Source organism: Lepus europaeus, chromosome 12, assembly GCF_033115175.1.
Source record: "Lepus europaeus isolate LE1 chromosome 12, mLepTim1.pri, whole genome shotgun sequence".
Lineage (NCBI taxonomy): Eukaryota > Metazoa > Chordata > Mammalia > Lagomorpha > Leporidae > Lepus > Lepus europaeus.
Window position 1 is genome coordinate 75,711,281 of NC_084838.1, and position 484,725 is coordinate 76,196,005.

General features: G+C 46.0%; 3 protein-coding genes, 1 non-coding gene and 1 pseudogene across 5 annotated transcripts; all 5 read left to right on the forward strand.

Annotated features, from left to right (window-relative positions):
- The first annotated feature begins 98,006 nt into the window (after positions 1-98,006).
- On the forward strand, positions 98,007-422,493 carry PIP5K1B (phosphatidylinositol-4-phosphate 5-kinase type 1 beta). 2 transcript variants are annotated; one of them, XM_062207066.1, is made up of 16 exons: positions 98,007-98,109; positions 184,969-185,036; positions 224,086-224,170; positions 235,648-235,716; positions 284,143-284,273; positions 299,688-299,805; positions 310,443-310,595; positions 317,712-318,011; positions 337,779-337,990; positions 339,628-339,711; positions 339,863-339,911; positions 343,049-343,133; positions 357,284-357,439; positions 361,236-361,380; positions 407,897-408,014; positions 421,810-422,493. In XM_062207066.1, exons 4-16 carry the CDS (start codon positions 235,648-235,650, stop codon positions 421,810-421,812), a joined length of 1,623 nt encoding a protein of 540 aa, XP_062063050.1. In that variant the 5' UTR covers positions 98,007-98,109; positions 184,969-185,036; positions 224,086-224,170; the 3' UTR covers positions 421,813-422,493. The 2 variants fall into 2 exon arrangements, with proteins under 2 accessions (XP_062063050.1, XP_062063049.1); XM_062207065.1 differs by lacking the exon at positions 184,969-185,036.
- Positions 161,900-163,094, forward strand: LOC133771033 (26S proteasome regulatory subunit 4-like; annotated as a pseudogene).
- On the forward strand, positions 180,125-181,697 carry PABIR1 (PP2A Aalpha (PPP2R1A) and B55A (PPP2R2A) interacting phosphatase regulator 1). The gene has a single exon (XM_062208380.1). The coding sequence runs from the start codon at positions 180,219-180,221 to the stop codon at positions 181,080-181,082; it is 864 nt and encodes a 287-aa protein (XP_062064364.1). The 5' UTR covers positions 180,125-180,218; the 3' UTR covers positions 181,083-181,697.
- On the forward strand, positions 214,448-214,520 carry TRNAK-CUU (transfer RNA lysine (anticodon CUU)). Its single transcript has one exon. It is a non-coding gene; the product is annotated as a tRNA-Lys (tRNA).
- A 12,544-nt stretch (positions 422,494-435,037) lies between the features above and the next one.
- On the forward strand, positions 435,038-458,430 carry FXN (frataxin). Its single transcript, XM_062208381.1, has 5 exons — positions 435,038-435,211; positions 440,850-440,947; positions 445,785-445,905; positions 450,286-450,383; positions 457,839-458,430. The coding sequence occupies exons 1-5, from the start codon at positions 435,038-435,040 to the stop codon at positions 457,987-457,989; spliced, it is 642 nt and encodes a 213-aa protein (XP_062064365.1). The 3' UTR covers positions 457,990-458,430.
- The last annotated feature ends 26,295 nt before the right edge of the window (positions 458,431-484,725 follow it).

Sequence of the window (484,725 nt, forward strand, 5' to 3'; positions counted from 1 at the left end):
TCTCGTTCCTGAGAGCATTTATCCATCAGTCCTCTTAAGTTGAGTGAAATATTCCATTTCCCCTACACATAGTTATTATGAGTATGTAATGACAAAGTGCTTTGGGGGTTGCAGACTCAAATGCCTGCTGTGGCAAGACAGGAAGCATAAATCGGTGATTTGAAGCAGGTGAAACACAACAGACAGTGGTGGTGACTGTGGCAAAGTTGGAGCTATATGTCTAGCAGAACGAATTCCAGTTCAATATTAAAAGCAAAACAAAACAAAAAGGTACTGGTAAAACTGTCTCTTAATGTCAGATTAGCCCAAGGGCTGAACTTGACTCATCTGCTTGCAGTTCTTAGGAATAAAAAGCCTTGTGGCAGTGTAAAGTGGAAGGAGATGGGTTTTGGAGTGCAGCTCCCCTGTGTTTGAATCCTGGCTGTGTAGCCTCAGGGAAGTTACTGAACTTCTTTGAGGGCTTGGTTTTACTCGCTTGTGAAGCGGAAATCCCAGCCCCTGTCTCCAGGGTGCTTGTGAAGGCGGTGGGAGCCTGCTGGTCACGGTGCTGGTTCAGCAAGCTCGGACCTCTGTGTGTGAGTGGCTGCCCACTTGATCCTCGAGGGCTCACAGCAGCACTTTGTGCCCCGGCTTATTCTTTTCCAAGGTGTCGAGGTCTCTGAGCCCACAGTGAAGTTATAAAGCTGAGAGTATAAAGATGTGGTAGACGAACCTAGCAGAAGGCCCCCGAGACCACGGTGCTGTGGCCTTGTCCTGGGGTCCTGCCCCTGGGGTCTGGCCCCGAGCCTTCCAGCCCAGCGGGGGCTTCCCTACTGCACTCAGAAATGATGCGATGCGTCGGGATGAGTCACGCGGACTTCACCTGCTACTGGAGCACACGCGAGGCCCCATGTCTGTGTCCTGCCATTTCCTCATGCAGCTCTGATCTCCCCCAAGCCCACGGAACCCACTCCCAGCATCAGAGCATCCAGAAACTCGGAGACACCGATGATAGTGTTTGCTTGCTCTAAGTGTTAAAAATACAGCACTTTGGGGAAGGCACGGGACACGTTTCCTGGCACGACTTCTTCCGGGAGCTTCCGAACTTGCAGAAATTTGGCTCTGTCTGTGGCTGAAGTCTGGTCTGGGGTGTTCTCTGTGCTGGGGCAGGGGTGTATGTTAAGAACAACGACTGAGGCTGGCAGACTTAGCAAAGGAAATTTGAATTTCAGATAAAAATGAATGGATTTTTAGCTTGAGTACACTCTATTCCAGTGGATAATATAGAGTTTCAGTGTATGGGACATAATGCATGCTAACAGTTTTTTTGTTGTTTATCTGAAATTCAAATGTCGCTGAACATCCTGCACATGGATGTGGCAACCCTAATCCCAATCCACTAGATAAAAGCCACTGGTGAGGGTCAGGGGTCAGGCCGAGCAGGGATCCTTCCCGGAGAGACTGAGTGCTGACGAGCGAAGCCTCAGCCGAGGGGTTCCCGCGGAGGGAGGCGCAGCTTCAGCTCCAGGGAGCCGCCAGCCCGGTGGTGGCAGGCACGTGGCAGTGGGGACCATTGAAGGAATTCCTCCTGTCCCGTGTTCTTTTAGAGGGAAAAAATAGAGTATTATTGGGATAATCAAAGAGGAGGTCTAAAGCAAAATCTAGGAATGCTGTCCTGGGAACATGGGAACTCTGTGTGCACCCATTACCCCTCAGTGGAAAAGATCCTGGAGGCAATGTCTCTCCTTTCTTTACAGAGGGCAGACAGCGCCTCAAGCAATGTCCCTTTTCAAATGAGGGAGAAGGGCTAAGTCGATAGTGTGTGTGTGTGTGTGTGTGTGTGGTGGTAGTAGTGGGAGGATAAGGAGGTAGAAGGGGGAAGAACTAAAACAAAAATACGTGACTGTTCCCCACATCTAACCCGTCCCCAGGTTGGGGGCTCCTCTAACGTTTTTTCTACAACATTAAAAATGTCCATGGGATGCCTGTTCCTGGGAGAGATCATGGGAATGCGCACACACAAGCAGGAAACGCCCTTCTGTGGCTCCAGCACCGTAGCGGAGGGTGAGAACGCTCCGGGCCGGCAGCGCCGCATCCACTCGGCCTCCTCCCCAGAGCCGGGCACATCCGTGTTCTGCTCTGGGGATGGTCTCCCAGGCCGTGGAACATCATTCCTGGGGGGCTTCCTGCCCACATGTCCATCTGCTCACCTGGATGCCACAGGTGATTTCAGTGTCCAGCCCAGGGAGCGTCCAGGACCAGAAACCCTGTGTTTCCTTCATCCTGGGAGGGGAACCGTGGTGGGCTCTCCAGTGAGTTCCCATCACCCAGTCCCTGGGACCAGCTCTGGATGCCGGGTCTGCCGGAAGCCGGCGCTTCAGCTTTACTCTGAATTCTGTTGCTGCGAATTGGTTGCCCTTGTGTCTCCCCCCCCACCCCACCCCCGTGCACGTGCTTTGCAAAAGTGGAGTCCCATCAAGGGCTGGAGACTGCTTCCCGTGCCCTGGTCCCTGGGATCCTCGTGACGCCTGGGCCCACAGAACGCAGCGGAGGGGGGCGGCTGCCAGCTCAGAGCCTTGGCTCCAAGATTCCTCCTGTGCTTCCACTCTCTCTCGGAATCTTAACCCCCCGCCAGGCCGAGGGCGACTTGGGCTGAAGCAAGATGAGAAACATCTAGCACCCAGGGGCTAGGGCCGCCTGCTAGACCCACAGCTGCCCTCAGATACGTGGGGAAGCCCAGCCCTCATTACGGAGTAAACTAAACTGACAGGTCTAAGCCGCTAAGATTGTGGTGGCTTGCTATGCAGCCATCACTACCTGAGACTTGCATGAACTTCCGCCTTCACTCAGTAAGTTCCTTTTTTGGAGAATTTCTCTGAATGCCAACGAAGAACTCTGGTCCACACCTGGCAGTTCATCTCCGTGCTTCTGGCAGCATGTGCTCAGGCCGCGCGTCGGCTTCTGGAATCCACTCTGCCTCACTTGGCAAGTCACTTTGAGCATCGTCCTCTACGAATAAGCTGTACAGGGTGAAGAAGGAACACCTCCCCTTTGCTGCATTGGAGCCTCTCCCTGGGTCAGGTTTCCCGGTGACACGGCCTTTGGCCAGCACGGTCCACACAGCAGGAAGTGCCTTTAACCTGCTTCTCCATGAGATTATTGCACAGAGCCACGATTATTCCCCGCCTGGTGACCAAGAAAAGGACAGAGTCCTGCCTCAGGGATGCTACTGTTTGCTTCTTTGGAGAGAGAGAAAAAAATCATTTTATTTGGAATGTTCCATTCTTTTCAAATGGATGAAGGTATATTAAAAAGTTTATGGAAAATTAAAACTTTCATTTTGATGCAAAGAATCTTAAAAAAAAACATGCAGATAGGGCATAGTATGAAGGAACTATGGAGGAATTTCAAAATGTTTTTGCATAAAAATAAACTTATAAGTCCATGCTTCATAGCCCTTGGCCTTTTCAAGCGCTCCTTGAACCTTACTGACTTGAATGTTTGCTCTTTTAATGTTGTTCCAAAGTTCGCAAAAGCTTTCTTCATTCATCTTTTTTTTTCTTTTTTCCTCAGAAAAAGGGAATTTTCAAGTCTGTTTAAAGCTCAGTCTTTTGTCTACGTGCTGTATTTTGTTTTTGATGCCTTCTGTCACATTTTAAATTTCACTTTTAACATACTTCTCAGCTCAGGGATTTCTGTCTGACTTTTAAAAACTACTTCCATTTCGGTATTGTTTCTGTCAGAGTAATAATTTCTCTGTGTATTCCTGTATCTTGTTGAGTTTCCTTAAAATAGCTATTTTAAGTTATGTGTCTGAAAATTTACGTCTGTCGGTTGCTCTCTGGTTTCCGACCTTGCTTTGTTCAGCAGGTGAGCTCCTGGCTCCCTGAAACTCCGTGATGCTTGTTGGTGTTGAGCATCGCGTGCACATAGGAGGACTGGACATCTTCCCCACTTTTTCTAATCTGGTTTTGTTTGTGCCTGCTTTCAGAGAACCCTGAAGAATCCGCCAATTTTCTCTGAACCTCTAGACAGTTCTACTTCACCACGAGAGGGCGCCCTAAGGTTAGGTTAGCCACAAGTAGCAGTTGGTGTGTTGTCGCTGTTTGAGCACTAGAGGGGGGCCCATTCCAGGTTTGTCCCAAACTCCCAGTGGGTGCGTTCACATTGGGCTACTGGAGATGGCACCTGCAAGCACTGTGTGGAGGCTTTGTCTGGTGCTGGGTCCCCCTGAGAGTGCAGGTGAAGCCCTGTGCTGGCTTTCATCCCGCTCGGCAGTGGCTGGAGTCCTCCTCTGCTGTCTGAGGTGGGAGATGGCTGAGGAGGGCCCGCAGGCTCAGCCTTCGGGTACTGTTCCAGGGGCGAGAGCCTGGTCCTGCTGGTCCTGCACTTCACCTTGGAGGCTTTGATACAGGTTTCAAGTCCGAGGCCTGTGCTTAATTCCCCTTCCCCCCCAGGGGAGGAATACAGAAATGCTGTTTGGAGCTGCCTGGGGGAGTGGTGACTTGGCTCCTCTTTTTCTTGCCTTCTTCGATGTCTTTTTGCTTACACTCAGACTAAAACCAGGCACTGTGCTCTCACTCGGCTTCCTTAGTGGTCGTGATGGTGGCTTGGTACATGAGTAGTTGTCAAATGGGCATCTCTGTAGGCAGAGCGTTGCCGGAACACCTTCCTTGTTCCACCTCCCTGTCTTTATTTTTTTCCCACCAAATGTTAGCTTTAAGTTGAGATACTATTTGTTTAGCAGAGTGGTCTGGGGCGGGGGGGGGGGGGGTTGGATACAGTGACTGCTGAATAGTCCTAGTCCTTATGCTAATGGAAACGTGTTGAATCGCCCAGGAAAAGTTAATGTTGGTCAAAATGGAGCCCCTGTGGCTCTGCCTGTGCGGCATGGGGGGCATCCTCTGCATGAATTATCCACTTCAGTCCTTTGCAGCAGGGTGCACCCCTGGGAGTCTGTTCTTCTTTAGATTATTTTCCTTTGCATTTTCTCTTTTGCTGATAATAATAATTCCTATTGCATTTCTCTCATTAATCCCTACAAAAACTCCATGAGGCAGGTAGTGTTGTTATTCCTTCTGGAATAAATTGAGCCTTGGTGAAGGGAAGCAAATGGTGCAAGGTCTCATGAATAAGAATGGTCAGAGCTGGGATTCCACCCCGATTTGCCAGCTCCCAAGTCATAATGGTCATAATGCTTTACCTTGATATTATATTGTCTCAAGCCCTGCCGAGTCTTATTTATTTATTTATTGGTTTTAAGTACTTTTTAAAAATTTCTTTCAAAGACAGAACAATAGAGACAGAGACTAAAAAATGATCTATCATCCACTGATTCACTCCTCAGAAGTCTGCCACAGCCATGGCTAGGCCGAACCGCGTCTGTGTCTCCCATGGGGCTGCGGGGACCCGAGTGCTTGAGCCATCAGCAAACAGCTGGATAAAAGCAGAGTGGGGTTTGAACCCACTCACTCCGATAAGGGATGCAAGCATCACAAGAAACATCTTTACTGCTGTGCAACAATACAGATATACCCAAAAAAGTCACCACTATATGGGTTAACTTCCTCTATATATTCATTTACATATATGTATTTTTTTAGTGGGAAGCAGTAAGTGATTTCAAGGCATTTCCTTTCGATCCTAGGATGTGTTGAATCATACCACATCCTCCTTGTCTTTCCACACTAGACACTAAGCACCTTCCCCAGGTTCCCTGGAAGTATGAAGGGGGTAGGGCAGCATGCAGTGTCACCCTTCATGGGCCCACAGGGGACTCCAACACAGAACTAAACTCATGAGAAACAGCAAGATTGCTGTGGAGTAGTTGCTTAAGTACTTGGAAGTCACAAACCGCACGTGATGTCTACATTTAAAATATATATATATTTAATTTTTTTTGAAAGACAGTTACAGAGAGAGGGAGAGACAAAAAAGAGATTTTCTATCTGCTGGTTCACTCCCCAAATGGCTGCAACAGCCATGGCTGAACCAGGCTGAAGCCAGGAGCCAGGAGCTTCATCAAGGCCTCCTGTGTGGGTAGCAGGGGCCCAAACACTTGGGCCATCTTTTGTTGATTTTCCCAGGCTTATTAGCAGGGAGCTGGATAGGAAGTGGAGCAGCCGGGACATGAGCCAGTGCCCATACGGGATGCTAGCATCCCAGGCAGCAGGTTTATCTGCTACACCACTAACTTTAAATGAATTCTTTTTTATTTTTAAGATTTACTTATTTGAAAGGCAGAGTTACAGAGAGAAAGAGACAGAGAGACAGCTTCCATCCTGGGGCTCATTCCCCAGATGGCTGCTAACAACCTAGGCCGGGCCAGGCCAAAGCCAGAAGCCAGGAAATTCTTCCAGGTCTCCCACACGTGTGAGGCAGGGGCCCAAGTACTCGGGCTGTTTTCTGCCGCTTTCCCAGGCCATTAGCAGGAAACTGGATCAGAAGTGGAGCAGCTGGGACTCCGGACACTAACAGGTGCCCAAGCAGCATCACAGGCATTGGCTTTACCCGCTAGGCCACAGTGCTGGCCCCCAATTAACTGAAATTTGAATGGAAACAACTCCATGGAGTGAAGGCCAGTGCAGCTGGAGATGACCTTAGAAAGGGGCCAGGGCAGGTCTCTGCAGCTGGTGGATTTGAGCTGCTTTTGAAGTCCAGTGGGGAGGGCAGGAGATGCAATTGAGCTGAGAAAGGAAGGAGGAAAGGGTGAAGCAGAAGGTTGTCCTGGGAAAGGTCAGAGGTTACAGAGTCAAAGGCTTCCCTCAGGGAGCTGGAAATGTAAATAAGGGACATGGGCCTCGGGCAGGGGTTGGGTGGGGACTGTGTGCGGTGCTGTAGCAGAACGCCTGAGACTGGGGGACTTAAAAAGAACAGATTTATGGGGACCAGTGCTGTGGCATAGTGGGTTAAGCTGCCACCTACAGCACCGGCATCCCATACGGGTGCCTGTTCAAGTCCCAGCAGCTCCACTTCTGATCCGGCTCCCTGCTAACATGCCTGGGAAAGCAGTGGAGGAAGCCAGTCCAGCTTCCTGCAACTTGCCTGGGAAGGCAGCTCATGACAGTCCAAGTACTTGGAGTGCTTGAGCCTCTGCCCCTCCCACGTCGGAGACCCGGAAGAAGCTCATGGCCCAGCCCTGACCATTGTGGCCATTTGGGGAGTGAACCAGCAGATGGAAGACCTCTCTCGCTCTCTTGTGCGTACGCTTTCTCTCTAAATGTCCCTCTGCCTCTCCTCCCCTGTAACTCTGACCTTCAAATAAATAAATAAATGTTTAAAAAAGAACAGATGTATGAGGGTGCTTCTAAAAGTTTGTGGAAGGGTGGGCATTGTAGCACAGCAAGGTAATCTGCCTCTTAGGACTTCTGTACTCGTATCAGAGTGGCCAAGCTGAGTGCTGGCTCTTTGCTTCCAGTCTGGCTTCCTGTAATGCCCCTGGGAAGGCAGCCCGTGACAGTCCAGTACTTGGAGTCCTGTCACCCATGAGGGAGACCTGAAGGACTTCCTGGCTCCAGGCTTTGGCCTGAACCAGCCGTGGCTGTTGCAGCCATTTGAGAATGGAAGATTCATTCTCATTTCTCTCTCTCTCTCTCTCTCTTTCTCTCTCTTACTCCCTCCCTCCTTCCCTCTCCCTCCCTCCCTCTGACTTTCAAATAAGGAAATAAATACAAACTTACTCTAAAGTTAGAAAATGGAATTAAAAGTTACATTAAAAGAAATAAAAGATAAATTTGATGCAAAAAAAAGTTCAAAATCCATGCATAGGTTTTCCACAGTATTCATTTTATGTGAATTTGTTGAAGACCTCTCATTCTTTTTCCAGTCCTGGAGGCTGGGAACTCCAAGGTCAAAGGTCTCCCATCTGTTGAGGGTCTTTTTACAGAGTCAGCCCACGGAGGAGGGTAGAAGAGCAGCAAAGCACATACAGGAGACGAGGGGGATGGACAGAAGGCGCCGAATTCCGTTTTATAACAATCCCATGCACAGGACAACAACACGGCCCATTCGTGCAGGTGGAGTTCTCCTGATCCAAACACCTCCCCTCGGGTCCCACCTCCCAGCACTGTTGCATCAGGGTCACGTTCTAGCACGTGAACTTTGGGGCACACGTTCCAGCCATGGCAGAGACCCCACTCCCTGTGAAGTGGCAGCCGCCAGTCAGCTCCACATTCAGATGCTGCCAGACAAAGAGAAGAGGGGGCTAGGAGGAGGATTTTTGTTGTTGTTTTCCTTTCTCCTTGTGCTTTTTGTTTTGTTCTGCTTTGCAAGCCTTAGACACAGGGACCAGCACTTTTGTCCAACTCCAGGGCAGCCCTCGGCCTTGCGGTCCCTCCCAGCTGGGGAAGCTGGGAAGCGAAGTGCAGCTATGTGCTCATTGTTAAAGGAGAAGTGTTTGGTGAAGGCACAGTGGTTTCTGCCCCCGCAGTGTGTGGATAAGGTGTGAAAATACTGTCCACGCCAAAGGAGCTGTGTCTGTGGGCCCGAGTCAGCTCATGGGTCAGCAGCTAGACACCTGTGACCCAGATATAATTCCTTAGAATTGAAGAAAAAAATCAGGTTACCCATTGAGTGCACAACTCACAGATAAGTGTGCCTCATTTTACTCAATCATGGTCCAGTTAGCATGCGGCATCTGAATCAGCTCTTCATTGGCTGCATTTGTAATTTCAGGAAGACAGTTCTAATTGCATTGCTGATTGGTCTCATGTGGACACTGGCTCCCAACAATGTGGCCTTTATGTCCCTCTGTCTGCATGAGACCGTGCAGCCCCTCTCCCATTTCCGGCTCCTTTGTGAACTCTCTCCCCCGTTTCCTACCCTCGAGCCATGCTCTCTGTTTCTCACACATTTTCCCACTCAAGTTTTTTGCAAATGCTGTTCCCTATCCTAGGAGCCTGCTCCCTCTTTCCCCTCTTCTATCCTCACTCTTTACCCAGCTGACCCCCGTGTTATCTGTCAATTCTTTGCATAAACATCGTGTACCACCTGTACCATCATCTTGTACCACCACCCCTAGCAGTAGTTTTGCTCGGTGCCCCCCAGTGTTCCTGCCCTCCCCACCCATCACAACCTAGAAGCATGCCTGTGCATTCCACACCTGCATCACACACAGACGCTGTACGGTGCCCCCAGTGCTCCCGCCCTCCCCACGCATCACAGTCCAGAAGCATACCTGTGCGTTCCCCACCTGTCCCCGCCCCCTCCGGCGTCACACACAGACGCTGTACGGGGCGCCTGGGACATTGTCGGTGCTCCAAAGACACCTGCTGAACAAACAGATGAATACCCAGGAAAGCCCCCTGCCTTAAAGAAGTTTGTGCAAGTAACCTTTTGTAATTAAAATAACATCTCGCGAACTGTTTTGAAGATTTAAACTTTATTGGAATTTAAGAAAGTAGGTATACTGAATGCCACCTGAAACAAGAAATGAAATTGAAATGCTCTCTTTATCCCCGAAATCCCTCAACTTAGTCTCTTCTAAAACTAACCTGGATAAAATGCAGTGTGGTCGCTTATGTCAACAAGGGTGGCAGGATGAAAAAGTGAACCTGGTATTACCGTGTTAAGGGTTATGCCTATAAAACATAATCGGTTTAAACAATCTAACAGATTTAGGGGAAAACAAAGATCAAAAAGAGCCAACATTGACTCTTCCCTTTTCCTTAGCCTGTGCCCTCGAATCCATCTGCTGCTGTTCTGAGTTGAGCTGCCCCTGGCCTGTGTCTCTCTTACCTGGTCCCCTGCAGTAGCCTCCCGTGAGTTGCTCTTCATCCGCTTCTGCCCCCACGTCCCACTGTCCTTTGGCTACCAGCAGAGTGGCTCTTCCTGTTGACCCCCTCCTCGGGACTGTCCTTGCTCCCAGAACGGAGCACCGTTTCCCACAGTGTTGTGCTTGTCCAGCCGCCTCTCGGTCTCACCTTGCCTCCCTCCCTCGATGGCCTGTAGGAATCACTCATCTCCTTAAGGTTTCTCAGGCTGGCAAGCTCACCACCCCCTTACCATGGCTAGGGAGCCTCTGGACCCTCTGCATCTCTGCACGGGGGCCTTTCCTGACCCCTGCCTGCATCACTTTGTCACTGTGAGCAGTGCACGCTGCTCTGTAGCCCCCTGCTTGTTTGTGGTCTGCCCCTCTGTAAGGCAGTGACGGCAACGATCAGGTGTTTCTATGAGGGATCGTCAGAAGGTTGATTAAAAATGCATATTGGCGGCCGGTGCTGCAGCTCACTAGGCTAATCCTCCGCCTGCGGTGCCGGCACTCTGGGTTCTAGTCCCGGTTGGGGCGCTGGAGTCTGTCCTGGTTGCTCTTCCAGTCCAGCTCTCTGCTGTGGCCTGGGAAGGCAGTGGAGGATGGCCCAAGTGCTTGGGCCCTGCGCCCGCGTGGGAGACCAGGAGGAAGCACCTGGCTCCTGGCTTTGGATCTGCGCAGCGGCGGCAGTGGCGGCCATTTGGGGGGTGAACCAATGGAAGGAAGACCTTTCTCTCTCTCTCTCTCTCATTGTCTAATTCTGCCTGTCTAAAAATAAAAAAAAAATGCATATTGGTAAAAAATGCCTGGATTTCAAAAATGTTTTGTCCCCAGATAAACATCTTATGGCTGCATTTCCATGAACTTTTTGAAATACCCTTATGCACTGCTACATCCTCCACACTCAGTGCCTGACACACAGTAGGTGCTTAACAAGTGTTTCTTAAGTCAGCAAATGAAATCTCAGTGTTTAAAAACATCAAAGCAAAAGGTTTACATCCATGGGCATTGTGTGTTATTAATGTCTCCTGTTACCCTCATTAGATCTGATACACACAGTATTTTTCTATGTGCTGATTCTTTGTGAATGTTCAGCCAATCAGAAGTCACTGATGTCTCCAACTCATTCAACAAACATTTCTTGAACACCCACCAGGTGCCAAGCACTGGGCTGTGCTGAGCAGCAGCTCTTACCCCTCACTGCATATTAGAATCCCAGGGTTGCATGCAGGAGCCAGCCCCAGGAACTGTGACACTGCTACAGCCTAACTATAACACCCGAAGTAGCACTGTCTTGTGGTGGAGCCTGAGCAGCTGAACCTTTCCTAAGCTTTGCAAAGTGCACAGAACTCCGAATCCTTTGCTCTAGAGGACCTGTGTGTTCCAGTGGAACAGCGACAGGTGGCTATTTCACTTGATTAAAAGGAGACCGAATTTAGATGTCACTTCGCCATCCACAGCAGACATTTGAAGTTCTCCATAACCACATGCGGCCAAGTGGTTCCAGCACTGGACTGTGCAGACTGAGAGCATTTGCACTCTCACAGAAACCTCTCGCAGACAATGCCTGGCGAGATGATTTGAAGAAAAATCATGGCCGTGTGTGCCATGAGAAAGCTCACGGTCTAGGGGAAGTGCTTCCTGCAGCCTTGCGGTGCAGGTCATTTGCATGGTGTAAGTGCTGTCGGATAATTGTGTATACCAGTGGGATTTCCACAGGAAACACATCAGCCAACTCAAAGTTTAGGGGGCAGATGATGTCTAAGAGCTCAGTGAGAAAGGATGGAGATGGCATTAGACATGCGCTGTGTCCGGGACATAGTTGGGTACTTGCCTTGGGGGAGTAAGTGGGTGCGTGAATGAGTGCAGAGATGTAAAAGCAGATGGGCCAAAAGTCCCTGTGCCAAATCTCCATTTCCCTGCGTAGTGAAACAACAAAAAAGAGATCTGTACACACGTGGGGTAAGTGTTCCATGAAGGGACTGTGAGTGTGTCAACCAGAGCGATGTTTTCATACCTGTACACGTGTGGGGTGAGGTATTCCGTGAGGGACTGTGAGTGTGTCAGCCAGAGTGCTGTTCTCACCACCTGTACACACGTGGGGTGAGGTGTTCCGTGAGAGCACTGTGAGTGTGTCAGCCAGAGCGCTGTTCTCACACCTGTACACACGTGGGGTGAGGTGTTCCGTGAGGGACTGTGAGTGTGTCAGCCAGAGCGCTGTTCTCACACCTGTACACACGTGGGGTGAGGTGTTCCGTGAGGGGCTGTGAGTGTGTCAGCCAGAGCGCTGTTCTCACCACCTGTACACACGTGGGGTGAGGTGTTCCGTGAGGGACTGTGAGTGTGTCAGCCAGAGCGCTGTTCTCACCACCTGTACACACGTGGGGTGAGGTGTTCCGTGAGGGACTGTGAGTGTGTCAGCCAGAGTGCTGTTCTCACCACCTGTACACACGTGGGGTAAGTGTTCCATGAGGGACTGTGAGTGTGTCAGCCAGAGCGCTGTTCTCACGCCTGTACACACGTGGGGTGAGGTGTTCCGTGAGGGACTGTGAGTGTGTCAGCCAGAGCGCTGTTCTCACCACCTGTACACACGTGGGGTGAGGTGTTCCGTGAGGGACTGTGAGTGTGTCAGCCAGAGCGCTGTTCTCACCACCTGTACACACGTGGGGTGAGGTGTTCCGTGAGGGACTGTGAGTGTGTCAGCCAGAGCGCTGTTCTCACACCTGTACACACGTGGGGTGAGGTGTTCTGTGAGGGGCTGTGAGTGTGTCAGCCAGAGCGCTGTTCTCACCACCTGTACACACGTGGGGTGAGGTGTTCCGTGAGGGACTGTGAGTGTGTCAGCCAGAGCGCTGTTCTCACCACCTGTACACACGTGGGGTGAGGTGTTCCGTGAGGGACTGTGAGTGTGTCAGCCAGCGCGCTGTTCTCACACCTGTACACACGTGGGGTGAGGTGTTCCGTGAGGGACTGTGAGTGTGTCAGCCAGAGTGCTGTTCTCACGCCTGTACACACGTGGGGTGAGGTGTTCCGTGAGGGACTGTGAGTGTGTCAGCCAGAGCGCTGTTCTCATGCCTGGGCTGTGCTTTGTCTGCCCTCGCTCTAACATGACCTGAGAGCCTGCCATGGAGATCCTGAGTGGGTTGTTCCGACGAGTGGACTCTGCCAGTGCTGGCCAGCTCTGAGGCTGGCCCAGTCGCTGGATCTCAGCCTTGAGCCCTCCTCTGTCTCACAGCCGTGCTGGCACCTCGCTCACAAGGTGTGATGGCCTGAACAAGAGCAGTCAGTTGAAAGAGAGAAAGGAAAAGGAAAGCCAAGCTTACCTTGACTCCACCGTGACCCACTAACGTGGATTTAGGTGCCTTTAACTCTCTGGGACTCACCTGTTGTTTAAAGCAATCGCACATCGCGTGAAGCGGTACAGATAACAGGGCTCCACCTCCCCCTAGTGCTGATGTTCTCCAGTTCAAGCTGAATGGTGAAAGAGCTGCCGTGCCGCCTCGCCCACCCCAGCGTCACTCCTGCCTGCCAAGCGCTGGATGAAGCTGTCCATCCAAGCAGCACAGTGACTGGTTTACTTAGAAGCATGGTTTACAGTTTTTGGGTTTTGTCTGGGAGGGATTTGTTGCCAGCTGGTGGGATTTGAAAGTATTTTCCCTGTAGGAGGTGGATTTGGAAGTCTGTCCTGCTAAGATCCTTCAGGAAGCTGAAACTCATTTAAAATATTCATTTTATCCTCCACAGCTAAGAGACAGCAGGAGAGGTGCCAGCATTCGTTTTATGGCGGTGTCATGACATGCAGCACCCTCTTTGCGCCATGTTCAGCGTCTGCCCCAAGGCTACTGCACCTGTTCCATCACCTGCCTTACCTGAGGGCTCCCAGGTCACCCACCTGCTCTGTAGAGCCTTGTCCCACCTTTCCATACCTACACTCACTTCTGAGGAAGCACTCTCCAAACTCCACCTTCAGTGAGATCTGAAAGCTATGCACAAGAGGAGAAGCTGAAAGACAACAGAATGTCTGGGTGTCCAATCTTCTGTACTTCTTGAGTGCTTACAAAACACCTGAAGAGGAGCCGGCACTGTGGCACAGTAGGTTAATCCTCCACCTGCAGTGCTGGCATCCTATATGGGTGCCAATTCTAGTCCCAGCTGCTCCTTTTCCAATCCAGCTCTCAACTATGGCTTGGGAAAGCAATAGAAAGTGGCCCAAGTTCTTGGGTCCCTGCACCCACATGGGAGACCTGGAAGAAGCTCCTGACTCCTGGCTTTGGATCACCCCAGCTCCAGGCCATTTGAGGAGTGAACCAACAGATGGAAAATTTTCTGTCTGTCTCTCTTCCTCTCACTGTCTATAACTCTACCTTTCAAATAAATAAAATCTTTAAAAAAAAACTTGAAGAAGGGTATATGCCACAAGATAGGCAAAACCCATGTCACAGCCACTGTTTCCGAATGGCAGAAACAAGAAATGATGCCCCTCTGAATACCCACTATGAAGAGGATGGGTGATATTTATAACTTACCATCCATGGCAGAAAGTAATATTTATGAATATTTTATTCTATTATAATCTATAAATATTTTACCAATGAAGAAACCAGAGCTCCAAGAAGTTCAATGACTTTTGACGCAGCAACATGTTGGCTGAGAGCATGAACTTGGGGGCTGCGTGGACGGAGCCTGGAGCCCAGGCCCTGTGCTGACAGCAGCAATGCGACACTGGAAAATAATATCCCAGCAAGCCTTCGTTTTGTCACCTGTCACAGGGAGGTTGGTCACAGCTAGTGGACTGCTGTACCTCTGAAGACGCAGCGAGTTCACACACACACAGTGCCAGGCACACTACCTATCCCAGGAGACATGGTGCCTGCCACCACATCCTCCTCAGAACCCACACACAGCTGGGGGCGGGGCCGGGCCGCTCTCTTCAGCTCCTAAGCTTCAGTGTGTTCAGCTGCCAAAAAACAACATGCAGAGAAAAATCATCGGACGTAAAAAGGGCGTAGCAGGGAGGAGGTGAGGGCAGGAAGGTGACAGCCCGGCCGGTCCCTCCCGTCTGTGGAAATGATCCTCTGGGGCCTTTTGGCCTCCATCTGGGGCCCGAGTAGGACGATCTGCTCCTGGAGCTAAGAAGGAGTTGTCTTTATCAAGAGAAGGTTCTGGGAGGGCCTAGGAGCCGCAGCTTGAAGGGGAGGAGAGGTGACAAGGCACAAGCTACACTGCTACAGGACAGCTCCCCCGGGTCCTGCCCCCAACACTGTCCACCTCCTACCCTGTCCATCCTCTCCCTCTGCAGCTGGCCTGGCTCACCAAGGGTAGCTCAAACCCCACCACCTCCCCACGGCTCTGCTCTCTGCTGTCTGGATGCTGAACCATTTGCAGTGTAAACACTGGGTTCTCCGTTTCCTATGGGATGACTTCCTCCAGATGGACTGTGGGCCTGCTTTGCTCTCCTACAAGGCTTCATACTAAGTTACAGACTTCTCCTTACTCTGTGTAACTGGGTGTGGAGACTTGGATTGATAGTAGCATATGGGAAACACCATGGGAAGTTGAGGACAGAGCTGAGAACCTGGCACAGAGAGGTGGTCCCCTCCCTAAAGGAGCTTTTGTCTCTAAAGAGGACACAGCTCACAGCAGTGTATAATGGAGGCACCGGGCCAGAGGGTGAACAACATGGACTCCACGGTGCGTGGATCTCCCTTGCTCTTCCTCTCAGTAAAACTGACCTGGTAGTCTGGTCTGCTCCGTGGGGTCTGGCCAGGTTTAAGTGAGGTAGGTGAGCAAACCTGTCGCTGAGCTGGCAGATCCTGAGAGCTCAGAGTCAGCGAGGCCCAGAAATGAGCAAGACCTGGAGCTGGCGTTGTGACCCCGCTTCCTGCCATCCCATATCTAAGCATCAGCTAGAGTCCTGCTGCTCTGCTTCCTAGCCAGCTCCCTGCTAATGCTCTTTGGTATGCAGAGCAAGATGGCCCAAGTGCTTGGGCCCCTTCCACCTACATGGGAGGCAGAGAGGGAGTTCTTGGCTCCTGGTTTCAGCCTGGCCCAGCCCTGGCTGTTGCAGCTATTTGAATCAACAGATGGAAAATTTCTCTTTATCTCACTATATCTCTCAAGTGAATAAATGCCTTTCAAGTAAATACATGAAGAAGTCATCTTAGAAAAGAAAAGTGGGCAAAGCCATTGTTCAGATGTCAAGGTGGACCAACAACATTGAGACAATCCAGGGACTGCTGAGCTCCTGTCAGATTTGGCTGAGGTCTCTCGTGTCGAGTAGAAATAGACACTTCTGGCCCTGGCGGTTTCCATGCAGTGGTATAGGGGAGAGAGAATACGAGCTGCACAAATGGAAAAACCCTCACTTTCTGGGCCTGCCAAGTCTCGGGTGGGAGGTGACTCAAAGTCAAGGCTGCCTGCTGCCCTTTGCTGCCTGAATCACGGGTGAGAGCAGTGGAAGGTGTGTGGGTTGATGGAGTTGCAGGCAGTGAGCCCGGCGGAGGGTCCCTCACTGCTGCGGGTGCCACTGTGAGGAGGGTGTGGGGCAGAGTGGGCTGGGCTGCACTCCCCTGCCTGCACTGTTTCAGTAGAGGCTTCATTTCCACCCAGGCGACAATTGCTCTCTCTGAGGCTGCTTTGAGGATGCGCAGGCCAAGTTGTTGTGTTGATGCTGTTGTTTTAAAGATTTATTTACTTATTTGAAAGAGTTCCAGATAGGAAGACAGAGGGAGAGAGATCTTCCTCCTGCTGATTTGCTCCCCAAAGGGTTACAACCACCATGGCTGGGTCAGGCTAAAACTAGGATGCTGGACCTCCATCTGGGTCTTCCACCAGGGTGACATGAACCCAAGCACTTGGAGCATCTTCTGCTGCTTTGCCAGATGCATTAGCAGGGAAGTAGAGCAGCTGGGGCTTGAAACAGCTCCTATTTGGGATGTTGGTGTTGTAGGCAGTGGCTTTACCCACTGTGCCATAACATAGGCTCTGGCCAATCTGATATTGCTGAACCAGATTCTGGTGACCCCAGGCATCCTGGGAGACAGCAGTCTGATGCGGGGAGCACTTGTATCCAACACTGGCACCTACAGAGTGGGGGGATCAGCTCTTTCAGAAATGACCTTGATCCACATCAGTATGCTCTACTTGAGCTCTAGGAGTTCATTGCAAAGGTATTGACTTGGTGAATGTGGTCGCTGGCCATATACTGAAACACAGCCCCCTCATCTATTACCTTTAGGGCAGGAATGCTGCAAAGAACAACAAGGAGTATCTGTTTCAAAGCCACTTGTTCCAAATTTAACATGTGTTTTTGGTGAACTTGGGTGGGGTGTGGGGTTGACACCTGCTCTGAGGATCTCAGGTTGGTTCTATTAATACACATCCCTGCTGGGGAAGTTACAGTGCTGAGTTGCACTTGGTTGAACTATGGCTTTCAATGTGGTCTTCTTCCTCGCCTGAATGAAGATAAAACAGATCTGCCCAGAATTACAGATGCAGCAGAAACATGTGTTGAATTAGACAGGAAGTTCTGCAGGCTCAGAAAATCTGAAGGAGGCTGATAAAGGAGACATCAAATGGTGGTAATGAGACTGAACACTTCCTGCATTCCCTCTGTGCCAGGTCCTGTACTCAGGATCACGGCTGTGTTATCACAGCAGCCTCACCTCTCTCTCTGAGCTGGGTACTGTGACCTGTTTGCATTTGACATTGCCAAGGCACTGGGGAGTCAGGGGCTGGCCTGGAGTCATACAATCACAAAGTGCAGAGACCAAACTTGAAAGCAGATCATTGTGACTGCACCATCTCCCCTGTTCGTCACTGGGACAGACTTTATTGGTACTGCCATGTACAGCACTTGCTGGGTGAGACACAAAGCAGTATAAGATCAACTGCACTTGCAATATAGTTCAAAAAAAAAAAAAGCCCAGGAATTATTTGTGTGGTTATTAACTGGATTAGAGTCAAGGCTATTTCCTAAAGAAGACGGCAGTCCTTCTGAAGGTGGAAACCACCTTGATTTCCTACCCCGAGGGCTTTGCTCACAGGCCTGTACTGAGGAGAGTCTGGGAAGATATCTCATGATGCTGAGGCAAGGGATGTGGTGTCCTAGAATGACCAGGGCCTAAAATCCCTAGAAATGGTCCCAGTGCTATGCCAAATGGCTCTATTCCCTTGACAAGTTAAATTTCATCTCTTGGTGATGAGGATCACTCAATTCCCTGATTTGCAAAGAAGGTATAATAAAAATGAAATTTAATGTGTGACCCATGCTACTTCATGAGGTTCACTGGACATTGAATGAAGTAGTTTTATAAACATGCTATAAAGCACTTGAAGGGATTTCTTTGTAAGCGTCAATCCTTGGAAGTGGGGGTGGGGGAGGTATCCCTGAGGGCTGAGTGCGTTAGGATGACTTCATGGATGAAGGAGCCAAAGAAAGACACAGGGTCTTCTGGATTCTGGAAGCCTTCAGCTGGCTAATTCTCCTCTCATGGAGGATCACACTTAAATTTGAAAACCCAGGTTTGGGCCCTGGGTTGACTGAAATGACAGATGGCATCTGAAATTCCCTTTAGATGCCAAGGTCTCCTTACTCAGTGAACCCTGCTTTGACATTTTCCTCACTGTTGGCCATCTTCCAACTCTGTGTGGCAAACCATGCCTGAAGAGTGACATTTCCTGGTGCAGGTTCGCGAGGTGGACAAGACCCAGGGTCTGGATTGGAGTTCCCATTATTGTGACAAATTTCTTCATCATCCTAAGCTTCAGCAGAAAATAAAAACATAAAAAGACGAACCTTATAAAGTTATAGTTTTTTAAATAAAGTAATTTGTGTAAGTAGTTTAGCTTGGAAATAAATGTGAGTCATTGTTAATATTATTATTACGTGGATAATTATAGTTACCGTGTGTGTAACTCCTGGTTTTCTTCCAGCAGCTCATACAGTTAAAAGCTCATAGCCTAGAAAGAGACTTGAAGGCCTTGGGAAAGTTTAGTGACACCAATGAAGCTGGAAACGTCATGCTCCTTGGACCCCAGTTTCTCCCAATAATCTAAGTCAGGGCTGAGACAAAACTAGTTCCCAAGGTTATGAATAAGTGACATCCAAGGAACTGTGAGAGGAAGCAAACTTTTTTGCAAGGCAGTCACTGTCGTTTGCTCTTTGTTGCCTTATGTTTCCAGCTTTATAATATCACAAAATCAACCTCCAGGCATCCGCTGAACCAAAGCACACTATGAAAAATTAACACATCTTTTGAACTTCCTGATTCAACCTGCAGAGGCCCTGAGTTCCTTCTAACAGGGGACATGAAGGGACAGAAGGAACTTCAAGAAGAAATGGCAGTTTGTATTCTCTGTAAATACTTTCAGGGTTCATAGGTTGGGGAAAGTTTTTCTCTTCTGGTAGAGTGGACGGAAAGCTGGAACACCACTTGTTACATTTCCAGAAGCACTGGTGGAAAAATCCCCACCCTAGAGGCTCGCGTTGTCCCTAGAAATGCAGCTCTCCTCAATGCCCCTGGAGGGCCCCCGCGGACAGGCATCAGTTGTTCCGTCCTCAGTGTTGCTGGTGGAGTCTGGGGAGCTTGAGGAAGAGGAAGTGAACTGGCGCCCACTTCCGGGTCACTTCTGGCCACAGGGCTGACTTCACTAAGTTCCCCTTAAGATGAGCAAAGACCTGCCCCTGAGCCGAGCCGAGTTGTATCCGGCAAGCTGCCCACATGCAATGTAAAGTAGTTCGGGATGCCTCTTGGTTGTGTCTGGTGTTTCCTTGAAATCCGCAAGCCTCTCTGAAGAGCCCTGGGTTAGAAGCAAGGAAAGTACTCCGGTGAGGCGCACACAGGCCTTGCCTGTCTTTTCCCTAAGAGGCTTGGCCTCGGGCTGCACAGGAAAGCTTGGAAATCCCAGAGCAGCTGTTGACAAGTGCCAGCTGCCCCACATGTGCCCATTTGAAGGGCATGGCGTGTGCAGAACCTTCAGTACTTTTTGGTTGGTATTGCTTGTTTCCGTCTCTTGATGTTCTCCCTGTTTCATAGTCCTTTCCTTTTACCCTGTGACACTTTGAAAAGAGAAAACTTCTCCCTGGGGGATAACACTATGCTAACTTCCAAGGTTCAACCCCAGACTCCAGTGGTCCGTAGGAAGATGCCTGCCTCCCTCCTCCAGGGGATGCTGGCTCAGGTGAGGGTGTGTCAGTATCTTTTCTCCTGACGCCTGAAGTCTGCTTGGCAATAATGAATCCTGCAGCGGACAGTAAGCTTCTGCATTTTTAAATTTTAGATTGCAAATAATACTGGCATATGTTTATGAGATATGGGTGATGTTTTGATACATGTTTATGTTGTGAAAGGATAAAATGAGGCTGTTGACATATCCATCACCTTACATCTTAATCGTTTTATTTGTGATAAGAGCAGTTTTGAAATACGCATTGCATCATTGTTAATAAGTTACCAGGCTGTGTAAGAGATTCCCAGAGTTTATTCCTCAGATAAAGCTCTCAATTCTGTCAGTACCACATAACAGTCAGGGACTACCGGCCAGATGCTCCAGTTTCCTAGCTCCAGAGCTGAGACTAAAATAGGAACACCTAAGAGAGATGTGGTAAGGACTGCATGCCCTCACAAAGGCTCAGTAAATCCTTACTTCTGCCACGATGGCTTATTGAGGTCTCATTGAAGGGATGCCCGAGTGGGAGATGAAGCGCAAGTGTTGAACGTTTGGATGTGATCTGCACAATTCCTAAAGATTATGATGTGAGTACAACTTCATTTTACCCAAGATTATAGACTTTGGAGAGGATGAAGACAGAACCTTGATGCCCTGAACTGTAAATTCCTCCTCCTCTCCGGCCCCACTATCTTCCAGCTCTCTACCTGCTCTTCAGCATCGTTAGGGTGCTGACCTGTGCTTTGGATCCCATGTTCTGCCGCCTTTTCAGAAGCCTTTCATGGATCCATTATCCCTTTTCTCCTTTCAGTGAGGTTCCTCCCATCAGGAATTAAGCCAATCGTAGGCCTTTCCATATTAAAAAAAATTCTCTCCATGGGCCATGTCTGTCATGCAACTAATCCATTTATCTCTTTCCTTCACAACCAATCCTTTAGCCCATTATGTGCTCGTTGTTGGCATTTTTTTATATCTGGCTCAGTATCACAATTTAGTTTTTATTCTAAACACTCACTAAAGGCCTCACTAAGACCTCGTGATATGTGCTGTTAAGAAGACTCTTGATCTAGCTGACCCCTCGCTGGTTCTGCACACGGTCCCTCTTGCTTGCACTTCCTCGATTCTAGAAGACTGCGTCCTGGTTTACCTCCCGCCTCTTTCATGGCCCCTTTGGGGGCTCCACTGGGGCTCTTTCTCCTCCTCCTTCAACAACATGGTTGACTTCCCCAGGTCTTGGTCCCAGGCCTTGTTTTCCCTCTGCGTGCTGTCCAGACAACATTATCAGTTATGGTTTTTGATTATGTGGTTCCAGTGGATGGCCTCAACACAGACAAAGCCTCCATGTTCCAGACTCAGATGGTGTCCAAATACTTATTTCTTCTCTCTCCTTGTGGAAAATATTCTTCTTCAGTTTGCCTGAGACCAAGTCCATGACATTCCCCAGCAAACCTGCTTCTCCCCTGTCCCTGTCTCAATGGATGGCACTATTGTCCATCACACCTGTATCATCCTTGATGGCCTCCTTGTCTCACTTGTCATACCTAACTCATCACCAAGGCATGTCTTTATCATTTCCTGAACATCTCTGAAAACAGTCCTACATCAGTATTTCCATAGTCGTCACCTTAACCTATGCTGCACCCTCTCTGTTTTCCTGGAATCGTCTCCCGTCCACTCTCCTTTCCCAGCCCTCTTCCATTCTTGTTATTGCAGCCAATCACGTTGTGTGCTCCTTAAACACCTGCCAAGGATTTTCTATTGATCACAAGAAAATGACCAAAATCCTTAATACGGTGTGGCAGGTTATCTTTCTACAATTTTTCTTTTCTCTTCCTCACAGAAACCTTACATTACTGGAATAACAGTGTGTCTCATATAGACACACACACAAACACACGTTCCCTAACTTCTATAGAGAAACATAAACTATTAGATAGAAACAGATATTGTTAAATGTAATAATTAGGGAAGCTCTTTTTTAAAAAAATATTTTACTTATTTGAGAGGTGGAGTTACAGACAGAGAGAGGGAGAGACAGAGGTCTTCCATCTGCTGGTTCACTCCCTAAATGGCAACAAGGGCCAGAAATGAGCCGATCCAAAGCCAGGAGCTAGGAACTTCTTCTGGGTCTCCCATGTAGGGGCAGGAACCCAAGCACTTGGGCCATCTTCCACTGCTTTCCCAGGCCATAGCAGAGAGCTGGATCATAAGTGGAGCAGCCGGCACTAGAACCAGCGCCCATATGGGATGCCAGCACCATAGACAGAGGCTTAGCCCACTAAGCCGCAGTGCTGGCCCCTGGGAAGTTCTTCTATCCTTGCCCTCTGGTTCTTCATACCTGGAATATGGATGTGATGAGTGGAATTCTAGCCATCTTGAGACCCTGAGGAGAGGTCAGAGCTAAAAAATCATAAGGCAAACAGATGAAAGAAGCCATGGTCCTCAGGGACTTGTGAGAACTCCTGTATGAACCCTGACTTTCTGCTTCTGAACCTCTTCTAGGTGAGACAGCAGGATCCTACTTATTGAAGCTCACTACAGTTGGGTTTCTGGCACAGGCGGTTGAACTCACTTTCTCCAACAATCTAGACTATGCTCTCATAGGCTGAAATGGAACTAAATTGTTTTGCTTTTGAATACTTTTCTTAGGTTTAATAATTAGACATTCATTTATGTGATTATTTCATAAATATCTGTCTCCCCTATTATGTTATACTCGTGAAACCAAGGGCCATGTCTGTTTTTGTTCAATGTTTTATTCCCACCATTCCTTGGTGTATATTTTGCACCTAATGAATGATGGTCAGGTAAATGCATGGACAAAGACCTCCAGGCCCTTTTTTCATAATCAATAGCATTCCTCCCACTTTCCTCTTGTTTCCACTGCTCCCTTGCCAAAGCTCTCAACCACCTGCGCTAACATGTGCATAGAACACCCTCACACAAGTTCTCTACCTTCAGTCTCCAGCAGCTTTGTGAGACGGGTAAACAGTGATGACTCTTTTTCAAGCAGGGATTTCAACATAAAATCAGTCCTTACTGATCCATTTAAATGGCCACCAGGGTTTGTGGCCTCATTCCCTTTTATTTACATCTTGAGCTTCAGTAATTGTAATATTGAGAATTGTCCAACTTGGTCTGTAGCCATCCACAATATACACTGAAACAAAATGATGAGCTAGGGGAGGAACCCGTAACACACCATTGCCTCCCCTGCCCCAGTGTGGCTGTGGACGAACAATCTGATCCTCCTGACCTTAGTCTCTTAGCAGAGTGGTTCTCAGCTGAACAAGATATCATACCAGAATCACCTAGAAGGCTCTTGAAGTGTGACTGGCTGGGCCCTGCCCCCAGCGTTTCTGATTCAGGAAGTCTAGGGGTGGCCCTCAAGCATGTCCATTTTTAAGATGACCCAAGATGATGTCCAGGCTGCTGTTCCTACTGCACTCTGAGGTCCACTGCTCTAGTGGCTCCTCAAGAGAAGAGGGGCCCAGTGCTAGGTGAATTTGCTGGTCTGTATCTTTAACAGCAACCTGCAGAGTGTGTCGGCTTGAATATGAGTTCTAGCTTTCCAAGCACAAGACAGGCTTGTGACTATTCTGAGAATCATGGAGCCCTTGCAGATCCCTCTGTGGGTGACAAGGAAGAGAAGTCATGTGGCCTCACTGGGTAAGCCCCGGGTTGCTGTGTGGCTTACGTAGACCTCAGAACCTGCCCTCCCCTCCTCCCTGGGTGACAGCAGCGGCAGCTCACTGATGGGTATGCTGCCTCTCTGTCTCTATTTCAGCAGCGCGAATGGCCCAGACCACCAAGGACTGGTCCTCGAAACAGAGCTGGAGCAGAGCTGACGGTATCTCTGACTCCGTGTCACCCTACTGATGGCCTGAGAAGTGGAGTGACTGTCTCTGCGACCCTAGCAGTTCTCTCTCGTGATATAGAGGCCCTTGGCGATCGCAGTGTGGGTGTCTCCAGCTTCTTTCTCCTTCCAAGATGCTTGCCTGGTTTCACATGTACATCCTCCATCTCCCTCCTAAAATCGGCTGGGGACATTGATTTATTCCTAACGTTCAATTGTACCCTTTTCCAGCATTTTCTTTTTTTTTTTTTTAAGATTTATTTAATTAAATTGAAAGAGTTACAGAGAGAGAGAGAGAGAGAGAGAGAGAGAGAGAGATCTCACGTCCTTTGGTTCACTTCCCAGATTGCTGCAAGGGCTAGGGCAGGGCTAGGCCAAAGCAGGAGCCTGGAGCTTCTTCCAGGTCTCCCATGTGGGTGGCAAGGCCCCCAAACACTTAGGCCATCTTCTGCTATTCTTCCCAGGACATTAGCAGGGAGCTGGATCAAAAGTAGAGCAGCTGGGACATGAACCGGCACTCATATGGGATGCTGGTGTTGCAGGCAACAGCTTTACTTGCTATGCCACAAGCCAACACCTCATCACTGATTTTCAAACCCTGTTTTAAATGGAAGGTCCAGGGAAAAATAAAGACTAGCAAGGTTTAACAATTCTTTCACCCATCCAACAGATCTTTTGAATGTTCTAGGCTGTAGGAGGCACCAGGATGGAGAATAGAGACACAAATAACAAAACCAAAACAAACAAACAATCACCCTCATTGCTCTTGGGGACTATTTCTGATGCTTCAGTTTCTTTTCCTGAAAAATGGAGATAGTGACTCCTATTGTTCCCAGGTTTTGTCTTAGTTAAATAAGGAAATATGTAAGGTTTTAGCAGAATGTTCAGTACTAACTGGCTGTTGGTAATTCAGTAGAAAGATGACCAGATGAGTGCTGCCACTGTTAGACAAAAAAAAACAAAAACAAAATAAAAAAAAATTTTATCTTGGTTTGAATAGAGAAATACTTTCAGAGGGGGAAATATAAAATTTTATTACATCTCCCACTGCCAACATGACCATCATAATATTTTTTTGTTAGGTATCTTAACAAAAAAAGAGTCTGGCTGTCTCAGCTCCACTTCTCACACCCTCCAGAAGAGTCCAGCTTGCCAGACAGTCCTTTGTGTGGGGCTTTTGTGCGGCAAAACTGGTAAGAAAGCTGGAGGGAGAGCAGAGGAAGCAGGGGGAGTTAGGGCTGGGGAGGTTGGGGTGCTGGGGAAAGGAGTGTAGGGATTTCCTGTGTGGCACTTCCAAGGTGGGCAAGAGGTGGAGGGGCTCTGAGAGGCGTAGAGGCTAATGTGTTCTCAGAAGACAAGGAAATATCTTGACTTTGCTTAGTGACTTTCTTTCAGTTGCCAGGTTGGGTTTCCTTGGTTGAGAGACTGCTTTGAAACTGGCCCACATGGATGAACATCTTTTGAACATGGCAGGTCTATTACACCTGCCAAAGAAAACACTGTAACATCAGAAATATTATAAAACACTGTAACTTCATCAGAATTCTTCCAGTTGTGTGCACCTATCTGCCATGCAATTGCTGGTGACAACACATTTTGCAGGTCCTGGTGCCAGGACGATGTTTATTGCATTTCTCACAAGTGGGAGCACCTGGAGGTGCCGTGTCTTTGCTGGACACCTCCGAGTGTCGAATTCTCTCACAGAATAATGAAGACATCCGTGGAGTTGGGAGGAGATGAATGGAATCTGAGAGCTGGAAAAAATGCCAAAGAGATGTAAAATCTCAGATTTGTAGAGAAGTTTACATTTGGAAACCCTATTGCAAAAATTCTGCAGAGGTCTTTACTCGAAGAGTGTTATAATGTTCTTAAATCGAGTTTATGAATTTCTCTGTTACTGTGAAGTATCCTACTAATTCATCTGCACATAAGCAGTAGCCAACAAACAATTGTGGGTGCATAAATATTGGGAAGCTATAATGGGGAAAATTTGCACATTGAGAAAGCTTATATTCATTAGCTATGTGTTTCTTGGAAACTGGGGGTACACTGCCATTATTTCACATTAGCAGTAGAACATTGTGGTTCAGGGCACTGAAACTAGTGTTCCATGAGGACAAAAATCTGAGCACCACTGTATTAAAAATAGAAGTGGTCAGAAGAGATCGGGTGGGTGCCGTGTCTGTTGCAGTAGCCGCTGCTGTGCTGAGTTGGATCAGTGCTCACTTGTTATGGTGGACATTTGAGAACCAGCCTTTTCACTTTCAGGCATTCCTTTTGTTATTTTCCCCACAGGAATCTAATGTCTTATGGTGCCGTCAGCTTTCTATCAGAATGTCTTAGCCACATGCTCTGCCAACACTGTTCTGATCAAAACCTCTGCGTTTTGACTAGTTCATGTAGATTGCTGTGGATGTAGGTTGTGCCGAATTACACAGCTTGATAACCTTTCCTTTACAGAGCACGTAGGAAAGTTCAGATAAACTACAAAAATGTCCTTCAAAGTGGATCATGCTTGCAACAAATAAATAAACAAGAAAATTATCACTTGTTAAAAATGAAGAAGGAATTGACATTCGAGTGAAAGGTTAAGTAGTCAGACCCTGTGGGAGGTTAGTAGAGGATGGTTTCACTCATTTCACATCTTGTATTAAGAAAGCTTCAGGCACCACTTGAAGCCCCTACATAACATGAAGCCCCCAGAAAAATCTATAAATTTGTCCACCAGCTTAGGGCAACAAAACAGACTTTTATTAATGGTTTATTTATTCATTTTTATTTATTTGAAAGAGAGAGAGAGATCTGTAATCCAATGACCTACTCCCCAGATACTTGCAACAGCCAGGGCTGAGCCAGGCTGAAGCCGGGGGCCAGGAACCACATTCAGGTCTCCTATGACTCAAGTACCAGAACCATCCTCCACTGCCTCCCAGGATGCCCATGAACAGGACCCTGTGTTGGAAATGGAGGCAGGACTTGATCCCAGGCACTCTGATATGGGATGTAGGCGTCCCAGGTGGTGGCTTAACATATTGTGCCCACCCAAACTAGAAATTTTTTGGTTTCAATTTAGGTATTGGTGAGGGAAAAAAATTCCCCTAATGATTTGTAACCACAGGGATGTCCTCATGTAGATTATGGTTTCAAATGTACATAATTCACATGACCCAGGAAACCCCCAGCTGAGAAATCAAGATCCAAGTGGTACTGGTGGTTGTTTCCCCTGTTGACTGGAAGTGGATTCAAAGCCTCTCTGATGGATATACACTGGGGTGAGGCTCCAGAGCTTCGTGGTTGGATCTGCTAGAGACTAGGAGTTAAGTTTTAAAAAATGATTAAGACTTAAATGAAAGAATGGAAAAATGTAGAAAGAACAGCTATGAAAAATGAATAGGCTAAATAAAAAATTAATGAAAACATCTTCCAAACATTTAAACTTAGTCCATGAAATGAAAAACTCAAAGAGCAGTAAAGTAAGTAAAATGCAGCTGAAAAGAGCATGAGCAAACTGGAAAATAGATGGGAGGAAATTACTTAAGTGATAGCACAGGAACATGGCAGAGAGTGCAAGTATTTAAATAGGGATTAGAAACTGTGTTTAGAGAATGAGAGGGTCTTGGTACATTTAATGGGGCTTTCAGAAGACAGAATAAATACTAAAAAGAGGCACTGTGCAAAGCAGGACTCTTGGACCCATCCCAGTGTAAGTGTAGAGTACAAAAGGCAAAGATAAACTAGAGAAATTCTATCACTGAAAATGCCAAGAAACGACGGCCAAATTCCATCTCCACAAGCATCACTTATCTTTTATGTAAACTGTTGCTTGCACTAAAATAAACCAGTCCTCCTTAGAGACATGGCGAATTGCAGATCTGCCCCAGAAGTAACCAAAATGAACCTGAAACATGAACAGCAAGGAACTGTGAGACTATGACGGTCATGTCAAAATGTACTTGAAGTAATTTCAGTAAAATTTGAGCCTTTAGAAATGGTAATGCATGCTAAGGAAGCGAACCACGTGGCATTGACTTGATACTCTCCCAAATCATGACTGGGAAAGCGATGAAGGTGTGATAATAAACATCTGAAGCTGAGCAAATCATTTGCCAGGGGAAACAGGAATGCAAATTATGTTCTCAAAACTGAATAAGGTGCCCACTTTTCATTCATTTTATTTCCAACATTCAAGAATGATTAAAACCATGTAAGGGGTAGGCATTTGGCACAGTGGTTAAGTTGCTCTTTGAGACGCCCACATTCCATATTGGAGTGCCTAGGTTCTAGTCCTACCTCTGCTTCCAAAGCCACTTCCTGATAATGTACACCCTAGGAGACAGCAGTTGATGGCTCAAGTACTTGGGTCCTTGCCACCGATATGGGAGACCCAGACGGGCTCCTGGCTTTGGTCTGGCCCAACCCTGAATGTTGCAAGCACTTAGGGAGTGGACTGACTGATGGAAGACACTCTCTCTCTCTCTCTCTCTCTCTCTCTCTCTGTTTTTCTGTCTCTCTGTCTTTCAAAATAAAAAGAAATAAAGAAAAATTATTTTTAAAATAACATAAAAATATTACATTAGAAATACCACAATGGGAAATCACCGTTTAAAAAGGATTCAAGTAAGCACACACAAATTGAAGAAGTTATGGGACCAATGGGGGAAATTCAGAGTTAGAAAATACCGATAATTCCTCTTGAAATCATTTTGTTCTGGTATGTTTGGAGGTGGTTGTTTAAGTTGTTTTCTTGATCTTCCTTTAAATACTCATCTCTTTCCAAGAGCTTCTCCCTTTTAGAAACAAAATGTAATCTTTATAGTCATCAAAAAGCATATCCTTATGAAGTGGTATTGTTCAGAAATAACATTCTAGAAATCTTTGAAAAACAAATCTGTAATAATTCAGGGGTCAATGAAGAAATTATAATGAAAAGCATAATTATTTATAATTGAGTAATCAATAAAATTAAAAACCAAGGGAAATAGCAACATAAGTAAATGCAGCAGAAAGGAACATGAAGTAATTATATAAAAGAACACAAATTAATAAAATTTAAAACACAAATACTGTTGGGACTTGAGAGAAGCAAATAAATGACTCCTGTATTACCTGCCGAATTCTGAATGCATTGAGATCAGAAGAGAGTCTTACACAGGAAGGCTAGTTATCTCAGCTCTTGATGGTAAATTACGCTGGAGGATGTACAAGGAGCAAGATCCAAACAAGTCCACCAACAGTCCCCACACAGCCGGCCTCTGTGGAACCTGGAACTCCACAAGAGGAAGAAGCAGACAGACACACACAGAGCTGTTACCTTGCACTGATCAGGGGATGGGAAGACATTTGGTTCCCCACACTTAGAATTTTTGGTAATTTACATCAAATCAGTCACAAAATAAGGACCAATGGTTGACATCCAACAGTGGATAATGAAGTTTACCTTCATACAAAGGGTAAGGACTGGGGAGAGAAATCAAGATTATTTAGGGAAATTTGTTCCAAATAAACCTTAGGAGTGGAGAATAAGTACTTATTTCTGTCAAATACAATAAAGAGGAGCAACCCAATCAAATATATTATGTTTAATAAAATGGCACATTTGGGGCAATTGAAAAGTAAAATTAAAAGGAGAGCAATAAAGCCCAAATAAAAGATGGAACAAGAAATATAAAATAAACATATTAATTAAAGAATAATATGGACTCTGTACAAATAAATTTGAAAAATTAGACAAAAGAACAACTTTCTGGGAAAATATAATTTTGAATAAGTGAATCAGGAAGAAATAGAAAGCCAAGTGGACTTATAATGGTTAAAGAAATTGAATCTGTAATTGTGTAAGTAATCTATCCTATTCCTGAAAAAAGAGAAGGAAGAGGAGGAGAAAACCGTGGAAGAGAAGATGAGGAACTGAACCAGGTCAGACTGATTTGGGCTATGATTCTGCCAGATCCCAGAACAGGCAAATCCGGTCCAGTTTGGTCCACAGAGCACCCAAATTTTTTTCAAAGATGATTTTGGTTTTTCTCTAAGAAGAAACAATTCTTTTTTCCCCTTAATTTCTTGAATTTGTTATGGCAATTTTTATTTTCTTTTTATAAAGCATTCAAATGGAAGAGAATAAGCTGGAAAAAAAATTGTGTACTTAATGGAAGAACTGCCAGTGTGAATAGCTAAGATATACATTAAAGGAAGTTGTCAATACTAATCTTAAAAAAAAAGGGGGGGGGGCTATGACACACCTGCTCAAATGGCCAAAATCCGGAACACTGACAACACTGGATGGTGGTGAAGGTGGATGAGAAATGAGAACTCGTTGCTGGTGGGACTGTAAAGTGCAAAAGCCATGTTTGTAAACATTGTAGCAGGTTTTTAAAGAACTAAACATCTGATCTAGCTGTTTGCTAGTATTTACCCAAAGGTAAATATTAATACTCACACAAAAACCTGCACACAGATGTTCATAACAGCTTTATTCATAATTGCCAAAGCTTGGGTGTAACCAATTTGTCCTTCAGCAGGTGAACAGATAAGTAAACTGTATCCAAGATACAGAAATTATTCAGTGCTAAAAAGAAATGAGCCATCAACTCCTAAAAAGAAATAGAAGAAACTTGAATGTGTATTACTCTCTGAAAGAGGCCAATCAGAAAAATCTACGTACTGATGATTTTAACAATATGAATTCTGTAAAAGACAAGACTATGGTGGCCAGCGCTGCGGCTCACTAGGCTAATCCTCCACCTGCGGTGCCGGCACACCGGGTTCTAGTTCCGGTTGGGGCGCCAGATTCTATCCCGGTTGCCCCTCTTCCAGGCCAGCTCTCTGCTATGGCCCAGGAAGTCAGTGGAGGATGGCCCAAGTGCTTGGGCCCTGCACCCGCATGGGAGACCAGGAGGAAATACCTGGCTCCTGGCTTCGGATCAGCGCAGTGCTGGCTGTTGCGGCCATTTAGGGGTGAACCAACGGAAAAAGGAAGACCTTTCTCTCTTGCTCGCTCTCTCTCTCACTGTCTAACTCTGCCTGTCAAAAAAAACAAAAAAAAACAAAAAAACTAGAGACCATAAAAGATGAGTGGTTGACAGGGTGGGGGCAAGGAGACCTGTACAGGCAGAGCACATAGGGTTTGTAGGGCATTATGATACCATAATGGGAGATCCATGTCATTATACATCTGTTCCAACCCACAGAATGTGCAACAACAGGAGTGAACCCTAATGTGACCAGTGGACTCTGGGCGATAAGGACAGGTCAGTGTAGGCTTAGTCGTTACAAATGTCCCCTCTGCTGGGGAATGTTGATCATGGGGGGCTATGCTTGCCTGGGATAAAAGTTCTCTATGCTTTCCATTTAGTCTCACTATGAGCTTAAAAGTGCTCTGAAAACAACCTTTTACATTTCCATTTTTAAAGGAAGCAGTGTATCCAAAATTAAGGTTAATGTACTTTTGTACCTGTTTAAGGCAAGATTCATGGAAGAAATGGAAAGACTGATACTTCAACTAAGAAAATCCAAGGAGTTCTAGACTAAGCTCCCTGCCACAAAGGATTGTATTTTTCAGAGCAAAGATATCCCTTTATAGATGATACTTCTTTTCTTTTAAGATTTATGTATTTATTTGAAAGGTAGAGCTACCCCAAAATAGGAGGAGACAGAGAGAGATCTTCCATTCATTGGTTCACTCCCCAATGGCCAGGGAGGGGGCAGGCCAAAGCCAGGAACCAAGAACTCCATCCAGGTCTCCCACTTGGGTGGAAGGGGCCCAAGTACCTGAGCCATTTCTGCAGCTTTCCAGGTGCATTAGCAGGGAGCTGGTTTGGAAGTGGAGAAAATGGGACTCAAACTGGTGCTCATATGGGATGCCAGTATTGCAAGCAGCAGCTTAACCAGCTGGGCCACAACACCAGCGCTCTGGTTGTTACTTCTGAATTGCCAGGCTGCCTCCAGATTTCTTTCCCATCCCCTACTGTCCAGCATTTTGTACTCAGGTAACCCTGAAGACACCTAAAACCGTGTCCATGGGCAGCTCTGTGCAGATGCAGTCTTTGTACTGCTGGTCTGCTTGTGGGGTGCTGGGATGTCATTGTGAGTTGCCATCAGGGTCCTCATCCTTTCAGTTTCTCAAAGCCACGAACGTTGGGTAAGCATGGGGCAGTGTGTGGCTTGCAAGTCACTGATGTAGGACATTGGTGTGCTCGTGCCCTTGGCTGCCTGTTTCTTTACTCCAGGTAGCATGGGAACCATCTCCTTTGTGAGGCTGGCTGGCTCTCCACTCTGTTCACCAACAGTGGACTATCCACATCACCCCCAAAGACCTCCTGTTTAATGAGAATTTTTTCCCTCTTTCTGTATAGAACTCACTTTGCAAAGAGTTTCATTTCTTTGTTTTAAGTCAAAACCCATACTGAAGGTCATCATTTCTGGAGGAATGACACATCAAGCCACACAATGCTTGTGAATGACATACAATGCTAGTGAATGACATATGAGGATGGCATGAAGATGGCATTTGAAAGAGGCGAGAAAGACTGAATCTTACCTTGGTCAGGCATCCCCACAAACCCTCAAAGGAGATGAATGCAGGGAGAGTCAGAAGTTGTGGAAGTTATGCTTCTTTATTTAATTAATTTTGTATTAATATAAAGAGCAGATTTCATGTATTTCATAGATACAATCCTAACATAATCATACTTCCCTCACTCCCTCCTTCTCTCCTTCCCTCAGTCTCCCCTCCTTCTTTCCATTCTTATTTTTTCGTTTAATGTTTGCAATAACATAATTTCAGTTTGCATTATAATCACAGGCTCAATGCCCCACTAACCATAATATTCAGCTCATAAAAAGTAGATAGGCCATAGGTCCCAGGGCTATAGACAAGAGCTATAAACAATAATCGAATCATAAGATGTCAGTTTCATCTTAAACATTGCTTTTTTTATTCTGCATTAACTACCAAATGTCAGAGAAAACATATATTTGGGGACTGGCTTATTTCACTAAGCATTATGGTCTCCAGTCACATACATTTTGTTACAAAACACAGGTTTTCATTCTTCTTAATGGCTGAGTAGTATTCTGTGCGTGTGTGTTTGTGTGTGTGTATGTATGTATGTATGTATAAAATCTTTTTAAATTTGTTTTTAAATGTTCATTTATTTGCAAGTCAGAGTTACAGAGATACAGGGATATGCAGATGAGAGAGAGAGAGAGAGAGAGAGAGAGAGAGATTTTCCAATCTTTCCAATCACTGGTTTACTCCCCAAGTGGCTGCAATGGCCAGTACTAGGCCAGACTGAAGCCAGGAGCCAGGGGCTTCATTCAGGTCTCTCACATGGTGGGCAGGGGCCCAAGTACTTTGGCCATCTTCTGCTGCTTTCCCCAGGCCATTAGCAGGGAGCTGGGTCAGAAATTGAGAAGCCAGAGCTTGAACCAGCACCCATATGGGATGCCATTGTTGCAGGTTTACCTGTTATGTGACAATGCCAGCCCATATTTTCTTTATCCAGTCATCAGTTGATGAATATCTGGGTTGATCCCATGTCTTAGCTATTGTGAATTAAGCTACTATACAAATAACTCTTTCATGTGCTGATTTTATTTCCTTTGACTAAATTCTCAGGAGTGGGATGGCTGGGTCTTATGGCAGATCTATTTTCAGACATCTGAGGAATCTCCATATTGTCTTCCATAATGGTTGAACTAGTTTACATTCCCATCAAAGGTGTGTTATGGTATCATTTCCTCCACATCCTTGCAATATTTAATATTTTTTTATTTTGGAGTGATAGCCATTCTTACTGGATGAGGTGAAACCTTATTGGGATTTTTATTTGCATTTCCCCAATGGCTAGTGATTCTGACAGTTTTTTCATGTGTCTGTTAACCATTTGTATTTCATCCTTTGAAAAATGCCTGTTTATGTCCTTTTCTCATTTCTTTACTGAATTGTTTGTCTTGTTGTTGTTGAGTTTCTTGAACTCTTTATATATCCTGGATATTAATGCTTTATCAGATGCATAGTTTGCAGATATTTTCTCCCATTCTGTCAGTTGCTTCTTCACTTTGTTGAATGTTTCCTTTGCTATGCAGGAGCTTCTTAGCTTCTTGTAATCCCGTTTGTCTATTTTTGCCTTTATTGTCTGTGCTTCTGGCGTCTTACCCAAGAAGTCTTTGCCTATGCAGATGTCTTGCAGAGTTTCTTCAATGTGTTCTTCTAGTAATTTAATGGTATCAGGTCATATATTTAGATCCTTGATCCATTTTGAGTTGATTTTTGTATAAGGTGTAAGGTAGGGGTCTTTTTTTCATACTTCTCCAAGCAGAGATCCAACTTAGCCAGTACCATTTGTTGAAGAGACTGTCCTTTCTCCAAAGAGTGATCTTAGCTCGTTTGTGGTTTGTCAAAGATAAGTTCGTTGTAGGTGAGTCAATAATTCCTGAAGTTTCTATTCTGTTCCACTGGTTTGCATGTCTATTTTTGTGCCAGTACCAGGCTGTTTTGATTATAAATACTGTGTATTATGTCTTGAAACCTGGTATTGTTATGCCTCTGGCTTTGTTTTGTTGTTTAAGATTACTATTCAAGGTCTTTGTGATTCTATATGAATTTTAGCATCTTTTTTTTTGGATCTGAGAAGAATGTCCTTGGTATTTTGATTGGGATCTCATTTAATCTTAAATTACTTTGGGTAGTATGGACATTTTGATGATATTAGGTCTTAAAATCTACAAACATGGAAGATTTTTTTCCATTTTTTGTCTTCTATTTCTTTTTGTTGTTGTTTTGTTTTGTTTTGTTTTTAACTTTTATTTAATGAATATAAATTTCCAAAGTACAGCTTATGGATTACAATGTCTTCCCCCTCCCATAACTTCCTTCCCACCCGCAACCCTCCCCTCTCCCGCTCCCTCTCCCCTTCCATTCACATCAAGATTCATTTTCAATTCTCTTTATATACAGAAGATCAGTTTAGTATATATTAAGTAAAGATTTCAACAGTTTGCACCCACACAGAAACACAAAGTGAAACATACTGTTTGAATACTAGTTATAGCATTAAATCACAATGTACAGCACATTAAGGACAGAGATCCTACATGAGGAGCAAGTGCACAGTGACTCCTGTTGTTGACCCAACAAATTGACACTCTATTTTATGGTGCCAGTAACCACCCTAGGCTCTTGTATATTTCTTTTCTTTTTAAAAAGATTTATTTATTTGAAAGAGTTACAGAGAGAGAGAGAAAGAGAGAGAGAGAGAGATTGATTGATTGATTTTCAATCCTTTGGTTTACTCCCCAAGTGGCTGTGATGGCCAGGTCTCAGAGCCAGGCTAAAACCAGGAGCCAGGAGCTTCATCCAGGTCTCCCACATGGATGACAGGGGTCCAAGCACTTGGTCCATCCCCCACTTGTCTCCATTAGCAGGGAGTTGGATCAGAAGTGGAGCAGTTGGAACCATGTGAGATGCCAACATCTCAGGTGGTAGCTTTACCCACTGTACTACCACCATACTGGCCCTATTTCTTTTCTTAATGTTTTGTCATTTTCATTGTAGAGATCTTTCATATCCTCATTTAAGTTTATTCCAAGGCATTTAAATCGTTTTGTATAAACTGATGAATAAAAAGCATATGGTTATCTCAATAGACGCAGATAAAGCATTCCATAAAATACAACATCCTCTCATGATTAAAAAAACCTTAATCAAATTAGATATAGAAGGAACATATCTCACCACAGTCAAGACAATATATGACAAACCCATAACGAGCAACATATTGAATGGGGAAAAGCATTTCCACTGAGACCTGGAACCAAAGAAAGATGCCTACTTCACCACTGCTGTTCAGTATAGTTCTGGAAGTTTTGGCCGGGGCCATTAGGCAAGAAGAATAACTTAAAGGTTACAAGTTGGAAAGGAGGTAGTCAAAATTATCCCTAGTTGCAGATAGTGTGATCCTTTATATAGGGAAACCAAAGACTCCACTAAGAGATTATTGGAACTCATAAGAGAGGTTGGCAAAGTTGCAGGTTATAAAATCAACACATAAAATCAATAGTATTTGGATACACAAATGATGCCATGGCTGAGAAGAAACTTGTAAGATTAGTCCCATTCACAATAGGAAGTGATGGTTTTGATGAACTTCTTTAATGAGGACTCAAGGCAGGTTTCATCTGATGCCTTCCCAACACATCTAAATGGGAACTCCAGAGTCTACAATTCCAATTAAAAGCCACATCCTTCAATGCCAGCAGGAAGAGAATTTAGGAATGCTTGGAGCTGTCTTCCTACTCCCAATCCCGCCCTTCTTTCCAGCTTCTCAGGCCCACCTGCTGCAATGCAAAAGCCAACACCTGAAGAGGAGAGGAGGGGAGATGCTGATGCTTTCCTAAGCAGCCCATTCAATTTTACCATCTGTCCAAGAGGAAATGAGCACAGGGAAACATTCCATGCCCTGTGCTGGGACCCACCCAGGGCCCTGGCCACCCCTAGAGTTCCCATGAGTCGTCACAAAGGAAGCTGACTACAGCAGACACACGGCCTCTCCTTGGAACAAAAGAAGGGAGAAAAAGGGATAAAGAGGACTTTCTTTTTCCTAAAGGTCAATGCTTGTCTACTGCGTCATTTACACATTAATGTGAATTAATTGATCATGGAAAGCTGGCAAAATAATCATACTCTATGAGAGAATGGGAGAAGGGGTGCATTTAGGGAGAGATGGAGAAAAGTGTAGAGGGCTTGCTGTGCTCGCTGTTCAAGGCCCCAAAGCTAATAGGTGGCAGAGATACTTATCAAATCCCTCCGGATTGAAAGTTCACCCCGGGTGACACAAAAGGGTGTCTAAGGAAGAAGCGGATGCTTCACTACCTAGGTTCTTATCTCACCAAGAACTGCTTGAAAATAACTTCCTGGAATAGAGCTGACCCAGTTCTTGGGAAAAAGCAGACAGAGATGTTTCATTTTATTTGAAGTTGCAATAAACATGTTGGGAAATGTCTTGAAAGAGCCAGTTTCTAGTACTTTGTGGATGTTTCCTGTTGAAACACTGGATGAAAAGATGGAATGCATTATTATACCTGACAGTCCGACCCTGCATATTTCAAATGCCTCCTCATTGTACAAGCTGTTCTGTGTTGCCCAAAAAGATTTCACGTGGCTCCGTTGCCTTCTGAAGAAGTTGATGATCGTTTGATGTGTGGAGGAAGGCATTTTGAGTCTCTAAAAAGGCAAGTCCACCACATTACCACCTGCAAGTTGTGCTAACTGGAATGCCATGTATGCGGTCAGTGTGTAGAGATACAGTAAGATGGACACCTTGTCACTTATTTTCAAGAACGAGAGAGGACTGACCTGAAGATCCTCCAGAGAGAGGCCTCCTGCACTGTCCTGTTGTCAACTGAGAAACGTGTGTCCCAGGTCCCCTCCCCTGTGATGATTCTGAGTCGAAGCTGGCCTGAAGTGACGTTGCCCAAGGTTTAGGAGGTGAGAGCAAGGTGGCTGCCTTTGCTCTGTAGAGGCAGGTGTTGGCTAGAGATGAAGAGAGGCGTCCTGAGAAGGCTGTTGTTAAGAGGTCTACTCCGCTTTGAGCCCAGTTAGCACCATCCCTCCCTGTCAGGCACTCGGGTACTGAAAAGCCATTTCGAAGATGGCACAGACTATTGGAAATCAACCTGATGGAAGAAACCAACGTCTGTTCCATGACAATTGATAAGAATAAACACTTATTTATTGTTCGCTCTGTGCAGCCATTGTGCTGTATGCTTTACGTCCCATGTCTCACCTAGTCCTTGAAACAGCCGTCTGAAGAGGGGCACCGTGATGATTCCCATTTTACAGACGAAGAAACTGAGGTACTGAGACATTAAGCAACTTGCTCCTATTTTATAAGTGGAAAGGGAAAGGCCAGAATATCAGGCTTCCCCAAAACTCAGTTTCTCTTTGGTCATGGTCCAGTCGCTTCGACACAGTCTCATTTTCCATGTCTGTCAGGTGAAGAATTGTATGGGGTGACTGCTCAAGTCCCGCTGGGCACCTGCTCTCTTACTCTGCTTTCTTCGTGTTTGGGAGTGATTGTCACCCAGCAAGTACATGATGTCACCCACTTAAAAGTCCTTCGTCAAAAGTCTCCCTGGAAACTCATGGCAGCTGATTTAATCCTGTCCTCCCAGCTGCACAGTGAGACCTCTGAGCAGCACTGCGTTCATCCCTGGGTCCTTTCATCCAGTGCCAGAATACAAAGGAAGCCAAGGAAGAAGTGTGACTCTGTGGACCAGTGCTTGTCTTTACACAGATCATCTTGGGAAAGTCCTCAAAGGGAATGTCCGAATTTTCCAGCCACCTGGGCGTGTTTTAGGCCCCCACGTTGCAGTGTGTTACGGAATTCATAGAATCACAGCACTCCCTGTCACTAGGCTCTTGGAATGTAGCTTGTTCTTAGATGCCAAGGGCCTCTAATACTCTTGATTTTCATTTTGATGGGAAGAAGGAGCTGGGAAGCTGTGCTGAGAACCAGGAGGCAAGAGGAAACCAGGTAGCATTCCATGTCACCCTGGGAAACGCCTGGCCAGGCCCACAGCCGGGGGAACGTGTGGAGACTCGAGTTCAGCAGATTTCCCAACCCACCCCTCGCCTGAGCTCCACGATGACAACTGCAGTGAATGCTTCTCCGTTAGTGATGTCCCCACCACTAACGATTTTCAAAGCCATTTCAGCTGGCAAGCTCAGCAATAGACTGTTAAAAAAAAAAACACACACCTTTATTTATTTATTTGAAAAGGCAGAGTTACAGACAGAAAGGGAGAGAGAGAGAGATCGGCCATCTGCTGATTCACTCCCTCAGTGGTCACCACAGCAGGGACTAGGCCCTGTAGAAGCCAGGAACCAGGGGTTTCATTGGGGTCTCCCACTTGGGTAGCAGGGGCCCAAGTGCTCGGCCCATCTTCTGCTGCCTTCCTAGGCACGTTAGCAGGGAGCTGGATTGGAAGTGGAGCAGCCGGGACTCAAACCAGTGCTCGTACAGGATGCTGGTATCTCAGGCAGCAGCTTAATGGGCTGTGCCACAGTGCCGGTCCCAAGCTATTTTTTCCAAAACGAATGACAGGTTGTGAAATCTCGGTCTTCCCATCACTGAGAAATAGACAAAAGGGCTAGTGGGCCTCTGTGAATTCCAGGGCCCACGTATCCCTTATTTGGAAGTGTTAGTCTCACCTATTTTCCAGATAGCCCAAAGGCTGTTCTGTTGAGTGTCCAGGCTGCTGTTCCAGCTGCGCTGCCACTTGGACCATATGACCCAGCAAATTAATTGCTTCTAGAAGCAAATTAGTTGGTAGAGCCTTTGGAAAGACCCCTTTAGGTGAACCACCGGGTGTGTTTTTAGGGTTTTGGAGCAGATCTATACCAACCTCTGTAGGCAGTTCTTCTGGGAAATAGTTTCAGGCTTATAACAGTGCTCGAAGAGACTGGACAGTGACCCATGACCTCGGGTCACCCAGTTGACATGCAACCTGAGTCACCTGTCATTGATCCGGTCTTGTCCCACCCACCTTGTCATAAAGTTGAGTGTGTGCAGCAACAGTTCATTGAGTAACATGTAACTGCGTATCAAGTGTGGCGATGCACTTCCTCATTGAGTTGCTTGGTTTTGACAGCTTTTTGAGACAGCTGGCCTGATAGAGTGGTGGGATGGCCTCTTAGGACCCAGTGACAGTGTCTGCTATGGGGCACTAATTCCAGGGCCAGCGCATTACCCACTAGAGTGTTCTAAATTATTTCCCAATACGTGACCGTGTTTCTCCCACAGTCAGGATTTGTGTGTCCCAGAGTCCAAGGGTAGAAATGGGAGTGGCTCCTCTCCCTACCATACCTAGTGATCCATAAGCAGGATTTCCTTTCTGTTCATTTAGAGGTCTTAAATCCCAAGGGAGAAATGCCTTCACTGGGAGACATGGCAGTATTTGTTTGTTTGTTTGTTTGTTTTTAAAACTAAATCTTGCAGTGTTCTCCCAAATGGAAAGGTCTCTGTGCATACTGCTTGGGGTGACTGATCCTCACAACCAAGAATCGTGGGCAGGGAAGAGTACATCTGGAATGTAGGAGGTCCTCTAGGCTGTCCCTTGGCCCCCGCTGTGTCCAGTGATAAAAGTTCATGGAAAATTAGATCAGGAAAAAAGAAAAAAGAAAATTAGATCAGTCCAGTACCACCAGGACTGCTAATGCTCCAGACCTTTCTGGATTGAAGGCTTTGGCCACCCCACCATGCAAGATTAGACCAGATACTCTGCTTGCTGAAGGAGGAGGAAATATGGCACAGGTAGTTAGAGAGACAAGTAGCGAGCACCAGCTGTGATCACATGAGCTTCTGCAGAAATGGGGACTGTGGCATATGTGACAGTTCCTTCCACGCTTTCACATGGACATGTTTGCAACACAGTATATACTAACCAAGATAGTTTTTTATAGATTTATTTTATTTATTTGAAAGACAGAGTTACAGAGAGAGGTAGAGACAGAGAGGTCTTCCATCTGCTGCTTCACTCCCCAGATGGCCACAATGGGTGGAGCTGTGCCAATCCGAAGCCAGAAGCCAGAAGCTTCTTCCAGGTCTCCCACATGGGTACAGGGGCCCAAGGACTTGGGTCATCTTCTACTGCTATCCCAGGCCACAGCAGAGAGCTGGATTAGAAAAGGAACAACTGGGACTCAAACCAGCATCCATATAGGATGCCAGCCTTGCAGGTGGCAGCTTTACCCACTATGCCACAGCGCCGGCCCCCCATCTTAAATTCTTATACTAACATTGGAAATTCTAAAAGTAGTTAACCTTTGTTCTCAATGTTTAAGCTGAAGGCCATCAAGCGCAATGTAACTTAGCTAAAAGAGAATGGGAGATCACCCAGGAGGGACAGAAGTGAGACAGGGTCTTTGTGCATCCTCTTTTGGAGGAGTTTGTATTTTTATGCTGTAGGTAATTGCACCATGTGATGTGACATCCTTAGGCTACTATTGTCTTTATTTGAAAATTCAATGTAATTTTAAAAATGTATATGAAGGGGCCGGTGCTGTGGCTTAGCGGGTAAAGCCACTGCCTGCACTGCTGGCATCGAATCCCTGTGATGGCTTAGACTTGCAACACCACCTCCTGCCCTATTCCTTAACGTAAGTATGTTCTTTATCCTCTCTCATCGCCCATCCCTCTTCCCAAACTTGTACTTAGCCATTTTCTTATTAAGTCCTGAATTAGTTTCCTAGGACTGCCGAAAGCAAGCACCACCACAAGCGGGAACGTATTGTCTCACAGCTCTGGATGCTGGGAGTCCAGGATCGAGGGGTGAGGGGGGCCGGCTCCTTCTGCGGGCAGTGAAGTGGAGCCTGTCCTCAGGCACACCTCAGCTTGCAGGTGGCGGTCTTCTCCCTGTGTCTTCTCACTCGGCCTGTGCCTGTCTCAGTGTCTGAATTTTCTTTTTAGAAATATACAGCCTCACTGGATTAAGGCCCATCCTAATGACCTCATCTTGACTCAATCATCTTTAAGACTCAGTTTCCAAATAAGGTCATGTCCACAGGTCCTGTCTTTTTTTGTAGGGACATAATTCAGCCCTCAGTAGAACCCAAGATCCTAGTTACTGTCTGATTGTTCCTTCTCTGTCCACCTCACCCCCACCACCATGTGACAGTCAGGAGAGCCATGCCCCACATTCCTGACACTCATGCTTGGGATTATTTTAAAAGTTGCATCTTGGGGCTGGCGCTGTGGCGTAGCAGGTAAAGCCGCCACCTGCAGTGCCGGCATTCCATATGGGCATCAGAGTCTCGGCTGCTCCACTTCCAGTCCAGCTCTCTACTAATGAACCTGGGAAAGCAGCAGAAGATGGCCCAAGTGCTTGGGTCCCTGCACCCATGTAGGAGACCCAGAGGAAGCTCCTGGCTCCTGGCTTCAGCCTGGCCCAGCCGTGGCTGTTGCGGCCATTTGGGTAGTGAACTAGTAGATGGAAGACCTCTCTCTCTCTCCCTCTATCGCTCACTGTGACTCTACCTTTTGAAAAACATTTAAAAACTTGGACCTCATCAATAAGTTACCATATGGTTGCTGGTTTGTTGCTTAATGAAATTGTCTCCTCTAGGGGTTTTAATTATAATGTAGACAAATGAAAAACAGAATCCAACCTGAGGTGGCTGGGATGCAGTTTCTATTTAACTTTATGTTAATATTCAGCATGGGCTTCGTCCTCATAGATCATGAAGTTAAGCACAGGAGCCCCTGGGCCAGGCCCTGCTGCTCGCTGCTGCCAGAAAGGTTGTCCGGGGTCACCAGGGTGTGGAGCAAGCCCACAGATGCAGCTCTGCGGGCTGCTGCCGTGTCAGAAGGATCCCTGCTGTGGGCTCCCATGTACCTCTGCTCAGAGAATGAGGCCGACTGTACAGGCAGTCTGTTCTCTGCCAAACGGAACAAGCGGCAATGATGACTGGAAGGGCTGATGGAGAACCCGGTCTGCAGGCTCCCAGCGTGGGTGCAGGGCTGAGTTCCCGGGGGTCTGCAGCGGACGCGTCCCCCGAGCCCAATCAGGGGCTACCTACAGCTGGGACAGGCATTTCCTATATACCTGACAACGCTGTCTCTTCTGCCTGAGGGTGTTCCCAGGCTAGGAGCTTGCTTGCCGGAGGGCAGAGCAGCCAGAGCCGTAACACCGCAAGCCTCAGCCAGTGAAGGCAAGCATGATGGATAGGCACCCTGCTTCTTCAGCCCTGGCAGCAGATCCCCAGTCTGTTCCTCACTGAGTCTCAGGGGGTCCCACGTGGTTGTCCACAGTGCTGCCCACCCACGTGCCCGTCAGTGGGCTGCTTCCCTTCCCTGCCTGATGTCCTCATGCTTCTCCCCACGACTGCCTGCAAAGTTAACTACTTAACCCACATCCTCGGCTCAGGGGCTGCTTGTGAGGGAAGCCCAATACAGTCAGGGCTTAGAAAACCCTGGAACTATGTGCAAAAGTGTGTGCCTCTGCATTTTTCCAGGAGAGGGTACCCAGCCTTTATCAGACCCCACAAAACCCTTTTTCCAAACCCCAAAAGGATAAGAACCACAGCTAATCATTTCATAAATCAAAGCAATTGTTTAAAAAAAAAAAGATTGCTTTATTTATTTGAGAGGCAGAATTACAGGCAAAGAGAGGGAGAGACAGAGCAGTCCGCTATCACAAATGGTCGCAACTCTTGGAGCTGGGCTGATCTGGAGCTGGGAGCCAGGAGCTTCATCCAGGCCTCCCTGTGGGTGCAGGGGCCCAAGCGCTTAGGCCATCTTCTACTGCCTTTGCAGGCCATTAGCAGGGAGCTGGATTGGAAGTGAACATCCGGGACTCAAACCGGAACCCATATGGATGCCGGCACCGCAGGCAGAGGCTTAGCCTGCTATGCCACAGTGCAGGCCCCAGCAGTTCTTTCTTTAAGGTGTGATGGAATCCCTCTCAGCCTGGGAACCCAAAAGCAATGGAGTCAGCACTTCAGCTTATTGACAGGGGCATGGTGGCAGCCAGGATGGCAGAGGAGGCAAAGCCATGTGGGGGAAGGTGGAGCAGGAAGGGCCTTTGTGCCCAGCCCTCAAGTCTATTTCCAAGGTTCTGGGTGTTTGTGTATGAATGAGTTATATTTATGACAAAAGTGGGAGGGCCAGGGCCAGGTGTTTGGCAGAGTGATTAAGACGCTGGTTAAAACACCTGCATCCCAAATCGGACTACCTGGGTACAAATCTGAGCTCCACTCTGACTCCAGCTTCCTGCTAATAGGTGCCCTGGGGAGGCAGCAGGTGGTGGCCCAAGCGATTGGGTCTCTACCATTCACGTGGGATAGCTGGATTGTACCCCCAGCTCCTGACTTCAGCCTGGCCTAGCCCCAGCCACTGCAGATGCTTGGGAAATGAACCAGCAGATAGGAGCTCTCTAATCTATGTCTGTGTGTCTGTCTGTCCGTCTGTCTGCCTCTCAAATAGAGAAGAAAGGCCACTGACAAATACTGTATGGTTCCACCTACACGAGGTATGGGAACAGTCAGATTTGCAGGATGGAAAGTGGAATGGTGGTTTCCAGGGCCTGTGGAGAGGAGAGACAAGAAGTGACTGTCTAATGACTTCAGGGTTTCAGTTTCCCAAGAGGGAAGGAGTGTGGAGCAGATGGTGGGGATGGTGGCACAACACCACGAGTGTTCTTTATGCCTAAAGCACCAGATACTGCGAAACGGTGCAGGTAGTGTACGTTGTGCCATGTGTATTTGCCACAGTTGTAAAATAAGCAAACAAGATGTCTAAATGCGGCTGATGTCAGTCAGGGGGAGCTGTGCCCCACCCCACCACCATCAGCACGCTGTTTTTTCAGGGACTGGTGCTCGCAGGGTGTCAGTAGCTTCAGGGACCTGCCTACAGGATAACATAAAAGCAGGTGGTGAGAGCAGAGTGGTGGCCTTGATCCCCAGCCCAAGGACCAACTCGGAGCAAATCCCTTATGTTTCTACGGAGCGGAGCAGACAGTGGTGGCTGCTGGAAAGCCCCTGGGTACATGTGGGACCTCGGCCCCTCCCCAGGGGCAGGCTGTGGGGGGCTGAGGGCGCTGCAGGAAGCCGTTGGGAGAGACGAGAAGGAAGTCGGCGGGCTGGTAGTGAGAAAAGTTGCATCAAGAGAGGGAAGGCAGCCGAAGCCTAAGGTGGAGCCAGGGAGGAAGCAAAGACGTGGGAAGCGCAGGCGGTGAGCACGGCCGCCCAAGGTGCTTTAGCGCTGTGGACAGCTCAGCCCAGCTCCACAGCCCCTGGCAGGCTGCAAACCGGTTGTTGGGGTTCCTCAGTGTCTCAGGAAGTACATGTTGATGTTTTTCCCCTGACTATGATGATTTGCATGTGCCCTGTATATCACAGCATTTGTGTAGGTCTAAGTGCTGTGCTAAGCCACCCCTCAGACAGACACTTGGACTGGCACTTCCGGGCAACGTGGCCAGTGTTGGATGGGTTCGTCCTAGGATGCCACATCTGCTCCTGTTCTCACGTCACAGTCCTGACTGGTGACAGCTTGCCACCGAGGAACTGTTTCCGTAATCTTTTTGTCTCTCCTGATGTCTAATAGAGACTACATTTGCAGTCATGAAAATGACAGATTTGCAACAACGTTTCACTGTGACTGCTGCCCTTGGTGGTAAAATGTAAGGTGGGTGTCCGGGCACTTGCAGAGGACGCATGACACCTGTGTGAGTGGACATTCCTCGGGAGCTTAAGTGGCTGAGGCTGAGAGCGCAGACATGGTGTGGAAAGAAAACCTGAAAACCTGGACTTAAGATCAAACTGTTCTTCAAATTTGACTTCTGGTATTGACAGGATTCTGCCGACAAGCTGATCTGTAATCAAACTAGAAACATTGTTTATATCTATCTGCAAGGACAAAACTCCAGTTATTTTCCTGCATTTATGCCTAACAAACTTTGAGTATCACTTTTTAGAATGTACAAAGGAATATTTAAATTGCTTTTCAATTTAGGTTGAATATAAATCAAATAACTGAATTACTAAATAAAACCATTGATAGTTTTGTGTAAAGTATTTAGCAAATAGACATTATTGACATTGTTTTTTCCCCCAAAGATTTATTTACTTTATTTGAAAGACAGAGTTACAGGGGTGGGGGGATGTAGAGAGATATCTTCCATCTGCTGATTCACTCCTCAAATGGTTGCAATGACAGGGTGTGGACCAAGCCAAAGCCAGGAGCCAAGTGCTTCTTCTTGGTCTCCATCTGGGTGCCAGGGGCCCAAGGACTTGGCCCACCATCTGCTACTTTGCTGTAGTAGCAGGGAGCTAGAGCAGAAGAGGAGCAGCCAGGACTTGAACTGGCACTGAAATGTGATACCAGCATTTCAGGCTTAACCCACTGTACAACACTGCCAGCCCAATGCTGACATTTTTGAAATCAAAAATCAAGAATAGGATAAATATAGATGTGGACTAGTTTTCATTTTATGACTATACCTTACATCAACAGTTTTGTTTTATCCAAACAATAATTTCTAGGCAGTAATTTGACATTATAAGTATGAAAGTGGTTGATGTTTTTGTTTGGCTTGAATTTAACTTAAAGTTTCCTTCCCCTTTTTCTAGTGTATCAGAGCTATGAGCACACTGAGAATATGCTTAGCTTTTCTTGTACTTAAATAATATGAAAATATAAGTGGTTACTTGAACTTTAGGTAGCTATGAGAATGTATTTTTGTTTGTTTGTTTTAGAAGGGCTTTGTACATTGCTTAAGCTAGGGAAATACTGTCTTGGATCCCAGAGAAAGCAGTATTAATATAGCCTGGGGTACCAGTGTTGGATACCATTCTCTGTAGGATTCTCATTTTAAAAATTGTCATTTGACAGGCAAAGACAGAGTTCCCGTCCAAAGCCACAACAGCCAGGACTGGGCCAGGTCAAAGCCAGAAACCAGGAACTCAATCCAGGTCTCCCATGTAGGTGAGTAGAGGACTCATCCACTTGAGTCATCATCTGTTGCCTTCCAAGTGGAATCTGCTGTTCCAGGTGGAACTGGGAGCAGAGCCTGGACTTGAACCCTCATACTCTGAAACAGGATGCAAGCATCCTAACCACTGGGCCAAAACCCCATTCCATTTCTTCTCTAGTGAACGACACTGGAAAACAGAGATAATGTTCCCTAGGAAGCAAAGTGCAAGTCTGCATACAGTGATGGAAGAGAGAGATAGAAGAAAGGAGAAATGCTTACTGCCTATTTAAAAATATTTGGATTACTCAAGCTCTGTGTTCCCCACCTGTAATATAGCCAACTGTGTGCACTGGTGTCACCTGCCCCGCATTGCATTCCCCTTTGGGCATCAGGCATTGGGGAACTGACATAAACGCAGGTACTCTGGCTTTTCCTACTGCTAACCCAGGAGTTCCACGTCTTCTACCAGCGTCCATGAAACTGGCTGGCTAAATTGTTAACTTGCGAATGAGGAGAGATCTCAGACCTTTCACAGTTTATTGACAGTCTGGTTGATCCATGGCAAGACTGGACTTTGAGTTGTGCTCCAGATATAATTTGGTGGGGAAGGTCATTCTAGCTAAATGAATGTCACAAAAGTTTTGGAGAATTGGGACAGACTGTGGTCCACTGAGCGCTCAGTATATGATAAGGATTATTCTAAGTCCTTCAGTATATCACTAAGTTCTCCTAAAATGCTCACAATTGAGAAAGGGGAAGTTCGATGAGAAGAAATAACTTGCCTAAGGACTGGCATTGTGGCATAGAGGGCTGGGCCGCCACCTGCAATGCCAGCATCCATAAAGGTGCTGATTTGAGTCCCTGCTGCTCCATTTCCAACCCAGCTGCATTAATGTGCCTGGGGAAGCAGTGGACAGTGGCCCAAATGAGAGACCTAAAATAGGTGAAAGCCTATGAGAACAGAAGGTTTGGTCTGAGGAGTACCAAAAACTTGATTAGAAAATTATTTGGTGTCGAAATTGTCATGTATTTAAATTTGAGATGAAAAGAAATCCTGCTTGTAATAGAAAAACCTTTGACATTTTCTAGCATGCTTCTCCCCTACGTCGTTAATTCACTTGTTTACTTATTTGTTTAAACTGCTAAGCTGGGAGGTGACATGTTGAACACTGAAGTCTGACATGATTACAAAATCAAGTATAGTGTAATAAGTAAGGATCACTAGGTTCCTTATCTTGACTGTGTGCTCTTGAGTAAGTACTTCTCTGGGGTCATCCGTCAAATGAGGAACCATAGTCCCCTTAGCTTTAGTGAAGTGATGCAAAAAATACAGATAACATCTCAAAATATGCTTAGTGCAGTGGCCAGGAGGACAGTAAAAGGTGAAGATCTTGCAGCCCACCATGCACAGTATGTATTGGCATGGTTACAGTTACACTGATAGGTAAGTAGGACCTGGCTAAGATAATGATGGGGATAACAAAAGAGAGTCTAAATGCAAAGTTAGTAGAATGTGGAGATGAATTGGTCACAATAAAGTTAACACTTACTGAGTGCTTAGTATGTGAAAGTGCTATTCTAAGTGCTTCAGTATATTAAATGAGTTCTAGGAATGCTCAGAGGCGGTATTATTAGTGTTGACATCTCATAACTGAGAAAGGGGAAGTTCAATGAGAAGAAATAACTTGCCTGAGGGCCGGCATTGTGGGGTAGTGGGTTGGGCCATGGTCCACAGCACTGGCATCCCATATGGATACCAATTCAAATGTCTGCAGCCCCATTTCCAATCCAGCTCCCTGCTAATGCACCTGGGAAAGCAGCGGAAGGTGACTCAGTGTGGGGGACTCAGATAAAGCTCCTGGCTCCTGGCTTTGTTCTGACCCAGCCCTGGTCATGGCAGCTGTTTGGGGGAGTGAACCGGTATGTGGAAGATCTCTCTCTCTAACTCCTTCTCCTGCTGTAACTTTGCTTTTCAAACAAATAAGTAAATCTGGAGGGAAAGAAGGAAGGAAGGAAAGAGGGAAAGGAGGGAGGAAGGGAGGAATGGAGGAGGGAGGGAGTGAGGAAGGAAGAAGGAAGGAAGGAAGATAGGAAGGAAGGAAGGATGGACTTGCCTGAAGTTAAATTACTAAGACAGGCTAACAGGGACCTAACCCAGGCAGCAGAGCCCCGAGCCTCTGGGCTAGACCACCATCCTGCACTCTCCCTGACCATGGCAGGAGGCAGTGAGCAGTCAGCAAGAACCCACTTCTCTGAGAACTGGGGAAGACAGGAGCTCCAGAATCCTGCCTTGGGAAAATGGTGCTGTGTGTCCTGATAGGTTGAGTCTCAGCTAGGCAGCATCAAGTGGAGGTGGCCTCTTGTGAGTTTGAACCCGGGCCCTGGAGCTCACCTATGGGAGAGGCTGCGTCTGAAGGCAGAGACACAAGGGTCACCTCCTGCCCAGCAAACGGTTAGGCTGCTCCATCAGCATCACCATCAGCACCTGTCCAAGGTATGCCGCCCCTGCGCGGGGCCTGTCTTGTAGAGCTGAGCAGGAACTGGGGTAGAGAGAGATGTGACGGCTCTCAGACTGGGGATTCAAGACCATGCTTATGCTGGGACGTTGTCTTCTCTGAAATACACTCGGGGGCCTGCCATCCCTGGTGACTTTATTTTTCCCTCTCAAGACGAAGACCACAGTCTGATGCCCTTGACCCCTTACCCTTCACCATTGCACTGTCTACTATGGCTGACTCCTCTTAACTTCTCTGTGGTGGACATCCCAGTACAATGGAGAAAGCCCCAGAGTTGGAGCTAGACTTGGGTTGAAATAAAAAACTCCTTGGCCGGCGCCACAGCTCACTAGACTAATCCTCCGCCTTGCGGCTCCGGCACACCGGGTTCTAGTCCCGGTCGGGGCATGGATCCTGTCCCGGTTGCCCCTCTTCCAGGCCAGCTCTCTGCTGTGGCCAGGGAGTGCAGTGGAGGATGGCCCAAGTGCTTGGGCCCTGCACCCCATGGGAGACCAGGAGAAGCACCTGGCTCCTGCCATCGGATCAGCGCGGTGCGCCGGCCACAGCGTGCTGCCGCGGCGGCCATTGGAGGGTGAACCAACGGCAAAAGGAAGACCTTTCTCTCTGTCTCTCTCTCTCACTGTCCACTCTGCCTGTCAAAAAAAAAAAAAAAAAAAAAAAACCCTCCTTAACTTGCTAACTTAAATACTTTGTCTAGGTTCATTATAAGCAGTATAATCTTGAATACACATTAAGCTATAAAATACGAATGAAAACGCCTTTCTCACAAGATTGTGGTAACAGTTGCTCACCTGCCCCCAACCACTCCTTTATCTTCCCCATTGGGCTGCTTTTAAGTCACGGCCACAAAGATGGGGATATTTGTCCCCTCGCCTTGAATCTGAGCAGGCTCATGACTGCTTCAACCAATAGAACAAGGGGCAGTATTATCACATGACCTCTGTGGCTAGGACATAGAAGACGCAGCTTTGGGGGCCAGCGCTGTGGTGTAGCGGGTAAAGCTGCTGCCTGCAGTGCCGGCATCCCGTATGGGTGCTGGCTCGAGTCCTGGCTGCTCCACTTCCAATCCAACTCTCTGCTGTGGCCTGGGAAAGCAGTAGAGAATGGGAGACCCAGAAGAAGCTCCTGGCTCCTGACTTCAGATGGGCTTGGCTCTGGCTGTTGTGGCCATTTGGGGAGTGAACCAGAAGATGGAAGACATTTCTCTCTCTCCCTCCCTTCCTCTCTCCCTCTCTCTCTGTCTCTCTCTGCTTCTGCCTCTCTGTAAATCTGCTTTTCAAATATTCAAATAAATAAATAAATTTTGGGGGCCGGCACTGTGGCACAGTGGGTTGAAGCCCTGGCCTGAAGCACCAGCATCCCATATGGGTGCCAGTTCAAGTCCCGGCTGCTCCTCTTCCAATCCAGCTCTCTGCTATGGCCTGGGAAAGCAGTAGAAGATGGCCCAAGTCCTTGGGCCCCTGCATCTGCGTGGGAGACCTAGAAGAAGCTCCTGGCTTCAGATCGGATCAGCTCCGGCCATTGCGGCCATCTGAGCAGTGAATCAGCAGATGGAAGAACTTTCTCTCTGTCTCTACCTCTCTCTGTAACTCTTTCTTTCTTTCTTTTCTTTTTTTTTTTATTAAACTTTTATTTAATGAATATAAATTTCCAAAGTACAGCTTGTAACTCTTTCTTTCAAATAGATAAAATAAATCTTTAAAAATAAATAAATAAATAAATCTTTAAAAAAAAAAGAGAGACGCAGCTTTGGCAGGCTTTGCTGGGGCCCTTGTTCTGGGAGCCCTGAGCAGCCAAGTAAGTTTTTCCACTCTGAAGCTGGACAGCTGCAGCAGAGCCCAGCCTTGTGTCCACTCACACCAAGAGATCAGGCCCGTAGTAAACCCGAATAGGCCCATTTGCCTGCTGAACACCACCGAGTGATCTCCACGGGCACTACAGACTGGCCCAGCCAAGCCCTGTCTGAACGGCCAGCCAACACAAGCATGAGAAACAATCAGAGTGTTGTCTTAAGCCATTCAGTGTAGGGGTGGTTTATTATGCTGCAGTAGTCAACAACAACAACACGCCCTTGATCCCAAATCCCGCCCAACACCCCCAACGTCTGCCTGCCTCGTGTCCGAAGCATCCACTCCTGAGCGAATTGTGATTTCCACCCTGTTCTTACTCTTCTTTCATTATGTACAATGAGATTCGCGGGCAATTCGTTTTATCTTCCTCTGCCTCCTTCCCGCCCGTCCTCCCCTGCCTGCCTTGCTTCCAGCCTTCCTTCCATAAGAATTTCCTGATGTCTTCACTGGGCCAGATGCTGGGCTAAGCAGGGTCCTTTACCTTTAGGTCAAGGTCAGCAAACTTGTCAAACTAGGAAATACAAACAAGGACACGAAAGAGACTGGTGGAGCTGGACGCGAGGAAGGTACTCATAGAAAACTGAAGACAAGGCAGAAATGTCAGAGAGCCTTATTTTCTAAAACTGAGGTTTGCACACATGTACCCAACTCTGCCACTGAAGCAATGAGGGCAGCCGTGGATGTAAACAAACCGGGGTAGCCATTGCCAATAAATAGTCATGCACCCAGATGGATTTTATCTTCATTTACAAAGACAGGCAGCAGGTTAGATTTGGCCCACAGGTTAGAGTTGGCTGATCCCTGTTCTAGGTGCTTAATACCTGTTGGGAACAGATTATCTACATAGATGTCTTCCCAGGCTGTGTATGGGGCAAGGGAGTACTAGCCAATAGAGAGTGAGCGTCGGGTCATCCCAAATCACAGAGGATCTGGCTGCTCATGGCTAACAGGGCAGTGGACACGAACAGTTGGAGATGCGGATGCAAAGGCAGGGAGCCTCCAAGCACAAGCCAGGATGTGAAAGAGGCTGATGGAACTGGAGGCGAGGACGGGCCTGGGAGGGAAGTGAGAGAGAAGGCAGGAAGGCTTGCTAGCCTGTCTTTCTAGAACCGAAAGAGTGCCTCTTCTATCCACTCACTTTTCCCTCCAAGGAGTCGCAAGGACACAGCAGATGAGGTGCAGTGGCCGTGAGCTCGTCGTGGCCTGCCAACTGTGACCAAGGCTCCCATCTTCCATTTCCAGAAGAACAGCTCTGTAAAGTCGACGTCCCTGGAACATGGAATTAAAGCTCTTCCCCTCCCCGCAAGATAACTGGCATTCACAGGAGGCGACCAGAATAGCATGTGATGTTCTAACAGCTCTTCCAGCAGCGAGACTAAATACACACAAACTCTTCTGAATGTGCATCTGCTGCGAGCATCGCCATGGTGTCACTCTGCTGTGCGTTCATCTGCACAAATCGTGTGCCAAAGACACACTCCGTCGCTTTCCTTACTTGACTTCAGCGTCCGAAAAATAACAAAAGATTAACTTGGTTTTGCTTTTATTCCCCTTTCTTTGGTAGCTCTGTTATGAAGATAGTGAATTTAGGTTGAGAAAGAAACAGAAATTTGGGGGGAGATACAACATGGGTTTTCCTGTGTTGTCTTTTTAAAAATGAAGTTATTTGAAAGAGGGGCAGAGATGGAAAGATACAGAGTGCTCCCCACTGCTGGTTCACGCCTCAGATGTCTGTAACAGCTGGAGCTGGGCCAGACCAAGCCCGGAGTCAGGAGCTGAAGGAAAGTCTCCCACCTGGAGAGCAAGGATTCAACTACTGGAGCCGTCACCTGCTGACCCCCAGAGTGCACATTATCAGGAAGCTTGAGTCAGGAGCAGAGTTAGGACACAAACCCAGGAACCCCAGATGGGCGTCCCGAGTGGCATGGTTACTGCTATGCCGCATGCCCACCCCATGACTGTGTCATCGCCGTGCCTTTCAATCAGTTTCATTTTTCTCAGAGAGGTGCTAAGGCTTGAGTAGAAGCTCTTGCAGACGTTTAAACTCTAACGTCATGTGCTAATGCTACTGAGAGGGTGGAAACTTAATCTGAGCATGGTGTTTAGGCGGCAGGCCAGAGGGAGGGCCCAGGTCACTGGAGGTATTCCCCGAAAGATGATTCCAGACAGCTGATTACAAAGCCCGAGTGGAGCCCAGTGTCTGTCTCTCTCTCTCTCTCTCTCTGTCTCTGTCTCTCTCTCGCTCTCGCTCTCCCTCTCCCTCTCCCTCTCCCTCCTGTATCACAATGTGACCCTTCCCCTCTAATACTCTACCATTGCCATCCATTGCTCTCAGCAGATGTTCAACTAATATGGGCCCTCCCAAACTTGAACTTGAACTTCCAAAAACTTAGCTGAATAAACACTTTCTCTTTTAAAGCGAGCTTCTCTCAGGTGTTTGTCATAGTCATGAAAAGCTAATACAAAGTGCCTACTGGGCCATTTCACACGGGAGTAAAGATGGAAAGACCTCTGCTCACAAACTGCAAAACCATAGAATCTCATGTAGCACTAATCAAGTGCAGGTTACAGCTGTCATCTCACTCTGTCTACAGTTCTGGGCATCTGAGACCAAGTGAGCTCTGTTACTCCCCCATCCACTCACATCCTATCCTGATTATTCTCTCTGCATTAATTTTTGTCCAGCGGCTTGGTCTTAGTGTTCGCTTTTTTGTATTATTATTATCATTTATTTTAAGGCAGAGAAGAGAGATTGATCTTTCAACTTCTGGTTCACTTCCCAAATGCCCACAACATCCAGGGCGGGGTCTGCCATGTGGGTGGCAGAGACTAGGAACCTGTGCCAGTATCTGCTTCCTTCCAGGAATTGCATTAACAAGGAGCTTGTTTGGAAGTGGAGGCAGGACTTGATCCCAGACACTCTTAGAGGGGCTGCAGGCATCCAGAGCGTCAGTTAAACACACCACTCTGTGACTCTTGTTCCCCCTTACTGTCCCCTCCCTCACTGCATGTTGGCTTCTTCCTCTCCCAAAGTGCTGACTCTTTCTAGGTGAGAAAGGATGTGATTAGGATAGTTAGCCAGGTGCAGGGAAGACAGTGCAGGACCCCTGGGTGGCCTGCAAGTGATGGCTTAGGGTCAGCTGTACTTCCTCAGCAGCCCAAGCTGAGGCTGGGGGGTGGGGGGTGGGGTGGCAGGCAGGTCAGGAGGTACAAGTCTGATGACTGTCACCCCTTTTCTCATAGACTCCTCTCCTTGACACAGCCCAATACACCCAGTCCCCAGTATCAGGCCACAGGCACCAAAGGTGGTGCTCTGGGGGCCTGTCCCCCTGCTCCCACTCTTCTGTGTCCTGTGTCCGTCAGTGTCCATCTCTGAGCCTTTCCTTTCCACGATCCGTCCCTGGCCACTCGTCTCTCTGTATCTGCAGCTTGTGCTGCTTTGGCCTTCGCTCCCCTCTCTCCTTGTCACCGAGCCTCAGCAGCACATTTGGACCCCAGGGGCTTGTGGAGAGAGTAGAATACAGGCTGAGCTGCAGGGGACTGCATAAACACAAGCTTGTGTCTTTCCCGAGTAACAGTCCTGAGGTAAGTGGTCTGTGCTGACCTGCTGTCATTAGCACGCAGCCTCTCCCCCTGCATCCAAGGTGGCTGCTCCCAGTTCATCCTAACATGCAGGAGTGAAGGAGAAAACCGAAGTGCACACCCTTAGAAAAGGGAAAACCTAGCACTTGCTCACACTACTTCTGCTGACCTCCCACTGACAAAATGGTCCTAGTCATATGCCCACCTCCTTTCCCCAGAGGCTGAGAAATGTAGCCTCCAGGTGGGCAGCCATGACCTTGGAGAGCTTGGAGAGGAGTGGGTGGTTATTTCAGTAAAGGAATGAAGGGGAAGGGGACCTTGGGGACAGTTCCTGGGCTCTGCCTCAGGACTGGGCCAACCCAGATCTGATGAGACCTAAAGTTGATGCCACCCTTGGATCTCTCTTCAGGATGAAGAATGCAAACGATAGCCCCCAAACTGCCACTGCAGGGCTTTTGAGGGGCCACACTACAAACTGAAAAAGCTTAGGTTTCATTAGCTTCGTGGTAAATCCACTTCCGCGTGGGTTCCCCAATCCATGCCTCAGTTAAATTCTCCCAGCTCCTGGGAAGGGCAGCTTAGTTTGTCTCCATAGGCTGGATTCGTATTGACTTTTGGTGCCAAGTGTGGCAGCAGCATTTTGCTAAATGATAATAAAACTAAACGAAACAAGTCTTAAATTTTCTCTTCCTGACATTTTCATGGCCATTTCTAACTATGCAGCGTAGCTTGCTAGCAGGTGGACCCCAGCAAGGGTTGAAAAATGCTCTCTGGCTAATAGCATATCTGGGTTATCGTCAGAACACCTGCTGCTGTGATTTCTCCCCGGGTGCAGCCTACTTCCCCAGCCCTGATTGGCGGAGAGACCTCCTTATTTATGGGCAATTGTTCTGTGCAGATGAGATACCACAAGACGCCTGTGTGGCAGCTGCTCGTGGAAACGCTTACTGTGTATTCATTTTCATATCAGTGAGCTCTCTGTAGGAGATGCAGAACGGACCGAGGACTCTGGCATTATCCTGCACGCAGTCAATCAAACCCAGGCCAATTAGATTTTCCAGGTGCTTGGATACTGTGGGACTGCATATTATATAAATACACAGATACACATTGCCATCCATGAGGTCCAAAGAAAGCTACAAAGCACATCTCTAAACAAGGCTTCCATTCCCTGGTTCGTGTGTGTGCTCTGCCTCTCTTTCAGGAAACATAATGAAACTTCAGTACAGTTGAAATGCTTGGACTTGTGTATTATTTTTCTTAAAGATTTATTTTATTTATTTGCAAGTCAGAGCTACAAAGAGGCAAAGGCAGAGAGAGACAGAGGTCTTCCATCTTATGGTTCACTCCCCAGATGGCCGCAACTGTTGGAGCTGTGCGGATCTGAAGCCAGGAACGGAGAGCTTCTTCCAGGTCTCTAACACAGGTGCAAAGGCCCAAGGACTTGGGCCATCTTCTACTGCTTTCCCAGGCCATGGCAGAGAGCTGGATCAGAAGTGGAGCAGCCAGGACTTGAACCCATGCCCATATAGGATGCTGGCACTGCAGGCGGTGGCTTTATCTGCTACGCCACAGCGCCGGCCCCCAGGATTCGTGTATTATTAATGAGTTTCATGTGGTACAGCAGTGTTCACCCAAAAAAGAAAACCTGAAACACACATATAAATGTTAGCACACTAGGGAAAACTGTTTACAGTTTGCTGTGCAGGATAACAGTTGCTATTCAGATCTGTGTTCATACCATCCCTCAACTACATTTAATCTGCCTGACTTGACATCAGAGATTTTACAATAAAATCGTACTCGTCACTCAGGAAAGCTGTAGCCTGCTTCTGGCTGTTGAATAGCCGTTGGTCTGATGTGAGCACGTGGCTTGTATCCAGCAAACCCTATTCTTCACAGGCCTTGCATATTCCCAAGGCTAATGGCAGCGTCTGTGTGCCTAGCAGCACAGTGGCTTCCCGACTGCACTCTCTGTAAAGACGGGGACCCGGGTCCCTCACCAGCACCACCCTCCTGCTTTGCATGGGGAGTCCTTCCTCCTCTTTATTTAATGTTTATACATCGGGGATTTTTTTTTTTTTTCATGCTTTCTCTCCAGCTCGGAACTTGTGTCTCCCTCTGTGAGCTTGAGTAGATTCAGTGGGAGGTCTTCACTTGCACACTGGCCCTCAAGTTCCCTCCCTCCCACACAGGAACGGACTCCCTCCGGCCCTGCTGCCGTCTGCCACATCTCTACAGGTGGCCGGCGGCCCTGCAGTCCAGGTGCTGTGCTTGCTGCTTCGCTGTAGCTGACTGGCTCTCCATGTTCTTTCCTTCGCCAGGGTGTATTGATTCTGCCCCACTAGTTTATCTCATTGCACCTATTGCTCTTTATCCACGGCAGGGACCTTCAGCCAGAATCTCATTCTCTCTTGTTGCATTACCAAATAACTTTCTCATCTCCTTGTTCTCCCTGCCAGCTTGATTTTTTAAAAAATATTAATTTATTTATTTGAAAGTCAGAGTTGGAAAGAGAGAGAGAGAGAGACCTTCCATCTGCTGGTTCACTCCACAGATGACCTCAACAGTCAGGACTAAGCCAGGCTGAAGCCAGGAGCCAGGAGCTTCATCTGAGTCTCCCACATGGGTGGCAGGGACCCAAACACTTGGGCCACCTTCTGCTGCTTTTCCCAGGCCACTAGCAGGGAACTGGATGGGAATGGAACAGCTGGGACATGAACCAGAGTCCATATGGGATGCAGGCATCACAGGTGGTTGTGGCTTAACCTGCTGTGCCACAGCACTGGCTTGAGTCTTCAAAGACATGTCTGTTAGGTTACTGCCTTGTCTAAAACCCTTCACAACTTTTAGGATAAAAGCAAATGTCCTTAGCGTGACAAACAAAACACTTCATCCCCTGTATCCTGCTTATCTGTTTGACAAGATCAGGTGGCACTGGAGCTCAGAAAAGGCGTTGGTGTCTTTGTTTTCTGGAGCTGTAGGGGCCCTGCCCTGGTGGCTGGAAGGTGTCACCACCTCCGAGACGCTTCGTCTAACCTCCACCCCCACTGAGTTTGGGTTCCTCTCTGCACTCTCCTAGTCTGCTATGCCTTTCTGCCCCACGGTTCCTGCCTGAGTCCTACCTAATGTCATTGCGCTTCCTCACACTTAGAGGAAGCTCTTGGATGCATTTGCTCTTGTCAGAAACAGAGACGGTGCCTTGTTCCTCTTTGTGGTGCCGACCTCTTAGCACGGCACTGACTTGCAATAAGCATTCCAGAAATGTCTACTGAATGAGCGAGTTTTATAGAAGAGAATTATGGATGAGATGGGTGATTGGACTAGGTGACAGGAAATTTGCAGAGATCACACAAATAAAATTCACTGGGCAGATTCTCTTCTATTGTTTAAACTATCACTTTTGATACTCATAAGTCCAGGTTTCTTAACCCTAAGAGCTGTCAGTATTACTTAAGCACTTGCTATGTGTCAGGAATTAGATGGGACACCAAGGATGTCTAGGTTGTAAAATTATCTGCACGTTTTCCTTACCCTTCAGAATCACAGTCCAGGCTAGAGACAAGGATAATGTAACTAGCTAAGTGCTATTCATGTATTTTATATGGAAAGCAAAGGAATGTGCACCTGATTTCTCAGAGAAGGAAACAAGGAAGGAATGCTCTTTGAACCTTGAAGGCAGGGTTGGTGCTTATGGGAATGATAAGAGATTGGGGCAGGGCTAGGAAACACATCACATCCAGGACCTGGGGGTTGAAAATCTGGGGCAAAATCCTCAAGGGCGATGTAGTTCTTTCTCTCTCTCTCTTTTTTTCTCTTTAAAGATGTGTTTGTTTATTTGAAAGGCAAGGTTACAGAGCGGCAGAGGCAGAGGCAGACAGAGAGAGAGAGAGAGAGAAAGAGAGATCTTCTATCCACTGGTTCACTCTCTAAATGGCTGCAACCTCAGAGCTGGGCCAATCCAAAGCCAGGAGCGTAGAGCTTCTTCCAGGTCTCCCATGCAGGTGCAGGGGCCCAAGCACTTTGGCCATCTTCTACTGCTTCCCCAGGCCACAGCAGAGAGCTGGATCAGAAGTGGAGCGGCTAAACAGGCTAATCCTCTGCCTTGCGGCGCTGGCACACCAGGTTCTAGTCCCAGTTGGGGCGCTGGATTCTATCCCGGTTACCCCTCTTCCAGTCCAGCTCTCTGCTATGGCCCGGGAAGGCAGTGGAGGATGGCCCAAGTGCTTGGGCCCTGCACCCGCATGGGAGACCAGGAGAGGCGCCTGTCTCCTGGCTTCGGATCAGCACGATGCGCCAGCTGTAGCGGCCATTGGAGGGTGAACCAATGGCAAAAAGGAAGACCTTTCTCTCTGTCTCTCTCTCTCACTATCCACTCTGCCTGTCAAAATAAATAAATAAATAAAAAAGAAAAGGAAAAAAAAAAAAAAAGAAGTGGAGCAGCCAGAACTCTAACGGGAGCCCATATGGGATGCTAGGACTGCAGGCAGCAGCTTTACCTGCTGTGACACAGCACCGGCCCCTGATGTAGTCCTTGCCAGTTAATTGGGACTTCACCTTTCAAGAGATGAAGAAACTTTGAACAGTTTTGTGTGTATTTAATCTGCCCTGCATTATTGAGGAAGTTTGGGGGTGGCTTTATGGAAGGGTTCAGCAAAAAAGATGAGCAGCAAGAATAGCAGGGAAGTCTATTGCAGTATTTCAGGCTCAAGATTTTTTTAAAAGATTTATTTATTTATTTATTTGAAAGTCAGAGTTACAGAGAGGAGAGGTAGAGTGAGAGAGAGAGGTCTTCCATCCGCTGGTTCACTCCCCAGATGGCTGCAATGGCCGGAGCTGTGCCCATTCGAAGCCAAGAGCCAGGAGCTTCCTCTGGATCTTCCCATGTGGGTGCAGGGGCCCAAAAACTTGGGCCATCTTCTACTGCTTTCCCAGGCTGGACCGGAAGTGGAGCAATCGGGACTAGAACCGGTGCCCATATGGGATGCCAGCACTACAGGCGGCTTTACCCGTTACGTCACAGCACCAGCCCCCTGGCACAAGGTTACAGAGACAGCATAGCCTAGTGGTTTCTCATTATGATCCCAGCTGAGTGTTTCCTAGCTTGGGAAGTTACTCTGCTTCTCTGTGTCTCAATGTCCTCATCTGAAAACTGGGTTTTTAATAATAAGTGATCAGAGGAGCTGTGCAGGAGGAAACGAAAATGTATACAATGTGCTTAGGACATTGCCCACTGGGAAGTAAAAGTATTCTCTGAGGGCCTGAACCCAAGAAGAGGGCATAGAACAAAGGACGTAGATCCAGGAAATATTCAATGAGTAAAAGTGAAAGTGGCCGGCACTGCAGATTTGCACTAATTTGCGTAAATAGTTTCTATCCAAGAAACAAAACTAATCTATGATACTGAAGCTGCAATACTTTGAATTTCCTTTTCAGGAGGTAGGCTGTAGTAATGCAGTTTTCAAACAAATGTTCATTGTTTATTTAATCAAGAGCTAAAACACCTTCAAGGATTAAATCTTTGACAGAGCAATTACGTAAGTGATGGGGAAGGAGCCATGTGATTCTTTAGTTCGCCTTTTTGGTAACTCAGGAATTCAGGATAAATTCTCTAGTGTGATTCAGTTGAATCAGCACCTAATCTGCCATACATTAAAAAAAAAAAAATCAAGGCCGGCGCCGTGGCTCAATAGGCTAATCCTCCACCTGTGGCGCCGGCACACCAGGTTCTAGTCCCGGTTGCCCCTCTTCCAGTCCAGCTCTCTGCTGTGACCTGGGAGGGTAGTGGAGGATGGCCCAAGTGCTTGGGCCCTGCACCCCATGGGAGCTCAGGAGGAAGCACCTGGCTCCTGGCTTCGGATCAGCGCAGCATTCTGGCTGTAGCGGCCACTTGGAGGGTGAACCAACGGAAAAAGGAAGACCTTTCTCTGTCTCTCTCTCTCTCACTGTCTAACTCTGCCTGTCAAAAAAAAATTAAAAAAAAAAAAGAAAAAAAATGATCATTAGTGATACTTGCTCACAAGGAAGTCAGTGATTCCATAGAATTCTCGTGATTAGCAGTTACTCTCCTGAGAATGAATAGAAAGCAGAAACTCAGATCTTCTGCACAGAAATGCATCTACCCAGAATTTCTGGGCTGCAACAGGCACAGTAAACTTTGGCCTGCGTTTATTCATCATGGTTGTACTGAACTACTCCTGGAGCCAGGCCTTACAGAGTACGGGGCAAGCAGTGGCATTTAAGACAAAAACATTCCTGTGCCTTCTTGGGACTCACACTGATGCAAGGAACACAACTCAAAAAAAAAAAAAAAAAAAAAAAAAAAGAAAAAGAAGCAAACCTCTTCTTAACTTGTAATAAATGCTGTGATGGAGACAAGGAGCTTAGCAGGAGGATTATGGGGAGAACCCACTTTCACTGGAATGCTGGAAGGGGAGCCCTTCTGAGGAAGTAACTTGCAAACTGGGACATTAAGACAAGAAGATGCTAATTTTGGAAAGAGTGGAAGCAAGGATTCCAGGAGGATGGAATTGTTTTTCCAAATGCAATGGGAAGTGTTTTACCCACAGAGTGATATGACTTAGGGTTTCAAGAAATGTATGATTGCCTCTTGGAGGAGAGTATGTTGGAGGTGAGGCAGAAGTGGAAGAAAATAGATCAATGAGGGACTATGCAGGAGTTTAAGCAAGAAATCATGGTGGCCATGACTGAGGAGGTGACAGGGCAATATAGCAAAGACACAGGCTTAATAAATTCTCTGGAGATGGAACTGGCAGCACTTGTTGCTGCACTAGATATGGAGGAATGACTGAAAGGGAAAAACCAGGGAATGAAGAATGGCTCTCGGGATTCTGTCTTGAATAATTAGGTGGATGGTGATGCCTTTTACAGGGTTGCAAAGTGACAGTGGACACAGGCAGGTAGCAGGTTTCTAGAGCTATATTAGCAACATCTGTGAAACATCCAAAGGGAGAAGTTGACAAAGCAGGTGGTGGAGTGAGGAAAGGAAATCTAGGAGTGAACAAGCCCAACCTACATTTTTGGAAAACCAAGTCCCTGGTGAGAGAAAAATTTATTTCTGAATATTTTATTTGTAGGTGCTATTTGCTCAAGCACTTTAACTTTAAAAAGAGTATTTCTGGGCCGGCCCCTCGGCTCAATAGGCTAATCCTCCACCTGCGTTCTAGTCCCGGTCGGGGCGCTGGATTCTGTCCCGGCTGCTCCTCTTCCAGTCCAGCTCTCTGCTATGGCCCGGAAGGGCAGTGGAGGATGGCCCAAGTGCTTGGGCTCTGCACCCGCATGGGAGACCAGGAGAAGCACCTGGCTCCTGGCTTCGGATCAGCGTGGTGTGCCGGCCGCAGCGTGCCGGCCACAGTGGCCATTGTGGAGTGAACCAATGGAAAAGGAAGACCTTTCTCTCTGTCTCCCTCTCTCTCTCACTGTCTACTCTGCCTGTCAAAAAAATAATAATAAACTGAAAAAAAAAAGAGTATTTCTGGGGTCAGCACTGTGACTCAGTGAGCCAAGCCACTGCCTGCCAACACCCATATCCCATATGAGTGCTGGTTCGAGTCTCAGCTGCTCTACTTCCAATGTTGCTCCCTGCTAATGCACCTTTGAAGGCAGCCAAAGATGGCTTAAAACCTGAATGGGCCTACGGGGTCCTGGTTTGGGCCTGGACCAGCTTTACCCATTGCAGCCATTTAGGGAGTGAACCAGCAAATTGAAGACCTCTCTCTTTCTTTCTTTCTTTCTTTCTTTCTTTCTTTCTTTCTTTCTTTCTCTCTTTCTCTCTTTCTCTCTTTCTCTCTTTCTCTCTTTCTCTCTCTCTCTCTCTCTCTCTCTCTCTCTTTCTCTCTCTCTCTCTCTCCCTATCACTCTGCCTTTCAAATGAATAAGAAAATCTTTAAAAAAATATTTCTCTTTCAAGTTTTAGAACCCCATGATGTAATCTCTTGGTTATGTTGACAATATCTGTTAAGAATGAAAGGACTCAGCCCATTACCAGAAACAAATGACAGTTGTCCATAGAATCCAGACCATAGTAGCAAACATCGACTTTTCCAATGTCATCCTGCTAAGTTTCCTGGTGTGTAAGGATGCCGTCTTCTCTCTCTGGAGTTCTCCCCTATCATCATCACCTTTTGTTTTTTATTCCTCTCTGTGAACCTGACACCATCCCAAAGGACCAATGTTAAGTTTTGTTTTGTTTTTTAACTATTGCATTTCTTTCTGGAAGCGTCTAGAATGAATTTCTACACCAGTGCTTCTTCAGTTTTAATGTGCACACGCATCACTTGGGCATCCTGTTGAAATGTGGATTCTGACTTGCTGGGCCTGGAAGGGGGCCTGATATTCTGCATTTCTCTTCCACTCTGAGGTGATGAGGCTGCGGATGGATATCCCGTTGCTGTGAGTGGCCGCCCCCACTGAGAGCGTGATATTCCAACCATGTGCTAACAAACTGTAATTTACTTCCTGATGGGGACAGGTAGATGGATTGGCTAGAAAAGAAGGAATGAGAGTAGGGAAGAAAATCTCACCCTAACACCTATGTTTGAGGTCCTTTTCTTCACATGTGATTCTCAAAAAAGGAATTGGGATGAAAAATGACATTCAGAATCCAGCCTCCCAGAAAAGATCACCTACCTGCTTTAAAAATGCTTTTTATAACTTAAAGGGTTACTTGAACGTCTCCATGTGGGCCAGATCTACGTGAAATGCCGTGGTTGCTCATATACCACAACGCCATAACAGCATGGCTGCCGTTCAAAGGAGCAAGACTGCTTTTGACACTTTTCCTGTTGGTGACAGGTGCCTATGAATCCCATCAGCAGTTTCAGGGCACTAAACACTCCTGTGGAGCCCTGGACCGTTGAGTCCTGTTCATGACTAATTTGAGTGGCAGATTTGATGGGTGGAAAGGAAAGCTTCCCAGATCTCACGTGGGACCAGATGTTGATGTCAGGAAGGCTGAGGCTGCCTTGACCCAAGTAAGAAAGGCTCCCATCCAAAGGCAGCACTGACGAACTGGGGTAATTATAGCAGTCCTATAAACAAGACTGAGAATATAAATGGATTTTAAAGGAACGTGCTTAGGATTCTCTACCACTTAGTGGCAAATGTTGTTGTTTTCATCGATAGTTGGTAGGTGCTTTTGTCTGGCAGGTTGAATGAGTGCATAAACTTGGCATGAATTTGGAGGCTGGCTGGTATAATAGAAGGCAGCTAGCTGGACTTTAGAGGAAGACAGATCTGGCCATGCTGGGATTCTGGGTCTCTGCTTTTGCATCTGCAGAGTGAGATCAATGGTGCTTTTCTAGGAGGTAGGAATGAAAACTGGAGATAATGCATTGGAGCATCTGGTATGCTATTCAACGTTGATAATTTGGCTGCTACTTTGGTTCTCATCTCAGACTCCTCACTTGGGTCATTTGGCTCTTCATCCATCCCCTAAATCACCCAGTGGGGGCTGCATCCTGACCCCTCTCATTGCCAGCTGGTCATTCATCTGCTTGGCTGTATGGTTTTGCTTCTCTCCACCAATCCCTACCTATTGCCCACCTCAGCCCCCAAATCCACCGCCATCCTTAAGACACCCTAACATCCCCACCCCTCCTCCAAGCAAGCCAAATGGCTTGGCAGTTCCTTTCTGTCTAGATCCCTCTTTCTTCCTCCACCTGTTCATCTTCCTAGCATGGGTGGTATTTGTGGAGCAGTAGGTTGAGGCCCAACATGGAGACTTAAATGAAAACAAGGAAGATCTTCTCCAGCCCCGTTCCCCATGCTGTTTACCAAAGGTGCTACTGGAAGCCTCTGTTTACCTAAGGTATTTTCAAGTTTAGTGACTCTGCACAGTCTAATAGTTTGGTGATTTTTCAGATCCTTCCTCATAAAGCTATGTTTCACAGACCAGAGTTCTAGGGTGAAAATACTGCTTTGCCTGGTTTGTGTTGGGGAAAAATGGTCCTGTGAGTCACACCCTGTGTTAATTGGAGATGTGTTGATTTGGCACAACTCCCTTGCTCATCATAAATAAGCGGGAGGCAAACATCATATATAAAAACTGAGCATCTTAGTCAGATGCAAAACCCCTCACAATGGATCACCGAGCTCCCAAGTTTGCGGACAAAGCCAAAGAGTGGCACTGCAGGAGAGAAATCCTCTGGACGGCAGTATAGGCAGGGAGGCTCCGGTCTTCTCAGAGTACCTCCAGAGCCCTGCACAAGGGCTTCCATATGTGGAATCTTCTGTGGTTCAGGATTGTTTAGAACCGATCCAGAAAGTTTAGAAAATGAGAACAGGAATCATGACAATAACAGGCAGATGGAGTGAGTCTAAGTGTTCTGAGTGTTTCACAGAAACCTCAAGCTCTCCTTCCCCCATGCTGGTCTTCCTTTCCTATAGGCAGGAAACCATAAGCCTCTTTTGGCCAGCTGGGGGCACATGGTTCTAAGAGAATAGCAACCAAGGCCCTCCAAAAGCTTAGCCAGGTCACCCTGTAGGGAAGCTCAGTTAACAGATGCTACCTGGGGGCAGGTGTCATGATGCAGCAGGTTAAGCTGCCACCTGCAATGCTCGAATCCCACTTCAGAGTGCCTGGGAGCGAGTCCCACCTCCACTCCTGATTCCAGCTTCCTGCTAATGTGCGCCCTGGGAGGCAGCAGGGCTCCTTGCCACACATGAGAGACCCTGATGGAACTCTGGGCTCCTGGCTTTGGCATGGCCCAGCTGTGACTGTTGCGGGTCTTTGGGGAGTCAACCAATGCACAGATTTCTCTCTCTCTCTCTCTCTCTCTCTCTCTCTCTCTCTCTCTCTCTCTCTCACCTCTCTCTTGCTCTGCCTTTCAAATAAATAAATTTTAAAAAATATCGCCCATTGCCTCAGAGATTCCCATCAGCATTTCAGTTCCCCCATTCTTCGTCATAAGCAGATAACCAAGACTATCAGACAACTCAGGAAAACCTCCAGCGATCAAAACAAACAAATAAAAGCAGAACTAGCAAGAAGCGAGGGTATCTGGGGAGAAGAAAACATCAACAGTTCCACAAACAACAAGCACACAGATCCACAGAGAGACAGAAGATATTGCACGCATGAATTTAGAACTGGGAACTATAATGAGGGACACTCTAGGAAATAAACAGTGCTTCTGGAAATCATGTATGTGCTAGCAGAAATGAAAATAATTCAAAACCAGAAGCCAGAAGATATCCTGAGGAGATTCCCCCTGAGAGTGGAGCAGACTAACAAAGAGAGGAAAAAATATTTTAAAAAATAGGAGCAGCTTGGGAAACCTTTAGGTTATATTATATGAGTAAGGAGAGAGAAAATGAGGGGAGATAAAATTGTGGATGCCATTGTGGGATAAATATTTCCAGAACAGGAGGAGATGGGCTGCCAGATTCAAAGGACTCACACCCTGTAGGGTGACCTGTGGGAGCTTTTACGGAACCCGTGACACTAGCATTGCAGAGCCATGTCCCCTGGGCTGGCCCAAAGAGGCTACAGTCTGCTGCCTGCAGGAGAGGGGAACCAGTGCGGGGAGGCACATGCGGTGCACAACATGGTATGTTTCCACAGCACTGAAGACATCCGTAAGACCTTAAAAACAGGGGTGGCACTGTGGCGCGGTGGGATAAGCTTATGACAGCACTAGCATCCCATATGGACGCTGGTTCGAGTTCCAGCTGCTCCACTTCTGATCCAGCTCCCTGCTCATGGCTTGGGAAAGCAGCAGAAGATGGCCCAAGTAATTGGGCCCCTGCTGCCCACATAGGAGACCTGGATGGAGTTCATGGATCCTGGTTTTAGCCTTGCCCAGCCCTGGCCATAGAGGCTATCTGGGGAGCAAACCAGCAGATGGAAGACCTCTCTCTGTGTCTCTCTCTGTCTCAGTAACCTCTCTCTCTGTGTCTCTTTCTCGCTCTCTGCTATTCTGCCTTTTAAATAAATAAATCATTTTAAAAAAAAATTCTTAAAAGTGCCCCAGAGAAGGCAAAGAAGATGGGTCCCTTGCAGTGGAGCAGTGATCACAGTAGATCAGGCTTCTCCACAGGGGCAGTTACAGCAAGAAGACAGGAGGCCAGACCTCTGAAATTTAGAAAACATTGATTTCGCCCAAGAATTCTATACTTAACACAACTGTCATTTGCATATGAGGGCAGAATGAGGTAGTATTCTATGATATATGGTCTCAAAATATGTGAGGGTACTTCAAAATTTTGTGGAATTTTTAAAAAAGATTTATTTTGTATATTTGAAAGACAGAGTTACAGAGAGGGAGAGACAGAGAGAAAGGTCTTGCAATCTCTGGCTCACTCCCCAAATGGCCACAACAACCAGAGCTGAGCTGATTCGAAGCCAGGAGCCAAGAGCTTCTTCCATGTCTCCCACATGGATGCAGGGGACCAAGGACTTGGGCCATCTTCCATTGCTTTCCCAGGCCATAGCAGAGAGCTGAATCAGAAGTGGAGCAGCAGGCACTCGGACTTACCCCTAATGGTAGAGCTAGAAACATGCCATGGGATTTCAAATCAATCCCATTGAGGTGGCATGTACCAATGCCATCTCACTAGGTGAAGTGATCAGTTTCAGTTCATAATTTTTTTTTTGACAGGCAGAGTGGACAGTGAGAGAGAGACAGAGAGAAAGGTCTTCCTTTTCCATTAGTGGACAGTAAGAGAGAGACAGAGAGAAAGGTCTTCCTTTTCCATTGGTTCATCCCCCAATGGCTGCTGCAGCCGGCGTGCTGCGGCCGGCGCACCGTGCTGATCTGAAGGCAGGAGCCAGGTGCTTCTCCTGGTCTCCCATGCAGGTGCAGGGCCCAAGCACTTGGGCCATCCTCTACTGCCTTCCCAGGCCACAGCAGAGAGCTGGACTGGAAGAGGAGCAACCGGGACAGAATCCAGCACCCCGACTGGGACTAGAACCTGGTGTGCCGGCGCCATGGGTAGAGGATTAGCCTATTGAGCCGCGGTGCTGACCTCAGTTCATAATTGATCATAAAGATAGAATTAAATGTCAAAGGGATCACATAAACAAGACCAATGTCTGCTAATAACCAATAGAATTAAAAAGGAGAGAACGATCCAACATGGGAAGTGGGATACACAGCAGACTCATAGAATGGCAGATGTCCTAAATAGCACTCTGGCCTCAGAATCAGCTCTTAAGGCATTAGGATCTGGCTAAAAAGCCCATGAGAGTTTCTCAGGCAAGGAAAGCCAAGACACTGTGGCAAAAATAAAAAGACCTAAATGAAAGATCTCTGTAAGTAAGATCCCAGTGGAAAGAACGGGCCATCAAAGAAGGAAGTAACTTTCTCTGAAGGGAGGAGAGAACTTCCACTTTGAATATGGCCTTGTCTAAATAAGGTCAGAGCTGGCAAACTCAAGAGGCTTCCATAGCCTTGGCAGCTCATGGCAAGAGCCTCAGGTCATAAATAAGAGTGTCAATTGTTAAATCAACAACAGGAGTCACTGTGCACTTACTCCCTATGTAGGATCTCTGTCCTTAATGCGTTGTACTATGTGAATTAACGTTACTTTGTGTTTCTGTATGGGTGCAAACTGTTGAAATCTTTACTTAGTATATACTAAGTTGATCTTCTGTGTAAAAAGATAGTTAAAAATGAATCTTAATGAGGGGTGGGGTGGGAGAGGGAGCGGGAGATGGGATGGTTGCGGGTGAGAGGGAGGTTATGGGGGAAAAAGCTGCTATAATCCAAAAGTTGTACTTTTGAAATTTATATTTATTAAATAAAAGTTAAAAAAAAAAAGTGGAGCAGCCGGGACTTAAACCTGCACCCACATGGGCTTTAACCTGCTACACCACATACTTCTGTTCCTAAATACCATTGCTTGTTTACAGCGAGGTCTGCCTGAGGCATCCTTAGACAAGCAGTGAACAGCAAGCAGGTGTTGAGCCTTCCTCTCTCTTTCCTTGAATCTAACTCACCTGGGACCTTGCCTGCTGACTTTCCTAGAAGAGGCTCCTGTACACCCCAGGGAGCTGGCAGGTGGACCAGCAGCAGGACTGTATGCAGCTTAGCTTTTCTGAGATCTCTCAAAGGCAGGATCACCTCTGCCTTATGCTGGTAGCTGTGTGTTTGCTATTCAGCATTCGTGAACGAAAACGTATTTTGCTGAGGTACACATACGGAAGTAGGAAATTTGTAAAAAAAAAAAAAAAAAAGCAAAAAACTGATTAATCCAAAAGTAAGGGAAATTTTACTTTGAGATGAGAAAGAAGACATGGGACAAGGGAATGGACACAAAGGAAGCTTTTAAAGCACTGACAAAGCTCTATTTCTTTCATTTATTTTTTTAAGATTTATTTATTTTTGTTTGAATGTCAGAGTTAGAGAGAGAGGGAGAGAGAGAAAGAGAGAGGGATCTTCCATCCTCTGGTTCACTCCGCAAATGACCACAAAGGGTCAGGGCTGAAGCCAGGAGCCAGAAGCTTCTTCCAGGTCTCTACCACATGGGTGCAGGAGCCCAAGGACTTGGGCCATGTTCTGCTGCTTTCCCAGGGAGCCAGTGTGGAAGTGGAGCAGCCGGGACTCAAACTGGCGCCCATATGGGATGCCGGCACTGCAGGTGGCAACTTTACCCACCATGCTACAGCGCCAGCCCCAACACTCTACTTACCAGGATATTTTGGTCTAGTATACAGGAATATTTACTATTTTTCAGACTTCATGGTGGTATAGTTGTCTAAATGCATGTTATAATTCATGGTGGAAAAACAGTTGAATAAATTGTAATATTCTGGAACAGTCTCTGCAGTTAGAAGGCCTGTAGATGATTGAGACTGTAAGTTCACCATTTTGACTTGCATATTCTGTGGTACATGCTCTCAAAACTGGCATAAAATAGGGCAGTGAAATGAAAAAAAATTATATAGCTAGGAAAAAGCAGGGCCCTGGGATCCTGAGGTCCTACTCTGTGCCCGTGGACAGGTCCTTTACTCTCTGGAATGTTCTGAAGTTGGTGTTGCCCCAGATTTGTCTATTGGAACTTAGCTACCAGGTGATAGTGCTGAGGTGAGGCCTTGAGGAGGTGATTAGGTCTTAGGGCCCTCACCCCATGAATGGGTGAGGATGTGAACTAAGGGCTTGGTGGGGGCTTGTGTTGGGCCCTTCCACTGCTCCCAACATGCGAGGGCACAGCAGCTGGGTGCCGGTTTTTTTGTTTGTTTGTTTGTTTGTTTTTTTAACAGGCAGAGTTAGATAGTGAGAGAGAGACAGAGAGAAAGGTCTTCCTTTTGCCGTTGGTTCACCCCTCAAGTGGCCGCTACGGCCAGCACGCTGACCAATCTGAACCCAGGAGCCAGGTGCTTCCTCCTGGTCTCCCATGTGGGTGCAGGGCCCAAGAACCTGGGCCATCCTCCACTGCCTTCCCGGGCCACAGCAGAGAGCTGGACTGGAAGAGGGGCAACCGGGACAGAATCTGGTGCCCCAACCGGGACTAGAACCCGGTATGCCGGTGCCGCAGGCGGAGGATTAGCCCATGATGCAGACCCTGGCCAGACCCAGCAGCACCTTGGCTATGGACTTGCCCGCCTCCAGGACCCTGAGCAGTCACCGCCTGTGGTTTGTGGAGTACTCAGTCCCAGGTGGGTGGTTGTGGTGGCTCACGCAAGCGGAGACACTTACTGTGCTGATTGGTTGACTCATCTGTGAAATGGGATGCTCATACCCGTGCTGCTCCCCAGGACTGAGTGAGAAGCAAGTTAGATGAAACGTGAGAACGGGAAGGTCTCTTTAGTCTCCATTCAGGCCCTGGGGACAGAATGAGGAATAACACTTAGCTGCTGCCTTCAGGGAATTTAGAGAGGGAAGCAGAGAGGCTCCCCTGACACTGGAATTGGGGGGAGAAGGGGAGGGAGAAGGTGGCACAGCGGGCAGCCCACAGAAGGGGCCTCCCTCCTGTTAACCCCAGACAAGGGGGTGACAGTACCTCGGTGTGCGACGTAGCTCCTGAGGGCAGGGCTTCGCCTGGGTCATCTTCGTATCAGAGGCCTTGGCTCATGAGCTGCCGTTTTCCAAGTCCACCCCTTAAGCACGGCCTCCCTCGACCTCCAGACACTCCGTGCAGCTGCAGCCTCCTCTCGGGCCTCTAGCCCTGCCCTGTTCTCTGCTCACCCTCTGCTGCCTCCCTGTGCTTCAGCCAAGCCAAACTCATTTCACTCAGGGCCTCTGCACTTGCTGTGGCCCTTTCCTGGGCTGCGCTGGGCTCCGTGTGTTCTGGTCACTCAGGTGCAGCTTCAGTGTTGTTTCTTGGGCGAGGTCTTTGGCCCTCACTGCACCGATGCTGTCTTTTCTCTCTCTTCCCATCTGTACTTTCCACCCTATCACAGTGATTTATTTCCCCTGATATTACCTTAGTACTTGTTTATTATCTCTCTGCCTCACTCCCATGTAAGCTCTACAAAGAGAGATCGTGGAGGTATTTTCCTCTCTCCTGTGTCTCCAGTAGTGAAACTACTGCCTGGCACATGATAGGAGTTCAATAAATGTATTGATTAAGTGAAGAATAGATAATGAAGAATCTCTTCTTTTTAAAAAAGATTTACTTATTCAAAAATCAGAAAGACAGAGAAAAAGAGAGATCTCTCCCACCTTCTGGTTCATGTCCTGAATGTCTGCAAGCAGCCATGGCTGGGTCAGGCCAAAGCCAGGAGCCAAGAACCTCATCTGGCTCTCCCTATAATGGTGGCAGGGACTAAGGAACTTGGGCCATCTTCTGCTGCTTTCCCAGCCTCATTAGCTCGGAGCCGGATCTGAAGTGGAGCAACCAGAACTCAAAATGGTTCTCCAACATAGGATGCCAGCATCGCGGGTGGTGGCTTAATTTACTCTGAGGGGTGAATTACCACCATGCACGCTGCTGGCCCCCTTTTAAGTGTTTCTATAATGAGATGAATAGCTGCTTCCTGAAGAATTTTGCAGTAAGTAAAGCGGACTAAAGATTAGCGGAGTGATATAGAATGTGGAACATAGTAAGCATTCCAAAAATACTTGTCAGAGGAATGTGCTATGGCCTGAATGTTTGTGGACCTCAGAAATTCATGTTGAACCTTAATCCCCGTTGTGAAGGTATTAAGATGCGGGGCCTGTGGGAGATGAGAGATGTCCCAAGACTCTGCTCTCTGAACGGGATTGGTGTCCTTGTGAAGGAGGCGAGGGGGCAGCTTCAGCCCCCTGCACTGAGTGAGGATGAGTAATGAGGCGTTGTCTTTGAAAGGCAGAGCCCTTAGCAGACACACAATCTGCTGGCAGCTTCCCTGCCTCCGGGACTGTGAGGGACCAGTTTCTGCTAATTAGCAGTTCTCCTTTCAAGGTGTTTTGATCAGTTCTCCTTTTAAGGTGTTTTGTTACAGCAGCACAGACTAAGACAGACTGAACATACAGGATATACACAGAACACATGCTAATTATTAAGAAAATGCCACAAATCAACATCAGATTAGCAAATGGAAAATTTCTAGAACTAATGAGCTTAGCAAGGCTGCAGGATCCAAGGTAAGTATACAAAAGCCAGTTGTAGAAATCCTCGCATCTCAAATGTCAACTTCACTCCTATAGATGACCTTTTTGTGGACAGTGAGAGAGAGACAGAGAGAAAGGTCTTCCTTTACCGTTGGTTCACCCTCCAGTGGCCGCTGCAGCCGGCGCACCGCGCTGATCCGAAGGCAGGAGCCAGGTGCTTCTCCTGGTCTCCCATGGGGTGCAGGGCCCAAGCACTTGGGCCATCCTCCACTGCACTCCCGGGACACCGCAGAGAGCTGGCCTGGAAGAGGGGCAACCGGGACAGAATCCGGCGCCCCGACCGGGACTAGAACCCGTTGTGCCGGCGCCACTAGGTGGAGGATTAGCCTGTTGAGCCGCGGTGCCGGCCAGGATTTCATTTTTTTTAACAGCACTTATCTCTACTGATAAGGAAAGGTGTTCTTTTCTTTGTACTATTTGTTGAACTCATTACTTAGTGTAGGGTTGATCTTATGGATATAAAGTTAACTGAAAAATAGATCTTTGTGAAAAATGAGAATGGGAATAGGAGCAGGAGGAGGAAGAAGGGTGGGAGTGTGGGAGGGAAGGAGGGTAGGGTGGAAAGTATCACTATGTTCCTGAATCTGTATATAGGAAATACAGGAAATTTGTATGCCTAAAATAAAATTTTTAAAAAGCCAATTATATTTCTATACGACAGCAATGAACAATTAGAAAGCTACATTTTTAAAGTGTCATTTACAATAACGCCCCAATGACAGAATAGGATGTAAGTTGGACAAAATAACTCCAGCATGTGTTTGTTGGAGAGTGGGAAACATGATGGAAGAAACAAGGAAATAAACATGCACACTGTTTGTTGTTAAATATCAGTTCTCCCCACATTCACCTACAGAGCCAACCAAATCCTCAACAAAACGTCAGCAGGATTTTTTGTGGATTTCAGCAGTATGATTCTAATATTGATAAGGAAAGGCAAATAAATTAGAATAGCCAGTTTTGAGAAAGAACAACTAATGTAACAGTTCATACTATGTGATCTCAAAAGTTACTCTAAAGCTACAGCAAGCAAGCGGTGTGGTATTGACAAAAGGATAGCCACATAGATCAGTGGAGCAGAAAAGAGCCCAGAAAATGACTCACAGATACATGGTCAATAGATTTTTGACAGATACACAAACAGTGGAAAAAGATGTAGTGCTGGAACAAGTGGGCATTGATATACAGAAATAAACTTGGACACATATTTTGTATTATAAATAAAAATGAATTAAAAGTTCATCAGAAATCAAAATAAAGACCCAGGGGCTGGCACTGTGGCGTAGTAGGTTAAGCCTCCACTTGCAGTGCTGGCATCCCATATGGGTGCCAGTTTGAGTACTGGCTGCTCTACTTCCTATCCAGCTCTCTGCTGTGGCCTGGGAAATCAGCAGATGATGGCCCAATTGCTCAGGCCCCTGCACCCACATGGGAGACCTGGAAGAAATTTCTGGCTCCTGGCTTGAGCCAAGCCCAGTCCCAGCTGCTGTGGCCATCTGGGGAGTGGACTAGCGGATAGAAGACCTCTCTCTCTCTGGCTCTCCCTTGCTCTCTCTGTAACTCTGATTCTCAAATAAATAAATAAATAAACAAAGAAACAAATAATTTCTTTTAAAAATACATTTATAAAAAATAACATCATTAATGAATATTAAAAAAGAAGAAGAAGAAGAAGAAGAAGACCTAGAGGCCAGCACTGTGGCACCACAGGTTAAGCTGCTGCTTGCAACATCACCATCCCATATTAGAGTGCTGGTTCCAGTTCTGGCTACATTTCTTTCAGTCCAGCTTCCTGCTAATGTACCCGGGAAGGCAGCAGGTCATGACCCAGGTACTTCGGCCCCTGCAACCCATGTAGGAAACCCAGAAGGAGCTCCTGGCTCCTAGTTTCAGCCTGGTCCAGACCTGGCTGTTATACTCATTTGGGGAGTGAACCAATGGGTAGAGGATCTTTGTTTCTCTGTCTCTCACTCTCTTTGTCACTTTGTCTTTCAAGTAAATAAATTTTAAAATAAATAAAGACCTAAAACTTTAAAACTTGTAGGGGATGACATCGGGGGGAAAAAAAAAATCTTTGTCACCTTGGGTTAAGCAAAGATTTCTTAAATATATCACCAGAGACATAATCCATTGAAGAACAAACCAATAAAACTGGCTTCATAAAAGTAATTTTTTTCTGCAAAAGACACTACAGAAAATGAAAACACAAGCTATTGGCTGAAAAAATATTTGCAAATCATATATCCAATAGAGGACTTCTATCCAGAAGATTTAAAGAGCCTGTGTTGTGGCGTAGTGGGTCAAGCCACAGCCTGTGACTCCAGCATCCAAAATGGGCTCCAGTTCATGCCCAGCTGCTCCACCTCCAATCCAGCTCCCTGCTAATGGCCTGGGAAAAGCACTGGAAGATGGCCCAAGTTTGGGGACTCTGTGACCCACATGGGAGACCTGAATGAAGCTCCTGGCTCCTGGCTTCAGCCTGACTCAGCCCTGGCGGTTTTGGCCATCTGGGGAGTGAATCAGTGCATGGAAGATTGATTCTCTCGCTCTCGCTCTTGCTCTCGCTCTCTGTCTGTCCCTCTCTCCTTCGTTCCCTCTCTCCCTCCCTCCCTCTCTCTCCCTTTCTCTGAAACTATGACTTTCAAGTACATAAATAAGTCTTTTTAAAAAAAAAAGATATAAAAAGCTTATACAGTAAGGGAATCCAGTTTTTTAAATGGCCAAAGATCTGAACAAACACTATCAAAGAGGATATATAAGACTTGAAAAGTAAGTTCAAGAAGAGATGCTTCTTATCATTATTGCTTAGGGAAACGTGACAACTGCAGGAAGAGGCCGTGTTGTGGCCATCAGATTTTAAATACAGGTCTGACAGCTCCAAGTGATAGGGAAGATATGGAGCAACTGGGAGTCTCCTATACTACCAATAGAGTGTCAACTGGAACAACTTCTGTGCTATGAAGTTGGTTTTATCTAATTAGGTTGGAGATCACTCCCCACGACCCAGGAGGTCATTGCTAGACAGAGTAAGAAAAGCTCTTGCACATACACACAGGAAATGAACACAAGAATGTTAGGAACAGCATTTTGTGGTAATGACAGAAAATGTAGAAGTCTCCATCAATAGCAGAATGGATGATCTGTGGTTTACTCATGTAATGGCAAACACTGTAGCAAGAGGTTTATAAACTACAGCCCGTGTATCAAAGCCAGACTGAAGCCTATGGATATAAATAAATCTTTTTTTTCCCCAAGGATTTAGTTAGTTGAAAGGAAAAGTTACAGACAGACAAAGAGTGAGATCTTCCATCCATGGGTTCACTCCCCAAATGGCTGCAGTGACCAGAGCTGGGCCAGGCCAAAGCTAGGAGCCTGGAACTCTGTCTGGATCTTCCACATTGGTGGCAGGGGCCTAAGCAATTGGCTCATCCTCTGCTGTTTTCCCAGGTGCAATAGCAGGAAGCAGGATCAAAGTGGCTGGGGCCCAAACAGATGCTCATATGGGATGCTAGCATTATAGGTGGGTGGGTTAAACTGCTGTGCCACAGCCCCAGCACTAATAAATCTTTATTGAAAGCCAGCTATATACATTCAGTGACATATTGTCTATAACTGCTTTCATGCTACAAGGGCATTCAAGAGTGTTTACAACAGAGACAGAAAGACCCACAAAGCCTAACATATTTACCTCCTGGTCCTTTACAAGGAAGATTTGCTGACCTCTGCGATGCTGCAATGCAAACAAAACAACAAAAACAAAAGAATCAGAAGCACATCTGTTATGTCAGTAGGGTTCAACCAGAGAAATGGAATCAGTGGGAGATACTTTCAAGTGGTTTTTGTGGGCTAGCACTGTGGCTTGGTGGGTAAAAGTTGCTGCTTGCAGCACCAGCATCCCATATGGGCGTCATTTCCAGTCCCCACTGCTCTACTTCTGATCCAGCTCCCTGCTATCGCCTGGGAAAGCAGCAGAAGAAGCTCCGAGTGCTTGGGCCCCTGCACCCATGTGGGAGACCTAGAAGAAGCTCCTGGCCCCTGGCTCTTGGCTCCTGGCTTGGGATCAGCCCAGCTCCAGCTCTGGCCATTGTGGCCATTTAGAGAGTGAACCAGCAGATGGAAGATTCTCTCTCTCTCTCTCTCTCTCTCTCACACACACACACACACACACACATTCTGCCTTTCAAATAAATAAATAAATCTTTTTTTTTTTTCTAAAAGAGGGCTTTGTGAAGCACTGCCTGGCTACACATGTCTTGAATCCACAGGTGGACGGTCAGGAAGGGCAGGCTGGAACAGTCAGCTGTGAGCAGACCTACTAGTCACTGGCAGAATTTCTTCTGCTAAGAAGCTTCAGCTCTGCTTTTCAATAGCCCTTCTAATACCTTTCAACTGATTGAACTAGTCCACCTGATTATCTGAGATCATCTCCTTGAATTAAAACTGATCATGGACTTGCATCACATCTACAAAATACCTTCTCAGCAGCACCTACATTAGTGTTAACTGAGTAACTGGGAAGGCAGCCTCACCTTATCATCACCCGTAGCCACAGAGATAAGCTCCTAAACCTCATGCTAAACAATAGTAGCAAGATGGGAAGGGAGGGCTGGGCATGCGCTGCGGTGTGAAGCTGCCACCCGGGGTGCCACATCCCATATATGAGGCCTGGTGTTCATGCTGGCTACCCAGCGTCTGATCTAGCCTCCTGCTAATGCACATCCTGGGAGACACAGGTGATGGCGCAAGTAGTTGGGTCCCTGCCACTCATGTGAGAGGCCAGGATGGAGTTCTGGGCTGCTCGCTTCAGCTGGCCCAGTCCTGGTTGTTGTAAGCATTTGGGGAGTGAACCAGCAGGATGAAGATCTGTTCCCATGTGCCTCGCTGTATCTGTGCCTGTCATCCAAATACAGATGAAAATTAATGAAGAAATTTTTATAAAATTGTGGAAAATGGGATTAGAAAAGACATTTATTTCAAAAATCTTTAAAAAGATACAGAGTGATTCATGAAGCTTGATTACCTTTATATAAAGGCTTAAAACAGGCCAATTTAATGTCAAGTTTATGGACACATGAATTTAATAAACATGGAAAGAAACAGTTAAAAAATTGCTTTGCCTACTGGTTGCCACTGGGGAGAAAGGAAAGGAATGGAATTAGGAGTGGGTTTACTGTTTCTGTATTATTTTGTTTTCAAAAAATGCAAAAGACTCTAAAGCAAATAAATCATGTAAAAGTCTTACAAAGTCTGGCCTCAGAACTGCAAATATTCATCAGGTTATTGTGCATACTGGTATGTAGGACTGCAATCTTTCACATTTAGTCTATTTTTAAACACCTTGATAATGGTCCCCTCCTTGCACAAGCCTATCAAGGGTGTTTACATGGGACTTTGAATCAGAACCACACTGGGTAGAACCAGACTGACGAAGCTTCTTTTTTTTCTAAATGCTAAACACCCCTTGGGTGGCTGTTTCAGATTTTCTTTCACGTACTACTGTTTCTGGGAATGAACTTCACCTTCTCAAAGCAGAGCCTGGAAAATCACAGCATTCATCACACTGGAGCCTGTGCCCAGTGAAGAGTGCAGAGCAGGGTGTGAGTCATTCTTGCTGGAGCTCTGACCTTGGCTGACCTCCACAATGTCAAGGTCTCAAGCCAAAGGAACTCCGGATTTAAGGAGCCAGAGATAAAGAGGCAGGCTGGCCACATGGCACGTGACCATGGATGGAATGAAACTCTGCGGATCTCCCAGGGGTTTTAACTAGGATCTCATTTGTGTTCACAGTCCAGGGGCCCGAAGCTGAGAGTTCTTCCAGAAGAGCATCAGATGAGCTCTGATTTAAGAAGTGGTTACACACAGATCTTCAGATTACAATTGGCAGCCTGCTTGCAGAAATGGATCCACAGGCATTTTGCATGGTGTGTCAACATGTCTTTTTGTGAAATATAAACTTTTTTTTAAAAAATAGATTTAGGCCAGCGCCGTGGCTCACTTGGCTAATCCTCCACCTGCGGTGCCAGCACCCCAGCTTCTAGTCCCGGTTGGGGCACTGGGTACTAGTCCTGGTTGCTCCTCTTCCAGTCCAGCTCTCTGCTGTGGCCCAGGAGTACAGTGGAGGATGGCCCAGGTCCTTGGGCCCTGCACCCGCGTGGGAGACCAGGAGGAAACATCTGGCTCCCGGCTCCGGATCGGCGCAGCGCCGGCCGGAGCAGCCATTAGGGGAGTGAACCAACAGAAGGAAGACCTTTCTCTCTGTCTCTCTCTCTCTCACTGTCTATAACTCTCTGTCTCTCTCTCTCACTGTCTAACTCTGCCTGGCAAAAAAAAAAAAATAAAATAAAAATAAAAAAAGATTTATTTATTTTATGTATTTTGAAGTCAGAGTTACAGAGAGAGTGACAGAGATATCTTCCGTCTGCTGGTTTTTTTCCCCAGATGGCCACAATGGCCAATGCTGGGCCAGTCTGAAGCCAGGAGCCAGGAGCTTTGTCTGGGTCTCCCATGTGGGTACAGTGGCCCAAGGATTTGGGCCATCCCCTGCTGCTTTTCCAGGCCATTAGCAGGAGCTGGATCAGAAGTAGAATAGTCAGGACTTGAACCGGCACTCATGGGGTGCCAGTGTCATAGGTGGTGACTTTACCTGCTACACCACAGCACCGGCCCGTGTCTACTGTTTCAAGGATCATGCTGAACAGTGCACAGCAAATGAATTTAAAGGAGGCCAGAGCCATAGCAGAGAGACTCACAAAATATGGACCCAATCAAGGTGTTCACCATCAGATGAATGGATAAAGAAAATGTGGCACGTATTCAGAATAGAATACTATCCAGCTATTTAAAAAACGCAGTCCTGTCATTTGCAGCAAACAGAAGGGAACTGGAAGACATGAATTTGAGGAAAGTAAGCCAGACACAGAAACACAAACAGTGTGTGTTCTCTCTCACATGCAGAAGCTAAAATTGAAATAACAACCTCAATCCCAACACAGAATGTTAATTACTATAGACTGAAAGAGGTGAGAGGCATTATAAAAAAAATAGGGGAAACTGGCCATGGTTCATTAACTGCAACAATGATACCAATACGAGATGTTAATAGGGGACGTGGGGTGAGAGGTGGATGGGACCTCTTTGTATTACTGCCTCACAATTTTTGTTTTGTAAATTTATAACTCTTCTGAAAGAAAATGTTATAGAACAAAAAAGTTCCTGACATCATTGAAGTGAGGGGTGACGCTGCTTGGGCCCCAAGAATGGCAGAGCAGCTGAATAGAAGCAGAGAGAGGAGGGGTTTCATTGATGTGCTACTATACAGTTCTGTATATGCCTTGTTTATTTCACTTAATTTTATAAAATAAAAATCAGTTTTAAAGTGCTTCTAAAACAGAATTCAGAAACACATCAGCTACAATTCAGGATATCCACACTGGGGCTACAAGTGGAGACCATGTGGGGAACACGCTGGCCCCAGGGCTGTTAACCTCGGGGACTCCAGGGAACTCTGGAGAGCAGCAGGCCCGGCAGTTTTTCCCAGCTGACTCTTTTTCTCCCCTGCCCAAGCCGCACTTTTCCACTCCCATTTCTGTAAGGGTAAAGCGCTGAGCTTCTTTTTAAAAGAATGTTTTACTGGGGCTGGCATTATGGTGCAGCAGGTTAAGCCTCCTGCTGTGATACCAGCATTCCATATGAGCTCCACTTCCTCTCTATTTCCCTGCTGATGCACCTGAGAAAGCAGAGGAAGATGGCCCAAGAACTTGGGCCCCTGCCACCCATGTGGGCGATCTGGATGGGGTTCTGGGCTCCTGGGTTTGGCCTGGCCCAGCCCCAGCCATTGTAGCCATTTGGGGAATGAACCAGAGGATGGAAGATCTCTCTCTCACCCTCCCTCTCTCTGTCTGTCTCTCTGTAACTTTGTTTTTCAAATAAATCAATAAATAAATATTTTAAAATAAGTTTTATTTATTTGTTTGAAAGGCAGAGAAAAACAGAAAGAAAGGGTGCTTCCGTATGTTAGTTCACTCCCCCAAATGTCTGCAATAGTCAGGGTGGCACAGGCCAAAGCCAGGAGCCTGGAACTCAGTCCAAGTCTCCCATTGGCTCCCACAGTGCACATTAGCAGGGAATCAGAGAGCACAGTTGGAACTTGAGCCAAGACACTTCAGTATGGAATGTGGGCATCTGAAGTGGCATTGATATGGGCCTGGGGTATATTAATTTCTGCTCCAGGCTCTTGTCTAGCTTCTAAATAAGCACTCTAACTACAGATATGTATAAAATGCACAAAATGATAAAATGTATTCAGAAGGTGAGAAAGCAAAACCACACACATACACATGAGCATGGGCCGCCCATCACGAGTGGGCAGCAGGCCAGAAGGCTGCTGAGGGGAGGGTGGGGGAAGGGACACAGAGAAGACATCCTCACAGCACCTCCAGCCCTGGTCTCTGCTGGGAAAGAGAGCCCCTCCCAGGTGTTGACCTCTCTTCTGAGGTCAGAGGTGGTGTCCTTCCAGGCATGAGGCCATCTGGGAATTATATGGCACCTCCACAGATTCCATGTGGAGCTCTCTATCTGAATTTTCCTGGTGTTCTCCTCTGGTCCTGAATGAAACAGAGGCATCCCGGGAAAGGGGACATTTTGATTGACAAGTAGGAGGCTACAGTTATACATGGTAGCTTGCGACCTCCAGCTCAGCAGACCCAGCTAGCTGCCTGATTATCCCTCATCAGCATCTTAGCTGCTATCTCAAATGCTCACCCCAGGGCTGGACTTTTTGTTGCAGCTGCAACTCCTAGAATGGTCGAGAACATTAACTGGGCCTTTTACCAGCAGCTTGAACCGCTGTATCAACGGCTACGCAGCAGCTGCTTCCCAGCGCCAGCACCTGAGAGGCTGCCCTGCTACGGAGGGTGAGGATGCCAGATAATTTCCTCCTCCCTTGCAGTCAGATCCCGAGTCTCAGAGCAGTGTGTTGGCTCTTGGGTTTCCTCCTCATGACCACAGGATAACTGCTCCAGTTTCCTGACCAGAGTTCCCTACATGCTGGACTTTGCAGATAGAATTCCCACAATGTAATTTAACAGGGTCCTCTCTTCTCTACATTTACTGTAGATCAGTAAATGGTAAGGCTCAGTGCCTGTCATCTTTACAACAGCTCCCTAAGCCAGAGCCATTAATGCCCCCACTCTACAGAGTAATAAAATAATACACACACACAAAAAGTTTACATAGTAAAGGTCATGGACCTAGAAAGTGGAGGAGACAGGGTTTGAATCTAGGCAGATTCTTCTAACCACTATGTGGCCCATAAACAAATGTATTATTATTATCATTATTATTATGAAGATGTGAAATGCCAAGATTTATTTGTTGTTTATTTAGAAGACAGAGTTATAGAGAGAGAGGGAGAGAGAGAGATTGTCCATCTGCTGATTCACTCCCCAAATGGCCACAATGGTCAGGGCTGGGCCAGGCCGATGCTAGGAGCCTGGAACACCATTTGGGTCTTCCATGTGAGTGGTGGCAGGACCCAAGCACTTGGGCCTTCTTCTTCTGATTTCCCAGGTGCATTAACAGGGAGCTGGATCAGAAGCGGTGTAGCCAGAACTCGAGCCCATGCTCCTATAGAATGCTGGTGTTGCAGGTGGTGACTTAACCCACTGTGCCACAATGCTGGCCCCAAGAAATGTATTGTTACATTTAGAATGGCCAACTCGCTTTGTTTGAACATTCTCCAGGAGCAAATGAGTGGGTGGTTTGTAAGACTAGAAATCAGGGGCCAGGTCTGTGGTGTAGTGGGTTAAGGTGCCACTGCAGCACAGCATCCCATGTGGGCACTGGTTCAAGCCTTGGCTGCACCACTTCTGATCCAGCTCCCTGCTGATGTGTCTGGGAAAGCAGTGGAAGATGGCCCAAGTCCTTGGGCCCCTGCATCCCTGTGGGAGGCCTAGATGAAGCTCGTGACTCCTGGCTCCTTGCTTCAGCGTGGCCTGGCTCCAGCTGTTGTGGCCTTTTGGGAAGTGAACAGCTGACGGAAGACCTCTCTCTGTCTCCCCACCCCCCCCCCCCCGCCCCACCTCTCTATAACTCTACCTTTCAAACAAATAAAATAAATCTTAAAAAAAAAAAAAGACTAGAAATCAGTGTGTTCAATTAGCAAACTGTTACTGAGCAAGGGGATTGTGCGCTGGGCCAAGCTGTGGGATACAAAGATGGACAAGATGAGGCTGCAGATGATGAGAGCTGCCGTGCTGAGAGCTTCCTGTGCAGAAGGCCCTGTGCCAGGTGCTGCGGATACAGTGGTGTTCAACATTGCCCCGACGAATGTCGTCCTGGAGCTCAGGGTTGTAAGAGAGAAACAGCAAAGAGCCCTCATGGGGAACTTTAAAGCTTCATGGCCCAATCTGTACTCACTGGCCACATGGGACCACCAAAATATAGATTAACTAAAATTAAATAAAATTAATAGTTCAGTCTTTCAGACCCATGAGCTACAGTAAAGTGTTCAGTGGAGTGGAGTGAAGCCTAGCAGTTAAGATGCCTGCATCCCACATTAACATGTGTGAGTTCTATTTCCCACTCCAGCTTCCTACCAAGGCAGACTCTGGGAGGCAGTGGTAATGGCACCTGTGTGGGAGACCTGGATTGAGATCCTGGCTCCTGGCTCCAGATGTGGCCCAGCCCTGGCTGTTGCAGGAATTTGGGTCGTGAACTACTATATGGGAGCTTGCTCGCTCGCTCTCTTTCTCCCTCTGAAATAAATTTAAAAATAAACTAGATTAATAAAGCACTCACTAGCCACGTATGGCTGGTTATTGGGTAGTCTGAGTCACAGGACAGAATCCTTGCATGAAGTTCTGTTGGATAGCAGTGGTTTAGAGTGTTTGGAAGCACAGACCCAAACCCTATCGTGCAGGGGAGAGCAGGGGTATCAGGAAAGCTCTCCTAAACAAAGTAACCCTGAAGTCCAGAGCTGGGGAATGAGTGGTTTTAATCCTTCCCCTGCTCCTGTGAGATGTTTTATAGTCCTGTTTCGTGAAGGAGGAAATGGACTTGGAGAAGCTGAGAAGCTATACTTGCTCCAAGTTGCAAGAAAGATGAGCTGGGTAATGTGCGACCCCAAGCCCACCTGTCTGCACTACTGTGCTCAAATCACTGATTAAGGCAAACATCTTGCAACACATAAGTGTCTACTTCACACGTGGATTGAACACTGTTCTGTATTTCAAAGCTCTCGGTCAAGTGCTGGTGCAAGATGAACACGTGAAACTGTTTCATGGCCAGATAAAACCTGTGCCTGTGTGATGTTGGCAGAACATGGGAGTGGATTCTAAGTGCTGTGGGGTCTAATTCTAACTGCAGGAGGTGGTGAAGTCTTCCGGTGAAAACTCCTTGGGAGGAGGAAGAGGTAGGGGAGGGGAGGAAGTAGGACGTGAGGCCGGGAGCAGTCCAGTTTCAGGAGCAGAGTGTGGGAAGACTTGGGATAGAGGCAGGCGAGGCCAGTGCTGAGAGGACCAGGAAAGCCCCAGTGCTCGGTGGGTGACTTGTTAGGATGGGATGACTCTGCTCTCTGCAGGTGTGGATTTTTAACACAAATCCTTCAATGATATTTATGAGTGTGTCTGTAAACAGATTGCTTCATGGGCAGGCAAGGGCATCCTTGGTTTATCACAGCGGTGTCTCTCTCTCTCTCTTAATATTTATTTATTTATTTGAAAGTCAGAGTTAGAGAGAAAGAGAGATGTTCCATGTGCTAGTTCACTCCCTAGATGGCTGCAATGGCCAGGGCTGGGCCAGACTGAAGCCAGGCGCTTCATCTGGGTCTCCCACGTGGGTGTAGGGGCCAAAGCACTTGAGCCATCTTCCACTGCTTTTCCAGGTGCATTAGCAGGGAGCTGGGTGAGAAATTGAGCATCTGGGACCTGAACCAGCCCCCATACGGAATGCAGGTGTTGTGGGCGGGGGCTTTACCCACTGTGCCACAGCGCCAGCCCCCAGTGGTTTCTCCTTCCAGCAGGAGCATGCAAGTGAGATTTTCAAGGCCATGCGTCTTTGTATTCAGAGTGTGCCACAATTCTTCGCTGTTCTTTCCTCAAACCCTCAGTGGATCCCAGTGTTAGAATGTGCAGAATTAGTTTTGAAATTTGAAGTCAATAATATTACAATATAGTTCACTTTATGGGGAAAGAACCAAAACAGCGCAGAAGTCTGCATGGCTTGTGAGCAATGTGAGTGACATGTCGATGCTCTCCATGGATTTTAGGTTGTTTGGCTCGCTATTCACCTATTATCTGCTGTGTTCCAGTGCTTTCTGTTCATATTAGGTAGATTTTGGTCCATTGATATAGTCCAAATAAGACTACTTTTTGGTGACAGTTTATAATAAAACCAGTCTTCAGTTGTTGGCTGGTGGGTTTATTTCTTCTTTGTTTTTAAAAATATCAATGAAATGGGTAGTTTTAGGCATTTTTTAAGTTATGTATTTTGACGACTGGAACATAGGTACTAATAATTGTAAACTTCTGGTTTTTTCTAGGAAGATCCTACCAGTATGCATCTAGCATATCTGTTTCCCCAAAGCTCCATCAATACAAGACTTTTAAAGATTGATTGATTTGAAAGGCAGAGTAACAAAGAGGGAGGGAGGGAGGGAGGGAGAGAGACAAAGAGAGACAGAAAGAGATATCTTCCATCTGTTGGTTCACTCCCCAGATGGCCACAATGGCCAGGACTGGGCCAGGAGCTTCATCCAGATCTCCTCAGTGGGTGCAGGGGCCCAAGGACTTGGGCCATCTTCTACTTCTATCCCAGACCATAGCAGAGACCTGGATTGGAAGTGGAGTAGCCGGGTCTTCAACTGGCGCCCATATGGGATGCCGGTGCTTCAGGCCAGGGCTTTAACCCTCTGTGCCACAGCGCTGGCCCCCCCCCCATGTAAGACTTTTAATTATTATTTTGCATTTGGTAATTTAAAGATGTTGGAGCCAGGGAGAATCTTAGCTGTGTTGGCTTTGAGACCTTGCCTAGCCTCTCTGATTCAGTTGCTTCATCTGTGCATGTGAATAACAAAAGTATTTTCCAGAGTTGAAGACTGAATGACATTGTGCAGGCCAAGCAGCTGTCACAGGGTGTGATGCACAGTGTATAGATAGCCAGTGTGTGCCGAAGTACCTGAAAGCTGTTTTACTTTGTGCCTTTCCTTTATGGCTACTGAGTTTAGGCTTTTGTTCCAGGTGATTATCCATCAGTGGAATCCCTGGGGCATGTTCTAAAGCCACTGTCCCTTCCCAGTCTTCTCCAACTGCTGTTGGCCAGTTCAGGCCGCCCAATCTTGAACTTGACTCCCCATCCTGTACTCACCACTTGGTCCAAGATCATAACCATGGCAACCAGACTTTAGACACAGAGCTAACAGGATACAGCAGAGCATCCTTTCCATGGCAGACTCTGTGAGTGGATTGCAAGCCCCAGGGGTTGTCTGCCCAACTTTCCAGTGTTGAAAGGCTCCCATCTGTGAAAGTGGCCTTTACCTAAAATGCATTAAATAACACCCATTGAGCAACTACTAGGAAGGCATTAAGATGAGCCTAGAATTTGGTTTCTTTATTCAGTTGTTATTCACTACAGCCAAATCTCAGATAACTGTTTATCCTTTAACCGCATTTTGAAACATCTTTAAGAAACACTTCCTTAAGTTTTTACAGTCATAGTTAAACAGAGTAGGCAGCAGTTTTCTGATAGAACTCGGCATTGGATTTAATTAGACTTCTCCCTTGTAGTTTATAGCCATGAAGCATATAAAGTCTGCTTTATTCTAGGTAATTTATGGTACCTAAAATTGTTAAGCAAAAAACAAAAACAAAAACAAAAAACACAAAAAAACCAAAGCCTTGAGTTTAATATTCAAAGTTTATAAGAACAGAACTATTGTAAAAGAAGAAACTTACAAAAATTGGGAAACAAAAATGGGAAAAGTAGGAGGAGGGGAAATTGTGTGTTAATTCTCTTCTCTTGCACAGTATAATGTTAAAGATCCTTTGGAAAATAACAGCTTAGTTGAGAAGGGTAACAGCAGTATTCGATGTCACAGGAACTCCCAGAAAAACAAAACAAAAGATACTTCTAAAGTGGTCCACTCTGGAGACTAGAACTAGAGATAAAAGAAAGGATGGAAAGGAAAATCTTACTTTTAATGTTGGACTTTTCCTATAGGTTGGAAATTTTTTGAAACACACTGTTTTTTCCTTCTTTTAAATAAAACTGCCTTATTGGGATATACTTTAAAAGTGTATAATTCAATAGTTTTCAGCCATCATGGCTATCAACTTTAGAACACTGTCATCGGCCGGCGCTGTGGCTTAACAGGCTAATCCTCCGCCTTGCGGCGCCGGCACACTGGGTTCTAGTCCCGGTTGGGGCGCTGGATTCTATCCTGGTTGCCCCTCTTCCAGGCCAGCTCTCTACTATGGCCTGGGAAGGCAGTGGAGGATGGCCCAAGTGCTTGGGCCCTGCACCCACAAGGGAGACCAGGAGAAGCACCTGGCTCCTGGCTTCGGATCAGCGAGATGCGCCGTCCGCAGCAGCCATTGGAAGGTGAACCAACGGCAAAGGAAGACCTTTCTCTCTGTCTCTCTCTCTCACTATCCACTCTGCCTGTCAAAAAAAAAAAAAAAAAGAACACTGTCATCATCCCAGGCAAAAACCCCATACCCATTACCCACTCCCCTTTTCCCCATTGAGCACCCCCTCATCCACCCCCGGGCTTTCACAGTCAGTTTATATCACTATAGATTTCCTATTATGGACATTTCATAAAAGTGGAGTCAAAAAAGATATGGACTTTTCTATCTAATTTTAGCTGGCATAAAGTTTCAAACGTTCTTCCGTTTTGTAGCCTGTATCAGTACTTCCTTATTTTTAATTGCTAAATAATATGTCATTGTGTGGATGTATCACATTTTTAATCTATTCATCATTGGATGGACATTTTTCAAAGATTTATTTATTTATTTGAAAGTCAGAGTTACAGAGAGACACACAGAGAAAGAGATACACACAGAGATAGAGATCTTCCATCCACTGAGGAAGGCCACAATGGCCAACACTGGGCCAGGCTGAAGCCAGGAGCCAGGTGCTTCTTCCAGGATGGACATTTGATTTGTTTTCAGTTACTGGCTGTTGTGAACAATGCTGCTATGAACATCTGCTTGCACGTTTTCCAGCAGAAGTATGTTTTAATCCCTCTTGAATACCACGTTAGCAATGAAATTGCTTATTCATTTCCTAACTCTACATTTAACCTACTAAGGAGCTGTCAGACTGTTTTCCAAAGCAGATACACCTGTTAATATTCCTGCTAGCAATGGATGAGAGTTCCAGTTGCTCTGTCTTTTCTTCAGCACTTGTTATTGTCTAATTCTAACCATCCTGGTAGGTAGATGTCCTGCGGTTTTGAGTTGCATGTCCCTAATGTCTAATAGTGTTGAGCATCTTTTCACATGCTTATTGACTCTTTAAATATATTCTTTGGGAAATGTCTATTGAGATCCTTTGCTGTATATACATTATTTTAACTTAAACAAAGGATAAAATGTTTTAAAGCATAGTGAGCAAATATCAAAGGTTGGAGATGGTAGTCCTTGAGCAGAGGAAGTTAAAAGTGATTTCTTGTCTGCTTTTCTATATTTTTAAAACTTGTACTTTGGGGGGACTGGCATAGCAGGTGGAGCTACCACCTGCAGTGATGGCATCCCATATGGGCACGGGCTCCTGTCTTGGCTGCTCCATTTCTGATCCAGCTCCCTGCTAATGGCCTGGAAAAAGCAGTGGAAGATGGCCCAAGTACTGTTCCCCACATGGGAGACCTGGAAGAAGCTCCTGGCTCCTGACTTCAGCCTTGCCCAGTCCTAGCTTTTGCAGCCATCTAGGGAGTGAACCAACAGATGGAAGATCTCTCTCTCCCTCTGTTTCTGGCCCCCTCTCTCTGTAACTCTGAGTTTCAAGTAAATAAAGCTTTTTAAAATATATTGATACTTTTTTGTCACCTTAAAATAGTACTTCTTCATTTCTTTACTTTTTATGATTTGATAATTTTTCACAAGAAAATTTTTAAAAAGTAGATACAATATCATACCAAAACAATGATAGTAATATTTTGGCAGATTTATCTTCAGGACTTTTCTGGACTTTGTGTACTATTGCAAGTTTCAATTATGCCTTTTATTCTTTTCATTATATCATAAACGAACACTTGCACATTAAATAAACCCTTCTTTAACCATTTCTCCTGACAGTCTAAGGAAATGCCACACAACTTGGTGTGCAGAATGGTCACAGAAAACAGTTTTTTCCTGTGCTCATTACTCTAAAATTAAGAGAAAAGTCCTGCCCCCCACACACACGGTTTTCGACCCATGAAAACAGCACTTGCTAGTGTCTTTCTGATTTTAGCCATTCTAGTAGGTGTACAGGGCTCTGTCCTTGTGGTTTTGACTTGCACTTCCTTAATGGCTGATAGTGTCGAGTTTCATGTGCTTGTTGACCCTTTGGATAGCTTCTTTGGAGAAACCAAGGATTCAGCACAAATTCAAGAGGATACAGCCTGGTCCTTGGCTGCAGTCTGCTGCTCAGAGGGAAGGTGTTGAGTCGTATGAAGACACTGGGTGACTCTCTGATCCTTTCTGACTTACACCTTCACGGTGGGACTTTGCCTTTTGAGTTTAAGGATAGTAAATACAGGGCAGGGTTTTGGTGCAGCGATGAGGACACCCTTCGGGGCACCCACATCCTACACCCACATCCCACAGTGCCTAGTTCCAGTCTCGGCTCCACCACTGATTCCAGCTTCCTGCCAGTGTGCACCCTGGGAAGCCGTCGAGACCTGGGGTGGGTTCCTGGCTTTGGCTTTTGCCTGGTCAATCCCCGGCTGTTGTAGACATTCAGGGAGTAGATCAACAGATGGAAGATCTTTCTGTGTTTGATTCTTTTTGCATTTCTAAAAAGAAAAACAAAAGTATTTGTAAATCCCTGCAGTAGTGGTATTAGCCATATATTCCCAAGAGGTATTTGTGCTGGAAAAGAAGTACAACCCTCTTGCTCGCCCCCACCTGTTTCCCTTTCCCTCATTATCATCCTTTCTTCTGAAACCAGCCATCAAGACAAGCTGATGCAGGGAAGGGCTGTGACTTACATTTCTCCTGATTTTCTCCCTCTCCCCAAAGCTGCAGAGTTTCCGGCTGCAGCATCTTCAAAAGCTGATTGCACAGATCCCCTTTCCTCCCCTGGTAATGGAATCAATAGACTCTCGTCATGGCAAGAGCCCCAGAAGGCACTTCTTCTTCACACTTGCTTCAAGTGTTCCATTTTCTGTAACAATACAGGCTGTTGACTCTTTATGCTCCTGTGTTTGTCACAAACACTTCAGGACAGCAACCATCCAAAATCACAGTCGTTCAATAGGCTGCTCCCAGTCTACAAATGCTTGGGAAATACCAGGGTACAAGCATAGGAGAATAACTCTGATTACTCCTCCCTCCCCGCCATCAACCTCCAATCAGCTGTGCAACAATAACCTTAATGCAGATGGTTAGTCTTTAATTCGGCACAAGAGGAGAGCAATGCTTGCTCATGAATGCCCAGGCTCTCCTCGTCTCCCCAGGCACAGGGCGCAGACAGAGCTTTCTAGATTCCTTGCAGGCAGGTTGGGCCATGGAACCTAGTTCCAGCCATACCAGTGGAAGGTGCATGCAGGTGCTATTTGTCACTTTCTTTCCCTCTCTCTTCCAGTTCAGCAGAACTTTTGGAGGCCAGTGGTGCCACAATATGGGGGGGGGGCAGGCATCAGGGTCTCTAAATGACTGCTTGCAGCCAATCCATGAGAATGAGAAACTGTATGGCATTAGTGCACTGAGACTTGAGAGGTGCACGTCTTAGATCTCCATGAACATGGTTCCTTTCTCTGTCCCAGACCCCAACAAGAGATACTGTCTTTAAACGAGTGTCAGGGCCGGGAACTGTGTTTTGCTAGTAAAGCCTCCCCTTCAAATATTGCTGAGGGGAGAGACTGGCTAGGCGGGTTCTGCCCACAGGGTTCCAACTCAGGAAAGTCACAGCATTTTGGAGGAATGAGCAATGATCAAACTTGTCTTCCTGGTGCATTCACATGGCACATGGCAGGGTGCGAGAAATCTGAATGGAGTCTTCCCTGGTTGACGGAAGTGAATGTTCTCTTAAAGTATTTGTTGTGGCATCACCATCACACAAAACTCATCCCTTCAGAAAACAAAGCTGAGCGAGCCTCTGGGCCCCAGGAAGCTGCCGCTTCTTACAGGGTGGGATCTGACATTGTTCCCTGTACCATCTCAGCCCCTCCTGGACACGGCTCCAGGAAGGTGGCAACTGTGTCTTGCTTGGGTGCACAACTTTTGCATCTACTTAGGAAGCCTGAGGGGCTTTGCTGACTGTGTTATTTGCTCTTTTTTCCCACCTCCCTGGCAGATTCCATCACCATAGGCCTCCTTCCTACCCAGGGTTCCATGTCTGTAGATTCAACCAACTGGGGATCAAAAATATTTTGTTAAAAACAGTTACATCTGCACTAAACATAGCCTGCCCTTTTCCCCCTTGTCATTATTTCCCCAACAACAAAGAATGCAGGCTACACAGCTTTCACGTTGTATTGGGGATTATGGGAAATCTAGGAGTGATTTGAAGCACATGAGAGGATGTGCACAGGTTCTGTGCAAACACTGCCGCCTTTTATACAAGGGACTTCAGTGAGGGAGGGGTGTGGTATCAGTGGGGGGGGGGTTCCTGGAACTGAGCCCCTTGGAGATACTGAGGTATTTCCTGGTCCTCTTTCTAGATTTGTCACCCTTCTATTTTGACCCAGTTGATGCCAAATGTATTCACCGTTGATGAGAACTTTTTTTTCTTTCATGTTTTAAGGAGGTAGAAAGCAAACTATTTCACGTTTTGGAATGCATAAAGTTTTGGTACGAGAGACCTATGTTTAAGCATGAAGACTCTGGGGTATAGTCTGTTGCTCACCTCCAGCTCTGGGGATAATACTGCAGCCCTGGCTTTAATTCCTGGCTCCACAGTTGCCCGTTGTGACTTTAAGGAAACTGTTTCAACACACTGCTGCTCGGAGTGCAGTAACTGCCATAGATTTTTTGAAGTGCCTTGAGGAACACTGCTGACTCATTTCTGCTTCCTTCTTCTAGCGCAGCCCTGCAGCCAGCTTCTTGGACTAAAAGCAGGTTCCTTTCTCCCTTATCAAGGCCTGGACTCTCAGGTTCCTTAGAACTCAAGTTCAGACTTGGTAGAAAAATCACACGAACCATTTCACACACCTTTGGGATGCTTTCTGAATTGTAGCGTGGCTCTTTGTGCTATCTTAGCAATCTGACTTTTTTTTTTCCTTCTTTCTCTCCTCCATTCTGATAATCTCTTGCTTTTGTTCACCCCTCAAATCAATGACCCTGTGATTTTTCTTGTTTTTGAGCTTTGGGGAAAGTGAAAATTCACATAGAAAAGTGTGCATGTGAGTCTGTAACAAGTAAAAAGGTATTGAAGAGAAAAAAAGGTAACTGAACTCAATAGACGTATAGGCCAGTGGAGTTCAGACTCCAGTAGTTTTCCCATCTTATGGGATTTTTTAAAATGTGAAAACAACAGGGGCCACTGCAGTGGTGCAGAGGGGAAGCCACTGTTGGCATCACCGGTGTCCTATATGGATGCCGATTTGAGTTCTGGCTGCTCTACTTCCAGCCCAGCTGCCTGCTCACGCGCCTGGAAAAGCAGCAGCAGATGGCAGATGGCCCAAGTACTTCAGCCCCAGCCACTCACATGGGAAACCCAGGTGAAGCTCCTGGCTTCTGCAGCTTTGCCCTGGCCCAGTCTCTCTCCCTCTCTCTCTCTAATTCTGACATTCAAGTAAATAAGTAAATCTTTGAAAGCAAAACAACATAACACCCATTTTAAAAAGTCTTAGCATTTCCCCACCTTAATATATGAACTTGAATTTTTAATTATTGCCCTCCAGGAGTTGCATGTTTTTTTCACATATTTATATTCCTAGCGAACATCATGTTGTATTTTGGTATACACTTGCCAGGGAAACCTTTCTTAGCTCTTTTTCATGCTTCCTAAGTGTTACCAGGTGTGTTGGAGCACTTTTCTATGGTTACAATTGTATGCTTGCTCACATTGGGCCTTCAGTTCTCATGCTGTTTCTGGCTGAAGAATGAAAACATTAGCCAGTGTTGAGGGCCAGAGCAATTCCAGCCTCTGAGAAAAGAACCAGGAGTTCAACAGGGCTGCCTGCTAGTACAGTTGCATGTTTTCTAGTTAGCAGAGAAAATGTTGAAAGTGAGTCCTGGGATACTGGCAATCCCACATGGCACCTTTTCTACAGGTTCTGACTACTGGGGCAGGTGCTTGTTGCAGCCAGTAATCCACTGCTTAGGATGACTGTATCCCTTGTCCCACTGCCTGGGTTCCAGTGCTGGCTCTACTCTCCATTCCAGTTTCCTGATTATGTGTACCCTAGGGGCAGCAGGTGACAGTTTAGGTAGTTCGGTCCCTGCCACCTTTGTGGGAGACCTGGATTGAGTTCCAGGATCCTAGCTTCAGTGTGGCCTAACCCTAACTCATGCAGGTATTGGGGGAATAACTCAGCAGGTTGGTAATCCCTCTTTCTCTAATACATTTTTAAATGTTTTTATTGGTTGCAATTTTTTAAAGATGCATTTTATTTAGTTGAAAGGCAGAATGAGGGAGAGGGGGAGGGAGAGAGAGATCGTCCATTGCCAGATCACTTCCCAAAGGACAGCCAGGGCTGGGCCAGGCTGAAGCCAGGAGCCTGGAATTCCATCTGAGTCTCACATGTGGGTGGCAGGGACCCCCAAATACTTAATATTCAAAGCCCTCTCAGCCTTGCCGCTGTACATATTGCAGGTGTCTAAGGCTCATAGAACGTAGGGCATACAAGGGACCTTTCAGAGAATGTCATCTAACACCCTCACCATGCGGGCCAGGAATCTGAAGACAGGAGAGAATGCAGACTTCACTGTTGCAGGAACATAGCTGGCTGAGGATTCAGGTCTTCTGACTCCTGGTTCAATGCTTTTTGCAATTCTGAATTCAAGGAATGAGGGGATGTGTAGGCTTAAGAAAGAGGGACCAGCATTGTGGTGTAGCAGGTTAGGCTACCGCCTGTGATGCTGGCATCCCATCTGGATGTAGTTCAAGTCTTGGCTGCTCCTCTTCTGATCCAGTTCCATGCTAATGTGCCTGGGAAAGCAGCAGAGGACTGTCCAAGATCTTGGGCTCCCGCACCCACATGGGAGACTTGGAAGAAGCTCCTGGGTTCTGGCTTCTGCCTGGCCTAGCACTGGCCATTGGGGCCATTTGGGAAGTAAACCAGTGGATGGAAGATATCTCTCTTTTAATCTCTCCCTCTCTATCTACAGCTCTTTCAAATAGATACACCTTTAGAAAAGAAGGAGGGAAAAGAGGATTAAGAAAGAAGAGGGTAGAAAAGAAAAAGACAAGAAAAAGAAGAGGGTAGAGGGAGAAGGAAGGTAAGGGTGCATGAAGTTAACCTTTGCTAACCTTAAAAGCAAACCTAAACTTAAAGAATACAAAATTCCCAGGGTAAACCAGTCCTCTGAAATTGCTACCTCAAGGTATATAGGGCACCCCCTAAGCATGCAGTGTTTCTTGTGTACTAAGAAATGAAGTTCCTAGAAAGAGAAAGCAATGTGGCAGAAGGAGGACCCCTCAGGAACTGTAGGATGCAGGCTCTATTGTCAACTCTTTGATGCCAGAGTGTGCAATGCATGCCTTTCATCTGGAGTCTTGGTTTTGTCCTCGTTGGAGAATAAATGACAGATGAACTAATGAGTGGCAATACCCATAGCTGACCAATATTCCTCCAACTCTCTGGCAGCTCCCTATGGAATATTTATTTTTGGACTTCTTTTGCCTTTGAGGCATCATTGAAGTAAATGTCGAATATGCACTAGGAACTTAGAGTAATTCAACACCCCTCATTTTATACAAAGGCCCAAAATGTATGTAACCAGCGCTAGGCCCATGGGTAATGAGAGTGTATCAGTTATCTAGTGCAGTGTATAAAGCACCCAATGACTTACTGAATGGGGTTGTCTCCAAAAAATGGCTGCCATCCAGTCCTTTTGTTCCTATACCATTTGCTGTCCCTCAAACCGAAAGGCAGAGTCTATTCTCCCTCCTCTTTTGGAAAAAACAAAACAAAACAAAACAACCCACATTTCTTTTAAAGGCAGAAAGAGATCTTCCACATTCTGGTTCATTCCCCAAATACCTGCAACAGCCAGGGCTGGACCAGGAAGAAACTATGAGCCAGGATCTCAATCCAGGTCTCCCCCTCGGGTGGCAGGGACCCAAGTAATTGAGATATCACCTGCTCCCTTCTCAGGGTGCACATTGGCAGGTGGCTAGATTGGAAGCAGAGCCCATACTTGAACCAAGCACTCATATATAGAATGTAGGAATTTCAAGTTGTGTCTTAACCATTATACCAAATGCCCACCCCTACTAACCTCTTCTTGAATGTGGTTGGCTTGTGACTTGCTTTGATCAATTGAATGAAGCGGAAATATTCTAGGACTTTTAAGCCCAGTCCTTAAGAGGACTGGCAGATTCTAGTTCCTTCCTCTTGGAGCCAGTTGCCATAAAAGTCAGACAGCCTTTCTGTAAGAGTGCAGTCCAGCTCATGGGGAGGGAGGAAGGGAGGCAGAGAGAGATGGTATGGAGGACTGTGATGCTTACTGTGGAACAAAGCTTTTTGGACCTTCCAGCTCTGCCCTGCTGCCAGTAGCCAGCTGAAAACAATTTAGTGGGTGCCCTGAGCCAACGCCCAGCTGAGCTTAGCTGACTCATATATTATGAGAAACACTAAATAGTTGGTGGTGGGGCTACTAAGTTTCGGAGAGGTTTGTTAAGGAGCAATAGAGAACTAAAGGAGTGGCTCAGAAGCAACGGATATTATTTCTGCTGAACCTATGGCTGGGTCGGGGGTCTGATGGTCTGGGCCAAGCCTGATCCCATTTGCACTTGCTCGAGCCTCTGCAGTCAGCTGAGAGCTGGCTGGTCAAGCATGGCCTCAGCTGTGATGAATCAGCTCCACTAACAGGGTCTTCCATCCTCTAGCAGGCTTGTTCTCTTGGCTGTGGCAGAAGTCCAACAGCAGAAACAGAAACCTACAAACATTTTTCAAGCTTTCATTTACATAGTGTCTGCTAATGTCCCACTGGCCAAAGTCAATGATTTGCTTGAACTGAGAGTGGGAGAGGGCTAAAAAGTGAGGGAAAATCCCTGCATAAGGGAGGTCACTCACTGAGGGCCATGAACACCGCTTACTGCACAAGGAAACCAGGCGCGTTTCCCATAGTCAGCGGGAGTATTAAGTAGTATTAGATAGATTTTTGGAATAAGATCAGCAATCAATTGGAAAAATTACACTCAAAATTAAGTCATCAATTAGCTGAGTATTTTCTGTTTTTAAAATAGGATTCTAGATTTTCTGGCCAAGTGAAGATTGCTAACGACGCTGATGTTGTTTTAGTTCCGACAGAATATGACTTTCCCAGATTGCTGTTGATGGAGTTTGAGGCAGATTTGTGAAGGAATAGCAGGCATCTCACCATGTGGGTCTTCATTCCATTGTTTAATTCACAGTAACAATGTGATCTTAAGGCTTGGGATAGAACTCTTTAGAATCCTGCTTCGTGGTCCTGGCTCTCTCAGTAGTGGGGGGCAGCCTGCCTTGTGACTGCTCTCTGGCAACTCCAGCTGTTTGCGTGTGTGCTTTACAGAAGGGAGTCAATGTCGGGTTCTTTCATGGGAGGGGAGTTGTGTGTGTAGATGTCTATGGATCAGGCACTTAGATGTGATGTATGCAAAAAATTTCGGATACACTGTGATTTTATTTAAGTTTGGTTTTACCTGTCTTCATCTCACCTGCATCACCAGGAGGTGTTTTTGCATTTGGACTGACCACATCTGGGAAGCACATTTGCTCTCCATTCCCTGGATGGCAGAGTACGCGAAAGACAGGAATCACCCTTCCCAGACTCTTAGAGTGGTGCGATGCTGCCCCCTACACAGCCACTGAAACAAGTCAGATGGAGGAATCTTTAATCTGCTGCTCTGCCCCCTGCTACCCATCTAGTGGCCCCATCTTGAACTCAGTGAACCCAGTGTTTCTGTTGTTTTATCTTTCAGGAACTAAGAGTCAAGCAAATTGTGTTCTGCTCATTGGGTCACTAAATATCTTTCAGCCTAATGTACTTTCCTGTTCTGAGCTTTAGAGTGTCTAGGATGCCAAGATGAGACCGGACACAGATCACAGGGTCCTTAGCAAATGATGCCCGGAATCTCTCCGCAATGGCCAAACATCTGGAAGATGTAGGCTGGAAATACAGCTGAAGAATAGTAAGCATGTATTTATTTATTTATTTGAAAGTCAGAGCTACAGAGACAGAGGGGAGGGGAGAGAGGGAGGCAGAGAGAGACAGAGAGACAGAGACAGAGACAGAGAGAGTGTCTTAGATCTTCCATCCACTGGTTCACTCCCCCAGATGACTGCAATGGCCAGAGCTGGACCAGGCTGAAGCCAGGAGCTTCTTCAGGGTCTCCCTCGTGGATGCAGGGTCCCAAACACTTGGGCCCTCTGAGGCTGCTTTCTCAGGCCATTAGCAGGGAGCTGGAATGGAAGTAGAGCAGCTGGGACTTGAACCAGCTCCATATGGGCTGCCTGTGCCGCAGGCGGTGGGCTTTACCTAGTACGCCACAATGCCAGCACTAAATATTTGACTTGTCAATTATACCTCAATAAACCTTAAAAAAAATAGATACTTGTGTAAATCAAGAAATTATTGCAGTCCATCCCAGGCTGATATGGAACCATCACAAACCCAACGAAATGGCGGTTACCAAGAGATTCGAAAGCGGAGATGAGGCTTTCATTTGCAGAGAACCAAGGGGGTGAAAAATCCACGTTGGTCCACCGAGCCAGGGCTCTCCAAATACCAACATGGGGAAGGCTGGCGTGGACCACTCGCCTTGCAGTGCTGTTGTTTTGTTAAAGAAGGGCCAGGTGGGAAGGAATGAGAGGCCGAGACACCCCTTGCTGGGACTCAGCTGGGAGGGATCCAATACTTTTCGGTTCCTGAGGTTTCGCTTCCCCCGCAGCTTTCTTCCTCCTTACCCTCTTCGCAACTCCAGCCATGCCGCCAGGTGAGAGATTACCGGCGCCGGTGCCCACCCCGCGCCGTCATCACAGCCCACTAGGATCCCCTCGCCAGCCTCTTCCTCCCTACCTGTTGGGTAGGTCTTAATTCTTGGGACCACTGGCTGCCCTTAGAACGGGAACCTTGGAACCTGGCCGGTCCGTTCCGTGTGGAAGGGGACGCTGTGTTTAAGTGCGGGAGGCCAATCTAGCCGAGTCCAGTGGCCTGAGGAAGGGGACGCCCTATCCCAAACACAGCCTCGTCTCGCCGGGATTTCGAGACTTTGAGAGGCACCAGGAAGCCGTCGGCTGGCCCTGGAGGCTCAGAGGAACCCGCCTACTCCAGGGCCCCGGGCTGGGTCCAACCGGGCTCTCCGTCCCGGGCACGAGGCGGCGGCAGCGGCGGTGGTGCAGGGCGCACAGTCCCCTCGCACCGAGTCGCACACTGCAGCGGACACTCGGCGGCCGCAGCCGCCGCCGCTGCTGCAAACCGGTCTGGCTTCCCCGCAGAGCGCGCGGGGCTAGAACAAGGGGGTGGAGAGAAAAGGGGAAGAGCCTGGGCGGCCGGCGGGCGGGGCCTGCAGCCTCCGGGAGCCGCGGCACTGCGCGCAGCCGGCTCGCCCTGCGCCTCGCTCCCACCCCGGCGCGCGCTGCGCGGGGATCCGCGCCCGACCCGGAGGCGCCGCTGCTTCTCGGCCCCCGGTCCCGAACGCGCCGCTGCCAGCCAGGCTGCGCCGGGTCTCCGAGCCTCCCCGAAGCTGCCGGGTCTCCGGCGGCCCCTGGCTGCTCCGTCTGGCCAGGGACTGCCGGGGGAGGAAGGGGAAAGCGGGGACACACACCGGCCGCGGCGCGCGCGCATTGCACACTCGCAGTCGCGCGCCGCCGCCGCCGCCGAGGCGCGTCCGGGGCGAGTTTGGCCCCGCGGCTGCCGCCCCGGCACCTGCCCGCCCGCGGCGCTGCCCCCGGCCCCGCCCCGCCGCCCCTCCCCGCCGCCCGGCTGCACTGCGCGCCCGCCGCCCGGGGGAAGCAGCAACATCCTCACAACTTGCGGACTGTGGCGCAACTGGTCTCGGCCGCCAAGGCCCCCGACGCTGCCCGGCTGAGGTAAGTTGCCTGCGCGTCTCCGGCGCCTCCCCCAGACCCTCCCCGGCGCCCCACGCTTGGGGGCTCGGCGTGGCTCGCGGACGCCGGCGGGCTCTCTGCCCTCGCACTTTGCCTGTTCCCGCTGTGCTGGGGGTGACGTGGAGGGGGCGCCCGCGGCCACCGAAGTGGGACCTGGGTTCCGCGGGAGCCACGGCGGCGCTTTCCCCACCCGCCGGCCACCGCGTTCCCCCCCGGGCCGCAGTGCCACCCGAGATCACCCTGGGCTCACCCAAGCGGGAGCCCCCGTCCCCAGTCACCCGAGAGCCCACAGACTTTGGCAGTGGAGAGAGGGAAGGAAGGAGAGGGAGTTCTCCCCACCAGCGCCCCAGGCGTTGAACTTGGTAGCCGCCCCCGGCGTTCCTGGAGGGGCTCAGAGTTGCTGTTCTGGCGCGGCCGCGGGACGGAGCAGGTGCGGCGGGCTCCCGGCAAGGTGCAGCGGCGCACTTGGCGCGGCGCCTGCCCCGGCCCGGTCCACGTGACGCGTCCACATCTGGGGCGGGGGCCGAAGTGAGGGGGCGGCGGGGAGGGCGCGCGCCGGGGTCGGACCCGCCGAGCCGGTGCCAGGAGCCATAGAGCTGAGGACAACAAGCGTCGGCTCCTCTCTGCTTCATGCAGATGAGCCTACTGTCATTTCTTGTCCTCCCTCCCCCCTGCCCCGCGCCCCGTGCCGGGCGTGATCCGGTAGAAACCTGTTCCAGACAAGTTGTTTGGGTAGGTTGAGGAATTCTTTCATGCCATCTACTAAAATCAAGGCTCTGAATGAAGAAATGCTAGTTACTCGGGTGTCTTTAAAAGGGACAGGGTCGCGGATCAAAAATACCCCCCCACACCTCTCTGTGACTGTCCGCCTGCTGGAGGCCCCTGCTGCAGGGTGCGTGGCCCTGGAGGGACACGTGGGGCCTCAGGCTGTGTCCCTGTCCTGAGGAGAGGCAGTGGTCCTCACATCCGTACTCCCGAGCGTCGCTTTGGGGGCACCCCTTTTGTCCCTCGGGCGAAGTGTGTCCTCCTGGAGCTTTCTGCCTAGCCCGGCGTTCTGCGGTTGTTGGGTGGAGAGAAAAAGCCGAAGCTTGGCTTTCCTTAGGGCTTTAACAGGTGCAGTAGAACCGGGCTCAGGGAATCTTTGTAGTTCCCAGCTAGGAGACCCTGGGAAAAAGATCGAGCCTTGCCCAGCCGGGTCCACGCCGGTGGGAGGTTGAGTGAGCGTCATGCCTCGTCTGCGGGCTGAGAGAAATGGTGGGTTCTGTGCACGGTGATGCGAGCAGGGGACTTAGCAGGACCGGTGCGAATCGTGCTAAGTCTGAGACTGACGTATGCTGACGTCTGACTTGGGAAGGAAACCTGCAAAGCCCTGCCTGATAGAACCACATCACAGCTTTGTCCAAATTGAGACGACTAGAGGGATTTCTTGGTAATACCTTCCGTTTGCATCAACGTCTTGCAGTCCGGAAGTGCATTTAATTCCCACCATTTAATTCCCACCGTTTCTGAGGGGGATGGGACAGATAATTAACCCCATAATCTCTGGAGGGATGTGAGGTGGCAGCTTCAGGGATTGATCCAGGGAACACGGAGTGGGAGTTAGAGTCATGGCAAGATTGTCTGTGATCGGCCAGTGTCAGTTCTGAACTCATATAAGGTTCTTTGAAGTGGCAGGGATGCTTCTGCGTTGGTGTTGGTCCTCGCAGGCTCACCATTTATTGTTACTCACTATTTTACAGGTGTCAAATTGGTGGTTTTGGAAGGTGGTGGGTTTTCTGAGCTATTGCATTTTAGTGTTTTGAAGACCAGAGCTCAGATGTGCTTGTGTCTCCTCCATGGCTTCTGCCATTGGTGTACTTCTGAGAGCCAGGAGGATGTACCTTGGATACTGCAGGACACAAAGAACTGTCAGGCCTGCTGGCTGGTCACTTGGATTCTAGTTCCAGCAGCACATACGACTGTATGACCTGACCCAAATCATGTCACCTTTGAGTCTCCACTCTCACATGTGAACAAAAAGTTCATGTTAGATAATACATATAATGTAATGTTTACCAGTGTGTGGGTAACCCAGTGGTGCGTTTTCCTTTAAGGTAAGCAGAGGTAGAAAAGTTTTTTGTTTTGTTAAGATGTATTTATTCATTTGAAAGACGAAGTTAGAGAGAGGGAGAGACAGAGGTCTTCCATCCATGGGTCATTCTCCAAATGGCTGGGATGGCGAAGCTGAAGCCCAGGAGCCTAGAACTCCATCCACCAAGCACTCAGGCCATCTTCTGCTGCTTTCCCCAGTACACTAGCAGAGAGCTGGATCAGAAGTGGAGCACCTGGGACTGGAACTGGTGGACATATGGGATGCCAGCACTGCAGGTGGTGGCTTAACCTGCTCTGCCACAATGCTGGCCCCAAGGACAGCTTTTTTTATCCCATGTCAGCTAAAGGCTTTAGTCACCTATTCCACCTTAAATAGTCCTCCCTACTTTGTCACATGCCACTTAATGCAGGGAAAGAGTGACAGGTGCACTTTACCTTTGCATTTCTGTTGAGTATTGCTGTTGTACTGAGGATACTCTGAGAGGCAGGAGTACTTGAAGGTCCACATCAGGGTTTACTTTCCAGGTGTAAACTCATGCTGGTTCCCCCCTGCTCCCCCAGCGTTGTGATGTATGCATAGTAAGTGCTCAGGGAATAGCTGTTGAGTTACTGAAGGAGGTAAATGAAGTCTTTCCAGGGCAAGCATGCTGTGAAACGTGGAAAGCATCTCAGCATGTCCGTTCACGGCATAGGATCATTTACCTGTGACACGTGTGTCCCCTGAAGCTGGCAGGTGCGGGAACCCATTGTCACTCTTTCCTGAGTACACGTCTAATGGAGAGTTTGTCTTCCTACAGGCTGTAGACTCAGGTCACTGGGGTGGTACTCCTGCACGTGACTCCCTCCCTGTTAATTGCTGTTAGTAATGTGCCACTGGCTAAAAGATGCGTTCCTCGAAACTGACTTGTGCCACTTTGTGAAATTGTATGTCTTGAGACGGGAGAAACCACTCCTTTTAAAATAGGGTCTTGAGTCAATTTTGGCAGATGCTAATCCTGGCTGGTGGTTTCAGAGAGGGAACCTAATTAACAAAACCAGCCTAGTTTCTGTTCCCCTTAAGAATCATCTTCTCTTTCCTATATACAGAAAAGTAGTAGTTTTATGTTTGGAAGGATGGTGATAAAATACAATGAATCTTATACACTATGAATAGATCCTGCCTTTTATACTGGGGATCGAGGTATATTTCCTTCTGATAAAGAATTCAAATATTAGCTAACTTTGAAACACACCTTTTATGGGTAAGAAACCTGAAACTTAGCGAGGTAGGTTGACCATGCTCTTGGGGAGCTAGTGGGAGGGCCAGGACTCTGTAGAATTCTTAGGGAATTGATAATCAAGTTTGTGGTAGGAGTTTACTTGTGAAGGCATGTTTTTTACTTTTAGAAATAACCTAATAGTTATTTGAGAGTTCATTTTAACATGATTTATTGTTTATATTTTAAAATTTTCTTATCTGAGCAAATACCATTAAGGAGAAAATATTTGTTTTCATTTGTTCACTCATTCTCTTGGCTTATATACATCTTTTGACTTAGATAAATGCTTTGCCTCACCCAGTGATAAGAGAGAGGGAACAGTTGGAATAGAAACAAAAATGTATGCTGCTTCTCTCAACCTTTCTTCCTTGTAAATACAGCCAGAAGCCAAAGGTGGCCTTGTCATACAGCTGGTAAAGTCATAAATATGTATACATCTAATTTGCATTTGCTGTACTTCTGTTAAATGGTGAGTCAGAACACTTAATATCCTGAAAAATAATGATTTTCTCTGGCTGGAGACTTCATTAGAGCTACTCTGTAGAACACCAAGCCCTAAATGTATTTATTGCCAAATCATGTTTTCTTTGTATCGAGTGCATTAACTGCAGTTGAAAGGAGTCCTTTATTATGTTTTTAGAAGCTGCCTGGTTAGGACTGTACATCATGTAGCTCAGCCATTCGTTTGTGGTTTTATCTACGGAGCGAGATGTGTTAACTTTCTTCTTCTAAATGCTAGGGAAATGGGAGAAGGGGGGAAAAACCTAGTCTTTTGTTACATTTGCTCTGGCTTCTCTTTGCAAATCGGCTTTAAACCTCAATTTGGGATGAAATGTTTGAGATGTTATGTCGTAAATTGTTGGCTGCCTTTGGCAATGAGTGTTATTCAGTGGGATCCTTATAGGAAAGATGAGGCTTTGGAAAACAGCCTTGATTTTGTATGTTCTGGGCCTAAATACAGGTACTTGTGTACAGCTTCATCAGAGTGGTACGGAGGAGATGCTAGCATGGAAAAACACAGGAGGCTTGCTAATATTGGCTCGCACTTGGGTAGATTGGAAGCATAGTCATGGGGACATGGTTGCCTGTGCAATCAGCTGACAGTGCCTTGGTATTGTCATTTGAAGTTGAAACAAGCCCACACTCGAATGAACAACCACATAAAGTGTGTGTTCTTGCAACAAGTCTTCTGTATTGTCTAAGAGGCTGAATAAACAATGGTGTGCAGTATACCATGGGGAGTTTATATAATGGGTGAACAATGAGTTTTGAGACTGATTTTCTCTGGTATTTTTGGAAACTCAGTTATGAAAGTGCAATAAAATAGAAAGTACTGCATGGTTAGTGTTGCTGCCACTTTAAGAATGGGGGCGTGTGTGCTTTCAGTGGGAGCCCAGGCAGGGCTGGAGTTGCAAATACAGGGAGCCTAGGAGGTATAATTACCTTGAATTGGAAGCAGAGTTCAGAGACAGGACTGTGGAAAGTTTATCCATTCTGTCAGAACAAAGGTGATGTTTAAGCCTTCACCAGCGAGTAATGCTGAGTAAGGTGTTTGAGGAGGAGGGTCAAGGTATAGGTAGCTTTAAAAATGTGTTTCTTTGCTTCAGAGGCAGATGGGCACGAGAAAGGTGATGGATTCCACAGGTTGCACACATTTAATATACATCTTAAAAAACAACAACAACAACAACAACAACAACTCAGTCCTCCAGCATGATCATTTGGTAATAAAGGAAACAAAACCAACAGCGATTAGCAAATATTCTGACCTCCTTGAGGGAGTGGCAAGCTCATCCTAGATGCTTAACCAGTGTTTGTGTCTGGGAAAGGTTAGGCAGCCAGCTTTATTTATATTTCTTTTCTTGGAACGTAGCCCTGTGTCTGGCAAATGGTGAATTTCAATAAATGTGTGGTGAGCAATTTATGTATCCAAATTAATTTTGCTCTGCAAAATCTTGGGATGTTCTATAATTTTTATGATGGTATTTGTTTTCTGAACCATTTTAGAGACATCAGGTAGGTCGGTAGGCAGTTGTTTCAATAATTTATAGTGGTCTGTTTTTTGGTCATGAATAATGTTTGTTCACAAGACTCCAAACTTTTTTAACCAATGTACCTAGGATTAATTTTTACTTATTTTTCTTCTTTGGCAGGAAGAATATTCTAAATATGAAATAAATTCTAGTTTTCTCCCAGAAATGGTCACCAACAGCCAGAGCTGGGCTGAGCCAAAGCCAGGAGCCAGGAGCTTCTTCTGGTTCTCCCACTTGGGTTATAGGGACCTAAGCACTTGGGCCATTTTCTGCTGCTTTCCCAGGCTACTATCAGGGAGCTAGGTGGGAAATAGAGCAGCCAGGACTCGAACTGGTGCCTGTATGGGACGTTGGCACCACAGTCAGAGGCTTAACCTACTATGTCACAGCGCCTGCCCCAAAGGGCCACAATGACTTGGGCAGAGCCAGGCTGAAGCCAGGAACCTGGAACTCCATCTGGATCTCCTATGTGTGTGCAGGGGCTCAAGCACTCGGGCCATCTGCTGCTGCTTTCCCAGGCACAGGATTTCCCAGGGAGCTGGATTGGAAGTGGAGCTGCCAGGACTCTAACCGGCACTGGTATGGGATGCAGGTGTCACAGGCTATGGCTTAACCTGCTTCACCACAACACTGGCCCTTGGAAAATGTATTTTTAATGCACCCAGAGTGACTTCACCTGAGTTTGGCTCAGGGTACCCAGAAAAGAATGGACTTTAAGCCTCTTTAAGTTAATCAGCCTGAATATCACCTCCCTGATCATCAACCAGAACTTTGCTCCATAAATTTGTTCCACGTTTTACAATGGATACTTCCAGATTTAGTAATTCATTTGTTTTTCTGTTATCTATGTTCAAACTTATATTCAACCAAAGATTATAAGCTCCTTAGGGGCAGAGGTCACTGTCCTTTAACATGGCTTCTTTGGTGTTTGGTACACAGCAGCTGCTTAGTGACTATTTAAATGCCTTGGTTCCTTCTGTCTTGCTGAGGTGAAGTGGGTACCAGTCAGTCCGCTCAAGCTCAGGTGGTTAAGCTGTGAAGACAGCACTTCAGCATTAGCTCTGGCCCCTCCATTAGAATGACACCGGCTGTCCAGGAGGAGGAAGGCTTCTTGAAGGGAAATAATTCTGGCATGATTGTGAATGAAGCACTGCTTCTATTTCAATAGTGATTCCTTTCATATACTCAAAAATGAGTTGTAGAAAACCAATAGGTGGAAATTATCAAGCATGAAACAAAATATTCCCAAACTGTTAAAATAGGCTCTAAAAGTACTCAGATAATAAGCATGTATAATTTCTGGTTAAGACATTTGGGTAGGCCAGCGCCATAGCTCACTTGGTTAATCCTCCACCAGCGGCGCCAGCATCCCATATGGGCGCCGGGTTCTAGTCCCAGTTGCGGCGCCAGATTCTGTCCTGGTTGCCCCTCTTCCAGTCCAGCTCTCTGCTGTGGCCCGGGAGGGCAGTGGAGGATGGCCCAAGTGCTTGGGTGCCTGCACCCGCGTGGGAGACCAGGAGGAAGCACCTGGCTCCTGGCTTCGGATTGGCACAGCACCGGCCATAGCAGCCATTTGGGGAGTGAACCAACGGAAGGAAGACCTTTCTCTCTGTCTCTCTCTCTCACTGTCTAACTCTGTCAAAAAAAAAAAAAAAAAAAAAAAAAAAAAGAAGACACTTGGATAGTTACCAGTTGTGTCCTCATATGCTGCTGCTGATCCAGCTTCCTGTTAATGCATCCTTGTAGGCAGCAGATAATGGGTCCCTGCCTCCCATGTGGAAGACCCAGATGGGGTTCTGGGTTCCTGACTGTGGCCCGGCCCAGCCCTGGCTGTTGTAGCCATTTAGGGAATGAACCAGAGTCCGGAAGATCGATCGTTGGAAGATGCCTTGGTGGTAATAAGAAGGCAAAAATCCTGTGACTGCTCACATAGTTCTCAATTTGTGTTTTCTTCCAACATCAAATATATTAATACTGTAGTACCACTGAGGGAGACAGGCTGTGGTTCTTAGAGTGTGGTTCTTGGGCCAGCGGTGTCAGCATCACCTGGGAACTTACTAGAAATGCAGATTCTCATACTCTACTCCAGCCACCACATGGACAACTCTCTGATGGGCTTAGCAGTCAGTGCCAGCAGGCCTCTGGGACTCTGATACATTCGACACAGACAGTAAATGTGAAATCTCTTGATTGAAGTATAAGCTGCCTGAAGTGTTCCAAATTCCCAGAGTGTTCAGATGTGTAGGGAGTGTGTGCTCCCTCTGTCTGCTCCATCAGAATTAGGAGGGCGAGAAATGAGAAATTGTCTGCTAGTCTTGACTTTTCTTAGAACTGTGTAGATCATGAGAAGACAAATTCTAGACTGAGTATTAGAGCTTTAGATAATAGATAAGAAAGCTGTGAGAGTCCCTGACCCTGCCATGTGATGGATACTCCCGGGACTGAGAGATACGTCACAGGATGTGGCTGACACCTGCTCTGTGTATGACTTGGGTTTGGAATTTGCTTCAACAGGCCATCAGATGGAGGAGGCGCTGCAGGAGCTAGTGGTTGTTGAGGGAGAGAAAACAGTGGTTTCCTCACAGTACTCAGAATCAAGTCAATTTGGTGCACTAGCTCTTCTTGGACCCATTGGCCCAGACTGTGCTAGGAGTTAAGTAAGAGGTATGCTGAAAAGCGTGAGCATGGTCCTGGCTGTCAGGGAGGCTGACTTTTCTGGGAGCTTCCTGTGTTTTGAGCACTTTTCAAGTGCTGTTTCTTCTCATCTTCACAGTGTGCCTGCACAGTGGTTGGCAGCATCCTCACTGGTAGAGAAGAGAGTGGACACTTGGTCCCCTTGGTGTAACTTGCTCCTGAGCACAGAGCCAGTAACAGGTGGTGGCTAAGGTTCTAGCCTTGGCTTTTCTGATTTTAAATGTCACACACTTTTTCTCCATTTCATGTTTTGCAACAAGAGCTTGTAAAAGGACAGTCATAGGTGAATCTCATCTATATCTCCCGCCTCAGCCTTGTGCTTGGATATCCCAGATTTTGCATGCCCAAGACCAGAATCGTAATTGTTCTTTTCTGCATGCTTGGTACCCTTGCAGGTTCCCAGCTCTCTGGTGCACACCACTAGCCACCAGGTAGCTCTGTTCTTTTCACCCACTGCATGTGATCCACTTTCTACTGATACTGCTTCTTGAATGTCTGCTCCACCTCATTCTCATCGTGTCTGTGGATTTCATCGTAGTCCAGCCTTTGATCTGTCTTCTGGACGTTAGCCAGAGCCTCCTTGGTCTCCTGCATCCACTCTGACCCTCCTCTAATCCATCAGCAGTATTGCAACCAGAGTGTGACATGACTGGAGGGGACCCAAAACTCTGCTGGCCGGGTCTCTTCCAGTTCCTAGCCAAGCCCTCACAGAAGCATACAGATTCTGGCCCCTCGGATTCTCCAGATTGGGGAGAACTCTTGCACAGCCTCTGAGGGTTTGTCCCTTCGAGTAGCTCTGCCATTTGGCTCTCCTGGCGTGCAGGCAGGTCTGTACTCCTAACTACGATCAGCTGCTCTTAGAGGCACAGGAGAAAAACTTGAGTGGGGCCCCAGGGACTTGACCAGCCATACCCCCAAAACAAGAGAGCCCTGGGAATCCCTGAGTTGTACTTAATCATTCTAACCAGGAACCAGGGACCTCTGCCACCAACCATAGTTGCTTATGCACTGGGTTTGAGTGCCCTCCCAGTGTCACATTTGTGGTCACCTGTGGCGGAGACAGGCTGCATTTACAGGCTAGGCATAAAATCTGACCTTTCCCCAAAGGATGTTTGTCTCTGGCCCTTTGCTGTGGCTTATCCTGGCAGCTTTGGGGAGAAGGTGGTATTTCTTTGCACAACTGGTGGGATCAATAAAGAAGCATAGCTTGCAATCCTTTCTTTGTGCACTTGCTCATAGTAGGAAACTATGAAGTAGATGGAGGAAATCTTCCGAACTGTAAGGGGAGGGGCACGTCTGGATCCGTCTCATCTTCTCATTTGACCTGAGTACAGACCCAGACCATTGACGTGATTCCAGGGTCTTCCTGCCGCTGCACTCTCAGGTCCACCACTCTGTCCTCACTAACCGCTGTGCAGCCGCCTCCCTGTACCAAGCACATGCCAGCTCCTGACGCTTCAGCCCACCTATGCTCCCTGTGGGGTGCTCTTCATGTTGGCTGGGCATGCTGAGGTCAACTCTGAAGTTCCTCGTGGAAGCAGGCCTTCTCCACCTACGCCTGTCCAGGACAGGGCCGACAGCCCGCTCTTGGGCAAGGTCCTTCGGGATGGCGTGGCTTCTCCGTCTCCCCAGCAGACCCTCAGCAGCGGGAGGCAGAGTTCACTGAGCAAGCAGCTTTCTGCTTGCAACCCCGTCTGTCAGCAAGACATCAACACGCAGGGGTTTTCTTGAATAACGAAGTTGGTGAATGTCAGGCCGTTCACCTTTTACCAAATCCTTTTTGTAAATTTTGAGTGAAGAGAGGAAGTGCCCAGAGATTATGAGTGAACCGCCTTACATCGCTCTTCGTGCCTGTGGACTTTTACTGTTTTTGTGAATGCCTGATCCTGCAGCTGTGGCTCTCAGTGTTCCCATAATGGCTCCTGCAGGTATTATCCCCAGGAAAGTCAGCCTCGGTCATCAGAGACAATGTTCCTGCAAGGACCCCTAAGCTATTTGCCTATGCAGTTGAAACGGGGTGAATGAACTGTCTGGCTTTTGGGAGCTAAGATAGAAGGAATAGTTTCTGTCAATATCTTTTTGTCCTTCTGAATTTTGAACCCTATTTGTGAATTATTCATCTAAAGATTTAAGACTACAAAAGTAAAAGAGGGGTTGGTGCTGTGGCAGTGGGTAAAGCTACCGTCTGTAGCATTGGCATCCAGTTTGGGCACCGGTTTGAGTCCCAGCTGCTCCATGTCTGATCCAGCTCACTGCTAATGTGCCTGGGAAAGCAGCAGAGGATGACCAATTGCTTGGGCCCCTGCACCCACGTGGGAGACCTGGATGAAGCACCTGGCTCCTGGCTTCAGTCAAGCCTAGCCCTGGCCATTGTGGCCAGTTGGGGAGTAAACCAGCAGATGGAAGATTGATCTTCTCTCTCCCTGACCCTCCCTCCCCTTCTCTCCCTTTCAAATAAATACAATCTTTAAAAAAAATAAAAGCAAAAGGAAGGAAGGTATAACAAGAAATGTGAGGTGATAGGAGTGATTGCTATTTAGAGAAAAGGGGATGCAGTTCAAGGGAAAGTTGTCCTAAACATGTTCCGTGTCTTCAAGGGTACAGTCAGTTGCTTCTGACTTGCTCTGTACGTCTGTGGAGAATTGTGCAGTTTCTGCTTCAAGAGGATTCCATACTGTAAAACTTGACTTAAAAATGTTTTCCTGGGTACTGTTGCTGTGGCCTAGTGAGTAAAGCCGCTGCCTGCAACACCGGCATCCCATATGTCTCGGCTGCTCTGTTTCTGATCCAGCTCCCTGCTAATGGCCCGAGAAAGCAGCAGCAGAAGGCCCAAGTGTTTGGGTTCCTGCCATCCACGTGGGAGACCTGGATGAAGTTCCTGGCTCTTGGCTTCTGCCTCGTGCAGTACTGGTCATTGCAACCATCTGGGAAGTGAACTAACAGAAGGAAGATCTCTCTGTCTCTCTCCCTCTCTCTCTGTCTATAATTATGAGTTTCAAAATAAATCTTTTTTTAATTTTTAAAATTTTTTATAAGATTTATTTATTTGCCTGACCTTCCCCATCAGAAAATACATGCAACCTAAAGAATTATATAACCTAGTTATTTAATAAAGAACTTGTTGAGGAAGGAGTGAGCTGGGCGTTGAAGCAGTCTGTTTGATGATCTACAAATGCTTGGGACGCAATAAGAGACAGGGTTGTAGAATCCTATGGAACCTGGTTAATATAAGTGGACCTAAATGCTTGCCTTTAATCTTTGCACATAGTTTTTTGGGTTACCTAATCATAGAGGTCCTGGCTTCTAGTACTATCACATTGGGGTTTAGGATTTCAACATGAATTTTGGGGGTACACAAATATTCAATCCTTTGCATAACCTTTTATGGCTAGGTCAGTGCCCTGTAAGGAATGCATTCTGTGTTGGAACCCAGTGTATATATAGATACATAAAAAGTATAATCAAAAGTTCCATGATAGAACACAGAATGACGCTGCGTGAGATGTTCTCTGTTCCTTTCTGATACATTCTCTCCCACCTCCAACCTCTACCAAATGCTGGTCATGGTTGACGGAATTGATTTTAATCCCTGGTAGAAGGCAGAGATGTGCCATTTAGAAAGCATGAATCAGATCTGTTGTCCCCTCCAGGGCCACCTGTGCCTGTGTTCGTGCACTTCCTGGGGACCTGACCCTGGCTCCACAGCTAGTGTTCATTGCGCTCCTATGCTGTCGTGAGGGTTGGGAGTTACCAGCCACCTAACTAGTCCTCTGGGAGACTTCATTTTTGTCACAAAGGGCTGAGAGAGCTTGGGGAGCAGGCACTCGATAGAATTTGGAGTTGAAGAGTGAGTCATAAGGCTGCCTTCTCCGTCATACAGGACAGGTGAGTATCATTAATGAAACATGGTTTGACACAAAGCTAATGCCTTTTTCAAATACTGCTCACCCTGAAGTTCATATTAATTTATTTTAGGATGAACCTGCATAGTGTAAGAAGCAAAATCCTCATCCTAAAACTGTGTCCACACAGTTTGACAGTGTGTCATTGTATCTGCCTGAAATTCATGCAGACTCCCATTACAGTTGGCTGCCCAAGCGCAGAATGGAAGGGGCTCAGAGCGGGGAACTCCCGGTCACTCAGAACCTCTGGGCAGCTTGTTTTACTTCTAGAATAAATGCCCTGATTGCTAACGGCTTGCTTGTCCTCTGGGGTGCCAACGTTTTGAGGGCCAATTTTGTAATAGCCAATTGACAAAAAGTTATCAGTTTTCCCCAATTCTTTAAAACACTATACAGAACTGAATGTGTCTCTGGTGTAATAAAGTGATCGGCTTAGGATCCGTTTGGGGATGTAAGGCTCTTTGTCCTGCACCGAGTGGCCCTGCTGGTCTCTTTTTGACACTCTGTCTTTTCTTGATTTTTTTGGAGGGTAGGGGCAGTAATGCTGGTGATGCTGTTTGTGTGGTTTTTGCAGTGAGACCCCTGTCACTCATCTGTTGTGATCTTGGGAACCAGACAACTCCATAGTCTGAATTGTAGTTCCCAAACAGACTTTGAAATGTGTATTAAAAAAAAAAAAAAAAGGCAACAAAAGGAGTGTTTTGAGGGACGATCTCAAGAGTTCTGTTTGTAAAGCCAGCAAGCTTGTGTTCTTCATCTTTCCCTTGGTTCTTTGGCCAATAGCCTGCCTTCTTTACACCCAGTTTTGGGCTACTCAGATAAATAAAGTGCTCCTATCTTAGACTGAGAAAGGCATGGTTTCTTTTTTCATTCTAAAATAGTTATCCTGTGTTTATTACATTATGTACATCTAAGCAGGATTCCATAGACTTTCATTTAAACCAAACATAGTGGTAATTATTTATGCATCTTCAGTAGTTTGTGCCTTTAGAGGCTGCTGCTCACCAGAGGTATTTTTCTTTCTCTTGGAAAAATTGCATAGAAAAATTGCTCCAATTTTCCTGATTTCCACATTCTCTTGGGAAACAAACTTTAATACCTGCAATAAAATAAGGAAGGTGCATCATGAAAAATTAACATATTTTTAATGAGTGATGTGACCCAGACTGCTCCTCAGCTTATGAAGTCATTAGATGAAAACAAACAGTGGTGTCATTGCTTGGGCAAGCTGTATGTAAATGATACACCTTGATTGTATTTCTCAAGAGGTATACTTTAGACAGGGTGGCAAAGGTTTATGGAAGACAGAGCACATGGGAAATCATGCTCTCATGCCAAAGGTTAAGAGAGAAACATGACTTTGGTTTATGTGTTTGTGTGAGACAGCCTGGACCTCCGGCGGGTGTGCGGTTGGGCTTCCTTATTTAGTTGAGCAGTTTCTCAGAAGCGCTCTTTCCTACTTGGCGGTTTGTAATGTCAACATGATACATCATTTCATTTTGTGTAAACTTTATACGAGGAATAGTCATTTTGACATCTGTCAAAAGACTTATGGGAGCATTTTGGAGCTGAGTGTGAAGTATCCTATAAGTGTGCCTAACAGCTTTAGAAATGATCGTCAATTTCTTCATATGTTTGTCCTGTTCCCATTTTCCAACACCTACAGCAGTGTCCAGCACAAAGATGACCCCGATTCACATTTGTTAAATGAATGAATGAATTCATTCTTAAACTCTGTCTGTGAATTCTTAAGCTGTTGCTATTTTTTCTTCAATTTCCTGGCTCCCTCTTCCTTTTTAACAATTTCGACAGACCTGGCCACTGTGCTTTTACCTTTTTAAAAACTCCATCTCTCTCTCCTTTCCAAAATTCTAAGTTTTCATCCAAAATACCCTCATTCTTCTTACCTGTGTTGGAGATTTTAGCCGTCTTTTGGTGTTGCTCATCCCTGTATCTGTGCAGCTACTGATTTTCAGGAAGCATTCCTAGGGGCTGAGGTTGTGGTACAGTGGCATAAGCCACTGTGGGCGATGCCAGCGTTCCATTATCAGAGGGTGGACTTGAGTCCTGGCTGCTGAGCTTCTGATCCAGCTTCCTGTTAATGCACCTAGGAAGGCAATGCATTGCCACCCATGTGGGAGACCCAGCTGAAGTTGTTGGCTTCTGGTTTTGGCCTGGCCCCTAACTTAGCTATTATAGCTATTTTGGGGAGTGTATTAGTGGATGGAAGATCTCTGTCTCTTCTCCCTCTGTTCTGTTGCTCTGCCTTTCAAATAAATAAACCTTTAAAAAAAGTTCTCCATCTTTACCCACTTCCTATATTAACACCTCTTACAAATGCTACTGTAGCAGCTTCCCAAATAGCTGCCATTACCTTTGTGCCCCCTTTAATCAATAACGATACTTGTTGCAGAGATTACAATTGTGTCAGTGCTGTGCCCCTAAACCCTCAGATGCTCTGTTGTTCCTGCAATCTAGATGCTTGGGTTTGATCTGTGGGTCCTAGCTAACTGTTCATCATTGTCATCATGGTCATTGTCATAGTTTTAGTATTGGCATGGTAACAGGTGCTATCGTTCCTGAAACTATTCTTGACAGGTGCAACAGCTTAGAAGACATCATAAGTTTCTGAGTGTGTTTTGGAGTTGTATGATGTGGTAACGGATTGGGTAGATGCAGGTGGAAATGGATGGGCTGGAGGGGTATTGGGGCCTGATTGGGGACATCTCGTGAGCCGTGCTAACAGCTTCACACATCTCTGTAGATAATGAGGCAACAACTACAAGAATTTTGTGGGCTAGTGAGCTCATATTTTATTTTAGATCAGCAACTTGAACTCCAGTTTGGGAGGTAAATGAGAAGGGGAAGAAACTGGAGACAGCGAGACTAATAATAGGAGAGATGAGGACCTGAAGGATAGGGAAGAGGGAGCAGATTTAAGATGCAGGTGGATGAATTTCTAGGACTTGGTGGCCACTTGGATGTGCATTTTGAGGAAGTGGTGGAAGCAGAAGATGATCCTCTGAGTTTTGGTTTGAGTGACTAGAGAGAAAAACTTGGCTAGAGTGACTAGGGGAATTATGCTACACTGCGATAGAATACCACGAAGATACAGCCTAGATACAGTGGCAGAGGCAAGAGGGCTGTGATGACAAGTCTTGTTGTGGACACACGTTTGCATTACTGGTGGGATATCTAGGTAGTGTGGCCGTAAAGAGAGCGGTCTGTGAGAGAGACTGGCTACATTATGCTCGGATGCTCTGAACAGTAGTTTGAACCATGGGAGTAGATGAGATTGAGATACCAGCAGGAAATTCAGGTGGACAGTCTACAGGGAGGTTTGTATGAGTGCAGATGTCAGCGAGAGGCCCTCATGGAGACATGACCTTAGGAGCTCTTGCCAGTGATTTAAGCCATGGGATTAAATAAGATTTCCCTGAAGAGTTGGTATTGTCAGAAAAGGGAACATCATTTAGGATCTCCATTTGCAATTTCATGTCTTCATACCTTGGCTTGTTCCTTTTTTTTTTTTTTCTTATGAATATCATTTTTTTCCCTTCTGTTTAAGAAAATGGCATCCGATTTTTTTTTTTTTTTTGACAACATACACATCCTACAGCTGCCTCCCTAGAAGTGGGAGTTCTTCAGCGTGCATTCTCTTTGATGTTCTTGTTCCTGCTACTCTTGGAGCTTAACATGGAGGCTCAGTTTTCATTTGTTCTCAGCTTATCTCTGCAAACAGGCCCAAGTGCTAACAGCAGTGACCACATGGTTGCCTGCTCTGTGTGCCCACCCAGTCTGACAGCTCCAGCACCTTCTATACACCAGCTGCCCCCTCTCCTACTTTTTATTGATCATTTCTATTCTCCTTCAGAAAAATAATAGAAAAAGGTAGACAATTCAAACTTCTAGAAAGGTTTCTGTCAGTCGCTGTACCTTGACGTAAATCAAAAGTGCCCACTTAAAATGTGTTTGCAGCTGAGTGTTCTATTTCTCACTAAAAAAAGAGAAGAAATTGAGTTAACAAAATGGTCCACCAAAATCCTGCAGAATTCGTGGCATTTGTTGTTCTCACCACTTTAAATTCTAGAGGAAGGGAACAGTTTATCTTTCAGCAGCCCCCCTAGCCTAATATAGCTTTTTGTGATCAGTGTATCTCCTGGTTTCCTTGGGCCATGTGTTTTTTAAATGACATTTTGCAGACATTTGCACAAGCTGAATTTGAATGCAGTGCTAGCTCTGGTCTAAGAAGAAGGGATTCTGAGTCATGGGGCTCTCTGCTGAGTCTTTTTTTTTTATTTTTTAAAGATTTGTTTTATTTATTTGAAAGAATTACAGAGAGAGGTAGAGCTATAGAGAGAGGTCTTCCATCCACTGGTTCATTCCCCTGATGGCCACAACGGCTGAAGCTGTGCGGGTCCAAAGCCAGGAGCCAGGAGCTTCTTCTGGGTCTCCCACATGGGTGCAGGGGCCCAAGCAATTGGGCTGTCTTCTACTGCTTTCCCAGGCCATAGCAGAGAGCTGGAGCAGAAGAGGAGCAGCCGGGACTAGAACTGGCGCCTGTGTGGGATGCTGGCACTTCAGGCCAGGTTGTTAACCCATTGCGCCACAGCGCCGGCCCCTCTGCGGAGTCTTTACTGATCTCTGGTCCAGTGGCTTCACTCCTTTTGTGCCTCTTTCTTTGCCTCTTTTGGGAAGTGAGAATCTGTACACTGGCTTCTGGACTTGTTCAAAAGCACCTTGGGAGGCCAAGTGGAGTGAAGGCCTTTGAGGCCCTTGGAACAAAAGCATCCTGCAAGTTAGAGAATTTATCTTGGAGGAATTACAGAAAGAGGTCATGCCGAAGGTAGCCACCTTTGTGGCCTGTGAATAAATTGATCTGGGCCCGGGGTCCCCATGAAGAAGAATACTCCTCTTCTACCCCCACAGGCCAAGAGGTTGACTGGGCACTTGGCTGATGTCTGGTGGAAATTCCAGAATTTAAACGTGGATGAAGAGAGCAATGTGCTGTATGTTTAAAAAGAGATGAATCCTGGTCTGGGAGGATTTTGAAGAAGGCACAATTCATATGTACTTGTTGAAGAAAGCAGGTGGACAACAGTTAATTCATGTGATGGGACCTAAACTAGGACCTGACGCTCCGTGTATCCAGTAAATTGAGTGCTTGCTTTGTGTATGTTGAGTAGTATGTGGTTGCCAACACGTCATACTTTGCAGAGAGCCCAGTACTTTGCCATTTACCCAAAGACGATTGGAGTTTCAGGTAGTGCTGCCAAGATGGACAGAATTCCAGAATCTCCTACAAGTCACCCAGAAAATATACCTGTGAAATCTTTAAGGTTGTCTGAATTTAATTGGATATTCCTCAAATGCCAGTGAAAATGGTTCATTATAGAAATATTTGCAGTCAGATGACCTGTATCAAGTGGTAGAGGAACTAGACTGTGGTTACTAACAAGGATGATACCCGATCAAAAATCAGGTGGGCCTGGGGGTCATGATGCTGGATCTGTAATCAGAGGCTGAAATCTTAATTATCTGCTCAGCCTGGCAGTGAGCGTAGTGGTATAATCATAACCCTGCAGGTGTTGTTTTGTGGTTTTTGCCAGTACAGTCAGACTGTAGACTAAGCACAGTGGTCTTGGTTCTGATTGCAGGCTGTGTTACTGATTTTTGCAACCTCAACAAATAGAATGTATCCGCTAGAAGAGGGGCCGTAGAAGCAGAGGGGAGAGGGAAAAGGTGCTCAGGTCCTCTTGGCTACAATGAGGAAGTAAGGAACCATGGAAAGGGGGTAGAATTCCAGTTGTGCTGTTGTGTTCCTAGAGCAGCACCTGGGAGCTCCAGTTGTGCTGCGGCCTCCGTGCTTGGTGTGGTCAGTGTTTTTCACATTACACTGTAGTAGGGGTGTTGTGGTGACCCACTGGGCTTTTCAGTTGCTTTTCCCTACTGGCTACTCATGTTGCATTTTTATGTGATTATTTGCCATCCTTATTAATTTATTTCTCAGTGAAGTGCTACGTTCTTGTATTTGTTGTGAGTTTTTTGGTAGGACACATAAAATGTTGTTACGCAGGTGATCATGTCCGTGAATAAGGACAGTTTTAGTTGAAAACACAAATGAAGATTTGAATACTTAAAATTACAAAGAAGTTGAACAGAAGAATTGAAACAATCTAACTGTAGGGGGAAGCCAAGACACTGTGAGGAAAGTCTTAAGTATGAATCAAGACCTGAAGAATGAAGTACATTATCAAGAGTTAGGAAGAGAATTACGAAAAGACTGAAATAGAAAGTTTTAAGAGCAGTAGTCTTGGGGCCAATGCTGTGGCATAGCAAATGAGGCCGCTGCCTGCAGTGCTGGCATCCCATATGGGTGCCGGTTTGAGTCCTGGCTGCTCCACTTCCAATCCAGATCTCTGCTGTGGCCTGGGAGAGCAGTGGAAGATGGTCCAAGTCCTTGGGCCCCTGTAACTGTGTGAGAGACCTGGAGGAAGCTCTTGGCTCCTGGCTTCAGATTGGCCCAGCATTTGGGGAGTGAACCAGTGGATGGAAGACCCCGCTCTCTCTCTCTCTCTGCTTCTCCTGTCTCTGTAACTCTGACTTTTAAGTAAATAAATAAATATTAAAAAAAAGAGCAGTGGTCTTGGGAGAATGGAACTGATGTCAGGAATGAGAAAAGCGAGAGGTGGTTGCTGTCGTCAGGTCTTCTCTATCGTTTGATAGATTCCCTGGTCCATGCATTTCCTTGTCATATATACCTTATATACCATTAGTCATTGGCATATGGTAATCAGAAAATAAGGATGAGTGGAATAACTAAAATGGGTAGAACATAAGAAGTAAAAACTGCGAGGTAAGAAGTATCAGGGGATAGTCTATGATTGCAGAGCTGAGGAAAGGAAGGAAAAAGGTTCCTGCCGTGGCAGTGCTGATGAGCACCTAACACTCCCCCGGGTGCTTCCCATCGTCCAGGTGCTCTCTGAGCAGTAGATGTGCAATCCCCTCTTGAAATTGCACAGTAACTCTTGGGTAGGTGCAGTTGATACCATCTATGGATGAAGAAACTGAGGAACAAAGATAGTAAGTATGATATTAAGGGTCACACACTTTTTTTTTTTAAAGATTTATTTATTTGAAAGTCAGAGAGAAAGTTACACAGAGAGAGGAGAGGCAGACAGAGAGGTCTTCCATCCGTTGGTTCACTCCCAGATGGCTGCAATGGCCAAAGCCAGGAACCAGGAGCTTCTTACAGGTCTGCCACATGGGTGCAGGGGCCCAAGTGCTTGGGCCATCTTCTACTGCTTTCTCAGGCCATAGCAGAGAGCTGGATTGGAAGTGGAGCGGCTGGGACTTGAACTGGTGCCCATATGGTATGCAGGCACTGCAGACAGTAGCTTTACCTGCTACGTCACACAGTCACTTTTCAAAGCCAGGCAGTCTAGCTCCAGAGCCATATCCCTAAAGTATGTCATTATATTTTTGTCTCATGCTGGGACAATGAGTATGACAGCACACACAGCAGGTGCTCCATGATCCTGAGATGACTTGTTCTCTGAGGTTGTCTGAGGTTGTTAAAAGGTATTTAACTTTAGTTCATAGTTAACAGGTATTTGAGTGCCACTTAATGCAGTTCTGGATATTAGGATTATTCCTTTCTAGTGGAGAAGTCCAATGATAATTAAAAATAAATGGATAATTTGATATGGCAAGATGCTGTGGGGGAAAGTAAGACAGGGTCAGCAGCAGAGTGATGGGAGTGGTGGTAGTGGGGTTCTCTCCTTGCATGGACAGTTAGGCGGGTCCTCAGGAGGGATGACTTGGGAACCTTGTCTGAAATTCTAAAACAAGATGGCATCGATTGAGTGGCTTAGACAACAGATAGTTGTTTCTCACAGTTCCGGAGGCTGGTCCATTCAGCACCAACGTGCCAGAAGATCCAGTTTCTAGTGAGGGCTCACTTCCTGGTACGCAGATGGTTGAGTTCTCATTCTGTCCTCCCAGGGCAGTGACACAGAGAGAGGAATCAACCTCTCTCTGTCTGTTTAGAAGGGCTCTACCCCCAGGGGCCAGTGCTGTGGTGTAGTAGGCTAGACCTTCACCTGAAGTGCTGGCATCCCATATGGCACTGGTTCGCATCCCAGCTGCTTGTCTTCCAATCCAGCTCTCTGCTAATGCACCTGGGAAAGCAGTGGAAGATGATCCAAGTGCTTGGGCCCCTGCACCCATATTGGAGACCTGGAAGAAGCTCCTGGCCCCTGGCTTTGGATTGGCCTAGGTTCAGCTGATGCGGCCATTTGGGGAGTGAACCAGCGGATGGAAGACCTCTCTCTCTCTGTTTCCCCCTCTCTGTGTCTGAAACTCTACCTCTCAAGTAAATAAATAAAAAAGGGTTCTTTCCCCATGACCTGAATGCCTCCTGAAGATCCCACCTTATAATATCATCATTTCTGGGCTTAGGAGTCCAACATATGAATTTTGGGGGGACACAGACGTAGAGTCTGTCGCAAAGACAGACCTGAATGAGGAAGCAGACTGCAGAGATGGGGAAGGGCTTGTTGGTCAGAAGGAACAGTAAGTGAAAAGTCCTGTGTCAGAGCTGCTTTGGCCCATCCAGGGCACTCTGAGGAAGCCAGTGTGGCCATAGATGGAGAGCTGGGAGAGGGTAGCACTTGGGCCAAGGCAAGTGGAGCCTTGTAAGTGAGATAGTGACTTTGAGGGAAGGGAAAGGCTGTCCAACAAGAACTACTTGTCCTGTTTCATGGAGAGATGAAGCCCAGAGCATTTGGCTGATCAGTGAAGGTTTGTGTGAATGTCGGGTCCTCTGTGAATAAGTGCAAGTGTTGGCACTCCCACGCTCATATGTTCCTTCCCTATAGGCGATTTGCTGGCTGGGACAGTAATGAAGTTTATAGCTACATAGAGGTGGTGTTTCATGGCACCATCACTGGTAGTTTCCCTGTGTTAATGACATTACATGTTCAATCACAGTTAGAATTCCTTATTATGAAGTCATAATTGTAAGGATATATTAAGATAAAGGAATTTTGAAGGAAGGTTTAACTTGAATTTAAATATTTGGATAAAAGGAAATACTAAAATCCAAATGGATTCATATAAAAATGTAAGAATATTTTTCTTATCAAAATGTTTTTTGATTCTACTTACTGGAAGTGTATGTATTTTAAAGCACTGATTATTGAAGAGTAAGAGTAAATCCCCAGTTAACCTCTGGAAGATATTAAAAATCTCAAATAGAATTTATTCAACAAAATATAAAAGGAAGATGATTTCTTAAATGTGTAACTATTAAAATTTATATTAGGTCCAATAAAACTAAAATTTAGAACATAGGGAAAATTAGCTAGCTAGCTAGCTTAGTATCTAGAATATGTAAAGCAAATATATAATTACATAACAACAAATCTTTGAATAAATGGTCAGAGGTTGGGTACTTTAATTTTTACGCATGAAATAGACAAGTGTGTGCAAAAGTCATCACCAATAATGATGCAAGAACTGCAACTCGAGGTAACCGAGGTTAAAGAACTAAATTAAAATGATAGTTTAAATGATTGGTATGGCTGTGTAGAATTGGATGCTGTATGCATGATTGTTATGAATCAGATTAGTACATCTTCACCTTCAAGGTAGCAACCATATTTAACAAAAGTCTCTAAGGCCAGAGCTGTGGCGCAGCAGGTTGATCCTCCACCTGCAGCACTGGTATCCCATATGGGTGCCCGTTCTAGTCCTGGCTGCTCTTCTTACCATCCAGCTCTCTGCTATGGCCTGGGAAAGCAGTAGAAGATGGCTCAAGCACTTGGACCCCTGCACCCACACAGGAGACCCAGAAGAAGCACCTGGCTCCTGGTTTCAGATCAGCACAGCTCTAGCCATTGCAGTCATCTGAGGAGTGGATAGAAGATCTTTCTCTCTCTCCCCCTCTCACTGTTTGTAACTCTACCTCTCAAATAAGTAGTAGTGAAATCTTTAAAAAAATCTTCCATCTACTGGCTCACTCCCCAGATGGCTGCAACGACCAGAGCTGGACTGATCCGAAGCCAGGAGCTAGGAGCTTCTTTTGGGTCTCCCATTTTAATGTAGGAGCCCAAGGACTTGGGCCATCTTCTGCTGCTTTTCCAGGCCATAGCAGAGAGCTGGATCAGAAGTGGAGCAGCCAGGACACAAACTGAAGTCATTTTGTTAAACATACCTTTTGATCCAGCCATTTCTCTTTGTAGGGGAAACAAGCTAAAGGAGACAAAAAGTCTTATTAGAACAATGTTATTGTAATAATGAAAGTCTAAAAATAACCCCAATACCTAACATTTGGGGAATTCATTAAACAAACAATAGTAGCTTATAACAATAGACTATTATTTGCTGATTAAATGCTGTTGAAAGGTCTACATAAAATAAGTGGAAACATAGACACAGCAATGAAAGACTGTATGGAGTTTGCTTTGTTTACCTTTTTGCTGTGTGTTTGGTTGCAAATGAATATGATGTGAAGACTGACTGGAGGAGAAGGTAATTTGCCCAAAGGCTATTGCAGAATATAGAAAATAATAGACAAGAGTCAAGAGGATTTGGAGTACCTGATACCGATAACCAGAAACCAGTGAAGGCCCTTATGTGCTTCCCAGAAAAGTGAGGGTGAGGCATTTGAAGAAACTCTGCAGTTCTAATTGGAACTAACATCGATTCCATGAAAATGAGTCTTTTCCACAGATGAGATTTATTTTTTATTAAGAAAATCATTTTAGGGCAATTGTTTGACGTGGTGGTTAAGAGACAGCTTCAGTCACCCACGTCCTGTATGAGAGTGCCAGGGTTTGAGGCCCAGCTCTGCTTCTGATTCCAGCTTCCTGCTGATAACAGCCCTGGGAGGCAGCAGGTTTTAGGTCCTTGCCACCCAGGAGGGAGGCTCAGATTCGATTCTGGGCTCTTGGTTCCATTCTGCCTTCATCCCAGCTGTTGGCAGGTATTTGGGGATTAGACAAATAAATGGAAGATCTCCATTGCTGTTACTCTCCATCATTCTGCTTTTCAAATAAAAATAAATAAAACTCAAAGTACTTCAGGGGCTGATACTGTGGCGTAGTGCGCTAAGCCTCCATATGCAGTGCTGGAGACCCATATGGGTGCTGGTTCAAGATCCAGCTGCTCCTTTTCGTACCCAGCTCTCAGCTATGGCCTGGGAAAGCAGTAGAAGATGGCCCAAGTGCTTGTGCCCCTGCACCCGTGTGGGAGACCTTGAAGAAGCTCCTGGCTCCTGGCTTTGGATCGGCTCAGCTCCGGCCATTGTGGCCATTTGGGAGTGAACCAGTGGATGGAAGACCTTTCTTTCTGTTTCTCCCTCTCTGTAACTGTACCTCTCAAATAAATAAAATCTTTAAAAAAGTTACTTTTTGGGAAGTTTTTAGTTATATTATCTCATCCCGTATACAGTTACTACAACGTTAAAAAACTTCTCTGCACAGAAGCAAATTTCTCATTCTTTTAAAGATTTATTAATTTATTTGAAAGGCGGAATTACAGAGAGGCAGAGGCAGAGAGAGAGAGAGAGAGAGGTCTTCCATCACTGGTTCACTCCCCAAATGGCTGCAAAGCTGGAACTGCACCAATCTGAAGGCAGGAATCAGGAACTTCTTTCAGGTCTCCCATGCAGGTACAGGGGTCCAAGGACTGGGGCCATCTTCTACTGCTTTCCGAGGTCATCGGCAGGAAACTGGATTGGAAGTGGAGAAGCCGGGAGTTGAACCGGCACCCATATGGGATGCTGACACTGCAGGGGGACAGAGGGAGGGCTTTACCCACTATAAGCCACAGTGCTGTCCCCAAATTTCTCATTTCTTAACAGACATCACACTAATTGATGTCTTATTAACTGAAGTCCCAGAAAAGGAAAGAATTTCAGAAAGCTCATAGGAGTCATGATAATGGAGTTTGATCTGGGCTGTGGTAAGAAATAAAACCCTTTAGCTTGTCACACCAGATTGTACTGGAACAGAAGACAGTAAATTCCACAGAATTCACTGGGTCCTTAAAACAGGTGAGTAGATGTTAAGTACAATTAAAAATCAAGTAAGATAGAAACAGTAAACGGGTTAATGGCTTTCATGATTGTTTTGAATTTAGAGTTTTGGGTGTGGTGGTCTAAAACCTCTCAGGATTACTCTGAGAAGGGACCAGAGGGCCACTGGTTTCCTTCAAGTCTTATAGAAATCTGCTTCTCCTTGTGGGTCCTTTAATCATTAACAAGTCAACAGATAGACTTCCATAGTCACTACTGTCACTGAAAGTTACCTTTAGCACAGCCTGTGAAGCCCTTCATCGTGGGTGATAATTTGGGGTTGGTTTCCAGGGTCATGTGTCCTGTTGAAATGCTGATTTAGAATTTTTTTTAAAAGCTTATTTTATTTGAAAAGGCAGAGTTACATAGGGAGAAAGGGAGAGACAGATCTTCGGTTCTAACAACCAGAGCTGGGCCAGACCAAAGCCAGGAGCTTCTCCTGGGTCTCCCACGTGGGTGTAGGGAACCAAGCACTTGGACCATCTTCTGATTTCCCAGGCCCATTAGCAGGGGGCTGGACTGGAATTGGAGCAGCTGGGACTCGAATGGGTGCCCATATGGGATGTCAGCATTGCAGATGATGACTTTACCTGCTATGCCACAACTCTGGCCTCCTCAGAATTTTTTTTTTAATATTTTTTAATTTATTTTTTGAAAGGCAGAGTTACAAAGAGGCAGAGGCAAAGAGAGAGGTCCTCCATCCACTGGTTCACTTCCCAAATGGCTGCAATGGCTGGAGCTGGGCCCATCTGAAGCTAGGAGCCAGGAGCCTCTCCTGGGTCTCCCACACGGGTGCAGGTGCCCAAGGATCTGGACCATCCCCTACTGCTTTCCCAGGCCATAGCAGAGAGCTAGATTGGAAGTAGAGCAGACGAGACTGGAACGCACACCCATATGGGATGCCTGAGCTGCAGGTAGTGGCTTTACCTGCTATGCCACAGCGTCAGCCCCGCCTTTTAGAATCTTAAAGGCTGTTCTTAAGCTTTTGATGACTAGAAGTTGCCATTTTTCAGTTTAACATCAGTTTATGAGTATCTGTTGCACATGTATGATTTCTGATAGTCCTGATGTCTAGATGGGAGCTGTATGTTGTGTGGGGAAAAGTGAGGAGAGATGAAGCCAGGTGTGTGATCAGTACATTGGACTGGTCTGAGATGAGCCAGGCTCATTGTGTTCTCAGCTTAGTATATGCTCAAAACAGGTTAGTGTTGCCCCTTGAGTACGTTATTGAGAGAATAAAGGAAGATGGGAACTTGGGGTAGTAGTGGTAACTAGGAGCACAGGAGGTGCCACTGGAAGGTTACCAGGGCAAAGGAGATAGCATTTAGAGGAAGGGAATGAGGGTGGGGAAGCAATTGCAAAACAAAGGACTGGTCCTTGCCCTCAAGGGATTTTCAGTAGGTTATAGACAGTAACCTACTGTCTGTAGGTTTCAGTAGGTTATGTAATAGACAATACAGTTCAAGATGGTGAAAGTGTTGATTGTGGCTGGAGTTAGAGGAAAAGTCAACTTGATGGTTCCAAATTAAGCTTTTGAGATTACAGCTTGTGATGGTTTTTTTTGTTTTGTTTTTTGGTTTTTTTTTGTCCAAATGTGAAGATAGGCTGGTACACAGGGCAAATGCATGCTACAGAACTACTCTGGGAAAGAGTCACAGTTTAAGAAGTGATCAGACATTAGAATTATGCTCTTTGCTTTTGAAAATCATCTCCTTGGCTGTGTCAGTATTTCAGAAAGTATTCTATAAGAAACCAACGGCAAGGCTTTTAGTAATGTGGGTAGAAGGAGGGGTAGGAAGCCATGGTGATGGCTTCCAACTGGCCCTCATCTTCCAGGTCACCACTGGTGGGCTCCTGTGAACTGGTCCCAAGGTAGACTTGCTTCTCAGCAGCTCCTGAAAAGCTTTCTGGGACACTGGAAACAATAGTGAGGTGAAGGAGATAAGCATTTTATTTGTTCCTTTCTAGTGGGACTCACCACCTTTCAATGTGTATTTTTAGTTACTTGCAGGCATGGCTTAGCCTTGGTATTATAAATTCCTTAAGAGAAGGAAAATGTTTTCAAAAGGAATTCCCTTCACTTCAAAGTCTTGCTGTTTCAGTTAATGAATTCTTTGTTTAATTGTGCTCTTCAAGAGTGTCTGAAACTCAATGTTCATTTGATTTTTGGAAAATTTGGGATTCATTCCCTTAGTATTTCTAATTTTTATAGCACCAGGGTGTATCCACAGGGTGTTTTAAGAGTCTTCCCCATAACTTTTTGGAAACTCAGAACTTTGACCATCTTTGATGGAGGAAGAAGCACTGGTCCTGAGTCTGGTAGTTAAACCAGACGACACTTGGGTCAGGTGGAAAGAAACAAGTGAGCCCCGCAAGAAAATGAATTAGTCCATCTAACAGGTAGAAGGCCAGTGTTCTCCTGGGCAAGATTTTCTTGGAGAGCTCAAAATTAACTAGCCAGTTGGCCTGGGAGAGACGGCAAGAACACAGCAGAGTGGTTTGCCGCGCCTCCCCCACTTAGGCAAACCTGGGTGGCTCTTGGTTGGATGGATTGGATTACTGGCACAGTGGGCGGGATTTTTTTTTAAGCTCATCTTTTGGTGGTGGTGGTGGTGGTGGTGGTGGTGGTGGTGGTGGTGGTGGTGGTGATGGAGAGGAAGAAGAGAAAGCTTTGTAACAGTTTTTTTTTTTTCTTTTAAAGATTTATTTACTTGGAACTCGGTTATGGTGGGGGGCCAGAGAGGTGGAGGTAGAGCAATCTTCCATCAGCTGGTTCACTCCCCAGATGGCTGCAATTGCCAGGGCTAGGCCAAGCCAAAGCCAGGAGCCAGGAACATCATCTCTTCTCTCACATGGGTGCAGGGGCCCAAACACTTGGTCCATCTTCTGCTGCTTTTCTCAGGCCACTAGCTGGATCGGAAGTGGAGCAACCAGGACACGAACCGGTGCCTGTATGGGATGCTGGCGTTGCAGTTGATGGCTTTCCCTGATATGCCACAAGTTCAGCACTTTCTTCCCCATAATAGAAAAGAAAGTTACTTATTTTAGACATATGCCACAGGATGACTATAAGTTCTCATGTCCTTAAGTAATTGAATTGGTGGTAACTTACTTTTTAGAAATCCTTGGAGAAGCCAGTGGAAGTGAGAAACAGGCTGCTGCAGAGAGCTTCGCTGCCTGCTGTATGCACACGTGTGATCTGGTGACTCATGGTGGCAGGCCTGGCACGTGGGCTCGTTTCTGCCCGGTTACCTTAAGCATGTGAGCCAGCCTGCATTGCCGTCCAGGCTTTACAGCCTCATTGTTCTGTCCCGTTGGTTCAGTTTGTGTCCACCGGTCCCTCTAACTCATCAGTTTCTAAAGCAGTGTGAAGAAGGATAACTAAGCCCAGTGCTGCCTAGGAATGTTTCCAGTGCTGTCGGCCTTGGGTCCTGTCATCCCTACTGGATGCACACTCTGACTTTCAGGTTTTGGATGAACACTTGAGTAGTAACTTCGTCAGTTACTTTAGGGTATAGAGACCAAGGGTTTTTCACTTTCCATCTCAGATCCTGCTTTATTGAAATACCTAGACTCTGTAAGGTATGATTTAGCTAGTCAGTATCTAATTAGGTAGAGGAGTATACCATAATTGAAGGCTTGGATTTGGGTTCAAATTCTGATCTGAAATGTCCATGTAACTCCAAGAAAGTCACTTCAGTACTTTATTCCTCGGCATATTCAGCTATAAAGTGGTGGTTCGTATGTTTCTACCTTATTGAGTTGTTGCATGATAAACCCTTAGTGAGATTATTGCTGATGTTATTGGGCAATTTCTTTTTTAATCAGGCACACAGTGTATATAGAATAGTAGATGAAGTTTGCTTTATTAAGGAGCCTGTGGTGTAGTTGACAGGAAATATAAGGACATTTCAAAACCTTGGAAAAATGAAATTAAAATATAGACTTAGTTTGGTGCAGAAAAGTTTTGAAATCCATTCATTTTTTTTTCTTAATACATATTTTCCATGAATTTTTTTTTTTTTTTAATTTTTGACAGGCAGAGTGGACAGTGAGAGAGAGACAGAGAGAAAGGTCTTCCTTTTTGCCGTTGGTTCACCCTCCAATGGCCACCGCGGTAGCGTGCTGCGGCCGGCGCACCGCGCTGATCCGATGGCAGGAGCCAGGTGCTTTTCCTGGTCTCCCATGGGGTGCAGGGCCCAAGCACCTGGGCCATCCTCCACTGCACTCCCTGGCCACAGCAGAGAGCTGGCCTGGAAGAGGGGCAACCGGGACAGGATCGGTGCCCCGACCGGGACTAGAACCCGGTGTGCCGGCGCCGCAAGGCGGAGGATTAGCCTAGTGAGCCGCGGCGCCGGCATTTCCATGAAATTTTTGAGCACTCTTTGCGCTCATGAGATCCCAACAGTGCTGAGAATTCAGAGTGACTAAGCAGAGTTGACTAGGGCTCAGAGAAGGGAAAGATCACTCACACGTGACCGGCACTCGGAATTAACGAAGCTAGGGGCCGGCACTGTGATGCAGCTGGTTAAAACCCTAGCCTGCAGTTCCTGCATCCCATATGGGCGCTAGTTTGAGTTTCGGCTTCTCCACTTCTGATCCAGCTCCCTGCTGATGGCCTGGGAAAGCAGCAGAAGATGACCCAAGTTCTTGGGCCCTTGCACCCAGTGGGAGACCCAGAAGAAGCTCCTGGCTTTGGATCAGCTCAGCTCCAGCTGTTGCGGCCATTTTGAGAGTGAACCAGCAGATGAAAGACCTCTCTCTCTCTCTTTACTCTGTAACTCTGTCTTCCAAATAAATAAAATAAAATCTTAAAAAAAAAAAGAATTAATGAAGCTTGAAGAAAGGGTGGAAGGGGAAGGTGTCCTGGGAAGGATGGGAAGAACAGAGGCTCAGAGCCAGGGACAGCCTGTCTCTACTGCTTGGTCAGGTGCTCGGCCAGTGAGGGCTGCTGGTAGCAGGTGGATGAGTCCAGACACCGTAAAATGGCCTGGATATGGAAGGTGCTCCCCCCCCTTTTGTCTGTGTGGTGTCTTCCTGCTCTCGTAGCTTCAGCTGATCCTGAGCCTCTCAGGAATAAGGATGTCCTTCCAGTGTGTGGCAGGGAAGAGGAGAAACGGCGTGCCCATTTGTAAATACAGAATCTGATGTCAGGGCCATTCTGAGGAGCAGCTGGTGAGGTCAAAAGGGGAAAAGAAAAGCAGCCGTCGGTTTGATTGTCGTGGGAACCTTCTGCCAACCAGACAGATGGAGACTGGATGCAAACTGTAAAGCTGGAAAAGGCAGTAGGAGGTGACCAAACCAGCCTGTGCTGGCTGGTAATTGGGCTAAAAATGAAACTAAGACCTTTTGGATTAAGGAAGAATTATTTTACCATGGGGAAGATAGTGGTAAGAAGGTCTTAGTTTTTTGTTTTGGTTCTTGTTTTTAATGCACACAGAGTCCAAATAGTTGAGTCATCACTTGCTGTCTTCCAGGGTGTGCATTAGCAGGAAGCTGGAATCAGAAGCAGAGCTGGGGTTGGAACCCATTCCAATATAGAATGGGGATGTCTCAAGGGGTCTTAACTGCTGCACCAGTGTGCACCCCAGACTTCATTTTGGAACAGTTTTGGAGGACTGGTGGAAATGTAGTGCAGAGAACTCTCGCATACTCTGCACCCAGTTCCCCTGATTTTATTCAGATTTACTCTTTTCTCTGATTTTGGTTTTTTTTTTTTTTTTTTTTTTTTTTTTTTTTTTTTTTTTTTTTTGATAGCTGGACCCTTTCTGGGTCACCACATTGCATCTTGTTCCCTTAAGTCCCCCTTGGTTGTGACAGTTTGATTTCAGATTTCCCCTGACAATGCTGAGAATTATCTTTAGGTATTTTGTAGAAGGCCCCTTAGTTGGAGGGTGTCTGGCATTTTACCATCATCAGCCTGGAGTGAAGCGTGTTGCATAGTGTTGTCCCCATTGCGTCATATCAAGGGTGACACTATTAACACGATTCACCACTATTGATGTGCCTCTTGATTGCTTGGCTAAAGCTGTGTTTGTCAGGCCTTTCCACTGTGACACTGCTTTTTATATCCTTCCCTTTCCATGCTGCAATCCTTGGACAGCAGCGGGAATTGGGCTGCTGCTTCTTGGGGATGGAATGCCTGTAAGCCTTCTGTAGGGTTGTTACTCATGGGGGATCCATCTGTTCCCCCTTAATGACTGATTGATTGATTATGTCAGTCCCTCATTTATATCACTGTGAATGCCTCTATTTTGTATTTCAAGTTATAATCCACCACTACTTTATTTTCTGGCTCAAACTGTTCCAGCTTTGCTTGGATTTTGTCTCCTCTTTCACTTGGCTTCGTATCTCTTGACATACCTACATTATTGTGGGAGGTTCTTTGTATTTTTTGACAGGCAGAGTTAGTGAGAGAGACAGAGAGAAAGGTCTTCCTTCCTTTGGTTCACCCCCCAGATTGTGGCTACGGCTGGTGCGCTGCGCCTATCCAAAGCCAGGAGCCAGGTGCTTCCTCCTGGTCTCCCATGTGGGTGCAGGGCCCAAGAACTTGGGCCATCCTCCACTGCCTTCCCGGGCGAGAGCAGAGAGCTGAAGAGGAGAACCGGGACAGAACTGGCACCTCAACAGGGACTAGAACCCTGGGGTACCAGCGCCACAGGCAGAGGATTAGCCTAGTGAGCCATGGCGCCGGCCAAGTTCTTTGTATTTTTAAAATTTACTTATTTGTTTATTTGAAAGATAGAGAGAGATGTCATCTGTTGCTTCCCTCCCTAAGTAGCTACAAAAGCCAGGTTGGGCCAGGGTGAAGCCAGGACCCAGGAACTCCATCTGGATCTCCCATGTGGATGACAGGACTCAATTACTTGGTTATCACATGCTGCCTTCTCAGGTACATTCTCAGGGAGTGGGGTTAGAAATGGAGTGGTGAGACTCAAGCACTGTCATATGGGATGCCTACATCCCAAGTGGCGTCTTAACCTGTTGCACCATGCTGCCCGCCCTTGATTACCAGGTTTTTGTTTTGTTTTATTTTGTTTTGTTTTTTTAGCACTGTTTTTTTTTTTTTTCTGGCTTGGGAGACATTTGTGGCCATAAGGAAATTTTTAGCTATAGGTATTCATAGCTCTAAAGAAAGAACTCTGGCATTGACTAGTGTTACCAGGGCTTTAGGAAAGCAGATTTTATAACATTTAATGCAAATAAATCAGATTTCACAGCTTTTAAGGTATATGACCCTGAAGAGATGAAAGTTTCTGAAGAGGAAAATTCTGATTATACAGATGTCATAAGATTTCATGAGAGGGATAAGAAGACAGAGTCTAGAGGAACCCATGCAGCTTCAGTGACATTTATGATTAATTTGGATACTTAAAAAGGCATGCACAGGGTTGAGCCATGGTGTTGTAGCGGGTAGAGCTGCTGCCTGAGGTGCTGGCATCCCATGTTGGCACCAGTGTAAGTCCTGGCTGTTCCACTTCCGATACAGGCCCCTGCTAATGGCCTGGGAAAGCAGTGCAGGATGGCCTAAGAGCTTGGACCCCTGCACCCATGTTAGAGACCTGGAGGAAACTCCTGGCTTCGGCTCAGCTCAGCTCAGCTCTGACCGTTGCAGCCATTTGGAGGAGTGAACCAGTGGATGGAAGATCTTGCGCGCTCTCTCTCTCTCTCTCTGACTCTGCCCTTCAAATAAATAAATAAATCTTTTAAAAAAATAGAAAAAAGGTACTCACAGAAAATGAGAAAGGGCTTATGGTTAGTCTCAGAGTTTCTATAAATATCATCAAAAGTTACTTAGGTAGCGGGTTGTTTGTCCTGGAAGTTACAATACTGCTTGGGACACCCAAGTCCCATATCTAAATACCTACTTTCAATTCCAGGCTATGGCTCCTGACTCCAACTTTTTACTAATGCAGATTGCGGGGTTGGGGGGGACAGTGGTGATGGTTCAAGTGGTGGGGGTTTCTGCTACCCAGATTGCAGACCTGGGTTAAATTCCTGGCTCCCATCTTCAGTCCTGTGGTCACTGCAGGTGTTTGTGGAACAAACCAGAAGATGGGAGCTTGTGAGCATGTTCTCTCTGCTTCTCAAATTGGGGAAAAAACAAACAAACAAAAAAAACCAAAAAAAACACCAACTTATCTGCTGGCTTGTTAATACAGCTTCATGACTGTATTAAATGAAGTTTTATTAAACAGCTGCTATATTAAAAGGGCAGTGCTTTTCATTTCCCTGAGCCATCTCAGATCTAATTAATTCACACACACTTCCATGTGAGCCTGTTTGGGCACTGTAATGTGTCAGTGAAATGAATTGCTGAAGTTGTGTGCTCTTGTGGACTTGACGTCCTACTTGAAGAAGACGGGGGACAGGTGGGTGTTTTCAGTACAGTGTTTGCTCATACATGTTGCGAGAGAAGGGGAAAGCTGAAGAAGGAGCATAGGGAATTGGGGGTGGGCAGTGATAGGATTGTTAATAAAATGGTTGAGGGGAGGCCCATTGTTGAGGTGACCTTTGATCAGAGACCAGTAGGAGGCAAGGGAAAAAGCCATCTGCATAGCTCTAGGAGAAGGGATGCTCTAGGAGAAAGATGCACAAGACCTGAAGCAGGAGTGCACTTGGTGTGTTCCACCATCAGCCTGTGGGCGGTGAGGCCAGAGTGGAGTCAGTGTGGCAGACACATGGTGTGAGTGGGGACAGACACACATGCCTGGGCCTGTGCTATCCTGGAAAGCCTGTGTGAGGAGCTGTCCCCAGGGCCACACACTGCTGTGACACTGGGCTGTGTAGGTCCTGATCAGGACCTGGGTATCTTCTTTGAGGAAGCCAGGGCCATTGGGGGCGTTTGAGCCAAAGAGCAGGTGATCTGCGTTCATCTTTGAAAAGGACCACACTGGTTCCTGTGAGTTCTAGGGCCTGCAGAACAGAAAGAGGGAACAGGCCTTTCCATCTCTTTGCATATTTTGACCTTAAGCTATGAAACTTAATCGATTTGTGTGTGCATCTTACGTAGTAGCAATTGTATAGGCATTGTTGTGCCATGCGCGTACTTTAGTATTTTTCTCCTGTTCCTCTGCTCTCCTCAGATTGATGTTCAGTGGCTGCCAAGTAGTTTGTGCATTGGATTCCTAGTGCTCTTGTAATAAAATGCCAGAAATTTGGTGCTTTAGAAGGAGACAGACGTTTCACCTTGTCGTCCTGGAGGATGCAGATCCCAAGATTGGGGTGTTGGCTGTGCTGTGCTGCTTTGGGAGGCTCCAGGAGAGAATCTGTTTCCTTGTCTCTCCCAGCTTCCCTGATCCTTGAGTCACGGCCCCTGCCTGGAACTCTGCAGTACCTGCAGATCTCCCCACACCTGTCCCTGATGGTTGCTCCCATCATCACATCTCCTTCACTGAGTCTCCCCCTTATGTCTCCCGTCTTCCACAGACTCTTGGAGTTACATTACCTCATCTGGATAATCTGTGATCACCCCCATCGCTACAGCTGTGATTCAGTCTTGTGGACAAAGTGGCTTTGGCCCTGCTAGAGAGTCTAGTCACAGGAATGTTCTGGGAATTAGGCTGTGGACATCTCGGGAAGCTTGTCCCTGGGTGTTCAGAGTTGGCTTAGCCATTCCCATTGTGGCTTCTGGTTTGGGGCTGTTGTGATATTCTCATTCTTAATACATTTGTATACTTGGACCTTTTCTTTCAGAGTATATCCTTTAAGATGAAGGTCCAGGCTTGGGCTTTCTGGAAGAAAGGGCATGACTTTCTTAGATATTTGCTATCCAAATACGTGCTTATATTAATCAGTAAATATATGAGCATGCCTGTTGACCTATGACCTCACCACCACAGCTGTTTGTCACTTAAAGGTGTGTTTCAACAGATCGATCCCAACTGACGTTTCACTGTAGTGGTCATTGAATTTCCTTCCTGCTGGGCTGAACGTTTTTGACGTCCATGTATATGTGCAGTATGTAATTTGTATCTTATTTACTGATCTTTAAGCATTTTGCCCGTTAGTTGACAAAAATTGTACATATTTATCATTCACAGCATGTTGTTTTGAAATATGTATGCTTTGTAGAATGGCTCAGTTGATACATGCATTACCTCACATACTTAGCATTTTTTTTGCACTGAGAACACTTAGTTTTAGAGAATACAACAGATTGTTTTGAACTGTAGTTACCATGTTTTACAATAGATCTCTTAGACTTACCTCTTCTGTGTAATTGGAGTTTTGTATCCTTTGATGGGCATCTCCCTTGCACCCACCCACCCTGCTCCCCTGGTGTCCTTCGTGCTTTAGAATAGTGGTGGTGGTTGTGTTGCCTCAGTAAAGGGCTAAGGGTGGTGCCAGCAGGTGACACAGGAGGAAGGAAGGTGCGTTCATTTCCCCACCAGAGAGAATGATCTTCAAAATGAGAAGAGCGCTAGTAAGGGGGATTCAGAAGAGAGCAAACGAGCACATAGGTTCTTTGAATTCACATCTCTGGAGCACACCGAGGTTTTAGTTCAGGGTGCTGGAGGAGTTAACAGATAACATGGGTGAGTGAAGCCAGTGATCTCCCAGTCATCTTAGGGTGTGGGGACCTTCCAGAAGGCCAGAGACTTGTAAAAGCTGTTCCATATTGCTGTTGAAAAAGTTAAATTCCTGAAACTAACAATGTACTCAATGTCCCTTTCCCAAAAATCGGAATTAACATCAAATAAATGATTTAGGAGCCCAGAGAAGAAATAGCCTTGATCTCTAAAAAATACCTACTGTATGAAATAAATATCCACCAACTATGAAAATAACCTAAAAACCAATAGGATAAATTTAACAGAAATACGATTTTTGAAACGTGGAGATTATGTTTAGAGTTGAAACTGAAGTTGCTTTTCTTCATTTTGTTGGCTTTCTTAAATTTCTCCAATTGAAAATGAAGGTAGTAGTACTTACATAGTGAACATAATTATTCTAAGGCTGGTTCATATGTGGAATGAGAATACTGGGTCAACCTGTCCAGGTGTGCAAGAAGAAGTTGGTTCCAGGACTTGAGTGGATACCCAAATCCATGATGCTAGAGTCCCTTGTATAAAATGATGTGGTAGGTTGCCCCTCTTCCAGGCCAGCTCTCTGCTGTGGCCAGGGAGTGCAGTGGAGGATGGCCCAAGTACTTGGGCCCTGCACCCCATGGGAGACCAGGAGAAGCACCTGGCTCCTGCCATTGGATCAGCGCGGTGCACCGGCCGCAGCGCGCCAGCCGTGGTGGCCATTGGAGGGTGAACCAACGGCAAAGGAAGACCTTTCTCTCTGTCTCTCTCACTGTCCACTCTGCCTGTCCAAAAAAAAAAAAAAAATGATGTGGTATTAGCAGGTAACTTAGGGACATCCTCCTAAGTACTATAAAACACCTGGAGATGACTTGCAATACCTGATTCAATGTAAATGCTATATAAGGAGTTGTTATATTGTATTTTCAGGAGTAATGACAAGAAAAATATCTGCACATGTGAGTATAGGTGATAGTTTGATGTAAAAAATTGCTGGGCTAGATTAATATATCTACCCTATTTAAAATGATATGTATGGATATATATATATATATATATGTTATGTAGGTATATATAATTTACATATGAGGTGAACATAGCAAAATGTTAAAAATTTTAAATACCTGGGGTCATTGAACTCTTTATACTTTTTGGTATTATTTGAAATATTTTAAACTAAATAAATTGCTGAACTAGGAGGGAAGGATCTGGGTGCAAGTCCTGGCACTGCTATGAACTGGCTGTCTCCTTGGCCAAGCGGTTGGCATCCCCTCTGTTTTCTTATCTCGGGGTGGCGAGGGTAAGTGACTGGTGAAGTTAATCTCTTGCTCCAGTCCCGCCCTCATGCTCTTTGGCCAAATTTGTAGACTTCCTGAGTGTTTCTAGATGTTTCTATATTAAACAGACCCTTGCAGGCCTGCTGTGAGAAGGGGCTATGTTCTTTCAATTTGCAAATCCTTTCGCAGTGGCCTCCTTCAGATTGTATTAAACCGTCCTTATTTTTAGCCCTCCTGTTTAAGGTTCACTAAGAACTTCACGGGATCTTAGGGAGACCCGTATCTTACATGGGGCTCTGGCCCTGCCCTTGGGGTTTCTAGGTGAGCTCAGAGCTCTTATTCACCAAACCAAAAGTAAAGTTCCATAGCTTTACCCAAAGGAACTGGCCCTTAGCCTGTGCATCCTGCAGACCACAGGAGAGGATCCTGCCACCTGCCCACTTGATCATCTGTTGTTCCACTAGCTTTCTCCCCAACAGCCCTCCCTTGATGTAGTTACAATCATTGTGAACATTTAACTTTGAATTTTGAAATTGCTTGCTTTATTTGCCCACTTGTATATCTTCGTGTTATTATTTCTAAAGGTTTCGAACATATTTTGCATGCCTCAATTTACTCTTGCCCAGCCTGATTTTTCCCCTGTTGTTGGTCACCAGAGTGGCCAAGTGGTTTTATTTTTGCAGTTACCTAACATAGAGTGTGTCCAGCCTAATCCACTGTAGCCTTTGACTGCTTTTGTCTGTTTGTTTACACCAGAGTCAGACATCTTTGGTGGGAGAGTGCATTGCCAGGATTCTTCATCCACTTGGGGTGGATCTGGACTGACAGAATGAAGATGAGGTCGCTTCAGTACATGCTATTCTATCCTTGAAACTTTAAAATACTAAGAACTTGGTAGTAATATTTAAACACATACGTATCAACCTCCTTCTTAGAACTTCTTTCAGTACTGAAATAATCTTGGTGGGGGGAATATTTTACAACCCAAGATGTCAAGGGCTAAAGTATTTTTCTTTTTTAAAAGATTTTATTTATTTTATTTGAGAGGTAGAGTTACGGACAGTGAGAGGGAGATAGAGAGAGAAAGGTCTTCCTTCCGTTGGTTCACTTGCCAGATGGCTGCAATGGCTGGCACTGAGCCAATCCGAAGCCAAGAGCCAGGCACTTCTTCCCAGTCTTCCATGTGGGTTCTGGGGCCCAAAGACTTGGACCATCTTCCACTGTTTTCCCAGGCCATAGCAGAGAGCTGGACTGGAAGAGAAGCAGCTGGGACTAGAACTGGTGCCCATATGGGATGCTGGCACCGCAGGCGGAGGATTAACCTACTGCACCACGATGCCAGCCCCGGCTACAGTATTTTTCATCTCTCACCTCAGTTTCTCCTTTGGCTTCTTCTGCTGTTGATTCTTCTCCACATTAGCAGTGTCACTCTTTGAAGGTTCTTCCTAGGCAGTCTCTGCTCTCTGCCTATGCACGCCTTAGGTGAAGGCCATAAGGCGTGTGAGGTGTGTAACTCCAGGTTCTCAGCCTAGGTTTCTTACAACTTATTACTGCCTGAGCCAAGAAGGTCCTTTACCTTCTGAGTATATCGTGGGGTCGTGGATTATCTTTCTAGTTAGCACACTGAGCAAGAGGTGAGCTGTCCATTGTGGCTGTGGGTAGTGTCTGTTTGCTTATCTGAAGTGTAGTTATTTGGTTTTGCTGCCTGTGGCCCGTCCTTGTCTTCTGCAGTGTCCTTAAAGGCCAGCGCCCCACCCCTTGCCTTTCCCAGCAACCACTAGTTCAAGAAAAGTGAGAGAAACAGGAGGCCACTTTTGTGTGGCCAGGTTCCTCTGTACACATGTTTGAAGTGAATATCTGAATTTTCTCTCTGAAGAAATCAAAGAACTTGGAGCTGATTTTTTTAAAATCACATTTCAATAGTTCACTGTTCCCCCAAGATATCCTTGTATATGTAACAGTACTTTAAAAAGTTTTTGGAAAAATGGGATGAAGAGAGGTTTGTTTTGGTGTAAAAAGTGTAAAATCCAGGTGTGGTTTTTTGATTGTACTCATTTTCATCGTGAAATTTTTGAAGACCTCTTATATGCATGGGTTTCAAAATGTTTTTGGCACCAAAAGAAACTTGTACTTTAATCTAATTTTCCATTAACCTTTTGAAGTAGCCTTGTTTGGATAGGAAGTACCTAGAGCCTGTAGGATGTGTGTGCTTTCAGAGAGGGTTTTTAGGCTGACCCGTGCTGTGTATGTTTGGGAATAATGAAACATGAGCTAGTGCTAATGTAGCATGATATGATGATGTGGGAGTGACATGGCTGTTAGATATGTAGCTAGCAACAGAATAAAGAGCTAACTTGTTTTTCTCTGTAGTCACAGAGAAGCTTAGACTAAGGACAAAGGTGCCCTTGGACACACTTCTATCACAGAGATCTCTGGAAGTGGGCTTCTTGGCAATGCAGAAGTGAAAATGTGATAAGCAGGACCCTGGCTCTGTGGGTCCGATGAAGTCACCGGCACTCCTATAGCAACCGAATGGCTTGCATGTCATAAAACTACCATACGGCTCCAGGCAAATATTTGCTTAGCGAGCAGTGTAGGTGTGCACAGTAAGGGTTGCTCCTTCCTTATAGAGTGTTTCCTTATGAAGTTCATTAATCCCCGACTCTGGGGAGCGTGATAGCATGGGAGCGGCATAGACCGTAAATGTCACAAGATCTGAGTGGAAGCCATAATGTGACTGCTTCAGGCTACGTGGGCCAGCGATATTTTCCCTTCAAAATTGAGGGGGGTTGGCGAAGGATTAGATCAGTTCATTTTCTAATGACTCTTTTCACTTTAAAATACCTGATTGGTATTTCTAGTGCCTTTTTGTCCCCTTTGATATAATTACTTGCCCATTTATAAAGGAAAAAAAAATGTATTATTGTGTCATTCCATAACAGATAATTGTTCGTGTTTTGTAGTGTTTTCTTCTAGTGTCTCTTTTTTAAATTTTTATGTATTTATTTGAAAGGTGGAGAGAGACAGAGTTAGAGAGGAAGACAGAAATCTTCCACCTGCTGGTTGATTTCCTAAATACCCATAACAGCCAGGGCGGGGCTAGGCTGAATGATGCCAGGAACCCTAACTCCATCTGTATTTCCCACATGGGTGGCAGGGACTCCAGTACCACACCTGTAGCCTGCTGATTCACATGGCACATATTAGCAGGAAGCTGGAATCAGAAGCAGAGCTGTAACTTAGTCCCAAAAACTCAGATATAGGTGTCCCAGCATCATATCCAATGTGTCAGATCCCTGCCTCTCTGGGTTTTGTCTAAGATATATGTAAGCATGAGGACATAATACGTGCATACATTTCAGAACTGGAGTTGTACGTTTTCATGGAAAGGTTTTTGTTTGACTCAGCACTGTATTGTGACTATTATCCCCTGTCATCCAAGGGGTGCACATTCCCTGGCCATCTCTGCAGCTCCTTCTGATTCTCCATACTCCGAACTGAACAGCCTTGGCTCACGACCACCCTGTAAGCATAGACAGCCAGCTTACACCGTTCAGAGAAGAGGCAGTAAGGACCTGCCCAGGGCCGGCTGTGCCTTCTGGCTGTCTGCTGCCCGGGGAGAGGCTGCCACAGCAAGGGGGACAAAGGGGACAGTGGCAGGTGACTCCTAGGAAGTGGCAGTGGCAGCGGCATTGACCCCACAGTGTCTCGGACAACCACAGATGGTTTTCATTTGGGGGTGAGCCTGGGCAAAGGAGTGAAGGAGGGAAGCTTGGGGACGGAGGCTCTTGTTGGCTGCACTGCCCTCTCCCGCCCAGCCCCACCCCTCTCTGACATTCTCCTCCTCCCCAGGCCCCAGTTATCTAGCTGCTCCAACCTGTTGCATTTTGTTCATGCTGGTGATAAAGCTCTTATCTCGAGCTGTTAGCTCCCTGCAAGGCTGTGGTGGCAGTTGTTGGGAGGAGGGTGCGACGGGGTAGGGTCAGGGCCTTCCTCCTAAGAAACACGCATCTCCCCACATGCCACCTCCCGCAGTTTCAGGGTTGGAAGACACTGTTAGCTAACAGTGTTAGAAGAGCCCGTGGCGCTGAAAGGTTACAGAGCATTTCTAGTTTCTCTTCTGCTATCTTTTGTTTGCGGCGTGTGGTTTCGCTGACATGACGGATCGTGTTGGTTTTGGTGGGCTTGCTGGGAACAAACACCCTGGGGTGCCTATGTTAGGAAATGTGATGTGTGTGGTGGGACTTTTTACTTCATAAATAGAAGTTCTTCAAGAGTACTTCGGATTCTAAAATTCTATGATGTGTAGACTTGTTTTTGTGGGAAGATGCATTCCAAGTTCCAGGCGGCTGAGTTTTAGATCCCAGTTCCCCCAAGAGCTGTGGACCACCCCTTCCTGAAATCACCTGTAATTACGTCCGCACATCTGTGTAGGTAGTGCTCCGTGTGGACAGCAGTGATCAAGCCAACCCCTGCTGAAGCACTTCCTGTGTGTCAGGGGATGCAGTAGAGATTTCATGCCTTCTCTTGTTCTCCTCTCACTGTGATTCTTTGAGGGGCCCTTGTTAGCTCCACATTACAGGTGAGGAAGACGGGGCCCTTGCACATCCCAGGTGTGATGCAGACCTCTCCAGCCACCGGTCTTGGGCCCGTCCTTCCTGGTGCTCCATGTCTTTCCCTTCTCTGCTTTACCCCTAAAGGTCCTTCCGTAAGAGACGGGAAAGTTAATTCTTTTTCTTAAGATTTATTTATTTGAGAGGTGTAATTACATACAGAGAAAGGGAGAGACAGAGAGAGAGGTCTTGGATCTGCTGGTTCACTCCCTAAATGGCCACAATGGCTGGAACTGGGTTCATCTGAAGCCAGGAGCCAGGAGCTTCTTCTGGGTCTCCCACGTAGGTGCAGAGGTCCAAGGACTTGGACTATTTTCTGCTGCTTTCCCAAGGGTGCACTAGCAGGGAGCTGGGTCAGAAGAGGAGTAGCTGGGACTTGAACTGGCACCCATATGGGATGCTAGCACTGCAGGTGGAGGCATAACCTACTACACCACAGCACCAGCCCCGAAAATTAATTCTTTCAAAAGCCTACTTTACTGTAGGTGGTTGGCCTTTGAGAGATCCAAGTGTTGACACCATGCAAAGGAATGACACCACATGGATCCTTAGAGTTTCTCGGTGGTGCTGACTGGGCTCTGGACATGGTCCCAGGGGCCTGTAGAGAGGGAGGCCTCAGGAAAATCTCTTATGCAAAACATCCCTACAGTATTCAATGACAAGATTCAAATAAATGTACTAAAAATGGTCTGTAGAGATTAGAATGATGGATAGCAGCTCTCTCTTTTTGAACATTTTAATTACGGTGTTCACATAGCTCTGACTTGAATGTGATGCAGAACGTTCATTTGTTCATTCACTCATCATCTGTCAGATTTGTAGTGAATCCCCTCTGTATTGGATTCTGCACATCCCGAGGGGATGCAAAAGTCAAGGAGTCATGGTTCCCTGTCTTCATGAAGCTCAAAACCTGGTGGGCAACAGCCCAGCCACCTTGAGGTCCTCTACTTGGTACACTTAGCATAGCCCAAATGCCAGAGTGGCTCTGAAAATTGTGTCAGGGAGAGCAGTGTGTGTGTGTGAGGAGCACTCCCTGTCACACACTGCAGAGTTGGTACGCACTATTTCAGCAGCCTGCAGATTGCCTTGTGTGTATTGTTTTGCTAAAACCCTCTGTCACTTCATGAAGGTACTTGACTTTTGCACATTTACACAACCAAAGTGCCATGGTAGAGAAGCTGAGTTCTGTTTCATGTTTTGCTGCCCGGCGCTTTAAGATTTGCTTACCATGACACAGAAGACAAAGGGAGAAAGAGCTGGGAGAGTTAGAGGCCTCCACTCTGTGGTTGGCTCTCCTTCGGTTTAACTTCTGAGTCTGGACAGCTCTACTGTTCGCACTCTGTGCACGAGGGGTTTAGGACCAGTGGAGGTGGTTCCTGCAGTGGCCTTGAAGGCGCTGCACTGAGGCTGGCATCCCGGTTTGGAATCTGGTTTCTAGTCCTTCATTGCTGCTTATGTGGCACGTCCCATTTCCACATTCTGACATAATTTCCTGGGAAGCTGTGCTTCTCCTATCCCCGACTCTTGCACATTCACTAGACACACCACACTCAGGAGGCTCCCAGACCTGCCGCCCGCTGCACCCCAGCCTCTCCATCTCCCAGTGACGTTCCTGCCCTGGGTGTGTGCCCACACTGTCCCTGCCCTGACCTCCTCCCCATGCTGCTCCCCTCTCCTTCATTGCTGCCTTCTCCTGGGCTTTCAGGATTCTTAGCTCTTGCGTCTTTTTTGCTGCTGCTGCCTTTTTTTTTTAAAGATTTATTTATTTTTATTTGGGAGGTAGAGTTACAGAGAGAGAGAGAGAGAGAGAGAGAGAGAGAGAGAGAGAGAGACTAAAAGGTCTTCCATCTGCTGGGTCACTCCCCAAATGGCCACAACTCCTGGAGCTGGGCCAATCTGAAGCCAAGGGCCAGGAGCTTCTTTTGGGTCTCCCACATGGGTGCAGGGGCCCAAGCACTTGGGCCATCTTCTACTGCTTTCCCAGGCCATAGCAGAGAACTTTATCATAAGAGCAGCCAGGACTAGAACTGGCACCCATATGGGATACCAGCACTGCAGATGGAGGTTTAGTCTACCATGCCACAGCACTGGCTCCAACTCTTACTTCTTACAAAAAAAATTTTTTTTAATTTTCATTTTATTTGCGAGAGGGAAAGACACACACACACACACACAGCTCTTCCATCTGATGGTTCACTCCCTAAATGTCTGCAACAGCCAGGGCTTGTGCCAGGCTGCAGGCAGGAACTCCTCCTAGGTCTCCCATATGGGTGGGATGCTTGAGCCATCACCTGCTGCCTGCCAGGATGTGCGTTAGTAGGAAGCTGGGATTGGAAGTGGAGCTGGGACTTGAACCAGACACTGATGTGGGCTGTGGGTGCTCCCAGGTGTCACTTAAATGCTGTGACAAGTACCTGCCCCACGGATTCTTACATCTTAACTGTCCAGAAGAGACTTCTGTGCTCCGTCCACCTAGGTGCAACTCCTCTTAATTTTCTGTCACCTTATTCTCATTTCCTTTGCAGTACATATTACAGATGACAAAGTTCCCAAAGAAAGTATGCAAACTCTGTGGTATCATTCTCACCCATCATGTGGTAAGCACCATGAGGGAAAAGTCCCTGTCTGTTTTGTTGGGTAATATGTAGCTAACCAGGGCTTGGTAGATATTTGTTGAAAAAAAAATCCATGAAAGCATGAATTAAAGTGAACCTGTGTTTAGCCACTCTTAACATCTAGAGTCTGAGTTAAGTAGGATGCAGAGTTTTGGAAGTGCCGACAGAAGGCTTTTGGTCTGTGTCTTTGTTCGTCACCATTTCCCCCTCCCCACTTCTCCCAGCCCTGCCCGCCGGGTCTGAGTCTGGCTCCCTCGCCCTCACTGTTTTCTCACATGAACTTTGAGCAGAGCAGGGCAGAGCTGCCACACCCATAGCAGCTGTGTGTGAGATGGTCATGGCAAGCGTGGCCCAGAGCTTGCAATGCCCATCTCTCTTTCAGTTTTGTCCTCTCTCCACCTCCCATGCTGTTCCTCTTGTCCACTGTTCTGCTCACCATTTCCAAATCTCAGTGAACTGATGGCAGCCCAGCCTTGGAGTGGGATGGGAAGACGAGTTCCTGGGCCAAAATCCATGTTGCATGGTGCAGAGTGAATTTCTCAGAGATTCAGCCCCATGAATGCAGCATGGTTACAGGAAGTAACTTCCAACAGTCATCCTATTGGATCTTCCTGCCTTGCCTTCCACTTTGCCTTGGACCCACAGAAGTGGTGGTTCCTGGGCCCTTGGAAGTCTTCCTCCCCCAGGAGAAGCAGAGGCTGGGCTCTAAAGGAAGGGGCTAGCTTGAACTAGGCCTGGCTCTTGCATTACACCTCATTCCTTCCCTGCCAGCTCAACAGACTGAGCTAACCCTGGCCACCAGTCAGAGGCCTTCACATTCTTCCCTTGACAACCTTTGCTCCCCAGGAGGCCCCCTGGGCAGTCCAGACTGCCTCAGCGACAGCACAGGTGTACTTACTGTTGGGGGTGGGGGAACTTATCTCACATGGGCACATTCTTCTGTGTGTCCTATCTGGCTGTTATCAGGTCGAAACTGCAGCTGTTGATGTTTGCTGTTTAATTGCTGTCTGTTGATTGTACAATAATAGACCACCAGTTTCACCTGTCAGTTATTACTGCGACATTGTTTTTGGGTGTCCTGCAAGATGACTGCATTTTACTGTATGTTGTCTCTTTGATGAAAAGTATTATTTACACAAATCCCAGGGCCTTACATTTAAATGTGTTTCATGGTTAACAGAGCACTTTCATTGTGTTTTCTTATCTGGCTCTGTTATGGGCAAATGCAAGGAGGCATCTAATTTGAAGAGACTGGAGGTAAACTGTTTAACCTCAGTATCACTTTACTATAAACTTAGGCATGATATGAGTGTTTTGTATAACAAATATTTAATTACTTTCATTACAAAAATTAAAAGTGAATTTTAAAGTTGTATGATTGACTGTTAAGTGTTGGCATCAAGATAGAAAAAGTACAGTACTGCAAGTCCCACACAGTCCAGGGACCTATAAAAACATCGTAATCCCTTGGCTAGGAGCCACTACCCCAGAATTTGAACTGGAGTGTGCTTTCACACCACAGTGTAAGACAGCAGAGTTGTCTCCCCTGGAGTCCTCCATTGATTAACTTACTGTTATGGCAGTGAAATTCACAGAATATAAAGTTAACTGTTTTGTTGGGAAAGACGGAGACATCCATTACCTCTGTCTAGTTCCAAAACCTTTCTATCACTCCCAAATAAAACTCTGTAGTCACTGGGCTGACATTCCCAGGCCCGACTCCCTGTGGGGAGGCAACCACTCATCAGCTTGCTGTTCCTGTAGATTGTGCTGTTCTGGATATTTTGTATAAATTTAATCCTTTGGTGTGCTTTGGCACTTTCTATCTTCTTTGACTTAGAGTCTTTTCAAGGTTCATCTGCATTCATAGCATGAATTATTTCATTCTTTTTTTATGATTGAATACCCGGTATTTTTAATGTCAAAACTTTTCTGGGTTATGAAAATTCCAGCACCTACACATATGTTCCACTATATGCTTCGCTCTATTGGGAATAACTTCCTCTCACAGCAAGCTCGGTACTTTTAGTCCATAATAAAGTACAAATATTAAAGGAGAGTGTGCAGCTGTAATTTGCTGCATATTACTTAAGACTAGGGGAGAAAGCTGAAGGCAGGGCTATGTGAGCATTAAGGTCATTTTTTTTTTTTTTTTTTTTGTAATGAGGCACCTTACAGGGGATGAGAAATGTTTACCAAAAGGGGTAAAGAAAATACTGAATTAACAGAAATGTCCTTGAGACTGTGGCATTGGTAGTTGTCATGATTTTCCAGGGCAGTGCTTGGAGCCCATGTGAGTTTTTAGTCCCTACACCAGGAGTTCTTACTCGGGATTGGACCCGCTGGTGTAAGATCTTATTTCTTCAGCCTTCGTAGGTGGCGTGATATAAAGCAAAGAGGATGAATTTTATAGTTGGACAGAGCTGGGCTCCAATCCCACCTCTGCTGCTTGTTAGTCATTTGCCCTTAAGCGTATGACTGTAGGGCTCCTCATGGGTATGATGGGAAGAATATAATATGGACTTGGGGCCCGCAAAAGATCCCACATCCTGATTCCCGGGACCTGTCAATGCTGGCTGGGTTGGAGAAGGGGTCTCTGCAGATGTGGCGTCATTAAGGGTTTTGAGATGAGCTGATCCTGATCATCCTGATGGACCCTACAAGGCACCACAAGTCCCCTAGCAAGAGCAAGACTGAGGGAGAATGCAGAGACCCGGCGGAGGAGGTAACAGGAAGACAGAGCGTGAAGTGAGGCGGCCCTGGAGGCTGCACCAGAAGCTAAGGAGGCTGTGGTCAGTGACACTGGATGTGAGGTTCTGGCCTGCAGAAGTGGACGGTGGATTTCTGGTTCTTAATCACCAGAATTGTGATCCCTTGTTAGAGCAGCCTCAGGGGACAAATGTGCTTCTTTTATCAGGTGACTTGTGACTCCTCCCTGCCATATCACAGTCTGTTTGCCTCTTCTCTTTTTGTAAGAGGATGGTGTTTCTCGGACGTTGAGTAGAGTGGTTGAGGGTCTAACCCCAGAGCAGGGTTCTTCAGCCTTGGCACAAGAGACATTTGGGCCAGATCAGTGTTGGTCTGGACAGTTCTGTGCATCGCAGGGTGGTTTTTTTTTTTTGTTTTTTTTGTTTTTTTTTTTTTTTACAGGCAGAGTGGACAGTGAGAGAGAAAGGCCTTCCTTTTCTGTTGGTTCACCCCCCAATGGCCGCTGTGGCCGGTGCACCGCGCTGATCTGAAGCTAGGAGCCAGGTGCTTCCTCCTGGTCTCCCATGCAGGTGCAGGGCCCAAGCACTTGCGCCATCTTCCACTGTCTTCCTGGGCCACAGCAAAGAGCTGGCCTGGAAGAGGGGCAACCGGGATAGAATCCAGCGCCCCAACCGGGACTAGAACCCGGTGTGCCGGCGCCGCAGGAGGAGGATTAGCCTAGTGAGCCGCAGCGCCGGCTGCATCACAGGGTGTTTAACACCATTCCTTCTACCATTAGCCAGTAGCACCTTCCCTGACTTCTCACACCAAAAAAATGTTTCCAGAAATTGCCAGATATCAACAGCAAGACAGAATTGCCACTTGCTGAGAAACCACCAACCGAGTGAGAGCGAGAACGAGTGAGCGAGAGAGAGGGATCTTCCATCTGCTGGTTCATTGCCCAGATGACTGTAATGGCTGGGGCTGGGCCAGGCTGATGCAAGGAGCCTGGAACTCCATCCGGGTCTCCCATGTGGGTAGCAGAGGGCCAGTTAGTTGAAACATTTTCAGCTGCTTTCCCAGGCCATTTGCAGGGAGCTGGATTGGAAGTGGAGCATCCAGGACTCAAACCCACCCTTATATAGGATGCCAGCCTCCCAGGTGGCAGCTTAACCCACTGTTCCACAACACCAGCCCCTGAGCCTCATTTTTATTATCTGTACACTACATCATAGGGTTGTTAGGATACTGAGATGATGTAAAATGTAGAAGGGTCTCAGAACAGTAACTGGCATCTGGTAAAGTGTTTAACAAATGAAAATTTATTAACCCATGCTGTACCAAACTGGTTTGTCACACACTGTTTTCTGTAGTTGCCATTATACAATTAATGGATGTTTAAAATCCTTTCTAAGTGGTAAGTTCTAATTTTTTTTTTTTTTTTAGAATTTATTTACTAATCTGAAAGTCATAGAGAGAGAGAGACAGAGATCAAGATCGTCCATCCACTGGTTTATTCCTCAGATGATTGCAATGACTGGCGCTGGGCCACACCAGAGCCAGGAGTTTCTTCCAGTTTTCCCATGTGGGCTCAAACACTTGGGCCATCTTGTGCTGCTTTTCCCAGGCCATTGTCAGGGAGCTGGATTGGAAGTGGAGCAGGCATCCCATGAACCTGCTCCTGTATGGGACCCCGGTCTTGCAGGCCACATCTTTACTCACTGCGCCATGATGCCTGCCCAGTAACTTCTATTGTAAGGATCAACAGATGCTTTGAAATCCAGCATCCTTCCTCCACTGCCCCACCACCCACCTTGCAACTCCCCAGTGCTATGCCTAAGAGTTGAGGAATCATGGCCTCATATACCACGCATGGATTACCAGTCAGTCATGCTAACTCAACAAACTCTTTATGTAATTCCCTGGATAAGCTGCAATAACAAGAAAAAACTCTTCTGTCACTGATATTTCTATTATTCTGTAATTACAGCTTTCTCCTCGGTGACGTAGCTGTTGAATTCACTTACGGTTTTGTCAGTGTCTCCATTCAAGTGTGAAATATGTAGCAGTGTTTAGCAGTTTTGGTGAAAGGTTAGAAAGTGTTTTGAATAGATACTGTCGTCTACTTTTGCAAAGAAGAAGGATGTGTTCCAGCTGTGGTCTGGGCCTTTGTGTCTCTAAACACCGGGGATAGACCTCTGATCTCTGTTCATAGTGAGCTTGTACTGCAGCACGTGATAATAATACTGTGCACAATAAATCTGGTAATAAAGTGGTAGAGTGTGTTAGATACAACGAGACTGTGGCAGAATGAGTAGACCATGGAAAGGCATAGGGAGTGCTGGAGGTAGCACTGCAGGCCAGATTGTACTGTAAGTAGAGAGGAAGATTCTTTACTATTTTGATAGGGGCCAGTGAAAGTGTTTTTGATAGGAGTTGAAATGAATGTTTTCTCATGCACTTCTGCTTATGACCAAGGTTTGGAATACCTGACGCTTTCCACGGAGGTAAATCTTCTCTTCTTTCCCCACAATACTCCCTGGGAATATGCCTCACAGTTCAACCATCTGGCTTTAGTTCATCCCATCTGCTATGGGGCTTCTTTATGGAAACTGTTCAGGGACCATTTTGGCAATGGAGGCTTGGGGAAGGAGTAGTATGCCTTGCAGGTGAGAGAACAGATTTTTATATCAGACCTTCTTTTAAATCTAATTCTCCATTTATAAAGTAGGTGATTGGCCACGTCTGTTAACCTCTTTGAGTCCTACTGTCTTCACTGCTTTTCTAAGGATTAAATGAAATAGTATATTGAAAGCACACAGACCTGTGTCAAGGCATAAAAACCTTCAAAAAATGACAGTAGCTGTAATTTTATAATTAGTGTAAAAGAATATTTCTGTGATATTATGTAAATATTCATGGTAATTGCAATCTCTTTGCAAAGCATGCATATAATGATCAGTTTCAGATACATGCAAGCCCATAATATTGATCATAATATGTTGCCCGTAGTAGATGCCCAATAAATGTTCATGTAATTGAATATGTTTTCTGAGTTAGCCATAACATTATAATGTAATAGGTTAATGCAAATGTGGTTGAACTGTGTAATGTTACAGATTTTCAAGCTTACTTGCTGTATGATGATTGACTAAGGTCCAGAGGGATTCGTTGTCATATGAGTAGGCCAAGGCCAGCATTATGTTACCTTCTTCTTCTTCTTCTTCTTTTTTAGTTTGTTTGTATTTATTTGAAAGAGAGATACACAGAGAGGGTGCACACCTGCTGGCTCACTCCCCAAACGCCTGCAAAGGCCTGGACTGTGTCTGGCTGAAGTTCTTAGCTGGAACTCAGTGCAGGTCTCCTCTATGGGTGGGTGACAGGAACCTTACTATCTGAGTCATCCTCCCTGCCTCCCGGGGTCCACATTAGCAGGAAGCTGGAACTGGGAGCTGAATCGGAAATCAAACCCAGGTGCTCCAAAATGGGATGTGGTCATCTTTTTTTTTTTTTATTCAGAAAATATAAATTTCCAAAGTACAGTTTATGGATTACAATGGCTTCCCCCCCCCATAATTTCCCTCCCACTCGCACCCCCCCATCTCCCACTCCCTCTCCCATTCCATTCACATCAAGATTCATTTTCAATTATCTTTATATACAGAAGATTGATTTAGTATATATTAAGTAAGGATTTCATCAGTTTGCACCCACACAGAAACACAAAGTGTAAAATACTGTTTCAGTACTAGTTATAGCATTACTTCACATTGGACACACAATACCTGTCCCCCACTGTCCCTCTGAGGCCACTTTGGATTCCACTTTGCAATTCAGTGATGAGTTGCTGGGCTTCTTTGGAGCTGCCTTAACGATGAGGGGCTCCTTGGGCTTCAGTTTATAAGTCTGAGCTGTCCTTTGTGCTGTTTCCATGATGGTGGTTGAGCCGGGACAGAAGAGGAGCGGGTATTGCTGTGGAAGGGTGAAAGAAGCGTGGCTGGGATGCAGACAAGGATTCTGCTGTGTTTTCAGTTCAGTATAACGGAACATGGTTGGTGGGAACCAGGTGGGGGGTTTTAACAAACAGGATCATTAGCAGAGGAACATAAAAATGGGGGCAGTGACTATGTTGGAAACAAACAAGACAGGTTTTTCTGTTTCTTCTTCCTATTGAAAATAAAAGATGAAATAGACATTGAAAAAATAGGTGCCTGCGTTGTGCCACAGCAGTTGTTAGGCTGTTGCATCCCGTATCAGAGTGGCAGTTGAGTCCCAGCTGCTCGGCTTCTAATCTAGCTCCCTGATAATACGCCTGGGAAAGCAGCAGGAGATAGCCCACATACTTGGGCCCCCACCACCCTTGAGGAAAACCCGGATGGAGTTCTTGGCTCCTGGCTTTCGCTTGGTCCATACCTTGCTGTTGCAGCCATTTGGAGAGTGAACCTGCAGAGAGAAGATTAATATCTCTCTTTCTTTGTCTTTCTCTCTCTCTCTGTCTCTGTTGCTCTGCCTTTCAAATAAATAGATAAGTATATCTTTAAAAAAATAGAAGGGTGGTTGTTTTTGCATAGTAGTTTGAATGCCAGTGTCCTGCCTTGGAATTAGTACCTGGGTTCAGTTCTCACCTCTGGCTCCTGACTCCAGCATCCTGCTAATGCAGACCTTGGAAGGCAGCAATGAGGGTTCAGGTAACTGGGCTCCTGCCAACCCAATGAGACTTGGATTGAATTCCTGGCTTCCAGCTTCATTTCCAGCCTAGGACCATTGCAGGCTTTTGAGAGTGAAATAGCAAATGGGAGTGATTGTTCTTTCATGCGCGCTCTCGCTCTCCCTCTCTCTGTTTCTCCGCTTCTGAAATAAATAATAACAATTTTAAAACAACAAATAAAATAGAAATCAAGGAGACTATGTAGAGGAAGATGAAGATAGGGAAGAGGAAAGGGGCAATAAAGGTTGAATAAAAATAGGGAGAGGCATTGCGGCATGACGGGTTAAGAAGCCACTTGGGTTGGCTGCGTTTCCTAACAGAGTGCCTGGTTCTGAGTATCCCTCCACAGCCAATGCAGCTTACTGCTCCCCTGCACCCAGCATTGATCAGATGATGGCTCAGATACTTGGTTCCCAGCCATCCCTGCAAGATCTGGGTGCAGTTCCCAGTTCCTGGCTTTGTCCTGGCCCAGTCTTGGCTGTTGTGGGAATTTGAGGAGTAAGTCAGTAGATAGAAGCTCTCTCTCTGTCTGTTGGTCTCTTTCAAATAAAAATAAATAAGCAGACAAAGTCAGTATGAATAAAGTTCATGTTCTGAACTTTATGGCTGATGTCTCATGAATCCTGACATCTAAATAAGTCTTCCCCCAAGAAAATCTGCTGTAAATCTACTTTGTCTGAAAGTTTTGAATTTATTAACATGAAATCAATGTTTTTATTGTAAAAAAAAATTAGGAAAGACATGTGATAAAAGAAGTTAAGAATCTCTGATAACCCTACAACTCAGAATAACCCCTTTTAATAATTTTAGTATACATCTTTCAGTATTTTCTATTTGCATTCATTTACAGATTTTCTTTTTTAAGATTTATTTAAGAATTACAGAGAGGCGGGGGGGGGGGAGAGAGGTAGGTAGGTAGGTAGGTAGGTTGATCGGTTGGTCTTCTATCCACTGGTTCACTCCCTAGATGGCTGCAATGGCTGAAGCTCTGCTGATCTAAAGCCAGGAGCTTCTTCTGGGTCTTCCACATGGGTGTAGGGGCCCAAGCACTTGGGCCATCTTCTGCTGCTTTCCCAGGCCATAGCAGAGAGCTAGATTGGAAGTGGAGCAGCCAGGTCTCAAACTGGCACCCAAATGGAGTGCCAGTGCTGCAGACTGGAGCTTTAACGTTCTGTGCCACAGCACCATCCCCTAAAAACTTTCTTAACTACAAACTCATAGAGGCTAAACTTTTGTAGAATCTACTTTACAAAAAATAATTATTCACTTGAGAGGTGCAGAGACAGAGAGCAAGATCTTCTATTCACTGATTGACTCTCCAAATGCCTACAGAGCTGAGCCTGGGCCAGGCTAAATCCAGAAGCCCAGAACTCCATTTGGGTCTCCTGCATGGGTGGCAAGGAACCAAGAAGTACTTGTGCCATCATCTGCTGCCTTCCCAAGTGCATTAGCAGGAAGCTGCATCCGAAGTGGAGTGGCAGAGTCTTGAACCAGCACTCTGAAATGGGATGCCGCATACCAGGTGGCGATCTAATATGCTGTGCCACAATGCCTAACCGTTTGAGTCAAATTTTAGGTCTCATAGTAGAGTCATTGGTTTTCTTTACATTTGTTCTGTAGCCTTCTCTTTAAAAGTTTTCCTGTCTGTTTAGTACCCTTTCTTTCCTTTATAAATGTGAATTTTAACTCCATTGTATTTTCTGATTTTCTGGCTGACTTACTTCTAGAAATTAGGGAAGTTACTGATTTTTTATTTTGGCTTTGATTATTTTTTTCAGATGAGTCTCCTGAGTTTTTTCTTGGATGAACACATTGTTCCAGATAATGTTAATTTTATCTGTAATTTCCATTATTTATTATCTGTTATGCTTTGGTTAATACCAATAAATTACTATATTATCATACTGTACAAATACTTTAATGTAGATGTGAAAATAACAGAGGTCACAGGGAGCCTGCTGGTTCCTGACTTAAAAGGAGCTATTACTAGGGTTTCACCATCATACATGGTTAGTAATTCTTTTCCCACAGTACTTTGACAATGTCAGTCTCTTCTCTTAATACAAGATTTTTTAAAAATAGTGTGTTATCTTTGTGTGACTTGCTTGAGACACAGTAGTTCAATTCTGTGACTGAAAGGTGACATAATAATCTTATAAACAGATGAATACCTCTACGAGATTTGAGCCTCTCCATCTTCCTTGCTAAAATTTGAAAAATCTGTAAGAAGTAATTTAAAATACATCACCCTCAAGTTAGAAAAAATGGATACAAAAAGTTGTGTAATGTAAAGCCTTAATTTTTCATGCAGAATTATTAAGACTCTAGCTGTGCAATATAATTGAATGGTTGAGGTTTACATTCATTCTTCAAAAAGGAAACTACTTGTGGTTTCATTGTGCCCTACTTTGGAGACTGCTCTTCCGAGGAATCTGTTTTCAGTTTTCGTACTGATCCTGTTTAGGGGCTCAGCAGCATGATGAGAACACACTTGTGAAGATACCTTTGCTCAGTGACATCACACAATTCAGAAATCTATTAGCTTGTAAGATCAACGGAGGATACCAATTCCAAATAAATTCATGTTCTTTCATGGATATGGGCCACTTTTGTTTTATAATGTTCTCCCACACAAAAATAGAAGTTGCCTTGTGGAAGTAATAGATTTTTCTCCCTTCTAATGTGGGAAATACTGCAGAGTGTGGGAAATGCACTTCCACCACTAGAGGTGGCTTGTTGGTGTTCACAGTTGTTTTTCCTGCAGCTAAGTAGTTGCTGTCACACGATACATACAGGTTTGTATCTCAATGTTGTACTCACGTGTGTGTTTCACAGATGCGGAGCATTTCATAGGCCATGCGGTTCTGGAGTACGTTGGAGGTGGCCTGGGCCCTGGAGTGAATCCCAGGGTGACCTCAGCGTGGTCCGTGCACTGTGCTCAGTCACTGACCCAGATGTCTTCAGAGAGTCTCGGAGGTAAAGCTGAGATCACCCTGCCTGACCTCTGGGAGAGTGAAGGTCACCAGAGCAGAATACTGCTTGTCTGTGAGCAGCACGGTGGCCTCTGGGAGCTGGCCATCTCTGACAACTTTGATCAGTCAGCTCACACTCATTACCATATATTAGCAGTGTGCACTCATTCCCTTGTGCACAAAGAATAGCATGAAGGAGGCTGGGTTCTTCATCTTATTTGTAAGATCAAGCTCCTGCCGGCGCCGTGGCTCAACAGGCTAATCTTCCGAGTCTTGCGGCGCCGGCACACTGGGTTCTAGTCCTGGTTGGGGCACCGGATTCTATCCCGGTTGCCCCTCTTCCAGGCCAGCTCTCTGTTATGGCATGGGAAGGCAGTGGAGGATGGCCCAAGTCCTTGGGCCCTGCACCCGCATGGGAGACCAGGAGAAGCACCTGGCTCCTGGCTTCGGATCAGCGAGATGCGCCGGCCGCAGCGGCCATTGGAGGGTGAACCAACGGCAAAAAGGAAGACCTTTCTCTCTGTTTCTCTCTCTCTCTCTCACTATCCACTCTGCCTGTCAGAAAAAAAAATCAAACTCCAGGGAGTTTTTTGTTTTTCTTAAGGGCCTTTGCCCATGTGATATTTTATATCACTATTTTCACAGACTCCTATTTACCACAATAGTGTGTCTCCCTCCAGTGTGTAATATTCATGATAGAAATGTGTAGCTGATCTAATTCTAGTTACCAGTGTCAGAAAGAGGGAGCACTTGAATTAGATATTTCATGCAAAAAGTTTGTGAATTGCTGTATTCTCATTTTGTCAGCTTGCCATGTTTGTGGGAAAAAGAAGGTATATAAAAATGTGTTGTAGTTGTGATGAAGTCTGCGTTCATTCTTAGTTTACCTTTTTTCCTTCCAAGGCTATTTGTAAATTTATAACCAACAACCAGGGGCCGGTGCTGTGGCGCAGTGGGTTAAAGCCCTGGCCTGAAGCACCAGCATCCCACACCGGTGCCACTTCTAGTCCCGGCTGCTCCTCTTCCCGTCCAGCTCTCTGCTATGGCCTGGGATAGCAGTGGAGGATGGCCCAAGTCCTTGGGCCTCTGCACCCACACAGGAGACCCGGAGGAAGCTCCTGGCTCTTGGCTTTGGACCAGCACAGCTCCGGTTGTTGTAGCCATCTGGGGAGTGGACCAGCGGATGGAAGACCTCTCTGTCTCTCTCTCTCTCTATAACTCTATCTTTCAAATAAATAAAATAAATCTTTTAAAAAATTTTATAACCAACAAGGAAGTAACTTTTAACATCTGATTGTCCTAATCATGCTTATATTTCAATGGATTGAAATTACAAAATAATTTTTTCTTTGATTTTGCATAGTTTGAAGATGATGTGATAATGTGCACATATATCCTTCTGCCCCTCATATCCTCTGTGATTTCTTATTTGTACCACTGAGATACCTTTTATTTTTGCCCATGTTTTAATTTATGTGTATGTCTCAGCCTATCCTTTTAGAACAGCACTTTTTAATTGAAATATAGTGAGAGCCACATAGGTAATTTTAAATATTATAGTATCCACATTCAAAAAGTAAAAAGAAACAGGTACAACTGATTTTAATGATTGATAATTTTAACATTTAGTCAGTATTAGGAATTAGTGATATATTTTGTGTTGTTAGTTAAAAATAAAATACCCAGTATGTATTTACACTTACTGCTCATATCAATTTAAATGTGAAATTTAGAATACCCAGTATGTATTTTACACGTACTTCACATAGCAATTTAAACAATAGGTTTTCACCAGAAATACTTGATCTGTATTTAGGTTTCTTAAACTTCACAGTTGCCCAAAATAGAATGATAAAGGGGATATATGAGAATGAAAAATAGGGGCCGGCGCTAAGGCTCAACAGGCTAATCCTCCGCCTGCGGCGCTGGCACACCGGGTTCTAGTCCCGGTCGGGGCACCGGATTCTGTCCCGGTTGCCCCTCTTCCAGGCCAGCTCTCTGCTATGGCCTGGGAGTGCAGTGGAGGGTGGCCCAAGTCCTTGGGCCCTGCACCCCATGGGAGACCAGGAGAAGCACCTGGCTCCTGCCTTCGGATTAGCGCGGTGTGCCGGCTGCAGCAGCCATTGGAGGGTGAACCAATGGAAAAGGAAGACCTTTCTCTCTCTCTCTCTCTCACTGTCCACTCTGCCTGTCAAAAAAAAAGAAAAATAGAAAACAAATAATAAAATAGTTGCCCTAAATCCAGACGTCAAAAGTTGTACTAGGTGTGAATATTCTGAACACACCTACTAAAACAGTCAGGTGTTTCCAGTGGAAACTTAGCATCTGAAATGAGATGTATGAGATGAGTCGGTGTACACTTCTTACCAAATTTTGAGGATTACTAGAAGCAATGAGATCTTGCATTAGTTTTCTTACTGATTATACACTGAAAGGATGTTTCTGATAAAGCGTTAAGTAAGACATATTATTAAAATCTCACCTGTTTCTTTGAACTTTTAAAAAATATGACTACTAAAAAATGTACAACTACTTGAGTGGCTTGCATTAAAGTTTCTGCTAGACAGCAATGTTCTAAAACAAGGCCTTTGCAAAAAACGAAGGAAAAAAAAAAAAAAAACTTCAGGCAGCAAACAGGGTTTGCCAGAGCTGCATTTTTAAAATTGTTAATTATCTTAGGACATCTGGAGATCTTTTAAGGGTTTGAATTTTTGAACAGGTTAAACTTAGAAATATAATATAAAGCAGTTTTGGTGTGCAAAAAGACCTATGGTCTTAGCTCCACGGCACAATTCACATAACTGTCATGAACACAGCTGTCTTTGGAGTGCGTCATCTGTCCGTTGTGCTTCACAAGTCAGTAAAACTACTTCTAGTTAATGAGGACTACACATGTTGTTGCCAACCTTTTTGTCTGAAGCAGTCGTTTTATTTAAAATATTTATTTATTTATTTGAAAGTCAGAGTTACACAGAGAGAGGAGAAGCAGAGAGAGAAGGGGAGGGGGGGTCTTCCATCTGATGGTTCACTCCCCAGTTGGCCTCAGTAGCCAGAGCTGCACTGATCCGAAGCCAGGAGCCAGGAACCTACTCTGGGTCTCCCACATGGGTGCAGGGGCCCAAGGACTTGGGCCATCTTCTACTGCTTTCCCAGGCCACAGAAGAGAGCTGGATTGGAAGTGGAGCAGCCAGATCTCAAACCGGTGTCCATATGGGATGCTGGCACTGCAGGCCAGGGCATTAACCCACTGTACCACACCGCTGGCCCCTGAAACAGTGGTCTTAACCATACGTTCTAGCCTGGGGCAGATGAACAGAAGTCATTAGTGCCAAAAACAGGAACGGGACTAAGCCAATGCATTATGATTGGAATAGACAGTAAGACAGGAACTATCTACACCCTGCGTACAGTAGGTTTCTTCTGAGCTACTGAGGCTGGAACTCTCTGGAAAGGAGAATTGATACCCACATCTGTCTGAATAAGTTGTTTTTACCTGGTGGTTGGGACTTAAAGACAATTGTGAGTCTTGGGATATACCACAAAGGTCACTTCACTTTGCTGGGATCTTTCTTTGAAATGTAGCTTAACATTTAACTAGTAGAGACCTCATATACTTATTTCTCTGTCCTTACCTTCAGAATGTCCAAAAAGTTATAAGAATCTGAAAAACTATGACAATTTTACTTAAAGCTTCACCCTCATTCATGTAGTAGCATCCTGCTTAGCTCATAAATAGGCTTAAACACAACGAACTTATGCCAAAGTCTCATTTTGGCCAAATCTTGATGACAGGAGATAAAAATGCATTTTGGCTTCGTCTGAAGTGTTCTGGAGAGTTCTGTCCTTCAGTGTTCCTCTTGATGCTTTCAACCTCCTGGAAACACGAATGTGGCTGCTTTAGTTGAGCGCGCAACATCTAATCCTAGTTACTAGAAACATGAGGAATTGGGGAATCGGATGAGAATTGTCACAGGAGTGGGGAGGGAGAGAATGAGAGATTCTGGAATTGACTCTGCAGTTAATTAGCTGTGAGACCTGGAGGGTGGTACTGCCCAAGCCTTCCAGTCTGGGTGTCTTTGTTAGTTAATTGTAGGCAGTGGCCCAGGTGTTCTTCTTTTCTGAGTTCCCTCTGGCTGTCAGATAATGTCAAGATTATATGCACAAAACCTCAAAATTCCACACCAGCTTGCTTGTGTTTCAGATCATTTCTGTGCAAGTCAACGCTGTGAGGTGTCATGGTTGAGAAGAAAATAGCCCTAGCAGACAGTGTGGTCATCCGCAGGAGCTCTTGCTCTCCTTGGGGGGAATAAAGACATGTTTTAGAGAACCGAGAAACAATAGGTTTCTTCTCCAGGTGAAATTGCCCATGTTTGTTTCCTGCTGGTGCTGAAACAGATTTCCACAGATGTCGTGATTACAGGTCATACAAGTTTATTATCTCACATTTTTGGAGGTCAAAAGTCCCATACTGGTGTGACAGGGCTGAAGTTAAGGTGTCTATAGGATCACCTTCCTTCTGGAGGCTCTGGGAGAAAACCTGTCTTTGTGCCCCTTGCAGATTCCAGAGCTCAACTGCATTCCTTGCCTTGCAGAAGCCCAGTAGTAGGCGGTTGAGTGTTGCTCACACTGTTACTTGGACACTGATACCTCTGCCTGCCTCTTCCATGTTGAGGACCTGAGTTCAGGATAATCCATGATAATCTTAAAACTCAGTTGGTGAGCAACCTTAATTGCACGCACAATGTTGGCTCTCCTTTGCCATGTAATATAACATAGTTACCTGCCCAAGGGTGAGCATGAGATCATCTTTGGTGACCATGGTTCTGTCACGTTGCTGTGTCTCTGAGTTTTCAATGTTTTAAGCAATACTTTCTTTTTTTTTTTTTTAAGTTTTCATTTATTTGAGAGGTATATGTTACAGACAGTGAGAAGGAGAGACAGGAAGGTCTTCCGTCTGCTTATTCACTCCCAAGATGGTCACAACAGCCAGTGCTGCACCAGTCCGAAGCCAGGAGCCAGGTTCTTCTTCCTGGTCTCCCATGCGGGTGCAGGGTCCCAAGCACTTGGGCCATCTTCTACTGCTTTCCTAGGCCGTAGCAGAGAGCTGGATTGGAAGAGGGGCAGCCGGGACTAAACCGGTGCCCATATGGGATGCTGGTGCCGCAGGCGGAGGATTAACCTGCGCCATGGCGCCGGCCCCAAGCAGTACTTTCAGAGCTAATAAATTTTGTCCTTTTATTCCTTTTGCCACTCTAAGTTAACTAATAGATGGCAGGAATCTGAAGAGGAAGTGGGGGCTAAATATGTCCTAGGATTTCTCTTTAGTAAAGCTTGCCTCAATGTCTGTTTCTTGATGCTGCTTACATGTTGAAGGTTCATTAGATTGGACCGTGTTCCTATTCATGGAAAAACAGGAACTGCGTCCTTTTGGAAGACATCATGTTGAGTGAAGTAAGCCAGACGCAGAAAGACAAATACTGCATGTTTTCCCTTATATGTGGGAGCTAAAATTTAAAAAAACAAAGAAAAAAATTTTATAAAAGAATATGCAAATGTATTGCCTAAGCCTCACTCTTTTTTCCCCTTGTAATCAGAGATATAATAAATGTTTGCCAAAGTTCAGTGCACAATTTTCTTCTCTCTGTTGAGCAGGTGGTTGGATGTTGTAGAATGTTGTTTTTCTGAGTGTGGAGTCATAATGTCCTTGTGAACATGATCATTAAAACAGAAAAATTGGACTAGATTAATTTGCATTTTGGTCCACTCTTGCTTGATTCTTACATCTTATTCTCACTATAATTATTTGCATCTCTGGTGGAAATGTAATATCCATTTGCATATTAATGATGGAATTATCAAAGTCTTAGAGGGAAATTTTCAAAATTCACTGAGAACATTTAAAGAAAATGTATAAGAAACTGATGTAGAAGAGGCAATGTGGAGATAGTTTCTGAGTGCTTACATTGGGCAACAAAGCTAGCACTTACCTTGAGGTTGATGGTGGTATTTAGGTTTTCCAATATTAAGTGTTGGTTTGGAGGGTAACAAATTGGTTGGGAGGGTTCAATGATTAAGCTCACATTTATGGTGATCTTTCTTTCAGCTGTTCAGACATTTAGAAGCATTTAGGAATACCTGCTCTGTGCCATGTCCCTGGGAAGGCGTGGGGAAACTCTCCTTAGAGCTGCCATACTGTGCAGCCTCACCAGTTGCCATTTAATGTCACTCTCTATGGTGCTATATGAATGGCACCATCTGGAGTTGTGTATTAAAGACCCTGAGACCTTATGCAGTGCGCATGGCATTACTTGAAAGGCTGTAGCCCTGTGGGGAACAGATTTCCAGTTCTCATGTTGCGTATGAGTGATGACACACATGGAAGTAGCACACACCTCGGAACATCTGACTTTTCTTAGGAGAGACTGAGGTTTCTGGGTAGGTTCATCTGAAGGTGTTCTCCCTCATCTGAGTTTTGAAGAACTGGTAGGAAATACTCTGATAAGAAAAAGTTGGGTGGTGTTCTGGACCAAGCCAATAGTCTAGGCAAATGAGCAGAAGTGTGTGCAAAAGCATACTGCATTTACCAAGAATTATAAAGACAGTCATCCCTCAGTGTACACAGGAGGCGGGTTCCAGGAAACCCTGAGGAGAGCAAAATCCATATATACTCAAGGTCATTCTATAAAACGGTACTGAATTTGCATTTAACCTATGCACATCCTCCTATTGGTTTAAATCATCTCTAGGTTGCTTATGATGTCCTAATAGACCATAAATGCTATGTAAATGGTTGTTGCAATATATTGTTAGGAAATAATGGCCAAAAATAAGTCTGTATATGTTCAATACAAATGCAGTTGTGTGTGTATAATATATATATTTGTTATAAGTAACAAATATACACACCTGTATTTTGAACCCATGGCTGGTTAAATCCACAGATTGAAGAACCTACAGAAATGGCAGGCTGACTGTATTTCAGTGTGGCTGAAGTGTGAACGTCTTCAGGGAGGTGATGAGGGAAGAGGCTTTAACCCTTGTGTTCCCCATTAGTAAAATAGTGAAAACAACACTATGTTCTCCATCGGTTTTGTCAGTTTTAAATGAAGTATCAAGTGCACAATGCTCAGGACAGGTCTTGACCCAATTTAGAGAGCACTTAAGAAACGTTAGCTTTGATGTTGCTGATGGTAATGACCACAATTGTGATAGTAGTTGAGATTGAAAAAGAAGGCAGACTGGGTAGCTGATGCTAAGGAGCTTTGATGTAGTATTGTTACCTGGGGGAATTTTTCAAGGTTTTAAAAAATGCAGTTTGTAGCCTTATAGGTCTATAAGCGTGGTGTTGTCATCTCACAAGGTTGACTAGACCCTGGTGAGTTGATCTAGGCGACTCAAAAATCATCAGAAAGACTAATGATGAAAAATGCCATTTTGTCAGTTAAACCCAAAATGGAAACCACTCAGCCTGGTGTAGTCATGAAGGCAGTGAGGAGCTGTTTTCTTCCTGTGGCTTGCTTAACCTCCCTGAGCTCCTGGGTTAATGTCAAATGGTTTCCTAAACGAGGATAAGAAGAGTTGCTGTGGATACCGATTAATGCTTTGCAGGGCTGGTTTCAGCAGGCATTGTCAACCCGGTGGTACCACTTTGCACACTTGCTTTGAGTCTGCAGACATGAGATTTCTCCCAGCACCTGCTTCAGGGCACCCCATCCTATCTGGAAATGCAAGAGATGCTCTCTGATTTTCGCCTCTATTATTTTGCAGGTAACTCTTTTTCAGATAGCTCCCACACCTTGGTTTTGTTTTTGTTGTTGTTGTTGTTTTTGTTTGTTTTTTGTTTTTTAATCACCTTTGTCTTAGCACCTTTGTCTAAGGGATGACTTGACTTTTCAATTTATCTTGATTTGGTTCTTATTCTGGTTGGCCGCTCTTTGGTGATATTTTTGGGGATTATTTAATCTCAACAATAAATGATCTCCATTGGATTCATTTATTCATTTCATGAGGAGTTAATCAGTGTCTTACTTCTGGGAAAAGTCAGGTAAGCCCATCCACTGAGGGTCAATTAGCAGTACTAATTATATAGAATGGCCTTTCCATCTCCAAATGTCATCTTATTTTCCTAATCTGTTCTTTTAATCATCTTTTGCACTAGATTTTGAAATACATTATTTTTGGAGACCTGTAGTTCAGGAAATGAGTGGAGAAGATAAGATTAATCTCATGGAGGCAGGTATTTGGAACAGTGTTGAGATGCCTGTATCCCACATGCTAATGCCTGGGTTTGAGTCCCAGCTCTGCTTCCAGTCCCAGCTTCCTGCTTATGTACATACTGGGAGGCAGCAGACGGTGGCTCAAGTACTTGGGTCCTTGCCACCCATGTGGGAGACCTTGGTTGGGTTCAGGGCTCCTGGCTTAAGTCTGGCCCAGCCCCAGCTATTGCAGGCATTTGGATACTGAACCAGAAAATCAAAGGTGGTTACATCTCTGTCTCTTTCTTTCTTACTTATGCCTTTAAAATAAAATGAAAATAAATAATAAATAAAAAAATTTTAGGTCAGACTTAATTATTTAATATGAAGAGAAGGAAGAAAAGATTTGTGTCACATAGTTGCTATATTTGAATAATAGTACCTTTTATCAAGGTACTAACACAAGCCTTTAGAATTTGAGTATCTTTCTAATGAATGCTTTAAGAACATAAACATTTATTTTACTGAATGCTTATGCCACCATTTAATGCTATAATATGACTTTATACATTTTGCCAAGCATTACAAAGTTGGATAAAATAGGCAACAATTTATCAAAACAAACAAATAATGCTAAAAAAGACAAAAAATTTATTCTGGTTAGAATTGATGAAAATAAATGTTTTCTTGCTTTATCATTATTCTGTGATCTCCTAGTCACATCTCTTAACCATAAACTTCAGTATAGCCCAAAAAGTTGATTTCCTGTTTGAAACTGATAATTATGTTTAGTTACTTGAATTATGGCTGCTAGGAACACTGAAGCATTTTATACATATACATTTTAAAATAAAACTGGTGTTTATAAATGGAGTGTGTTTTGGAGTATGTATTCTTTTTCTGGTGGGAAGAATTTGTATTCTGAATATTGTTTTTAAAGCATTTCAACAAAAATGCTTTGATGGAATGTTACAATCACTGCTCATTATCTTGGATTCACTTGCAGGTCATTTGTTCTTAACCATTTAAAAAAAAAAATGTTCACCGTTTTTTTATTCCAAAGGAAATCAGTCACAATTGTTCATAATGGGTGCTTATTTAAAAATGAAAGCTCTGAGAAAAACTGTAACCCCAATCTTTAATACTTCAAACCTTGCAGATATTGGTTGTTGAGAGGAACAGAGCTTTCCTGTAGTGTCATTTTAATGCTCTGCTCCCTGGAGCAGCTAGAGATGAGACTGTATGATATTTATTAAAGAGCCTATTACACTGGAACTTCTGGAGTGGACCTGTGCTATACTGAATTCTGTGCTCTGAAAAAAAACTTTGATAATTTTGCCTGGTACAACCTTTTTTTTTATTTAATGTAGAGAAAATGGTTGTTCTCACTTGTCTGAGTTGGAATAAACTTAAAGCAAAATACCAAGCAGGAACACCAGAGCTATTTTTAGAAGTACAGACATGTTTTTCTTTCTCTTTTTAAAAATTCTCCAGTGAAGTACGACCCGATTTTAAGAAATACATTTTGGCTATTTGATGTATAACTAGATACTAATAGATAATATAAAGCAACTTGCTAACTTATTGGGAAAGGCCACAAGGCACATAAAAATACCTGTTAATTTTGTTAATTTTAAAAAAATTAAAATAAAAACTCAGAGTGCTTTTATTATCTGAGTCTAAGAAGAAGAATGCCAAGGCTGATGTGAATGTGTAGAATAATCAGTCTTGGATCTGTTGAGAAATGTTAATTGATGCAGACATTCTTATGGATGATCTGTTCATAAAAGCCTTGAAGTCTTTGTCCTCTGATCTAGCAGTAACACGTCTGGGAATTTAGCCTAAGAAACTGATTGAACAAGGGGGCAAAAAATAAAGAAACACTATTTATTATGGCATTATTTATAATAACAAATATTGGAAACACCTTAAATTTCCATTAGTAGACAATCAAATTACAGTTCTTTTATCTATTGACTATCTTGAAGCCATGTACAATTAGGCAGTGCAGGAAGGTAGGTAAGTGACAGACCAGTATGTGTGAGTGTGGTCTCATTTGTGGTTAAAAGAAGCAGCCCGGCACTCCCGGCAGTGGTAACTCGAGTGGCTGAGTCAGGATGGGTCCACATCGGAGTAGTGATTGTGGCCCTGGAGGTGGCAAGAAGGGGACAACAAGGACAAGAAAAAGAAATGTAGACCTCCTGTACCAGCCAGATTGGGGACTAAGAAGACTACAAAGGGACCAGATACTGCCACAAGCTGCCACTGGTAACACCTCACACTCAGTGCTGAAAAATTACGGCAGTTAGAATTAAAGACTATGTCGTCTTGCAGCAAGAGATCGTCAGAAATCAGGAACGAATAAAACCACAGAGGAAAAGCAGGAGGAGGAAAGAGCAAAGGTGGGTGGCCTGAGAGGGACCCCGGTGTCAGTAGGAACCGTGGAGGAGATCATCGATTATGACCACACCAGAGTGTTGACCTCCATGGGGTCAGAACGCTGTGTCAGCCTCCTTGCATTTGTGGACAAGGGTCTGCTGGCACCAGGCTGCTCGTCCTGCTCAGCCACAAAGTGCATGCTGTGACAGAGGTGTTGGTGGATGACACGGATCCCCTGGTCACAGTGATGGAGGCGGAAAAGTCCCCTCAAGAGACCCATGCCGATACTGGGGACCAGGGATGGACAGCCAAATCCAGGAAATTAAGGAATCCGTGGAGCTTCCTCACCCACCCAGAGTCTTATGAAATGATGGGGCTAAATCTCCCCAAGGGGTCATGCTCTACATTCAGACTGGCACAGGTGAAAACCAAGCCTCGGCCACTTTCTTGAGAATGGTTGGCTTTGACCTTATTCAGAAACACCTATGTGATGGGCCCAAGCTTGTACGGGAATTGTTCTGCATTGCCAGAGAACATGCACCCATCCATTGTGTTTATTGAGGAAATTTATGCTAATGGGACAAAAAGATATGACTCAAATTCTGACAGTAAAAGAGAGATTCAGCAAACAATGCTGGAACTGTGGAAGTAGCTGGATGGATTTGATGCAACAGGAGATATAAAAGTTGTTATGACTACCAACCAAATCGAAACTGGATCCAGCACTTACGACACCTGCATTGACAGGAAGATCAAGTTCCCTCTCCCTGATGGCAAGACTAAGAAGTGCATCTTTCAGATTGACATGAGCCGGATGATGCTGGCCCATGGTACAACATGATCATGGCTAAACATGACTTCCTTGGTGCTGACATCAAGGCAACATGTGCAGAAGCTGGTCTGATGGCCTTGAGAGAATGCAGAATGAAATAATAAAGATTTCAAAACAATCTAAACAGGGGTCAGCACTGTGATGTAGCAGGTAAAGCCTCTGCCTGCAGCACTGGCATCCCATATTGGCGCTGGTTCGAGTCTTGGCTGCTCCACTTCCTATCTAGATCTCTGCTATGGCCTGAGAAAGCAGTAGAAGATGCCCAAGTCCTTGGGCCCCTGCACCTGTGTGGGAGACCCGGAAGAAGCTCCTGGTTCCTGGCTTCAGATCAGCCCACCTCTGGCCCTTGTGGCCATATGAGGAATGAACCGGTGGATGGAAGATCTCACTCTTTCAAATAAATCTTTTTTAAAAATCTAAAGAGAAGCCTGTGCCACAGCTCACTTGGCTAATCCTCCGGCTGTGGCGCCAGCACACCAGGTTCTAGTCCCGGTTGGGGTGCCAGATTCTGTCCCGGTTGCTCCTCTTCCAGTCCAGCTCTCTGCTGTGGCCCGGGAGGGCAGTGGAAGATGGCCCAAGTGCTTGGGCCCTGCACCCGCCTAGGAGACCAGGAGGAAGCACCTTACTCCTGGCTTCAGATCAGCGCAGCGCGCCAGCTGTAGCAGCCATTTGGAGAGTTAACCAACAGAGGGAAGACCTTTCTCTGTCTCTTTCTCTCACTAACTCTGCCTGTCAAAATAAATAAATAAATAAAAATCTAAAGAGAATATTAGCAAAATCCTGTGTATCGAGTGGGAGGTGTCTTTTGGTCACTGCTCACTCTTTCCCAAAAATGTGTGCTCTTTCCCATATAAAGACACACACACACACACACACACAAACCCAGCATTTATTAAAACTTGTGGACATCTATAGCAAAATGTTAACAGAGGCTGTCCCTGGGTAATGGATTACATAAAATCTTTGTTTTTGCTACTTTTTCATGTAAGAAGCATGCTTATTTCTTATAAGAAAAAAATTATTTTAAGTATAAGTGTATCTGTCATTGGCTTAGCACTTCCACTTTCAATAATTTGTCCTATAATTATAATAAGCACTCCAAAATATTACATCGTGTTCACTGCATTATTGTTAAAAATAGTTCCTAAAAATTCACATTCTACCCATCTTGTATTGTCAGGAACATATTGGAGAAGGTTATGGGATGGCCATGTTTCAGAACTCTTGAGATTGAAGCTGTAACTCTGGGTTTGTAGACACGGAAAAGATGTTCACAGCATGCAATCTGGAAAGAGCAAGTTAATCAGCCTGTGTGCATATAGATAGGTAGATGTATAGACAGGTAAAAAGCTGGAATGTTTTACATGACAATATCAAAAGTAATTACTTTTGAGTGATGGGGTTATGGGTGATTTTCTAAATGTCTATATTTTTAAATTTTTGTATAATTAACAAATATCTTTTATTAAAAGACAAAAAATCAGTGACATCAGATATCAGAGGAGAGAAAATAATGAAATTTGGCAGGTGCTAGGTGAAACACCTTGGAGATAGATGAAGTGGATAGTATTTCTAAGAAAATTGACTTAATTAGAGTGGCTCCCAGGAGAGCGAGCCTACGTCGGTAACCATGGAAGAAATGAAAAGAGTACCAAAAGGTTCTCTTTAAAACTGAAGTGCAAGTCCCAGGTGCCTCAGTAAATTGTTGCAGCGTACAGAGATGCTGCTCTTATTACGTAGGGTGATCATGTAAATTATTGAAGGGAATTTTAATAGAGACAACTGATAGAAACCACAGTTGTCCTGTGTAAACCTGATGAATGATCCCATTACTACCTTGTGTAAGCACAGAGCAAAGGCAGGCTTTCAAAACTGGTTGAAAACGCCAAATGGTCTTTTTTTATATATACATATGAGATAGGGGCTGGGCCAGGCTGAAGCCAAGAGCTAGGAGCTTCATGCAGGTCTCCCACGTGGGTGCAGGGGCCCAAGCACTTGGGCCATCTTCTGCTGCTTTCCCAGGCTCATTAGCAGGGAGCTGAATCAGAAGTGGAACATGTAAATATGTCAATGAAATTTACTGTAAATATAATAAAATCAGTTTATCAGAACAAGTCTGACATACTTTCCTGAGTAAAAAGAAAGATTTAAACCTTTTTTTAAAATCAAAATAAGTAGAATTTATATGACTTCTGGTACTTTAAATATACAGGAAGATTTTGAACAAATTAAGACATAACTTGTTTCACTAAATGTACCACTTGTTCATTACCAGAATACTTCTCTAGTTCTCTCATGTTAATTAATTTATTTATGTATTTATAACTTATTTAAGATACAGAGAGCTCCTATACTTTGGTTTATTCTCCACATTGCCTCAACATCTGGGGCTGGGCCAGGTGGAAGCCTGGAGCCAGGAACAAAAGTGAAGAGTAGGGGCTGGCGCTGTGGCACAGGGGGTTAAAGCCCTGGCCTGAAGTGCTGGCATCCTATATGGGCGCTGGTTCGAGACCCAGCTGCTCTACTTCTGATCCAGCTCTCTGATATGGCCTGGGAAAGCAGTAGAAGATGGCCCAAGTCCTTGGGCCTCTGCACCCACGTGGGAAACCTGGAAGAAGCATCTGGCTCCTGGCTCCAGATCGACACAGTTCCGGCCATTGTGGCCATCTGGGTAGTGAACCAGCGGATGGAAGACCTCTGTGTCTCTACCTCTCTCTGTAACTCTTTCTTTCAATTAAATAAAATAAATCTTTAAGTCAAGGGTGGCACACAGGTGGTAGGGTTCTAGTTACTTGCCATCACTCTGCTTCCCAGGGTGTGCCTTAGCTGGAACTCCTATGTGGAATGCAAGTGTGTTAACCACTAGGTTAAACATCCACTCCTCTCATGCTACTTTCTTAATTGAAAATTTATTTTAAAATTAATACAGAAGATAAAGGGCCACCTTTGTGGGGAGCTCATTGTCTACATCTTCTGTGCCTTCTTAAGTCCGCAGCTTGTAACGAATGCATTACATCATTAAGATTAATTGAGCCTTTAGATTTCAAGTTTTTCAAAAGCAAATTAAATAGGAAAAAAATGGGACAAGTTTTTTGTGGTCACGCTGTGGTTTCCTTCTGCTAGCTTATAGCTTTTGTCTGATGGTCAGATCTGCTTAGCTATTGCCGAAGCGATAGCATTTGTTGCATTTTCTCTTCATTTGTGCTGAAGGAAGGTGAAAGCTTTTATGTTGTCAGTGATGGAGCAGATTAAACGTAAGCAGCAGTCTCAAAGTGTCAGTAGCTATTATTTATGAATAAAAAAGAGCAGTGTAGTTTACTGATTTGGCTAATCTAAAGCCAAAGTTTATTTTATAGACTTTAAATAAATACTTATCATCTGTTATTGTTCCCTCAATTCCATATCCCTTGATCCACTTTAGGGCCTTTTGTCTCAATTATCTTTTCTTCTGTATCATCAGCTGTGCTCTTCCCACTTTGACTTCTCAGGGAAGGAAAAGCTTGAGTAGATCCTGCCCTCAGGAGCCCTGCTGTGACTGGTCACGGTGGCGTCACATGGCTTGCTCTCCACTTGTTCTGCAGGAGCATGCTTGGCAGGGTACCTGGCACCTAGTCAGAATTAGGAAAGTGTTTTCTGAATTAGAATTAGGCTTTATTTATTTTTTGTCTTTCTTTCATTCTTTTTTTTTTTTTTTTTTTGACAGGCAGAGTAGAAAGAGAGAAGAGAGAAAGGTCTTCCTTTTCCATTGGTTCACCCCCGAAATGGCTACTGCAGCCGGCGCACCACGCTGATCTGAAGCCAGGAGCCAGGTGCTTCTCCTGGTCTCCCATGCGGGTGCAGGGCCCAAGGACTTGGGCCATCATCCACTGCCCTCCCGGGCCATAGCAGAGAGCTGGACTGGAAAAGGGGCAACCGGGACAGAATCTGATGCCCCGACCAGGACTAGAACCCGGTGTGCCAGCGCCGCAGGTGGAGGATTAGCCTAGTGAGCTGCAGCACCAGCCAGGCTTTATTTTTGAAAACTTGTCTATATATTTGCCTGCATTTCCCACCATCTCCTTAAGATGCAACTCCTCGAGGCCTTGTACTGTGGCACAGCAGGTTAAGCTACCACCTGCAGCATTGGCATCTGATATGGACACTGGTTCATGTCCTGGCTGCTCCACTTCCAACCCAGCTCCCTGCTAATGTGCCTGGGAAAGCAGCAGAAGATGATCCAAGTGCTTGGGTCCCTGCACCCATATGGGAGACCTGAATGAAGCTCCTAACGTCAGCCTGGCCCAGCCCTAGCCATTGTGGCCATTTGGGGAGTGGGCAGATGGACGAATGATCTTTCTCTGTCTTTCCCTCTCTTTCTCTGTAACTCTGCCTTTCAAATAAAAATGGCTAAAAAAAAAAATATGTAACTCCTGCCATCTGAGTTTTTCTGCTTCCTCTCCGCTACCACCAGGTACCTCTATTATTACCCCTTCTCTGTCCCCCAGCCCCCAAGTAATCACAGTCCTTGTGTCTTCAGTGTTGTTGCCATGTGTGATAGGTGACCTTTATCTTACATGTAACAAGCAGCAGGGATGGGCTGCATTCAGAAATCCTCTTAAGTTTTGCCACTCCTGACAATTTATTCTGTGGAGAAATGTCATTTGCTTCTGACTGAAAATGTAGGGACCTTCTCTTGTGCTTTGTCTATTTTTTATTTATAAAGATTTATTTTATTTATTTGAAAGACATGTGCTCACTTCAGCACATATACTAAAAATATTTGAAAGACAAGGTTAGAGAGAGTAGTATAACTAGAGAGAGAGAGAGATCTTCCATCCACTGGTTCATTCCCCAAATGACTGCAATGGCCAGAGCTGAGCTGATCTGAAGCCAGGAATCGGGAGCTTCTTCTAGGTCTCCCACACAGGTGCAGGGGCCCAAGGACGTGGGGGCCATCTTCCACTGCCTTCCCAGGCCATAGCAGAGAGCTGGATTGGAAGTGGAGCAGCCGGTGGGGCTTTAACCCGCTACACCACAGGACTGGCCCCTGGTGCTTTCTCTTATGTGGTGAAATGTCATCACACTGCCACATCCAGTCACTGGGCCGACCTGGCATCCTAGGTGTCCAGCAGGATGCAGTTAGCAAAGACACAGAGACTTCCCCCTGTCCCTCAGGAAGGCCTGAGTTGCATGAAGTCTCAGCTCCCCAGGAGAGGCAATGTGGTCTTCCTCCTCCTCTTCCTGCTGTGTGCCACCTTATAAATATAAATAAAGATGAAGGAGAGGGAGAATCTAGCACAAGATTGGTGTGTGCAATTCATTCTTTTAGAAAGTAGCAGATTTTGGATACGGAACAGTGAGTTGACTTCATAGACTACATGATTTTGAAGAACCTATGGAACATAACAGTGGGAATGCCAGTAGACACGTGACAATCTCTAGGTCAATTCTGTCAGAGATAAAACCCTGAGAGGTATCAGCATATTGATCATAAGACTATGGAAGTAGATGCTGTTGCATAGACAAAGAGTTTGGAATTTAAGGGGAATCCAGGGAGCAAAGGTGGGAAGCAGGACTAATTCTAAGATGCCTTTTTTTTTTTTTTAAGAAAAAGCTACTTTCTGGAATATTTGTTTCTTTATTATTTATTTGAAGGGCAGAAAAACAGAGAGCTTTCATCTTGTGGTTCACTCCCGAGATGCCCACAGCAGCCTGGGCTTCACTTGGCCATGTCAGAGCTAGGAGCCTAGATCTCAATCTGGGTCTCCCTTGTGGATGGTATGGACCCACGTACTTGGGCCATCACCACTGCTTCCCAGGAGGTGCATTGCCAAGAAGCTGGGATGGGGAACAGAGTAAGGACCTGAACCAAGGTTCTCTGATAGAGGATGCACACCTCGCAAGTGATGTCTTTGCCACTGTGCTGAATACCCACCCCTGTGACACTTTTATGACCTTGAGGAAATCTTTGCTTCTCTCTGAACCTCAGTTTCTTTGCTGTTAAAGGTTAGTGTAGGCAATTTATAAAGCCCCTTTGAGATCGGATAGTCTGTGTTTGTACCCTTTGCATTAGTTTTCCTGACTGCCTTGGGACAAATTGGGCACTTACTAACTGTAAGATTTTTGTAGTGCTGATAGTATCTATCAGTTCATGCATAGCTATAGGTCCCTCATGTCTGTGTTTGATAAGCAGAGGGTTATCCTGTACACATTAGCTCTACCAGCATTCTTGGACAATAATGTGAAACACCATGAAAAGGGCAGGTTTGAGGACTGCAGGTGTGTTCCCTGTGGGGAGTGGTGATCCAGAGCTCAGCCTCAAGGGCAGGTATTTGACCCAGCTGTTGAGATGCCCACATCCCATAGCAGAGTGTCTGGGTTCAAATCCCAGCTCTGCTCCCATTTCCAGCTTCCTGCTAGTGTGCACCTGGGGAGGCAGCAGGTGATGGCTCAAGTGCTTTGGTCCTTGCTTTCCACGTGGGAGTCCCAGACTGACTTCCTAGCTGCTGGCTTCAAGCCTAGCTTAGCCGTGGTCACTGCAGGGGTTTGGGGAGTGAACTGACAGATTGGGAGTGTACCGTCTCCTCTCTTACTCTGCCAAACCGACTGACTCATTTAGCCTCAGAATCCAGATCCCTCGGCTCAGATTTCTCTACCACTTACCTAGTTTCATCACCTTTGGCAACATGATTAACCGCTCTGTCTCCTGTTCAACTGTGGAATGAGGATGGTAACCGCAGAGACAGGGTTGAGACAGAGAGTGAACATTGAAGACACTGAGAAAGTTATCTGGCACCTGTGCTCTTACCACCTGTAAATTTCCGTTGTGTGATCATGATAATGATGACAGCACGAGTCACAATGCAAAGAAACCTGTTGCAGACTTTTCAGTTTCAAAAGAGCAAAGAAGAAAAATCTGTACTGCTTCTAAGTGTGAACTTTCCAGTATCCAAACTCCTTGGGTAATAAGAAGTCATTTCCTATCAGCAAATGGTGCTGTGGGGGAGAAAATCACGTGGACACTGAATTGTGGCTGTTGAGTTGATAGATTAGCTTGTATGAGAAGGGGAACATCAGAGCACCAAGCATACTTGGTCCCTTTGTGATACATTTACTTGTGTGTAGCTTGAAGCCAAGCTGTAAGAAAGGAGAAAATCCAATAATATGCCTTCTTTTGTCTAAGATTTATTTATTTGAAAGGCAGACTTACAGTGGGAGGAGGAGAGTGAGAAAGTGAGCTTCCATTCTCTGGTTCACTCCCCAGATGGCTGCAATGGCTGGGGATGAACCAGGCCTCATGTGGGTTCTCCTGCTTGTGTGGCAGGGGCCCAAGTACTTGGGCCGTCTCCTGCTGCCTTCAGGGTGTGTTAGCAGGGAGATGAATCAGAAGCAGAGCACTCCAATGCAGGATACTGGCACCACAAGCACTGGCCTGAAATCCACCGCACCACAGTGGCAGTCCCTGAACTGCCCTCTCTCTCACTAATGAGCATTGCTGTATTTGAGAGTCTTGGAGGTTAGGTTCCTCATGGCTGCAGGAGTCATCACCCGCTATCGACAAGATATTTACTTTAAGTGTTTTCCTTAGTCAGCTTTAGATTTGGGGCATGTGCTTCAAACTCGTTTGAACATTTGTCCTGTTCCTTAAAGCCTGCCTCTAAGTGTCAGCTACCTGGAGGGAGAGACGCACCAATGGTATCGGTCACTGTTCGACGTCTCGAATCTTTTTCCAGTTTCTTGCTTTACTCTTCTTTGGGAGAGGCTGGGTTCAGCGTTTCATTGAGTACTATCAGTGTGTGTCTGTGTGCAGTTTATTGTATGCCAAGAAGGACAGTGACATGACAGCAGGAATTCAAATCAGGATTTCAAATGAATAAATAAGAATAAGCCTCTGGGATTAGTCCCAACGGCACAGTTCAGCACTGCCGGGAGTAGACGCTGCTGTGTGGATTAGCAAAGGGCTGGCTGCAGGGAATGGCATTCCGTGTGCAGCTGCACTTTAGGTATTTGATGGCCTCTTACCCCATGGCATCCACCTCTTCGCAGACACACAGAGCCAGGCAGTGAAGATCCCAGAAGTGTGGTTTTGCCCATTATTCCTGCTCAGGAACTCTCCGTGTTTGTGTATGAACCTTTCTATTCATGCTTCTTAGGCCACAGCACATGTGTGGCTCTGAAACTACTAAGGCTCAGGGAAGGTGATGAAGAGAGAATTTCCTTCCACACAAACTGAAATGAGGAAGCAAAGTCCCCTGGGGAAGGTGGTACACGAGTGGGAAGAATCATTCTGTGCTCAGGGCACTGAGCATGTTGATAAAAGAACGAATGCTGGTTGTGTAAGGCCTTTACTGTTTGTGGGGCCTATTTTGGGCACTATATTATTTGATCCTCACAAGAGTGAGGCTGTGTTGCATTTCATACATGAGAAAATGATGCCCAGAGATGTTGGCAGACTTGCATGAGGTCACAGTGCTGCAAGAGTAGTTGTCGCAGTTGTAGTTCTTTGTATTTGTCCTTTGTGCTCAAACATGTTGAGTCTTTGTCGAAGTTTCTTCAGCAACCCAGTGTTGAAATACAGCTAGATTGGCAGCTTTGTAAGTTGTAAAGTTAACTTCATGCATTTTACATAAAACTATAACTTCTTTTTTCTTTTTGACAAATGGATTTATCTTCCAAAGGAAAGACAGCAGGCAGGCAGAGAGCAACATCTGTGGAAAGGAATAACTGATGATAATCTTGGATTATGGCTTAGGAAGAGTTCAATGTCAAAGATGGACACTGCCTAAAGGTTTAAAATCATGAGAAACAAGGAACAGTACAGACCTTGTTTTCATTTAAAAGATTAATGAAAATGAAACTGCAGACTGGGTGGCTATTTAAAATCTTTGTTTAAATTTACATTTTATTTGAGAGAGAGAGAGAAAGAAAGAAATCTTTGATCCACTGGTTCACTTCCCAAATGCACACAACCTCCAGAGTTGGACCAGGTGAAGTCAGGAGCCCAGAACTCCATCTGGGTCTCCCACAAGGGTGCCAGGGACCCAAGGACTTAAGCGATCATCTGCATCCCAGGGTGTGCATCAGCAGGAAGCTGGGCTGGAAGCAGAGCAGCCAGAATTTGCACCAGGCACGCTGATAGAGTATGGTGGCATCGCAAGAGGCAGTTTCAGCCACTGCACCAAACGCCCACACCATGGATGGCTATTTAATATTTTAACATTTTCCCTGCTATTTCTTCTTGAAAGAATTGAACAGATTGAATAGAGTAACTGCAACTAATGTGTATTTGTTTCCATGAACTTGGCTGTAAGCTTCTTCCATCAATTCCCTGTGGCCCTCTTCTCCCCTTCTCTACTCCCATATGAAGTATGACTTCCTGTGATGGTGCCATGGGTTTTGGCTGTAATCAAAACTGAAAGTTGATACTATACCATAGCAGTACATACTATATATCAATTTGAAAAATACAAAATCAAATGTAATCCCCAACCCAGTATAGTTCTATCAAACAATATAGCCTTTTCATCTGGTGCTAAGGAAAATGGACTTCATCAATAAATACAAGAATACTATTTTAAATGAACTTAGATGGGTCAGTATAGCCCCTTGATAAACTTCTGCCTTGATTTTCTATTCCTTGCTGTTGCTTTCAAGTTTTGAGGATGGTTTTAAGCAATCTGGAGAACACTGCCCTAAATGTGCTCTCAGTAATTGTCTGTGGGGTAAGTGGTTGCTACGTTTCTGGGATGGTTGGTTTTTCTTTCATCGTGTTCAGAGAGTAAGTTCATTGTGGCCAGCATCGAGTCTTGAAACACGGTTCTCGTTCTACACTTAGGGCCTAACAGCTGCTGATTGAGTTCCTTGGGTACGACTTTAATTGTGTTGTTCCATGGATTTTGCCAGGGAAACCACTAAGAAGGCAACAGAGCTGACTGTGCTTGGATAGAATACTCAAAGACTGCCAGTGAGAAAATAAACGTCAGTACAATGTAATGCACTTTGCTTCCTCCCTGTCCCTTCTTAGCAGTGAGTGACTTTGAGCACAGTGTGAGAACAGGGCCGAGGAGACATAGTGGTTCTCCGAGTGACCTGTGATGGCCTCTGGGCTGCTGGTGTGAGGCTGCTGGAGTGTGTTGCTGTTTAGGGCCCCAGTGAAACTCAGCTGCTCCTGTCTCCTGTCCCTGCACTGCCCAGGCCAGCTAGCTCCTCTTCCACGGATGCTGTCCTCAGTCAGAGGTTTGGAAGGTCAGCCTTCCAATCTGGTATTGACTCATGGTTACTGCCTGAAAAAGTGTCTTCCAACTGAAGTATGTTCACAATCTAGTCTCTTCTCTATGTAGGTTCCAAGTTCCCAGTGCTGTTTTACTTCCATTTGAACAGTAACATTTTCAATTTAAGTATTTTTAGGTGCTTCAAATAGTTCATGGAAGATGCAGTTAAAAGATGCTTATTTTGGTGCAAATAAAATATTGAGATCCGTGCACACAAGGGGAAGTCTACAGAAAATTTATGGGAAATGTGTATTATGAAAAAACTATGAATTTCAATCTTTTTGCACCAAAATAAATTTACCTTTTAATTCTACTTTCAGTGAACTTACCAAAAAAAAATATTTGATTTTATGTTTTATTTGAAAGGCAGAGTTAGAGAGAGAGAGGGAGATTTTCCGTCTGCTGGTTCACTCTACAAATGGCTACAATGGTCAGGGCTGAGCCAGGCTGGAGCCAGGCTGAAGCCAGGAGCTTCATCAGGGTCCTCACAGGGTGCCGGAGCCCAAATATTTGGGCCATCTTCCACTGCTTTCTCAGGCCATTAGCAGAGAGCTGGATCTGAAGTGGAGCAGCCGGAACTCGAACAAGCGCTCATATGGGATGCTGGCGCTGCAGGCGACAGCTTAACCTGCTGCACCAAGATTCCGGCCGTGGTTGGATCTGTTTTTAAAAACATGCACCCTTATGTAACCAGCATAGAGATCTGGATCTGGAGCATGTTCTCACACCCAGCCCGGTCAGCAGTCCCAAGGATAACCACTGTTTTGACTTCTTCTTCTTCTTCTTCTTGTTTTTTGTTTTTTTTGTTTGTTTGTTTGTTTGTTTTTTGTTTTTTTGGTTTTTTGGTTTTTTTGACAGGCAGACTTAGACAGTGAGAGAGACAGAGAGAAAGGTCTTCCCTCTGTTGGTTCACCCCCCGAATGGCCACTATGGCTGGTGTACTGTGCCAACCTGAAGCCAGGAGCCAGGTGCCTCCTCCTGGTTTCCCTTTCGGGTGCAGAGCCCAGCGTGGGCCATCCTCCACTGCTTTCCCGGGCCACAGCAGAGAGCTGGACTGGAAGAGGAGCAACCAGGACAGAACCGGCGCCCCAACTGGGACTAGAACCCGGGGTGCTGGTGCCGCAGGCGGAGGATTAGCCTAGTGAGCTGCGGCACTGGCCTCAACTTCTGCCTTATTCTTGAACTTGATAAAAACAGTCATGTACGTGCTCTTTTATGTTTATTCAGTATCATCCTGCAGTCCTTTCATGTTGCTGAGGAAAAGGTTCCATTGCATCATATACTCACTGCTTCAACTGTTGAGGGATGTGTGGATTGTGCCCAGTTTAGGCTTACAATAAATAATCATGTAAGGGAGGTTCTTGTACATGTCTTAGCGTTGACATAAGCACAAGTTTCTCTTGGGTGTATATCCAGGAGAGGCATTGCTTAGTCATCCTGTGTGCATACATTTTTTTAGTATGTACGGAAAACATTTTCCCCAAACATTTGTACCATCTAGCATTTCTGAATACCTCTGCTTCCCCCCCTAGGTTATGGTAGTGTGGTGCATACCTACCACCCACCTCAGATCATACATGTGCACACACATTCATGTTTCACATTCACTGATTACAGATTCAGAGGTGGAAATTGGCCTTCTCATATGCTTGGAGGCTTAATAGCAAAACGCTGCCCTTAGGGATCAAAAGACAACTGTTAGTTTAGTAATCTAATGGTAATCACAATAAAGTTTGACTACTGCATAGATGTCTGGTTCTATGGCTTAGGAGTGAGCATGAATCGCAGCTCTGTAAGCGCAGTGTGTAATTCACAGAGTAAAACCAGAAGGTGAACTGACTCGGAGGTCTCTTGGATCCTGCCTCTGCCATCATTCATTGGCAACAGGCTGCACTGCATTTATGGTATTTGTCCTCGAGTCTTTTGAAAGGAAGCAGTAACTCAGTATATTAAACACTCCTTAGAATACTCAGCACTGAGCATTTTAATTCTATTAAGTATCAGGATATGGTTGAAAAAGAATGGAAATTTGGGACTTCAGTTTCTTAGTTTGCATGTTAACCTTAGTTAACCTGTTTAGACCAGGGGCCATTATAATTAAAACAGTATTCCTGATGGAAGGAAAAAAGAACTGTGGGTTGCACTGTGGCACATGGGGCAAAGCTGCACGCTTCATGGCTGGCATCCATATGGCCGCCGGGTCCTGTCCTAGCTGCTCCACTTCGGATCTAGCTCTCTGCTAATGACCTGGAGAAAGCAGCAAGGGATGGCCCAAGTGTTTGGGCCCTTACAGCCATCACAGGAAGACCTGGATGAAGCTCTTGGCTCCTGGCTCCAGCGTGGCTCAGTCCTGGCTGTTGCAGCCACCTGGGGAGTGAACTAGCAGATAGAAGATCTCTCGCTGTCTCCCTCTTTCTCTATAACTCTGCCTTTCCCATAAATACATAAATAAATCTTTCATTTTTTAAAGATTTATTTTATTTTAAAGGCAAAGTTACCAAGAGAGAGAAAAAGAGAGGAAGATACAGAGAAGGATCTTCCATCCTCTGGTTTACTCCTCAAATTGCTGCAACCACCCGGGCTGAAACAGGCCAAAGCCAGGAGTCAGGAGTTTCATCGGGGTCTTGCAGGTGGATGCAGGGGCCCAAGCACTTGGGCCATCTTCCACTGCTTTCCCAGGTACATTAGCAGGGAGCTGGATTAGAAGTGGAGAAGTTGGGACTCAAGCCAGCACCCATATGAGATGCTGGCATTACAGGCGGTGGCTTAACCTGTTGCACCACAGCACCAGCCCCCCAAATAAGTAAATCTTAAAAAAAAAACAACCAAAACTGTAAAAGTAAGGAGCCCTTAGGATCAGCATAGAAAAGTCTGTTAGGCTAGGCCTTCAAATGATAGAGTTCTCTCCTCTTTGGAACAGAGGTCCATTTGGTCCATCCATCCATTCATACAGTGATTCAACAAGAGTTATTGAGCACTGTAGGCCAAGCCTGCTCTAGATACTAAGCGTACAACAGGGAACAAAGCAAAGGCCTTATTCTCATGGGGGGAAGGGGCGGTGAAAGGAAAGAAAATACATTCATGTATGTCATGTGGTATGCAGGAGGAAAATTAGGGTAAGAGGCATGGAATGAAAGCCGTTGCTTTTTATAAGGGGCAGGGTGGATTTAGTGTCAGGGAATGCCTCTCAGTGATACCTGAACAGAGACCTGCAGGGACTGAGCAGAGTGGACAGCCACTGGGAGAAGAGTGGAAGGGGAGGAAGGGGCCAGAGCAAAGTATGGAGGCCTCTGCAGCTGGAAGAGACAAAGCGAGGGGAAGAGGAGTTGGAAACAAGGCCAAGAGGATGGCAAGGACCCTCATCAAATAGGGCTGTGGGGGCTGTTGTAATAACTTCAGCTCTGGATTTTGAACACAAAAACGACCATTCAATTTTTTTTGTAATATTACCTTGCCTTTTGGGTAGATGACTGTAGGGACAAGAGTAGAAACAGGAAAAACAGCTAAGAACAACTAATAGGTATGTTTAAGCTAGAACCAAATTGCATAGATGTTTGATTTTAGGGATTTATCACCAACACTGTGCTGTCTTTTTTTTTTTTTTTTTTTTTTTTTTTTTAATTTGACAGGCAGAGTTAGACAGTGAGAGAGACAGACAGAGAAACAGGTCTTCCTTCCGTTAGTTCACTCCCCAAATGACCGCTATGGCCGGTGCGCTGCGCTGATCGGAGGCCAGAAGCCAGGTGCCGCCTTCTGGTCTCTCATGCGGGTGCAGGGCCCAAGGACTTGGGCCATCCTCCACTGCACTCCCTGGCCACAGCAGAGAGCTGGACTGGAAGAGGGGCAACCGGGACAGAATCCGGCGCCCCAACCGGGACTAGAACCCGGTGTGCCGGCGCTGCAGGCAGAGGATTAGTCAAGTGAGCCACGGCGCAGGCAGAACTTCATTCATTTGTAACATCTCCCTTTTCATCCTCTGCACATCCAGGCAATCAGGTTCTGTTGTTGCCTTGCTGTTTCCGAAACCCATCTCCTCCTGCTAAAACTTTGTTTTTAGACCCTCTCTTCATCTCATAATTAACCACCAGATTCTCCTTCTGTAACGCTTACACAATTCAGCAAAAAGAATATAGATTTTTGCAATGAGACCTTGATTCAGATTGGTTCAGAGTTTTGTCCTCCCTTGTACTGGTTGTTGGGCCTTTTGCAATTTTTGATCTTCAGTTGTCACTCTATAAAATGAGCATGACAGTGCCTAATTTGTAAGATTGCAATGAGGATTAAGTGGGACTATGGAGTGTTTAAAGTGCTTGGAAGGGAGTGGGTGCTTAGAAAGTGTTGGTTCTTTTCACCAGAGATTCTTTGACTTGACTCTACAAGGCAGATCACAAAGCATTTCTCTTGTTGTGCTGATTCTCTTTTCAGAAATCTGCATAAGAGCCCTGTTGCCCCACATGATAAATGCAGGCACTCCTTGGAATTAGAACTCCATCTTCTGACTCCCTCTTCTACGTCCAGCTTTTTTTTCACATCACTTATTCTTCTCTATATATTTCATATATTAGCTTTACTCCCTATTTTACAATCTCCTGCCCCTTCAGGACGGAGTGTCATCTGTTAAAATCTTACCTATCCTTCGAGCCCTGTCTCAGACACAGTGCCTTCCCAAAGCCATGCACAATCTGGAATTGTTTTCCTCCATTCCTAAAATGCTATCATGCCTGCAGGAGACAGCTTTATGCTCTGGCTTGGGGCAGACGTTACTTAATCTCAGTGTCTGTTTTTCCTGAAAGGTAAAGGCAATAATAATAATAATAATAATACCCACTGATATGAATATTAACTGAGATTGGATGTGAAACATTTTGTATGGCATCTGGCACTTAGAAATCATGTAAATCAGTTTGTATAACTGTAGATGTGAATAGTTAATGATTACTTTTAACATCAGGATCTATATTTTATAGGAACTTCAAATAAAAGTTGTCTGAGATATAGTGGAAAGAGACATCAACTGAAAGAAACCAATAGACTTGGATTCTAGTAGTGGTTCCCATTACTCAACAACTTGTCGCTTATCCTCTCTGGATCTTGCTTCAACAAGAAAAAGGGGACTGGACAAAAAATGAACTGTCTTTCAGTTCACGTATCCATGTGGCTATCTAATTGCCACCTCCAAATCAAATACAACAATCAACACAGAATTATTAATTTCTATACCTCTAAATATGTTCCTTCTCTGATTCAGAAAGTAACACTACTATCTACCTAATTTAAGTTAAAAAAAAAAAAGTTCTTGACATACTTCTTTCACCATCTAAATTTAATCTATCTGCAAATCTTACTGCTACTGCTTCCAAAACCTCCTGAATCCATCTTCTCTCCATGGCCACTGTTTATTAGTCCAATAATCTCTTGTCTGTGCCTTTGCCATTGGTTCCTAACCCACCTTTCTGCCTCCACTCTTGCCTTCTTTCAATGCTGTTTCAAATACCAACTGGACAGTATGACTTCCCTATGTACAATTCCCCCAGTGGACTTCCATCAGACTTAGAAGGAAACCCAAACTCCTTTACACTCCCCTCCACCCCCTCCCCTTATGCTTCAGTGGCACTGCCCTTTTTTCTTTTCCTGCTAACCGATCAAGGTCAGGGCTGCCATAGGCCTTAGCACTTGCTGTTCTCTCTGCTTGGACTACTCATGCACAGATGTCTGCACCACTTCCTCCTGCTTGTCCCTTACAGCTCAGCTTTCATTGCCCCTTGCCTCCCAGCAGCTGGGCTTTACCACGTGATCCCGTTTTTGTTTTTTCCTAAGGCTTACCGCTATCTGCAAACAGCCTATTTATTTACCCACGCACCCACCCTTGACCCCCGTGGAAATGAAACGTTCTCTGAAAAGGCCCATTTCTTGCACAGTGCTTGGCATGTAGTAGCTACCCAGGAAGAAACCTTGAATTACTGACTGAATACATTTAATTGAGAGATAAATGTTTCATATTAACTGCACGAGACAAGACCAGTGTTATTTTTTTTAATGTGAGGATCTATTGGTTTTCTTTTCATTTAATCCCTCATGTTGAATGGACATTATTAAGCACATATGCATGTGCTGGAAAGGTAAATCGAACAGTAGTAATAGAATCACAGGTTTTATTATTTTCCCCTTAACTTCCTAAAGAGTCCTCCTATTTACTTTTTTCTCCCCACCTCCTCTCCCACACTACGCAGTGCAAATTACCATCCTCTCTGGTCTTTCTCCAGGTGGTTCTAATCTCCCACTAATTTTTTCTCCAGACTGCAGCCAGCGAGCTTGTCAGTTGTTGTTAACCCCACGTTTGAGAACCTTTGGAGATGTTGCCGTTCTCAAGAGACACACGGTACCCTGTCCAGCTCCCCGTCAGTCTTCACTGCGGGCCGCACGCCCCCTCCCCTCCCTCCTGGTTCCTGCCTGGCAGCTGGCTGCGTAGCCCCTGCTGCCCGCTTCCGAGAAGGTTCTATACCGTACCACTTGGCGTTCTACTTAGCATTTCGGGAGATGGCCTCTTCCTGGGGAAAGCCCTCCCTGATTCGGTCAAGCCCCACTGCCCGCCATAAAACCCCACATCACTAAGGCCCTTTGAGAGCTTATGTTCGTTTCATTAAGTAGGCATTCCTGAACGTAAACCTATCAATATGCGCTAATAGGAGCTCGCGCCCAATTAGCTCTTCGCGGAAGGAACGTACATCCCTCGCCCAACCATTCGTCGCCCCTCCCCCCGGCGCCTGTGGCGCAGCGATTACGCACTTAGCAGGCGCCGCGGAGACAGATAGCGCAGAGCGCCTGCGCGAAGGGGCACGCATGCGCACACGGGAGGGCCCGCTGACAGATTCTGGGTGGCAGCGGCGGCGGCGGCGGCGGCGGCGGCCCTGGACTGCGGGGAATGGGAGTCCTAAGGCCCTGACTGAGCACCGCCCCCGCCTCCCTGCCCCCGACATGGCTCAGGAGAAGATGGAGCTGGACCTGGAGCTGCCTCCGGGTACGGGCGGGAGCCCGGCGGAGGGCGGCGGCAGTGGCGGCGGCGGGGGCCTCAGGAGGTCTAACAGCGCCCCCCTGATCCACGGCCTCAGTGACACTTCGCCGGTGTTCCAGGCCGAGGCGCCGAGCGCCAGGCGGAACAGCACGACGTTCCCGAGCCGCCACGGCCTGCTGCTGCCGGCCTCCCCCGTCCGCATGCACAGCAGCCGCTTGCACCAAATCAAACAGGAGGAGGGCATGGACTTGATCAACCGAGAGACGGTCCACGAGCGCGAGGTGCAGACCGCAATGCAGATCAGCCACTCCTGGGAGGAAAGTTTCAGCCTGAGTGACAACGACGTGGAGAAATCCGCCTCCCCGAAGCGCATCGATTTCATTCCAGTGTCCCCAGCACCGTCACCCACCCGGGGGATTGGGAAGCAGTGTTTCTCACCATCCTTGCAAAGTTTTGTGAGTAGCAACGGATTGCCTCCGAGCCCTATTCCCAGCCCAACGACCCGATTTACTACCCGGAGAAGCCAGAGTCCCATCAATTGCATTAGACCAAGTGTTCTTGGACCATTGAAAAGAAAATGTGAAATGGAAACTGAGTATCAGCCAAAGAGATTTTTCCAGGGCATCACCAACATGCTTTCTTCTGACGTTGCACAGCTGTCAGATCCCGGGGTGTGTGTGTCGTCGGATACCCTTGATGGAAACAGCAGCAGTGCGGGATCTTCCTGTAACTCACCAGCGAAAGTCAGCACTACCGCCGACTCTCCCGTGTCACCTGCCCAGGCAGCCTCGCCGTTTATTCCTGTAGATGAGCTTTCATCTAAGTGATCCGCTCGTCCTGAGACTTTGCGGGCTTTTTTGGCAATGGAGAGAGAGGAGAGAGAGAAATCAAGTTGGAGCAAGCACTGAACTCTGTCGATTAATTTGAGGCTATTTCCTATTTGACCCTTTTCCTTTTTTGGGATTTCCTGAAATGTTGTTATTCTAGAGACCTTCCATGTCAGGTTCCTGCGGATGCCCTTGAATTCAGTGTAGTCATATTTTTGGACTTTTTCCCCTAAGTGTGTTGAAGCATACATCTTTACGCTGCTAATATGTCTAAATACATATGTTATCCCTTGATTTTTTTAAATAATTGAGAGCTCTATTTATTTATGGGATTATTAAGTTCTGATGAAAATATAAATGTTGAACTAATCAGCATAGTAAACTGATGTTTTAAAAATTCCATAATTCATGCACACACTAATTTTAATGTTATTTTTCAGTGATTGTTAATTTTCATTTGATAAAGAACAATAACTTACCTATTTACAGCTTTTAAAAAAATGTTAGTTATAAAATGAATGCAGTGGTTGTCTTTTACCCAGGAATCCTTAGTGGGTTTTCCTGGATACAGAAATGGATGGGAGGAGGACTGATAAAAGAACACCTCAGAAAAGGTTGCAACAAGTCTTTAAATTATATCAAAGTAAAACATTGAAGAAAAATGTTTTCTAGTGACATTTTAATAGTAATTCTGGTAGGTTGTGCAAATATAACTAGTATTCAGAAAATGATTTTTTTTTTTTAGCCAGAAAGTACATTCTCTTGGGTGTAATCCTAAAGTAAAATGGGACGGTGCCTTGCAGTTGTATCCTGCTGTAGAATAGGCTGAGGCTGAGTTCCTTTTCAAATGTAGAAAACGTGTGGAAAGTCTGGTTGAAATTCAGAGCCTCCAGGCAGACAGTCCTCCGTCAATTTGTTGATGTGCTTTAAAATACCCATTGTGCCTCGGGTTGAAAATTCTTGCCAGTGAGTAGGCAGAGCAAGTTTTTTGCTGCTCCTGTACCCTGTGTATCTGTCACATCTCTTGGTAGGGAAGAACGGCTGTTTCCTTGTCAACAGGTCCTTCCTCCCAGCCTTCCACCAAACTGGGGCACTGTGGGATAGGCAAAGGTACGGTGTGAATCAGGTTTCTGACAGCAACAACGGAACTGTGAATTGTTGAACTCAGTGGTTAAAGCTGGGGCTGGAGTCAACTGTCTTGGAGATGTCAGTTAACCAAGAGTCTGATTTATGAGAAGTGGAGAGTCACAGATAAATCATTGTTTAACTTAGGTTTTGTTAAAAGTAGAATTATGGAATGATGGGTGTTTTTTTGTTTCATTTTGTTTTTTGCCTTTTACAATGAAAATACGAATCACAACTTTTTTATATTGTACTTCCTTTAATACCTCATATATTAACTAGATAGATAGATAAAGATGCACAGGCAAAAAGAGTGCGGCAGGAGATTCCGTAGATCAAGGCAAAAGCCCCAACTTAACCTTTTAAAGTTACTGCCTCCAAAGACTTTAACAACTATGTGGAATTTTTACTACTGTGAGAATAAATGGAACTGGTCAACTCTTGGCAGTTGCCTCAAGGTTCAGTGAATTATATTAAGGGTAAGATTGTGTCTACAGTTTAAAATTCTGTTGTGGGTAACAGTGTCCATGCTCCTCAAATTCAAGCCTGAATGAGTATATCCAGTGTCCTCTTGGGTGCCTTGACCTGCTTCCAGATGTACTTTAACTTCAGCATCTTCAAAACAAAACTTTTTTTTTGTTGTTGTCATCTTCTCACTTACCCTATTTCCGCCTTACCTAAAGTGATGCCATAGCTGTCTGATTTCAGATAATCTAAACTGGAAGCCAAGGTAGACTCTTTGACTTGCCCTTTTCCCTGTTGGTCACTTCCAACTTAATCACCAGGCGTATCAACTTTGCTCCAGAAATGAATCTCACACTTCTCCCCTTCTCTATAATGCTCTTGATTTGGCGTGAGTTCTTGTGTAAGTGATCTCCCTGCTTATCTGCTGCCTCTTTCTTGGTATAATCTTCACACTGCCTCTAGAGTAGAGTGATCTTTCTAAAATACAAACTTGATTTGTTTTTTACTTTCCTGCTTGTAAACCTAGGTTTCCCCATTGCCTGCAGTTCACGGAATGATGCCTGTAGCCTGGTACATAAGATGTTTCGTGTTCTGGCCATATTCTAAATTAGCTTCACTTTTCTTCTCCTTCTCACTCTGCAAACACTAGACTACTTGCTATCCTTTACATAGCCCATATTCTTTGATGTGTCAGTACTTTTGAATAGGTGGTTCCTTTTTCCTAAAATGCCGTTCTTTTCATCCAGGTCAGTGCTTGTCTTCTCTTTACTACGTGTGAATGTAATTATGAAGGCATTGCATACTTGTTGATTATTAAGTATTTCAACAATGTGGATAGCTATAGAGTTAAAAAAAAAAAAAATAACGGGGGTGGGGTCTGCCTTGTGCTACCTGAAATTAATCTTCCCTAGCCGTAGGTAACTCTGAACAATTTGTATCTGTCATTCAAGATGTATTAACTCAACATTTTCATGTTTCTGTGTGTTAACCAACACATCATCCATACCTTTCTTTTTCTACATACCTAATTATTCATCATGACTTTATGATTTCCTTCTCCCTTTTTATTTCCATCTTTGCCAGGCTTCTAGGTCCTTTTGTCTGGCTTCTGAAGCAGTCTTGTGCCTGCCACACTCCCTCTGTTTGGCCTCCCATTTGTTCTGTGTAGAGCTGCTTAGGTCGTGCTTTTCAGTCTGCAGATCTGATCCTTGTATCTGCCAGTTTAAAGCCCTTCAGCTGCTGCTTGTCCTCAAGAGTAAACCATGTGTGTTAATTACAGCCTAGGAGTTCCTGAAAGCTCTGACTCTTGCCTCTTCCTCCCTTTGTTGTCTGGCTTGCTTTATTTATTTATTTTTTAGAAGATTTTATTTATTTGAAAGTCAGAGTTAGCAGGTGGTGCCACGGCACAGCAGGTAAAGCTGCTGCTTGCAGTTCTGGTAACCCATATGGGTGCCAGTTTGAGTCCTGGCTGCTCCACTTCAGATCCAGCTCTCTGCAGTGGCCTGGGAAAGCAATAAGAGATGGCCCAAGCCCTTGGGCCCCTGAACCCACATGGGACACCTGGAAAAAGCTTCTGGCTCCTGGCTCCTGGCCTCAGATCGGCGCAGCTCCGGCTGTTGCGGCCCATTAGGAAGTGAACCAGTGGATGGAAGCCTTCTTTCTCTCTCTCTCTCTCTGTCTCTGTAGTTCTGACTTTCAAATAAATAAATAAATCTTTAAAAAAAGAAGAAGAAGAAAGAGTTAGAGGGAGAGACAGAGAGAGAGAGAAAGAGATTCCATCTGCTGGTTCACTTCCCAAATGGCCACAACAGCCAAGATGGAGTCAAGTAGAAACCAGGAGTTTCATCCAGGTCTCCTTTCTGTGGATCAGGGACTCAAGCCCTTGAACCATTATCCACTGCTTTTTCCAGGCCCTTAAGAGAGAGCTGGATTGGAAGTGGAGCAGCCGGGAGATGACCAGCACCCATATGGAATGCCAGGGTCACAGGTGGGGTGGCTTTACCTGCTATCCCACCATGCCAGCCCCTGTTTTCTTATGTACATCATATTCTCTCCTCTTTTAGGTCCTTTTATCAGATCATTTTCCTTGAAGGTATGGAAACTTTTATTTCTATAAACTCATTCTTCTATATAGATGGTCAGTTTTCAATCAGATAAGGATCTATATTGATAAGGGCAGTTTGCATTATAATAGTATTGTTCATAAAATCAGTCATTACCCTAGAGTATATGGGCTTAGCTCATGTACAAACAGCAATTGCACTTCAGCAAAAAAAACACCTTTTTTTTTTTTTTTAAGGTTTTCGTATTGCTAATCTGGGAACTTTGTGCAAGAAGTCCTAAGGCAAATATCAACACTCAGTTAAGGTACAGTCTGTCATAGATAATAAGTTTCTGTGTTATGTTTTCCTTTATGATGTTTGTGAAGAACACAGTGTACATGGAAAAAATGATGGTCACAAAACCCGACTGTCAGGTGTCAGAACCTTCAAGGATACGTAAGACAGCTTGTGATCCAGAGTAGTGTGGATCAGGCTGCCTGCCATTGATTTGTGTTTCTCGGCTCAGCCAGTTACATAACTGCAGCAAAGGACCACTCTCGAGATATTTGACAAAAAGGATTGGGAGAGTAGGGGGAGACAAAACACAAAAGAGAAACAGCGCTGAGAAGGTTTTTTCTTTATGACTTTGTTTATAGGTAGTAGAACAAGTGTGACAGTCCAAGGAGGGGGGGCAGGCTGAGTGAAGGTCTGAGACCACTTGCATGCTAGGTTGCAGTTGGATGGACCAGGCTTGGGAGCTGGTTAAGTGGGTACTAGATAAATTCAGTGAGTGCACAGGTCATGGTTCTGCTGAAAATATAGTTGGAATGGTTGGCCAGAGCACTGAGCATGCTCAGAGGAGTTAGCAATGGACGGGGGCGTTTTTTTCAAGGTCTTACCTTAGAAGCGGCCACAACAGAGTATTGCAGAGAATTTGCCTTCACTGTCTAGCAGTTTTGCCCATATTTTCCATGGTCAGTTTTGTTCAGAGAATCAGCCCTGAGTGCAAGCCCTGAATTCCATTTAATTTGGTGATCGTTTGTATCAGATCGCTCTCTGGCGCCAAGACAGAGTTCTGATCCTTTCCCTAGTTCGCATCTACATAAACATTTTTCTTAGAAGTTGTGAGGACCTTTATGTAACAAAGGTGGAAAGGCTTGCCGTGTGGCAAGCACTGTTCTAGGTGCTCCTGAAACGCATTAGTGCCGTTAGTCTTTATCCTGGTTACCTCCTTTTATTAATGAGAAAGTGGGACACGGGTTGGCTCACTTGCCCAGGATTCCAGAGCCCAGAGGGAGGCAGCCTTTTGTAGGGGTTAAGGACACAGGCCACGTGGGTCACTGTGCACAGCGCTTGGCGTGCTGGGCGGTTTCTGCCTACGGGTCAGCCCCAATGCTGCTGTAACAGTGGGTCTGATTGTCATTACTGTCACCCGGCATGGACTGACTGAGGCACCTTTTCTGTATCCTCCCTGACGGATGAAGCTTCCTGCGTTCACACTCACAACAGGACACTGCCTTCCAAGGCAGCCTGTCCTTTTGCAAGGTGGATGCTTCTGATGTAAGAGAATCTTTCTTACGCACAGCAGACCTTTTCCTCCATAGCTCCCAGGGTTGAGTCCAAGTCCAGCCAGCTTCTGGAAATTGCAGAGCAAGCTCGTTTCTCTTCTTAGGTGCTTGCACTCCCTTCACACAGCAGGAACTCTGATCCCTCCCTCTTGACCGCTTCCAGATTTTAGACATGCTGAGGAGCTTTTCAGCTCTGTGAAGTAGAGCTGTCATTTCTTGGCAGCCCAGATTTTCACAAGAGCGAACTTCCTTCGAGGCCATGTTTGCCTTCCTGGGTGGGAAGCACGAGATGGCCTAATAGCATGAGTTTTTGCCAATAGTAATAAAAATTAGTGCTAATGCTTCCTGAGCACTCGGTGTGAGTATAGAGCCTGTTTTTAGTGTTTTCCGCTCATGAGTTTATTTAGTCCTAACTACCCTGTGGAGCAGGTGCTCTGAATAGTCTCATTTAACATGAGAAAACCAAGTACATTTTCTCAAGACCCTGTTACTTCACTTTTTGTTCCCTTTTGAACTTAGGGCTTTTTTTTTTTTTTTTTTTGTCTTTTCTTTGTTATGTTTTTTGCTTGTTTAGATAAAACCTATTTTCTATTTCACTTCATAACTTGGCTTATTTTACTAGTGCTGTCACTCATATTCTGCATGAAATGATGCATTTATTTTAAATGGTGCTTTTAGATGTTGTTATCATATTAGAGGAACTTATCAGGAGGATTGTTTTCCTTACAAGTAAACTAAGAAAGAGAATCATGATTCTACAGTTTTACATATTTTAAAACTAATTTGCTGTTTGAAATGGTAAGGAATACCAGGCCGGTGCCGTGGCTTAACAGGCTAATCCTCCGAGCCTTGCGGCGCTGGCACACCAGGTTCTAGTTCTGGTTGGGGCACCGGATCCTATCCCGGTTGCCCCTCTTCCAGGCCAGCTCTCTGCTATGGCCCGGGAAAGCAGTGGAGGATGGCGCAAGTGCTTGGGCCCTGCACCCACATGGGAGACCGGGAGAAGTACCTGGCTCCTGGCTTCGGATCAGCACGATGCGCTGGCTGCAGCGGCCATTGGAGGGTGAACCAACGGTAAAAAGGAAGACCTTTCTCTCTGTCTCTCTCTCACTAGCCACTCTGCCTGTCCAAAAAAAAAAAAAGGTAAGGAATACCAACACTTCAGTCTTAGATTGTTTGTATTGAATTTTCTCTAAATACACACACATTTTAAACTCTGTTATACCTGACTTATGCAGGATCCCTGGTTGTTCTTAGATTATCGTTCCTAGTGAACAAAGGCAAGAACCAGTTTTTTTCTTCTCTTAAAAAAACACCTAAGTTAAAAATAGGTCATATTTTAAAGACAAAGTAACAGAATTCATAGAATGATCTACAATGTCCTGTTGCCTAAATAGTAACAAGCTTGCCTTCTTTCTCTGCGGAAAGCTTTGCCCAAAGATAAGAGCTTCAAGGGCAGAGGAATCAAACAAACCCTGAGGAACTTTAAGATTTTAAAGAAGTGACTGATGAGTAAAGATATGAATACACTCTGGAACTGGTGCTTAGACTTGGAGTTCCACAGTGTCACGTCCCGCATTTGGTGGTCGGAAACAAACCATTGAAAGCCCCACTTGGTTCCAAAAGGTCAGTATCTTTTTCAGAAGTTCAAGGAAGACTTTAAAGTCACTTCAAAAATAACTTATTTCTGTGTGAAGCTTGTTGGTGAAAACAGTTTGTGACAGAGCAAAGTTAGGTGGCTTGCACTGAACACTTGGGTCTCGTGCATGTTGACCCAATGCACGTGAGGTGTGTGTACACATGGGCCCTTTTCTGTGCACTCAGAGCTGTATTTAGCTTTCTTGCCGGTTTAGATCTCATATTTTTCCCTCCTCAGTTTCTTGAATAGCTGCTTTAGCTTTTGTAAATGATACTGAACTACACAGACACAGAGAAAATAGAATTGCAAGATAATTTGGTGCAAAAAGGTTTTTTAAATCCATAGTTTCTTATACGTACATTGTAAGATCACTCATTAACAAATTCTGAAGCAGGGGGACTGAAATTAGAGAAGAGAAAGACTGTTGGTTTTATTTACCTGCCATGGTTCGGTTCTGCATCAATGCCAGGAATAATTTTGGTTCTTTTCCAGTTGCCTACAGTGGTCCCCCAAACCAAAGTAACATCTAAGCCTTAGGTAGCGAGGCATGTTGGGAAAGAAGACAATTAAGAAAGATCCTTTGTGTCCTAACGAAGTAAAATGGTTCTTTGAGGTAATCACTCCCGGGAATCAGGCAATCCTTGCCCCTTGCTCTAAGGACAAAGAAAGATTTGACTGTTGCAGCGCCAGGAGGATTACGAGAGCTCGGGAGTGACAAGCAGCTATTGAGGGCTGGTGTCTTTTAGAAAGAAAAAATAGAAGTGCAGGATGGAGTGGGAGCGGGGGTGATGGATGCACTTGCTATTTCTTTTGGCACCGTGAACATTCTCTGGGGCTGTCGCTGTGCGCAGAGGCTGACGCTGAGGGTGCTCTTCTTCATGAATGTTTGCTGGCTGTTTGTTTCACTTCGGTTAGGATTTGGACTTGAATCAGTATGTGTTTAATAATTTGTTTGAGCTTCTTTCCCTTAATGTTCTCTTCTTCTTCTTCTTTTTTTTTTTTTTTTTTTGTTTGTTTTTAGATGTATTTATTTGAAAGGCAGTTTCAGAAAGAGAGGGAAAGAGAGAAAAAAGGATCTTTCAGCTACTGGTTCACTGCACAAGTGGCTTCACTGGCCAGGGCTGGGCCAAGCCAAAGGCAGGAGCCTGGAGCTCCATCCAGAACTTCCATGTGGCTGGCAGGGGCCCAACCACTTGGGCCATCTTCTGCTTTCCCAGACACATTAGCAGCGAGCTGGATCAGAAGTGGAGCAGTTGGGACTCAAATCATGCTGTATGGGATACTTGCATGGCAAATGGTAGCTTAACCTGCTTTGCCTCAGTGCCAGCCTAAAGTTTTCTTCTTTTGAGTCCTGTGAAAATATGATAAATAACAATAATGATAGTAATACTTGTCAGATTGTTAATTCTTTGAGTCAAGAACTGAAATTCTTGGAGCTCTTCACTTGCCAATATGTACTCCATTTTGAACTCTGATGTAGAATTCTGCACCTGTTTATGAGGTCTTTTCGAAGACCCTGTTTACCATACTCTTGCTACCAGATATTTTAAAATGAAAAGCTGAGTATGCAGCTTAGTGAATACCCCTTAATTCACAATTAAATTATGCAGCATGAGTAGAAGAAGGCCTCCCCCTCCACATGTTCCCTGAATTCGAGGATTTTACTGCATTTGTAGTTACTCACATTTTACTGAGTAGGTGAATTAATATATGGATGAATGCATGGATGAATGGCATGCACTGCTTTTGTTGTGTTGATCTGGCAATATTTGTGGTGGGAGATTTTATTTCTTCCACTGACAGTGACAGTGCCATTTAAAAACTGATTTCATAAGCATTTACTATGCATTTACTGTGGCACATACTGTTTTTAAGAGAAAAGAATACACTTGAATTCTTAGTGAAGAAGTGTAGTCATACTGTTGAGCTCTTTATAGTTTGCTAAGAGAGTAGAAATTCATTCATGAAGCAACGTTGATTTGAGCACCTGTCATGTGCCGCACACTGGCCTGTCTCTTAGGCATACATCACGGTGTTGGGCTCCTGCCCTACAGAACACACTCTTTGCTGACTTCATTCTCCCAGGGTAGGGGGAGAAGCAGTAAGCAACAAGTAAGTAAATTACAGTGTGTGTGTGTGTGTGTGTTTAGAGGAACAAGGAGGTCATTGTCTGCAGTGGGTACTGAAGGGGATTGTTGCACATACTGATGGTATAGTGTCTTGTGTGCCTGTGAATGACATTGGCTTTGGCTTTGACTGTTAGGGAGGCAGAGAAGCCTTTGTGAAGGGTTGAGCATGGGAGGGACATGATCTGTCTCTAGTCTCTTTCTGCCTCGAAATGAGAGTAGACTGTGAGGGACTGGCCGGGAGCAGGGGTACTGATTAGTCAGCTAATCAACAATCTATGTAAGAGCTACTGGTGGCTTGGATGAGTGCGGTACCAGGGGAGTTGGGCCAAGTGGTTAAATTCTAAATATATCAAGAAGTTAGAGCCAACAGATTTTTTTTGACAGGCAGAGTGGACAGTGAGAGAGAGACAGAGAGAAAGGTCTTCCTTTTGCCGTTGGTTCACCCTCCAATGGCTGCCACGGTCACGCGCTGCGGCCGGCGCACCATGCTGTTCCGATGGCAGGAGCCAGGTGCTTCTCCTGGTCTCCCATGGGGTGCAGGGCCCAAGGACTTGGGCCATCCTCCACTGCACTCCCTGGCCACAGCAGAGAGCTGGCCTGGAAGAAGGGCAACCGGGACAGGATCGGTGCCCCAACCGGGACTAGAACCCGGTGTGCCGGCGCCACAAGGCGGAGGATTAGCCTGTTGAGCCACGGCGCCAGAGCCAACAGATTTTACTGGCAGATTTAGGTGGGCATGAGAGCAAAGTGAAGGGTAACCCCGAAGGCTGTGTGCCTGAGCATCTATGGATTGGAGCTGCCATCCACTGAGGTTTGGGAATCTTTGGATAGAGTAGGATTTTCTAGGTGGATGGAGGGATGTAAGTAGCTGAATTTTGAGGAGAGGAAGAACTGATCCTTGGTGGCTGGCGCCACAGCTCACTTGCCTAACCCTCCGCCTGCGGCGCCGGCACCCCGGGTTCTAGTCCCAGTTGGGGCGCCAAATTCTGTCCCAGTCGCTCCTCTACCAGGCCAGCTCTCTGCTGTGGCCCGGGAAGGCAGTGGAGGATGGCCCAAGTGCTTGGGCCCTGCACCCACATGGGAAACCAGGAGGAAGCACCTGGCTCCTGGCTTCGGATCGGCGCAGTGCACCAACCGTAGCAGCCATTTGGGGGGTGAACCAACCTTTCTCTCTGTCTCTCTCTCACTGTCTAACTCTGCCTGTCAAAAAAAAAAAAAAAAACCTGATCCTTGGGACACTCTGTACCAGCAAAAAGTCAGCAAATGAAGATTGGGAGGAGCAACCAGGGAGGTGGAAAAAGCCAAAGAGTATGGCACCCTTGGAGCCTTATGAAGAAAAAATGTGCACAAGAGAAAGGAGTGGTCAAGCGCATCAGTGGCAACTGATGTGACGAGTAAGACAAGCGCTGAGCACCACACTTACCGGCACGGAACTAAAAGTTCCCTGCATGAGAGTCACTCCAGTGGAGGGTGAGGCTGGAAGGCTGTTCGGAGTTGGGTGAGGGAAGAAGAGATAAGCAGATGAGACAGCCAGAGGGCTGAAGGAAGATCCAAGGTTCTTCTAGATGCCTGAGGTCAGAGAGGAACTAAACAAAAGGACTCTCTGTCTGCCTTTTATTGGAAAATTGATATTAAATGCTGCACAGGCAATGTTCCTCTCTTCCCTTACATATGGTTGATCATGGTTGGGGAAAAAACCCAGAACAAATGAGAATTTTCTTTACTTTTTATTGGCCTTTAATGCAGAGGGTGTGTGTGTGTGTGGGTGTGTGTGTGTGTGGCAGGGGGTGGGGAGAGACAAAGACACACACAGGTAAGTGGTTCTACCACAAATGTGAATAAACCGTTCAAACCCTAGGCTTTCCGATTCACTTCCTTCACAAATTTGTCTGTTTTAGTCCCTCATCATCTGTTTTTCTTGATGGCTTTTTTTTTCTGCTTATACGTTGAAACTGAGTTCCACACCCGTGACACAATTATTTCTTCAAATTTGGCCCAGTTTCTTAACCCAGACACATTTTCCTCTTTAGTAAGTGCTGTGAATTTTTGAAAAAGTAGTTCATTGTCCTCTTAGGTTTTAAATAGGTGCATTTTCTTTTCCTTATTCCTTTTCAAACTACTGCTGAATAGTAGGAGGTGGGGGGGTCTGTGCTGATAGAAAAGGAAGAGTGTTTGCCTCCTTCTGCAATGCTCTGATTTCACTCTAACCATAATGTATTGTCAGGTTCTTCTCCATATGGTGGGGACTCCATCCTTGGCATAGGGAGACCTGGAGACAGCCAAGCTGTATTTGCACCCTGGAGGTCCAAATACCTTCTCCTGGAGTGCCCGCCTCTCCGGTGGCTGCATTTCTGTTTTTCTGTCTGCATTCCAGCATTGTTCACTCCGTGCTGCTCCTGCTGACTCTTCTGGCTCTAGGTAGTTTCGCTTTTCTTGGGAGCTCCTGAACTCCCTGCACCCCTGTGTGTGTGTGTGTGTGTGTGACAGCATAATGGAATTGTATTTCAGATCTAGCCTCCCTACTTCCCAGCTTCATGATTTGAGGCCATCTGCTTCATCCTTCTGTCTTCTCACCTGTTAAATGGGAGTACTCCCTACCTCCAAATCGAGTCAAGGATTAGAGGGGAGAATGCATATAAAAGTATTCATTCAGAAAATGAGTAACTTGAATGTATGGAAACCTAAAGAACCATACACACGTGCACACACATATTATTAAATAATTCCCTGTCTTTATGGAAGATTTCCAGAAGAAAAAGAGCCTTCTGTTTATTCTGTCCCCATTAATAAAGGTGCACTGAGCTTTCTCTTTAGATAAGATTTGGTGCCCAGTAGGAAGAAGTTGTGGTGTTGCACAGCACAGGGGATAACTATGGTTCTCAATAGCCTTTCTGTACTTTGTGAAGAACTAGGAGAGAGGAGCTCCAAATCTCCAAACTTGAAGATGAGGAGTTGGACACACTGATGACCCTGATTCTGTCAGAGCTGAAATGTCACACTGTACTCCTAACCCTGTGCAGCTCTTAGGTATGAAATGAAAAAAGAAATTAAAAAAAAAAATGAAAGAAGTCCAAGGCATTCAAAAAAGAAATAAAAATTGAAACTGAAAACCAGGAAGGTTGGTATTCAGAATGTGTGGTGACAGAGAGTGCTTAGGAAATGTGTGGAGCATTTGCTCATAGAAGAATGTGGTATGCATGGGCTCGGAGTTGTTTGCACATCAGTGAATGGTATAGGTCTCGGGAAATATTGCAGACTGAAAGTCGGACTGCACAGTGTAGGGAAGGCAGGCTGCAACATTGATGGAATATGAAGTCTGTGGCCTTTTTTCTTTTTCCTAATGTTCATGAAAATTGCTGCACTCCCCCACTCCTGTTTTTACAGCCCTTAATTCATAAATCTGCTTTAGTTTTAACAGTCTACCAACTTGTTGGTAATTAGGAGTGAAGCTCAACTTATATTTACTTTTAAACAAACTCACAAGCCTTTTTTTTTTCTGAAGATTATTTATTAGAAAGTCAGAGTTAGAGGGAGAGATGGAGATGTCTTCCATCTGCCATTTCACTCCCCAAATGGCTACAACAGCAAGGGCTGGGCCAGGCCAAATCCAGGAGGTACATCTGGGTCTCCCACATGGATGCAGGGCCCAAGCACTTGGGCCATCTGCTGCTGCTTTCCCAGGCCATCAGCAGGGAGTTGGATTGGAAGTAGAACAGCCTAGACACGAACTGACGGCCCGTATGGGATGCCGGCACTGCAGGCGGTGGCTTTACCCACTGCGCCACAGCTCCAGCCCCCTAAAAGCCTTTTCCTTACTTGATGCATACCAAAGAGTTTTGATAATTTCCTCAGGAAAATGTTGCTCTGTGCTCTTTTTTTTTTTTTTTTTTTTTTTTAGATTTTTTTTTTTTTTTTTTTTAATGTGACAGGTAGAGTTATAGTCAGTGAGAGAGAGACAGAGAGAAAGGTCTTCCTTCCGTTGGTTCACTCCCCAAATGGCCGCCACGGCCGGCGTTGCGCTGATCCAAAGCCAGGAGCCAGGTGCTTCTTCCTGGTCTCCCATGCAGGTGCAGGGGCCCAAGCACTTGGGCCATCCTCCACTGCTCTCCTGGGCCCCAGCAGAGAGCTGGACTGGAAGAGGAGCAACCAGGACTAGAACCCGGTGCCCATATGGGATGCCAGTGCTGCAGGCAGAGGATTAGCCAAGTGAGCCACAGCACCGGTCCCTGCTCTGTGCTCAAGGTGAGTGAGGATACCGAGGCCTGGTTGTCCTTACTGCTAGGTCATTTCAGTGGGAGAGATGCTGAGGCATGGGGTGAGCAGGGTGAGAAAGCGGTGGCCAGAATTAGAGATCTGTACCAGAGATACTTTCTAAAATTTACTTATGTATTGAAAAGGTAGAATAATGGAGAGAGAGAAAGAAAGAGATCTTTCATCTACTGGTTTACTCCCCAAATGTCCACAACCACAGGAGCTGGGCCATGCTGAAGTCAGGGGGCTGGAACTCCTTCCCTGTCTCCCAACTGGGTGGAAGAGACCCAAGTACTTGGACCATCATTTGCTGCCTACCAGGTGCCTTAGCAACAAGCTGGATCAGAATCACAGTAGCAAAGGCTCAACCCATGCCCTCTGTTACGGGATACAGGTGTCCCAAGCACGGCTTAGCCCACTGTACCACAACACCTGCCCTGTCCCACCGATTTAAAGTCAACACCATTTCCATCTTTCATAGCTATGACAATTTCACAAATCCTGTATTTTTTAAGATAGTTAAGATATTACATATTGCCTCTAGCATGCCAGTGAAATACTCCAGACATTCTAGTATTTTGACATTGAAATGAACGTATTTCTGTGTATTGCACCTAATATGACATAAAAACATTTAGTAACATCATGTTCATAGGTTTAGAGTTATAAAGATGGTCACCATATTTAAAAGTCTTAAGAGAAGGAGTCAAAGAAGTAAGTGAGGGGCCGGTGCTGTGGTGTGGCATGTAAAGCTGCCACCTGCAGTGCCAGCATCCCGTATGGGGGTCACTTTGAGTCCCGGCTGCTCCACTTCCAATCCAGCTCCCTGCTAATGTGCCTGGGAAAGCAGTGGAGGATGGCCCAAGTCCTTGGGCCCCTGCAACCATGTGGGAGATGAGGAAGAAGCTCCTGGCTCCTGGCTTCAGCCTGGCCCAGCTCCAGCCTTTGTGGCCATTTGGGGAGTGAACGAGTGGTTGGAAGACCTCTCTCTGTCTCTGCCTGTAATTCTGCCTTTGAAATAAGTAAGTAAATCTTAAAAAAAAATAAGTGAATCATTCACTTTTTCAACCAACATTTGGTGGGTACTTAACTGTGTAACTGGCACTGTGCTTGGGATTGGGGTTATGAAGCAGAGTGATCAAGTCCTTAGTTTGCTGTTTGTGGAGTACAAACATATGGGACTGACCAAGAAACCTGTGATGCTTTGCAGCACCGTTCTGGAAAATACAGTAGATTTCCAGGATGCTGCCAGAACCCAGAGGAAAGAAATACAGAGGTAGTTATAGAGGCATCAGAACTTTGGTGCCATAGGCGCTTAGGCATTCATCAGGGAGATAAAGGGTAGGAGAATTTCATAAATATGTGCAATAAACAATGGAGGAGTTGCCAGCAAACAAGAATCACAATGTTCACTGCAAACATAAAGATTAATTCTTAGGTTAAGGTTTTTTTTTTAATTTAATGTTTTTATTTCTCTATAATTTTTTTTCTTTAAAATAATTGGTTTGTTCTTTTTTGGGAACTGATTGAACCATTTGAACTTGGAAGATGAGATGAAATGGTTATGACTTAACAAGATGTTCTTGTAACTCCTTCCTGTCTCAAGGGCATGCTTTTTCTCCTGCCTTGGATTCAATTGCATAGAAATGATGGCTGCAGGTTCTCAGAGATTGAAAGATAGAATAGACAAAAAATAGGTAGTTCAAATTATCTGCTAAATTTTTTTGTGCCCTAAGTAATGCTCCAAATTATGATAAAGGTCCCTGTACACATCTGGTGGTCTTCACATCAGAAGAGCTTTGGGTTGCACATATTAACATTTCAAACAAAGCAGATTTATAGTGGAAAGAAACCAGAGGTTTAGACTCAATAGATACATTAGGAGAAAGCCATCAAGGTCTTATTTAAATATTTTCCACATTTAATAAGTGTGTAGTACTGCTGTCTTACTGCCATGATTTTAAATAAATGAATTTTCATCCATGTTTTATTTTTAGTTCCCTGTGGAGTCCACATAATAGCCCATGTGAAATACTTGAAGAAAATAATCTACTGAAGCCCAGATTTAAATTAAACCTCCTCAAAGCACAATGATCCCTTTATTAACTTTGAGCTTGTTTTATAAGGAAGGAATTTTTCAAGGTTAAGAAACCTAATTAGCAAAAGACTAGAGAGGGATACATGGAGTAGACTTCTCATATGGCTGTAAAATTGCTCACTTGGTAAATATTTCTTGAGCATCTATTATGGGCCAGACACTGAACTTAATTAACAACTTTATCTCTACTTCTTGTCAGACATTAAGCCTCTGGGTTTCTGGAGTTGGTGTTACACCTGGGGGAAACAGTCAGCGACCAAAAATGCAGACAAGCAATCATTGCCAATTATAATAAAGGTCAGGAAGGAAATAAACAAGGAGCGGAGAGCTTGAACTGAAGAGAAGCACCTGCTGTGGATTGAGTGGTCGGGGGGCAACGTCGCAGGCAAAGAGGGTAGCCTGTGCAAAGTCCTCACGGAAGAGAGAGGTGGGTTGTTGTTGGAGCCGTTGATGTAAGGCCAATAGGGCTGAAACATAGTCACTAGGGGAAGAATAGCATCAGCGGAGGCTGCAGGAAAGCAGCGAATCGGACAAGATGTCGTAGACCAAGGTAAGGATTTCCGATTTTATTCTAAATGCAATGAGAAGACATTAAAGCTGCTTTTTCTTTTTAAGAATGTATTCATTTATATTTATTTATTTGAAAGAGTTACAGAGAGAGAAGGACAACAGAGAGAAAGAAAGAATCTTCCATGTGCTGGTTCACTCCCTAAATGATTGCAATGACGGGGGCTGGGCCAGGTGGAAGCCAGGAGCTGGGAGCTTCTTCCAGGTCTCGCATGTGGATCCAGGGGCCCAAACACTTGAGCCGTTTTCCACTGCCTTCCCAGGCACATTAGCAGGGAGCTAGACTGGAAATGGAGCAGCTGGGACGCTAACTGGCACCTGTGTGGGATGCCCACACTGTAGGCAGCAGCTTAACCCGCCACTCAACTGCGCTGGCCCAGACATTAAAGGTTTTTACAAGAGCCTAAGGTGCACTGATTTCCTGTTTAAAATCATTCCTGCCTTGTGGAAAATAGAATCAGGGAGACCAATTAGGAAGCTTCGTATTAGGCTCAGCAAGAGATGCTGCTAACTGGGCTGAGAGGTAATGGTGAAGATGGAGGGTTAGGTTTTGAGAAATCAGCCAGACTTGGAGGAAGGCATGATAAAGGAGGAGGGAAAAATCTAGAATGACTCCAAGTTTGCTAACTTGAGTGAGAAGGGAAATGAAGTGGCACTGAGCGAGAGGAGAAAGTCACAAGGGGCCGGACAGCAGAGGTTTCTGAGTTTTGTCTAGGACTTCTGTCTAATAAACTTCTGAATTCTAAAGGAGATGTCAGTTGGGTACGAAAGTCCAAAGCTAAGGAAAGGTCTGGCATCTGGGTTAAGTTGTGTTAAGGTAACCCCACTTCCTCTTAGCATACTGGCTTTAATTTAAAAAGCATTTGGGGCCGGCGCCATGGCTCACTAGGCTAATCCTCCGCCTTGCAGTGCCGGCACCCCGGGTTCTAGTCCTGGTCGGGGTGCCGGATTCTTTCCTGGTTACTCCTTTTCCAGGCCAGCTCTCTGCTGTGGCCCGGGAGTGCAGTGGAGGATGGCCCAAGTGCTTGGGCCCTGCACCCACATGGGAGACCAGGAGAAGCACCTGGCTCCTGGCTTCGGATCAGCATGGTTACACCGGCCTCAGCACACCGGCCTCAGCACACCAGCCACAGCGGCCATTGGGGGGTGAACCAATGGCAAAGGAAGACCTCTCTGTCTCTCTGTCTCTCTCTCACTGTCCACTCTGACTGTCAAAACAAAAAACAAACAAGCAAAAAAAAAAAAAAGGCACTTGGAGTGTACTTATTTATTGAACAGTTAATACTGGCACCCTCTCTGTAGTCCATACCTTTGTTTATCAGGGACTCGGTTTACGCACTCATGGTTGTGCAAATGAATGACACCCAAGGCCTTCCCTGCAGAAGCCCCTCCACAGCGCGTGCTCTTCCTTCCACTGTGAACTTTCTGGAGGGTGCCGTGTTTCCCCAGCTCCACGCCTTTACAAGTGTTGCCCCTGCGTCTTAGAAGCACTGATTTCTGCCTTGCTCCCTGTGAGTTATCCCTGGAGATCCAACTCGGGTAACTGTCCCCCTCAGAGGAGCCTTTCCGGAGTGCAGGCCGTGTGCCCTTCCTGTGTGGCTGTTGTTGAAACTGCCCACTTCCCCTTACGCCCAGGTGAGAGGAGCCCCTGCCCTTGACCACCTCATCTGGGCCTTGTACTTTAAAGGGTCCCACCTTAGCCCTCCATTGGTGGTGTCCTCTCTGCTTAAGTCTGAGAATTCAAAACTGGAGTCTGTGTGGCATCTTCTAGGCCAAGCTCCATGTAACCAGCATCCCATAATTCCAGAATTCCCTGCTCTGTCATGCTGACTGTGCTTTCGGGGCTAGGAGCTTCTTCCCCAAGTTCGTCTCCTGAGAGTGTTCACTCTTGAGCATGAATGGTGGAGAGCAGTGCTCGCAGAGGCACAGGCAGGGCTCAGCTTGTGCACACAAGGCCCTCGGAGACAAAGGACAGGGCTGTGGGGAGGAAGAGAAGGCTGTGTGCCGAGAGTCAGGGGCTGGCCCGTTCTGTCCTAGAACACCAAGGAGTTTAATTTCAAATTCAAAGACCTACCTTATCAACGATTGCATTTCTATGCACTAACAATAAATTATCTGGAAAGCAAACTAGGAAAACAGTCTCACACACGGTATCATCAAATAGAATAAAAGACTTAGAAATAAACTCATACAGGAGCCAAAAGTGCTGTACACAAAAATTATAAGGCATTGATAAAAGATATAAATAAACAGACATTCCATAGTCATGGATTGGAAGACTTTGTATTTTTTAAATGTCCTCACTACTTAAAGTGATCTACAGATTCAATGAGATCCCTGTCAAAATTACAATGTTTTTTAATGGAAATAGAAAAATCAATCCTAATGTTGATCATGTGCCAGAAATTAACCTCAAATAGTCAATGCAATCTTGAGAAAGAACTAAGCTAGATATATCTCACTTCTTGGTATCAATATCAAAATATGTTGTGGGAGGAAGACATTTGGCACAACAGCTAGGATGACACCAACATCCCATATCGGAGTGCCTCGGTTTGAGTCTCACCTTCACTTTTTTTTTTTTTTTTTTTTGACAGGCAGAGTGGACAGTGAGAGAGAGAGAGAGACAGAGAGAAAGGTCTTCCTTTTACCGTTGGTTCACCCTCCAATGGCCGCTGTGGCCGGCGCGCCGCAGCCAGCGCACCGCGTTGATCCGAAGCCAGGAGGCAGGTGCTTCTCCTGGTCTCCCATGCAGGTGCAGGGCCCAAGCACTTGGGCCATCCTCCAGTGCACTCCTGGGCCACAGCAGAGATATGGACTGGAAGAGGGGCAACCGGGAGAGAATCCGGCGCCCCGACCAGGACTAGAACCCGGGGTGCCGTTGCTGCAAGGCGGAGGATTAGCCTGTTGAGCCACGGCGCCGGCCTCACCTTCACTTTTGATTCTAGTTTCCTGCTAGTGCACACCCTGGAGGCAACAGGTTATGTCTTTAGAGTTTGAGTCCTTAACACCCACATGGGAGAGCTTGGTGACATGGTTGAGTTCCTGCCTCCAGGGTTCAGCCTGGCCTAACTCCGGCTGTTGGGACCACTTGGAGAGTGGACCAGTGGATGGAAGGTCTGTCTGTTTCTCTGCCTTTTGAATAAAAATGAAAAAAAAACATACACATATATATAGAAAACACCTGCAGCAATCAAGAGTATATTATAAGTTTGGCACTGACAGGAAAATAGACATATAGAGCAACTAATCCATGCATACAGTCAACTGATTTTTGACAAAGATGCCAAAAATTTATTCAGGGGAAGGATACTGTCTTCAACAAATGGTGTTAGGAAAACTGGATGAACCAGGACCTTTATCTTGCGCCATACACAAAAATCAACTCAAGATCGATTGAAGATCTAAGTCTAAATGTAATACCTATAACTGTAAAACTCCTAGGAGAAAATGCAGGGGAAAGCTTTAAGACATTGATCTTGACAGTGATTTCTTGGATGACATTGAAAACACAGGCAACAAGTGCAAAAAAACTCAAAGAAGGGCAACATCAAACTAAAAAGTTCTGCATTGCTAAGGTTACAGTCAACAGAGTGGAAAGGCAATCTGCAGAATGGGAAGAAATATTTACAAACCATGTATCTGATAAGGGATTCATATCTAACATAGGTAAGGAGCTCCTACAACTCAGTTGCAAAAGAAAAAATAAACAACCTGATTTTAAAATGGGCTAAAGACTGAAACAGAAATTTCTCCATAGACAATTTACAAAATCCTGGCTTTCCCACAGCAGTTCCTTGTAGGAACCGGAACTGATTGGGTACAGATATTGTGGGCAGCAGTTGCCCAGTTTAGGCCAGTGAGTGCTTTCTTGTCTGGTCTCTGTAAACATTAGGGTTGGATTTATCCTTAGACTGCCTGTTTCTAAGGTTTGTATTGTGTCTCTCTCCCAGCATCTAGCGTGGGACCTATACATGCACAAGATGCTCACCAAATGAAAGAGGAATCTTTCATTTGCAGGGATAGCTTGAACTACCGTGGGTTCTTTAGAGTCCACCTCTCTCCTTGTACTGATTTAAAACTGACCTTGAAAAGTTGCCCCACCCAGCTGTCCATGGGTGGAAGCTGTGTTTAGAAGGTTAGGGCTGCTGTGTATAGTTATGTACAGTTCCTGCAGTGCCCAAGGGGATCCCACTGATGAGAAAATGGTAGGTGGCTTGCAGCCCACACTGAAGCACCGCTGTACACCTGCTGTTGGAAAGAGACATTTTTCTTTGCAGAGTTAAATCTTCCCAGAGGAGGTGTCTTTTTCTTCTCTTTTTAGAGAAGGATGGACTTTTGGAAGTCAGAGTGCTTTTGCCATTCAGTGAGGGTGGCCGTAGCTTTTCAACATCATGTGAGGGTGGGGTGTTTGGGTGCCCTTGCTCGGATACTCTGTTATGGTAAACGCTTGAGGAGCTAAACTGTGAGCACTCAAGCCTGAGGTTATCTCCAGCAGTTTTCTCTGTATAGTAGACCCTCTTATCCACAGTTTCACTTTCTGTGATTTTAGTTACCTTTGGTCAGGCATGATCCAAAAGGTTAGAAAATTCCAGAAGTAAATAATTTGTATATCTTAATTGCATGCTATTGTGAGTAGTGTGATGAGATTTTGCACCATCCAGTTCTGGCAAATATAAGCTACCCATCTGTCACTTGGGAGCTACCTTGCTTATCAGTCTACTGCAGTGTAACAATGCTTGTGTTCAACAAAACTTGTGTTTTTTGTTTTTTTTTTTTATTTGTTTGTTTTTTGTTTTTTATCTAATGGCCCAAAACTGTAAGAGTAATAGTGCTGGCCATTCACATAGGTCAGAGTGAGCCCCAAAGGGAAAAGATGAAAGTTGTTGACTTAATAATGAAAGAAAAATAATGTTATGCCAGGGTTGCTAAGATCTAGAGTAAAAACAAAATGCAGTATGTATAGGGTCCCATACTTCCTGCAGTTTTCAGACATCCACCAGAGGTCTTGCAACGCATCCGCTGCAGCTAATGCATCCACTGTACTTGCATCTCCTTCTTCCCCCATACAAAATTCCCAGACAGGCAAGTTGTGACCCAAGTTTCATGTTTCCATGCCCATTCCCAGGGCTTTTTGAGTTGGCACCTGCTGCTACCACGTGGACAGATTGATCTGGTGGTACTCTAAGCCATTGCTGTGTTCTCAGACTCCTCTGTCTGCCTCCTGATAAGGTGATTGACGTTGTGTGTGTGGTTTGTGTGTGTGGTGGGTGGTTTGCTTGCACCAGGATGTACTTCTGTATATCCTGATGAAAAATTCCAAAATAAGGGCTATCCTGTGAGGAGAACAAGCCTGGGCCTGAGAGGACTTAGAATTCCAGGGGAGCTTAGCAGCATTAGCATTAGGGAAGGGGCACATTTTTCCCCTGTTGGATTGCTAATCTGCAAGGCAGTGCTAGATCCGGCCTGGGTTTCTTTCCGTTGGGCTGAGTTTGTGAATTCTAGGTTTATCCTCTTCCTTGGTGCTGAGGAAAGAGCACATGTATGGTATTTGGTATTGAGTCATCGACAAATGGTGAGCATTGAGGCAGTCCGCCAAGTGGATCAACTTTGAAATATAGTCTAAAACTGATGACTGGGGATTTTCTCTCTTGCTTTTGGCACCATGGAAGTGCACATAATTTAATAAAAAAATTACACTGTTGTCCCTGTGAGTTTAATGTGCCTGTTGAGAGGAGTAGAATGGGTCAGGATGAACTGAGTCTTACTGAGGAGATATGTAAAAATCCTGCATCAGGTTTTCATTTAGGATAAAGTGGCTTTGCAGTGGCAGCACCCTGGGACCCGAGTAGGGTTTGAAGACAAAAACCATCTGATCCAAGAGAAGTTGTGCCCCAGGCTGAGAAGTCTTCACTTCCCAGCGGCTGCTGCCTGGCACCTTCATGTCTTGTTTGGTGACTAATGCCGTGTTGAATTCTGATGGACTGAATGACATGTTTGCCCAGGAGTACAGCCTTTTGTGCTAGTCTAGAAACAGGAGATGGAGAGTGAAATCTGTGTGGGCATCACAGAAAATGGATTATTATGTAGGCTGGCGCCGCGGCTCAAAGGCTAATCCTCTGCCTTGTGGCGCCGGCACACTGGGTTCTAGTCCCGGTTGGGGCGCCAGATTCTGTCCCGGTTGGCCCTCTTCCAGGCCAGCTCTCTGCTGTAGCCAGGGAGTGCAGTGGAGGATGGCCCAAGTGCTTGGGCCCTGCACCCCATGGGAGACCAGCAGGAAGCACCTGACTCCTGCCTTCGGATCAGTGCAATGTGCCAGCCGCAGCGCGCCGGCCACAGCGGCCATTGGAGGGCGAACCAACGGCAAAAGGAAGACCTTTCTCTCTCTCTCTCTCTCTCTCTCTCTCTCTCTCACTGTCCACTCTGCCTGTCCAAAAAAAAGAAAGAAAATGGATTATTAGGTATGGGCATTTGGTGCAGTGGGTAAGTCACTGCTGGGGACTCTAGCATCCCATGCCAAAGTCCTGGTTGCAATTGCAACCCAACTTTCTGCTAATGGTACCCTGGGAGGCAGCAGATGATGGCTGGGCCTCTGCCACCCACATTTGAGACCTGGATTGAGTCCCAGGTTCCTGCTGTTGTGGGCATTTAGGGTATGAACTACAGATAAAGATCTCTGCCTCCCTTTCAAATAAGTAAATAGCAAGCCATTTAGAAGATGCCCTAGTGGGTGGAGCACCTGTAGATGAGATTGCTGGCTGCTTCCGTGTTGTGATTTTCCCTGTTTCCCCCATATTTTTATAACAGATAGGAGTATGGATTCATTGTATAGATTTATTCCAAGAGAAAATTCATTCAAAGAATCCAAAACTTGTGTAAAATAAACATAAAACAGTAAAAGAGAGAGAGATCTTGTGGAGATAGGTGGGATGCTAAATTCATAGCTTAGTTTTTCCACATTGTTTATTACTCTGCAAAACAAACTTTCATTCATTATCCAATGTTAAAACAGAGGAAGACAGCATCCATTAAGTGTCCACATAATGCATAAGGAGTGAATAATATGTCCTTTCAGTATTTGAGGTAGCTTATCCAATAATAACAGATATATTCATGGATATATTCATTAAACGTTTGACTTTTGAGTTTGTCAAAAGGCACTATGATTTATGGAAGGACCGATGGATGGAAGGGGATAGATAGATAGATAGATAGATATGAGGATACTTAAAAAGGTGCATGTAAAAATTGAATAAAAACAAAGTTTATTTTAGTGCAAAATACTTTGAAATATATGCATGTGAGAGGGTCTTCAAAAAGCTCCCACATGAATTTTGAAGTTTTTTGCACCCAAATAAACTTATCTTTTCATCCACTTGTTCGTGAACCTTTGGAAATACCTTTGTAGATATTACTGCCCTTAGTGAGCTTAGAGTATAGTGGAAAGGGAAGAAATGTAACTGTGACAACACTTCAGTCAGTATCACAGTAGAGGTGAGCCCTCAGCATGCCAGCAGCATGGAGGCGAGACCCTGAATCCTCTTGGGGAGGGGTAGGAGTGAAGTCAGAAGGAAGTAAAGCCTGGGCTGTGTCTTGGAGGACAGTGGGTGCTTGCCCAGTGGAGGACGGAGATGTAGCATGTCAGCAGGCATTGGAGTGTACAAAGGCAGGAGGCAGTGAGCATGATGCATTCTGGGAATGACAAATCATCCCACATCCATGTCTTGAGGGTGGACCTCCAGGAGGGTGAATCTGAAAAGGCCAGGCCCGAGAAGTCATAGGTTGTGCCAGAGTTTGAGGTCTGCCTTGACATTGGGAAACCACTGCAGGACTTTAAGAAAGGAGAGAGGCATTGACATGTTTGCATCATGGTCCCTGTACCAGTAGTGTGCCCCAGCAAGGAGGACTAATTAGAAGGCCCAGGCCATAACCTATGCTTGGGTGAGGTCTCAATTAAGATAGTTCCAGAAAAAAACAAATGTGAGGAAAGAACTCATATCGAAGAACAGTAAGGAGATTTATTGGAAAGGATTGGATTGGTGAGTTGGGGGAGTAGAGTATTGATTTCTGGCTTGGGCAAGCACGTGACCAGTGGCAACAATCTCTGAGTGGGGTGGATGAAGACAAGCTGCAGTTGGGGCACACTGAATGTGTAGTGTCTGTAAGACCCTGTAGGAACCTGAAAGTAACTGGGAATGTAAATCTGGAGCTCAGGAAAGAGATCTGCACTTGAGAGTTACTTCAGAGTCGTTTCAAATAGGTTGGCGTTGGAAGAGATTGCTCAGAGTGAGTGAGCAGAAAAGAATAGAGAGACCACAAGGAACATGAATATTTAAGGGACAGCCCAAGAAAGGAGCCTGCTGAAGAAACACCCCCCCCCCAAAAAAAAAGTGATCGGAGAGGTAGTGGGGAGCCTTTGCTCATGCCTCTCTCTTATTTGTCATCTATAGAAGAAAGGTGAGGAGCAGAAGACAAGTGCTAGAAATTCTTCTGCCAGCTGGGGCTGCCTCTTGAACAGGTCTTCCTGGGATGAACATCTGGGAGTGCAAGTTTCTTGTTTGTTTGTTAAGCTGGGCACCTCCTTTCCCCTGCTGCAGTGAACCTAAGGAAAAGAGATATAGGGAAGGCAAATGACTGTGCTGGCCGTGCCAGGTGCGAGGGGAGAAGGGACCCCTGGCAAAGGAGGACTGGTCATCCATCAGTTCAGCAAAGATTTGAGAGCCCCCTGTGAGCAGGGCACAGTCAGCGTTCATGCTTCCGAGGAGTCAGGAAATGTAAGGAAGAGACTTCTGGGTGTGGCAGCAAAGAGTGCGTTAGTGAACCCGGGGTGGATCTAAGGGAGGCCCAGTGCTGTGCCACTGTGAGTTGAGTGGATGGGGTGGCAGGCAAGGCAGGACTTTTGAGAATTTGATCTTGCCTGGAAGAGGAGTGAGGACAGAGTTGCAGCCAGAGAGTCGGGTCAAGGAGAAGAAGCCCCAGGAGCTGAGAGGAAGGGGCCCTGGACAGGCAACTTTTTCATATTCTCAGGGTCAAGGCAAGATTGGAGACTGTGGGAAGGAGAATGGTTGAGGAGAGGGCCCCAGACAGGGATGTTGCAGGAGCCCAGAGCAAGCCTTAGAAGGCACTGTCACTTCTTGGGAGGCTGGGGGCAGAACACAGAGCTTGTCAGATAGGACACTTGGGAAATGAGTGAAGTCTTAAAATCAGCTGTGTTAGCAGAGGGGTGAGAGTGCAACCCTGGGGACCTGGTGTTGTGGCACAGAGGGATAAGCCACCACCAGGATACCATATGGGCACTGGTTTCAGTCCTGGGTGCTCCACTTCCAATCTAGCTTCCTGCTAATGGCCTGGGAAAGCAGTGGACAGTGACCCAAGTGATTGGGCCCCAGCCACACACATGGGAGATCTAGATGAAGCTCCTGGATCCCGACTTTGGCCTGGCCCATCTCTGGCTATTGTGGCCATTTGGGGAATGAACCCACAGATGGAAGACTGACTCTCTCTCTCTCTCTCTCTGTTTCTCCCTCTATCCCTCTCCCCCTCTCCCTCTATCCCTCTCTTGCTCTCTGTCCATACTGTGCCTTCAAATAAATAAATAAATAAGAAAAGAAGAAGGGGTCACTGTAGAACTAGCCAGCCTGTGCATTCTCACCCCTGCTCTAACTGTGTGAGCTTGGGCAAATCACTTAATTTCTCTGTTGCCTCCCTTTTCCCTGCAACCAAGCAATGAAGATGATAACAGAAGCCTGTGATTTAGAGTTGTTGCAGGACTCAATGAGTTCAACCATGTGGCACTTAAAAGAGTGCCTGGTCCATTGGTGTGCTTCCAAGGTGTTAGCCTTGGTAACGAGTAGGACTGGGAGCAGACGTAGTCTGAGCTCCCTTTGGCACTTGCCTGTACCTGACATCAGTGTGCTGACCAAGGGCTGGGAGAGCACAGCCAAGGTATGCTGTGCTCCAGGAGAGAGGCCCTGGGGGGTGCACACAGGGTGATGGAGAGGCTCATTCAGATGGAACTAACACTGGGCCCTGGCCAGAGGCTGGCTGGGAGCCTGCACCATCTGTGGCAGAGTGAGCCCTCTGGATGGGCTAGGGCAGTGTGGATACAGGCACCTTTACCTCGAGTGAGGGTCTAGGGTCCAGGTAGCGTGTGGAATGGTGCATGAGCACCATGCCTGGTTGGGCTTAAATGCCTTGAGTCTCTCTGTGTTCACAAGAAGTCACAAAGAGGAGTGGAGACAGCTTCTGTCTCCTTCTGTGGGCCTTTGGAGAGGACGGCCAAAAATAATAGCAACCGCACCTAATGCATGGACTGTGCATTCCATCGCACGGGCCTTTCCGAGTGCTGTGGACCTGCTTCATGACTGTCAAGTTCCCTGTTTCTCAGTGACACTGAGGCACACAGATGCATTGACTTGAGGAGGCCAGGCAACTGGTGGGTAGAGCTGGGCAGCGTGACTCCCATGTGACCAAGCTGCCACCACCTGTCCCGTTGGGAGCAGCTCTGCAGAGTGGGTGGTGACAGGTGGAAGGAGGTGAAGACCGCAGAGTGGCTTATGGCAGCCTACTGATACTGTATTTCCTGATGGTCAAGGGGAGTTCGGCTGCCAGGATTAGAAACACCTGTGAAGAGCTCAAGTGCGTGATGGAGATCATTATTTTGCAGACCTAGGGTGGGGCTGTTGCAGATCCCAGCAGCTTGCTAGGGAGTCTGCCTGGATTCTATCCCGGGACTGCAAGGTTGTCAGGCTCTGACAGTATGTCTGTCTGTCTGCTTGTCTAGAAGCACCAAGTCTTACCTGTGAATTTTTCTGCACACTGGTTAAATTTGCAAAATTCTTCATTTCCTGCTCCCATGACTTTGGCAAGCCTTGGCTCTGCACAGGTCCCAGGACCAAAGTTGCGTAGGCCCCTCAGCCTCTGTGTTGTAGAAGCTTGCCATGGGGATCATCTGCGGGGGTGGCCCGGGGCAGGCAAGTGCTGGGAGTGGCACAGGTGACCAGCAGCAGGGAGAAAGCTGCTCTTGATGTTGCGCGGTCTTCGGTGGTTGGTGAAGCTTGAAAGCCTGGTTGCCATGGACTTAATGCCCTACTCCTCAGGCCCAGTCCAGCCCAGAGTCAGCCAGCGTTTTCATTGTTACCACACACGGGGCTCCTTCCTCTCAGTGTCCAGCCCTGCCCTCGTCTTAGGTCTCCACGACCAGGACTGCTATAGCATCCTCTCTTTGTCAGGTCTTCCCTTGCCTTTTCATCTTGTCTACTCGTAAACAATATTATTTTTAAAAACGTTGTTGGTGTCCAAAGTCTTCGGCAGATGTTTCCTCACTGTCATGTCTGTGCCTGGTCCCCAAGGCTGTGGACTTTCCACTGGTGATCCCACCAGCTTGTCTTCATGTTGTGTTGGGACAGTCGGCCTGTATTGCCAGGCACGCCCTTCTCATGCTTGCCCCTTCTGTCCCTCCAACAGCCCATCTCTTCTGCTCCGACGTCTCACTCAATCCCTTAAAACTGTTACCCTAGGGACCAGAGTTGTGGCCCAGTGGATCAAACCACTGCTTGTGATGCCAGCATCCCTATCAGAGCACTGGTCCAGGTCCTGGCTGCTCCGCTTCTGACTCAGCTTCCTACTAATGTGCTTGGGCCCTGGCCATGCATGTGGAAGACACTGAGGTGTAGTTCCTGGCTCCTGGCTTTGGCCTAGCTTGGCCCTGGGTGTTGTGGCTATTTTGAGAAAAAACCTGTGCATGTAAGATCTTTGTCTGCCTGTCTTTCTCTCTCCCTCTCACTCTCGCTCTCCCTCTCCCTCTCCCTCCCTCCCTGCTGCTCTTCTTTTTCAAATAAATAAGTAAACAAATCTTTAAAAAAAAAAAAAAGAGCAGTTATCCTAGACCCCTGCCACCCCGTTTCCTCTCAACTTCTCCTGGTCTTGATTGTCCAGTGAAATTGTTGTTTCTTTGGAAGCAACTCCTTACTCCATGTATCTCAGTCCTGCACACAGCCAGGCATGTACCAAGCACTGGAAATTTAATATGTGGTGACTATCAGCTGGTTTGTGATCTCTTGGCCTGGTTATTATTATTGTTGTGTGTTTCCTTTCTTTTTTTATTGAGTTTGTAGGGCATTCCCTGTAAGCCCTCTGACTGTGGCGATTGAAGGCTTGTCGAGGCGGAGTCTGTGTGCAGGTTTAGCTCCTAATCCTTCTGAAGACTCCCACTGCTGGATGGACTTGCGTTCTGGCTTCTGTCTTTGCAGCTTTGACCACAGAGACTGTCTTGCTTGCTGGTCCATCTCCCACAGTCCTCCCCTCCAGCAGACCTAGCATGCACGGTGAAGTCACTGAACAGCCTTTTATTTGAGGAATTCTCTTAATGGTTATTTTCATGCTGTTTTCCCATATTAGACATGTGTACAAGGGCTCTTCAAAAATTTTGTTGCTAAAGCATTTAGAAATCTACTCAGTGTTTTTCAAAATACACACTTTTTGTGAGCTTTTTGAATACCTCTCCTGTGTATAGACTGCAAAATTCTTTTATCCCAAAGTAAACTTACCTTTTAATTCCATTTTTCAGTGAACTTGTTCAGGCACCTATTTGTATGTGGCTAGTTTGAAATGACTGTTAGTACTTGTTGCCAATTAAGCTTAATGTACAGAACTATAGGAAAAAACTAAAAAAAAAAAAAAAGAAAAAAAAGATTTATTTATTTGAAAGTCAGAGTTAGAGAGGGACAGACAGAGATCTTCAATCTGCTGGCTCACTCCTGATGACTGCAGTGGCCAGAGCTGAGCCGTGCCAAAGCCAGGAGCTTCATCTGGGTCTCCCACATGTGCGGCAAGGGTCCAAGTATTTGGGCCATCTTCTCCTTTTGCAGGTTTAGAAGTGGAGTAGCCAGGATACGAACTGGTGCTCTTTTGGGATGCTAACGTCACAAGTTTGGCTTTACCTATTCGCCATGACACAGGCCCTTAAAAAGGCTTTAAAAGAGGCATTTGGTCGGGCAAAGTATTTCTCACTCTCAGTCTTATTTTGCTTGCAGCAGCATCCTCCTCTCTAACGGAGGCCTTGCCTTCTGTGTTCATTCGGACTTCCCAGAGGCACAGAGTCCCTAGGTGCCTGGAGCAGAGGGGTCCTCTTCACAGACTCCCAGGTCTTCTTTGTACTTGGGGCATGTGGGAGACCTGTGCTGCTTGGCCTTTCTCAACAGAAGATTAAATAGACCCAGGAATACCTTGTAGACTGCTGCCAGAGCAAGGCCAAAGAGACTTGGTTGTTGGTGAGACCAAGCATGTTTCTACCTTCATTGTTGGCTTTATTTGCATGTGGTTTATGATAACTCATTTTCATAACTGAGTGATCCCTGAGGCATGCACTCTTAAAAAATAATGTAGAAATAAAGTGTGAGTCTTTTATTTCCATGTGGCTTAATATGGTGAAGAAAAAGTCTGAAATTTTACCATGATGTAAAAATGCAATTGTGGAACGTCTGCCTGAGGTCCAGTCCAGTAAAAACTAGGACCGAGAAAATCATGGGGACACAGAAAGCCCAGCTGTGTGAGATTCTGAGTGCTCATCCCAGATGCGACTGGGAAGAGGAAAAAAAATAACAACAGTGTTCATTAAGTGTTCACTATGTTCCAGTGTGACCGTAGACCTGTTTGCTCTCCTGACTTCCCCCTCCCACTCAGATGCTACCACCAGACACACAGGAATATGTTCTGTGTCTTTAAAATGAAAATCAAGGAGGAGAAGACTATGCACTAATGGTTTAAAAACAACACGTCCCCCATGGTTGTTTTCAGCTGCGAGTTTCCTCTGTCCCTTGTTTGCAGTGAAGCTTGTTTTGAAAAGGAATATGAATTCTTTTAACACAACCTTTGTTGGGAAAACGAATTACCAGTGGTTCATTTTATGCTGAGCCTTTTGTCATCGCCATTTATAGCTATTCTGTTTATTCACTTTGTGAGAGCCATTCTGAGAGCTGATGAATGTGTTTTGTGGGAGAATATAAGAGCCCTGCAATTTGTTTTGATTGGTCTCCATTTGGATTCGTAGTGAGCAGGTGCCATCGTTTGGGATTGGTTTTGGCAGTGCCTTCATTATATAAATATTAGATGCACGAAATGAAACTCATTTAAATTATTTTCGTCAGTGAGAATAGGAGAACTTTACGTTGACTGCAAGATACCATAGTTCTAATTTTATGGCGTCTGGAAATACAAACGTGTAACATACCGTGTGTCTGAACATATGTATGTACCGGTGGCTTCCATTGTGCAAATATTTAACATGTGTGCTTTCTAAATTTCTTTGAGAATTTATGCAAATATTCTTTAAAATTATGCAAATATTCTTAAGGAATCATAAACTCAGGTTTATTTTTATTATAACAATTATTTCTGGTCTGAAGAATATAGACACTTTGGAAACTATGTCAAGGACTGTTTTCAGTTTGATATATTTTTGTTGCTTGTATTCAAGCCTTAGAAAATAACCCATCATGTTTTTAAACCCTGTTGTCTCCTGATCTTTTTATTATCATTGTTGCTGCTTTTGTTACTGTTATGGTCAAAACCACAGCACAAAGATAGCACACTTGTCAGGTGTGCTGGAAGGAGAACAGCAGTGCTTCCTGCCATCCCAGTAAGACTATGTGGTGAGCTGACATTCTCCTAAGGATGCTTGCTAGGTTTTCATGAATCCGTATACATTTTCACACATTTGTTTTTAATCAGGCAAAAGATCACTTATAGTCAGAGGTGGGGAGAAATCAGGAGATCTTTAATCCTGTAAGTTACATCCCAAACTATGTATTGCTTTGGATTAATTTTTATAATTTTTTTTTATTTGAAAGGAAGAGTTAGAGGGAGGAACGGAGAGAAAGAAAGAGAAAGAGAGAGGGAGAGATCTTCCATCCGCTGGTTCACTCCCTTGATGGCCACAACAGCCAGCACTAGGGTCTATCCAAAGCTAGGAACTTCATCCAGGTCTCCCATGTGGTTAACAGGAGCCCAAGTACTTGGTCCATCTTCCACTGTTTTCCTAGGTATATCAGCAGGGAGCTGGGTCAGAAGTGGAGCAGCTGGGAATGCCATTGGTACACATAAGGAATGCTGGCATCAGAGGCGGCAGCTTTACCAGCCTAAGGAGTAATTTTTTTCAAGTTGTATTTTGATTTACAAGTTCTTTTAAAAAAATATTTATTTTTATTTATTTGAAAGACAGTTACAGAGAGAGGTAGAGACAGAGAGAGAGGTCTTCCATCCTCTGGCTCACTCCCCAGATGGCCGCAACGGCCAGAGCTGCACCCATCCAAAGCCAGGAGCCAGGAGCTTCTTCCAAGTCTCCCATGTGGGTGCAGGGGCCCAAGGACTTGGGCCATCTTCCACTGCTTTCCAAGGCCACAGCAGAGAGCTGGGTCAGAAGTGGAGCAACCGGGACTAGAACCAGCGCCCATACACCCATATGGGATGCCGGCACTTCAGGCCAAGGCTTTAACTCACTGTGCCACAGCGCCGGCCCCGATTTACAAGTTCTTGAATGTATGGAGTACTTTGAGCTGCTCTGATGGCTATGTGCATTGTGTAGTGATCAAGCCAGGGTCATTAGTGCATCTATCGCCTCAGACATTGTTTCTTCCAGTCAATGTTTGCAATGCAAGACTGATGACCTTAGAAAATACCCATGGAAGTGTCAACACGCTCCTTCCTGCTGCAGCACCTGTCTTTAAGCAAGCCACAGCGAAGCCGGGCATCTTCCTCACATTCTGCCTCTCAACCTGCTGTCCATGCAGACTGCTTCCAGTTCCTCCTCAGTGAATCTTTTCATGACCTACACAGGCAGATGTGCGCAGTTCTTCCTCCAGAATCCCAGAGTACATGAAACATAGTTGTTGACACGTCCTTGTCTCTGGTTGATGTGACTTTGATGATTAACTGTCATCAAACGTCTTTGCCATTAAAGAGCCAGGGCCAAGCTCCCTGCCTGACATGTGATGCTCAGTAAGTGCTTACTGAATGAATGGAAGGGTGGATATATTTGCTATAAGGTGGTGAACATGAACTCAGAAGCATCGTTAAAGCAAAAATGATGAGCATAAACACGCAGGTGGGACCAAGGTCTAATTTACCTTTTAATTGCCTTCTTTTTTGGAAGATGCACTAGGAAATGTTAGCATCTCCAGCCTGAATGGCTTGAAAACATTGGAATATGACGTCCTGGGGAAGCTCAGCTGCCATTGGACCTATTGCTCTCATCATGACCAAGTAATTAGTGAGTCCTGTCCTCAGCTCAGAGAGGATTTGAGGTGACATTTGGCACTGGCTTCAGTCTAGAAGCACTGAATGGACCCAGTACAGTTGATGGTAAAAGAGAAGCAGACAGAGTGGTCCTAGAACTAGTCTCCTGAGGCCTCGTCCAGTGTCTTCCCAGCAGGCCTGGTTGCTTCACTTTACCTGTATCTGATGAGCCGTTTGTGGAAATACCAGTTAGCAGTTGGTGGCTAGTGTGCCCTTTACTTCTCTTATCTGCAGGTTGGCCCACTTAATTGGGTCGTTAGGCAATTAGCCATTTTAGCCCTTTGTATCATAAGCAAAGGCGTCCATAGCACATAAAAAACGGTGAGTTGTATGGTCATAGCTGGGAAATTAGAGGTTGAAAGGGCTGTTTCTGAGCAACACAAATATAGAATGTGAAACTTGCAGTGACAAGAGTTCTAAAAAGCCTCCCTACCACCTTGTAAGTTTTAAGAAGTGCCCTCCAGGTTGCAACTCACTAATGTAGAGCAAGTTCTACAGGATATAATGATATAAATTAATTTTGTTGACTACCTCCTTTTATGAATTGAAAATTCCTAATTCAAATTGAATTTGAAATTGAAATTGAAAGTGTGCAATGTTGTTTAAACGGTATTCTAAATATTTCATTGAAGAAGTTGAGAGAGGTGTGAGGGAAAGAGCATGAGATTTGAAGTCTCAGAACTTTGGATTAAATCTCAGCCCTAGGCTTTCTTGACTCCAGGCAAATTGTCCAAAGTCACAGCCTCACCACAGAAGGGGCTGCAGTATACCCTGTCCACATGGAAGTGATCTCTGTAAGCTCTTAGCAAATTCCCCGAGTCCTCAAAATAGAAGTGTTTGTAGCAGCTCCTAGCCAGCCTCCCAACCCCACATTTGTGTCCTTGATATATCATCACCCCATATATGCTTTCCCACTTTCATTACACTGTCTCTTTCATTCTGTGGCTCATCACTGGCTGGCTTGTCCTGACAGCATTCCTCTCTTGTCCCTGTTCTACATCACAGGGAAGTCCTCTGCAGGGTGCATTCCTCAGGCTCTGCTGGGAGCAGATAGTTTTCAGCTGGTTGGCACTTGGCAGCCGTAGACAGGGGTTGACAGGTGGAAGGAAGGAGTTGGGATATTATCCCTCTCTCTCTCTCTCTCTCTCTCTCTCTCGGGTGGTGCCTCTAACAGTGACTGTGTCTAGCTGTGCCCGGCTAGCTCAGTCGGTAGAGCATGGGACTCTTAATCCCAGGGTCGTGGGTTCGAGCCCCATGTTGGGCGCCATATGTTGCTGTGGATTCGTTCCTGAGAGGAACATTTGTGGCAGTACTCAGGCATCCCAGGCTCTCAGAGCAGCCATTAGATCCCTTCCCATCTGCATGTTTGCCGTAAATGTAGGAGTGGACGCAGAATTCAGGCCCTGGATTCCAACACCTGTAGAAAGGCTTCTGCTAACCAAGAGTCGAGGATATGCTTGTGTCTTTCCAGAGAATGTGGGACAGCCCATTTGGGTACCAGCCAGAAACATCAAGCCTGCAATTGACAGTCAACCAGAACCAGCTGAACAAGACTGAGAGTCTGCCTTGTTAGCAGATGCACCTGCCCTATCATCCTACCCTGAGAATCTGCCCATAGCCACATCCATTACTGTTTTATACTCCACTAGCTCTGGTCAGCCACTTGAACAGCCCACAGTCTGTGTGCAGTCATGCCATTCCTGATTACCATTGTTCCTCATTCCTACCCCTATCTGAGCAAGCACTCCTGTGGTCTCCCATTTTGAGCACTGGTTAGTCAATGACGGGTAAGATCCCCTGGGGGACAACCTAAGACAGGCACAGTCACATACAGAGACCACATGGAAATGGGGTCAACAATAGTATGGCCAAGAATCATGCCTCCCATTGCTCAAAAATAAATGAAAAAGGGGAAATGTGGTGAAATGAGAAGGCCATGCCAAGATGGCTGCTGGCAAGTGACCTTCAGTTACTCAGGAATGGCTTTGAAATCCACCTGACAACGGAGCCTGCCTGGCAACAGGCTGTGATTGGATGGTTTTGGAAACCACATGGCAAAAGGAGCCTGCCTGGCAACAGGCTGTGATTGGATGGCTTCAGATACTGCCTGGCAACAGGCTGTGATTGGATGTTTTGGAAACCACATGGCAAAAGGAGCCCGCCTGGCAACAGGCTGTGATTGGATGGCTTCAGATACTGCCTGGCAACAGGCTGTGATTGGTTAGGGCATAGACTGCCCCTTGACCGGATTGGCTGTCTTGGCTACATAAGCTGTTGTACCAACTGAAATAAAGGAGTCTGCAGGCTGCCCGCCTCTGGCCCACTTTCATCCATCTCCCGGGGTCTGTGTGGTGACTCCGCGCCTCTTGCCCCCACCACACTCCTCCTCTCAGGAACGAATCCATAGCAACATGTGTTTTCTCCACTCCTCCAAACATTCTGCTCCTTCTATGACCAACTTCTGCCAGTGAATTCTCACCTTGGCATTCTGGCCTCCACAGACACCTCTGGCTCTTGAGGTCTGTGAACACCAGCTCCTCTTGTTTTGCATCTGGCCCTAAGAGCAGTAGTGGGGTCCTGCTGATGTTAATTTCTGATTTATCACTATTCCCTGCTTAGCTTTTCTTATTATTTTTTGTTTGTCTTTTTCAAAGATTTATTTATTTATTTGAAAAGCAGAGTTACAAAGAGAGAGAAGGAGAGAGAGAGAGAGAGGCAGAAACAGAGAAAGAGGATTTTCCATCCGCTGGTTCACTCCCAAATGGTCGCAACCCCACCAGAGCTTCGCCGATCCAAAGCCAGGAGCCAGGAGCTGCTTCTGTGTTTCCCACGTGGGTGCAGAGGCCCAAGTACTTGGGCCATCTTCTACTGCTCTCCCGGGCGCATTAACCTTAGTTAGCTTTTCAGCTAATCCATCTCTCTCATGAGCCATTCTGTGTATTAAATTCCCTCTCTAACACACCCGGAGTGCTTTCTGTTTTCCCTAGGAGACCCTCACATATCTCTTGATGTGATGAAATCTCTTCATTGCTTTTACTCATCAGAGTGGCTTGAATGGGCCCAGGCCTGTGAAGCATGCTGCAAATACGGGCTCCCTGGACCCACCATGCAGAAGCAGTGATTTGCTGATTTCAGTATCTGGCCTAATAGTCTTCATTTTAAAAATGCTGCCTAACTGGTTGTGATGGCCAGCATTGGTGTAGAATAGCAAAGCTAGGCTGTCATAGTAAAATTAAAAATGACTGTGTCCTATGGACTTCATAGTCAGTCAGTGACAAGTGTCAAAACAGCACAGGCTACACTGAGGAGGGTAAAAAGATTATTTGTAAGACAATGAGGTCACGTGTGTGACAGAATTTCACACATCAGTGTTGCTCAGTAAAAGATACTATCTTTCCTTTCCTCAAAAAGCATAGGGGGTGGGCACTGGGGTGCAGCAGGTTAAGCTGCTGCCTGAGATACCTGCATCCAACAGAGTCCTGCCTGCACCCCTGCTTCTGATCCAGCCTCCTGCTAATGCACTTAGGAGACAGCAGATGATGGCCCATGTACTGAATCCCTGCTACCCACCTGGGAGATCCAGATGGACTTCCTGGCTCCTGGCTTTGTCTTGGCCCAGCCCTGCCTGTCGCTGGCATTTGGGGAGTAAACCAGTGCATGGAAGATTTATCTTTTCCTGTTACTCTGCCTTTCAAATACATTTTTAATAATAGAAATGTAGAAAGTTACAAAACAGTATAAATTATTTATCCCTCAGGTAACATAATCCAGGCCCTAAATACCAGGAAAGATAAGCAGTCAAAAAATTGTTGCCTGGTGCATATTATTGTCAGCTGAGCTGATGACTCACCAGTCTAACCATATGACACCATAAGGTAGCTCTGATTAATGTCAGAGATGATTTTTAAACGTAAGCTCTAACTGGGAGCCTCATGTCAGATCACTTGTCAACGCATTTCTTGCAGGAGCCTCATGAGTAAGCCCTGACGAGGCCACTGGAGTTTCTGCATTCCAGGCTCTTGCCAAGCGCTGTAACCCTGAATCCTACGCTATACAGTTCCTATCACCAGGATGCTTAAGAGGAATAATATTCGGAGTGCTGACTGAAGGATAAGCAGTGTTAATTTGTCACTGAGCTGGCCTAGATTTTATTCATGATCTATGTCACATCATCAGATAGCTGCCTTCTTGGCAATATTAATCCTTATGAGTTTCTTGACTGGGGAAGGTGGATGCAAAAAAAAAAAATAGAAATTTATCATTAAGGAATTTTTAAATTGTGTTTTAAAAAAAACACATAGTTTTCCATATGGAGAAAAGTAGTTGGTTACCAATACGGAGCCTCAGACTCTGTAAACTGGGAAACAAGAAGACAGCAATTTGTAATTTATAGAGAGATGAATGAAAAGGACTGAGTCATGAGTCTTGGACTGGCAGAGATGTGTTCCTATAAGAGGCCAAAATAAAGACATTCCCAAACATGCAGTGACTGTGCCACCCCTGAGAGAACTACTGCAGGTGTTCAAACCAAATGAGAATTGGATCAGAACAAATATGTCAGGATGGGAGGAGCTGAAGGGCCAAGGCAATGGTGACAGCAGTGAAACTTGCACAATGCATGCTCGAGTGTAAATGCATGGTGATCGTGTGACTGTGAGCTAGCATTTATTAATTCAGATCTCTTAATCCCATCTATATGACATACTGTGAGGAGATCTTCAGTAGTCTGGGGTGGAACAGGCAATCCAAGAGTAAAAATATTCCAGCCATCTCCGCCTGTTGGCAAGGAAGAGAGACGAGGTGTTGTGCACTGGGTTCTTGGGAGCAAGTGCTCAGTTTTGGATTTATGATGCTTATTTGGAATTAGTACCTGGGTTATGACTTGAATTACACTCCTTGTGCCCCCAGAATGTTGAAGTGGTAACCCCTTGTAGCTGTGTCCATGACTTTACTTGGGAATAGAGTCTTAAGATGCAATTTAGTCAAGATGAGGTTATAGAGGTGGGCCCTAATCAGTGCGACTGGTGTCCGTATGAGAAGTGTAAAATGCCACTTGAAGACAGAAGTACACAGGGAGAATGCTGTTCGCTGACAGAGGCCAAGGCAGGAGTGATGCAGCCACAGCCAAGAGCTGCCCATGACCCATGGCCACTACCGGCCCCTGGGAAGAGCTTGGAAGGAGATATTCTGAGCAGAATCTCAGAGGGAGTATGGCTCTACTGGTGCCTTGATTTTGGACTTCTGGCCTCCAGAATTGTGGGAAAATCAATTTCTGTCATTTTAAGCCACACATCCTAGGTTACGGCAGCCTTAGGAAACTAAGAGGAGGAAGGAGGAAGTGCAAAGCCAAACACCCATGCAGGATGCACACCGCCTGGGCTGCCTGTTTGGAGAGGGTATATGGCTGTCCCCCGGAGCCTGTGACCGAGAAGGAGGCAGACCCAGAAGTTGCTGACAGCTTGGGGTGTCTGCTGGCCACAGTCCCAGTGGTGACCACCCTTCCCTCCTCCAGGGAGATGTGGGTGGCAGTCTCTGTCTACCACGGTGGATGATGTAGACTCGTGTTATTTTTTTAATAAACAGAAAGGTAACTGACAAAATACATGTGGAGTAAAAAAAAAATTCATTTACTAGAAAGAATGGAATTGTAAGCTTAATTAATCCAGCTCAAAAAGGAATGAGTAAGAACATTGTCACAACAACTGTCAAAGTAGACAAATATGGTAGACGCAAACCAAATATAACCCTTCTCCATGCAGGTGTATTTTTTGAAGTCCTGTTGTAAATGACGAGGAGTCTTTGATTAGAAAAAAACAAAATTCCAACTTTAAGCTATTTATGAGAAACACTGGTGGGACAAAATAACCCAGAGGAGCTGATGATTAAGGCAAATGCAAAAAGAAGGAAAGCCAAAAATGGAGATATTAGCATCAATTGAGGCAAAACTCAAGACCAAAATTAATAAGAAAAACAGATATTTTTAAGGATAAAGAATATAATTTACAATAACATTGTTACAGCCATGTCCTTCATCTGTTAGACAAAATAGTTACAGAATGTTGAGAGAAGAAGTCGAAATACAGGAGAACTGATAAAATTATAATAATTTTAGAGAATTGGCTATGTTTCTTTCAAAGTTTGACAAAGTAGACAATTATATAAGATGGTAATTATGTAGGACATTTTACCTCATTAATTGAGGATTTGCATCTTCTCTTGTGTCTATAAAACATTTACAAAAACTTTATTTGGTTGTCGGGAAAAAATCATGAATTTAGGGTGCAAGGGAGATGCTTGGCTCATCTGGCAATGAGAGCATAGTAAGTTAGATGTAAATACTTGAAATTAAGAAAACCTCTTGGAGATGTTTTTTGCATCAGATTGAAAATCAAATGCAAAGTGGCCAATTATCTGGAAGTTAATTAAATAAATAGAAGTCTTCACATCAAAACTTACAGGGAAATTGTTAAGGTGTTCAAGAATACTTTATAGATGAAATATTTTAGGTACTTTTTTTTTCAAGGACTAGAAAGTCAACCGAGTATTTTATCTAACAGTTTTTTCTAAAGCCACAAAGGAAGGTATTGTGAGCAGTGAAAGCTTAGATTAATGGGAATGGCCACAAACAAAAAAGAGGAATCTGACTAATTAAAATACATAAAAGCAGTATTAATACTATATTACATATATATGTACACACACATACATACTACTTTAGGAATAAGAGAAAAAACATTATCCAGATCTCAAAAGGATTTTAAAAATTCAGCAAAAGAAGAGTATGTTCAATGTTATGGTAAAAAAATTTTAACACCTATAGAAAATTGATGGTTTTCTAACAAATTATAATTTACCAAAATTTGATCCAAAGGAAGGTAATAAATCCCAAGATATGAAAAATTATGGGAAAAAACTGAGTGCGTATGAAGAGAGAAGGCCTTCCATTTTATGAAAAGTATCAAGACCTTTATATCAAAATCTGTTAAAGATGGCACCACAATTTTTTTTCTACTAACAGTCGTGATATCACTCATAAAAATGTCCTTTGAAAGGGTTAGCAAGTTAAATCTAAGTTGAGGTTTATTCTAGAAATGTAAGGATGATTTTGCACCTTGAAGTCTCTCAACATTGTTAGTACAGCAGAGTAAAGGAGAATGTTGATTCTGTCATCTGATACTGAACACACCTTTGATATTATTCAGTAGACATTCCTGGTAAGATCTTAAGGTAAGTTAGAATAGCAGACAGTGCTCTTTCCACACTTACTGCAGCTCTGTTCATAGTAGCCAATGTAGCTGCTCTTAAGTGGATGAGTAGATACCAAAGAAAATGCAGTATATACACACAATGGAGTACTACTCAAAAACAAATTTGGACATTTGCAACAAAACAGGTGGTATTAGAGATCATTAGATTAAGGGAAATTAGCCAGACACAAAAAGTACCACATTTTCTTGGGTATGTGGAAGGTTATGTGTGTGTGTGTGTGTGTGTGTGAGAGTATGATTTTTTTTAATGTGTAGATGTCATGTTATTTGGTATGTAGGTGTTTATAAATGTTGTCTTCACTAAGTTATATCCCTTATATTATTCTTACCTTCATTTTAAGATCTTTGTCCATAAATCCCGTGTTATATGGTATTACTATATTCACTCCACTGTCAAAAATACATGTGTGTATCATTTACATATGAAGCAAATATGGCGAAATGGTACAAACTGTTAAATGCAAAACAAAGGTAAAAGGAAAGAAAGTGCCCACCACATTACTGAGCCCATGGAGCATCATGGTGGGTGGATAGTGATTACTGAAGGATTATGTTGTAAGTGCCTGGCACTCCCATCTCCCTATTGCTGTGACCCAGTATTGTGTTAGAGTTTGGTGACTGCAAGAGGAAATGAAATTGAAATAAACTGTGCCAGTGCTGCAACAGAGACTCTCCCTGAAGGCTTCTAGAATTGTGTAAGGGGATTTGAACAGTAAAAAGATCATTTATAAAGCTCTTTTTTCCCCCCTTATATGACCTAGTTTGAAAACTCCCTATTTAAATGAGTGACAGATGAATGTATTTAAGAGTGAATAGTAAAACATGAGACAAATACAAAAAATAGGATTGTAGTAAAAGATGTAAAATAACTTTTGAAGTAGTAGAGAGCTATCTTTTTGAATAGGAAAATTTTAAATTCTGAAAGTAACAATCATTCCCAAATGTGTGTGTGTGTGTTTTTATCAGAATGTGTTAATAGTGCCATGTATATATAGTATATATGGTGCCATATATATATATATAGAGAGAGAGAGAGAGAGGGAGAGAAAGAGAGAGATACACATGCACTGTAATTCCAGTAAGAAACCCAACCTGGAGAGTAAAGGTGTTGTCAGGGTAATAAGAATTTTTAAAAAGTTTTATTTATTTATTTATTTGAAAGAGTTACGGAGAGGAAAAGAAAAAGAGTGGGGGTTGGGGAAATCTTACATCTGTTGGTTCAACTCTCAACTGGCCGTAATGGCTGTAGCTGGGCCAGACCAAAGCCAGGAACCTGGAGCTCCATCCTGATCTCCCATGTGGGCACAGGGGCTGAAGGTTTGGGGCTGTCTTCTGCTGCTTTCCCAGGTGCATCAGCAGGGAAGCTGGATCAGAAGTGGAGCAGCTTATTCAAGGGATGCCGGAATCGCATGCAGTGGCTTAACCTGCTATACCACAACACTGCCCCAGATTAATAAGATTTCAAAGTCCACATGAAAATATAAATGTGAGAAACTTTCCAGTTGCTTTAACAGTTTTTTAACTTATTTGAAGAGCAGAGAGAGACAGAGAACTCTCATCCTCACTCCCCACATACTTGGGATAGCTAGGGCTGGGCCAGGCTGAAGCCACTGTGAGTGGTAGGGAACCAAGTACTAGAGCCATCACTTGCTTCTTACAGGGTGTGCATAAGGAAGCTGTAATCAGGTGTGACACCAGGACTCAAACTCAGGTGCTCTGATCCAGGATGCAGGCATCCCAAGTGTTGTCTGAACTGATACCACCTGCCCCCAAATTGCCAATCTTGAAAGAAAAATATTGAGTGTGGGAAGCTTGTATCAACAGATATAAAAGACTTAAAAGCCATGTCCCTGCACTTAAAACAGTATGATATTCACCCAGCAATCCACATGTAAGCCTTTTGAACAGAGTTGAATCCATAAATAGATTGAGGTGTACAGGAAAACTATAAAGCTGGTATGTCTTTCCAGTAAGAAAAGGGACTATAAAGTAAAGGGTGTTGGGCAATTAGCGGTCCTTCTGGGGAGGATTCTATTTGGATTAGGTTCCATTTGGAGTAAAGCTCTAATGTTAAAATAGAACCACAGAGGTGGTGTTTGGCCTACTGGTAAGATACTCATTGAGACTCTCACATCAGACATCAAAGTGCCTGGGTTTGAGTCCCAGCTCTGCTCTACATTCAGCTTCCCTGATAAGGCATCCTGGAAAGCAGTGGGTGATGTCTCAAGTGCTTGGTCCCCTATCACCCTCATAGAAGACCCAGATGGAGTTACGGACTCTTCACTTCAGCCTGGCCCACCATGGCTATTGCAGGCATTTGGGGAGTGAACCAGCAGATGGTAGATATCGCTGTTTGTCTATCTACCTATCTACCTATCTATCTATCTCTGTCACTTTGCCTTTCATGTAGATGAAAATAAATAAACATTTTAAAAAATAGTCAAAGAGTATTAACCACAAATGTAAATTGCCAGCAAACTTGTGAAAAGGATCAGCCCCATTAGTAGTGTGAGAATGGAAACAACTGAAACGCCACTGTCTACTCATTAGATTGGCAAACAGCATGTCCATGAGCCAGTCCTCTTCTGTCAGACTGATTCTTTGAACCTTTTCCCAGAAAGAAATGTAGCAATAGTCATTCAAATAGTTAATGTGCCATCAAGTTTGGTCCCACAGTTCCACTCTTAGGACTCTCCCCAAAGAAATAGAAGTAGAACTTTAATGGTGTCTGAATGAGACTAGCCAACCTTGGAAACAGTCTGGGTGTTCATCTACAAAGGAGTGGGTTAAACAATGGTATGTCCACCTTGTGGAATATTACACAGTTTTAAATTAGGTGGATGTGTAGATTTGAAAAAAATGTAAATTAAGCTGCTACATAAAGTGGTAGAAACATGTATATATGTGTGTGTATAAACAAGCACAGGGAAGACCTTGCAGGGCTGTGTGACAAACTTGACATTGAATATCTCCGGGAGGTAAAGGTAGGACTTGATTCACCTTGACTTTATATCTCCGTGCATTTTAAATTTTGATTGTGGTAAGCATGTGTCTCTCCCATGTAAAATGCAGTTGTAACAGAAGAAGTGTGTTGAACTGTTCTCTGAAGTTGTGTGAACAATCTAGTGAAAATCACAGTTGATTATCATGGAGATCATACTGAAAAATTATCCGCATGTCACAGTCTCCCCTCTGAAGATGATGGGAAAAACTCCGCTCCAGCCTCCATCCCCACATACCTGTGGTTCATATGGGCACCGGGCTTGCTTTTCTCTCTTGGACAATGAGTGTCTGGCAACTGCCCATGTCTGCCTTTGCTAACAGAAATTTAAAAGTTGAATAGGACATAGTGCAGTTTATTCCATGGCCAGACCAGGCTGCCTGGCTTATGTTCTGCAACTGACATCATCGTGTTCTTCACCTGGTTCCTCTCTCAGGTTCCCTCCCTTCATTTAGTTTCTCTGATTATGTTGCGTGTATCCCTATAGCCACCACTGATCCTTCTGGGGAGATGACGTAGGGGTGTGAAGAAAGAATGACCAGTGCTTTCTATTTTAATAGGAACTTGGGAAAGAAAACAGTCTCAACAATGAACAGGCCACCCATCACTACCAGCTACAGATGACTTGCTGTTTCATTATCAAAGGTAAGAAAATAGCATCCATATTTTTAATGAATCCTGACTGAACCAATGTAGGCCCTTTTTTTTTTTTTTTTAGATTTGGGAAGTTTTCAGAAAGGTCATGGATTTCAAAATTTTCTGACAGCAAGACAAATTTATCTTTCAATTCCACTTTGCCATAAACTTTTTTAAAGTACTCTCATTTATTTGCCAGTATTCTAAAACATATATCGAGCTTGTGAGCAGTAACTTTGGCATTATCAAATTTAAAACAAACACCAAGCACACAGAAACTAGAAATTTTGTGAGATGACAAAACCCAGGAGATGTAGTCTGTGCTATGAGTTACTGTGCATTGTCAAAGTTTTTAATAGCATAAGTATTTCTTAGTTTAAATGGAGCATTGCTCACTGCAGAATACTTGTAGAATAAGCAAAACACAAAAATGAAAACCTAAAGCATTCAGAATCTCCAAGACTTCTGTGAATGTCTTCCCTCCTTCCTTTTATGTGTACATAGAAATGCATATGATTATGATATTAAACCACTTTTTATGGGGCAAATATTTGGCACAATGGTTAAGATGCCACTTGGAGCATCCACATCCCAGTATGTACCCAGGGAGGCAGCAGATGATGGTTCAAGTACTTGAGACCTTGCCACCTATGTGAAAGACCCAGATTGAGTCCCAGGCTCCTGACTTCAGCGTGGCCAAGCCTAGTTATTGGGGATGTTTGAGAAGCGAAACAGTGGGTGGAAGATCTCTTTGTGTCTATCCCTTTCTCTCTGCCTTTCAAATAAAATGAAGATTAAAAAAAAATCATAGGCCGGTGCCACAGCTCACTTGGCTAATCCTCCACCTGCAGCGCCGGCACTCCAAGTTCTAGTCCCGGTTGGGGTGCTGGATTCTGTCCCAGTTGCTCCTCTTCCAGTCCAGCTCTCTGCTGTGGCCCGGGAAGGAAGTGGAGGATGGCCCAGGTCCTTGGCCCTGCACCCACATGGGAGACCAGGAGGAGGCACCTGGCTCCTGGCTTCAGATTGGTGCAGTGCACCAGCCGCAGTGCGCCAGCCGTGGCAGCCATTTGGGGAGTGAACCAACGGAAAAGGAAGACCTTTCTCTCTGTCTCTCTCTCTTTCATTGTCCACTCTGCCTGTCAAAAAAAAAAAAAAAAAAAAAAAAAAAAGCTAAAGCCATGTTTTTAACCCATATTACCCTGACTTCCATTGTGACAAAATGTGACAAATGATGTATCCTAAGTGCATGGAAACATAACCAATGTGGGAAACAACTGTCAGCACTGTGCCCATTTTAACACCCCTGTCAGGGTCCATCCCCAGCATTTCATCTGCCTCTCGTAGTGCAGCCCTGGTTATTAGGTGTGTGTGGCCTGAGTTAAACAGCACTCTCCCAGAGAAAACCTTGGACTCTGGGGGAGAGTTTGTGGCCTTCCTTTATCCCAACTAGTTGCTGGGAATTTATTTATTTATTTATTTATTTTTGGTAATAAAAGTTTACTCAGTTCTCTTCATTCTTCCTTATTGGCAAGGCAGGAGTGACTTACAAGGTCATAAATACTTTTAAAACCATGTCATCATCCATCCTACACCTGTGCCAATTAGGCAACCTCTCATTAAGCTGATTTTCTCAAGCACCCCTCAGAGTTGCTCTTGAACTCTGTGTCTTAAAAGCTGTCATGTCCTGGAAGCGCAGTGACTGAAATGGCGTTCTTCAGAGACGACTTCATCCGTTGTCTGTACTCCACGCTTGAAGGCTTGATTATAATTCTGAGCATGAAATTACAGAGCCTTTGAGGCATTTTCATTCCCCTGGTATTTTATTCAGAAATTGCAAAAATACTGTCATAGATACTAGAAGAATCCATTTTCCTTTAAAGGAATGCAGCAGATACCGTGTGGGAAGCAGGGTTGTGTGAAACACCTGCCCTTGAAGACTGCCTGTTTTCTTGGGGACAGATCGAATGGACACAAATAGAACTGAAAAACTGAAGAGGGTGTGTGATAGGTGGGCACTGATAGGGCTGTGGTGGCTGGCTCTCCTGCTTGCAGTTTCTGGGGTATTTTTAGCAGCATCAAGTTCATGGCAGTGTGAGCTCAACTTAGTCATTTAGTTCCAGTTCAGACAAATGGCTGGCAGAATCTTTGGCTTAGCTTATGCTGTGTTGGTCTCAGGTTCGTTATCACTGTTATTATTGGAAAGGCAGAGACACAGCGATCTTCCATTACTGTTCACTTCTCAAATGCCCACAGAAGCCAGGGCTGGATTAGCAGGAAACCAGAAGCCCAGAACTCCATCCTGGTCTCCCACTTGGGTGGCAGGGATTCAGGTAGTTGAGCCATCCCCTGCTGCTTCTCAGGAAGCACATTAGCAGGAGACACTCTTTTATGGCATGTGCCAATCCCAAGTGGTGTCTTGATTGCAGCAGCTAACGCCTGTCCCAAAAGGGCAGCTCTAAAGCAGACTTCAAAGGATTAGCCCAGCGTCTTAAGTTTTATTCCTCCTTGGTGTCAGAAAGACCTTTCATGTAAATTTAGATGTGACCCTTAAATATTGTGGTTCCCTAATTACGATTTATCCTTATTTGCCACACAAATAACTGCCTTTAAAAAGTCATATGAATTGAAAGTTAAATTTGAAAATCTTGTTTAAAAACACGAGCAACATTTATTTGAACTTCTCATCTCTCCCAATGAAAAAGATTTTATCTGAAAGCCTTAGAAGAATTCACAAACATACTCAGTAGTTTTGAGTATGTCAAATTGTAAGACTTTTCCATATCATAATTATAAAACAAGTTCAAATGCAAACAGCAGCATGGAAAAAGTTTAATGTGTATGGTATGAGCAGTAACCTTAAAGTAAAAATCATTAAAAAAGGTACTGATGTTAATAACCCTGGTACATAGAAATCAATAAATACTAAGACCGCAGTAGATGGACTACACAAGAGAAAACTCAGAGGAAGGAATATTAAAAGCCAAATAAGATGTGAAGACACTGTTAGCCCTCACTAGGAGTTTTCAGAGATGCCACTTTAAGTCAGAAGAAGCAGGGTAGGCGTTTGGTCCAGCAGTTAAGATGCTGGTTAAATTGTCTGTGTTCTGCATCACGTTTGATTCCCTACTCTGGCTCCCCACTCCAGCTTCCTGCTGATGCAGAGCCTGGAAGGCCCAGATGATAAGCCAGGTGATTTATTTCCACACCCTTTGTGGGCATTTGAGGAGTAAAGTAGGGGATGGAGGTGTTCTCTGTCCCTCTGTCACTTACGTCAGTATCCCACATCTCAGTGCCTAGGTTCAAGTGCTGGCTCGGATCCCACTTCCAGCTTCCTGCTAGTGCACATTCTAGGAGGTAGCACATAATGGCTGAAGGAATTGGGTCCCTGCCACCCATGTGTGACACCTGGAGCTAGTTCCCAACTCCTGTTTTAGGCCTGGTGCAGTCCTGGCTGTTGTAGACATTTGAAAAGTAAACCGGCTGATAGAATCTCTCTCTCTGACTCTCAAATAAAATAAATAATTTTTTTTTTGACAGGCAGAGTGGATAGTGAGAGAGAGACAGAGAGAAAGGTCTCCCTTTTTGCCGTTGGTTCACCCTCCAATGGCCACTGCGGCCGGCGCATCTCGCTGATCCGAAGCCAAGAGCCAGGCGCTTCTCCCGGTCTCCCATACGGGTGCAGGGCCCAAGGACTTGGGCCATCCTCCACTGCCTTCCCGGGCCATAGCAGAGAGCTGGCCTGGAAGAGGGGTAACTGGGATAGAATCCGGCGCCCCAACCGGGACTAGAACCTGGGGTGCCAGCGCCGCTAGGCGGAGGATTAGCCCATTAAGCCACGGATAAGAGATGCTTCTTTCACCTGTTACATTAGTGTGCAGTGTGCAGTTAAACAAGATCCACTTGTTCCTGATATGGATGTGAGTGGATAACATTCTTGTAAAGAAATGTAGCAATATGTAGTAAGAGCTTTAAATTTTAATAACATGGTATGCCTTAATAATTCTAGGAACTAACTCAAGAAAATTGAGGTTAAAAATGTCAGCATAAAAGAATAGTTATTATTTTCTTTGCAGCATGAAAACCCTTGTACTGTCTCAGCTATTTCTCAATACTAGCACTGTTCATTAAAGTGTTAATAGACAATGGTATTCACATCATGGTGAATCTTGCAACTAGAAAAAATGATGGTTCTTACAAAGAGAGTTTTGTAATAAAATGAGAAGATGTTCATTACATCATTGTACAGTGAAAATACTGGATAAGATGATATTGTACTATTTTTCATATGGAACACCTGCCACAAAAGGAGTGAACTGATAGGCCGAGATGTGAACAGTGCAGTTGCCCAACAGAAATAGAATTCCATGATTTTTTTTTTCTGATTCTTAGTTTTTGGTACTTTCCAGTTATTTTTACAGTAAGCATTTATAAACAGGGTTTTTTTTTTCCCCAAAATGGCTTTGTAGAAACTTAAAACATATGTTACGGACTTGGACATCTGAATCATATCTCTCGGGGTATATGAAGTATATTACCAACAGGAATTTTTCCCATTTTAAAAATAATTTACCTTTTGAACGCTGAAAGTTTCCAGTTAACAGTGATGCATGTTTATGAATACAGTGAAATATTGCTATACATGTACACAGTGGGTACCTGTCAAATCTGAGTGATTAGTGTCTTCTTCTCTTTGTCTTTATGGTTGGAGCCTTGGAGCTCCTTTCCTCATGTTCAGAAGATCTGTGACAGATTATCATGAACTATAGTCACCCCACTGTGCTATATGTTGCTAGGAACATATTCCTTCTGTCTAACTCTTATCTGTTACCTGTTATCCAACCTTTGTCTATACCTAACTACCTCTCTAGCCTTTTAGTAATTGCTATCCTGTGTTGAGGTTGAGTTTTTTTTTAACTTCCACATATGAGGGAGAACACGTGGACATGTGATATTGTCTTTCTATGTATGACTTACTTAACTTGCATGATGTCTTCCAGTTCCATCTACTTTGCTGCAAATTACAGAATTGCATTCTTTTCTATGTCTGAATCATATTCTCTTGTGTTTAGGTATCACATTTCTTGATCCATTCATGTGTTAATGGACACTTTCATTGATTCCATATCTTTTGTGAATAGTGCTGCAATAAATATGGTGGAGCAGGTATCTCTTTGGTACAATGATTTCATGTCTTTTTCAGTAATGGGGTTGCTTTATGATATGGTAATTCTATTTTTAGCTTTTAAAAAAAATCTTCACGTTGTTTTCTGGTTGTACTAGTTTACATTCCTATCAACAACGTGTGAGAATTCTTTTTTCTCCATATAGTCTCAAACCTTTTTGTTACTTTGTGTATTTTTTATAAAATCAGTTCTAACAGAATTGAGTTAGTATCTCATTGTGGTTATTTTTCTCCCAGAAACTTTTTATTTAAGGTGTACAACCTCCATGCATTTCAAAAATACAACTTTAGGAACATAGTGATTCTGCCCACTGTACCCACCCTCCCACCTGCACTTCTACTCTTCTTCCTCCTCCCTCTCCTATTCCCATTCTTATTTTTTACTAAGATCTATTTTCATTTAACTTTATTTTTTTGAAGATTTATTTATTTACTTGAAAAGCAGAGTTATGGAGAGAGAGAGAGAGAGAGCGAGAGCGCTTCCATCAACTGGTTCACTGCCTAAATGGCTGCAACAGCTGGAGCTGGACCGATCTGAAGCCAGGAGCCTGGAACTCCTTCTGGGTCTCCCACATGGGTGCGAGGGCTGAAGGACCTGGGCAATATTCTACTGCATTCCCAGCTCAGAAAGCTGGATCATAGATGGAGCAGCTGAGTCTTGAACTAGCTCCCACATGGGATGCCAGCACATGGGATGCAGACAGCGGCTTTACTTGCTATGTCACAGTGCTGGCCCCATTTTCCATTAACTTTAAACCCATAAGATTAACTCTGTACTAATTAAAGAGTTCAACGAATAGTATGGAAAAAAAATGTTCCTCAATAGTGGAGATAAGGGCTGTTCAAAGTAATTGCGCAGATCAGAGAGAACATATGGTATTGTCCTTTTGGGACTGGCTTGTTTCACTGAGTTTAATGTTTTCCAGTTGTATCCATTTTCTTGCAAATGACAGGATTTCATTTTTTTTTTTTACCACTGTGTAGTATTCCATGGTATACATATCCCTTAATTTATCCAGTCTTCAGTTGATGGACATTTGGGTTGATTCCATATCTTAGCTATTGTGAATTGAGCTGCAATAAACATAGGGATGCAGATAACTCTTTTGTTTACTGATTTCACTTCCCTTGGGTAAGTTCCCAGGAGTGGGAAGGTTGGGTCATATGGTAGATCTATACTGAGATTGCTGAGGATCTCCATACTGTCTTCCACAATGGCTGGGCCAGTTTACATTCCCACCAACAGTGGATTAGGGTATCATTTTTCCCACGTCCTCGCCAGCACTTGTTGTTTATTGATTTCTGTATGAGAGCCATTCTAACGGAGGTGAGGAAAATCTCATTGTGGTTTTTTTTTGTTTTGTTTTGTTTTGTTTTTTTTGACAGGCAGAGTGGACAGTGAGAGAGAGAGAGACAGAGAGAAAGGTCTTCCTTTGCCGTTGGTTCACCCTCCAGTGGCCGCTGCGGCCGGCACACTGCGGCTGGCGCATCTCGCTGATCCGAAGGCAGGAGCCAGGTGCTTCTCCTGGTCTCCCATGGGGTGCAGGGCCCAAGCACTTTGGGCCATCCTCCACTGCACTCCCGGGCCATAGCAGAGAGCTGGCCTGGAAGAGGGGCAACCGGGACAGAATCCAGCGCCCCGACCGGGACTAGAACCCAGTGTACCAGCGCCGCTAGGTGGACAATTAGCCTATTGAGCTGCGGCGCCGGCCTCATTGTGGTTTTGATTTGCATTTCCCTGCTAGCTAGTGATCTTGAGCATTTTTTCTTGTGTCTATAGGTCATTTGGATTTCCTCTTTTGAAAAATGCCTGTTCAAGTCCTTTGCCCATTTGTTAACTGGATTGTTTGTTTTATTGTTGAGTTTCTTGTGCTCTTTATATATTCTGGGTTCTTAATCCTTTATCAATTGCATAGTTTAAAATAACTTTTCCCATTTTGTTGGTTGCCTCTTCACTTTGCTGAGTGTTTGTGTTGCAGTGCAAAAGCTTCTCAATTTGATGTAATCCCATTTGTCAATTTTGGCTTCAGTTGCCTGTGCCTCTGGGGTCTTTTCCAAGAACTCTTTGCCTATGCCAATATCTTGCAAGGTTTTGCTAATGTTCTCTAATAATTTGATAGTATTTGGTCATAAATTTAGGTCTTTATCCATTTTGAGTGGACTTTTGTGTAAGGTGTAAGGTAGGGATCTTGCTTCATACTTATTGTGGAGATCGAATTTTCCCAGCACATTTGTTGGAGACTGTCCTTGCTCCAAGGATTGGTTTTAGCTCCTTGGGCAAATAAAAGTTGGTTGTAGATGCTTGGCTTGATTTCTGGCATTTCTGTTCTGTTCTAGGTCCTTGAAATGCATTGATAGCTCATTTATTTGGTGCCTTTCCAATTTCTTGATGTAGGCACCAAATGCTATAAACTTTCCTCTTAACACTGCTTTTGCTATCCCATAAGTTTGATGTATTGTATTGTCATCTTCATTTGTTTCCAAAAATGTTTTATTTTTCTTTTGATTTCTTCTATGACCCACTGTTTATTCAGGAGCATGCTGTTCAGTTTCCATATGCTTACGTATGTGCTAGAGATTCTTGAGTTGTTGATTTCCAGCTTCATTCTATTGTGGTCTGAGAAGATGCCAGGTATGATTTCAATTTTTTTGAATTTGCTGATCCTTGCTTTGTGGCCTAGCATGTGGTCTATTTTAGAGAAAGTTCCATGCACTGATGAGAAGAATGTGTATCCTGCAACTGTAGGATGAAAAGTGCTATAGATATCTGTTAGATCCATTTGGTCTGTAGTGTCAATTAACTCTGTTGTTTCCTTGCTGATCTTCTGTCTGGTTGATCTGTCCATTGCTGAAAGTGGGGTATTGAAGTCCCCCATTACTATTGTATGAGAGTCTATGTCTCCCTTTAGATCCATTAACAATTATTTTAAATAGCCAGGTGCTCTGTAATTAGGTGCATATACGTTTATAATAGTCACATCTTGCTGTTGAGTTGATCCCTTAATCATTACATAGTGCCCTTCTTTGTCTCATTTAACAGTTTTCATGTTAAGGTTTGTTTTGTCTGCTATTAGGATGGCTGCACCAGCTCTTCTTTTGTTTCTCTTAGCATGGCATCTTTTTCCATCCTTTCACTTGCAATCTGCATGTATCTTTGTTGGTGAGATGTATTTCTGGTAAGCAGCAAATAGATGGGTTTTGTTTTTTAATGCATTCAGCCAGTCTGTGTCTTTTATCTGGAGAGTTGAGGCCATTTACATTCAAGGTGATTATTGCCCCTGCCATTTTTCTGTAAGCATTCCTATTTTACTTTCAATTTCCTTTGCACTTTTATTGGGAGATTTTCTGCCTTTACTTTCTTTCTTAGTGATGACCATTTTTCTATGTTTCTGTGTGTAGCACATCCTTAAGCACCTTTTGTAAGGCTAGACAAGTGGGCAAATTCTTTCAATTCCATTTGTTATGGAAGGTCTTTATTTCAACTTAATTCATAAATGAGAGCTTTTCAGGGTAAAGTATTCTGGGTTGACAGTTTTTTTTCTTTTAAGACTTGGAATATATCTTGCCATTATCTCCTAGCCTGTAGAGTTTCTGATGAGAAGTCCACTGTGAGTATAATTGGAGATCTTCTGAAAGTAATCTGATGTTTCTCTCATGGGCATTTTAGTATCTTTTCTTCTTGTTTTACTTTGGAGAATTTGACTGCAGTGTGTTATGGTGAAGCTCTTTTCTGTTCATGTCTATTTGGGGTTCTTTTTGCTTCTTATACTTGGATGTCCCTTTCTTTCTCCAAGTTAGGGAAGTTTTCTGCAATTATTTCACTAAAAAGGCCTTTTAATCCATTCTTTCTTTCCATGCCTTCAGGAAATCCTAAAACCTGTATGTTGGGTCATTTGATACTTTCCCATAAGTCTGACACTGTTTGTTTGTTTGTTTTTTTCCAATTTTTCTTCTTCTTCTTTTTTTTTTTTAATTGGTATGACTGTAAAATTTCCAGAGATTTGTCTTCTAACTCAGATAATCTTTCTTCTGCCTCACGGAGTCTATTTTTTATGGCTTTCCACTGCATTTTTTATTTGATCTATTGAATTCTTCATTTCCACTATTTCATTTTGATTTGTGTTTAAAATCTCAAATTCATGAGAAAAATTTTCATTCATGTCATATATAGATTTCTTTAATTCCTGGATTTGCTTCTGATTACTTCTGGGTAATCCTACAATCAATTTTTTAAATTCCATTTCCAGCATTTCTTCAATCTCTTACTCTTCACATTCTAATGTTGAAGTGTTATTTTGTTTCTTTGGGGGTGTCATGTTGTCTTCTTTATTCTTGTTTCTTGAATTTCTGCATTTATTTTTAGGCATATGTGGAGATATTTATTGCTTTTTTTCCCCCATAATGGCTTTTATCTTTGGACTATTCCTCTGTGGCTTAGTGGAGTGTCTGCTCTTTCAGTGAATACCCAGAAGTGTGTGCTAGGTGTGGTCAGGGAGCTCTGTTCAGTGCTCCAGGGTGAGGGGAGTGTTCACAGTGACACCCAAGTTGCATGTGGTAAATCTCCTCTTTATTTATTTATTTATTGTTATTTTTGACAGGCAGAGAGGACAGAGAGAGAGACAGAGAGAAAGGTCTCCCTTTGCCGTTGGTTCACCCTCCAATGGCCGCTGCGGCCGGCGCACTGTGCTGATCCGAAGGCAGGAGCCAGGTGCTTCTCCTGGTCTCCCATGGGGTGCAGGACCCAAGGACTTGGACCATCCTCCACTGCACTCCTGGGTGACAGCAGAGAGCTGGCCTGGAAGAGGGGCAACCGGGAGAGAATCCGGCGCCCTGACTGGGACTAGAACCCGGTGTGCCAGCGCCACTAGGCGGAGGATTAGCCTATTGAGTCATGGCACCGGCCCTTTTTTTATTTTTAATCAGAGGGGAGGTTTGATTAGCTCTTTTGATGTAGTCACACTCATCTCCTCTCCTCCAAGGAGACCAGTGCTGGTGTGCCAGCCCCACTGGGTACCATATTCATCTGTCCTGCCACAGGAACCACACAAAGGATCCGTGCAGTCCTGGGTGTGAGCATGGATCCCACAGCAATGACTCTCACCAGGGAATCAGGGAGCCCCAAGTGTGTGGCACTGCCCCCGGTGACCGCCCGAAGACCCAGCCTCACCTTGCACTCTCACACACAGCCTGAGTGTTTTCACAGTCCTAACACACAAGGCTTCCACAGTCATGGGCACCCAGCTCCCTGTCAGTTCTCCCAGCCAGACTCAGGCATCTCCCCTTGGCTGATTGCTGGGTGCGTAGATACCGTCTGGCCCAGCTGTTATGTATGTCCAAAATGGTGTCTGCCCTCTTGGCTATTTACAGGACGCAAGTGCCTGGTGGCCAGGGAGAGAGAAACGTTCCTCCCTTTTTCTCCTCTAATTTGTAAGGTACACTGTTCCCCACAGGGCTCCAAAGCAGGCTCACACCAGGCTCTTCCTGCACCTTTAGCACCAGTGGCTTGGGCTGCTGCAGTTTAGTCTTACTTCACTCTCCAAAGCTGGTGCTGAGGCTCTCGGCTGCTGGGGTCCTGAGTTGTGCTCATCCACACCCTCCACACACATCTACAGTGTCTGTTTAATTTGCATGGAATTTCCCCCCTAACTCTTCCCTGAGATTACACTGTCTACACTTTTTTTTTTAACTATCTTCCCTTAGGCTAGAGCATTATGCTCCCTCCCTGTTTGGCCATATTGGAACTCATATTCTCATTGTGGTTTTAATTTGCATTTCCCTAATGGAACCGAGCATTTTTTCATACGTTTGTTAGTCATTTGTATTTCTTCATTTGAGAAATGTCTGTTCATATCATTTGCTGATTTCTTAATTTCATTGAGTTTTTGTTATTGTTGAGTTTTGGAGTTCCTGTTGTATGCTTGATATTAACCCTTTGTCAAAGGAATGGTTTGCAAATATTTTCTCCCTTTCTGCTGCTTGCCTCTTCAGTCTCTGTTTGCTTTGCTGCGCAGAAGCTGCTTGATTTGATCCTATCCCATTTGTCTCGTTTTTCTTTCCTTGCCTATGCTTTTGAGGTCCTAGCCAAAAGCTACCAAAATGATTTACAAGTAAAGTTTATTTTTGAAGCATTGACTCACACAGATTTTTTTTTTTTTAGTACTCTGAGAATTTCTTTATTCTTTTCTTAAAACTTTCAGTAATAACAACAAAAGCAGAGTTCACAGGCACCCTTGAGTTAGCATTGCTAGGATGTTGTATTTCTGAGCAAAGTTTAAACTCACATGGGCACACTCTTCTCTTGCAGATGTCGTCTGCTGCTGAAAATGGAGATGCAGCACCTGGAAAACAAAACGAAGAAAAAACCTATAAAAAGGTGAGTGTTTTATTTTCTTTCTTTGACCTGGAAAGAGAAGCGCTGAGTTATTGCTTGGTCAGATAGTGTGGCTGTGGGCTCCTACTTCCTCCAAAGCTGCTGTAAGTTGCTCTCTGTTTCCTTTTGGCTCTGTAAATACCAGAAGCCTGGTGACTTAAATGACACTGCTGTATTATCTTGGAGTTCTGTAAGTCACAAGCCTGACCTGGGTCTCCCTGGGCTGAGATCCGGGTGCCACATTCCTTCCTGGGGGTCCAGGGGGAAAGTCTGTCACCTTGTGAGTTGTCCAGCTCCTGCATGCTGCCTGGGTTCTCTGTGCCATGGCTCCCTGCCATTTCAAAGCCAGCAGTGGCCCTGGGGTCTCTCTAAGGCTCTGTTACTCTTTAAAGGACCTACGTGATTACTTAGTGCCTTCCTGGATAATCCAGAAGAATTTCTTTTATTCACCTGATCAGCAACCATAATCCCCTTAACCCCTTCTTGCCCTATAACATCGTTTGATCTCAGTTCCCAAGGATTAGGGTGTGGGCTTCCTTGGAAGACATTTTTCTGCGTGATAGCATGATAGGGAATATTGGAGAAAGGTGGTTATTTGAAGTCCCTAATTCCTAAGAATCGGGCTCTGTGCATGTGTAGTGTACTGTGGCTGGTGTTGGAATCCTTTATTTTTCTTACTTCTCTTCAGTAGACTTTTAAAAATCTACTTTTGCCTCCTTCACCTTATATAAACTTCTAAGATTTTGTGTCTTCCACCCATTTAACAAAAATCACTTTTTTCAGCCTTTCCAGTGTGTCTTACCCTACCACTCTTTGACTTTTTTAGAGTCTTGGCTCCTAGCAACCATACTAATGTTCAGAAACATTACTGGGTAAAGCATGTTCCCAGGCACCATTACTCCTGATTACAAATTGACTGTACATTTTAGCTTTTAAAATATTTTTTTCTTCTTGCCCTCTTTGGAGTAGGAGGTTTAGAAACTGAAGTTTTATTATACTTGAAGTTTCTATTTTTCATTTTCCCTTTATTGTTTGGTGGATAGCTAGGGAGAAGCTTTGGCATAAAGTACGTGGATCTTCTGGTTTGACAACATGTTCAGATTCTGGAACTGACACGAGGGACTTCCTATTCCATTTCCATGTAGGAGATGTTGCCCTTTTTCCGTGTATACCTTTTTTATCTGACTTTTCCAGCCAAACCTAGAAATATCAACAGGGTGATTGTCATTCAGAGTGGTAAAGTGATTGGGGAGAGTAGGGTGAGGTTGACTCAGAGGAATCACCTTGCACAGTGCACTGTTATTTATTTTTAGACACAAGTAAAACCAAATCCTGTTCTGTTTATCCAGAACTGCTTGTGAATTCAGCAGAGCAGGAGGCCAACACAGAGATGGTTCAGTTGCCAGCTGTTATTACTTCAGGTCACTTGTGGGCAGTGTTCAGGAACAACATGAAGATGTCCTGAGATTCTAGGCTGAATTCTGACCTGCAGGAGCTCTATGGTGATGCAGAAGTAGTAGAAAGAATATGACCAAGGCATCTTAGAGTTGCTAAGTGTGCCCTGACCCAGAATTTATTAAAGCAGGATTTCAGTAATATTTTAGATATGGTTCTGTGATTAATGTCTCTTATAGGGTATTTGACTCAGGTTGGGAAGGTTATAAAAACTATGAATGAGATTCTGTGGTACAAAATAATTCCAGTCAATATAGCAGACTCTGGGAAGATGAGGGAACAACAGTGACAATAGTAACCCAACAGTTTTGTTTTGTTTTGTTTTGTTTTGTTTTTTGTAATGTGTGCTAATGATAGAAGTCTTTACCATGATCTCTAATTTTAGAAAGGATACTTAGTGGAGGGAGAGATATGTGGTCTCTGAGAAAAACAGCTACAAACACACAAACAATAAAACCAGCATAACACGTAGAACTTTAATGCTCAATACATAAAACACTGATGAACACAGCAAGAATGGGTCATTTAAGGAACATGTTGCTTTACTAAGAGTCCAGCGAATTACTCAGTTTAACTCTTCATTAAGCAGAGGGTCATCAGACTGGAGAAGATGTTAATGGTGGAGTCAGGAGAGGTGATAATAAGAAGCACATTGGCTATTGTGAATGTGTTTGTATCTCTATCCAGATAAAAGGACTTGACCTTCGTGTAGAGGAAACCCGTGAATGTGAACTTTGAATGATTTTGTGAGTGTAAAATATGGGAGATAAGCAAATATTATCACTGTTATCAAAAACGAGGGAAAGGTTGATTGTGGAATCCAGCTGGTAAGACAGTCGTGGGATTCCACCATAATTTGAGCATTATTACTAAATAATATGGTTTATTTACATTTAGAGAAGAAATGCATGTCTTTCACAAACCTGGAAAAACTGAGCAAGATATAGTTGTTAACTCCATTTCCTATTGTGAAAGAATAAATTAGTTATAGATAAGAATGAATCTTGTTTTAAAAGCATCTGGGGCCGGCGCTGTGGCACAGCAGGTAAAGCTACCACCTGCAGTGCCGACATCCCATATGGGAGCTGGTTCGAGTCCCTGCTGCTCCACTTTTGATCCCACTCTCTGCTATGGCCTGGGAAAGCAGTAGAAGATGGCCCAAGTGCTCTGGCCCCTGCACCTATGTGGGAGACCCAGAAGAAGCTCCTGGCTCCTGGCTTCAGACTGGCGCAGCTCTGGCCATCGCGGCCATCTGGGGAGTGAACCAGCAGATGGAAGACCTTTCTCTCTCTCTGTGTAACTCTGACTTTCAAATAAATAAATCTTAAAAAGAAAGTGTCTGGGAGATTCGGTGGTACTCCTTCAGACAAGATGGAGAAATGTGAATTAAATATTATAATTAGTGTGTTTGCACCTGGTTGGGTTACAGGTGCCAAAGAAAGGCGGTTTTACCCCTTCTTCACTTGGTCTTTACCAGCAGCATGTGTGAGTGGCTCACGCAATAGCATTTTGACCCAGGACCTTAGTGAAAGCATGCAAGCTGTACTTTGCAAATGACAAACTAAAAACGAACTGAAAATGTTAGCTAACAGCCAGAATGTGTGTGTCAGCAGAGCCATGTTGTGTTTCATTAGCTGTGTTCCTTCACAGATACCTTGGAGTCAAATTTCTTTCCTGGTCCTGAAGCTCTGACTCTCAGGTGTGCACCTGTTTGAAGAGCTCTGTTGATGGTTGTGGTTTTGCTTCTGTCTCAAGCCAGTCTGTGGATCCCAGGTTAATCAATCCCTGATTGTGCTAAGAACAGAGAAGAAAACAAAGGAGTTCATAAGGAACTCACGGTCCAGTGGGGGAGGCAAGAAAGGAAAAGGCTTGTAGGTTTACAGTACTCTATAATGAGGTGATCAAAAGGAGAAAACAGCATGAGTTAGGGTTAACCAGCAGGCTTCAACTTTCCTTCTGTCCTGAGCTCCAGATCTACTGGACAGCTGCCAGCAACACTCAGCATCATGAGTGCTGTGACTTAGGGAACACTGAGTGTTCATGGAACAATTTTATACTCTCTGTGTCTATTATTTGCACATGGTTATTTAGGTTGGCTGCTTTTTGTTCTTCCACTTGACCATTTCCCTCATCCATTATCAGTTTTGGCAAAGCCCAAAAAGAATGTTGAGAATCAGCAGTAATGTTAATGCCTTCAGCTAATGGCTCAAATAAGAAGTTTGCTTTTAGCTGTGTAAAACAAACATGTTGCCTACTAAGGTAGACATTTGTGGCTGCCTGGCTGTATTTGCACAGTGAGGTATCTGTATTCTCAGTTAATTTATTGTCTTCTGCAAGAGTTACAGATGCAAAAGCCTACAGGGGCCAGGCAGATAATGAGAGTGAAATCACGAGGAGGACCTTGGTAGACTGGAGAATTAGTGCCTTCTTTGAAGAGGGCAGGTGGCACTCAGCCCCGATTAACAGAATTGTGCCTGAATGCTCACCCAGGACTGCCAGATCACCTCATTTTTTTTGGGAAACCAGAAATAAGGATTTTGATGTGTAATTTTCCAAGTTTCAAATGTCAACAGGTATTCAACTGATCTTTGCTAAACATCAGAATACACTCTGGACAAAACATACCATGAACCATGCCTGCCCTTCTGGTAGTGGACAATTTGCAATCTGTAACCCACTATTGGCTTAGGAAAGCAAGGTAGGGTAGAGAATACAAACAAAATGCATGTAAGAACTTGTTTCTGCTTCCCATGACCTTACATTTTATTTAGGGGAAAAAATATGGATCCATGTGGAAAAAAGTCAATCTTACAAGTCCTAAAGAGCTTGAAACTCATTATAGTCTTCTGCGACTTTCTCAGACTTGTTAGTTAGCAGAGCTCTTTGCTAGAACAAAAATTCATCATTGTTCATTTCTTTGCATCTTGGCAGAAAATCCTGTGGCTGTAGAGACATTGCCTTCAGATTCACCTGCGCATTGTCTCAGTGTTGTGAAGTCTGGTGAGCCCAAGCAGAGAATCAGGGTGAGCAGGGAGTGTTGGAGGAATAGGAGAGGCTGGCCTGAACAAAGTGTCAGTGTTTAGGAACGGTCACTGGCGATTTTGGAAGTGAGGATTGGCTCTAAATGACAGTTTGGAAGTGTGGGCTGGCCAGCCTTGGTTGCTGGTTTGAGAAGTTTGAATCTTACACTCAAGGTCAGTGCCATCCAGGAGAGGTCGTTGCAGTGATGAAAATGTTCTATGGTCTACACTGGTGCAGTAGCCACATTTGAATTGTGGTCACTGGGTCAAGGAACTGGATATTTGACCTTATTTTAGCTAATTTAAGCATAAATAAGCACTGTGGCTGGTGGCTATAATGTTGGCCAGTACATTTGTAGGCAGGCGATGAGGAACTGTGACGTTGTTGTAGACGCTCTTGACATGACTCTACAAGCCTAATGGCAGTGTGCAAGTTGCATGGGGTCAGGAAGAATAATATAAGGAGGCTTTTGTGTTGTTTGAGCCACAAAGTCAGATTAAAAGTTGAGTAGGAAAAGATATGGGGAATGTTTTTTATTGGGGGGAGGGGGGGAACACAGGGGCTACCAGAATTTTTCTGCCACAGATGGAAGTAGAAAAGTGTGGGAAAGAGCGCTATGTTTTCTTTCATTTGGAAGGAAGATGGGATAGGCATGAGTTCATGTTAGGAAGGTTGATTTAGACTGAAGTTAAATATTGGTACTAGAGATTGGAGTTTTCTCTGTTATATATGTGAAGAGGTGGCCAGCCCAGCCCAGCCCCACCCCGTCTCACCCTTGTGAAGCCAACACATAGCTTGGTGACGTGTGCTGGGTCACTGAGCAGTTCTTTGTCAAGGAGATTATTAATATCTAGTCACATGGTATCCTGATTTTGTGATCTGTCTGTTGGAAGGGTGTTTCCCAACCACCAGGGCCTGCTGTGACATGGGAAATATTTACCCCTGCCATTTGCCTTTCTTCCTCTCCCCTGTCCTCTCTGTCCCTCCTCCCTGAGCCTGCCCACACTAGACCTCCAGCAGGCACTTCTGGTGTTGGGGACCACAGGCTGCTGTCGGTAGTAGAGGTAACCAGCCTTTGGCATCAACAGGTTGACTGTATGGATGCCAAGCCTCCTTTGCAGGTGTCCATAATGGCAGGTGCACTGGATGGCAGCACTCAGAAGGCTGTAATACAAGACCAGCCTGATGAGGATGCCCCTGTGGTGGGATCTTTGACCCAAGTGCCCCAGTTTTTTTTTTTTTTTAAGATTTTTTTTTTATTTGAAAGGCAGAGTTACAAAGAGGGGAGGAGAGACAAGGGGAGAGAGAGAGAAAGAGAGAGAGAGAGAGATCTTCCATCTGCTGGTTCACTCCCCATATGATCTCAATGGCCTGGGCTGTGCCAGGCTGAAGCCAGAAGCCTGGAGCTGCTTCTGGGTCTCCCATGTGGGTGCAGAGGTCCAAGAACTTGTGCCATCCTCCACTGCTTTCCCAGGCCTTTAGTAGGGAGCTGGATTGGAAGTGGAGCAGCAGAATATTGAACCAGCGCTGGTATGGAATGCCAGTGTCCCAGGCAGAGGCTTAACCTGATACATCACAATGCGGTGCCCCAGCTTTTTAGGTGTTTATTTTTTTCAGTTTTTAAGACTTTGGCTGCTGTGGCAGCCCAGCATGTCAGCCAGTTTTCCCATCCCCAGAGGCAGGCAGCAAAGAGTGGGGCGGAAGTAATACTTGGCCCTAACCACATTCCAAGGAAAGATGTCTTTATTACCTTTTAAACATGAATAAGGTAATGGCCCTGAGACTCTTTGATCCTAGAGGAAGCATTTATTTAAACACAGAGTCTTTTTTATAAAACATCCCTGGAAAGATGCTCAGGCAGCTGCCTCTGGGGAGAACCGGACCCACAGATTCTCTCGGTGGGGAGCTACTCTGTATAGACTTTAGTGTGAATATTTAATCTTGAATCCTGTGGCTAAGTTGCTGTTCAAATCCTGAATAAATAACTCCTCAGAATTTTGGAGGAAGGACTTTGGACATGTTTTTGTTTCCAAGAGCCTGCAGCCTTTCCTTTCCTTCAGATCCTATGAAGTCACCACTGCCACGAAACAAGCAAGTGGGTTCTCTGCCCTGGTGTAACCACGTTCTGTGGCTTCACAGAGACATCCTTGTGCTTGCGGTGCGTGGCGGTTGTGGCGAATAGCAACCACTTTGGCTCTAGCAAGAGCAGCCCTTGGGCGCTCTGCATGGCATTTCTGCTTCACAGTCTTCCAGAACCCTAATCCGATGGTTCTCAATTGGACAGTTTGGCCCCCGGGGAACACGTGATGATGTGTAGAGGTTTGTTTGATTGGGGGATGGTGCTATTGGTTTCTTGGAGGTAGTGGCCAAGGATGCTGCAATTTACAATGCCCGGGACAAATCTCCAAAGCAAAGAATCACCCAAGTGTTGCCAATGCCCAGGCTGAAAACCCTTAGTACCTTTTTAGGAGAAGCATGGATGTAAGTTCTCTTCTTCCAGATACTAGTTTGTAACCTTGGGCATTTTTTTTCGCTGATCTGATTGTCAATTTTTCTCATGCATACAATGTAATTAATACTTACCCTGACCTGCTCGTGGTGCTGTGAGGATCAAGCAGTTTCACAGATGTGAACACATCCTGGCCAAGTAGATACTAATGAGTGAAGTCACTGCTTTTATGAGCCAGAGCATGGCTGCTGTGCTCTGATTTTCAGATTTGTCTGGGAGAACAGAACAAGGTGGCGCTGTGACTGCCTCCCCCAGCACTTCCTGGTGCTGGCTGTGACTAGATCTGGGCATTAGACAGTACCTGTGACTGTTGGGACAGAACACTGTCCAACAGCAATGGCTTTGGAAATGAGAGAGAAAGCTGTGTTCCTGATAGGGGACTGCTGTGGTGGTGTTTTGTTTTGTTTAAGATTTACTTTTATTTATTTGAAAGACAGAATTTCAGACAGAGGCAGGGATGAAAGGAGGGAAATAGGGAGGGAAAGACAGAGAGAGCGAGCGAGAGAGAGCGCGTGCTTCCATCCACTGGTTTGCTCCCCAAATGGCTACATCAGCTGGACCTGGGCCAGGCTGAAGCCAGGAGCCAGGAGCTTCTTGGTCTCCCAGGTGGGTGCATGGGCCCAAGCATTTGGGCCATCCTCTGCTGCTTTCTTGGGTGTGTTAGCAAGAAGCTGGATTGGAAGTAGAACAGCCAGAACTCGAACGAGTGCCCATATGGGATGCCAGTGTTGCAGGCAGCAGCTTTACCCACTATACCTCTGCTGTTGTGTTTTAAAACTTAAGCAGTGAGGTGAGCTTCATGGCTAGAGAGGGGCCCTAACATGGCCTGGCTACAGGCTTCTCATCTGGTCAGCAGCCCCTGGTCCGAGGGCCTGTGGCTTCTGTTCTACCTTTCCCTCCTGTTGTCTGGATATTTAAGAGTTGTTTGTTTTGTTTTTGTTTTGTTTTTTTCCTAGGTGACTCTTATGCTCTCATGTAAGAATGTAGAAATTTTAAATCCTGGAATCCTTTATTCTGAATTCTGAGACAGAAGACCCTCAGTGTACGTTAGGTGCCTGTTTGCCATCTGCTTCACTCATAGGGTGTGTGCCATGAGCAAACTTTGAACCTTGGCTGTCTTATGTTCATTGCCTACTGGAACAATTTTGTTTGTCAAATCCCATTGAGTTTATTCTAGTCAGAAGCATTAATGTAGTGAATCATGGCATAATTATTACCATTGAGAAATAATTTTAAAAGATAGGGTCATACTCAGAACTGTCATTTCTGAAGTATGTAGTGTACTTGTGTGCTGGCTACCATGTCTGCACTTTAGAATTGTTAGTTCATTTCACCTTTATTCCCCATATCTCTTATTCCCCGTATCTGTGGCTTCTGCGGCCTTGAGTTCAACCAACCATGGATCAAAGATGTTTGGGAAAAAAGTCATGCTTGTACTGAACATGGATGAACTTTTTTTCTTGTAATTATCCCCTAAACAATACAGTCTAACTATTTGGGGTCCATTGTATTAGGTATTATAAGTAATCTAGAGATGATTTAAAGTACACAGAATGTGTGTAATATAGCATTTTGTGTAAGGGACCTGAATATCCACAGATTTTTTAAAAATAAATTTTATTTATTTATTTGAAAGGCAGAACATAAGAGAGAAACAGATGAAGAGAGCTCCCATCCACTTCTTCACTCCCCAAATGCTAACAACAGCAAGAGCGAGGCCAGGCCAAGAAGGGAGCTGGAACTAAATCCAGTCTCTGCTTGGGTGGCAGAGACCTAAGTACTTGAACCATCACCTGCTGTCTTCCAGGGAGCTTGTTAGCGGGAAGCTGAATCAGAAGTGGAACTGGGACTTGAGCCCAGGTCCTCCAGTATGGAATTTAGGCATCCCAAGTGGTATCTGCCAAACACCCACCCCCAGCTGTGTATTTTGGCATCTCAGGGAGGTCCAGGAACCAGTCCCTTGCAAGTGCTCAGGAACGACTGTTTTGATGAAAGAATTGCAGATTCAGAGCAAGTGGGTGACAGGTGGGGATGTTAATCCAGCTGTTTCTACCATCTGCCAGACCTTCCTCACCACGCTACTTTCTGACCACTGTGGTGTCTACAGAGCACAGCTGCTTGTGACAGTTTGAAAGATGAATGGAGAGGCCAGCATTGTGGTGTTGTGGGTAAAGCCACTTCCTGTGATGCCGGCATCCCATGTGGGTGCTGGTTCGAGTCCCAGCTGCTCCACTTCTGCTACAGCTCCCTGCTAATAGCCTGGAAAAAAACAGCAGAAGGTGTTCCAAGAGCTTGAGTCCCTGCTACTCACGTGGGAGACCCGCAAGAAGCTCTTGGCTCCTGACTTCAGCCTGTCTCAGCCCCAGCCTTTGTAGCCATCTGAGGAGGGATTCAGCAAATGGAAGATCTCTCTCTCTCTCTCTTCCTTTCTTTCTCTCTCTCTCTCCTCTCTCTCTGTTACTCTGCCTTTCAGATAAATAAAATCTTTAAAAAAGAATGAAAGATGAATGAAATTAAATGATTTTTAAAACCATTGATTCAATTTTTTTAGATTTTCTTTATTTGAAAGAGTTACACAGAGAGAGAAGGAGAGGCAGAGAGAGAGAGAGAGAGAGAGGGAGGGAGGGAGGTCTTCCATCCATTGGTTCACTCCCCAATTGGTCACAATGGCCAGAGCTACACTGATCTGAAGCCAGGAGCCAGGAGCTTCCTCTGGGTCTCCCATGTGAGTACAGGGGCCCAAGGACTTTAGCCATCTTCTACTGCTTTCCCAGGCCACAGCAGAGAGCGGGATTGGAAGTGGAGCAACCGGGACTTGAATCAGCACCCACATGGGTTGCTGGCACGGCAGGCGGCAGCCTTACTTGCTACACCACAGCATGGGCCCCTCAATGGTTTTAAAATCTTACTTCCTCATGCGAAGTGGATCTTCCCTTTGAATACAGAATCTGAACTGTAGTCTCAAGAACAGCTTTTTCTAGAGAGTATATACCAATTTCAAAATGCAAAATAAATAGATTCCGTGGGCACTGTGTGGAATACTGAAAATAAGAAGATGAATATAAAGTGATAATTATACTTGAATGCAGCACTAAGAGCTGACAGTGAGGCATGAGATCCACTCGGCATCTGTGGCATATTTTGAGTTGTCAGATTGGGAAAAGAATATGTTTTAAAACCTGACAGTTCTATAGACTGTCACACAAAGGGTAATAACTAATAATCTGTTCAGTAGAAAAAAAAAAAAACTGGTAAAGAAAGTGATGGGTAGCAGGTTTACCATTTAGGGAGAAAATTCTCCCAAGTGGTATGCCTGTATTTTCTGGCAAATTCAGTTCCCTGTCTATTGCTCTTGTGTTGGTAACTTTCATTATAGCACATAAAGAAAGGTGAGGCTACCCAGGGCTCCTGTGCTGCTGCCCTGGAGACACTGAGCACATATTAAGAAGAGAAGGACCTTGTGGCGCCGGCACACCGGGTTCTAGTCCCGGTCGGGGCACCGATCCTGTCCCGGTTGCCCCTCTCCCAGGCCAGCTCTCTGCTGTGGCCAGGGAGTGCAGTGGAGGATGGCCCAAGTCCTTGGGCCCTGCACCCCATGGGAGACCAGGATAAGCACCTGGCTCCTGCCATTGGATCAGCGCGGTGCGCCGGCCACAGCGCGCCTACCGCGGCGGCCATTGGAGGGTGAACCAATGGCAAAAGGAAGACCTTTCTCTCTGTCTCTCTCTCACTGTCCACTCTGCCTGTCAAAAAAATTACAAAAAAAAAAAAAAAAGAGAGAGAGAGAAGGAAGAGGCAGTGGTGTGTGTCTCTATGGAGCTGTAAAATTAATATTTGTAGGATTACAAATTACTGTGTGTGGTTGTCACCCCCCCCCCAACTCTGTTATGTGTGTTCATCTGCAGGCAGATTAAGTTCAATGACAAGGAAAGTTTCTAATTGGTTATGGGGCTTAGTGCACTTTTCTCCTAGTGGAGACCTTGCACTGCTCTCATCTGCATGACTTCCCCTCATTCAGGATGTGCCTCTGTCTGCGTTGTGGGTCACGGAGCGTTCGGATATTGAACGCACAGCTGAAACAGAAGCTGTCTGATAGCATTCTGAGTCTCCTGTGCGCAGCTTTTGTACTGTGACCTTGTCATTTGTATGGGTGTGGTTAGTGCCTGGACTGTAAAATGCATTTGATTTATGTCCATGCACTCACTCACCCAGTTGACAAGAGTTTATTTAGCCTGGCACTGAGCTAGACCTTGGGGGTAGAGCAGAGGCCAAGACATAGTCTCTGCTCTAACAATGCCTTCATTGCTGTGATAATACAGACCAACCATATATATGCATATATTTAAATATAAGTTCTGTCAAATAATTGCCAACTTTAAAAGTGCCATGAAGAGAAAAGGCAGAAGAGGCCTGCGTTGTGGCTTAGATGGTAAAGTAACTGCTTGTTAAACCAGCATCCTATATGGGCTCCAGCTCAATTCCCAGCTGTTCCGCCTCCAGTGGAGCTCCCTGCTAATGCACCTGGGAAAGCAGTGGTTGACAGTCCAAGTACTTGCATCCCTGCCACCCACTTGGGAACCCAGGATGGAGGTCTGGTATTGGCTTCAGTCTGACCTAGCCCTGGCTGTTGGGGCCTTTTGGGGAGCGAACCAGCAGATGAAGATCTCTGTGTCTCTCTGCCTTTCCCTTTCTCTCTGTAACTTTGTCTTTCAAATAAATATCTTGAGAGAGAGAGAGAGAGAGAGAGAGAAAGAGAGAAAGAGAGAGAAGTTAGCCTAGCAGTTGAGATGCCCATGTTCCACATCAGAGTGCCTGGGTTTGATTTCTGGTTCTGGCTCCTGACTTCAGATGTAGACCTTGGGAAGCAGTGGGATTGGCTCAAGTCAGTGTGTTCTGGGTTCCCAGCTTTGGCCCTGACCCTGCCTTAGCCACTGCAGGCATCTAGGGAGTGAACCAGCAGATGGGAGGCACTCTCACTGTCTCTGTGTCTCAAATAAATAAAAAAGAAACAAATGGGCTATAATGAAAATAAAGGAAGTCAGGGGTGCTGCCTTTTCAATAAGGCATTCGGGGAGGTGACCCCAGTGCTGGGATCGCAAGAGTGAGGAGGAGCCATGAGAAGAGAGGGAGGAAGAGCATCTGATAGGAAGAAGGGCATTTACCACGCCCAGGAGGCAGCATGGTAGATTCAAGACCATGGAAGAGAAGCCCATGTAATGGAGAGTTTTCAAGGAGAGTGGACCACTGGGGGAGAGCAATGGGTCTCCCAGGGGCCACTGGCCAATGCTGTTATAGTTGGGACGATGCTGTCACAGTTGGAGGCATGCTGCTGTCACATGGTGGGTGAAGACCAGCAATGCTGTGGCATATCCTGCAATACACAGGACATCCCCACCACCACCACCATGGAAGACCATCATTCCCGAAAGTCAGTCATGCTAAGCTAGGAAATCCTGCGTTAGAGAAATGAACAGTGACCTGGAGGAAGATGGTGAACAGGAAGCGAAGAGAAGAACAAATGAGAGATATATTTCAGAGTTGACGCAGGCTGGACTCATGTGGATGTGGGAGGCGTGATAGGAGTGACTGATGCTCCAGGATTCTAGCTTGGGCTCATGGGTAGATAGGTGTTAGTGGACATTATCAGGATGGAAAGAAATGGTGAGGGGAAAGGAACTCTGCCAACCTGGGCATGTGGTTTGGGAATGTCAGTGAAGGAGAAAACTGAGTTGGCAGTGTGGATTTGGAACTCAGGGAAGAGGCCTGGGATTTGGCTTCCGTTTGTCAACCTGTAGATCTGCATGAATTGTTTACAGAGGTGGACAAAAGAGGTCCCAGGACTGTGAAACATCTGTATTTCCATATTACCTCCTAGGATCCTCCCCCACAGAGGTTATATTTCTAGAACAAGCCAGTTGGCCAAGTCGATGACTTATAATCCCCCCTGGCCTTCTGTTACCTACAGAAAAATTGCGCACTCCAAGAGCACTGCTGCAGGTGGGGCCTTTACAGTCCATCCCAGTGGGCGAGTCTTGGACTCTGGCCACACAGGATGTCTCGCTGGCCTCTTCTCCCTCTCTATTCCTCTGCATAGATGTGGGCTGCTCTGTAAGGTCTTCTTCCAGGACGGCTCTGCCGTTTCCTTTCCCTTCTTTCCCACGTGGGTGCCATAAATCACTGCTTCCCCAGGCTCCCCTCAGCACCATGCACTCACCTGTGTTGTATTGTGGGTGGCTTGGTTTCCTAACAGTTGTTTGCACCTTTATCTTGCCGGCTGCACCATGAGCTGCTGGAGAGCAGGAGCCTTGCCCGTATCTTCCCTCACAGCCCAGTGCCTGGCATGACACTTTCGAGAGATGGCTTGCTTTTGCTTTATTCTAAAATTGTTCTAGATGTCCCAGATTGAGCCTACAGTTGCAGATCTACAGTTAGAGATGAGATATATGTAGGGGAAGGCGGAGGTGGTACAGGGCAGAAGAGGGTAGAATTTGTAGTTTGATTATTTGAATCCTAGGGAGCACACTTTGAAAAGGTTCAGTTTGGTTCCCATGGCTTTTCCTGTTTCAAAGATGTTCGTGGTTTTCGGTGTCATGGCTCACTGTGTAGGTGTCTAAAAGTTTATTGGTGATGTGGCATCCTCAAGCCACTTTGTGTGTAGTCCACAGATTGCTTAGGATCAGCTGCTGGTAGAAGTATGTCAGCAACAAATGTAGAAAGTCAAGCTTTAACCAGCTCTGTCACTTAATGGTTCTGTTCTTCCTGGATTTGAACCCAATCAGAGCTTACTCAGATCAGCGGTAGGGTTGGTGAAGGCCTGTGAAATCAAAGAAGGCAGCTGCAGGCTAGTATTTTAGTTGGTAATTTTGTATGACCCTCGAACAATGTTGTAAATATCCAAATGGTCCTTGGTAGAAAAAAGCTTCCCCACCCCTGCCGAAGATGGACACCGGTGACTGTGCAGGTGTCAGGTCTGGGGGTTGGTTGGTAGCCTGTCTCCCCAGCACAGCACCCTTTCCTGTGCTACGAGGAAAGGGCTGGATCAGTGAGTACTAGGGCTTGCTATTTTAGAGGAAGCCAGAGGGCACAATAACCCAGCAGTTGTAAAAGCAGTTTAACTTCCTTGCAAAATCATGGAGGAGTGTTGATGTTAAAGCTGCCCTCAGCGGGCGAGCATGGTGGTATAGTGTGTCAAGCTGCCACCTGGGACGCATGCTGGTTCTGGTCCCAGCTCCTCACATTACTCAGAGTTTGGAATCATAAGTGACTTAGGAACTCTCTTCTCTTTCCATGACAGTTCCAGTTACTAACTATTGGAAGTGACAAGGTTTTTTCAAAAAGCCTTGGAATTCTATAGTATATCTAACCTTTCGGTATTAAATACACTTTTTTTTTTTAAATAATAATAATAAAAAAAAAAAACCTGTTCATTAGGCAGGGTGTTTTGGCACAGTGGGTTAAAGGGCCTCCTGCAATGCCAACATCCTATATTGGAGCAGTGGTTTGAGTCCCAGCTGCTCCACTTCCTATCCAGCTCATTTCTTATGTGCCTGGGAAAGCATCAGAAGATGGCACAAGTTCTTGGGCCCCTGTCACCCATGTGAGAGACTTGGATGGAGTTCCAGGCTCCAGGCTTTGATCTGAGTTCCAGCTATTGTGGCCATTTGGGGAGTGAACCAATAGACCTAAGATATCTCTCTGTTACTCTGTCTTTCAAATAAATAAATAAATCTTTAAAAAAAAAAAAACTAATCCCAAAGAGGGAAAGTGGGTTTTGTTTTGTTTTGCTTATTTGCTTTCCATCATTTTAAAGAGCACGTGTAGGTTTTCTAAGTTGCTTCCTTACCATCTCTCGGTGTCTGATTTAATTTTAAGTGGCTGTGGTTCAAGAAACCTTTCTCCTCTCTTTCCGCTGTTACACAGTCTGACCTCTCTTCCTGCAGTGGAAGTCTGGGGACAGTGAATGTCATTCTCCTGAGGGTCACAGAGTACAGTGGAATGCAGTGAAGATAGCAAGGTGAGGGTATTTGGGTCTGAATTGATATTCTCCAGGTTTTTTTAAAATTGTATTAATTTTATGCTCTTTTCTAAAAAATTTTTATTTACTTATTTGAGAGGCAGAGTTAGAGAGAGAAAGAGACACAGAGAGAGGTCTTCCACCCACTGTTTCACTCCCCAGATGGCTGCATTGGCCAATGCTTTGCTGATCTAAAGCCAGGAGTCAGGAGCTTCCTCTGGGTCTCCCACAGGGATACAGGGGCCCAAGGACTTGGGCCATTTTCTACTGCTTTCCCAGGCCATAGCAGAGAGCTGGATTGGAAGAGGAGCAGATGGGACTTGAACTGGTACCTATATGGGATGCTGGCGCTACAGGCAGCAACTTGACCCACTCTGCCACAGCGCCAGCCCCTATTATCCAGTTTTGTTTTACATGCATTTTAATGAAAATCATAAAAGAGTTAAGCACCATGGTCCCTTCCCCCCCAAATTATTTCATTATTTTTTTTAACTTATTCCTGATTCTAAACTTGAAGACAAAAGGATTTCACCATTCCTCCACCCTCCTATGTTCTGTGGAGTGTTTGTTTTGGATACAGCCTTAAGATTAGGGTGTACTACAGTTGTTATACATACAAAAGATATCTTGAAGCAATGACATTTCATTGAGAACCAGAGCAAAGGAAGGCGTCTTCTGAGAGTCTGCTTTGTAAGAAGAAACTTTGTTTCTCAAGGAAGTATTGCAATGTGCAAACTTTCTATTTCCTTTTGGAATTTGTAGCATGCATTGATGGTTCCTCCACTTTTTTTTATTCATTTATTTTGGAGCAAGACTTTCTAAAGCATATCAGATGCTTCAGTTAACAAGTATCTTGCTAAATTGAGAATGTGTCCTTTTTGAATGTAGGTCCTGAGTTGTTGCAGGTGGAGTCACAGCTCAGAAGCAGGTGTCTTGCCAGAGCTCATGTGGCGTACCTCTGTGGGGCATCCCTGGGCTCTCAGGGTCCCTACCAGGAACACGTAGGTCAGTCCACAAAGCAGAGTGGCCAAATTTGAGGTCCTGGGCAACAGCGCTTTACCCTCTGGCTTCCATTTCCATGAAGAATGTGCACTGGCCTTCTCCACCTGCAGTAGGAAACATTGTAGATACCTCTGCCCCTCCTGTTTGTGGATCAGTGTTCAGCTAAAGCAAGGTCACCTGGGCCAGAGAGGGCCCCACAGATGGCCTCAGATTACTGGAGTCTTTGTGTCTGTCTTTCCAAGACCTGCAGTGCATGTTCCCCTGTGTTCCGACCCAGTAGATAAGCTGGGCACCTGCTTGTGTTAGGTGGGGAAATAGCAGAAAAAGCAAGGGACTTGATCCATGACCTTGAGAAACCAAATTAAAGGCTCTGAGCATTTTAGCATCACCAGTATACTTTGGAAAGTTTGTGGAAAATGCAGTTAACAGTTCAATTTATTTTGGTGAAAGAAAAGTTGAAATCCATCCATAATTTTTTTTTTAAGATTTATTTATTTATCTGAAGGAGAGAGAAGGAGAGGCATAGAGAAAGAGGTCTTCCATGTGCTGGTTCACTCCCCAGATAGCTGCAATGGCCGGAGCTATGCCCATCTGAAGCCAGGAGTCAGGAACTTCTTCCAGGTCTCCTATGCGGGTGCAGGGGCCCAAGGACTTGGGCCATCTTCCACTGCTTTCCCAGGCCATAGCGGAGAGCTGGATCAGTAGTGGAACAGCTGGGGCTCAAACTGGCACCCATATGGGATGCCAGCACTGCAGGCGGCAGCTTAACCTGCTATGCCACAGCGCCAGCCCCATGTAGTTTTTTCAAAGTATGTATTTCCCATGAACTTTTTGAAAACCTGTTGTATTACTAAAACTCCTTTCAAAAGGGTTATTCTTAGATTCCTCTCCCTTCAGCTGATTCAGGGAGTACTGGTTTTCTAAATCCTTGCTAACACTGGATACTACTATTTCTAGAAATCTGTGACAGCTGGATAAGTGAAACGCCTTAATTTCTAATCTGCATTTATTTTTATTCTCAGTAAATTTGACTTTTTTCTGATTATGTTTATTGATTTATATGCATCGTCAAAAACATCTATGACTATCCTTTTTTTTTTAACAAAGCTTTTATTTAATGAATACAAATTTCATAGGTACAGCTTTGAGAATACAGCGGTTCTTCCCCCCATACCCACCCTCTCACTCCCACTCTTGTCCCACCTCATACTCCCTCTCCCATCTCCTTCTTCATTAAGATTAGTTTTTAATTAACTTTATATACAGAAGACCATCTTCATACTAAGTAAAGATTTCCACAATTTGCACACACATCGACAAACAAAGTAAAAAGTACTGTTTGAAAACAAGTTTTACAGTTAATTCTCATAGTACAATCATTAAGGCAGAGATCCTGCATGGGGAGTAAGTGTACAGTGACTCCTGTTGTTAATTTTTTTTTTTTTTTTTTTACAGGCAAAGTTAGACAGTGAGAGAGAGAGAGACAGAGAGAAAGGTCTTCCTTCTGTTGGTTCACCGCCCAAATGGCCGCTATGGCTGGCGCACTGGGCCGATCTGAAGCCAGGAGCCAGGTACTTCCTCCTGGTCTCCCATGCGGGTGCAGGGCCCAAGCACTTGGGCCATCCTCCACTGCCTTCCCAGGCCACAGCAGAGAGCTGGACTGGAAGAGGGGCAACCGGGACAGAATCTGGCGCCCCAACCGGGACTAGAGCCCAGGGTGCCTGCGCCGCAGGCAGAGGATTAGCCTATTGAGCTGCAGCTTCAGCCTCCTGTTGTTGATTTAACAATTGACACTCGTATTTATGACGTTAGTGATGGGACTATCCTTTGTATTCTTACTTGTAAATGCTACCTAGTAGTAAGGGCTTGGCATTTTTAAAAAAAATATTTTTCTAGTCTTAAATTGGACTTAATATTGTTTGTTTTTTGGTGAGGATTCTTTTTTACTTTGTTTTCAAACTCATACACAATTGTACATATTCCTGGGATACAGTGTTGTTTTGATTCATTTTGATGTGTTGTATAATAAATCAGGGTAGTTAGCATTAACATATCCATCTCCTAATATAGGTATCATATTTTTGGGGCAAGAACATTCAGAATCATCCCTTGTGACTTACATGGCTCTTTTGTTGTTTTAATTTTTGTTTCTGGTGGTATTATTGTTCTATGTTTAACCCTTCCACTAGCCCGTGACTGATTCTTAGATATTCTAAATAGCAATCATATGGTGTGTATGTTATAATTTTTCTCTTCCTAACTAATATTTTGTAGTTGAATGTTTTTGTCTTTATTATTAACTTGATCTTCGAAGACAGTGTTGAAGAATCTTTAATAAAAGAACCTCTTCTTGCTCATGATTCTAGATGACAGACGGCTCCTATATCCCTCCTAGAGTGCATTGCTTACACACACAGGTTATTAATTGGTGTGTAAAAGATAGTCCCTGGGTGACATACCTTTGCTTCCGTTAGTATAATGTTGCCCCTTTGTTTGAAACATTGTTTTCTATGTTAAGAAAATTTATTTCTGACTCTAGTTTTAGTAAAAGTTTTTAACAATCTTAATTGGAAATTGACTTTTTCATGTAATTGATTTAAGCAGACCATGGAGAAGCAGACATTGTAAACAGAGTATTTTGAGTACTGCAAGTACCGGTAGTTAATAAATCCATGTCTGTTTTTTAATTTTGTGAATGTTTTTCTATATTATTAGTTTTATTAATCTAAAAGAAAGAGGCAGCTTTCCTATTCGCTGTTTCACTCCCTAGATGCTGTCAGCAGCAGGGGTTTGGGGAGTGAGCCAGGAAGCCCGGAGCCAGGAACTCAATCCACATCTCATGCCTGGATGGCACAGATCCAGCTACTTGAGCCGTCCCCTCTGCTTCCCAGGCGACACACAAGCAGCCTGCCAGAACTGGTCTAGAACTGAGAGTGGAACTGTTGTTTGAACCAAGGCACTGCGGTATGGACTGCAGGTGGCCCACGTGATGTCTTGACCTTTGCACCAATTACTCCATTTAAATGTTGTCTTAGTCCAGATGGATGGAATAATTTTGTTATTATCTTCCAGTCTGGGGAAATTTTGCAAACATCTTCCTATAGGCCTGCTCATTATGCCCTCATTCCACAGTAATCTGGGTGGAAATTATCCTGAGGCTTAATGTTTTTCACAGGTTCCTTTGGATAAGTTTTCGAAATCATTCCTCCTGATTTTGGCAGAGAAAAACAAAATTGTCTTTTTTCTGCCTGAAATTCTGTGGTTTTCCTTTCATTGAGATTTTAAATATAATTTCACATTCTATTTGGGCTTTTGTTTCTTCACTTGTAAACTTTGGGGCGTAGGTGACACTCAGTACTCTGAGTTTCTTGCTGATGTTTTTTGGTTGTTCAGTCCTCGGATCAGCTCTTGTCACCATTGCTTCTGCTTCAGGCCATGCAAGATGGTTTGGAAAGGTGCTGGGGAGGTGAAGAGTGGGGAGGAGGTTGAATCTTACTTCTCTTCTGTTTTTAAGAGAACCTGAGATAGTTTTCCTTTGGTGCAAAAGCAAATATGTCTTAAATATTTCCCTTCCCTTTCTTAAGCACCCTGTGGGTCAGAAACAGATGATTCTATGAGTTTAAACGTTTAAGCCTCGAAGAGAAAAAGGGGAGCTTGCTTCCCACACATCCACCCCTTTTCTGTGGCTTAGGGGAAATGAACACACCAGGAAATTATTAAAAGTCTGTCCTGAGAGGTTCAGTCTTGGAGAAAAATCTCAGTGCACACAAACATGGATCCATGCCCCGTCCTACCTTTTCTTTAAGCTGCAGGGAGACCTGTTGTATCAGAGCTCAAGATGTAGCAGTGACCTCATAGGAAGAGGAGGGAAAGGAGCCAGAGTGTTGTATTCCTGTTGGTTTGTCTCGGTCATCTACAGTCCAGAGAGGTCCTATAGTGGCCACATTCTGTCCAAAAGGCCCAGCATGTTGTCTTCTGCGTTGTAAACTCATCACCTTTCCATTCATTCAACAAATGATCCTCTGGGGCCTGCTCAGTGACATCCACTGGGACCACAGAGATGTGAACCAGTCTCCTGCATCTTAGCCTTGTGCAAATTAGCAGTGACTTTTGGGGATACTGGGACAAACAGTGAAAAGTTTGGGGTGCTTCCCATACAGAGGACCTAAAAATATTTTTTGCAAATTAGTCTATGTGCCAGCTTCCTGTTACTACTTTAACAAGTTACCACAAACTTAAAAGAACACAAATCTGCTGTGTTACACTTCTGTAGGGTGGATATCGGATACGCCCCTGGCTGGGCTAAAATGCTGGCACAGGGCTCTGTTCCTTTCTGAGTTCCTCTAGAGCCCCTCCAGCTCAGGAGAATCCTTTCCCAGCTTCTAGGGCTACTTGTGCTCCTTACCTGTTCCTCTGAGCTCAAAGCCTACGGAGGCTGGTTGAGTCCTTGTCACATTGTATCTTACTCCCCCTATCTGTGGCCTCTTCCTTTTTCACCTTGAAGGACTCCTGTTGTTACATTGGGTCCATCTGCATAATCCAGGACAAGGCCTCTTTCTCAACGTAATCTGGTTCTCAATTTTAATTGTAAGGAAGGGATCATGTGTTCCCTTCCAAGGTAACATATTCACAATGGACCATTTTTGCGTGAATGAATGAATAAATAAATATATGTTATTTTTTAAATTTCTTTTTTAAATTTAAAGTAAACGGATCTCCAGTAATTCATCTATACAGGTTTAGGAACACAGTAATATTTCCCACCTTATCCTCCCTCCCACCCGTGCTCTCACCTTTCCTGCTCCTTCCTCTCTTAATCCCTCTCTTAATTTTTACAATGATTGCCGGCGCCATGGTTCACTAGGCTAATCTTCCGCCTGCAGCACTGGCATACCAGGTTCTAGTCCCGGTTGGGGCGCCGGTTCTGTCCTGGTTGCTCCTCTTCCAGTCCAGCTCTCTGCTGTGGCCCAGGAAGGCAGTGGAGGATGGCCCACATGCTTGGGCCCTGCACCCAAATGGGAGACCAGGAGAAGCACCTGGCTCCTGGCTTCGGATCGGCACAGCGCGCTGGCTGTAGCAGCCATTTAGGGGGTGAACCAACAGAAGGAAGACCTTTCTCTCTGTCTCTCTCACTGTCTAACTCTGCCTGTCAAAAAAAAGTTTTTTTTTTTTTACAATGATCTGCTTTCAGTTTACTTTATACTCACAAGATTAACCCTATACTAAGTAGAGTTCAACAAACAATAAAAACAAAACAGAAAAAAACCACAGTAGACACAAGGGTTGTAAACAATCATCAAATCTCAAAATGTCAGTTTCACTCCTATACGTTACATTTTTGGTATTCTATTAGTTACCACGAATCAGAGAAAACAAATGTTATTTGTGTTTTTGGGACTGGTTTATTTCATGAAGTATAATGGTTTCCAGTTGCATCCATTTTGTTGCAAAATATAGGATTTCATTCTTTTTTTACAGCTGAACAGTATAGTATTCCATACTAGATAGATAGATAGATAGCTGATAGATAATAGATAAAAAGCATTTCATACCAGATAGATGTAGATAGACAGACAGACAGACAGACAGACACAGTTTCTTTATCCAGTCATTGGTTGATGGACATCTGGGTTGATTCTGTATCTTAGCTATTGTGAATTCAGGTGCATTAAACATGGGCAGATCACTTTTTCTTATGCTGATTAAATTTCCTTTGGGTAAATTCCCGGGAGTGGGATGGCTGAGTCATATGGTCGATCTATTTTCAGCTTTCTGAGGTGTCTCCATACTGTCTTCCACAATGGCTGCACCAGTTTACATTTCCACCAACAGTGGATTAAGATGCCTGTAGCCCCATATCCTTGCCAACATTTGTTGTTTGTTGACTTCTGTATGAGAGCAGTTCTAACAGGGGTGAGGTAAATGATGAGTTTAGAACATGGAAGAAAACATGTTGGCTTTATGGATATAGGACCTTCTGAGCTGGAGATGAGCAAGGTCTGTTGATGTGTCTGCCACAATATAATTTAAGGTTCCTCCTCTGTGTATCTACAGTTCTTTGTTGTCGCTTTATCATACAACTGTCTTTGTGCCTTGGACTCTCAGTAGACATGAACTGACATTGTGGGGTGTCATCACTATCTCCTGTCTTTTTTACCCCCTCTCTCCTCTTTTCGTACCTGCTTCTCTTTAACTGTCTCCATAAAATCAGTAAGTCGTCCTCCAGCACCCAAGTTGCCCTGTCATAAACTTACAGAGACAAGAGCTCATTTTACAGGGCATATGCATACAACTGGGCTTCTAATGTAGCTCCCTGTGCTTGAAAAGCAAATTTGACTTGTTGCTAATGTAAACATGAAGCAATTATTGTTTGAACAAATTTTCAAAGTCAAGTTTCCATCTCTCCCTGCTAAACACAGCTGGGCTCTCCTTCACTTCCTGGATTATTACTTCCTCCATATTATTCCTGTGGTGTTTACATGTTTATGAACCATGTCCAGAATTAGGAAATGATATATGGAAAATACCTACATGGGGTATAGAGTCAGATGATCCCTAGGTTGAAATCAAGGGTTATAAATAAGCCAGTGATTACATGTGTATCATGGGACTGGGATTTTCCATATTTCCACACACAATTTGGATAAATGTACATGACTTTTATAGTAGTTCTTTGAATATGAAACATTAGCTATCCACAGAGATTTAATATCAAGTAAAATTTAAGAATAAGATCATCACTGCTGATGATAATATTTGTCCCTTTTCTTGAAAGTAATTGGACATCTCATGCATTTTTGCAGTTTCTGTTGAATTGAAAATAGTCACCATCATTTGGGGTGAAAATAGTGGAAATGATTCATTTAGAAGGGAGAAGGATTGTGGGGTGGGTGGGAGTGACATTTTCTGCATGTATTCTTAGAAACTTAGGCTGGTGGAGTTGGAAGTGCCTCTGATAAAACTGTTCATATGAGAAAACAGAGGTCCACATACTTTGAGTCCCTGTTCCAAGAGGGTGTTGAGTGAAGGAAGTTAATGCAGCTCAAGTGCAAGCTTCTAGGTCATTGGATCTTCTCAGCCCACTGTGCTCTCCTGCAGTACCTGGGATGGTTTCACCGAGGTGTCCGGAGCTCGCCATCTGCCGTAGGGATGCCTTGCGTGTCAATTTCCATTTAAGCATTTCACATGCTCAAGTGACTAAAGTGCTCTCTGTGCAGTTTACCTTTGAGAGTTAGACTGATCCATTGTGGAACAAGGGGGCCTCTGCCTGTGAGTATGGGGAGGCTGGATGGGCATGTTCAGACATGTGCTACATCAGCATTTTTAAGAACCAGAATCAGGTCCAAAGTGACAGGACGTATACTTTGCTTTCCTACTTCTCCATCACTGTGGTTGGTTTTTTTTTTTTTTTTTTTTTTAATTAAAGAGTATCATTGCAGAGGTAGGCTTTTGGCCTAGTAGTTAAACTGCCAGTTATGATATCTGCATCCCACATTGATGTGCTTCATTTCAATGTTCAACTCTGGCTCCTGACTCCAGCTTTGACTAATGCATGACCCTGGGAAGCAGCAGTGAGGGCCCAAGTACTTGGGTTTTTGTTACCCACGTGAGAGACCTGGATTAAGCTCCTGGCCCCCAGCTTCACCCTCCACCAGTCTTAGCTGTTGGGAGCGTTTGGGGAGTCAACTGGTAGTTGGAAGATATCTCTCTCTTCCTCTCTCTCCCTGTCAATCCATCTCCTCCCTCCCTCTAGTAAATATTTAAAAATAATAATACCACTTCAGTACTTGTGTTTTGTACTTGGCTAGGTGAAACAAAACAACTGCAGTTTTAAAACCTTGTTCTTGACAAACCTGTGATGTAAGGTATTCCATTGACAAGCACGGCATAAACACAGATAATGGATCAACCATCGATGTGGTACTTTCACCCATGGATAGAAGGGCAATTTGTCCTTGTGTGTTCTAACAGAGTTTGAAACTTAGACGTAGTTGTGGTTCTCAACTTACTTTGCCCACTGCCACCCCTATGCAGGGGACATTTAGCAGTGCTGCAGACATTTTTGTCACATCTGGAGGAAGTGGTACTACTGGCATCTTGTGGGTAGAAGCCAGGGATGCTGTTGAATGTCCTATAGTGCACAGAATGCCCCCCCACACACACACACACAACAAAGACCTGTTTAGTCCATTATGTCAGTGGTGCCAACCTTGAAAAACTCTGGCCTGTGGCACTTTGTTACTTGTTTGATACTTTAGAAGGCCACGTGCATAGTTGCTTAAATTAGAAAGAGCTTGGCTTATGGAATAAACATACCTGGTATAGTGTATGCCTTGGAGGATTTTTCTTACTCAATTTGGGAAGGAAATAAGTTAGCCCAAGAACAACTCCATTCTGTGAGTTGCCATGAGCAGTTCCCATATTGGCCTGTGTGTTCAGCCATTCTCTTTCTCTCTCCTTTCTTTCTCTCTAGACTGTTAGAGACCAGAGTGGAAAATTAGCTTCCCTCTGCTCTTCCCATCTGTGGATTCTGTGATTATTTAGATACATTGTTTTTGTTTGGGGGAGGGGAGGATCATGATATTGTTTGAATAAGCACACACTGAATTTAAAACGATAATTAAGAATATAAAGAACTAAAGGTGGCTTTACCATTGACCATTATTTGCAAAAACAGCCGCAGTCATGGCATCTTGTGCCAGCTGAGGCATCGGCCCTCAGCATGGACGAGTCTTGGCAAAGAGTGTTATAGTGGCAGCAGGGGTTGAAAAAAAGGAGAAGGGCCCAGGGGTGGAGGAAGTAGTTAGCAGGCTGCTGGAGCCTTCTCCCTGTGCTGTATTCTACGGAGGGACTGGGTGTAGTGAGAATGATTTGTATTTCCTTGTTCCTTTTTGAGTCTTTGAAAGAAAATTTCCATATTGTTTGGTTTTTTCCCCCATTGCTAAGTGCTTACATTCCAAACAAATGAAATCATGGGCTAGAGCCACAGTGCTTCCAACCATGCTCATCTGGTAGGGCGGATGGCACGGTGATACCGCTCCTACGACAACACTCCCCTTGACTGTGCAGAAGCACAGGTGTCGGCAGTGGTGGTGCCTGGACTTAGGACCGTCTGTGCATTTGTCCAGCAGCCCTGGGTGGTAGTTAATGGCATTGACTGAGACCTCTTTCATTCACATCGGTTCACAGAGTGAGACCCTCTGATGCTCTCGGGAATCCCCATTCTCTTACCTAGCAGGAATGTAGAAATTTCCCCCAAGCCATAGTACACGCCAGGTATTTTTATTTCACAAGTCAGCCTGTTTCCAAGCAACCCTCCCTGTAGCCTTCTAAAGGCTTCAGATGCTGGTGCTGGAAGAAAGTTTGACAGGTGCTGACTCTACAAACATGGTACTGGAAGAGGGGAAGCAAGAGGTGTGATTCAGGAGACAGGAACAGGCTATTAGAGGAAGCATGGAATATTGGAGGTAAAGACAAGGTCAGCAGTCAGCCCAGCCTTTGTGAATCAGACTCAAGGTGTGGGGAACATCACACAGAAATTTTCAGACCAGTGGCTTGTTTGCCTGTGTGCATCCTGCAAGTTGGCTGCTGCAGGGTTGTAACCTGACCAGTAGCGTCCTGTGGCCTAGTTTCATAGGGTCGTAATGATGGGATGCTCTTTATCCATTCAGTATCATCTGCACCATCACTTGGCCAGCACTGAGTGGAGATATGAGCAAAGAACCAGGGTTAGATGGTGGATTGGGAACATAGCTGGGGAGACTGTGAAGTCAGAGGTCTGGGCCCCTGCAACCCACCATGGTTCCCTTTGAACTGTCACCAGGGAAGGGGGAAAGCAGCAACACTCCACTGAGCATTTTACTGTGGATCAGGCACTTAACTGTCCTCCGTCAGCCAGGGACCACCAGTGGTCCATTTTGGACTGGGCCACTGGGAGGCTGGTTTGCTGGCATCAATCAGGAGGTTTGAGGGCACCAGCAGAGGTCAGACCCATCACTGCCAGTCCAGAAAGATTTCTCAGTCTGGTGGCCACCTCCAGTGGGAAGAATCCTGAACCAGCTGCCTGTTGGTGGCTCCAGCCCCAACTTTCATGTCCTTAGGGAACATTACAGTGATGCACTCTCAGAGTTCAAGAGGGAAGAACGAAGCAGAAATCAACAGCACCCCAGCCTCTCCCCAGCTGCCTCTCTGGAAGTTGAATGAATGAAGCAAAGCTGCCTCCCCTGCTCTGCTTGTGGGAAAGACTACCCTGTCATTTCTCCGTGTCAGCCTTACTGTAGGAGGTGTAACCCGAAAAACGGCAAAGGCACTTACTTTCTTTAGAGTTTTTTTAGGGAGGGGAATGTAGCTGGAGGAGAGTGGGGGGGAGAAGCACAAAAGAAATGGTAGAATGAGAAACGTTAAACCTTATAAAATACATGGCTTCTGGTTAGGGGCCACGTATACTGAAAAGTGAATCAGTAGACAGAGATGTTAGATGGAAAGGGATTTTCACAATCATCTAGTCAGCTGCCTTAATTGTATACAAGAGGACACTGGAACCCTGTTGTGTCATACTCACAGCCCCCTGATGCAGAAGGAGCCTGAAACTCGGATTTTTCTGCATGTTGCTGACCCCACCATCTTAACTTGTCCGTATTTGCAATGAAATGAGGGCCATGATCTTTGAATACGCCTTCTCTTTTTCTGACTGTGGCCGAAAAGCTGGTTAGTGGTTGTATTCATGTGTTTTCTGTTACTACAATGAAATACCTGGAACTGGGTGCTTTATAAAGAAGAGAGGCTCATTTTTCACACTTCTAGAGGTTCAAGGACTCGGCCTCTGCTTCTGCTTGGTTTGGTGAAGGGCCTCATGGCCGATTGTGTCTCAGCGATGGGAACCTTGCAAAAGGGACAGATCACCTGGTGAGACAGGAAGCCACAGAGCGCTGCAGGTGTCAGGTCTACTATTTTGTAACAACCCTCTTGAGAGGACTGTTGAGTATCCCGTGAGAGCTATTTAATGCTCTCGGAGTGATCTAAACACCTCCCACGAGGCCCTGCCTCTGAGAGATTCCACATCACCTTTAAGCATCCCCACACTGGGAACCAAGCTTTAAACGATGAACCTTTTTTTTTTTTTTTTTTTTGACAGAGTGGACAGTGAGAGAGAGAGAGACAGAGAGAAAAGTCTTCCTTTCCGTTGGTTCACCCTCCAGTGGCCACTGCGGCTGGCGCACTGCACTGATCCAAAGCCAGGAGCCAGGTGCTTCTCCTGGTCTCCCATGCAGGTGCAGGGCCCAAGCACTTGGGCCATCCTCCACTGCACTCCCTGGCCACAGCAAAGAGCTGGCCTGGAAGAGGGGCAACCAGGACAGAATCTGGCACCCCAACCGGGACTAGAACCCAGTGTGCTGGCACCGCAGGTGGAGGATTAGCCTATTGAGCCGCAGCGCCGGCCTAAACGATGAACCTTTGAGAGTCTTCCACCACATCTAGGCCACAGCAGCAGAGGTCTACTCATCCATCCTTACTTGAACCTGGATATCTCGCTGGGTTCTCACAGTGCTTCCTGGACAAAATCTGCAGGTGATTTCCTTTCAGAAGGGCTGACCGACCCTATCCTTTGAGCCAGGAGGAACACAGTGCTGTAATTTAAAAGGCTGCCAAGGGCGGAGGAATGGATCCAGAAGGCCAGGGAGGAATAGCCAGTGGACTCGGGGTGAGAGAGGCCTGAGTGCCTAAGTTGGCCATTGTACTTGTCTAAATGTGCAGCACTTAGAAACAGAGGACTGTAAGTCTATCATCTATAGTTATTTTTTTTTTAAGATTGATTTATTTATTTGAAAGAGTTACAGAGAGGCAGAGGCAGAGAGAGAGGGGTCTTCCATCTGCTGGTTCACTCCCCAAATGGCCACAATGGCCAGAGCTGCACCGATCTGAAGCCAGGAGACATGAGCTTCTTTCTGGGTCTCCCACGTGGGTGCAGGGGCCCAAGGACTTGGGCCATCTTCTACTGCTTTCACAGGCCATAGCAGAGAGCTGTATGGGAAGTGGAGCAGCCAGGACTCGAACCAGCACCCATATGGGATGCCAGCACTGCAGAGGGTGGCTTTACCCACTACACCACAGTGTGGGCCCCTATCATCTATAGTTTCTAAAAGAGAATCTATGTAGAAGGAAAATTATCATAGTGTAATCCTAGAATAGGAAGCAGAGAGGTTATGTGGGCAAAGAGTGCTTAATCTGAATGTGAAAATATGCATATTTGAAATTATCCCCAAAGTTCAATGCTGCATCTTGGTTATGGATATTCTTGAAAAAAAAAAAAACACACAACAACAACATGTAAATGGACCCTGTTCTATCCATCTATATACTCTTAAGAAAAACTCCATTTAATACTGTCTTTGTGATAAATAATCTAAGGTTTATCTTGAAGATGTACAGACTTTCCGAGCTTCAGTTTCTTTATCTGTGGAGATATTAGGATTAGGGTGAAGGAAAAAAATTGAAAACAACTTGATCTTACTCATAATAGGCACTTAAAATGATTAGAGCCTAATTTAAGGTACTGTTAAATAAATATGTATGTGCATAAAATAAATATATGTGTATAAAATATCTCGGAAATTGTTACATTACAGCCTATTAACTGCATAGAACCAACCTTTTCCTACTCAGAAAGTAGAATTTCAAATTGTAAAGCCCCTTCAGATAAATACTGGTATTAACATTTCAAATCTTTCTGTTTAAAAATCACTAGGCATTGTTCTACAAGGCAGGTAATAATAATACTGTTAGCAATTGCTGTAAAATAATTTAATTATGAAAAGAGGAGCCTCTTTTCTCCCCGTTCTTTGAGAAAAGATGGCTGCACCATAGGAGTTTAGAGAAATCATCTTTCACCACCATCCTGCATTCCCTCATTCTTCCAGTGCTGCGTCTATTCTTTCAAATGTGGTTCTGCCTTCTTTTCTGTTTCCGTACATTGCAAAACCAGTACTTCATTGCTTAGGGTCTTCTCCAGTACAGGCAAGGCAGAGGCTGTGCTCACCCCTGTTTATTTCGTATCTGTAGGTCCAAGGGTAATATGTATCAGTGTCCATCGATAGACACATTACTAAATAATGCAGGGTACATCACGGAGGGGAACATGGGAATGTGACATCATTTCCAAACTTAGACAATAAAAGTTGCAAAAGGAGCTGCCTACCCTCAGTGTGTCATGTGAAACAGCAAGCATATTCAGGAATGTAAATTTATACCCAATTTCTCTGGGCCTGTTGTGTCACATTAGACCCATTTGCAACAGCCAAACCCTAAGGCACTACTGTGGAGGGACAGTGTTTGCTTGCTCCTGGGTTTTCTGCAAACAGCAGAGCCCGGAGCCAAAGGTATTCCTGTGCAACCGCCTGTGTTGTGAACACCAAAGAGTCAGACTCTTCCCATTGGGTGTTGAGACAACAGGTCATGCATCCACAGACAGACATGTGGGCCTCTGAGTACAGTGTGAGGACCAGAAGCTTTGCATTTGAGACATGTCCCTGGGGGCCAGCACTTGTGGTATAGCAGGTGAAGCCATCGCCTACAACACTGGCATCCCATATAGGTGCTGATTCGTGTCTCAGCTGTTCCACTTCTGATCCAGCTCCCTGCTAATGTGCCTGGGAAACTACTTGGGCCTCTGCACCCACATAGGAGACCTGGAAGAAGCTCAAGTCTCCTGGCTTAGGACCGGCTGAGCTCTGGTCATTGCAGCCATTTAGGGAGTGAACCAGAAGACGCAAAATCTCTCTCTCTCTCTTCCTCTCTCTCTCTCTCCCCTTCCCTTTTTCTAATTCTGACTTCCAAATAAATGAATAAATTTTAAAAAAAGACATGCCAAGTGGAACAGGATTACAGGACCAGTGGGTAGGACTGTAGTCCAGGAATAAGGAGCTAGTTCACACCAATAAATCTATCAGCAGCTGAGTCAAGTAAGTGCAGCTACCCTATCCAGTGGGGAAGTGAAACCAGAGGTTGGGTGCTTTAGAACCTGTTCCATGATTTTTTTTTTCCCTTGCTGCCAGTGGACACATGCTGTACACTTGGTCTATTGTCACCACCTTGCTGCTAGCTCTGTTCTGCAAGAGTGTTCAGGGCTGGCATTTGGACGTGATTCAAAATGGCATGCGTGTGTGTATGAGAGAGAGAGAGAGAGAGCGAGCGAGCACCTTCATATGCAGCAAGAGCTTAGCGGGACAGGGAGTGTGGGACAGCGCTGGGGTGGTTATCCTCTCCAAGTCAGTGAGGATACGGAGAGGCCAGAAAGAATGAATGAGAGGACACAGGTTGCTGAGGGTTTCTTTAGGGGCGAGGGGTCGATTGATTGTCCTGTACCTGTCCTAGATGAAGCTGGAGGACAGCCTGCATTCTATTTCCTTTTCTATAGATTCCAGAGTGCTTATATCACAGTGAAACCTTTCCACTGTTGTCCCATCCAGGACAGGTTTTAAACTACTGCCCATGTCTCTGTGTACCTGAATTCAGACAAAAGGCTTCCTGGGGAACCCTGCAAGAGTGAGGCTTTGCTTCAGCGCTGACTCATCTACCCGCTTATGGGCCAAAGGAGTCAACTGAGGACTTGGGAGGAAAAAAAAAAAAAGGGAAAATCTGGTTGGCAGTGCCTGGGAACAGGCCCACGCAGCCAAGAAACAGGCAGTTGGAAAAGCTGTAGTTTAGCTGTGCCGTGCTAAATTAAAATGCAAAACTGGCATAGCTGATGCCTCTGTATTTCTGTAACCAGTTATGATAGTCCCCAAGTGTGGACTTGGGGTTGACAGCTCTGAATTCAAGCGCCAGCTTCTATGCTTTATGATCTTGGATAAGCCTCTCTGTCTTTCTGGGTGGGTACCTGGGTCACACACAGTATGCACTCGGGAAAGGCCAGCTAACTAGCTGCAGAGCAAAAAGGCCTCAGTGTGGTGCCACTCATTCTACCCCTAGAAAGAATGATGTGGGAGCATAGCAAGCAAGGCTTTACCAAAATGTGGGGAAAAAAGAAGTCCCAGCTAAAGATGCCTACTACAGGGAGGCCCTTCCCAAAGGTGCTTTCTACTGCAGTGGAAGATTATAAAGAAGCAGGTGGACAGGCACTTGTACAGATTCCCAGGGCATCTCTGTCTGCCTGCCTGTGTTTCCACTCCCAGGCTGCTGCTCTGTGTTCCTCCAGCAGCCTTCTGTCCCAGTGAGCCAATTAGAGGGTACGTTCCTTATTTGTTACTACAAAAAATGTATTTAACTGTTCATATGGGTATAAATTCTTCCAGACGACTACTTCAACTTTTAAAACACTCAGGAAGTACAGAAGTTTTTATTATAGTAGAAAGGAGTAAAGAAGATATTCTTTCTTAGATGATGAGGAATAGCCACAGTTTGTGCCCTGTGAGAGTTTACAATTTCATTAAGAAAACTCCCAGGAGAAGGCTTGGAATCTTTCTGTTTCGAAGCTTCCACGGGGGTTGTTTTGCAAATGCAACTTAACTTTATTTGCTGTGAAACAATTGAATGTGGTTATCAGTATGTGATATCAAAATGAAAATTATGAAGTCCAAAGGAAACATAGAGAAAACACACACAATCTCCTTCACGAATGATCAGGAAAATGAGAACTAAAACAGCTAGACTGGCAAAAGTGAACAGCATTGCGGATGCTGGTGTTGGGGGAGTATGATGGCAGGATCCTTCTTATGCTCTCTTGGTGAACTGATGAAATCTCTTTGAGAAGGCATCTTGGCAGGAGCGACCAAAAGTACAACTGTGCATGTCCGTTAACCCACTAGTTCTTTTAGTAATCTATGCTGTAAGATACTCAAGAAATAAGTGGGAATTTATGAACAAAAAATTTTGTTTTAGCATTATTTGTTAGTAAGAAGAGGAGAAAGTTTAAAAAAGCTGTGCTACACACAAGCTATGAAAATCTGTACGAGTGTTCACTATAATAAGGTCTGTATAGGTGGACATAGATGGAGATTGTATGAAAAAAGCTGCAACAAAGCATGGATAGTAAGATCTGATTTTTGTTTTTTAATGCTTATGTATGAGGGTACTTCAAATAGTTCATGAGAAATGGAAGTAAAAGTTTATTTGGGTGCAAAAAATGTTGAAAATGTGGCATATTTTTCCCCTAACATGCATTCCAATGGGTACAGAAAAAAAGCCTCAGATACACACTAAGTGACTGTCAGTCATTCCTGAAGAAGTAGAGTGAGAAGGACTTGTTAGTGTTTTACTTTGTATAATTGAGAGTCTAACTTTTTCTCTATGAGTGTGAGCTACAATTTAGTTACTTTAAGGAGCAATGCTATCTGTGTGGACATTTTCACTCTGAGCTGGTTTTGAGTCTGCTTTGTGTTTCCGGTAGAGTATTTCGTTGTCGTCTCGTGCGTTATGAACACTTGGAGTATAGATTCCATTATGTGTAAGAGCAAGAACGACAGTGACCGTGGCTCAAGCACAGTTGAGGTCTGTTTTGCCCTCACGTAGCAACATGGAGGTATTTACCTGCCTCTGCTGAGCCACCAGGGGCCCAGGATTCTCCCCAGTTTTTCTGCCATTCTCAACCTACAGCCTCTGAAGGTGATGGAGGAGGCGTCTTCAACTTGTGCGTCACCTCTGGAGGGGACACACTCCTTCCTGTTAGGGGTGTGGCCTTAGATGAACATATCCTTTCTTCCTACATCTCAATGACCAGAAATCAATCATGTGACTACACACAGCTGCAAAACAGCCGGGCAGAACACCCAGGGAACATTGCTCTTACCGTGTCACAGCATCTCTCATTGCCACACTATGGATGTTTGAGCTGGGTGATCCCTTGCCTGGCTGGGGAGATGGTCTCCTGTGTGTTGCAGGATGTTTAACACATCCCAGATCACTCTTAGTAGATGCCAGTAGCACTCCCTAGCTGTGACAACCCGGATTGTGTCCAGACCCTGCCAGATGTCCCCTCGGGGGCAAGTCAGCTCTCACTGAGAACAACTGCTAAGTAAGGCAGAACAGATGCAAAGGACAATTAGCAACATCTTCCATACACATTGCATAATTCCTCCCCAAACAGTACTTAGCACTGATAAAATATTTTACCTTTCAAATTGTCAGCTCCTTTAGAAGAAAATCTAACACAAACATGGTGTGAAATTTAATTCTGGTGGATTCTAGAGGGATGAAAAAAACAATCCTTTTTAAATTTTTATCTATTGAAACAATTTGCATATAATAAATGCTATTTTAATTTGAATATGCAAATAAATAGTTTTACCCTCTAGTGTTTAAGGATAGTTTTGAGGATATTATACTGAACTGTGTTTATGATTAATGTGTTAACATGTAAACCATAATATTTCTAAAAGATTAATTTAGCAGCATTTATATTGCTTCTGTATCCTAAATCAAGAATTTCATCTGCAGCTGATGGCTTGTGTCTTTTAAGCACAGTTAAGCATTCATGATCTACCACTGCTACGGTCTGTATACCTTAGGAGTGCAGAATTTTTCTGTTAATGAGAAGTGGTTGTTTTTATTTCTTGCTGATATGTAATAATTACACATGTTCATGGGGTGTGGTATGATGTTTTAGTACATTTGTATGTTGTGTAGTAATCAACTCAGGAGTTTTATGTTCATCATCTCAAACAATCATTTCTTAGGGATGAGAACATTCTGGAATTATACTATGCGTTACTGTTGACAGTAATCACCTTCTTGTGAAATGGAACACCGGTGCTTATTCTTCTGGTCTGACTCCGTGTCCATTAACCAGTCGCTCACCTTTCTCCCCTCTCCTCTGTGCCTGCTGGCCTCTGGTGACTTCATTCTTCTCTCCCTACTCTGTGAGCTCAGCCTTGTTAGAGTCCATGTATACTGAAATAGTGCGTATTTGTCTTTCTGTGCCTGACTTAATTTCGGGTCCATTCATGTTCTCCATCCCCACATTTTCTCATTCCCTTCATCTGTTGATGGACACCTTGGTTGATTTCATCTCTTGGCTGTCGTGCTTCTGTAAACATGGCAGTGCCTGGATCTCTTTAATATGCTAATTCTCTCCCTTGGTTGTATACCCGGTAATGGGATTGCTGGATCATATGCTGGTTCTATTTTGAATTTTTTGAGGAACTTCCATTCTGTTTTCCATAGTGGCTGTATTAATTTGCATGCGTACCAGTAGTATAGGAAAATTCTCTTTTCTCCATATTCACGTCAGCATTTGTAAAACATTTTCCTTACCCCATAAGAGAATGTGTTTTACTGCCAAGCATATCAATAAGGTTAGCGATAATTTAAAAGAAATGGGGGCATACATTTTCTTCATTCGGCCTTTCCTATCAGATTGTGATAAGCAAATCTTCCATCCAAGAAGAGGACACACTGGAGTCTTGGTAAAAGGCTGCTTCGTAAAAAGGAAAAATTAAATCTAAAGTGGATCTGTTTGGGCCTTCTTCCAAGGTTGCTTAGTGCCCGATGTGTCAGAATGACCTTGCTACAATGCAGTTTCACCACATGGAGTGTCCATGCAAGTTCAGGGAAGGACAAAATGATAATTGGTTTCCGGTATTTTAATTTTGGAAAATGTAGATGGTTACAGAAGTTGTATCAGAAAAGTAATTGCCAACAGTGAATGTAATAGAATACCTCAAAATCTTGTATGGAGCTCCTGGGACTGGGATAAGGGAATTACCATTTCTTTTTTGTTTTTTGTTTTTTTTTAGTTTTTTTTTCTTTTTGACAGATAGACAGTGAGAGGAAGAGACAGAGAGAAAGGTCTTCCTTCTTTGGTTCACCCCCCAAATGGCTGCTACGGCCAGCACTGCACCGATCCAAAGCCAGGAGTCAGGTACTTCCTCCTGGTCTCCCATGTGGGTTCAGGAGCCCAAGCACTTGGGCCATCCTCTACTGCCCTCCCAGGCCACAGCAGAGAGCTGGACTGGAAGAGGAGCAACCAGGACTAGAACCCAGTGCCCATATGGGATGCCGGCGCCACAGGTGGAGGATTAGCCTAGTGAGCCATGGCACCAGCCCTGGGAATTACCATTTCTAGCTGCTGTAATGCATGCAGACTGTGTGGAGGAACTAGTGGTAGACCCCGGCCTAGATGAGTGGGAAGATACCAAAAAGAGAATGAGGAAGGACACCTCCAGTGCCCTGTAGAGGAGTGGATGGAGAAGCAAGAATTGCAAGGCAAGTTTAAGCAGGAAAATTTGTTTGAGTTGCATATTAGTATAGAGGCAAGAAGATCACTGGCTGTGACCAGACAGCAGAACATCCCCTGCAATTTCTGCTTCTTTCAAAGCCCAGCGAGGGCTGGAAGGCAGCTGCATGTGCACGCCTCCCCCTGTGGCTGAGGCAGTGGGCTCCTCCTTGCTGATGGGCTGTGAGTGGAGTGGGATTTTATCTGCGGGTCTGGACAGTAAATGCATGGCACTCAAATCAGGTAATTTGAAGAGAATTTAACAAAGATGCTTTGCAAAGATGTGGAGAAGGTGCAGGGAACTCACAGTAGATAATCAGTTATTTTGAGGCCAGAACATGCCTTGTTATCTCCCTTGGGCCTGGCAAGGGAAGAGAATGCTGCCGTTTCCAGAACCCAAAAAAGGAGTTGGCTGGAGAGCCCCACAACAGAAGGAGCAGAAGTTCACAACCAGCCCAAGTCAAACCCCAAGGAGGGAAGGAGGGGTGTAAACATGACCTCACGCTCAGAGCTCCCTCCAGCCTTCTGCTGGGGTGTCCCATTGGCCAAACCCAGCTAGAGGCCAGAGAGTGAAGGAGCTCCAGGTGAGCTTCCTGGGGCATAGGGCAGGGAAGAGAAAGTTGGAAACAGGTGGATACCCTGTCCTGTCACTTCCTGACAAAGGTAGTAAGAAATAACTTTCCTCTTCTGCTCCCACTTCTACTGTCACCCAACTGGATTTGGAAGACTTTGAGGTTTGAGAGATATCAGAGTTACAAGTGTTATAAATGTGTAGGAGCTAGAATCTCTATCATCCTCCAGAGTGGAGCAGGCCACCATTCATTGACATCCACTGTGCTGATTAAAAAAAACTTGCCTTAAATCAAGACATTCAACTTTAACAGTGGTTTGGTTTTTTTGTTTTGTTTTGTTTTTTTAAGATTTGTTTATTTATTTGAAAGAGTTGGAGGGAGCAGGAGAGAGAGAGAAAGAGAGAGCTCTTCTGTTCACTGGTTCACTCCCCATAGTTAGCTGTAATGGCCAGGACTGGGCCAAGCCAAAACTAGGAGCCAGGAGCTTCTTCCAGGTATTCCATGTGGGTAGCAGGGGCCCAAGTGCTTGGGCCATACTCTGCTGCTTCCCTAGGCTATTAGCAGAGACCTAGGTCAGAAGTGGAGCTTCCGGGACATATAGGATGTGAGATCTGAGGCAGCAGCTTTACCCACTATGCCAAAATACTGGCCCCAGAAGTGTGTTTTTCTTTATAGTAGTTAGCATTTTGAAGATCTATTTATTGTAGTTGGTAGCACTAACATGAATTGGAATGTAGGAAGTTTTGAAGGCAAAGCAAGGAATTTAGATTCATGTCTGCAGAGGGTCAAAAACCAATGAAGGTTTTTACACTGGGGATTGGTTTTGTTGTTGTTGTTGTTTGACAGGCAGTTAGAGAGCAAGACAGAGAGAAAGATCTTCCCTCTGTTGGTTCACCCCCCAAATGGCCGCTGCAGCCAGTGCGCTGCGCCAATCCGAAGCCAGGAGCCTGATGCTTCCTCCTGGTCTCCCATGCGGGTGCAGGGCCCAAGGACCTGGGCCATCCTCCACTGCCTTCCCGGGCCACAGCAGAGAGCTGGACTGGAAGAGGAGCAACCGGGACAGAATCCGGCACCCCAACCAGCAGTAGAACCCAGTGTGCCAGCGCCACAGGCAGAGGATTGGCCAAGTGAGCCACGGCACCAGCCATGGGGATTGGTTTTCAAAAAGGAACAGAGCCTTGGAACAGTGAGTCTGGCAGTCATGTGACAGGTGCACTGGAACACAGTGAGCAGTCAGTTGATGCAGCTGACCCAAACCTCATGTTATCAGCAGGACCTGTGAATCAGCCTGGGTCAATACAAGTGTAAAGGATGAAAGCATGTTAATCATACCCCAAAGTCATGTGCCAGCCCACCATGTAGAACTGGGAGAAGCAGTCTCGTGATCGCCCTGTGAAAGGGTTTGGTTGTCGAAGAGGCTGTCGTTGTGGCCTAGCGGGTAAGCTGCCACCTGCAGTGTTGGCATCCCGTATGGGCACCAGTTCAAGTCTCAGCTGCTCCACTTCAAATCCAGCTCCCTGTTAATGTAACTGGGAAAGCATCAGAAGATGGCCCAAGTACTTGGACCCCTGCCAGCCATGTGAAAGATCTGGACGAAGCCCTGGTCATTGTGGCCATTTAGGGAATGAACCAGCAGATCGAAGATTTCTCCCTTTATCTCTGTAACTCTGCCTTTTAAATAAATAATTCTTTAAAAAAAAAAAAAAGATGTGGAAGAGGAATTGTGGAGAGAGCTGTTAATTGGTACACCATGAGAAACCTTGACATGGGGAGGGTAAGAGATGATCTGACCATCATCTCAGGCCTGGGGAAGGCAGCTTCCATGTGACTTGTGTTCCCTGGAGCCTGGAGGATGGGATAAAGTACAGTGTTTTCCTGGAAAATTGAAAGAAGAAGCAAATTGTTGCTCAGCTGCTCCTGATAATGGCATTGCTAAGAGAGGTGTCTGGGATAGGGGACTTCTTCTCAACCTCCAGAGTCTTAGATTAAATAATGTGTGACGAGTGGATGGCACCAAGCTTTAGAGAGAGCTAACGTAGGGTCATTCCTGATCCTGTCCGAGCGAGGGCCTAGCAGAAGCAGACACTGCTAGGCTGAGGAGCTGTGTTCTTTCCCTAAAGTTGAGTCTGCACCAGCAGACCTCATGAGACCCTCATGCAAGACAAAGAGATGCCTGCACCTGTGGGCCTTCTCAGTGCTTGGCACATCTTGCAACCATTCTCTGCCCCTCTCCTCCTCCCTCCAGCAACCATCAGAGAAGAGGAGTCCCACCCACTCCCACCACTGGAGGCCAGCTTGCACCAGGCAAGCCAGGGGACACAGAGATGGCCACTGAATGGCATTCATAGTTTTTTTTTTTTTTTTTTTTTTTTTACTATGAAGCTGGACTTGACAACCCACGTGTCTCTGTGAGGCTGATGTTACAGATCTGTGACTAGAGATGAACAGGGGAGCTTTGATTGTAGGAATCCCCAGAGAGGTCATAGACCTGCCCTAAATATTGCTGGGGCAGGGGAAGCTCCAGCCCCAGAATCCTTGTAGAAGAGTGGAAGACAAAAACAGAGTCGATTATGATTGTACATCACAGGAATCTAACAGTTATGTCCATTTCTACATCAAGACCATGATGTAATCTTCACCTCCAAACATGCTCCTCCTTCATTCTGCCCAGCTCAGTAAAATGACTTGCTCAAAGGAAATATCGGGAGGCATTTCTGGTACTTCTCTCTCCTTCATGTCCAAAGTTGTGTTTATCTCTCTCCAAGATACATCTGAAGTTCAGCTCTTCGTCTGCCTTGTCACGCATCATCCTATTCGAAGCATCGACATCTCCCTATGAACCGCTGCCACTGCCATCTGATCCCTTTGCCTCTCAGCTTCCATCCGGTCTGTCCGCACAGCAGCCAGATTGGAATGCCAGTCTATTGCTGAATCACATCAAGCCCTTAGCATGAGCTAGAGGGCTCGGATCTGGATCCCGCCATGCTTTCCAGCCTCTAGCTGCGGCTTTCCCTTGTCCACACCCTAATTTACCCACAATGGTTTGCTGCTGGATCCCTGGAACCTGATATTTATCTGTTGCTGGGAATCAACTCCCATAACCTCCTAATGTGACTATCTTAAACCTCCCCCACGGCGAGTCCAGGATGTCCATTCTTGAGGGCACTGTGGTCTCTGTTCAGGTCACTTCCATGTCCCCAGTCTCTAAAAGAGCCCCTGTCCCATGGTGGGCACACAGCTTGTCCTTGCTGATGGGAGCTGCAGCCTGGCCCTTTCCCCCTTTCAGCCTGTGGGTCCCCTCTCTGCTCACCTCTGCAGACTCTACCTTTCTTATGTGGTTCTCCCCCTCCTCTTTGCATGCAAACCCATCACCATGTCCGTTCTGTGACTGACTATGGCTTGTTATTATGTGTGTGAGCCTCGTCCCCTGTCAGCAAGAACCACTTCGTGCTCTTTTTGGCCGAGAAATTCTCCAACACCAATACCTAGCATGATGCCTGGTGCATTGGAAGTTCAGCTCTGTTAATAGAACGACACCTGATGCAGTGGAGTTCTGAGAGCAGCTCTTCTCTTTGCCTCAGGCCACCCTGGGGAAAATGCCTGGATCAGTCCTCCATGAGGAAATAATGGCCCACAGAATAATGTGGCTCAAACAGTACCCATGTCCTCATCCCCAGAGCCTGAGCATACATAATCTTATATGGCTGAAGGGAATTTGTAGATGTTACTGAGTTACAGATGGTGAGGTGGGAGATGACCCTGGGCAATCCAGGGAGTTCTTTTAAAAGGGCAACATGGGAAGTTCAGAATCAGGCAAAGAGATGTGATGAGAGAGCAGTGATGAGAGAGTGGGAGGGAAACCAAGATTTGAAAATCCCGTTGGCTTTGAAGATCAAAGAAGGGGCCACAGATCCAAGAGTATGGCTGGACTGCAGCAGCTGCCAAAGCAGACACATGATCTCCCCTGCCGCCTCTAGGAGGGCAGCCTTGGCAACGCCTAGACCTTGGGACTTCTGACCCCAGAGCTCTGAGATAGCAAGCTGTGTTGTATTAAGCCACTAGGCTTGTAGCAATCTGTTGCAGCAGTAATAGGAAACCAATATGTGGAGTGACTGGAGAAATGTTTTGAAGAACCAGAGGGGAGTGGCGGTCCCCCTGTCTCCGGAGTTCAGTAGGCTTCCCTGTCTGACAACTCTGCTTCCCTAAGTGCCACATCCAGTTTCCTGCAATCTACCCGTCATTCGTTTTCCTCACTTCTCTCAGTGAGACAAATGAGCATCTTATGGTTTATTTCTCGAAGACAGGAAGCTAGGGCTGGACTTGACCTTAGAATTGCAGGAGAGTGGAAGGCATCGCCCATCGGACATACCTTCCCCTCCTACAGCTGTCCAACTGCTTTTTTCAGGTCTGGTTTAAGGCACCTTTCCAGTGAATGTCTCTAATTTAGAATTAGATGCTCTAGATTGGTTGTTTGGTGGTATTGGGCCTTCTGAGAAAAAGGAAAAGCAGTGGATTCCTACCCCTGGATCCACTTGGGATTGGGAAAACATACCTAAGCATTTTTGTGTGTGGTTGTTAGGACCCATAGACCTGCAGGGTCAGCTTACTCGAAGGACAGAGCGAGTGTTCGTTATGGTATCTTTTTAAATATTGTTTGTAGGAGTCAGTAGGAGACAGGGATGTGCTAATACTATAAGGTGAGCTTCTCGTAGCAGCTAAGGCTTTTGGACTTAATCCCGCAGTGGACTTAGTTCCTTGTTGAAGACCCAGTAGAGTTTCGAGCATGGTTGAGATATGATCAGATTTTTATTGTTGAAAAAAATCACAGTGGCAACTTAACATATTGACTATAATCCTGTAATTTGTTCATCAGATAACCTTAGTGGGGAAAAATACTATTGATGTGAAATGTTTTAATACTTCCTTTTGCACCTCGTGAAATCAGATATCAGATATCTAATTTCATAGACAATGTGCTGTGGAAAGCAATTTCCTGTAACCAATGTAAGGTCATTAAAATCTTACTGTTGTCTGGATCATTGCTCCCTTAATAGTGGGTTTACTTAAGCATTTAGTCTTGGTGTCACTATCGCTATCATTATTTCATTGTGCAAGTGATTCTTGGCTCCTCTCCGATCCATCTGCAGTAGGGAAAACTCAGGTGAGTTAAGCAGACTAGTAGAACGCAGTAGTGGAGCCTTCCAGAAGAGTAGGGGCCATCTTCCTGGCTCTTGCACATGCTAGCCAAAGGCTTTAGATGCAGTGGATCTCCAAGAACCATAGTTTCTTCACCTATGCGGCGAATACCATAAGGTGTCCCCAGCCATGGAGCAGTGCTGATGATCAAAAGCAGTCTTTGATAGATAGCGCTTTGCAGACTGTAATATCTGACGTGAATGCCAGCTGTCACTCATTTTCCTTTCTAGCCTGAACAAGTTTGGGTTAGTCCACAAGAGCTGTGACAGTGAATGTTTGTGGTCTGCCTCTGTGGTATTATGTGGTTCTCTATCCAAGCATCAAATGCTGTAGAGATTGTCCTAGTATTCAGGCAACATACTGCCTTCACTTAGCCCTTGCAAAGTCCTGAATTAAAAATAGATTTCCAGGAGATGGTGTTTTGGCATAGTGGGTAAAGCCACTGCCTGAGACGCCGGCATCCCATATGGGTGACAGTTCAAGTCCCAGCTACTCCACTTCCAATCCAGCTACCTGCTAATGGTCTGGGAAAAGCATCAAAAGATGTCCCAAATATTTAGGCCTCTTCACCCACAGGGGAGACCCAGATGAAGCTTCTGGCTTCAGCCTGCACCAGCCCTACATCCATCTGGGATTGAACCAGCAGAAGGAAATTCATTCTCTCTCTCTCCCCCTCTCCTTCTTTTCCCCTCTCCCCCTCTCTCCCTCTCCCTCTCCCTCTCTCTGTAACTGACTTTCAAATAAATAACTAAGTCTTTAAAAGTTCCCATTTGCTGTGTGCTAAAATCTAAACTTGTTTTAAGGGAACCAAAGATCCCCTTAGATTTAGAAGGGGAAATGGCCATGTTCCAGCACGTTTAGAGCATAAAGACATGCAGAGAAAATTGGGGGGCTCATTGAGTGAGCGAAGCTGTTGACTCACTACAGTCACGCTGGCCTGTTGGTGATATCCCCGAGGAAAGAGGCGGGATCTGGTAGCTCCAAGCTGCAGGGAAAGAACAGCTGGTTCTATAAAAGCAACCAGCCGCACTTAGAGAAGGTTGTTGGTCATCACCATGACTTACTGAGCTGCTAATCAGAGACATTCAGTATCGTTGCACAGTGCTTCTTCATGGTTTTAAACCTCATTTTATTCAGCATGAGGCCTTGTCTGATGTCCGGTGGGGAAAAGGTCAGGTAATGGGGCCTTTATTGCTGTCAGCTTAAGAAACCACCTGCCACGGTGAATATAGTTGGACATTTCCACAAAGCAGACAGAAGCTTTCTAATTATTCCCAGATGCATTGGTGTCGACCCATTTAATTTCTACACAAAGTTAGGGAAGAAGAAGCTTTGAACAATGCTTTTGAATGCTTTGAACAAAATTTGACTCCCAAACTCATGCAGACATTTATACCTCAAGGTCATAGGTCAATGACACTGAAAGCATGGAAACGTAATCCAATCGTGGTGTTTAGGACGTGGGTCTAGTGGGGGCGCTGGAGGTGTGCCCTCAGAAGGTAGTTCTTGAAAGATGATTGCGTCCAAGAACCTGGGGTAGGCCTAGCTGTGCTCTGTCTCTGCTCCCTGGCTTGCCACGTGATCCTGCCAACTGCCCATGCTCCACCCCTGTTGCCACCCTTTATCACAGGCCAAACCAAAGGTGCTGTATAGTCTTGAACTTGAACCTCCAAACCTATGAACTAAATAAACCTTTTCCCTTGGTAAAGATAGTTTTCCCAACTGTTCCCTTATGATGGTGAAAAGCTGACTAATCCAAGGAGTCATTCCTGTTGTGGCAGCAAAATAGCACCTTTCGTTAATGACTCTCCAGGTTATCATTAATAATGGCATCATCAAGAGATTTACAAGTTTTACTTCAGCTGGGTATGACTAGAAGCAAATAAAATATTTTACCCCTTTCTTATTTCATCAAAAGGAATGGCTGCCTCAGAGCTGCTTCCTTTGTGGAAGCCAAACATCCAGACTTAAAAGAGAATTTCCAACTTTGATTCTAAAAGAAAAATGTGAATGGAAGGAAGCTCAGGTTGGCATTCAGACTGTAGCATGCATTAGCAGAGTGGCTGGGGCCTTGCTGAGCCTTAAGTCCTCAGCCATAACATCGGAATCAACATTCTCACGGTCCTCAGAGAGCAAATGAGTTAGAGACAGCAGAGCATCCTTATTTGTAACCTGCACTCAGGCCCCAGCCTCACTGATGTGGGCCCGATCTCCAGCTCTTCACCAGCTGAGTGACTTTAAGTTGCTAAACTTTCCTGAGACAGAAAAATGGAGATACTAATAGTATCTACCTAATAGGGTCATTGTGAGGACAGAGTTAATGTAACCAGAAGGCACTTCTAAGGGTACCTGCCATGTAGTAAATTCATTATAAGTGTGTGCTACAGTGATAGATTATGATTATATAATCTATGATTATAATCTATGTTATCCATCTGTCAAGTACCCTGGTATAAATTATTTGGTAAAAAAAAAAATTGACTTTATTACTGCTTCTATGATTGCTCCCATCCATCCAAGCACTTGAGTTTTAAGGAGGCTGATAGAAAAAAATTCTTACAAGTCTGTTTTTTGGGTAAACTGAACAGATGTCAATGGAGTCTTTCCCCAACTCTTATCTCTTCATGGACTCAAAATAATCTTGAGGCCAGTATTGTGGCAGGGTGGGTAAATCCACCACCTGTGATGCCAACGTCCAATGTGGGCATGAGTTTAAGTCCCAGCTGCTCCACTTCCAATCCAGCTCCCTGCTAATGTTCCTGAGAAAGCAGTGGAAGATGGCCCAAGTGCTTGGACTCCTGCCACCCACATGAGAGACTTGGATGAAGTGTCTGGCTTCAGCCTGACCCAGCCCTGGCTGTTGCAACCATTTGGGAAGTGAAACAGCAGAAGGAAGACCTCTCTCTGTGTCTCTGTCTCTCTCTCTCTCACCCTCTCTGTAACTCTGCCTTTTAAATAAATAAAATATTTTTAAAAAGATAACTTAATACTATACCATAGGAGACAGAGGGTTGTTTTTGTTTTTGTTTTTGTTTTCAGTGCTCCTCAGAGCAAGAACAAATTCTTTTTTTTTTTTTTTACAGGCAGAGTGGACAGTGAGAGAGAGACAGAGAGAAAGGTCTTCCTTTTGCCGTTGGTTCACCCTCCAATGGCCGCTGCGGTAGCGCGCTGCGGCTGGCGCACCGCGCTGTTCCGATGGCAGGAGCCAGGTACTTATCCTGGTCTCCCATGGGGTGCAGGGCCCAAGCACTTGGGCCATCCTCCACTGCACTCCCTGGCCACAGCAGAGAGCTGGCCTGGAAGAGGGGCAACCGGGACAGGATCGGTGCCCAGACCGGGACTAGAACCCGGTGTGCCGGCGCCGCAAGGCGGAGGATTAGCCTAGTGAGCCGTGGCGCCGGCCAGAACAAATTCTTGGGCCTTGCCCCAGACCTCATGAATCAGTAATTCTGGTGAGCCAACTCACCTTCTGCTTTGGCATCCCCAATAATTCCTAGGCTCTCCAGAGTTTGAGCATACCAGCTATCAACTACTGGAAACATCAACTGCCTTCCATTACAAGGGTGAGGACAACAAAGAATGACTACTCTGTTGGACAGATGGTTCCAGCCCAAGAAGGGCTCAGCAACTGTTAATGATGTTTCCATGAATTTAGCAGAAATACAGGGACAGGGTACAAAAAGAGCAAACGCTCTGAGAGCACTTGAGTTGGTTGGTCTGGCATAGGACGTTTTGGAGTATGTTTTTAGTCGTCTGGAAAGTGCTCATGTCGTATTTTGAAGCACTCCAGTCGGACTGATGGATGGGAGAGAGATGCCTTTTGAATTCTGATGAGGGGTTCAAATGAGGAAAATGCATTTCAGCCTTCAGAAGTCATAGTGACTAGTACAAAAGGTCAGTGGAGCCAGTTGGTGGCATTGCAGACCTCAGAGTAGAAGTATTAAAATAGCAAACTTTGTTCAAGCACTAAATGCACTATGGTTTCAAGTCTCAATCTTTTGCCATCTTGCTGCCCTGGGATCTTAAGTAAAAAGACATGTGAAAAAAGAAAAACACAAAGATATTTTTCTGTGTCCTGCAGGGTCAAGGATATAGATACTTGCCCTCAGCCTAAGAGGGATGTAATATTAGAGGTGGAATAAGCAGTGTGATTAAATGATGGCTCCACGGGAAAAATGGTTGTGATTCATTATGTTTGCAGGTTGCTAATCAGTACTAATTGAGCATGACTTCCCTGTGAATTCAGCAAATACTTACTGGGCTAGGGTATGGCGGCATTGTGGCACATTGGGCTACACTGCCACCTGCAATGACAGCATGTCCTATTGGAGCACCAGTTCAAGTCCCAGCTGCTCTGCTTCCTATGTTGCTCCATGTTAATGTGCCTGGGAAAACAACAGAGGATGCTCCAAGTGCTTGGGCTCCTACCACCCACACAGAGCCAGATGGAGCTTGAGGCTCCTAGCTTCAGCCTGGACCAGACCTGGCCAGCCATTGTGGCCATTTAGAGAGTGAGCTGGCAAATACAAGATCTCTCTTCCTGTGCTCCGTGCAGTATGATTGAAAAATCAAGTTTTGGTGAAGATGTCAGTGCCTGGGGATAAGAAGCCAATCTTAGGATAGAGAGGTTGTAGGACAATAGTTTGGTGCTGTATATACTGAATTAGTGATGACAGAACAACATCCGAACAGATTGAGAAGATCTAGGAGTCATATGCATAGAGACAGTATTTGAGTCACTAAGAATGCATTGATTGGTAATTAAAGGTATCTGAGAATCAAAGATCAAACTGTTGGGGACCTGCAGTTGTAGCAAGTAGAATATGAGAATGAAGAAATGATAGAGACCATCAGAAAAGCTGGAAATGGATCTTGGGCCACGTTCTATTACAGGAATCAGAAACAGACATGTTTTTCTATAAGAGAGAGATGTTCCTTATATAGCAAAAAGAAATAAAAAGGAATAAGGATGTGAGCAGCTGGCGATGGGTCTAAGACTTCTAAGTGAGCGTATTAATTCAAAAACCAAAGCATTTTTTCACTAAAATGGGTGATCTCAGTTACAGACACTGAAGTCAGGGTTTCTCAACCTTGCCACAGTTCACTTTTGGGGCCAGACAATTGTGGTGGGGGTCCATGCTGAGCAGTGCTGGGTGTTTAGCAGCATCCCTGGTCTCTACCCAATAGATACCAGATATTAACCCTGTCACCACCACGTGTGATAATCACAAAATGCCTTCAGAAAGTACCCAATGTCCCTGGTTAAGAACCACTGACTGAAGTATGTATTTAATGCCCATGGCATATGTAGTATAACATTAAGCATGGAGAACTGTAAAACGTATAGCACACTTACACCATTAAGAATACTCTCTGGGTCTAGGACTGTGTCACAGCAGGTTAAGCTACCACTTGCAACACTGGCGTCCCATATGAACACCAGTGCTAGTTCCAGCTGCTGTGTTTCTGATCCAGTTTCTCACTTATGTGCCTGGGAAAGCAGTGGATTATGGCATAAGTGCTAGGCCCCTGCCACCCATGTGGGACCCAGATGGAGTTCTGGGTTCCTTGCCTTAGCCTGGCCCAGTGTGGTGAGTGTAACACCAGATGGAAAATATCTTTCTCTTTCTCTCTCTGTCTCTCTCTTTTTTTCTCTCTCTCCCCCTCTCCTCCTCCCCTCCCTCCCCCTCTCCTCCTCTCCTCCTCTCCCCTTCTCCCTCCCTCCTTACCTCCCTTTCAAATAAATAAGTAAATCTTGGGGGAGAGAGATTGCTTTCTGATTTAACCTAAATTGTATTACTCTGTTATTTCTGCTATTACAATGGTTATATATACACATACATATACATACAAACATATATACATACATACATTCAAGTTGATTTCAAAAAGGATGTGGAAATGGAATTATAAGGAAAGTGTAGGGGCAGTCACTGTAGTGTAGTGAGTTGAGCCACTGCTTGGGATGCCACATCCTGTGTCAGAGTTCAAGCCTGGCCCCGCAGCTTCCAGTCCAGCTTCCTGCTAATGTGCACTCTGGAGGCAGCACGTGATGGCTCAGGGACTTGGATCCCTCCCACTCACATGTGAGACCCGTGTGGAGCTCCTGGCTCCTGGTTTCAGCATGCCCTAGCCTCCCAGTAGTGGCTGGCATTTGGCATTTCAGGGGATGGAAGATCTCCCTCTCTATCTCCCTCACTCTGCCTTTCAAAAAACTAAAAGTAAATACTTTTTTAACAGAGGCAAAAAAAACCCATCATGAAGCCCACATGTATTCATTTTCCATAAACTCTTTGAAGACCTCTCATATGGCAGCTACTCTCTAACATGAAGTTAGCTTCACTATGGCATGGAATAGTGGTGTCCCAGTGCTATGTGTTTTATCACAGACCAATGTAGGAAATTTAGAAGACTGATCCATGTTGAGACTAGAAATTTCCAACTTAAATTCTTTGTGTTCTTCAAAAACTCAAATTATTTTTTGTTCTCTCATTTCATATGACGGTAAAATATTCCCTACCAGTCCATAGATATGTTATACAAACTGTTTTTTTTTTTAAGACGTTTTATTTATTTGAAAGACAGAGTTAGAGAGAGAGGTAGAACCAGAGAGAGAGAGAGAGGACTTCCATCCTCTGGTTCACTCCCCAAATGACCACAACGGCCTCTGAGTCTTTTTTAAATGTGTTCATACCAGTTACTTGGGGGTAGAAATTACAATTCTTTATGTTGAAAGCATTCTACTGAGTTTACAAATTCTTAATAGAATATGAATATTTGGATATTTTAGAGTGAATTTTATTTTGTAAACATTTGTAGGAAAAAATATCACAAAAATTAATTTCATGACAAGAAGGATCCTTAATATATAGAATAGATTCTCTATCAAAAGAAGCAGTGACTCGTATTCCCAAACCTCAACTTTCTCATCGTTTAGAAACAAGCAAGAAAATCTAACCTCAATCTCTTGAGTGTTTGTTTTGCTTTTTCAAAACTCGAGAGAGTGAGAGAGAGTAGGTAAGAACACTTGAGTTCCTGTCCGCTGGTTCACTCCCCAAATTCCCACAAGCAAAGCTAGGAGCCAGGAACTTCATCTGTTTTTCACATGTGGAAAGCAAAGATGCGGTTATGTAAGCCATTGCCCACTGCTGCTGATGTGGCAGGTGCAGGTGGGAAGAGCAGATGAGCAGATTACAAATAGCATGGGCTTGAAGGCTGAGACAGGCTAGAGGCGCTTCCCTAAGACGCCACCGCCTCCCAGGGTCTGTATTAGCAGGAAGCTTGAGTGAGGAACCAGAGGTAGGAATTGAACCTAGCACTCTGATGTGGGAGGTTGTCATCTTAACCACTAGGTTAAAAATCTCACTCCATTCTCCCATTTTTTTGCTGCTTGTGGCATTGAACAAGACCTTGACTGTTGAGGCTGATGTTAAGATGTTTGTTTTCTTTGCAGACTGCGTCATCTGCTATCAAAGGTGCTATTCAGCTGGGAATAGGATACACAGTGGGGAATCTCACTTCCAAGCCTGAGCGAGATGTTCTCATGCAAGACTTTTACGTGGTGGAAAGTGTGTTCCTACCCAGGTAAGAACACTGTTACATGTGACAGTTTCAATGCTAAGGAAGCTACCTTGCCACATCTCCGTGGTGAAGGCCTTTCCTATTGAATGTGATGTCTCTGTTGGACCTTTGGCAGAGCGAGAGCAGTCCAAATGATGGTTACTTCCTGTAGTGTTAGGATGGCTTGCGAGTTTTCTGTGGAGTGGGTCTGTGGGTTTCATCTTTGGAACTGGTTGTGATGAACACCTAGAAGACTACTTGGAGGAAATTATGAGATCCAGTGGGGAAGAGTGCAGCAGTCGTACAGTGATGCCTGCCATGGTCACAGAAAGAGAGGGGCTTCCACGCAGCAGCAGCCCCTGACAGGTTTCTGTTCTCCTCGGTGTAAAAGGATGGGCCAGCGGTTGGCCCTCGTGTCTGAGTCCAGTCTCACAGTTTAACTTTCCTCCAGAAAGCAGCTGAGAATCTGTTGTTTTGACACCATGTTCACCCAACATCAGTTACCCATACATGTTATTTCTAGCTTTTACCATTTTGCAAAGGGAAAAAAAAGATTAGTTGTTCAAAACAAATACCTCAGGACATAGAGGGTGGTGATGATTGCACAACAGTGTGAATGTAATTAATGTCACAGAATTATCCACTTAAAAGTGATGAAAATGGTTAACTTTTTATGTTGTATATATTTTATCAAAGTAAAATATAGAAGAACTGTCTTGGAGATATAGAGGTTGGCACATGCTCACTTGGACTTACCTCCAATGGTGGAACTAGATATCTGCCAGGGGATTTCAAATCAATCTTACCAAGGAGGCAGGTACTAATGCCAGCGCACTTGGTAAAGTGATAAGTATAAATACAAAACCGATCAAAAAGATAGGGTATGTGTCAAAGAGATTTCACAAATAAGACCAGTGTAAGCAAATAATGAAGGGTAGAATTAAAAGGGAGAGAATGATCCTGCGGGGGAAGCAGGACACACAGCAGACTCATAGAATGGCAAACACCCAAAATAGCACTCCTGCCTCAGAATCAACACTTGGGACATTTGGATCTGGCTAAAAGGTCCATGAGAGTCTCACAGGCATGGAAAGCCATGACACGGTGGCAAAAAACAATCTACATGAAAGACCCTGGTGAACAAGACCCCAGCAGAAGGAACAGGCCATCAAGGAGAGAGGCGCCTTTCTCTGAAGGGAGGAAGGAACCTCCACTGTGACACGGCCTTGACTAAACAAGTTCAGAGTCGGTGAACTCAAGGGACTTCCATAGCCTAGACAGCTCATAGCAAGAGTCTCGGGTGATTGCTGACGTCATAAGAGTGCCAATTGTTAAATCAACAACGGGAGTCACTGGGTACATGCTCCCCACGTAGGGTCTCTGTCCTTAATGTGTTTTACTATGAAACTTAAAAACACTACTAGTGGAACAATACCCTATACCTTGTGCGGTTGTGTGAGTGCAGCCTGTTGAAACCCTTGCTTAGTATATACTAAGTTGATCTTCAGTATATGAAGGTAATTAAAAGTGAAACTCGATAAAGGGCAGGATGGGAGAGGGAGAGGGGAGGGCCATGGGAGGGAGGGAGTTTGGGGGGGGGAAGCCACAACAATACAAAAGTTGCACTTTGTAAATTCACATTTATGAAATAAAAAAAAAGGAAGAACTGTCAACTTCTGTCACCACTTTCATGTGGGGAGAGAAGTAATCATTACGTCTTTGAGGCTATGGAGATTTACTTTTCAAACAGAAATACTTAAAAAACAGTGTTTCTTTTCAAAATAAGCCATTTGATTACTTATGACTGGACTGGAGTGGGACTGGCTGGGGGCACTGTTTTACCCAGGTTCTCACTGCCTTATCTGAAATATATTTTTCAGTGAGTGAAATTTGTATATGTATATGTGTGTCCAGGTGTCAGCTGCCTAAAAATGCAGTCTGCAGGTGAATGTGCAGTAAATCCCACATAGTCAGACAGGGGAACATAAGTTCTAAAAAGTTGGCTATGATCCCATTCTAGCTTTGCTTTACACTCTGGAGAATAGAGCTGGTCTCCTGGCAGTTGTAACATGTGCTTCTCTAGCAGTCCACAGAACAGAGATTCCAGCTGGCGACAGACAGCCCTAAGATCTAAGATAAAATCTTTCCTGGGAACCCCATTCTTCTGTCTGTAGTTGGCAGCTTTCCCAGAGTTTGTTTGTAACAAGTCTATTTGTCATTCATAAAAAAAGTCATGACATTTATTTCTCTTGAAATCCAGTCCTTCATCTTCTGGTATGATATTTTAGGGTCATAATTCCTTAAAAAAAAAAAAAAGTTGTATTTATGGGGCCAACCTTGTGGCATAGCAGGTAAAGCTGCTGCCTGTGATACAGGCATCACATGTGGGTGCCAGTTTGTGTCCCAGTTGCTCCACTTCAGGTCCAGCTCCCTGCTAATGGCCTGGAAAGAGCTGCAGAAGATGGCCCAAGTGTTTGGGCCCCTGCTGCCCATGTGAGAGACCTGGATGAAGCTCCTGGCTTTGGTCTTGGCCCCCTGGTCATTGTAGCCATCTGGGAAGTGAACCAGCAGATGGAAGATCTCTCTTTCTTTGTCTCTCCCCCACTCTTTCTAACTCTTTCATAATAAATAAATAACTAAAAAAAAGACTTATTTATTTCAGAGGCAGAATGATAGGGAGACACAGAGAGAAAGGAGATCTTCCATCTGCTGGTTTGCTCTCCAAATGGCCACAACAGCCAACACTGGTCTTTGCTAAGGCCAGGAGCCTAGAATTCCTTCTAGGTATCACACCTGGGGAGCAGGGGTCCAGGTACTTGGGCCATCAGCTACTTTTTTCTTAGGCACATCAGCAAGGAGCTGGATTGGAAACAGAACAGCCAGGACCCAAACAAGCACTCTGATATGGGATGCTAGTGTTGCAGGCAGCAGCTTAACCCTCTGTGCCACAGTGCCAGTCCCTAAGATCATATTTCCTGAAAATGTTCTGGTTCTCTTGATCTTCTAGAACCTCTACCTAAGACATTTCATCTTTTTTTTTTTTTCTCTTACTACAAATAACAGAAGAAACAGAGAACTTTTGTGGGAAGTTGATGATGGTTGCACAACAGGGTAAATGAACTTAAAGCTACAGAACTGTCCATTCAGCTGACAGTGAGTTCAGGATGATGAGAGTGTGTCAGGAAGTGCTCCATCATTGCTGCTTATCTCCTCTTCCACTCACAGTACCCAGTATCCAGTATCAGGGGCCAGGGACTGATGGGCAGGTGGGGAAGGTATGACCCCAGCACCAGGTCCGCAGAGCTGCAGTATCAGTATCCTCTGGGACTTACTAGACAAGCAAATTCTTGGGTTCTACCCCAGTGCAACTGAGTCAGAAATCTGGAGTACAGCCCAGTAGTCTTTTTTACCAACCTTCCCAGGGAATTCTGAATACATAATTGGAGAACTGCTGGTCTAGCAACTTCCTTCCCATTTTAGAGTTACGATCTTTCTAGTACACACCAAATTTTGTATTTGGCATCATTATGTAGCTCAGAACTAATGGAATGTCAAATTATTATAAATTAATATCTTGGAGCCAGTGTTATAGTGTGATGTGTTAAGGTGCCTCCTATAATGTCAGCATACCATATGGATACCAATTCAAGTCCAGGCTGTTCCACTTCCAATCCAGCTCCCTGCTAGTGTGTCTGAGAAAGCAGTAGAAGATGGCACAAGTGCTTGGACCTCTGCACCCACACGGAAGACCTGGATGGAGTTGTTGACTCCTGGCTTCAGCCTGGCCCAGCCTCTGCTGTTGCGACCATTTGGGTAGTGAACCAGTGGATGGAGCATCTCTCCCCCACCCTCTCCCCCTCTCCCCCTCTCCCTCTCTCTTTCCATCTCTCCTTCCCTCTCTTTAACTCTGCCTTCCAAATAAATACATACATCTTTAAAGTATAAGAAGTAAATTAATATCTTCAATATCAATACTAAATCTGTTAGTAACTAAATTATAAATGACACTCTAAGATGGTTTGCAACAAGAGGCACTTAAGAAAGGTCCTTATCAGTTAGGTCCTAGAGACATCTTCTGAGTACAGTCATCTGACCTCTGTACACACGCTGAGGATGCTCAAATCTCCTACATAAAATGACATAGAATTCTCATATAATCTGTGTGTGTCCTCCTGTATACTTAAAATCACCTCCAGATTATTGATAATGCCTAATGCAATGAAAACGCTTTGCAAGTAAGTGTTGTATTGTTTAGGCAGTGTCAAGAGAAACAGTTGTACCTGTTCAGTACAGGCATAATTTTTTTCCAGATATTTTCTGGAATTGGTTGAATCCAGAGTTGTGGAACTGATGAGTACACAGAGCCAACCATGCACCCCTTTTGTTCCTAGATGATTTATTATAAGCTTACTACGTTCTATGATGAAGAGAAAATGACAGTTTTCCTTTAGGAGGAGGAAATCAAGATTATGAATACCTGGACTTTGTGTCTTTGGCCTTCACCTTATAATCTGTAGTAGCAGCAGCAGACATGGTACCAGAACAGCTGGGGCAAAGCAGCTTTGCCTTATTGAGAGGCATCCACTGTCAGACTAAGGATGTCTCATTTTAGATATTTATTTAGTTGGGTTTTAACTGTCAGTATAACATTAAACATTTGGTTCACACCAAGAATTTCTTTCAGCAACTACTATATTCTTTCTTTTTATTTGAAAAGCACAGAGAGGCAGAGATCACCTATCTGCTGGTTCTCCGCCCAGAGGCCTCAATCCAGGTTTGTCATGGAAGTGGCAGAGACTGAACCACTCGAGCTTCTCAGGGTGCACGAAAGCAGGAGGTGGACTCAGAAGCAGAACTGGGACTCAGGCTCAGGCACTGCAGCCTGGGATGCTGTCATCCCAAGTGGTGTCTTAATTGCTGTGCCAAACACCTGCCCTTAGAATCATTGTAATCGACATAGCACAGCTCTGGATGTAGTTAGATGAAAACGGAAGAGACTACATTCATCTTGCCTCACAGTCTTCATCTAGACTCTCTCTTTGCAGGTTTAGCAAAAGCATGGGCCTCCAGTTTCTTAGGGGTAATAGAGCTCTTCCTGGCACACAGCATGTGTCACCCCGGGCCCTGCCAGTCATGTTGCCCATCACTGCGGCAGTCAGAGGCCCCACGGAGTGCTGGGGAGATCATCTTGATTGTGACGCTGGTGTCACCACTGTATATACACACAAGATATTAGCAAACTGTTTATTGTATGTCAGTCATGACCCAATAAACCTGTCAAATAGTAGTCCCTCCTTCTGTATTTCTAAGCATGTCTGGAGATGAAGGTATGGGGAGGTGTGCAGGCAGGCCCACGTGGTAGCAGCTGACATTCTGAGGTCTCCAGTGGCTCTAAAATTCAATTCCCTCTGGTCATTAAAAGAGCTAATTGCTTGGGATGCTCCAAGATGTCTCAATTTGCTACTGCTCGGAAGCTGTGGAATCTGTTTCCCATAGCAACCAAATGCATTGTGTTATTTTTGTTTATTTTCAAGTTGCTCAAAATTATTTTTATTCATTTTTAAAGTTATTTTTAGATGTTATGTATTTGTTCTACAGATGATTTCATTTTGTAGATGGAAAGATCCTAGGAGTTGTTTAAGATTGGAAGGTGGTCTGGTACCATGATCTTCCATAATCAGGCTGTGATACGGAGCTCAAGGAAAGTGTACATTATCGCTTCTTCCCCTTTTTCCATTACCGGTGTTGTAAAGTAGCTACACAGCTCGCAAAGTCTAAAATATTTACTCCCTGGCTCTTGACAGAAGAATACTGCCAGTCTTTGGTCTGTGTAGACATTCCGCACCAGATTTTATGTAAAGAACAGGTCATCAAAAGTTTTTTTTGGGAAAATGGGATTTAAAAATAAGTTTGTTTCAGATGCAAAAATTGTTGAAATCCATGTATACAAATGGTCTTCAGAAAGTCCCTGGAAAATGCATATTGTGAAATGACTGTGTGGATTTAAAGGGTTTTTGTGCCAAAATTACCTTATCTTTTAATTCCATTTTCCATGAATTTTTTGAAGTCCCCTCATAAATTCATTTGACGCGGGCTGGCAGAATTGGCTTCTTGAGAGGAAATGAGATGTGGCTGTTGCTAGGCAAGCTGATAACATGATGCCCTGCGAATCAAACTCTTTAAATATTTGGCTGATTTTCTATTAATAAAAGTTATATACCTCTTCTGTTAGTTCAAAATGAAAGAGTGATTGTGTACACTGTGTATTACATAACATTTTACCTCATCTGAAACTGCCTTCACAATACAGATTTCCAGTATGGCAATAACTTCTTGGGAGGCTGAATGTTTAGATCTTAGATGGTTAGTGGTTTCCCGTGTTCCCCGTAAATGACACCGCAGAATGCATAATTTTTTTGGAATTTAAGCCATCCTCAACTACTGGATTTTAAAGATTGGCATCTGAAGATAGCACTATATCAGTGTCCTGTGCCATCAAGGAGCTGATGAGCAGTGTGAGGTTGGCTGGAGATGTGTCTTTTGTTTTGCATTGTTTTGTTTTCCATTCAAAAGCACTAACTTAGCACAAGAGAGGGCCAATTGATATTTCACAGAAGAGTTGTATGGAGGCTGCCCCTCCTCAGTAGGCAAGTAGGCAGAGGTTTTCATTGATTAGCTGCTTTCACTGACCCTGATTTCCACGCAGCAATTGTTTGTTACCGGACTGCAGTGTCACTTTTCTCCTTGTTTTGTGATTTACATTTTCTGGGCTAACATCTGTACGTGAACAAAGCTTACCCTTGGTTCACCCTGCCTTGCAGTGAGTATGGTCAAACTTGGTGAACAAAAAGCAAGGGCAGTTAGCATTCTTTAGTGAAGCCCACTGCTGTCACACGGGAGTTGTTGACCCACTCGTTTTGTCAAAACCCAACCCCACAGTCTGAAATAAAGGAAGCTCACCAACCAGCAAAGCTCCGAGTCTCCAACACTGAGCCCCATACATGTCTTCGAGTTGCTGAATTCATCTCCCCCTGTTGCCTAGCACCCAGTATCTCAGTCCAGTGCCACCAAAAATAGGGCTTGGTTATCAAGCTTTAAAAGCACATGAGCAAAAGCAGTGACATTCACAGAACACACACATGAGAAGGCCACCTGATCAAAGTCCATCAGAGCATCTGCTTGTAGCCCCTTGACTGTGCAGTGTGAGGGCCCGAGGGGGCAGGGGGTGAGCTGGCAGCTGGAACCGAATGCTGGAAAGAAGACTACCAGAGGAGTGTGGAGTCTACCTTAGAGTGTCCCTGTGTGTGGCTCATCTGCTCTAGTGTGGGTCTGACCTCCCAATCTTGTTTGTTCCTCACCAGTGGGGGCCTTTATTTTCCCTCCTTGGACTTTGATTTCTTTATCTGCTAAATGGTGAATTCCAGATGGTGGCTAGTGCTTCCTCCAGCAGCAGCATGGTTCAATACTTTTTTTTTTTTAAAGATTTTATTTATTTATTTGAGAGGTAGAGTTATAGACAGTGAGAGAGACAGAGAGAAACGTCTTCCATCCGTTGGTTCACTCCCCAAATGGCTGCTACGGCCAGCACTGCACTGATCTGAAGCCAGGAGCCAGGTGCTTTTTCCCGGTCTCCTATGTGGGTGCAGGGGCCCAAGGTCTTGGGCCATCTTCTACTGCTTTCCCAGGCCACAGCAGAGAGCTGGATTGAAAGAGGAGCAGCCAGGACTAAAACCAGTGCCCATATGGGATGCCGGCGCCACTGGCGGATGATTAACCTACTGTGCCACGGCACCAGCCCCCACATTGTTGAATTCTAAACATCCATTGCCATTAAGGTATATGTATTGGGGTGAGAGGGAGGTGTGGTATTTGATGCAGTGATTAAGTCTCTGCTTGAGATACACGCATCTCATATCAGGGTGCCTGGATTTGAGTCTCTGCTCCACTTCTGATCCAGCTTCCAGCCAGCTCAAATACTTGAGTCCCTGCTACCCATGTGGAAGACCTGGATAGAATTCCAGGCTCCTGGTTTAGGCTTAGTCCAGTCCCAACAGTTGTTGGGGAGTGATCCAGCAGGTGGAAGATATCTCTCCATCTCTCTCTCTCTTCATCTCTCTCCCTCCCCACTCCAACCCACCCCTCCTTTCTTCTCTCCCTTCCTTCCTCTGCCTTCCTCCTCCTTCCTCTCTCTGCCTTCCATCTACCTCCCTCTCTGCCCTCCCCCCTCCCTCTCTCTATTGTCCTGCTTTTCAAATAAACAAAAATCAACAAACTAAGTAGGTACATGTATTTCTGGTCTAAGATGAGCCATCAAGTGAACTCTACTCAGAAGACTTGGATGTCAGAATGCCAGAGCTGACCCATGATCAAATTTCACTGCCACCTTGGTAAAATTCAGAGTAGGGGGAAGGGAAAGAAAAGACAAGATAAAGGACTTCTCCCAAATTTCTTTCATTTTTGGTTTTAAAATGCCCTTTCTTCTATGACATGCCAGAGATCATACAATGTGTTTGCTTAGTTGTTTAGATTCTTGGCAAAGTAATGTTGAAAATCTAATATTGGCTTCCTATGGGATCCATACCTCTGAAACCACTGGTCAAAACCCTGTAGCTGAAATGTCCACAGTTTCAATTTATGCCAAGACAGAACAGTGGATTTGATTTTTCTTGCCCCACACCCGGGATAAACGCATTAAAGACAGACATTGTGAATCTGGAACTGTGGACATCTGCCCTTTTATCAGGCTTTGGTTTTGCTGATAAGTAGGTTTGTATTCTGAGCAGGGTCTCCTAACAGGTGACCCTAGAGCCTGGCATGGAAAGCCAGCAGGAGCCGTTAACAGACCAGCACTGACAGCAGTGCCTGTGTTATACTGTCCAGCAGTTCTGCCGTGGCCAGAGGTTGCTAAGCACTTGGGCTCTCTGCAGAGGAGTCTCTGCTGGATGTGTGTGGCCAGTCCCCACCTCCACACACAGAGAGTCTGCCAGCATGTGACCTTAGAACCCCAGGGTGGCTGCCTGCTTCCTCCCTGGACTTGCTGGTTGGCTCTACTCTTGTACCCTGTACCTGCCAACAAGTATCCAGGCACAGCTGGAACCAGGAGTCCCATTGATTTGCATTACCTTCCTAGAGCTTCATTCACGTGGAGCTGGTGTTTTGTATTCACTGGAGCATCTTAAAATTGCAGAGGTAAACAGACTTTCTGCTGTGGTGCTAAACATATGCAACTGGAATGATGAGCGTGTGGCTTTTAACCCTCTGACTTTGAAAAATTATTTAATTTGTGAATAATTTTAATTCCTGACCTTTTTTATACAATCCCCAACTCCAGGTATCACTGTTAATAGTGACTTGGTTTTCCTCCAAGCATTTTTTATGCATATACATGCCAAAAAATATATCTTCCTTTTATATGCAAATGGTAGCACACCATCCATAGCATTCTGCCTTGTGCGTCATTCACTTGGCAGTTTATCGTGGAATCTTGCATGTCAGTATGTGATAAGCATCCTCATTTTTTTAATTGGTGCATAGTAGTCACTTGTTCAACCTCAGCCATTATTGATTAATATATGTTAGTTATCCACTCCATGTTGTTCCTCGGTTAAATGTTATGCCCAACCCCTTTTCATCGCCACCCTTCATACAGATGTACTTTCCTGGTTGTCTCAATCAGGCAAGCATACCCCACAATTGACCAGTGCTGGGCTCTGTATCCTATTGTGTCCTGATGCTAATTAGATGTAATTTTCTTTCATTGTTTATTGACGTGGTGGCTTTTTTAAACAAACTTTCAGGGCACCTACCCAAAGAAATTAGTGTGTCTCTTCTCTCCCTGGAGATGTTCTGATGCACCTATGCATCGTGTGTGTGTGTGTGTGTGTGTGTCTGTGTGTCTGTGTCTATCTGTCCATCTCATCTTCGAAGAAACCAAACACCATCCTTTTTATACCATGACTAACTTAACCACAGTACTCAAGTTGCTATGGATCCAAGGAAAAGTATTATAGTTAGTAGAAGCTCTAATGAAAGATAAACAACCCAAAAAGCCTGGAATCCACCAAAAATGACAATAATAATAAATGCTTTGTCCTGTCTGATGGAATGTTGTGTTCCCAACTATGTAAGAATGAGAGGAACTCCACATAAGGGGAGCCACTTTGAATGTTGAAGAAAATCTGTTCTAAGAGAATGAATGGCTTTGATTTTATGATTGAAAATTAAAATGAAAGTAGAAGAATTAAGAAATTGGCAATACTCAGGGCCAGCATTGTGATGCAATAGGTTAAGTTGCCCCTCGGGAATCCTGCATCCCAATGTGCCCGAGATCAAGTCCAACCTTTGCTTCCAATCCAGCTCCCTGCTGATGTGTACCCTGAGAGGCAGCAGATGATGGTCAGGAACCTTGGGTCTCTGTCACCCGGAAAGGAGATACTGATGGAGTTCCTGGCTCCTGGCTTCAGCCTAGCCCGGCCCCAGCTGTTGTGGGCATTTGAGGAATGAACCAGCAAATGGAAGATCTCTCTGCTTCTCTGTTTGTCTCTCTGTCTTTCAAATAAAATTTTTAAAAATAAATTGGCAGCATTCCTCACCCACTGAAAGCAGCCTCCTTCAGAACACTTTTCTTTGCTTACAAAAGGGAGGAAGGGTGTCAGGATTCTCTTTGAGCCTCTTTGCTTTTACACCTTATTTCTATATAGTTGGCATCTATAAATGATTGCATATCATGTAAGTTCCAGAATCCTTCCTTTTGACAATCCTTGGGACCTGAAGCTGAGTGTGTGTCCCCTCATAAATCCCAAAATAGGAAATGCAGAAATGTTTGAATGTGATACTAGAGAATCATACATGTATTATGAATATTCAACATGCTTTAAAAAATAATTGCCATTTAAATGAGACAGTGATTCTGAGACCTCTCTATCTGAAATGGAACTGTGACTGTCCCTTTCCTAATATTCATGCCTTGCTGCTGCTTGAGTGCAATGCTGGCCTTTAAAGATAAGCATCTACTGTGTGAGGCTGGCCCCTAACAGCTCAAGTTAGATCCTTCTCTGGCCCTCTCCAGAACAAACAATCATTTGTTACTATGCAGGAGGAAAAACTGGCTGTATTGGGTGTACTGAATAAATAATTTCCAAATAGTTTTCCAGGGTGACTTTTTTTTAACTATGCTGAATTTTTTTTTAAAAAAAGAGATATGTAGAGATAGGAAGAGACAGCGAGAACTCTTCCATCCACTGGATCACACCCCAAGTGACTACAATGGCTGAGATTGAGCCAGGTTGATGCAAGGAGCCTGGAACTCCATCCAGGTCTCCTACATGGGGACTATGACAAATTTTTACCTTATATGATGACTTTTGAACATGATCTCCATGTAAGGATTAACTCTAGTATTTTAGCATAACTTAAAAACTCATTCTGTCACTCATTTCTGTCAACAGATAACTCATTCTGTTGGGTGTCTATTGTGTGCCAGGCCCTGATGTAAAAATTTGATCGATGTCAACAATCTTAAATTGTGGTAGATTCTAAATGTAGGTTAGGTGTTCACATTCTTTATATTTTCACAGTGTTTATGCTGTGGAAACAGAACATGATAAACTTGCACCAGCACTTAATAAGCCAAAACTCTTGAAACCAAGGGATCTCTGAAGTAAAGGGTTTTATTGATGTTAACCAGAAACAAACAAGGTTCTGGCACAAATTTCTACAAAGCACCAGCAGCAAGGCTAGATAGCAATTGGAAAAAAATGTCTACTATACCTAGAGTTAAGAGTAGTTTTATTATGAAAACGTGGGGAAGGGAAGCTTAAGTCATTTGTATTGGTCCTTCATTGTCTGCAGATAGGAGGGTTGGGGTGATGTGACATATGGAAGATTTGAGGAATGATGGACAGTTTGTAAGGAGAAGTGCTTATTCCTTCTGAATTGGTTGAGGTAGCAAACAGGAGGCGATGATTCATGAGGGTCGTGATGAGATTTGAGTTAAGGTTTTTTTGTTCATTACAAGATTTATTTGAAAAGCAGAGTTAGAGAGAGAGAGAAATCTTCCATCTGCCGATTCACTCCCCAAATGGCCACAATGGCTGGACAAGCATGAAGTCAAGAGCTTACTCTGGGTCTCCCACAGGAGTGCAGGAACCCATGTTCTTGGGCCATTGTCCACTGCTTTCCTAGGTGCATTAATAGGGAACTGGATAGGAAATGGAGCAGCAGGACCTATATGGGATGCGGATGCTACAGGCAGCAGCTTAATCTACTATGCTGCTTCACCGCTCCCTTGTTAAGTTTTAACATACATTCAAGAATGTGAAATGGTCTTTTATTGGTTCTGGCCCACAGCTGGTAACTAATGAACCTCCCCCAATTCTCCTTCCCTCCATCCTCTGACACTAGTAGTTAAATTGAGGAAATCTCATTTTTTCTCAATGTCCTACCTACAATGTACTATAAAAGGATCTGTAATTTACAGTTGTTCAATGACAATAAAACAAAGGATCCAGTTAACAAATGGGCAAAGGACTTGAACAGGCATTTTTTCAAAAGAGGAAATTCAGATGGCCAATAGACACTTGAAAGAATGCTCAGGATCACTAGCCATCAGGGAAATGCAAATCAAAACCACAAGGAGGTTTCATCTCACCACAGTTAGAATGGCTCTCATACAGAAATCAACAAACCACAAATGCTAGTGAGGGTGTGGGGGAAAAGGTACTCTGATCCACTGTTGGTGAGAATGTAAATTGGTTCAGCCACTGTGAAAGACAGTATGGAGATACCTTAGAAATCTGAACAGGCCTACCATATGACCCAGCCATCCCACTCCTGGGAATTTACCCAAACCAAAAGAAACCAGCATATGGAAGAGTTATCTACTCCCATGTTTATAGCCATTCAGTTCACAATAGCTAAGCTATGGAATCAACCCAGATGTCCATCAACTGATGACTGGATAAAGAAATTATGGTGTATATATATAATAGAGTACTACTCAGCTGTAAAATAAAAATGAAATGCTTTCTTTTGCAAGAAAATAGGTACAACTGGAAGCCATTATACTTAGTAAAGTAAGCCAGTCTCAAAAGGACAGATATCATATGTTTTCCCTGATCTGGGGTAACTAATAGAATACTTAAAATGTAATGTATTAGAGTGAAATGGACATTTTGAGATTCAATGATTGTTTATAGCCCTTGTCTCTTCTGTTGAGGAGCAGTGTGTTTTTCTTCATACTATCTGTTGAACTCTTTATTTAGTATAGAGTTAACTTTATGAGTATAAAGTATACTGAAAGTAGATCTTTATGAAAATTAAGAGTGGGAAGAGAAAAAAGGGTTGGCGCATGGGCAGGAGGGAGGGTAGGTTGGGAAGTATCATTATGTTCCTAAATCTATATATATGGAATACATGAAACTTCTGTATTTTAAATAATTTTATTTTAAAAAAAGATCTGGAAATGTTGTATAAAATTATATTATTCTATTGCATTGATCTAATTATTCATGAAAAATTTAAATATGCATGAGTTAGGTGGCATGTCTGAGGTCATACAAAAGTAATATTGCATAGAGACAAAGAATGAGGTTGATGAACATCAAAATTCAGACAAGTCGATGCCTCTAAGGATATGATGAGTAAAAGGAGTAGTAGGGTACAGATAACGTTTCATTCCTTAAGAAAAATTCTGGGATTCTGAGTTTTCAAAGGGTGATTTCTTTTATCTTTTGCTTATCATAAATATTTTGGAAAAAATGTTCAAAATGAACCCAGAAAAGAAAAAGATAATGCTATATTTGGTTATGAAAATTGAGTTTTAAAACCCTAAAATATTTAAGGTTTCTTTGGAAAACAAGAATATAAGAAGAGTGTTCAGACTGAGGTCCCATCTACTTCCAGTGTGATGGCTCTGTCATGTCAAATATTTAAGAATTATTTTGCTTCCTCTTCATTAAAAAAATATTTATCTGGGGCCGGCACTATGGTGCAGTAGGTCAATTCCCTTCCTGGGGCACTGGTTTTAGTCCTAGCTGTTCCTCTTCTGATCCAGCTCTCTGCTATGGCCTGGGAAAGCACTAGAAGATGGCCCAAGTGCTTGAGTCCCTGCCCCCACGTGGGAGACCCAGAAGAAGCTCCTGGCTCCTGTCTTCAGATCGGCTCCGCTCCAGCTGTTGTAGCCATTTGGCGAGTGAACCAGCAGATGGAAGACCTTTGTTTCTCCCTCTCACTGTCTGTAGCTCTACCTCTCAAATAAATAAATAAAATCTTTAAAAAAAATTATATAATATCTAAAGTTTATGGTCAATATGATAGATTTTTTAAATTATTCCACGCATCAAGCCCTGGATCTCTCTCTCTCTCTCTCTCTTTTTTTTTTTTTTTTTTTTTTGACAGGCAGAGTTAGACAATGAGAGAGAGAGAAAGGTCTTCCTTCTGTTGGTTCGCCCCCAGATGGCCTCTGCAGCCAGCGCGCTGCGCTGATCTGAAGCCAGGAGCCAGGTGCTTCCTCCTGGTCTTCCTATGTCAGTGCAGGGCCCAAGCACTTGGGCCATCCTCCACTGCCTTCCCGGGCCACAGCAGAGAGCTAGACTGGAAGAGGAGCAACCGGGACAGAACTGGTGCCCCAACCGGGACTAGAACCCAGAGTACCAGCACCGCAGGTGGAGAATTAGCCTAGTGAGCCGTGGTACCAGCCCCTGGATCTCTTTTTTAAGATTTTATTTTTTTATTTGAAAGGCAGAGTTGCAGAGAAAAAGGGAGAGGTGGGAGAGAGAGAAAAAAAAAAAGAGAAAGAGAGAGATCTTCTGTCTGCTGGTTTACTTCCCGAATGGCCATTTACAATAGCTGGGGCTGGGCCAGGCTGAAGTCAGGAGCTTGGAAGAACATCTGGGTCTCCCACATGGGTACAGGGTCCCAAGCATTGAGCCATCCTCTGCTGATTTCCCAAATGCATTAGCAGGGAGCTGGATGGGAAGTGAAGCAGCCAGGACTTGAACCAGTGGCTATACAGGGTATGGTATCACAAGTGGAAGCTTAACCCATTGTGCCACAATGCCGGCCCCAAGCCCTGATTCTTGTACCTAAGGCATCACAAAGTGGTTTCAAAAGGATAGATGAACTGATTTTCCTGAGAAGAAGACAGAATGGGGTGAGGGTTTGGGGAGGGAGGAATTTTCAGCCCTGAACACACTGTGAGAGCCCACTGCATGGAGTAGCCCTCATGAATTAGCATCTGATTTTTTTTTTTTTTTTTTTTTTTCTGTTTTTAGCTCATGGCCATTGGCCTTCCTGACACGGGCTTTGAGAGAATCATTAGCAGAGGATGTTTTTTCTAGAGATGAAATTGACCCTGGACTGCTAGAGGTAGCATTTGGGGCCCAGAGTGTCTTTTCTAACGTCCTCTGTGTGTGTCTTTTCCGAATGTTCTGACTGCAGCGAAGGAAGCAACCTGACCCCTGCGCACCACTTCCCAGACTTCCGATTCAAGACCTACGCTCCGCTGGCCTTCCGGTACTTCAGAGAGCTTTTTGGGATCAAGCCTGACGATTACTTGGTGAGAACTTGTCATTGCCTTCCTCCTCCAGGAATGTGTGATGTAAACATTGGTCTCGTAGCAACAGTGACGAGTGGCTTTTGTCGCTTGTTCTATAAAGCTCAGGGGCGTAGTAAAAGTTCCGAGTTTTATAATGACTGTCAATTCAGATGCAGGAAATACAGTTTGCCCCTGCTACTTTCGACAGTTAAGAATCTGCTAAAGTAACTGATATTTAAGTAACTGTGATACCAGTTTCTACTTCAGATAATTATTCTAACAGACATAATCAGTTCTAAAGATTCCTGTGAATTTTGCTGGTTAGATTCTAGTTGAAATCCTTACCATTTTAGTTGCTTTATTAGGCTGTTCAGTTCAAAGCTACATTGACTCACAACCGTTTTCACCTTGATCTAGAAATTTGAGAACATTTTAAAGAAGGTGGCTAGTTTTGTTCTCACCTTCTCCTTAGGCTCTTTTTAAACATTTAAAAAATTAAAAATTTTTACAGTTACTGGGGCATATTTCATCCTCAGATTTGTCTGTTCTCTTTCTGGTCTGGTAAAAACACAACATTTTTTGTGTGTGTGTGAGGTTGCCTGATATGAATGTGACCTCAGAATCTTACCTTATCCCTAAGCAGGGAGCCAGGAACTGCCTTTCTGAGTAACAGAGAATGGTTCACTCATTGTTTGTGAGCGCTCTGGGCTCCTCAGGATTGGTTTTCAGAAACTATAGGAAGGCTCCATTACATATGCCTTGTTCATTGCTTTCTGAAGGACGTTAGGAAGAACTGAGCCGGATCCTGGAAAAATGCTTTTCAGGAGAAATAAAGCTTTGTCACTGTTTACAAAGAGTATTCCAAGTGCATCTTAGCATTTGGATGAGCTGCAATTAATTGATTGAATCCAAAGCTGATCCTGTTCTGTGCTGAGGAAAACACATAAAGGATTGTATTTCATTGGTCTTTAAGACAATGTTGTGACTTCCACCCAAGGAGGTGTAACTGATTCCTTAAGGCACAAGAGTAAGTCTCCATGGAACCATGGGTATTAAGGAGAAGGTCTCTAGGCATCCTGCTGCTCTTCCCTGGACCCATGCATCTAGTTCTGTGCCTCACACCCACCTTTAACTGGAACATCCAGTGCTTCTGTTGTCTCTACCAGCTCAGGCATGGGAGCACACAGGTTAGTTCTGTGTGTGTGTGTGTTAGGGAAGATCTTTTGGTTTGTGCCATTCTGTAATTACTAAAGGGTTGCCTTCATTCAAGAAGCATGTTTTGGTAACAGTGGTATTATGATATTGTGTTTTGGAGGACAAGATGGGTCTTTCATCTTCTGCTTCACATTAGAAATTAATGGAGGGCAGGCATTGTGGCACAGTGGGTTGAGCTGCAGCTTGGGATACAGAGTGCCAGCTACCCTGCACTTCCACTCCAGCTTCCTGCTAATGCACCTGGGAGGCAGCAGATGACGGCTTAAGTTCTTGAGTGCATGCCACCTACAAGGAGGACCTACATGGAATTCCTTTGGCCTGGGCCAGACCCAGCTCTTACAGTCATTTGGGCAGAGAACTAGTAATGGAAGATCCCTCTGTTTCTCCCTCTCTCTGTGTATTTTACTCTGCCTTTCACATAAATCTTTAAAAAGAAATCAGTATATTCACTTTCTGAGTTCCTTTGAACTTGTCACTAGCCAAAGACTTGAATTTCATAAAGAGACACAATCAGTGTGACAGGATGGCTGCCTGTCTCTGTGCCCCTCTGTTGCCCTGGAGATTGGGAAACCCATTCTTTCACACATCTAATGTCACACAGTTAGCTTCTTTGGAGAAGGTCCTTTTCTGAACAACTTCTCCCACACTTTACACAAGTTTCCTAATGAGTCTTTGAGCCAGAAAAATTATTTTTATAGTGGGACCAGAGTATTTACAAAGAAGTAGAAGAGACTAAACTGATGGCATCTCATAGTAAAGCCTGTTTTTTTAAAAATATTTATTTATTTATTTAAAAGTCACAGTTACAGAAAGTTACGCTATTTCACTGTTCAGATGGCCGCAGTAGCCAGGGCTGGGCCAGGCCGGAGCCAGGAGCCAGGAGCTTTTTCGGGGTCTCCCATGTAGGTAACCGTCCTTGGGCCATCCTCTGCTGCTTTTTCCAGGCCATTAGCAGGGAGCTGGATTGGAAGTGGAGCAGCCGTGACACCAACTAGCACCCACAGAGGATGCCAGCATTGCAGTGGCGGCTTTACCTGCTGTGCCACAACACCGGCCCCTCAGAGTAAAATGTTAATCCATATACCTGGCCAAAGGTAAATTAATCACTGGTTGCCTGAACACCTCTGTGCATAAAATATTTTGCAAATAGTTACAGGGAGATCTAAAAAAGTCCAAGTGTAATGCTTGAGGAACTTAGCATCAATTTGGAATGATGATTTGTTTATATGGAGAAACAACCAACTCTACCGGGTGGTAAATAACTGAAAGGAAACATTAGATGTCCGGAGTTTTCGAGGAGGGAGGCATATTTCTCTCTGTTGGGTGGCTAATTGAAAGGTCTCATTTGGGTATGGTGTGGTTTTAACCATGCCTTTAAAATGACAGGGGATTTGAATGGGTAGGAATGGATGGATATTTGGGGATAAAAGAAGTGGATGTTGCTAAGACTGGGAGGCCAGAGAAGAATGCACTTGATATTCAGAAGACATTGAGTGGACCAGGATGGCTACAGTGGAGAGTTTTGGCCAGGAAATTTATAGAAAGGGCCAGACAATTCAGATAAACAAGGTCTTAAATTATAGGAAACTGGGGCCAGCGCTGTGGCGTAGCGGATAAAGCCTCCTCCTGCAGTGCTGGCAATCCCATATGGGCACCGGTTCGAGTCCTGGCTGCTCCACTTCTGATCCAGCTCTCTGCTATGGCCTGGGAAAGCAGTAGAAGATGGCCCAAGTCCTTGGGCCTCTGCACCCACGTGGGAGACCCAAAGGAAGCTCCTGGCTACTGGCTTAGGATCAGCGCAGCTCTGGCTGTTGTGGCCATTTGGGGAGTGAACCAGTGATGGAAGACCTCTCTCTCTCTCTCTCTGCCTCTCCTCTCTCTATGTAACTCTGACTTTCAAATAAATAAATAATTCTTGAAAAAAATTATAGGAAATTAAGGAAATGTAAAGACTAACTTTGATAATGTTGAGGTAAGAATGATATTATGGTTCTGTTTTAAAGAGGAAGTCTGTCTTTAGAGGAATATGTTGCAGTCTATCTACAGACTGATTTGGTGCCTGGTGCCTGGGTTTGCTTCAAAAGAATCTCAGATGTTGGTCAAAGATCCAGAATTTCAGTTAGACAGGAGGAGGAGGTCCAAGAGATCTACACCATATGATAGCTGTAGTTAATGTCAGTGTATTTGTGTGCTTGAAAATTGCTAAAGAGTAGATTTTATGTATTCCTACCACAAAATGTGTGCATGAGGAGGAGTAAAAAATGTGTCAATTCTGTATACATGTATCAAAACATGTTGTACAGTGCACTATAAAAATTAAATGTTTCTACTTGTCACTGAAGTGAGAAGCATTGTACACTTTAAACCAGTGAGTTGTATGGGATGTGGCATATCTCAGTAGAGCTAGGATTTTAAAAATTGACAGTAAGTGAAAAAAAAAAAAACATCTGAGAGCAGCAAGACTAGGGAGTGTGTGGGGGTTTAGAAGCACCCAGATTGGCCATTGTGGAAGCTGGGAGACAGTCACTTGGATGGTAGTTTTGTAGTTCTCTTTATTTTTGTTTACGTGTGAGGTTTTCTGTAGTAAAAAGGCAGGGAACGATGGAGTGAACAGGCAGGTATGCTTTTGCTTTTGTTTTGTTTTTTCTCTACCTCTCAAACTATCAACACAGTTCTAAAAATGAGACCAACAGGAACAGAACAGAGGCAGGGGCCCCAGCTCCACATGACAGCCAAGTCCCCGACAGCTGCAGCCACCACTTGGTCCCGCATTGTGGAGGCCCACAGCTCCCCCTGAGAGCTGTTGGAGCTCTTGGACGCTCATCTTCAATCAGCGCTGTCTGGCACCGAGCAAGTGGTTTGGGGTATGGTCAGGGAGGAAAGGGTCCTGCATCCATCAGTGTGAGCTTAGAGTTGGCACAGCCCCTCCCTTCAGTTCACAGACAGGGAAGCGGAAGCAGGGGTCAGTGAGGGGAAAGGTCCGAATCTATCCACACAGATAGAAGCAGAGCCTAGATCGGAAGACTCACCTCCCATCCTTTCCCCAGTGCTCTGAAGACCCCTTCACCACTGGCTCCCTGCTTCCCACCAATGCACAGGCCTCTCATCAGTTACGGTCTCAAGGTCATGTGTCCTAGCCCATCAAACTGTGGTTCTTTAGGACATAGCCAAGACCCCTCTTCCAGAGCACAGCTCGGGAGAATTAAGCCACTAAAGGCACCAAAAAAAGGTGACATAGGACATCACTTGAAAAAGGCTGTGAGGAAACAAAGGCCGCAGTGCACATCTCAAAGTCCCTGCTGGCCTGTGTCACACGGGGGCTGTGCAGACGCCTGATTGTCAAGGTACACTCATCTCGGTGGGGAGCAGGAGGGAAAACGTTACCCACTGATGATTTTGCAGATAGTTTGATATTAAATACCTGTGGTGCATGTGTTTTTCTGCTTAGGTTTACACAGTTGTATCTGGGTTTCTGCCAGAATTATTCTATTTTTGTTCTTAGTATTGTGGAAATTCTCCATGTGCATGCTGGTGACAAGTGTCACGTCAAAACCTGCCTTATTTGGATTATGACACAGCACAGCAATGGTGCTCTGTACGCATAGCACTGCAGGTGCCTCTTCTTCCTTGTTTGTTCATAGACGCACGCCTCCCTAGGCAAGGTCAAGGGCCTCAGAGCACTCCTGTGTTGGCCTGGGCCACAGGCTGTGGGTTCTCTCCTTCCCCTCCGTGCACCCACATGTTCAAAACTCGGCTGTAACTTGTATGAGTCTTTTCAGGTTCACCTGTGCCAATAAGACAGCAGAGTGAATATTTCATCCTTTTGGGGAAAGAAGTGGCAGGTGAAGTGATCTCACGACAGGAGTTTACATTGTGCATTTGCATTGGCAGGGCCCAGCTGGGTTGTACTTGGCTTTCTTTCCAGTGGGTGTAGCCTCGAGGTGCTGCAGGAAATAGAAGCAATAGAATGAACTCATTGAGCAGCCTGCACAGTGCATAAAACCCAGGAGCACCCTGGGAACATGTTGATCAGGGCTAATTCAGTTGTTCCATCTCTTCTCCGTGTTTGTTCTTAAAAGGTACTATGTCAGAGAAGGTTGCTTAGAAGAGAAAGCATTAACCAAGTTGTAGAGTGAGATATCATAGAATTCTAGAGTGTTATGGTTGTGTTCCTATTTAATATCATAGTCCCAGCTTACTGTACCCTGTTGCTGTACTATTAGTAGCCCTCAAAGATCATTAAAATGCATCAGGATAATTTATTGCATTCATATTAATTTACATGTTATCTAATAAAGGAGTATTTGACAGATAACCAATGAAATAGTCTTCATAATATGTCACCTGTTTACAGAAGAATTTTTTTATCTAAATTTTTTTTTAAAGAGAGAACTCCTATCTCCTGGTTCACTCCACAAATGCCTGCAATAGCCAGGGCTTGGCCAGGCCAACACTAGGAGCCAGGAACTAAATCCAGATCTCCCACATCAGTGGCAGGAACCCAGTTGTTTGAGCCATTGCCACTACCTCCCAGGGCAGGCATTAGGGGGAAGGCAGGGTCAGGAGCCAGAGCTCAGGGTGTGGCCCAGATACTCGGGTTTGGGATGATGGTGAGTTTGCTGCTGGGCTAAACACCCAGTACTTACTAGAAGAATCTGAGACTTTGTTTAGGAGCAGATGTTCAGGTCTGAAGAATCTTTTGTAGACAGCTCTTCCTGGATCGCCCCTTAATTTCTCTATTTGTAGCCTCTAATTTCTGCATTCTTTGTGCTTTCATACTTTTACAACATTACTCCTACTCACAAGAGGTTGAGTGCCAGGAATTCAAGGAGCATGCAGCAGAGAATCTGGATTTCTAAAGGGAGCCAGGATCCGCCTTCACTTCTTAGGAGAGGTTGGGCTCCTCACCTTAATTTTGCCTGGTCTTGCACTCATGAGTATAGAATAGAAGCCCATTTTTCTCTTGCTTCACTCAGAATATCTTCATGTGTCTTCAGTGTGAGAGTTCAGCTGCAAACCTTGGTGCATCGTAGGGCCCTGCCAGCTCTTCCTTACCTGCCTGTGCAATGTGTGTATTACAGTCTGCGTGATTCTTTCACCTGAGTGAGATTACGTCGTAAGCACCAACAGCAGCAATAGTAAGCGGTCACTGTTTGCCTGGGGTTTCAAAAGCATTTGCTTTTAAAACTTGCAGCTACTTCTGGAAAATGTTACCAATCAAGATGAAGTTTTTTATTTATTTATTCATTCATTCATTTAGCAGAGTTACATAGAGAGAGGGGAGAGGTCTTCCATCCATTGATTCACTCCCCAAGTGGCCACAATGGATGAGGCTGGTCTAGGCTGAAGTGAGAAGGCCGGAGCTCCATCCAGGATTCCTGTGTTAACCTACATAAGTTAAGTTAGCATCTGGGAGTCTTAGAAACTTCATCTCGGGCCAGCACTATGGCACAGTGGGTTAAGCTGCTGCCTGCCACACCGGCATCCCATATGAATACTGGTTTGAGTCCTGGCTGCTTCACTTCTGGGAAAGTGCCTGGGAAAGTAGCAGAAGATGAACCAAGTTCTTGGGGCCCTGTCACCAGTGTAGGACACCTGAATGGATTTCCTTGTGCCTGACTGACCTGGCCCAGACCTGGCTGATCATTTGCATTTGGGGAGTGAACCAATGCAGGGACGATCTCTCTCCCTTTCCCTATCCTTGCCCAGTCCTCCCCAACTTCCTCTCCATTTCTATGCCATTCAAAGAAACAAATCATTTTAAATTTAAGGCTGGAAACTAGAACTGCTGGAAGAAAACGTAGAAGAGAAACTGCATGATACTGAGCTGACCCCAAAAGTACCCGCAGTAGAAACAGCCAACCAACCAACCAAAAACAGACAAATGAGGTGGCATCAAATTCAAATCTTTTTTATACCACATTCCTTCATAATGTTTCCTTTTTTTTAGATTTATTTATTGATCTGGAAGTCAGAATTACAATGAGAGGGGGAGAGACAGAGATCTATCCACTGGTTCACTCCCCAAATGGTCACAACTGCTGGGTCTGGGCCAGGCCAAAGCCAGGAACCAGGAGCTTATTTCAGGTCTGCCACTTGGGTGGCAGGGGACCAAGCACTTGGGCCATCTTCTGATGCTTTTCCAGACCCTTAGCAGGGAGCTGGGTCAGAAGTGGAGCAGCCAGGACTTGAACCAGCCTGCTAGTGTCAGGCAGCAGCTTTACCCGTAACACCACAGTGCTGGCCCCAAATTCTAAATCTTCAAGACAGAAAAGGAAATGATGAACAGAATGAAGACCACACACTGGAAGAAAATACCTACAAATCATCCGTCAGATGAGGGGCTCACCCAGGATATATGAGGAATTTCACCTCCTCAGTGGCTAGAGAACAACCCTATTTCAAAATGGGCCAAGGGCCCCAATAGTCACTTCTCAAAAGGAGACAAATTCCAGGGGAGTCTGGAAAGGTGCTCAGCCTGAGTAACCATCAGGGAAATGCTAGCTATGCCCACAGTGAGGCGTCCTCTCAGGCCTGCTGGAGTGGCTGTATCAAAACGGTGGAAGGTAACACATGTTGGTGAGGAGGAGGGGGAGACCCTTGTACACTGTTGATGTGCAAATTAACACAGCCACCATGGAAAGCAATGTGGAGGTTCCCCAGAAAACTAAAAATAAAACTACCGTATGACCCAGCAATCCCACTATCGAGTACGCATATGCAAAGGCATTGAAATCAGGATGTCAGAGAGAGACCCGAACTCCCCGTTCACTGCAGCAGGTCCACATCAGCCCTTCAGTGGGTGAACAGATAAAGAGAATTGATGTGTGTATCCAGTAAAATACTATTTAGCCTTTAAAAAGCAACAAAGTTCTGTCTTTCAAGACAGCATGGATGCCTCTAGAAGACAGCATACTAAGTGAAATAAACTAGACACAGAAAGACACGTATCACATGATCTCACTTGTGTGGATCTAAACCAGTCAAATAGAAGCAGGGAGTGCCATGGTGATTACCGGAGGCCGAGGGTTAATAAAGTTTGTTTCAAAATTGTTAAAAGTGATTTTAGATGTTCTCTCCACACACACAAAAAAAGATGCCTAAATATGTATAGATGGTCAATGAGTAACTTAGCTTGATTTGATCATTCCATAATATGTGTATTTTTGAAAAGCACTTTATATACCATTAATGTATACAATCATTACTTGTAAATTGGAGACTTAGCAGTTTTGCAAAGATCCAGTCCTCTAATTCCTGCTTGGGCCAGGCCCGTCTGGCTGTCCCACTGCCTGAGACTCCTGACCTTTTTCTCTGATCCATAATATGGATCAGTCACCAGAGCTGGGGCTGCTCTGCTGAGCTTAGCATTTGTGAGATTCACAGCCCTTCATTTGTGGTTCAGTCGTTCATCTGACAATGGACTGAGCGTTTTGTATGTACACAGGACACGTCCGGGTATCGTGACTGCATGTAAGATGCTTGCAGGTTCTGCCCTCGCAGGGTAGGGCGGTCTAACTGCGACTCTGGGGAAGGAAATGGACAGTTGTGGGATTTTTGTGTGCGGTGACTTCTGGAAGGAGAACATTCAGGGACAAGTAGCAATTGATCCAGGCTGACAGGCCCAGGAAAAGTTCTGCAAGCAAGAGCTGTCCCAGCAAACAATGAGCTCCTGTGTCTTCCCCCCATCCGCCTACAGTGGATCCTCAACACAGCAGACAGAGTGGTCATCAGCTCCCTTGGAGAAAAGCCCAAAGTCCTTACCATGGCCTGCAGTGCCTGGCAGGGTCTGACCCCTCATCCCTCTCAGCACTCCTCCTTGTCCACTCTGCTCCTGTTACTGACACCCTTGCTGTCTTGGGACCCACCAGACCACAGGATCCTCTCCTCTGCCTGAAATGCCCTGTTCGTAGGTGTCCCTCTGGCTTCCTGCCCTGTCTCCTAGCCTGTGTTCGGCTGCCACCCTCCCAGAAAGGCCGTCGGTAGCCAGCCTACTTAGAATGTACTGGAGCCCAGTCCTCTCCCATTGCTGGTTCCCTCTGCCTCGTCTTCCCTGCTTCCCTTTTCTGCACAGCCCTTGCCACACTCTGATGTATAATTTATTTGCTTTTTTGCTGTCTATTTCCTCCTGCTAGGATATATGCTTCGTGCGTGTCTGGGACATAGCAGCTGCTCAATAGATATTTTTAAAATGCTGCTTCAAAACAGGAGTGAGTGACAGTTAACCAAGTAAAGTAGAATGGAGACTGTATCATTAGAGGAATATGCAAAAGCCTGGGTATCAGGAGTGTGTAGCGGGAGCTGATGGTAAGGAAGGGAAATGATGAGAGAGAAGGCTGGCGAGAAGGACCAGCTCGTTCGTGTCCTTGAACGTTCTACTGGGAACCATGAGGAGATGCAAAGGCACAAGAGTGGGTCCTGTCTGCATCTGAGAAAGCTCCCTGGTTTCCTGATGCTGAGTGCTGCAGAGGGGATGACAGTGGACAGTGGAGGCCCCCGGCGTGATAGGATGAGACCACTTAACTTAGGGCATTGCTAAAAAGGGAATCAAGGGGATGGAGACACTCAGTAGCCTGTATGTAGAAGATGAGGAGATGTAAGGTATCAAGGATGATGTCCCTGCTGGAGGAACAGGCACGTGATGTTGCTGTTGTGTAAGATGGGGACAAGAGGGAGAAGGTGAAAGAGGAGGATGTGTGATCTATGGTAGCCATGTCCAGCTGTGCAGGCTGTGCCCAGTCCAGCCACTCCTGCCTTGAGGAGACGGGAGTGAGAGTAGAATCCGTCAACCTTGTATGCTGGCCCAGGGCTGCATCAGCCAGGATAAAGGGGCACCTTTTTCTCATTACCACCAAGGCACCATCCTCTGAGCTACCCACAGCCCTGAGATGGGCTGGGTTGTGAACTTGGTGCATGGGAAGTGTCTGTGGTAGAAGTGTCTAGTCAAGGGTTGGGGGAGCAGTTCTGGAGCCCTGGGGTGAGATGGATCTGGGCTGCAGGCAGATGCTGGAGTCGTGTCCTTGGTGGAATGGTGAGAATGAAGAGCATCTGCTGGGGGAGTAAACAGTGAAACAAGAAGAGGTGTTGGTGTTTAATTGACAGCCGCGGTGTGGATCACACCTACAGTTTTGATTTTATGGGCTCTTGCTGAAAACAGAGCACTTTGCTGTATATGACTGTTGGAGAGATCTCATTGAACAGACGCAGTCTGTCGTATGACACTGAGGTGGGAAGAGCATGTCTGTTTCTCATCATAGATAAGACAGATGGCTCAGCCTAAGCGTGAGAAATCCCATGAGCCACCTTCCTGGTGAACCTGGAACCACCTTTTAAACTCCTAGGGCAGGTTTCAAGGTGGCTAAGGGATGGAGTGCTGTGATCGACCTCCGCAGAAGCATCAAGTCCGCTGAGTGTCTTTGTAACACTTGCGCTTTCTCTTCTAGTATTCCATCTGCAGTGAGCCTCTGATAGAGCTGTCCAACCCCGGAGCTAGTGGATCCTTGTTTTTCGTGACCAGTGATGATGAATTTATCATCAAGACGGTTCAGCACAAAGAAGCTGAGTTCCTTCAGAAGCTCCTGCCGGGATATTACATGGTAAGAGACTGCCCGTAGCTAACGCTCCTGCTTCTGGTTCACGTACTGCCCTCCACAGCCATTTTTCTTCATGACTCGTTGCTGTGTCTTTCTCTGTGATGAACTTTGTCTTGCATTTAGTTGGTGCATGGCGTTCACTGAGTGGATGTTACGAAGTGAACAGGCACTGCATGGTAGAGCATACTTATGGAATCATAGTCCTGGGTTCAGATCCCAGCTTAGCCATCAACTCCGTGGCCATGAGTAAGCACCATGCCTCCTGAGCCTTAGTTCTCTCAGATATAGTACCAGCCTTGTGTAGGTGTTGGCATAAAGGAAAGAGATGGGGGCCCAGTGTTGTGGAATAGTAGGCTAAGCCTCTGCCTGTGACGCCAGCATCCCCTGTGGGTACCGGTTCAAGTCCTGGCCGCTCCTCTTCTGATCCAGCTCTCTGCTTATGGCCCGAGAAAGCAGTGGAGGATGGCCCAAGTGCTTGGGCTGCTGCACCCACGTGGGAGATACAGAAGACACTCCTGGACCCGGGCTTCAGATCAACCCAGCTCCAGGCATTGTGGCCATTTGAGGAGTAAACCAGCAGGTGGAAGACCTTTCTCTCTGTCTCTTCTTCTGTCTGTCTGTAACTCTACCTCTCAAAGAAATAAATAAAATCTTGGCCAGCGCCGTGGCTTAACAGGCTAATCCTCTGCCTTGCGGTGCCGGCACACCGGGTTCTAGTCCCGATTGGGGCGCTGGATTCTATCCTGGTTGCCCCTCTTCCAGGCCAGCTCTCTGCTATGGCCTGGGAAGGCAGTGGAGGATGGCCCAAGTGCTTGGGCCCTGCACCCACATGGGAGACCAGGAGGAAGCACCTGGCTCCTGGCTTCGGATCAGCAGGATGCACCGGCCGCAGCGGCCATTGGAGGGTGAACCAACAGCAAAGGAAGACCTTTCTCTCTGTCTCTCTCTCTCACTATCCACTCTGCCTGTCAAAAAAAAGAAAGAAAATCTTAAAAAAAAAAAAAGAAAGAAAGAGGAAATATCAAAGAAGGAAGGTCTTGCAAAGCTCTTTGTACCTTTATGTGGTAATAATTGGAATGGTTAACATTCATTCATTGCTTACTGTGTGCAAAGCCAAGTACGTGCTTTGCATTCATTAACTTATTCAGCCCTCAACATCCCTGGATATTACAGTTATCACCATTTTACAGGTGGACTAATTGAGGCAAAAATAACAAGTTGCCAAGAGTTGCTCAGCTGGAGAGCTGCAGAGCTGGGACTGGTAGGCTGCATTTGTAATCCCTGTACTGCACACTGTCATGAATCCTGTGCCAGCTATTCTTAATGACTGTACTTCAGAATTTAGAAATTCATAGGTTAAATATGATAACATGCAGGTCATCTTTTGTGTAATGTTTTAGAGACAAAGGAACTTAGCCCAGGGAGATTTGCAAGATATTTAGCCCAAAGTTTCAAGAAAGTAAACATTCCTCGTAGGCATTCCTGTGATTTTTGTACTTGCGTCACAGTTACTATTTTTCTATGATTGGAATGGCTACATGAAGATGATTGGATCTCACAAGGCCTAGTCCTGACATTCACATAACATGAGCAGTGTTAACTATCATTTCTGATTCAAATGGCTCATTTGTATATAACAGTTTTAATTTCAAAATCTGCTGCAGACACTGGTAAGTACTGTAGATTAATCTCATTTGAAATTATAGGAATCAAAAATATAAATAAAAATCTTCATGAACAGCATGCAGATTCTGAAAGATTTTGATCCTGGATAAACATTTTCTTCTTTCAAAGAAAATAGAAAGTACCAAAAAGCAAAAAATAAAATGCAACCAACTGTAACTTCTTTCCAGAGATACGTTTACTAATATTTTCTATACATACTTTCAGATGCATTTTATTCATAAACATATTTTAAAACAATCTATTGGGGACCAGTATTGTGGTCTAGTTGGTAAAGCCACTGTCTGCAGCACCAGCGTCCCATATGCGTGCTGGTTCGAATCCCAGCTGCTCCACTTCCAGTCCAGCTCCATGCTAATGCACCTGGGAAAGCAGAGGAAGATCGCCCAAGTATTTCAGCTCCTGTACCTACATGGGAGATCCAGAGGAAGCTCCTAGTTCCTGGCTTCCTCCTGGCCCAGCTCTGATCATGGCAGCCATATGGGAAGTGAACCTGAGGATAGAATATCTCACTCTCTGTTTCTCTCTCTCTCTTTCTCTCTCTCTCTCTCTCTCTCTCTCTCTCTCTCTCTCTCTCTCTCTCTCATAACTCTGCCTTTCAAACAAATAAATAAATATTTAAATAAAAATCTAGTGTTGGAATCAAACTGACATCACACTCTTTTAATAGCCTGCTAAGTGAATAAGTCTTCTGTAGTTTTAAGCTTAGACACCCCGGTCTCTTATTGTAGCATACATTGTCTGATGTGGTACCCAGTGGCTATTTATGTGAATATTTACATGTGGCTATTTAAATAAATTACAGTTAAATAGAAATCTAAAATTTAGGTGACTGGCTGGCGCCGTGGCTTAACAGGCTAATCCTCCACCTTGCGGCGCCGGCACACCGGGTTCTAGTCCCGGTTGGGGCGCTGGATTCTGTCCCGGTTGCCCCTCTTCCAGGCCAGCTCTCTGATATGGTCTGGGAAGGCAGTGGAGGATAGCCCAAGTGCTTGGGCCCTGCACCCCATGGGAGACCAGGAGAAGCACCTGGCTCCTGGCTTCGGATCAGCACGATGCACCGGCAGCAGCCATTGGAGGGTGAACCAACGGCAAAAAGGAAGACCTTTCTCTCTTTCTCTCTCTCTCACTGTCCAATCTGCCTGTTCAAAAAAAAAAAAAAAAAATTTAGGTGACCAATGGTTTATTCCCAACCATGTAAGTTAGTATAACAAATAATATAATTTACCCCATTAACAAGAAAAAAATGTGAGCCTCATGTGGTTATTTAACAGGTGCTGAGGAGAAAGTAAGGGCCTCAGAATTCAGCATCCTAATTGAAATTCTAAAAATCAGCAGGGAAGTTTTTCAACATAGAAGTGAATATGGTACATTTTATCAATCTTCAAAAGTTGACCTAATATTTCCTGGAGAAAAGCAAGAGTCATTTCCTTGGAAATAATGGATAAAGAGAAGATTGCCCTCTGTCAATGGTCATTTCTGATAAATTGACTAGAATTTTTGGCAATGACTTTTGAGTATACAAATAAATAGAAGACAAATATAAAAATTATTCTCTCTGAACAATACAATAGAAAATGAGCAAAAAGGTTTTTTTTTTTTAATTTTATGTATTTGAGAGGTAGAGTTACCAAGAGAGGGAGAGACAGAGAGAAAGGTCTTCTCTCTGCTGGTTTACTCCACAAATGGCCACAACAGCCAGAGCTAAGTGTTTCAAAGCTAGGAGCCAGGAGCTTCTTCCTGGTCTCACATGCAGGTGCAGGGGCCCAAGCACCTGGGGCATCTTCCACTGCTCTCCCAGGCCATAGCAGAGGGCTGGGTCGGAAGAGGAGCAGCTGGGACACCAACCGAACTGGCGACGCCCATATGGGATGCTGGCACCACAGGCTGAGACTTAGCCTACTGCGCCATAGTGCCAGCCCCAGATGAGCAAAACTTGGAGCAAACAGAGCAGTACTTTCTGGGTGATATTATTCCAGAACAATGGCAGATACAAGATAAATCCATAAAATTAATTTTATGTATTCCATAGATGATATCAAGCTGGAGAATATAAGTGGGAAAAAGACTGTTCATGATAACAATAATTTTTAATCAACATTATCAGAAAAATAAAGGGGTAAATGAAAGCATACTATAATTCTGTTTGGGAAAGCAAGTTAGATTAGTAAGTTTAATATATGAACAGTATTCAGTTCAGAAAAGAATTTATTTAAGATTTATTTATTTGAGTTACACATAGAGCGAAGGAGAGGCAGAGAGAGAGGGAGGGAGGGAGGGAGAGATCTTCCATCTGCTGGTTCACTCTCCGGCCGGAGCTGTGCCGATCCAAAGCCAGGAGCTAGGAGCTTCTTCTGGGTCTTCATGTGAGTGCAGGGGCCCAAGGACTTGGGCCATCTTCCACTGCTCTCCCAGACCATGGCAGAGAGCTGGATAGGAAGTGAAGCAGCTGGGACTCGAACCAGCGCCCATATGGGATGCCTGCACTGCAGGCAGCAGCTTTGTCTGCTATGCCACAATACCGGCCCCAGAAAAGAATTTTCTAATCAGAAGAAAAACTCTGAAATACTTGAGTCTATAAAAGCAAAAGTATATGACCAATATGAACAAAACTATAAAATGTTATTGAAGAATATGAAAAAGATCTGAAACAATGAAAATATATGCTTTTTTCCTAAACTCGGTATTATAAAGATTCACTTACTCCTCCTAAAAAAACTTATAAATCCAAACTTAAAATATTTCACTAGGATTTTGTCCAGAACATGACAAAGCTTACTAATTAGAAGAGCATTCTTCAAAATGAACAGCGAAATGGAAAGGTTGTAAGAATGGACAAAACATTTTTTAAAAGAAGAAAAATGGTGGACCTACCATGACATACCCTAAACTCTCTAAGTTATAAATAAAGATGTGATGTTAGTATAATTCTTTATGGATGAATCCATGGATTCAACTGCAGTGTCAGAAATAGGCACTTGTATTTGACAACATACTATGTTGATATGGAGGGACTTAATGGAAAAAGATCACACTGGTAAATCAACGGCTGCCTATTTGGGGAAAAAATAAATTCAGATCTTTCACATACATGTAAACTCCATAGAGAATAAAGCTGCTGTGCAGTTACCAAAGCTGTTAATAATTCTGAAGAAAATAGAAGTTTATAACCCGAGTATGAAAACCTTTCTTTAAAGAGAAAAGATTTTATATATTTGAAAGGCAGAGTTACAGAGAGAGGGGAAGAGACAGAGAGAAACCTGGTTCACTCCCCAAGTAGCTGCATGGCCACAGCAGGACCACACGGAAGCCAGGAGCCTGAAACTCCATCTGGGTCGTCCACATGGGTAGCAGGAACCTAAGCACTCAGGTCATCTTCCCATGCCTTTCCAGGTGTGTTAGCAGGGAGCTGGATAGAAAGTTGAGTGAACAGGTCTCTAACTGATGCTCACATGGGATGCCAGCATAGCAGCTGATGGCTTAACTTGCTATGCCACCAGCCACCAAAAGCATTCTTTATCTTTTTTAAAGATTTATTTATTTATTTATTTGAAAGTCAGAGTTACAAAATGAGAGGAAGAGACAGAGAGAGAGAGAGTCATCCATCTGCTGGTTCATTCCCCAGATGGCCACAGTGGCTGGGGCTGGGCCAGGAGTCAGGAGCTTCATCCGAATCTCCCACCTGAGTACAGGGGCCCAGCACCTGGATCATCCTCTGCTGTTCTCCCAGGTACATTAGCAGAGAGCTGGATCGAGAGCAGCCAGGACTCAAACCAGCACCCGTGTGGAATGCCGGTCTCGCAGGTGGCAGCTTTACCCACTACGTCATGATGCTGGCCCCAAAACTTTCTCAAGATGCAAAAAAGGAGTCAGGGAGAGGAGAGGGAACAGAGATATGGGAAAAATTGCTCAGAGGGTCCTAGGTCACATTAGAGAAGAGAACTAAGTTCTGGTATTCCATTGCACAGTAGGGTGACTGCAGATAATAATTGGATACTGTATATTTCAAAAAGCCTTTAAGAAGGAGTTTTTCTGTCCAAAAATTGGTAAATATTTGAGGAGATAGATGCTCAGTCTGATCTGAACATTAAACAATCCATCGTGTATCACAACTTCATGTGGTCCAATTTTTCTGTGTCAATTTATAAGGAAAAATTAAAAGCACAAGAAAGGAGAAGGTAAATGTGACTACCTGGAAAGTCAAAACTTCTGTTATAAACAATAGAAGATGCAAAATCTGTCTAAGCTCTTAGAGAATCCCTGAAATGACCTGAAGAAACTGAAGACATTGTTCTTGGCATGTTAGGAACTGGGGAGTCAGAGGTGGCAGAGACGTTTCCTGGGACAGACGCCCTGTAGTGAGCGATTTTAGTTTCTCACCTACTTTTAAAGTGGAACAACAAGAGGCACGTGTTTCCTGTTTTAATAAAAAGGACAGCAGACTGGGAGAAGCTATCTACCCCAGATAGAAGAGGACAGTGATAAAGATCTAAAACATACCAACACCTCCCACAGGGTCCAGAACGAACAGGAGAATGTGAAAATGGAATCAACGCAAAATTGTCTTTGAGGTGGCTCAAAAATATGAAATGTCTATAATAGTTGGTGGAATCCCATCACTTACTTTTTAAAAGCAAGTGCCCATTTTCCCCTGATCATGCTTGGGGAGCTTTAGAAGCTGGGTAACATTCAGTCTGGCAGGAGTAAGAGGAAATGTGGCGTTTCACGGAGGGTGACTGTCAGTTGGCCTTGCCGTTTAGGAACACAGTTGTACAGGAACTATTAAAATGTAAGATGTTCATGTGTTATGCCCCAATGGTTTATTTTCTCTTTAGTTGTGGTAGAGAATAGTCATTCATAGCACCCTTCAAATCTCTTCCAATCTTTTTTTAAGTTTTATTTTATTTGAAAAGCAGAGTTACAGAGAGAGAGGGAGAAACAGGGAGAGGGAGAGAGATGTTCCATCCTCTGTTTTATTCCCTAGATGGCCGCAATGGCCAGGGCTGGGCCAGGCCAAAGCCAGGAGCTTTTTCCTGGTCTCTCGTGTGGGTAGCAGGGGGCCAAGCACTTCAGCCATCTTCCGCTGCTTTTCCCAGGCACGTTAGCAAGGAGCTGGATGGGAAGTGGAGCAGCCGCAACACAAACCAGCTCCTGGGTCTTTGCCTGTTTTTAGTTGGTGCTGATTTTGAGATGCTATGTCCATTTCCAGTTCTACCACTTTTACTACCTGAGTTTAGGGCAGTAAAGTTGCTTAAGTGGAATTAAGAACTGGATGAGAAACAGCAGAACGTCAGCGGTGGACCTTAATAAAGGGAACCACATCTTGTTTTTAATGATCAGACTTAGGCTAGCATGAAAACACATCCAGGGTGGGGCGTTACTTTGTAAAAATAGCAGGTTGTAAGTAGTTTTTTCTCCTTGTTTTATTTCCTCTAGAATTTAAACCAGAACCCAAGGACTCTTTTGCCAAAATTTTACGGCCTGTACTGCATGCAGTCAGGGGGCATTAACATCAGGATTGTGGTGATGAACAACGTTCTGCCCCGCTCCATGAGGATGCACTTCACCTACGACCTGAAAGGCTCGACATACAAGCGCAGAGCATCCCGGAAAGAGAGGGAGAAATCCAACCCCACTTTTAAGGACCTGGATTTCCTGCAAGACATGCATGAAGGCTTGTATTTTGATATAGAAACGTACAACGCGCTCATGAAAACGCTGCAAAGAGACTGCCGGGTAAGGACTTGTCATCTTTGTCTCTTTGAAACGTCATCTATGATCCTGTAATCTTTGGCTGCCACTTACCAAAAACATGGTGATAAGGCATGTCCAGAATGGACATGTGGAATCTCATCGCTCCCATCCTGGTGATGAGGGGATTATCTAGAATCTCTCAACTCCTATCTCTGTTGGTTTTCATAAGAAGCCACATCAGCTTTCTGTGATAAAACGAAACAGAAAGTCTTTATTGTCTTTTCCTTTTTCCCTTCGGGGAAGACAGTTCAACTAGGGGAAAAAAAAAAAAAAAAAAGCTGTTTACGTTTATGCAATGATTAGCAAGGAAAACGGTACTAAATGCTGAAAGAAGTAGGGTTCCAATTAGGGGCCAAGTTTAGAGAACATGGGCTGTGAAGGATGCATTCACGATTCCTTGGAGACCCAGGTGGGTGCAGAGCCATGGTGTGAGAGGCACGCTTGCTGGAATTGCGTGCTGTGGACAGAGTGAGAGGCCGTCTGTGGACTGAGGCCTCCGGTTGGAGCAGAGAGGCTGCCTTCAGTAAGAGCTGGCTGATTGTCACAGGAGCAAGACCTCCAGCCTGCAGCACTTAAAATTAATTGATTGATTAAATAAAACCAGAACCTCAGGGGAGATTTTTTTTTTAACATGGCAAAAAATCCTTTGGGAGGAAAGAGAACAGTGCAATCCTAATAACTTTTGAAGGATAATGATCATCTGATTTATAAATCTTAGAGGGGCCACCTTGTGGTGCAGCAGGCTAAGCCGCTGCTTCTGCCGCTGGTACCCCATACCAGAGTGCCAGTTCAAGTCCTGGCTGCTCTGCTTCCAATCTTCCTTCTTGCTAATGTGCTTGGGAAGACAGCAGTTGGTGGCCCAATTCTGTGAGCCCCTGCCACCCACATGGGAGACCCAGGTGGAGTTCCTGATTCCTGACTTCAGCCTGGTTGAGCCCTGGCTGTTGTGGGCATTTGGGAAATGAACCAGTGATGGAAGACCTTTCTCTCTTTCTTTCTTCCCTCCCTCCCTCCTTTCCTACTTGCTTCCCTCCCTTTCCCTCTTAGGCACTCTGCTTATCATATAAATATTTCTTGTAAAAATAAAAAAATTATTTTTTGTTACTTTTTAATATAAGGTGAACAAATTTTATATATTTCATGTAAACATATTTAGGAGCATAGTGATACATGCCACCCTACCCTCCCACCCACTCATGTTCCCACCGTCCCTCCTCCTTTTCCTATTTTTTTAGTTTTTACAATGACATACTTTCAGTTCATTTTATAATCATAAGTAAAGAATTCTTCCTACTACTATTTGTTTTTCTTCTTAAAAAATAAATCCTTGGAAATGTTATTTCCCAGCCAGATAAACGTGGGAGGGATGCCCAGGCCGCTTGCCTAGGTGACAAGTTGACTGTAGAAGAGGTAGACAGTGTGGTGGTGCAGGGTTGGCCGCTGGCCTGGCCAGGGCTTTCGCAGGGCAGCTAGGCCTCACCTGCAGATCGGTTACTAGGACACTGGGAATGTGCCTTCCTGCCCGAGGCTTTCTGAGCCTTCAGTGGCCTGGACAGATAACCCACCCTGGAATTCATGTGAAGGTGAGGAAGACCACGTAGCCACCCCGCTGATACACGAAGCAGGGACTCCTCCGTGCAGCACCCAGTTCTGTGTTCTGCAGGGGCTTCTTGTGCCAGGGCTAACATGGATGATAGTGCACGGCAGTCTGACTCCGGCGTGCTTCCTCCGGGACACGCCTCCTCCACGCCTGTTCTTCACCCGCCACTTGCTGGCTGCTTACCATGTGCCAGGCTGCTCCGAAATGCTTTGCGCAGCGTTTCACTGTTTTCTCCCAGCGGTGCTGTGCAGTCACTGCGGCTTACACAGCTGCTCTAACAGCTGAGGAAGTGGACTTTTACCGCGGTTAAGGAGCTTGTCTGTAATTACTTAGCAAGTCAGTGACAGAGCCCACATCTGTTTGGATATAAAGCACGTGCTTGTCACAACTGAAATTTTAAAATTCACTCTCAGGGTTTTTGTAAACTGTGTTCTAAGAGGTCAGTGGCTATTTTAATCAAAATTCATACATGTTTGAGGAGATAGATATGTTTGCCATGATTTGAACATTACACAACATTTACGTGTTTGAAGACATCACATGGTGCCCATAAATGTGTATAATTTTCACACATCCATCAAAAAACATTTTTTTGAAGTTTTAAAAACAAATTCAGGGGAGGAACAATGGAGGCAAGCAAAGAAAAATATGTCCAGCAAAGGTATTCAGATATATGGGTGGTTGGGAGTGATTCATGTTTTTCTTTAAAAAAGAAAACACACGCACACATATTTTAATAGAAACCTTTTTCCTGTGTTTTTTCTGCCCTTACAGGATGTGGGTAAAAAGTGACTCTCTATTCCCCAGAGTTTAATGCCGACCTGTCTGGTTTTAGATTTGCTCTGTGTGTGTGTGTGTGTGTGTCTTGCCTCTTTAATACGGAAGGCCTGCTCCTGCTGTCTTTTAAGACCACCTGCTTCTATGCCAGGAAAAACAGAAGGCTGAGTGTCTGAGAGCCACCCCACTCGTTTATGTAGCACTGGCGCGTGTTTCCTGTGCCCAGTCCTCAGAGCATGAGGCCAGCCCCGACCCGTCAGCAGCACTGAGACCCTGGAATCGGCCTTCTTATCTTCGGCTCTTTGGCAAGTTTGTTGTTGTAGGAGACGCAGGGGTCAGTGAGGTGTCCTGAGGCTGACACCCTCTCACTGCTTTGCACGTGACCTTGTGCACCACATGGACGCAGAGCTTCTTGACATTGCACACGATGTTGACCTTCAGAAGGGCTTTTGTCTGTGGCTTGGGAGTTTATAAATGCTGAACACTGAGTGGACCTGGTCTGCTTTGACCATAACCAAGTCCTCTGTGATGTGGCTTCCATGGCTTTTCTCTGAGCAGAGCTGCACCGAACAGGGCATGTTTCTGGAACGTAGCTCTTGATGGCTGATCGTCATGGGCCTCCTTGCAAATCTGAGCACTGTGCACCATCCTCCCAGGAACCTGCCCTTCCCACTCCCTGAGGCCGAGTCCCCCATCCTGGAGCAGGAGTCACACCTCTCTCTCGGGGTTGTCCTCCAAAGGGCCAATTCCCTGGAGGGCTAGGATAAACATGGGTGCTTGGCAAGTGCAGGGGCTTCTCTCAGCCTGGAATTTGTCGAGTGGAGCTTTAGTGTTGGCTGATGCACTGCAGGGAACCAGGGAGGCTGTGACGCCACCCCAGGGCTGGTGCCAGCACCAAACAATGGGGGAATTTGTGCTATTAAATCTCCTGTTTACTTGAGGTGGTACTGCTAAGGCTGTAGAAGCAGTCCAGTCAAGGGAATGGCTACTGTGGCAGCTCCCCAGCCAGAGAAAGGAGAACCAGACCCACATTAGGATATACCCTGGCATTCCCGTATCAGAGCGGTGTTGCAAGGCAGGAAGTGCATGATCTCTGTTTTTGACCTACAGCTGTATTGGAGAATAAGGTGTGCAGTGATACTATTATATTGTGAGGGTCAGAGGAGATGATGTCCCACAGAGGAGAATGTGGGACGGCAGAGGAAAGGAGCCGGGCACCGTCAGGTCGTATCACATCAGAGGAGCTTTTCCGTGGGGCCAGAGTCTCTCTCGGTGCACAGAAACAGCAAAACCAAGAACCCCTGACCTTGAACCCTAGCATTTCTGTTGCTCTCCAGGCAGATAAGCCTACTAACCAGCCATTTGCCAGCCTCACGTGTTCCTGTCCCACCCGCTTCTTTCCCGACCTGACTTGACGTCTCAGATCCCAGGATTCCACTCCCCTGAGCAGGAGTGCTGGCTGGAAACTACCTGCACGACTCACAGAGCCAGCTCGGCCTACCGTGTTCCCTGCTCCCCAGGGACAGCTGCCCTGACTCCCAGCCAGAGCTGCAGTTCTGGACGGTGCATCTGAAAGGCCTGAGCACCCTCATCCACAGCCGCCCTCCTACACAGCCTCCTGGAGTCCCACTGCCTGGCGTCCCTAGCCCGGCCTTGGGGACCAGTGCATGAACCATCCCCCTGGGACGTGCCCTCCACGTGACACACTGACCTATCAGAACTGTACTAGAAAGCTTACCATGTGTTATACCTCCTGCCTGCCGAGCCTGGCTGCTCCGCAGGAGACCGAGAGCTGTTTTCAAAGGCAGGGGATTCATCTACTTTGCTGTCGCCCCCCGGCTGTCTGAGGAGGAAATCACCGGTCCCCCTTCCTGACGCACTTCTGGTCCTGTTGGTCTCACCTTGCACCTGCTGCGCTGTCTGCCCACATCCCGAAGTGAATACGGCCCAGGGACAGAGTGAGTACTGCACAAACGCCAGGATGACTTTCAGATATAACAAGTGGGAATGATACTGACCGTCCCCTGCAGTTCCCATGTGGTAAACGGGCTGAAATGCCTGTCCTGTAGACAGAGTACTCTTCCGCGGGGTCCCATCATCTTCCCCCAAGCCTACACTTGTTCCCGTCTTCCCTGCCCTAGGGAACACAATCGTCTTGGGGACCCTAGTTTTCCTCCGCTCTCTCTTTCTCTGCACACAGTGAATTGCCACGTCCCATCCAGTCTGTTAGCTAAATCACTTGTGGATCTGCCCCTCACCACCACACAGCCACTGCCGCCAGGGAGGCCCTGGGTCTTCATCTGCTGGAGGTTTTGCGGCCGCCTCTTGGCCGGTTTTCAGTATCTTTTCTTCCAACACCAGACGGATCCTGGCCCTCTGGCCACGGTCCCCCACCGCTTTGGACTAAAGCCCGTGCTTTTGAAGCGTTAAGGCCCTTCCTGATCTGATTCCTGCTGTGTTCTCCATGTGCCTCCCTGGGCTTCCTTCCCTCTCTCCTCTTTCCCCTGGGGAGGCCCCCGTTCTCCAGCTCCGTGGGTCTGCTGGATGTTATCTCTGACATTTCTGTCTGTGCATGCTGCCTCACTCTGCGGGACCTTTCGTACCCTCTCATCTTCACCTGGTCCCCGCGCACAGACCTCAGGACGACCCAGGCCTCACTTCTTCCAAGACCACCATGTGGTTCCTGCTGCGTCCTGGGCTTCCCCAGGCACCCTGAGTCTTGTATCCGGACAGAGATCCTCGAGTGCCATGCTCCCGCCTTCCTGTGTTTTTGCATCTACATGCTTGCTGGGTACTTAGTAAATATTTGTTGGAGTGGGTATTTGGACAAAGGTATAAGAAGCTGTCTGAGGATAAGGAGAGACAGGTCTGGTAAACCTCCAAGAAACCTTTTTTGGGTGACTTTTGTGTATCGAGCTATTTTTTTTTAAGGAAGGGTTCAGTTCCACCAAGGCCTGCCAGTTACGGTATTGAAAATTTAATAAGGCAAATGATCCCCACGCTGAAGCAGTTGGGATTATTTTAAAAAACTGTACTGATTGTTCCCATCTTAAGTCATTTATGTAATGAAAGTATATTTATATTTCAATCATTTATTTTACTTAACACTGACTACTATCTCCTTTAGGTATATGAGGGTACTTCAGAGAGTCTGGAAGAATTGAATTAAAATATAAGCTTGTTCTGATGCAAAGAAATTTTGAAACCAGTGCATGATTTTTCCTAATGCACATTTTCCATGATTTTTTTCTGAAGCCTTTCATATGTATAGCTTTAGGTGTTTTTCCACACCAGCATAAAATTGTCCATGAATTCGCTGAGGCACTGCGTTTGTGTCGTGTCCCCAGCTAGACTGTAACCATCTCAAAGGCCAAACGAAGCTCGAGTCTTATCCCTCCATGCCTCTGCAGCACTTGGCTTGCTGCATATTCCATGCATGCGATGTGATTGTAATAACAGCTCTTTTGAATTGAAAATTTATGTATTAATTTTGGAAGAACAATTAGGAACTGTTTTTGTATTCATCTTTGATTTATAATGATTATTTCTTCTCTGACATCTATGAAAAATCTGGAGCCCCAGATCACTTAGTTAATTTGATAAATTAGTACATCCTGTAATATTTATTGATAACTCTGGGAAGTGCCACGGAGACAAAGTATATGAGTGAGAACTTATGTTGACAGTTCAAATATTTCTTAATCCTTCAAGTAGTACCAGTCTTGATGATTAATGACCTAAGGGACTTATTTTATACCTATTACCATTTTTTTGTTGAGCAGCAAAGTTATTAATTTTTAAGTAGTGTGAAACCAATTTTCTCTTCTCACACAAATGACTGTTGCCATAAATATTAATAGGTTCTTAGAATTTAATGGAACCGTTCTTCAGAATACTGAAACTTTTTCCTACACAGACAGGGATCTTCCTTAATATAGCAGGCTCTTTCCATTTATAGATCAGATTCCTATCAGCTATGGGCGTGTTTGCATGGGTTACAATATGGGTTCTTTTATATAAAACTTAACTTAGCATTGTGGTTAGTGCTTATCCTTTGGCTGTAATTTTGTTTAGTATTAACTTTCTTGCATTTTGCTTAGACATTTTTTTTTTCTTTTGATTTTGGTTACCATCCCATTTATCAGTAGGGAAGAAAAACTACCTCAGACCAAATAGGAAAAAAAAAATGTCCATCCATGAGTGGTGACAATGCTTAAATGTAAGTGCCACCCTTTTATTAATAAGGAAATGGATTTCGTTTTCAGACTTTGACCAAAACATGAGAAAGGTGTAGGGACACCATCAACTCCATTCCTCTAAGATTACTTACAAAAGAAGATGCAGATTAATTTACTGTCTTACTAAAGATGTCTTGCAAATACTCAAGTTCCTTGACAGATTTGTTTTGCTCCATTGTTTTAAATTATGAGTTTTGCTTTATCTAATATTTTGATAATGTAGCAATGTAAACATAAAGTTAAAGTTGGTAAACAAATACATGAAACCAACTCAGAGTTCGAGCTGGAAGGCATCTTAAGCATTCCTGGGAAATAGTGGAACAACCTCTTCTTCTTGCTCTTCTGAGAAACAATTACTCTGGACACACCTAGCCAAGCCAGATTTCCTTGTGAGAACAGAAATGAAGAGATTCTCAAATATGCAGGGACTTTTCCTTTTTTTTTTTTTTTAACACTTATAAATACTTTCTTTTTTAAAAAAAAAGCTTCTTTTGGGGGGATAATTCTGGATTCACATGCAGTTGAGAGTAATAATACACTTAATTTTAAAAGTTTAATGAAAAGCATAAGCTGACCCATTGACACTTGCCCACAGTTCCCAACATGTGTGCACATGAAATCCCACTAAATGAGAAGCCGGGCTTCTTCCTGCGACATGTGATGGCTACAGAGGGGCTGGTTGTTGTTGAAATCTGCTGGCCAAGGACCTCAGGGACTCGACGTGTGACCCTGAATCCTGTGTGAGCAGCTTCTGAAGATTCCCATTAGTGACAGAAACTGCAGGATGATCAAGCCTGGAGTTGATGTTGTTGTTGTTGTTGTTTTAACCTTTGCTTCAAACTAAATGAGGTATTATAAAAATGTCTGTGTAAAGAATGGAAACAGGAGATTGAAAAATAACATCCTCAAACCCTGGGAAGTACATTCCTTCTCCTTGTCATCCCAAAAGAAATATTGCCCGAGGAGGAGAGGACCACAAGATTTCCCAGGTTTCTTGCTGCTGTTTTCATTTTAAGAAACCTGTCACTCAGCACTTTAAATCTGCAGCAAGTGACGTTTATGGAAGCAAAAGTCTCCGGGCTTATGAAGTAGAGTGACACTGCATCTAGTATGTTAGGGTTTTCTGCTTTGGTGTGAAGAGAAGCTGCCAGTCTTCGATTTTGTAGATGGCTTGAGCTGTAGAGATGCAGTCAGTGTAGGATCCGAATAGGAAGACTCACAAGGTGTTTGAGGGAAGGGAAGGAACTGACCCCGTAGAACATATCTTCCTCCCTCCTGGGGATCCTGGGAAGACCGAGAGGAGAGCTGGAGCAGGAAGGGGATGTGGCCGCAGGGTCTGATGGGAGCCGCTCTGGCTTTGAAGGTGTGTCTGGAAAAGCCCTGAGGTTGGCCTGTGTGGATCTGGTGGCAGAGGCCAGTAGAAGCCCATCACCTGCATCATGGTGTGAAGTGGAGGAGCAGTACTGTCAATGCTCAAACACAAGGAGATACAAGGCAGCAAACCCGCAGCTGGCCAGAGTGGGGGCTCCACAGCCTGGGAAGAACTTCCAGAATCTAGTGAGGGGCTGAGCTGCAGAAACTTGAGAAGTATTTGCTTGTTTCTAGTGCCTAGGAAAATGTTGCACAGGAAATGATTCAGAAATAGGCATTGTGGCACATTTGTTGCACAGCTCATGGTGTATCTGTCAGACACGACCTTAAGGTCGCTGGGAACACTTTCAAAGGGTAAAGTTAGTTTAGTTTTATAGGACATTCTTTTTCTTTTTTTACTTAATTAATTATTTTTATTTAAAAGGCAGAGAGAGAGATCAATCTTCCATTTGCTGGTTCAATCCCCAAATGCTTGCAATAGCCAAGGCTGGGTCACGCTGAAGCCAGGAGCCCAGAATTCAGTCCAGGTCTCCCACAAAGGAGAAAGAGACTGAAGTACTTGAACCATCATCTGGTGCCTCCTGTGCTGCACATTAGTAGAAAGCTTGGTCGGAACTGGAGCAGATGGGACTTGAACCTGCCATGGGATGCCAGCTCAGGGCCATCCCATCCATTAAGTGCAGTGAAGTGAATCGGTCACGGTGAAGCCAACTAGAAGATATAAAGTCAGAAGGACTTGGCATTTTAACATAAGTTGTTACCTTTAAAATGCTTTTAAAATAACTAATTAAGACATCTTTATTTGTAGGGACCAATTATCTATAAAGAAAAAATTATAAAATCCATTCAGTATAGGAAGTTGATGAACAAATAAATATATGTGTGGATACAAAATCTTTTAAAATGATGGATGGCTACTTCTAATGGTATAAGGTATACTCTATCATTCTGAGCTCACAATGTGAACAGAACAGCCTTGGCACGGGTTAATCCAGCATTGTCCAGAGTTCTGAATCACTACATTAGACACTGTAAAAAAACACGTTATTGTCAAACAGGGCTAAGGATATACTGTTTATTCACTCTGCTGTGCTAGCCAGGACCGCTCATCTTGTCACAGCAGGTATTTCCTCTGTATTACATTAGCAAAGTGCACTTGGAGCACCATTGAAGAAATGAAATTAAAAAGGCAGCATTGAGTTCTAACTGGTTGGACATACAAGTGATTCTGGAGCTCACCTCTGTGAGCGGTGACAACTCTTGTGGAAAGACACACCCTTGGATTCATGTTTCTGGGAATGTCTGCTGAGCAGACAACATTTTGACTTTTCTTATATTAATGCAAATGTCTTTCACAAATCACTACCTCCCTGTTCAAGGACAACTCAGTGTTCTATGAGAGTCCTTCAAAAAGTTCATGGAAAAAGGAAGTAAAAGATGAGCTTATGGGGTCGGTGCCGTGGTGCAATAGGTTGATCCTCCACCTGTGGCTCTGGCATCCCATATGGGCGCTGGTTCGAGTCTGGCTGCCCTGCTTCCGATCCAGCTCTCTGCTATGGCCTGGGAAAGCAGTGGAGGATGGCCCAAGTCTTTGGACCCCTGTACCTGCATGGGAGACCTGGAGGAAGCTCCTGGCTCCTGGCTTTGGATCGGCATAGCTCCAGCCGTTGCGGCCATTTGGGAATTGAACCAACGTAAGGAAGACCTTTCTCTCTGTCTGTCCCTCTCATTGTCTATAACTCTACCTCTCAAATAAATAAAGTCTTTTTAAAAAATGGATATAAATTGGAAAAAAATGAGCTTATTTTGGTTCACAATGGTTTTGAAGCTCGTGTAGTTTTTTTCATAATGCACATTCTTCTAAACTTTTTGAAGACCCCCCAAAGACATGTATTATACAATTTGTTGCCCCCAGATACTACTTTTTATCTCCCGGTTCTCTTTTCCATGAACTTTTTGAGATACTCACATATAGATGAGTCACAGAAATGACTCAGGCTCTCGATACATGTTCCTGTGAGTTCCACGTTTTGTTAATGTGGTTGTTCTTTAGCTCTTCCTTCAAAGAATTATCAGGTCAGGTGGGTATAGATCACAGTAAGCTTCTCGCTTTGAATACTTTGAATGACGTTCCCAGTATACTGGATTTTCTTTTGATCCGTGCCTTCCCTAGCCCATCAGCAGCAGAGAGAATGGTGAGTTAACTCTCAAGAGGCACAAAGATACATTTCACCTAAGCATTTCAAAGCCCTGTATTTAGCATTAATTGGGGAAAATCTCATATACAGAACTGGACAGGATTTACAGTGAGTCCGCCTGTCCCCATCTTCCACAGTTTTTAATTCTTAGCAAATCTCATCTTCCTTCCCTGCCTTCTTCCCCCCGTACTTTGAAGCACTGCTAGACATCATAGTATTTTCTTCATTGTTTAGCAGGAATCCCTAAAAGCTAAGGACTCCCTAAAAGAAACTATAATACCACTGTCATACATTTAAAATATTAGTAGTACTTACTGATAATCAAATAGTGTTCCAATTTCTAATTCAGATGCAACTTCTTTTAATTTGGGTTAGGATTTAAATAAAGTCAACTTCTTCCTTCTCCTTGTACATCTTATGTTTTCATTTGGAAGTAGTTGTTGAAAAAATTTTGTTAATTATCCCAGAGTCTGGATTTTGCTGACTGCATCCATGGTTTTGTGTAACATTTCCCCCTCTCTTCCACTTCTTTTATAAATTGGTTGTTGGATCTGGGGATTTGGTCTGGTTAAGGTCTGACTTCCTCCTGGTGCCCTCTCCCATTGTGAGGCCCAGAATGTCAGAATGTCTTTCTGTGATGTGAAGATCTAAACTTTTGATAACCACACTGACTAGATCTATTCATTCATTAAGGTTTATAAAATGAGGATATTCAAATGTTATCGTATATTAGAATTCTCCAGGAATTTTTAAACAAGAGAATGCCTGGCATATAGTAGATGCCCAATAATATATTCATTTGAGTGGGTTAATTGTCATAAGAGACCTGTGACAGGGAGGTTATTAGAAAGCTTGCTTGGAGGCCAATATCATGGCATAGCAGGTTAAGCCACTGCCTTTGACACCAGCACCCATATGGATGCCAGTTCGATTCCTGGCTGCTCCACTTCCCATCCAACTCCCTGCTAATGGCCTGGGAAAAGCAGTGAAAGAGGACTCAAGTGTTGGGCTACTGCTACCCATGTAGGAGACCTGAAAGAAGTTCCTGGCTCCTGGGTTTGGTCTGGCACAGCCCTGGCTGTTGGGATCATCTGGGGAGTGAACCAGCAGATGTAATATTTCTTTGTCTCTCTCTCTCCTCTCTCCCTGTAACTCTGCCTTTCAAATAAATAAATATTAAAAAAAGAAAAAATTAAAAATAAAAACTTAAAGGACCCAGGGATTTAGCATCTCTCTCCCTGCTAGCATTGTCATCTGTCTCCATTCTGCATCAGGCATCATTTGCAGACGATGGATTTGTCTTTACTGTTCTCCGGAGCTTCTGTGCTGGCTGCCACATCACAGCTACTTTGGATACATCTGATGATCATTGTTTCTGAATCTGTTGCTAACTTAACCTGATATTGCTGTCAGAGACCAGGAAAGTTCAGCAGCTGTGTTCCGTCTTAGGGACAAGATGTGTCCTGTCCGTGGGCCAGCACACAGCATTCTTTGAGTGACTGAAGAGTCTTTGCTGTTGACACAGCCCATCACGTGCTATCCTTGCAAAAGTTTCCTAACGAGAAGTACGAAACTTGTGGTTCAACCTCGTGTATGGCAAAACAGACGTGCCTTCAATCTGCCATGTAACTGTGTCCCACTAAACAGAAATGAAAGAATCTCGGTGTATATCAGCTTGATTTCTGCCCTTGACAGTGTATATAAAATACCTGTGGGGTGGGTGCAATTGAAAACACTGTGGACTCCGTTTTTCTGACAACATGGAGTACATAATCACAGTAAATATTTTCAGGGCTGAAAACTTAACAGGCATTGTGACCTTGATGCCCAAGATTTTTTAAATTTATTTTTTAAGATTTATTTGATTTATTTGAAAGAGTTAGAGAGAGAGTGAAGTCTTCCATCTTCTGGTTCATTCCCCAAACGGCTGTAATGGCCAGAGATGAGCTGATCAGGAACCAGGAATTTCTTCCAGGTCTTCCATGTAGGTGCAGGGGCCCAAGGACCTGGGCCATCCACTGCTGCTTTCCCAAGCACATTAGTAGGGAACTGGATTGGAAGTGGAACAGCCAGGACTCAAACCAGTGCCAATATGGGATGCCAACACTTGAGGCAGGGACTTTAACCCTCTGCACCTCAGTGCCAGCCCCAGGCACTGAGTTTTTATACTTAAGATGTAAGGCACTGTTGTATTACACTTGACTCTCCTTGCTGGTGTTTTGGTTTTCACTTGCTTATGAATGTGGAAGGCTGTGTAAGAGGTGGCATTCCTACCTTGCTCAGCACATAGCAGGAAGTGCAAAATAAGACTTTGTTGCACTGAATGGTCTTGAAGGACAGAGACAGGACCTGGGGCTGGGTTTTACACCACAGAGGGATGCTGGTCATACACTTGGGTTTTCAGAGAGCACACTAACAACAGTCATATTTGAGCAGACAGGATCTTCCGAAAGAAACAACATGAGCCTAAGCACCAGGGCTCACAGCACATGCCAAGAGGTAATTATGGAATTGGAGTTTGCAATTGAACTAGAGATTATTAAGGAATTGGGCTAGCCTGCGGGGTGTCTTAGACTGCGCTTAAAGAACAAGAAGATATAGCCTGGGGCCTCCAATGTTATACTGAGGCCTTGGCACCAACAGACTGAAGGCTTTGAGTGGGGGTGTGATGAGAGCTTGGCAAGCAAGCAGGAAAACTTCCGAGAGGGAAGAGAGGGAAATAGAAATGCAGACGTTACAGAGGAGGGAGGTTCTGCCCAGCGCAGCACCAGGGCTGGGCAGCCTAATGCCAGAAAGAGGAGCCCTGGAGCCTGCAACCCACATTAGGCTGATTTTAAATGAAATGGAGAGTTGAGGAGAGAGAACTGCTCTGGGGTGATGTCGGAGTTTAGGCTTCAGCATGGCTGTGTGAAGAAGCTTAGAAGTGTCCACGAGGCCACGGCTTAGCCATGAGGTCAGACCAAAGAGCACAGTGAGGAGTTACCTGTGGAAAGACGGTCACTGGCGTCTGCCACTGTTGGCCTGCACTCCCCTCATCTCCTTGGTTCAAGAATTGGCATCTCCTGCCTGGACTGCGGAAATAATCCCTCATCAAAAGTAGGTGCCTCGGGGCCGGCGCTGTGGCATAGCGGGTGAAGCCACTTGCAGTGCCAGCATCCCATATGGGTGCTGGTTCAAGTCCCGGCTGCTCCACTTCCAATCCAGCTCTCTGCTGTGGCCTGGGAAAGCAGTAGAAGATGGCCCAAGTCCCTGGGCCCTTGCACCCTTGATGGAGACCCAGAGGAGGCTCGTGGCTTCTGTCTTCCAATAAGCACAGCTTTGGCTGTTGCGGCCACTGGGGAGCGCACCAGTGGAATGAACCTCTCTCTGTTTCTCCTTCTCTCTCTGTGTAACTCTGACTTTCAAATAAATAAATAAAAATTTTTTAAAAAGTGATTTCATAAAAAAAAGTAGTTGCCTCTTGTAGTGAGTCTCCACAGCACCTTGATATTTCTTCCTAGGCTTTTATTACAATTTATAATTCAGGCTTGCGTGATTTGGAGGAAGAGAAAATGCTGTGTTTGCCCCCAGAAGATCCAGCCCAGCAGTGCCTGGCACAAACTAAATGCTCAAACTTTTTTTTTTTCCAACAAGACAGTCAATGAATATTGCCATGCAAAGGCAGAGAAAGAAAAGTGGTGAAGAGAGAACTCTCATGAATGCCTGTAGGTTTTAGAAGGAAAGACAAATAGCAAGACCAGGAACCAAGAGGAGGCAGGGCACAGTGGCTTAAGGGGAAGGGGGATTCTGCAGGTGCTTTCTGTGTGCCTAGGACTTGTCATGGATTAGCCCAGTTACTCTTCATAGTCACTCTGTTAGTAGAAATCCCTCTTCTCTCTGTTTTCCAGAAAGGTTAGATACTTTGCCCAAGGACAGAAGGGGGAGTTACGAGTCAAAGCGAGGCACCTGGCTCTGGACCAGTCTTGGGCTGCGTGCAGTCACTCTGGCTGGGGCTGGCCTCGAAGGTGACAGTTTTCATGGCCTAAGGAGTGGGGTATTGAAGTAAAAGGAAAAGGTTTACCAGCCTGTTGATGAGGAGGGCAGCACAGAGGGAGGATAGCAGTACCTTCGTGCTGAGTGTGAGTATCTGCCTCACTCGGAGCCCGAATCTGCAGGAACTGGGGACATTCCTCATGTGTCCCAGCCATGAGAACCTGTGCAAGACGTTCTGATTTCACCAGTGCTTTTGGATCATGCCTCCTAGCAGCTGCTTTGACGTTGACTTTGTTTTTCCTACATTCTAGTGTTGCAGTTGACTTAAAATAGCCCTTAATGGTGAAGGGTGACAAAAATCTGACTTTGGGAATAACAAATGCTGCAGTACTCCAAGTTGTCAGTTTTACACAGTTCTGTGAATCACTCCTGTTTTTTTCTTTGGGGAGGTACAATCCTGCCAAAACTAGGTGGAAGAGCACCTGTATTTGCATCATAACCCAGGTTTCGAGTCGCAAAAGCGCAGGTACTGAATGTACCAGCAACAGAGAGGTCAGGCAGGTGTTCTGGAAGTAGACGTGTGTCTGGAGGACAGAACGGCCCCACTGGTGCCTGTCGTGTTGCAGAAGGGTCAGAAGGAGCTGTTGTTTCAGTTCCCCCTGAAAGCTCATGCATGCAAAAAAATTTTTGGCACTTTTATCAATTCCTTTAATGAAAGGACTGGGAGGATGTGAATAACAGCACTATTTTGTTCCTAATTGATGCAGATCTTAAAAACATGTGACTGAAATCTGTTCCCAGAATTTTTCATTATGGAAGTCTTTAAATTGAATTTAAAATATATGCGTGTATATTTATCTTTTTCTTCCTTAATTTTTTTTTTGGTGGATGGTGATTTTGTCTGGCCACAAAAACTCAGTGGCAAATGTTTCGCACCGTGGGAACAGGACTTATTTTTAAGCCTTTCACTCTGGAAGTAGGAGTGTGGTTCTCCTGGGGACATTTCAGCATTCTTCCAGGATGCTGATGATCTAATTTAAGAGGACAGAGAAAATGAATCTCTTTAAAAGTTTCCTATTGCTTTTTTTATTAAGTTAATTCCATCTTAAAATTTCTTCTTTTTTTAAAAAAAAATAAACCAGGCCAAACATTTCAGCACCTAAAGCACCAGGATGCTCGTCCAGTAGTTAGAGTTGAACCCCAGCCTGCCTTCATGTCGCTTGTGAAATACACAGGATCTCTGTGGCCTGTCCATTGTCAGTAAAAGAGAAGGAGTATAATCCAGACGGCTCAAGTTGAAGGGTGGGCATTTGGCGAAGTGATCAAGATAATGCTTGGGTTGTCCACATCCCATATTGGAGTGCCTGAGTTGGAGCCTCGCCCCTGCCCTCCACTCCTGCTTCCTGCCAAGATGCACCTGGAGAGGCAGCAGGGGATGGCTTCAGCACTTGCACCCCCGCCACCTATGTGCGAGACTCTAAGGAAGTTTCCAGCCCCCGCTTTGAGCTCAGCCTAGCCCTAGCTGTTGCAGGCTTTAAGGGAATGAGCTGGTAGATAAGAAGAATCTGTCTCAAATAAATACTTAAAGCTTAAAAAAAAAAAGTTTATCTATTTGAAAGGCAGAATTAAAGAGAGAGAGAGACAGACAGAAATCTTCCATCTACTGATTCACTACCCAAATGGCTGCAATGGTCAGGGTTTGGCCAGGCTGAAGCCAGGAGCCAGGAGCTTCTGGGTCTCCCATGTGCATGCAGGGGCCCATCTGCTGCTGCTTTTCTCAGCATACTAGCAGGAAACTGGATTGGAAGTAGAGCAGTAGGGACACGAACCTGCATGCATTTGGGATGCCAGCATCTCAGGCAGTGGCTTAACCCACGGTGCCTCAATACCAGCCTTCTTAAAACTATTTCCCAAGAAGGATTTATTTCTGTATGCTTTGTAGAGGAAAATGAAATAAATATGATGGTGTCAGGAATGCCTTTAAATCTTTACTACCCTGAACTCAAGCCAGTGGTTTCTTGATGCGTGTCAGGAGCACTCCCAACATTGCTGGAGTATGATTAGAACTTGCTTTTGGGGCCGGCGCGGTGGTGCAGTAGGTTAATCTTCCACCTGCAGTGCCAGCATCCCATATGGGTGCCAGTTTGAGTCCCAGCTGCTCCACTTCCAATCCAACTCTTTGCTATGGCCTAGGAAAGCAATAGAAGATGGCCCAAGTCCTTGAGCCTCTGCACCCACGTGGGAGACCCAGAAGAAACTCCTGGCTTCTGGCTTCTGGCTTCGGATCAGTGCAGCTCCAGCTGTTGCGGCCAATTGGAGAGTGAACCAGAAGACCAACCTCCCTCCCTCCCACCCCCGCCTCCTCTCTGTGTGTAACACTGACTTTTAAATAAATAAATAAATCTTTAAAAAAAAGAAAAAAAAATCTTGCTTTTGAGACCAGTTCTCTGCTTTGAAGGAAACATTTACAAATTGGTGCTTTGGGCTGTGCAGGGCACAAGGATGTTTTTTTTCCAGTTGTAAATGGGCTGTTCCCACATCCAGGTTATAGCACAGTCATTCTATAGCCCTTTGGCCAGAATCACTGTATTGTCAGCCAAGCAGGTGATATCATCAGGAACTCACACACCCAGAGCTTTTAAAGGAATCAGAACTTGCCAAAATGACACTAGTGAGCAGGCTACAAACAACAGGCTTTTGTTTTGTTTTGAGGGTTCTTGATATGGAGTCGGGGGAGGCTTCTTGGTGGATTTTTGCTGCTTACTTGAAGCTGAAGCCTGGAGTCTCTCACAGTAGGGTCAGCATGAGTCCCTGTGTGTTATAATTACGTTGACAGTATGTAGCATTTGCTGGATGGGTTACTTTATACCAGAAGCTTTCCCAGTAGCTTGCCTGCAGCCCGGGATTTGTTTCACAGACTCCTATACAGCAAGTGCTGTTCCTGGCATCCTTTACAGGTGAGGAAGCTGAGGCACGGGGAGTGCTGTAACCCACCCCCGGCTGCAGCACCGGGCCTTTGTTCCCTCCAGCAGTCTCTCTGAGGAGTGGGAGTGGAGGCATTGCGCTGATGGTGGTTGTGATGGAAGAGCTGAGAAAGCTGGATGGGTGCTGCTCCTCAGCCACCATTTCCGTGGGATCCAGAATCACAGATGACTAAGACCCTCCTCTTGCCTGTTTCTGTGTGAAGAAAGCACCCAGTATCCACGAGTGTTGTGAGGGTCTGGGTTCTGGGAACCCCTAACACAAAATAGTGCTGTTGTCTTCCACGGTCTGTGCTATTCTGTGGTGGGGTGAGGCGTTGATATCCCTCCCTAGAGAAACAGCTATGGGAAATGACAGTGGTAAGGGCTGTTACCTGTCACCCCTCCCTTCCTCTTCCAGTCTTTTAACTTTTTTTTTTTTCTTCATTTTATTTGAAAGGCAGAGAAATAGTAAGGGAGACAAACAAATGGGAAGAGATCTGCTGTCCATTGTTTCCCAAGTACTTGAAACAGCCAGGGCTGGGCCAGGGTGAAGCGAGGAGCACAGGATCCAGCTACCTGAGCCATCATCTGCTAACCTCTTAGGGTACACATTAGCAAGAAGCTGGGTTAGAAGCAGAGTAGCAGGAACTTGAAACAAGCACTCTGATATAGGACACTTAACCAGTGCCCCAAACACCTGTCCTCCTCCTCCTTGGTTGAGGGAGGTTGGCCACATGTTACCAGACTATTCTCACATCACTTGGGTTTGAAAATTACTGGGCCTGAGCCTCTTAAATAATAAGGATCTACACCAGCTCTTGCCTGCCTCCTTCCTGACAGTAACTCAGGGTATCCAAAGATGGGGAGGGGAATCGAACATTCTGGAATAATTGATACCCATTTGCAGCTCACTTCTCATTGATGGCAAAGATGCCCAAGAAAGACCTGGGGATGACAGTGTGTTTTGAAGCTACGAAGTCTGTAGTTCACAAAGTCTTCTATCAGAGAACATACATGAAGTGGCATCCATGTGTATTTGAGACCGTGGGCCCGATCCCTCTTTAGTACATCATAAATATGTGATCACAAAGTGGTTGATCTGAGGGAAAATGAGAAGCCTAAGAAGTTGTGGGTGTTTGATCCCTGCTTAAACAATTGTCTAAAGATTGTGATCCTCTAAGCCATTTCTGAGCTAGGGTCTGGGGACTGGTTGTCACCTTAGTTCAGAGGTACCTGTTCTGCCAGTCAGGGTCATCTTACTTTCAGGGCTGTTGTGATTTCCTGGGCAGATTTGTGTGAGAAATGCAAAATATTAAGTCCACTTAGGAGACAGTGTTTGGTGCAGTGGTTAAGACATCATTTGGGACAACTGTGTCCCATATCAAGGTGTCTGGGTTCAAGTTCTAGCTCTGCTTCCATTTCCAGCTTCCTGCTAATGTGAGCCCTGAGAGGCAACAGGCGATGGCTCAAGTAGTTGGATCCCTGCCACCCAAGTGAAAGACCCGGACTGAGTTCAAAGCTCTTGCCTTTCAGCCTGACCTACGCCTGGCTATTGCCAGCAGTTGAAGAATGACCTGACAGATTGGAGCTTTCTTTTTACCTGTCTCTCTGCCTTTCAAATAAAATAATTCATTAAAATCAGGAGACAAAATAAGATTAATAAGCACTTTTTTTGAAAGTCCATTGTAGGGAAGAATCATACAAATTAGTAGAAAAAGAATTTTATCAGTGTAGCACCCAGTTTTCAGGCTTTGTTCTTGAACATTCTTCCTTCACCCAAGAGGGGTCCTGGTGTGTATCTCCCACCTGGACACTGAGGCCACCGGGACGGACTCTCGTCCAGGCCTTGGCTCCTGTCATCTTCCTTTAGGAGCACTGCTGTCTCCTTTGTCTGGCCATAGCCAACTATTTTTAATCCCCTCACTTCCCCACTGTCTGCTGAGTGGCTCATTAAGTATTAAGTACTGTTCTTTTCTGAGATCGTGTATTTTAAAAGACTTGCTGTAGGGAACTGATTGGCACCTTTGAAAGATAGGCTTTGAAAAAGTGACCCCAGAACCCCAGCAAGATCACGATTTTGAGGACAGAATCCAGGCAGAAACAGACTCTGCCGCTGAGTCTTCATCCCGAGGAGGCTACAAGCCCATGGACACTGAGGGTCCAGTGCTGAACAGTGTGGACGCCATAGTTGATCTCTTGGGTCCCTGTCACTTATGTGTGCTGTGCTGTTGAGCAAATTACTTTACTCCTCTGTATAAAAACACAGACAGCACTAGCACCTGAGTCGGGGGGTTATTGTGAGGATTAAATCCAAGTCAGCCACTCAGCCCCTGGCCCACGGAGAATAATGGATAAATACTGCCAGGGAGATGGTCGTGAGCCATTGAGTAAAGATGTGCTTGCTTTGGACTTGCATAAACGCCTCGTCTTGCAGCCCTGTGATCATCCTTCGTGCGTGTGGCCTGGTAATAACCTTAAGTGTTTTATTTTGATTTTTCCTATTTTTCCTCTATCAGCCACGCCTGGGCCGGATGCAGGAGCTGTGTGTCTGCAGCTCCAGAGCTCTTGATTCTGGGCCCCTGGGTTTACAGAGCATTTGGGTTGACTGGCCTCCTACTGCTGTTTCTCAGGTGCTGGAGAGCTTCAAGATTATGGACTATAGCCTTTTGCTGGGGATCCACGTCTTGGACCATTGCCTTAAAGAGAAAGAAGAGGAGACCGCACAGAACATGCCGGATGCTAAGCGGCCCGGCATGCAGAAGGTCCTCTACTCGACAGCCATGGAATCCATCCAGGGTCCAGGGAAGTCTGGAGATGGCATCATCACAGAGAACCCAGACACGTAAGCGCAGCCACACGGCCACCCCTTCTGGTGACAGCCCACGCCACTGGGCAGTGACGGGCATCTTGTCTCCCTAGGGTGGCACTCTGGGAATAGATTCCCACGTGGTGCTAAAATGGGTTAAGCTGGCCTTCATTTCTCTTCCTCTGTGGATGACTAGATAGGTGTCATTTCCTGAGTTATTATTCCTCTTTATCCCACATGGTTTCTTTTTTTCAAATGACTCCATTTTTTAACAGTGGCCGAAGAAGATGCTTTTAATCCCCATTTACTATGTATTCAGGGTACCAACCACAGGGAGGGAATAAACTTTGAATTTGAATAAGCGTGTATTGAAGCAAGTCCAAGGCGGGAGTGATGCAATTCAGAGCTTTTTATCTGCATAAGGGGATTGATTCTGTTCTAGTCCTGCACCCTGGCAGATGTGGTCTCTCGCCTCTGCCAGATGTAGAAGGAACTGCGGGGTTTATTTGCATATATAAAGTGCGTCTTAACTAACGGGAACAATTACAGCCAAAGGCAGTTACTGAAATGGTTGACTGTGTCAGGAGAGTGTGCTAGCTGAGCAAGGAGACTAAAGGATCATTTTCCAAGGCTCCTCAGATTCTCCAGCAATGACTAAATGGCAGGCGTATTTCACTGCTATGAAGGAAATTGATGCATATTAAACCTTTTTTTAATACTTGCTTGCAAATCCATCTGACTATCCAATAACCAGTTAAACAAATTATTCTATATCGATATGGTGAAGTACTAGGCAGCTATTAAAAATCATATTAGCATTGAATTTGATGAAGTGTTCATTATTTAGCCAATGAAGAATTCAGATTATGAAGCATGATAAATCATCCCCTTTGTAGATGAATAGATCCCACACATAGATACGAGAAAGGTATAGCACACGTTATGCATCCCAAGGATGGATTTTTTTTTCTTTTGTGCCCTGTGTATTTTATTAAAAATTCTTACAAAATATACTGTGGTTTTGATTAGAAAATGTGTTACATTTTAAAAAAGCAATATTGTATAATGTTCTAAAAATTCTTATTCATAGATTTAAAGTAGAAATAATTTTTCATAAGTTTTTTAAAATTTATTTAAGAGATAGAAAGGTCTTCCATTCATTGGTTCACTCCCCAAATGGCCGCAATGGCCAGAGATAGACTGATCTGAAGCCAGGAGCCAGGAGCTTCTTCCAGGTCTCCCATGTGGGTGCAGGGGCCCAAGCACTTAGGCCATCCCCTGCTGCCTTCCCAGGAGAGAGCTAGATCGGAAGAGGAGCAGCCAGGACATGAACTGGTGCCCATATGGGATACCAGTGGTGCCGGCAGAGGTTTAGCCTGCTCTGCCACAGTGCTGGCCCCTAGAGTAGGAATCATTTTTACACCGGATCCTTCCCATTTGCTCTTTAGAGCTGACAGCCATGCTCTTCTCCAGTGTGGGCAGTACATCATTCTGGATTCCCAGGGAAATTTTCACTGAAGCCAAAGCGGGGAGGGGGAGGATGAAAGAGGAGATGGCAAAAAATTCTTAAGGGTCTGTTTTTATTTTTAGTCTGTTTATTAGAAATGACTGTTTAGCTTTCTATTCTTAAAACCCATACATGATAAAATATTTTCTTCTTCCTCTGTCAACAGAATGGGAGGCATTCCAGCCAAAAGCCATAAGGGAGAAAAGCTGCTTTTGTTTATGGGCATTATTGACATTCTCCAATCATATAGGTAGGACACTTGGGGGCATCACCTTTAATTACTCTACAAGGAAATATTAATTGTTCTAATCAAGGAAAAGATTAATTTCACAATGAATCTGAAAATTCACCATGTGGGAGCACTTTCACACACTCATTGTGATTGTTCTATTTACGTTTAGGTTAATGAAGAAGCTAGAACATTCCTGGAAAGCTCTCGTGTATGACGGGGTGAGTGGCTTCTGCTCCTTGTTCAGCTCCTCAGAGACTGCAGAGTGTGTCTAGAAATCTGAGTCACTAGACTGGAAGAGGAGAGCAAATGAAGATCTTTAGAAACTCAAGATCTTAGATTAGTGGGTTGGTTGAAATCAAAGAACAAAGACAACATAAATCTGAATGGCCATTGAGACAGCTGCCAGGCAGCTGAGTGGGTATGGAGAGGCCAGGAAAACAATGCATTTCTACGTGAAATCTTAAAAGAGCCGATCATGAGAGACTGAGGAGAAAAAAGAAGAAAGCTTTGTTCCTAGGTACGGGGGAGATCAATAGGGCAGCTGAGATGAAGCTCCCACACCACCAGACTGGAGAAGTTTGGATCCTGACTTGGATGGATGCAGCCCAGGGCCGGAAGTCTGCACTCGTCCCTTGACGAGCTGGGTCACCTGGGCTTTCTCATCCGTAGCAGGGGCTGCTCATAGTACCCGCCTGATGGGAGGGTGAAATCAAGTGACGCGTGTCAGTGTGCAAACACATGACTAGCAAGTAAGTACCTCAGAGAAAGTGGGCTCTGCAAATCTACGGTATGGGCCTGTATGCACACATTTGCACATGCTCACTGATGGGAAGGTGTCTTGGTTGACATTGTTGAAGAAGTCGATTGTCAAAAAGGAGTCTCTTTCTGTCTGCGCACGCACACACGCGACACTGGATTTCAGCGTCCTGCTGCTGACAGAACGCTCCCTGCCCTAAGCTGTCTCTGTTAATAATTTGAAGTAGCACTTCCAAAAATGACATTGGGCAAAGATGTGGTGGCACATATCCTTTTCAGAGGTTGGCAGACACAGGATGAATGGTAGATGTTGTTCTGGTCCTTTCTGGGAAAAGAACGCACCCGGTCTGGGTTCTCTGGAAGACTGTTCTGAACCTGTGGACGTAAAAGAGGAGCGTCATGACTCTTCCGTAGACAGAGGACTGAACTGTGTCCCACAGTCCCAAGGACACCTGCCAAGCGTGAGGCAAGAGTTAACAGTTTAATCCAATCCAACTCTAAGTAATTAGTAGTTAATTCAATGTAACAGGAGTCATCCCTTAGCCTGGTATCCCAGCCTCTTCCTACTCTCTGCTCACCTCATTACTTGGAGATAAAGCCAGAACACATCTTTTATGTAGATGTCACTGTGGTGTTAGGGTTGTATTGTTTGTGTCCCCATTGTTTGTAAAAGAGGAGCGTGGTGACTCTTCCGTAGACAGAGGACTGAACTGTGTCCCACAGCAGCTTCACAGATTGTTTCCAAGAATCAGCCTCAGCCTTGCTCAAAGCAGAGATTTCCCTTAGGAGAAGGTCAAGATAGTGGGTTACTTTTATTTTTCCTGCCTGCTAAGAAAGGTAGGGACGACATAGTACCTCCCACATAGAAGGCAGAGAGAATAAACACCCTGTGTCATTCACTTACTTTTTAAAAAATCAGCTACTGAGATGCAATTCACATGATCATACAAGTCAGTCATTTAAAGTCTGCATTCCACTTGTTTCTTTTGTATTTACCAAGTTGTGCAACCATCACCACAGTGAATTCTGGAATATTTTCATCATCCAGAAGCAGATGCTCCACAACTCCATAACTCCATGCCCCATGCCCCCTGCTTTTAAAGACAACTTCAGATCATCGCTAGCAGAAGACACTGCTCTTCTGGATAGCTTGATCTTGTATTAGCTGTGTGTTTCTAAGGACCCTACTTTGGTCTGTTTAAAACATATTTTCCTCTTTTTTTAATTTAAGAAAATGTCAGTGCTGTTATGTATCTGTGAACTTATAGGCAATACTCAAGACTTAGTTTCTTTACAAACATGGCTCTTATTTGAATAGTGTGTTTTTGAACAAAGAACGGTAATGCAGCTTTGGTCTTGGCCCCAGGGCTGGGTCTTGACCTTCTGTGTAGTGCCTTCAGTCCCTGCATCCCACCAATACTTCCCAATCACTCTACTTGGAAAATGTGTCACTTCAGGCAAAAGCTGCCGGGATTCTTGGAAGAGCGCACCTTAAACTAGTGGTAGATTTCCTGTCACATCCACACACACACACACACACACACCCAGAAATCTAGAGGAAAGTTAGAACACAGCCTAAGAGGGCTTCTGCATGCTGTGTCCTTCATGACATGTGGATTCCAGAGTTGCAGGCGATCCCACCTTAAAGGGACCACAGCTCGCCTAGCACTGCTTCACAGAGGAAGAAACGGAAGCCCGGAGTTGCTGGCTTTCCCCAGCATCACACACCCTGTAGGGTCCCATCTGACACAGAGCCTGGCCACCTGGCTTCTGGTCCTACGTGTATTATTTTCTTAGAACCCTACAGCAGACTTTGTGGTCTCTAAACCTACATTTTTAGAAATTCCCTATTAGAGCCCATGAACCTGGATTCAAAATGGAGGATTGTATATAATAAGTAAGTTTACTGTTTCCACAAATTTGCAGTTTTGATGATTGCCAAACAAACATGAAAAATTGGCACTTTCATCCATCCCCCTTCCTGGATTTATAGTACAGTCCCAAGGACACCTGCCAAGCGTGAGGCAAGAGTTAACAGTTTAATCCAATCCAACTCTAAGTAATTAGTAGTTAATTCAATGTAACAGGAGTCATCCCTTAGCCTGGTATCCCAGCCTCTTCCTACTCTCTGCTCACCTCATTGCTTGGAGATAAAGCCAGAACACATCTTTTATGTAGATGTCACTGTGGTGTTAGGGTTGTATTGTTTGTGTCCCCATTGTTTGTACTTGCCCTTCATTCTGGATGGCATTTGAAGTGCTAGCTACCTGTACCTTTAAACAAACCAACTTAAGAGCCCTCCTGGAGCAGTGTTGTGGATAAGGCTCAGCTGCTTGGATGAACAGAGGAGTCTCTTCTCCGTCTCTCTCCTGCCTCCTTAATGCTCCTTCCAGCCAAGCCTCTGTTGGAATCATCTGTCCCCTCTTTGGCCAGCCCCAGACTGTGGGGCCCCGCGGCACCCAGAGCTTGGCTTTTGCTAACTCGGGGCCTCTGTTGCTTACGATCATTGGCTGGCAGAGATCCAGCAGTACCCGTCTTCCTTCTGACCTGCCCGGATGTGCGCTCCAAGAGGCAAACCTGTGATCCTTTGTCTTTTCAGGACACCGTGTCCGTTCATAGACCAAGTTTTTATGCAGACCGATTCCTTAAGTTTATGAACTCCAGGGTTTTCAAGAAGATCCAAGGTAAGAGTCTTCTGAAAATGCTTTACTTTGAGCAATTGGTTACCGACCTGGTTACGTGTCTTTGTGAGATTTTTGTTGGAAGACCTGGAGCTATTTCTTACCCCATAGTGGTACTCACGTAGTAGTTATTATGGCTCAGTATCTCAGTCCAGGTATTTATGGATCCGTAATCACTGAAGGCCTGTTTTGTGCTGAAAACACAAATAAAATAAAAGCTGTCAATAAACAATAAAAGCTGTCTCATATCCAACCATGCATTTAATAAATATATTATGATACAGTCAAGTAATGGAATAATATACAACCAATACAAATGATACGTTAGAGTTACATTTTGTTCTTCAGATGTGGTTATAGGTCTGTACACCATAGGTGCCCCGCAGACTTCCAATGGGAAATGTAAAACTATTGACAGTGGCTTTTCTCATAGTACACTCTCCAGGATAAGCTGAATGTTAGACCACAAAATGTATCTCTATAAACTTAAAAATATTAAAATCATGCAGAGGATCTTTTCTGATCACAATAGAATCAATCAATAAAAAAACAGAAAATTCACAGATACATGAAAATTAACACACTCTTACAGTACCAGTGGATTACAGAAGAAATCATAGGGGAATTAGAAAAACTCAGAAACAAATGAATGAAACACGCATACCAAAAATTGATGCTGTGCTGCCAAGGCAGTGCTTGGAGGTAGATGTATAGGTGTGAACTCCTGCAGTTAAAAAAAAAGGAAGAAAAAGCTCAAATCAATACCCTAGCTTTAAACCCCAAAGCTAGCAATAGTTATTCCAAATTGGGATATTACATGAAGTCTTATTTTCCTTTTTATAGATAATTAGTTTTCTACCTCAGATATGTGATATTTTATAGTAATTTTTTTAACTATGTGAAAGGGAGAACAGAACTCTATTATACATATATTGTTATTTTAACACTTGGCTCTTCTGTGGTTCAATGATAGCCCAAAGTGTGATAATTTATCCATACTCAAAAAAACCAAAAAAGAAGACTGTTCACATTTTATATTTATATAAGACGGATTTTCTTACAATATTATTTTGAGTTTTCTGTTAATGAGACTAAAATACTTTGATTGTTAAAATACTGGAAAATACAAGAAAATGTCAAGAAAGCAGTGAAAATGTCTTCAAATTCTATAATCCAGAGATATCTACCACTGAAATTTTAATATACTTCCTGCCATTCTTTTTTTTTTTTTTTCTTTGACAGATAGAGTTAGACAGTGAAAAAGAGAGACAGAGAGAAAGGTTTTCCTTCCCTTGGTTCACCCCCAAATGGCCACTGTGGCCGGAGCTACGCCGATCTGAAGCCAGGAGCCAGGTGCTTCCTCCTGGTCTCCCACGTGGGTGCAGGGCCCAAGCACTCGGGCCATCCTTCACTGCACTCCCGGGCCACAGCAGAGAGCTGGACTGGAAGAGGAGCAACCGGGACTAGAACCTGGCGCCCATATGGGATGCCGGCACCGCAGGCGGAGGATTAGCCAAGTAAGCCATGGTGCCAGCCCCCCCTGCCATTCTTTATTTCTGTGTTTTATGTTTCTATCTAAAATATAGCTAAGATGAGCATTGGAGTGCAGTGGGTTGGGCCCTGTTTGAACTCAAACATCCCATATTGGAGTGCCTGGCACTGAGTCCTGCCTCTGCTTCTGAGCCAGCTTCTCACTAACATGACCATGGGAGGCGGCTGAGGATGGCTCAGGTACTTGGGGCCCATGCCAAGTGGGAGACCTGGGTGGAGTTCTCCTGGCCCATGGCTTGTACCTGGCCCAACCCAGCCCAGCACCAGCTATTGTGGGCATTTGGAGAGTGAACCAGTAAATGGAAAATCTTTGTCTTTCTCTCTCTTTCTTTCTTTCTTTCTCTCTCTCTTTCTCTGTCTCTCTCTCTCTCTCTCGTGTGCGTGTATGTGTGTGTGTGTGACTCTGCCTTTCAAATAAAAACTGGTAGTATAATGGTGTACAATTATCTGTTGTCTATTTTTAAGATTATATTTTACATTGTTCCCCATATAATCATATAATTATATATTCTATAGACACCATTTAAAATTTCAATACAGCATTAAAATTATATATGTATATATATAAAATATAGTTTACCCATTCTTTTCAGTACTGGAAGAAGAAACTATGTAGTTTCTCCTTTTTTATTCACATCTAATATTTTTATAAACATCATTTGCAATAAATATTGTGTCCAAACTTAGCACTGTTTCTTTGGGCTAGATTCCAAGAAGGAAGGCTAGGGTCCTAAAACGCACGTAACTGCATGCAGGCTTTGTACTTCCACAGCGTTTGCACTCTACTTGGTACTTTTTAAGTTGGGCTACTCTGATAAGTCAGCAGTGTTATCTGATTGGCTTTTTCATTTCTTGTTTTGTTTGCATTTCTTAAATACTGGTAAAGTTCAACCATTATTCATGTTTATTAGCCATTGCTAATCCCCATGAGCGCTGAACTTCAAAACATTTGACCATTTATATTGGGTATTTTATTATTTTTCCAGATGATTTATGTGAACTTTACATATTAAAGATATCAACCCCTTATTTCACTCTAAGAAAAATTTGGTTTTTTCTCATTTGAAACTATCTCAATGTTATCTTAAACTTGCTGTCCCATTGAAACCACTATAAATTAAGTTCTCTGCCCAAGATATTTTTGGCTTAAGACACTGGTCAGACCGCAAGCCTGCGTGAATGCCGGCATGTTCACATTTTTGAGGAAGATTTCCCAACTCCCTTAAACCTGTGACAAAGTTGGAACCCGTGTTCCAACCCTGCAGGTTTGTGGATTGCATGGCACTTGAAGGCCCTGTGTAGCAAGCTTCCGCCATGAGACTCCTTATCAACCAAGGTTTTTTCCTCCTCAGTAGCTTTCAAAAAATGCCATATGTTCCCATGTTCCCAGGTTGTTTTTCATGCTTCTAAGGTGACAACTTTTTTATTTCTCCATTTTGATTTCATTATCTATTTGTTTACCATAGTTTGGTTGAGATACAATTCACATACATAAAGTCGCCCTTTTAAAGTACACAATTCTGTGTTCCTGAGACGTGTTTATTCACAGAGTTATCCGGCTGTCACTGTTATATAATTTGAGAACATTTTCATTACCTTAAAAAGAAACGCCATGCCATTCCATGGTCACCTTCCACCACAGCATCTTGCGCTTACTAATTTACTTTATGTTATTGTGATTTTACCAGTTCTGGATATTTCCTAGCAATCATAATAAGTGACCTTTTGTATTTGTCTTTTTTCACTTGCACATAATGTTTTCAGGATGTAAGTGTTGTAACATCAATCAGTACTGCTTTTTTGTAGCTGAGTAACAATCCGCTATATGGACATAGGGCATTTTGTTTATCTGTTCGTCAGTTGATGAGTATTTGACTTGTTTCCAATGGGACTGTTAGGAAGACTGCTGCTATGACTCTTCACGTGTAAGGTTTGGTGTACATGCGTGTTGTCGTTTCTCTTGGGTATGTTTCTGGAAGTGGCATCCCTAGGTCAGATGGGAACTCTGTATAACAATCTGAAGACCTGCCAAACTCTTTTCCAAGTAATTCATGACATTTTACATCCCCACCAGCAATGCATGGGGGTTCAAATTTCTCTACTTCCCCACCAACATATGTTATTATCTTATGTTACCCATCCTAGTGGCTAAAGTAGTATCTCATTTGATTTGTAGTTCTCTAATGACTAATGATGTTAAACATCTTATTATGTGCTTATTGGCAATTTACATCTTATTTTGAGAAATGTTTATTTAAGTCCTTTGCCTATTTTTATTTGGGCTGTTTGTCTTTTTATTGTTGAGTTGTAAGAACTCTTTATATATTTTGAACACAAGTCCATTATCAGATAAGTGATTTAGAAGTATTTGTTTCTATTCTATTGGTTTGCTTTTGAGTGGTTTTTTTTTTTTTTTTTTTTTGTAGTCTCTCTTGAAGCCTAACCATTTTACATTTTTCTGTAGTGCAGTTTGTTTTTACTTTAGTCTCTGGTGTGATCTAAGAAACCTTCACCTAACCCAAGGTTGTGACTTACTCCATGTTTTCTTTTATAATTTTTGCTGTTACATTTAAGTCTGTAATTCACTTTTTTAAGGATTTATTTAATTGGAAGAAAGAGAGACAGAGACAGAAATCTGTTATCCACTGGTTCAGTTCCCCAGTGGCAGCATGGCCAGAGCTGAGCCAGGCTAAAGCCAGGAGCTTGGAACTCCATCCGGGTCTCCTACAGGGCTGGCAGAGCCCCGAGTACTTGGACCATCATCTACTGCTTTCCCGGGCGCTTTAGTGGGGTTCTGGATCAGAAACAGAGCAGCTAGAACTCAAACAAGCACTCTGATATGGGATGCCAGTGTTGTTGGTGGAGGCTTACCCTTTTTTTTTTTTTTTTCATTTATTAAACTTTTATTTAATGAATATAAATTTCCAAAGTACAGCTTATGGATTACAATGGCTTCCCCCCTCCCATAACTTCCCTCCCACCCGCAACCCTCCCCTTTCCCGCTCCCTCTCCCCTTCCATTCACATCAAGATTCATTTTCAATTATCTTTATATACAGAAGATCAGTTTAGTATATATTAAGTAAAGATTTCAACAGTTTGCCCAAGGAGGCTTACCCTTTTGTGACCCAGTGCCAGCCCCTGAGAATCACTTTGATTCAGTGTTTTTTAATATGATGGGAGTAGAATGCGTCTTCATTCTTTCGCTTGTGTGTATGCAGTCGGCCCACCACTGTTAGTTGAAAAGGCTGTTGTTTCCCCCTTTGAATTGCCGCGGTACTCTGGTTGGAAATCAGTTTGCCACAAATGGAAGGATTTATTTCTGGATTCTCATTTCTATTCCGTTGATTGATATGCCTACCCACACACTGGTACCACAGTGCCTTAATTACCGTCTTCCTATCGTGTGTTTTGTAATCAGGAAGTGTTAAGTGCTTCAGTTGTTTTTTGCAGATTGTTTTGGTTTTTCTGGGTCCCTTACAATTCCATATCAATTTTATAATCAGCTTATCCGTTTCTGTAGAAAAAAGCATCAGCATTTTGATAAGAATTTTGCTGGATTTGTAGATCAGTTGGTGGAATATTGCCATTTTAAAAGTATTGAAGCTTCTGTTTCCTGAAGGTAAAATGTCTTTATTTTTCCTTAGGATGTCATTAGTTTCTTTCCACAACGTTTTGTAATTTTCAGTGTGTAATTTGCGGTTCTGTTAAATTTATTCCGAAGTATTTCATTTTTTATGTTTTTATAAATAGAATTCTATTCCTTAGTCATTTTTTTTTCACTTGCAAAGAACTTTACCATTGAGGAATGAGATAAATATCAATTTGTATTTTTCTTTTACTTTAAAAAATTTTTTATATATTCATTTGTTTGAGAACAAAAAGACAGAGACAAACAGCTCACATCTGCTGGTTTGCTCCCCAGATGCTTTCAGCAGCCGAGAGTCAAAGCCAGGAATGCAATCCAGGTCTCTCACATGGATAGCAGGGACCCTCATCTGTTGCTGCCTTCCCAGAATCTGCATTGACAGGAAACCAGAATCAGGAGCCGAAGCTGGAAATCTAACCCAGGCACACAGATGTGGGATGTAGGCTTCTTAACTGATGTCTAAACCGCTGGGCTAAACACCTGCCCCTTTTGCTTTGTATTGATTATTGCATATGTTAACTTTTTCCTTAATCTGTGTGGTATTTATTTTGTGTGTAGAATGAGGTAGATCGAATCTTATTTTTTCCATATGATTAACTGTTGTTTCAACACTGTTTATTGAGTGAAGTCCTTCCCTGTTCCAAGCACATTCAGGTACTTCTATAGTTTTTGCTTATTCATGGATAGTAATGAGAGTGCCTTGAGTCCTTCCAGAATGGAAAGGTAATTTCCATTCACTCCCCTTCCTTTTTTTCCCTTAACATTCATCATGATCTATGATCTATCTACAGCTTTTGCTTAGGGGTCTTGTTAGTGCTGGTCTCCTTTCTTTGCACAGAGGCTCACTGCTGTATCCCCAGCATTAAGCGAGGCTTGGATGGTATCCTAGTGTCTGCAAGTGTTTGCTGATGAAGGAAGGTTGCCTTGACCCATCTTCTCACTCGCGTCCAGGACATCTAGAGATGACCTTCAGCTCAGGGGATTTTTAACCGGCACCCTCTCCTGTAGTTCCACGCCTCCGTGTTAATCTGTTCATCCTCTCCACTGACTTGCTCTCCAGTCTGTATCGTCCTCCTCCTTCGCTGTGACCCTATCTGAGGGCTGAGTGCACTTGCTGTCTTGCTTCCTCATTTCTTGTCATTCTTAGGTGTGCTCCACTTGACTCTGCATCCCACTGCTGCATCGAAGTATTCCTTCTGAGCCTGATCACTGCTTGAGTCCTTGATCAACTCTCTGTCTTTCCTGAGAGCTCTGTAGTGTCTGAGAGCACTGACATCAGTTCTCTGTGAACACCTCTGTTGCATTCCAGGACTCTGGATTCTCCTGGTCCCCTCCAGCCCTTCTTACTCCTCCTTGGCATCCTCTGAGGGCTTCCCTGTCTGCCTTACCCTTACATGTGGGTGATCCTCAAGGACCAGGCTCCGAGTCTGTCTCTTCCCCTTGTACAGCTCTCTCTGGGTCATTTCCCAGCCTTCTAAGGCTTCTCTTGCAATTCCTAGACTTGGGGCTCAGTCCCTGTGCTTTTAGCCAATCCCCTTGCCTGCTCAGCCTCCCCAGGTACATGCAAGGCAGATCCCACCAGCTCTGCGTGCCCATGGTTGAATTGGGCTGCTCCCTGTCCAGACCCTGCGTTAGCCAAGCCAGAAACGCCAGTGTCATGCCTGCCTTCCTGCCATCTCTCGACTCCGCCCACCACCAGTCACTCACCACCTCCTTGAGTTTTCACTCTGAAATAGCAGGAGGCCATCCCTGTCTTTCATTGAGTCACTTCTGATTCAGCCTCTGTGCTCTTTTTATTTGTTTGCATAAAAGTCTGGCCCCTCAGTCTTCGTCTCCAGTTAAGTCCCCATCCAATCCAGTCTTCCTACGCTGCAGCCATTTAAAATGTAACTCTGAAAAACTAAAATATAATTCTGTTCCTGTTAATTTACTGTTAAACCTTTGCATGCTGATCAATAATAGGTTACAATTTTTAAAACGTCCGTGTGAGGCCGGCGCCGTGGCTTAACAGGCTAATCCTCTGCCTTGTGGCCCCGGCACACCAGGTTCTAGTCCCAGTTGGGGTGCCGGATTCTATCCTGGTTGCCCCTCTTCCAGGCCAGCTCTCTGCTGTGGCCCGGGAATGCAGTGGAGGATGGCCCAGGTGCTTGGGCCCTACACCAGCATGGGAGACCAGGAGAAGCACCTGGCTCCTGGCTTCGGATCAGCAAGATGCGCCGGCCGCAGCGGCCATTGGAGGGTGAACCAACAGCAAAAAGGAACACCTTTCTCTCTGTCTCTCTCTCTCTCTCACTATCCACTCTGCCTGTCAAAAACAAACAAACAAACAACAACAAAAAAAAGTCCGTTTGCACAGAATCTTGGCTTGACTTCTAAGTTTCTTTGTAATGTGGTCTCTTCTCTCCCCTGTTAAGTTCTCTTCTACACCCTCTCCTCCTGGCTCTAGGGGCTCCGAATGCCTTGCCATCCAAGCCATGTCCCCATTTCTGTGCACACTGGTCCCCTTGCTTACAACACTCTTTCCATGGTTGGCCTGGTCTGCTGCCAGACTCACCTGCTGGGGTTTCCCAGTAGCACTTACTACTCTGTGCTATGTGACTTTTTTGTTTCCTCCCCTGCACTTCAGCTTCCTTTGAAGTGGATACTGTTTGATTCATGCATCTGTATCTCAACACTTCACACGTTTCCTGGCACTTCACGGGCCTTCAATCATTGTTCCATGAATAAAGCAGTACATGAATGGAATTGTCACCAAACACCACCATCTCAAAGAGAAGCAATTTCATTAACAAAGTTGACACCTAAAATGCAACTTTAAGACAGTTTATTAGTCACGAGTAGTTTAAAGCTCTTAAATCCTAAAGGCATACTTTCTTTTTGTAAGTGAAGAGCCTACCCCCAACCAAGAAAATAATATTAGGGCTTAAAGTCTGTTTTTTTTTTTTTTTTTAAACTGAAGTCCATTCACCTTGGGCTGATGTTGTAGCATTGTGGGTTGAGTGACAGTTCAAGTTCCAGCTTTTCCCCTTCCAATCCAGCTCCCTGCTAATGTGCCTGGGAAAGCAGCAGAAGATGGCCCAAGGGCTTGGCCTCTGCCACCCATGTGGAAGACCTGGATGGAGCACCACTCTTGGCCATTGAGGCCATTTGGAGAATGAAACAATGTGTGTGTGTGTGTGTGTTCCTGTCTCTCTGTAACTCTGTCTTTGCTGCCTTCCAAATAAATGAATTGTTCTAAAAAAATCCATTCATACTACCCCAGAATTGAGTCATGCTGCCCATGTAATAATGTCTACAAAATCTTATATTTTCTGGAAATACTAGTCACTATTTTGTTGAATTCTCACTGGAATTCTCTGCCCAAATTAAGTGTCTAAAGTAATAAAACTGGGTTTGCTAAATACAATACGTTCATTTATTTGCTATAAACCAAATGTCCAAAGATTTCAGAACAATAATGCATTCACTCAACAGACTGTGCCTAGCATGCTAAGCGTTAATCTAGATGACTTTAAAAAATTAAACTAGGGTTTTGGGGTTTTTTTTTTTTTTTTTTTTTTTTTTTTTTTTGCATTTCACTTGTTGAACTCTTTATCTGGTGGAGCATTAAGCCCTTGATCATAAAATAAATTAGAGGCCGGCGCCGTGGCTCAACAGGCTAATCCTCCGCCTTGCGGCGCCGGCACACCGGGTTCTAGTCCCGGTCGGGGCACCGATCCTGTCCCGGTTGCCCCTCTTCCAGGCCAGCTCTCTGCTGTGGCCAGGGAGTGCAGTGGAGGATGGCCCAAGTGTTTGGGCTCTGCACCCCATGGGAGACCAGGAGAAGCACCTGGCTCCTGCCATCGGAACAGCGCGGTGCGCCGGCCGCAGCACGCTACCGCGGCGGCCATTGGAGGGTGAACCAACGGCAAAAGGAAGACCTTTCTCTCTGTCTCTCTCTCTCTCTCACTGTCCACTCTGCCTGTCAAAAATAAAAATAAAAAAAATTAAAAAAAAAATAAAATAAAATAAATTAGAAATATGTTATCTCAAAAATAAAAGAAAGTAAAAGAGAGAGAGGAAGGAAGGAAAGGAAAAAGGGAGGGAAAGGAGGGAAGAAGGGAAGGGAATATATTATATTCTTAGCATTATATGTTTGAACTACATTGAGTCTGTTTACTAAAAAACTAAAAATAAACGTTTTACAATGTGAGATGAGATTGCATACACAAGAAAATACCTTCTCCTTGAATAGTTTAATGTTTGCCTTCTGTTTTCAGTGAAGAATTGGACCATGTAACAGATTTCTAATGTAATGAAGCAATTGCTTGTAGAAGGTTGTAGAGGGTTGTTTTTTTTTTTAAAGATTACTATGTATTTGAAAGGCAGAGTCATAGAGAGAAAGGGAGAGATACAGGGAGAGAGATCTTCTCTCTGCTGGTTCACTCCCCAGATGGCTGCAATAGCCAGGGCTGAGCCAGGCAGGAGCCAGGAGCCAGGAGCTTCTTCCGGGTCTCGTATGTGGCAGCAGGAGCCCAAGCACCTGCGCCATCCTCTGCTGCTTTTTCCAGGCCATCAGCAGAGAACTGGACCACAAGTGGATCAGTCAGGATAGGAATTGGCACCCACAGGGGATTCTGGCATTGCAGGCAATGGCCTTAAGCACTACAGCACAATGTGGGCCCCGCTTATAGAGTTTTTACAAACAGTGCTGTGGGTAGTCCAAAAGAACTCAGATCAGATCTTCCCAAGTGAGAGCTTTAAAGAGGAAATTATATTTATTTATTTGAAAGTCAGAGTTACACAGAGAGAGGAGAGGCAGAGAGAGAGAGGTCTTCCATCTGATTAGTTCACTCCCCCAATTGGCCGCAATGGCCAGAGCTGTGCCAATCCAAAGCCAGGAGCTTCTTCTGGGTCTCCCATGCGGGTACAGGGGCCCAAGGACTTGGGCCATCTTCCACTGCTTTCCCAGGCCATAGCAGAGAGCTGGAACAGAAGTGGAGCAGCTGGGTCTTTTTTTTTTTTTTTTTTTTTTTTTTTTTTTTTGACAGGCAGAGTGGACAGTGAGAGAGACAGAGAGAAAGGTCTTCCTTTTGCCGTTGGTTCACCCTCCAATAGCCGCCGCGGTTGGCGCGCTGCAGCCGGCGCACCGCGCTGATCCGATGGCAGGAGCCAGGTGCTTCTCCTGATCTCCCATGGGGTGCAGGGCCCAAGCACTTGGGCCATCCTCCACTGCACTCCCTGGCCACAGCAGAGAGCTGGCCTGGAAGAGGGGCAACCGGGACAGAATCCGGTGTCCCTACCGGGACTAGAATCTGGTGTGCCGGCGCCGCTAGGCGGAGGATTAGCCTATTGAGCCGCGGCACCAGCCACAGCTGGGTCTTAAACTGGCGCCCATATGGGATTCTGGCATTGCAGGCCAGGACGTTAACCCATTGCACCACAGCTCCGGCCCCAAGGAAGAATATATTCAAACTGATCTCTGAGCACAGAGAATTGTGACACAGTGGGATAAGCTTCCACTTGGGACAGCTGTAACCACCATCAGAGAGCAAGGATGTGTCCTGCAGCTCTGCTTCCAATCCACCTCCTGCTGTGGTGCACCTTGCGAGGCAGCAGGTGATGGCTCAGGTGTCTGGGTCCCTGCCACCCATGTGAGGGACCTGGATGTAGTTCCAGGCTCTTGGCTTCAGCCTTATGCAGCCCCAGCTGTTGCAGGCATTTGAAGAGTGAACCAGTGGATAGCCAGCGCCGCAGCTCACTAGGCTAATCCTTCGCCTTGCGGCGCCAGCACACTGGGTTCTAGTCCCGGTCGGGGCACCGGATTCTGTCCCGGTTGCCCCTCTTCCAGGCCAGCTCTCTGCTGTGGCCAGGGAGTGCAGTGAAGGATGGCCCAAGTGCTTGGGCCCTGCACCCCATGGGAGATCAGGAGAAGCACCTGGCTCCTGCCATTGGATCAGTGCGGTGCGCCGGCCGCAGCACGCCAACCGCGGCGGCCATTGGAGGGTGAACCAACAGCAAAAGGAAGACCTTTCTCTCTGTCTCTCTCTCTCACTGTCCACTCTGCCTGTCAAAAAAATTTAAAAAAAAAAAAAAAGAGTGAACCAGTGGATGAAACAGATCTCTCACTCTCACTCTTTCAAATACAGTCAATTAATTAACCCATTGGTGAACATTTACACTCAGCCCTGAAAATATAAGCCATAGTTCATTAAGAAGAGAGGCAGGAAGGGTGATTCAAGGAGAAGGAACAGCATGTCCTGGGGTGGAATGAATCAGAGAATCTGGAGTGGCAGATAGGGGAGCTGAAAAGCAGTGATGTGTAGAGCAATTGAGTGACAGAACCTGATGCTGGAAGGGAGCAGAGCACAGGATACCTGTGGCTGGCAATGGTCTGGCCAAAGACAAATCCAGGAGTTTCTGTCGCAGAAAAGAAAGTAACTAGCAACCCAGCCAGCTTTGAAGGCTCCCAATCAAAATAAATCCCTGTAATACTTAGTTTCTGCAAAATTCAAGGCCTTATCTGCTGAGTGTGGCTCGCATCATGCCTTACGAAAGAAATTACCACTTAAGACAAAAGTTCACTTATTTCTCAGGGTGCTGTGTGGCCTTGGCAGAGGTTTGTCCTCACATCCTCTCTGTTCCTAAGCATATGTGACACTGACAGTGAACAAAGGGTTATGCCTTCCCCCACACACAGGTGCAGCTCACTGTCTGCCTGTTCACACTGCTCTCCCCTCACTCTCCGTCCCTTGCTGCTGCTCACTCTCTCCTGACCCTCGCTGTTCCTCCGTTTAGGGAATTAGCCTCAATCCAGAGCTTTGGTGGAGAAAAGCTGTTCTCAAAGCTTCTGGGCTCAGGGCTACTTTATTATCTTTTTTTTTATTTTTGTTATTGACTTCATGTATATCAAAGGTACTACTTTATTGTGTCTTAAAAAGAGCTTTTGATTATTTGGGTTATAGTGAGCTATACTATGTTTCGCATAGTAGAAATTAAAAATTGATAACAAAACACAATGCATGTTAATGTAACTCAATGTTAACAAATTTTTTTTATTTCACAAAAATATTTATTAAAAATACATTTTCAGAACAAGGAGTTGAGCATAAAGAGTGATGTTGTTTTGCATTTGTTTTTGTTTTGTTTTTTTAATCTGAAGGCTGGCTGAGTAGTGGGGCCTTACTTCTGCTTCTGAGTTCAGTTCTGATAGGACAGGTCACGTGGCCTCTTGAAAACTCTGCAAGAATGGACTAAAAAAGGCAATGGCAGCATAACATTACTGTGAAAGTAGTTCTAACTTTGCAGATGTTCTGAGAGAGCCCTCAGGGACCCTGAGTGGTCCCCAAATAACACCTGATATCCTCTGACTTCAATGTACATTATTATCTTGAAAGATAGGAGTTTATAAAAATTTATAAAATATTCATGAGAGTCAGCAGAATGTTCAGGCAGAAGCCAGAGTGTGGCTGATTCCTGGAGACCTGTAAAAAATGGGAAACCACTGTTTGATAGAAAGGGGAGTTAAGGAAAACACACTTATTTGGCCAACTTTGTTATTATTAAAATCCATTTTGATGAGTTTTTAAATCTTCAAAATCTCTTTCTCACTAAGGCAAATTTTAGCTTTGTCTTTTCCCCCCCTCGTTTTCACCAGAAAATGGAATGCTGAAGAGGTAGAAAGTGAGCCACCAAGAGAAAAGAACACGTGCAGTATGGGCTTGCTAGCTCTAGGAACTCTGAGATTCTGTGCCTGTGAAAGGGCCAGGTCAGGGGTGGAGAATTTGAGGTCTGTTCTGTGAATGTTGGCTTCCAAACCCCAAAGCTTTCTTCCACAGGCCTTACTGATAAAGAGGATGAAGGTATTGATGCAGTCGTGCTGAGAAGACTGCTCAAGGGACAGACAAACCTTCCCTACTTCAAAGTAGAGACGTTGCCCTCTCTCCAGCTTTCATTTGTGTGTCCCAAAGTCCTTCTCCAGTTAAGTTCTCACAGGCTGCCTGGAGGAAGGCCACAGATGAGCAATGTCATCCAAGCTCTGAGATTCCCAAGGCTAGCACAGTAAGCCCAGTACATTTGCCAACAGGTTACCCCTTTGCGCAAGCTCCAAAGGAGAGAGGTACTACCAAAAAAGTAAATCCCTCAAAGGCATAATAGATAAGCATCATCTTCCTTCCTACCCTCCACGGAGATTCTCTGACAATATTAAGCCAAGAAGAATTATTGCAGCAAAGAATGAATATAGGTAGGGCTGGTCTGGCCGCAGTCTAAGCCGCCCCCAGCAACATGTCCTGTGCAAAGTCACAGCCCTCAGCAAGCGTGATGGATGGACGGTGAAGGACTTTGGTGTGGGTCCAGTTCCCAACACACTGCTCAGGCTGCAGAGGTCCTTCTGAACAAAGATCAAGAGGGAATTAGGTGGCTGATGCCACATGACCTATCAAGACCCGTAGAGTAGAACATTTCAGTGGAAAGTCACAGAAAGAAAAAAAGCCGCCTGAAGTAACTTGGCTAAATCGGGCACTGTGTGTCTAAGATTAAACATGGGCCTCTTTAGAAATTCCTAGTCGCAAGTTAATAAAAGCGAGGTCGTGAGAATTCTTCGTACTTCACCATCTGCGTTCATCCATCTACCCATTCTCCTCCCAGCACAAGGAAAACACGGTGTGGAGGAAGGAAAATAATTCTTTGGCAAGCAAGCATTTAAATTTCACCTTAAATGAGACTTGATTTTGGAAACTGGAGAGAAATTTTCAACTTTAATTTATTCTAGAATATTCTGACTTAGGTCAAATCATTTTGGGCAAATAATATGGCCAAAACAGTTTCATCTCCCTATCACATAAGATTTTTGCCATCTACTTAGATAATGACATATCCATAAATAACAAGTAAAATATTAATTTCATTGATAAAGTTCTAACACGGCTTCACAGTAAGTGCTTTGATTTGTGTCTCCCTTGTCTTCCCTCCAGTTTTGAAGGCCTCACCTTCTAAGAAGCGGTGCAATTCCATCGCCGCCTTAAAGGCGACCTCTCAGGAGATCGTGTCCTCCATTAGCCAGGAATGGAAGGATGAGAAGCGAGATCTGCTGACCGAAGGACAGAGTTTTAGTAGCCTTGATGAAGAAGGTAAACACATGTGACTTTTTTAAGACATTAATGGTCCTTATGACTAGTTTATATGTGTAAATTCACAGCAGGAAAAATATAAAATACCTACTGTAAGAAAGAAAGAGTATCAATTAAAAATTTTAAAGTGGGGCCAATGCTGTGGCGTAGCAGGTAAAGCTGTCACCTGCATCCCATATGGGCACCGGTTCGAGTCCTGGCTGCTCTACTTCTGATCCAGCTCTCTGCTATCACCTGGGAAAGTGGTAGAAGATGGCCCAAGTGCTTGGGCCCCTGCCCCCTTATGGGAGACCCAGAAGAAGCTCCTGGTCCCTGGCTTCTGATCGGCATAGCTCCAGCCATTGTGGCCATCTGGAGAGTGAACCAGTGGATGGAAGACCTCTCTTCTCTTCCTCTGCTTCTCTGTATCTCTGCCTTTCAAAAAAAAACACAAAAAAAAAAGAATATGGTCCATGCTCAAAAGGACACTAACAGAAAGCCAGAAGGGAAGACTTATGGGGATTTGAGGACATGTACAATATGTACTGCTTGTGCAGATGTTAAACTTGATAAGAATTGGATGTGCTGGCTGTGGCTCCTGTATAGACCTGTATCTTTCCTTTATTGCTTGCTGGCCAGGATTTTGCACTCATTGATGAATAGACGTGGTGACTGATTTTAAAGGGAATGCATCTAATGTTTCCCCATGGACAAAGAAGTTTGCAGTAGTTGATCCTCATAACCAGATCAAGGGAGTTCGCTTTTCAAGAACAAATGCTGAATTGTATCACATTCCTCTCCCTACCTATCGAGTTGATTGCTTGTTTGTCCTTTTCTAATCCAATAAAGAAGGTGACACTTTACATCTGGGTGGGGAACCTCTGGCCTGCAGGCCATGTAAGGCCCACGAGGTCATTTGCTCTGGCCCAGTGAAGGCAACCCCAGGTGCACAACTTGAAATACAATAGAGGTTTAGCAGGCTAACTTTTAAGCTGAAATTTTGTGTGGCCCACGAATGATGTTATTAATATACAAATGGCTCTTGGCAGAAAGAAGCTTCCCCACCCCTGTTAGATCTTTCTGTGTGTATTGCCCTTTGAGAATCGCAACATCTCCTGAAGTTTGAGAAAAAGGGTATGAAAAAAGAGTTAAGAAGGAATGCATGGGGCCCAGTGCTGTGGCATAGCAGGGTAAGCTGCCACCTCCAACACTGGCTTCCCATGTAGGCACCAGTGCGACTCCTGGCTGCTCCGCTTCTGATCCAGCTCCCCACTAATGGCCTGGGAAGAGCTGGAAAGTTGGCCCAAATGCTTGGGCCCTGCCCCCATGTGGGAGACCCAGATGGAGTTCCATGCTCTTGGCTTCAGTCTGGCCCAGCTCTGGCAGTTGCAACCATTTGGAGAGTGAACCAGCGGAGGAAAGATTCTCTCTCTCTCTCTCTCTCTCTCTCTCTCTTTCTCTCTCTCTCTCTCTGCCTCCCCCACCCCAATAACTCTGACCTTCAAATAAAAAAATAAGTAAATCTTTAAAAAAAAAAAGAAAGAATGCCTCCCTTCCATGAACATGGTAACGACCCCTTGGAAAGCCTTCTCTTGGAGCTTTCTTTGCCTGTCTCTTTAGAACAGGGTGGTGTTCCTGCCCCTTTGCACATGGGCTGTGTTGTTGACTTTCTATCCTTTCTTCCGCTCAACCAGCTTTTTCCAGAGCTGGGGACGGAAGGGTTCGTGAGCTGTCCTGGCTGCTTGCTCACAGCTGGCTGCCCCCTCCCACTGTGTGTGTGTCTACCCCCTCCCCTACCCTGCTTAGTTTTCTGAGTGCACATGCAAAACTACAGGTGTCTTCATCCTGGGAACTAGGATGAGCTGTTTTTCATTTTATTTATTTATTTGAGAGGCAGAAAGCGATCTCCCATTACTAATTTGCTCTCCAGATGCCCTCAATGGTTTTATTAAGAGACCAGACCTTGTACATGAACAGGATTGTGCAGATAAAGTCATTTTAAAATTGTATGTTAAATTTTCAAAGACCATTGTCAAAAGGGTTTCTCGTTGACCTTCAGAGAGCTTTTCAGGTGTAACATCTGATGATTTTTTAAAGATGTATTTATTGTTTGAGAGGAAGAGTTACAGAAGGAGAGACAGATCTTCTTCCATCTGCTGGTTCGCTCCCCAAATGGCCACAACAGCCGGAGCTGGGCCGATCCAAAGCCAGGATCCAGGAGTTCTTTCTGGGTCTCCCACATGGGTGCATGGGGCCACGCACTTGGGCCATCTTCTACAGCTTTCCCAAGTGCATTAGCAGGGAGCTGGATCAGAGGTGAAGCAGCCGGGACTCAAAGCGACCCCCATAGGGGATGTCATTGATGCAGGTGGAGGCTTAGCCCGCTATGCCACAGCTCCAGCCCCAGCATCTGTCTGTTTGAAACAGTAGGCCTGATAGCTCATCTGAGAACCAGTGCAGTATATGCACCACCTTTCTATTTTTCAACTTTTTGGACACCGTGAGTCTGTTTATCTCCGCACTCCTCCCCAATATTCACAATTGGACCCCCTGCTTTAACTTTTGGAGTCATACTGAGCATACTATTTGAACTTTTAACACAATTTAAAAATAAGTTTGGAGAAAGGGGCAGGTGTTAAGACACCATTTGGGTTGCCCATATCCTGTGTTGGAGTCCCTAGATTCGTATCCCAACTTTGATCCTGCTAATGTGTACCCTGGAAGGCAGCAGGTGATAGCTCAAGTACTTGGGTCCCTGCCTTCATGTGGGAGACCCTGACTGAGTTCCTGGCTCCTGGATTCAGTCCGACTCAGCCCTGACTTTTGCAGACATTTGGCAAAGTGAGCAGGCAGATAGCAGATTTCTCTCTCTTGCTTTGTCTTTCTGCCTGTTAAATAAACAAATAATATTTTAATGGCTCTAACTATAGTGAAAAGTGCACATCTTACAAACATAAAAACAGGTTCAGTGGAGCAGGCATCTAGCCCAGCAGTTAAGACCCCCGCAGCCCACTTTAGAGTGCCTGGGTATGTGAACTCAAACAGGGTTAACATGCAGCTGAGCATTTGCCTGGTGAAAAATTTGTTTTCTGAATTTTGTAAAGTCTGACTTCTTAGGTCTCACCTGAGAGTCATAGGTCCATGAATCCCAGAGTGGGCAAAGCAGGTTCCTCCCCAGTGGCGCCCCTGCCAGCCAGCCTTGACATTTCTGTCTAGTTATTGCCTTGAGCTCCTGGGAGTTTTTTATGCCATCTTTTTAAAATAAGAAGTTACCTCATTCGTTTTTTTAAAAAGATTTATTTATTATTTGAAAGGCAGAGTTACAGGGAGGCGGGGGCGGGGGGTGTCTTCCATCCGCTGGTTCACTCCCCAGATGGCCGCAATGGCCCGAGCTATGCCCATCCAAAGCCAAGAGCCAGGAGCTTCTTCCGGGTCTCCCATGTGGGTGCAGGGGCCCAAGGACTTGGGCCATCTTCTACTGCTTCCCCAGGCTGTAACAGAGTTGGATGGGAAGAGGAGCAGCCGAGACTCAAACCAGCGCCCTATGGGATGCCAGCACTCCAGGCAGCAGCTTTATAGTGCCAGCCCATTCATTTGGTTTTTAAGAGAACATTCCTGGTGTTGATCAGTGTGATTTACTTTGTGTCTGACCTGTTTGCAAGCAGCTTGGGAAAACTTGGGAGAGTGCAGTTAACTCATAATTTAATTTGCAGCCTGGTAAGTGAAATGAAGGCTTTTGACTCATTGAGATTGTGAGAGACACTGAAGCTGCCTTTGTTCTTGAGAGTTATGAGCGTGTGTTGCTCTCCTTCCCCAGCCCTGGGCTCCCGACACCGGCCAGACCTGGTGCCCAGCACTCCGTCGCTGTTTGAAGCTGCCTCCCTGGCAACCACCATTTCTTCTTCTTCATTATACGTCAATGAGCATTACCCCCACGACAGGACTACGCTTTACTCAAACAGGTAACACTTAGGCCTCCCTGCCAGGCTGCAGCCACGTCAGCATCAGGCCCAGGCCTGTGTCCCTGATGGAGGATGCATTGTCTCTAAGGACCAGGATGTGCCCACCACTCACTCACCGGAACAAAGTCAAAGCGTGTGTGGTTTTCACTGCAGGAAAAGGACCTGTGAGGGAAAAACTTCCTGTGTTTGCCTTTAAATTAATCGTGTTGTATAGAAATTGTAGACTGGGCTCTATAATTCTTATTTAGGAATTTCTTATAAATAGCTTTTTTTAAGCAAGTACTGTTGGTTAATATTACACAGTTAGCTGCAAAGGTATTTTAGTGTCCTTCTTGTTATAGATGTGGGCTTAGTAATTATGGTAGACAGAATAATGCCGCCCACCCACCCAAAGTTGTTCAGCTCCCGATTCCTGGAACCCAAGAATACATTACCTTAGACAGCGGGAGGGATTCTGCAGAGCTGGTTAAGGTAAGGATTCTGAGATGGGAAGAGATCTGTGAATTATATGAGAGGCCCAGAGTAATCACAAGGTCTTTATAAAAGGAGGTAGCAGGGGCACAGCCAGGGAGGGAGCCAGGTGACTGCAGAGGCAAAGGTCAAAGCAGGAGGAAACTTGAATATGCCGCTCTGCTGGCTTTGAAGATGGAGAAAGGGACCATGGGCCAGCGAATGCAGGTGAACTCTAGAACTTGCCAAGGGCAAGAAAACGAATTCTCCCCTTGAGCTTCCACAAAGGAACGCAGCACTGCCTGTTAACAGCATGCATTTTAGGACCTCACCCCCAGTTGGAAGGTAATCCATTTACGTTGTTTTAAGCCTGTGATTTATCACAGCAACAGCTGGAAATTCATACACGGACGCTCAAACATTCAACTTGAGCTTCAGCGATAGTGCGTGTTACTGAATTGTTTTAGGTACAAAGGTAACTTTTGTTTAGAATTTTACCCTTTTAAGCAAAATATACTGGAATGTTGATTCTAGTGATAGAAAATGACATTTTTTAAAGATTTATTTATCTGAAAGTTAGAATTACTGGGGGAGGCGGTATGGAAATAGATCTTCCGTCTGCTGGTTCACTCTCCGAATAGCCACAATGTCCAGGGCTGGGCCAAGCCCAAGCCAGGAGCTAGGAGCTTCACCTGGTCTCCCACATGGGTGCAGGGGCTCAAAGACCCGGGACATCTTCCACAGCTTTCCCAAACTTATCAACAGGGAGCTGAATCAGAAGTGGAGCAGTCGGGACTTGAACCAGCTCCCATATGCGATGCTAGTGTCATAGGCGGCAGCTTTTCCTGCTACACCACAGCGCCGGCATCAGAAAATGACATCTTTACAAGGATCACAACATGGTCTATGAAATTCACTCTTGTAGCCTCTGTTTTTCACATATGCAGTTAAATAGCAAACTTAATTTCAGGTGATGGACCAATAGATGTAGGCCTTTAGACATTATCTGTTGAATGTGCAACTAATTCTTGTTGAAATGGAGCTCTCGAGAATCAAGATCAAATGTATGCAGGTGAAGAATTTCTTATACTCTTAGTCATCGTCCTCCTCTAGGCTAACAGCTCAGTTTGCTTCCAGAATGACAAACAGTGTGGTAGAGTCACTTCTACTATACACATGTCCTTAGAGTCTAGCATGATCTTTTGCTAAGTTAGAGTTTGGTAGTTGGGCATGCTATAGTAATTGCTTTTGTGCCTTGGCTATGCCCTTCTCTCTCTGCTAGTTACAAAACGGGGTAGGTAACAGGTCAGTAAGTCAAGTTAGGTGTGGACAAGAAACAGCTGGTGAGACACAGATCTTGGCTGGGCTTGAGTTTCAACTGTGCTGTGCCAATGACCAACAGTAAAACTCCACTACATGTTATTTAACTCATCGGAACTATATGGAATTCCTTTGTTTGGGTTGGCTTCCTCGGACTGGAGAAATTCTAAGTCATTTATTCCTAATACTGTCATGCACTTTCAATGTTCAGATTTGTAATATACACAGTCAAGCAACAGTTTTTTGTATCTGTGTGGAGCAGCTGAACATGTGGGTCTGTATAAAGCTCTTTCGCTCTCAAGAACAAATAACAGTTCAAAAGATAGCTGGAAAGTCACAGGAAGCTGTTAGCAAGGTCAAAAACAGATCCCATGTGAAGCCATGGTGCTTTCTCAGTTTGATACTGGCGTAATTATGAGGGGCATATAACTGGGTGTGCTCTTGCATCATTTAATGAAATGTCAGCACAGAATTAAAAGTGATTTTTGTTTGGATATTGGTGGCAGCAATGGCTGTGGTTAAGTGTGCAGTCTGTTGGCCAGAGGTCTTAAACTCTCAGATATTCATAAGGTTCCCCCATAATTCAGCCTCCTACTGACTGCCAACCCTTCCTGGCCATCTTAGAAGCGACCTCTGCATGCATGTCCTACCTACCCATGATCCCAGAGCGGTGCTGCCATTCTTGCTCCTTTTATTTATGCAAACATGGCTACCATATAGATTCCAGTGGGTAAAATGAAAATCTGTTACCTATCCCTTTACTACTTTGACATTTTAGTTCCAAATTGCAATTTGATTCAAGTTAGCAGTCCAGGTTCGTTTGCAAGAACAGGAAGCCACACTCTCTTAAGTGGAAATGGTTTTAATCCAGGAAGGTAGGTGCTTTCAAAATCCATGGGAAGGCCGGGGGAGTGGACTCCGGGCTGGCGTCAGGAAACCAGTCCTGGAACATGCCACTGAGCTGACCCACCAGCAGCCCTGCAGCCTGAGCCCCTGGCAAGCAGGTGCCCTGCTAATGGGATGCTCCCCAGGCGAAGGATTTGGTGTATCCAGATAAAGTCATTGAAAAATCAAGCAGATTCACTGAAATACAGATAATCTTTTGAATTTTTTTTTTTTGACAGGCAGAGTGGATAGTGAGAGAAAGAGACAGAGAGAAAAGTCTTCCTTTTTGCTGTTGGTTCACCCTCCAATGGCCACTGCAGCCAGCGCATCTTGCTGATCCGAAACCAGGGGCCAGGTGCCTCTCCTGGTCTCCCATGCAGGTGCAGGGCCCAAGGACTTGGGCCATCTTCCACTGCCTTCCCGGGCCATAGCAGAGAGCTGGCCTGGAAGAGGGGCAACCGGGATAGAATCCAGCGCCCCAACTGGGACTAGAACCTGGTGTGCTGGCGCCGTAAGGCGGAGGATTAGCCTGTTAAGCCATGGCGCCAGCCCAGATAATCTTTTGAAACACCTATAGCCTTGACTCTACCCGGCTGCATTTCCCCTTGGTGCTTTGCAGCCAGAGGGGAGAACCCTGGAACTCCGGGCCACCAACCTCTGCTGCACGCGTTGATGGTAATGTCGCCCGCCTGCTCCAATCGCGTTTCTGCTTTTAGCCTTGCTGTGCATATGCGAAGCCAGAAGCTGCGTCTGGGATCTTAACTACTGCCTTAACACACAGACAAGAGGCAGCAGCGGCTAGGGGACTGTGGAGGGGACTGACAGCACAAGGACTCTGGAGACTCGATATCCCTGTTCCCCTGACCCATTATGTCCAACTCTAGTTATGCAGCGGGGAAACCTCACCAGCAAGCAATGACAAAATTGTCCTGGTTATGTTTCTGTCGTCTTCTCCTTCAGTGCCCTCCTCGTCCTGTGTGTGGTTCTTGAAGCAGTAAATAGACAGGACTCTACATCTTGACTACTAAACCTCATCCAGATACACAACAAAGAAAATACACAGCGAGGTGGGGGAGAGAAACAAATGTATTGGATACTGATGTTGTAATTCACCTGTGAGAGTGTTCTCTTTAAGAATTACTTTTTGTTGTTCAGGCATAGTGGTCTGTTTTTTCATTTTGACTTTATGCCATGCATGTTTGTGCCGAAATAAGTGATAAGTACTTCAACTAGCAGTTGTTATTGTGTTGGTCTTTTTAGAATCCTTATCTGGACAAGGCATTGGTTAGTACCAGATATCTCCACACCTAAATTATATACTACAGCAGGAATCTGCTCTCTGTCTCAGAATTATTCCTTTTCTCTCTTAAGGATTATTTTTTTCTAACTTCAAAATATCCAATAGCTATTCATTTTTCAAAAAATATACTTTGGGAGTCAGTGCTGCGGTGCAGTGGGGTAAGCCACCACCACCTGCAGTGCCAGCACCCCATATGGGCACCAGCTTGTGTCCAAGCTGTTCCACTACTGATCCAGCTCCCAAGTAATGTGCCTGGGAGAGCAGTGGAGGATGGCCCGAGTCCTTGGGCCCCTGCACTCACATGGGAGACCCAGGAGAAGCTCCTGGCCCCTGACTCCTGGCTTCTGCCTGGCCCAGCCCTGCCCATTGCAGCCATCTAGGGAGTGAACTAGTAAGTGGAAGATCTCTTTCCTTCTGTCTCTCCTTCTCTCTCTCTCTCTAACTTTCAGATAAGTTAATAAATCTTTAAAAAATAAATACTTATTTATGTGAAAATTGTCTAGAAAACAAGAAGAAAAAATAGTATCTTCTTAAAATTATATCTGGAGAGATCAACATTGTGGCACAGCAGGTTAAAATGCCACCTGCAACACTGGCATCCTATTTGAGTGCTTGTTTGAATCGCAGCTGCTCCACTTCCAATGCAATTCCCTGCTGATGTTCCTGGGAAAGCAGTGGAAGATGGCCAAGTTCTTCAGCCCCTGCCACCCATATGGGAGACCCAAATGAAGTTCCTGGCTTTGGCCTGGCCTAGCCCTGACCACTGTGGCCATTTAAGGAGTGAATCAGCACATGGAAGATCTTTCTCTTTCTGTCTCTCCCTCCATCCCTCTGTCCCTCTGTCATGCTGCCTTTCAAAAAAACAAAACAGCTGACTGGACATATGTCTGTCATGTTCTGCTGTACAGTCTTGTTTGAGAGTATGCAGAACACATAGGAATTCCCTTGCTTATTTTCCTGCTGAACTTTGGATTTTTTAGCTTTTTTTGTTTGTTTGTTTAGCTCTATTTAATTAAGCATTTGGCTATAATGTAAATTAAAAACATTTCTCAGAAATAATAAATTAAATATGGTTTTAAAAAAACTTTCATGGGCACTTACTTCCCAGTGAGCCAGTGGGATTTATGTTTTGAATTTCTGATACCTGAATTTTTCTTTGCTGTTAAAAAAATTTGTTCTTTTTGTTTCCAAATCAAAGGTGGATGCTTGTGTTTGTGTGTGTGTTGTGTAAATTTTTAATAAATTCTGGTGTTTGTCTTGCTCTGCTAGGCTTTTTTTCACTTAACATGATGATCTCCAATTTTCATCCACTTTGCTGCAAACATCAGGATTTCACTCTTTTTTTATGACTGAATATTATTCCATTTTTATGATCAGTTCCTCCATGAATATTCTCCTAGATTGATCCATGTTTTGTCTCTCTTGTTGACATTATAAGTCTTCTTGCTGCAATGAACATGGGAGTGCAGGTTTCTCTTTCTTAGGCTGATTTTTTATTTATTATTTATTTGAAATGCAGAGACACACAGAGAGAGAGACTCTGTCCACTGACTCAGTCGCCAGATGCCCACAGTAGACAGGTCTGGGCCAGGCAAAGGCTGGAGCCAAGAATCAATCTGTATCTTCCACATGGTGGCAGGGACCCATGTACATGAGCCATGGCATGCACCTTAGCAGAAAACTAGAATTGGAAGCACTGCCAACGGTAGAAGCCAGGTACTCCATTACGGTATCTAGATGTCCCAAGCTACATCTTAACTTCTGTGCAAAACACCTTCCCCTCATATGCTGATTTCATTTCCTTTAGATGTGTTCTCAGGAGTGGAGCAGCTGGGTCATATGGTAGATCTATTCTTAGTTTTTCGTAGACCCTCCCTCCCTGCTGTTCTGCATAATGGCTGTACCAGCTTGCATTCTCAGCCTCAGTGTAACAGGGTTCCCCTCTCCACATTCTTGTTGGTGTTTGCTATTTTTTGTGTTTTTGAGAATAGCTTTTCTAACTAGACTGAGATGATACCTCGCTGTGGCTCTGATCTGCATTTTCCTACTGCCAGATAGTAAGCATGTGTTCATGCCTTTCCTGTCCATTTGTATTTCCTGAGAAAAGTCTTATTCAGATTTTTTTGCCCTTTACTTCACTGAATTAGTATCGTTTGTTGTTGAGCTTTAGTTCTTTTTACATTCTGGATACTAAGCCTCTGTCAGATGAGTAGCTGGCAAATATTTTATCCCATTCAGCAGGATGTCTCTCCACTCTATTGATTGTTTCCTTTGCTGTGCTGAAGCTTCTTACTTTGATATAATCCTGTTTATCTATTTTTGTTTTTGTTCCCTGTGCTTTTGAGGCTCCTATCCAATGTCATGTGTCTTGAAGTGTCTATATTTTCTTCTAATGATTTCATATTTTCTGATGTTACATGTAGGTTTCTGATCCATTTTAAGGTTTGTTTTTTTTAATATGATGAGCCGGTTGGGGGAGGGTGTCTTGATTTAATCATATGTATGTGGATACTCAGTTTTCTCAGCACCATTTATTAAAGAGACTGTTTTTTTCTCTGAGGTATGGTTTTAGCTTCTTTGTCAAAAATATATGTACAGATTCATTTCTGGAGTTTCTGTTCTGTTCTAGTGATCTATGTGTTTGTTTTATCTTTTGCTGGTAATGTGATGTGTCTTGAAATTTAGTATTGCGATGCTTCCTGTTTTGATCTTTTTATTCATTATTGTTTTGGTTTTTCAGAGTATTTGATGTTTTCATATGAATATGAGGATGGTTTTTTCTAGTTCAGTGAAAACAGTCGTTGCTATGTTGATGAGCATTGGAAAGTCTGTTCTTTTTCTTTTTTTAATTTTTTTAAAGATTCGTTTTATTTATTTTGAAATGTAGAGTTACAGGGGTGCTGGGGGAAAGATCTTCCATCCTTTGATTTATTCCCCAAACAGCCGCAATGGCCAGGGCTGGACTAGGCCAAAACCAGGAGCTTCCTCCAGGTCTCCCGTGCAGGTGCAGGGGCCCAGGCACTTGGGCTGTCCTCCACTGCTTTCCCAGGAACATTAGGAGGGAGCTGTATTGGAAGTGGACCAGCTGGGACTCAAACCAGTGACCATATGGAATGGTAGCACTGCAGGTGGAGGCTCTACCTGCTATGCCACAAGGCCAGCCCCAAGTCTGCTCTTTCAAAGGAGATATAAATTCAGCTCCAAGAAATACAAAGACCAAGGTCAGGAGCAATTCAGTCGAATGTTGTAGAAGTAGGTTACTAGTGTCAATATCCATTCTTTTGATGATTTATTATGTAGTTGGTCACAAAACTGAAGCCATGATGAAACATAAGGATAGAAAACCTCGTGTCAGGGGCCAGCACTATGGAGTAACAGGTAAAGCCTCTGCCTGCAGTGCCGGCATCCCTTATGGGCACTGGTTTGAGTCCCAGCTGCTCCACTTCTGATCCAGCTCTCTGCTATGGCCTGGGAAAGCAGAAGATGGCCCAAGTCCTTAGGCTCCTGCACCCACATGGGGAGACCCAGAAGAAGCTCCTGGCTCTAGATCAGCATGGTTCCGGACATTGTGGCCAATCAGAGAGTGAACCAGCAGATGAAAGACCTCTCTCTGTCTCTGCCTCTCCTTTTTTCTCTGTGTTAACTCTGACTTTCAAATAAATAAATAAATCTTTAAAAAAAAAAAAAAGAAAGAAAAGAGGCCGGTGCCGTGGCTTAACAGGCTAATCCTCCGCCTTACGGCGCCGGCACACCGGGTTCTAGTCCCGGTCAGGGTGCTGGATTCTATCCTGGTTGCCCCTCTTCCAGGCCAGCTCTCTGCTATGGCCCAGGAAGGCAGTGGAAGATGGCCCAAGTCCTTGGGCCCTGCACCCACATGGGAGACCAGGAGAAGCACCTGGCTCCTGGCTTCGGATCAGCAAGATGCGCCAGCCACAGCAGCCATTAGAGGGTGAACCAATGGCAAAAAGGAAGACTTTTCTCTCTCTCTCTCTCTCTCACTATCCACTCTGCCTGTCCAAAAAAAAAAAAAAAAGAAAGAAAGAAAAGAAAAGAAAACCTCATGTTATTCCTGTCCATCTGTGCTTTCTCCATCAAAATGTGTTTACCTGCATCACCACTCTCTCTACTCTCCTGTTATGCTAACGGGTGTTTGTGACAGCTAGCTCTCCCTAGAGACACTGGAGTATTAGGACAAGGGCCAGTGTGTCAGAGGACAAGCTGCCCTGGTCATCACCAGTGAACATATACAAAGAAACAACTGGTGGAGGCTTGCTGAATCATGATTCCAACACAGATTGCCTAGACTGACAGCAGCACAGTCCCCCCGCTCCTTCCTGCCTGCAGAGTATCCTAAACCTAGGAGGGGAAGAGGAAGGTGAACAGTTACCTCTAGCCCCAAGCCCCTCCCCACAAATTGCCCCAAGTGGATTAGAGACCTTTTTCTTAGGTTTCTCTTAAAGATCAGAAAACAGAAATGTAGAGACCCGGGGTGGCATATCCAAGCACACACAGCATAATAGTAGGACTTTATTTGGAATGCTGGTCTCTAAGGTCCATTTCCACTGTTGCTTCGTGGCCTCAACAGCTTTTGGTCATACCCTTTTGTGTGCTATGCAGACGTTTGATTGTCCCCTCTCTACTATTCTGGCACTGTGTTTGAGTCTTTTCTTTTTGGCTGCTTAATAGCTAAAATATTTCTAGTAGGCAAAGTGGTAAGATATTGTAATGTCTACCAATGGTATTTGTTGTAGAATTTATTGGATAATTAAAAACACTGCTGGGATGGGTGTTTGGTGCAATGGTTAAGACACCACATGAGAAACCTGCCTGGTTTCTAGTCTGTGCTCTGCTCCATTTCCGGCTTCCTGCTGATGTGTACCCTGGCAGGCAGCCAGTGATCACTCAGGGTGAGACACTGCCACTCATGTAGGAGAGCTGAGTTCCCAGCGCCTGGCTCTGGCCTGGCCCAGCCCTGACTGCTGTTGGCATTTGGAGAATCAAGCAGTGGATGGAAGATCAACCAATCTCTCTCTCTCTCTCTCCCTCTCTCTCTCTCTCTCTCTTTCTCTTTCTGGCTCTCTGCCTTTCCAGTGGATCAAATAAATAAAAACTTTGAGCCTCATAGACACAGATATAAGTGTATGTATATATACATATGTGTGTGTATTCTTCTTTTAAAAATGTCATTGCCAGATGGAAATTCAGTTACCCTGATTTGATCATTACACATGCATACATGCATAAAATTATCACATTGTATTACATATATAATATAAAATTTTTAGATGTTACTATCATAACTTTATTTTTTAAAAGATTTATTTAGTTTATTTGAAACACAGCATTACAAAGAGCAGTAGAGACACAGAAAGAAAGGTCTTCCATCTGCTGGTTCACTCCCCAGATAGCTGCAAGGGACGGAGCTGTGCCAATGCGAAGCCAGGAGCCAGGAGCTTCTTCCAGTTCTCCCACATGGGTGCAGGGGCCCAAGGACTTGGGCCATCCTCCACTGCTTTCCCAGGCCATAGCAGAGAGCTGGATCAGAAGAGGAGCAGCCGGGACTAGAGCTGGCACCTATATAGGATGCCTGCACTTCAGGCCAGGGCTTTAACCTGCTGCACCACAGTGCCGGCCTCTACTATCATAACTTTACTCTAATAGTGCTGGTCATAGCTCAGATCACCAATAATCTAGTTATGTTAAGAAAAATCAAAATAGTAACTAGTTATTGGGCCTTATTAAGGGTCTGTCTTAATCCCTTTGCAGGCATGACCCAACATTCTGTAAGTGACTTAAGGTTATCACCTGCAGTTCACTGAGGATGAAGCTAAGGCTTGGCAGCTGCAGGTCACTTTAGAGGCCACGCCAAAGGAGCCGGGTGTCCACTCAGTCCTGACAGCGAGCATGAGGCCTGAGCCTGCGAATCAGCAGCCACCCTCATCCTGTGCTCGCGTTGCAGACAACATGGCCTTTAGTTGATGCTTCTCATTGGAAGTCAGTGAAAGCTGCCCAAGCACTCTTCTTTCTCATCTGTTTCTCTTTTCCTTTCTCCATATAATTTTGAGTGAGGATTTTCACTTTCCAAGATTTTTGAGACAGAATGTTCAGATGCTTAAACAAATTAATTAAAATTCACAAGAAACCTAAAATAGCTATTTATTTCCAACTTTCCAACTGGACTCCAAATCACTACATAATTATTGAGAAGAGACTATGGTTAGATATATTTCTACTTGGTTTAGAGAAACCTGTCTTGTGTTGCTGTGTAGCAGGGTTAGCAGGAACCTCCCTTAGAAAACAAAAGAAGGCTGGCACCATGGCTCAACAGGCTAATCCTCCACCTAGCGGTGCCGGCACACCAGGTTCTAGTCCCTGTCGGGGCACTGGATTCTGTCCCGGTTGCCCCTCTTCCAAGCCGGCTCTCTGCTATGGCCCAGGAGTGCAGAGGAGGATGGCCCAAGTCCTTGGGCCCTGCACCCCATGGGAGACCAGGATAAGTACCTGGCTCCTTCCTTCGGATCAGCGCGGTGCACCGGCCGCAGCACGCCGGCCGTGGCGACCATTGGAGGGTAAACCAACGGCAAAGGAAGACCTTTCTCTCTGTCTCTCTCTCTCACTGTCCACTCTGCCTGTCAAAAATAAAAAAAGAAAAAAGAAAGCAAAAGAAGAAAATTGGTTTCTAGAACTTTCTAGTGATCCCAGTTCTCTAATGCTAACCTCAGGAGAGATCCCAAGAGCATTTTAGTATCTGCAGTTAATATTGCAGCTGACTGTTGTGCCAAGATACCAAGCCGTGGCTTTGCAGTTCCCACACACACCACACCCTTATTGATGCTGAAAATGGACTGTGACCTGTCCAGATTGTGATTTTTGAAAATCTTTTCTGTATTTACTTATTTGAAAGGCAAAGAGGGGCTGACATTGTGGTGCAGAGAGTTAAGTTGCTGCCTGCGACGCCATCCTTGATTCCCATAGGAGTGCCAGTTCGAGTCCCGGCTGCTCCACTTTCAGTCCAGCTCCCTGCTACCGCACCTATGAAAGCAGCAGAAGATGGCCCAAGGACTTAGGCCCCTGCCACCCCTGTGGGAGGCCCAGAAGGTGTTCCAGACTCCTGGCTTCAGCCTGGCCTAGTCCCTGTCATTGTAGCCATTTGAGGAGTTCACTAGCAGGTGGAGATATCTCTCTGTCTTGCTCTCTCCCTCCCTTCCTCTCTCTCTGTTACTGTGCCTTTGAAATAAATAATAAATCTTTTAAAAAAGAAGAAAAGAAAGAAAGATGGAAATGCATACACAGAAAGAGCACAAAGGGGCTCTCATCCAGTGCTTCACTCCCCAAATGCCCACAACGACTGGGCTGAGACCAAAGCTGGCTGCTGGGAATCCAGTCGGGTGTTCCATGTGGGTGGTGGGAATGCAGGACTTGAGCCATCACTGCTGCCTCTCAGGTCTCATTGGCTGGAGCCAGGAGCCAAAGCCAGGAATCAGAGCCTGCCTCTTTCTGCATTTGTGTTTCTTAACTGGGCCTTCCTTACAGACAGACAGACAGACCTTCCCTCCACTGCCTCAGACAGTTCTCTTGCTCCTCATCCTTGTACGTCATCCTGAAGGACGTTAGCCCTCAGACTGCCCCCTGCTGGCCATCTAACATTGGGCAAGTTATTTTACCTTGATAATGTCTCACTTTCCTGATTTGTAAAATGTGCATTATTATCTTCATGCCCCGAAAGGGTTGTTGTAAATATTAAATGAATTAAAGTAATGAAAGTACTTACAATCCCCCTGGCACAAAGTAAGCCCCATCAACGCAGTTGTTAAAGTAAAAGAACCAGGAGTCCGAATTGTGGTACAGTGGATTAAGCTGATACTTGGGACACCCACATCCCATATCGGAGTGCAGTTTGACTACCAGCTAGCCAGCCACCTGTAACAGACAGTGGCCCAAGTGCTTGGGACCCTGCCACCTGCGTGGGAGACCCAGATGGAATTCTAGGCTTCTGAATTTGTCCTGCCCTTCCTTGGCCTTTGTGACCATTTGGAGTGAACCAGTGGATGGAAGATCTCTGTCTTTGACACACTGCCATCTCTGGTGTCACAACTCAGTGACAACAAAGAACACAGCCAGGAATGGCAGTGGGAATTACGATGGCATCATCCCATAAATAAAAGAAGGAATACCTGTTCCCAAGCTAAGTGCTGCAAGACTCAGAAACACTCTTCCGGGGTGAGGAGAAACAAAGAAAGAAAGAGACACTAGCACTGTGGTTTTCCCAAGTAGCCGTGAGGGTGACACTGACTTTTTCTGCTCATTTTTGAGTCCTTTTGTGACCTTCCAAACACTAACTTATAACATGGCCAGAAAAGTCACGAGCTGCTTAACATCATCATGAATTTCATCTTTACTACCTTATCTTGGAAAGAAGACTACTAGAGAAATACATTTTGATTTGTGATCTTCCTAGTTATTTCATTGTACTTATACCTAATTCTCCTGACACCCATACCGATGATGTAGGAAAAGCAAAAGGCAGGTTTGTAGTAGATGCGTGTGCTCTGCCTGTGGGGAGGGTGGGTGGGTTCAGTTCTTGACTCCCCAGCAGCAGGTTCACATGTGTGGACCACCATGGTGGTCCCCAAAGTCACTGAAATTACAGGAGATGAAGCTGGCTACCGTGGAAAAAATTCCTCAGACAAGAGAGTAAGCAGAGGATGTCAGGCATCAACTTCCTTTTGCCTTGGAAGAAATTATGTTTGTCCGTCTTCCTCTGTATTGGGGGTGTATTAGAGAAACTCAGAGCCCTGCACCGGAGGGCCCCTGGCTGGAGGGGAAGTAGCTGGAGGTGTGACATGAACCTGGAGGAAGTTCACTCCCCAGGCCCTGGCAGTGACCCCTACTTTGTGTGTGGCACAGGAGGGAGACGAGAGGCAAGGGCTCCCAGGTGGATGGGTGTGCAGGAGTGGGCCAGAAGGGAATGCAGGTCTCCGGAGAGCCAGGGCACTGAAGGCCTCTGATGTAGACAAGCCCAGGGAAGGCTGCTGCTCTGCAGGGGACCAGTCGGCCAGGAGCTAAGGTGGGAGCTAACTTGCATAAGCCCAGCCTAACTGGAGAGCGTAACTCTCCAGTTAAAAACCCGTAGCTATTATGTGGACAAACCCCCACGGAGCAAAATGGCGAGGATTGAGAGGAGGCTCCTCAGGGCTGAGAAGGACCAAACTGAAGCTGAGGCCGAGCTGCAAGTGAGTTACTCTGCTGCTCCGTAGACTCACAGAGGTCAGGGAGAGCTGCTGAGCGGAGCCTTGTTTGGCCGCATGTCGCAGGGGCCGGGCTGGGAAGCAGGGTTGGGGCAGGCTGGATCGCTTCCCAGAGGTACTGCTACCCAAACTGCCTCTAAAGCAAGGGTGCTTTGGCTGAGAAACCTCCCAGACAGGTCTAAAATCAAACACAGGGATGTACTGCAGCCCTTTTTTGGGGGGGGGGGGCTGGTTAATAACGAAAGAATTTTCTGTAGGCAAAGTGGTGGGCTTTTGTTAGTGTAAACTGATGCTGAGTTTACAACATCAGGTTTTTGGGGAGCGTATTAGACCGTTAGGCCCAGCAGTTAAAATGCCACTTAGAACCCGGCTTATGTTTCGAATTCTAGCTGCCCCACCAGTGTAGACCCTGGGAAGCAGCAGGGGATGGCTCAAGTGGTTGGGTCTCTGTCACCTCTATGGGAGACCTGTACTGAGCTCCCAGCTGCTGGTTCCAGGCCCAGACCCCGTCCTGGCCCCTGCAAGAATTTAAAGAGTAAGCTGGCAGAAAGGAACACTCTGTCTCTGCTCCTCAGATAAAATTTTTAAAACTTAAGGGAAAAAAAAAAAAACAAGCATCATTTTAGTGTAGGCAGATGTGAATTATAAGAAGGGTATGGGCCCTGCTCTTTGCTTTGCTTTGAGTTTGCATTTCATATATTACATGTGATGTCCCTTTAATGCCTTGGTAGAGCCCAGCTGTGTCTCTGCTGAGCCCTAAGGCAAAGTGATTGTTTCACCCTTCAGTGAGGACAGAGAAGAAGAGGAGTCCGTCTCCAGGAAAGCGTTTCCTTGCACATTAGCATGCACAGAACTCCTGGGAACCTTGCTCAGTGGAGATTTCAGGGTCCCATCTCTCGATGCAGGCACCTGGATGTAGGATCGAATCTCTGAGGAGCCCTGAAGGAGAGCAGAGACCTGAGGAGGGTCTCCAGGGGCTCGGCTGCTGCCTGCACACTCTTGTTCCAGAGAAGCAGCAGCAGTGGCTGCAGTCAAAGGAAGTAAAGATGCGGCTTCTTGGTACCAGAACGCAAAGAGAAGTTAAGAGTTTATTTAAAAATGGTGTTACAGGCTTTATCTGCTACACCACAACACCAGCCCCCTTTCTCCATTTGTTTCTTTTTAAGGCTTATTTATTTAAAAGCCAGACTTACAGAGAGAGAAGGAGAGACAGAGATGTCTTTATTATATCAAAACCACTTGATGACAGGTTAACTGGTATAGAATTCTAGGCTGTAAATCTTTTATTCCCCACTCCCTTCAAACTTGTGAAGACTGCTCCCCAGTTTGAGGAGCCCAGTGCTGTCTCAGTTACTGATCTTCAGTCTTTGGCTACATTTTCTTTCCAGAAACTTGTCCCCGTTTCCATTCTGTCCTGTGTCTCAGTATGTCATGACCATACACCTTGGGATAGGTCTATTTTTAACTACTATGTTGAGCACTCAGAAGCTTTTTCCAAACTACAAACTCATGTTTTGGGTTTAGGGAAATGTACTTAAATCTTTTTAATTTCTCCCTCCTTTCTTCTTTGTGCAATTCCCTTTGTGTGTGTAAGATCTCCTGGATTTGTCCTCAAATTTTTCTACTTTTCTCTCCATATTTCCATTGGTCGTCATGTATTCTAGCAACTTCCTTGACTTCATTTCCTAATCCTTGCACTGAATTTTTAATTCCCATGATCATATTTTCTAAGAACAACTTCTTGTCCACAGAGGTTTTCATTTGTAGCAGTCTTTCCTTGCGTTGTGGTTGTGATTTCTTCTCTTTTCTTCTGGGGATATTAGGATTGCAGATTTTTAAAAATTTACTTAGTTGTTTGGAGGACAGAATGACAGGGAGAGACAGAGACACAGAGAGATCTACTATCTTCTGGTTCACTTACCAAATGGCTACAAGGCTGAGGCTGAGCAGAAGACAGGCACCCAGAACTCCTGCTGGATCTCCCTCGTTGGTGACAAGGGCCCGGATTCTTAGGGAATCCTCCACTGCCTTCCCAGGCACGTTAGCAGGGGGCTGGATGAAAAGCAGAGCCCTGAGGAACTGAACCAGTGCTCCGATGCAGGATGCTGGTGTCGCAATCAGCGGTTGAACCCATTGCACCACAACAATGTCCCCACTGTTTTTGTTTTTGCTGTGGTTATTGTCTCTGCTCCCTTTTTGCTCTCAAATTTTATCCAGGCTGCCTTTTGGTCTTTGTTTTCACCTGCATCTTTCATATTGGAGTTTTCCCTCCAATTTTTAGAAATCCTTGTGTGTCTGTTCAACTACCAGTTAGAATGAAAGACTGGAAGACTGAACTGGGCTCATGGACCAAGCTTCTCTGAACGGGGATCTGGCTGGATGCTGGGGTGGAAGCAGAGGTAGTTCTGCATCTGTCAGTCTTTGTGATGGAGTTGGCCAGACTCCTGATACGAGATCCACACAGCTTCTTGCTTCAGGGGAACGGCCTGGCCACCAGCCTCCATAGAGTGTGGCAAGCGAGAATGGCAGGTGTCTCAGCATCCTGTAAAGGCACATTCACTTCATCTCTCTTTTTTTAAGATTTATTTTATTTATTTGAAAGAGTTAGAGAGGTAGAGACAGAGAGAGAGGTCTTCCATCCGCTGGTTCACTCCCCAGAGGGTCGCAACAGCTGAAACTATGCCGATCCGAAGCCAGGATCCAGGAGCTTCCTCCAGGTCTCCCATGTGGATGCAGGGGCCCAAGGACTTGGGCCATCTTCTACTGCTTTCCCAGGCTGTAGCAGAGAGCTAGATCAGAAGGGAAGCAGCCAGGACTAGAACTGGCGCCCATATGGGATGTCGGCGCTTCAAGCCAGGGCTTTAACCTGCTGCGCCACAGCATCGGCCCTTCATCTCTCTTTTGCTTCAGCTACTTCCAGTGTCCCTGGATCTAGAGACCCTGTTCTACATCCTTGTCAGCAATAAAAGGGGCAGCAGTCACTTGGCTATTGGTTAGGACACTGCATGGAATACCTGTATCCTGTAGTCAAGCCTGGGTTCACATCCTGGCTCTGCTCCCAAATCCAGCTTCCTGCTAATGCCTACCCTGTGAAGTATTCGTGATGGCTCAAGTACTTGGACCCCTGCCACCCATGTAGGAGACACAGATTGAGTTCCAGCTCCTGGCTTCAACTTGGCCCAGCCCCAGCTATTGTGGGCATCAGGGGAGTGAACCAGCAGATAGAAAACCTTTCTCCCTCCCTCCTCCCTCCCTCCCTCCCTCCTTCTCTCCCTCCCTCCCTCCCTCCCTCCCTCTCTCCCTCTCTCTCTCTCTTTCAAATAAATAAAAATAAATAGATTTTTTTTTTAAATAAGAAAAACCATCCAGGCACCTAATGGAATGGAATGGTCTGTCTATGTAGCCATAGATTTCTTTGCTTTCCCCTGTACCCTTAAATTTGCTAAATCAGTTACTACCTGTCCACATGCCTTCTCCCAGCTTCTTTTATTTATATGGGGCCATATCTTTTTACCCCTTTATTCTGGGGTTGGATTAAGTGGATGGGTCCTATCTGCCTTTGCTTTCTTGTCTCTAAACTGAGAGAGGCCTGCGGGTGTCTGCGTGACCCTTCTGAGCCCGCAGTCTCACTTTACAAGCAGAATGGGAGTAAGACCCACAATTCCCAACTCCTTGTTCAGGGCAGCCTCTTTGAAAATAGACAGAATCATCAGTAATGGGTGTTTCCAGTTGGATGTCAGAGAATTTCCTACTGCAAGACAGTAAACCAACAAGCAACCAAGGCCTCCCCACACCAGCCCACTGCGTGGACAAACCCCACATAAAGGAGGTAACAGTGGAAAATATCAAGATGGCAGCAGTAGCTATGCTGGGTTATACGGCCTTTTTCCTTTCCTGCCTCATCAACTTTCCAGGAGTTGCACCAGGTCTCACCTATATGTTAGGAAAACAGGGTTACAGTCCAGTGTACAGTCCAGTGTACCATTCCATCTGCTGCAGAAGATACCAAGAGCCTGTCACACTGTCCAAATAGGCTAGTAGGGTCCTGGACATGTATCCTGGGTGCTCACAGACCAGCCCGTTCCCACTGTGAGCCACCATTGCTCTTCATCCCTCAGCACGCGGCACAGTGCCCCACTGAGCACCGGTCCCACCCATCTCCTCTGGGCCTCTTGTCGTGCACACTGGGGGCCTCCAGGCCCCAGACCTTGTGCAACTTGAGGGGGAGCACTCTTACTTGTTAGAGGGACCTCAGAGCAGTTCTCCCTGGGATCGATGTTTCACAGACTTTTAGGAACGTAGCTCTTTCTGTGCTTGATTCAAGCATCTTTCTGCCAAACTTGCACCCCTGTCTGCCTGTCTGTTGCCCTTGTAATCACATACAGGCCTTTGGGGTTGGCCTCCCACAGTGAGCTAACGCAGCCCCTCTGGGAATGAGGTATGACTGAATTCATTTTGCCTCTGTGAAACTGTGTCTACTTGCTGCAAGTAGACTTACCCTGAGCCTGCCCCACCCACTCACCAGACCGTTCTACATTCTACAGGTGGGTATTGTGTTGTCTCAATGTCTCAAGCTGGGGTGCATACTGCATCTAGTATTATGTCCTCATGTACTTTAATTCCATATCTTCAAGCATTTGGAGAGGACTCCTGTCCCAGAGCAGTATCTAACATGCTAGAAACTAGGGCGGGAAAGGTAGAAGATTTTTGCTCTTGAGAAACCATTGTGACAAAACACGAAGCAGGTGGTATTCAACTCAATTAAAGATCTGTGCAAAGGGAGTCAGGGTAAAGGAGTCAGGGAAGATGACTTGCTCAGAGCCACCTGTGACACCTGCAGCCAAAGAGTGAACTTGCGTGTCCATAGTGGTGGTGTTTGTTGTATTTGACACATGTGCTCAGAAAATGCTGCCTAACTATCCAAACGCAGCCTTTGAGGTAGCTGAGCTTGTTTGGACAAAGAAGGGATCCCACAGATGAAAACGCCGTCTTATAAAGAGTGGAATTGCAGGAAGATGTATATTGATCACACACTCCCATCCATGTACGTAGCAGTCTTTAATGTGCCTGACTCTTCAAGTGCGGACAGATGCCTTGAGCTCTTCCACGCAGGCCCCATGAGACAGAGCAGAGCTCCTCAGTTCATGTTGATGATCACCCATCCCATGTGCCATTGTTTGGTCAAGATGGATTGAAAATTCCCTTCCTTGCCTCAGTGACATAGAAACCATTCCTAATAAATACAATCCTCCCCACCCCCTGGCCCCAGAAAGCCCTCTCGGTATGAATTCTGGAGAACTCAGCAACTGGATATTTTTGTTGAAGAGTGTCCAGCTCTCAGATGTAACCCAAGCATGGTATTTCTTTGCCAAAACAGGAAACTTGGTCATCTGAGAGCTGGCCTCAGACCAAAATAATTACATGAATTCTGGGGCATGGCGAGAGCTCCATATGTTTATATCACTTATCTAGTATTGTTTATAAGATCTTTTACTGTATCAAAATGGAAGATAATTTTTAAACTGGTGAGTTCTGATTACCATTCATTAATACACGCTTAACATTTTTGCTTATGATCAGCATAAGAAATAGATATCACATGTCTCTTCTGTATCACACAGCCCACCAGCCCTATGAGGTGAGCACTGGCGGAGCTGATATAATAAACGTAGAAATACAAATGACAGAAAAGATAAAAGTTGATTACTGCCAAGGGCGCTGTGTTTCCAAACCTAAGACCAAGTGAAAAACAAAGTCACTTGACCCATAAAATGACTGCATATTAATGAAACTTTCCTTCTAAAATCTATCATTCTTCAATGCTTATACATCTACTCTTTCAGTGTATCCTTTGAAAGCATCCCCATGATAATCTCATGAAATGTGATGATAGGTAATTAAGAAGTGGCTCCATGTCTGACAAAAAAAAAAAAAAATGCACTAAAATGCAAGTAGTTGAGTCAGTGGAATCACACAGTGTGATGCAGACTCAAATCACAATGTGTAGCACATTGTATGTTGCTAGAGAAAGTGTATTTTAAATCCTGTCCACACTGCATTGAGAGGCAGAAGTGAGCCTGAGTTAGAAATGCTTCCAGCCAAGCACGAGGTAAGCTTGGCTGTAACTAGTAGTTTCCAGTGGATGTTGTGAGGCCCCCTAGTGAGCGGGAAGGAGATTTGCAGAAATACTATCCCTTCTGTCTTCAGGGTATGCTGGGCACTAGGGTGATGTAAATAGTGTCAAGTTCTAGGAAGGTCATGACATTAAAAAAAAAAAAAAAAAGTTGGAAAGCAGGAGCTTCAAATAGAATAAAGGTTACTTGTCATTTCCTTGACTTGAAGTCCAGGGTGTACATTCCAGAGGAGATACAGCCGCCCAGTGACACTCTCAAGGATCCAACCTCTTTGTCTTTCTGCTCAGCATCTGTCACTTTGGGTGCTTGCTTCTCCTGTTTGTTGCTTCATGGTTGCAAGGTGGCTGCCATAGTTTCAGACATCAAGTCCTCACTCCAAAGACTCCTACAAGAAGAAAACAGAGGAAAGGAAAAAAAGTGAAGGAGGGGATTTCTCACCTCAAGGCTTTATTCTTTTGTTGGGGGCGGGAGAGTTTTCCCCGTTGTGACCCCAGCAGTGTACTCTGAATGGTTTTTGGCCAAAAGTAGGTCACATGAGCACCTCTGCTGTAGGGAAGGAAAGATTGCATTTCATAGCCCACCCCGGGTTCGTGGCTGAGGTCTCGTAATAAGACTGATTAACAAGGGCAAAAAGCACATAAACCTGTTTAGTATAAATGTTATAAGAAAAAGAGCCCTCAGCCTGAAGACCCCAAAACCAGGTAAGGCTGTGTGTTGTTCACACTAGTTTTGATGACGAAGCGGGTAGTTGTGGAGAAGCGTGACTGGGCAAGGGAGGGGTAATAAGCAACTGGAGCGAGGCTCACGCAGTCTGTCTGTCTGATTCTTCTTGTTGCCCCTGTCTTCAGAGATAAAGGTGTACCTTCCTTCAGGTGCACGGAAGGTCGTGTCCTATAAGGAAGGGTCTTACGGCCTGATCCAGGGCAGTGTCGGAAAAATCTTTCCCAATTCTTAGGACGTTTTGTTTTTTCTGAAGCCAAGGGCCATATTTTAGAATCTCGTGTTCTGAACCCCATGACCACCCACTGCCTGAACTCAAAACTCAGGATTCTCTAAAATGTAGGAAGCTTCCACTGTTGTGTAGGCACAGGAATAGTGCCAGAGCCAGCCTGCCAGGAAGAGCTGGGATACTGCATTTTTCTTTTTTTAATGAAACAGGTTTTCTACTCCTTAAGTCATTGAACTAGTTTGGCTAAAATACCACCCACAGGGTCTCTCGCCCCTCATATTAAAGCCTGTCCTTGGGTTTGAAACAGTGCATCGGACATGTTTGAGGAATATTTGTGCATATCTTAATGAAATCTAAGTTTTCTCAATATTGATTTTTTATTTTTAATTGAAACATTAAGTACACATATATGGGAACACAGTATGATTTCCATATATGTAGACAGTGTACAATGATCAGATAAAGGGCCTTGACATATCCACCACCTCAAACCATTTGTGTTAGGAACATTCCAATCCTCCCTACTCACTGTTTTGACATGTACAGTTAATTGCTGTCAATCTTAGTTGTCTACTGTACTATAGAAGAGTGCAAGCTATTCCCACTACCCAGCTGCACCCTCTCACTCTCCACCCCCAATAACCTTCCTCTCTCTGTATCTCTCTCTCCCACACCTTTCACAGCCTCTCCCTCTATTGGATCAACTTTTTGAGCTTCCATACATAAATGAGAATATATGGTATTTGTTTTCTTGTGTCTGACTTGTTTCACTTAACATAATGTGTCCCAGAGTCATCTACGTTGCTGCAAATGTGAAAATGCCATTTTTTTTTTTTGGCTGAGTAATATCCCATGGTGTGTGTTTCACATTTTCTTTATACATTCATCTATATTCGTTTTCATTCAGAGACATCCAAGCAGCATTCATGATTTTGTAGCTTTAAGTTGTAGAACTAGGTTTAATTTTTTTTTACCATTTTCCTCCTATTCAGTAATTTACTAAGGCATTAGTATTTTTACTAATTTTTAAGTTAAGTGGACTCTTTGGAATATGGTGAAGGATGGCTCAAGAATTGCACTGCAGAGTTAGTTTTTGCTTCATTTCTTAAACATTAAAATGGAAATCATCAATGCAAGTATCACACCACAAATTTTAAAAGGTCAACTAATTTTTGGTTCAGACAATATTAACTTTGGATATTTAAATGTTTTCTTTTCATCTCCTCAGAAGTGATAAGGCAAAGAATTGTTCTTGCTGTTTTGCAAGGCCGCTGAAATTGATGGCACCGAGTAGAGAAGCTAAACATAATCATTGCCTATGATCTGTTGATAGTTTAAGAACGTTAATTCATAGTCTTCCCAGTATTGACTTGAAGAGAAATAGAATAAGAAAGAAAGAAAATATCAGCCACCCAGTATCTTTGTTTCAACTTGAAAGATCTTGGATTTGAAAAATAGAAATAATTGTGAACAGATTTCCGTATGTAATAGGGAAGTCAGCTTTTTCTCCTTTGAGAATTCACTTTCTGATTATGAAGTTGTGCAGGAGCTTCATAGTGAATTTTGGGGGAAAAAGCAGTGAATGCTAATCTCACTTTCACCACAGCGAAATTAGAATGCTTTGTAAACACCACGCAGGCTGTGTTTAGCATATATGTTCATTAAATGACTAATCATGGCACAAATGCCACTTCATGTCACGTTATATCAGGGATAGTTCTGCAGCACTAGATACTCTCTTCATACTTCATGCTTTTCGAGGTTTTTACTTTCATCAGAGATATGTCTTAGAATCAGATGGCTTAAAGACTGTTACAAACCCCCCAATCCACTCACTCTCCACTCCCACTACCTCCCCACCAAAGATAGTCACATTTTGGTTCTTTCCACCCTTCCAAAGGAAATGTTTGTGTTGCTACTTCCCAGGTTGTTAATTCGCACTTTGGAAGAGGATCTTGTAGCCTCCTCTCTCCACACCTGCCTCCACATCAGCCCTTCTGGTCCGTCTGTCCTCCAGTAGAACCACATCCGTATTTTGCCAAATGGTGTCACCAAGACGGTTCATCATAACTGTGCCCTGTTGCAAAAGTCATGTTACCTTTCCCAAAAATGAATGGGGTTCTGTTCTACTCTGTTTCGTTCCTTGTGCACGTACTTACTGCCCGTTGGGTCTCAAGCCCTCACAGGGTGTGATGGCTCGGCTGCTGGGCAGTACATGAGGATCATGCTCTGACCTGATGCTTCCTCAGCCCTCCGCGCCTGGGCACAGCTGTCCTCTGGGAGCTGCCTGCACCTTCCGTGCAGGAATTCACTCTGGCTCTGGTTCTGGCTCTCCTGCTTCAGGGGTTTCCTATTCTAACCTTCGTGGTTTCTGCCCTTATTTTTGTGGAGCACATCTCCCAGCATCTTTCTGAGAAAAGGATTCACGGGAAGTTTCCTAGGCTCTTGTCTCTTTGAACATGTCTTTGTGCTGAGCTCATGCATAAGCAATAACTTAGCAGGGTGTGGAATTTATTTTGGAAAGAGTTTTTCTTCAGATTTCAGGAGCTTAATTCCATTGTCTCCAGGCTCCCCAAGTTGCTGTTCAGATGATTAAAGTTAGGGTTTTTTTTCCTGACCTGTTTTTCATGAGATTTCCTCAAATTTTCATGCAACCCTGTTACTGAATCTACTGTATTTTTACTTTCCAAGACCCCTTCCTTATTCTGATTATATATTTCTTGTTTTAATATTGCATTCTTTAATATTGTGGTCATGGCAGTGTATCTGAAAGTGGTAGTTGGGATGGGGGTGGCTTTTCTCAGACTTAGGATTATCTTTGGTTGCCTGTCATACTTAAAAGCGTGCCATTAGAAATCTGTAGTGACAGGAAGTAAATTAGCAGTTAGCTGGTGCTGGGGAGTTGGGGGAAATGGAGTGATTGCTAATGAGTACAGTTTTCTTTGTAAGGCAGTGAAAAATTCTGCACTTGGTTGTGGTGACAGTTGTACAATTCTGACTACTGAACACCACTGGATTATATACTTTAAATGGACCAATTGTATGGAATGTGTATACTATCTCAAATTATTTCAAACAGAAAATAGGATGCTAACAAAATGAATAAAAGTTCAAAGTAGAAGCAGGCATTGTGGCACAGCAGGTTAAGCTACCACTTCGGATGTCCACATCCCATACCAGAGCACAAGTTCAAGTCCTGGCTGCTCCACCTCTGATCCAGCTTTCTGCTAATGCGCCAGGGAAGGCAGCGAACGATGGCCCACGTGTTTGGACCTCTGCCACCTATATGGGAGACCAGGATGGAGTTCCGGGCTCCCAGCTTAGACCTGATGCAGCCCCAGCATTTGCAAGCATTTGGAGAGTGTATCAACTGATGGAAGCACTTTTTTTACGTGAAGGTTTATTTTATTTATTTGAAAGACAAAGAGAGGTAGAGCCAGAGAAAGAGGTCTTCTATCTACTGGTTCATCCCCCAAATGGCCTCAGCGACCAACGCTGAGCTGATCCAAAGCCAGGAGCCAGGATATTCTTCAGGGTCTCCCATGCGGGTGCAGGGGCTCAAGGACGTGGGCCATTTTCTACAGCTTTTCCAGGCCATAGCTGAGAGCTGGATCAGAAGTGGAGCAACTGAGATTTGAACTGGTGCCTATATGGGATGCTGGCACAGCAGGCTGCGGCTTAACCTGCTATGCCACAGCACTGGCCCCTTTAGTCAGATTTTCAGCCAAAGATACTTACCTTAGCTGCCGCTCCCTGCACACACACACACACACACACATGACTGTTGTCTCTGAGATTCCTGGTGCCTCTCATTCCTGAGCCTTTTGATGAGTCAGGTTGATTCTAGGTTTTCCTCTAAGTTTTCTGAGTTTTAGGAACATAGACAAATGCAAAAGCACGTGTTCACAACATCTTTACCGGAACAGAAACACACATTTTGCCTCTCCAGTTAATCAAAGTGGTTACAAAGCACCTATTGAGATTACTTTTTCATTTGCAAGTCTGATTTGGAAAACAGAAAGTATATAGAAGAAACACTTTCTTCTGAACAAAATACTTTGTTTTATGTGAATCCAAAGAGTTGAGTGTATTTCTCGCCTACCAAAAGCAGAAATTTTTTTGTATGCAAATAGCAAAATCAGTCCTCTTTGCATTCGGAGCACCAGTGAAGTGTGTCCAAACCCATGAGGCTGGTGATTAGCTCTCTGAAGATGAATAGGGGAAGTGAGCTCCGGGCCAGGTCCTGAAGCATTTCTTATCCTTTGCAAGTGATTCAGGTTCTCAGAATCTGACTGCCTCATCCGGAACAGACGTTTTGTTGTTGTTATTTACTGTGTAAAAGCTAGAAGCTTCATACTTGTTCTCCCGTCTCTCCTCGTGGGCTTGTTGGGTCAGAGTTCTCTGTCTCGGTGGACTGGATCTAGGGCTGCAGCTGGAGCTCAGGGTGTTCAAATGACCAAGGGCAGCTGCCAAGCTCACCACAGTCTGTGATGCTTTGTCCTGCCGCTGACTGAATTGCTGCTTGCGTTTCTGTGCCTGGCCCTGCACCTCATACCCAGCTAATGTGTCTCAAATGCGTGTCAGGGGAGGAGAGGAGCCATTCTTCATTGCCGGCTCAGTCATGTCGTCTATTCCGCCGACTTCAAAACCATTCAAGTTGTCTCCTCCTCCAACTAAAACATGTCAACATAATAGGAAAGGATTTCACAAAGTTCATGGAAAATTCACTGTATCTTTTAATTCCATTTCCCGTGAGCTTGTTCATGACCCTCGTGTAACCTTGATCCAGATTCTACTTGTTAATAACTGTGGTCTTTAAGATTGCCCATCTGTAAAACCCTACAATTCTGTATCCCAACTTTAAATGCCACCCTTCTTTTACTTGTAAAAGGAACGTTTATCTCACTGCCTTGATTGAAGCAACTTGTATTTGATTTAGGTTATTATGCTTCATAACTTGACCTTTCCAGAGTACTACAACCATTCATGACTGCCTGGCTGAATTCGTAGCATCTTGTGCAAAACTGAACCGTGGGACCTGTTGTTCAAGTTCCTGTCAGCTGCCAGAGGACAACAGCAGAGCAAGCCCTGGATCCCACTGCAGTCACATAGGTCACCTGCACACAGAGCCGGCCGTGCGACCACTTACAGGGTTCCTGGCACAGGCTCCGCTGTCACAGGACTCACACTTGCTCTGCCTGGGAGGCTTTACCGTAGGGGTGACTAGGGACGTTCACTACACGGCTTGTTGCCTAAATTTCAGGCATGTGTTGGAGTGAAGTGCAGCTGCTGCACTTCAGAAAACGGATCCTTCCACATTGTGCTTCCTGCCGTGGGCTTTCGGTGTTGTTGGGTACTGATGGTTTCAGGTCCTTTCTTCCTGCTCTGACAGTAGCTTTCAGCTGGATTAAATTAAAACTCAAGATCTAATCCTCCAGGGGAACAGACCTTGAAGAAAAAGTTGTATCTCCCGTTCTAAGTTCCTGGGAGCTGGACAGCTGCCTGTTTTCCCCATCTCTCACTTGTTTTTCAGCTCAGTGCTTCTGAGCACCTGCTCTTCATATCAGAAGGAAATGAAATCAACAGCATTTTTCTTCCCCAGTGGCAATCTTTAAACTTCCTTCATTTTTGCCAGTAACTCATCAGTCTTCTTTGAGCCTGATTTTATATTCAGGTGTGTCCAAGAGTTTCCCGGCTTGTTCGTTCTGAACTTTGGTAGACACTTAGAAATTCATGTGCTTCCTCCCTTCCCCACCAAAGAGCCATATGTTGACACAGTAGACGGAAGTGTCCCTCGAGAGCTTACGAAAAAATGGTTATGATGCCGGCGGAAGAAGCAGATGTCCTCAGGTAGTAGAGTGCGTATTTGCTCATCGCGCTTAAACATCCGGTCTTAGCTCTCTTAGACCAGGGGTGAGTGTTGCTGCCTTGAACTTGACTACATTGGCATCTCTATTCTGTGGTTACCTTGCTTGAACGAGTGCTCCCCGGGGTGTGCCACAGAAGGAGCACGACCTGACCCAGAGCTAACCTGACTGCCTGTGCAGTGCCGGAAGCTGCTGAGGCCGGCGCGTGGCTGTGGACAGAGAGCTCTTCTTCCCAAGGGGGAAGAGTAAGAAGCCATGCATGGAGTTAACAAAGAGAGGATTGTGCTCTGTAAGGAAGAGTATCATAGTGCGGAGAAGGAAGAAGTAAGCTACCTCGGGAAGCAATAAGCCTGTCCCTGGAGCTGAGCAGCCATCTGGAAGGATGGCTGCAGGAAAAAGACACACAGCACTTGGCTTTAGGTTTGCTTGCAGCCCTGTAGTTCTGGGATTCTCTTGAAATTGATCCCAAGAGGAGATTGCTGAATTACAATGAATACAGAGCCTGTGGGAGGGAGGAGGAAGCCTGGTCCACAGGTGGAACCCCTCTGTTCTTTTGTTCTGGACCAGCAAATATGTGGCCTGAAGTAGGCCTGAGCCCCCACTGCCTGCCCTTGGCACTGTGCTCTGTCATTGAGGAAGCTGTAAGATTATGCAGCCTTGATTTGCAGCTTGGGCAGGCAGCCTAGTGCAGAGATTCTGCGGTAGAATGCCACTTTGCTGTTGCACACACATAGCTTGACCCTCCTCTTGTTGGCTTTCTGTTGTTGTTGTTTTTTAAAGATTTATTTATTTATTTGAAAGTCAGAGTTACACAGAGAGAGAAGAAGAGGCAGAGAGAGAGAGACAGAGAGAGGTTTTCCATCTGCTGGTTCACTCCCCAGTTGGCTGTAATGGTCAGAGCTGTGCTGATCTGAAGCCAGGAGCCAGCAGCTTCTTCCGGGTCTCTCACATGGGTGCAGGGGCCCAGAGACTTGGGCCATCTTCTACTGATTTCCCGGGCCATAGCAGAGAGCTGGACAGGAAGTGGAGCAGCTGGGTCTTGAACTAGTACCCATATGGGATGCCAGCACTGCAGGCGGAGGCTTTACCTGCTACGCCACAGCACCGGCCCCTTGACCTCCTCTTGTACAGCAAGAGTGATGACAGTGATGCCTGCCTCAAGCGGACTGTGAGACTGAGATGAGAATATGAATCTGTCTATTACAGCGAGTGCAGTAGACTGCCTCCTCCCAGGTGTGGGATTCTCTTCACTTTAGAACACAATATATATTCAAATAATGGTGAATCTCTGATAAGAGAGCCCTTCCAACATTCTTGAAGACATCTTCCATGCTGGGCACGGTGCCCAAGGGTCAGAGGACACCTGGAACCCTCAGGGTCCACAAAGATGAGTGACTCCACGTTCTTTCTACCTTACTTATTCGGACCTCCAACCTAGAAGCAATTCATTACAGTTTCCCACTACACAGGGACTGTGAAGCTGTGACTTAAAGGACAAAGTGACTCTGGGGGACAAAGCATGTCCCTGCCAAAGCGAATATTTCAAGAGAGTTTACTTCACCATTGCCACTTCCAATAGTCTGACTTTGTAAGATAAGCCTTTCAGCCTGAACTGGTAGCGGTCATGGGCTAGGAACGGCTGAAGGCAGCCCACCCACTTCCAAGCCCCTAGTACACAGGAAGGACCCAGCCTCCAGAGCAGGCATTTTCATCACAGCATCACACATGAAGCACGTGACACCCTGAGAAGCTAGGCACTGGGCCCAAAGACCGAGGTTTCTAAACCAGGCGTGGCTGATTAGGAAGATCCAGCCCCCCTCTCTAGCTCAAACTCCCAGCACACCAAGAAGACTGACACCTGGCTTGGTTTTGAATGGGGAAGTGAGCAGTGCAGCAGCTTGGAAAGGTTCAGAGCCTGGAGCCTCCCTTCTTAGTGCTCATGAGACAGTAGGAGCTGGGATGCCCCTTTCAAAATGGTCCATGTGGCACTTTGCTAAGCAACACTCTATAATCAACACATGCAAAAAAAAAAAAAAAAAAAGGATCCGACAGACTGTCCACCTCGTAAGTACTTTCATGCTGAGAACAAGTATACAGCAGCGGAATGCACTGAAACATCATTTGTTGGAAAATATTGCACAGATACATGAAGACGCAACTTCTTTGAAACCATTATTGGGACATGTTTTCGACTAGCTGCTTAATTTGGTCCTGATTTTTTTAAAATAGCACTTTTTTTATTTATTTATTTGACAGGTAGACTTATAGACAGAGAGAGAGAGAGACAGAGAGAAAGGTCTTCCTTCCATTGGTTCACTCCCCAAATGGCCGCTATGGCCGGCACTGCGCTGATCCAAAGCCAGGAGCAGGTGCTTCTTCCTGGTCTCCCATGTGGGTGCAGGTGCCCAAGCACTTGGGCCATCCTCCATTGCCCTCCTGGGCCACAGCAGAGAGCTGGACTGGAAGAGGAGCAACCAGGACTAGAACCTGGCACCTATATAGGATGCCAGCGCCATAGCTGAAGGATTAACCAAGTGAGCCACGGCGCCAGCCCCTAATTTAGTCCTGATTTTAACAGTAAAGCAATCCTGTGAGGTACAGATTATGATTCCCACATCATATAGATGAGGGAGGGAACTTGTAGAGAAGTGGTGGAAACAGATCCAAGGTGAGACTTACATAAATGCTTTTATTAAAATTGTGAGACTATAGCTCAATGAGGGGCAGTTACTACTGCTATGAAGGGTGGTGGTTATTGTCATTGTTTGTTCTCAGGTACAATATAAGGTGACTTCAGTTTGTGGAGAAATGAGATTTAGAGTTCCTTATTTGGGGCAGGCAGGCATTTGACCAGTGGTTAAGACACCAGTCAAGTCACCTGTGTCCCCTGTTGGAGGCCCTGGGCTCCATACCTGGCTCCAGCTCCTGGTTCAGCTTCCCTCTCTTGCAGACCCTGGGAGGCAGTTGTGTTGGCTGTGACATAGTTGGGTCTCTGCCACCAAAGTGGGAGACCTGTATTGAGATTCCGGCTTCCAGCTCTGTATACCCCTCTACCCCTTCCAACGTGGGCATCTGGGGATGGAACCAGCAGATGTGAATGTGCTTGTGTGCACACCCTCTCAATGTGTCTGTGTGTGTTTGTGTCTGTCTCTCTGCCTCACAAATCAATCAATGTTTTAAAATGTTTAAAGATGTCTGTCTTGGAGCAGTTTTGAAACCCAGACATAGTCTTTGTGCAGTTTGTGTTTTTCCAAGAATTCTTTGAAGACTCCTCCCCATAAACATGAAGTTTGAAATTTTTTTGCATCAAAATAAATTTATCTTTTAATTCCATTTCCATGAACTTTGAAATGTACTTGCATGCTTAGAACTATGGAATTTTTAAATTATATAATACTTAGAACATGATTCAGAATTTTAAAACAAGGCTTTGCAGTTTGTAAGAAATTACTAGAAAGTAGAAGAGTGCTCACCAGTCCAGGTGCTGGGACCACGCTGTGTCATTAGCAAACCAGCATTATAAGATATCTTTGAACCTGGACATGGCCTACACCTCCCACCCCGTCCCTTCCGGGAATTGCTGTATGATCTACCAGAAAAGAGAGCCCTTGTTCTCATAAGTAAACAAGGTTCAATAGGGAAGACTAATAACACACGTTAGAGAGAAGGTCATGTATTTGGAAATAGGAGGAGTCAATATTTGTTCGGAAGAACAAAGGGAAGTGTGACTCTGAAGATCTGTGAAAGGGTTTTAGTGGTTGTTGAGGGCCTGCCATTGAGACATGTTTGTTCCAGCTCATAGGACCTGAAATTCTTTTGATTGTGAAAGTTGATTTCTTCATTTGAAAAAAAAAAAAAGCTACTAGTTAGACTAACATTTTTACTTTAAAAAGTTAAGAAACTGGGGCACTTTGATGCAGCTAGTTAAGTTACTGCTTGGGATGCCCACACCCCATATCAAAGTGATGGAGTCCTGCCTATTCTGCTTCCAATCCAGGGGCTGGGAGGTTGCTCGCTCTCTCTCTCTCTCTCTCTCTCTCTCTCTCTGCCTTTCAGATAAATAGATTTTTTTCTACATCTAGAAAACTAAGGTACATAGAGGTAATGTTACTAACTCAACGTCACACAGACGGGGAGCAGCAGAGTCAAGAGCAGAATCTCTCACTTCAACACTGAATCCAGTGACCTTTCTAGTGATCTGTTCTTACACATCTGGTACAAGGGATGATGCCGACTTTCTAAAACCCTTGACTGATAAAGTCGAAAATTGCTTAAGGAACATTTGTTTTCCCTTGCTGTTTTTCCCTGGAACTCTGTGCCATCTAGAATTGTAGCGAGGGAAATTACATGTTGTCAAGACTAGGCACCGTGCCAGGTCTTTCAGATGCTTGTTCATTATGTATCGTAGCAAGACTGGCCTCAGCTTCGATGATTACCATGGGTGTTAGGTTGTTCCTGGCAATTAGTAGAAAATTGTCTGCATGAGAAATATCGCACAGGGGGAGTCGTCTGAGATCATCTTTCCCACACTGAGGCAAGCATTGGGAAGACAGAGGTGCTCGTTATTATCAAGATCAGTGACTTTTTGTCCATCTAATTGTTGTGAGTTTTATTCTCGCAATATATATTGCATTCCACTTCCAAATGTGCGCACCATCTTTCAGATTCCGGTTTTTAACCTAAGTTTCATAAGTAAAAATGTTCGTTTAATAGTGTTTGTAATGTCTGTATGATTCAGAAATTGCATATGGACGTGCGGTTTGGGCTGCTTCTGGTGCTTGTTCTGGGTGCCTTCTGGGGTCTCAGCTTCCCTGCCTGGTATCCACTGCTCCAGCGTTTTGCCAACAGCTGGAATGATTGCAGTAAAAGCAATGGCTTCAATAGATAATGCTAAAATCGGCTCCTAACATTTTCCTTTTGCCTTGGTGCAGTGCTACGCGGGAGCCTGTGTTCCTTCTGGCTTCTGAGACTGAACTGCAGACTTGGCGAGCCAGTTGTTGAGCACAACCATTTTTAACAAACTACATAAACTTAAATGAATTACATTTTTTACAGATAACACTCAAACTCATTTCTTACTAATCGACTACATATCTACCGTCAGCCATGCTTGTGAGACTGTGTACATTTATCTGCGTAGTGGAATTACTGTGTATAGGGGAGCTACTATGAATTTCTTCCTAATGTTCAGTGATGTCACATAAATGGATTGAAGTGCAAGCATTTATTCCACAGCAAATGACAAGTACTGTAAGCACTAAATGTATTGTTTTGTTGACTATCCACTTTTTTATCTTAGAAGTGCTTTGTATCTGCACCTATTATGTTATCCATGGCACACACAAATTCAAGAGATAATCTTTAAGCTCACATTTGAAAACCATTTTCTCATTCTGCAAAGAAGTCACTCTTGCCTTTGACAAATGAGTGAAGTTTTAACATGGCTTAATTCTATTTTTATATTATTAATATAAAGGAAAATATCAGCTAGCATCATGTTAGAACTATGCATCATCAGATGCATTCATATATTGGCAACAGATGCAAAAAATAAAATCCACCAAAATAAGCAAAACCATGCTGACACATCAGGTGGTTATATGAAACTTGTAGTAAAGACTGTTATGCATTTTATTATTGATAAATTATTTGCTGTACATTCTTTGTTAGCAAAATATAATTGAAATACCATTATATGCTTATATGCAAGCTTGTAGGCTTCCAGGCATTGCCTCGCTGGATCCTCACAAATGCTCCTGTATTGCCAGGGTCCAGGAAACACGAGGAGAGTGAATTCAGGCACCTCCAGTGTTAGTGGAGAGGAGGGCATTTCATAGGTTCCTCCCAAAGACAAGGAGCATAGCAGGTGCTTCGCATGTGTAACTCACATCAACCCTGTGGTCAGTGAGGGGAGTGGTTTCTGCAGCGTTCCATGGGTGAAGGACAGGCTCAGAGAGCTGCAGTGGCTGCCCATGTCCCAGCGGAGTAACCCTGGTTCCAAGGGGCAACCATGAGGCAAGCACCACAGGTTTCAAGTGTCTCCTCCTGGATCAACTTGGATGTGATATGACAGCTTTATCGAAGGAAATTCCATGGAGGAAACTCAAGGGTAAATATTTTGAGAGCAGTTTTGTAATAGTCATCAAGAAATTTCATGTAAATAGGAATTAGACACACCTGTGAAAGACTGGCATGGTACAACATAACTAGAGCTCTTATCAGCCCCAGAAAATGGATAATTTAGACTTCTCAGGAGTAGGTAAAATACGTGGGAAAAGGATATAATTTCAGTGACAGCTTTGAAACAGTAATATTTGTATTTACAGATTGCTGAGAACATGAACACACACCAAGAATTCAAGCATGTGAACAATGTGGGTAGTGTTTACTGTGCTTAACAAAGTGCCACTCATTTATTAGTTTACCTGTCAGTGCTTCCCAGAAGTTAGAATTTATTGAGATATGGCAGTGCCTCCGTATGTGACCTCGGTAACGTCAGTGCTATTCCAAGATCCCCAACATCAGCCAGGGCCCGGCCCCCTGAGCCAGGTTGCCAGCCCTGGTGCTGGGCACCCTACCCAGCAGCACCCTCCTCCTCCTCATTCTTTGCCATACTCCCTAAGATAGGCCATTCTGATCTTGGTCACTCATGGAGGATACCATACCATTTCTGTCCTGCACGTCTCACTGCCTTGCTGTCTCCCTAAACCAGCGTTTCTTAAAGTAAGGTTTCTAGAACCAACTGAGTCAGAAATAGCAGGCTGTTAAAAGGGTACCTTCCCGGGCCTGTTGTCAATTTTAATGCACATTCAAGTCTGGGAAGCACTATTTCAGCAACTAGAGAGTACTGGCCTTTTGATGCTAGCATGCCTCGTTTTATCTTTAACTTACCAGAAGGGTTTGCTGCCAGAGATGATTAAAGCTTAAGCATGACTTAGACACCGGAGGAAGTCTCAGCTGTTCCCCAGGCCCCAGTGCTGCGCACCGCCCAGCTGTGCTCACACAGGCAGGTGCCTGTCCCTCTTCATCCTCTGGGGCTCAGTTCGATTTATCCCTTAGACACTGTGTGCTCCTAATGACTCAGGACAAGGTGTTGACCTGTAAAGCAGAGATCACTAGTATCTGTGACGTTTTCCAATTATTCGAGTCAGAGCTTGTAATTAGTTTGGTGTTGGTCTAGCCACGTACGAGAAACCTTACTGTCACTCTGCAACTCTTTGAAGCAAGCAAGCACACCAAAAATCAATCCTGCTTATGGTTTTCCAATAACTCTCAACAGTCCTAATTACAGTATACATCTGTGAGAACAAAACTGCCTTTCCAGGCTCTTCCCATACTATTTTTTCCAGAAGTTTCTACAGACTTAATAGTCCTTTGGATTTTGACTAAACTTAGGTGCTGAAAGTGGTCAAGCAAACCTGAATAAAATCTGAAATCTCACCCACCCAGCATTCTCTGTAGTAACCTTTATTTCAGATAACATCATGTGCTTATATATATAAGCTTACTGGGATTTTTTCCCCTAGCATACTGGCTATTAAACATTTAACAGAGCCGGCACCGTGGCTTAACAGGCTAATCCTCCGCCTTGCGGCGCCGGCACACCGGGTTCTAGTCCCGGTTGGGGCACCAGATTCTGTCCCGGTTGCCCCTTTTCCAGGCCAGCTCTCTGCTGTGGCCAGGGAGTGCAGTGGAGGATGGCCCAAGTCCTTGGGCCCTGCACCCCATAGGAGACCAGGAGAAGCACCTGGCTCCTGCCATCGGATCAGCGCGGTGCGCCGGCCGCAGCGCGCCTACCGCGGCAGCCATTGGAGGGTGAACCAACGGCAAAGGAAGACCTTTCTCTCTGTCTCTCTCTCTCACTGTCCACTCTGCCTGTCAAAAAAAAAAAAAAATTAACAATACACTGCTTCTTTTGAGTCACTCAAATCCATAAAATGCATATTTCTTTCTAAAGTAATCTTCAGTGATAATACCAATAATGGCTAAATGCATGGCCCTCCAGTGACAGATTGTGCAGTCCTGTATAAGGATTCCTGATCTGATAAAGGCTTAACAAATGTTTGTTGGATTTTACTGAACAACTCTCCTTTTGAAAGGAAATACAGGGGCTGGCGCTGTGGCGCAGCAGGTTAACACCCTGGCCTGAAGTGCTGGCATCACATATGGGCGCCGGTTCTGGTCCTGGCTGCTCCTCTTCCTATCCAGCTCTCTGCTCCTGGCTTCGGATCAGCGCAGCTCTGGCAGTTGCGGCCATCTGGGGAGTGAACCATCAAATGGAAGACCGCTCTCTCTCTCTCTCTCTGCTTCTCTTCTCTCTGTGTTACTCTTTTGAATAAATAAATAAATCTTTAAAAAATAAAAAAGAAAGGAAATACAGTGTTTATGCAGTGTTTGGTAAACAGTAGGATTCTACTTTTGGGGCACCTTAAATATAAGTTCCTTGACGGTTCCGGTTTTTCTTGGTTTATGAGTGCATGTCAGGTGCAGGCTGTTTCTCCCCTGAGTGGTGTTTGGACTAAAGAAGGGGCAGGGAGCCACTCATTCTGTTGGCCAAGGCCAGGTTGTCCTGGAAGCATTTATGCCTCTGATGTATCGTCTCAAAGCGCTGGAGGCCAGAAGTCTGAGAGCAGGGCTTCAGAGCATAGGTCCCTTCTGCTGCGGCGAAAAACCTGTTGCCGGCCCTGCTCCCGCCTGCTGGCTGTCTGTGGCGAGCACTTCTTGGCTTGTTGGTCTCTGCCTTCATCTTCACGTGGAGTTCTTGTGTGTATCTCTCCAGGTATCTAAATTTTTCCTTTTTTTAAGAAGATTTACTTATTTATTTGAGAAAGAGAGATCTTCCATCTGCTGGCTTAATCCCCAAATGCCCACAACAGCCAAGGCTTAACCAGGCTGAAGCCAGGAGCCAGGAATTCCATCTAGGGTGGCAGGAACCCAGGTACATAGATCATCGTCCACTGCCTCCCAGGTGCATTAGCAGGGAACTGGATTGGAAGTGCAGCATAGCTGGGACTTGAGTCAGCTCTGATGTGGGGTGCAGGTGTCCTGAGAGGCAGCTTAACCTGCTGTGCCACGACGCCTCCCCCACCCCTGCCTTTTTCCTTTTCTGTTTTTTTTAAAGATTTTATTTATTTATTTGAGAGGTAGTGTTACAGACAATGAGAGGGAGAAACAGAGAGAAATGTCTTCCATCCATTGGTTTACTCCCCGAATGGCGGCAACAGCCAAAGCTGTGTCGATCCGAAGCCAGGAGCCAGGTGCTTCCTCCCAGTCTCCCATATGGGTGCAGAGGCCAAAGCACTTGGGCCATCTTCTGCTGCTTTCCCAGGCCACAGCAGAGAGCTGGATTGGAAGAGGAGCAGCCAGAACTAGAACTGGCGCCCATATGGGATGCCAGCACCACAGGTGGAGGATTAACCTACTGTGTCACAGTGCTGGCCCCACCTTTTTCCTTTTCATAAGGACATCATCATGCTGTGAGCGGGTGCACCGTACCCCCACCTCCTCTCTTAACTCATCATATCTGCATTGACCCTCTTCTTGAATGAGGCCTCATTCTGAGATATTGGAAGCTGAGACTTCAACATATGAATTTTAAGGCGACGCAATTCAGCTCATGACGTCATCTCGCTGCATTAAGCTCATCTTTCTGGATTGTTTTTGTTTCTTTTCAATGCTGACAGCAGCAAGTGTAAAGAGATTGCAGAGTATCTGGAACCAGAGTATCTGGTTGCAAACTTGTCAGCGAGGCATAGCGTAGAGAGATAATAGTGCTTGGGTCAGGAGTTGTTTCCTGTTCACTTTATGTTAAACTTGGGTTGGTTCCATTAGCTTCCACAGCAGAAGACATTTCCAACGCAGCATGTTGCGTTTCTCATATGCCACCGTCATCTCAAATTTTGGTGGAAGGATGGAAAACCAAGGCTAAGAATCTAGCTAAGCATGACCCGTGAAGGTTAGACATCTTGCTCCAAAACAAGGGTGCTTTAAAAATTCATGGAAAAGTGAAAATAAAGGTTAATTTTGATGCAAAAGAATTTTGAAGTGCATATGTAGCTTTTTCATAGCATTCCTTTTCCACGTGCACTTTGAAGACCTTCCCATACAGCCCACACGGCTACTGGGTGCCAAGTTGGCGCTGGCACTCAGCTCCCCTGCCTCTTCTCCTTATCCCTCTGAACTACAGAGGCCAGGGATGCCCTGTGATTTAAGAGGTTCTAGTTCCCGTTGCTTTCTGGTGCTTTTCTCTGCCTACAGAGTATAACCAACAGCTCTGATTTCAGTGTGTGCCATTTATCTAGGGGTGCTTTGTGGACTGCCCAGACCACAGCTTTTTAGTCCCCCCAGTCCTGACCTCTGCAACCTGCTTGAGCAGAATCTCTCTCAACTCCACGGACGCAAACTCTAGGCTGTGGGCCAATTCCCATGGTGGGCTCTGGCAAATATGAGCCAACCACTGCATTTTCTGGAGAGTGGAAGCCATCCACTGTTGTGGAGCGCAGTAGAAATTATTTTGATCATCAGCATTTGTACACTGATTTGTGGTTGTTTTGGTGGCTTCCTTTGCTTTATAAGATGTATTTATTTATTTATTTATTTGAGGGGTAGAGTTACAGAGAAAGAGAGAGAGGTCTTCTGTCTGCTGGTTCACTCCCCAAAAAGCCACAACAGCTGGAGCTGGGCTGATCTGAAGCCAGGAGCCAGAAGCCTCTTCCAGGTCTCCCACGCAGGTGCAGGGGCCCAAGCACTTGAGTCATCTTCTACTGCTTTTCCAGGCCATAGCAGAGAGCTAGACTGGAAGAGAAGCAGCCGGGACTAGAACCTGCACTTATATGGGATGCCGGCACTGCAGGCAGTGGCTTTAGCTTCTGCACCACAGCGCCAGCCCCGGTATAACACACTTCTACTCCCAGCTTTCCTGAGTTCAGCTTTTTTAGATTTCACTTGTAAATTAGCTCATATAGTATTTGTACTCCTGTGTTTGCTTTATTTTTGTTTTATTTTATGTATTTCATGTAGCTTAATGTCCTCCAGATTCGTTTGTGTTATGCAGAATGACAGAATCTCCTCCTGTTTTAAGACTGAATAGCATTCCTGTGTGTGTGTGCACACGTGTGTGCATGTGTGCATCTCACATCCATCCATTATTGGTGGCTTGTTGGTTTTTTTCTTTTATTTTGTTTTTTGAAACCCCTCAGTGGCCTTGACCTGGAAGATTTACCTACTTTTCTTTGGCTTTTAGTGTAGTACCTGGAATGAAGTAGGCACTCAGTACACATTTGAATATACATTGAGTTCTTTTGTAAGTGGAAAAGAAAATATAGTTTTTTTATGCTGACAGTCTGCTATTGAAATTATAATTTGTATATAGTGCAATGCAGAAATCTTAAATGTATGGTTCTTCAAATGTTGACAAGTATATATAGCAGTAAACCTCACCCAGATTAGGATGTAGGACATTCTGCCTTCCCACCAGAAGTTCTCTCCCACCCCTTTCTAGTTCTGACCTCAAGGTCATGGTCAATTTCCTTTGTTTATCTTCTGGAAAAGTTTCAAGCTTTAACTTTCAAAATTTATCTACCATTTATCTCAAATTAACTTGTGTGTGTGGCTTGAGATGGGAGTAGCAGTGGTTTGTTTTGTTCTTTAACATATGCTCCTGCTCCTTTGGATTAAGTTGAATAATCAAGACTTACTCATAGCAATAGATCTGTCCTTTGGAAATGGATCTGCCTATCTCTTCTTCCATGTTGTAGTTGAAACAACATTGCTGGGACTATCATGGAAGTATAGAAATATGCACCAGGAGTATGGCTTGAGCCAATATGTGTGTAGGACATGGTGATCTCCAACATCAGACCTGAGCTCGAGTCTAGGAGTTGCCTGTGGTTAGACAAGTTAGCCTTAGCAAGATGTACTAAAGACGTCATGAGACACAGCTTCCAGGGTTATCTTCAAGGATGAAATGAAATAACATGTGTTGTATACACATAACAGACAGTGGTGATGCCTGCCTTAAAAGTGTGTCTGTTGAAGTGCAGCGTGGGGAAGAAAAATAAATCCCATAGAGATGCATGGTGCAGAATGTTCCTCACTGGACTGAGGGCTCCTTTAGGGAAAGTTTTTCCTACCCCACTCACATACACACCTGCCCCCAGGGGGAAGAGGGACCGTGCTTGCTGCTGGGGCTGCCAGCTCTCTGAGCACCTGTGGCTTCTCATCCCCAGAACCAGCAAACCTCGAGATACTCAATGTAGTTCATGTTGCCTGTCCGATCTAAGTGTTGCTCTTTGTGCTGTGTCTGTGGCAGGCTTCACGGCCGCTGGTATTCACTTACACGGGGTGAGGAGAAGATGAAGCCGAAGCACTAGACCCATGTGGCTGCCATCAGTTAATACCAAAGAGAGAGCCTGTTGCTCTGCAGCCTTCATTAGAAACCCGTGGTCCCAGGGTGGGCTTGTGACCCAGCAGTTCAGTTGCCACTTGAGCCACTCACGTCCAGTATCCCCTGTCCTGGCCTGAGTCCCCCGCTGCTCGGCTTCCGATCCAGCTACTTGCTGATGCACACCCTGTGGGTAGCAGATGGTGGCTCGAGTGCTTGGGTCCTTGCCACCCAAGGGGGACCCCTAGATTGAATTCCCAGCTCCTGCCTTCCACCTAGCCTAGCCTTAGCCCTGGCTGTTGGAAGCATTTGGAGAGTGAGCCAGCAGATGGAAGGTTTCTCTCCATCGATTTCTCTGCCTTTCAAATCAAATGAAAATTAATTAATTTTTTAGATATCATCTTAAAAAAAAAGAAATAGGCAGTTTCCTTGTCTGAAAACAGTGAAAGTGGGTGTTGGGGAAGAGCAGCAGGAGTGCTGGTGATGGAGAAGGGAGGCTTCTGTGGAAGCTTCCTGCTGGGAGCAAAGGTGAGGGAGCTGGGCCACTCGGTCTGGAGGTGGTGACCACTTCTTTGGGTTGGAGAGTCTTGTAGCCTTGCCTCCTTAGCCAAGGAGCTCGATGTTAGGGGGATGCTCATCGGGGCAGGGCGTGAGATGTGTGCCTGCTGATGTGTGCCTGTCCAGGCTGTTATCAGGAATTCCCAGGCCAGTGCTTGGAAAGTTCCAGCCTGCAGCACCTGCGTGCCCTCACCCCAGTGAGGTTCCTGGGCAGCACCTGCCCACGTTCCTGGGCAGGCCACAGGTGTTGGTTGCACTGTCACTGCAGAGATGCCAGCGTTCTTGCCCGTAAGCACTGTGTGACTCTAGGACTGAGCAAGTATGTGCTCCCTTAGGGGAGCACGGGCTGTGTTTGTGAGTTTGCTCTGCAGTTTGTTATGTTAACGTTCCCATAGCTAAACTTAGAATATCAGGAAAGGAATTCTTAGGGTACATCTGTCTGTGCCAGCAGACCCCATCAACAGGAACATAGAGAGTTCCAGAGGGTCAGAGTCAGTGTCCTACTCCTGCGCATGTGTGCAGAACAGCTTTGCACTTTGTGAGCCTTGCTGTCGCTTGGATTGTCCAACACCTGCCTCCTGGTGACCCTGTGCATCGGGCTGGTAGCTGGTGCAGGATCCCAGTGCCACCATGACTCGCCTCAGGTCAGGGCTAATTGTTAGGGAAGCTGTCCGCAGTCAGGCCCTGTCTGGGTCCCCATCCTCCAACCCCCATGCCCATCAGTCGGCTTCTAAAAAGGAGTAGCCTACTATGTGGCATAAATGTAAGCAGAAGTAGAAGAAAATTAAAAACATTTTTCTTGGCATGACCTGGCCATTTGACTTTAAACCCAGGGAGAGAGATTCAGTGCTGGCTTGCTGCTGGCCAGGCAATAAGTAGTATTTACATAGTCATGACCATATAAACTGTATGTACCCGCTTTCTCATTTAAAAGCCCATCTGTGGACCAAGCAAGAAAAATCTGGGGCTAGCTGCAAACTAGACTATATTGGCAGCTATGACAAAGTAGAGATAGAAAGGGTTGTCTTTTTAATGCGTCTAATACAAAAGCTGAGGAGGAAGCAAGCACAGAGAGGAACTATGTGAGAAGTTAGAGGTACAGTGTGTGTGGTTGGTGGAGTTAAAAGGGGCTGTTAACCGTGTCATTCGCAGTTATAAAATAAATGCAAACAGCGAATGGAGAAGCGGCTGAATGTCCTTCCTAGTGAGTCTATAGGTGCTGCCTCAGGTGGGGACTATCTTTAGTTCTCTGATTCGTGAAAAGTTAGGAAGGAAATCACCAGAAGAGCTGCACAGAGATATTCTAAGAGGAACTGTGGATGGCTAGACTGGGGGTGGGAGTGAGGGGCAGAGGATTCCTGCTTTTCACGTAAGTCATGTGTATCGTGATGCATTTAGATGTTGTTATTTTGATAAAGAATTTTGGGGCAGTGTAGGATAACTTAAAAGATAGAAACTGTGGAAGGCCCCGAATGTTGCCTGCTCACATGCCCTGTGCCAGTTAACTATAAAACACGCGTGGGTCTGCAGACGGAAATCAGCGTGTTCCAGGCTGTGAAATTCCTGAGGACTGTTTGCAGCTGTTGGTAACAGAAAGAAGCATTTTTGTAAATGACAGAGAGGGCTGCATGGTATCCCAGCGCCATGAATGCCGGCTCCCAGGGGGAGAGCTGGGACGTGGGAGTGCTCCTCCTGGGCTGCTCTTTCCTATGGGAAGTGTGCGACTTTGGGGACCGGAGCCCAGAGCAGGGAAAGATGATGGGCAGCGCCTGTGCTTTCCCAAGGTTTCCTGTGTGGCTTGTTGCTAATTAGGCATCATTAGCCGTGAGACAGTCTGAATTGAGGGAATTGTGGCAAAACTTGATGGTGCAGAACCCAGGCAGGCAGCCAGACTCTTAAACCCAGTCCTGGAACATTAATTCTAGAAACGGATCGTCCCCAGCTCTGCGTCTAAGGAGTGCGGGCACTGTGACTGCACCCCGGAGATTGAGGGCGAGCCCCACTGGAGAGAGACCTTTGCTTGGAAGTGACCCCTGAAACAGACCCTGGGAAACTCTGAGCCAGAGAATTAGAAATTCACTCAAATAGGCTTGTAGGACAGTAAGCGAACAGGGTGATAGCAGGAATGTTGCCCAGTGTCAGGACTGGGGAGAAGTGATTGTTCAGTTGGTCAGTGGCATTTAAGTGATCATTTAAGTCATCATTCTTATTATTTTTTTTTTAAAAAGATTTAGTTATATTTTTTGAAAGAGTTACAGAGAGAGGGAGGGAGAAACAGAAAAGAGAGATGTTCCATGTGTTTGTTCACTCCTGTGGGCGCAACAGCAAGAGCTGGGTAAGGTCAAAACTCCACCCGGCTCTCCCACATGGGTGCAGGGGCACAAACACTTGGGCCATCCTCTGCTGGTTCCCCAGGTGCATCAGCAGGGAGCTGGATTGGTAGTGGAGCAGCCGGGACACAAACCTGCACCCTCATGAGATACTGGTGTCACAGGTGACGGTTTTACCCACTGTGCCACAACACCAGTCCCTAAGTGATCATTCTTTCTAGAATCTGTCTTACCTGTGCTGTCTGTGGCATCTTCAAGAGAGGAGGAATTTGCTGTGGATGATGGATGCATTTATTTGGGATGGATGATTTTCTCTTATATCACCGCCTTACTCTTTTAATAATTACATTTCATTAATATTCTTAAGTAGCAACCAACACACATTTGCAGGTATTTCAGAAAGTTTGTGGAAAATGGAATGAAAAGATAAGTTCATTTGGCTGCAAAAAACTTTTGGAATCCGTGCATCCGTTTTTCATGCACTCTGTGGAGAGCTCTTGTGTGCAGAGCAGTGAGCAGGTTCCTGAGCCCGGATAGTGCTTCATGTCCTCTGTGATGGGGAAAGGGACGCCTTTATCTTCAGTAATGTGTCTGACCTTTACTTTTCTCTCTCTGCTAAAAATAACATACCAGTGTTAAAATGAAATATTTTTAGCATGAGTTCTGGCTGAGGCCCAAAGCAAAAGTGTGTTTGAGATATAGAACTTGCAAGGGGAGTGGTCAAAAACCAGTTCTGCAACCCTTTTGAGTGCCCACCTCTGACCTTGGGAAGAGGTTAGAGGGACTGGGAGCTGGCAGGGAACGGTGACCTTCAAAGAAGATTGGAGGTGGGGGGAGGCGTCCATGCCAGCCCAGCGGAAGGGGCTTCAGTGGCACCCATCAGAGTGATTGACATCTGTCCTCTGTGTGTCTGACTCATGTCTGTGACCCTTGAAACCGACAGCAGAGCAAGGAGGGTTTGCTGCTTGGAGTTTGCTTCTGCCTCTTGCTCACTTCCATCTCCTTTCTCTCCCCCTTAGCAGTTGAGGCCCACATAATACTCATATGTACTGTAACCTCACCGTCTGCCTGCCTTAATATGATGGAAGTTCCATGAGGCAGAGACGTCTGTGTTGATCTCTGCTACCTGCTAGCACCTCAGGTACAACATGGGTGCATGGATGCTCAGGAGACATTTGCATGGTGCGTTCATTATCACGGATCACGCCAGCAACCCCCTGGGTTGGTGTTATTATTTTCATTGTATCTGTGGAAGCTGAGCTCAGAGGGCTGGGACCCTTGGCCGACGTCACACACCACTGAGAGGAAGAGCCGGGATGTGAGGCCAAATCCATGTCCTCCAAAGGCACCTGCTCCTGGCCTGTTGCCGCTTTATCAGCTCGGGGCTCCGTCTCCTGATAGTGGGTTCTCATCCTTTTTCAGCAGTAGGTAGTGTCTAAGATTTTGAGACATAACACGCCAGTTCTGTACTCTGCTCTCACTCAGCAGATGCTGCTCATTTGAATGAGGAGAGCAAAGATAAACATTAACTGGTGATGGAGCTGTCACTCTTGGCCAGGACAACAATAAGCCGTGCTATTCAGCATACATTTACTGGTACTTGACCATATAAATGCCTGGTTATTTACATAGCACTGTATATTTTACCAAGTTCCTTCGTATAGATAATTTTTGTTTAAATATGAAACTGTTGGAAACTTATGTAGCCTTATTATTTTTGTTAAATATTGATATCTATTTTTATTTTCATCTTTTATTTATGTGTTTGTTTATATATGTGAAGGGCAGAATGGCAGAGAAAGAGAGATCTTCCATCCATTTGTTCACTCTCCAACTGCCCGCAATAGCCAGGACTGAGGCCAGGCCAAAGCCAGGAGCCAGAAACTCCACGTTTACTCCCAGGCCCATGAGCAGGAAGCTGGATTGGAAGTGAAGCAGCCTGGACTAGAACCACACTAACATGGGATGCAGGTCCCCAAGTGCTGGCCTAACCAGCACTCCTGCCACTGTTAGGTGATTATGTTGAAAGTTCCTCGCAGGTTGGCCTCCATCACCTTGGTTTCATTCTGTAGTTGCAAGGCACTAAAATTGCAGCAGAGCAGGGCCAGCACTGTGGCGTAGCAGGGGAAGCCACCCCCTGCACTGCCGTGTCCTGTATGGACACCGGTTTGAGTCCCAGCTACTCCACTTCCGATCTAGCTCCCTGTAACTCTGCCTCTCAAATAAATAAATGTCTTTAAACAAAAGAAAAAAAAAAAGATTTTTTTGTTCTTAGAAAATTCACACTGATGAGATTAGAGGTAAGGAGGCATCTTGGGTGCAACTCAATCTGTTTAAACAGTTCAGAAAAAAATACTTGAATATTTGTAAAAAAAAATGATAAAGCAAAAGTGTTCACATGATAGTAACTAATGGATCTGACTGCAGGGTATCCTGGAATTCTTACTAGTATTCCTGCTCCTTTTCTGTGAGCTTCCAATTATTTCAAAATAAAAAAATGTTTAATAAACAAAATGTTAAAGGAAAAAGCACTTCCAGAATGTTCTTGATCTCCCATATGGACAGATGGTTGGACAGATGTCCTAGGAGAGAAATACATAATCATAGGCAAAAACTCAGACTGGAAGGGGAAAACTTAGATTTGGAGCCTCATTAATTAAATTGTACATCTACAAAATAACCCAGAAGCCATTAAAGGGCTTCTTTTTAATTTTGTAAGCCAAAAAATAGGAGTAAAAGCCAAAAGTCGTGTCACAGCTGTATACTTCCCACAGCTCGTTTCTGCCTGTGGTGTGTCGGTAGATAAAGGATGTGCGTTTCTCACAAGAGTAACAGCAGAATCACGCTCTACCTGCAGGAGGAGGGAGAGGGCGAGTGGCTGCTTCGCCATGCCAAGGCAGAAACCAGGTGAAGGTCGTGACCACGTCCTTGTTTCTTATCCACCAAATTACCTGAGACGTCTTTATTGCACCCCATGCCTCTCCACATGCGACTCTTGAACTCTTGTGGTTTGCTTAACCCAAGAAATCTGAGGGCTTCCGTTACAAAGTCAGCAACAAAAAGGAAAGAAGCCAAGGTGCCCTGCTGCGCCACGTCCATCGGGACAGGCTCTGGTCCCCAGACTGTGTAGCCTGTCTTAGGTTGAAAAGCAAGGGGCCTTTTTTTTTTTTTTTTCTAACTGTACCCAGAACATGGGAGACAATGTGTCAGATGCAAGGTGCGGTGCCTTTAACCCCTTCATGTCCACACTCGCAAATATCAGAAAAGCTCTGATCCATGCCGCGAGGGGTTTTGGACACGGTCACTAGGAAGGGGGAGACGAAGCCCACCAGCCCATAGACCCGCTGTGGCTCCTTGCCTGTTGCTGGTGGCCAGCCCCTCTGCCTGCCCTCCCAACACCAGCATCACCCTCTTGCCTCCGACTTTTTTCTTCTTCCCGTAAGACCTTCCTGTGACAGATTTCCATGGGCCACAATCATAACTGACTTTTATTTCTATAGGAAAAAAAATGTGCATTCCCCAGGCCTCTCAGTTCATTACTCATTTCAACACTGTCAAAATGGACCACGTACTTCAAGTTAGCCCTGGCTGTCAGACCAGAGCAAAGCAAAGTGTCCTATATTCAACTGACTCTCCGTATGCGTGTTGCCGTGGCGTCAGCTGCTACTGTTGTTACTGAGGGTACACGTGGGCCAGCCTCACGAAACACATAATATAGGGCCGTGCATCTGTGTAATCCGTGCTTACTGCAAGGGTGGTCCTTGCACCAGCAGCTTGAGTATCAGCCCCAGGCTCGATGCCAAACCTGTTGGATCAGAAAGTGAAGGGAGGCCCCACACAGGGGCCTTCAGGATTCTCATGCACGTGAAGTTTGAGAACCACAGATGTAATATAACCATTCAGCACAAAAGAGAAAAGAAGAAAATAGTTTTTTTTTTCTTTTTAAAAAAAAGCATCAGAGTGGGCATTGTGGTTCAGTGGGTTAAGCTACCACTTGTTACACCAGCATCCTATATCAGAGTGCCTGGGCTCAAGTTTCACCTCTCCTGCTGATCCAGCTTCCTGCCATTGTACACCCTAGGAGGCAGCAGGTGATGGCTCAAGTACTTGAGGCCCTGCTACCCATGTGGGAGGCCCAGATGGAGTTCCATGCTCCTGGCTTTAGCCTGGCCCAACCCTGGCTGTTGCAGGCATTTGGGGAGTGAACCAGTGGATGGAAGGTCTCTCTCTCTTTTGCTCTCTCTCTGTCATTCTGCCTTTCAAATAAATAAAAAGAAATGAACCTTTTAAAAAAAAGTGGTCACTGCTAATGGTGCATGCGGTATCTTCTGTAAAACAGCAGCACATGAATACAGCAGTCCCCTTTCATCTGCAACATTGCTTTCTGTGGTTTCAGTTTTCCATAATATCCAGGGGTCCAAAAACACTGAATGGAAAATTCTAGAAGTAAACAGTTTGTAAGTTCTAAATTGTGTGCTGTTTTAAGTCATGTGCTAAAATCTCACAGCATCTCTTTGTCCAGTTTCTACCCTGTATAAGCTCCCCACCCGTTAGTGTCTCAGTTTCCATAGTGACTGTTGCCACATGGCAGTGCTTATGTTCAGGTAAACCTGGTTGTACTTAACATCCTAACCTACAAGAATGGGGACTGGCCTTTTGAAGAGAAGCCCTCGTACTTCCTTTAAATGAGATGGTGAAAGTTTATCATAGGGATGTGTGTGTCTGAAAAACATGCTGAACATAGGATTCAGTGCCATCTGCAGCTTCAGGCGTCCACTGGGGGGCTTGGGCTACAGCCCCCATGGACAGGGTTTGAGAGGAGAACTGAAATAGCGAGGACCAACCATTCACAGGCAGCTAAGGGACAGCCACTCGCAAGGCGTGGGGGCCACAGATCCCCTAGCAAAAATGCCACCAATGTCTCCTACACTAAAGAGGGAAAATGTGCCACTAACAAAGCCACATTGTTTAAACCCAGAGACCCCATCTCCAGCCAGGACCAACTCTCAGCACAGTTCTGCATCCCAAAAAAAGCTGCCCGCTCCAGCTCTTAGCCCAAACTCTGGGTTCACGGTTCCCCTCTGTTGTTCCAGCAAAGGGCTGCCTTCCAGTTCCACCTTCACCTTGGAAGAGGGGACCATCTACCTGACGGCCGAGCCAGCCGCCCTGGAAACACAGGACGACAACGCCTCGGTGCTGGACGTCTATTTAGTGAGTTGGTTTTGTTTTCATTTCTCCTCCTCCCTTTCTGGTTTACAAATGGATGTAGGCCGTGGCTCACGCAGAAAAACCTCTGGGAAGCCACACACACTAGGATTCTAAAAGAAACAGTTGCAGCCCATCGCCTGGGCAGACCGAGCAGCCTTGTCCAAGCCGTTTGCCACAGTGCACGTGAACCACTGCACAGCAGAGTGCCTGGGTTAGTGCTCAGTCACGGAGAGAACAAGGGAACGGGTGCCCCAGCGTCCAGGCGACATGCACTCCTTGCTGTTTTTCCCAATGAAGTTGTATCTTCCGTGGACTCCACTGTGCCCCCTAGTGTTTGAACCTTGATAAGGTTAAGAGGCCAGCAGTGGAAAGAACTGGAATTTAGCACCAAAGAATCTTCGCTGACTGCCCCCTGGGCTGCCAGCAGCCAGCTGTGTGCTTTGGGCCGGAGCCTCTATGACTGCCTCCCTGCCCACCTCACGCGGTGACTTCTGGGATGCGAGCGATGAGATGGGTGAGCACCCCGCAGGAACCGTGACGTGACGCCTGGGAAGGCAGCCTGCTGGGCTAGGCTGGGTAAGGGTGTTTCCGTTCACAGTGCATCTCGCACATGTACCTGTGTCCCTGCACACGTGGGCAGAGCCACAGGAATCGGGGAAAGTGCAGATTGGTGTTTCCTGTCTGCTTGCTGTTTGCTCGCCCTGAGCCAACAGTCTGTCTCCGCGGGTGCACACACGTGCACACACACGCAGACACAAGCACACACAGACATGCCCCTCAGGCCTCGACAGCACCTGGCCCGAGTCTCACCCCGTGCATCGCCTGAGGCTGCACTTTCTGCTTCTCCCCTGGCCCTTCAGCTGTGCTCTGCAGGACACCGGTCATTTTAAATGCTGCCCTTCAGCCCCCAGCCCTCAAGCGTCTGCCCAGCTGTCGTGGAACCAGGCCAGAGTCCCCACTGCCCTGCACGGCTGACCTTCCCTGCCTCCCCCAGCCACACTGCCTCCTGCTCTTACTCATACAATCCAAGCACGTTTCTGCCTCAGGGCCTTTGCATCGCCTGTCCCTGTCATGTAGTCTTTCCCTCACTTCCTTCAGTGCCTCAGCCCAAGCATTGTCTCAGATAGGCCTTCCTTGGCTTCCCTGTATAAAACAGCGCCCCCTACCTCCAACCAGCGTGGAAGAACTTTCTTAATGCTTTATTTTTTCATGTTAATGTACTGTTAATACAAAGACAACAGATTCACTGTAATTCATAGATATAATCCTAAGAATATAATTATAGCTTCTCTCTTTCCCTTTCTTCCTTCCCTTCTGTTTTAGTTTTTGAAATAACATATTTCTTTTTCTTTTTTAAAGATTTATTTATTTATTTGAGAGTTACAGAGAAAGGGAGAGATAGAGAGAGGTCTTCCATCTGCTGCTTCACCCCTCAGATGGCTGCAACAGCCAGGCATGGGCCAGGCCAGAGCCAGAAGCCAGGAGCTTATTCCAGGTTTCCCCCATGGGTAGCAGGGGCCCAAGCATTTGTGCTGTCTTCTGTTGCTTTCCCAGGCACATTAGCAGGGAGTGAGATCAGAAGTGGAGCAGCCAGGACAGGAACAGGCATCCATATGTCGTGTCTGTTTCATAGGCAGTGGCAGCTTTACCCACTACGCCACAATACCACCCTGAGATAACCTATTCCTGATTAGCATTACAGTCCAAGATTAAGATGCAATGGGCAGGGCCGGCACTGTGATGTGGTGAACTAAGCCTCCACCTCAGTGCCGACATCCAATATGGGCACCAGTTCGAGTCCCGGCTGCTCCTCTTCCAATCCAGCTCTCTGCTGTGGCTCAGGAAAGCAGTGGGAGATTGACCAAGTCCTTGGGCCCCTGCATCCACGTGGGAGACCTGGAAGAAGCTCCTGGCTTTGGATCAGCCCAGCTCCAGCTGTTGGGGCCATTTAGGGAGTGAATCAGTGGGTAGAAGACCTCTCTCTCTCTCCCTCTCTCTGCATGTAACTCCTCAAATAAATTTAAAAAATGCAACTGAGAACACCCGCATCCACCATCAGAGCACCAGTTCCAGTCCCAGCTGCTCTACTTCTCACCCAGCTCCCTGCTAATGACCTGGGAAACAATGGGTGATGGCTTATGTGCCTCAATCCTTGACACCCATGTGGGAGACCCGGATGGAGTTCCCGGTTCCTGGCTTCAGCCCTGGCTATTACAACCATTTGGGGAATGAACCAGTGAATGGAAGAGCTCGCTCCCGTTCCCTCCCTACCTCTCTCCTTCTGTATTTAAATCATTTTTAAATGGGAAGAGGGAGGCACAGGGAAAGCCCAGCCTTCTTTGCTGGTTGCATTGCTAGCACGTGGGGGCCAATTAGGAATCAAAGAGCCATGGAAATGTAGAGGTAACAGAGATGATGGTGGCGGTGGTGGTGGTGGCTGCTGTGGCTTTGCTGTGGCCCTGAGTGAGGGGAGGGAGGAGAGAGCAGACAAGATGTGGAGAGGGTACCGAGGCAATGGACATCCCCTGCCAAGCTTGGAGAAAAATGGACATCACCAGGTCTGATTTTGCAGCAAATCCCAGTACGCTTTGAAACATGTCTAAGTGTTTCCTACACACCTGGAACTGCCCCAAATATCTTATCCGCATTAGATGTAATTCTCAGGGTATCCCTGTGAAGCAGCTCCATTTCACAGACAGGGAAACTGAGGCACACAGAGGTTATGCAGTCTGGCCAGGTGGTGCAGCATTTATACATTCAGGAAGACCTGGGATTCATGCGCGTGGGGACCCGCCCAGAACCAACAGTGGTAACAGCTGAGCCGTGCTGTCCACTTTAGGAAATGTGCTGCCCTGCATTGTACAGGTCAGACCCAGGGCACTTAAGACAGCAGGCGATGTGGCGAGAAGGTACGGGGGAAAACAGGACTCAGAGACAAACAGGGCTCATAGACAACGTCTTTTAAATTTCAGCATGAAACTGTTGTGGTTGGCAACAGTTAATCATGTATTTCAGAATCGTTGGTAGAGAAGAGTCTGTGTGTTCCAACACAAAGAAATGATAAGTATCTGAGGTCACCCTGATCCGGTATTACACCTTGTATACGCAGATGAAAATGTCACACTGCACCCCTAAATAGGAACAATTACTATGTGTCAGTATGTTTTTAAAATATTAAATCAAGGGGGCCAGTGCTGTGGCATGGTGGGCTAAGCTTCGCCTGGGTTGCCAGCTTCCCATATGGGTGCCGGTTTGTGTCTTGGCTGCTTCTCTTCCAATCCAGCTGTGGCCCGGGAAGGCAGTGGAGGATGGCCCAAGTGCTTGGGACCCTGCACCTGCATGGGAGACCTAGAAGGAATTCCTGGTTCCTGGCCTCGGATCCTGCTGTTGCAGCCAGCAGATAAAGGCCTCTCTCTCTCTCTCTCTCTGCCTCTCAAGCAAATAAATAAAATCTTTAAAAAATACATTAAATCAAGTAAAGTATAAAAAATAGGGAATGAAAGTTCCAGCAGACTCTGATAAGGACAACGATTTGGTATTGTTGGAAGGGTACGGGTGTTTAATAATAAAACTCTCGGCCAAACTGAGCACATCCCTGGTCCCAGGTACTTTTGCATTACCTCGTTCATCTAGGCAGGGGTTGTCCTTGTCTTCATTTAGACGGAGAAACTGAGGCTGAATTACACATTCATGGAACTGGTAAATGACAGCGCATCCGCCTCTGCTTCCTAAACTTGAACTCTGAGGCTCTGTCTCACTGTTGCCATTGACCACGGATACAAACCTCCCCTCCATCCTCTCCTTGTGACGCTGAGAGAGGGACTAGGAAGGAGTGGGACGTTTGTACTGAAAGTACGCTTTGTAGAAGTCTCACTGTGTTGTTTCCTTTCTGGTTCCTTCATCTCATTTTATTTATTCTCATGTATTTGGGAGGCAGAGAGCAAGCTCCCCTCCACTGGTTCACTCCCCACATACCTGCAGTGGCTCCTCACTGGGACCAAAGCCAGGATCAGGAACTCAGCCCTGGTGTCCCTAGTGGATGACAGGAACCCACTCACATGTGCCGTCACCTGTGCCCTGGCCCACATGAGCAGGAAGCCAGGGGCAGGTTTCAAAGCCAGGTCTTGTGATATGGGACATGGGAGTCCTAGCTGGCATTGTAACCAACAGGCCAAGCACCCACCCCTCCGGTCATTTTTTAATATTCAAGGACAGCTGGTCTCTAACTTTTTGACCTCAGGACCTCTGTATGCTCTTAAAAATTGTTCGAGATCCCAAAGAGTTTTTGTGTATGCAGGTTATATCCATCAGTGTTCCATATTTTTTAAATTAAAACTAAGAAAGTTGTAACGTATTCATTAGTTCATCTAAAATAATTATACATATATGTTAACTTAAATAACATCATGTGAATGTAACTGTATTTCACAAAACCAAAGTAGATTTAATGAGAAGAGTGGTGGTGTTTTATGCTTTTGTAAATCCTCCTTCTCTGGCTTAATGGAAGCAACATGAGTCTCCCACGTGTTTCTGTATAGGTCTTTGACGATGTGAAATGACCTCCTCTTTTAATTCCCTGGTGGGAGGGGGTGAGAATGGAAAGGCGAATAACAACTTAGTACTTTCAGAAAAACACTCGTTTGACCTTATGTCCCCCATACAGTTTTTCTAGTATTTTTAAACATTTGTATTTGCTTATTTTCATTTTATTTCAAAGGCAAAGAAAGACAAGAGACCTTTCATTCACTGGTTCACTCTACAAATGCCCAGCACAGCCAGGGTTGGGCCAGACCAAAGCCAGGAGCTCAGAACTCCATGTGGGAGGTAGGGACCCAAGCCCTTGAGCCATCCCTGCTGCCTGCCAGGGTGCACAGCGGCAGGATGCTAGACAGGACCCAGACTCAGCACTCTGAGATGGGATGTAGGTGTTCCAAGTGGCAGCTTATGCTGCTGCCCCAAATGAGTGCACTAGTGTTTCTGGTTTTCAGTTTGGGCTCTTTACCTGTTGGAAAATCAAATGGAACATGAATTAGAAAGTCTGTGAAGTCTGAACTTCTCATTAATCATTAGTCGTGAATTAATTACTGTCTTTGGGCCTGAGTTTTCTTTTTATTTTCTTTTTATTTTATTTTATTTTTTGACAGGCAGAGTTAGACAGTGAGAGAGAGAGAGAGAGAGAGAGAGAGAAAGGTCTTCCTTCCGTTGGTGCCGATCAGGAGCCAGGTGCTTATCCTGGTCTCCCATGCCTGGGCCACAACAGAGAGCTGGACTGGAAGAGGAGCAACTGGGACAGAAGTGGTGCCCCAACCGGGACTAGAACCAGGGGTGCCGGCGCCGCAGGCAGAGGATTAGCCTAGTGAGCCGCAGCACCGGCCGGGCCTGATTTTTCTACATCTATAACATGAAGTACATCATCTTTGAGACCCCTGTCAGCCCTAAGCGGCTGTGACTCATTCTGAGTTATAGGAAGTCGCAAAATAAGATTTTTCTCATGTAGCTGCAGTTGTTTTTCCAGATTCTGTTGTTTCATCACCTCCTCTCCCATAAACCTTCACAGTATTTAAACTTAAATTTTATGGCAATCTTTCTGGAAAGTTCTGCACCATTAACTTGTCATTTTGGGGTATGTTTTCGAGCTGAAGATTTTTATTTTTTATGTCACCATAAACCTACACAGTACTGAAGCTTACATTTTATAGCAATCCGTCTAGAAAGTTCTGCACCATTAACTTGTAATCCCAGGGTATGTTTTCATGCCAGAAAGCTCGACTGTTGATTTCGCATGTTCTATGAGATCCGCAGGTGGACAGTTCTGTGGCTCTGCCTGCAGTCTTGTGGTCCCCTCTGCTTTATGAAAGAGGGGATGGACAAGCCCCACACAAGCCCGTCCTGCCCCTGCCCCTCCTTTCCTCTCGGCCTGATTCACCTGCTCTCAGTCATAGCTGTCGTCACTGAAAGGGCTCCGGAAGCTGCCATGGTGACGCTGTCTTGCAGATTGTCACTGGATGTGGTCCGCTTTCACTGGTAATGCTCCTCCCCTCCAGGATACAGCCCTTCTTTGTTCCTCATTGTGACCCAGTCCTCAAGAGCTTTTATTTGTACCTGGTGTGCAATGCTGTATATATCTGTCCCTTTAAAAACACATTGATGACTTACACACGCCAGATAGCATATGAAATTTCCCTGTAAGGCTCATCCCACACATTACATGCATGCGAATTAGGCCAGCAGGCCTGCTCTGTCCTGTGATGTGACATGAAACCCAAAAGAATGGGTGCCCTTGCAGACCCGCGCCTTGGTAAAGCTCTCCGAGCAGGTGCTGCACCTCATTCCCCCACACTGCTTCTAAAAGGCCCTTCACCTCTCTGTGAGTTCTGCACGCTTGGATTCATTTGCAAGTATTCAAATCCAGGAAGGCATCTTTCAAGATGGCTTTATCCAGTGCCCAAAGATGTGTTTCCCACTGAATGATGAGCTGATGACACAGATGAGGGTATTGAAAAGAATACAACAGAGATGCACAGGCCATGTGGATTTAAAATGGGCAATCATGCAGGCTTCACAGCAGAGCCAGATCCCACTGTCTGAAGAGTTCTAGATACGCGCAGGCACGGATGCTGTCTCGGCAGCTGTTATTTCCATTCCTTTGCCTGACGTAGAATACAGTTTGGTGTTCATGGGAAGAGAAAGAGCCACCCAGGGAAGGCCATTCCCGGGGAAATGGGAGAGCATCCTTTTATGCAGAGCCAAGAACGGGCAGGTACGTGGGAGGTAACGGGATTGCTCCTTTAATAAGCTGGGAGTTGGAAAGGTGACCGTCACACAGCAGTGGCAGTGGCGTTCTCCCTTCTGCTACTCAGTCCCCAGGTGATGGCCTGCTCTCTTTCACACCGCCCCTATTAACATGTTCCCACTAACGCATCCTTTCATCTGTGTAAGTGTCTCTGCAGAAGGCTTTTGAAGTCTGTTGAGAGCAGGAGAAATAGTTCAGCTGTCTTTCTAGCCATGCCAGTCTTAGAGATTGGTACCCTGATGGGCGGCTTGTGGACAGCTTGATTATTTAATGTCCTTTTAGGCTGCTTAATAATACTCTTTGATCACAGGAGGAAGGGTGGCAGAGAAGTGAAAATGATGGAATTAACAGCTTATCGTGCTATTGTGTTTGGGAAAAGCCTGAGCAAAAGAAGAAAAAACACTTGCAGTTAGGTCACAGAGGCCTTAGAAAATTCAGTGGAACTTGCTGGGTGTTTAGATGTGGATTCTTTGGCATTGGGGATAACCAGTTATGCATCCAGTATCGAATCTCCTTAATCATTCCCGTTACCAGTATTGGCTGCTGCAAGGGGTGTTTATTTACAACGGCAGTTCTGTTGCTTCTCGGGAGAGCTAGAAGCTTCACCCACCAAAGATGCCATTCAGATTTTTGAGAGCAGAGGAGGAAGGACAGGAAGGACAAACACGGTGTTTGTCCTGGAAGATATTTTCTTAAGTTATTTATTTATTTGAGAGAAAGAGGGGCCGGTGCCATGGCTCACTTGATTAGTCCTCCACCTGTGGCACCGGCATCCCATATGGGCGCCGGGTTCTAGTCCCGGTTGCTCCTCTTCCAGGCCAGCTCTCTGCTGTGGCCCAGGAGAGCAGTGGAGGATGGCCCAAGAGCTTGGGCCCCTGTACCTGCACGGGAGACCAGGAAGAAGCTCCTGGCTCCTGGCTTCGGATTGGCGCAACGCTGGCCATAGTAGCCATTTGGGGGTGAACCAACGGAAGGAAGACCTTTCTCTCTGTCTCTCTCTCTCTCACAGTCTATAACTCTACCTGTCAAATAAAAAAAGAGAGAGAGAGACACCTCCCATTTGCCTACAGTAGCAGGGACTGGGACAGGGCCAGAACAAAACTGGCAGCCAGGAGCAAAGTCCAGGTCTCCCACTTGAGGGGTAGGGGCCCAAGTACTTGAGCCATCGCCTGCCACCTCCCTGGGTGTACATCGGCAGGGAGCTGAAGTCCGGAGCCAAGAGCCAGGGACCAAACCCAGGTCCTCTGATGTGGGATGCAGACATCGTAACTATTAACCAAACACCTGTCGCTATCTTGGAAGACATTGAACCAGAGAATGCCATTTCCTCCCCCAACATGTGACATGTTGCTGAGAAACGAAGAGATTTCAGGAAGAGTAGACTAGGAGCCTGTGTTTCCAGAAATGATGCGCCTCATTATTATTAACCAAAGACTTGTGCAAGAGCTGAAAAGTGGGTGTCGCTATGGGTTATTCCTCTTCTTGAAGAGTGACACAGGCTTCAGAGTCAGAAGGCAGCCAGCAGTCTGGATTAGGAGGTCACCTGTGGGGTTGTTTTCCTTCCTAAGCAAACAGCATCACATTGTCTAAGGACTGGTCTAGAACCCTCGAGTTGGAATTGTAAACGCATCCTGGCTCTTCCTGTAGTTAACAGAAGTTAACTCTTCCAGAGTTAGCAGTTCAGTGACAGTGTGCCGGGCTCTCTGTGGTAGCTGGTTTGAGGCCTTGGGTTTGGTCTTGTCTGTGTTGTGCCAGCTTTACCCCGAAGTGTGGCCTCACGGGCCAGCTCAACTTCCCACTTTTTCAGGGCCAGTGCTGTTTTTCAGCTTGCCTGACTCTCCAGACCATCCACGGTTGCCCCATTACTCCTCACTCTTCGCCTCCTTGGCCTGGGCTCTCTGCCTTTCCCTGGTCCCTCCAGATTCCTTCTGTCGTCTTCTTTGGCTGGGGAAGCTAGCATTTAAGCCGTCTCCTGGGCAAGAATGTTGGAGGAAGAGGACCAGGCTCTGATGCTGCGGACGGGGGTCTTGGAAGCCTTGAGCCCACAGGAAACAAGCAGCAAACTTAAGAGGAGCCGGGTTAGGAACAAATGAGAATTTTACAAAAATAAGTTTATCGTTTAAGATTGATAGATTGATTTGAAAGTTAGTTACAGAGAGAGATTGTCCATCCACGTGTTCACTCCCAAAATGGCCACAGTGGCTAGGGCTGGGCTAGGATGAAGCTGAGAGTTTGGAACTCCATCTGGGTCCCCTCTGTGGATGGCAGGGACCCAAGCAGGTGGGCCATCTTCTGCTGCTTTCCCAGCATGTTAGTAGGTAGCTGGATCAGAAGTAGAATAGCCCCGGCTCATGGAATGCCAGCATTGTGGGCAGTTGTGTAACTCACCACACCACTATGCCAGCCCTGGAAAACCAAGTTTAAAATCCTTCCCCCTCCCCACCCGACCTCCTACCCCCGACCCCACCATGGACTTGGCCAACAGGACCGCCCTCCTTCAATAGAGGAGGAAGAGAAAATCCATAGTAAGTGTGGAGGATGGCATGAGGAGGGCTCAGGGGTGGGCACCTCACGGCTGGCTTCCCGCGTGTCTCTGCCTGGGCTAGTTTGTTAGGGCTACATAATACATTACACCCCTGGTGGCTCAGGCAAGGGCAGTGCAGTGTCCCACAGCCCCAGAGGCCAGCAGTCTGACTCTGGTGCCCATGGTGCCAGGCCCTCCTGAAGGCCCATGGGAGGATCCCTCCCTGCCTCCTGCAGCTTCTGCTGGCTCCGTGGGTTCCTTGGTCTTCTTTAACCTACATGGCTCTGAGCTCTCCCTCACGTCCCCACAGCCTTCTTCTCCATGCCTCCGAGTCCTCTCTTCTTTTAGGGACACCAGTCATGGGATTTAGGGCTCACTCTAGCCCCCATGATGTCATGTGAACCAGTGCCACCAGCAGAGTCCCCATTCCCAGGTGAGGTCACACTCTGAAGTTCTAAGTCGACAAGAGTTGGTGGGGGACACTGCTCAACCCACCACACCCTTGCCTTCCTGAGGGGCCTGGGACCACAAGGCTCCATTTCCCATTCACTTCCCTTCTCCCTGGCTATGTTGCTGTCAGATCATGCAGGTGTGGCTCATTTACGCTTTCCGCAAACAAGTGTCAGGTACATGCCTGTTGGGGACTCAGTGTGTTCTACAAAGAAATTCTCCGGGGGTAGGCTAGCACATTGGTTCTTTTTTTTTAAGATTTATTTATTTATTTTGACAGATAGAGTTACGGGGGGGGGGGGGTGTTTCCACCCTTTGGTTCACTCCCCAAATGGCCTCAATGGCTAGAAATGGGCTGATCTGAAGCCAGGAGCCAGGAGCTTCTTCTGGGTCTCCTACGTGGGTGCAGGGGCCCAAGCACTTGGCCATCTTCCGTTGTTTCCTCAGGTGCATTAGCAGGGACCTGGGTAGAAAGTGGAGCAGCCAGGACTCGAACCAGCACCTATGTGGGATGCCAGCATTGTAGGCGGTGGCTTTCCCACTACACCACAGCACCGCCCCCCCCCCCCCCAGCATTGGTTCTTTAAAAGGCCCTCAGTTCCTGGGCTGAGGTCCCCTGAGCTTGCACACTGGTGTAAGCCAGAGCTGTGGCACTCCCCTAGGGTGCCTTTCCAAGATGAACTCTAGGAAGAAGCCATGAACTTCAGGTTATGAACTGGCCTTGCCATGGAGTCCCTGCCTTCAGCCAGCCCTCTACTGCCACCTACTGGTGGAAAGGCAGCTCTGACATTGGCATAAGGCGTGATGGAGGTCCTCGCGTTGCAACCTAATTAAGGGGGAACGTCGGGTCTCAATGGACTGTTCCCACTCCATGGACTTTATTGTAGCCTTTCAGCGCCATGCGTGCAAGTTCAGCAGGGGGCGCGTCCTCCAGACGTCAAAGGCAGCGCACTCTGACAGGCGCAGCATCCACTGCCTTTCAAGTTGGCCTGGAGGCCGCAATTACAGCGGGACCCTGAACGCGGAGGTGCTAATCTTCCCTCAGATCCCAGCCGGCCCTTCTCCGTCAAAGCCAGCGCCGCCTGGGCCTCTTTGAAAGGGCCGCTAGCAGTCTGCAGAAAATGCCGCTGCTGCTGCTTAGGCAGCGACCTGAACAAAGTGTCTGCCACGCGGGGTGGATTTCAGTGCCTGAGGGGTCCTCTCTGCCAGTCGCCCAGCCCCCAGATGCCCCCAGATGACGGTACCTTTTGAAGTAAGCCCCCATAGGGACAGGATTAAGTAGAATACATGCAAATACAGAGCTTCCTTTATAAAGAAAAGACTCGGAATCTCAGGTTCCAGGGTCCACGGGCTGGGTGACATAAGCAAGGGGACTTTGTCTCCTTGCAGCTCTGGAGGATGGCAGTGTGCAATGAAAGCGCCCTCAGCACTGGCTCCCCCCAGGGCTCTCTTTGGCTTGCAGATGGCCCTTGTCTCCCCAGTTCTTTCCATCATCTGCTGTCTGCATGTGATTGTGTCCAAAATTCTTTTTTCTAAGGACACCAGTAATCCTGAGTTTGAGCCCCACCTGTGACCTCATTGTAACCTGATTTCCTCTGTAAAGACCCTGTCTCTAGGGGCCAGCCCTGTGGCAGAGTGGGTTAACACCGTGGCCTGCAGCACCAGCATCCCATATGGGCGCCGGTTCTAGTCCCAGCTGCTCCTCTTCCAGTCCAGCTCTCTGCTGTGTCCTGGGAGTGCAGTAGAAGATGGCCCAAGTCCTTGGGCCCCTGCACCCACGTGGGAGACCCAGAAGAATCTCCTGGCTCCTGGCTTCAGATCGGTGCAGCTCTGGCCATTGTGGCCATCTGGGGAGTGAACCATCAGATGGAAGACCTCTCTATCTATCTATCTCTCTCTCTCTCTCTGCCTCTCCTTTCTCTGTGTAACTCTGACTTTCAAATAAATAATCTTAAAAAAAAAAAGACCCTGTCTCTAAATGAGAGCACATTCTTAAAAAAAATATTTGAGAGGTAGAATTATAGACAGAGAGAGGGAGAGACAGTGAGAGGTCTTCCATCCTCTGGTTCATTCCCCAGATGGGCACAACGGCCAGAGCTGGGCCGATCAGGAGCCAGGAGCTTCTTCCAGGTCTCCCACATGGGTGCAGGGGGCCAAGCACTTGGGCCATCTTCTACTGCTTTCCCAGGCCACAGCAGAGAGCTGGATTGGAAGTGGAGCAGCCGGGACATGAACCAGCATCTGCATGGGATGCCGGCACTGCAGGTTGAGGCTTAGCCTACTACGGCCGTGCCCCTCCTCACAGGCAGCCAGGTGTTTTCCCTGGGCGGCAGAGGCAGGAGCCAGAGCACTGTGTTCCAGGAGGTGAGCAGGGAAGCAGGAGTCACTGCAGAGTCCTCAGCCTGTGTGAACCGTGGCTGCCCCGGGGCTGCTGTTGGGGCTTCAGAAAACAAATGAATCTGGCAGGGAGCAGTGCTAAATACTAATGAGAGGCCGTAATCTGAAATCCTTCCCCCGGGGATGCCAGAGACGCCAGCCAGCCTCCTCGGGCCTGCTGATGGGTAGGGACGCTGCAATGGAGCATCAGAGGCTATGGTACCAACAGCCCAGAATCCAACCAGCCTCCTGCCAGACCCAGCACAGAGTGCTTGTCTGTGTCTGCACTGTCCACGCCCTTCCAGAGCAGTGCAAGTCCCAGCTTGTGTCCCCAAGCTCAGTGGCACAGACCCTGGCCCTGGGAGAGGAGTCGCGTCCCCTGTGCTGCTGAGTCCAGATACTGCGTGCGGGGGCAGCGGTGTGGGAGCTGAGCCACTCCAGGTGTCCTCGCAGCCGTGCAGTTCCGTAGCAGCGTGCCTTTGCCGCAGCCACGCTGCCGTGTCCTGGTTTCTGTACATGAGCGCACAGATTGATTTGACTGCCTGCAAAAATGGTGAGCTCTTAGATGCCTGCTACTGCTGGAACCCAGCGCCAAGAGAAATGCGCCCACTCCACCCTGTCCCCAGACAACGGTGCCTTGTGAAGTAGCTCCTAACACTGGATTGCGGTGAATGTGATAAGATGGAAATATGCGTTCTTATTTTTAGGAAGACCAGACTCCCCAGAGCTCAGGAGTGCTGGCTTTGTATACGAAATCAAGGAAGCTCTGAGAAAACCGTCAGTGAACCCCAGATCCAGGGCAGTGGGAAGCCTTCACAGGGATTTGGGCTCAGTCTGGGCGTTTAGGCCAGAATGGGTGAATTGAGGCAGCAAACACTGGTGTGCCTGAGAAGGGGCACCCACCAAGAGAACACAAACAGGAGAAAAAGCGACGCTTGCAGAGAAACTCTGGCAAAGAACTTCAGCTGCAAGGCACACAGAGGATGCCCTGATCACACACAAGGAGAGAGCCTGCTCGGTGGGACCAGGCCTGAAGTCATAGGTCATTGTAGCTAACAGAGAGCTTCACCACTCTGGTTCTGGAACTCGAGCATTATGGAGACTTCATGGGACTTTTTTTTTTTTTTTTTAAGATTTATGTATTTTCTTATTGGGAAGGCAGAGTGACAGAGAGAGAGGGAGAGAACTTTTGTCCACTGGCTCACTCCCCAAATGCCCCAACCAGGTTGTTCTAGGCTGAAACCAAGATGCAGGAACTCCATCCAAGTTCTTGAGCCATCATCTGCTGATTCCTGGGACGCATTAGCAGGAAGCTGGATGGGAAGCAGAGGTGCTGAGACTCAAACTAGCACCTCGACATGTGATGTGGGTGTCCCAAGCAGTGACCTGCCCACTGTGCCACCAACTCCCACCAAACTCGGTCTTGATAAGCCTTGGTGAAATTAGCGTGTTGCAGGTCCATCAGAAAAGCATATGCTGAGCTGGTCATTGCCTAAGGACACTGAGCCTAAAGCACCCCTTCCTGCCTGCACACTTCCCAGGGAATTACTGCGAGAAATATCCAACGTGGGTTGCACCTCTCAGGGAAGAGTGATGAATCACTGGCAATGTTCCATCTCTCATCTGCTTTCTCTCTCTCTCTCTTTTTTCCCCAGTAAGTGAAAATATTGACCATCTAAGCACAGGGATGAGATGTACACAGTGTGGGAGAGAAGTTTCTCCTCTCCAGCATTCTCCAGAGGAGCTTGGCTGAGCCCCACTACACACAGAGTAACGACCAGCTGGACCTGGAGTCTGCGAGATGCCCGGGGAGCCTCGGTATACAGGCTGCTCAGCAGATGGGTGGGGGAGTACCACACTATTCTATCAATTGCTGTTGCTTGCCGAACTGTGAAGAACTGCATGAACTGTCTTTAAGCTGCTTCTATACCATTGCCAATCACCTTTTTTGGAATTGGAAGTGCTATTTTCCTATGGACTCTTGCGTTATTTCATTTTGCATGCATCCAGTGATTCTACACAAAAGCAACATACATAATCTGCTTATATATTTTTAAAAAATCCATCCATGCAAAATGGAAAAGTATAAATTCTGCTTCTTTCTTTTTTTTTTTTTTTTTGCAAAATCATATTCATAGCCCTTGTCATTAAAAGTTTAAATTGGTTTCATTTAAAGATCAGTGGAATCGGTCTGCCTATACTTTATAGAAAACTAGCTTCTATAAAGATTTTTTCACTGTTTATTAGTGAAATGAGAAAAGCAAAGCTATTTATAAAAGGCCTTATGTCGTGTATATACATTGTCTTTGAAATATTTGTGATTTAGTTTATTGCTTGTAAAAGAGAAATTATATAATTTATTTAGTAAATACTACTGTAAACTATAGTTTTATTGAGAGAAATAAAATATTTTGTTCTCAACTGCAGTAGTACATTGATTCTAATGATTCCTGATCTTTTCATTTCTTTTATTAATGAAAGAAAAAGAGCCCGGACACTCTCCATTTTTGGGTACTTGGGAATCCTAAATAAATGGAATATCCTCACAGAGCAAACTGGAAAGGTAGTGGGCTTCTAAGCCAGCAGCTGGGACTCCTGTGTCCCGGATCACAGTATCTGACTCCAGTTCCCTGCTAACACATGCCCTGGGAGGCAGCAGTGAGAGTGCAAGCAATGGGGCTCCTGCCGCCCATGTGGGAAACGGGGATGGAGTTCCCAGCTCGCAGCTTCGGCCCGCCCCAGCCCCAGCCATTGCAGGCATTTGGGAAGTAGAGCGACAGACGGAAGTTTCCTAACATCCCCCTAGACCAGCCTGTACTTCCCTCATCTGTCTCAGAAACCTCAATACTTTGTACTGTTAGTTAATCATTGGGCTATGAAGCACTTCAGAAAGCTCTTGGAAAAGCCAATTAAAAGATACATTTATTTTGCTGCAACAAAATTTGAAAACCATACATAGGGAGGTCATCAAAAAGTTCATGGAAAATGCATATTGTAAGAAATCTGAGGGTCAGTGCTGTGGCATAGCGGGTTAAGCCTCCGCCTGCAGTGCCGGCATCCCATATGGGTGCTGATTCAAGTCCTGGCTGCTCCACTTCCGATCCAGCTCCTTGCTAATGTGCCTGGGAAAGCCGTGGAGGATGGCCCAAGTGTTTGGGACACTGCACCTGCATGGGAGACCCAGAAGAAGCTCCTGGCTTTGGCCTGGCCCAGCCCTGGCCTTGTGGCCATTTGGGGAGTGAACCAGCAGAGGGAAGATTCCCTCTCCCTCTCCCTCTTCCTCCCCCCCCCCCCGCCAACTCTGCCTTTCAAAAGAAATAAAAATAAACCTTTTTAAAAAAAATTCCATAGCTTCTCTTACATGAATGATAAAAAAAATCATCAGAGTCAGGAAGTTCAGAAGATCCAGAAAGGTTTCAGTAAGAGCAGTTTACAAAGAACTGTGGTTTTTGTTTTTGTTTTTTTTTTTAAGATTTATTTATTATTTGAAGGTCAGAGTTACACAAAGAGAGAAGGAAAGGCAGAGAGAGAGAGGTCTTCCATCCCCTGGTCCACTCCTCAGATGGCTGCAACAGCCAGAGCTGTGTCAATCTGAAGCCAGGAGCCAGGAGCTTCTTCCAGGTCTCCCACACCAGTGCAGGGGCCCAAGGACTTAGCCTTCTTCTGCTGCTTTCCCAGGCCACAGAATAGAGGTGGATTGGAAGTGGAGCAGCCAAGACTTGAACCAGTGCCCATATGGGATGCTGGCACTGCAGGCAGTGGCTTTACCTGCTACACCACAACACCAGCCCCAGTATTATTTCTTAACAAAAAAATTGGCAACCATCCATCCATTGGTAGGACTGCTTTTGCTCCGATATTTACAGAAATGGGTTGACACACATGACATGAGCTTTCTAATATTGTCAGCATGAGGAAAGAAAATAGTCCTAGATACAGGCTCCATAGAAACCTAAGAAACTGTTAACCATGGTGACCTTTAAGGAATAGCACAAGGGGGTTAGGAGAAGTGTGAATTTGAAGGAATAAGAGTTCTACTTTTCACTTTATAAACTTCTGAACCGCTTAAATTCCTTTGTTCATGGTTATTGAAACAGAAATGAGGTAGAATTATACATTTGAAATGGAAAACAGCTTTAAATTAAGTAAAGACAGTAAACCATATGTGTGTGAAAATAAAGGGCCATATAATGTATATATGCACTGACATTTGTGTATATGTGGTTCCATATCTCTAAATCCAGTGCAGAGATCTGTAACGATACCATTACTTAGTAGTACTTGTCTCTGGGAAAGTTGAGTAGGTTGAAAACTAAAGTATGATTTTACATTCTGCATTATTTGGCTTTTCACAAACATGTTTACATATATGTTATGTGGTACTTACACGATGTTCTAATCAAGAAAATGGAGGCAATCTTTGTAAGATCCTTTCCCCATGTGCGGGCAGTTCTCTCTCCTGCTCTGTTATACCTCTGAGGGACTGCTTCCAGCCCCTTCCTTCTGATTCTCTTGGTATTTCCCATCAAGACCCACTCCTCTGAGTCAGTGTCAAGGGCAAGGTCATGACCCAACACAGCTGGGCTGTGCATCTCTCCAGGAGTTTGGACGCTGACCAGAGACATATGGGGAGTGGAGGCACTTGTCAGTGTCTTAGAAGGCCGTGCCTGTGTCTCTGCACCTGTTGACCTGCAAGTTTTCCTGGCTCTGCTATTGTGAGCCCAGGCTTTGCTGTTCTTCCTTTATGTATCCTTCTAGTATATATATTTTTCAAGCAAAAAAACTGGAGGAAAAGAGAATAACAAATCTATTGAAAATGATCATGAGTTCTGGGTTGATCACATGGAATCCATGGTTCCTATAAAATATTTAGGTGGAAATGTCTAACTGATATGGGATAGTCAGTCACCTAGCTAGGAGAGCAGAGCCCCACCCCACTATTCTACTTGTCGATCAAAATGCCCCCTTCCCCAGGATGATTGGCTTCATCTGGGGAGAAGACGTCATGGAAACAGGGAAATCAAACTCCAAATGGAATTTTATGGAGATGTCCTAAAACTCCCAGGTGGCTTTATGCCTGCAGAGACACCCACTCCCTGCCTTATAAAAAGGTATTGGGAGGCAATCTCTGTCTCTCTCTCTCTGTGTGTGTGTGTGTATGTATGTGTGTGTTCTTCCCTCCCCCACCCCTCCTCTCTTTGGGCTCACTGCCCATGCATAATGGGGATTTCTCTGTGTGGGAACAACCCATGCTCACGTGCTTGTGTGTGTGTGATCACTTTCTCACCTTTCGAATACAATTCATTTCTGCCAATACTAAGAATTCCTGTCTTTGTGCTTGACAAGGACCTGGAACAAAAACTAATACCCCGACTTCCCCACAACATAAGGAACCATTGAAAGTTTGGGTTTGGAACTCTGTAAACTGATGAGAATTGATAGATTAACCAGATTTGTGAGCTAGAAGAGTGCTGGCCACCAACTACACCCTGAGGGGTGGGACTGTGGTGGACACTCCCGTGGAGGATAAGATAGGAACGCCCACGGTGCTGCTTGCCCAGCACGGCTCTGTGAGGCCTGGCCTCCTCGGTCCTGGGAGACCTGCAAGGTGGGCTCTTGTACGTACTGACTGGGCACTGACATGCAGTTGCAACATAACTGCACTTGTGTGATGCTGTGTCGTTATCGTATAATAATCGGACCATGTACCCAGGACAAGATCTTAGATACAGATATCACAGACTATGAAAGGACTTGCAACCATATCAACTAAAACAACCTAAGAGATTCTTGGCGACCTCACCTGCCGTCACCTTGAACAATCCACATTTCATGATGAAGAGCTGGGGCCCTCAAGATATTCAGAGCAGGAGAGCACTGGATGTTTGGCCTTGGGGGTCCCATCCAGGACACTGGACACTGATGACACAGAGCACCTGGTCCCAGGTGAGCGCAGCATTCCTGACATCCTCGACTATAATGTGCCCTGGAGACCAAAGGTCACAAGCTGACGTTCATCAGGCTTGGTGGTTCTCAGCCGTAACTGCTCACTGGAATCACCAGGGTGTTAAAAATACCGAGGACTGGTCCAGCCTTGGAGGGTGCCTTAATGGGCCAAGGGTGTGACCTGGGCATCATGAGTTTTAAAAGCTTCCAGGTGATTCTAGTGTGTGACTAAGGTAGACAACAGTTCTTTGATCTGCATTATGAAGGCTTGCCCAGTATATTTTAAATTTTTTAAATTGTTTTTCAACAGTTAAAAATTTATCAGCTGGGGTGGGGGGGTGAGTGTTTTGGCACGGCAGGTCAAGCTGCCATGTCCCATATTGGAGTGCCTGGCCCTAGCACTGGCTCCTCTGCTTCCGACCCAGGTTCCTACTGTTAAAACGCATCCTGGGAAGCAGCAAATGAGGGTTCAAGTGTTTCAATCCCTTCCGCCCACGTAGGAGACCCACATGGAGTTCCAGGCTCCCCCAGCCTGACCGTTGTAAGCATTTAGGGACCAATTTGAGGTCTCCCCACCCCTACCCCTGTCTTTCTGTCTTTCAAATACATAAATGTTCTTAAAAATATCCTTTAATGTTATTTAAAATTTTAGTCAGTTTTATATATCCCTATTCAGTCAGATTTCAGTCTCCTGTGGGAGTAGCAACACAAAGTGGACCTAAATTCTCATAAAAGCAAAAGTCCTCAGACCACTTACATGTACGAGAGCTTATTTAAGCAAAACAAGACAAAACAAGAGAACCAGGGCAGGTTCTGAGGACTCCGACCACCTGCATGATCAGACCGCATGTATAAGAAATTGGAAACCTGGCCCAGAAAACAACTGAATTGGCCACAGTGTAGACTATCAACCAACTAGTGGGTTACAGCTAAACCAGTTCATTGTTTGCAGCTTAATTAGCTAGCTACAGGGCCTTCAGCAACCAACCCAAGCTCACTTGCTGTGATTAGACTCCAGTCTCAATCCCAGTCCCAATCCAGGGCCTCCCCCACGTTGGGGTCAATGGGATACTGTTCACCTATGATGAGTTGCAGCTGCACCCTGCATGAGGGTTTTCACTGCCCTCCCCAACTTCCCTGGTCCCCACCACCATTACCATGGCACAGGGCTAAGGACGGTTGCTCTTATCACCCCAGATGCACTGTGGCCTCTTACATCAGCGTGAGAGCGAAGTGAAACAGGGCTTATACCTTCATTTCCAGCAGAAGCAAGTAAAGGCAGCCTGCCCAGGCCCAGTGTTCCTAGGGCCAGCCGTTCATTCCCGGTTCCTATCTGGCCCCTGCAGCATTTGGCCATGTGCCCTTGGGTAAAGACCATCTGTGTTTTCCCAACAGGAGCACCCCAGTGCTTTGTAGCCCCCGAGCCACACACTCAGAAATGAGAGGTCCCTACCCAATCTTAAAAATTATGGCGCACTCTGTGACAACAGAAAGCTGTACAAATTGCAGCAAGGGATAGGCCAGTTCCGGGATCAGGAAATGCAGCCGCTCTGAGAAGTTCCAGGGGCGCTGGAACTGCACTTGACTTCTGAGGTTTGGAAATGCCGCACTTGGAGTTAACAACAAAAAAGACTGCAGTCCCCACAGCAAATCGCAGGCCTCGCTCTCCAGGCGCTGGGGCCCAGTAATGCCCCTCTTGATTCTCTTTGAGGCTCCCCCTGTTGAAGCCTCCCAAGCGTGGGTGCTTTCTCTGCCAGCCTGGGTCTGCACGCATGGTCCACTCAGCCCTCCTTCCCCTGGCCTATTGGTCAAGGACTCACGGCCTAACCCCTCCGAAGTGGGAGAGAGGGCCATGCCATGACAGGTTCCCACAGCACCATGGAAGTGCTCAGTGGCTTTGTAGATGCTTCCGAATTATCTCTCTCTTGCATGTGAGTTCCCTGAGACGCTGATTAACGCCCCTGTTCCCTATATCATCAGCAACCACCCTGCCCGTGGTCTATAATCGCTCCACAGATAATGACAGATGGACACATGGGTGGATGGATAAAAGGACGGGGTAGACATAGGCAATGGAAGACAGGGTGTGAATGAAGTGGAAGAACTAGCAATTCTGATCGGAAGCCAGGATCCTGCAGTAGGCAGTAGGTGAGGAAGAACAATGTCAGATGAAATGGTACAGTTATAGTTACAGGCATCCATCTGGGTCCAGCCGGAAACCAAACCTAAGTCAGGCGATGCATTTTCAGTTTGAGAGTCAGAGACACACAGACCCAGAGTGATCTTCCATCTCCCCAGTTCACTCCCCAAACGCCTTCAACAGCTCATTCTATAAGCAGATGCAGGTGTCTCCAGTGGCGATCTAACCACTGCGCCGGTCACCTACTTGCCATTAGCTAATTTCTGTGCCTTGCGTATACTGTTCCACTTAATCCTCGTGCAAACCTCAGGAGTAAAGTGGCATTAGCTGTATCTTACAGATGAAGAAACTGAAACCCAGAGAGCTTAAAAATAGACCAAAGACACACAGATGTGAGGGCCACAGCAAGGATTTGAGCACCGGTATGGAAACGTCTAAAACCTGAAAGGAAGGCAAAAAGATTGCTTTGGGTCCTTCAATCAAAGTAACATGAGGCAGTGCATATAGTGTCATGGCAGGTTACATCGCCCCTTGGACACAGCGTCACTTACTGGAGGGTTAATCCAGCTTCCCGCCCATGCGCACCCTGGAAGGCAGCAGGTGATGCTCAAGTGCTTGGGTCCCTGGCACCCATGTGGGAGAACTAGACTGCATTCCTGACTCCTGACTTTGACCTGGTTCAAACCTGGCCTGTGTGGACTTTTGGGGAGTGAGCCAGCAGCTGGAAGTCGGTGTCTGGCTCTTGCTCTTGCTCTGCCTCTCAAATGAAAAAAAAAAAAAAAGTTTTGAGAGAATAGTGGTCCTGAGCCAGGGGCAATTTTCTCCCCAGGGGACCAGTTGGCAATGCCTGGAGAGGGCTTTTGACTGTCAGTGCTGGGGGCGGGGAGAGGTGGGGAACAGACACTACTGCCGCCTCCTGGGCAGAGGCCAGGATTGCTGTGCAGTGTCAGAGCTATGAGGACAATGCCCACAACAGAGGACTACCCAGCCCAGAGTACCAACAGTGTCACCCCTTAAGAAACTCTGCTCCAGCACAGGGACTATGCTTGACTTACTATTTGCTATGAATTAGGCCCCAAGAATGTCAACTTGTAGAAAATGGATACGATGCAAATAGCACTTGTCTAAGAATATAGTTTTATCTCACTCCAGAATTCCTTTCACCATGAACTGCACAGGTCAGTTTCTTGTACGCCCCTTTAAACGAGCTTTGCCTTCCTGGTAGTTCACCTCTTCACTATTTTGCTAGGACTCCGGAGTGGGTGGTTGAGCAGCACCCACGTGTCGTCTCGCTGTGCTGGAGGCTGGAGGTCCACGATGAAGGTGTCAGCAGGCTTGGTTTCATCCGAGGTCTCTCCCCTCGGGGGGTCTTCATGTGCCGCCTGTGCCCCCAGTGTCGCTCCCTTTCTATTCTCCCTCTTCCCCCTCCTCTTCCTCTTCTACTCCTCCTCCTTCTTTCTCTTCCTCCTCCTTCATTTTGAGAGACCGAAAGAGCTTCTATCCATTGGTTCATTATCCAAACACCCACTGGGACGAGGGCTGGGCCATGGCCAAAGCCAGGAAGAGGGGCCATGGCCAAAGGCAGGAACAGGGACCATCAGCCAAGTCTTTGACATGGGTGGCAGGAACACAACAATTTAATCCATCGTTGTTGCCCCCTGGGATCTGCATTAGCAGGAAACTGGAGTCAGGAACCAGAGGGAAGACTTAAACCTAGATACTCGGGGACTGTATGCAGGCATCGCCAAAGGCCAAATGCCTGCTCTTCTCTTTCTCATAAGTGTAACTGAGCCCTCATCCCTGGTAGCTGGATGTAGATTTTCTCTCCCCCGAGCTCATCTCAGTATCTCGTCCTGAGCCTACAGTGCCTCTGCCTTCACTGTAGTGTCTCTTGGTCAACTCCATGAGGGGAGCAGCACATGGGTGGCGCAAGCCTTTACACTCCTTTACCATCCCTAGGACTCAGATCCTGGTGCTAGACTGCCGGTTGTTTTTCAGGAACTTCAAGCCCTGTTCAAAACAAAGCAATAACCAGTCTGCTCCACAGGAGCCCACTTTGCCATCACAACATCTGCAAAAAATACATGGCAACCTCCCATCACTGCCACTGCTGCTGACCAATCAAAGGAAAGCCACAAGTGCTGGGAACCAATCAGAGACACACCCCTATACATACATACACACACGCATCTCACACACACACGCATCTCACACACTGCCGCACCCCCCTCCACTTTATAAATTACACTGCCTTTAATCTCGCGAGCAGTCTAGCGATGAAGCAGCAGCTGCCCAGCTGCTTGCTTTCACACTGCAATAAACACCTCCTCTCTTCCATCACCTCCCGGGTCAGTGATCGGCTTAATGCGAGCTGGGCAAGCAGACCCAGTTCTAGGGGTCTACAGGAATTGCTCCAACTAGTTTTGGGGTTGCACTATAGCATAAGCATTAGGTAGGAAGGAAGACATTAGCCTATGTGTGTGAGAGGGGCCAGAGGGACCAGAGTTCATGTGGGAAGGAACATAGCAGCCGCGGAAGCACGCTTGAGCCCACCAAAGTCCTCCCTGTGTCCAGTGACCCTGGGGTGGGGGGCGGTCCAGTCTTCACCCCAAAGAATTCCATGGAAATCTTTCTGGCCCAGCGCTACGAGCTGCTTGGTCTGATAACCTCAAAATACCGGCGCTGTGGTGTGGTGGGTGAGGATGCTGCCTGTGACACTGGAATCCCATATGGGTGCTGATTGGGGTCCCAGCTGCTCCACTTCCGATCCAGCTCCCTGACAATGGTCTGGGAAAGCAGAAGAAGATGGCCCAAGTATTTGGGCTCCTGCCACTTATATGGGAGAATTGGAGGAAGCTCCTGGCTCCTGGCTTCAGCCTGACTCACACAGTGCCCGTCTGTCTGTCTGTCTCTTTCACTCTCTCATTCTTGGTCTGTAACTCTGCCTTTCAAATAAATAAATCTTTAAAAAACAAACAAAACCCTCAGGAGAAATTTCATGAATTCCAAGCCCCAAAAATCCTTTGCCCAGTAATATCCCAGAAAAAGAGGAAATAAATGTTTCTGATGTGGTGTAACTGGGTAGCGAGTTTAGATCTGAGCGAGCTGGAAGTCCTGGCAAGCCCCCACTGCAATGCTATCTCTGTCAATCCACTTTTCGCAGGATGCACCTGTTTCATCTGGGACCTGGTGGGGTGGGGGAAATGTCATGAAAATATGGATATCAGGCTCCATGTGCAATTTATGGAGGTGTCATAAAATTTCCAGGTGGTTCACACATGTAGAGGCACCACCCCCTATCCCATAAAAGAGGCCAACATGGTGGGGAGGGGCGCTGTCTTTCCCTGGGGACCACAGTGGGCAGTGCTATTCAGATGCTCTCTCTCTCTTCCCCCTCCCTCCTCCCTTCGCTTTGGGCAACTCTGGCAGCCCACACTGGTACATGAATGTATATTTATTCTCATTCTCTCTCTCTCTCTCTCTCTCTCTCTCTCTCTCTCTCTCTCTCTCTCGTAAAGAAATTCTGTTCCTATTTGCGCCCCTGTGTAATGTCTGCACTTAGGGTGCTAAGAACCTGTAAAAAGACGGAAGTACACCAAGTCTGCACCAGGCTACTTCCTGGAGGGCTGTTAGGCAGATGAGTGCAAGCTCCGTAACCAACGGGAATGATGCTCCAAAGGTGACGGTTCACACACATCACCTACAGCTTCCCCTTGGCCTCTCAGCCTCCCAGAGACTTCTGCCTCTGCCTGCAGCTCTCAGAACTGCACACATCTAGGATCAAACACCAGCACACACCGCCCCCAGGTGATGGAGGCAGGCAGATAGGATAACAGTGATTAGGTTTGTGAGCTGGAAGACCATGCTTTCACCATGCCCCTGTGTGATCTCACGCCCTACCTGATCCCACCTGTACACCCACCTGCCAAAGGGGAGTGATGCGTAACCACTCCCTTTTGGAAGTGGACAAAAGGCCTGGAACATGGTGGGCTCCTCCCTTATTGCCCTACTGTTGCCTGTTCCCTGCTTTCCTGCCTGCACGCTTGTTCCACGTGGTTTGCTCCCAGCCTGCTCTCTGCTCGGTATGGACCCAACTTAGCTTGTAGACTTCTCTTTCTCCCCTGAATAAAGCCCTCACTCTCCTGCGCATCTCTCTCACTGAATAAAATCCCTTAAAACTTACCATGGTGTCTGGTTTATTTGAGCCAGGATTCAGAATTCTTCTCTGAATATGTGACAAGATCCCACAAGGCTTATTAATAGTGAAAAAATTATTAATAAGCAGGATGGCATCAAAGGGACCCTGCCGGGAACCCCTCTTAGCAAATAAACCCGCACCTCTTCCCCCCATCCCGCATCCACCTAAAAGTGTCAATAACCAGCTTGTTATTTAAATTACTCACATGATTCATGTTTATTGTCAAAAAATTTTGGAATGATCGATTAATTTGCTGAGTTTCTCATGAAGGAATCTATATTAAGCTCAGGGCAACGCACTGAATTTCATGCCGGAGTTTGAGTTCAGAGTCTGGGGCCATAATCAGTCTCCTGGGACACACTGCTCTTTCTCATCTCTTGTTAAGGCACAGGTGCCCTTGGCCAATGTCAGAGGCGGATACCCTCAGCTGTTTCTCTTATCAATCAATGCAAGCAAATACAATGGCTTGCTGTTCGCCAGAGCTGCTCAGCTCCAGGCAGGCAGCTCAGTCTTTGCCCAGGGCCAAGCAGCAATCAGTGAGAATTCAGAGATGTAAGGAACTGGAGGGTCTCTCACTTTGGGGCACCATGGAAGCTTTCCCATGCCTCCTTAGCAGGTAATATGCCTGCTCCGTGAGTTATGGTTTGAACGTTTAGGGTGAAACTTCAGTCCCCACAGCAACAGGATGAGGAGGTGGGGTCTTCGGAGAGGTGTTTAGTAGCTGAGGGCGGCACTGTTGGGCATGGATTGATGCTGCTGTCAAAGGGCTTGTGGGAGCTGATTCTTGCTCTTCTGCTTTCGAGGAGCTGGGATTTCTCCTCCCCAGAGGCTGCAGGGTTCAAAGTGTCACCCAGGAAGCAGAGACCTGGCCCTGACTCAACACCAAACCTCACTGTGCCTTGATCTTGCGCTACCCAGCTCCATGCCTGCGAGAAACACATTTCTACTCTTTATAAATTAGCCAGGCTCGGATGTTCTATTAGAGCAACAAAAACAGGCCAAGCCACTGGCCCACTGAGCTGCCTCAGCACCTGAGCCACAACCACTGCTCCGAAGGACGGATATGTGGTCCCGGCAGAGCCAATCGCAGCCTTCCCTGGGGCTGATGGGTTACAGCTGGGAACCTGTTGTTGACGGAGACTGCAGGAGCAGAGCACTGGAATCGAGAAAAAGTTCGTTAAAGGCGAATACTACGAGAAACTGTGAATGGATTCAAATTTTGCACCAACATAAACTTATCCTTTAAGGATATTTTTCCAGGGGCCAATGCTGTGGCATAGTAGGTTAAGCTTCTGCCTGCTGTGCAGGCATGCTCCTCTTCCGATCCAGCTCTCTGCTATGGCCTGGGAAAGCAGTGGAGGATGGCCCAAGTCCTTAGGCCCCTGCACCCATGTGGGAGACCTGGAAGAAGCTCCTGGCTTCAGATCAGCCCAGCTCCAATCATTGCAGCCATTTGGGGAGTGAACCAGCAGATGGAAGATATTCTTCTCTAACTCTACCTCTGACATAAATAAATGAAATCTAAAGAAGTATCCAGAGCAAGAAAGCTAGAGAGGCCCCCCACCACCACCAGCAGCAGTGGAGGGTGAGGGGGAAAGTTTATTTCTCGGGGTTGTCACTGTGGCACAGCAGATCAAGACACTGCCTGCAGTGCCAGCATCACAGATGGGCGCCAGTTCCAGCCCTGGCTGCTCCACTTCTGATCCAGCTCTCCACCAATGGCCTGGGAAGGTAGAAGATGGCCCAAGTCCCTGCATCCTATACCCACATGGGAGACCTGGATGAAGCACCTGGCTCCTGGCTTCAGGCTGGCGCAGCCCCAGCTGTGCGGCCATTTGGGCAGTAAACCAGCAGATGGAAGACCCTTCTCTCTGTCTCTCCTCCTTTCTCTCAGTAACTCTCTCTTCCAAATAAAGAAATCTTTTTTTTAAAGTATCTTTCTCACAAGCATTTTGGGAAATTGGGAGCCCAGAGTTTTTGGAGCGGCTCAACTGATTTATGGGGGCTGCAGGTTCTTTCTGACTCGGCGATTTACTACCTCGGACGTGGCTCTGGTCCTCATGGACCGAAACAGTGCAGGTGGCAGGCACCAGTCCCTATTCAAAACACTTTGCGGAGATAACTCAGGTTAGCCGTATCACCACCCTGTTGAACTGGAGTTTCATAAATTCCGCTTGACAGGTGAGGAACAGAGAGGTTAACTTGCCCACCGGTCACACAGCCAGGAGACCAACAGAATCAGCAGTTAAGGCCGGCAGGCAGGCTCCGAGAGCCCTTTCCGAGCTGTGGAGCCCCACCCAGCTCCCAGAGAGCTTGGAACTCCCAAGCGCCTCCCATTGAGAATTCTGCCGTGGCGGGTCACCAGCTAACGTCTCTCTGAAGTCAGGGCCTCGGTGTCGCAGGCACAGAGATTACAGAGAGCACAAAGCAAGCTCTCCACTTCTGCACGGTAAGGGCAGAGCTGGGAAGTTCTTCCTGAGGTCTAACCTCTGGCTTGTTTCCCTACAGACGCAGGGACCCGAGCCCGCGAGGCGGCCACCAGGTGTCGCCGCAGCGTGCCCGCGCCGGAGGGCGGAGCTGGCCGAAGATCCGGAGCAGCATGTGGACGCTCGGGCGCCGCGCGGTCGCGGGCCTCTGGCCCCGGCCCCGGCCGGCGCCCCCGGGATCTGCCCACGCCCGCGTCGGCGCCCCGCGGCCGGCGGATACCGCCCGGCTCTGCGGCCTCCGGGGGCTGCGCCCTGGCACAGCCGCGGCCTGCGCGCCGGGGCCCGCCGTGAGTATCCGCTGCGGGCAGGGCCGCACGCCGGCCGGGGGAGGCGCCGCGCACGGCCTGGGCACGCGCGCTCTGCTCGGGCGCCGGGTCGGGGCGGGTCCGGGGCGGCGGGCCTGGGCCCGGGCCAGGGCGCTCAGGCTTCTGCAAGACGGAGCCCCTGGGGCCTGTGGTGAACTCTTGTTCCCGCTCTCAGATAAAGGCGCCTCGGTGCTCCCGCGCCCCTGGTGTTCACGGGCCCGGTGTCGCCTTCCAGCCGGGGGAAACCGTCAGGGCCTTCGGCTTTGGGAAAACGACCCGATTCCCAGTGCCGCGGAGCCGTGGGACTCTGTGGTTCCCCGTCGCGAGCGGATAAAGGTCTCCCCTGTTTGGGGCGGACCTGGTGGGAGGATGCCAGCGCTTCGAGGTAGCCCCCCTTCTCCCCGAGGGGGCTCCCGGGGCCGCCTGGTCCGGGTTCTCCTGGACGAAGTGGGAGGACGCGACAGAGCGCAGCGGCGGGCTGGGGCCAGGGTCAGGGCCGCGGCCACCTGTGTTGGGGAAGCACAAGGACGCGGGCGAGGGTCCGGCCACGCCACGTGGCTCCAGGGTTTGCAGTTCAGAGCGAAGCTCCCCACTGAGGGCCCACACGGTGGCTGAAGTGATTTTGAACTTGGCGGCGGGGCCGGGGTTTGGCACGTGGGGGAGTGAGGAGTCGTTGGGGCCTTTAAGCTGGTGGCTGTGCGGGGCTGTGGACCCTGGGCGCGCATGGCAGAGCGCTCGCAGGCTGCTGGCTGGTTGGCACGCTTGGTGCCTTGTGGGTCTCCATCCTCATTTACTCACGGCTTGGCCCAGGGTACTTGTGGAGCTGGGTGGGTGACAGGGACAACTGCCTTGACCTTCCTCGAAGGGATCCCTAAGGGCCCGTGGACTGCTCAGTTCCTCAGACCCGAGGCCACTTCCCAGCTGTCATTTCTGTGTCCCCTGCCTTCTACATCTGGAGTAGCTGTCGGGACCGGGCTGTAATACACAATTCTGCATCGCTAGTAGCTGCGCTGAACAAGAGAAACAAGTGAAATGAATTGCAGCAAGATGTTTAACCAGCGTATCCGAAAGAGTTTGATTTCAGCCTGAAATCGGGTTTTTTTTTCACTACATGAGCAGGATCTCTTGCATCCTTTTCTCATACTGAGGCTTGAAGCCCCTCCCACTTCAGATGTTAAGTTTCCATGGAAATAATCGATGTTTACATTTTACAAAACTCACAGTTGAAAATGGAAGATTCACACAGCTAAGCTGTCCCAGAGCTTTATTATTTTCCACAGCTCTGTTATTTAAAAATGAATTGAAGGGACCGAGTTGTAGCGTAGCAGGTGAAGCCGCCGTCTGCAATTATGGGCACCGGTTCATGACCCAGCTGCTCCTCTTCCAGTCCAGCTCCCTGCTTATGGCCTGGGAAAGCAGCAGAGGATGGCCCAAGTGCTTGGGCCCCTGCATCCACATGGGAGACCCAGAAGAAGCTCCTGGCTTCAGCCTGGCCCGGCTCTGGCCTTTGGCCCACCATGTTGGACAGCTCTGGGGAACAGCAGAGTTAGTGACTTATCATGGGTTCGTTGCTGTGGCTACTTAGAGACCCCGCAAGCCACGGAAATGGCATTTGCTGGTACAGCTGCACGGCACCCACCCATTTGTACTCACGTAGTTCTCAGGGCAGTCTCCAGTCTTGATGGAGCATGTACCAGGGGCTTTTTTTTTTTTTTTTTTGTAATATTTATTTATTCATCTGAACTAGTGACAGAGACAGAGAAAGAGATCTTGCATCGCTGTTTCACTCCTCACATGGCCACAACAGCTGGGGCTGGACCAGGCCGAAGCCAGGAGCCCAGAACTCCATCTGGGTCTCCCACAATGGTGCAGGGGCCCAAGTACTTGGGCTGTCTGCTGCTGCTGCTTTGTGAGGTGCATAAGCAGGGAGCTGGTTAGTAAGTGGAGCAGCTGGGACTCGAACCACTGCTCATACAGGTTGTGGGTGTTGCAGGCAGCAGCCTCACCTGCTGCGCCACAGTGTGACCCCGGGGGGCTATGTCTCACAGGGGGGATAACTCAGTGTCACTGCCTCTTTAGCAACTTCATGAGCTCCTGCCCCCTCCCTTTTAGACATCCTCCGAGCTCCCTAGAGAGGAACAACATCCCTGCAACTCCATGATCTTTTGCTGGGGGCCTGACTAGCAACATAGGCCCTAATGCAGTTTACATTCATTTGCCTTGTCTGCCGTAGATATTTACACAAGTTTATACACGCACAAGGGGTTATTAACCATCTGTGTTGCTTAGCAATCAGCATTACATGATAGGGTCTAAATGTGTCCCCTGACATCCCTACTCTCCGCGTTTCCATGTTGACCCCTGGTCATCTGGGTGATGGAGGTAGGAGGTGCAGCCGTGCAGGTGAGTGGGTCAGGAGTCCCAGCGTCCTTGGGACAGGGATTAGTGCCCTTCCAGGATACCCCGAGGGGGCTCCTTCGCCCCCTCTGCCGTCTGCGAACCAGGAACCAGGCCCTCAGCAGACATCAAAGCCATCAGCACCCAGCCTCCAGAGCTCTTAGAAGCAGGTGTCTCTTCTGTAAGAGCCATGTAGCCTTTGGTATCCATTACAGCAGCCTGGCAGACCCTAGATTGAGAGAGGGATGTGTTCGTCAGGCGGCCCTGTGTGCAACCTGCTGTCACTACCATGCCCTCCCCAGGGGCAGCCTGCTGGCCTGTGGTCTGAGAATCTTCTCCTTTCCGTAGTCTTCTGCTTCTGGGTATCTCTCCCTAAACCTTGTACTGTTACGCAGGAGCCTCTTGCTGGGATGCACACGTTATGTGTTGCACATCCTCTAGTCTCCTTTTGGTGACAGTCGGCTTGCTGCACTGCGTGTGCATGGAAGTTCCTTTTCATGAATTCCTCAGAGTGGAGTAGCTGGGCAAAGCGCCAGCCAAGAATCCATGCACTTGATGCCCAAAGATGCCTCTGATTCATCCCACAAGTGCTGTGCTGTGACAGAGCCCCGGGCTGCAGGGGGATGCCGGGGATGGAGGGGACCCCTGCCCGAGCCCTGAGGCCTAGACATTATCTAGTGTTTCCTCAAATGTGTCCTGTGAGCTGGCCCTGCAGCCTTGAGCAAGGCAAACCTCCCAGGGAAGTAAAGTCCCAGGGCTCCTGGGAGACCTGGAGTTACAAGGAGGGTGGCTGGAGCGTGCACTCCCAGTACTGCACCGGGCTTCCATCTGCTTGTCCCCAGCGGAGCGGAGCAGGGCAGGCTCTTCCTTAGGCAGGGTCTGAAGTTTCCCTCTGGGACCCCGGGGTCTCCATGCTTTTGTTATGTTTCAAAATAGAAGTTGATTGCTCAGGCCCTGAACTTGGGGTGTTCCTGGTGTCTTATTTAATCCTGCAGCAGTGTGCAAGCGTAGCTCCACAGCCCCTCCTTAGTGGAGAAAAGTGAGTGCCCCAAGGGATCAGCTGTCACCCAAGGAATGGTACATGGGCCAAAGTGGGTAAGGCAAGGAGTATTTGGTAATGGTTTCTTTTTACGAATAAGAGCTGCGTGAAGACTTCTGCTTTCGGCTGTGAAGGGGGAACAGGCAGCCTCCCTCCAGGAACACTAATGAAACCATAAAAAATTGAAAACTAAGGAGGCTGGCATTGTAGAGCAACAAGTTAAGCTGCCGCCGGCAGCATCAGCATCCCATGTCGGGTGCCACTTTGAATTCCAGCTGCTCCATGTCTGATCCAGCTCCCTGCTGATGCACCTGGGAAAACAGTGGAAGATGGCCCAAGTGCTTGGGCCCCTGCATGGACGTGGGCCCCTGGAAACCCAGATGGAGTTCCAGGCTCCTGGCTTTAGTCTGCCCAGCTGCTGTTGTTGCAGCCATCTGCAGGATGAACCAGCGGATGGAGGATCTCTCTCTCTCTGCCTTTCAAATAAGTGAATAAATATTTTTTATCAGTGCAACAGGAAACTATTTGTACGAAGATAGCAGAGAGACTAGCCCAGTGGGCTTGAGAAGATAGGATCCTGGAGAGGAGGGACGTCTTCTGAGATGAGCCCAGCAGGGTTTGCCGACTCTCCCTCTATGTTTTCAGCGCTGCTCTGACTCTCTGTGGCACGACTCCAGGGACCAGGCAGTGAGGCCTCCATCCCAGCCCCACCCCTTTGTATCCTTATATCTATGTGACCCTGGGCGAGTTACCCTGGCACCTCCATTCTCTCATCTGTAAAATGTGACTTCAGTCAGTGCTCATTATTGGCAGACCTGAACTTGAGAATTCACCTGCTCACCACATTTTTTTTTTAAACTCTTGATTCTTTTGCCCCCAGTCTGCAGACAGGTAAACAGTGGCCAGAAACTTGAGTCCAGCCATGCCCATGCTCCCAGCAGAGGGCAAAGTTGCCCTCACTCTGACGTCTTGTTTCAGCTCATGGTATGAGCAGGTGTGCTCTGTGCAGGCTTCAATGCCATGTGTGTGCGTGTTCCACTATTTAAAGTGGTCCCCAAGCAGAACGGAAGTGAGCAGCAGAAGGCTGGGAGGTGCTGTACAGAGGAAAGGCACGCTGTGACTGAGCCTCATCCAGGCGGGAGCCACGGTGCTGTTCGCAGTTCACGCATCAGTAGCAGATACACCGAATGAGGTGTCTTTAAGCAGAAATACTCCTAAAATTGAGTGCTCCGTGAACATGGTGTGACCAGAGGCTTGGATGAAGCTCACTTTGTATTTCCCCTCGGAATAATTCACTAATTCTCTCCGGCAACTTGATAGAACATAGCATCGTGAGTGGCTGCTGCGCTGGTAGTGCTGCCCTCACCAGGCAGTCATGAGAACTGCAGGAGGCTGTGTATGGAAGGACTAAGGGGTGGGCGTTTGGCATAACTGTTAAGATGCCACTCGAGGGTGCATGTCATGGTACCGTGGGCTAAGTCGCTCAATTGGGACACCCACCTCCCTTATTAGAGCACTGGTTCAAGTCCCGGCTCTGTTTCATTTTCTTCCTTCCTTTTTTTTTTTTTTTCTTAAGATTGATTTATTTATTTGAAAGGCAGAGTTACAAAGAGAGAGGAGAGATCACTGCCTGGCCCATCTGTGGTTGTTGTGGCCATCTGGGGAATGAGCCAGTGGATGGAAGATCTCTTTGTTTCTCTATCTCCATGTCTTTCAAATAAATAAAAATCTTTTTTAAAAGATTTTTTTATTTATTATTTGAAAGGCAGAGTTACAGAGGGGCAGAAGCGGGGGGGGGGGGGAGTTTCCATCTGCTGGTTCACTCCCCAAATGGCTACAAAGGCTGGAGCTGGACCCACCCAAAGCCAGGAGCCTGGAGCTTCTTCCAGGTCTCATGTGGGTGCAGGAACCCAAGGATTTGGGCCATCTTCTACTGCTTTCCCAGGCCACAGCAGAGAGCTGGATGAGAAGTGGAGCACCTGGGACTTGAACCAGCACCCGTATGGGGTGCCCACTACAGGCAGCGGCTTTACCCGCTACACCACAGCGCCGGCCCCATAAATAAATCTTTAAAAAGCACTGTCATGTGGTTACTTTCAAGTGTAGCAGTGGCAATTAAAACAACAAACCATGTGTGACTGGGTTGTCATGCACTGACCAGGAGGTCATGTTCTCTACTTTTAGAGTTTCACCGTCCAGTGCCTCAGCCCGCTGCTGTGTGTGAAGAAGCTGAGTGTCTGTCTGATGACCTTGAGGACGTCCGGAGGGTCAGGTGACCCTGGGTAAGAGGAGGGTCCCTCGGTGGCACAGCTTGCCTCTCCCATGCAGACCCCGCTTTTCCCTGGGCTCCAGCACACACAGCTTCCCGCGGCACTGGGCGACCACCACGTTACTTTTAACAAAGCATTACTGCGTGGTGAGTGGCCCCTGTGGCTGGACACCGAGGCTGATTCTGGAGTTTTGTTACTGGTTCTTTGAGTATCCCAGTAGGTAGAGTTCGCCACGGCCTTGTACAGAGGAGACCTAAGAATGTCGTCGTTCACACCCGTAGGGGTTCGCGTCACCCTCACTGCGCAGCCCAGGGCGGCGTTCTTCCGTGGACCGCGTCACGCCAGCTCCTCCCCCGCCTGCCAGTGCCTCAGTGTCCTGTGCCTTGTCAAGGCTGGGTCGCGTTGTCCGAGTCCTGTTCTACAGAAGGGGCTGGGGGCAGAGGAGGGCTGGAGGTGGCCCTGTCCCCGTGGGTATCCAGCTCCAGCTAACCCAGGGAAGGCTGGGAAATATAGTGGTGCGGGGGCGCTGGCAGGGGCAGACACAGCTGCAGGGAGCCCCTGCCAAGGGATTCCTGCGTGGACTGTCCTGCACAGCACGCTGATGGAAGGGGGCTTGTCCTGGCCCTGAGCTGTGCTGGAGTCCTGCTGGGCAGCCAGGGGCAGCCTCTGCTCCAGCGGGAGTTGGGGGGGCTGGGGCAAGGGGCGGGGTCACCGCCTCCTTGCCTGTGAGGAGGCGGGCAATGGGAGGGGCCACTTCTGCCGAGGACAGTTTGGAGTTCGAAGGCTGTTATAAGGCTCCAATAGGAAGCTGTTTCAGGCCAGAGTGACTTTCATATGGCGGTGGGATTTTCCCCTGGAACCTGGTAGGCTTCCGGTCTGTTTGCTCCCAGTTCCAAGGTCACTATCCACATCCAAATTTCTTTCCTGGGTGGGAGCCTGCGGCTGCCTTGTATCTTTCTTGCTTGCTTTTCTTTCTTTCTTTCTTTCTTTCTTTCTTTCTTTTTTTTTTTTTTTTTTTTTGAGATTTATTTATTTATTTGAAATGCAGAGGGAGAGACAGAGAGAAAAGTCTTCCATCTGCCGGTTCACTCCCAAATGGCTGCAGTGGCTGGAGCTGGGCCAATCCGAAACCAGAGGTCTTGAGCTTCTTCCAGGTCTCCCATGCAGGTGCAGGGGTCCAGGCACTTGGGCCATCCTCCACTGCTTTCCCAGGCCATCAGCAGAGAGCTGGATCAGAAAAGCAGCAGTTAGGACTTGAACCAGCACTGATATGGGATGCCAGTACTGCAGGCAAAGGCTTAGCCTACTACACCACAGCACTACTCCTTCGTTCTTCTGTCCTCTGGTTCACTCCCCCAATGGCCCGGATGGCTAGGGTTGGGCCAGGCCAATGCCAGAAGCCTGAAACTCCAGCCTGGTCTCCCGTGTGGGTGCAAGGGGCCCAAGCTCTTGGGCCATCTTCCGCTGCTCTCCCAGGTCATATGCAGGGAGCTGGATTGGAAGTAGGGCAGCCAGGACTGGATCTCGTGCCTATATGGGATGCTGGTGTCCCAGATGGCAGCTTAACCTGCTGTACCACAACGCAGCCCTGTCTTATTTCTTTGCATGCCAGGTGCCCAGCTCTCTCGACCAAAAAGCAGGTACTTCATCTCATAAGGTGGGTGCCCAGCAGTGCCCCAACCTGGTTTTTCCAACGTGGTTGGGTCCCTTTCCTTAGGTCCTGGTAGGTCTTCTGTATTCAGAACCAGGGATTCTCCCTTTGACCTCTTCATCTTTGTGTGGCCTTTCTTCTCTGAATGCTGCTTCGCTCCTGGCTCACCTTCTTCCCCCAGCACGCCTGCTGGAAGCAACAAGGAGCCAACACAGCCAGCACTGCACAGTAGCAGTATGCTGTTGTGTGCTACCAGCCTTCCAGGTCATCATGGGCGCTAGGTTTATAGATGGCAGCACGTGCTGGGCTCACGGGCCCAGAGAGTAGAGCAAGCTTCGATAGATCCCTGCCCCGAATTCTCTAAGTGCATGCTGTGGACTGTGTGTTTTCGGGGTTTGCTTTGGTGGCACCCATTTCCAGCCCCTGCTTCTGGCACTCTGGTGCCCCTGCAGGTGTCCTGAGAGGGTAGCGGAGTCCTGCCAGGATGCCCATACCCCTGTGGAGGCACAGGGCCTCCCGCTGGGCCTGTTCTCTGCCATCAGGGAGCACCTGCCTAGCTCTTCCCTGAGTCTTTGTGTTTGCCAAATTCCTCCAGATGCAAATCCACCAGCCTCCCCTCCCCAGCCTCCTTGGAGAATGGTCCTTCCCTTGTCTGGGCAGTCCCATAGCTGTCTCCACATTGTACCCTTGAAGTGGGGGATGGGCTGTGTGGGGAGGGGTCGTGAGCACATCCTTTCTGGTTTGTGGTAATGGTCCAGTAGGCCCAAGTGTCTTACGTTAGCCCCCTGGAAACTGAGGTAATGGAGTTGTCTGGTGTACACTTTAGAACCCACAGATAATATCCCCACAGGCGCACACAAGCTCATAGCAGGGTGTTTACAGTAGCTGTAGTTTTATAATTCACCATTTTAAATTGTACAGTTCGGGGGGTTTAATATATTCACATGGTTGGCAACTACCCATTGATTCCAGAACATCTTCATGTTTCCAGAAAGAAGCCCTGTATCCGTTCACACTCACTCCCCTTCCTCCTTTTCCCAGCCCCTTGCAGCCACCAGTCGTCTTTCTCTCCCCATGGACTTGCAGTGATTTTTTAAAAATGGAAGAGTAGTATCCATACAGAAATGTCTCCAGGCCTCGTATGCAGCCTGCTGAGTTTGAAAACGCTGAACAAACTCGTGGAACTGGCAGGCAGCTGAAGACACAGAATGGCAGAGCCCTGGGCAGGCCTCCTCCCCCTCCTGTCGTTAGCCCTGCCTGCTCCCGGCCGTCCATTCGTTGGCACCCTTAGATGACTTCCGTTCTGATTTCCAACACCATGGATTAGTGTTGCCTCTTGTTTTCCTTTATATAAACAGTAGCGTTAAGTATAGTAAGTATGTTTGTGTGTGGCTTCTAGTTATAGACACTTCTAGTTTACTATGTACCATCCTGCTGTGGGAATATGACCACAATTAGCGTATCTGTTCTCTTATGTAACCAGTGCAGGCTTTGACAGCTTTCAGTGGGGACTGGAGGCTCTCTCTGCTGTGGACACCCTGGCTAGCATGCCTGTGTCGTTGGGTGAACCTGGCCGTGCACTTCTGTTTTTTGCATCCCCAGAGTGGAAGAGAGGGGTCGGAGCATGTGCACGTGTCAACTTTGGTAAATATTGCTCAAAGAGACGCACTTCCAAAGTGACCTTCCCATATAGATGCCTATCAGCAGTATCTGGGAGCTCTGTTTGCTGCTCTGCTGTTGGAATTATCTTTTTCATTTTAACCATTCTGGTGATACTTCATGGTGCTTTTTGTTTTTTAAAGATTTATTTATGTATTTATTTGAAAGACAGAGTTAAGAGAGGCAGAGAGAGAGAGAGAGAGAGAGAGATCTTCTGTCTGCTGGCTCACTCCCCAGATGGCTGCAACAGCTGAAGCTGGGCCGATCCAAAGCCAGGAACCAGGAGCTTCATTGAGGTCTCCTATGTGGGTGCAGGGGCCCAAGCACTTGGACCACCTGCTGCTGCTTTCCCAGGCAATAGAAGAGAGCTGGATCGGAAGTGAAGCAGCCAGGTCTCGAAACGGCGCCCACATGGGTTGTTGGCACCGCCGGTGGCAGTTTTACCCAATATGCTATAGTGCCAGCCCCACATGGTACTTTCTTAATTTGCCTTTTCCTAACTATGAACCAAGTTGCACTCTTTTTCATACATTCATTGACCATTTGGATTTTTTCTGAAGTATGTGTAAGTATTTTAAACGGTTTTCTAATGGATGTTTTCTTACTGGCTTGTAGAGTTCTTTATGTATTCTGGATGAGGCTTTTTTCATATAGATGTCATGCAAATATTAGGGGTCTTAAAAAAATTCAAAACTATTACAACTGCAAATTATGAAAATACTGCATGGATTTCAAAAGTTTTTGCACCAAAATAAACTTACCTTTCAGTTTTACTTATTTTTTAAATTTATTTTTATTTATTTGAAAGAATTAGAGAGAGAAGGAGAGGCAGAGAGAGAGGTCTTCCATCCGCTGGTTCAATCCCCAGTTGGATGCAAAGGTTGAAGCTTCGCCGATCCGAAGCTAGGATCCAGGAGCTTCCTCCAGGTCTCCCATGCTGGCACAGGGCCCCAAGGACTTGGGCCATCTTCTAACTGCTTTCCTAGCCATAGCAGAGAGCGGAATCGGAAGAGGAGCAGCCAGGACTTGAATTGGCGCCCATGTGAGATGCCAGCACTGCAGGTGGTGGCTTTACCCGCTACGCCACAGTGCCAGCCCCTCAATTTCACAAACTTTTTGAAGTCCTCTCGTATTCCTCCCACTTGGTGGCTTGCCCAGCATACCTTTTAATAACAAAAGCAATGGAAATGGCCTCTGTGTCCAGCTGAAGGTGGGTTGCATACATAACAAAATATGAATAGACATAAGTGCTCACATGAAACAGTAAACAAGGCATGTTAAGTGAGACACACAGGTGCTTTATTTGTATATATACAAGCATGGAAAATTCTGGAAGGATACAGAAAAGTCTGATAATAATAGTTGTCTGGGGGCTGCCTGTTTACTTCTAACTGTAACCTCTTTTGTGCATTGAAATTTTTACTCTGTGTATATCCGGTACCTCCCATCAGTCTTTAGGTTTAAGCGGCTGTATAAACCTGATGTTACTCAAGTCCAGTGGTTTGGTGAAAGTCCATTTTTGTGGTTTCTCCCCCGCAGCTCTCTAGACGAGACCACGTATGAGCGGCTGGCAGAGGAGACGCTCGACTCGCTGGCTGAGTTTTTTGAAGATCTTGCAGACAAGCCCTATACGCTGAAGGACTATGACGTCTCCTTTGGGGTAACTGTGGGCTTATTTTTATTTTATTAATGTTTTTAGAAAATTTTTTTATTTTAATTTCCCTGAATGGCACAGAGATGGAGAGATTTTCCATCTGCTGGTTTACCCCCCCCCCCCCCCGCCCCCAGATGCCTGCAGTAGCCCAGGCTGGGCCAGTCCAAAGCCAGGAGGTCAGAGCTCAGTCAGTGTCCCACGTGAATGGCAGGAAATCAAGAACTTGAGCCGTCACATGCTGCCTCCCAGGGTGTGCGTCAGCAGGAACTGGATCAGCAGAACCAGGACTCAAACCAGGCACTCACATAAAGAATTCGGGCATCCCCAGTGGCGACTTAACCCCTACACCAAACGCCTGTCCCTCTTGGCTTCCTTTCATTTTTCTGGGGCAGGCATTGCGTGCAGTGGCCCTACAGTAACCCCATACAAGTCGCTCAGCCTCTCTGTTTCTGGTTGAAAATAGAGACTCTCGGGCTTCACCCGGGAGGGCCGGGGAGGGCTCTGGCTGGCAGTGGAGGCCTGGGAAGCATTGAACTAGACCATGAGTTCTAGTAAGGGTGAGATAACTATGTGAGAGTCACTCCAACCCCATGGCCATGCCCCGCTCCTGCGAGATTCTGGTGTGGTGGGTTGGATGCATTTCTGAGAAATGTATTTTTGAAAAACTCTTGGGATTCTGATGTGTCTATCTGAGTCTCACTCCTACACAGTTTGAGCCAATTGGTTTAGGGTGTGGCCTGGGCAGGGCACCAGGAGTTTTCAAGTTTCCCAGGAGATCTAAACATGCAGCTTCCTGGCGTGAGAACTTCTGACCTGGATAAGACCTTGGCCTCAGAAGCCTAACAAGTGTTGGTCTTTATTAAGTGGCCACCAGGTGGCAGACGTGAGCAAGAGGCTGGCCTTGGATTTGGAATTATTATTTTATTTATATGAAAAGCTGAGCAGCAGAAAGGGAGAGGGTCTTCCATCTGCTGATTCACTCCCCGCATGTTCACAGTAGCCTGGGCTGGAGCCAGCCCAAGCCAGGAGCTGGGAACTCCATCCTGGTGTCCTGTGTGAGTGGTGGGAGTCCGAATACTTGGGCCATCCTCTGCTGCTTTCCCAGCCGCATTAGCAGTAAGCTGGGTCACAGCAGAGCAGCCAGGACTCAAGTCTGCATTCTAACGTGGGACACCTGTTTGGCAAACTGCAGCTAACCTGCCGAGCCGCAGTGCCATCTCCTGGATTTAGAATCACTGCTTTGGCCTTAAAGCAGCTCTCATTGCCAGTGGCAGAAAATCCCCCAGCACCCATCCACCCGCCGAGGTTAATCCTCTTGACACTAATGAATTAAGCCCGAGAAGTGTCAGGAAGGGTGTGTTTTGGATTAAGTCATGGAATTATGTAGAACAGTTAGCTGTCAGATGGTGTCAGAGAGGTGTCAGAGAGGGCGTTGGGCAGCCACGGCGGGAGCGCTGCAGAGAGAAGGGGCTCTGTGTGATGGAGCAGGCAGCAGAGTCTCCAAGAAGGTGCCAGGCCTGGCCTTGAGGACAACAGGGGCCTGGCAGTGAGAGATGGAAGCAGTGGGGCCGGAGAGGACTGCCTGCCTGCCTTCTGGGTGGATTACTGAGCGTTGTCAGCAGCAGTGCTGGCACAGGGCTTTGCGTGCTCAGCGGACCACCCCCGAGGGCCACGCTGCTCGGGAGTCCTTCCACGCTGGCCTGCCGGCGGCAGCAGCCATGCCCAGATGTGAGCTGGCACAGGTTCCAGGCCTCCTCCCAGCAGCCCCCCCACCAGGGGCTGTGGTACAGGGAAGCCAGGTCCCAGGCTCCACTCTGCCCATGCAGGCATTGATTCACAAGTCACAAGAACAGTCACGCGTCCTGTTCTTGGAGGATCTGTGGAGCTGCGGCTTCATCCCCAAGCTCTGCCAGCATGCCAGGATTCCAGCAGTGGGGCTCAGTGCACCTGTTTGTATAAGGCCACACTCCCTGCTCAGTGGTTGCCAAACCCCGCTTCCTGTGCATCTCTATGAAGAGCTTTGGGCCGCTGGGATTGGCCGGCTTCTGTAGCCTGTTCCTGTGCAGCCAAAGGGGCCTTAGGTGTCTCCACTCTCCAGGGGAAAGCTGTGGTATAGCAGGTTAAGCCACTGGATGCGATTCCGGCATCCCTTAAATAATCTGCCCCACTTCTGATCCAGCTCCCTGCTAATGGCCTAGAAAAGCAGCAGAAGATGACCCAAGAGTTTGGGCCCCTGCCAATGCCCCTGCACATGAAGCTCCTGACTTCTGCCTTCGGCCTGGCCTGGTGCTGGCCATTGTGGCCATCGGGGGAGTGTACCAGCGGAGGCGATTTCTGACTCTCTCTCTAACTCTGACTTTCAAATAAGTAAATCTTTAAAAAGGTTTATTTTATTTATTTGAAAGTCAGAGTTACACAGAGAGGAGAGGCAAAGAAAGAGAGAGGTCTTCCATCCGATGGTTCACTCCCTAATTGGCCGCAGCAGCAGAGCTGCGCTGATCAGGAGCCAGGAGCTTCTTCCACGTCTCCCACATGGGTGCAGGGGCCCAAGGACTTGGGCCGTCTCCTACTGCTTTCCCAGGCCACAGCAGAGAGCTGGATTAGAAGAGGAGCAGCTGGATCTCGAACCGGCACCCATATGATATGCCAGCGCTTCAGGCCAGGCTGTGCCATAGCACTGGCCCCGACAAATATCTTTTAAAAAATCATAAGTGAATAGAACAGGCAGTCAACATCATGAAGAAAGAAGGGGTATTCCCCGGGCTGGGAAGGGGAAATTAGTGTCTAATGGGTGTAGGGGATTAATGTTGCAGTATGAACAAGTTTGAGAGATGAATCACATAATGTGACTGTGCACTGCACACTTACACACGGTTAGCGTGGTAAACTTAATGTGATGTGATTTTCTCTGTAAGAAAATTTAAAAATAATTATAATAAGCTGGCTGCTGCTCCCCAAGACTGAATAGCTTGTGTATTGCCGGTTAATGAAATTGCGATCCAGAGAGACAGTGCTTCGTGTTATGGAAAGAATAGTGCCTTTGGACGCACGCAGACCTGGGTTAAGGTCACTGTACGATTACTGAGGATCCTGTGATGCTCTGAACCTCTGTGTTCCTCATCTGTAAGATGGGGGCGCTGATTCCTCCCTTCCTGGTTATGGTAGGGTTGGGAAGCGTTTACGCCATGTGGGCTGATGCCCAGTACACACTGAATAGACACTAGCTAGTATCTTATTGGTGTCTTCATTTTCCTTGTGTTGTCTGCACTGCCAGTGTCTCTACCATTTCTGTATTTTTTCTTTTAATTAAGAAAAGAACTACCTAGTGGTATCCCTGGGTCCCCTCTCCATCAGCTGTTGTCACCACCGTCCAGCATGGAGCAGCTCTCTCTGTTGGGAGGTGTGCTGTCAGAGTGGCTCAAGGGCTGGCGGGAACAGCCAAGCTCCCTCCTGAGGCTTAGCCTTGCCTCGGCCACCATTTCTTTCAGAGACCTCAGGAGTAAAGGGCTCCTTTGTTGAAAGAATGCTTTCAAATTTAAATGAGCAATTATTAGACCAAGAAGGACCAATGGGTCTTTCAAAAAGAATCTGAGGCTTTTTAGGAAAAAAAAGAGAGCCTTCTAGGAACTGGGAACACATGTTAGACGCATGGGAAGAGCCTAAAAATAGAGCCGCCTGCAGTGGCGGTGGCTGCCTTCTCTCCAACAGAGCTGGAGCTGGAGCTCCCGTTCTGCTGACTCCAGCGAAGTCTTGCCTTCTGTCCTGGGTGTTCCATAGAGATGGCTGCATTTTAAATCTTCTACCCTCTGGTTCACTCCCCCAAATGGCTGCAACAGCTGGGGCTGGGCCAGGCTAAAGCCAGGAGCCAGCATTTCCATCCTAGTCTCCCACCTGAGTGGCAGGGGCCCAGGCACTCGGGCCATCTTCTGTTGTTTTCCCAGGCACATTGGCAGGGAACTAAATTGGAATTGGAGCAGCCAGGACTCAAACCAGCACTTGTATGGGGTGCCAGCATCTCGGGCAGCAGCTTAACCTGCTGTGCCACAACACCGGCCCCCTGCATTTTTACCGTCCGTCCTCTAGCCTGTTCTGTTTGGCCAGCAAGCCAGCAGTCACATGGCCAGCGTTCAGAACTGGGGAAAGTTGATTAACCCCCATGCTTCCCAGAAGACCAAAGCATTGCTGTGATTCATACTATCCTGCTTCTAGGAGCGCTGGCCTTTCTTTGGCACCTCCTAGTTCTAATACTAACTTGCCGACATTTCTTCATAGTGTGTATTGTGTACCGTATACCGGGAGTGTGGAGCTGTAACAGGATGAAGCCGTTCCGACAGAGCACTGACTGTGTCTTGTTTTCTTCTTGCTGTTCTCCACCTGACCCGCTAGAGTGGAGTCCTGACGATTCACCTGGGCGGCGATCTGGGGACCTACGTGATCAATAAGCAGACCCCAAACAAGCAGATCTGGCTGTCATCTCCGTCCAGGTATGTTCGGAAGTGAACATCTGGGCAGGCATTTAGGCAGTGGTTAAGGCATTGCCTGGGCTCACCCTGGGAGCCAGCAGCTGATAGCCCAAGCACCTGCCTCCCTGACACCGATGTGGGAGACCTGGATTGAGTTCTAGGCTCCTGGCTTCAGCCAGACCCGGCCCCAGCTGTTAGACATTTCTGGAGTGAATCAGTAGATGGAAGAGAATGTCTGTCTCTGTCTCTCTGCCTTTCAAATAAAATGAAAACAGGTAAATAAATCATGTTGAAGTCAAACTCTGTGAACCTTTTTGAGCTCATTTGCCATGTGACATTGTGAGCCATTGAAGAAGTGGCACCATCTTGCGTCAGTCTGTGGATGTGAGTCTTTCCTGGTGTTTTGCAGCCTCTCTCTTTCTCAGTAGGCAAGTGTTCTCTAGTATGGCTCCTTTCTGCTGGGAATTTGGGCACTGTCAGCAGGCGCAGGGGTACCAGCTGCATCTGAAGGCATTGTCCATTGTCCTGCCTTTCAAAAAGCTGCTTCTGATTGGGCAGCCTTCGAACAGAACGCCCTTCGTCTGCAACGCAGGTTCCCCTTTGACCTCTGGTTTGTTTCCTGCATCTCAGCTCGAGGTTGGTGGAATGGCCCCTGCAGACCTGGGTCGTGTGCTCCATGGAGGAGGGAGAATGTTAGAAGCCAGGGCATCCAATCCCCTGCCTTTCCATCTGTGTGTTTTCAGTCTGGAGGAGTAGAAGATGGTGTAGGGGAGCTGTCCCTGCTGGATCTCAGAGCCTGAGGACATGCAGTGAGAGCTCGTCCCTCTTCTCTGGCTGCTGTGGAAGTGGATTTAAGAAAGGGAAAGAGAGCTGCACACAAAATGCTCTGAGAGGGGCCTTCCTGGGTCATCCATGAGCATTTCCTGGGTCATCCATGAGCACTTCCTGGGTCATCCATGAGCACTTCCTGGGTCAACCATGAGCACTTCCTAGATCAGAGAATGCGATGGCCAAATTGGGAAAGGACTGAATCAAACCAGCATGGAATTCTTTGAGCATCTCATGGTACTTGTGTTTTTAAAACATTATCATGTTACCCCACCCCTGATGTGGACGTCATTTCTAGGCAGTTGATGTTATACCGTCTCTCACACTGTGATGGGTTGTGCCTCCTTCCCCCGAGTCTGGTCCAGGAAGTGTGACGTAACTCACTAAAACAACACCAGAAATCGCTGCATCTCTAGCAAGGCCCTCATTCACAGGCTGCACTGCATTTTACACCTAGTTTGTTTGCAGGAGGTTGGAGGGTCTGAACCTGTGTGGGCCCAGGAGCTTGTTCTTGGTTCTCCAAGACAAGTCCTAGCCGTGGCTTTGCCTATAACCTAGCCTTCATCTCCAGAGGACCTGGTACAAGCAGCTCAAAGCCAGCCGTCACCTATGAGGAGTGAGGGCTTGACCCTCTTCCGCCCAAGAGAGTTCCAGAGAGTTGGCTCCTTTTCTGGAGACTGAAAGCCCATGTCTTAATTGGATACACCCACAGCAACATGATCCTACCCCAGCCTGTTTGTGAGTACATTGCACTGGATAAGGACTCGCTAGAGGGGCCAGCATTGTGGGTTAAGCTCCTGCCTGTGACACCGGCATGCCTTATGGGCACCGGTTCCAGTCCGGTCTGCTCCACTTCCTATCCAGTTCTCTGCTAATGTGCCTGGGAAAGCAGTGGAACATAGTCCAAGTACTTGGGCAGCTGCACCCACATGGAATACCCAGATGGAGTTCCAAGCTCATGGCTTCCACTTGGCCCAGCCCTGGCCATTGCAGCCATTTGGGGAGTAAACCAGTGGGGTGAAGATATCTGTGTGTGTGTGTGTGTGTCCCTTTCTATCTGTAAATGCTTTTCTTCTTTCTTTTTTTTTTTTTTTTTTTTTTTTTTGACAGGCAGAGTTAGGGAGGGAGAGAGAGACAGAGAGAAAGGTCTTCCTTTTTCCGTTGGTTCACCCCCCAAGTGGCTGTTGCGGTTGGCATGCTGTGCCGATCTGAAGCCAAAGGGTGAAACAGAAATGGCCAATAGGTGCTTCCTCCTGGTCTCCCATGCGGGTGCAGGGCCCAGGGACTTGGGCCATCCTCCACTGCACTCCCGGGCCACAGCAGAGAGCTGGACTGGAAGAGGAGCAACTGGGGCAGAATCCGGCGCCCTGACCAGGACTAGAACAGGAGTGCCAGCGCCGCAGGCGGAGGATTAGCCTAGTGAGCCGCAGTGCTGGCTCTGTAAATGCTTTTCAAATAAATGTTAACTAAAAAATGAACTTTCTAGAAATTCCAACAACTTCTCTAATTCCAAGTACTAGAATTCCAAGTAAAATTATGAATTTACTTCTCTTTAAGTTTTTACAGTTAACTTGTCATCTTTATTTGAAAGCCAGAGAGGCAGAGCTCTTTCTATCAGAATTTTCTATTCACTCCCAAAACCTTACAACATCCAGGGCTGGACCAGGCCAAAGCCAAGAGCCTAGAACTCATTGCAGGTCTCCCATGTGGGTGGCAGGGACCCGAGCACTAGAGCCACCACTTGTTGCCACTCAGGGTGCACATCAGTAGGAAGCTGGATAGCCAGTGGAGGAGCTGGGACTCGATCCAGGCATTTCAATATGGGATGCAGTGGTGTAGCACTGCACCAAATGCCTGCCCCCAAGTGTACTTTTTTAAAAATGTGTCATTCCTGTGGCAATTTAGGAGGAGAATCTTCCACACAGCCATTAACTGCTGCAGGTAGGATTTTCCTCCAGAGCAGAATGTTTTTCCCTCTCAGCTTTTCACATTGCTCTAAAACATCTTTCATAGGGCTGCATTTCTGGTTTGCCCCCTCCCCACAGTGGACAACTTTTCAGGTCCTTTGGAATCAGTGTCCTTTCCCAGACACCCTGCCCACCCCAAGAAGGCTGCAGGATGGGCTATTGGTTGGGTCTGGGGACCCTGGGCTCAAGCAGCCAGTAGCAGGGTTGGGCAGACTGCGCAGCAAGGAACATTGTCTGGGTGACCCTCCTTTTTATATGGCCTCGGGGATCTGTGCTCAGCTATTTGTGCACAGTTTTGTTTTTGTTTTTACAATTTTACATTGTTCTTTCACATTTTGCCACATCCACTTCAAATGTAGATATATATACACAGGCATACAGTATTTTCTTGAAAACATTAATATCACAGAGTGAGGGACTTGTGACCATGAGCGTATCATGGGGAGAGAGTGTATTGTCATTTGCATCATGATTCAGTGAAGCAGTATTTGTAACTAAACACCAGTGGTATGGCATCTGCACAGTTTTTGTATTCCAATGTATTAGCTTTGACACCTAAGAGAAGATGTGACGTTTATCTTTCTGGGTCTGGCTTTTTTCACGTCGGGCAGTCACCTCCAATTCCATCCATTTTGTTGCAGATGTCAGGATGTCATTCTTGTTTATGGCTAATATTCTGTTGTGTAACTATATCACATTTCCTCTGTCCAGGCGTGATGGACATCCAGGTTGGTTCTGTATCTTTACTGTTGTTAACTGAGCTGCTGTTCATGGCAGAGTGCAGGTATCTGTTGCATACACTGACTTCATTTCCTCTGGATGTGTTCCCAAGGGTGGATAGCTGAGTCTTATGGTAGATCTATTTTTAGTTTTCTGAGGAAGCTGATTTCTGAAAAGGTTATAACAATTTGCATTCCCACCAACCTCTGCAGCATTTGTAATTTATTTACTTTTGGATAATAGCCATTCCAGCTGGGGTGAGGTGATACCTCATTGTGGTTTTTATTTGCATCTCCCTGGTGACTAGTGATCCTGAGCATCTTTTCATGGGTCTGTTGGCCATTTCTGTTTCACTCTTTGAAAAAATGCTTTTTCATATTCTTTGCCCATTTCTTAACTGGATTGTTTGTTCTGTTGTTGTGGAGTTTCATAAACTCCTTATATATTCTGGATTAATAACCCTTTATCAGGGAGCCAGTACTATGGCATAGTAGGTTAAGCCACAGCCTACAGTGCCAGCATCCCATATGGGCATTGGTTCAAGTCCTGACTGCTCCATTTCCTATCCAGCTCCCTGCTGGTGCACCTGGGAGAGCAGTGGAGGACGGCCTGAGTTCCTGAGTCCCTGCACCCATGTGGGAGACCTGGAGGAAGTCCCTGGCTCCTGGCTTCGACTGGCACAGCCCTGGCCATTACAGCCATTTGGAGAGTGAACCATCGGATGGAACATCTCTCTCTCTCTCTGTATGTCCTTCTCTCTGTCTGTAACTCTGTGTTTCACATAAATAAATAAATTTTTAAAAAATCTTTTATCAGCTGCATAGATTGTAAGTATTTTCTCTCATTTGTTGGTTGCCTCTTCACTTTGTTGATTGTTTCCTTTGCTGTGCAGAAGCTTCTTAGTTTGATATGATCCCGTTTGTCTATTTCTACTTTTATTGCCTTGCTCTTAAGGGTCTTACCCAAGAAGTCTTTGCTAATGTCTTGCAGCATTTCCTCTGTGTTTTCCTCTAGTGGTTGATGGCTTCAGGTCTTAAGTTTAGATCTTGGATCCATTGTGAGCTGATTTTTGTGTAAGGTGTAGGTAGCAGTCTTGTTTCAAACTTCTGCATGTGGAAACCCAATTTTCCCAATACCATTTCTTTGGTTTTTCTTGTTTTTTAAGCTTTATTGGTTTGAAAGAGTTACAAAGAGAAAGAGGAGAGACAGAGATTTTCCATCCACTGGTTCACGCCCCCAAATGACTGCGATGACCCTAGCTGGGCCAGGCCCAAGCCATGAGCCAGGAGCTTCATCTGGGTCTCCCAAGTGGATGCAGGAGCCTAGGGACTCAGGCCATCCTCCACTGCTCTTCCAGGAACACCATCAGGGAACAGAATTAGGAGTGGAGCAGCTGGGATTTGAACCAGTGCCCTTAGGGATGCCAGCACTGCAGACAGCAGCCTAACCTGCTGCACCACAGCACCAGCCCTCCACTGCTTCTTGAAGGACTAGCCTTTCTCCAGGGAGTGATTTTAGCTCATTTGTCAAAAATTAGTTGATTGTATATGTATGGATTAATTTCTGGGGTTTCTCATCAGTTCTGTTGGTCCACGTGTCTGTTTTTGTGCCAGTACCAGGCGGCCATGATTATAACTGCCCTGTAAGGTGTTGTGAATCTGGAATCATGCTGCCTCCAGCTTTGCTTTGATTGTTCAGGATTGCTTGAGCTATTCAGGGTCTCTTGTGATTCCATATGAGTTCAGGGTCATTTTTTCTAGAGCTGAGAAGAATATCTTTGGCATTCTGATTTGGATTGCATTGAATCTGTAAATTGCTTTGGGTAGTATGGACATTTTTATATTAATTCTTCGAGTCCACGACCGTGGAAGATTTTTCTATTTTTTGTGTGTGTCTTCTATTTCTTTCCTTAATGTTTTGTAATTTTCATTGTAGAGATCTTTCATATCCTTGGTTAAATTTTTTAAAGAGTTATTTATTTATTTGAAAGGCAGGGTTACATAGAGGCAGAAACACACACACACACAGAGAGAGAGAGAGAGGTCTTTCATCTGCTGGTTCACTCCCCAGATGGCCTCAATGGCCAGAGCTGCCCTGATCTGAAGCCAGGAGCTTCTTCCAGGTCTCCCGTGTGGATGTAGGGGCTCTAGCACTTGGGTCATTATCTGCTACTTTCCCAGGCCATAGCAGAGAGCTGGATCTGAAGTGGAACAGCCAGGACTTGAACCAGAGCCCATATGGGATTCTGGCACTGCAGACAGTGGCTTTACCCACTACGCCACAGTGCCTGCCTCCCTTGGTTCAACTTATCCCAAAGTATTTAAATTCTTTTGTAGCTGTTGTGAATGGAATTGTTCTTTCTCAGCTATGGCATTGTTTCTGTATACAGATGTGTTGATTTTTGTGTGTTGATTTTTATATCCTGCAACTTTGCCAAATTCTCCTATGAGTTCCAGTAGTCTCTTAGTGAAGTTTTTGGGTTCCCTATAAATAGAATCATATCATCTGCAAACAGAGACAATTTGACTTCTTCCTTTCCAACTTGTAATTCTTTGATTTCTTTTTGGATTTTTTAAATTTTTGTTTTTTACTTCAGTTTTTGTTTATCTTGGAAGATCTTTATTTAACCTTTATTTATGGATTGAATGCTTCATGGGGTAAATTATTCTGGATTTGCAGGTTTTTTTGTTTGTTTGTTTGTTTAGAATGTGGGGCTGTATCTGTCCATCCTCTCCTGGCCTGTAGGGTGTCTGTTGAGAAATCAGCTGTGTAGATGGTTGCCCAGGGCTAGGAGAGAAGGGATTGGGTCTAACTGCTTAATGGGTGCTGAGTCTCCTTTTATAGTAAAGCAGATGGTATGGAACTAGAAAGACGTAGTAATTACATAAAATTGTGAAAGCACTAAATGCGAATTGTTATTGATTTATTTTTATTTGAGAGGCAGAGAGGGAGAACTCTCATCCACTGCTTCACTCTTCAGATGTTTATATTACTGCAGGGGAGAGGAGACTAAAGCCAGGAGCTAGGAACTCAATCCAGGTCTTCTGTAAAGGTGGCAGGAACCCCACCACCTGTCTCTACCACCTCTTAGAGTAAGCGTTAATAGGAGGCTGGAGTCAGGGACTGGAGCTGGGGTGGAACTGAGGCGCCATGGTCTGGGACACGGGTGTCCTAACCAGTGGCCTTTTTTCCTTAATGTTTGTTTTAACCCGCTTGAAAGGCAGCACCGTAGAGGGAGGCAGACAGTGTGTCTTCCCTTTGCTGATTCATTCTCCAAATAACTGCAGCAGCCACAGCTGGACCAGGCTGAAGCCCGGAGCACATGGATGGCAGGGGTCCAAGCACTTGAGCCCTCATTTGCTGCCTCCCCTGACACATTAGCAGGAAGCTAGAGCAGAAGTGGAGAAGCCAGGACTTGAACTGGCCCTCCAGTAGGGAAGAGAGACACCCCAAGCAGTAGCTCAACCCACCATGCTACATCACCCACCCTGGAACTGGCGTCTTAACCACTAGGCCCAACACTTGTCCCTGAACTGCTTGTTTTTAAATGGCTAATTCCATGTTACATGAATGCAGTAATTAATAATAGTAATAGCATATGTAAGGCCCAAATCATGTCAGTGTCACAGAAGTGGCCATAATTGTGAAAACACTGCTCTCTCCCAGCAGGTGTCATATGTGAAGTAGGAAAGGGAAGAGATCAAAAACGTGATGCGTGGAAACTCATCAGTACAGGCAGATGAGTTCAGGTGTTGAGAATCATTCTGTGGATTGCTCCAGAGGCTAAAGTATGTGATTCTTCCAAAAGCCCCTTGGTTGAGAAATGAAGTATGTACGTCATTAAGTACCGCTTTCTAGGGCTTCACTCTGGCCCATTTCTCGGTGGCAGTGTCTTCAGAATCCAGGATTCTTCTCCGGCTCTGTCCTCGTGGACTTACTGGGTATCTGTTTTGTTTTCCAGTGGACCCAAGCGTTACGACTGGACTGGGAAAAACTGGGTGTACTCTCACGATGGCGTGTCCCTCCACCAGCTGCTGGCCACAGAGCTGACGGAAGCCTTAAAAACCAAACTGGACTTGTCTTCCCTGGCCTATTCTGGAAAAGGCAGTTGATGCCCCGCCCAGTTGTAAAGATGCTAAAAGCTGTCAGGCTGTGACCCCAGCATACCTCTGCAGCTGAGCCTCTGGTAGTTTGCAGCCCGCCTTGGAGGACAGGTGCACCGAGTGGCGTCACGCCAAGAAGAGGCCATGTCGCTTCCCACTCTGCCCCAGTCTCTGCAAAGGTTTTCCATCCAGTGTCTGACTTCTTCCCTCATGGGATAGGCTGTGTTTTACAGTGTCTTTTACCTATCCCTTCACACAACCACCTTACAAAAAGAAGATGACAACAGGAGAAAATTCTGCGGAGGAATGAGCGGGCTTCACTCTTCATTCTTTGAAGGATTTACTGCAAAAGCTACCCAGAGAGCAGCTGGCTGACCTCACCACGCTCTCCTTGAGTGATATTCATTAAAAGTAGACTGGAAATGTGCCTGGGCCTCTTTTTCTCTTATTCTTTTCATTGTAAGAAGCTCTTTAGAGCAAGCGGTTCATAAACCAGGCAGTGGCAGACTACAGGTAGCCAGGCTCCAGCCCCAGGCTCTTTCAAAACCCTTTGACATTAAAATGTCAAAAGCTACTCAAGAGGCAGGCACTGTGGCCCTGCAAGTTCAGCTGCCACTTGCAACCAGCCATGCCATATTGGAGTGCCATGTCCAGTCCTAGCTACTCTGCTTCCTTTTTTTGTTTTCCCCTAAGATGTGTTTATTTACATGAAAGTCAGTTACAGAAAGGCACAGAGAGAGCAATCATCCATTATTTGGTTCACTCCCCAAATGGTCCCAACAGCCGTAGCTGCGCTGATCTGAAGCCAGGAGCCAGGAGCTTCTTTCAGGTTTCCCACGTGGGTGCAGGGGCCCAAAGACTTGAACTATCTTCTGCTTCTTTCCCAGGAGCATTAGCAGGGAGCTGGATCAGAAGTGGAGCAGCCAGTTCATGAACCAGCCCCATATGGCATGCCACAGCGCTAGCTCCCACTCTGCCTCTCATCCAGCTTCTGATAATGCACTTGGGAAGGCAGCAGATAATGTTGCTTCAAGTACTTGGTGTCCAGCCACCTGTGTTGGAGAACCAGATGGAGTCCCTGGCTCCTGGCTTTGGCCTGGCCCATTTGGCCATGATGGACATTTGGGGAGGAAACCAATAGATGGAAGCTCATTCACACGCGCTCCCCCCGCCCCGTCTTCCCCTCCCCCTTCCTCTCCCCTCCTCACTGTCCCTCCCCCCCCCCACTCTCCCTCTTCCTCTCTCTTTCCCTCTCCCTCTCTCTGTAACTCTGCCTTCCAAATAAAACTTTTTAAAAAGGGCAACTCAGAACTGCAGCCCCCATTTGTGGTTCTGACTGCTACAGCGTGGCTTGTTCTGGGTTGTCTAGAAGAGCTGGAACTGTTTGTCCTGTGTGCACATATGGATGTACACAGGCTCATGTGGTACAGAGACAACTGCTTTTGCTTCTGAGCCAAATATAGGAACAGGGCTCCTTTTATCGGTAACACTACAGCAACTGATTGTGTACCGAGCCTTAAATTGAAATATTTCTGTAGGCAGTTTTCACAAACTCTCTGGCACCTCTGTTTACCCATCCATTAAATGGTAGGGTAGAGTCTAAATACTTCCAACATTCAGTGGTCCTGTGAGGCAGCCCAACAGGCTAGCCTTAATTCCCACTGGGAAGGTAAGAGGATAACAATAAAGAACATTTTTTACATTATCGTAGGTATACTGCTACCAGTATTGCTTTGTTGGAATTTCAGTTCAATTCATGTTAAAATGACAGCCATCCTTTCAGATGCCCTGACTGTGTCAGTTCTGCGCCCCTACTCTGCCCTGTGTCCACTGTCCCCATAACCAGCCTTCAGCAGAGTTCTGGAACATTTAGACCCACCCAGGGTTATGCTCATGTTCGGTTTTTTTCTTCCTAAAGGAAGATTTATTAGTGTGAATGTGCAGCTAAGGCTTTTGCAGCAGGTGAACCAAAAAGGCATTCCATTATAGGAAAAAAAAAAAAAAAAAAGAACTTGTTCACAATAGAACAGTACAAATAAAAGCTAAGTGGGTGTTTAAACATTTCCTTTCTTCAGGGAGAGGATTATTTTTTAAGTGGTGGAAATTTTTAAGTGCGGAAGGTCAGTGCCAGTGAGACAATAAATAAAGTCATGTGTGTGTGTTTATGTCTTGTTTCTAATGAAAGTTTCATTGCAATTCACTTTTTTTAAAAGGATATTTATTTATTTGAAGGAGAGAGATATTCCATCCGCTGATTGACTCCCTAGATGCCCACAACAGCCAGGTCTGGGCAGGCCAAAGCCAGGAACTAGAAACTCCATCCGGGTCTCCCATGTGGGTGCAGGGACCCAGGTACTTGGGCCATCTCCCACTGCCTTCCCAGGCACAATAGCAGGGAGCTGGATCAAAAGTGGAGCAGCCGGGACTGGAACTGGCTCTCTGATGGGGATGCTGACATTACAGTGATGGCTTAACCTGCTGCTCCCCGCCAGCCCCGTGATTCTCCGAATTCAGGGAAATGGTGCACTTGCCAATCTGGACACAACGTGAACTTGAGAGCTGTGCAGTGAGGCTGCTGAGACATGAAATGGAAGTTAAGGATCTGTGCTTTCGGGGGCTGCCAGTGGGCCTGCTCTTCAGGCCTCTTTGCTTTTACTGTGCACAGAGTTCCATCTGGTTGAATTGTCTTGTTTCCAAGGCAGTGGGAGATCCCCATTCAAGGAAGAAGAAGGATTTCACACCCATGAATAGCAGCTGGGGAAGAAGCAAAGCCATTTTCCGGACAAGCAAACTGGAAGCCACAAAGTGGGCTGGTGGCCCCCGCACTCAGACCGCGAGGACGTCACTTGGTACGGTACGTTGTCCAGGTTCCCCCCAGGGTGTTTTCAGGACAAGGATGCAGAGTGTTCAGGGTAACGTGCTAAAGGAGGTGATGAAATGCATCCTGAAGGTTTAGAACAGTGTTCTCCGTTATGTGTAGCTTCTTGGGTGGATGGCGCCTCGGTCACGTAGAAGTGAAAGCCCGCCCCAGGATGTGCCTGTCTCTGAAGTAGGGAAGTGCTGGGCTGTGCACAGGGGCTTCAGAAAGTTCACTAAGAACGTGAAATCAAAAGGTGATGTGGAGAAGAACCTAAGTTGTGTTTTATTTTAGTCTTTTTTTTTTTTTTTTAAGATTTATTTATTTGAAAGAGTTACAGAGAGGCAGAGGCAGAGAGAGAGATCTTCTATCTGCTGGTTCAATCCCCAAATGACCACTATGGCTGGAGCTGAGCCAATCAGGAGCCAGGAGATTCCTCCAGGTCTCTCACATGGGTGCAGGGGCCCAAGGACTTGGGCCATCTTCTACTGCTTTCCCAGGCCATAGCAGAGAGCTGGAATTGGAAGTGGAGCAGCCGGGACTCAAACCAGTGCCCATATGGGATGCCAGCACTGCAGGCAGCAGCCTTACCCACTCACTACACCACAGCACGAGCCCCTATTTTAGTCTTTACTATTTATCTAAGAGACAGAACATCAGAAAGGGAGAGAACTCAACTCTACTGGTTCACTCCTCAAATGCCCACAAGGGCTAGACCTGGGCTTGGGCCAAAGCTGGGGGCCGGGAACTCAATCCAGCACTGAATCCAGGTCTCCCATGTGGGAGGCAGAAACCCGGTCACCCAGCCCATCACTGCTGCCTCCCGAGGTCTGCATTAGCAGGAAGCGGGAGCCAGGACTCAAACCCAGCTATCTGGAGGTGGGCTGTGGGCATCCTAATCCATAGGCTAAGTGGATTAAGTCCAGGAGTTGAGCTTTTTTAATCAAGAGTTTTACAGTTGAATCCGGACTGCCTCAGGCTTGTGTGTTGACCCTGGCCTCAGTGTTCTGTCCTGGACGCTGGAGAAAGCTGACATGTGGAGCCCGAGCCCACGTGGAGATCCTAGTCCTGACAGCAGTGGCCTGCAGTGCATTGCAGCTGCTGTTCTCACATGCACAGCCTGACCTCATATTCAAGCTGAGGGCTTCTCCCCAGAATAGCACTTCAAGTAGCACATCCTCTACTCAACCCCCAGCCGCTTTGCAATGCCCGTTTTGCTTACCTCTCATTCCATCGAATGCCCTGTGCTTGAGTGCAACTGTCTTCTGTATCCCTTCTCAAAGTACTTTGGCCAACCTTCAGTTCCATGGTCTCTGCCTTCCACAGCTCTTCCTGCTGCGAATTCCGGTAGAGCCCGGTGCGCCTCTACAGACAAACCCACGTTCATACGGCGGAAGCTTGTGCAGGCTGACCATGCACAGCTGCCATGCAGAACTAGCTCTTCTGCACTTCCAGGGTGCGTATGCAGATGAACGTGATTTTAGTTCCTGTCCAGCTGAATTCTTGGCAAGGATTTATCTTTTGCAAACTCAAGCAGCTACATGCCAGAAAGGGAGAAAGGGGAAAGTGAGACAAACTTATTAAGTTTCGTATGAATTTAAATCCCTGTTCAAAGTTAGACTTCGCGGCTGTCTGTGTATGGAGTTGGTTTGACTTAAGCCCAAGTTCCCAATGAACAGCCCTTTTGGAATGGGAAGAACTGGGCTCCCATCCCTGCATCTACTGCACAGACAGAATCTAAGCTTCTATGTTCTGTCTTCTCCGGTTGTATGATTTAAAAAGAAAATTGCACCAAAACAGGTTGATTGAACTGTTTATTTAACTGAAGATTTATTTGGACCATTGGGAAAAACACCCGCATGCAGCAGGAAAATTGGCTCCCAAAGACTTTCTTCTACCATGAAAAAGAAAGTCGGGCCTCAGACCCCCCTCCAGGTAAAAAGGTAGGGCGAGACAGGCCTCTGCCACCCACGTGTGTTTCTGTGATGTGTGTGAGGTGGAAATGTGCCCTCGGAAAATTCACACCTGTTTGGTGCAGCCGTGAAGATACCACTTGGGACACCTGCGGCCCATGTTGGAGTGCCTGGGTTCAAGTCCCAGCTCTGCTTCCATTCCCACTAAGCACACTCTGGGGTACAGCCGGCGATGGCCCAAGTACTTGCATCCCTGACTCCCACATGGGAGACCTGCATGGGATTCCTGGCTGCTGGTTCAGCCCTGGCTGTTGCAGGCATTTGGGGAGTGCATCAGTGGATGGGAGCTTGCTCGCTCGCTCTCTCTGCCTTCAGATATCTAATTTTTTAAAAATAATAATAATAGAGCGATATTCTAAGTAAAATGCATAATTACTGCAAATAAACTCTGAGAAATCTGAGATTACTTTTTACAGAGGCAAACCATCCCAATTGTCTGTAAAAACTTAATGAGACCAGTAGTTTAGTAGAGGGTCCTTAAATTTGAAAAGGGGGACTGGCCCATCAGCTGTCCTGAGATGTAGAGAATTCAACTCAGGGAATGTTTGAGCTCCTATTGTGTACCAAGAACTGCAGTAAGCCCTGGGAACCCAGGGTGAAAACATATGGGAACTTACACTGGAGCTTCCAGTGTGAGGGTAGCAATACCCCTATGTCATGGAACTGAGACCTTTGCCTTCCACATCCCCGGTGGCAGGAGCCGACTAAATACTAGGACTTTACTTTTCACTCTGTTCTTTGTTTTCTAAAATTTATTTATGAGGCCATTGCTGTGGAGTAGCTGGTAAGACCACCTCCTGCGTTGCCAGCATTCCAGATGAGCACCGGTTTGAATCCCAGCTGTTCCATTTCTGATCCAGCTCCCTGCTAATGCAACTGGGGAAGTAGCAGAAGATGGCCCAAGTGCTTGAACCCTTGAACCCACGTGGGAGACCTGGGAGAGGCTTTTGGCTCCTGGCTTTGGATGGGCCCAGCTCCAGCCATTGCGGCCATTTGGGGAATGGACTAGTGGATGGAACATCTCTCTCTCTCTCTCTCTCTCTCTCTTCCACCTGCTTCACTCTCCAAATGGCCACAATGGCCACAGTTGGGCTGAAGCCAGGAGCTTCATCTGGGTGTCTCACATGGTTGCAGGAGTCCAAGCACCTGGGCCATCTTCCACTGCTTTCCCAACTGCATTAGCAGGGAATTGGAGCAAAAGCAGAGCAGCCAGGACTCCAACTGGCACCTACAAGGGACGCAGGTGTCACAGTAAGCAGCTTAACCCCTTACACCAAAATGCTGGGCCCTCCATGTACCTTCCGACTCAGAAGAAAAAACCCAGCTCTGGTCTGGCTGCTCTGCCAGCCCTTAGAGCTTTCCACCAAGGTTTTAGAAAGTTTTGTCCCAACCACTCCATATCCAAGCTAAAAAGTACAAGCAGTACAACATGGTGGGCAATTAGGCTCCAGAGGATTATTGAACCGTGCAACGCTCTGGACAAACCCCCAGGGCAGGGGGAAGTCTGTCTTTCACCCACCCTGCAGGGGCTTCCTTCTGTGACTTGCCAGCTCAGAACTTCCGCCAGAGAGAAATCAGAGCCCTGGAGGTGCTGGGAGGAGTGCTTTGGCAAACCAAGGAGCACAGCGAGAGGGCCTGTCCTTTTAGGAGCAGAGGCCAGACTTTTGCTTTCTTACTGCTGAGAGGGAGGATTGACGAGGGCAGTTATCTGGAGCCCCGGCCCTGCAGCTGAAGGAAGTGGATGGGGCTGGAGGGAGCAGGAAGGTGGAATCAGGCACTATTAATCTCCCTGAGCCAACCTCTCCCCTCACTCCGCCCCAGAAAACAACACTGGCACGGAGGGAGGCTGTGTGGCCTGTGCTTCCCTTGTGCAGTGCCAGGGGTGAGTCAGGGACAGGAGAAGGAGAGGCAGCTTGAAAAGGAGGCGGGGAATCTCCAGGGGCTTTGGGGTGCGAGGTTAACATATTGGGAAGGCTGGAGACTTGCAGTGGATAGCAGGCAGGGCTGCCTTTGGCTGTGATCCTATAAGTACGCTCGTCTCTGGGCTCTGATACAAGCCTTTAGAAGACCGGCCATGAAAAATAAACAGTATTAATAATGTTAATAATCACAGGAGTCAGTGGTGTTGACATTTTTCTGGAATCCTCTCCCAAATTACCTAATGCCCAGAGAGGGAAAATAACAGTGCTTTGGTAGACATAAATTATAGGATTAATGCAAGTAGCTATTGAGATGTTGAGCCAGGGCTTGTACATTGGTTTTGTTTTGGTCTTCCTAATTAGATGTTTGTAGGCCTCTGAGTGTGTGTGTGTGTGTGTGTGTGTGAGAGAGAGAGAGAGAGAGAGAATTTCATGGCTATTTTGTCCCTGACTCTTCCTGATTTAAATAAAGGAAGGAACTTAAAATAGTAGGAAGTAACCCACTTTTTGGTGGGTCTTTTGCTAAAGAAGTGCTTAGTAAGTTTAACAGAGACAAGGAAAGTGTTGACTCTTTCCACCTTTGCTTAATCAGCCGTTTACGCAGCCAGCTTTTGTTAATTGCTGATTCGGATCCAAGTCACACGCTGGGATACAAAGGCGAAGCTACGCACTCACTTTCTCAAAGAAGTCACAGCCTGGTGGAAGGACCAGAAGAGTAGTGAGTAAAAGGCATTGTGGGAGGAGCTATGACTACTGTGTGTATTATAGGCAGACAGAAGACTGCCTTTTAAATTATCAGAGGTAGTACACTGCAAGACTTTCTGGCATCTTGGCTTTGCTTTTTGTAGTTTTTAAGATTTATTTATTTGAAAGGCAGCGTGTCAGAGAGATGAGAGAGGGAGAGGATCTTCCATCTGCTGGTTCACTCCCTAAATGACTGCAACAGCGAGGACAGCGCCAGGCTGAAACCAGGAGCCAGGAACCTCTGTCACAACAACATCTGTCACATGGGTGGCAAGGACCCAAGTGCTCGAATCACCATCTGCTGCTCCCCAGGCATGTAAGCAGGAAACTGGATCAGAAACCGAGCAGCCTGGCCCCCAAGCAACACTGATATGTAATGCAGGTATCCCAAGCAGTCGCTTAACCTGCCCTGGGTTTGTTTTAAGATTATTGTATGTGAGCCGGCGCCGTGGCTTAACAGGCTAATCCTCCGCCTTGCGGCGCCGGCACACCGGGTTCTAGTCCCGGTCGGGGTGCCGGATTCTGTCCCAGTTGCCCCTCTTCCAGGCCAGCTCTCTGCTGTGGCCCGGGAGTGCAGTGGAGGATGGCCCAAGTTCTTGGGCCCTGCACCCCATGGGAGACCAGGAGAAGCACCTGGCTCCTGGCTTCGGATCAGCACGTTGCGCCGGCCGTAGTGCGCCTACTGCGGCGGCCATTGGAGGGTGAACCAACGGCAAAAAGGAAGACCTTTCTCTCTGTCTCCCTCTACTGTCCACTCTGCCTGTCAAAAAAATAAAAAAATAATAATAATAAAAGATTATTGTATGTGGGCTGGCACTTTGGCATAGTAGGCTAAGCCTCCGCCTGCAATGCCAGTATCCACTATGGACGCCGGTTCATGTCCCGGCTGCTCCTCTTCCAATCCAGCTCTCTGCCGTGGCCTGGGAAGCAGTAGAAGATGGCCCAAGTGCTTGGACCCTCCACCCACTTGGGAGACTTGGAGGAAGCTCCTGGCTCCTGGCTTCAGATCGGCCCAGCTCTGGCTGTTGTGGCCATCTGGGGAGTGAACCAGCAGATAAGTGGAAGACCTCTCTACCTCTCTATAACTCTACCTCTCAAATAAATAAAATCTTAAAGAGATTCATGCATGTGTGTGTGCATTTGAAAGGCAGGAAGAGAGAGAAAGCAAGCAATTTTCCACCTTCTGATTCATTCTGCAAATACCCACAACAGCCAGGGCTAGACCAGGCTGAAGCCAGTAGCCAGGAACGCCACCAAGGTTTCCCACTGTTGTACCTGAGCGAGTATGAACAAAGGAGCTCCACACATTGATAAAATTTGATGGTCCTTTATTTGCCGGCGGTGGAGAGTGGGCTCATGCCCTAAAGAACTCTTGACCCTGAAGCCTAAAGCAACAGGGTTTATAAAGGCAAAAACCACAAAATCGGGAGGGGAAGTCATGGCTGCTAGGAACAGGGGGGAATACATGGTTACCGGGGTCAAGCCGACCTAAAACCTATGCGAAACTAGTATCAATTATAATCTTGACAATACCAGTTACAATCTTATAATCCTGACATTAATCCAGGTATTGGTTTTAATTATATGTAGGACATAGACAAATTTCATTTTTATCATTAACCCAGGTGCAACCTTTTTACTTTCAAACTTGAACCATCATGCTAGGGGGTTCCTATGCTCTGCCAAGTGTGATGTAGTGGACTGCTATTGTTCTACTGTTTTAGATCATAGTTTCAGACCAGAGTCTCACAGTGGGGGGGGGGTGCTTTCCCAGAGTGGAGTCTCAAGTGCTCCAAAATGGAGTCCCTACTGTCAAGGTGCTACTTCACCACATAAGCGGTAAGGACCCAATCTGTACCATCAGCTGACACTCCCAGGATGTGTACCAGCAGGATGCTGGAATGGGAGGCGGAGTTGAGACCTGACCACTCTGATACGGGATGAAAGTGTCCCAAGCAGTCACAACGGCTGCTCCAAATGCCCGCCTCAAGAAAACTGCTTTAAGAAGTTTATTTCTGGGGCCAGCACTGGGGTGCAGCAGGTTAAAGCCCTGGCCTACAGAACCAACATGCCATATGGGTGCCGGTTCGAGTCCCAGCTGCTCCACTTCTGATCCAGCTCTCTGCTATGGGCTAGGATAGCAGTAGAAGATGGCCCAAGTCCTTGGGCCCCTGCACCCGCATGGGAGACCTGGAAGAAGCTCCTGGCTCCTGGCTTCGGATCGGCTCAGCTCCAGCCGTTTTGGCCATTTGGGGAGTGAACCAGCAGATGGAAGACCTCTCTCTCTTTCTGGCTCTACATCTCTCTGTAACTCTGTCTTTCAAATAAATAAAATTAATCTTTAAAATCCAGAAGTCAGCCAAGTTTCAGGCTTGAGAAACTGCAGCTTGCACATTGAGCCTCTGTTGTATCTCCATTTAATCTTCTCTGGCTCCTGGTCGGACTCACGAGGAAAGACTGGTGGCACTGGTGAGATGAACTGGACAACGGGGTTTCCGGTGGGTCCATGCTGCTTTCTCTCTCTGTGAAGACTCAAAGCCAAGCCCCAGTCAGATTCAGGCTTGCCTGGATTCAGGACTCGCTCACCAGAGTTCTCTTGGGTGGTGAGTGTTTGGCACACACAGCAGTTAAGACGCCACGTGGGATGCCAACATCCCATAGAGAATTGCTCGGTTCAAGTCCTGGCTCTACTTTGAATCCACATGCTGTTCATACGTACCCTGGAAGGCAGTAGAGGAAGGCTAATGTCATTGGGTCCCTGCCACCCACATAGGAGGCCCAGACTGAGTTCCTAGCTCCTGACTTCACCCTGACCAAGCCCACCATCGTGGGCATTTGGGGAATAAACCAGCAATGGAAAAATCTCTCCCCCACATACACCTCGCAAGTAAAATGAAAATGAAGGGGGCTGGCATTGTGGCAGTAGGTAAAGCCACAGCCTGTGATGCCGGCATCCCATATGGGTGCTGATTTGTGTCCCAGTTGCTCCACTTTCAATCCAACTCCTTGCTAATGGTCTGGGAAAAGCAGCAGAAGATGGCCCAAGTGTCTGGGCCCCTGCCACTCACGTGGGAGACCTGGATGAAGCTCCTGGCTCCTGGCTTCAGCCTGGCCCAGCCTTGGCTGTTGCAGCCATTTGGGGAGTGAACCTGTGAGTGGGAAGATCTTTGTCTCTGTCTCTCCCTCTCTCTCTATAACTCTTTCAAAATAAATAAATCTTTAAAAAAAAAAAAAAACACACACACACACACAGCAGCAGCCGCCATCGGATGGCAAACTGCATAGGAAATCTTGGTGGTCCTGCCTCCTCGACCTGAGCTCTGAGTCCCAGAGCACAGAGTTCAGAGGGGTGGGGTCGGGAGTCCCCAGGAAGGGTCTCTTCTGGGAGGCTGCACTGCAAAGAAAACCTGCTGAACCCTGGGGCCTTTTTCATTCTGGAAAAGCTCAGGGAGGGGCACAGGAAGGAAGGAGGAAAATTTTAAAAAATAAGAAACCCTCTTTGTCCTGTGATGACACACAGGGAACACCTGCCCTGCCTACTCACTTGGACGTCTACCAGGCCAAAGGTGAGCCAAACAGGTGAACACAAACACAGCCATCTCCTCTCTCTGCTGAAGGGCAGGTGCTCTGCAGTCACACCTGGCGCCATCGCATGCTGGGCCCTGCCTGGAGCACCCACACCTACAACTGGGAAGCAATCGTCTTGATAGAGTGTCTAGATGTCGGTCATACATGTGCCCTGGAGGCACACGCCACACCGATAATCCTGTTTCCAGAACCTTCTGTGCACGCTGCCATGCTTCTCCTCTCCACGTTGAGAGTCTGGTGAGGAGGAGAGGCAGGGGCATAGAAGACTTTGACCCAAAACCCTAAACAGTGCTGTAGCTGAGGCTTGAAATACAAGACCACGTGAGCTCAGTTGCCTTGATTTCGGGAAGGATTACAAGAGAAGGGAATTGGGCTTTGAAGGATGAGTACAGGTGTGGTGGGGAAGGGGCAGGTGAAGGGAGTCTCCACGCAGGGGCCAGCTGGAGGTGGACGCGGGGATGTTGTGGACACGGAGAGGTAAGCCAAGGAACCAGGGGTTACGTGCATCTGTTTCAAGTGAGTAGACGCTGGAGTGGGGTGCCTGGGGTGGGAACGGAGTGGGAAGCGCAGGGGAGGTTGTGGAGGCCCTGTGTAGGCAGAGGGGAAGCTGAATTCTGTTCGTGCAGTGTTTTGGGGGCAGAGGGAGAAACGCTGATGCATTGCTTGGCCTTAGTAATCACTGCATGGGAACTTACTAGCTCGCCCCCTCACGCCCACTCACAGCTGGCGTGAGGTAGCGGTGGCAGCTAGGAGCTTGGGCTACTGGGTGTGGACACTGTACTCAGTGGAGATGGGGAGGAGGGGCCAGGAAGGGTGCTGCTGGGAAGTCAGAGACCAGGAGAAGTACATCAAGAATAACTGGGAAGACATGCTGGGGAAGAAGAGGAAACAGAAGGAAAGCCAGAAATCAGGATTTCAGAAGAGGAGATTTGAATCAGTGGTTAAGACACCAGTTGGGGGCCGGCGCCGTGGCTCACTTGGTTAATCCTCCGCCTGTGGCGCCGGCATCCCATTTGGGCACTGAGTTCTAGTCCCGGTTGCTCCTCTTCCAGTCCAGCTCTCTGCTGTGGCCCAGGAAGGCAGTGGAGGATGGCCCAAGTGCTTGGGCCCCTGCACCTGCGTGGGAGACCAGGAGGAAGCACCTGGCTCCTGGCTTCGAATTGGTGCAGTGCCGGCCGTAGTAGCCATTTGGGGGGTGAACCAATGGAAGGAAGACCTTTCTCTCTCTCTCTCTCTCTCTCTCTCTTTGTAACTCTACCTGTCAAAAAAAAAAAAAAAAAAGACACCAGTTGGGGGGCCAGCATTGTGGTTCAATGGGTGAGGCCACCGCCTACGACACCACCATCCCAAACTGGGTGCCAATGTGTGTGCCTGCTACTCTGCTTCCAATCCAGTTCCCTGCTAATGGCCTTGGAAAAGTGCTTGGGCCCCTGCCACCCACGTGGGAGACCCTGATGAAATTCCTGGCTCCTGGCTTTGGCCTGGCCCAGCCTTGGCTGTTGTGACCATCTGGGGAGTAAACAAGTGGATGGAGGGCGCTCTCTCTCTCTCTCTCTCTAACTTTGACTTTTGAATAAATAAATCTTTTTTTTAAAAAGGCCACTTGGGATATCCACTTCTATATTCAGAGTGTGTGGGATTGAGCCTCAGCTATGCTTCAAATTACAGCATTCCTATTAATATGCACCCTGGGAGGCAGCAGGTGCTTAGGTCTCTGACACCCCATGGGAGACCTAGATGGAATTCTGGGTTCCTGGCTTTGGCCCGGACCAGTCTCAGGCATTGCAATCATTTGGGGAGTAAACCAGTAGATGGAAGAGTTCTTTGTCTCTCTGACATTCAAGTAAATAAATTAAAAAAAAAAAATTTAAAAAAGAAAAATTAGAAGAAGAGTTAGATCTCACTGAAAAAACAAATGAAAACTGAGGGACAGGCATTTGGTGCAGTGGTCAAGATGTCTGCAACCATGTGGCTGTGTCTGGGGCCTCGTTCAGCTCTGTGCCAGCTACTCGACAGTGGACAACCTGGGATGCAGCAGGCGATGATCGTTCCAGTACTGGGGTGCCTGCCACCCACCAAGGAGCCTTGGATTGTGTTCCCATCTCCTGGTTTTGGGCTGACCCAGCTCTGGCTGTTGGGGGCGTTTGGAAAGTGAGCCAGTGGATGGGAGATACCTCTAATTCTGTCTCCGTCTACATTTCAAGGAAATAAAAATAATTTTTAGAAATATATCATTATTGTTGATGTTGTGGAGGGTGGAGACCCTTAAGACACAGCAGGATAGAGGCTCTCACCTCTGCCCAGAGATGCAAATCACCTTCCTGGCATATCCTGTTGGAACACAGAAAACTCATCCCGATGGAGGATATAGTGCAGTTCTAAGCATGCTCCCTAGGCTGTAGTGCCTATGGGAACAAACAGCATCTGGCTGTCCTGCCCCCTTCTCCTTTGTGGGCACATGCTAACAGTCATCCTAACTGCACAGGGACTGCCCCTCAGGTGCACCCCTCAGGTGATGGGCTGTGTTGCGGCAGTGGTTGGTTTCCACCTGAGCTGCTTGGTCTGCTGATGCTTTGCAGTGTGTTCAGGGAGTATAGCTGTGCTCAGCTTGTTCTCTGGCAGATTCTCTTTGCTTTGTTAACCATTTGCCTCCTGCAATAGCTGACCTGTAAGTGAAGTTTTGCAAAATTTAAAAAGTTGAGTGGTCTTTGTCAGCACCATTATATAAGGGGTATAGGTTTACCCATACTTCCTTCAACCACCTTATAACTTGTCAAGAAAGGTAGATTTGTCAACTGAAATCATCAAAATCTGGTTGGAAAATCAAAGTTTATCCAGCTGATCAAACATTGTTTAGACCTGGAAAGAGTTGTCAGTGGCCTGAGTTGGCTGTTTGCTTGACAAGCCTGAGTTTGCTTACAGTTTTTGTGTTTTCGTACAGGATGGAAGCATGCACTGAGTCAGGTGTAAATAATAAAGATTGATGCGTGAGTATCAATACCACTGACAGTTGAAGAACACCTGGTGATAATTAACAGCCTTAATTGTCGATTAAGAAACAACACACTCATTCCCACACTCATCCCCACACACCCAGATGAAGTTCCAGACTCCTTGCTTTGCCTGGCCCGGCTCTGGCTGTTGCAGGAATTTGGGAACTGAATCAGCAAATGGAAGAGCTCTCTTTGTCCCTGCCTCTGGCTTTGTAATGATTTCTAAAGACTGATCCTATGTATGTCTGAGGAGAGGCAACCAGTGGGGCTATTAGTCACCCTTCCTGCGAGAGTCAGGACGTAGAGCTCACTCCTTGAGGAACAGGGATGTCTCCTTGGTCACACTGAGAGTGGCTTGAGAGGTCTAGTTCCCCAGGAACCAGCTGCAGGGCCTCTTCGCGGCGTGGACAGCCCTCCGGTGTCATGGGGTGGCTGGGCCACCTCTCATCTCCAGGGAGTCTGAGGATGACACACAGGCAAAGCTCAGCAGAAGCGACACTTATTTACATGCGCAGTGAAAGTGCACACCTAGGACAGAGTGCAGGAATACTCCAGAGATAGCTGTACCCAACAGGGTCCCTGGAAGCACTGGGGGTGGTGTCTGGGACAGGACTTCATGAAATATTCAAACAGTTGGGGTTTAGGGGAGGCCAGGAAATGGGCAGTACTTGGGCCATCTTCCATTGCTTTTCCAGGTACATTAGTGGGGAGCTTGATTGCAAGTGGAACAGCTGGAACTTGAACCGACACTCCTATGGGATGTTGGCATCACAGGTGGCAGCTCAACCCACTGTACCACATTGTCAGCCCCCTATTAACCATTTTAAAATGTACCATTTAGTAGCTTTAAATACATTCCTGTTGCTGTACAACCATCACCCCATGCATCTTTAAATTTTTTTTTTAATACAGCTCTTTATCACAGGACTGTAGCATCCAAGAAGATAGCTTTGTGCTTTGCTTGGGAAGGCTGTTCCAGGTCCTAGAAATTCAGACTATTGCCATAGCCCAGGTGGGAGGAGCTACAATAAGATTAGTGCCCTATCCTTATGGCATAAGGAAGACAGACTTGGGATCAGCACTGTAGCATAATAGGCTAAGCCTCCACCTGTGGCGCCAGCATCCATATGGGTGTCAGTTTGTGTCCCAGCTGCTCCTCTTCTAAGCCGGCTCTCTGCTTATGGCCTGGGAAAGCAGCAGAAGATGGCCCAAGTGTCTGGGCCCCTGCACTCACATGGGAGACCCAGAAGAAACTCCTGGCTCCTGGTTTTGGATCAGCCCAGCTCCAGCCATTGTGGCCATTTGGGGAGTGAACCAGCAGCTGGAAGACCTTTTTCTCTATCTCTATCTCTCCCTCTCTCTCTCTCTGTAACTCTACTTTTTGAGTAAATAAATAAATCTTGGAGAGAGAGAGAGAGAGAGAGCAAGCAGACTTGGCAGGCCATGTTCTTTGCAGAAGTAATTCCTTTGTCAGAGAGGCCAGCCAAGATCCAGTGCAGTGCTGAGCCCAAGGATTGTGCTTTAAGTGTGGGAGGTGTTCATGTCTACCCTGGAATCCCACATCAGAGAGCATGAGGTGGTTGTGAAAGCAAACGTAGGAGGCTGGGAGCCCTTGAGAGCTTCCTTTGGGAGTTGCTGCACTTCCTTGGATCAGATGAGGAAAGTCACGAGTTTCCTCTGGAATGTCCTTTGGCCTTTCGGTGCAATGGGAGCAATCAGTCATCAGGTGATGGCAATTTTCTGAGTTCAGAGGGCAACAGGGAAATGCATGTCTTCTCTACTTAGTCCACAAAATTACCATTAGACCTTTGGCCATTTATCTATCCAGTAATTTTGTCATCCTTGGGTATTCTGCATTCTATATCTTTCTCCCATTCCTGTTCATTGGAGGATGCAAATCATGATTTGTGACTTAACTAGATATTTGAAAGATGAATGTCCTGTGGTAATACCATATAGAAATTACAAAACCAGAGCCAATGTTGTGGTGCAGTAGGTTAAGCGGCTACTTGTGATGCCAACTTCCGCTATCAAAGTGCTGCTTATAAAGTCCTGGCTGCTTTGCTTCCGATCCAGTTTGCTGCTAATATGCCTAGGGAGGTAGCTGATGATGCTCCCGAGTACTCGGGCCCCTGCCATCCATGTAGGATCCCTGGATGGAGTGACGGACTCTTGGCTTCAACCTGGCCTATCCCTAGCTGTTCTGGCCATTTTGGGAGTACACTAGTGGATGGAAGATCCAGCTCTCTCTGTCTCTGTCTCTCTCTTACTGTGTGTGTGTATGTGTGTGTGAGAAAGAGAGAGAGAGAGAGACTGATTCTGCCTTTCAAATAAATAAATAAATCTTTTAAAAAAAGATTATTTGAAAGGCAGAGTTACAGAGAGGCAAAAGCAGAAAGAGAGACAGAGGTCTTCCATGTACTGGTTCACTCCCCAAATAGCTGCAACAACCAGAGCTGTGCCAATCTGAAGCCAGGAGCCAGGAACTTCCTCCAGGTGTCCCATGGGGGTGCAGGGGCACAAGGATTTGGGCCATCTTCCAATGCTTTCCCAGGCCATAACAGAGAGCTGGATTGGAAGTGGAGCAGCTGGGACTTGAACCGGTGCCCATATGGGATGCCGGCACTGCAGGCAGTGCACTTACCCACTGTGCCACAGTGCCAGCCCTACAAATAAGTCTTTTTAAAAAGTTACAAAATGAAGCCCTATTGCATGGTTGCCTAAAGGAAATGAGTCAATACACAAAACATTGAGAACGTTGCCTTCCTTTTAGTTACTCTTCTAATTTGTTCTTCAGGAAACTGGCAGCAAATCCTGGATATATTCGCACTAGGTGGATGCTCGTTCTCTTGTTGATACGAAAACAAGGAGATGGAGTTGTTTTGCCTTTAAGGAGGGGCACCGTTGTAAATACAGGCAGTGTGGTAGAGATTCATGCTAGGATGCTGGGCTGTGTTTAGTGACTGCAACATTTTCTACAAGGATGAGGTAGCATGCAATTACGGTGAGGGTTAGACTCTCATTTATTATAAAGTCTGTTTGGGCAGGGAAAGCAGAAGCCCTCTATTATACGAAGGTGCTACTACAGCAGTTTGATCTGCTGAACAACTCACGGATAGGTGCTCACCTCCCTGAGGCTAAATTTACAGATCCATAGTGCTGTATCTGAAACCCTGGGACTATGTGCTGTGGAATCTGGAATTTTTTTTAAGAAATTTGGGGTGTATCCTGTAGTGACAATACATCCAGGGAAGACTGAGGTGAACCCTAAAATCAAACCCATGGGTACAGCCCAGTGGGATGGACAGTCCTTTATACTAAGTAGAATAAATAAAGACCGCACGGAAACCTATCAGTTCTCACTTACTGCCAGACTAGCTTGGGCACCAAGCTTCTCATTGCAGACACAAATCTGGAATTTGGCTAAGGGATTGTGGGCCTAGATGGCCTTCCTCTATGTAATCCTGAAAAGCCAGCAGTAGCATGAACCAGTCTCCCAAATAGCTGCAGTTCTGTGACTCTGGAGGCCGGCTGTGGCAGGAGGGAACTGCTGACATGACCCGGGCAGAGCGGAGGCCTGCCTGGTGCACGCTGCCCATGCCCGTGGGTAATATCTCCAACAACTGATGGACATGATGGCAGCGCTCATGACGTCCACCCGCGGTCCCCAGTCTTTGCTTCTGGATCTTGGCTTCTTGAGGAAAGAGGTCTCCAATGGGTGAATGTAGGGATACAAAAAATAGCGGTACTGGTTGAGCATGTCTAATCTCAAAATCCAGCCCCCTAATTGCTCCAAAATCTGTAACTCCTTGAATGCTGATATGATACCACAAGTGCAAGATTGCCAGCCACATGTGATAGGTCACAGTCAAAACTCAGATGCACTGAGAATACTCTATAAAATTACCTTCAGGCTCTGCGTATGAAGTACATATGAAACAAATGAATTTTATGCCTGAACTTGGCTTCCATCCCCAAGATATCTAATATGCAAATATTCCAAGATCTGAATATCTGGAAATTGAAAGACTCCTGGACCCAAACATTTAAGATAAAGGATTCAAAATCTGTCCTTGCGGGGCTGGCACTGTGGCACAGCAGGTCAAAGCCCTGGCCTAAAGCACCGGCATCCCACATGGGTGCTAGTTCTAGTCCCGGCTGCTCCTCTTCCGATCCAGCTCTCTGCTATGGCCTGGAATAGCAGCAGAAGATGGCCCAAGTGCTTAGGCCCCTGTACTCACATGGAGACCCAGAAGAAGCTCCTGGCTCCTGGCTTCGGATCAGTGTAGCTCCGGCCGTGGCCATCTGGGGAGTGAACCATCAGATGGAAGACCTCTCTCTCTCTGTCTATACCTCTCACTGTCACTCTGTCTTTCAAATAATTAAAAAATAAATCTTTAAAAAATATGTAAAAAAGATTTATTTAAAAAAATGTGTCCTTGCTTATTGAGTTCAGTGTTACGCAGGACACACAGTGGCTACATCTGTAACAGGAGGTCCTTACGTGGGGACAATGAGGACGTATCCATGGGACCTGAAGACACCCAACTAAGAACTACTGTGTCCTTGCTGGGCACTTTATCTGGCTCCCCAGAAAACAGAAACCTTAGAGGAAGAATCATGTCTGGCTGGGGATTTGCAGACAACAGAAAACCAGCATCTCCCAAGTGAGTTTGCAGGGATCTTGTTACCCAGCATCCTCAGGGGCTGTTGCCTTGGGAACCATAGGTAAGGACAATCACTCCTCCCTTCACTAACCCTTCAGGTCTCATTTCCATGCACTTCTTGCAGACACAGAGCTGAGCTGCCGGAATATGCTCAAGACATCGTCCTCCTGGAAGGCTAAAGCGGCACCTCTGGCTGTGCCTTTCTGATGGACGGAGGGGACGATGCTCTCTGAACAGGCCACAGGCTGAGCTACCTCTGGTGTCTGTCTCCTGGGATGCCAAGTGCAATGCAAAGCAACCCAAACGCTGTGGCTCCAAGGATGGCTTGGGAGTCAGGTGAGTGGCTTTTTGTGTTTTCCTCACTGTGTTGATGCATGAAGAAACAGAACACTCTTTTTAAAATGTTTATATTCATTTTACTTATTTGAGAAGCAGACACAAACATACATACACACACACACACAAAGAGAAAGAGAGAGACACACAGACATTTCTCCTATCCATTAGTTCACTTCTCAGATGACTGTAATAGCTGGCGCTGGGCCAGACCAAAGCTGGGAGCTGAACACCCGATCCAGATCGCCCACGTTAGTGGCAGGGGTGTAACTACTTGGGCTACCCTACTGCTTCCCAGGGTGTACATGAGCAGGAAGCTGGAACAGGGACCTGAACCTGGCACTCTGACATGGGATGTGGGCTTCCCACCCAGTGGCTTAAACACTGAGCCAAACACCCACCACTAGAGAAATTCTTGGTGGGAGTTTTTAGTCGTATCTAGTGAAGAAATTAATATTTTACTTCCAGCTTGTTTTCCATATAAGAAATCAAACATCCGCCTTGCGGCGCTGGCACACCGGGTTCTAGTCCCGGTCGGGGCACCGATCCTGTCCCGGTTGCCCCTCTTCCAGGCCAGCTCTCTGCTGTGGCCAGGGAGTGCAGTGGAGGATAGCCCAAGTGTTTGGGCTCTGCACCCCATGGGAGACCAGGATAAGCCCCTGGCTCCTGCCATCGGAACAGCGCGGTGCGCCGGCCGCAGCGCGCTACCGCGGCGGCCATTGGAGGGTGAACCAACGGCAAAAGGAAGACCTTTCTCTCTGTTTCTCTCTCTCACTGTCCACTCTGCCTGTCAAAAATAAAAAAAATAAAAAAAATAAAAAAATAAAAAAAAAAAGAAATCAAACATTAGAGAAGCTCCATTTTTCAATTCAGTACCTGTGATTTATTGAATACACACTGTGATCACCGTGCCAGATGAAAGTTTGATCTGCAGAGCATTTAGGGGCTAGAGTATGGGGCGGATAATGCGTACATGAGTGTGTCTAAAAATGGAAAGCTAGCGGGAGATCAGACTCGGACGTGTACCCTGGAGGCGAGCAAGAAGCAAATCGTAGCTATCCTGGAGAGCAGCAGGGTGGACCTGGGGCACTCAGTAAATTGTGTGGGTTTAGACATGGGCCTTGAAGGGTGGGCAAGAGTGTAACTGGAGTGGGTGATGGGGAGGAAGGCCCTTGTGGAAAACCAGCCCTAGGAGAGGGCCTGTCTGGAAGTGAAGCCCAGGTTGGCAGAAGTGGAGGTGGCAAGGTAACATGAGTGGGGAGATGTACTGAGGTCTTCTGGGCCGTGGGTGCCCAGGTGAGGGGCTTCCCCTGCTTCCGGGAGGATGGGAAGGGGTGCGACCTGCAGAGGCTTTGGGAGGAATTGAGGCAGGAGGGTGACAGGGCTCAAAACCAGCAGGAACAAACAATACAAGAGCAAAGCGAATGAGACGGGTAGTGCGGTGAGGGCCCCACGGGCAGTGAATGCTGAGCTGCGGGTGCTGTATCACATCGGGCATCTTTGCCAGCCAGGACTGCAAGGTTTCAAACTGGTTCCAACGTGAAGGGCTTTTTTTGGCTCATGAAAATCCCAGTTCAGAAAGAAGTCAGGCTGAAGCATTAGCTTTATCCGAGGTCCAGCTCCATTGCTGGACCATCATCTGCAGCCTCGGGCAGCTCCCAGCACGCTGGCAAAATGGGCAAAATGGTTAAGACTTCTGGCCTCACATCCCTGCAGCAGCTCACACAGTGGTTCATTCTCTTTCTCTCTCTCTCTCTCAATATTTATCTGCTATTTATTTAAAAAAGGAGAGACACAGAGAGAGAGACCGTCCATCTGCTGTTCACTCCTTAAACGGCTGCAGCAGCCAGTCCTTGGCAGACTGAAGCCAGGAAACAAGAGCTCCATCCTGGTCTCTCACCTGGGAGGCAGGAGCCTAGGTACTTGCTAGATTGGAAGCATAGCAGCCAGGACTCAAAACCTGCACTCTGATATGAGATGCCATTGCTATAAGTGGAGGCTTAACCCACTCCACCACAACACCGGGCCCACCCATTCGTTCTCTCTCTCTCTTTTTTTTTTAATTTTTATTTTGACAGGCAGAGTGGACAGTGAGAGGGAGAGACAGAGAGAAAGGTCTTCCTTTTGCCGTTGGTTCACCCTCCAATGGCCGCCGTGGTAGCGCGCTGCGGCCGGTGCACCGCGCTGATCCAATGGCAGGAGCCAGGTGCTTCTCCTGGTCTCCCATGGGGTGCAGGGCCCAAGCACTTGGGCCATCCTCCACTGCACTCCCTGGCCACAGAGGAGAGCTGGCCTGGAAGAGGGGCAACCGGGACAGGATCGGTGCCCCGACCAGGACTAGAACCCGGTGTGCTGGCGCCATAAGACGGAGGATTAGCCTAGTGAGCCGCGGCACCGGCCTCTCTCTCTTTTTAAAGACTTAGTCTCTGCTGTGGCCAGGGAGTGCAGTGGAGGATGGCCCAAGTGCTTGGGCCCTGCACCCCATGGGAGACCAGGAGAAGCACCTGGCTCCTGCCATTGGATCAGCGCGGTGCACCGGCTGCAGCGTGCTACCACGGCGGCCATTGGAGGGTGAACCAATGGCAAAAGGAAGACCTCTCTCTCTCTCTCTCTCACTGTCCACTCTGCCTGTAAAAAAAAAAAAAAAAAAAAAAAAAAAAAAAAAAAAAAAAAAAAAAAAAGATTTATTTATTTGAAAGAGTTACAGAGAGGGAGAGATGGAGGGAGAGACGGAGAGGTGGGGGGAGAGATGGAGAGAGAAAGAGAGCGAAAGAGAGAGAGAGAATATCTTCTATCTGCTGGTTCACTCTCCAAATGGCCACAGTAACCAGGGCAGTCAGGCCAAAGCAAGGAGCCATGAGATTCATTCAAGACTCCATATGGGTTCAGGGCCCCAAATACTTGGGCCTGCTTTCCAAGGCACATTAGCAGGGAGCTCAATGGGAAGTGGAGCAGCCAGGACTCAAATCTGCACTCATATGGGATGCTGGTGCTGCAGACGGTGGCTTAACCTGCTATGCCACAGCGCTGGCCCCGTAGTATTCTCCTGTATATACATGACACATTTTATTTATGCATTCGTCTGATAATGAATACTTTGATTAGTTCTATACTGTGACTATTGTGAACAGTGCTGCTATAAATAGGGTGGAGCAGGCCTCTCTTTGATACAATGATTCCATGTCTTTTGTGTATATACACATTATCGGTATTGTTGGATCATAAGGCAGCTCCATTTTGCGTTTATTAACAAATCTCCATGTTGTTTCGCACAGTGGCTGTACTAATTTACATTCCTACAAACACTGTGTAAGTGTCCCCCTTGGTCCACATCCTCACCAGCGTTTGTTACAATTTGTCTTTGGACAATATTCATTTTAGAAGGAGTGAGGTGCAATCTCATTTTAATATCTCATTTCCCAGGGCTGGCACCCTGGCACAGTAGGTTAATCCTCCGCCTGTGGTGCCAGCATCTCATATGGGCACCAGTTCTAGTCCCGGCTGCTCCTCTTCCAGTCCAGCTCTCTGCTGTGGCCTGGGAAAGCAGCAGAAGATGGCCCAAGTCCTAAGGCCCCTGCACCCACGTGGGAGACCAGGAAGAAGCTCCTGGTTCCTGGCTTCAGATCGGTGCAGCTCTAACTATTGCCACCATCTGGGGAGTGAACCAATGGATGGAAGACCTTTCTCTCTGTCTCTCCCTCTCACTGTAACTCTACCTCTTAAATAAATAAATAAAATCTCAGCCTTCCCCAAACCCGGGGGACAACCAGGGGGGCAATCAGGCGCGGTGTGGAGCCCAGTCAAAGCAGGGTCTCACTTTATTGTAAAAGGGAGGTGTATATATAGCTGAGGTACAGAGCGGGTGAGCGGATGTGGGCAAGGGGTGGGGTGATGTGATGCAAAAGGGTCTTAGCCACTCCTATTATACCACCTTAATGATCCTTAGGCTAAAGTGCCCTGGGGCTGGGGTGTTTGCCACCAGGGATTTGAAACTTAAAGGCAGGCTCAGGAAGTTCCTCTAGGCCTCTCTGGATTCAGCCTCCCCCACACTCTCTCTTTTTTTTTTCTTTGTTAGTCTTCTTAAAGGGTGGTCTATTTTCTCTCTAAAAATCAACTTTTCATTTCGTTTTCTTTTAGTTCCACTTTCATTTATTTCCACCCAGATTCTTCTTATTTCTCACCTCCTGTGGATTCTCGGTTTGTTCTTGTTTTTCTAAGTCCTTGGATAGATCATTCAATTGTTTCCTTGGGATCTTTCTGTGTTTTTAGTGTAAGCACTTACTGCCAGAGACTTCTTTGTCTATACTGTTTTTGCTGTATCCCACAGGTTTTGATATGTTGTATTTCCATTTTCATTATTTGAGAAAGTTTCTGATTTATCTCTCCAGTGATCCATTGGTCATTCAGTAGCGTGTTGCTTAATTTCCACATCCTTGTACATTTTCTGTTCTTCTTGTGACTTTCCAGTTGTATTCTTTTGTGGCATGAGAAGATACATGGTGTGGTTTCCGTGTTTTCAAATTACAGAGGCTTGATTTGTGACTGAATGAATGGTCTGTCTTACAAAGTGTCCCATATGCTGTCGGGAAGAGTGAGTATTCTGTAGTGGGTGACATGTTCTGGAAGTCTGAAGGGTTCGTTTGCTTAGCTGTACGGTTTACCTCTGAGGCAGCTCTGTGGATTTTTTTGTCTGGATGATCTGTCCATTGATAGTGGGATGTTGAAGTGTCCCACTTTTATTGCACTACAGTCTATCTCGCCTATTCATACTATTTGCTTTATCTATCTGCCTGCTCTTGTGTTGGTAATGTAAGTATTTATGATTGTTATATCTTCTTACTTAATTGATGCTTTATATAATTGATGCATATAATGTTCTTCTTGGTCCCTTTTTATAGTTTTCCATTTAAAATCTGTTTTCTCTGATATGATTATAGCCACTCCCACTTGTGTCTGGTTTCTATTTGTGTCTCTCTTTCCAGCCCTTCACTGTCAGTCAATGGGTATCTTTCCCTGTGAAGTGAGTTTCGTGTAAATATGGTCTTGTTTATTCATCCACTCAGCAAACCTGAGTTCAGGGTTAATGTCGATAGAAAAGAACTAGTTCCTCTCTTTCTCTCTGCCTCTGCCTCTCTGTAACTCTGCCTTTCAAATACATAAATACACCTTTAAAAAAGAAAATTAAAAAACCCCATCTCCTTTTTGTTCATTGATTATTGATTGCTTCTGCATTGTTAGTGAGTTTGGCACTGCCATGTTTTATGATGTTTACTTTAAGGTAGGGCTACCTTCAGGATTTCTTGTAAAGCTATCTGGCCGCAATGAATTCTCTCAGTTTTTTTCTTTGTATAGGAAATACTTTATTCCCTTTCACTTTTTTTTTTTTTTTTTACTTTTTGACAGGCAGAGTGGACAGTGAGAGACAGAGAGAAAGGTCTTCCTTTGCCGTTGGTTCACCCTCCAATGGCCGCTGTGGCCAGCGCATCTCGCTGATCCGAAGCCAGGAGCCAGGTGCTTCTCCTGGTCTCCCATGGGGTGCAGGGCCTAAGCACTTGGGCCATCCTCCACTGCCTTCCCTGGCCACAGCAGAGAGCTGGCCTGGAAAAGGGGCAACCGGGACAGAATCCGGCGCCCCAACCGGGACTAGAACCTGGTGTGCCGGCACCGCTAAGCGGAGGACTAGCCTGTTGAGCCACGGCGCTGGCCTTCCCTTTCACTTTTAAAGCATAGTTTCACTGTATATAACATTTTTAGTTAGAAGATTTTTCTTTGAAAACCTTTATTATTTCATCACACTCTCCTCTGGCCTGTATGGTTTCTGTGAAAAGTGTATTGTTGGGGCCGGTGCTGTGACATAGCAGGTAAAGCCACCACCTGCAGTGCTGGCATCTCACATGGGCACTGGTTCGAGTCCCAGCTGCTCCTCATTCGATCCAGCTCTCTGCTATGGCCTGGGAAAGCAGTAGAGGATGCCCCAAGTGCTTGGGCCCCTGCGTTCATGTGGGAGACCTGGAAGAAGCTCCTGGCTCCTGGCTTCAGATCTTCACAGCTCCGGCCATTGTGGTGATTTGGAGAGTGAACCAGCGAATAGAAGATCTTTCTCTCTCTCTCTCTCTCTCTCTCTCTCTCTCTCTCTCTGCCTCTCCTTCTCTCTCTGTGTAACTCTGCATTTCAAATAAAATAAAATAAATAAATCTTTTTTTACAAAAAGTATATTGTTAGTCTAATAGATTTTCTTTTAAGTATAAATGGGGGGGGGGGGGGGGCGGCGCCATGGCTCACTTGGTTAATCTTCCACCTGTGGCACCACCGGCATCCCATATGGGCACCAGGTTCTAGTCCTAGTTGCTTCTCTTCCAGTCCAGCTCTCTGCTGTGGCCCAGGAAGGCAGTGGAGGATGGCCCAAGTGCTTGGGCCCCTGCACCCACATGGGAGACCAGGAATAAGCACCTGGCTCCTGGTTTCAGACTGGCACAGCGCACTAGCCATAGCGGCCATTTGGGGGGTGAACCAACGGAAGGAAGACCTTTCTCTCTGTCTCTCTCTTACTGTCTAACTCTATCTGTAAAAAAAAAAAAACTAACTAAATAAATAAAAAAGTATAAATTGGGGGCCTGCGCCATGGTACAGTAGCTTAATCCTCGGCCTGTGGTACCAGCATCCCATATGGGTGCCAATTCGAGTCCTGGCTGCTCCTTTTCCAGTCCAGCTCTCTGCTGTGGCCTGGGAAAGCAGTAGAAGATGGCCCAGGTGCTTAGGTCCCCACACCCACATGAAGACTGGAAAGAAACAACTGGCTCCTGGCTTCGGATTGGCGCATCTCCAGCCATTATGGCCATCTGGGGAGTGAACCAATGGAAGGAAAACTTTTCTCTCTGTCTCTCGCTCTCAATGTCTGTAACTCTACCTCTCAAATAAATAAATAAAAATCTTAAAAAAAAGTATAAATTGACTTTTTTCTCTTACTGTTTTTAAGATTCTCTCCTTGTGCTTAACTCTTTTCTTTTAAGATTTATTTATTTATTTGCAAAGTAGAGTTACAGAGAGAGGAGAGGCAGAGAGAAAGAAAGATCTTGTATCTGCTGGTTTACTCTCCAAATAGCCACTACAGCAAAGGTTGGGCTAGGCTGAAACCAGAAGCCAGGAGCTTCATCTGGGTCTCTCACGTGGGTGTAGGACTATAAGCACTTGAGCCACCTACTGCTGCTTTCCTAGGCGACTAGGAGAGAGCTGGATCAGGAGTGGAGCAGCCAGAACTTAAACCCATGCCCATATGGAATGCCAGTATCATATGCAGGAGCTTAACCTATAGCATCATAGCACTGGTTCCTCAATAGATTCTCTTTTTTTAAAGATCTGTTTATTTATTTGAAAGTCAGAGTTACTTAGAGAGAGGAGAGGCAGAGAAAGAGAGAGAGAGAGAGAGAGAGAGGTCTTCCATCCGATGGTTCACTCCCCAATTGGCCGCAACGGCTGAAGCTGTGCCGATCCAAAGCCAGGAGCCAGGAGCTTCTTCCCTGTCTCCCACGTGGGTGCAAGGGCCCAAGGACTTGGGCCATCTTCTACTGCTTTCCCAGGCCATAGCAGAGAGCTGGATCAGAAGTGGAGCAGCCGGGTCTCGAACTGGCACCCATATGGGATGCTGGTGCTTCAGGCCAGGTTGTTAAC

Coding starts and splice junctions, on each gene's coding strand:
- PABIR1 (XM_062208380.1), top strand. CDS start 180,219: ATGGCTCAGGAGAAGATGGAGCTGGACCTGGAGCTGCCTCCGGGTACG.
- PIP5K1B (XM_062207066.1), top strand. CDS start 235,648: ATGTCGTCTGCTGCTGAAAATGGAGATGCAGCACCTGGAAAACAAAAC. Junction 284,274..299,687: donor GAAAGTGTGTTCCTACCCAG/GTAAGAACACTG, acceptor TTCTGACTGCAG/CGAAGGAAGCAACCTGACCC. Junction 357,440..361,235: donor TAGTAGCCTTGATGAAGAAG/GTAAACACATGT, acceptor CTCCTTCCCCAG/CCCTGGGCTCCCGACACCGG.
- FXN (XM_062208381.1), top strand. CDS start 435,038: ATGTGGACGCTCGGGCGCCGCGCGGTCGCGGGCCTCTGGCCCCGGCCC. Junction 435,212..440,849: donor CCTGCGCGCCGGGGCCCGCC/GTGAGTATCCGC, acceptor CTCTACTTTTAG/AGTTTCACCGTCCAGTGCCT. Junction 450,384..457,838: donor TGGCTGTCATCTCCGTCCAG/GTATGTTCGGAA, acceptor TTTGTTTTCCAG/TGGACCCAAGCGTTACGACT.